General features: G+C 39.6%; 9 protein-coding genes across 21 annotated transcripts; 3 read left to right on the forward strand and 6 right to left on the reverse strand.

Moving 5' to 3' along the window:
• Positions 1 to 158,525: 158,525 nt before the first annotated feature.
• On the forward strand, positions 158,526 to 162,385 carry lrrc51 (leucine rich repeat containing 51). Its single transcript, XM_033985203.1, has 4 exons — positions 158,526 to 158,577; positions 159,020 to 159,225; positions 161,067 to 161,215; positions 162,277 to 162,385. Exons 1-4 carry the CDS (start codon positions 158,526 to 158,528, stop codon positions 162,383 to 162,385), a joined length of 516 nt encoding a protein of 171 aa, XP_033841094.1.
• Positions 162,386 to 213,910: 51,525 nt separating this feature from the next.
• LOC117387664 (putative uncharacterized protein DDB_G0271974) lies at positions 213,911 to 216,131 on the reverse strand (the record flags this gene model as incomplete). The annotated part of the gene is made up of 2 exons (XM_033985204.1): positions 213,911 to 213,979; positions 216,078 to 216,131. Coding segments are annotated over 2 exons (123 nt in total), but the record flags the coding sequence as incomplete, so codon positions are not given.
• A 6,261-nt stretch (positions 216,132 to 222,392) lies between these two features.
• LOC117387666 (protocadherin-15-like) lies at positions 222,393 to 422,256 on the forward strand. The gene is made up of 41 exons (XM_055229827.1): positions 222,393 to 222,451; positions 222,778 to 223,103; positions 225,050 to 225,193; positions 249,813 to 249,827; positions 250,273 to 250,338; positions 261,776 to 261,936; positions 262,235 to 262,390; positions 268,367 to 268,497; positions 269,415 to 269,514; positions 276,817 to 276,987; positions 287,195 to 287,303; positions 288,638 to 288,750; positions 290,660 to 290,866; positions 295,653 to 295,787; positions 298,294 to 298,443; positions 299,208 to 299,299; positions 299,927 to 300,028; positions 304,805 to 304,937; positions 305,925 to 306,004; positions 309,894 to 309,987; positions 320,767 to 320,895; positions 339,460 to 339,579; positions 341,024 to 341,209; positions 343,878 to 344,108; positions 345,342 to 345,458; positions 349,313 to 349,453; positions 355,260 to 355,372; positions 380,799 to 380,908; positions 382,605 to 382,745; positions 385,348 to 385,475; positions 390,830 to 391,054; positions 391,974 to 392,062; positions 392,760 to 392,936; positions 393,015 to 393,233; positions 394,105 to 394,113; positions 395,243 to 395,353; positions 411,517 to 411,544; positions 412,853 to 412,891; positions 413,006 to 413,079; positions 419,234 to 419,363; positions 421,309 to 422,256. Exons 1-41 carry the CDS (start codon positions 222,393 to 222,395, stop codon positions 422,047 to 422,049), a joined length of 5,802 nt encoding a protein of 1,933 aa, XP_055085802.1. The 3' UTR covers positions 422,050 to 422,256.
• Positions 422,257 to 423,095: 839 nt separating this feature from the next.
• On the reverse strand, positions 423,096 to 424,784 carry LOC129457162 (uncharacterized). The gene is made up of 2 exons (XM_055229566.1): positions 424,239 to 424,784; positions 423,096 to 424,160 (listed from the first exon to the last, which is right to left on the reverse strand). Exons 1-2 carry the CDS (start codon positions 424,773 to 424,775, stop codon positions 423,441 to 423,443), a joined length of 1,257 nt encoding a protein of 418 aa, XP_055085541.1. The 5' UTR covers positions 424,776 to 424,784; the 3' UTR covers positions 423,096 to 423,440.
• Positions 424,785 to 426,241: 1,457 nt separating this feature from the next.
• Positions 426,242 to 428,114, reverse strand: LOC117387667 (uncharacterized). The gene is made up of 2 exons (XM_033985206.2): positions 427,583 to 428,114; positions 426,242 to 427,088 (listed from the first exon to the last, which is right to left on the reverse strand). Exons 1-2 carry the CDS (start codon positions 428,090 to 428,092, stop codon positions 426,369 to 426,371), a joined length of 1,230 nt encoding a protein of 409 aa, XP_033841097.2. The 5' UTR covers positions 428,093 to 428,114; the 3' UTR covers positions 426,242 to 426,368.
• Positions 428,115 to 431,141: 3,027 nt separating this feature from the next.
• On the reverse strand, positions 431,142 to 487,291 carry plce1 (phospholipase C, epsilon 1). 11 transcript variants are annotated; one of them, XM_055229455.1, is made up of 45 exons: positions 487,150 to 487,285; positions 478,725 to 479,383; positions 477,900 to 478,244; positions 477,195 to 477,401; positions 463,006 to 463,148; positions 461,479 to 461,627; positions 451,755 to 451,906; positions 451,506 to 451,673; positions 448,193 to 448,338; positions 447,954 to 448,101; positions 447,642 to 447,746; positions 447,111 to 447,220; positions 446,914 to 447,027; positions 446,368 to 446,409; positions 445,972 to 446,100; positions 445,763 to 445,899; positions 445,104 to 445,210; positions 444,892 to 445,016; positions 444,349 to 444,493; positions 444,092 to 444,256; positions 443,826 to 443,940; positions 443,457 to 443,616; positions 443,219 to 443,341; positions 442,531 to 442,667; positions 442,208 to 442,446; positions 442,066 to 442,127; positions 441,834 to 441,999; positions 441,648 to 441,755; positions 441,397 to 441,513; positions 440,698 to 440,856; positions 440,259 to 440,394; positions 440,094 to 440,135; positions 438,548 to 438,663; positions 438,328 to 438,445; positions 437,681 to 437,818; positions 436,968 to 437,255; positions 436,345 to 436,508; positions 435,604 to 435,865; positions 435,398 to 435,516; positions 435,195 to 435,323; positions 434,926 to 435,126; positions 434,429 to 434,602; positions 434,142 to 434,360; positions 433,573 to 433,684; positions 431,142 to 433,165 (listed from the first exon to the last, which is right to left on the reverse strand). In XM_055229455.1, the coding sequence occupies exons 2-45, from the start codon at positions 479,181 to 479,183 to the stop codon at positions 432,999 to 433,001; spliced, it is 6,867 nt and encodes a 2,288-aa protein (XP_055085430.1). In that variant the 5' UTR covers positions 479,184 to 479,383; positions 487,150 to 487,285; the 3' UTR covers positions 431,142 to 432,998. The 11 variants fall into 11 exon arrangements, with proteins under 11 accessions (XP_055085430.1, XP_055085429.1, XP_055085433.1 ...); XM_055229454.1 differs by having other exon boundaries at positions 438,328 to 438,448; XM_055229461.1 differs by having other exon boundaries at positions 433,045 to 433,165; positions 433,484 to 433,684; positions 438,328 to 438,448.
• Positions 487,292 to 489,731: 2,440 nt separating this feature from the next.
• slc35g1 (solute carrier family 35 member G1) lies at positions 489,732 to 535,388 on the reverse strand. Of its 2 annotated transcripts, none has more exons than XM_033985015.2 (5): positions 496,988 to 497,462; positions 494,488 to 494,668; positions 493,620 to 493,754; positions 493,039 to 493,235; positions 489,732 to 492,973 (listed from the first exon to the last, which is right to left on the reverse strand). In XM_033985015.2, the coding sequence occupies exons 1-5, from the start codon at positions 497,298 to 497,300 to the stop codon at positions 492,561 to 492,563; spliced, it is 1,239 nt and encodes a 412-aa protein (XP_033840906.1). In that variant the 5' UTR covers positions 497,301 to 497,462; the 3' UTR covers positions 489,732 to 492,560. The 2 variants fall into 2 exon arrangements, with proteins under 2 accessions (XP_033840906.1, XP_055085513.1); XM_055229538.1 differs by lacking the exon at positions 496,988 to 497,462 and adding an exon at positions 534,938 to 535,388 and having other exon boundaries at positions 492,020 to 492,973.
• Positions 535,389 to 535,484: 96 nt separating this feature from the next.
• Positions 535,485 to 546,072, reverse strand: lgi1b (leucine-rich, glioma inactivated 1b). Of its 2 annotated transcripts, XM_033985287.2 has the most exons (10): positions 545,572 to 546,072; positions 545,406 to 545,477; positions 543,914 to 543,985; positions 543,557 to 543,628; positions 542,226 to 542,297; positions 540,855 to 541,024; positions 540,602 to 540,766; positions 538,826 to 539,046; positions 537,944 to 538,190; positions 535,485 to 536,975 (listed from the first exon to the last, which is right to left on the reverse strand). In XM_033985287.2, exons 1-10 carry the CDS (start codon positions 545,766 to 545,768, stop codon positions 536,626 to 536,628), a joined length of 1,638 nt encoding a protein of 545 aa, XP_033841178.1. In that variant the 5' UTR covers positions 545,769 to 546,072; the 3' UTR covers positions 535,485 to 536,625. The 2 variants fall into 2 exon arrangements, with proteins under 2 accessions (XP_033841178.1, XP_055085512.1); XM_055229537.1 differs by lacking the exon at positions 543,914 to 543,985.
• Positions 546,073 to 546,849: 777 nt separating this feature from the next.
• On the forward strand, positions 546,850 to 560,118 carry fra10ac1 (FRA10A associated CGG repeat 1). Its single transcript, XM_033985286.2, has 14 exons — positions 546,850 to 546,942; positions 547,273 to 547,352; positions 547,422 to 547,514; positions 547,740 to 547,785; positions 547,904 to 547,980; positions 548,102 to 548,185; positions 548,270 to 548,354; positions 548,705 to 548,750; positions 554,478 to 554,591; positions 555,971 to 556,013; positions 556,353 to 556,480; positions 557,094 to 557,138; positions 558,461 to 558,545; positions 559,507 to 560,118. The coding sequence occupies exons 1-14, from the start codon at positions 546,925 to 546,927 to the stop codon at positions 559,547 to 559,549; spliced, it is 987 nt and encodes a 328-aa protein (XP_033841177.1). The 5' UTR covers positions 546,850 to 546,924; the 3' UTR covers positions 559,550 to 560,118.
• The last annotated feature ends 334 nt before the right edge of the window (positions 560,119 to 560,452 follow it).

The raw sequence follows: 560,452 nt of genomic DNA on the forward strand, positions 1-560,452 counted from the left end.
GCACAGAGCCTATTAGAATTCTCTGAATGCATAAGGTAAGTGAGGAATAACTTTGGACCACTGCAAACTGTTTAAAGTGAACTAGTTCTGCCTAGTGCCTTTCACATTATGGCATTAAACTTGCATTTGTTGAAATAAGCCCCAATCTTTTTTAATATTGCTTATAAATAATTAATGGTAAAGCTATGCATGACTTTATATATTTTACGTTTTAACTATCATATTTTGTTATGTGTAAATAATTTGAACTCATTTTTATTTTGCTAACTATGTGAACTTTTAAATTTCATAAACTGAGATTTTAATTCTGTGTACGGCACTTTGAGTTGTCTGTGTGCATGAAAGGTGCTTTATAAATAAAACTGAATTGACTTCAGTAACAATAACAGACAGTTTTATTGCTATGAATCAGGCATACTATTGTTAGCGGGCTTGCCACTCTAAAGATCTGACTAGTAACTTGCCCTGGTGGTGTAGTGTCTCCATGTAGATAGATAACATTCAACACAGTGCACCTTTAATCCTCTTATCAAACTGTTTTTATGTGTGTTACATCTTGTGGTTTGAGGTGGCATTTTTGATTCAACAATTACTTCTCTTTTTGTAATTGTGCTCAAGCAGTAACAGATTTGCACCATGTTCTCTTGCTATTTTACTTGAATTTTAGCTTTAGAAAATGGTTAGTGTGTGTCATTTGGCCAGGATATAGCAGACAGATGGAAAGATCCAGATACAAGTGGGAAGCACTCTTTCCTCTCTGCCAGCCACATTTGGTCCTTAAGCTGAGCATTTAACCCCATTTACCCAGCATGCATTTCCCTAGATGAGTACTTCACAGGGTTTTCAAATGGGAATGTCATGGCTGTTCGGCCACTATAGGACATACACTTACATCTCCATTGGATTAACTTTTGTCGAATATTCTCCATCTGTGAGTGACAATTTTCCTTTTGCGAATAGGGCCAAATGTTTTGAACAAAATAGGTTTCCAGAGACTTTTTCTGTTGCAATATTTTGAAAAGACACAAGTAAGAGTAAACCCCCCAAATAAATAAACGTGAGCTTATAATATTACATTTTTAAAAAGACAAAACAGGCCATTTTCAGTTAGTTGGCAAAACAGACCAACAAACCAAGTACAATGGACTATATAACATCTAATTGACATGAACATTTTGAATCATACCATTTCAGATATAGCCATTTTTCCGAAAAATAAAGCCATTTTAATCAAGCCATTATTTCAGTTCTAAGTAAGACAAAGCTCTTTTGAGAAAACCACTGACGCCGCACATAATGTGTTCAAATGACTGAAAGTAGGCCTTGCTGACGCTGGAACATATCTTTATTTTTCATACCCAGGGGCATAGCGTCTTTCTAATATTGCACCTATATACGGCACAAGAACATCTCAAATTGCTCAGCATAGGCCCTGTCTTATCAAGCCACTCCACTTCCCCATAGCTACTTCTAGGCTATATTGAAAAGTAATAATGTGTTCTGTTGTACTGCTGTGAAGCCTGAGCTTGCTAATCACTTTTTCTTTTATTTCTAAGGTCTGTCTGTCAAACCTACAGTAATAGCATGTATAAAAGCTGCTCTTTATGTAACCGTTTTACTGCGTCTTATGGCACCATCTTCTCTTGTAATTGCGGATGTAAAATGGAGTCATCACATGTCGCCTGACTTATTGACTCCTTACTAGCAATACAGTGGCTTACAGCAAGAAGATTCCTGGTTCAACTCCCGGTTTTCTGTTTCTTCCTGTATCCAGGTGGGTTTCCTGTGACCAGTACGATTTATCCATAGACTGTATATATAAATAGGAAGTGAGCATGGGAGTGCTTTCAGCTCCATCGACTCTGGCTCTAACTGTTGCCTCTCTCAGTATCTGCTGCGGTTAGGCTTGCCATTTTTAGTCTTAAAATGTTTGTATTAACCCGCTGTACGTGATCCTGGTATTTTTATTTCACTTAACACGCAAATCAGATGCCTTCTTTCCCAGAGGTCGCTCCCACTAGCATTAGCAACAGGTTTGATTGACAGTGTTGCTAATTGCCCGCTCTGTGCTCTTCAGTTGCTATGATACTCGGAATTCCAAATATGAAAGTCGACTCCAAATTCGCCCTATAGCTGCTCTCGATTTGACTGGAGCCGAACACTATGGGTGAAGTCACCTCCTTTATACAGTCTAGGTTTACCCCATTAACTTAAAACATGCGAAATAGGTTAAATCCTTCAGCTAAGGTAGCCATGATCAACACTAACACAAGATCTGGAGATAGGTGCTGCACTGTGGTGGAGGTGAACGATGGGTCAAACGCAGAGGACAAATTTCCATACAGGGAGAAGAACGTGTACCTTAATTTAACTATCAACTCCTGCTTTCAGTGTCTGTATACAATGGTAAGTGTTTTGCTCAAGGACACAACAGTAATGAAATCGAGGAGGTGAGATTGAACTGTTCACCTTTGAGTCAACCAGCATCTTTTTGTATTGGTTTAAAGCAGACCTATTCTGCAAAATCGCCTTTTCAGAGCTTTTAACCATATTTTGTTATTTCCTCTTCTCATTTACCTTCTTGAAGTTGTTTTTTGAAGATTGCTCAAACATGCTCGAATCACTCCAGTCACTTATTTTCAAGATGTCATAATGCTGATCAACCCTGTTTTCACCAGCGTATGCCTCCTACTCTGTATAGCAAACAACGAGGTTCAGATTCCCTATTGTCCTGTTTTTTTAGCTCTCTTAGATCTATTGAAGGCCCATTTTGGATATTCACAAGCAGAGAGGGCTTTCTCCACATGTTGCTCCTCCATCTTTAAAACCTAATGAGGAGACAATAGCTGTTTACAGTTTCAGTGCAGTTAGCCCCTCCCCTCAGTTAGATTTAAAAGGCAGTGGCCACCAGCAATCTGACCAGAACTGAAGAAGCGAAACATCTTCACTCCTACAAGATTTGTCCAGTTGACAGATTTAACTTCGTTGTTTGCTATGGATCAGACCTGGACGACTGAGGGTCTACACACACTGCTACTCTGTACTTCGTTCTTCAATTTTATTTTCTTAATCGACAATAATCATAGGATTTGTCAGCGTTGCCTAGTCATTTTGGTACAAAGGAAGAAAAATATGCTTCTTGCTACCATGATCTGCAGATATTCATTGGAGGTGCCGCTTGCTCCCATTGGGCACTGTAGTATTCTAACATGGAAGTCTGTGAACGTATTTCTTTTCAGTCGTTTTAGATGAATATTGCGATTTTATAATGTGCAGGTGTCATAAATTATAACTATACTGCACACAAAAACAAAATAGGTCTTTAAAATTTGGATAAGTGAAAGCGGTAAGGAAGAGAATCTAGTTTTAACTTATTTAACAATATACTACTTTCCAGAAGATGATGTTTACTACAGCTAATGAGCTTACAAAGATGCCGCTCACTGCCAATGGGCTACAGCTGTTTAGCGGAGTCCGTTAGCAGGTTTGTCTCGTGATCACCGGAGCAGTCATGTGATCCATTGTGTCAAAGGAGGAGGGGGGGGATGATTGACAGATGTAGTCGGGAGCCGCTCCAGTCCATTAGGATGCTATTGTGAGAGGAGAATACAGTGCTAATTATCTGCTTGGTCTGCTCAACATTTAAGAGGTAAAAGGAAGAAGAAGAATACATCACATCCACATAGGGAAAATTTGAGATTGTTGTTCGAAGGGTGTAGTAACATTTAGAAACAAAACATGACCACCTTATTGGCAGGAGTGGTAACTAATTAAGTAACTAATTACAAATCTAATACTTGCACTTGTTATCGAGTATAAGTCTAGCCCTGTTGTAATTAGCTACATTTAACATCATATTAGTTCCTAAATCCCAATCTGCCCAATCCATGGTTGTCTCACTGATGTCTGTGCCTCTTTCTATACCAAATGTCACTGCATCGCCTGCTCTGATTGGCCAAAGCTCAAAGAGTTTGCAGATGTGTAGACAGTTTAAATAATCATGAATACAATGCTCCCAAATTGGGTGAAACGGTAACTAATTCGTACTTTGAGTTGTATTTTTCAACTGTGCTTTATACTTTTCCATAAAGGTCCTATGTTAGGCAAAATTGACTCTTGAGCTGTAAGCCATGTTCTAATGTTACCTCATCAAAAACATACCTGGAGTTGTGTTTTGTTTCATTCACACATGTTTCACTAACCCTGAATTAGTGGGATTTCTACATACCCAAAGCTCAAAACGCTCTGTTCCACCTTGTGATGTCTTGAAGCGGTAATTTTAAAGTTAACAGCTCCTTTTACCTTTTGTTCAATAGAGATCAGCAATTTTAAGGCTGAAATGATCCAAATGATTATAGTGAAGACGCATGGATCTTAACAACACAGTGGAGGTCTGTGTAATCCCTCAGTCCTCCAGGTCTGACTCATAGTAAAAGCCAAAGTTAAATCTGTCAACTGGACAAAACGTATGAGTGAAGACGTTTCACTGCTCATCCAAGCCGCTTCTTCAGTTCTGGTCGGATTACTGGTGGACACTGCCTGAAGGGAGGAGCTATCGTTTACAGTTTCAGCCTTAATCTGTGAGCTATCGTTTACAGTTTCAACCTTAATCTATCTGACCAGAACTGAAGAAGCGGCGAAACGTCTTCAATCCTACAACGATTTGTCCAGCTGAGAGATTTAACTTTGCATTACAGCATGACATCACAAGGTAGAACAGTGTCTTCAGTTTGAGAATTCGACCTAAATGTGCAGGGTTTGTGTGTTAAATGTGTGTGAATTAAACAAAACACAACTCCAGGTCTGTTTGAAACCTGGAGGAACCAATATTACAACATAGATCAGAAAATGGCATAATATGGGTCCTTTAAGTTCAAATTTGACAGTACATTGTAATTTAACTATAACTTTTCTGGTGGAGGGTCTGCAACCGCTTGTTTCCATGGAGATGTTATTGCTTTGGCTAGAATGTTCCACTGTCTCTCAATACATTTGTTTATGTCAATAGAGACGAGCAATTGATGCCATCAGACCAAATTACAGGCCAGATCTATGGAAAGGTGAGCCCACATACAGTAAAAATGCATGTTTCTGAAGGATTTTTACAGCAATTAAACACCTGCAATTGAATGAATGCAGAATAAATAAGTGAAATTCTATACTGTAGCACACTGCAGGCAAAGATATTACAGTTCCATGGAGATAAGCAGGTGACGGACCCAACTAGAAATGTTACTTTGTGCACCTTTTAATCAAAGACTAAATCCAAACCATATCCAGAACCAAAATTGGCCATAACCATTGCAAATACATAAACTAGATGTAAACCATGTGTGAACCGTGACAAGAAGCATTATGCAATATTAATGAATGAGACAATCACCAGAATGAGCCCACAAATGTATCAACAATTGGACACGTACCGCAGTATTTAGTGTTTAATTACAGCATTTTGCTAATGAGTGAAAGAGGCATACATCCTTTCACATCATTAGCTCCTGTCACATATATAGCATCTTTTAATAAGGTATGCGATATTCAGTGTTTTTAATCTCATTTCAAAGCGTTCCCACAGCCACAGACCCTGTACATTTCTGTTCCACACAGTACTGCCAAACACCGACCACCTGGTGAGCGCAGGCAGGATTTTACACAATGGATATTTTTGTGTGTATTTTGGCCTTCTGCTGTACAAGTGCAAATGTCTCCGATCAAACAAAATGTGCTATTTCAAAAACGTCTTTCAATTTGTGGATCTTTGGCAACTTAGCCGTTTTCCTATAAGCACGCTGGGGTATTGAAGTTCAGGCAGCCATGGGATAATATTTTGCTCTCAAAATTGAAATTTATAGCTTAAAATACTTTTTTTGTTTTGTTACTGCATAAGTGTAATATTACTGACTATACTATGAAACTTCTCTGGTGGAGAATTTATCTGCTTGTCTCCATGGTATGTTATTGCTTTTCCTTTTCCTGGGATTAAACCATAGACTGTATAAAGCGAAAACAGGATTGTGACGTTGCCCATGGCGTTCAGCTTCAGTCAAATGAAGCTCATTGAGGCTCACAGTTAAAGGGGTGAATTTGGAGCAGAGTCCCATATATGGAATTCCGAGTATGAGTGTCATAGCAACCAACGGGCCAATCCGGAGCGGGGCTGGTCCCTTCCCACCCAAGTCGCTTTTTTAGCAGGGAGCAGGCGCATAGCAACACTATCACCCAAACCTGTTGCTAACGCTAGCTTGAGTGACCTCAGGTATGGAAGGAGCCTGATTTGTCTGTTATTAATGTTCATATCCTGATTTACTGACACAATAGCAAAATAAAAATACCAGGATCATGTTGAACGGGTTAATATGAATATTTCGAGATCAAAATGATGCGCCTGACAGCAGTAGTTACGGAGAGCGAGGTGACAGTTTTTCAGTGAAAAGTGAATTGGAGCCAGAGACGTGTACATGCTCACTTCCCAGTTGGAACGCAGTGGCTACCAAGTTAGCTATGTCCATTTATATATACAGTCTGTGCTTTACATATCAATCTCCATGGAGACAAGTAAGTGATGCCTCCAGGCCAAGTTACAGATCAGATCTGTGGAGAGGTGACACCGTTCACAGATAAAATGCAAGTTTTTCTAGAGATTTATGAGGAAAAAGACATTTGTAACTGAATAAATGAAAAACTTAAATGCCATATTGTGGAATATATAAGGAGACAAGCATATTGTAGCCTCTCCACCAGAAGGTGCAAAGTTACCTCGTGCACCTTCTAAAAATGTGTACTTGTGTTCACGATTGTAACCTGTTTGCTAAAATACTTTTTCTTTTAATAATTTATATGATTGTCAATGTTTTAAATAATTCTGTAGCAGACACATTATTGGATTTGTAGGATCAATCTACATATGTATGACAGTTTTATAAAAGCTCCAAAAGTGCACATTTTGACAGTGTGAATAGCTCAGTCCAACAATATGGTAATGATATGGTCAATGACAGGCAGTCGTTACGTGGATGAGAGCGCTGTGGGGGACCCTTTATTCGAGAAAGTGAAACTGTTCATTTGTGGCAAGTGGCCCATGGGAGCCTATGGGGCTGTAGTGTGCACAGAGCACAGAGCGGAGTGCTATGACTGCAGAGGGTAAGGGCTTTGTGAAGGGCACCCACAAAGAGGCCCTTTGGGTGGTGTCACTCATGTGTCACCGAGTAGAACTTCAGTGAGGGAGGGGCCAAGACCGCAGGCCATCAGAGCAGTGACGCTGGTGCAGTTGATGGGATTTTTACAGTAAAAAGAGGAAAATGTCTCATGCATTCCCAGAAATCCCCCAAATTGTCAAACCTTGTCTTAAAGGTACAGTATGTAACTTTTCTGGTGGAGGAGGGTTATTGCTATACCCAGAAAAAAACAAGCTTCCTTACTGTGTTCTTACCTCTTAGTATTGTGGCATCATCATCTCTCCATGCAGACAAATAAGTTTAATGCCATACTGTGGAATATTCCATACAAAGCAATAACATCTCCATAGAGACAAGCAGGTAACGGACTCTCCGTCGAAAAAGTTACGTAATGTGCCTTTTAAGCAATAGCTCTCATTTATTTTGCAGCGTTATAATGATCTGACTTGTGGATGCCAAGTAGGGATTGGCTTGTTGAGTACAGCAGTGCAGATGGATAAATACAGAAGAAACGATACAGAAAAGCAAAATGGCAATGATGAAAACAAAATTAATATTATTATTATTAATATTGTTGGAGTGATCCATCTATACATGCCAATTTTGATGAGATCCAGCAAACACAAAAAGCTTTGCTTTAATTTGGTCAGCAAAAATATTGCTGACTAAATTAAAGTAAGATTTCAGTGGGCCAGAAGCTAAGACTATTTATTAATAAACCATTTTCCAAATAAACAAATACAAATCTCAACAATAAAACATGCATTTATAAAGTTATAGCGATGAATAAATCGTGAGACTCCGCTGCAACAGTCTGAGCAGAGCCATTTAGACGTGACATAAGTATTTTAGCAAGAAAGAGTTAGAAAATGAGCTAGGTCCCCGTGTGTCTAACCTGTAGATCTGTTCACGACCTCGCTTATAAATATATGGAGATCCGACCACAGGGACTCCCAGGTGGAACCATCATCTAAATATTAAATGTTGCATATTAAGGTTCAACTCTGTGGAAATCAGAAATTCAGCTAAGAAAAGTCCAGGCTGTTAGCACAGTTCAGTTTCATTATCACTAAACGAGCAGTGTATTTATATGGAGGTGGAGAAATGTCTCATTGCATAAATATGACAATTAATGATTGCGTCATGTTTTTGATAGTGACAGTAGCTCAGTTGGTATTGTTTGTCCACTGATCTAAAGGTTGGCAGTTCGATTCCCGCTCTCAATGTAAACATCGTTGGTTGAGCAATCAGACCCACAGGCTCACAGGTTGGTGGGGCAATTCCAACTTCCACAGATGAATGCTGTTGTTGTGTCCTTGGGCAAGACCATAACCCACCTCGCCCCCAGTGTCTGCGTACACTGGTGTACTGGTATATGTGTGTATATATTATATATATATATATTGTGTGTGTACAGAGTAATCCTCCAGTTAGAGATCAATGAGGATCGATATTTATCTGAGCCAGTATGATATCTGTTTTTTGTCTTGCTGCTGTGGCCAGTTTTTAAATCCATAGCAAGGTCCACAAATGTATGTTAAGTTTAAATCAAGTTTGACATTTGTGTAAACAAAAACACACCTGATGAATGGAGAAATTTTCAATATTTGACAGTTATCGACATCTGGGAGAACCCTCCAGTTCACCAATATCGATATTGGAATCGATATCGGTGAACTGGAGGGTTCTCCCACCTATATCACCTATCTCTACAGCCAACTAGGTACTCCCCATCAAAATTGTTTCAAGATCTGGAAAATGGTCTGATTGATGCAATGCGGGCGCCAACTACACCTAACAAGTTACCCCAGAAGAATGTCAGGCTTTGTTTTGTTGTATTTGATGAAGGTTTTATCGCCCTTGTTGGGAAAAAAAAACAAAAAACAAATACAAGTTCAAAAGTGTAGGCCTATATTTTTGTCTATAGAAGACATTTTACCAAGCAAAACGCAATAAAAGTATTTGAATATTTCACATATGACAAAATCTAATTCCCATAATCACACATACACTAAAGTCTCACTTATACATCATGACCTCTCTTCTGATAACACTGGCTCTATACTCTTAATCCAGTTTGATTGACTTCTCAAAGGCCATGATTAGGCCTGTAATGAGTTGATGCTATCTTTACCTTCTGCCACCTCAGCACATGCAAACAGATAGAGGCCACGCTCTTAAAAGCATCTGTTTAAATGCAATAAAATAGACCCAATTGTAAATGCATGGTGCACGAAATCTATAATTCATTATTATCTATGACGAGCAGACACTGACCTCCTGACATGGAAAACTGGAGGAAAAACTGGGGTTAAGTACGTTCTAAGGGCAAACTGCAGTGTCCCCATACAACACAGTCTGAGTTATGTGTGTATGTAGCTATGCATCACCACATCGCGCCGTAGACTGTAATTAGCTGTCACATGTGAAGTTAATATAGTAAAAGATGGCCTTGGCTAGCCCATTATTTCTGATCTGACAACATTTATATGAGAATTGTGTTTAGTGCCGACATTAAGGCAGCGGGAAGAGAGGGATTTTTTGAATAAAAACGTAAACAGATAAAATGTTAGTGGAGAGGTGGAGAGGAGAAGTGATTTATCTGATAATGTGTTTACTATGAAAACCAGCAGGAGGTACGACTTAACTATGATTAAGGTTTGATTCAATTTCTACCTTGCCGTCTTAGAAAAAGGGAATAAATTGGACTGTGTTAAAATGATATAATACAAAATGTCCCCTTCAATTTCAGTTGAATTTTCAGGAAGGCAAAACACATACAGTTGAAACCAGAAGTCTGCGTACACTACATAAAAAGACACATGTTTTTGTTTTTCTCACTTCCTGACATGAAATCAGACTAAACCAGGGGTGCCCAAACTTTTTTCACCGAGGGCCATATCTTGAAAAATATTCGACACGGAGGGCCACAGTGGTCAATACAGTGGATAATTCAGATGGTGCATTTAACATAGTTTTGACTTCATACTTTAAATAAGGCTTGAAATATTAACATTTGGTCTGTTTGACAATGCAGTATTTAGGTTATATTGGTAGGATTATTCAAATTTGCCGTAAAAAAGTACTGATTATGATCAATTGTGCCAGTTCACCTGTAAGTTTGAGGGCCAAAAAAAATTGGTCTGAGGGCCGCATTTGGCCCCCGGGCTATAGTTTGGACACCCCTGGACTAAACCTTTCCTGTTTTCGGTCAACTATGATTACCAAAATTATTTCTATTTGCTAAATGCCAGAATAATGAGAGAAGGATTTTTTTATTCAAGTCAGAATTTTGGATGGATATACTTAAATGTGTAACTTTCCTGGTTGGGTGGGGTATCTATCTTGCATTTATTCAGTGACTGGTGTTTTTATTGTTACAGAATACCTTCAAAAACATGCATTTTTTTCTGTGAATGGTGTCTCCTCTCCACAGAGCTAACCTGTAATGCCGAACTGGGGAACATACCAGAAAAAACAATAACATATCCATTAGGGGTGTGAATCTTTAAGTCTTAGATTTCGATTATTGGGGTCCCGATTCAATTCTAAATTGATTCTCGATTAGTATTTTAAAAAAAAGTATTCAACCCAGAGGTGCAATAGACGAGGCATTATTTTATTTCACTTTTAAAAGTCTACAAAATGAACAAACATCTTTTCATCTCAAACATTGTTCAGTGTCACATCCCCACTGAAGACATGAAAGTCCTTTAATACTGGCCTTGCATTGACTACTACGGTTACTATCACATCTACTGTCAAACTGTGAAAGGCTTTATGTCAATGTGTCCAGATAACAGCATGTATCTCCTCTGCACATCAGATTGTTGTCCTCAGCTCCTCTCTAATTGATTTCCATTCGTTCTTTTCATTTCTACAGTCCTCTGTGTATCAAGTAACAACTGACGGCAACAAATCCATTATATGGCTGAGCTAACCTCCGCCTACTTGTAATAGGCTTAGGAAATCAGTCAATACCTCAGGGAAGATCTGTATTATGTGAAACCCATTCACTTAGTTAACTTATATAGAATAATTTTATAGACTACTGTGACATGAATCAATGAGCACCATACGTCAGCCTTTATTATCAAGACTAACTGCATCAACAGAGGACCACTTCTTTGCATTCCTTCAAAGTCACTTCTCCAAAATTCAGATTTCATTCAATATTAAGTCTGACATAATTACTTCTCGTTTCTGTTCATGTTGCTACACCGCTCCCTCTCTTGGCGAGTGGTGGTACTGTGCCCTCAGTCAGTTAAGTTCATTTGACAGAAGTCAAAGATGAACATGAACCAGATTAATGAACCGGACAGAGTCCTCCTTACCAATAAGTGAGGACACCCTTTTAAAGGCACTGTGCTTGATTTTTACTGTCTTGAAAAACAGAACTAGATCATTTTAAACAGTTTGCAGTGGTTCAAAGTTACTCCTTACTTATGTATATGTATCCCAAGCATCCTAATTGTTCACCACAATGAGTTTATAAGAGCTTTTCACAACTTTCAGAGGCTAGAGTGGTGTTTTGCCATCACTGTAATTCTAGCAACAACTAGCATGGTAACCATGCACTCCTTGATTATCGGACATTAAAATGATTCATACTTGGAGCGAACAGCACACCGCAGATCTTTTTGACCTGATGATCTGCTACAATATATCTATACTGGAGCAAGACAAATGTTGCTCAAATACTTGGGGGAAAAAATCGTACAGGGCCTTAAATGGGAAAAGTTAGAAACCTCGCTTTGGACTTTGCAGCTGACCCAAGTTAAACTTGACGTGAGAGAATAGAAACAAACTTCAAACCAATAGCTCCAGCAGTTCAGAATCTGTAAGCAGTAATGCAGTTCAAGTCCCTACTCAGGCACTTTGAAAGTGTCACTTTGTGCAGTGGAGCCATTGTATCTAGTTGCATGCATCAACTGTTGTCTCATTGTACATGGGTTCTCTCTGGCATAGGCACACAATAATATCCACTTTTATGTTATACTGAATTCTGCTGTAAGAGAGTCAAGAGCAGAGATCTGATTCAGCAGTTTATACGACTAAATGCACACAGTCCTGCTCCCTATATAGAATAAAGCCATCTGCTATTACTCTGAAAAGCTACCTCTGACCAACTTTTAATAAATAGTTTGGAACTCTTAAAGTGAGTTTCCATATCATGCAGCACAAGGTCAAGATGAGTCTCCAAAGTGAAACTCCGACAGAGCGGCGGACGCAGCGCTGAGGCTGGGCAGCAGTTCAAAGTCTGCTTTAAAAGTGATCAATAGCATTTTGAAATGAATCCTAAACCACAGGGTGAAGTCGCACAGTGGTGTACCGCGCTGTAACTTCTCATCAAGAGTGTTATGAACCAAGTGAACAGAGACGGCACGGAATTTATTAGTGACCATTAAGATGCAAGGAATGGATTGTGACATTATGTTAGCTTAAGTTTTAGCTGGCAACAAACACAATAGTTTTTGGGTACTCGTTTTGATGATTTATTTAAAAACATAATAATTTGTTTTGACTTTACTGACTCTTGGTGGCTGGAGTCAGGATAATTGCTCAAAATCATAATCTTTTTTTCCCAGTAAAGTGCATTTCAATTATGCCATTTGCATTTTTCAAATCTTGCTGATTTGCATGTTATTTCTAGTGAATTTGGTTCTTTCATTTTGTCCGTCCCTAATGCCGTATCATACAATAAGTTTTGATTAAATATGTAGAGTGTTAAACCAAAAGTGTATTTTTATTTTCATTTTTTAAGGATCAGCTATCACCTTCCCTCCCACAAACCACCCCCACAAAAAAACAAACAAAAAAAAAACGTTCTCCCTATATGACATTATAATACCTAATAAATAGTTGAATACTAATTAAATATCCAGGTGTGATTTTGTACATAGTCCCCCTTTGATATTTGCTTTAATGGCTTGTTTTGCTTGGTAATCTCTTTTAAAAAAAGCCTTTTAGTAAATCAAAGCACATAATTACCAGCTCAGAAGTTTTCCCTGTTCCCCGGTTGTGCAGCGCCTGGATGCTCTGGGCCTTGCTAGATTCTTTCTTTTGGCTAAAGTTTAATTAAGACAACATGGATTTAGCCTTCTCTTGTGACACCACCCACGGGACCAATTCTACCTCATCTGCCTCCTGTGGATCTTCAAAACCAAATAAAACGTTCCCCAATCAGGTTCGGTTCTGGGATTTGAATAAATTGGCCATAGCCTATTGATTTTAACCCAAACCCTGTGGAGGACAATAAGTTGCTCAAGCCAATTTGTGTTGCGTTTTAGCAAGACACAATACTGCAGCCGTAATTCCTTTGCAACTTTTGTCACGACTTATACAAAGTGAACAATGCTACGTGATTTATTAATAATACAAAAGCGTAGGATTAATTGAATCCTTGGGTTGGTGAAGCAAGAGACAAATTATGGAAAGAAAACCCAACTCCGAGCATGTCTTTGATGGCAGTCTGCTGCTTCAGAGCTACAAAAAGCGAAATTAATTTAGCGTTTAAGCACTTAAAGACATCAGTCCAAGTCTTACCTGAGCTGACCTGTACTCTCCACATGTGCACTCAAACAGTAATTCAAAATGGGTATTCTTTTAACCGCATAAGATGGACGAGTTTATGCTATTGGAAAAACAAGCCAATTAGAGCAATGGAGGCGGGAGAAAGGAGAAAATAAGGTTGCGGGAAAATGGGAATGGGGACATCGCAACATTAAGCTGGAAAACACAAACAAATGCACATCTGCTACTATGGAATCACTCTAGCCTTTGAAGGAAACAGCATTCATGCACAACTTTGAAGTGCTAACCCTGCAAAACAATGACAAGAACAGACACAGTCTATTCTCCTGGTTTTATGAGATCTTATTTTAAATGAAAATGAAATGGCTACATCAATAATTTGAAGTATTCACAGTATCTAATGGTCCAACATGTTGGTAACAGGATGGTTGTAATTCCAAATCCCATTCTAGTCATTATGCTTTTGTGTCCTTTAGTGAGACACTGAATCCACAAACCTCAGTAAAGATCTGTTTTGCAATTCGAAAGATGTAAAGGGTAAACATGGGCACCAGCCAGGCATCCTCTTCTTCAGGGATAAATCTTATATCAGTTTAGCACTACATTTCACACAGAATCTATTAATCAAATTAATTACATTTTACATCCCTTGACATTTTAAATTGATCAATGAGAGACAAGTTCATAACATTTTTGGCCTATCTTTTAAATTTTCGTTTGCGTCACCTAATCCCATGCATACTCTAACATTAAAGATGCACTATGTAACTTTTCCTGTCTCCATGGAGTTATTTATTTGCCTAGAATGTTCCTCAGTATGGTATTAAATGTAACCATAGCATAGCAACCATCCAATTACAGGTATTTGTGTTACAAAAAATACCCTGAAAAACATGCATTCTTGACTACTGTCGTTCCCAGCTTTTCTGGATAACTTCCATGCCATACTGTGGAACATTCCAAGCTCCATGGAGATAAGCAGATAGTGGATACTTTATCAGAAAAGCTACACAGTGCACCTTTTAAGCATCAGACCTCTCATAGGCCTATTATGTAACCTCTTACCAATTAACCATATCACACTGTCTCACTTTATAACAAACAAACTCCACTAGGGAACTTTTAACAATGCCCTTCTTCTGTTATGTGAGACAGCAGCTCTGATGTGTCTAAGTGAAGGGGATTCCTCTGGGAGCATACAGTAGCAGTGTCAGCAGGGACGCTTGGTGAGCCGGTCCATCTGTCAAACGTGACAACATAATCTGTGCTCACTGTCCATCTCTATCTGTCTCAAACCAAACACTAGGACTATTGTTACTCTATATATAGCTTTGGTTTGTTAACTCAGTGCTTCTCCAAAATGTAAAGCCTACAGAAAATATTTGATTTCCTTTGTACCAAGTCCCAAATAACTGGGCTAAAATGTGCAAAGACAAGAATACCAAAATCCAGTAAGGTGAATGTGTCAAACTAAATGAAAACTAAACTACAACTAAAACAGGACCAAACCAGAACCAAAAAAGGACCAAACCAGGACATAGTGTGAATGCACAATAAGATCAAATCCGGGCTGAAGGCCAGTTTAGAAGACAGAAGAAGATGACAGCTATGCGGCGACTCCGGATAACTGGGTAAATAACTTGTCACAATGCAATCTCACACACACTGAAACAACAGTTTTGGCAAATATACTATAACACCAGATATAAAATATTATGAGGCTTTCATTCTAGCCCCAGAACTTGCATGTCAAACTATACACGATCATGGAAAGAAGGCAGAATTACCCGATGAAGTAGCAGGCATACTAAAACCCGCAAATTTACCACCCGTCATTAAGACGAATGAAGAGAGGAGAGTCAAACACTGTAGCTAAAACAAGAAGACCTCATCATACTAACAGACACACCACAGTCATGGATAAGAACCATTGAAAGAAGTAAATGGACTTTTACATGTTGGCGATAACTACCACATACTTAAAAATGACTCAACAGAATAATTGACAGGACTATAATGACCCAGGACGTGTACAGACATCTGGTACTAACAGTCTCGTGTGACTAGATGTCCCTATTTACCCGGGACAGTTCCAGTTTTGAGCCCTGTGTCCTCTGTCCCAGAAGATTTATCAAAAAACATTGTATTGTCCCAGTTTTACACAAGAAATGTCCCAGGTGTCCCCATTTTTGACCAATTTGATCCCTGCCAGCAGTAAAGAGGGGGATATATTGTCATTTATACAGCTAAAAAATACAGAAAACTCTGAACTTGAGCATGACTGATGTCTCTCAGGTTATACACCAACTAAGAAGTCAGTCCAGAATAGGCAGTGTGCTCTTTTCACAATTGTATTATTACCAACCAACTGTCCTAGTTTTTAATTTTGAAAATCTGGTCACGCCATCACAGGCACCATGACAACCAGCCACAGTACATGGCACACCAAAGATACATAAAACGTAGACCGTATAGCATACAACCTCTTGAAATAATCAAACACTACTCAGACTCACGGATCAGCATCACATCAACATAACCCCAGATGAAATGTTTATATACCATAATGTAGTATCTCTGTTCACAAAAAACCCATTTCAAGCCACACTCAGCATTGTTCATAACAGACAAATCACTCTGGAAAAGAACCAATAGAAGATATAATGACCCTACTAAGATTTGTATCCACATCCACCTATTTTCAATACCAAGAGACCGTGTACAAATAGTGGGGGATTCTTCATGGGAGACTCACTGTCAGCGATCATGAGTGAATTTTTCATGCAAGACTTGGTTTAGATTTTTTTCTAGAATGTCATCAACATACCGACTCAGAGCTCAACACTATGAATCACACTGGCAGCATCAAATTCTGCTGCCAGAAGTAGTGTCTTTGGACTTAGAAATACACCACAATGATGATGGAAGTATAAAAAAATAAAATATACCCACACAGTGACCAATACCTACAACCAGGCCACTGTCATCAGGGACTCAGGACAGGGAGGAGGAGGAGACGCATATACACGACGCATTCACCAACTGTCGGCACAAAAAGGAAGAAAAAGCACACCATCAGTACCAAAAAAAAATTACAATTGTCACACTGCCGTACATTGGGATGGTCACAGAACTCAGAGTCATGAAGAAACACAACAATACATTGGTTTCACTAATAACTGTCTTGAGTTTCGTGTGTGGTTTAACAAAAGGACAGAATACAACCTGAACACAAATGTGAAGCAATATGTGAGATGTCGTGTCATGCAACGAAACATGTAGGGGAATCAAGAAGACCATTAAAGGCCATCAAAAACAGTGTGTAAAAGAAAGAGCCAACAGACAAACAAGCATAACAAAAGAAGAAACAGGGCCGGAAAATCGGAAATTGGCCATGTCTGACCACAGGAAGAGCCAAAACCACATCATGGACACGAACAATGCCAGGGTCATCTGTGCTGAAAGCTACTGGATCAGAGAGGCCATCGAGATCCACAAATGAGGTTCAAGGAGCATGAATTGTGATGACGGGGCGTACATCTTATCACACACATGGGAAGCAGTGCTGAGGAAGAAGTCAGTCAGTAGGGGGCGTAAGCTTTCACTACTGTCTAAATCCACGTAAAGCAGCCTTCAAGACACATCACTACACAATTACAAGGAAGTGGCCGAAATACGTAAAGCAGGTGAATAACACTTCTGTCTGACAAAAACAGCAGCTTCAGTTTGTCACAGAAATGCCTCCATATGAGCCTAATGTAATTTTATTGTCACAGTAAATAAATGACAAATAATAAATGCAAATTAAACCGCGTGGATTCCCATAATGCAGCTGGACCGTGATTAGCTCTGCAGAAACTCGTACGGTTCAGGTCCATGGCTGAACCTCGGCTCTCAGCAGCACAGAGCTTCACGCTGGACAATCAACCAGCCTTAAAGGTGAACAAAATCTTATTTTAATGAATAATACCAGAATGAACTAGTGTCTTGAGAAATAATTGTACTCAGACCACATTTTGACAAGCACAACTGCCCGACTCACCTTTATAATATCTTCCGCTCCTCCCTCTGCAATAATCAGTCTTATACCAGCTGGCCTTATATCTCCCATTTGTGTTTGCTTTGGTGCGCTGTTTTTACACACAAGACAATGAGGTGTTGTGAATGTGGATGCCCTTTTTCCCAGGCCTTTTAAGCTGAGAGGAGAGAACTGGAGAACCTGAAAAATGGCTGACCTTTTTGCATGAGTGCTTGTGACGTACAGTGCTGTTTTATTAGTTGACCAATAACTGCCAAAAGGAGAGGAGTGGATATTAGGGAAAGTCCAAAATTGGCATTGGAGGGGTGCTAAAGGTATCTATAAATAAATGAGACCTCTCGCTGGGTGGTATTTGAATAATTGGAGGCTTTATCTATGAACAGCTCAGACTTTTCCATTAATATAAATAAGAAAATTATACCAAAAATAACCAACTTACTTTACTTTTTGTTGAACCCCAAATCGTAATCCCGTATACCCATGGGTAATAATAATGCGCTAGTCTTATACAGCGCTTTTCCTAGATGCTTAACAATTGCGTGCATTATTCATTAATTCCATACTATTTTAAATATGACTGTAGCCATAGCTGCGTTTGGATGGTAAAAATATGTTCTGTGAATGTTGTAAAAAGTTCTAGTTAAAATATTTGAAAGGACTGAAATATAAATTGAAGTTTAAAGAGTAAATAGTGGATTGTGTAAATAACTTCGGCTCTACTGCTGATTATTTGTATACACTGCACAACCGCAGAATAAGGTTTTCTCAACAGGGAGCCTTAACATTGTAGTCTGGTGCATTTTTCCATTTATTTTATCTATTAATTGACAGCTGAGCAGACACTCAACTTTTATTGCATAATAGGATGCTATAGAGGCATATTACAACACACTGAGGTTTAGGTCATGTTGCGCCATACTTTGGCATGTTCCAAGTTTATGAATTCTGTTCACTGACAATGGCAATAAAACTTATTTTGATTCTGACTTCAGGAGCTACTTGTGGCAGGGTCAAGATGGACACCTCCGCAGTGACAGTATCCCACTATCGGGAAGCTGTCAGGGAGTTGGCATCACAAGGCTGTATGGTATGGCAGTTTGTTTTAATGGGCTAAAAAGTATGGAAGCCCGTTTCCGCCATGAAAAAAAAAATAAAAGCCCCACAGAAAGTCGAAATTACGAGTTTTAAACTCGTAATTATGAGTTTAAAACTCGTAATTACGAGTTTAAAACTCGTAATTTCGACTTTTAAAACTACTAATTATGAGTTTAAAACTCGTAATTATGAGTTTTAAAACTACTAATTATGAGTTTAAAACTCGTAATTAGAACTTTTAAAGTCTTAATTGAGCTTGTAGCACACTGCAACTGAGTGTACAGAGCAGAGGAGACAGGAGGAGGACTGTTATGTTTATCACCTACATACTTTTAAAAAATGAATAAATTAAGCTCCAGTAAAGTTTCTGGCGTCTTGAACAAATCAGTGGGCCCTGAGTGCTGTTCTGACCACTCATGAGCTGTGCTCTGTGTCTGTGAGCGCTCGTTTTCCTGGTCTGAGCAGAGTGCCAGCTGGTCACAACCCCGCTGGTTTATTGAGGAAATTATTAAAATACCAAATTCATTTAATCAAAATTGATAAGGTTCACTTTTTGTAAATGTTACATTCCCAAAATTACGAGTTATAAACTCATAATTCATACTTTTAAAAGTCCTAATTACGAGTTTTAAACTCATAATTAGTAGTTTTAAAAGTCGAAATTACGAGTTTTAAACTCGTAATTACGAGTTTTAAACTCATAATTACGAGTTTTAAACTCATAATTACGAGTTTTAAACTCATAATTACGAGTTTTAAACTCATAATTACGAGTTTTAAACTCATAATTACGAGTTTAAAACTCGTAATTTCGACTTTCTGTGGGGCTTTTATTTTTTTTTTCATGGCGGAAACGGGCTTCCATAAAAAAGCAATAATATTTAGGAATATATATTGACCTCATACAGGAACATAGTGTGACTTCTTAAAAAGCCTTCTTACCTGTTATTTAATGAAAACTACACAGTGAACATTTATCACTGTCAAACCTCAAATGTCCAGGACAACAACTTGTGAACTTTATCAGAGATGCCCTGACACATCCTGGAAGTGAAAATGTCAACCCTGTCTCAGGACATGAATCTGGGTCAGCCACAAAGTGCAACTACTCCTGCCCCCTCTGCTGAGTCCTTCTTTTTAAGTACACACCAAGATTTCGTAATATAATTTAACTTTATACAGCGGAGGGTGTCAGGACTACATCTGCAGGGGCATTGAAAATTAAGCGTGTTTGTATGAAGCTCAAAACATCCGCTCTGTGATGATTTGGAAAAAAACAAGGGCGGGCTTTATGGATTTAAACTTGCAGACATGTGTTTACCGCTCGCAGGTGTATGGAGCTCTGGAGAGGGAAATGGATTTAATATGTTGGACAAGAAAACAAGTGTAAGGTATTTAATGAGGATACATTTTTTAAAAATCTAATCCAAAGGCAATTTTGTATAATATAATATTTGTGAGTTTGTACGATTGTTTATGTTGTAATTAACGTATTTGTATTTTAACACACATTTGCCTTTGTGTTGCCTTTCCTCCTTTGCTGTGTAGTGAGCATTCATACAGACTAGAGCAAGTTGCCCGAGCTAACCATCCGTGTCCCACAGCTGCCACTTGTCCATGTTTACAGAGGTAACACAGCCCACTGGGACCTGTACTGTCACAGGACACATATTCAGGCTTTGGGAGGCAATGTTCACACATGTCATTCACAAGTGAGACACAAGCGCACTGCAACTGTACTGACAAAAGTTAAAAAATGTCCTTATGTGAACCCTTAAAGTTGACTCAGAAGGTGTGCCTGACCATAAAGGTTTGTTACTGTTCTGTGGTAAAGCAATCCTTCACCAGTTACACAGATAAATGAATTCTTAATACATGATCATTACATGTTAGAAAGCAGATATTTGCTGTGGGCAAGCGGAAAAGCCCTGACAAAGTCCCTATGCAGCCAGTGTTTACCATTCCCTCACTCATTATTTCATTATTTGTTGAAACATTTGGCTTCCATGGTGGGTAAAGAAGCCATGAATTATACTCAAGAAGCACTGATACCACTTAGAAATGCAAAGTCACTGTCAGAGGTGACTGTGAACTCCCAGGTGAACATCCTTCTGCCAAAAGTCCTGTCATATCCAGGTGTAACGTATTCCTATCAGTGAGGGGAGTCATGTTTTTCCTGCTTTTAAGAAACATCAAAAATTGCAGCTGAAGACACTTGAAAGAAATGCAAACACGTGATCATGTCCAAGCTAAAATGTTTCAAATAACCTGAACATGTACAATGTGCAATCCGATTTTTATATGAATCAATGCAATATAAAGGTATGCACAATAGGAACTTATTGCAATATGCATCTGTGCAATATAACATATACAATACAGTGAATATGGCTCTAAATATGTGTCATTCTCTGGCTTAATTAACATTTTTCTGTTAAATGTTTGTACTAATGTGACACTGTAATCATTACTTCAATCATAAGTACAAGAAAAAGGTGTGAAAGCTAGGGATGGGACGATATACGATAATATCGTTAATCGCGATAAATAAGGTCCGCAATTAATCGTTCGTGGCATTTTTTAATAATCGCGATCATTGCGCACGATTATAATCGCCTTTACGGCATCACACAGCCTCATGTTTCCAGTTCCAATACAACGTTTATATGTTAGTTCTGGTGTTTGCCCACTCTGACATAGCAATGACACTTGTAGCTTCTGTGCTTATGGCTGTTTGAACTATATTCTGTCAGATATCAACAATAAACAAAGTCTGATCTGTAACTCTCCACAGGAACGTACAAGTGCGCGCCTCACCCGTGCGCACAGATGACACGCTAATGTGTGCACATCTTAGATTTTTACCTACAATAATGCAAACTGCAGAATAAAACAACACCTTTTAAACAATAGACAAATTAAGTCTAATTCATACAGCTGAACACAAATGTGCCAGAGCGCATGGTCCGAATGCGCACTGTGTGCACAGGAGCAAAGCTAACGATTATACACGGTATAATTTACGTACAATTAAGTCAATAGCAGAATAAACCACGCTTACCGATCGAGAACAGCATCCAATCCATCAAAAAATAAGGTCCTTTACTCCTGAGTCCACTGTGGGATCTTTAATCTTTGCCATGAACCGCTCTAGGTCAGAGATGCCTCTAGTTTAACTTGTACAAACATCCACAGTGTCCTCGATCACGTCCTCCCTTTGGTTTGTCTGTTTCGTCATGTTTAAAACGCAAAACAACAGTGCGTAAAATGCGCCATTATGCACACATTTCTGCATCCACTCGTTTCCCAATTCACCAAAGTGCCTTAATTTAAAAAAATTAAGTCTTCGTCGACGGGCACTTGCGTCACTTCCGGCGCAACAAGGACCGGTCCATTTCTCCAGCATGGCATTGAGGAGTACACATTTTCTTCCGGGTACGTCTGTTTACGGAAAACCATGGCATGTGATACGTCATCCTGTCCCGCTGCTCATTGGCTGTGTGCGGGATCAGTAACCCACAACCCCCACCTTATTGGCCAACATTGGTGTCAATCACAAGCTAACACGTGTGTTTAGCACTGGGGAACGAAGTTGGCGCTGTCAGAAGTTTATTATGCCTGAAATCGACTAAAGAAAGGCAAAGAAGTGACGGAGCAGATTTCATATTTGGAGTACTTTCCTGCAGCAGATTGGACATAATTTCTTGACTGGAATATATTCTCTGGACCTTTACGGAACAAATGAGACCAACTTTGTGTAAATATGTTGATGTTTGACAGAACCAGAGCGCTCAATGGTAAGTGAAGTCCAGATTCACACTTTGTGACTTTTCTATAAAAACGTCTTTCCTGTCAGCACTGTGGTGATTGCAGGTGAAAATGGTTTGCATATCCAGAAAGACAAGCGCCGCAGCTTTCATTTGATGTGTAGATTGTTTGTGTGGGTGACGCAGAAGTGTATGTACATTGCTGTAAAGTTGTAAAGTAGGCCCGGGCCGTCGAAACGTTAACAGGTTAATAATTATCGCGATAATATCGTTAATCGCGATTATTTTGGCCACGATAATCGTGAGTCTAAAATTTAATATCGTCCCATCCCTAGTGAAAGCTACTCAGCAGTACAATTAAAATGCACTGGAGTAAATGGAACTGTTCTACCAAATTCTTTCTGTAATACTGTAAAGGGCTGCAGTAAGTAAGTAAAATACAATCTGCCAGCCTGCTTCTGCCTTTGCTTGCTTTTCATGTTGAGGGGAAAAAAATATATTAGAAAAAAAAAATCTTACCACACTTCCCTGACACTTAAAGGGGCCTCTACCACATTATATATTTCCCGTCATGGTCCATTTTCCACTTTGCTCATAGGTCAGGTGGCGTAATCTCATCTACGGCCCTCAGAAAGGCCAACAGCAGAGTCAAAGTTCAAGCTGACCAAGCGCCGCATGGAGTGTGAGCCTCACGCCTGAGTGCAGCTCTATCTGGACTGCAAATCTGAACCAGAAACCAGTCTTCAAGAAGACGTCTAAGCATTTGTTATAGTGGTAATCCAACATGGCGACAACTCTATTATATCTGAGGATTTTACCAGGGGAAGGTAGTTGTAGGTTAATAGCAGTAGTAATGGCGGTGCTGGTGGCTGTACTTAGATTTTGAAGGCAAGATGAATGTGGTGGTGGCTGCGTACTCCTTTCAATTCAATTCAATGCATATTATTTTTGTAACGCCCAAAATCACAACAACAGTTGTCTCGAAGTGCGTTCATGTTTTGGTTGATGGGGGAAACCGGAGTACCCAGAGAAAACCCATCCAGACACGGGGAGAAACATGAAAAACTCCACACAGAAAGGCCTGGGCGACCCGGGGATTGAACCAAACCTTCTTGCTGTGAGGCATGAGTGTTGCCACTCAGCCACCGTGCTGCCTACACACAAAAACAAACAGGAAAATCAAACAACAGGAAAAATCAGACAAAACAAGAAAAATCGGAAGTCCCTCTTCCTCGCCTGGGGGGCAGAGGAGGTCCAGGCGGGGAGGAGGAGAGGGTCCAGCTGTCATTGGGGCATTTGAAAGAGTTACACTCCACAGGAAGAGTGGGACAGGGGACAACATGTGAATAGCATTGCTGCTGAGAAAATAGGACAAAGCAAAGGATAGTGCTCAGGTTGCCATACTTCTCCCAGCTAGTTATCTCCTACTGCAGCCTGTCTTATCCCGGGTTTTAATGTCCCTAACTCCCTCAATAAGTAACCTGGTCATAAGCTATACCGAAGAGGAAGGTTTTAAGTCTGGTCTTAAATACAGAGATTGTGGGGGCCTGTTTAAAATCAGCAGGGAGTTGATTCCATAGCACAGGAGCTTGGTAACTGAATGCTCTCCCTCCCACTGCTCTCAGAATGCAGGACTATTAGTGGTTCCTAGAGTGTCCAAAAGTACAGAGTGCTCTGTTTGGCTGGTACGGGACAATATCATCTTGCAGATAGGATGGGGCCATACCGTTTAGGGTTTTGTATGTCAGGAGGAGGACTTTGAATTTGATTCTAAGCTCAACAGGAAGCCAGTGCAGATATTTTAGTACAGGACTGATGTGGTCTCTTCTTTTAATTCCTGTTAGGACTCTGGCCGCTGCATTTTGGACCAACTGGAGGCTCCTTATAGTACTTTTCCAATCCAATCCAATCCAATCCACTTTATTTATATAGCACATTTCACAAACAAATGCAGTTTCCAAAGTGCTGCACATATAAATAAAAACAACTAATTAAGTAAATCAACATTTAGACTAGAATAAAATTGCAAAATTAAAATAATAAATATGTATATAAAAGCAATAAAACAATTACCAAATAAAACAATAAAATCAAATAAACAAGCAAATAAAATCAAAAGGAACAAATCCATAAAAGACAACAGAGGACCATACAACTCACGCAGAGTTAAAAGCCAGAGAGTAAAAGTGGGTCTTAAGACGAGACTTAAAACACTCCACAGTGGAGTCACAGGTCAGAGTTCACTTTTGGGGCAGGCGGCGAGCAGAGAATTACAGTAATCAAGTCTGGAAGTAACAAATGCATGGATGAGTTTTTCAGCATCGTTTTTAGGTAAAATATTTCTCATTTTAGTTATATTTCGCAGGTGAAAGTATGCGGTTTTACAAGCTAGGTTTATATGGGCTGTGAATGAGAGATTTTGATCAAATAGGACTCCAAGACTTTTTACAGTAGGGCTAGAAGCTATACTCACATTGTCGAGTGAGATTATCTGGTCTGACAGAGAAGCTCTTTGACCTTTGGGACCAACGACAATGACCTCTGTTTTTTCAGGATTTAAGAGCAGGTAATTCAAGGTCATCCAGGTTTTGATGTCCTTCACACAGGCACTTAGTTTATCTATTTGATCAGTCTGATTTGGTTTCATTGATAAGTACAGCTGAGTGTCATCAGCATAGCAGTGAAAATTAATGCTATTTTTTCTGATAATGTTACCCAATGGCAACATATACAGAGCAAATAGGATTGGACCAAGCACAGATCCTTGTGGAACACCACAGGCTACTTTATGCTCGACCCTATTCCAATCAGACTCCTCAAAGAAGCCCTCCCCCTAATAATAGATTCCATTCATAAAATAATAAATATGTCGTTAGAAAATGGCTACATTCCTCAGTCCTTTAAGTATGCTGTGATTACTCCTTTGATATAACAGTAGTTGGAATATTTAAAATATCACAGTATGCCATGTAGGTAAACACTGCAATTATCCTTTCAACTCAAAATCAAAGAGTGTAAACAGAATGCATTGTGTCCAGTACGATTATGTCTGTCTTTTGCTTACATTAGATATGCTGCTGATGCATTCAATACAACCAAGGACACACAAAATAGCAGAACTGCAAACATGGGCCACAGTGGTCACAGTTACTCGCCGGGCCCTGAGTCAATTTTACACTTACTTAGCGCCCATAATGAGAAGTCATGTTGACAACCCCCCTGTGCACCTCTGCTTATCGGAGAGGGGCCAGAGAATGACAAACAGGGATGGGGGAAAATACTGGAAAAGGGAACACTCTGGGAATTCTGATTGAAATGGATATGTGAGATTGGGAATATGAACTTGTTTTTGAAGGTTCATTTTAATTTAGTTGTACATGAAATGAAGAAATAATGAGCTAATGAGTCCCAGGATAAGCCAATAAGCCAACAGTCGGACAATAATCGGATTTTGAGGTTACAGTCACATTCACTCAAAATCGGATTATTGTCACGCTCGTGGAATTATAATATAAAAATCTGCGTGGTTCCTGTTATGTTGGTCATTCTGCTCGTCTTTTATTGACCAGTGACTGCTGCTGTGTTTGATTTTCAGATTTTCTGTTGGCTAAAAAAAAAAGATTCTGATTTTGTAGTTTGCCTGTCATTTAGAATATCTGAAAAGTCCAGAAATAATATACTAAACATAGCCACTTGCGCTCAATTTTGTTTTGTTTTGACTGTGGTGTCGAATAGGTTTACTGTTGGAAGTATGCACATATAAAAGAACAGGGGTTGGCAGTAGCTCTCAGTAATGGAGGGTCTAATTGAGGGTTGGTGTCAGTGTGCTGTTGTTAGCGTCCCATCACTGCAGATACAGTTCATTAAAGGCAACATCCTGGTCCTTTTTTAAACAGGTCAGACAGGGCTCTCGGGCAGCGCATTCGACAGGTGTCCGCCTATGGAAAGGGTATAAGATAAGCAGCACTTGTACTGCATTATAAATCAAACAACTGCTAAATATAGGTGTAATTTCCTTTTGAATCAGACCTTAACATGTGCCAAATTGAAATGGGTTTTGCATACTGAAATGTAATATAAACATTTTACATTATGCCTATCTATAATTGGATTTCAGATCTGTAACAATGTCACCCATACAAATGAAGTGAAATGTGATTTGTCCATGAAGGAAAGGACATTGTGGATATCCTTAAAGCTCAGGTTCCTCAAGGACAGCAATTTCACTAAAACATTATGTGCAACAATTCTATGTAATTTTTACCACAGTTATTAAGCCACTGTTACAATGACTATGACCTTACCACGGCTAAGAAAGAAAGAACTGTAATTCTTAAGTATTCTGGTTAAATATAGCTCTTTAATACTTGTTCAATGATCCCAAAAGACCATTTTTGAGAGGTAACTGCTTTAAAGGTCACGTATTAGGCAAAATTGACTCTTGTGAGCTTTAAGTCGTGTTATAACGTTGGTACCTCATCAAAAACATACCTTGAGTTGCGTTTTGTTTCATTCACACATGTTTGAGTAACACTTTATTATGAGTCTTTTACATTTTGTTCAGTAGAGAGTGACAATTTCAGGGCTAAAATTATCCAAATGTTTCTAGTGAAGGTGTATGGAGCTTCAAAACACAGTGGAGCACTTCCTGTATTACCACATGATGACATCACAAGGTGGAACAGGGTGTTTTCTGCATGAGAGAAGAACTCTGTAAATATGCAGGGTTTGTGTGTTGAACATAAACAAAACACAACTCCAGATCTGTTTGCGATGAGGAAACGCTATAACATAGATCATAAAATAGCGTAATATGAGCCCTTTAATGCTGTGTGGAATCAAACTGTATGCACAACAAGAAGACGCTGTATTACCACTAGCTTCTCTGCACCCCAGCTTGATAAACTTCAGTAAAATGGGACTCCAACCAGTAGGCTACACGCCAGCTGCGCCTGATAAACTGTGTACATTGCGTGTCGTGCAGCGTACTACCAGTATTTTAGTCCTTCATCATTTGTCTAGTACCAACTCCCTCCCAAAAGAGCAGTGCAGCACGAAGCTACTTTGAACATAACTACAGCGCATTTGTCAAACAGCCCGCCGATGATGCTAACGCCGCTTAAGCGCTCTCTACAGGTGTACCGCTTCCTATCGCCGTCGACAACAAGTACAAAGCGTATACTCTTTCTTAAGTTAGCTGTGCGGGGAGAGTTTTAACCCAGATCGTCATGCTGCGGTGCTAAAAGTCTACGTATGACTAAAGCATGTTTGAAAAGATGAGGAGAGAGAGGAGAGATGGTAGCACAGTGAACAGCGTATATATCAAAAGACCCCGCTGAAGCTGCCCCGAGCTCTATTTTAGCAGAACAAAATGTGGCGGATGAATACGGCTGCGCGCAAATCCAAATAGTATATGGCTTTGACCTTGCACCGTAACGAAAGGTTCAGAAGAAATAGTGCAGGGTGATAATGGCCTCAAAGAAAAACATTATTATAAGAGAGGTGTTCAGTGCTCTTTACTGAGAACTTTTACTAAGATTTTGCACCGTTTCAACCAAAATATTCATCTTTATTTTATTTATTTTTCATTGCAGTGCGGATCCACATAAATCCTCTAACGTTTTATAGATTCTTGCCATGTGTGGGCCACTAGTGGATAGTGATGGTGGATAAAGGCCAGTTAAGTACAACACAAGTCACAAATAAATAATAAAAAGTGGTTTGTGAAACGATACTTTAAGGTGTCATTTTGCCGGAGGGTCCACCACTTCCTTGTTTCCATGGAGATGTTGATAGCTTTGTCTGGAAGGTTGCACAAAATGGTATTAAATGTATCTGTTTTGCATTTGTTTTAATTGCAGATGTCTTTATTGCTCAAAAATATCTTGAGTGGGATCGCCTTACCGCAGATTTGACCTGTAACTGGGCCTGATGTTGTTATTGACTTGTCTCCATGGCGATTGAGAGGTTTAATGTTATTTGTGGAACATTCCAGGCAAAGCAATGACATCTCCACCTAAAAAGTTATCCTGTGAGAAAAATTTGTATAAATATATTTGGATAAAGAGCTCACAGCAAAATGTGCCTTTACAAAATATGTACAGTGAGCCTACAGTGGATGAAAGAACAGCTCCTTACTCCAAACAGGTGCACTGTATCTCACATTACAGGTTTTATTTTTTCTACTTCTACAGCGTTAAGGCTATTGTGTTTTTCAAAATAAAACTCCTTTATAGACAGTAGCTAAGAAACAAACGCTTTTTATTTAAGGTGCAAATCCATCCAACAACTATACATTTCACCACAATGGATCAATTTGATGTCAGGAACATGTAAATATTTGAACACAGACTAAATAAGTTTTAAAAATATGCTAGAGAATCAAAGCAATCCACTGACGTCTTCTTGAACAGGTCACATACAGTATATCGTTTCACTTCTGTAAGTCTCAGCTCTATATATTAATGATGATTTTAACTATAACGATGAATTAAAAGGACATTACAAAAGAGGATATGAGGAAATGCATTGTTTTTGTTTGAAGCAGAACAGAATGAGAGATACCCCCTAACATCCTCTGGAAATGAAAAGCAGTCATGTCCTAAAGTGTTATTTATCAGAAAGTCCCAGCGTGTAGTGAATGAGGGAGTGAAGTCTGACCACCAGTAGATACAGACGGCTGCAAATCAACAACGAAATCAATAATTTGCACCTTTTCAACAAATATGATGACAGCTTTGCAACAAACCAATACTAATACAGGTGGTGCAGGTGGTTTCTCTGTGAAAACATGTCCGACAAATGATATTCCTGCCATCCCAAGTGTTGGTAAAAGTAGGTTATACGCTCTAAAGTTTCACCAGCCTATTACTAATATTGTTACAAAGCCATGCCACGGGGTAAAGTCATGGCTAAACCTATGTCCTCCAAGAGAATAAATATTGTACCATACCATTAAATCAAACTTTTGAGTCTTTTAGTGGAGTTAACTTGGGTAATTTATGGGAATCTACAGCTTTTAAGGAAAACTGTTTAAATGAGTGTATCTTTAAGGTGATTTTTACAGTGTATAGTGCACCTTGAAATTACTTGAAATCTGTTGCAAGCCAAACTCTAGCCTATTGATTTGTATTTATATTTTGACACATTTTCATAAAAGAGACGGCGCTTTTAGAGACATTTTCCGCCCACAGAAGACAAGCCTGGATTCCATGTTTTCTGCACATCTCTATTTGTTTCAGCTTGACTCTTGAGTTTTTGCAGAGCATCAAAGTGAACACAAGATCAAACACAGATCTGTGTCATTACCATGTGTCAATCATTGGCTCAGCTTTTAGGTCGCACTTTCACTGTAAATACAAGAAATTCACCATCTCCGTCACTGTAGCAACAGCGCACAACAACAACAACAGTGACCTCCATTCCCCTCTGCAACAAAGACAAGGCCTGGGACAAAATTAATAAGAGAACATAATGAGATAATAATAAGTCTTACAAATAAATACAAGGTGTTTGAATTTAAATAAATAGGCAGAAACACATCTAACCGTAAGATAGCATTTGATCCTCACGTTCGTAAAAGGAGAATTGTTACGTTTTTTAGCACTTGGCAATAAATTTACAGTAGATATTTATATTTTGTACATCTAAAATGACTCAGACGTCTTGTTAAAACTGCAGAATCGCTAACTCTTCATAGTTGCATTTCCTGTTGTTTTGGAAAAAGATGCAACGTAACAGTTTTGAACGTCACATGTAATACCCAGCGTCTACATTAATGTGTATATGCATAAATAATACGAATAAATGTTAATATACAGTAGGTATTTGGGGGGGATATATGGGGTAGGTGAAAACAGTCATTTCAGTTGATTTATGCACGTTTAGTCCTGTCTTTTCAGAAAATCTAAGTGTGTAAGTGCGTAAGCTAATGATGTCATAAAAGTTTATTTTGTATACATCCCCTTCAGTGATTGATCAGGAAGACTCACAATCCATTATCATTTGTGCCAGTCTCTATAAATGCTAACAAAGGACAAGTCCATTTAATAGAGATAAATAGGAGTGCAGACTTTTGCAATTAATTTGGCTTCATTTTATTATTGTCAGCGTGACTTTAATTGTGTTTAAGTAATGGGAGAAATTTTTGATGAAAATTGTATTCTGTAACTCCCCTGTCAGTCGTTTTCATCCATTGGAGCATATAGTTTAGTATTTGTGCAAAAAGTGTAGCTGTAAGTGCTTATAAAAATTACTGACAAACAACAATCATTTATTTTGAGGGTTTGATTTTTAGATATGTTAAGAAATTGTACTTTACAGCAAAAATAAACCCATTGAAGCTCCGGTAGATATTACTTCCACTTTTAACGTAGGGGAACAAAGCAATGAAACAAACCAAGCTAGTCCACAGTGGAGGGGCCAAAATGTGTGTTATTGCTAATTTACAAAATGTGAGTATATGTCCAAACACATGTCTAATATTTGACTGCCGGTTTCTTACCCCAAGCAGTTGAATGCCTCTCCTTGCATGATTGGGGTGCTCTATAAACTTGAGCAGCAGTATTTTAAGTATGATTGGAGTTGTTCGCATTTACAGAAAATTTTGAAATCCCGTTTGGACTGAATCAGAAATTCTGTATTGGCAAGGCAAGTTTATTTGTAGCACAATTCGTACACAAAGTCATTCAAAGTGCTTTCCAGAATAAGAAAGACGTTAAAATCACAAAACAGCAAATCAAAACATAAATCATCATCAAATTTTCAGTCACATGCACCGCTGAACAGAAGCGTTTTGAGCCTGGATTCAACCGTTGTCAAAGTAGATGCCTGTCTCACATCTTCCTGCCGTGAATATAAATGTAGTGTCAGCCAATCACCACCGTTAACCCATTCATAAAAATCATCTCTCTCGCTCCTCTTCATCACCTTTCATTCCCCGCTAGCACCAGAACCCCCTCCCACTCCAGCGGCTCCATCTCGTCTTCATCACCACCTTCATCAGCGTTGAGCATCCAAAGGAGATTTGCTCAAACACGTTACACATCATACATACATCATGCTCCCCCTTCATCAGTGACGTCTCTGCTCACTGAAATCTAGTACCATACGAGGCATTATTCATCGCACCCACAGCTTTGCAGGAACTTCACTCACCTTGGTAAAAAATAAATGTGATATATGTGGTCAGTCAAAGTCTTCAAGTGGACATATTATGTATTCTTGTAGTTTTAATCCCCTCTAGATCATGCTTTTGTAAAACACACTTTGAAAATTTCCAGTGGCATATTGGCTGTTGGATTGAAGTCTCCTGTCAGAAACAAGAATCAACAATGAACTAATGAATAAATGTGACTGCGAGGCTAATAGAGCCATGCGTTACAGTAGTGAACATAATTTTAATAATTTTAGAACAAATCCGGTGATGGTTTCTGGACTTTAAAACAGGAGAAAGAGAAGTCTAGATTTTTTTTACTTGTTGTTGACGAGGCTGCCAGTTGCTGGAATTCACTTTGCCGTTAAAATGTGTATTCTTGTACTTTGATTTATAAATAATTTTTTGGGAAATTAAAAACAAAGTGATTTCTGTGCACATAGAGAGGACAACTGAGTAAACAGGATTATTGAACTAATGAAATAAACAATGATGCAAAATACAACTCCGCGTCTGTTTGTGACGAGGGAACATCAATATAACATGATTAAAAGCTCAGATAAATCAGTTTTGCTTAACACGTGTCCTTCAAAGTGACCTTGAGTGTCAAACAAAGCACAATGATACTCTATATCACGCTATTACACCTTTGCTCGAATCATTTGGATACTTCCAGCTCTGAAATTGCAGATTGATAGCTGTTATCTAAAATCCACCTCATACCTCAAGTTACTCGTCTAGTTTAAATCAATGAATTTTTGATTTCTACAGCTGGATATTTGTGTTAATGTTGTTGCGATGAGTGGAACTAGCTGACACTATAAACACACAATGCCTTCACACCGAGAAGGAAACATTCTTGGCTTGTTTGACGTCGGACCTCCTGATGCGCTCGTTTGATCTGTAATTATTCACACAATTAGACAAGGACAAAGACAACCGACAGACTACAGAGCTGTCCTTCACTCAGAACAGGAAAAACACAAAAGCCCTGTACGTTGCTTGAATAACTGCCTGTGATGATTGCGTTAAAGCCAGTGTTTGGTTACAATAGGAGACAAATGACTTGATTGCCATTGACTTTCACCATCATAGGGTCGATGCTCCTGAAACATTTCTTACATCCAATATAAGAAATGGTGTGAAAGTTACATTTGAAGCTGATTTTAGCTTTTAACCGCTTATAATTAGCACTTTAAAGATAGGTGAGAATTTATTGTGCCATAGCAACTGGTCGGGTCACTCTTTTCAAGCTGAGTTTTTAGTTCTTTTATTTCCCGCAAAGATAATGTGTTTGACCTGGCTTTGTCTCTGGCCAACGAATGATTAAATATTTGAAGTGTGGATTTAAAAAAGGAACAAATGAAATAGTTCTGTAACAGGAGTCAAGGATAAAAGGCATTAAGGAGGTCGGTAAAAATCAGTGAGATTCTAAGTAAGGATTTGGGGAATTTTGCAGCGATAATGGGGATTTTGGTTGAATTTAATGAGAAAATATTTTAAAATTATACTATTTGAAATGATCACAGTCAATTTAGTAAATATAAGTACATACGCAATACAAAATTGTTTTATAGGCGTGTTTTGGGAAAAGGTCTCTGGTTCCCCCCACTGCTGTTGAATGGATTTAATGAAAAGAACAGGTTATTTTGTGCATTCAGTCTCGACATTTCTTTAAACATGTTTGTGCAGTGCAAATAGAACTGTAATTATAGGACCTATATTACTCTATTTTATCATCTGTTGCTTTGGAGACGTAACAGATTAATAATAAAGTTACTCAAACATGTATGAATGAAACAAAACACGACTCCAGGTCTGTTTTTGAGGTAGTAACAGCATTAGAAACTGGTTTAAAGTTCACAAGGATCCTTTTCGGGCAATATAGGACCTTTAAGAAATGATTTTTTTAGCCACAGAGCCGCCATTGTCCGTTCAAAGAAACATTAAAGCAAGCATAACAATAAAGGTGCATTTTGTGTAATTGGTATCAGCCTTTTTGCCTAACCCCTCATCAAAGCCATAGCCCATTCACTTTAAACTCTGGGTTGATAATATATTGTTATGAGGTAATAGAAGTAGACTGGGACCAATTACGTTTATGTAATTATCAAGAAAAATAGTTCTCCAATGTCTTTACACCAGTAAGAAGGCCTGCATTACAGCCAATTTGAAATCATAATCATTTTTTCACTTCAACTTACGCAGCCTTTCATCCTCATCCTCAAAGAAGATATTTTTCCAACAGATAAATGTCTAAACGTCTCAGAGCCGATAAGCTCCATGTGACAAATGGTCTTCAGCACGTTTGACAATGAGAAATGGAGCTACGCTTTAGTCCGGCTTTTCAGGCTGTTTGATCACTGCTTTATTATGATCTGAATAGGGTTTTAATAAGATGTGGAGGATGTAATACCATTTTTTTTTTAAGTTTGGGCTTTGATCAATTTATTACGAGTTATTAAATGCAAATCACATGACATGATCTTGGTACATTTTAAACTTAACTAAAATTGTTTAAATGTCATCAAAAGCAATTAGACCAAGGCAATACATAGGGTTTATGTTTACTCCATAAGAAGTTTGGACAGCGACTCTCCTGTGCTGCGTGGTCGGGCTAGTCTGCACCACCCTGGGACCTCAGTTGAGTTATTCAATTCCCAGTTCTGGCAAATATGTCTCTCCCTGCTCTTCACCCCTATTTCGTGCTTATATCTGTCCAATCCAATAACTCTATCCACCTCATTTCGGAAGGTGCCGTAGACGACGCCATCGTCATTCAGGTTGTATTATTTCACGTGGGGCTGCCGATCTTGACAGCAAATAAGTTCTATAGGGACTACGAAGCCGTTTTAAAGCCTCCCAGAGAATCGGTGCATTGTTGTGTTGTTGGTGCACAGTAACAGAGAACGTTTTGCACAAATCAGCCGACTTTACATCATATTTAGCGGCAAAGTTTTTCTCAAATTCTCCATTGAAATGAATGAGATTCCCGCTTAATCAGTTGCAGTTTAATAGCATTGAATAACACAAAACACATCTTATTTTGTACTTTAGATATGACATCCCATCAGAACTTTTTTTTTTCAAATCACTTTAATGACATTGTGAAGGATTTACACGTTTCTTTTTGATAGACTTCCAATGTCCCTGTAAGAAATGGCCCCTGCCCAGACTTTGTGACTGAAACTCCTCTGTATTGCCAGGACTAGTGAGGGGTGAAGGTCAGATCCACCTTTACCTGGCCTGATCCACCAGCGAACCACTAAAAAAAAAAAAAAAAAAAAAAAAAAGGACATATTCGGGAAGATTTTGGCAGACGATGTCCACTCTCATCCAAAATACATACTGTATATTCAGCGGGTTTCTCAAGGGCATTGGGTTGGAGCTGGTGTAGTTTTGATGTGCGCTGGGAGATTGGATGTTACCTTACAGTAATGGGATGGCTCACTAACAGCTAATCTGCGCTGCCACCTGAGAGAAGAAAGGAATGTATAGACAGAGATATATGATGGAGAGAAAGGGGTGGAAGGTGGAAATAGTGGTCGAGCGAGGAGAGGGGTAGGGGGAGAGAGAGGATGATAATAGCGGCGGCAGAGAGAAAGTGTGAGTGATGGTGAGCAGACAGTAAATACAAACTAAAGGACGGAGAGACGGAGTGACAGATGGAGATGGATGAGGGGAGAAAAAGGGAACGCAAAGGTGAAATGTAACAACCAACATCACCTTTAATACAAACCAATATAAGGTAAGTTTGCTTTTGCCAGAGTAGAACACGGAATGAAAATGTTACTGTTTTAAAGCAGTGGCAGTAAATCAACTGTTTTGCTGCTAAACTCTGCACAAAGCGTTTTAATAGAAGGCAAACACCTGGCTGCAGAGTTTGAAGAGTGGATACTTGTCCCCGCTCCTCCTCCGCCCTTCGTCCTCCAGATACTGCCCATGTTAGCAGCTCTGTTTGAAATGTGGTTGCGGAAGGAGTTTATGGCTGCATCTCAATTCTTTTTCCTCTCTTCCCTCTGCTCAATTCCTCTCCTCGTTCCTCCATTTTTCAGCTGTAAATCAAATGCGCCATAGTAAGTGGTGTCCCAAAGCTCAGAGGAGGTAAGGGAAGGAAGGAGCGAAGGAGGAAATATCAGATAAAATAATAAAACTGTATTTGTCTCACTGTGAGGAGTTTGTGTAGCTGTAAGAACTTAAGTACAGGGGCAGCAGGATGTATTTGACATGTTGCATAATTCTGTGTTTGAAAGTAAAACGAATAAAAACATGTTCGAATCTGAAAGTGTGGCAAGACCAGAGGTGATGTTCAAGAAATCACAATCACACGAAAGGCCTATTCTTGATAACACAGAGGCAACGTTCCATTTTTAACAAACTGAACATTTATTTTACGTATTAGTTTAGTTGAATGAACATACGCATAAATAGCTTGGTGTATTTCATTAGTTCCGTTCAAAGCCCATTACACCGTATAAGTCGGTGAATAAGACACAACATTGGGTTTTACAGGTCAGGTCCATGTTAAGGGGGCGAGAAGATGAACAAGGCAGGCTACAGTCAAAAGCCCACATTTACAAGGGCAAGGACACGGCTCCAGCACCCACAACGCGAACCCTAGGAGTCAAATCACTTTCACCTCACAGGAACACGCATCACAGGGCTTTGACAGCAGTACCACAACTATCCCAGAACAGCGATCACATATACAGAGCACATCATGCGGCGCCAGGTAACAAGCCCCAAGACTGGAGAGCAGAGAACACGGAAAAACACCAGGGGAGCTCAGGCCCTGGAAGTGCATTGGTCAATAGACAACTGACTCAAAGGAAGCAATATGGACAGTTGTCATGATTAGTCAATGGAAACAGTCTCTTAAAGTGGAGTGCAGGTCTCACTGCCACAAAAGCAAAGACGTTGGTGTGATTTTGGTTTAAACGTCCTAGAATAATAATATAAAATAAGCCTTAGTATAGTCTTCACTGCAAGGTAATTTCGTCCGAACCAGCATTTGTCTCTTCTCTGCTCCTCCCTTCTTGCTCTGCCTCCTCTGCGGCGAAATTTTCTCAACAATTTCCTGCGTAATGGAGGTATCAAGGAGAAGGAGGAAAGAGAAATTCGACCTAAGTGTTTAGTCCCACTTTTAAAGTATTAGCAAACGTATGGAGGGATGCATGGTCAAACCTGTTGTTATCTTAAATATATTGAAAATTGAATATAGTGCATAATATTTTTTGTATGTTGGTAACACTTGATGATTACTACACCTTATTTAGACTTTAAAAAGCATGGATAAAATCTTAATTCAAAATGAGCAAAGTTTATTGTCTGGTACATAGTTATAATCTATGACACTTGTAGATCATTATGTTATAATTTGCACATTTTTAATCACAATATTCATCTAAAATTACTTAACAGTAGTCTTCCGTGCCCAATGGGAGCTGATGTTGCCCTAAACATCATCCAAAAAAAAAAGCTGTGTGTCCGCTGGCCTCTCCTATGGATAGCCGCACATCAGGCTAGCAAGCCGCATATTTTTTTGTTTGTTTGTACCAAAAATCGCTAGGTGACAGTGTCAAATCCTTCCTGATTAAGAAAATACAACAAAACAAGTATCAAGCAGTGGGTGGATCCTGGTGGCGGTGAAAACAGGAGTTGATTAGCAGTATGGCGTCTTGAAAATAAGCGATTAAAGATTGCTCAAACATGCACAAATCACTCCAAATACAACTTTGGGTGGGTAAATGAGTAGGGGAAACAACTATAATATTGTTAAAAGCTCTGTTTAAAGTTTATTTTGTGGAATAAGTCTTCTTTAGGGTGATCGTGTTATAATTAAGTGTTTGTAGCAGCAATAACGAGCATAATGGATTTTGGCTGTGGTGCAATGGTTAAGACATTTAGAAGCTCCTGGTTTCAAATTCCCTTTACCTTTTTGTATAGTTTGCATGTTCTCCCTGTGGCTGATCAGGTCTACCTCTACATTGGATCTTCACAATAAAGCACTGTACCACTTTACCAGGTGAGTGCTTTAATGCAGTTTAATAGATGGGTTAGAAATTGAGTTTTAACATAGACAGAAATGCCAATTCAACTAAACGTGCTTGGATAAATAAACAACACTTACGAGGTCACTTTCAGTCTGTGGCGTGACCTCCTCTGTCTGCTAAACGCTTGTCAGTGATTGGTGGAACGTGCCCGGTGTGGGGGGCGTGGGGCTTCTCTGTATATGTGTGTGTGGGTGTAGGGGTGACTGCTGAACTCCGTAACCTCTAATTCCATCAATGACAGATTCAGGTGTCCTTCCATTTTCCCTTCCTCTCCCTCTCCGTCTCACTTAGTGCCAGCGCTGTCACACCAGCTCATTAGTCAGTGTGGCAGCCCGGACTGACGGCAGCGGAGAGAGAGAGAGAGAGAGGACGGAATCAGGAACACAGGCGGAGAATGTGGATGTGTGAAAGGAAAAGGCGGATTAGGAACAAGGAGAGCACAAATGAGAAAGCTTTAAGACTGTGTAGAGCAGAGGGGAAACTATAGTCTCATGTGTGGCTTACTGTTGCGTATGGTGCATGTTAATAACACCACAACAGCCTCACGTTAAATGCTGTAGGCGTGTAGTGTAATAGGCAGTTAAAGATGCCCTATGTGACTTTTCTGCATTTAATCCATTACAGGTGTTTTCCTTGCCCCGAATACCTTGAAAACATATATTTCTACTGTGAGCGGGGTCTCCTCTCCATAAATCTGACCTGTAACTTGGCCGAATGATGTCACCTGCTTGTCTCCATGGGCATATATATGTTTAATAGCAGCATGTGGAACCTTGCATACAGTCTATTTCCATGGAGACAAGCAGATGTACCTCTTCAGAAAAGTTATATAGTGCAGATTTCAATAATAACTGTTTCTGTCGTTAAATGGGCTGTACAGATTTTTTTGTTGTTAGCATGCTAGTTGTTGCTATCATTACAGTGATGACAAAGTTGTGAAAAGTGCTTATAATGAAAGGAATGTGTTTAAGTTGCAGTAATCGCTTGGACGACAACAAATAAACTAGTTCTGAAGTAGTAGAAGGCATATGAAGGAATTTCAATTACACCCCAGAAAAGTGTGTTTTTTACTTCACAACGATTTTCCAAGAAGGTCAAGGTTTGTACACTTTCACAATTACAGTGCAGTGAATTCACAGTCTGTTGTGTTTGTTTGTGTGTGTGTGTCTGTGTGTGTTAGAGTTGTCAAAGAAATCAATACAAAGATACTGTTGGCGCTAAAACTAGATTCATTTGGACAAGTTATATTGTCTCTAAGAAAATGCTATTCTTTTTGCGGAGTTTTCCACAGTATGGCACTAAACATTTGTTCCATTACAGGTGTTTTTTTATTCCTTAAAAAGTCACTTGTTGCTGTGTTCGGACTGTGAGTGGGCTTGGTGTTTGTCTCCAGATCCTACGCTAGAAAAGTTAGTGCTCCTTTTAAATATAGTACTTGTATGTAGAGTTGGCAGTGTTGGGTGGCATTTTCCATCATGTCATAAAGGTGCTCTATTGTAAAAGCGCATTAGGAGCTGCCGATGTCACTCAGAAATTCCTCTTCGTCCTCCACATACCAGAGCCCTGTCCATCAAGCTCGTACCAGAGGCATGCACAAGCAATTACAGATTCCGTGCCACATTCACATCACACAATACGCATTACATCTACCTCCTCGTATGAAGATGCAGCTGCTTTATACTTTGCCATGAAATATCTAAAAGGCAAATGCACAAACGTTAAACCAGATCATTTCTAGTATTTACATAGACTGTATATACAAATAGACATAGCTAACCTGCTAGCTACCGTGTTCGACTCTGGCTCTAATTCACTTTATATTGATAAACGGTCACCCCTATCTCTGTTACTACTGCAGAGAGCCTCGTCATTTTGGTCTTAAAATGTTCGTAATGACCCATTCTACATGATTCTAGTGTTTTTATTTCCCCATTTTGTCTGTAAATCAAGATATGGATAATAATAACAGACAAATCAGGTGCCTTTTTGCTCTCACTAGCATTAGCAACAGGTTTGATTGACAGTATCGCTAAGCACCAGCGGTTTAGGGGCGTTACCTTCAACATTCTATCAGCAAGAGAGCCAAAATAGTCCCAATAGACATACTGTAAGTCATACTAGTAAGTCCTCCTTACACATATGTATGAGACTTTCCTTCTTTCATATGGTGATGTGGTAGCGGAGGTCACAGCCAATAATGAGGAAGGACAAGGAGGGCGCACATACCATAGCTGTGAAATTGAGGAACTGCCTGTACCTGTCAATCAACTCAAAGAGATGACAAACCTTAGCTGCTGGAAGGTGTTGAAAGTCATTGTAAATCTAGACATTTTTTCGATGTGTTTTCAGGCGTGAGACATACATGCAGGCAGCACTATGACTATCCATACCAGAGGTGAGATTTACATTTACACGAGTACTTTTTAAAGAAATAGTATTTTTCATAGTCATTTTCAGATACCATACTTCTACTATGAAATGTTTTGGCTCCTTATTTATATTCAAGCAACCTCCTGTAACTTTCTGGAGGTGGCACATCAGCTGCACGCAAACATGAAGTAAGAGTCAGGTTTGTGGAGATGCAAGCCCACTCAGAGCCATGTTTTTGCATGCTCGGTGTCCAAAATGAATCTCTACAAAGAAAAACAAAACAAAACATGCTCTTACTTTGTTTATTTTTGGTTAAAAAGTTACTTAGTAGGGTTGTAACTTTTAAATTTAAATTCAGACAGTTACTCTTACTTGAGAACTAGTTCCGCCAAGTACTTTTTTTCACCGTTAATCTGCCTCCAGTCTATTAACCCATCATTATGCATAACACCAGTGGAATAATGGAATTTGATATTGGGAAAATTGCACTACACAATATCAGGTTTCTCTGTTATATCCAAAACAAAACAAGACGTCATCTGACCTCTGTATTCAAGCCAGGTTCCTTTTTTTTTTCAATCCATCTTCCTCCAGGACTGTGTCGCAGAGGGCAGTACTTCTTCAGCTGTAGTGCCAACCACTCGCTCAAGCTTCAATGGAAATCAAATGAAGTGTGGGATAGGGCTGCATGTACGCGCCGTACTGCAAATAGGTCAAAGAGGCATTTAGAAATACACAGGCAAGCAGCAAACAGGTGCACTATGTCACTTTTTCTGGCGAGGCGTCTGCTACCTGCTTGCGTCCGTGGATATATTATTCCTTTGGCAAAAATGGCATTAAACTTAGAAACAAGCAGATGCCACGATGAGGCCACATTATGGATCTGTGGTAAATTCATGCGTGTTGTTCACTTTTTTTCATTTTAAGTGATTGAAGGTGACCAAAGCTGTGCCACACTTACCTTAAACATTCTGAGCATCCTGATTATTCACCATGATGAGTTTATAAGCCCTGAAATCGTGAAGGAAGGACCAGATAGAGAGTTGAAAGAGGTTTATCTGATCACGTGAAGTTACAGACAGCAGGCACATGTGTTACGTTTCAAGAGAGTTTTTCCAGTACCGTAAATTTCGGACTATAAGCCGCGACTTTTTCCCCACGCTTTGAACCCTGCGGCCTATACAACAGTGCGGCTTATTTATAGAATTTTACTGGATAACGGCCACCAGGGGGCGCTGTCTAGCTGTAAACGTAAAAGTGAGACAGACGTGGGGAAAGATCATGCTCTGAAAAATTGACTAGTTTTGATTTTGCGCATCATGCACACGCCCTCATCATGGAAAACACACGAAGAAATGGATACGATGCAGTTTTTAAGATAAAGAAGGAAATAGAGCCACTGCACGTGAGCTCGGCATCAATGAATCGAACTCGGTCAATGTAAAAAGACGACAAAAGGAAATAAAAGCAGATGGCCCGTGTTGGTACAGTTTTATTTTCTAAACCTGCAGGTATATTCATCCCGTGTTGAAGGCGTGTCGGTGCCAATTTTCAGGCACAGTTTAAAAAAACGTGTACCATCTTTCTGTGTAAATATCTCACATTACTATATGAAAACCTGCGGCTTATATTCAGGTGCAGCTTATGTATGTACAAAATTGATTTTATTTTCAAATTTAGCTGGTGCGGCTTGTATTCAGGTGCGCTCTATTGTCCGAAATTTACGGTACTTATCGCCCGAGAAAGGTACTATCTATAGAAGGTCTTAACTCATTTTACATACTGTCTGTACAAAGTCATAAGTAGATATACCGTTATCTGTTTACATGAAGGTAGAATACGTCACTAAAAGTTCCTTGCAGTCACTGAAAAGGCCTCTTCTCAACCTGAAGACGAAGAACTGTGCCATGTGACAAAAGTTGCACGTTCCAGTGTAGACATCTTAAAATAAGTATAAGTAAGTGTCACATTCTTACTGAGAAACTAGTTCAATGCTTAAGACCCAAGTTTAAGAGTAAAACAAATAAAACAAAAGCCAAAAGAAGAAGCCAAAGTGGAGTTTCGCTGTCACATTATTGCTAACAACAACTAGCATGCTAACTGCGCATTTACCGATTCTCTTTGTATAGGGAGAACACTGACGTAAAAAGACCTTGAAGCATTGTTCTTGAAATAAATAAATAATTAGTGAGGGTTTCTAGATACATACTGATGCGGAAATCAACAGTCATCAATTGCTGAGGCGTTTGTATGTAGTTTGTTTCTTCTTTGCCCCACAAAAATATAAAATACACCCACCAAATTCCCACAAATAAGTTTTCTTCTTTGTTTACAACTTAGTGTAGGTGGAAACACTATAGGGAGTTATCTGTTTACAGCATGCTGAGGTCAAACAGAGGCTCTGCAGATAACAGGAGAGACTACCTGTTGGCCATGATTACAAGTGAACACAAGGACAAGTGTGGAAGAGGCTGCACAGAAATACTAAAGATTGGATTCAGGAACAAGTCAAGAGGATGAAAGAGTGACAGCTGCATTATAGTAAGTAGTTAATTGAAAGAATGTATAATGGAAATATGTTTATTCAGAAAACTTTATAGGTCCCAGAGGCCAGTTCATTTGCTGCATTGAGTGTGTCAGTCCATTACAGTTTACAAGTGGAACTCATTAAACTGGTCCGACTATTCAACAATATTTTTATTACAACAATTATTTTTACACCCGGGACTTTTTCATTTTAATTCAATAGTTTTGCAATGTGATGGAGTTTTTGTAGTTGCCAAGTGAAAGTCCTGCATTCAGTTTCTTGGGCTGTTTTAGTAAAATTGTAAATAAAAATGAAAAATGGACAAGAACAAAGTGAAGTCAGTAAGAAACAGCAAGCGACTGTTTTATATCATTTTAATTGATATAATTTGGAGGATAAAACTGTACAGAAAAGTGCAAAAGTTTCATTGCCAAAGTTTAAATCCAGGCTCAAAATGGTTCTGTTTAAGTGTGCATGATTATTTGTGATTATTTGTGATTTGATTGTGATTTTAATGTCTATCCTATTCTGTAAAACACTTTGAATTACTTTGTGTACGAACTGTGCTATACAAATAAACTTGCCTTGTCTTACTTTGTCATATACCTGCAAATTGTTGAGCTTTACAAAATCCAAAAAAAAACATTTCCACAATTTCAAGCAATGTATCAATCTCACAATCACATGACCATAACAGTGAGATCAGGGCTGTAGCATTAGGCAGTTCAGATTCAGAAAGTGCAGCTGCGTTCCCCTTAAAGCCCGTGATCTGCCCCTGCAGCTGTTGTGCTGTTTGTGTTTTTAAACCCTTATTATTAATTAATAAGACTTGCTCATTTTGTATTGCTCACACTGCGGAGGGCTGACTCATGAGCATATTTTACACTGTCATGATTACAATTTTTATCACAAACAAACAAACAAAAACTGCTGGTATGTTTTTTTAATTTATTTTTTATTCTTGCTGTCTGTTGCTCAAGTGTTTGCTTGTATGCATGGCCCCCTCATGTCCCTGGGTGAGAGGGTAAAGATGGATCGCCTGCGTATGTCCAAATCCATTTGTTCTTTGTTTACTCACAGTTGAAGCAGAAATTTGTTTAGAAAAATCCACTTGTTTTTAAGTGTCATTTGATCATTTTGTTGTAGTATAATTTGTCTGTCTGCGTTTTAATAAAGCAAAAACCTGCAAACATTTTAGCTCCTTGATGTACAGTTAAAACAACAACTTTCTTTATGAAAAATTTTGGTATTGAACTTTTACTGTTCACGCGTCACAGTCCCACAGCATATTGTGACTCACCACAGACATGCTCTGCTGCTGTAGTGGTAAAACAGAGGCTGTTTGAGGTCAGCCATGTCTGGAAATTTTCCAAAACAAAACACAACACACACTTGAAATCACATTTTTATTTCCTGTACAACTTCATTTCAGATAAAACAACCACAAAACATTTATAAGTGTTTGTATTTCTCAATAAATGGTAAATTACTTTTCTGAGGGGGTCCTCTTACTTGTCCCCATGGAGATGTTATTGCTTTACCTTGAAAGTTAGTTATCTCCATGGAGCCAAGTTACAGCTCAGATCTGTGGAGAAGCGACCCGCTCACAGTGAGAATGTATGTTTCTCAAGCTATTTCAACACGTCTATTTGAATAAATGCATACAGTATGTTTAATGCCATACTGAGGAACTTGGGCAAAGCAGTAACAGCTCCATGGAAACGGAGCAGACCCCCTACCAGAAAAGTTACATAGTGCACCTTTAAAGCCAAGCTCATTCACAAAACTGTGCAACACAAATTTTCCATAGTCTAGTGTTTTTTCCTCCAGTGGTTGAATTTCAGTTAACCATATTCACAAAAGAGGTATTTCTGGTGTATGTTGGAGGGAGATAGTCCACCAAACCTTTGCCATGGAAAATCACTTTGGAGAGCTGGGGACTGGCTGCTGGTCAACGCTGGCAGTAGGTGAACCCAGATTGGGAATTTGGAGAGAGGTGGGAGAATTTCTGGTTTACAGTCAATTATGGATATCCCCAAAATAATGGATTTTAGACACACAATGGCTTTGCAGCATGTCTGTGTCTGTAATACTGACCTTATTTGACCCCACCAAGTGTTTTTGCTACAGTTGCCTTGTTGGATTGAAATGATTCAAATCAGTTCAGTGCTCAGTCTATAGAAAAAGAAAATAATTTGTTTTCATCAGTGCAAGAATATCAAATGTTTCATTAGATTAGATCTGAGAACCATCAGATCTAATCCACATTTGTAACGTTACTATGCCAGGTCCAAACCAGAGCTAAACCTGAACTAAACCAGGTCTAAATTGAGAAAAACAACAAAAATGAAACAAAATGTAAAAATTAAAAGCACAAACACTGAATGTAAAGACTACGATTGAGTACAGAGCTTGTGTATACCAGGCATCCCATAACACAATTTGAGAAACCACAATAAAGATGACCTTCTCCTATGGTACAGTAAATTGGTAAACTCATGTGGTGCAATCTCGAAGTCGGTTTCCATGTTTACACAGTGGAACCTGGTCCAATGCAGGTTTTATCTATGAAACCCTGAGTTTTCTTTCCTCTTTGGTGAAGGATTGAATCAAGAAGCTCATAATATAGCTTGTCCATTTATCAGGGAGATTGTGGATGAAGAGGAGCTGCTTTTGAGAAGAGTGTTGAGAAGAGAGAGGACTCTGAGACCTACAATAGATCTACTTGCAATGACGGAGGCGTTTCTTTATGAGTGCTATCTCGCATGAAACTCTTAATATATCTGAATGTCTCAGTTGGCTCCCACATCAGCCACGTTGCACACTGTGGTCGAGCTCTCACTCCTGAGCAAATGTTGTGTGTGGCCGTTTCTATGCCAGTGGTGGCTTCCTCTAAAACACAGGAGATGCTGAGCATATTTCAAAGGCGACGTTTGCCGGCAGTGAGAAACGTGACCCTTGCATAAAAACGCCTATTGTCAAGGTTCATGTTTTTCCAAAACAACAAGCCACGTGGCATTTTACCCAATCACTGTTATGTTTGCACTTATATGTGAGATAGCTAAAAGTAATGGTTCAGTGCATTCAAATATATTGCACTTTTAGGTTTCGCAGGTTTCATTGGGTACATAGATGGTGCCCACATACGCATTGTTGCTCTATCATTAAATGATGTTGACTACATAAATAGGACGTCCTTTTACAGCATCAGTGTGCAGGTAACCATATTTCTTTGTTCATCCCATTCCACTGATAATCTACAGTCATAATATATATTTCTTAATGTAGATCATTTGCGATGGAGTCCATTTAATAACCAATATGGAAGCCACAGTGAAACACATTCTCTGTGCTTCATTGTCTGGGGCTTTTTAAACTCTCAAGCACGCGTTCAACTCAAGTTTTCTTTGACTTCAAGTTGATTAACCTAATGCCGATCAGCAGCTGTGAAAGCGGAAACCCACAGTTGTTCTTGTCAGTGTTGGTTAAGCACAAGCTCAGTTTTTAACTCACGGTAAGTTGAAACCACTTTGTGAAATAGGGCCCTTGTGTCCATGTTTTTGCTGTGCCTGAAACGTTCCACAGTATGCTATTAAACATCTCTATCTCCATAGAGACAAACAGCTGATGCCAACTTGCAGGTCAGATCTGTGGAGAGCCCGGTCACAGTAAGACTGTATGCTTTCCAAGGTATACTTGAGCACCTGAAAACACCAACTGATACATCCAAAATAGAAAAGTTTAATGGGATACTGTGGAACATTCTAGGTAAAGCAATTACATCTCCACAGAGAACATCCATTAGAAAAATTACTAAAATGATTGCTCCTTTGACAGATAAAACATTTTCCCAGAACTAAAATATCAGTTTGAGTGCACGTCTCATCACAGCAGTTACAATAATACAATACTTTTTAATGGTTTGGCGAAGTTTGGAGAAAAATGTGCATTCTTTCTCATTTGATAATGCAAAATGATGTATAATAAATAGTAATCAATGATCTAAGTAATTCCAATGGGTTTGAATCTTGCAGTGTCTTTTGTGTCCAATGGCATCTCTCGATCCGCTCCAGCTCACCTCAATGACACTTGTGGAAAAATTCAAGCATTTAGCCTTTTTGTGAACCCTCTTCGAATGAGAGATTTAAAGTGCTGACATTATGATAGCTTAAGCTGAAAAGTGGCCCGCTTTCACCCCAGCAAAAACAACCAAAGCCATCAGATCTAATGAAAAGTGTATAGAATAAAACACAAAAAATCATTGGCTTTTAGGCTGTGGGACGCTTGTAAGAAAAATCTCTTCTTTTGCCCAATACTGCACCCAATTTTTCCACGTTATAGCATTCATCTTTCTTATGGCGGCGCTCAAGTGAATTGCAGAGTTTTATGGTTGTACAATTTCATAATAGAAGACAGCGCAATTATTTTGGCTGTCGATAATGAAGTTATTGTTCTATGAGTGAGAGAAAGGCCCAGTCCAATTACGCACCAAGGTCAGATCTTATTGATTTACCATTGGTCTGTTTGTGGAGGTCATTACAGACACGCATGCACTGATGATCATTTTGATTATGGATGGATAGCTCCAGTAATGTTATGATGAAGGGGGGGAGACGGGGGAGAAGGGGGAGAATGGGGGCGGAGGAGGAGAGCAGAGTCATTTAAGAAGTAATTATTTCCGTGTGACGCCGCCCAAAGTCAATCTAGAAAAACAACTGGCGACATAAATATATTGTTGTTGTGTCGGGTATTCGAGGGTTTTAGCTTCCTCATATATGCAACATTTTGAGGACTTTTTTTAATATAATATTTTGTTTTTAAAAGTTAGTCACTATGGCAACAGCCCAATTATTATTATTTTTTTATTTATTTTTTTTTTTACCATTCTTAAACCCATTGATATATATGTATTACTTAAAAATAGTAATTCAGTTCAAGGGAAAAACTGATTTGATTTGAATGAAACTCAAAAAAGAATAAAAATAAAAGTTAAAATAAAAATAAAATAAAAAATATGGAGGGAGTCTTTGCCTGTCCAAAACATAAATTGATAAACTTGTTAGATACTTTAGATAATTTAGATACTTTCAGCAGCCTACAGGGGGAGCCAGGTGAACTCCAGGAAAGCCTACTTCTCCCTCCTACTCTGCTCTGTTATTTCCACTGGTAATGAGTTCCCAAGTATTTCCTCTGAAAGGTTTTCTACAATATTTGGTGTAAAAAATCTATAGCATCTTAGAAGTCCACCACTAGCTCCATTCCTATTTGTATTGTCAACCAAAGAGGGGAAATGCGATCACTATTTCCAACAGGTCAAATGTATGCTCCACATTGAGATTACATGGTATAAAGTAGATACAACAACAGTCTTCTAACAGTATTATAAAAGGACAGTAGTAGAGTTATGGTAAAGCTTTCAGTAGTGTAATTCACCCCAAATACTGAAGTAACAGTCGCTCTTCTAGTAAAATCAGCTAGATTATCCATTAATATAAAAAAAAGGTCCTTTCTTTGTCTTTTTATATTCACTTGAGTGGAACATGTAATTGTGAAAAACACTTTGCATGTGTGTATGAGTGCGTGTGCGTGCGTATGTGTGTGTACGGATGGGCTGCCGATCTCCAGGGCCTCCTCACTCTCGGTGCTAGATTCTTCTCAATAAGAATCTTCATTAAAATGCCTCTGCGCAATTAACAGGCTTGTTAGATTTGGTAATCACTTAATCAGAGCATGGAGAAGATGTCACTCTCAGAATTTCAATCAGGACTTGGGGAGGAAAAAAGACGTAGGGAAAAGGAAGACCCAGAAAGTTCAGAACATCCCAGAACATCTAGAATACATGAACAAAGTTATAGTGGCTTATTTTTATTACAGTATTCTTATATAGTAGTCTTGTATGGAGTAACTGTGCAATAGAAATGTGAATATAAATAAAAATGTTGACTTTGTTTATTATGAAAATGCAGTGATTTTAAATATACTGATAAAGTTGCTTAAAATATGTAAAATCGTTAATTTTTTATTTATTTATTTAGTTTTCTACCATTGTTCCCTCATCAAAAACATGCCTGAAGTGCGTTTAGATGTCGCCCATGCATGTTTCAGTAATTTTATACAAAAAAGCATGATACAAAACTGTACACGCTGATTGTGTTGTGATAGCGCTCTGAAGGGGGAGCGACTTAGCACGGAGAGCAAAGGGATTGGAGAATCAGAGCGTAGGAAATGGAATTGAAACTTATAGAACGTGGCAATAGGTTGTTTTCGGTGAATATAGCATTTTGAAACCAGTAAGAGGTAACACCGTGATCTAAATATTGTATGTGTTAGCAATTAAGACCCCATAGAAGTAAAATACTCTGTCTTTAATGTACAACGACAAGAGCGTTTTGTCCAAATCAGTAAGAACTTGAGTGAAGCTTTTACCCCCCGTTCACGCTGTATTCCTATTCTAACTTATAATGCAGTATTTATTAATTTAAAGAATAAAAACGTTACTTAATCATCAAAATGTCTCCTGTCAACACTGTTCATCAAATACATTTCCCATCACACACTGTTTTTCCTGTGAAGTGGTTAAATAACAGCTTTCAAATAGTCATACAGCTTTAAATGTTGCAATGTACAACTATACTGCGCAGTGGGTTGTTGGTCTGGTCCTCGCTCTCACAAGTGTATATTGTTCTTGTGTCGTTGGGCAACTCACTTAACCTGCTTTTCCTTCAGGGTCTGTATAAACTTGTGTGTGAATAGCTCCTTTATACAACCCAAGCTATAAAAGCAGTGTGTACAGTACACGTGGCCAATTATACACAACGACTGATGCAATTTAAGGCTATGTGGGTGTGGTGTCTTGCTCAAGGACATAACAGAACAGAACGAGGGAGTTGAAATCTAATAGCCTTTTGTTTACTGAACATCCTACCACGTTTCCGCAGCCGCCTTAGATTTTTCATTTTACGCTCGCTAATTAAAATTCATTGTAATGCCCTGAGTGTCAACAGTGAGCATCTCCAGCTGAAAGTTTTAATTTGAAAGTAAAAAGAGGCGGATCGAGAATCGCGCCAAAGAATTGTCCTTGCAACGAAATTATCTCTGATGCCTTGGCTTCGCTCGCACCTCACCCAAACAAACATCAATAACAAAGGAGCATCAAATATTTACAAATCGAATGTCTAACTTCTGTCTACTGCTAATTACCCTTGAAGTCTTCTGAAGCCGTGCCGTGGCGAGTCCCCTTTTATCAATTTGGGAATTAAGGAGACAGGAAGTGAGGGATGCTGGGTAAATTACTCCTGATGCTCTCCCCTTGGCTTAAAGGCAAGAGGTCCTGGCATTAAATTTGTTTTCGGTAAGTGTGAGTAGTGAGTAGTGAGGACGGCATCCGCGCCAACGGCAAATATGAAATGTGGTGAACGTTTTCTAAAGTGCAAGTCAGAAAGTTTGGATAGGATTTCATTTAAGGTATTCTGTGTGATGTTTACTTGTGCTGTCTTTTGAGACCCCTGTAAGCAAAAATGTGTGTTGACAAAACTAATCAGGGAAGAGAAATCAAAAAGGGAAAGGATTAGAGATTTCTTCAAATTAGTTTGACTGCAAAAACATGAGCAAAAAGTACCACAGATTGCAGTAGTAGTATAGTAGTAGAAACAGGCCTGTCACAATAATTACTATACTGACTTATTGTTTAATGTATGCAACCTGGAACAAGTCATTTTGGGGCTCGGTATTTATCGTGTGTACAATTTCTTTGCAGTTGTGATGAGATTTTTTGCCATTTTTCCATACGATGATCAGATTCGAGCTCTAGAGGTAAAGTAAATAATCTCTACGGCTGATTACTAGTTCATTCTGCCACCATGTGTTTGTCTCCATGAATATGTTATCATTTAGCCTGGAATGTTCCACAGTATAGTATTACATTATCTTTCTCCATGGCGACAACCGGGCCCAGTTCGAGTTCAGATCTGCAGAGAAGCGGCCGTACTCACAGCTTAAATGCGCACTTTTAAATGTTTTTTTTTTTCTGGTCAGGTTGTTGGTGGACTCTGACTTATGTCTATCTGAGGGAAGGAAACACACCTGTTGTTTTCACTTTCTGCTCGTTAGCGAGGTCTACTGAACTATACTAAATGTGAACACACCGGTGTCGGAGTCGTATTTTGCATAATCATTCAGGCCCCTATGTATTTTTGAGCAATAAAACATCTGTAATGAAATGAAAGACAGATATGTTTAATGCCATACTTCAAAAAAACATCTGACAAGGAAGTTATACAGTGCAGCTTTAGTCAAAACTAGACTATTAGAATTTGCCACTGTGTAGTTATTTGCACCAAAAACACACACCCCAGCCTAGCACGCCGCCGTTGTGTTGTGTGGGAAGACATCTCTCTCATCTTGTCTGTTTCTTGCTGTGTCATAAGATAAAAGAAACTGTATCTGCAAGTTGACACCACAATCATACTACATATACAATACAGAATAGCTATAGAAATACTAAGAAAGGCCCGCAAACACAAGTTATAAATTGGATCACAGTTCTTTCTTTACAAACTGCAATTCTGCATATTGCTTTTAATGTTGCCCCCTGACCTATAAATGTATTTAATCACAGAACACCCACAACATCATCCACATGAAAATGAATTGCTAATTTTCTTCCATGATTAATCTGCAGGAATTAAAATGTTTCAAGACGAATGTAGAAACCTTAGAAAAATAAAGCAAATTGAGATTAAGACTTTTAAAATGACTCGTTTAAACTTATGTACCACGTGAGACATCAGAAAATAAGCCCTTGAACCAGGAGATTTCTGGTTCAAGTCAAGACACTGTCGCCATAACATGACAGCGTGTAAATCTCAAATGAACTGAAAGATTTTTTACTTGATGACACCGAAAAAAAGAATGGAGTGTTCAACATGGGCAGCCAATATGTTTTGACGTTTTGCTGCTCTTTCAAGCCGCTTCTTCAGTTCAGGTCAGATTGCTGGTGGACACTGCCTTATATCTGAAGGGAGGAGCTAATTACACTGAAACTAACACACCTATTGTTTACAGTTTCTGTTTGTTGGCTAGGTTTAAGTGTGAAATGTGCCTGAGTGATATTTAGCATAATCATTCAGGCCCCTAATGGATGCTCTCACATTTATTAGCATACTGGTGAGCACTATTGTTTTCTTTGTTTAGATATAGGTCTGAGGATGGAGTTATAAATAGGAGATAGATGATGTCTAAGGCCCCATTCCTGTTCAAAGATGCATTGTCTTTCCTAACAAAAAAATGCTTCTTTAACTCCCCATTCAGACTTTTTTTTTGTACCTCACTATGTTCAAAGGAGTAATAATAATAATAAGAATAATACATTTTATTTGTTAGGCGCCTTTCAAGGCTCTCAAGCGTACATCAAGACAAGCGTACGTCAAGACAATAAAACGGTGTAAAGTGATTAAAAATACATTAAAAAACAAATATAGATTAAAGCAAATATAGATTAAAAGACAGTGCAGTTATGGTCAGAGTGGTCAGGGTGAGAAGGCCTTTCTAAACAGATGAGTTTTGAGTTTAGATTTGAAGTGTGAGAGTGAGTGTGTGTTGCGGAGGTCATGGGGGAGGGAGTTCCAGAGCATAGTGACAAGACGGGCAGGAGGGACAGTGAGGTGCAGGGAAGAGGAGGAGCGGAGGGAGCGGGTGGGTGTGGACATGTGAATGAGGTCCGACAGGTATGGAGGGGCCAGGCTGTGGAGAGCGTTGTATGTGAGGAGTATGATTTTGTAGTGTATGCGGTGCGTGGTGGAGCCAGTGGAGCTGTTGCAGGACAGGTGTGATGTGGTGATGGGAGGGTGTGTACGTGATAATGCGGGCGGCTGAGTTTTGGACCAGTTGGAGTTTATGGAGTGATTTTTGTGGGAGTCCAAACAGAAGAGAATTGCAGTAGTCTATACGAGAAGTGACCAGGCTATGGATGAGGATGGCGGTGGTGTGTGGGGTGAGTGAGGGACGGAGGCGGTGGATGTTTCTGAGGTGGAAGTAGGCGGACCGGGTGATGTTGCTGATATGGGAGGTGAAGGAAAGTGTGCTGTCGAGGATGACACCCAGACTCTTTACCTTAGGGGAGGGGGAGATAGAGGAGCCGTCAATGGATATGGAAAAAGGATTTATTTTGCTTAGGGTGGATTTGGTGCCGAGTGGCTTTGAGGTGGAGATGTACATCAGACTGCAGCCCCAAGCAGCTCTCTTTCCAAATGTAAAAAAGTCACTCTCCCAATCAGTGTGAATTCCACTAATGAAACTACTGCACATCACATCATATTTGTGAAGTTGTAGTGCACTGTTTTGCATCCTACTCTTGTATATTTACAAATAACAGCATGTGTGACGTTGACTTGTGGACTGAACCTTTTACAAGAAGCCTGGGCTCATACCGCCAACCATAACGAGGATTTGAATAGTGGCCCCGGAGAGATCACAACATTACTCAAACATGCATGGATGACAAATAACACGACTTCAGCCATGTTTCTGATGAGGTGAGGGAACATCCAAAAAGTCGCTTTTACATAGCTCTCCTCTTTAAACCATGTCAACTTGTTCCTAGTCGCTCAAAATAGCAGCTAACTTACCCTGACAAAGCCCACATGTGGAACAAAGCAGTGCGTCACCGCCTTTGTTGTCCCTATTATTGACAAATGTCTTTCTGCATGTCTCTTGTTGACAGCTGGGGGTTCGTGAGGTGCGCCTGTCCCATCTGCTCCCCTCTTAGGTGTCCTGAATAATGATGTGGATCACTATGGAACAGTTCTGCACTCTTTTAATCATGCCTTAGTCAGCTCTACACAAAAGATGCACTGCCCCTCAGGCTATAAGCACTTGGAAACGACAATCAAAGCGCCCTCTGCTCCAGTGTCAGATGTGCTGGAGCGAGTGGGCGCACACGGGAAGCATGTTTGAACACAATAGACCCACTTATGTCTCTGTGGAGGTGGACAACAACGCTTAAAGCTAGCACTAATCGGTAATAGAATGATGTGGCACTACACCTAAAACTCGCTTTTTCACTTTCAACTTTTCTTTCCAAGGGTATGCCACCTGCTTGTCTCCATGGGAATGTTATTACTTTGCCTAAAATGTCCACATTATGGCAATTATGACACAGCAGGCCATGTTACAGGTCAGATCTGTGCACAGGCGAAGTCCTATATTACACAAAATTGACTCATGTGAGTTTTTAGCCATACTAAAATGTTGTTACCTCATGAAAAACAGACCTGGAGTTGTGTTTTGTTTCATTCACACATGTTTGAGTCACCCTTCATTATTAGTCTGTCTATTTCTTCAAAGCTCAAAATGCTCTGTTCCACCTTGTGATGTCATGAAGTGGTCATTTTAAAGTTAACAGCTCCTTTTACCTTTAGTTCAATAGTGATGGGCAATTCCAGGATTGAAATTATCCAAATGATTTTAGTGAAGGTGATTAGAACACACAGTGGAGCACTTCCTGTATCACAACATGACATCACAAGGTGGAACAGAGTGTTTTCTGTTTGAGGGAAGGACTCACACAAAACACAACTCCAGGTCTGTTTGTGATGAGGAAACATTGTAACATAGATCAGAAAATAGTGCAATATGGGCCCTTTAAGATAAGATTAATACTGTACATCCCGGGCAAAGTAATCACATCTCCGTAGAAACTAGCAAGTGGTGGACTCAGCCAGAAAAGTTACATAGTGCACCTTTATGGTTACATGTATGTATTTTCATGAAACTCAGCTATTGACTATGATTTTTTGTTACATTGTTGAAGAATTAGTTGGTTGATTACATAAAGTACAGACATAAAACCACAACAATGATGAGTTCACTGTAGGTAACATAAGGATACACTGAAAAAGTCATTGAAACACAATAGAATGTTTTTTCCACATCCTTGATGCACAATTATTCAATAGGCATGCTTTTGTTTACAGAACAAAGATAAGTTATCAAGTGCCAAATGTCAGCAGTAACACAAGAAATTATCCTCACTTAAACTTAACTCACTTAAATCATCTACATGCAAAGACATCTACAACATGGACTCAATAATGCTAAAGGAACTCGGCTCATCGCTCTTACAACCCATAACACAGATAATTAATCAGTCCATCTCACAGGGAGCATTTCCAAGCACGTGGAAATCTGCCATCGTTGTCCCAAGATTCAAAAATGATGACCCTCTTTCATTAGCCAACTACAGACCAATAAGTATACTTCCCATAATGTCCAAAGTTGCTGAGAAACTAATTGCTGAACAGATTATAAACCACCTTAACACCACCCCATTCACACTACACCCAATGCAGTTTGGATTTCGAACCAACTATTCAACTGAAACGGCCACTTGCTTCTTTACAGAAAATATCCGTCAATCGATGGACAAGGGTGGGGTCGTTGGCACTGTTTTCCTTGATCTGAGAAAGGCATTTGACACGGTTAATCACAACATTCTGCTGAATAAGTTGCAACACTTCAACTTCTCTGCCAATACTGTAAAATGGATTCAGGCTTATTTAACAGACCGCTCTCAATATGTTAGAATTCAGTCACATCTTTCCTCCCCCCTCAGTCTCTCCACTGGTGGTCCCACAAGGGTCAATTTTAGGTCCATTATTATTCTCACTATACATCAATGATCTCACATCTGTTTGCTCTAATGTCTCTGTCCAGATGTATGCTGATGACACAGTTCTCTATGTCCATGGAACAAACATCTCCACCGTATCTGCCAAACTCACACAGGCCCTAGTTCATGTCACAAATTGGTTACAGCTAATTCATGTACGGCTAAATGCATCCAAAACAGTCACAATGTTCTTCACCAAATCTCATAACAGCTCCTCCATAAATCCTGATGTCCGTTTGTGCGGTGAACAGCTCCAGGTGGTTCCAGAATACAAATACCTCGGTGTCACCCTTGATTCAAAACTCACTTTCAAATCCCACATAAAGATCATCAGTAATCGCATCAAATTTAATCTCAGCAATTTTCGACACATTCGACCTCAAATGTCCATACAGTCAGCCAAAATGTTCATACATTCCATGATACTTTCCCATATCACTTACTGTCTCACTGTCTGGTCTCACTCAACTTCTACAGCTCTAAAACCCATCCACTCTCTTTATAAACGGACCATCAAAACTCTCGATGGGAAACCACACTCTTATCACCACTGTCCAATCCTCCAAAAACACAATCTACTGAACTGGGAAAACTTGGTCAAATATGCTCATCTCTGTCTCATATATAAAATCATTCATGGCATGTCATCTCCTCCACTCACACAGTTTATTCACATCAGGACCTCTGACCACAAAAGAACCAGAGGGGCATCATCCCACTCAGAAAAAGTCTCTTTGGCCAAACCACCTTCTCTGTGGAAGCTGCCCATGACTGGAACACCACCCCCACCACAATTAGAAGTCTCCACTTACACCTCATTTAAATTACAGTTAAAGAAATGGTTAATTGAAAATCAGTCTTGTCACCACTAACATCCACCTCTCGATGCTCCTGTCTCCATCCTGCCTCTGTTTGAGTTTTGTTGTATGTCTTTTTGTCTGTGTGTGTATGTAGACAATGGTATGTTGTGTTTGTGGCTGAATGTGGTTTTATGACTATAAGAATGGAGTTGTATGCGACTGTATGTAAGAATGATTTTAGAGTGTAAATAATAACCTTGTTTTTATTCTATTGTATTTTATTTCCTACAGGTTGACATTTTACACCTGTCCCGGGACTACGGATGAAAAATAGCCCTTGGGCTAATTCTGGCATATTTACATGCAAATGTTTATTAATGTGCATTGTCCCTGAAATAAATAAATAAATAAAAATAAATACAACTAAGAACAATGTAGAAAGAAAATAGACCAAAATAAATACACATACATTTTAATCATAGCAATTACTTCAAGGAGACATGCAAATGGCCGACTTTCCTAAAAACTACAAAAAACAAAGCACACATCTCCAAAACTGCGTAGATCTCAAAAGCTCAAAATGCTCTGTTCAACTTTGTGATGTCATGTAGTGGTAGTTTTCAACTTAACTGCTATCTTTTTACCTTTTGTTTGATACAGGTTGTCAATTCATCCAATCATCCAAATGATTATAATGAAGGTGTATGGAATTTAAAATCACAGTGGAGCACTTCCTGTATCACCACATGACATCACAAAGTGGAACAGTTGTGGTTTCAGTCTGAAGAAGCATAAATATGCGGGATTTGAGTGTTAAACATGTGTGAATAAAACAAAACACAACTCCAGGTATGTTTTTGATGAGGAAACTTTATACAGATCAGAAAATAGTGTAATTTGTCCTCTACTTTTCCTGTAGGTGCTGCTTACTTCCATATAATATTCTCTGCTTCTTGGCACAGCCTCAACACGAATCCTTAAGTTCCCCTGGTACTGACTTGCAGAGGATAATCCCCCAAACAAACACAGATAATCTTTCAGACAAATAACTTTACAATATGTTTACATCGCTTCCCCAGACCCAAGAAGCTGTGCCTTTCAAAGTAAAAAAAAAACAAATTAAACCCTACAAAATCCTGTATCAAACCAGGGCAGTGAAAGCTCTACATATATTGTGCATAATTATTACCTAAATAAGCAGACAGATGGTTTAGCTCCTCCAGGAGAGATGGGATGGCAGAGGTGACACTTGTACTTCCAGCTTAATACTTACATCAGCCTCTCTCACTCACACACATACACACACACACGCACATACACACACACATATGCTGGGTTTGTATGCTTTTTGGGGACATTACATTCATTTGCATTCATTTCTTAATCATTTCTTAACCATCATCATAATCATAGTTACTTCTTGGCTAACTTTAAAGCAGATCTATTACACAAACTAGATTTTTCAGAGCTTTTGACCATGTTATAGCTGTTTCCCCTCACCATTTACTCACCTAAAGTTGTTTTTGGGGTGATTCGTTGCCGTCTTGAAAATAATCGCTTATTTTCAAGACGGCATATTTCCAGTCAGTCCCCGTTTTTGCTCTACCGGCATTACGCCCACTGCTCTGTACTTACATTGTCCTTCAACTTTCCATTCAGGATTCAGTAGCATTGCGTAGTCATTTTAGATAAAAATGGAAAAGAGTCTGTTACTTGCTACCGTGATGTGCTGGTATCGATTGGAGGTGCTGAGTCTTTGTTGTGATGACGTTCACGGTGACGCCAGCTCCTATTGAACACTGTAGTTTTCAAATGCAGACGTCAGGGGATATAATTCTTTTTTTTTTAAGTTGTTTGAGATGAATATTGTAATTTAAAATGTCCAAATTATAGCGTAATGACCCACGGGTGTTATAGATTACAGCACAACATGTCCTACTTAGCCTAAACCTTAATATATCTTCATTTTAAATCATGTCGTAGCTCATAATAGTGGATTTACATCATGGGGACATTGTTTTTGTGCCCATAAGAGGAGCCAGGTCCCTATGAATTGAGATTTTAGTCCCCATACTGTGATAAATACATGCCCACACACTTGCAGTCTTTAGCGTGCTACTGTGCACTCTTTGACTGGATTGTAGGGGACGTCTGAGCCCCTCCTCTGCCTGATCCTATGGGATTATATGACACATGACACGAGTACCACTGCGTTGGAGCACAAACACACAGCAGTAAAAGCTGTGCACACAGAGTAGTGAAGGAGGGGAGTGTTTGTGAATCGCCTTAAGACTATTGTAATGGGAAACGGTGTCAAAGTAGCGGCGCTTTTCAATGTTTTGTGATCTTATAGCCTCAGGGTAATTTACAAGAGCAGTACTGCCCTTTATCCACTAACATAAAAGTTGTCAGATCGGTCCTGCTGTTGCATAATCAGGTATTCATGGATAGATAGATAAATATTAGCATAAAAAAGCAATAGGTAAAATCCTGCTGTTAAGGTTGTTCTGACCAAGCCTAGCGCAAGATCTGGAGATGGGATGCTTCTGAAATGTTGCCCCAGTGGAATTGAAGAATGTGTCAAATGCAGAGGACAAATTTCCCTAGGACAGTAAAGTATACCATAACTTATTGTTGTTGTGTCTATGGGCAACACACTTGTTTGGCATGTTTTTTTCAGGTTTTGTGTCCAGTGCTGTGAGATGAGATGCCAGACAGATTAGTTTAATTGGCAATATTGACTGATACTAACTGAATAAAAGTGAAAATAAAATGGATTCATTCAATTTTGCCCAAAAATAACAGCTTTAGTGTTGTACTGAGGTTACAAAAGGTCACATTTTTGTATAGCGCTTTCCCACCTTCAAGTCACTCAAAGCGCTTTACATCAAGGAGCCGCTCACATATTCATACACCGGTGCGTGCAGACACTGGGGGCGAGGTGGGTTAAGTGTCTTGCCCAAGGACGCAACAACAGCATTAATCTGTGGGAGCCAGTCTTCGGATCAGTGGACAAACGCTCAAACAACTTAAAGTAAGTTTCCCCCTTAAAATGATAAAGCTCTGAAGAGAAGGTGCCCTATGGGAGATGCAGGGACCCAAACCCCGGCATTCAAAGCCATGCACCCTGAATAAGGATTAGGATATTCATGTCCTAACACATATTATATGGGAGTGGGGTGTGACTAGACACTGGCTGCCAAACTGGCCCCTCTTTGTCAAATCCTATTAGAGAGAAGAAGTGATTCCAGGTCTAATCCGTCAGACCTGAGCTCCAGCGCCTGACACACACCCAGATAAAGTGGCAGAAATGCTGATGGAGGGATGGACACAGGCAGGGCTGATGGGAGACAGAGAGATAGAGGGAGGAGGACAAAAGAGGAGGAAGAGAAGGCGAGAGGTAAAAGGGAAGTAAAGGGCGAAACGGAGGGCCAGACAGTCATCGGAGGGACGGGAGGAGGATGGAGAGAGGGAGGTAGAGGGGATGGGAAAAAAGAGGAGATAAAGAGAGGGTGAGTCATGAGGGAGGGAGTAAGAGAGAGCTTGGAGAAAGGAGAAAGGAAGGAGGTAGAGGGGGAGGAGGGAGGACAAGAGGAGGCAGAGATGGTGACAGGAGGAAGAGAGTAAGAGAACAAGGACGAGGGAGGGAGAGAAGGAGGTGGGGAGGGAGAGAGGAAAGAGATAGAGAGGTAAGAGAGAGGAAGGATGGGGTTTGGGCATCTCTTTTAGGGGAAACTATGCACTTCCTGCCGACAGCATCAATTTGAACAATGCCTACTTGAGAAAGCCCTCCTCAGTATCAGAGCTATCGGCCTCGAGGAAAAAGACAAGCAATTTTCTAAAAACACAAGTAATGGTGGCTAGTTACTCCTGATGGACGGTGGTTACACACTGAAAGAGGAAGGATCACTTCACTCAGATATTTGCCCTGGATTTTAGAGAAATGAAATTTGGGCTACACACAACTGAAGATTTGTTATAATCATGTGGACTAAGTGAGTGTGATGTCACCTGCAGCATTTTTTCTCCTGTCAACTGAAGCACATCGAGGCTAGAACAGTTATAGGGATGAATTTGGAGCTGAGTTTCACATTCGGAACTCTGACCGCAAGTATCATAGCAACCGAAGAGCCAATCCGAAGCGAGGATGTTGAAGGTAATGCCTCTTCCCACCTGCACTTCTGATTTAGCATGGAGCGGGTGTTTAGCAATGCTGTCAATCAAACCTGTTGCTAACAGGAGTGACCTCTGGGAAAGAAGGTCTGTTATTATTGTTCATATCTTAAATCACAGACACAATAGCGAAACAAAAACACCAGGATCATGCAGAGCGAGTCAATATGAACATTAAAGACTAAAATGACAAGGTTCACAGCAGCAGTTACAGAGAGAGGGGGACAATTTTTCAATGTAAAGTGAACTGGAGCCAGACTCGATGGAGCCGGAAGCTCGCCCCTGATCACATACCATTTGGAACGTGGCAACTAGCAGGTTAACTATGTCCATTTATATATACAGTCTATGGTTATAAGCTATCTTCTAGTTTGCCTTTTTTTATCTTAAAGTGTATGTGACTAATCATTACTCTAAAACATGGTTAACATAAATATATTTAAGATTTTACTAATAATGTTACTTCCTGTTTGCACATGGACAGGAGAGATGTTACCTAGCAACCATAACATTAACAACGGCCAAAACTAAATTACACAATAGGTGTGGCTAGACTAATAGAAATAAATGACAACAACTTTATTGGTTTAAACTGTCAAAAAAGCCTTTCTTGTGTGCAACTTGTCCTGCATTTTGGATGGAATTAATGACACTTTATAACACAAGATTCTATATTAGGACTCACTGCAAATTTTTTATGCATGTTATGATCAACATTTTATCGCTTTCCCATTTTGGTAAGGACATTTTTTCAGAATCAAAATTAACAAAAGTGAGATGAGACTATACAGGCCAAACCGTAATAGCTACAAATGAGTGAGAGCATTTCTATAACAACAGCATGGTCTGTATGTACTATCCAGCTGTCCAATTAGTGGGTAATTTGCTGACCACCTTATGCCACTGTTTTTCCAGGCAAAATGCAAAAACACAGGCACACAGGAACAAGCAAAAAAGCTGCTGTTGAAATAAAACATTAAAGGTGCACTGTGTAACATTCCTGCTGGGAGATGACTCTGCCAACTTCTTGTCTCCTTGGAAATGTCATTTTCTTTGCTCCCATTTTCCACAGTGTGGCAGTAAATGTTTCGATAATGCTCAAAAATACATTGAAAGACATGCTCTGTGTTCTATATGTGTGTGTTTCCATGGAGATAAAGGTTTGGCAAAGGAATAATACATACATAGCGATAAGCATAGGTGGGAAAGTTACACAATGTACTTTTAACTCATCCCTGCAATGACATTGATATAATACGAACAGAAGTTTGTCTAAGCTCCCAAACTTTTCCAGGTCTTCCTGATGGGGGCAAAGTAAGGACATTCCCTGTGTATTTAAAACGCTGCTTTACTAACCTAATGTAAAATTGGCAAATCAAAATGCCCCCACGGGATCACCTTGCCATCTGATTAGAGGCCTCCCACCTCAATATATGTCACACAAAACCCAATAGTCCCACTTTATACCATCAGTCCTTTGCAAACTTCAAATGCATGCAAAGACATTCTCCCCCGCTGCTCCAGACCTGAGGAAATTGGGTTATTTGGGGATAAACCTGATCCAGATCTTGATTTGACCAAATTAATGCCCAATTAGACAGTCTTAAACAGATTGAGATGATAAGGGAGATAAGATAGATAATCTCCCATTAGCACTTTTCCAGTTTTAGTCCTAGAAGGCCTTGTGCTCAGTGTCTGACAGAGAGTTTGAAGCTGCAGCACGGAGAATTGCAATCACATTGTGTATGAAATGTGGCTGTATTAGATATAGAATGGGATCTAAGGTTCAAAAATGTTATAAACTGTAGCTATCTGTATTTAAACTGTGTTGCTCCATTTGGGGACGATTACTTTAAAGCCTGCTCCTGAGATCTGCTTCTGTCTATGGACTTTCTTCTTTACTTCGCCGCTCAGGATAAATTACCTGCTTTAGAATCGTTTCCGTGGTGATAACATCTTTACCACTGGGACGGAGGGACAAAGTTCAAAGGCAATGGTTAGGTAAAGAATAAAGATGCAAATGTTTTATTGAGAGTCGTCCAGCAAAGTTGTTTATATTCAGTATGTAAAATAGTTCAGTAAAGGCAGTAGCAGACTGTATTAGTCATTCAGAAAAGTGGCAACGCTCCAGTCCTTTATCAGTTGGTAGAGTGTTTGTCCTCTGATCCGAAGGTTGGAATGTTCGAGTCCCGCTTTCGACATAAACATCATTGGTTAAATGGTTCGATCCACTGACCCACAGGTTAGCGGTGCGATTCCAGCTCCCAAAGATGAATGATGTCGTTGTGTCCTTGGGCAAGACACTTAACCCATGTCGCTCCCAGTGTCTGTGTACACTGGTGCATGAATGTGAGTGTGGTTTTTTGAGTGCCTTGAAGGGGTAATAACACGGTATAAAAATGTGACCATTCACCTTAACAATGTGTACAATTGTGACAAGGTTTTTAGGTTGAAGAAATTTGACCATTAACCCAAAACGTACATTAAAAAACAGTAATGACATCATACTCTCAAATGGGGGGCAAGAGCCAGTCTTCCCTATTGATTACATTACACTTCCTATACGTTCCCATCTTATGTTTTAAATAATAGTGGGATATAGAAGAAATCCAACAAGCATTTTTTTTAGAAGTGCGAGGGTAAGTTTGGCTCCCTCTGCTGACACAAATGGGAAGTGAATCATGTTAAAAAGACTTAAAAGCAGCACAGCATGATAGATTCTGCATGCAGTTCCTGGTTTCAGTATTACAACTACTCCTTTAGCATGGCCCTAAGTCACTTCTCAAATCATGCAATGAATAAATAAAATAAATAAAATAATGCTTTAAGCTCTGAGTGATGGCAAGGCCTAGGAGCGTCTATATAAAAAGTATCCATCATTTGTGTGGGGCCAGCCTGTGTAACAGAAAGAGGCAGAGACTGATGGCCAAACCTGTGCTCCACTTAACATCATCGACGTGACCAGTGGAGAAAGAAATGTTTTCAGAAAAAGATGGATGTTTTGAGACTTAGGCCTAATTTTAAAAGGTCAGCTGTGGAAATTGCATATTAAAGGAGTATCTCTTATGATAAAGTGTTATGATTGGAGTAAATGAGAGAAAGTGATGGATGGTTGCAGTGAGGGGTGGGTCAGACTTGGGCCAGTTTGTCATCATATGTAGAAGCAAGTGTGAGAAGTGCTCATTACTCATTTATCATGGGCCCAGACAGGTAGTGGCTTATACTGTATAACGTATGGATGGAAATGCCACGTTGATGGAATGCATGGAATTCAAAGGGTCATAAAAAGCTTATTCATGCAGTGTTTTATGTTAATGCTGCTAAAGTTCAGATGTGTCTAGAGATGTTAAAATCTGAGAAGGTTGTGAGTCCAAAGCATGCAATCATAAAACATAATACAATGCTTTTTCATTATAATAGAACAGTGGTGTTTGTGTCTGCTGTATAGTTATAATATATGACACCTATGGAGCATTATGTTACATCTTCACATTTTAAATCACAATACTTGTCTAAAAAAACTTAGTACAAGAAAATGTTTGCTGACTTCCCTATGAGAAAACAGTGGTAGCCAATGGGAGCTGATGTCGCTGTAAATGTAATAACAAGAAAGAGCCGTGGAGCTGTCGGCACCTCTGATGGACAGATGCAGATCATACTAGCAAGTAGCGGATGTGTCCCCCCCAAATCCTACACCTATCATTGAAAAAAACTCTAACATGACTAAAAGCTCTGGAAAGTCAATTTTGGAGAATAGTTCCGGTTTAAAGATACACTGCGTGATGGAAGGCCTCCCACGTGTTTTTTTTTCCCCCTTGGAGATGTTTTTGCCTGGAGATGCAACCAGAAGGATGTTTTTTATGGGATTTATTTGTACTGAATAATGTTCATGAAGACATGTAAGTGGCAGACCCCCAACCAGAAAAGTTCTTTAAATAGATCATTGTAAAATCTAAATTATTTTTTGTATCAACATAAAATTATTAAAAATCATCATAAAATCATTAAATACTGGAAATAGGTAACATTATGTATCAATGTATTTAATTTTTCATTGTAAAAACATGCCATGTTTAATTTCACAGTACTGTAATGTGCTGCTTGAGCCACTGGAACTACAGGACCATTCATATTTACAGCTTTACATTCAACAATACATTAAACCACAATATGCAAAAAAAATAGTGTACAACAAATGTAATCTTTTAATACCCACATAATTGAATTTGCATGAGCTGCGTGAGTTTTATTTTTATAGTAAAGGTACAGCATTTGTATGTGCAGCCCTGTATCTCACTAAATACAGCAACACTTCCTATTGCACTATTCTTAGACTATTCTCAAGTGGAAAATTTGATGATTGAACTGCAGGAATCATTTCTTGCAGGAGTCTTGATAAAGATACAAACAGCCCATGGGCAGATACAGCTAAATCCAATTTCTCTTTTTCTCTTTTCTTATTTCCACCAAACAGCATGAGTCTCAATATGTAACATAAGAACCCATATCCATGGCCACACATATCCCTATGCAAATGATCTGGGAGCTCCATTTACATGATTTTAACCACAGGCCCCTTTTACATCGGCACATTTGGAGTTATTGCAGTACACAAAATGGAGGATGCTAGACAAGAAGATGCACAGAGAGCACAAGTATGTTTAGCCTGTGGTTTTCTATTTGAGATAACATGTAGCCACAACATTTGGCAATTAAAGAGATTTTAGAACAAACTCAAAGGTTCTTGATTTTTATTTATTTATTTTTATCTTTAAGAGCTAAGAGATGAAAAGCCAAGGTAGCTACTTTCTTTTGAGCTATTTTTTGGGCAGTTAGAGAATGAAATCCTTGATATTTGTCTAGTCATGGTGAGAAGGGCATTTAAAAGTTATTAAATCCTTAAATGTAATAAATCATTCAAGACTTATACTTAAAAATTAACAAGTATGGCATGGTATGGTTTCAAACGGGGTCTGCACCAAGGCTGGATTCTTGGTCCTGTTGTGGCTTTTCTACTGGCAAAAAAACTAAAGAATAAAAGTGAACTGAGAAGTTGTCTTGCCTCAAAGAGTCTGATTTATTGAAGCTGTTTCAGTAGCAGTACATACAGCATATTTATACCATACAGATAAGACTTACATGAACCAGAACACCAGTTTAGACCCGTTAAGGGAGGACAAGGCCAAAACACTTGGGACATAGGATAAACAGTTTGTCTAATGTGCACTAGTGGACAACAGAACACATGTACTGGACTCTAACAGTCCCAAATGATTTATTTTATATATGAATGATTTTATAAAAGTATCTGAACTGAAATTCTGTTTGCTTATGATACAATACATTGAGTTCCAGCTAGCACCTGATTGGCCCCTGGGTCCTATCTGCCCTGGAGTCTGGCCACTCCTGGATCTTCACTTGCAGCTGCCACACCTTTAAAGGGATCCGTCCCCTGCCACTCCTCGTTGCTGGATTCTGTCAGTGAACCACAAGCCACTTTTGTTCTGTCTACACTTGTAGTCTTTGTGACTTAGTTGTGAGACTGGTTTGTTTTTGTGTTTTTATTGTAAGTCATATACCCTGGTTTTGTTACCTTTATTACTTTTATTTATACATTGAACTACTCTGTTAAGCCTCCTTTTGTTAGTTTTTACCTTAACATTCCTTTTAAATAAATAATAACTTTATTTTTTACCATTTTTCATCTTGGTTTGTTACTTCTCCTGTCCCTAGCTGAGCTGGGTTGTAACACATGGACTGGACAGCCCTTGAAAAAGGGTTCTGGATCCTCCCAAAGGCCACCATGAGGGACATGTTTGAATGCATTCTTCAGATCCACAAAACACATGTGGACTTATCGGGCAAACTCCCATGAGCCCTCGAGCACCTGATGGAGAGTGTAGAGCTGGTCCATTTCTTTGAAGCCGCCTGATAGTCCTCCTCTATGGCCTCCCCGAACTCTTCCCAACCCTAAGTTTTTACCTCTGTGACTTTTGTCCGCCGGTACTCGTCAGCTGCCTCAGTAGTCCTACAAGCAAACAAGGCTCAATAGGACTCCTTCAGCCTGACGCTGACCCTTACTTCAGGTGTCCATCACTGGGTTCTGGGGTTGCCACTGCGACAAGCACCGACTAGACCCCGTGGGGAAAGGCCCGGCCACAAAACGCTGGCCTGGAGTTAGACCCCCACCCCATTTCTGACTCCAGGGCGGTGCCCCGGTAACGCAAATCCAGGCAAAGTAACTGGCTTCACTTTTAAACTCATCATAAGGAGCTCCTGAATCATTGTTAGTTTGAGCTGTCCACCAGGACCTGTTTGGGCGTTCAACCCTCTCCACCATGTTAAGGTGGCTGTTCAAGGATGGGAACACTATTTTATTCTGGTAAAAGACAAACACAAAGACAGTAAACGAAGAGGGGCGTAGTCACCTCATGGAGTCGGGATTGAACCATCAACCTGTGGCTAACCTAACAATATTTAAGTTTTACAGTGTTTTCTTTTATGTTTGAATTAAGTCAGCCAAATGAATTCTTTATTTTTATTGTCATTAGCATCTAGTTTGAACAACTTTAATCCTTTGTCATTCTCATGCAAAACAAATGTCACTGATATTTTTTTTATTTTTTTTTTTTGCAGTTTGAAAAACAAAACAGCAAAAACTTATTTGTGTTCCTCGGTTGACAGACAGCTCACACACACACACACACCGCTCATTGCTACTTGACTTGCTAGCTTATGACAACAATTTGATTTGTTATTGTTCTTTTTTGTTAAGTCTGACAGGTTTCATTTTTGCTTGACACTTTGCTTCAGGCAACATATTTGGTGTCGCCACAAATTCACTCGAGAATTCTTTTTGACATCTCAGCCACGTTGAGCCGCGCCGGTAAAATATGTTTCAATTTGAGAGTGTCGCTATCAGGGGTGCATCAGAGCCTGTCACAGCTGGGGCTTGCACAGTAACAGTGAATGAGCAGCTAATGTGTCCGTTTGGGGCCACCATAAATGTACAACTTGATAAGGAAAATACTACAGCACCAAGACACAGCGAGGTGCGCGTTACACCTTTATATAAACAAGGCAAGTTTATCTGTATAGCACAATCCATACACAAAGTAAGAACCGTTTTGAGCTTGGATTTAAACATTGTCAAAGTAGTAGAAGATTGTTCCAGGTTTTAGCTGCATAAAACTGAAACGCTGATTCTTCATGTTTAGTCCTGACTCTGGGACCAGCGGGAGGCCGATCCCTGAAGTCCTCACAGTGTGAGATGGTTCATATGGCACTAAAATGTCGGAGATGTACTTTGGTGCTGGTCCATGGAGAGACTTGTACAAGAGCAGAGCTACTTTAAAGTCTATTCTTCGAGCCACAGGAGCCAGTGCAGAGACCTGAGCACAGGACGTATGTGCTTGTACTTCCTAGTTCTAGTCAGGGCCCCAGTAGCAGCGTTTTGGATGTACTTCAGCTGTCTTAACATCTCGTTTGGAGAGGCCATAAACAATACTATGAAAAATATTTTGCGAAACTCTAGTGGGGTTGTCAAAAATCAATACTAAAACTGTACGAAACCTAGATGCTCACATCACTACTGAAAAAAGACTGTGGAGATGATGGTGGGCTTAAGGAAGGTCACAGCCCCCACCAGCTCCCTCATCAAGAGCAGAAGACATACTACTGTCAGCCCGGATGATTGGACACGGCATTCAGTCCATCCTCATCTCCTCCATCACAGTGTGGTACATCGGGGCCACTACCAGAGACCGACACACACTGCAGCAGAGCATAGTGCACTCTGCTTAGGAGGTAATCTGGACCTGTTTGTGGTAGGTCTCCAGAACTTTGGGGGAACAGGTTAGATTGCAGCTGATCCTTTTCAACCAGGACTATTTGAGTCACTTCCCTCGGGCAGAAGGCTACGCTCCACTCAGACCAGAACCTCTGCCACAAGAACAGTTATTAGTAATCTTAATTTATTGTTTTATGTTGCACTGTTTCACCAAAGCAAGGCAATATTTTGAAGAGCATCTGACTTTAAAAAAAACACACAAATAAATCATGATTGGCAATTGGTTTGTCATATAGCAACCCTGACTGCAGATAAGCCTTTTTCTTATTTCCGTTATATCCGGATTACATCAGGTATAAACCGCAATAAGTTAAAGTGACCTGATTTCCATTTACATTCCCCATCTTAATACTGCCTTTGTGAATGTCATTTACATACAGTGTCATCTCAGGGCTGTGATTCTTCGGTGCGTTTTTACAAGAGAAACGTTTTTCAATTATCTTCACCGTGACCCAGGCTCACTTTTGGACTCCGGGACAGTGCACACGTCCATACACCACATCACTTTCTGTGGAAATGTATTAATGAAGAGAAAAGGGCCAATCTGCTGTGAAATAAAGAGTCGATTTGAAAGAAAATGGACTAAGGCGATTTGATGAAGAGCTAACAGGACAAAAAGTGTAGTTACCCACGGCAACTGTAAAGGTGTAATGATAGACAGCCTCTTCGTTCCTCTCTAGTGTACGTCTAGGCACCTTGGGATAATGTGGGAAATTACACTCATAAAAATGTGCTCTATAGCCTTGGGACAATTGTAACAGATACGGCGTAACTGTGTGGTAAAGGATCTGAAGGTTTTATGAAAGCAATAAAAGTGGTATATACTCAAAATAAAAATCGTAAAAACCAAATACAATTTTCCAATCGATTTGTTGTAGATAAATCTTGTTCAAGTACAAGATTATTAGTTCAAGAATGGCACTTTGGATCGCGTTGTGTTGTTGAGTTTTGGTCCTCAAGACAACACAATAAAAATGTAACCTATTGTGCAGCCAGGTGCTTTCACTACACTGAATATAAATATTGATTGTCTCCATGGAGATGTTATTGCGTTCCTTGGAATGTTCCACAGTATGACATGAAACAATATAACTCGCATTTATTCAGCGTTATTGCTTGAAAACGATGCATTCTCTGAACAGGCTCTGACTTTCCACAGATCTGACTTGCAACTTAGCCTGGAGGGGTCAACTGCAAGATTTAATGCCATACCGTGTAGCATTCAAGGCAAAGGATTTATAGATGTATATGGAGACAAGCGGGTAACAGGTTCTCTACTGTAAACGTTGCATTGTACACCTTTGAAACTAAAAGAAAACTAATCTTGCGTATAGCTGCCAATGAATAAAAAGTGTAGAGGAAAGACACAATGTGAGTGAAAAACATACTTTTGGGGTGTGCTAACATTTAATCTGGTTTGGTTCAGGTTTAGTTCTAGTTTAGGTCTGATTTTGCGCTGCTTGAGCCTCAGTAGAATTAGATTTAGTTCAGTCCCAGTTGTGATTGCTGTTTTGACCAGTGATTCCTCCCTTATACTCTCCATCTGACCTCCTTCTCACCGAAGCAGCTGTCCTCTGCCACAGGACAAGCAGGGAGGACAACTAGAGCTTTGGGAACACAGCTTTATGTAGTCTCTCTGCTGTACTGACTTAACACTCCTCTGACACTGATGGACACTGCTTTAAGTCATTCGCATATGTTTGGATACAACACGCTTCACCCTAGAGAGATTTGTGTTAACATATATTCTTTGGTATGGTTACAGAACTGTTGCAACATGGAGGAAGTCTCAAAAAGTTTAGCTAAAAGTAAATATAAGGAACTAACTTTAGCAGAGTGAAAATCCAATATGGCTTCTTGGGTATTTCAGTCCCAACGATACATTAGAGTGTTTGGTGAATACAGTACAGGAACTACACCACAAGTTTTACTCCAGATGCCCTTTCGGACCATACCCTTCTCCGTTTCCCCAGGCTTAGAAATGCGACATTGGCGTTGCTATATTATGTGGTTCTTCCTGCGCAAAGTTAAAGTTTATGAAATGCAAAAATGACAACAATGATGTAAATTGTTCTAGGCACCATCTGCATGCTGTCGGCTACACAGACTAGAGTCGCCCTGTGGATACAATTAAAACAGGCCCTTACAGAACAGAATCAAAGCTGAAAAACAAGTTTAGGCAACAAACAAAGTCACATATAAAAACAGCAATGATAAGCTGTCAGCATTTTCCCCAAAAATATTTTAGCTTTCATAATGCCATAGTGTTCCCTGACATCATAATACTTGGAGCTGCGGTTTGTTGCGTTCACGTGCATGTGACGCTTTCATGTTTAGTCCATTTTCCTCTTCAGCTTCTAAAACAGTTCCCTCTTCTGGGTCACTTCATGGTAAATCCTGAAGGTTTTCTTGTTTTTTAAAGTCTACAGACCATCAGCTGTCCTTTTCAGATCATTTCAGTGCTCAGATTGCAGCTAATTGCCTTAAACGCCACATGTGTAGAACAAATTCTCAATAATAGTGTGACAAATGACAGGGTATTTTAGTCAATCAATAAATCAATCAATCAAAATGTATCTGCGTAGCACCTTTCCATCATCATGCTCTCAGCTACACAATATTACTGGGCAAAAACAAACCAAATAAACAGCAGAAAACATCTTAAAACTAGATGTGGAAGGCCCTGTCTCATTACACAAGACTTGAGCAAAGATTGTAAAAACACAGCTCTGTTACAACCAGTGCAGTTTTAGAGGAAGAGAATTCCTCTGAGGAGCACATGTGATCTGACAGGCCGCGGCAAGACCATGGATGGACTTGAAAAACTAAAACTAACCCTAAAATCCACACTGAATTGAACCACCAGCTGACCACTGAGCCAGACCTCATCCATATATAAGTTTTATAAATATTGGACCTTAAAACCCAATACGATCCAGTATAAAGCTTTTTTTTTTTTTTTTCTCCACGCACTGTCCCAGAATGGAACAACCAACTGAAGTAGTTTTACACCCGGCTTTGAACACTTTTAAAAGTTGTTGGCAAAACTATACTATTGCTCTCTCTTTCTCTCTTTTCATTGGCATAATATTCAATTAGAGTTTGCAGATTAATAAACCAGAAACACAGAAACATAGGAATAATAGTTAGGTTGTCTGGGCATGTCGGTTATCAACTAGTTTAATTGTTTTCTCTGTTGTAATTCAGTCTGTGGCCAATAGATGGAGACCTACACCAGATTCTAGTATGAGGTGAACTCAAGCTGGAAAATAATGTCTAGTTTGATATATGATGATTATTTTAAGTCCTCAAAGGTGCTCAAGGGCATGTTAAAAGGTCAGTAACAACAGTATTAATGAATATGTTCTTTAAATAATCTATAACCGTTAGACTGTGTGGAAACATCACCAAAACGACAGCTCTTATACACATGTTCATCCTTCCTTATGCTTCTGTCAGAATAACACAAATATAAATGGGAAGACACACTTTTTTAATCAATTTGTCACTTTGTGTTAAGAGCTGCAGTCGCCTATGCAACACCAGCTGTGAATTCAAATCTACTGCGGTGCCAGGAGACAGGTTTAAGAAGTTTAATTTCCATTGGGTCGGCTCGTGCAGAGACAAAACCCAGCGGTCATGGTTTTCTGAGCCTCATGACTGTGTGAATGAGCTATACCTGGGATAAGAGCAGTGCTAATCCCAGACTTTAACCTTGTCAAAACAAATGATACCCCGCTCCTGATGGAAGACAGGAGAGGAAACGGCAAAGAGCAGCTAAAAATAGTGAAAGGGATGACTGACAGGTAGAAGAAACAAGAAGTCAACACTTGTATTCAAATACTGCCCGGTGATATTAACTCAGTAGACGCGCAAGTAAATCAAATCATTCTTGTTTTTTGAGTATACTTTTTCATAATTTTTTGCACTGTATTTTACACCACAATAGATACTGATTTATTGTACCCATATGGTCCATAAAGTACAATAGGATTATAAAGCACTGTGTTGTCCATCCATCCATTTTCTTCCGCTTATCCAGGGCTGGGTCTCGGGAAAAGCAGTGTAAATAGGGACTCCCAGACCTCCCCCACCCCAGACACTTCCTCCGGCTCCTTTGGTGGGACCCCAAGGCGCTCCCAGTTGTGTTGTGTATGCTTTTATAACATGTGACTCTAAATTTTCTTTGGCCTTAAATGCAATGATTGTCATATTAGACTTTGTCCCCAGGGAAAACAACTTGATCTTGAACAGAAATGTGAAAAAAATATCTATAGTCCAAACGAATATATAGCAAAATTGACATCACACAAGCACATGTTCACATATTCACGTTGATGCTGTATTATCATGCTGCCTTCAAGTATCGTTGGAACTATTTAAATTTTTGTTCAGGCTCCAATGAATGATGAAATCAAACCGAGTAAATATGAAAGGGAAGGCAGCCAGTGCCGTGTAGCTCTTTTAAATGGCTCTCCTGCTGAAAAAGTCAGCCATGACAGAGTGTGGCTCCTAGCTCAAGCGTTTATCACTCTTCACACTCCTCGCATAAGCTGGTTAATATTTATAATAAGAGACACCTATTAACTCAGTGAGAAATTTTTCTTTGAAAGAACATTTTGGGAGACACAGTTCAAATAATTTAATATTGCGCACACATTTTGGTCACTTGTAGACACAGGGCCTCAGTTATCAGTCTAGGTGCAAAAGTGCGAGTATAAACAGCCTGTGTAATTTGTGGGCAGGCTGCATGTGATTTACTGTTGGGAAGTGCATGCATTATTTCTGCTGTACAACTGATATGTAAATGAGAGTATTCAGCGAGTGCACAAGTTTGTGTGCCTCTGCTCCTATGGGCTATTGTTGAATTGTTGTGTAAATTAATGTTGGGCTCGAGGAGCGTCAAACGGGGACCCATGAAATATTTTAACACCAGGTTAACCAGCATTTTTCTTTTCCGCTTGGACTTAAAAGCGGACGCAGACGCATGAAAGCCCAGTTTGATGAACAGCGGCTGTGGAACACTCTGGTTCAATGGAATACTTATGGGAGTCAGGGCCACAGTGTCGCAGATAAAGAGTTTATAGTTCATTACTGCTGCTTTGAAAACAACATGTTATTATTGTCTTATCTGTCCTTGTTGGTCATTTTTAAGCATTCAAAATCATTATCAAATGGCCTATTGGTAGCAAAAATTGCTATCCTGTATGAAAAGTTTGCACCTGTCTCTCCTGTCCTATATTATCACAGTTTTACCTCTCATAGCTGTAATAAATCTGGCAGCACCCACTAAGCAATTTAATTCCTTCGCCTCACATTTTGCACATGTTGGCGAAAACATCCCTTTTTGCATATTAATTCAATCACAGGAGCAAAACTATGCTGCGCCTTTTTAGCATCTCTGAGAGAAACTGCATTGGTCCAGTGAGGTTTATCTGGTTTTCCATTAATTTATTTTAATGTAATAATGTAATATTATAATGTATTAAAATATTACAAATAAAAATAAAAAAAAAACTGTGTGGGGTTTTTACTCCACTTTTAGTGCGGTTAGGTGTTTTGCAATGAGCAAACTTTTGATAAATGAGGTGATTAGTCATCATCAGTTGCCTGACCATCCAGTCCTTCTACATTCTGTTCAAATCCAGAAGGGTCTGGAATCGGACCATAGAGCGTGAAACTTAACCTAACTTTAGACGATCCAGCCACAGCTGCTAATTTGTATTGCACGTCTCTCAAATGCAGAAGATATCTCCTCTTGAAAATTCTCGTAACATTCAGACCCAAATATAAAACATCTTTTACCTGACAGCAATAAGAGTTTGGTGCTTCGATTGTTGATTCTACAGAAACTTTCAATATTTCTTGCTCCTCTGTGTTATTTTTTTTCCTTTTTCCTCTATTTTTTTTTTTTACATCTGAGGTCATTTTCACATGTTGCTGTGCTCTGTGGACCGACCCCAGTGCACACTAGATTTAGTCCTGTTTATTTCTTTTTTAGGTCGGTCTTGTTCACATACACTGTGCATCATCACACCATGATCCATGTGAGAGCTTGATTTTAAATTGTTCCAAATTGTCAAACAGCAGCTCTGTGACATGCTCTGTGTCCATTCATACAAATATACGTGATCTGAGCTCTTTTTTTCTGTTTGTTTACTGCTGTTGTGTTTACACCGACCCAAGCGCACTGCTCTCTCTGATTGGTTAATCCACTTGTCAATCACACCGTCTGGAATCGGAAAGACAGAATACAGTTCCAGACCCACTCGTCTTTGTAAAGTTTTGTCAAAGCATGTGGTTCTGGCTGACGAGGTAACATCATCACAGTATCCTTTTACCTAACTTTAATTCAAAGAGTTTTACAATTGGTTCATTTACAGCCTGTAAAAATCAAACCCAGTATTTTTTTGTTTACAAACCAAAAGAAATCTGGTGACACAACAGTAAAGCGATGGATTTCCAGAGTAACTGTTGTATTGAAAGAGAAAGTACAACCAATTAAAAAATATATCTTTTTATCTTTAACAGTTCTCTTTTCTGTTGAGAACTTTGTTTTATCAGATCATTACCAAATTACTATGTTAACATGACACTTTATTAATCTGATAACTCCAGAATTAAAAATTATGATCACATTTTTGGTGTACACGTAAACAAAGCCAGTGTTATTTTCTCAGATAGGAGCAATGTCAGAAAACTACTCACAGATGTACAATTTTATTAAAAGAATTACTCAAAGTACAAATTTAGTACTCCCCACTTCTGCTAATGAGTTCATCCAAGTTTATCCAAAAGCCCAGTTGAGGCAATGCTGGTATTTGACACTGCGTCTCTTGTGTGTACTCTGGTTTGACAATGTCCACAGAGAAGTCAAAGAAACAGGGAAATCCAACTCATTTCTTTCAAAGCAAACAGTGTAACGGGCCAGCTCTGAAACCCAGCTCTGACCAGTGTCAACAGCAGCAGAATGTGGAATATGTGTTTTCATAGTCATTTTTTTTTATATATATATTTGGAAATGGTTATGCACACAGAGCAGACAAAAGCATAATATTACAAGAAATGGACCGTGTGTTTTGGTTTAGTTTTTCTCACAGTAGGTTCATAATTACCAGATGTATTTCTATCTTTTTTTGTTGGAAACTGCTCCATCTCTGCCTGTCCATTTTGAGTATTCGACCTGTTTTTCTTGAAGTGCTCCGTGTTCTTTTTGCTAATCCGTGGAGAGTTGTTTTGTGCATAGACTCTCCGCTGTGTTAGGTAAGCGGTCGATAGTAATAAACCTGAATGTCTGAGAGCACTGACCCATGTTTAGCACACATAAGAGGTCAGCTCCATAACACACCATAACAAATGTCCATATTGTTTATTGGGATCGCATTTTTTTTCCCCTCAGAATAGAATTGTCATTTTAAAGCAGATTAATGGCTTAAGGGGGACATCAAGGCCGTGTTTGCCCCAGTATAGATATATTGTATAAGCACCACTTAAAGTCAAAATAAGTCCCCTGTGTACTCTCTGCATCTAATTAGAAAGCATTTAATTGTCCAGTAATAAGAAGGTGATTGTGAAATGGTTTCCTGTGGCTCAGATAATAGAGCAGCTCTGCTTGTGTACAAGTCTCTCCATGGACTAGCACCAAAGTACATCTCTGACATATTAGTGCTGTATGAATCATCTCACACTCTGAGGACTTCAGGTACCGGCCTCCTGCTGGTGCCCGGAGTCAGGACTAAACATGGAGAATCAGTGTTTCACAGTCTTCCTGAAGATGTGAGACGGGCCTCTACTTTGACAGTGTTTAAATCCAGGCTCAAAACAGTTCTGTTTATCTGTGCATATGACTGAAAGGTTTTTATTCTGCACTGTTCTCTTTTAAAGATAATTTTATTTATGATTATGTTTTAGTTTGTCTGTATTGTGATTTTAATGTCTTTCTTATTCTGTGAAGTACTTTGAATTACTTAGTGCACACATATCAAACTCAGGCCCGGGGGCCAAATTTGGTCCACGGTGCCATTATATTTGGCCGATGAGATCATATGAAATGTGCATTATAGCTCACCCGCTGGTCGCATGCACCACTAATACTACAAATCCCAGAATGCTTTACTAGTATGCTGCAGTCGAGACTGGCATGTGCTCCTACTTTTCTGTTGACACTCGAGCGACCGACCTGCTGGTCACCTCTTTTTTTACTACAAAGAGAGACACAATTTATTTGATTATTTAAATAAGAAATGAATACTACTGATGTGTCTTTTATTTCAAATTTAACTTCTGTTTGTAATATCAAGCTTGAGTTGTTCCAGATTTAGTGTTTAAGCAAAACTAAAGTTTGTTTCCATATGAAAAGGCTAAACATTACATGTCAGGTGCAGTCAGTTTTTCAATAAATATTGAGTTTGGCCCATGAATTTGTCTTCGTTTTTAATTTTAGCCCACTGGGAAAGCTTTGTTTGCCACCTGAGTGTATGAATTGTGCTATACAAATAAACTTGCCTTGCTTTTGTGTGCTTTTGTGTGCTTTTGTGTGCTTTTGTGTGCTTTTGTGTGCTTGTTGCTGTTCCCTGTCCTGTACATTGACTGTTTGATCATCCTGTTGAAGAACTGAAGATGGAACTTTGGATATAATCTTTACATATCCTTCTAAATGGTCATTAATATGCGCTGTCCCTTTACAAATAAATAACAAAATAAGTGTGTGTTAGTACTTGGAGTTACTTTTACTGTCATGGCAAAACTGGTCTCAAAGAGTAGTGGAAAACGCTTAAGAACTTCTCCTGGTAAATAATTAGGATACTTGAGATGCCTGAGATAAGTAAGAAATAAAACTGGACCAATGCAAACTCTTTCAAATGAACTAGTTCTGCTTTTCATGTTTTTAAGGCATTAAAAAACAGGTACAGCGCCTTGAAGAAATATTTTCAATAGAGAGAGAGTCATGTGTCCCTTCTCCGCTGACACTGGGCTTGTTAGGGGGATATGGACCCACAAGTCCCCTCTCACTATGCAGCCCCTTGGTCCAGGTCAGCAGCTCACTCCTCTACAGTCAGTGTCAATGAGGCATCTCTGGTCCCTCTGGAGGCACAGGGCCGCTGGGATGGATTGTCTGAATTCCTTTGTTTATTTTTATTCACATATTTGGCAGAGACGACACAATCAGACAAAGTTACAAAACAAAGCTTCAGCTGATATGATTCACATAGAGTATAGCAAATGCTAAAATCTCCTGTCCCTGGTTGAGTTTTTCTATGCTAAAATACATAATGCAAGACACAATCCAAAATCCATAAGAACATTATTCACCTATAAATACAACAGTGCAACTAAAACTTTCAACGCTCATTCATTCCCCTCACTCATTCACTCTCACACTATTTACAAGTGGGTACAGTTTTGGTTTGATTTAAGCCCAGATTTGAGCCTGAAGGTGAACATTTTCAGCTTGGAAATGGGATTCATTTCAGTGTGTAGTGTATTCCAGAGTTTACAGCTCTTATGAGAAAAGGCTGACAGTCAAACGATGTTCTGCACTGAGGGATTATGCTGTAGTTGTTGAAGGTGCCTCTTATTAACCTGCTGCTATTTGGTCTCTGGACAAATGTACTGAGTGGTTCAGGGGCCAGTTTATAAAAACATTTGAAAAATAATTTGAGCAAACACAAATTCCTGAAGCTTTCAAAATGTAATAAATTGTCATTCTTAAGGATGCAACAGTGATGATAGTGGATTGGTTTTCCATCCATATTTTGTATCGCTTGATTGTACAGTGAACCGATGCACTTTGTGACTGAGGGAACAATTTAGGATTCTTTGTTTTCTTTTGGATATTTTCTTAATTTGTTCAAATTTTAGTTGACAGTCAAGAACCAGTCCAAGAAATTTGCCAATTGTATTTTGCCATGTTGTAAATGTACTTGAAAACTGTGTTCTACATGTATTTTTAATGGAAAAGCGCATAGCAGTCGTCTTAGTAAGATTTAGAAACAGCTTATTTTGGGTGAGCCATTGACTAACCTCAGCCATGCAAACACACAAAACATCTGCACCTTGCTCTGGTGTCTTGGCAGGTTCATAAAAAATTGCATCATCCGCGTAAAGCTGGCAGCGGACACCTGGGCAAATCAAAGTCGTTTATAAAAAGACTACAGCAGCGACCCCAGTATGGAACCCTGAGGTATGCCCATGGAGACATTTAGAAATGAGGATTTGTCCTGGGCCACTTTCACGTACTGTGTCTTACCCTGAAGAAAAGAGCCAAACCACCCACTACCTCAAGGGAGATGGATGCAACTAAGATAAATGCAAGTTATGACTGACCGTTTTGAATTTTTTTTGTTAAAGCAATACCGCTTCTACCACCTCACCCCTATCCAGCGACTTCTTTACATTTTTAATGAAGCAGCAGTTTGCAATGTCCGCTGAGTACCCTGATCTCAAAGGAGGAGAAGTAATATTGGCCGGCAGTGGCGCATAGTTGTCCAAAATACCCTCATGTGGTGAAAATTGTAGGTCCAAACATTCAACCACAATAAAATAAATTGTAAAATACAGAGGACATGAGTGGAGCCCAACTAAGCACTCCTTCCCTTGTTACAAATTCTTTTTTCCTCTATGGTCTGAAACCACTCTTGTCACCTGTCATCCCAATCAGCTCTCACTTTTGGGGAAGCTTGAACTCTGGTTTGAACAGTGAATCCCAAAAAACGTTCAGACACAAATGTGTAAATCCACCCAAATAGGTTGTGTTATTGAATTGAATGTATTTGATTCACATTGCACTTCTTACATTTACCCCACAGATATAAACAACAGCCACAGTTGTCAATCTGGACCACAGGCGTCTCCTACCACCACATGCACTCACCACATTCATACTTGGCGAGGTGGGTGAAGTGTCTTGCCTGTGGACACAACAGCATGCACGGGTCTGGGCAGGAATCGGCCTTCCAAGCTGATGGATGAGTGCTAACAACTGAGCCACTGCTATTCCAAATATAGTACAACTTTATTACAATGGAATCATAAACAAGACACTTACAATGTTATAAAGGAGTGAATGTATTAACGTAAAGAAGTAACATAGTACTCTTTACTCCCCCCTCTCATCACATTTCATTTTGGTTCCCTCTAAATAATGTCTTTTGAATTGAATGCATGTTCCAGGCTTCTTTCAGGCCAATGTCTCATTCACTTCAGATGTATTGTACTAATTACTCCAAACCACATGCTAGTGATTTATTGATTTTGAGATGTTTCCCGTACGCCACCTCTGCGGTCGGTAATGGACAAGATACGGGGTTTTCAATGATTTGCTCGGTAAAATAACCAGGAATAGAGTTACTAAAATGAAGGCTGCGTCATGGGTTTGTACTGAAGGTCATTCGCTGATTACTTATTGATTTAAACTCCATGTTAGCCCTCGATGCTTCCTTGTAACTGTTTAAGATGTGTTTCTGAGGACGTACGAGTGTTGAGAAAACACATTTTACTCAGACATAGTGGGGTCTAATGACAGAAAAGGAGGCGGAGAAAATAGCAGTTTGCAGGTGAGAAGGAGAGATGGCACCAGCGGGCTCTTAGCACCCGACCTAGCTAACACGTCGTAATGGTTTCTGAAAGACAAGACACCTAGAGAGAGTGAGGAGCTGTGATGGTGGGTTACTGGCTTCTTTCACCGCAATCACCTTTTGGGCTCAACATTCTAGTGTTTGTTGTTGTCATGATTATGTGTTTCTACCAACTGTGATGCACAAATTGATCCCTGAAGACTTTTAGAATCTATAAATCTGAAAACATTGTAAACTAGTTGATATTTTTTTATTGTACAGCCACCATATTATGCATGAAATGTCTTTATCCTTTTTTTTTTTTGTTTTTTTTTTTGTAACTTATTTGACTATTTATATTCAAACTGTAACTATTAAGTTGTTTGGGTTTTTTTTTTTATTGAATTGAATTTGCAAAACTGACATCAATGGAACAGTAATACACTACATTTCTCAGCTCCTATTTACCCTTTAAAGCAGGTGTCTCAAACTCAAATTATCTGGGGACCGCAGGAGGCAGAGTCTGGGTGAGGCTCATCACTGTTTTCAACATACATGAAGAAATACGCCAATTCTTGTGGATTTTATGGATATACATCGTTATTTGTTAAATCTTTTGTGACGGCAGTACACAGCATGAGTGACATGTGTTTGAGGTTTACCGATTTGCCTGAACCTTCTACACGCAACATGGTAATGCCACACTAACATTAAACTTTCATATTGTCCTGCGGGCCACAAAATATCATCTCGGGGGCCGCAATTGGTCCCGGGGCCGTGAGTTTGAGACTCCTGGTTTAAAATGTTAGCTCAAAAAAACTCTGTAAAGCATTAACTTTCACATTTTTACACTTCTTTCCCTCTTTCCACTTTGGCTATATTCCACTCCTTTGAAATATTTCTACTATAATTGTTCACACCATTCACATCTAAACCCGTTTAATTACCCAGCATACTTCCCAGCTCACACAAGTTTAATTGATTGGGAGAGCAAAGAAACCAACATGATACTAAGAGCTCCAACAGCTCAAGATGTTCTGTGTAAGCCGTAGTGTAACAGATACACCACACGCCTTTGAATCCTATAGGATCAAGCTCCGGCTCCAGCCTTTTCAGATTGTCACTATGCGGCATTATTAGGAACTTATTTTTATGCCAACTGCTCTATGCCAATGAAATGTTATACAATGTTATGCTGGTCATAATTATGGACATTTTTTCACCTGGTTGCCACGGGAGCCGCCATTATTTCTTCTGGTTGTATGATTTTGCATTACTGACTTGTTGGTGCAGATGAACATTGACACAAATCAACCTACTTAATGTAATATTTTAGTGGCCGGCTCACTATAGAAATGAACAGAATTTTCCGCTTAACCGTAAATGCTAAATTATAAGCGTCAGTATGGGTCAGTAGCAGTTAGAAGTAAAAGTGGCTTGGCAGGATAAAGTGGTTTGGGTAGATTTGATAATTTATAGAAAAACAAAATGAATAGGGAAGAAAACACAATGGTTGAAAAGGTCGAAGTTGGTCATGAACTGTTAAAGAAAGAACCATATGAGGACGTAAAAGTTTTCTGTCTAAATTGAAGAGAGAAAAAAACTGTGTTCTTTCACTTTTATAATGTGACACCTCTCATGTTATTTTGTTTTCTGTCAAAACTCCCTCTTTGACTTTTGTGGCATTTCAAAAACAAAGAAGAGAGCGGAGACAGATATTGTGATTTCATCAGTCAGCACAAGAAAGAGACACTCCTCAGAGGAAACCAAACACATAAATAAATCATCACCAAAGACTACACTTTGGACTCAGAGTCAGTAAATGTGATAAGAAAACAAGACCTGGCCCATCCTCCACTCTGCACAAAATCTAAAAATATAGTGTTTGGTCAGATCGGAGTAATTATAAAACATCTAAAAATATAATCTATAAATGTGCTTTGAAATAAAAGTCAATGTCCAACTATGATGAAAGCTGCTTTGAAAAGAGAAGTCAGTCTGAACTCGAACAAAAACAATCAATATTAATAATGAATACAAGTCTTTTAGTGTTTTAATTATCAAGCTCATAATTTGTATAGGATAAAGTCTGTGCCAAACTGAACTGCTGGTTGGTAACTTTTTCAAGAAGTAGTTTGACGAATGGAGAACTTCCATCAAACTGTCGAGTTTTCATTTGAGTTGTTTGATCTTTGTAAGATTGTCGATGTTATCTGGCCTCTTACTGGCCTAGAACAGCCATGGCATCCAAGGGGTCAAGTAAAAAACTAAATTGTGTGAGATTTACTTGACTGCACCATTACAGAACTGACGGACTAACATAAAACATGAAACAATCACAGTGTAACAAAAGTCCCATTATGTACTAGTGCCTGCATCATCACCCAAAGAAAAAACAGTGAAGCAAGGTTTTTTGTTGGACCAAAATCATCAAAAGAGCACGAAGAGGAACTAAACAAAGACGATGGAAGCATAAAAATAAAAATATACCACCCACACACACTGACCAGCACAAACTATGGATATCTGTACAGCTAACAGAGCGCCAGCTGTAAGTATTCAGAATATAGTACAACCCGGGCCACCGTCATCACAGATACGCAGGACAGGGAGGAGGAGGAGACACATATACCCAACGCACACACCAACTGTCAGAACCCACAGTGGGAAATAAAAAAGAGACATAAAATGTACAGAAAAACACAAAAAGGAAGAAAAAGAACACGCACAATACCAAAAACGAATGGAAAACACAGACCCATGAGGAAACACAGCATCAATACACTGAAACACATCCAGTTATTAGTGAAACCAAAGGACAGAATACGACCAGAACACAAATATGGCATAATACATGAGATATCGTGTCTATCTAAAGAGGAAGACCATTTGGAACAGTGTGAAAAAGAAATGGCCAACAGACAAACAAGACTAATAAAAGAACAAGAAGAGCAGGAAAATCTGAAATCGGCCGTGTCTGACCACTGCAATAGCCAAAAACACTAAACAAAAAAACATATACTATTGCTGGTCCAGAAGCCATTCAGGTCCACAAATAAGGTCCAAGGAGCATGAATCAAGACGAGGGGGTGTACACCTTATCACACACTTGGGATGCAGCCCTGAAGAAGACATCAGAAAGTAGGGGGCATAAGCTTCCGCTACCGTCTAAAACCAAGTAAAGCAGCCTTCAAGACACGTCACTACAAATGCTGCTGTCTGACAGAACGATTCGCTAACTCTATAGGGCTATACACCTGCACTTCAGGCATAAATACTATTCTAAAATAAAGTTATTTTACCCACTGCCCCGTAATGATTACAGTTGGTATCTTGCATTTTCTAACATTATCAATCCAAAACAAACTCCAGATTCAATTTTGATATCTTGCAAAGTAACAACCTCAAACTGAATAAAACCAATTTTTCAGAATCTATAATTTACAAAAGTTTTCAATTCAAATTTCCATTAAAAGTAGAACTGCCGCCCTGGTCTGGTTATTTCTCAGCCAGACGACGCTCCGTGTATAACCTGTAATCCCCGCGTTGGCTATTTTCCGTAGCATCAGGTGCACGGGAGCCTTTGGGTGCAGGCGAGAGCGCACTCCCAATCAGCCTCTTCTCCTGTCTGTGTGCGGGCTCATAATTATCACTGTTTGAGCCGCCAGATGAGAAATGCTGAATTACAAATGAATGTGCGTTAGCGATTATACCTGGGAAAAAAGCTCGCCCGCGGTAACAGCTTTTTCTGCTTTAAGCCTCATTTACAAGCTGTTTGTGCAAATGAATGAGACTAAGTGGGAATTTGAATAACAAACTAAATACCTTCCAGGAGGTTAACCATGACTGGCACATCTTACTACCTAGATATGGATGTGGAAAACAACATTTGTGGAGGTGTAATTTGTATGTTACTTTGCGTTAATCAAACTGTCAGCCGTTATGGATTTCTGATAGATTAGCTGTGTGTTTTCTTCATTGAGTTGCGAATTAACTTTTTAAGTGGAGAGTCTGACGTGGAGGTGTGATTGCTTTGCTAACAACATTCCATGGTACGGCATTAACAGCATTAAAGGTTCTATATTAAGCAAACACATACCTGGAGTTTAGTTTTGTTTATTATTATTCGATCTTGTCTTCTATAACAAGTATCTGTCAAAATCTGTCCTTCACTTACATTCAATTTGGGATTAAATTTAGCCTGGAACGAAACCTAGATTAGACCAGGACTAAACCAAGACTAGAACATCAGAGCTAAATGTATTATTAATTATGTTCAATTTGTTGTTGTGGCTGAAAACGCATCCAATACCGAGGTACCAGCAGCCAACGAGAACATCCTCCATTATATTTGAAGGTTCTATATTGTCTAAAATTGACTCGTGTGAGCTTTAAACCGTGTGTTACCTCCTCAAAAACATACCTGACTTCTGTTTTGTTTCATTCATAAATGTCTGAGTTATTAGTCCGTCTACATCTCCAAAGCTCAAAATGCTCTGTTCCACTTTGTGATGTCATGAAGTGGTAGTTTTCAAATTAACATCTACCTTTTACCTTTAGTTCAATAGAGATGGGCCATTCGAGGGCTGAAATTATCCAGATGATTCTAGCGAAGGCGAATGGGGTTTAAAAAATACAGTGACCACTTCCTGTATTACCACATGATGACATCACAAGGTGGAACAAACTTTTCTGTTTGAGAGAAGAACTCAGCCTAAATACGCAGGGAAGGTTTTTGATGAGGAAACAACATTACAACATAAAATGGGCCCTTTAAACTTATCCACGGACACAAGCGGGTGATGCCATTGGACCAAGTTACACAGGTTTTTGAGCTCTTTTTGTTTACCAGTGCATAGATACATTTACTGCCATACTGCGTAACATTCAGTATTCAGTATTTCTATGAAAATATGTACAAAATCCATCACTAATTACTGTTTGAGCACAGTCACTCCAAAAACTCTTGCTATTGTATTATCACCTCTCTGATAAAACTGTCTCCAACCGTTCGTCTCAAAATGAACATTCAGCCTTATTTGTCTCGGATTATGAAATGATTGCTTTTACTTTTTCTATCTGCAGCTGCAAGTTTTACTATTGACTCGAGTCAACTGAACATTTTACCACTGACTTCCATGAAATAACTCCCATTATAAACAAATGACACGTACAAATAGTCGCTTTTGTCGTGGTTATTGTGAGTCTATCAAACACTGACATTACAAATACGCTCCTTATTGTTGAGATAGTTGTCACTTTTGATTTCTTTGTTGTTCTGAAATGTGTTTGCAGACATGAGCCGGTGTTTGTGGATGTACAAATGTGCACATCTGTGGAATTCAAACAAGCCTCTTACGTAAACTGTGCCAAATTCATTCATAAGCGCTAAATCCCCTCTAACAGTGATTGTCAAACAAGGGAATGGGTTCATCAAAGCAACGTGAGCAATGGATGTTCTCTATGGGTGTGTGCGTACGGTTAACCCTGTGTAAAGATCCTGGTTCTATGGTCACACACTGAAATAATGAATATACCAAGATATATTTCATTCACGTTCACATTTGCACACCAGGACTAAAAAAATGACCAAACTGTGAATACATCTTTCAATCAGAGCTGGACAGAAAAACGGATGGAACACAGTGAAACGAAGTTCAATTTTGTTCACATATGCACGCACACACACACACACACGTGCACGCAGATACACACACGTACACGCTTTGGCAGTCCTCCTTTTTGATCCGCACGCTTTTTCATTCTTCTTTCCATCTGTGTCACTCTTTACTTCCTCAGGTCTCATCCTCCATCTTTGGTCTTCTCAAATCTTTGTTTGACTTGTTCTGGCCCCGGTGGGAAATCAAACAAGTTGAATAAGTTTCATATCACAACAAAACAAAAGAAGTGGAGGATTTCAGGGTGATCAGAACATAAGCAGACCCGTTCGGTAACAACGGGAAACGGGCCGGGGTCGGAACTTCTCCTTATCTGCCCCAAGTAAAACTACAGATGTCGAAATGTGACTCAACAAAGTGAGGCACACGTAAATTGTGTTATAGTGAAAAGGCTGGTGGATTATTATATTTGTGTGGATGTGGGCAAACCGTCAAATGCACTAATCGTTTTGACAAAGGGGATTTGTGCTTCTATGTCGTCGCTCATTTAACATATATAGTAGGCTGAAAAATACTGTATTTATGTGCTGTACCAGCCCAACACTGCCAGCTTAGTCATTGTTATCTTGGCCTGCGTCATTAGAGGTATAATACTCCCTACAATGGAAGCGTAGTGAGACTGGACTGGGTTAGATTGGAATGGTCAATACTCACAATGTCATGAAGGTCCCGTAATGGTGGTACATAAACTCATCCTGCGTTCGAACTCCAGCCTCAAGCCTTTTCCTGCAACTTGGAGTAATTCATTTGTAATTGTAATTGTAATTGTGTAAAAATCTCTATTTAAACTATGTGATTAAAAAAAAAAACCACACGCAATGAAACTACATTTACTGAAGTGTTACAGCAGTGCACCTTCTTTTTGACACCGACAGTACTGTTTTTACTATTTAGTGTAAAACATCCTATTCCCCTGTATTAAAGTTATATCCAGGAGACGTCTTCACGGCTCCTCCAGATCCCAGCTCAATTTCTCTTCCAGAGGTTATTAAATACAAACACACGTTTATTGCAGGAAGTCAAAATGATAACAGTTAGTGATATAAAAGTTATTAGATTTAGATGTAATAATCTTTGCTTTTGAAATGATTAATACACATATAAACGTAATGATATAAAAATAAATGCGTGTTAATGTTGTGGCACTGATGAAAGTTGAATTTATTAGGTCCAGCAGAATAACCGACAGCATTTCCCCCAAAGTCAGACCCCGAATGATACAAATCACCAAGTTTATATACTCTAGATGATCAAAGGACATACATTTCAAAGTGAAAATGTGACAGCTTCTACTGAGGTATGGCCAGACAAGCTCCTGGTGCCATACATGAGCTGGTTCACCTCAGGCTGTAGCACGTGGAGTAAAAACAATACAGGGTGTGATGTACTTCAAAGGAGAGAGGTCTGAAAGCCAGCTGTTTGATCAGATCGCATCTATATTCAGATACGTTACAAATACATAACGACATTTTTTTTGTTTCAGTGCAGTTAGCTCCTCCCTTCTGATAGATATAAGACAGTGTCCACCAGCAATCTGGCCACAACTGAAGAAGAGGCTTAGATGAGCAGCGAAACGTGAACGTGCATTGAGTTCTGCGTCCTGATTGGTTAACGGACTGTAGACCATTGTCCATCAGTCTCCTCCTCCTCCTTACAATTTGTTTTCTCCCCGACAAAACCCACAATGTCGATGAAACGTTCTGCACCGACAAAGACGTCTACAAAGGTTTGAACTTTGAGAGAGTTTAAACGAGAGAGAAATGTGAGAAAATGTTAATGCCTGTGTGAGAAAAGTGTATAAAGTGTGTGGTGAGGAGTTTTACAGCTGCAAAACATATAGAATAATTGTAAAAAATAAAGCTGACTACTTACTACAGGGATTTTGCCTGTTGCGGGTTATTTTTTAGAACGTAACCCCCGCGATAAACGAGGGACCACTGTATTTTTCTTTTAAAATGAACAAGGAAAAGGAAACAAAAGGGTGTACATGAAAGGTTTTCCTAACACTGTCAAAGGAGTTTTAGCTACAAGACTGAGTGAGTTTCTAAAAGATAAAATAATCACACAATATTTTATTTTATTTTACATTAGCATCACGTGGAACCTCTGAATAGGTAGTGAATGTAATAAACAAAATGTCAATGCAAACCAAAACTGTTTTTTACAAGTGCAATTATAAAATGTAAAACCACAACACACTGGGACACAAATTTTGTCACGCCAACTACTATTACCAATATATTTTCAATTTTTTTTTGATTCATTCACACATTTGTCTGTCTTTTCCCTGCACCTGAAGCCATCTTGACTTCCTGTTGTCATTCTCTCTCTATCCCCCTCGTGCAGGAGAGTGTGTCGTATAATAATTGTTGGAGTTGATGCTATTCTCTTCCTCTACGTGAGCTTTTGTACCGAGCCGCCGGTCCCACATCCATCAGGCAGCTCCGTGAGGCATTAACAGGCCTTTCTCCATCTCATTATGTGGAGCATCACCTCAAGACAGACACAAATATGCGCTGCCACATGCACACGTACGGCTTCACCCATGTGTAATTAGCACGCTGATAATTAGAGATGTGTTTAAATGGCAGATTGAATAGCTGGTGTGGGATAAGAGAGCTGACCTTCCCGTGAACCCTGAACACACAAACACGTAACGCACAAACGCACGTAGAAAACATCAGCACGGCCACGCGATTACTTTGATAGATCGACTGGATTTCTGCTCCAGTCACTCCTTCGATCTTTTTATTTTGACAGGTGTTCCGCACAGTTCCCTCCACTTTTATAAGGGAAATGCTATACTCTTTATTTACCAGCCCAAAGCTAACAATTTGCAGGTTACAGGACAGTGGAAGACAAAAGTCAAAGGAAAGAACTGTAAAAATGTCATTGTTTCTTTCTAGAATGGTCACATTACATAGCTCTTTTCCACCCCCAAGGCACTCGATGCGCTTTAGAGCAAGGAACCACTCACGCGTTCAAACATCAGTGTACGCAGACACTAGGGGTGAGGAGGTTAAGCGTCATGCCCAAGGACACAGTGACAGTACTGTGGGAGCTGGAATCGAACTACCAGCTTGTAACAGTCCACAGTTTATAATTGGAGCGGAATTTGAACTGCCAAACTTCGGACCAGAAGACAAACACCAGCTGAGCCACTGTTGCTGTTCATGTGAAACTTCCATAGTAACAATGGAGGAGCTATCATCCAATCTGCAGAGCTTAATTTGGAAATCAGATGTTGCCGAAAAACAAAAAGTGTTTCATGCAAAGTCAAACCTTTACCGGAGTAGGTAAAGGTTTGACAATAGGTGAGTATAAGCACTCAGAAATGCCAATGCTCAATTCTAAACCATATAAAAGGCTATTTTATTTTATGCATATTCATTCATTCTAACTCAAGTCACAGTGACACCTGCTACTGTAACCATGCCACCCGGAGGCGCTCGCTTCTCTCACCTGAGTGCAGCTCTCCTCTTCCCTCAGATCTGGATTGGTGCAAAAGCTGTTCATTCACACAAGGCTGTTTACAACACTACAACACTCTGACACATGCCCTCCCACGCGTTTGCTCCCCGACCCCACATCAGAGCGCAGCCCTTCCCTCGTTCGCTTTTTGTATCTGCTCAATTTGACACTGATCTACAGTAATTGGAACAAAAAGTTGTACAAGCTGCTCATCCATGAGGCTGTTCACACCATAGCCTAAAGCGCATGGCTTTACCTGTATTTAGCCCTAACGCTGCAGTGTCGGATTCCCTCACATCCTCGTCTGCCCTCACTGTCATCAAAGTGCATTTAATATCGTGAACAAATTAATCCCATTTTGCCGCTTTGGCTGGTTAAAAAGGAGAGCTGCCTATAATTTAGATTCAGAAGTCCCGCTCTGCCTGGGGGGGCTCAGGAGCAGGCTGGGCCACTCTCACAGAAGAGGACAGAGGCACAGGATCAGGCTGTAGGACGGCTCTGTGCTATGAGAGCGGAGGAGATGAGATGTAGATTATGGCTCACAAATATATGGGCTTAATTTGTCTAAAATATAACTATAAATATAATATAAACCCACATCTGCGTTTATATTATTCAAGGCCCTAAACATAAAGGTCTGGTTGCTGACTCACTGGAAACACACTCTGACAGTTGCCGAATCCTGCTTCGGTTTGTTCTGGCTCAAATTAAGCTGTTAAATATATATTTTAATTCAATAATCACACACACACAGCTGCCCTACATGGCCGGATAAGATGTAGCCAACATGACATACCCGAGAAGGACTTGTATGGAAATATTCAGTTATAGCAGTATTGATCCACTCTGAATTTGAGCTGATTTTTATCAAAGTTGTCAAGAAAGGCTCATTGTTGTTTATTGAAGGATTGTAGTTTTGTTGAGTGGTGAGCACAATGACGTGGGTCTGGGGCACTGTTCCCTCTAAACTGCGCGCGTGCGCAATGGCGCACTGCTGACACGGTCTCTGCGCACAGAAAATCTGTGCTGCGCACCAAAAAATCGAACCGGAATTGAAAATAAAATAAACACACAATAATTCATTCTGCGCTATTTTTCAACGTGAATCAGTGAGTGTGACCGGGGACGAGCTGCTCCAGACAATTATGTGATTCACATACGTATTTGCGCAGCTTATCAACGTCATTGACAGGCTCCTCATGCGCCGCTACCAGAGTTTTAGCCGACGTGGCCGATGTGGACTGAAGACTCGCTAATGATGCTAATGATGCTAATGATGCTAATGATGCTAATGATGTTAAACCCCTTAATGTTCCGACGGGCCGCCCTCGGGCGCACTGTTACGCACTATTTTGCAGCAGTTTTGCTTTTTAAACATGACGAAACGGACAAAACAAAGGAAGGACGCGACCGAGGACACTGTGGATGTTTGTACAAGTTAAACTAGAGGCATTTCGGACCCGGAGCGGTTCGTGGAACCAAGTGAAGATCTCATGGTGGACTCAGGAGCAGAGGACCTTATGATTTGATGGACTGGATGCTGTTCCTGATCGGTAAGCGTGGTTTATTCTGCTATTGACTTAATTGTGGGTCAAATGTGTATTATGTGTAATTAGTAGCATTAGCTAATGCCAATCTGCGCCCCCCCGACCACCACCAATTGTTCACGCACACACCATTTGGGTGAAGTGTCTTGCCTAAGGACACAATGACAGAAGTTGGTCCGAGCGGGACACGATCCTCCAACCTCTAACCACTGAGCCCCTGTCACAGAATGAGTGTCACACTGTCACATGTACAGTGTATTTTTAGTTTCCAGTGTGTGTTTGTTCACTGTTTGCAGTGTGTGGTTTGTAAATATATATTTATTTTGACCCATACCACTTGTTTTGAATATAGTTTATATACAAATACACATTATATATTGTGTTTTGATATGATATGTAAATGTACAGTAATAGAGCAGCTGTGCAGATACAGATTCCTCTCAGTGTGTATTGGTCATTGATACTGTCACTAGTTTATGAGTTGTAAAAATCAAATGATCGTGTCATTTACTGAAAAAGAGTTAACGGACTGTCTCCCAGACACAGTAGGACAATCTCACTCAGTGCACAGCAAAAGCTTCACACAGTGGCTTATACTCATAATACAAGTCAGAGCTTTATCATAAAAATGTTAAGTGTGTTTTCAACATTGGAGTTTACAGTTGTCTTGGTTTGGTTGGAAGCTCATGTTTTTCCATAGTTAAAATTAAATATTTATACTTCCAACTTCCACATTTATACTTTAATTATAAAGAATTAAAAATAACGTATGTGACGTACGCGAAGACAGCGGTGGAAGTACAGTCCGTGCTGTAGGCCTGTCCCATTTCAGCAAGATGACGGCTACACTAAGGAGTACACATTTTCGGCTGGGTACTTCGATGGGTATGCATTTGGCGAATTGAGACACGGCCTTTGGTTACAGTCGATCTCCATGGAAACACTGGGCACATTTGTCAGGTGCGTTGAAATGGGACAGCACTTGTCGCGCCGGAAGTTATGCAATGCCCTTCAACGCACACTTCGAACAGTGCATTTAAGGGCATTTTGGTGGATTGGGACACAGCCATACTGTTCCTGTTCAGACTCCGCCCCCCCACTCTCCCCTTTAGTCCTCCAGACCCCGCCCCTCCTCACTCTCCCCTTTAGTCTTACAGACCCCGCCCCTACTTCCCTGTCATTGTCCCATTTAGTCCTTCAGATCCTGCTCCCCTTCCCCCCTCACTCTGCCCTTTAGTCTTCCAGGCACCCCTTGTGCTATTTGAAATGTGGTTGTGGGTGGAGTTTAGGAGTTTAGTCCCACTTAAAAAAAATATTACAGGTTTCTGATCAAATCAGAAACAAGAAAGCATTGAAATAGGACGAGGCAGAGGCGGAGGGTGGAGGAGGAAGAGGAGGAGGAGGAGGAGGAAGAAGAGGACGCTTGGACAGGCTTCTTGTAGGCCGTGTCTCAATTTGCCAAATGCACCTTTTTAAGGTGCCCTTCGAAGTACTCCTCAAAGTGTAGTTTGAAGATTCCGGACGAGAATGTGTCCTCCTCAGTGTAGCTGCCATCTTGCTGAAATGGGACAGACCTACACCACAGATCGCACTTCCACCGCTGTCTTTGAGCGTACGATACGTACATTACATACGTTATTTTAAATTATTTATTATTTAATAGAAGAAAAGTCATCGCAGCCATTTCTTTCTGTTTAGTTTGAATATCAATAGGCAAATATAACGTTCAAGGTGATTTTTTTTCTCAATTGTAGCTACTTCATAACTTTAACAAAATATACCTTGTGAAAACATAATAACAGAAACAGAGGTAACAGTATAATTTTTACATTCATAGTCTACAAACCAGAGAAAACTGATTAGTTGTACATATAGTGGGATATTGCAGTTTAACGAATCGGTATTTTGGCCAGTGGCTACACCACTTTAATAACAGTAGAGGGCGCTGAGTCCATTGCTTCATTGTTCACATTACCTGTGTGGAACTCATTAAACTCTTCTGACTTTATGTTTCAGTCTCTTGGTCTTTGACGCTTACAATAGAAATGAACATTCTTACATTATTCTTATTAAAGTAATAATTTCTAATGATAATAATGTCTTCTTATTGTCTATCAATAACTGCACATTTCTTTATTCCATGTAACTCTCCTCCTTTACATATCCTGTACTTATCTTAATTCAGATTTAACAGTTTCATGTTGCACTGTTGTAGATGAGGTAAACCAGTACGAACATTTGAATGTGTATTGCGCAGCGGACTCCATTTTCTTCTCTTTTTTGTGTAGTTGCGGTGCTCCGGCCCTGGCTGTCTCCGTGCCCGCTCTGGACATCCCTGCTTGGCTTGCCCTGGTCTCATCCTGATCCTGTCCTCGTTCTGGTCCTGGTTTCCCGTCCCTGCTCTGCACTACTTCCGCCTGGTCTGCCTCCCGCTCCGTGTATGTGTTAAATGAACTATTAAAGACTCAGTTTCACCATTTTGTAAATAAACACTGTAAATCTGCCCCGAGTCTGCACGTCTTTGGTCCTCCCAACCCGTTACGACACATGCCTACACCACGGACCATACTTCCATTGGTGTCTTTGTGCATATGTTACGTACGATACATACGCTATTTTTTATTATTTCGTTACAGCCGTTTATTTCTGTTTAGATTGAATATCAATAGGCAAATATAACATTCGAGGTGAGTTTTTCTCAACTGTAGCTACTTCATAACTTTAACAAAATATACCTTGTGAAAACATAATAACAGAGAGAGGTAACAATGTCATTTTTACATTCATAATTTATAAACCAGAGAACACTGATTAGTTGTACATAAAGTGGGATATTGCATTTGGTATTTGTGCAGGTTTCATTTGATCTGTGGCTAAACCACTTTAATACCAATAGCGGGCGCTGTTTACCTTCTATGCTGTGCCAGTTCATTTCATTTTATTATTGTAAAGTATTTTCTAGCAGTGCAGCGCTACATCAAACTTAGTAAATCATGCTTGATTTACTAACGCAAAGGTAAATGACACATGCCACTAGGGGGCACACACCTATGGAATGCACCTGAACTCATGAAGATGTTCAGGTGCATTCCCCCCCAATGTTGCTCATTGAAACCCACCGAGACACAGGCAGAAACATGCAAACTCCACACATAAAAGCTCTATGTGCAGTGTACACAAATGCTACAATAGTGACCTCTTAATCATGAAAACCAGGTACTGGAAGTTAATGTATTATTAGTTTGTAACTGTTATATATATTTCACAAGAACTATTCCACTGAACAAAGTGCATTGAACACAAAGGACAAAAACACTCAATTGGCATTTGACAAGAATCACAAAAACAACATGTATGCTTTAAGAATATTATATTATTTGAAAGATGTTTTAGTTCATGTTTTAGTTGATGGGGGAAACCGGAGTACCCGGAGGAAACCCATCCAGACACGGGGAGAAACATGAAAAACTCCTCACAGGCCTTCCTGTGAGGCATGAGTGTTGTCACTCAGCCACCGTGCTGCCTACACACAAAAACAGAGAAGAGGGGTTGGTCTGGTCTGCTGCAGGAGGAGCCCTCGTCACCACCAGCTCTGTGGGAACAGACACAAGAAGAGGGGGAGCAGAAAAATTTTTTTTTTTTTTTTTTTTTTTTTTTTTTCCACACAAACACAAAAAACACACTATTTACAACAAAACACCTATGTACAATATGATACAGTGTCACAGTTAGTTGACACCTGTGGAGTCCCAGGTCAGAAATGATAGAATACGGGACATGAATGATCTGAGGGCCCCTGGAATAGCAGCCAAAAGCGTAGCAGAGGGAGCAAGGAGAGTCTTAGCAGGAAGAGCAGAGAGGGCTTTGGTAGGAGGAGCAGAGAGGGCCTTAGCAGGAGGAGCAACGCGGGGCTTAGCAGGAGGAGCAACGCGGGGCTTAGCAAAAAGAACATGGCGGGTGTCAACAAGGCGAATAGGGAGGGGCTTAGCAGGGGGAGCAGGGCGGAGCTTGGCAGGAGGAGCAGGGGGGGGCTTTGGACGAGGAGCGAGAGAGGCAAGGAGGGTCATAGGAAGAGGATCCAGGAGAGGCTTAGGGGGAGGAGGCTGGAGCTTAGCCGGAGAGGCAGGTGGGAGCCTGAGTCCACAACGAGGAGCATGGGGCATGGCGGGAGTGGCAAGGAGGGGCATAACAGGTGGAGCAACAAAAGGCTTGACAAAGGGAACAGGCTGGGCGTTAGCAAGACAAATAGCGAGGAGCTTAGCAAGAGGAGTGGTGCGGGGTTGAGCTATGGGAGCGGAGGGGGGGGTGGCAGGGGCAGCGGCGGTGGGCATGGTGGGGGCAGTGGGGAAGACCTTTGCAGAAGGAGCAACAGGAGGAACAGGGCGGGCCTTAGCAACACGAATACGGAGTGGCTTAGCGGGAGGAGCATGGAGGGGCATGGAGGGGGCAGCGAGGAGGGGCATGGCGGGGGCAGTGGGGAGGGGCATGGTGGGGGTCGCAAGGGCAGCGGGAAGGGGCATAGCCGGAGCGGCGAGAAGGGGCATGGCAAAGACAGGTGTGGCAGGGGCAGCGGGGAAGGGCATAGCCTGAACTTTGGGGAGGGGCATGGTGGGAGTGGACGGGGTGGGCAAGGCGGTGGTGGTGGGGAGGGGCATAGCATAAGTAGCGGGGAGGGGCATGGCACGAGCACCAGGAAGGGACATAGCGGGAGGTGCAGGGAGGAATTTAGCAGGAGGAGCAACACAGGGTTTAGCATAAGGAACAGGGCGGGCCTTAGCAAAACGAATACGGAGGGACTTAGCAGGAGGAGCAGGGAGGGGCATGGAGGGGGCAATGGGGGTGGGCATGGCAGGGGTGGCAGGAACGGGCGTGGCAGGGGCAGCAGGGGTAGGCATGGTGGGAGTGGACGGGGTGGGCATGGAGGGAGCAGAGGGGGTGGGCATGGTGGGGAGGGGCATGGCGGGAGCGGATGGGGTGGGCATACCTGGGGTAGCGGGGAGGGGCATAGCACGAGCACCAGGGAGGGACATAGCAGGAGGAGCAGGGAGTACCTCAGCAGGAGGAGCAACACAGGGTTTAGCATAAGAAACTAGGCGGGCCTTAGCAAGACGAATACGAAGGGGCATAGTGGGAGGAAAACGGCGGGGCACGGCAGGGGCTGTGGGGAGGGGCATGGCAGGGGTGGCAGGGAAGGGCATGGTGGGGGCAGTGGGGCTGGGCATGGTGGAAGCAGAAGGGGTGGGCATGGCGAGGGTGGCAGGGAGGGGCATAGCATGAGTAGCAGGGAGGGACATGGCACAAGCACCAGGGAAGGCCACAGGGGGAGGAGCAGGGAGGACCCTTGCAGGAGGAGCAACACAGTGTTTAGCATAAGGAACAGGGCAGGCCTTAGCAACACAAATATGGAGTGGCTTAGCAGGAGGAGCACGGAGGGGCATGGTGGGGGCAACGGGCGTGGGCATGGCGGGAGCGGAGGGGGTGGGCATGGCGGGGGTAGGCACGGCAGGGGTGGCGGGGAGGGGCACAGCAGGGATTGTGGGGAGGGGCATGGCAAGGGCAGTGGGGAGGGGCAAAGCCAGAGTGGCAAGAAGGGGCATGGCGGGGGCAGCAGGGGTGGGCATGTCGGGAGCAGTGGAGGTGGGCATGCCAGGGGTAGCAGGAAGGGGCACAGCAGGGGTAGGCAAGGCAGAGGTGGTGGGGAGGGGCACGGCAGGGGTTGTGGGGAGGGGCACGGCAGGGGTTGTGGGGAGGGGCACGGCAGGGGTTGTGGGGAGGGGCACGGCAGGGGTTGTGGGGAGGGGCATGGCAGGGGCAGTGGGGAGGGGCATAGCCGGAGCAGCAACGAGGGGCATGGAGGGGGTGGGCATGGCGGAACCGGATGGGGTGGGCATGGCGGGAGCGGATGGGGTGGGCATGGCGGGAGCGGATGGGGTGGGCATGGCGGGAGCGGATGGGGTGGGCATGGCGGGAGCAGAGGGGGTGGGCATGGCGGGAGCGGATGGGGTGGGCATGGCGGGAGCGGATGGGGTGGGCATGGCGGGGAGGGGCATGGCGGGAGTGGTGGGAAGAGCCGTGGCAGTGGGGAGGGGCATAGCGGGGGTAGCAGGGTAGGGCATAGCACGAGGACCAGAGAGAACCTTAGCAGGAGGAGCAACGCGGGCCTTATCAAGACGAATACGGAGCAGCTTAGCAAGACCAGCAGGGAGGGGCATCGCAGGAGCAGCAGAGTTGGGCATAGCAGGAGTAGCAGGGAGAAGCATAGTGGGAGCAGCACCGTGGATCTTAGAATGTGGAGCAACACGGGCCTCAGCAAGACGCATACGGCGCAGCTTAGCAAGAGTAGGGAGGCGCATGGCACGAGCAGCACGGAGGGACATAGCCGGAGTGGCGGGAAGAAGCATGTCGGGGGCAGCAGGGGTGGGCATGGCGGGAGCGGACGGGGTGGGCATGGCGGGAGCGGACGGGGTGGGCATGGCGGGAGCGGACGGGGTGGGCATGGGGGGAGCGGACGGGGTGGGCATGGTGGGGAGGGGCATGGCGGAAGCAGCGGAGGTGGGCATGGCGGGAGCAGCGGAGGTGGGCATGGCGGGGGTAGCGGGGAGGGGCATAGCGGATGTGGCGGGTAGGGGCATGGCAGGGAGGGGCACGGCGGGGGTAAGCAAGGCGGAGGGGAGGGGCACGGCAGGGGTTTTGGGAAGGGGCATGGCAGGGGCAGCGGGGAGGGGCATGGAGGGGGTGGCAGGGTAGGGCATAGCATGAGGAGCAGAGAGGACCTTAGCAGGAGGAGCAACGCGGGCCTTACCATGACGAATACGGAGCAGTTTAGCAAGACCAGCAGGGAGGGGCATCGCAGGAGCAGCACTGTGGATCTTAGAATGTGGAGCAACGCGGGCCTCAGCAAGACGCATACAGCGCAGCTTAGCAAGAGTAGGGAGGCGCATGGCACGAGCAGCGCGGAGGGACATAGCCGGAGTGGCGGGAAGAAGCATGGCGGGGGCAGCAGGGGTGGGCATGACAGGAGCGGACAGTGTGGGCATGGTGGGGGTGGTGGGGAGAGGCATGGCGGGAGCAGTGGAGGTTGGCATGGCGGGGGTAGCGGGGAGGGGCATAGCGGATGTGGCGGGTAGGGGCTTAGCGGAAGTGGCGGGTAGGGGCAAGGTGGAGGCGGCGGGGAGGGGCATGGCAGGGGTTGTGGGAAGGGGCATGGCGGAGGGGGTGGGCATGGCATGGGTGGTGGGGAGGGGCATAGAGGAAATAGCGGATAGCGAGGGGGTGGGCATGGCGGGAGCGGAGGGGGTGGACATGGTGGGAGCAGTGGGGAGGGGCATGGCAGGAGTGGAGGGGGTAGACATGGTGGGCAGGGGCATGGCGTGGGCAGTGGGGGTTGGCATGGCAGGAGCAGAGGGGGTAAGCATGGCAGGAGCAGCTGGGAGGGGTATGGCGGGAGCAGCTGGGAGGGGTATGGCGGGAGCAGCCAGGAAGGGCATGGCGGGAGCAGCGGGGGTGGGCATGGCGGGAGCAGCAAAGGCGGGCATGGTGGGGGTAGCGGAGGTGGGCATGGTGGGGAGGGGCACGGCAGGAGCGGCAGGGAGGGGCACGGCAGGGGTTGTGGGGAGGGAAATGGTGGGGGTGGCATGGAGAGGCTTGGCAGGGGCAGCGGGGAGGGGCATAACCGGAAAGGTGGGGAGGGGCGTGGCAGGGACAGCAGGGAGGGGCATAGCCAGAGCGGCAGGGAGGGGCATGGAGGGGGTGGGCATGGCGGGAGTGGATGGGGTGGGCATGGCGGTAGCAGCAGGGAGGGTTATGGTGGCGGTGGCAGAGAGGGTCCTGGTTGGGACAGCGGGGAGGGGCATGGCCGGAGCTGCGGGGAGGGGCATAGTGGGAGCAGCGGAGGCGGGCATTGTGGGGGTAGCGGAGGTGGGCATGGCAGGGAGGGGCACGGCAGGGGCAGCGGGGAGGGGCATAGCCGGATCGGCGGGGAGGGGCATAGCGGAGGTAGCAGGGAGGAGCATAGCAGGACTAACAGGGAAGACCTCAGGAGGGGGAGCAACACAGGGTTTAGCAACACGAATACGGATCACCTGACCAACACGAGCAGGGAGGGGCGTATCAGGAGCAGCAGGGAGGGGCATAGCACTTTGAGCAGCGAGGACCATATCATGATGATCAGAGAGGACCTTAGCACAATGAGCAGAGAAGACCTTAGCACGATGAGCAGGGAGGACCTTAGCAGGAGGAGCAATGGGGGCCTTAGCAAGACGAGTACGGACCAGCTTAGCAAGATGACCAGGGAGGGGCATCGCAGGAGCAGCAGATAGGGGGATAGCAGAAGAAGCAGAGGTGGGCATATCAGGAGAAGCAGGGTGGATCTTAGCATGTGGAGAAACGCGGGCTTCAGCAAGATGCATACGGCGCAGCTTAGCAAGAGTAGGGAGGCGCATGGCACGAGCAGCACGGAGGGGCATAGCCGGAGCGGCGGGAAGAGGCATGGCGGGGGCAGCAGGGGTGGGTATGGTGGGAGCGGATGGGATGGGCATGGTGGGGAGGGGCATAGCGGAAGTGGCGGGTAGGGGCATGGCAGTAGCGGCGGGGAGGGGCACGGCAGGGATTGTGGGGAGGGGCATGGCAGGGACGGGCGTGGCAGGGGCAGCGGGGAAGGGCATAACCGGAACGGTGGGAAGGGGCATGGCCGGAGCTGCGGGGAGGGGCATGGTGGGAGCAGCGAAGGCGCGCATTGTGGGGGTAGCGGAGGTGGGCATGGCGGGAGTGGCGGGGAGGGGCATGGCGGGAGTGGCGGGGAGGGGCACGGCAGGGGTTGTGGGGAGGGAAATGGTGGGGGTGGCACGGAGAGGTGTGGCAGGGGTGGCGGGGAGGGGCATAGCGGAGGTAGCAGGGAGGAGCATAGCAGGACTAACAGGGAAGACCTCAGGAGGGGGAGCAACACAGGGTTTAGCAACACGAATACGGATCACCTGACCAACACGAGCAGGGAGGGGCGTATCAGAAGCAGCAGGGAGGGGCATAGCACTTTGAGCAGCGAGGACCATATCATGATGATCAGAGAGGACCTTAGCACAATGAGCAGAGAAGACCTTAGCACGATGAGCAGGGAGGACCTTAGCAGGAGGAGCAATGGGGGCCTTAGCAAGACGAGTACGGACCAGCTTAGCAAGATGACCAGGGAGGGGCATCGCAGGAGCAGCAGATAGGGGGATAGCAGAAGAAGCAGAGGTGGGCATAACAGGAGTAGCAGGGAGAGGCATATCAGGAGTAGCAGGGTGGATCTTAGCATGTGGAGAAACGCGGGCTTCAGCAAGATGCATACGGCGCAGCTTAGCAAGAGTAGGGAGGGGCATGGCACGAGCAGCACGGAGGGGCATAGCAGAGGGGGTGGGCATGGCGGGGTCAGCGGGGAGGGTCATGGCAGGGTCAGCGGGTAGGGGCATGGCGGGAACAGCGGAGGTGGGCATGGCGGGAACAGCGGAGGTGGGCATGGCGGGAGCAGCGGAGGTGGGCATGGCGGGAGCAGCGGAGGTGGGCATGGCAGGATTGACGGGGAGGGGCACGGCAGGGGTAGGCACGGCGTGCAGGAGTATGTGTGTGTGTATTTGTGTAAATGTGTATGTCTGTGTGTATTTGTGTAAATGTGTATGTCTGTGTGTGCAAGAGTGTCTGAGGATTTAGCTACTGATGTGAGGACGTGTGCAGGAGGTCTGGACGGAGTGCAGGAGTATGTGTGTATTTGTGTAAATGTGTATGTCTGTGTGTGCAAGAGTGTCTGAGGATTTAGCTACTGATGTGAGGACGTGTGCAGGAGGTCTGGACGGAGTGCAGGAGTATGTGTGTGTATTTGTGTAAATGTGTATGTCTGTGTTTGCAAGAGTGTGTGAGGACTTAGCTCCTGATGTGAGGAAGTGTGCAGGAGGTCTGGACGGAGTGCAGGAGTATGTGTGTGTATTTGTGTAAATGTGTATGTCTGTGTGTGCAAGAGTGTGTGAGGACTTAGCTCCTGATGTGAGGAAGTGTGCAGGAGGTCTGGACGGAGTGCAGGAGTATGTGTGTGTATATTTGTGTAAACGTGTATGTCTGTGTGTGCAAGAGTGTGTGAGGACTTAGCTCCTGATGTGAGGACGTGTGCAGGAGGTCTGGACGGATTGCAGGAGTATGTGTGTGTGTATTTGTGTAAATGTGTATGTCTGTGTGTGCAAGAGTGTGTGAGGACTTAGCTCCTGATGTGAGGACGTGTGCAGGAGGTCTGGACGGAGTGCAGGAGTATGTGTGTGTGTATTTGTGTAAATGTGTATGTCTGTGTGTGCAAGAGTGTGTGAGGACTTAGCTCCTGATGTGAGGACGTGTGCAGGAGGTCTGGATGGAGTGCAGGAGTATTTGTGTAAATGTGTATGTCTGTGTGTGCAAGAGTGTGTGAGGACTTAGCTCCTGATGTGAGGACGTGTGCAGGAGGTCTGGATGGAGTGCAGGAGTATTTGTGGGTGTATTTGTGTAAATGTGTATGTCTGTGTGTGCAAGAGTGTCTGAGGATTTAGCTACTTATGTGAGGACGTGTGCAGGAGGTCTGGACGGAGTGCAGGAGTATGTGTGTGTGTATTTGTGTAAATGTGTATGTCTGTGTGTGCAAGAGTGTGTGAGGACTTAGCTCCTGATGTGAGGACGTGTGCAGGAGGTCTGGATGGAGTGCAGGAGTATGTGTGTATTTGTGTAAATGTGTATGTCTGTGTGTGCAAGAGTGTGTGAGGACTTAGCTCCTGATGTGAGGACGTGTGCAGGAGGTCTGGACGGAGTGCAGGAGTATGTGTGTGTATTTGTGTAAATGTGTATGTCTGTGTGTGCAAGAGTGTCTGAGGATTTAGCTACTGATGTGAGGACGCGTGCAGGAGGTCTGGACGGAGTGCAGGATTATGTGTGTGTGTATTTGTGTAAATGTGTATGTCTGTGTGTGCAAGAGTGTGTGAGGACTTAGCTCCTGATGTGAGGACGTGTGCAGGAGGTCTGGACGAAGTGCAGGAGTATGTGTGTATTTGTGTAAATGTGTATGTCTGTGTGTGCAAGAGTGTGTGAGGACTTAGCTCCTGATGTGAGGACGTGTGCAGGAGGTCTGGACGGAGTGCAGGAGTATGTATGTGTATTTGTGTAAATGTGTATGTCTGTGTGTGCAAGAGTGTCTGAGGATTTAGCTACTGATGTGAGGACGCGTGCAGGAGGTCTGGACGGAGTACAGGAGTATGTGTGTGTGTATTTGTGTAAATGTGTATGTCTGTGTGTGCAAGAGTGTGTGAGGACTTAGCTCCTGATGTGAGGACGTGTGCAGGAGGTCTGGACGAAGTGCAGGAGTATGTGTGTATTTGTGTAAATGTGTATGTCTGTGTGTGCAAGAGTGTGTGAGGACTTAGCTCCTGATGTGAGGACGTGTGCAGGAGGTCTGGACGGAGTGCAGGAGTATGTGTGTGTATTTGTGTAAATGTGTATGTCTGTGTGTGCAAGAGTGTCTGAGGATTTAGCTACTGATGTGAGGACGCGTGCAGGAGGTCTGGACGGAGTACAGGAGTATGTGTGTGTGTATTTGTGTAAATGTGTATGTCTGTGTGTGCAAGAGTGTGTGAGGACGTGTGCAGGAGGTCTGGACGGTGTGCAGGAGTATGTGTGTGTATTTGTGTAAATGTGTATGTCTGTGTGTGCAAGAGTGTGTGAGGACTTAGCTCCTGATGTGAGGACGTGTGCAGGAGGTCTGGACGGAGTGCAGGAGTATGTGTGGGTGTATTTGTGTAAATGTGTATGTCTGTGTGTGCAAGAGTGTGTGAGGACTTAGCTCCTGATGTGAGGACGTGTGCAGGAGGTCTGGATGGAGTGCAGGAGTATGTGTGTATTTGTGTAAATGTGTATGTCTGTGTGTGCAAGAGTGTCTGAGGATTTAGCTACTGATGTGAGGACGTGTGCAGGAGGTCTGGACGGAGTGCAGGAGTATGTGTGTGTGTATTTGTGTAAATGTGTATGTCTGTGTGTGCAAGAGTGTGTGAGGACTTAGCTCCTGATGTGAGGACGTGTGCAGGAGGTCCTGACGTCTGGAGCAGAGCTGGCCTTTGTCTCACACAGATCTGTGGAGAGACACATTTGTGTCAGACACTGATGCTGCAAACAGGACTCAAAAGAATACAGCAAACCCAACAGAAGGGGCCTAAATGACAAAACTGTATAGACCAAAACGCTTCTCACGTTCGTTTCTAAAATTTCAGTTTATGCCAAAATCTGAACGCAGATAGCAAAACAGTAATTTGAGAGCTCTTTGCATACATGTTAAATTAGAAGATACTGTATTGTTATGTTTTAATAACCCCAAATGCATGTGAATGTTTTGAAATAATACATTGGTAGTTGGCCTTACCCAGTTATTTTGGCCTCTCAGTGTCTAACATGTCTGCAGTACTAGATGAACAGTGATTTTGATCAACAGTATTTTGATTGATTTATCTAACTCTTATGTATTATCCTGGACTAATATAGCCAAGGCAAGGCAAGGCAAGTTTATTTGTATAGCACAATTCGTACACAAGGTAATTCAAAGTGCTTTAGAGAATAAGAAAGACATTAAAATCACACAAATCAAAACATAAATAATCACAAATAATCATCATAAAATTAACATTAAAAGAGAAGAGTGCAGAATAAAAACCTTTCAGTCGTATGCACAGCTAAACAGAACTGTTTTGAGTCTGGATTCAAACATTGTCAAAGTAGAGGCCTGTCTCACATCTTCAGGAAGACTGTTCCAAGTTTTAGCTGCATAAAACTTAAACGCTGATTCCCCATGTTTAGTCCTGACTCTGGGCACCAGCAGGAGGCCAATCCCTGAAGTCCTCAAATTGCGACTTGGTTCATATGGCACTAACATGTTGGAGATATACTTTGGACCTAGGCCATGGAGAGACTTATACACAAGCAGAGCTGCTTTAAAGTCTATTCTTTGAGCTACAGGAAGCCAGTGCAGAGACCTGAGCACAGGACTTATGTGCTCATAATATAGTGGATTTTCCATGTTTTAGGTCAACTATATTTGCAAAGTGAAGACATGTTACAGTGCTTTTATGCATAGAGGTACCCAGTTAGTGAGTGCCTCTCTATTTCAACATACACATTCATCTGACACACTGTATGGACCTAAAGTGTCCTATACAACACTGTATTCTCAGCTGCTGAAAGGCAACAATGCAAAAAGCAGGAGGTGAAAACATATGGTCTTCTGGTAGTCTAAGGTTAAATCCAGAAGGGTAATAGTTTTGGTTTGTTTGTTTTTTTAAAAGATAAAATATTGAATAATGCATAAAAAGTGGTATTTTCAAATGACAGACCACAAAAATAGCACAACGAAATCATATCTTAAAGAGTACTGCAAGAAACACAAATGTTCAAATAATGTAGTACTGTCAACAAAAGCTTGTAATCTTACTCACAGTGAGAAGTTAAAGTAGCCAAAACATTTACTCAAGTAAGAGTACTGTTACTTCAATAATAGGTAAAGTAAAAGTAAAAGTATGCTGCTAGAAAAGCACTGTGAAATAACTACCCCGAACGTGAACGTGGAAAGTCACAAACCTCACGTTTTTTTCTCCCAGAAGTCTTGTAGTCTAGAAGTCTAGGTGAAAATGTTCAGAAGTCTAGGTGAAAATGTTCAGAAGTCTAGGTGCAAATGTTCAAAAGTTGTCTCTGTCCGAAGAAAACGTCGAATAAAAATCCGTAAAAACAGTTTTCTGGTCGCAGCCGGTTTGCAATGTTTGCATAGATACGAGAGTGTTAGAAACACGTGCTTGGCCACAACAACACGCATGTGCGCACTGACGTCAGCACGCGCGCATCTTTGCGTCATCTATAACAGCCTGTAAAATATGATCTAGCGATTTAGCAGTTTTTGTTTTTTTAATCAAACTAAGATTTAATTTAGTTATCACAGGATTACTGTCACAACTAACTGCTTCTAGTCCACTTTCATTTAGACTACTGCTCTTTGCTCCAGTAGGCCCAGGTGATAGTGGCGCAGATACATGCCCCAGAATGGAATAAATATGATAAGGATAATAAATAAACATAAATCAGGAATAATAGTACCATACAGTGAATAGATAAGAGGATTAGAGCTGTGACTCACGGGGTCACGGCCCTCTCCCAAAAAGAGCCAAGTGCTTCATCCGCAATAGCTAACAGTGTATGTACCAAGCTAACAGTATAGCTAACAGTAACATTATTATTTACCAAACTAACGGTATATGTAGCCATGGTAACAGTACATGTGCAGAAGCCACTCCCTGTGCATTATAGCGGCTGCACTGAGAATGGATTAGCCCAAAAATTAATTCAGTTTATGAGTAAGCCAAGCACTGTTCCCTCTAAACTGCGCGCGTGCGCAATGGCGCACTGCTGACATGGTCTCCGCGCACAGAAAATCTGTGCTGCGCACCAAGAAATCGAACCGGAATTGAAAATAAAATAAACACACAACAATTCATTCTGCGCTATTTTTCAACGTGAATCAGTGAGTGTGACCGGGGACGAGCTGCTCCAGACAATTATGTGATTCACATACGTATTTGCGCAGCTTATCCACGTCATTGACAGGCTCCTCATGCGCCGCTACCAGAGTTTTAGCCGACGTGGCCGATGTGGAGTGAAGACTCGCTAATGATGCTAATGATGCTAATGATGTTAAACCCCTTAATGTTCCGACGGGCCGCCCTCGGGCGCACTGTTACGCACTATTTTGCAGCAGTTTTGCTTTTTAAACATGACAAACGGACAAAACAAAGGAAGGACGCGACCGAGGACACTGTGGATGTTTGTACAAGTTAAACTAGAGGCATCTCGGACCCGGAGCGGTTCGTGGAACCGAGTGAAGATCTCATGGTGGACTCAGGAGCAGAGGACCTTATGATTTGATGGACTGGATGCTGTTCCTGATCGGTAAGCGTGGTTTATTCTGCTATTGACTTAATTGTGGGTCAAATGTGTATTATGTGTAATTAGTAGCATTAGCTAATGCCAATCTGCGTCCCCCGACCACCAACAATCATCACGCACAAACCACTTGGGTGAAGTGTCTTGCCTAAGGACACAATGACAGAAATTGGTCCGAGTGGGACACGATCCTCCAACCTCTAACCACTGAGCCCCTGTCAGAATCAGAATCAGAATCAGAAGACTTTTATTGCCATAGTCTGTGAACACAGTTCACAAACTAGGAACTTGCTTCGGTGAAAAAGTGCAACATAAACACACTGAATAAATACAAATACAAATAAGGGCATGCACAAAGTTAAAAAGATATGCTTAAAAAAAATCAAGTGAAATACTTAAAGGGAGAAAAATATATACAACAGCAGCATCAGAACAACAGTGCAAAGTGGCTTATTAAAGTGACCGGTGTTATAAAGTGTCCAGTTTAGTGCAGATATTATAAAGTGTTCATGAGACAAACAGCAGAGGGGAAGAAACTGTTCTTATGGCGAGAGGTTCTGGTCCCAATGGACCGTAGCCTCCTGCCAGAGGGAAGTGGCTCAAATAGTCCATGTCCAGGGTGAGAAGTGTCAGCTGCTATACGGCCTGCTCGCCCCCGAGTCCTGGAGACGTACAGGTCCTGTATAGATGGAAGGCTGCAGCCAATCACCTTCTCAGCAGAGCGCACAATGCGCTGCAGTCTCTGTCACAGAATGAGTGTCACACTGTCACATGTACAGTGTATTTTTAGTTTCCAGTGTGTGTTTGTTCACTGTTTGCAGTTTGTGGTTTGTAAATATATATTTATTTTGACCCATACCACTTGTTTTGAATATATTTTATATACAAATACACATTATATATTGTGTTTTGATATGATATGTAAATGTACAGTAATAGAGCAGCTGTGCAGATACAGATTCCTCTCAGTGTGTGTTGGTCATTGATACTGTCACTAGTTTATGAGTTGTAAAAATCAAATGATCGTGTCATATACTGAAAAAGAGTTAACGGACTGTCTCCCAGACACAGTAGGACAATCTCACTCAGTGCACGGCAAAAGATTCACACAGTGGCTTATACTCATAATACAAATCAGAGCTTTATCATAAAAATGTTAAGTGTGTTTTCAACATTGGAGTTTACAGTTGTCTTGGTTTGGTTGGAAGCTCATGTTTTTCCATAGTTAAAATTAAATATTTATACTTCCAATAGCATTAACATACTACACAGGTCATGAGCAAGATTTTTGTCATTTTCATTGTATAAGTGGCTAAAGCACTTAATTAAAAGTCTTATAACAGAAATGTAAATGCGGTAATTTGATTCTTTTAATAAACCATTTAACTTGGATGGATGTGATGCAGCATGACCACAGTGCACACGTCTGATGTTGCTCAGAGTGGCCCATGGGACCGCTCAGGGAGTTTGTGTGTTTGCTCAGACTCGTGAAAAATTAGAGGGAACATTGGTCTGGGGTCATTTTCCAGTAGTTATGTTGGCGGAAAAGTGCATTTGATCTAAGAACGGTGCACTAGCCTGAACCTGACAATCGCATTCTGGATCGCAGTAAACGGCAGCTCCGAAACAGGTGGTGTCAGAGCGACTGTCCTGGAGCGGCGCGAGGGTGATGTGAGAGCGGCTGACCTCGGGCCGACCTACTTTCACCATGCAGTTTGTGCTGAAAGTGGTTAGATCACATATTTTTCATGAATGGGCTTTTTTTTTTCTTTTTTTTTTTGCAACCTGCTTGTTTGTGCCTTTTCTCTGCTGCCACCAGCACACATCGCCCTCACGGTGTCTTTATGTGAAAGAAAAGACCACAGCAGATGTACTAAGGAAGTGAGCGTGTGCGTGCCTATTCATGGGGCTCTGTTGCTTGAAGCTCATTGTCATGGAAATTAGTTTGGCAATCAGCTGATGGCCTCTGTCGTGGTTCACGGTGAGACGTTTGGAGTTAATAATGCGTGTGTGTGAACAAGGACCAACTCAACAGAGAAGTAAAGAGACCTAAATGCAGCGTAGTGGGACTGCTGACTGTCACCACTGGTACCTGCTGTTTGTAAAGCTATCATGTCTCCTGTTTGTCCACTATTGATGTAGTTCATAAAGTGACCACGTTGTTTGTCCGATCAAAGACAGAGTGAATCTTAATCCTGTCAGATGGTGCTGCTGCCCTCACAGGTGGGTCTTTATGTAACAGATGGTGTTTGGAGACCACTCCCGCCACGCACTCAGGGGTCTATCCAAACAATACTACCGCAGGCCAAACAAACAACCCAAAACTCAATTGTCAGCCTCTGTCCTTGGATGGCCGAGTAAATGAATTAAACATTTCACAAGAAATCTCAGCACCAGACAAGCGACTCTAGACCTCATGTCCTCAAGTGACCTACTGCGATTTATACGTTTGTCAGTGTCATTGATGTTTGGCCGAGAAATAACCTTTTGATACAGTGCACTGAAGTAAATGAGAACAATGTTATGCATGTGTTGTGAAGGTTGAACTTTGGGCGCGTCTGATTTGCCTTCGAATAAAAGGTCAGGGCTTTCTGGATTTGGCTGTAGCGCAAAATGGCTGCGGTATGTAAACACTGTTTTCTGTCCATGTTGTTGTTGGGCACAATGTTAAGTGAATCTTCATTCTTCACACAGCATGTGGGAAGTCAAGGTTTCTCCAAACAAGCAGAAATGAGCTGATGGTGCAAAACGATCCTCAAAATGAAAAGCAAATGAAAATCTAGTCCCAATTGTGTGGAAAAAGGTTCATAAAAGTGGCATGATCATTGTTAGAATTCCACTCAAATGGAGGCTGCATGGGACTGAAAGTGTGTTGTTGTGGTTGCTACTTTTGAATGCAATCTGTGGTTTTATAAAATTCACTTTAATGAATGAGCTCATATTATAATGTTTTTCTCTCATCATAGACTTAGTTTTATTTTTTGTGATGTGTGCATGTTTAAATGAGACATATTATGCAAAATAGATTTTTAGGAGTTTTAACTATGTCATAATGATTTCCTCTCATCATTAACTTTCTTAAACTGATTTAGAGAGCTTTCACACTCACTGCTCTGTACTCACTTTGTTCTTAAATTTATGTATTTTTTTAAAAAATGGTCCCACAGCGCTGCATAGCCATTTTAGCATAAATAAAAACAAAAGATCCACAGCTCGCCTGAGTATTTATCCCTAAGCGGGGCTGTCTGTTAACATGCTCTGCTGGCACAGTGTTTTGTGATGATAACGTTATAGTGACAGGTGTAAATCAACTCTGCAGTTTTGAACCAGAAGTCAACAGACCTGTTTCTTTTATTAAGTCAATACCACAATAATGATCCATAGTGTCATAGATTATAACTATATACTAGAAAAATGCAAAATGTCTTTTACAGTCATCCTGTATTCTCCTGTATCTGAGGCTACTGTGCATAGAAAATTCACTGAACCTCTCCACTCACAGCTCTGTGCTTTTTCATTTTGATTTTTTTGTTTTGTTTTGACAGAAAAATACTTAATACGACTGCTTTAACACAGCCAATGCAAACTTGTATAAAACAAACCAACAGGAACAGGTCACATTTGTCATCATTTCTCTGATTGGTCTATGCTGTGTCTTGTAGCTCTGTCAAATCACATTCACACCTAGCTGTACGAGATGACTTCTCTGTGTAGGGCCACAGTTTTCTTTCCACCTGCTCCCACTTTCTGGGAAGAAAAATATCAATCAATATCTCATCTCCAGCATGGTAACCCTTTAGTGCCCTGTTGACACATGGTTTGTAGAGTTTATGTATTTTTTATGTCTTTTCATTTGTGACTGTTTATGAAAAAATCAAAACAACAACCAAAAAACTTCCAATTCCGTGGTGGTCATTGAGTCCAGAATTAAATCATAAATAGTAATAGTAATGTTCTTTTGGCTCCTTTATGGGACTCGAATCTTTTGGATCTGTTCCTTTCAAAGAGCCATTCAAAAGACTGGCTTTTTAACTATGTATTTATGGGACACAAGCCAATGTGAGAACTAATTTTAACAACAAACTAATCGCAGAGAGAAATGACCAAGGCTAAGATTAGTTTAAAATGGTTCAGTGGTTAATCATGTTGCCTTCTCTGCTTCTGTGCTAAGTCTTTCAACTATGTTTCACTATAAAACAGTAAAAGATTAAAAAAAAAAAAAAAAAAGAGATCTGGTTCCAACCATTCACGTTAAGGAATCGTTCAAAAGAGCCGACTCGTCACATTACTAATACACACACTATATTAGCTTTGCTTCATTCCCATTCTATTGGTGTAACATTTTCATTTGCCTGGTTTTACATAAGCTCCCATAGAATGACGAATAACAAAAATACATACCATTAAATTTGGAGAAAACAACTTTTAATCCCACCACAAGGCCAAGATAGATTATTTTAAGTGTTTGGGATCTAAGGACAAACAATCAGACGCGAACATAATGCAATTCCTCATGCAAATAATTACAAAAAATAAAACTATATACGCTTCTGAGTACACGCAAAATGGAGGATTAGTGGAGCGCAGAAGCAAGTTTTGGCTGAGGACCAGAGAATGAATATTTGTTGTTGCTCGTATTTAGCACTTGCATTTCTGTTTACGTAGCTCTATTTAACTGTGAGGGTGTAATTCCCAGTGCCTTTATATGTATGTATGCCCCCATGCTGTGCAGGAACACACTATTTAAACACAGTCCTTATTTATAGAAGCAAAAATATACCCAGGAAACAAAAGGGTGCATTTAATATGTTTATGTAAATTTGCTTGTGAACTTAAAGGTCCCAGGACGTAATGTATAGTTGGGCTTTTAAAAGTACCTTGAGCACATCCATCTTTGTGTTTGCAGAAGTACAGGGTAGCCCAAAAGTCACTGACTCCTATAATTCTTAAAAAGTAAAAGTTATTCTCACCAAATTTTAGCAGTAGGTAAAACTGAACCTTCTGAGATTTTTGGCAATATATACGGTTATAATTGTTCACTTACACTTGAACTTATCACTACTTAAACTTTAACTAAAAATAATGTTTTTTAAGTGTCCATCATTTTCAGTTTGGCCCTGAACAGCCCGATCCAACGCACTTAACATAACATTTGAAAGCATTTCCAGGCTTATGTCTCTTATTTGATCCTCGATATTACGTTTTAAGTCATTTATTGTCAGACGTTTATTCACAAACACCTTTTTTTTAAGATCGCCCCGCAGGAAGAAATCAGGACTAGTCAGGTCTGTGGAGATCACATACTGCCCCGTCGTTGGAAACCACTTATTATTCCTTTAATGGCATTTACGCTTGGGGCATCTCTGATATTTAAATGTCGACTTGAACACTGCTAGGTTTGTGAATTTGACCCATGTGACTCAAAGTACCACTGTACAATGAGGGTTCATTCCTCGGTGCTGTATTTGATCATATTAATGTCGGAAGGGTATTTCTAAATGCAAAATAAAAATAAAATAAAAATATTTAGAAACAAAATTAAAGATGTGTTTTGGAATACCTCTAAGCTGTAGTTGGCATGAAGTTTATCACAACACCAACAGAGGGCGATAGTATTACCTCTGCTGGTGTATTGAAAATTAGTTTGTATCAAGCTAAAGTGATAAGTGGGGCCAATGTGTGGACTTTAAAAACACGGAGGAGCTTCATGAATCACAGTGAAGACCAAACATGTACAAATGAAACCACACAGAACTTATTAAAACACGTTAAACCTAAAATGACCTTACTCAAAGCGTTTCCCTTTTCACATCTGTTGTTTAACTTTGCGTCTGCGTTCTCAGGAGAGGGCACTTGCTTCTTGCTGTGTTGGGAGGTCATAGTTCACGGTCATATGCAGGAGAGTTGGACATTCAGTATTCATTGTGAGTGTGCTTCTCCCAGGCTTAAATCCAGCTGCTATTTGAATGACTGGCACGAAGACGGCAGGTACGACATCAGAGCATTAAATATATTACCTCCGCATTGATTTGAAGCCATTAGTCTAATTACATAAGAGAGCATGGGAGCAGTGAGAGTGGAGAGGTTGTGTTTACAGTGGAAATATATTGAGGTAACATAAAGGGGAAGTAATGTGACATTGGCGAGCAAAGAAACAAATATGCAAGAAGATTCTGACAGAGCACTGGCAGACAGTAACAGAATAACATTATCATTTTGACACCTGTAGACGTGTGAGATGTAGTAAACTGAATAACACAGCCACATTGTAAACTATTGGAAGTGTGAGCTCCTGCGTTTGTCGTCACACAGTCCTGTACTGGCAAGGATAGTGGCAGAGAATTCCCATAGAACAGGGCTATACTGTATGTGTTAAGTTTGTATTTGACAATGAGACTATTCCAATTATTTTTATTTATTTATGTATTCTTTTGATGATTAATCTGAGCTAATCCCATGCATAAAGTTGGAAAAATAATGATAATTTTGAGTAAATATATCACATAACATGCACCAGAATGCTGGAAATTACATACACCTTACCCCCTAAAAACGCTTTTAAAAAATCCACAAAGCCCACATAAATACAAAATGTGACATGTTCTTTAATAGCTGCAACTTCTTTTAAATTAATATATTAAACACTTTGTCACGTTGCTTGTAAAAATGCATGGCTCTTTCTGACTTTCATTGGGTTTGAAATGTGCCAATGTGACTCTTTTGTTGTTAAAGGTTGCAGACCTCTGCCATAGAAACTAACGAGCAAACTATAAGTGTCAGAGATTGTGGATTATTGTTATGCACCGGGATATACACATAGATATGATAGAAGAAAAGCTAGAAGAAATCCTGAGCTGTCTAAGCCTTTTATCAGATTTACAAAGCTCCAGATTGATGGTAAAAGTGGATTCTTGCAGCTAAACATGCTAGCAGCTAATTGAGCCGTACATTGATTAAGCTGTCAATGTATTTTTATATCGATATTGTCTTTTTAAAATGTATTTTTATTGGAAGGATTCAACCACATAGTCTCATAACGAGTTTGTTGTAAATTAACATTATAGTCTATTGATTAGGCTGAGAGAGAGAAAATAGTTTGAAAAGAAACAATCCCAGACGCTGTTTCTGCAACACTGTTTCCTTAACATTAATTGATTGCTTAGAAATGTCAGTTGTAGAAAATAAAATCACAAACTAAAGTTGAATCACTGTTTTTGTGTGTTTATTGCAGTGACATGAGAGAGTTAGCTGTTATAATAATAAAATGTATTATTATTATTATTATTAATAGGTAGACACATTAGGTAGAGCTCATCGTGTTTCCATCATGTCATCAATTTAACATAATTTAAAGTGTCAATACCAGTAAATGTTTTAAGTACATGGCTTTATAAGAAAGTATTTTTTTCACAAAGATCTTCAGGGACCTTTTTTGATGATAGAAGATGAAAAGTAAACCAGATGTCCAGATACTGCAGCGTTAAGGTGAAATCTACACGATCTATACTCTTCAAAATTACACCCATGCCAGGTTATTAATCTTTAATCTGATTAGTTTTAAGATAAATATTTGTTTACGATTTCATTTAATGACAAAAAAACCTCCAAAACCAGCCTTGTGCCATTCATTACCGCTAATTCACCTCTGCCAAGATGGCGTCCTTGTCGCCGTGGGTGCAGGACCTCTATTGATATGGTATAGGATGGAGTTTTGTGTTGGGGAAACTGCCACCTGCCTGTCTCCATGGAGATGTTAAAGCTACGCCTGGAATGTTAACAGCATTTCATCATTTAATATATCTTGAAAAAACGAGAATTGTTACCATGAACCGGGTTACCTCTTCACAGATCTGATCACCTGCTTGTCTCCGTAAGGACAAGTTTAAAGCTTTACAGTGGAACATTATAGGCAAAGCATTGACATCTCCATGGAGACAAGCAGGTGACAGACTCTCCACTAGGAAAGTTTCATAATTCCCCTTTGAGGCTGGTCAGTGTTTAGTTGTATAACATTGTGTTTAAAGGTCCTATACTACACTTCCTGTATTACCACATGACATCACAAGGTGGAACAGATTGTTTTCTGTTTCAGCGGAGAACTCAGCCTAAATTTGCAGGATTTGTGTGTTAAACGTGTGAATGAAACAAAACACAACTCCAGGTCTGTTTGTGATGAGGAAACAACATAACAGATCAGAAAACAGCGTATTTTGCTCGTTTTAACCATCCTTCATTGAGCCATAGAGTTGGATGAAGCAGGTGACCTTGGTGCATATGTAAAGTTGCGGTGGATGTTGCTTGATTAATGCTAAACTAGACTAAGACAAAGCTTATTGATCCACAAGGGAAATTACAAAGCAGTTGCTCTTAGTTCTGGATAGCAAAGAGGAAAACGTATGATAAATATAAGTAATTATAAAATATGCCTGAGGTACAAGAGGTATAAGTCAATACTTTAACATGTTTTTGTACAGCTGTTTGGAGTAAAGTATGAATGTAACTCTGCATTATTCACCATGGGGGCAGAAACTGTAGCTACCAAAACTCAAAATTAAATGAAGGACAAATCATAAGGTTATTTAATATTTTTATGTATTGAGAGCCAAATCGAATGAAAAATACATGGGTCAAGTATTGGTGTGGTGCGAGGTGTTTTTCTGTTTGCTTCAGAGTAGGTGGTCAAAGTGTCCAAGACAGAGCACCAAATAAAGACGCTCAACACTCTGCCACCATTTTCATTTCTGTTTTCAAGGTAATAACTTCTCGAGGAGACTGAAGCATTGAGAACAAGCTGCTAGTTGTCTATTCATCACTATGGCTGATTGCCAATAGGCTCTTTTGGACTTCTTTGCTATTGATTTTTGGGCCATTTCAGCCACCGTAACACTAAAAGAAGACTGATGTAGAACATGAGATGGTAAGAGGCGCTGTTTTCCAGAGTGCAAATAGAGCTAAAACCTTTACTCTTTCACAACAGCAGACAGATAAGACTTATGTTCTTTTAATATGAGGTTTGGACTGACCACAGCTGTATTTCTCTGTAAAAATACATTAGATTATCCACCCTGCTCTAGTGGCACTGGGTTAATATGTGTAATTTGAAAAGGCAGTGCTTAGACAATGACTTGAAACTGTTTATTCAATTCATACAAATACATTTTCAACATTTTATTATACTCCAAATATAACCCTAATGGTACTGGTGTTAATTGTGTTGTGTGGGGAGGTATTTATCACAGTGTTGGCACTACACACACAGCTCATGGGGAGGTCATTCCTTTATTAATAGATCAACAACATGATTTAAAGTTCACCTTCAGAGCACTATCACAACACAATTGTCATGTATGCCACCAATGACACTGCTGCACATCGCATTAGGTTTGTCAAGTTGCTGTGTACAGGTTTGTGTGATGTTTTTGTATATTTATGGAGAATCGTCGTGCAGGAGAATGGGTGACGTAGGCTTGTGGGCGGAGCATTGCACAGAATCTTACTGCTAACCATAAGGCAGGCTGGAATAGTTAGTTAGTTAGTTACTTTATTGTCCCCGAGGGGAAATTTGTCTTCACAGTCAAATTACACAGAGAAAAATGCCATACATACATACAATGCCACACAAACACATCACATATATTGGACAAACACAAAGCAAGTAATTGACATTGTAAAAGTGCATAATGATAATTAGAGTTCTGTAGTCTATAACTTGTTCAAGTTAATAATGGCTGTGGGCATGAGACTATTTTTGAAGCGTGCTTTGTTACATCTGAGAGTCCTGTATCGTCGTCCTGAAGGCAGTAGAGTAAAGTACCGGTGCAGTGGGTGAGTGTGGTCCTGTGTTATTGTCTGTGCTATACGAGTGATGGCTTTAGAGTTTAACTGTGACAGACTGGGAGTAGGGAGACCAATGATTTTTGTTGCTAGGTGGGTTATTTTTATAAATTAATTACGGTTTTTAACTGTGAGTATGGTAAGAAAACATGGTGAACAGTACAGTAGGACAGGTTGGATGATGCTGGTGTACAGAATAAGCAGTAGATGTGGTGAAACATGGAGTCCTTTTAACTTACGGATAACAGAAAGTCTTTGATTGCATCTTTTTGAAATGTCCAGAGTGTGAAAGTCAAAAGTCAGTTTATGATCAATTGTGAGTCCAAGATATTTGAAATATGTGTCTATTGTGATATGGTCAAATAGGGCGTGGGAGAGATTGCTAAATTACTAAAACATGCATGGATGACATCTAAAATCTCTTCAGGCATGTTTTTGATGAAGGGAACATGGTAGAAACATACTCCTTCTTTAATGAAAAAAAAGTAATAGTAATAATTTGGATTTTATTTTTACTATTGGTCATAATTCACTTCATTTCAATTTAATATTCAACATGTTATCATATTTTTATTTTCTTTTTACAGTGTACCTCCCCTCGTGTGACCCCCTCAGGGAATCCGAGCAAGCCGAAGTATTTATGTTATGTTGCGGAGGTGCATGCTCCTGATGCACCTCTTTTATCCTATTGATGGTAAATCCTTTATGTGCATATGCATCAGGACAGCAGCCGCCTTTGTTTTGCTGTTTCTTTATAAACACAAATCTGACCCCGAAGAACTCCAATGCTTTTTGTTGTCTAAAGATAAAACACTTAGGTAATAAGAAAATATATAGTGATATACGCGGTTTATCGTTTTAACCTTTTTAGCGGAGGCAAAATAGATCAGATTTACATACATTTCATATATAAAAATTATCCGGTGCTAATCCTTTTGTTTAAATCCTTTTTTGATACTAAGCAGGACATTTACTTATGGTGCGAAAAGATTCTGAATGAAAAAGACTACTTTGCATATTTATAATCCAAAATATACCCAAAATAAAATAATACATAAAATAAGAGAATGTTCTTTGTTTTTTTTTTAACTTAAGTTTGTGGGATTTTACTGGTGTGTTGTTGTCTGCTCCTGACAGGGCGCCCCAGTGGTGTTGAAGAATGTACCAAATGCAGAGCACACATTTCCCTACAGGGACAAATAAGTATACCTTAACCTTATTCATTCTTCTACACTCTATTGTTATCACAAGTTAGTGAGCTGAAGAAGTCCGAGTCTAGACATTCCATCCTTATTTTGTTTTCTTCATATCACCAGACTGCATACCATATCACTCACAACGCTGAAGAGAACGCTGTTGTCTGCATTGTTCAAAGTAAACCCATCTAGACACACACACATTAGGGACCAAGTTATTTTTGAATTAATTGGCAATTCTATGTGAAGTTGCTTTGAGACGCTCATATATCAGTGTGGATCTCAAAGGTACAGCAGTCAACTTGGATAATTCCCAATAAAAGCAGAGTTAATGTCCCCGCGGCCGGCCTGCACAGCTCTATATCCCTCACACATCCTGCACCGCTGATCTTTTCTCTTTAATTAGAGCTGAGACGCTTCACAAGGACTGGGCTCGGTACCAAAATCTCCGCACTTCACTTAAATCTCTCCAATCAAATCAAAGTCCCCGAGTGTGTTGGTGACCTTATGTGAACTGTGCCCTTTTAGCATTATGTGTGTGGGAAGTTGTGCATTAAAATGCAAACCTGTGTGACGGTATATACTGCATGAAGATGATTAAATGTGTTAATAATAATCACAAGACAGCAAAATAGAGGAGGATAGTTTAATCGTTAAAGTTTTTTTATTCAACAGTATCTTTGCCCCTTCCTGCTCTTTGAACATTTTCAACCTGTTTTGTGCTCACAGCAATGAAATAGCCCCCCTCTTCCCCTGACACAATATATCTCCTCAGATCACTGTAAATCTCACAATTTCCTGTCCCTCGGGGTACCCCAAGGATCGGTCCTAGGCCCTCTCCTTTTCATTATATACATGCTATCCCTTGGCCAAATCATTCATCACTATGGTCTCAACTTTGACTTCTATTATTTACATTTACAGCTTCACCAAATCCATCACCCCAGTCATACTCTCCACCATCTCGATGTCTGACCAAAACCAAGGACTGTAAATTTCCCAACAGCAAAAATAAAATACATAGATACAAACATACATACATGCTATACTATGATTCTGCCTGATTACTTTTTTCCCGTGCTACTTTCATGTTTGTAGTCACCAGAAATGTAGGGGTGGTCATTCCAGAAAGAAATATTATGTAAAATGCGATGTACGTACCCCAACCTCCCTAGAAAAGGTTACAGAGGGCTAACCTGAAAAAAGCTGATGATTTGAATTCCTCATCCGATGCGAGGCTTTGAGTTGACAGCCTTGACTCAGATCTTCCAAGTTCCATTTTAATTCAACAGGACAAAGATGATCTGTGTGTTAATATGGTTTAGGACCGAGCAGCACTTGAGCGGATTAGAACCGAAAGAGTAATAAAGGAAGATGCTATGGAGAGAGCGCGGGGAGAGGGGGGGCTGGAGAAGTTGGAGCAGAGAGAGACAGACGGGTGAGTGATTAGGAGTGGTGGTGATGCTCTGAGCTCGCTAATCTCCGGCTCCCAAAGGTACCTGACATTTCACCACATCACGAGCTAGCACTGCGGTCAGGCCCGACACAGCATCGGGAGCTAAGGGAGCCAATCAATATGACACAGGGAGAGGAGGAGTAGACGCACAAAGTTATTATTTTGTTTGTCGGACAGGAAAATATACGGTTGAGAGTAGCAAGGACATGAGCAATACAAAGACGTTTTTAGACTTTGTTCTGCTTCTACAATAATGACTACCACCCTGTTTTTGCTGGTTATGTTAAAAGCTTAAACTATGCAACCCATGCAACACTTTTATCTCATTCACTCGTGCAATAGGTAGTGCTTGATGAGGTAATAATAAAAGAGGGCGGTGTTTCGGGTTGAGCCCATGAACTTGCCATAAACTTGCCATATTAATCTTATGACTTTAAGTAATTTTAAATGACTACAACGTTTCAGTAATGGCAGTCATATCAACAATAAACTAGGAAAACTAACGCGCAATTTGTTTTAACAGTAAATTATACCATAGAATTCTTCCTGAAGATGTGAGACTGGCTTTTACTTTGACTTTGTTTAAATCCAGGCTCAAAACGGTTCTGTTTAGCTGTGCATACGACTGAAAGGCTTTTATTCTGCACTTTTCTGTTTTAATGTTAATTTTATGGTGATTCTTTGTGTTTTGATTTGTCTGTATTGTGATTTTAATGTCTTTCTTATTCTGTAAAGCACTTTGACTTACTTTGTGTGCAGATTGTGCTATACAAATACACTTGCCTTGCCTTTGCTACTAAATTTTTTATCTATGGGGATTCAAGAATGTGGAGATGTTACACGAAGGCAACCTATTAACTACAGAAGAGGAATCTGTTCTAATTCATCTTACAGGGTCTGGGGATCCGATTTAGCACATTTTTGGTCACTGTCGAAAGTGTAACCAATCTACAACTGTGACCCCTTCTGGCATTTTACTTTTCCATTTATTGAAAATTGAATTGAATCTATTAAAAGTCCAAATTTACTCTTCTTACTCTTGCTAAAATCCATTCAAACTTTTAACCATATCCGTTTATCCCGAAGTCTGACTCCTAGTAGGAAGTCCACATTGTTTGGAGCTTTGTGGCTGTAAAGTTGAAGGTGCTGACCTCATACTTCACAGTGCGCTGCCCCTGACTGCGCTCCGGGGGTCTCGCTTCAATGAACAAGTCAAAGTCCCTCATCAGCAAAAAGCCCCTCCGTGCTCCCCAGGTCAACAAATTGGCTCCACTTCTTGGCCACTGGCTTTTCATCCCAAAAGTGTGCGTAAATCCCTCATTTTAATCAGTCTATGGTCAGGCGTGACTTAAATAACTTTGACCACGCTGAACTCCGGTGCACAAGCCCGGGGACTGAGTGCCGCTTTGTTCTGTATCCATTAATAGTTGGGATGAATAGTGCATGTGTCACTATATTGAGGTGGTTCCAAGCAGTTCCATAAGGGAGACAGAGAGGCAATGTCACTACGACTTTTGCCATAAAGCACAGCAGTTGTACTCTGTCAGCATTTTAACATTTCTACATTTGCATCTATGTAAAAAAAAAGGGCAATGAGGGGCCGTTCTACATGGATTTTAAATACACATAAATATGCACCTTGAGGCTTCAGTCCTGTGTAGTAGTGTTTGAGTCCCATCCCTTCTGCCTGTGCTTAGTGTGGGTGAATACCAGCGGTGGAAGAAGTACTTAGTTTAAAGTACAGATACTGGAGCAAAAAAGAAAATACTCAAGCAAAAGGAAAAATATCTCATGAAAAGATCTACTTAAGTAAAATGACTAAAGTACCTGTTTCAAAATGTACTTAAAGAGTTAAAAGTAAAAGTATTTCTTGCAGATTTTGAGATTGAAAATAAAGCTTCAAATATAGTGATTTTGATACAGATTTTTGCAGACTTTGGTTCAACAGAAAACAATTGAATCAATCTTTTTTTTTTTTTTTCCCTAGCTGTTTTTTTATCGTAATTAGTGTAATTTGTTGGCTCATATTATGAATTTGATAAAATAAACTCTTCAGCCTTTTCAGGAGGTAAAATATACTTTTACTTTTTCAGTCCAGGTCAAACACGTAGTGGAGTAAAACGTACAGATACCTGCTCTCAAATGTCGTGAAGTAAAAGTAAAAAAGTATCCACGTTATGAGTAAAGTAAAGTTAAGTACAGATACCCAGAATTTTGACTTAAAGTACTTTACTACTTTTACTTCATTGCCATCACTGGTGAATACACGCTCTATGACAAATATAGTTATCAACTGATGACACTTGGAGTCCACTAGTTCACACTTTTATCTTTCTCCTTTCTGATGCACTGATAAGACGTCACATGAATATGTCCTGATCAAATGAAACATTTAACAACAAAATGAAGCATTACTCTAATACATTCAGATGACCTTTGACACACTGATGGACATGTAGCTCCACCAACAACCAATGTCAGATCTGTTTATTCAAACCTGCTGACCAATGTGGGAGAAGTGCCTTGCCCAACGAGTCAACAATCTAAACAATACAATAGAAGGTAGAGAAGGTCTCATTCCTCATTCTCGGTCCAGTTTCTAATGCAAGATGCAATAATTCATCAAATGTATTCATGGGTTTCAGGCAAAGAATTCCTTCCTGAGTTGAAGGTTTCTGAGAGGGCCGTTTCCCTTTTAAATGATAGAATATTTTAATCTGTATTGCTTAATTGCTAGGGTGATGGATGACCATTGCTATCATGAAACCCATGAATAAATAAAATGTCCTCTTCACCAACTTTTGGAAATGATATGTTGAACTTTGGTTCCAGCAGAATGCCACAGTTTCCCTTTTCAACAAGTTTTTGGGCTCTTTCTGACTGAGCTGATTGATTCCTAAACTGTCCTCAGCGGGACATTGCCACTTGTCCATCCTGTACGCGTCTGACCTCGACATTACACCTAGGTTTCATCACTGCATTCATTTTCCATTTAACAGGCCGTCTTTGTGAGCGAAGGTGAAAGTTTAAACCCTTAACTTACTGGATGTAAAACTTTGTGCTATAGTGTTGAACTGTTTGAATTGCAACATGCTGTGCAAAATGGCCGCCTGATAGAGAAGAGTAATACAATGTTAGTGACGCTTGCACCGTTTATATGTTTGTAGATTTACTGGCTTAATGTAATCGCCAAGTTCCCAATCACTGCTCCAATGGATTCAGTTGAATAGCATTTACACAACTGTTTGTTTTTCCACACTGCAGTACTTTTGTGCTTATGCCTTGGCTTTTTCTGCTTCATTGAGCAGAAACAAAACATGCATTTACAATATTTACAAGTTAAACTTTGCCATTATTGCAGCTTGGTGGTAGACAAACAATCCTATGGGTGCAAACGATGAAAGTAATTAAATAGTGGAAAACATATGGACATTGATTTGAATGAGTAAACACGACACCTACTTAAAACTTAATAACTTAAAAATGCTGTAAATGTTCATTTTGTTGTGATAATGCCTTTATTGTATACACATATTCTCACACGATGCTTTATTTTTTATGTTATAATTCTATTTACAGTGGAAATAAACTCTAAATGAGCTGTGCTGCCTCCTGTTGCCACTGCAATTCCAAGTACTATGTGGCATCACCCGAGACTATCCTGATTAAAGCCAGGTGTTTCTGATTACAAACATTTGGCTGCAGCAACAGAGTGCAAGTATCTTTTAGACCAGTCACACTGTTCCTTACATGTCCAGACTCCGTCCTTCCTCTCATCTTGCTCTTGTCTTTTGTCCTCCAGGTGCTTCCCACTTTAGCCACTCTAGTTTCAATGTGGTTGTGGGCAGAATTTCAGTGTTTATTGCCTTAACATTTTTCCCAATAGCATATCCTACAAAAAGTTTTAAATTTGGTCATTATATCAGACATAGCAAAGAACTACATGTCAGCTGGCTTAATTTGGATTTTGGAAACTTGCACCACTGCAAATAAGAACGTTTCCAAAACAAAACAGACTTTTTGTGGTTCAAAGAATGAGACACACTTTGCTTTATTCCCCAGTGGAACCAGAAAAAGAGAGAAAGTCTTAATAACTGTCAATCTGCCATTAATTTGTATTGAAATAATAGCACATGGCTATAGCAGTATTTTAGTAGTACTTTACATATTAAATGCGTAATGAGAAGACTAAACCTACATAGTTTATTAATATTTGTATATATTGGACTGTATTTGACAACCTGTCTGTACAAACAGGTACATTGTCTGCACCTCATTTATGCAGCTGAACCTTCAGTACTATTGTTATCTATAATTATCATTTTACATCTAGAAATCGTTTGAGTGGCATATGACAGCTCAAAGATGCAACCCAAAACCATGTCTTTCCTGAAGAAACATCCTATATTTCACTAAAGTGGAGTACGTCCAGAACAGTCACATGTTCCGCCACACAAAATGCCACATGCAAAAATTTTAGACACTTGTATAGAAATAGCCACTGCTGGAGAAGAAAAGAAAGGTATCCCTGTTATAGAGAAGGACCACAGCATCAACATTCTGCCAGCTGACAAAGGGAGATGCCCTGTGATCCTGAACTTGTCTGATTACGAGGCTAAAGTGAACAGCCCCCTCACTGACCCGCCACCTATGAATTGTTGAAATGTGACCCTATGAGTGGGTACAAGAAGAACACCATAAACTGCTTACAGAAGCCAGAGAAGAAAGAAGTCATTGATAGACAGCTGTATTACAGACTGTGTCCTGGTGACTTCATTCCTTACATCTATGGCCTTCTAAAAATTGACAAAGGAGGAGTATCCCTCAGACCCACTGTATGTAGCACAGACTCCATCACAAACAATGTGGCATCTCCAATTTGATGAGACCATAGTTTCATTTGACTTCTCTTTTCACTTGTATCCCCACATCAGTAGTGGTGGAGGCAGCAAAGAGGAGGCTACTGCAGGATACTAAGCTAAAAGAGAGAACTAAACTGACACACGACCAAATCTGCAAACTGCTGGAAATTTGTTTAAATGCCACATATTTACAGTTTAGAGGAAACTTCTACAGGCAAATCCACAGCTGTACCACGGGCTCATTGGACTCTCCTAGTATGGCTAAATTATATATGGAACAATTTGTGCAGAATGTATTGGCCTCATTCCCAGGCACTCCACCCACACTTTAGGCACTCCACCCACACTTTGGTATCGATACATGGACGACAACTGGACTAAAATCAAAAATTCAAGATCTGGAACCCTTTACTGCACATATAAATGCTGTAAATCCACACATGAAGTTCACACAGGAACAGAGCAAGGAGAACAAACTGGCCTTTTTAGATTGTTGAGCAACAATAGGAGAGGACCGGGGACTCCAGGTAGACGTCTACACAAAGTACACACACACTGACCAATACCTCCTGCTTGACACATTAGGGGTTTGGATGATTATGCTAAGTAGAACTCAGGCACAGTGAACACTTAGCTCTATTTGTATATTTTAGTTCACTCAAATTATGAACGTATTAAAAATAAACCTCACAGTCTTTTCTTTTCAGCAGGTCTCAAACCATAAAACAAATTCTTACTTTTCAGTCCAGTTCAAAAATGTAGTGGAGTATAAAGTACAGATACCTGCTCACAAATATATATACAACTATGATGGGATAAGAATGGCAGATGCAAGCTTTTCCAAAAGATTAAGGACTCATTTATTTTTTCAATAGAGGACACACAGGTATTTCAAAGGGCAAGGTTAATGTTTCCTGCAGAGACACAATTTTATAGAAGAAGAAGAGTGTTTAATATTAAGCCAATTTAAGAGATGATGTAAATGATGAGTGATGATGGAGTGGTACTTTTATGTATATAGCCGCTTGAACCTGCAAACTAAAGGTACCACTAGAAGTATATGGAGAAATCACTCTATAGACACATAGTTTTCCTCTGATACCACACCCTGATACTCCACCTTTGCCCTGTTGCCCCCAGAATAGGCTTGGCTCTATCCATAACGTATTTATCAAAACATAAACCTGAGACATGCAACCTACACATTTCCAACAAAACATTATTAATGCACGGGGTTATATGCAGACCATGGACTTTCATTTTAGCACAAAAGAGGAGCCCAGTACCACCTGATTCCAGTCTAATATAGAGAAGAATTGTTCACATCACATACAATTTTTCAATAAGCTGTGATTCTTTAGCTCCATAAACATTGGTAAATTTCCACACTGGCCTGGATAATAGCGCTATTGAAGGCAGATGTCATTGGGTCACCATTTCATGTTTACAAGACTGAAGGCACATCCACATACCTTATAGTGAGTCATAAATAACTATTAGAGCCGTGTCCTCAGGTTGTCACACATCCTGACCACTTCTTATTCATCCCCAAGCCTGAAACTTTGTGTAAAAGCCCGTGTCTCTGAGCCAGGTTACTGCTGTACATGGCATCATTACATTGCCTCACCTCAGCTCCAACCAAGCTTAGGAATAAATCTTAATACTGCAGTCATCAGGCATAGGACTTTACGGAAATACAGAAATGTGAGCGTATTAAGTTAAAAAAAAAACTAAAAAAAACCCCGGCACTTTCAACTTTTTTTTTTTGCTAGGGCAAGTAATACCAACTCTTGAACAATAATTCCATTACGATGTATTAGATTGGTTGTAGTAGTAGGAGTAGGAGTAGGAGGAGTAGAAGTCAAAGTGACATCACTGAATGATTAGATCATTATCTTACTCTTTGTTCATTGTAAGCTACAATATTTACCTGTAACAACTAACACTATTTTGAGATCATTGTAAGTAAGCACAGAGAAGTGGGTGGAGATAGGACATAGGTGAAAAAAGGAATTTTATGCACACTCCGTTCTCAAATGCAGGACAATACAGGGTTACACCAACACGCTGTTATGGCCCAGGCCTTATGCTCTTTCCATTTTATAGTATCAGTCCTATGTTTTGTGTGTGCATCTCTCCCCTTTCCCCATGTTATCCTTGGTGTGTGAGCCCTCACTGTGGATTGGAGGACCATTGTCCCACCTGGCCAATCCTGTGGCTCATGTGCAGCTGCCTCCCTCATTTAAGGAGAGCACCCCTGCTCAGGGCTGCTGGCCTGTGTGGACAGTGTGTGCCATTCTGTCTCTTGTTAGTCATGTCACTAATGTGGGAGTGACTCTGTGTTTGAGACACTCATTTGTAGTTATGTAAATGTGTCTCTTGTTTTCTGTCACAACTGTGACTCTGTGTTTGTTTGTCAAGATGTTGTCATATCACTGTAAAATGAGTTTCTTAGTTAAACTTGACTTTTGTTACTCTTTTGTTTAAACCTCACACGTTAACTTTTGTTTGAATATTTTAGATCCCTTTGGTTAGTTTACCTTTTATATTCCTGTTCATTAAATTACTCCTTTATTTTACCATTTTTCCATCTGTTTTTTGTTAATTCACTGAGCCTAGACAAGCTGGGCTGTAACACATGCATGATTCAAATAAAATACAACTCTGGGTAAGATAACAATGGGGGAAAAACATGACAGTTATTTGTTGACCAAATCAGTGGTAAAACAATACTGTAACTGATGTATTCATGTTAAAAGCCTTCTCTGTCCTACCACAGTCAATACCTCGTCTCTGGGCTTAGGTCTTGTACATTGCACCAGTGCATTACCTTTAGCTCTGAGCACAAGTGGGATAAATCTTAACAGTATCACATTCCGGGTGAGTCTGGCACACGGCGCTGAGGAGATGTGTGTCCTTGTGCACTGGCCACATGTAGCAGATGTAAACAGCAGCATGGCCCCCGGTGCTGCTCCACCTGCTTCATTACAGTGAGATGATAAAGCTCCTCAGTAGTGGCCTATGAGCTCTCCCTCCAGCCCATGTTTTATGCATGGGCTGTGCACCGGGAGTTTGGGAACGCTGCCACTCCACACCGCGTCAGTCCTGCTCAAAACAGCCTCCTGGCACCCGCCCCAGAGCTCAGAGAAGACACAAGTCCAGGAAATAGAATCGACTGGCTAACAGGAACAGGCTATGTGCATTATAGTGACTGCAGGGCATCTAACTCACAAGGGCTTTTTGTCAAAATCATTCAAAACATGACAAAAGGTACATCATGTCTTAAAGGTACAGTATGTAGCCTGCACTTGTACTGGTTTAAAAAAGGTATGACAATCACAACTGAACTTGGGTTGCTATCAATATATTATAGCGGAATTAGTGTATTTTAGGGTCAATATTCATCGTTTGTACAGTTTCTTGGAAAAAGTTACTTCTATGGCTAATTATTGCTTTATTCTGCTATTTCTTGTAGCTCATGACTTTTAATGATTCTGTCTATTCACCAAAAATCCAGTATATCTCGGTAGCAACATATCATGCTTCAAAATTTGTTATTGTGACAGGCCTAACGAACAAGCAAGTTTTTTTTCTCATTCTCAGTGAAAAGCTTGGGTGTCGGTGCCGGGGTTTAAGTAGTGATGATACATATAAGGGAGCCCCTTTAGGTGAGGCTCATTTGAGGCTAATTCTGCTTTCTGGATAATTTTCTTGACACCCAAAACACCAGCAACTTGACCATCATAAATCCAAATAAATTACAATTATTATCTGATATGTTTGCGTGTCTATGTGGGTACAGGTCATTTTACATACCGTAGCTTTAAAACATAACAGGGTATTTCTAAAGGTGTTTTCTATGACTTGTAAAATAATACCTAGTCTTCTGTCCTGTTGTCAGTTGTCAAACTGATTCATATTTAATGTCATTTATAAAGTGTATCAAAGAATGATTCTGAAAATGGACTAAAATCTAATTATAGATGTGTTTGTTCAGTAGGATTAAGGTGTATAAAGGTGAGTATTTTGACAAGAAGGTCTGACTGTTTTATCATGAATGGGAACATGTAAGGTGAACAGAGCAGGTGCTAAAATTAGAGAAATATCAGGGGGAAAAAACACCTAGGAATTGTTGCAAGCATAAAATGTCCTTGGCTCACCCAAAAGTGTAAAACCCATTTTATTTACTGAACAAATCTATCATTTTCCCCAAAAAATATAGATTTACGCTTCTACAATTTGCAATTCATTTTAAGAGAATTAAAAACAAATTTACCTTAAACGACCTATGAGCGATTTGAACTGTACACATTGTCCTTTTTATTTGGCAGATTTCTGAACCATAACAGATGATTCATGTCTTTATCAGAAGCAATTACCGCATAAGAAGTGTACCTTACGACAAAAAGCAGCTGACTCTACATAATTTCCATTCTTTATTTGATTTATAAAACTAATAAATTTGAAGTACAACACTTCTATTTTATTTTATTTTTTGGCCTGGATACAAGAAATTCTCAGAAATACTGGCACCATGTGTACTTAAAAGCAGCGTCTTAATCCAGCTATTAAATCCACAGGTCTGCATTAAGGTGGGCATAAAAGCTAATCGCCCCACTAACTCATTATGACTGTGGATTTCTGCGCAGTTTTGCACCATAGAGGGCGCAAATGGAGTAACTTGTGAGTATGTGTAGTGTGCTGGAGACTGTTATGCCTGTGTAATATCCAACAGTGAGGGCTCTGCTGAACTTGGCCCAGAACTGGCAGTGTAGAGAAGCTCGCCGCAGAGAGAGAAAATGCAAAAGATCCAAAGTAGAAACATCACAGCCAGTATAGGTCATTCAATCTGCTTTGATCAACTCCACTGACCTGACCAGCAAGTTTTCCACGGTAGGGCTTATATTGTATTTTCTGCTGAGAAGAAAATCAAATACAAAAACATGCATTCATTTTTGCTTTTTGTTCAGACTAAACTCTGCAATATAGGCCTTATGTGAGTAACCTCCACACCTGGGTCAAAATTTGTTATATTTTTGTGCAGTATTGACTTTATCCTTGTATCTCTAGAATTCTTTTCTATTTTGCATTTTTTTGGCAACACTAAGACCGTCATGTTCATGTGGAAAAAAGGGAAACCATATATTAAAGTATTGGCTGTGCTTATTTATAGACTGTATATATATATATAAATGAACATAGCTAATGTGCTAGCTACTCCATCGACTCTGGCTCCAGTTCATTTTACATTGCAAATCTGCCGCCCCCCTCTCTCTATAACTGCTGCAGTGAGCCTCGTCATTCTGAGCTTATAATGTTCATATTAACCCGCTCTACGTGATCCTGGTATTTTTATTTTACCATTTTTATGTTCGTAAATCAAGATGTGAACAGACTAATCAGGTGTGTTCTTTCTCCGAAGTGGCTCCCGCTGGGTTTAACTGACAACATTGCTAATTTCCCGCTCCCTGCTAAAACATCGGTGTAGGTGGGAAGAGGTGTTACCTTCAGCGGTCTGGCTCTGGATTGGCTCTTTAGTTACTCACAGTTAGAAATCCTAATATGGAACTCAGCTCCAAATTATATCCTATTACTGCTCCAGCCTCGATGAGCTTCATTTGGCTGGAGCTGAACACTATGGGGGGCGTCACACTCACTTAATCCACTTCTTTATACAGTCTTGTGCTTATTATAAAGAAATTCTGGTATATAAAAAAAGAAAAAAAAAAGTATGTGTGTGTATGAATGTAAAAATGGTTTTACAGGTGTGCAATGTAACCTTTCTGACATAGGGTACGCCACCTGCTCGTCTGCTTGGAGATTTCATTTAAGAATACTGTATCTTTGTAAACAGAACGCCTGGTGCCCTTCCATATGTTCTCTCTACACTGGACATTAATGCACCAAAAATATAAAGGCTCTTAATATTTTCACTATTACATTTTTGTTGTATTATACCAATCTTGTATATATCAGTGAACTTTAGATACTGGAGCTGAATGTAGATATCGGCTGTTATTACTGAGAATAGTTAAGAATTACTGAGATTAGTAAAAAGATCCTAATGACTTACTTGCCATTTTGCATGAAGTCGAAACATTAACCTTTAGATTCTAAACGTGGGAATGAAAGAACTTGTCCAATTACCACAGAAAACTATAGGCTAAGTGAGGGGTGCGCGGTTGCCAGGTTGTTGCTGCAAAACGGTATGATCCTAGCGGAGTACTAGCCTGCTTCTTTTCATCTAAATGTCCGCCCTTGAAAACAGACTCTGTTAATTGGGACTGCCGGTCTTGTGTGGGGTCGGGGTCAAAACTTGCAATTACTTATAACGAAAAGATAAAGGAGAGAAACTCCGCACAAGTATCATGACACGCTGCCTGATTGTCGTCTCCTGGCTTTCTGTAGCTTAAAGTCGCACCGTGTAACTTTTTTTGGTGGGAGTATACCTGCTTTTCTTTATGGACACGTTATTACTCTGCCTGGAATGTTTCACGTAACGTATCTATCTTGCATTTATTGTTTAGTTTTACTTTTTTATTCCTGAAAATACCTTGAAATTTGTGTATTTATGTGTACTTTACGAACATGTACGTGTACTTCAATGACAGTAGTACACGGTGGTTGTATCAGTTATAGAAAGGGAAAAAAAGCTTACAAATCAATCAAAACAAGGAAAAAAAATTTAAAAACATAATTAACGGCAGGGCTGTGTCTATGTTTGTTGGCGCTCTAATATCTAGGCAATCTTTTTAAAGGTGCAATGTGGAGCTTTTCTGTTGGGACGTACACTTTTTCCATGGAGATATTCTTGCTTTTATCAGAATGTTCCTCGCTCGTACGCAATTAAACATACCCGTCATTACCTCATTATCGTGTTTTTGCTTGTCGCCGTGGAGAAAAGTTGTCACATTTATCGAACAGTTTACAAATTGTCCAGTGAAATGAAATAAATTGCGTTGCGAGCGCATCGGGTTCGGCCTTACGCCTCGTTTTTAAGACACGTGATATGAAAGGGCTTGTTTTTATCTGCTTTTGCGCGTTTGCTCTGACACACTGTCCTATTACACGTTCTAAACAAAAAAAAAAGAAAAAAAAAAGGGAGGGAATCAAAGCACAAGTTTAAAAACACAATTTGGAGCGTGGCATAAGCTCGTATTGTGGAAGACATCAAAGCAAACCCTCGCGGTGTATCTCTAACAGGCAATAGACATAAGAGCAACATGAGAAGAACAGTACGAGCAGGTCAGTGGAATAATACGCACATAAAAGACACGTGGACACCCTATGGCACCCGCATTATGGAAATTATTGCTTTCTTTTACAGTAGGATAAAGAAAACAAGTACGTCAAGCAGCGTTTTAGCCTCAAACCCGTCTCTGCTTTGAAATGTGAACACCGCTACAATCTCCCGCTTTAGAGGAAGCTGAGGGGAAGCTTTGTACGGGTCAGCAAAGGCTCCCGCTGTTTACGGATATGTCGGGATCACCTGCGATTTTGAGTGGTGAAAATTGTAGCGTTGAGCGGCGAATGGCGTCGGACGTCAGCAGCCAAAGAGCCGCGGTTATTCGTTGACAAAAGGCGCGACGGGAGGCGACAGGACGGTGTTATGAAAGAAGTCGAGAGAGGAGGGAACGGGAGGGGGAAGCAGCAGATGGTCGTCAGTGTTGTTGGATAGCGCGGTCTCGGTTATAATGGCGTGCACTTTACATCGGATGAAAGATGAAATTTTGTTGAAGTAATTGTGCCGAGATAGTATGGAGACAAATGCAGAAGAAAAGTAAGTTGTGCATTACTTGTAGGCGATTCATTTACTCTGATTTGTAGGTTTCAGCTTCTAGTTATTTGCTACATTTTGAGGACTCTGGTTCGAAATATATATTAATTTAAATTGTTAATTGCTTTGTCCTAAATTTTTTATCATTCTGCAACTCATCGATACAGTGTAGCACTTCAACTAGACCAGGACTAGACCAGGACTAGACCAGGACTAGACCAGGGCTAGACCAGGGCTAGACCAGGGCTAGACCAGGACTAGACCAGGACTAAACCAGGACTAAACCAGGACTGAACCAGGGCTGAACCAGGACTAGACCAGGACTAAACCAGGGCTGAACCAGGACTAAACCAGGACTAGCCCAAGACTAGACCAGGACTAGACCAGGACTAGACCAGGACTAGACCAGGACTAAACCAGGACTAGACCAGGGCTAGATCAGGACTAAACCAGGACTAGACCAGGGCTAGATCAGGGCTAGACCAGGACTAGACCAGGGCTAGACCAGGACTAGACCAAGACTAAACCAGGACTAGACCAGGACTAGACCAGGACTAGACCAGGGCTAGACCAGGACTAGACCAGGACTAGACCAGGACTAGACCAGGGCTAGACCAGGGCTAGACCAGGGCTAGACCAGGGCTAGACCAGGAATAGACCAGGGCTAGACCAGGACTAGACCAAGACTAGACCAGGACTAGACCAGGACTAAACCAGGACTAGACCAGGACTAGACCAGGACTAGACCAGGACTAAACCAGGACTAAACCAGGACTAAACCAGGACTAAACCAGGACTAAACCAAGTCTACATTAGCACTAAACTGGGCTCAATCAGAAAGTAGAAAAAAAAACAACATATGGTTAATAATAATAGTAGTCGTAGTAATAATAATAATAATAATAATAATAATAATAATAATAATAATACATGAATAAATAAAACAAAATAATCTACTGTATTTTCCCAGTTGCATAGCAGAAACTGTTAGTGAAATCCTATGACCTTGAAAAATTAGAAGAGCTAACTTCAAAGATAAGGATGCTAATTGTGCTGATACAGGTGTAGTCTTGATAAGAAGCGGCTCCAACAAAGTGTATTTTTTCAAAGTCAGCAAAAAGAAGATACGCACATTGTGGTCTACCCCAAATGTGATACTTTGTTAGAATAGCCAGTGCATTTCTTCTGTTATCTATTTTAAGTGGGTTTTGAGGCTAGATGCAATTAAAGTTGATTGTCAAGAATTGGAAAATGTCAAGTGTGCAAAATGCAGCATATTCTCACGGGCCACACTTCTCACTCTCTAAGGATGGTGTTAATGCGACACTTGTCTCTGTATTATGACAGCTTTGGGCTGTACGTCTCACTAAACAGACAAAGTCAACAGACGCAGGACGCCCTGATGCACGATCATGGGATAAGATGGGTGTTTTCAGACATTGTCATGGCAACACTGTCCAAAATACCAAAATTAGACCCCGGACTTATTTCATGACAATGACCTAAAGAGCTATTGTGTCAAATTTCACATTCTTCAGTGGTACTAATCAGTCGTTGTATTACTTTGAAATCCAAAAAATCCAAAAAAATTCCCATAAGAATAACATGGCCACGGCAACACAAAGCAAAATATGACATGGGTCCTGTTGACATTTTGGATTGGGATGGAATGAAGAGTCGTTAGGCCAAATTTCACATTATTTCATGATACTAATTATTTTGACATTAATGGGAAAATTTTTGGAGCACTCTCCTGAGAATAACATGGGACTTACATGCATCACCATGGCAACAGTTAATAAATAATACATGGTTTTCATTGATTTTTTATTCTAATGAGAAAAAGGAATTTGGCGTAAAATTTTGTAACATAAAAAAAAAAAAGTTTATAAATGATTCAAATTTGATCAAATCGAACTTTGTGTGTGAGAACAGGAACAAATTTTGAAATGACAAAATTTCAAAAATTTGCAGCAAAATTTGTGGCTTTGCTGCACGTAAACTGTGGCAGTTCTTAAAATGATCTGGACAACTTTTGATGCCCCTCTTGTTTAGATGGTGTACAGTGAGTTTAATCCGCTGAAACACTCAGGGGAGATAAACGCAATGTCAGTGGAAAAGCTGACTCAGCATTTCAGAATTTTCAGAATCAAAGATGTCTGACTTTGAGTATATCAGGGGGCATGGCCATAGTCATATTTTTGTTTGCCTTCACATGACAAACACATGTACCAAACTTCATGGCTCTATGACATGGTGTATTTTGCAGTTTTTTCACACACGCTGATAAAATATAAAGAGAAAATAAATCATATTTTGAATGTAAATCCAGACTAAAGTTGTAGAAACAAAAAGATAATGAAAAAACCAAAGCCTTTTGCATTGTTGCTCTTCAGTGAGTTTCCATAGACACGTTGAATGAAACGTCTCCCGCACAGCTCAGCCCGTGACACATGAGAAATTGAACAATTGACATTTCTGACAGCAAGTCAATTAAATCCCACTGCCATTTGTCCGCACAGTAATACAAACACACTCTCTGCTGGACAAAACAGAGTGTCCATTTGTCAAACCTACTTTCACAGAAGCACGCAAAAGTTGTTCCAAATGCAAATACGGAGGTTGTGTTTTTATTAGGTTCTTATCGTGCCGCAGTAAATGATAATAAAAAACATGGTGTGTAATGTTCATTTTGGGAGTCCAACCGTTCTATTAAGTTGTTGTCTAAATCCATATTTCATTACCAGGAGTGAGGCGGACAAAATTAGTTGGGAATAAAAAACTAAATCCGCTTAAATATAGAACAGGGTTAAAAAGGGACAGGAGGACAAACTTACCCAAATGTCAAATCAAAAAGTGGCCTGCAGTGAAAAACATTTTAAGATAAAGCCATAATTAAATGTATCCAAGCAACTATTTAATCCTCTTAATGAAGAAGAGCAAAATTTCACATAACATTATTTTAAATGCTACAATGCGTTATTTTGGGAGCTGGTTGTTTTGCTCTTCACACGTACCTGACAGAGAGACTGAATTTCTGTGCTGTGATTTTAGATACATACAGAAGACCTTTAATATATTGTGCAAGGTGTGTGGAATTATGTAGCAAAGAATAAACCTGAAAAAACAAGCTTATATTTTCGATTCAGATTCTTCTTTCTTCTGGTGACAGCGCTGCAAACCCTTGGCCTTCTCCCAATGAGCTTCATGATCATAACTTCACAGATGTGGCTTGTCACAGTTCATTAGCGGAATGCCAGAGTAAAGTGTCCAAAGCAGTGATCAAAGCAAAACGTTGGCTATTTAAAAAAAAAATCTAAAATCTAAAACAAATTTGAGTTATTATTTTTGTTTACTACATATTCACATTCATGTATTCACGCATTCGTTCATAGTTTTGATGTCTTCGGAGATAATCTATAATGTAAATAGTCATGAAAATAAAGAAAAAAACTAATGATCATCAAAAGTATAATACTCCCTACAACAGAAGCATAGCCCGACTGTCTCCAGGTCCTGCACTGATGTTAAATAAACTTCTCCCGTGTTGGAACTCCACAATTTATTCTACGGGCGCACCAATAATGGCCAACATCACACTTAATTTTAACTTCTTGTGCGCTCATCTGTTTCCAAGCAGCAGTCACCTCAGCCTCTCCATCTTCTCCTCTTACCCCGTGACCAATCCCGTAACCACAATAATGCGACTGGTTTATGTAGCACTTTTTGGGACACTTACACATGATACGGCGTGGTAAACGGTCTCTTTTTTACGTCTTTTTTTCCCACCTATCGCACTTCCATCATTCACCCATTCACGCACACCGGTCGCACACGCATTGTACAAGGACACAACAACAGCATTCGTCTGTAATACAAAGCGGACGCCTCTATTTGCAGTACTTAAAAGCAACGGAGCTAAAAAATAAAATATAATTATTGCCTCTGAAGAGCAGTGTGTTTGTTATCTCTTTGTTCAATAGCTTGATAATAGCCCGCCCTTACAGTATATATTGAAATTCCATAACTTTTTAACAGCTGTGCAATGTGACAATCGATACCACACAAAATATTTAGTGTTGTGTCATTTAAGTCTTATTATATTATTTTTTATACAGTATTGATTCATTATAACCATAAACCTTTACTGGTCTGGTGGTAAGTATAACAAAAGTGGATGTCCTAGCTGCCTGTTGGGCCAAATCATGTTAACATTAAAAAAACAGTTAAAAAAAAAGAAAGAAAAAGACTAATCACTGACTTCCTGTGCCCCGCTGTGCAGCACAACTATTTCTGGGTCCCCGATCTCATAATCCCCTCCACGCCAACAAAGCATTTTCAAACTCATTTCCTGAGAGCATCGCGTTAGCCATAAAAGCACAAATGGAGCAGTAAATAGCCTAATAATGCACAACACTATCTTTTTACGGCCTCCTACGCTCCTTTACCATACTGGACAGCAGCCGGCGTTGACTTTAGCTTAAGGGAAATCAGCTATCAGAGCATAGAATGAGCTCCTGATTCAAAATGCTGGATGGCACACTTGAGAAATGAAAACTTATGGGGCTATATATTTGTGTTATAGATTTTATAGTTGTTGTTTGGTTTTTTTGGGGTTTTTTTTCAGATGTAAAGTTGCATTATGAAACTTTTTTGTTGAGGGTGGGTCTGTCACCATGGAGATTGTATTGCTTTGCCTAGAGTCTGACACAGTATAGTATTAAATATATATATCTAGCCTTTCAGTTTAATTTGTGTGTTTTATTGGTTACTTGGTTTAGATCATGGACCTATTAAAATGACTGGATAGGGTGATGCTAGCTTAGAGCTGTCTTCAGTTGGATTATTGGCCATTCATTGTTACTACAACAAAAAGAATCCCTCCTGCACTGAAAGGATTTTTCTCATAGAGCGCAATGTCATCACAAACTGCTCATGTTCGGCTGACAGGCTCCTACAGCTTTCACAAAAGTCAAATTGTGTGGTGAGTTCTACCTATTTTCAGATCATAAACTTTTTCTCAGCTCAAAATCCGTCTGTTGTCTTGGAAATCGCATTTTAATTGTTAGCTCTGGCTACGCTCTATGTCCGCTCTAGCTAAGCGCAAGTGCTGATTGGTTAGGTCACGTGGTACGACATGAACGAGCCTGTGAGAGATGTAAATGAGCCGCTGTGGTGAATGAGCCACTGCGGTGAATGAGCCACTGTGGTGAATGAGCCACTGTGGTGAATGAGCCACTGTGGTGAATGAGCCACTGTGGTGAATGAGCCGCTGTGGTGAATGAGCCACTGTGGTGAATGAGCCACTGGTTTAGAACATGGTTCAGAGGTGTCCTGGAAGCATAAACATTATCATTTACAATTTATTATTTTTTTAGTGTTCCCTTGCCCCCTTCACTCCAGGCAAAGTCTCATGGAGGGCAGCGGTGCATGGTCAGTGGGCAGGACTGGATGTACCTAGTCGCTAAACGCTGAACTCACGAAATGCGCCATTGAGCACGGCCCATTGACTTCAATGGGCCATGTTTAGACCCCAGGGCCAGGTTTAGATATGTTTAATGTCATATGGAATATTCTTGGCTAATTAATGACATCTCCATGGAGACAAGCAGATGTCAGACACTCCACCAAAAACATTACGTGCATGTAGTGTGTACTACATGATATACTACACAGTATTTGAGTTTCCTATCATGTCAGATTTGGGAGTTCAGTGACCCAGTGGTTCAAAGGTTCACTCTTACCTGAAGGCTGATGGTTTGGGGGGTTTGGACTTTGAAATTCAAGCATGCAGCCCATTTCACTAAGCCTTCAGTGAAACTATGAGAATTTGAAAACAGTGAATATCCTGGCAGATAAAAACAGGGTTATGCTACTTGATTGAAACAATAAGATACATTAAGTCGTACAAAGGAAGTGTCTGTATTTTCATCTGGACTGACAAATATGCTCGAGAACAGGACAGTGAAGGGACATTATTAAAATGTTATTTTTAAGCTTTCCCCAAAGAAATGTTCCTTCTAAAAAAAAAATCCAGCCCAGCAATTTGAAAGTGGGAGTTGGTCTGACAGCCCATACAGTACAGACAGTAATGGTGATCTTATATAGTACTTTTTCTACTATGGTGGGAGAAAAAGTTTTTATTTTGAATGAAATTCTCAGTGAAGTGTCACATTAATATCAAAGATCCTCACATTTGCAACAGGTTAGATTACTCATGTCACTAAAACATAAAACATAGTTAACATAATCCACTCATTAATATATAAACTTTACTGATAATCTTGCCTAGTTTTTAAAATGTTTGTAAAGTTTCAAATTTTACTCGGTATGACAGATGTAGACATAATTTTAAAACTGTTACTTAAAAACTGAAGAAGTGGCTTGGATGAGCAGTGACACGTCTTCATTCCTACAACTTTTAGCCCAGTTGACAGATTTCAAGTTTTCTTTTACTACATTACCTAGAAACCATAACGTTAAGGACCAAAATCTTCCAAAAGTCTAATCATAACTATTGCAGTTTTTGCAAGGGATTTTCAGTGTTGATGACATATATGTATTTTATTTTACAACTCACCACTACTTCCTATACACTATTTTTCTAGATTCCTTTTGAACTCTTTTTTTTCACACAAATTTCAATCCAGATGTAAAACAATGATAGATATTTACCACTGATCCTATCCCACCAAACCAAGTCATAATTACAAAAAATGTGATATATTGTGTTTAGTTCAGAGTTGACACCTTTTGTTGTTCTTGTAACTGTTTGCGTTGTTGTTAATGTAACTTCATAGCAACCAAAGAGCCAATCCAGAGCCAGGCTGTTGAAGGATACTTAGCAACGCTGTCAATTAAACCTGTTGCTAACGCTACCGGGAGCAACTTCGGGGAAAGAAGGCACCTGATTCGTCTGTTATTAATGTTCATATCTTGATTTACAGACACAATAGTGAAATAAAAATACCTGGATGTAGAGCGGGTTAATACGAACATTTTAAGACCAAAGTGACGAGCAGCAGTTATGGAGAGAAGCGCTCTACAGAAGCCCTTGTGTTCAGAAAATAAACTACCAAAAGAAATTCGACATGTTTCCTTTCATAAGAACGCTACAATACGTCAAACAATGTCTATGTCTGTATTGCTTAGCTGTTTAAACTTTGGCACTTGTGTGATTTATTACTGTCAAACTTTATGGAGGATTGCAGATTCACTCGATATGCATTCATGATGGCTCCTCTATAAACAGCATGTGTAATGTGCTTATTGATTATAGAGATGTTTAGAAATGCTGACTGTACTGGCACACGGCTGTATAGGGCCAGCTGAACACAAAAAGGGCAGCAGGAAATCTCAAACTTCATTCACCAGAGCACACTGAAGCACAAATCGATCACACTCACAATTACAATCAAGGTCTCATTAAATATTTAATCATCAATCAATGGTCATCTTCAGTGCTGCTGTCTCTGCTTCACAAAAGTCAAGTTTAAAGTTTGTTTTTTCAGATTTCCTCTTAGAACTGAAATACCACAATCCCATAAATCATTCATTTTAAATGGTCAGTGGTCCAGACTTATTCCTCACTTTCCTAACGCATTCCTAACTTCCTTATTATTCACCGTGATGAATTAATAAGTGAAAGTTTTAAACACTGCAAGACCACTGCTAACAACAACTAGTATGCTAACAGCGCACTAGTTCACTGACAATTAAAACAGTTTATAACTAAATGCAGAGCACACAGTGGTCTCAACTAAGACCTGCTTATACAAATATATCTGTACTGGGGAAAGAATTTTCTCAACATGGACAAAAATCTTGTTTAGCCAGTTTAAATAATTCATGATAGTTGTATTAAGGTGCGTTTGGGTTCCTTCAGAAGTTTATATGTCCTTCCTGTTTGTTTATTATTATTATTATTATTATTATTATTTTTTTTTTTTTTTTTATTTATTGTTTTTATTGTTTTTTATTTATTGTTTTTATTGTTATTAGTGTTATTATTATTATTATTATTATTATTATTATTGTTTTTATTGTTTTTATTGTTATTATTTCATTTAACCCATCCCTGATTTGTTTCCATATTAATGCATGACTGAGGAGCAGCTATTAAAAACCCAAATGTATGTGTTTCTTGCCTGTTGCACATTGAATCTGCTCATTGCTCCTCTTCTCACCTCTTTCTTTGGCTTTTACGACATGCACAATATCAAAGACAGTATGACTACAAAGGCTGATGTCAGAAGTTTACCATGCTGTGCACATTTTCAGCTTTCTGTACGACCAGGGGCTCTGGTGACAAGGTTTAAGTATTTCCAAAGCTCAAAGAAGCGAAGCGAAAAACAATTAAGTTCCTGGCACCTGCAGAGAAAAGTGCTCACATACTGGCAAATGTAAAGGATTTCTTCAAACATGCAACGGCACAGTCTGCTCCCAACAGAGGACATGCTGCTACATACACTGTATAGTTTCAGTACCATACGACACTGGACAGCTCCGCCACATGCTGAGCAAAAATATCCAGTTTTGGTTTGAATGGGGAAAATGGTTACACTTTATAATAAATGCATCTTAAAGTGATAGTATGTAGCTTTCTGGGGGGAACGTCAACTGTGTGATTCCATAGTAGGAGTAGGAAGTTACTTTGGAACATTTTCCTTGTAGATAGATGTGTTTTATGCCATACTGTGGAATACTATAGTTAAAGGAAAGGACGTTTTGTGGACATGCACCTCACTCTGAGTAAGACGGAGGTTTTTCTGTATTTCAGTGCACTAAGCACGTCCATAATGACAAAAAAAAAAGTATGTTTTTGCAAAATAGTTACATACTGGGGCTTTAAATATCCTTAATAAAGACAAAGTAAGTTTAGTTTGTGATTCAGCTAAGTTAGGGTATTCAGGCTCTGAAGCAGGCTCTGAAGCAGGCTCTGAAGCAGGGCTCTGAAGCAGGCTCTGAAGCAGGGCTCTGAAGCAGGGCTCTGAAGCAGGCTCTGAAGCAGGCTCTGAAGCAGGGCTCTGAAGCAGGGCTCTGAAGCAGGCTCTGAAGCAGGGTGTGAAGCAGGGCTCTGATTGGCTGCACTCGGGGGGGTCCATTCCAGTTTCACTTCTCCCACTGAAAAAGATTTATTAACAGTCTGTCAAAGGGTTTGTGAGGTGTGAAAAAAGGTAGTCCAAGTTGTTTCTAAGTCTGAACCTTTCTTAATAAAATATTTGTTCTTTATGAATTAAGTCTTTCTTCATGTATTATTACGGCTAATTATTATATAATGCTACTGGTAGTTTCACATTCTCTTCCAAGTCATCGTCTGTTTCCTGTTTTCCACAAGTTATAGTTGGGTGAAACGGTTTACAGAGAGGTTAGGATTGTTCAAATACATAGTTTACCAAATGCATAAACAATAAAAGGCACATTACAAGACAATGCTGTATTTAAGTCACATACAACCACCTTTACAGAGTGAAAACAAAACTCAACTATGTCTACTGTATTATTTGTTATACTTACCCATCGTTACTTATTTTTGTAGAATTTACTTTTAGAATTGTACTTTGATTGTATTTTACTCTTTAAACCAAATATTTTTAATTATTTAGTTAGACGTGCCCCTTTTATAACTAGATTTATTCTATTTCTATTCATATTCTACTCCTGCTGCACTTTTTATTGTCCATTTTGGGAAGAATAAAAGTTTTCTCATTTAATCTTATCTTAAATAATTTTTTGGGGGGGAAAATACTTCCTCACAAGTAAAAGGAAAGGGACTATATTGTAGAGAAACGTTGTGGTACTAAGTTATCCAAGGAAATATGACGCAGGCAGAGCTATCAGCATTTCTATTTAACGGACAAGGACAACTGAACCATAAGCACAACTGCAAAGCGACATCTATTGTATATTGCTCTATTTTTCTACGTGACACAGTAACCTATGATGGTATATATGTACAGTACTGAGGTTATATTCAAATGATTTCTTATACACCTACATAATAGAGTCATAACACAACCGAGGCAGCGCTATACTGTTCAAATCAAAGCTGTTTTATACCTTCATTATGGCTAAATCTGTGCTTAACGCGGTTCATCTATAAGCAGCAGTCCTTGAAACCAGGCCAAAATCCTTCATTGACAATCACATATTTTCTTAAAGGACCCTCCCTCTCTCAGACACACAAACACACGTACACACACACACACACATTTGATGGCTGGTCAGACTGAATGCATTTAATCATTTATGAACCTTGGGCGCTGCTAATGCTAACAGCTCACCACTGCCCACTTAATAATTAAAAGGGCTGTATTGATTGTGGCATTACGGAGCTTGCGTTGAGGGACATTAGTCAGTGCCTGTGATGATAATGACACTGCTGATTTAGAGGTGCTTTAATTCAGCAGGTGAACTACGGCGGGCCCAGCCAATAAGGAAATAAAGGAGGACGACAAGTGGGACCTTGAGGGACTCGTGTAAAGAGCTGGGGTAAGTGAATAGATAAAAGTTATGGGGGAACTATATGTAGGGTTTGTGTTTGAAGAGAGTGGTTCACATATTTGGCCTGAGTAATTAACCGCCGAGGGGAATTATGGTTTCATCTTCTTATTTTTCCTTCAAAATAACTGCCTTTTTGACCCTCTAAATATCGCTGAAAAGTCTCACGTGGGGGTATAGGATCAACCGGCCTACCATAAAATTTGATAAAATGGGCATATCGAAAATGCCCGTTAATGACAATACCATACAGCGCCGTGTCCACAAATTGGACCGGTAAATTCTGGAGAAGGCTCATGAAATTCAGAACAGTAATAGAGCTCCATGAGACAAGACTAAAGTTGAATTGGAGCACTGCCCAATGACGAACAGACAGTCGCCCGTATTAGTGTAGTGGCACGCACATCCTTTGGCTGGCCAGTTGTGTTTTTGCAGAGGTAATTTACTTGCATCTCCCCTTGCTCTCATCTCTGACGTCTGCACACCACGTAGGCTGTCGTGAAGCAGAGCCGCCAGTCCTCAAAGTTTGTTTGATCAAACCACTTCAAACACCGTGAGTCTCTGTTTAAGTGACATAACTTTCTTCTCGTTCATGTTCGATTGCTGCCGTTGTTGGCTCTGCACACGCGTCGTGGGATACTCCCTGCATGTTTGTGGGTTAATTCGATAACTATGGTTTTGTCTGTGTGTTATTGTCGCTTGGATGATCTCAGCGCTTCCTGCACCACATTACACCCAAGTGCTACAGGTATTAGTATTTCTGTGCTCAGTAAACTCATATCAGTTAAAATTCTCAATTCTTTTTCACACTCTTCTTTCTTTCTTCTTTCTGTTGTGTGTGCATTAAGCATTTCCACTGGATCAATACACAACAGTCAATTCTGTAATTGTCTTATGGACTTCTGAAACTTCAACTGACCACTTTTATATGTGAATGAGAGAGTACATGTTTTGGTCTTTTTTCCTGTAGTTCATGTCTCATACAGTTCTTATTATATGCAGGTTTCTGTATCTTACTTGGGTTAGTGTAGGATCATAAGTTTTCCCTTCCTCTCAGTGACCACACGGCACTGAAATTCTGTCATCACTTTTACTGCTTTTATATGAACATACTTCTAGAGCGCATGCTGATTTGTCGGAGAGGCTGAATAAAAAGTACAGTTGACCTTTGACCCCTTAGTGTTGAGTTGAAAATGTCTGGGCCTTCCACAGCCTGAACATTATTGGAAGTTGCAGTAGCAAGCTCTGCTGCCGTTAGACGTGTTACCCATTAGATTTCTCAGGCCTGTGCTCTACACTTTGCTATCACCACTCACTTACATAGTTAACATGTCACTTCAATCTGGAACATTGCAAGAGCTTTGAAAACTGTGGTAGCAAGCCTCTCCTAAAGCAGAGCAGTTTTAAAGCCACAGTACTGAACAATTACGGCCCATCTCAAATCTGCCATTTTTAGGTCCTTAAAAAAGTTGTTTACCAACAGCTTATTAACTTTCTCCGAATGAACAACTCCTTTGATGTCTTCCAATCAGGTTTTAGACTCCACTACAGCACTGAGACTGCTCTTATCAAGGTGACAAATGACATCCGCCTGAACACTGATGCAGGCAAAGTCTCAGTGTTGATCCTGTTAGATCTGAGTGCTGCTTTGACACTGTGGATCATGGGATCCTCTTACAGAGACTAGAGGACTGGGTGAGCATCTTTGGTACTGCACTAAACTCCTATCTAGTCCTATCTAGAAGACTGAGAGTACTTTGTTGAAATTGGAAACTGTGTCTCAAATCACAGAAACAACTTTCTCCAGCTAAACTCAGACAAGACTGATGTCATAGTGTTTGGCCCGCAGAAACCAAGAGAAAGTGTCAGCAGTCACCTCCAGTCTCTCTCTAAAACCTTCAAATCAGGCTAGAAATCTAGGGGTAATAATGGACTCAGACATCAAATCAATAACATCTAAAGCTTTTTACCATCTAAAGAAAAAATTAAAGGTTTACTGTCAAAACCAGACTAAGAGAGGAGAATAGACTTTAAAGCAGCTCTGCTTGTGAACAAGTCTCTCCATGGCCTAGCACCAAAGAACATCTCCCACATGTTAGTGCCACATGACCCATCTCACACTCTGAGGACTTCAGGGACCAGCCTCCTGCTGGTGCCCAGAGTCAGGACTAAACATGGGGATTCAGCGTTTCAGTTTTATGCATCTAAAACCTGGAACATTCTTCCTGAAGATGTGAGACAGGCCTCTACTTTGACAATGTTCAAATCCAGGCTCCAAACGGTTCTGTTTAGCTGTGAATATGACTGAAAGGTTTTTATTCTGCACTCTTCTGTTTTATTGTTAAGGTTTTATGATGATTAGTTTGTATTGTGATTTCAATGTCTTTCTTATTCTATAAAGCACTTTGCATTACTTTGTGTATGAATTGTCTTAAATAAACTTGCCTCGCCTTGAACAGTGTTTACACCAGTGAACTACCTCCAGCTGAGCCTGGACTATTTAAAACACTTTATAAAACACTACACATGCACTTAATTAGCTGTAATAAAGTGTGAACAAAGACTTAATTCAATATGATCAAATAGTTTATTAAGAATGATTCAGGCTTAGTAACTACTTTAGTATCAAACTTTAATTATATCAGGTAGTTACTACTACAATTAGTACCTTAATTGTAGAAACCAATTAGCACAAATGTTAATAATTAAGATATAATTTATGTAGTTACTAAGTCTGAATCATTCCATCATGTGGTCATTTACAGTGTTACATTCCCTGTCATTAGACCCTCCTTTTGAGTCACAGGAGGGATCGACAGTCAAAGCAATAAGCACCGTCCCACTTGTGTTTGGGAGGTGTCTCTGTACTTTTAAATGGTGGTAATGATCAGGGTGTGGTTTGCTTTGGGACTGATTATGCCTTTTTTTTTTTTTTTTTTTGGTACTATTTTTTTTTTAATCTCTCCTTCTATTTTATTCTTGTATTGACCACCAGGGGAATTCCACAAAGTGACCAACTACAGACTGTATCGTGAATTGTACCAGTGCAAGTCTTCTGCAGTGAGGCGTGATGGATAGCTTGTTCTCCAAACCCCCCTCTCATGTTTCATTCATTTGTGCCCAAAGACTTTTAGAGCCAATTATATGATTTTTAATGCCAATTATATGTATTATTTTTACACCCTGCTAAGAAAAATGGAACAAAGGAATACTTAGCTTATCCCTCGGTGTCACAGCAGAAACAGCTGAACCGTTTCAACCAGGAGAACATCCTCTGGAAACAGCTCTTTTACTTTGGTGACGCAGTGGGACATAAAACAAAAACATATATGATCTACTCGCGGAAAGCACAATGAAAGCACTCGCTTATTTCAACACGCTGGTGACTTAAATATTCCCTCTTTGAGTGTATTCATGTGTGTTTAGTCATTTTATAAGTGTGTATAGGCGCTCCACCTCACTTCCCCGTTCACTGTGTCCCTCGCACCTCCACATAATAATGCCACGTCCACACCGACCATAGGTGGACGTTTAGAGGGCGTTTATTAGTGAATACATACACACTTTTATGTAAATGAAATATAAATGAGGGTGGTGTTTGTAGCTGGATGTTGGTGAATTAGGCACGATTGTCGTTTAAGAAAACATTTGTCTGCTTAAGAATGCATTGTGAATCTGGTGCAAATTCTGGAGACGGCTCATGAAATTCAGAACAGTGAAGCTCAATGAGACAACACTGCCTTTGTATGAAACCTATTTAGTCATTGTTTTTTGGTCCAAATGAGCTCAGATTTGGTATGCCACATGTAGAGACATAGATTTTCAAAAGTTATCAGGGTTTTTTTGGGATACGCTAGATTTTTTGTATAAAACACTGATGAAAAACAAGTGAATTTGCTGTTTCTTTGATGACTTCTCACGGCCACAGGCATTGGCGTAAAGAGCTTAAATTTGAATCACTCAGCCTGAATATAATGGACTATGGAGCCTCCTACTATAGTCATGAAATGTCAGTATCATTTAATTTGTACAAAACGTAAGATGCAAACAATTCTATTATGATATGGGTCATTTTTCATGGTTGGCCAGCAGGATTCTTGTAGATAGGACTTGTGCCACTCTCATGCAGAGATGCCCAGTCCTCTAATATCTGTAAGAGGATCCCATGATAGATAGTGTCAAAAGCAGCATTCATTATATTACTAAATAATACCTTAAAAAAACAATCCTGTCTGTGCAAGGACTAGCCGCTCCACAGATTTGACCTGTAACTTGTGCCACCCACTTCTCTCCATGGAGCTAGATAAGTTCAGAAAAAAAAAAAAAAAAAATCCCCATGAAGAAAACAGGTTATCAACTGGTCACAATTACTCGATTGATTGTTGCAGCCCAATTAGGCTCAAAACTACAGTACAGAAGACACTGTATGATGGATGCAGTATTTTAATATATAAAGTGCTTTGATAAAACCTACAGTGGAGTGAGGCTCTACAGTTTAAGGGGATACTGTGGATGTTGTGGTAACCTGTTTGACCTGGTTCACCATATGACACACGCTTGTAAATAAACCATGAGTTATTCCTATGCGTACCCACTCTGACTTTTAAACTTGCTGACATCTTTCCATCTGAACGCACAGGATCCAATGAGGCCCAGCTGTTAAGCATTCACAAGGAGTATCCAGCCCAGATGTGAACAGCATTTGTGGAGTTTATGTAAATAGTTTCTGACAATGTGAAATTTTGCAGACTGAAATTGAATTAAAACTGAATCAGTTTCTGAAACAACTAAATCTATAGCTAAATATCTATTTTCTGTTGACTTCTGATAGTGTGCACAGCTTTTTCAGAAATGTAATCTTCACCTACCGTCATCTCCGAATGTAACAGAGCAACTTATTTGACATTTTTTTGAGGTGTTTGCAACCTATAAAATGTTTAAAGTTGGACTAAAGACACAGATCTAATAAACTGGGAGCCATCTGGAGGATTAAAGTGTGAAGGAGGAGGAGGGGCGGGGTCTGGACATGTGAGGAACAGTTTGCTTGGTCGGAAAAAGTATCCACATTTCAAACTCCGCCCCTGCAGCCAGGTGTTTGTATTCAGAAACACATGGCTGTAATCGGGGCAGTCCTGTGTGATGTCACGTAGTACTTGACTGTTTTTTGACAAGAGAGCTGCAAATATGCCTACATTGCCAAAAAGGACTAGGAACAGACAATCACTCATCATCTCCCTTATTCACTGGGTCACATACAAAGTGCTGTGGAGGTATATAACCAGGCATCAATGGAGATCAAAAAATAGAAAAGTGATCTTCAAATATAGTATAAATTAATTTGTCTGCTTCAGTAAATTATGTGTGCAAATGGCCTTGTAGCTGAAAGCTTATTTATACACAGTAATTAAAGCAAATACAATAATTGAATCCTTTAAAGTCACCGCAGGCAGAGACAGCTATTAGCCTACTTATGATTAGCATTTCAGCAGTGATTAATGCTAAAAATGTCTCATATACTTATACCTATACATTTGAATGCATCTGTAGGGAAACTGTCCTTCGCATTTGACCCATATTTCAATGGCGTTACAAGGCCCATGTTACGCAGTTTTTTAAATCTTTGTTATAATGTTTCCTCATCACAAACAGACCTGGAGTTGTGTTTTGTTTCATTACCAGATGTTTGATACAGAAACGCTGCATATTTAAGCTGAGGTGTTCTCTCAAACAGAAAACACACTGTTCCACCTTGTGATGTCACATGGCAAGACAATAAGTTCTCCACTGTGTTTTTAAACTCTACACGCCTTCACTAGAATCATTTGGATCATTTCAGCCCTGGGATTGCCAATCTCTACTTGACGAGGTAACAACATTATAACATGTCTTAAAACCCACGAGAATCCATTTTGCGCAGTATAGGTAAGAAGACAGAGCCCCCATTATTCAGGATTCAAACCTGGAAACGGTGCGTGCAAGGTCTTCCTAGAAAAATTGTTCTGAATTTACCAAAATATTAAAACAAATTTGTCATTGTAATGCGCTAAGTTTGACACTGTCTTTCGTAGCACAACCATTTACCATCTCCCCATTGACTACTCTGTGATTCTAATCAGATTATAAAGTAATATTCACTTTTAAAATCCCACCAAGCAGCCAAATTATCCCCTGCAATGTGTGATTAGGAATAGACTTCATCTTTTGGCAATGAGTACAACACATACCGGCCTAATGGAGTTGGCCTCTGTTCTATGAGACATTAGCTCTGTAATATGGACTTTCATCTGATTTTATGCCTGATGTTTGGGACTACTCTTTCTCAAAATTAAATTAATCTAGTCTTTTTGGCCATTTTAGCACAAACTAGGTGGATTCGCAGCTGCCTCCGATGACGACTGAAATTCCGAGTACTATGTGACATCACACATAAACCCCTGACAGTGCGCTGTGGTCTGATTTCTACACAAACTACGCGAATCTCCGTGGGGTAAAACGTGAAATCCTTGCAATCCATACTGCCACTCTTTAAACAATCCAAGACTACAATGAACACACTATTCTCCAGTGGACCATTTCTCCACAATAAAGAAGTCGACAGGAGCAGTGACTACATCCGTCTCTGCTCTCCTCATCACCATGTTCATTTATCCGTCCTCACTGTATGATTTGTCATTTCACAGCTCATTTAAACGCTGGGTTAGCATGGCGTACAGTATACACATGAACACCCACAAAGCTACACCAGCTCCATCACTTTTATTAGCGCTGACAGTCACATTATCATTCATTCGATGCTCAGTGTGGTACATGTGTGACCGATAAGACACAAGGGGGCGAGAGGGAGGATCAACATGCCAGTCTGTGTCTCTTACGGTCCACGAGAGATGAGTTTATAGATTTTTCTGCGGGGCCATCTGTGTCAGAATTAGAAAAAAAATGACCGGCTGAGAGGTTATGGTTATTGACATGGTTTGTTTTCATAATGGACTTTGGTGTTTTTTGTTGAGAAAATGTAGGTATAATTTCCCTCAACACATACTGCAGACGCATACATACGTTGAATATTACTATTAATATTAATACTACCATTATTTCTATTCCACATCGTAATTGCTGGGTTTCAAATGACACTGCAGCAATCTATTGGTCAGTAATAGTTAATAAAGATGGGGGTGTCTAAAATGAATATTGTTAAAATGTAGATTTTTTTGTTGTAATATAGCGAGCTCTATGGCCTAGTCAAGAATAGAAATGATCAGGTTCTACATTCGTGAATTCGCTATCAGCCTCCAGCGTGTCGACTGTCTCCCCTGAGGTTTGAACCCGCAATCTGCTGATCCCGGGAAGATACTCTACTACCACACTACGCAGTACAAGCTCCTGCATTATGACGTCAGGTTGGCTCCTGCATTATCATACAGAGAGGGGACACGGGCACACTCTTCAAACGAAATATTATTTTTCCCCGCTTTTTAAGACTTGAAGGTTTTCATGTTTTTATCACATTTTTGTTCTTCCCATTCACAGCAGTAGCTCAGTGGTTGAGATGCTTGCATAAAACCCTGTAGGTCAATAGTTTTATTCAAAGCCTAGAAGTGTTTCCAAAGAGTTTCTAAGCAACTTGAACCAACAGTAGTTATTTGTGTCAACTGTGGCCCAGTTGGTGGAGTGGATGTTTTATAACCAGAAGTTTAGCGGTTCAATCCCTGCTTCACCCTGTGCATGTTGTGTCCAATTAAACCACCTTTATTATTTTTATTTATTTTTTATTTGTTATACTTGCTACAGCAGGCATAGTAGTGATGTAGTAGTCAGCGGTAACAATGATGTCAGTAGTCACCTATAGGCATGTAAAAGTCAAAATTTGCAACAAAAAAAGGGAAAAACAGAAAAGGTAAAGGTTTATTTTATTCGCACTGACAACCCAGAGTGTTTAAAGACTGATGACACATAAATAGATGTTTAGTTTTACACGCTGTCCATAAATGCCATGTGTCTTTGATAGATCCCCATCGATAGTATATGTCTGTGTGCCTCAGCTGCAGTCAGTGTAGCGCAGCATCAGTCCAGCTCTGGTGCTTAGACAGCAAATAGTGTGCGTCTCCTCACTCGTACCTCTCTCTCTCTCTGAGGTATTTCAGACGCTCTGACCTCTTGGTGGCCACTTAAAACTTTTGGACAAGGAGCTTATTGACTGTCAGCCGTGATTTATGTTGGGACGACAGAGGCTGAGGAGGAGGCCCCCGAGAACATGGAGCGTGGAGGAGGGACAAACTTCCACTGTCCCACACGGTAACCCCGGTGACAGAAGACAAGTGCAGCGCCAGCCTCTGTCTAATACTCAGACAGGGCAGGGTAAAAGACAGGAAAATGGCTCAAGAATCTTTTTACTAAATTGGTTGTTCTGAACATAATTTATCTTTATTTTAACATTAAGAAGTAACTTTTCAGTGAAGTTTGGAAAAATAATATACGTCCCTCGCCTGTGACACAAGCGTCTCCTGTTTCCTTTAACCTTGGTGCACACCACAACTATTTCAAATAAAATCCATGAAATACTTATCTTACCTAATTGGTAAAGTTCTGTTATTACTTCATGGTGTCAGCAATAGCTAGTTTTAACCCATCACAGAGTTATAAGGCAAGCAAAGTGAACAGCAATGTTATCAAAACTGTGAGTACTGCGATCAGATTTTTGCCACTGTCTTTTTCAACTATAATAAAAATCTAATTACTTAGTCAAACAACAAAAAACTCTTTCGTTGTCACTTTTCATCATTGTTTTATCAGTAATTACAAAATGAAGAACTAAACAAAACAAAGGGGCACTGTGTAATATTGAGGGAAATCTTAGGCATAATTTACCTTCAACACAAATATGTATTTGGGTTAATTCAATGAACTTTGGGGTGGTATTTATTTAATCCATACACACTTCATAATAACTGTGCACATAATTACATTTATTGTATTTTTTATTATGGACCAAAACAGTATTTTTGTACTAAAGCACAAGCCTGTAAATCCATGTAATGCGGTGTCCAGCTGCAAATAATTCCAGACCAGGAAATGTGTGCTCAGGTTAATAGGCATGCATGTCCTCCATGGTCCTGGGCCATAGGAGGGTATATGGACTTTAGAATGGTTTAAGTGACGTAGAATAGTTTACTGGACACTTCTATTTGGTGTTTTCTCGTCAGTTTTAAACCCCACCACAGCACCCAGACTGCTCTTTTCAAAGTGATAAATGACATCTGCCTAAACACTGATGCAGGCAAAGTCTCAGTCTTGTTTCTATTAGATCTGAGTGCTTGATTTGACACTGCCAATCATGGGATCTTACAGAGACGAAAGGACTGGGTGGGCATCTTTGATACTGTGCTAAACTGGTTCCAAGTCCTATCTAGAAGACAGGGAGTACTTTGTTGAAAATGGAAACTGAGTCTCAGATCATGTGGCCTTTGGGGTGCCCCAGGGGTCAATCCTGGGACCTCTTTTGTTCCATCTCTACATACTGCCATTAGGCCAGTTAATGCACTGCAATAATGTGTCCTACCACAACTATGAAGATCTGCACTCAGATCTATGTCTCACTGCAGTAGGTGAATATGGACCAGTGGATTCACTCTCCCACTGCATCCAATAGATCACTATGTGGATCCAAATATCTGTTTTTACCATCTAAAAACATTGCAAAAAATAATAGCATACTGTCTTAACCAGACTTGGAGAGACTTATTCATGCATTTGTCTCCAGTAGGTTCAGTCCAGTCCTGTGCTCAGGTCTCTGCACTGGTTCCTGTGGCACAGAGAATAGATTAGACACCACCTCTGCTTGTGTACAAGTCTCTTCGTGGCCTAGCACCAAAATACATCTCTGACATGTTAGTGCCAAATGAACCATCTCGGACTCTGAGGACCTCAGGGACTGGTGCCCAGTAAAAATAATCTAGTAAAATGATTTAGGTCCATTAATTAAATAAATCTTAACTTGTTAAACCTATTAACAATAAGATTAATACTCTGAAATTGAGTACTTAATAAATTGTCTTTTTTTTTGCAGTGTACATACTGCTCTAAAGTTGTATTTCAGATTCTCTCACTTCTTGTAAGCAATGACAGGACACAATCAACACTCTCCAGGCTCCGCCCCCTCCTATAATTCTCAGTAATAGATTTGTCCTTGGCCAAAATCCCAGATAGTTTCTCCTGAGCCTGCTGAAAAACACAGACAAGCTAACATGAAAAGTACACTCTCTCTCTCTAGATATATAGATATAGATATAAATATAGATATAGATATAGATATGGATAGACAAAGCTAATGCACAACATGACAGCTGCCCCCTGGTGTCCACCTTTGTACAAGCCACTTTGTTCCTATTGTGTGTGATTACGCCAATCTCCACACATTGATTTGACTTTTCTAAGTCACTGGTTGTTGCTTTTGGTCAATGTCTATTGAGACTGTCGGTCTGTTTTCTGTTCTTTTACTTCACTTGCTGTTTGAATGTTTTTGTGCCATCCTGGAATTGACTTGAGAAAAAAAAAAAGAAAAAAAAGTAAAACATTACCTGCATGTAGTATTTCAAATGTGCACATTATAAGATTCTGTAACTTTTTAGAACAACCACACTTTGGGAACAAGTTTATTAAAAATGATTGTGGTGTAGTATATACTTCATAAATACCCTAACCTTAACTTCTAACCCATGAACCGTAAAAGTTGCTAAGCCTAAATCCTTCTTAATAAATGATTTGTTCATTATGAAAGTCTTGGTTCATGCTTTAATAAGGTTGGGATCACAGGCGGCGCTAGGCCAATCTACCGGAGCTACAGCTGTGCACTGGATGTATTGAGGTCCAAGCCCCAAACCTAAACTGCCCCTGGAGAGAGTGGGAGAAGACATTAGCAGCAACACAGAGCTCTGGAGGGAGTTGATTAATGCCCACACCCTGTCAGAACAGTGGCCAGACACTGTTCGTCTTTCCCCATGTCTCTTCAGACCAATTCGGTCTGGGCTGGAAAGACACGGGGGAAGGGGTAGACTGTGCGACTCTGTGAGCGAGGCAACAGTAGCGGTACAGCGGTGCAATAATGTGCTGTCCCATTATGGCTGTTTTCCATAAACCATGGCAGAACTCAGAAACCCCTTGGTTGTTTGAGAAGTCAACTTTCCTGTGAAAGTGGCATCCTGTTGCCCATAGAAAAATGTAAGATGGCATATTTCAAACAGTGTTCATTGTTTTATGTTGTACCATACCACCAAAGCAATTTCTAGTTTGTGAATTTTGCTTACTGACTCATTGACTGGAAATAAAACTTTTTTTCTGAAGAAAAGCTTAGCCTTGGTTTCTCAACACGTCTCCTGTGCATAAGCATCAGCTTTACACATGTTTGGATTTGGCTCTGGATGAGGCTGTGCGAGCCTAAAGGCTTTGTTTGTGCGTGGTATATATGAGCCTCTACAATGAGCATGGTGTAAGGCCTCATGTAATTTCTAGAATCACGTGGTACTGTTGATATTTTATTACAGAGGGGGGTACTACATTTCCATGGGGTATTAATTATTAACATATACACATATTTAGATTATCATGTTACCTTTTATTGTTTTGAAAGGGCTATATTTGCCAAAAACAACATACTAATGTTGTGCTCGAGTCCCCCTTCCCTTTGCCACTCCCCCTTCAGAGCCTTATCACAACACAGCCAGTGTGCATTCTGCCAATGAAACTACTGCACATTCTATCAGGTTTGTGAAGTTGTAGTGTATTGTTTTGTATTGTGCTTTTATATTTTTATGTGAAATTGCCGTGCAGAAGCATAGGTAATGTAGACTTGTGGGCTGAGCACTGGAAAGAATAGCACTGGAGGGATTGAATAGGGCTCAGGAGAGATTGCTAAATTACTCAAACATACATGGATGACATCTACAAAGACATGTCTTTGATGAGGGAAGTGCATTATAACATAATAGAAAGCTCAAAAAGTTGATTTTGCATAATACCACCACTTTACAGTACACATTTAGCAGTTCTTTACGTGCCAAGATTTCTTATTCATAGATCTAAATGTTCTAAGATTTCATACCTTTCAAAATATGTACCTTTCATAAAATAAAGGCAGTCTTTTCGGAAGTCCCGTGCAGGCATCAATACTAGCAACACAAACTAAGCTGTTGTGACATTTGTAATAAATGGCTTGCTGGAATTTCCTGTGCTGTTTAAAAAGAATTAAATGCCACTGCAGACATGATCACAAATCAATAATGCATTCTCCGAGCTGCCATTTTAGTCTGCGCTGCGCCGTGGTGGCTTTTTCAGCTCATGTTTTTGCTCTCTATAAACTTGGAAACAGTGTATGTGTGCTCATTTATTTTGTGTCTTATCTGAGTCTAAAACGTATTTATCATTACTGATTTACTGATGTAAAAGTTATTTGTATTGGAAACAAATAAATAGCTATTTAGGTCTCATTCAGTCCACACACAAAATGAAACAAAAACTCATCAGCTACAAGAGCACTAAGGAGTGAATCAATGTTGACTACAGGTGTGTTTTTGACAGGGAAAATAATAGGGGTAACAATGACTAAAAGCTATGATATTTAAATTTGAATACAGCAAAATATTATGAATTTTGTTTGACAATGGCAATAAAACTTTATGATTCTGAAAACAATATACAAATGTGTAATATTTCTATTCAATTTCTATGTATTCACAATTGCATATATGTAATTGTATTTATTTGTATTTGTTTGTTATTGCACTGTAACTACAAAGAAATCAAATCATAACTCACACTTCCTCTTTTCTTTTTTTTAAATTTTCTTTTTTTTATTTTACAAGCTGTTTTCTAAAACGTCAGTGATGTACTCTGGCACTCGCTCGTTCTGGGAGGCATCGGATGATATAAAATGTGTTGTTAAATCAAGACGCATTCATTCAAGATGGCTGCTTTAGTGGTTCACCTAACTACACAACTGCAGGAACTTGAATGACCCGAATCGACTTGTCAGTATAAGACTTAATAGAAGAAATATCAAAAACCTTTATAGATGGAAAAAAGGTGCCAATATCAGTGGAGGAACCTTTAAATCGGTTGTGAAAAATCTGAGTTGCTTAAAGGTCACATCATATAGTACTTGATCACAGAACAAGCACAAGCATTCAGTTTGCACATTCATAAAACAGTGAAAGACAAGTCAGGAGAAGTGTCTTGCTCAAGGGCACAACAGCATAATGTAGTGGAGATAGTGGGCATCCTAGCATCAACATTGGGGTCAGTGGAAAACATCTGGAAGAACTGTGCCTCCCAAGTGTGTGATCTGGGCAAATATATATATAAAAAAGGGTTTATAAACTATTATTTGATCATATGCAGTGGTGGAAGAAGTACTCAATTGTGTTACTTAAGTAAATACATCAGAGCAAAATAAGAAATAATAAATAATAAATAAATAAATAAAAGTAAGTGTATCACATGAGAAAATCTACTTAAAAAAATATTTAACTACCTGTTTAAAAGATTTTGATACAGGTTTGTGCTGAATTTTGAAGAAGCTGAATCAGTGGTTGTTGTTTTTTTCTGGATGGTTTTATTTGTATTTCTTTATTTGCTCAAATTATGAAGTTGATAAAAAGAAAAATACTTTTACTTTTCCATCCTGTTCCAAAATGTAGTGGAGTAGAAAGTACAGATAAGGACTCTCAAATGTAGTGAAGTAAAAGTAAAAAGTATCCACTGTAAAATGTGCTTAAGTACAAGTACAAATTTTAGGTGTCAGCACTTTACTTAAGTACAGTACTTTGTTACTTTTACTTTGTTATGTTCCACCGCTGATCATACGTAAAGCAAAATGTCTGAAGACTAACACAACGGACTGACATATCCTTATTTAGCATTTGCTAAAGTAAGAGTGAAGACGTTTCGCTGCTCATCCAAGCCACTGCCTCAGATTACTGTTAAACACTGCCTCATGAGGGAACAGCATTACAACAGCATCCAAAAAGTAGATTTTGCATAATAGCCTTTAATCAGAGCGTTGTTTTTTTTTTTTTACATAATCTGACCATAACTAACTGATTTACCTGGAACTTAAAACGTGAGTTGATTTGTGCAGTTAAACAAGTCCCTCTCCAATAACACTGCAGTTAGAAAAAGTAGCATTAGCCAATTGTTTTTCAGTTTGTCACACTGGTCTTTTTGTTGAAAATCAAACACCTAAACCAGACCATGGCCACTTAATAAAATGTGTTATTTAAATACATTTTTGTTTTAAGACCATCTAAAAACTTACTTGGCTGTGTTTTCCAATGTGATGTCCTTGAAAAGTATCAGTAGGAGCTAAACATCAATTGGGATTAAGCAATGAGGTGCATGTGAAATTTTCCCATCATGCCACTCTGCCCACCTCCAGTTCAGACATTTTTTTGGGGGGGAGATGCGCTTTTATTTATTTCCAGTCTGCGTGTCTATTTGAGACGCTGAGTGCCCCATGGACAGGTACAGGTACATCGTTTTTCTTAGGCCTTCACACGAAATTGTGGCTCTCAAAACCAAAGGATGTGGATGTAATAGGTCTGAACGGGTGCAACCGTCTTACAAATAAATCATTCAAGAAGTCACATCAAGAAGATTTTGCTTTCAAAACCATTTCTGTTTTGTTATGGACCGTGACTCAAGTTAAACAACCTGAAAACATTATTCTTCAAGATTTGTAAAATTTAGTGAGGTTTTCTTTTTTGGGGTTGTTGTTTGAAAGATGTTACATTTTCTAACAGTGGCCTACAGTTATGCCCATGTTATAGTTTACCCTCTTAAAGTTGTGTTTGGATTGATTCGTGCACATTTGAGCAGTCTTTAGTTGGTTATTTTCAAGACTCCATATTGTCGATCAATCCCCGTTTTCATTGCCACCGGCATACGCCCACTGCTCCCTACTTACTTTGTTCTCTGATTTTATCTTCTTAATCGGTGAAATGCATAGGATTCAGCAGTGTAGCATAGGCTTTTTGAGGCAAATGAAAACAAAATCTGCTCCTCGCTGGTGTGATGTGCAGCTCTCCATCGGAGGTGCCAACAACATCACGGCTCTTTGTTGTGATGATGTTTATGGCGACATCAGCTCCCACTGGGCAGCGCAGTTTTCTAACGTGGAAGTCAGCAAACTTGTTTCTTGTATTAAGTCATTTTAGATGAATATTGCGAATTAAAATGTGCAAATTATAATATAATGATCCACAGGTGTCATATATTATAACTATATAACAGACAAAAACAAGAATTCTTCTTTAAGAAGGTATAATCATAATTGACCTTGGGTTGCCAGTGCCTTGACCTGCACATAGAGGACACAGACAAGTTTTCTCATTCTCAGTAGATGGACAGCAAATACTGCAGCTGCAGAGCCACTGATTAATGATTAGCTGCATTTGCCTGGGGTTAGGTAGTAAGGATTCAGATCAGACAGAGTCTAACTGGATTTCAGTATTGAAACTGGCAACCCAAATGACAGAATCATTAGAGGCTCATTCTGCTTTCTGATTGGATAATCACATGTAGAACCACAGCACCAAATTATAACATAAACAACTTTGCCATCTACTGGTGAAAGAAAATTGAATAAACTTATGGATAGCAGATTTAAAGGTGCACTATGGAATCTTTTTTGGTAGCTACTGCCACTTTCGTGTCTCAATGTAAATATTAATGATTTGCCAATAATCTTTCACACCATGTGACATTAATGTTACCTTTTTATGACAAACAGTGGATGAAATCAGGCAAAGTTACAGTTCATAATGTGGAACATTTGAACATGAAGACGAGCAGGTAGTGGTAAAGGAAAAAAACTCATAGTAAAGTAAAAGGGCGTTCCACAAAAAAACATGTGTTGATATCCATCAGTTTAACTTATTATAAATAAGTTAAACTGATCGGGTTTAAACATGAAAATGAACATGAACATGAAAATAAATCTATAAAACTGGGGTATGCAATGAATAGTCAACAAATAAATAAATACATACAAATAAATAAATTTTAAAAAATCATTACAAAGTGTAACCATCAACTTTACATCTAACTTTGCCAAAAATCATGTCATTCCACAGGACTTGTCTGTGATGGCCAGATTCCCATTGAGTTAGTCGCAGTGGTAAAATAATGTTCAACTGAAGAGTGCCGGAGAAGGTTAAAGGTCACTGCTCTAATCTGCCACACAGAGGTCACTACGTCGCAATATCTGTTCTGTCACAGGACTCAGGAGGGGCGTAGCACAGGGTTCCTGAAACAACCTACATCATATTATCCCAGGGCATGCACTCCAAGCAGGATAACAGGAGTAATGTCCAGAGGTGGAAAGAGTACTAAAACTGTGTATCCAAGTAAAAGTACAGCTTCATGGCTAATAATGTTCTCAATTACGAGTAGTACTGCCAAATTTGTACTTAAGTAAATGTGCACTGTAAAATACTATCAAGTACTAGTTACTTTTTAAAATAATTCTGGTATCTTTTTAGATCATGCTTACATACAAAACTGCAGTGTTGTTATGTGTGCTTGTAGGCAGGTTTAAAAATGTACTTCAAATAAGTTCCCAAGAGTATTCATAATTTTTTACTTTCCACCTCTGGCAAAATCTCATGTCCTACCAGCGAATCTCGTGTCAGGGTGGACTCACCGATAATCAATGACGTGGACCCTCAGACCACCCTGCAAGTCCTGGATGAGAATGTTCTCCGCCTTTATGTCATGGCGGAACACTCCTTTATCGTGGAGGTCAATCAATGGAAACAACAACTGTGTCTTTATGTTCTGACACACACAAATAACCCGGTGTTGACAGTAGCTCAGTTGTTCGTTGAGTGTTTGTCCACTGATCTGAAGATTAGAAGTTCAACCCGGCTCTTGACATGAACATCATTGCGCGTTTCCAGCTCCCACAGATGAACATTGTTAAAGAACATTTCCCAGGGTCTATAAGAGTCTATAAGTCTCCAAAAGTGTAGCTGATGGGATAAAGTCAATAGACAATTTAGTTTTCTCCTATGTAAATATTCATATAGCTTTTTAATATCCCCAGACTTGAGTTATGGTTATAAAAACTCGAAGAGGCTGACCTACATCCCAGACGCACATAGGAGTAATCTCGTTGTGCCTACGTTTGGGCATGTTTGTGTACTCATAAAGAGGATTGTGCCAGATAAAAGCACAGCGATAACTTATCATGTGTCTGTCTTTTCGCCCTCAAAGTAATCTCTGAAGGTAAGCAGTGAAGTTGGGATTAAGTTAACTTTTGTAATCGTGTAATCGCATCTTCTGGAATCACGATGTCATCATGAACTCACCGCGGTAACTGTTTTGTGATGTGAGTTAGTTTGAATTGAATTATGTATTTAAAATGATAAATTAATTCTATGGTTTTGTTTGCCGTTATTGGTGTTATTATTCAAAACACACATTGTTTCGCTGAAGAGACATGTACAGTCCTCCGGTGGATCTATCCTTCAGAAATCTCTCCACCATGACAGGTAATGAAGAATGACTTAAATACAATAGTTTTATCCCCAGAATCAGGCACCAATATGATGTTTTTTTCTTCCTGTTTTATCCTTGTTATTAGTTTGCACATGGTTCTGTTCATGGTTATTTACACTTGTTTCAGTTCAAAATTAGCATTGATTTAGGTCAACCTTGTCCTTGTTATGACCATAGCACTCCTGTATTTTTGGTTTCATTTTGTTTGGCTAATTTCAATATACCAATAGCACTTGTACTAACTACTTTATGAGGCTTTCATGGATTTCACTTCTGGTTAATCTGCAGCCTTTTGAGGACTTACCATTTCCCATTCAGAAGATATATATTTGTTGATCGCTATTGGCAGCTGTCCTAATTTTGAATCATTTTGAAACCCATGGATAAGGTCAAGAATCATCAGCTTCATCACACTCGTTGGGTTCTATGTTGTAGATGCTATGGCGGAGATTCCCCGACGTGGCGTGCGTCCTCTGACCCCCGACTCCAGGGGGCGGTACCATAGTCGAGCTGTGCGCCTCAATAACAATAACATCAGTGACCTAACGGGTGTCGGCTTCCTCCTGGGGCACTTCCTGTCCAGACCTTCCCATCTGGGTTGGCTCGACCTCTCCTTTAATAAACTGGAGCGCATCGACCCGGTGAGTTGCAGTCACCTCTCTCTGTGACACAGAAAGGACACTGGTTTAAATTTGGTCAAGGATGTCATATTCAACACAAAACTTTTGTGTTTTTTGGCAAAAATAGATATTTTAGTTTTGAAATTTTGTCACAATTTATTCTTTTTTTTCTTCTTTTGATACTATTTCTTTCACAAATTATTACTAAGAGTAGTTAAGGGGATTTGCTCAAGAAGGGATTGAATATTTTTTTTAATTTTTCACAAATATTGATCTAACTTTTGAAAACACTGCTTGGTATAAATTTTCTCGTGGACAGTGTGCCACCTGCCATGCTTGTCTCTATGGAGAGATATTGCCTGGAATGTTCCACAGTCTGGCAATAAATTTGCCTATTACATTAATTCAGTTGCAGGTGTTTTCCAGGTGTGCATTAATGTGAGCTGTGTCACCTCTCCACAGATCTGACCTGTAACTTGACCTGGTGGAGTCAACTGTTTCTCTCTATAGAGATAGTAAAAGCTGAAGTTAAATCTGTCAACTGGACAAAATGTTGTAGTCACTTCTACATCGTTTTTTTGCTGCTTGTCTTTTGTACCATTTACACTATTTTAATCCATGATTTCCTGACAACACTTTAGGTTTTCATGTTTTGGAGCCATAAAGACATTTGTGCAATAATGAAAACAAAACGACCTGAGATTATTTATAATGGCAGACTGGCACACCTGAGGAGATACTCTACGCCAAAGCCAACAGATGTGTTCTAGAGTTCATTTTTATTCGTTTTCAGATTTCAAGTTATTGGTTGTGCTTAAGTGCTTGTTGTTGCTGAAATAGTAGTCCTCTTTTAGACTGGACAACTGGACATTGTAGTACATCTTTTTGTCCAGTTGACAGATTTAACTTTGGCTTTTACTATGAATCAGCCCTGGATGACTGAAAGATTACACAGACACACATCACATCTATGGAGATAGATGTTAGATAGATGTTTAATGCCACACTGTGGAACAAACATCTTCATGGAGACTAGCAGGTTACAAAAGCGGTATAGTAGTGCTCCTTTATAAATGTAAATACAGTCAACATCATTATGTTGGTTGCACTCAAACAGGGGGAGGAATCATGCATTGCCTTTGCTTTTTTAACATGCTAATGCAGTACAATGCATTTTAGACAGAGAGACTTTCCATGTGATAATGTAAAAGTTAACACCATAGACTGTATAAAAAAGTGGACTAAGTGAGTGTCACGTCACCCACAACATTGAGCTCCAGTCAAATGAAGCCCATCGAGGCTGTAGCAGTTATAGGGGCCAATTTGGAGACAAATTCCGAATTTCCAGCCACAAGTATCATAGCGACAGAAGAGCCAATCCAGAGCAAGGCTTTTGAAGGTAATGGCCCTCTCTGTCTGCACCTCTGGTTTAGCACAGAGTGGGCTCTAAGCAGTCTGTCATTTAAAACTGTTGGAAAGAAGGTGTCTGATTTAGCTAAATTAAAACCCCAGAATCACATAGAATCATTTAATATGAACATTTTGAGACCAAAATGATGAACCTGACAGCAGCAGTTATAAAAAGAGGGGCGACAGTTTTTCAGAAGACAGTAAATTGAAGCCAGAGTTGATGGAGCCGGAAGTGTGCCCATGCTCACTTCCTGTTTGGAGTGCAGCCACTAGCAGCTTAACTGTGCCCATTTATATAAACAGTCTAAGGTTAACACCAACAATGGGAGACACAACAACATGTCCTCGTCACCAATGACGACCACTTTCCTCTCTTACCTTGGACTTTAAGTGCTTTATATGTCCAGTCCAGGGTATCCTGTGTACACACCACTGATGTCTTTATGTTGAAGGTTTTGTGTGAGATGCAAGAGCTGCGTATATTGTATCTCCACGGGAACAGCATCTGGAAGCTGTCAGAGGTGGATAAACTGGGCCGGCTGCCCCACCTCCACACCATCACCTTACATGGCAACAGCATCGAGTCTACCAGCGGATACAGGTAACACTAATACACAACTGGTAACACTGTTGTTTAGGGGCTAAGTAAGTGGTAATTGGTATGATAATTAGTGGTTATTGAGATATCCGTTAGTCTGTGAAAACATAGCAGTGTTTATTAAGACTATAGTGTTTGTACAAAAGCATCTAAGGCTAATACTGTTAATAAAAAGAGTATTAGTAAGAAGAAACTGGTGAATACATGTAAAATGGGGAGAGAAAAAAAAGTATAAAGTACTTAATAAATACTAACAGAGATATGACTAAGTATTATAATACCCTTTAATATTTAGTCATTAATATATGGTTCCTAAACCAGTAGTGGAATGGAACAAAGTAAAAGTAGTCAAGTACTGCACTTAAGTAAAAACTGTAGGTATCTGTTCTTTGGTTAAGTACATTGTAAAGTGGATACTTTTTACTTTTACATCACTACATTTAGGAGAAGGTATGTACATATACTTTCTACAGTACTACTACTTGAACTGGACTGAAAGGTAAAAGTATTTATTTATGATCATATGAGACCTGCTGAAAAGTCTGAGGGGTTCATCATTTGGACAAACTAAAATAAATAAAAACTGTTAGGGAAAAATCTATTCAGTTGTTTCAAAATTCCTCCCAAATCTTTATCAAAATTACTACATTTGAAGCTTCATTAGATCTCAAAATACTTTTACTTTTTAGTTTTTAAGTACATTTTTAAACGAGTACTTTAATACTTAAGTAGATTTTTCCATGTGATTTTTCTCTAGTATCTGTACTTTCACTTAAGATAACCTTTCCAACTTAAAGGTGTACTGTTATTTTCCACTGGGGGGTCCAGCGTCTATAGAGATTTTTGCCTTAAATGTTCCACAGTATCATAAAGACGAGCAGATGACACCAACAGGTATTTTTGACCCATAAAAACTCATGTAATCAAACAAATAAGTTGATTGCAATACTGTGGAAATTTAAATGGAAACAAGCAGGTGGCAGATGGACCACTCACTAGAAATGTTACATAGTGCACCTTTATTGTTGCATAATGAGGGTGATTCAATGTGTATTTGTGTTCAGGAGTCGTGTAATAGCCGTCCTACCAGAGCTGAAGGCTATGGACTTCAGTGCAGTCACAACGGAGGAGCGTGTCCTGTCTCAAATAAAGTTTACTGGTGTCAGACACTGAAACAACACCAGGTCCTAAAACTGTCACCCCATGTGCTTTTCTTATGTAATCAGGTCTCATTAAAGGTCCTATATTATGCAAAACTGACAAAACATTCATTCACACAACCTTTTATTATTAGTCTGTCTAAATCTCCAAAGCTCAAAATGCTCTGTTGCACCTTGTGATGTCATGAAGTGGTAGTTTTCATGTTAACTGCTCCCCCTTTTACCGCGTGTTTGGTAGAGATAGGAAATTCTAGGGCAGAAATGATCCAAATGATTCTAGTGAAGGTGTATGGAGTTTAAAAACACAGTGGAGCACTTCCTGTATTATCACATGACATCAGTGGTTTTCTGTCCTGAGAGAAGAACTCAGAGCTAGAAGCCTAAACGTTCAGGGTTTTTGTGCTAAACTTATGTGACTGAAACAAAACATGACACCAGGTATGTTATGTTTTGGATGAGGAAACAACATCATAACAGATCAGAAAATCGTGTAATATGGGGGTTTAATAAAGACGATATAGGACAGTAATGATTATAATACTTATAATACTTTGTAGAAGCAAATAAGATGCCATCCCTGCCACGCCTGATTGTTATAATTGGATGGATAAAACATAAAATAATAATGACATTGTGGTAAATCAAATCTGAAGGTACAAGAATGAAAATCTTTTAATATCGTCAACTTTTGTCACTTATAGACGTAATAGCCAAAATCTTACAAATCTTAGAGAAGTGGAAATAGAAGTTGATGATGAGACTGAGAAGTTCTTCTGAATAGTTAACTGGCAACTACCCATCGTTTTATATAATGTAGTCTTATTATATAAAGTCTGACAAAGGATGATACGCTCTTATTCAAAGCCACAAAGATGGCACTGGGTCAGGATGCACAGAAGCACAGAGTAAAGTGCCCAGCTGCAAACAGCATGTGCCTGTGCCGCCCCGGTCGGCTCCTATTACACAAGAAATGTGCCCCATCGATCAACACAGGCCCATCCAGACTTATTTAGTCTTTGGTGCTACATTTATGTGTTTTTTCTGCAAAAAACACAGTTGATGGGTGAGCATAGAGCTGAGTAAGCACTTATACTGTGTTACATCAAACGACACAGATAACTCCAGCGTGGAATACTCTGGACATGAAATATATAAACATTATTAGTTTGATGTGCAGTGTTTTTCATTCAGTAGTAGTCCCTAAAGTCCTGCAGCGGAACATTTCACTCAATAAATACATTTAAATCTATCTTTTTATTGCTGAAAAAAAACATCAACACTTAAATATCTTAAATCTGTGCGTTTCAGCTTCACATTTATCCATTGGTTTCAGAATGATGAAAGATTAGGACTATTGCCATGGTGATTTGCAATTTGAGACAAAAATTGTAAATTGCTATGGCAACAGTGCAAATTTTTCGTCATCCATGGAAATCATGTGTTTGTAATGTCTCTGGGCTCACCCTTTCTCAGACCTCCCAGACTCCTGACTTGACTTAGAGGCAGTTTTTTGACCTGTGAGTCTGTAAAAATGTGATCTGCTTTGATGATGTGTGGTCAGCAAATCATTGGCACATAACTTGATAGCTTGAAATGTTCCACATTATGGCTTTAAATGTGTGTTTTTGGATGTTTTTGCTGTATTTTTCAATTGCTTTTCTAGTTTTGTTAAAAACAGAATTCTACAGAAATGATTTTAATTAACAATCGTCAGGGACTTCTTCTTGTTGTAACTTTTAATGAATGCTGTCCGACTCTTTCTGTGCCTAATAAAATGACTCAGCGCATTTAGAGAGAGAGAGAGCCGACTCACTCCAGTAAATCCAAATATTGCTGCGTTATCTTGTAGCAACAGAATGTCAATGTAAAACTGTGATTTTTTTTTTTTTTTCATCTAAAAACTAACTTCATACATACAGATCTTTTGGTAACATTTGAAAGGCAAATTTTATTATGCACACACAGAGGGAACAAAAAAAAAACAACTAAATAATAATCGACTAAATTGGAGCTATTGGTGTCACTGATGGAGTTATTATGAATGGGATTTGGTGTTGGCAGGTCGTGCTGTGCAGCTGGTGACTGAGGCAGCTGGAGCAGACTTCAGCCAATAAACTTTCCTCTTTGCTTTTCTGACAAAGACCCATTGTTTAGGATTTCGTTTCTGACGTTGGTTGACAGGTAGGTAATTTTACCAGAAAATTGCCCAAAAAGTGGACTAGCCATCTGGTCGAGTGGAAAAATAGCTTTTAAATGATCCAGTGAGGTAAGAATCACTCACTGAGTTCAATTTTGAGACAATGCTAGCATAATTTAGATAAGGTTGTGTGTCAGATTAGGAGTGCTTCTGTCCATATCGTATTGTAACAGTGTAGTACCAGCAGCACATTTTGGTATTGTTGTGGTAGAGAGTATTATACCTTAAGATAACATAGACGAAATAACAAAAGTTTGAGCTGGCAGTGTCCTTGTCAAAGCATTGAAATTTCTTTGTCATTACACTTGGTATCTTAGCAACCAAAGAGCCAATCTGGAGTGAGGCTGTTGAACGTAACTCCCCTTCCCGCTCACACCAGTAGTTTAGCAACGCTGTTAATCAAACCAGTTGCTAACAAACATTTTAAGACCAAAATGACGAGGCTCACTGCAGTAGTTACAGAAAAAGGGCTGACAACTTTTCAGTGTAAAGTGAATTGGAGCCAGAGTCGATGAAGCCGGAAGCGCGCACATGATCACTTCCTTTTTTCACATTAGCTATGTCCATTTATTGTTTGTTTGTTTGTTTATTATTTAATGAAGGGACAATGCATATTAAGAACAGAGGCATGGGGAACGAATCCCACACCTGTAAATATGCAGGATTATAGCCAGTGCTAATTTTCATCCTTTGTCCCTTGCTAGAGAAAAAAAAAACACCCAGCCACACCACAGCTTATAAAAACAATACGTACAAAATACAAAGTACAAAATGCAAACCCTCTTTCATATCTTAAAACTCATCCATAGACCACTGCCCTCAGATCACCAGATCTCTCACAAACTTACAGTACATACATTCACAATACAGTCCACTCATACACGACATCTACCTATAATCACAGCCTACACCTTAATAAGCTAAACATTATACATTCATGAGAAACCACATTTCAATACTATACAACTTACATTACAATTCTATATACAGTACATGTACAATAATGTCTTGTGCAGACAAAAACACAGCATTACCACTATATCCGGTCTTTGGTTCTACTATTTGAAATTGCGGGTTGTTTTACAGGTATCTTCTCTGTCTCTGTGGAGAAATTTGTCCTCGGCAATAGCCCCCGTCCTTATTAGCCTGTGTTAGCCCCTTGACAGTTGCTTATGTTAATTGCAGCATCTTTTCAAAGCACTAACGTAATCGTATATGCCAAGAAGATACAATATCATTCTATGTAATCTTTCCATGACATACTGTATTTTACTATCGATGGACCATTTTATGTTTACATCCAACGAAGTTCAAACTCCATAAAGTCAATCAGGCTGTTTATATTTCCTCCTATTGTCACCTCATGCTTTATTTACCCAGATTGGTATTCCGGTCACACATATATATATTGTCAGGGGGAATTTCAGTCATCCTTTCTTTTCTCTTTTGTGAGCGTAATACTAAAGTGAGGTCGGAGCATGTAGAAAGAGGCCAGCATGGCTCAACCTTTGGAGCCCCGTGGTGCGAGGAGGCAGGCGAAAGGCACAAATCCCAGTAATCCTCAGCTCTGAACTGGGTTGTGCTGTGTGATTGTCACCGACAGCCCCCCGCTGAGACCCTCCTCCCCTACGCGCCCCTCTCTGTATCTTTAACTCGAGGTGACATTATCCTTTACAGTACTGAGGGTCCAATTTTAAATAATGTGTGTTTTCAAATGAGTTATACACCAACATTACCTGTGCATTCTTGGGTTTCAGATTCCTTTTATCCATAAGTTTTAGAATGATGAAGAAAGTAGAATCATAGCCATAGTGATTAACAATTGCAAACCAGTGGAAGAACACAAAAAGTAAAAGTAGTACTGTACTTAAGTAGTACAAATTTTAGGTGTCTGTACTTTATTTAAGGCAAGGCAAGTTTATTTGTATATCACAATTCGTACACAAGGTGCTTTACAGAATAAGAAAGACATTAAAATCACACAAAATCAAAACATAAATAATCACCCAATCTGCAACTCTCTCACCCACTCGTTTGCACCCTTTAAAAACTCTCTCTCGCACTCTTTAAACACTGTCTTGCTTAGTTTAAGAACTTTCCCATTACTTTACAAAAAACTTTCCTGTCACTTCTCAAATGCTTTCCTGTCACTTTACTATGTCTAATAAAAGTCCGTCAGTCCATGTTTCTTTTGTCATCATAAATTTACCATTAAAAAAGAAGAGTGCAGAATAAAAACCTTTCAGTCGTATGCACAGCTAAACAGAACCGTTTTGAGCCTGGATTTAAACATTGTCAAAGTAGAGGCCTGTCTCACATCTTCAGGAAGACTGTTCCAGGTTTCAGCTGCATAAAACTGAAACGCTGATTCCCCATGTTTAGTCCTGACTCTGGGCACCAGCAGGAGGCCGATCCCTGAAGTCCTCAAATTGCGAGATGGTTCATATGGCACTAACATGACGGAGATGTACTTTGGACCTAGGCCATGGAGAGACTTGTTCACAAGCAGAGCTGCTTTAAAGTCTATTCTTTGAGCCACAGGAGCCAGTGCAGAGACCTGAGCACAGGACTTATGTGCTCATACTTCCTGGTTCTAGTCAGGACCTGAGCAGCAGCGTTCTGGATGTACTGCAGCTGTGTTAAGGCTCGTTTGGAGAGGCCAGTGAGCAGGCCGTTACAGTAGTCTAACCTACTGGAGACAAATGCATGGATAAGTCTCTCTAAGTCTGGCTTTGACAGTATAACTTTGATTTTTGCAATGTTTTTTAGGTGGTAAAAAGCTGCAGATGTTATTGATTTGATGTGGCTGTTAAAGTTCAAGTCTGAGTCCATTATTACCCCTAGATTTCTTGCCTGATTTGAACGTTTTAGAGAGAGAGACTGGAGGTGACTGTTGACACTTTCTCTATGTTTCTGTGGGCCTAAGATGATGACTTCAGTCTTGTCTGAGTTTAGCAGAAGAAAGTTGTTTTGCATCCACACACTGATCTGCTGGATGCAGTGGCAGAGTGAATCCACTGGTCCATATTCACCTGCTGCCACTGAGACATAGATCTGAGTGTCATCTGCATAGTTGTGGTAAGACACATTATTGCTGCGTATTAACTGGCCTAACGGCAGCATGTAGAGATTGAACAGCAGGGGTCCCAGGATTGAACCCTGGGGTACCCCACAGGCCAGGGACATTTTATCTGATATACATTTTCCAATTTCAACAAAGTACTCCCTGTTTTCTAAATAGGACTTGAACCAGTTTAGTGCAGTACCAAAGATGCTCACCCAGTCCTCTAGTCTCTGTAAGAGGATCCCATGATCCACAGTGTCAAAGGCAGCACTCAGATCTAACAGGATCAAGACTGAGACTTTGCCTGCATCAGTGTTCAGGCAGATGTCATTTGTCACCTTGATAAGAGCAGTCTCAGTGCTGTGGTGGGGTCTAAAACCTGATTGGAAGACATCAAAGGAGTTGTTCATTTCGAGGAAGTTAATAAGTTGTTGGTAAACAACTTTTTCGAGGACTTTGCCTAAAAATGGCAGATTTGAAATCGGTCGATAATTGTTCAATATTGTGGCATCAAGACTGTTCTTTAGGAGAGGCTTGATAACCGCAGTTTTCAAAGCCCTTGGGAATGTTCCAGATTAAAGTGACATATTAACTATGTGAGTGAGTGGTGACAGCAAACTGTTGAGCACAGACTTTAGAAATTGAGTGGGTAACACATCGAGGCAGCATGTAGATGAACTCAGACTGGTGACAATCTCTTGGACAGTTTTGTCAGTTACAGGTGCAAAGTGAGTCAGCTCTAAGTGTGTAGGTGGGTGCTGGGTTGTTATTTGCGTTGTGGAATTTATGGAATTTTTAATGCCCTGAACCTTGTCATTAAAGAATACTGCAAACTCATTGCACTTAGATGTGGAATTTAGTTCTAACGGCAGTGGAGCTGGGGGGTTTGTTAATCTGTTTACCGTTGCAAACAGGATACGAGAGTTGTTACTACAACTTCCAATAATGTCAGAAAAATACCTTTGCCTTGTTCTACATAAACTGTGGTTGTATATGTGCATCTTTTCTCTGTAAATTTCATAATGAACCTGGAGCTTTGACTTGCGCCATTCCTGCTCAGCCCTCCAGCACTCCCTTTTCTGTGCCCTGACCGAGTCATCATTCCTCCATGGCGCTTTCTGCTTATCTTTAACCATTTTAACCTTCATTGGGGCAATGGTGTCCAGAACATTCAAAACACTCAAAGTTACAGAGTTCAACAAATCATCAACATTAGAACATGAGGCATTTTCAAAGTGTATCATTTCCATGAACAGTGCACCTGTGTTATCATTTATGTGTCTCCTTCGAACAACTGCAGGACCAGCCGCCGGTTTGGGAATAACAGACAGGTCAAAAAAGACACAAAAATGATCAGACAACATCCACCACATTGACATTTGAAATATTTACTCCTTTTGTAATGAGCAGGTCCAGAGTGTGTCCTCTGTTGTGGGTGGGCTCGCTGACATGCTGAGTCAGACCAAAGGTTTCAAGGACAGAACTGAGCTCTTTAGCGTTTCTGTCAAACACATTATCCACATGTACATTAAAATCACCTGTAATGACTAAACCATCAAAGTCTGTGCATACGACTGAAAGCATCTCAGTAAAATCATCAATAAAACTCAGACAGTGCTAGGGAGGTTTGTATATGACTAAGTAGAGTATGGAGGGGGATTGTTTTAGCTCCATTTTGAATGAAACATACTCAAAAGATGAAAACACCCCAAATGACAATCTGTGAGTAACTAAATTATCTCTAAAAAATGCACACACACCTCCACCCTTTTTGTTTTCTCGTGTTTCTGATTCAAATTTGAAGTTGGGTGGAGTTGATTCCACTAAAACTGCATTACCTGTGTTTTTGTCAAGCCATGTTTCGGTTATAAACATAAAGTCAAGACTAAAAGAAGAAATAAAATCATAAATTAAAAAGGACTTGTTACATAAAGATCTGACGTTGAGCACAGCAAGTTTCCGATTAGTTTCAGTAGGACTGGATGTTATCATCTTACAGGGAATGTAAACTAAATGTCTCTGCTTGGACAGTTTAACTGTCCTTCTGTTAATCAGTCTATGTGGTGTAACTGTAGATATAGCTCCATCACAGGGCCTTAGCATGATATTATTTTTATCATGACTGTATGTCCTGAGACAGCAGAGGCCCTGTGTGTCCTAGCTCTTGTTGATAACAGCTCTGGGGGAGGGCAAGGAAGGGCGAGCTGGGGGGAGTTTGGGTGAGGGACCACGTGAGAGAGCAGGGGGGAGTTTAGGTGAGGGTGAGGGACCAGGTGAGAGCCGAGGAGGCGGAGCAGGGGGGAGTTTGAGTGAAAGACGAGGGGGGATAGGTGGGTACGGGGAAGAGTTCAGCATAGTTGATGCCAGAACTCTCGATCGCTCTATATTAGGTGTGAGAGGAGCCATCTTAATTCCTGATCTGATGAGACTTTCTAGATGGTCGGGAAGGGCCATAGGTGAAGGTGGGGAGGAAAAGGAGAGTGAGGAGTCCCTAGAGGGAGTGGATGTAGCAAAGGGGACCCAGGGCTGGTCTGTGGGCAGGGGAGGTGATGTGGGTGCTGCTGCGACTGAAACCTCTGCTGGGGCTGTCACAGACAGGTTCAAGGCCTGTGATGTGGGCCCTGAGGGAAGTGACGCTGGAGATGCATCCTTCACTTTTGAATCCTTCGCTGGGGGAGATGGTTGTGCTGCTGGTGGTGAGTCCTTTGCTGGGGGAGGTGGTGGTTGTAGTTGTGGTGCTGCTGGTGGTGCTGACACATTGGCTCGGTCTCTGGTTGGTGCATCAGGAATGCTTCTCTCATTCCTCTTTTCTCTCACTGGCCCAGGACCCTGTCCAGGCCGGTTTCTCAGAGCGTGGAGGAGGTTATCCGTCAACACTCTCACTCCACGTCTGCTCATGTGCGGGCCATTTCCCTTGAACAGGTCCTCTCGTTTCCAGAATAGATCAAAGTTCTCAATGTAGTGCAGTCCTCTGGCTGCACATTCGTTGAACAGCCATGTGTTGAGCTGAAGCAGCCGAGTAAATTTGTTCATCTTCCTTCTGTCTATGCTAGGAAGAGGTCCACTGATGAAAGTCTTAACCTCCACTATATCAAGCTCCTCAAATAATTCAATGAAATGCTTTTTCAAGATTTCAGTCTGATTCATTCAGTGTCAACTGCACCCACGTGCACAATCAGCTGTTTAGCTCCTTGGTATGTTGACAAAACTTTTGGGAGGAGTTTTGTAATCTCAGAGACAGTGTGACTGGGGTACGAGCAAGGTTGGATTCCTCTGTGAGTCACATCTCTGATAGCCCCGTCTCCTAGCAGCAGCGTATCTCTGACCTTGACGTTTGACACAGACCGCCTGTCTGCCGCCGCTCTTTTGCCAACTTCATTGCTCTTGTTTTGCGACAAAAATCCATTTTCTGTTTGTATATTAACATCAACATCAGTCTGTGACAGTGGTAAAAATCTGTTTGTAAGTTGTATTTTGGGTGATGTAACTATATTAGCATTGTCTCTTATCACTTGTCGCGTTGGCTTGAAAAATTCTTGTCTTTACAAAGTTTTGGAAAAGACACCGTATCACTCAAGTTTAAGTTGAAAGTAGCAGTTTTTTCACTCTCTTCTCTGAAAGTAACTGTAGGCTGCTTACCGCTGGAAGTCACAGGGAGGGTTCAGTGAAGTCCTTTTTCAGATTCTAAAACAAATATCGGTGCTTGTAGCTCAATAATTTGTTTTTGATTGCTCCGACAGCATTCGCAGAAAGAATTTCTTTTGTTTCTTCCTCCGGACATGTTGGTGGCTCGTCAAAAATTTTGTTAAAAATGTAAAAATGGTTTAAAAATCTTGGTTTACTTAAGAGAAAATCATAACTAAACAAATCTCCCAGCAATGGAAGGGGTAAAATGATTAAGGAGGAAGCAGCAGGAGCAAGCAAGGTTTGCGTCTGCACTCCTCAGAAGCAGGAAGAACATTTTAGTGGATAAGTGGATACTATTTTGCTTTTCCATTTGAGAGGAAGTGTCTGTACTTTCTACTCCACTACATTTGGAAGAGGACTAAAATTTAAAAGTATTTTCCATTATCGTTAGATCGTTAGATCTTCTGAAAAGGCTGAGGGGTTTATTTATTTATTTATTTTTTTGTTCAGCATAAATCTTTAGTAAAGCCACTATATTTGAAGCCTTATTAAACCTTTTAAATACTTTTACATTTTACTCTTTAATCACATTTTTAAACAGATTTAAGTACATTTTTCCTGTGATACTTTTACTTGTGTATTTTTTTTTTTGCTCCGATATTTGTACTTTTACTTAAGTAACACCACTGATTTCGTCTTTTTATGTCTTTTGAATGGGGAAAAGTGCTCAAGATGTTACATATAAGAGGAAGCTGAAACCGTTATGCAAGAGTTTGAGAGCTTTCCCCATTCAGACGATATAATATTTAGTTTAAATTGTTCATCGCTATGGCAACGGCCCTCATTTTACATCATTCTGAAACCCTTGGATAGATACAGATTGCAATTATGAGTTAACTTGGCCTGCATATTTGTAGAGTAGGGAAAACATAGCAAACCACAGGCAAAACATGCTCTTAGGCCATGTTTAGTCCAGGATCTGCTCTTTATGAGATCTTAACCACTGCGCTACTGTGCCATCTATATTATTACTGTGTTTTATTTATTTTCAAATAAACGTTACTGACTGTATGAAGAACACACCTATTCTACACGTGGATCACTTTAATCAGAGAACTGCAAGGGACCGAATCATTTTGAAAACATGATTTACCTATTGTGCTTTGTAATGACTTCCTGGTGTCATTTTTTAGACTAGATAATTGAAATTTTGCCTGTTGAGAGGAAAACAACATCCCCCAAACTACACCTGGTTTGTTTTTGATGAGCAACAACTTTATGGCACTGTCAAAATCTCACAACAGTTTTATTTAGTATGACATGTTGTCTTTACTCTTAGGTCTAGGAGAGGCTATAGTCCGAAGCGTCGTAAATCGTGCAGTCCGAAGAGGGTTATTTTATGGACCAGATGTGTTGAATAAATCACTCTCCCCACACCTAATTAAACACTTACTACCTCGCCCCTGTTCAGCTATTAACATCTGCTCATCCAAATGAACCAGGATGCTTTGAGTGCAGGCCTGGTCTAACAATGACAGCCCAGGAAATATATCACTCCATTCATGTTGTTTTTGTGTCTGATTTATCGATGTTTTTATCTATTGGAAAACAGGATTAATTGCGTAGTCCAGGGGTAAATGCTCGACTATATAATTTAAAGGTCCACATTAGATCTTTTAGGTGAAGTGTACACAGCATCTGCTTTTCTCCATGGTGATGTTATTGCTCGGGCTGGAATACTCCACAGTATGGAATTAAAAGCATCTACAGACGCCACCAGACTTTTACAGGTCATATCTACCGAGAGGCGGCCATGTTTGAGATTGCATGTTTTTCAAGGTACTTTTGAGCAATAAAAATAAATGTTCGATGAATTTAATGCTATACTTTGATAGAAAAGTTTCATAGTGCTGATAGTTAGCGGTTCGAATCCCACTCTCGATAGATGAATGATGTCGTTGTGATCTTGGGCAAGACAATTAACCCACTTTAAGGCGGAAAAGAGCTATAAAAAATGTGATTCTTTACCATTGAATAATATTTTTGAAGATTAATGGTGGGAAAAATGTACAATCTGGATTTGTATTATGTATTGATTTATGTTATAATGTTGTTTCCTCATCACAAATGTACATGGAGTTGTGTTTTGTTTCATTCGTACATGTTTAACACACAAATCCTGCATATTTAGGCTTCTTGAGTTCTGCTCTCAAACAGAAAACACTCTGTTCCACCTTGTGATGTCATGCTGTAATACAGGAAGTGCTCCACTGTGTTTTAATCTTCACACACTTTCACTAGAAAAATTTGGATGATTTCAGCCGTGGAACTACCGATTAAGCTAAAAGGTAGCTGTTAACTTGAAAACTACCACTTGATGACATCATAAGGTAGAACAGAGCATTTTGAGCTTTGGAGATGCACAGACTAATAATAAAGTGTTACTCAACCATGTGTGAATGAAACAAAACACAACTTCAGGTCTGTTTTTGATGAAGTAACTACATTATAACATGACTTAAAGCTCACAAGAGTCCATTTTGTGTAATATAGGACCTTTAAAGATGAACTGTGTAACTTTTCTAGTCTTTTCCGTCTTCATGGAGATTTCTATGTCTGTAAAGACCAAGCCAATTTACACATCAGATCTGCAGAAGTGAACCAGCCCACTATAAGAATGCATGTTTTTCAAGGCATAAAAGCAGCTATACAAGGAGCAGGCAACCTCCACACAGTTATTATTATTATTATTATTATTATTTGCCATTTGTTAGAACTCAGTATTAATATTTCCATTCCATCCTGTGTTTTTTCTTGGTAAAAGCATCGCCGTTATACTCTTAACATCTGCACGTCCATAGGAAACATTTGAGCTTAGGATTCCTATAATACTGACAGACGGTAAATAAAAGCCTCTCCTTTCATGTTGTTTTCTGTGCTCCGTTTGTGGCGCTTGCCTGTAATTGCCTTTGTGCTTTCGCTCAGCATCTGCCTCTCATTCTAATTCTTCTGTTTGATTTCTGAGATAAATGCCTCCACCACCGTTTATTTTCACCCACCGTATTTCCGACCAAGACTTGGTTGTTTTTCTACTACAACAGGTGAGAGATGTAGGTGGAGTATTGTTTAAATGATTTGCATAGTATTTCTTTCTAGTTTTAAAGCCGCTTGGGGTCTTAAAATGTGAAAAACTGAAGTTGTTCATTTTAAATAGTTTGCAGTGGTCTAAAATTATTCCTCACTTACTTATTATTCTTATTCTTATTCACTGCATTGAGTTTATTAGCGCTTTTCTTAACTTTTAGATGCCAGAGCGAAGATTGCCTTTGTTGTGGAAGTTCTAATAAAAACCTTAAAAATATAAAACCAAAAAAGAAATTGTCTTGAATCAAAGAGACTGGTTTATCGAATCGATCGTGCACAATTGTCAAAGAGCTGTTGTCCCTAAGAGAGTGTCGTCTCTCTCTCGGCTGACGAATGAACATACATATAGTGTATTTATACCGTCAACACAATAGTACCACTTTATTCTAGTGCAAGTGACTCGAGGACGCCGGACGCAACAAACAAGAGATACAGCCGTGCATAACAACAGATGGTATTATGAAGGTCGGGTTTGACGCCAGCAGACGTCTCCATGAATAAACATTTAGGGTAAAGAGATCCATAACAATACAACTAAGGATTTAGGGTAAAAAAAAACACCATAACACTTTCATGGTCACACTAACAACACTTAGCATGTTCACCATAGACTGTATATATAAATGGACATAGGTGACCCGTTAACCGCTATATTTCTGACTCCAATTCTCTTTCTATTGAAAAACTGTCTCCCTTCTCTCTGTAACTGCTGCTGTCAGGTTCATCATTTTGGTCTTAAAATGTTCGTATTAACCCGCTCTATTTCATTTTTTATCCTTAAATCCACAGATCAACATCAATAACAGACAAATCGGACGCCTTTTCCCCCCGAGGTTGTTCTTATTAGCATTAGCAACAGGTTTGATTGACAGCTTTGCTAAGTATTCGCTCCCTGCTGCCGGTAAGGGGCGTTACCTTCAACAGCCTGGCTCCGGATTGGCTCTTTGGTTGCTATGATACTCGCGATAGAAATTCAATTAACCGCTGGCCTCGATGAGCTACATGTGACTGGAAATGAACGTTATGGGTGACATCACACTCACTTAGTCCACTTCTTTACACAATCTATGACGATGACTCACACTTCCTGATTAACAGACAGTAAAACGTGTTATAATTAAATGCTAACAGTACATAGCGGACTTGTTTGACGTCAAGAGCTGCCTATACAATATATCTGTAGTACTGGGGCAAGACAATCAGATAACGATCGGATTTAGAAGTGCATTCAAACATATCCAGTGATTCTGTACAAGTCATATATCTGTCTATTTGTCCTGGGTTAGATTGCCTCTAGTATATGGACCACTTCAAATGTTTCTTTTATACTTAACTATAGAGCATTAGCAGATGGGGTCACGGTTTATACAATAGAGGTTGTTTTTTTTTTAAACACAATAGTTTTAAATTGGATAGAAATGTTGATCTGAGAGTCTGCCTCAGCTGCTCTTCCGGAAATGTAATATTTTTGAAGCCATTTCATTTTCCATCCTGTTATTACTGTAAGTTCAAACACACTACTTGGTACAGTGTATAAATAATTAGATTTTTCAGTACCACTAAACAAATGGCGACTGCTATTTTTAGAATAAACCTACACACTCTTGTTGGATTACACATTATGAATCATTTTCTGCATTTGTTATATTGTAAAGTCCTGGAGCCCTTAAAGATGTTATTACATTCCCTACAGTTTTCTACAGTATGGGGGTAAACATGTCTATTTCCATGGAGACGAGCAGGTCATGCCACAATGCAAAGTGACAGGTCAGATCTGAGCAGAGGAGAGCTTGCTCACTGTAACATCGCGTATTTTGATCAATAAAATGTCCTACAGCGAATTACAGGAAAAGCAAGTAACATCTCCATGGAGACAAGCAGACGGCTCAACACCTACCAGAAATATTTATACTTCAGTAAAAAAAAAAAAGAAAAAAAAAAAGTTAAAATCCTAATGCAAAGTTTTAAAAAAGACCATTTGATTCTCTACTGCCTCCGTGTGGCTGGTTCTAATTAAATATTTGCTGTGTGTGTTTTGTTTTTATTTTTTTTGTTTTTTACAAATATCAAGCTAATACAAAGATCCCGTACACCCCTGTTAGATCAGTAGTCATCTGTTGCATCTGTTACTTAATGACTTCTATTCTCACGCCGATCACACATTCCTAATCTCCCGTCTCTCTCCTTACATGTGCATTGATAATCCCTGTGATAATTCCTTTGTGGTCCTTGGATACAAAAGACAGTGGTCTCTTGTGACGGCGGTTTGTCATGATTAGTTCAGGACTACTGATCTTGGCCGGTGTTCCGAGCACTCAATAGGATTTGGTGTAATCCACGGAGCCGGGCAGATGGACGCACAGGTAAGATGACTGGGGTTATTATCGGCCTGGCCCTGTGCCCACCGGCCGTCGGATAGCCACTCTTTCATTATTTAATCAGATTAATGTTGGATTAGGTTATGAATGTCCACGTCCAGACAGAAAAGCAACTTATTTTGTACCCTTTTATTTCTTTCCAAAATTGTCCATTTTGTGTGGTACAGTTATGGATTAAGTGTTGGATACAGTAAGTGCACTGCAGAGTCCCGAGGCAATAGGTCAGGGAAGAGACAGTCGTTTGAGGCTGCTCTGCTCTTCAAGCAAAGAGGCTGGAGAATCTTCTGTTCATCTTCATTCACTACCTCAAATAATATGTTTCAAAAAGTGGTTTCAAATGTGGTAATAAACTTTTTTATTTACAAAGTCTTAAAAGTTGTAGATAAGTTAAATAAAAGTGCTGTTTCTATTCATGTTCGTATTGGAGGGAAACTCAAACTGCTCAGGGTCCTTTAAATTTTTAGGAAGAGTTTGAAGAAATGTATTGGCTCAAAGGAGACATAACACTTCCACTTCAGAAGGAATCTTCTTTCGAAACAAAAAGGAAATAAATCCCATATGTGCTGCAGAATCAGACCGGACTGTACACTCTACAGGCTCATTTGCAAACACAAACTGATCTGACAAGTCATGTTTGGAGCCTGTATTTGAGCCTATGCTTTTGAAGATCTCTATGTGATGGTTTGATTTTGATCATTTTGTGTTTAGACTATTGCCACTTTAAAAGTCAGTATTTATATTTTAAGATGAAGGTTTTCATAGTAGTAATGACTTGTGTTAAAATGCACTGGGGGATTTTACACATGTGAGGCCTGTGTTCGGGAGTCAGACCTAAAGGAAGCCACTTATTGGCCTCACATAAGGTTCCAGACTGTAAGCAAACCCGCTCCCCTGTGCAGTGTTTGACGTTTGAACTAATTATCCTCTTTAATGAGTTGACGATGAGACCTTTTACATAGAGGTGGTGGCCGTGTGCACGCACCTTATTATTCCACTTGGCACTTGTTACTTGTGGGTTAGCCCGTGGTGTAGTGCCCCAGAGCTGACACTCCACCGCGGGGCGCACGGAGCAACACTGGGAAACCCGCAGGTCGCCTACCGCGGCGGGCGGGGGCTAATTAGATTACTGTGGCGCTACTGCTGCCTTCCTGCGCTAAATGCACGACTGCCTTACGACAAAACCCTCCCTTTCCGACTCCGCAGCAGCTCTCTCCCTCACCGGCTGCTGTCACTGTGCCCGCCCCCTCCTCCTTCCCCGCTCCTCCCTGGACTCTCCGAGGCGAGGGGACGCTGGAGCAGAGCCGGTTTACAGTTACACCGCGTCTACTGCGCTTAACCTGCGCTTCAAGTCGAGCACCGGAACTCTACAAACACTTCAAACCAGGGAACTCTAATTCTTTACACGGACACTGGCCCCTTTTCTGTGACTCGAGCACCCATCTGCTTTCTTCACGTGGCGGTGGCGTTTCCCCCTCAAAAGTGGGGTGCATTTCTTCGGTGGTCGTCGGAGGAGTTGCATGGATGTTATTTCGTGCCTTTTCCGTTCGGGCTGTGTCTTACCGCGGCCCAGAGACACAGGCAAGAGTGTGTGGAAAAGTCCATCTGAATGTTAAACGTATGGCTTCACCGAGGGTAACACGGTAAGTCCGAGCGCTCTGCCTTTTGGAGACTCTGTGTCGCTTTTAAACATCCAAGAGACGCGTAATGCATGTTCCCCGGGCGTTTTTGTTGGCTTATTTAATTAAAACACTTTGTACAATGTCAATACAGATGATAAGCTTCGAACTAGTAACCACAGTGTAGGCTTTATAGTATTATGTAGCCTACTTTAGACAAGCCAAGAAGTTGTGCATTAGGAACAAGCGGACAGGGGCAATTCGCTGTCCATGGTGCTGAAAAATCTTACTCCTCCTTAGGCTTCTGCTTCTTTTCAAGTTAAAATAAACGTTTACATGCACACTGCACATCATTCTGGATGCAATGACAGCTATAACATCTCATAAACTAAGAATTCAACAGTTTTGATAGAGAAAATTAATGTATGGTCCTATTTATGTTATTCTTTATAGTGCAATTTCAACTGGTGTTTCCCCCTTGTCTTTCACAAAGCAGGTTACCAATAGCAGTCTGTTTGTGTAGGATTATAAAGACAGGGAGAGTTATCCGATTACTTTGAATTACGGCAAGCTGTCGCTGCACCGACGCGGGGGAAAGTCAAAGGTTGCACGTACCGGTCGTCATGGCTATGGTAATTAAATAGTAGGTTTATTGTGCAATGGGAGAGCGCAGATGAGAGGAGACTTGATATTCGGCCTTGTGTTTAGAGGAATGTCTGAGCACTTTTGTCGATTAAATGAAGAGCGAGGGCAGGAGTGTTAAGTGTTTAGTGAACCTGTGTACGACCCTTACTCAAGTCGCCATGTTTAATCCTTCTGGCCACAGTGGAACGGAGGGGAGGGCGGGATAAATATCTGATTTGTTTTCCGCTCTCTGATTATGGGTTTCTTGAAAGTGGAGGGACATGAGTAGTTTATGAACGCAACGATGTAACATAAAGATAAAGTGTGTTAGGCTCTGCTAATTTCAGACCTAAACTATATGAATATGAATTACGCAGATATGTGATGCTGCATTTAAACTATTAAAGGTGCGCTAAGGGACTTTTCTGGGAGGTCTGCCACCTGCTTGTCTGTGTGGAGATGTCATAGCTTTGCCTAAGAATATTTTGCGGTATATCGATAAATAGGCCCGTCATGATAACACATAATTAGCCTTAGAAGCATTTATTCAACCTTTTACAGCTCAAATGTTACTGTATTAAAACAAAAACACCCCAAACCTCCTCATTTTTACACAAAACTACTCACAATAAACACAAAACCCCAAATATACAGTCCCAGCTTCCATATATTGAACGATAAGTTGATATAGTAATTATCATGACAATCCTAGAAACAAATGTGTCGATCTCCACGGGAACTGGCAACTGACACCGGCAGGACAAGTTACAAGTCAAGTCTATGGAGAGTCGACCCCGCTCAAAGTAAAAATGCATGTCTATTGAGGTAGTTTTGAGTTTAAAAACATGTAGTTGCAAGAGAGATGACTGTGGAGCATTTCATGTAAAGCATGGAGACGAGCAGGTGGTGGAGCTACCAGCAGAAAAGTTACATAGTGCACCTTTAAGAATTGATACTATACATAAAAAAATCAACTTCTCAAATACTACGTTGAAAAGTGTGACTTATAACTACGGATGTCATTGTAGATTCATTATTATATTATGTTTGATCTTTTGTCAAATAGTTCTTCACTTTTATTATGATTTAAAGATTGTTTCTATCTCGCTCTTAACCCTGTATGTTTTCGTGACATAACGGAGATTCAAAAACACTTCCTGCTTTTCCTTATTTGGTTATGACAGGAAATACTCCCTCTAATTTAACTCAACCATCAGAATGTTCACTTCGACATCGTGATAACTGTGGAGCTGTGGTTTTCAGTGAAAGGAGAGACCCATTACAACTACGATATGTGGCATTATCCTCGGGACTGGAGAGGCGTCATCAGAAAAAAAACCAACAAAAAAAAACATAGAAATGCCTCATATGACACTGGCAGAAGGACTTCATTTTACACACTGCGTTCCAATGATGATAAGTGCGCTGGCTACTTCATATGAAAGATATATGGCCAATTTACAGACTATTTCAATGTGGGTAGTTAAATAGCAGCAGATACAGCAGTTACAGTGTTTCTCACACTCTATAGATTTGTAATTATATTTTCAACTCAGCATCTAAACAGTGGGCATTGTTAACGTTGCATTTTGTAACTTTTCATGTTGTATCCATGCATGTATCCACTTTACCTATTTTGCATTTATCTTATCACGGATGTTTTGGCGTTTTTCATAGCTATAAAAAGAACACCTTCAAAACTGTGTATTCTTACCGCGACCACGATCTCCCCTCCACAGATCTGACCAGTAACGTGATGGTGTCACCTTTTTATCTACATGTTAAAAGATGCATTTCGTTCTGTTCATACTGTGGAGCATTGTAGGAAAAACGTGACCATTTATAGAGAGAAGCAGGTTCCATAGTGCACCTTTAACACAACCAGAAGTGTTATATTTGAGACAAAACAGGGATACTAACTGCTAAACTGATACAATAATTGCATATGTTTTTTTGGATTGAAGTGCTACTATTACTACAGTTACTACTAGATCTTGTATAGTCTTGTTTCTAGATGGTGTGAAAGGTTTGATAACTGCTAAACCACAGACTCTATATATAAATGGACATAGCTAATCTGCTAGCCGTCGCGTTCCAAATAAGAAGTGAGCATGACCGCGCTTCCGGCTCCATCAACTCTGGCACCAATTCACTTTCCATGTAAAAAGCGTGGCCCCACTCTCTGTAACTGCTGCTGTCCGGTTCATCATTCTGACTCTAAAATGTTGTTTTTAACCCGCTCTACATGATCCTGGGGTTTTTATTTCACTCCTTTGTCCGCAAATCAAGATATGAACATTAACAACAGATCAATCAGGCGTCTTTTTTCCCTGAGATCGCTCCTACTGATGTTAGCAACACTAACTGACAGTGTAGCGAAGTACCCCAACGGTGCAGGCGGGAACGGGCGTCATCTTCAACATCCTTGATCCTGATTGGCTCTTTCGTTGCTGATACTCACAGTCAGAATTGCAAAGATAGAACTCAGCTCCAAATTCGCCGCTATAATTGCTAGCCTCGATGAGCTTCATTTGACACTCACTTAGTCCACTTCTTTATACAGTCTATGCACTAAACGAGAGTCTAGAACAGGGACAGACTTTTTCTTCAGTCACTCTTGGAATTATGCATAATTCAATGTAAATGTAATAGGTTCTTATTTTAATCCCGCATAGAAAATCTTGTAGTTTCGACCGCTGCAAACATGTTCTGTAATAGTTTATCAGTTCAGATTTCATGAGTTGTTTACAGTCTGAACTCTGAACAGAATCCAACTTTTTAAACATATACTGCAAATCTAATTACAATCATAACATTTGTCATGAATCACAGATGGATTTGTTTTCCAAAACTGTGCAGCCCTAACTTAAATATCTCCAGGTCAGCTCGGGGTATGAGTAAAAGTTGATAAACATTTAAACATTTTTCACTTGTTGAATTCAGTTAATTCAGATAATGACCCTATGGGAATGAAAGCACTTATAATATTATGCTAACATATGCAATAGTTTTAGGGCATGTAGTTCACAGTGGTCAAAATAACACTTTGTTAGTTGTCCAATCTTTAAGTATTCTGTTCTCATAAACCAAACAGCTCATCAGCCGATAATGTCCCATCTGTGCTGTTGTAAACTTCCCCTTTAGATACTTTGGTTTATTTATTCAGCAGTATGGGTGTTTGGACGCTCTGGGCTACCATCCTTAGCCTTTTATGAGTTTGCGGGTTGGGTTGCCAGGTGCCGTCTAAACGCCTCTGTGTATGGGATTGAGTTTACATTGAACAATACCGCTGAATTAATTGCGCCTAACAAGATTACGTGCCTGTTGGCCAAAACACCGCTTGAGATCTGCATATCTGGCATAGCAGAGCGAGGCAGGGAAACAGTGGGGCAAATTAGTCTGAGACGCCAAAGTTATTTTTCCACTTTGCATTTTGATTTTGTTTGCTATTTCTGGCTGTGGAGAACAATATTAAATAATTAAAGAATGATATCGCTGTCAATAAATAAACATGTGCAGATTATACACGCATGGATGATACTGGTGGTCAGAAGGTTAGGGCAAGCACAAGGGTCAGAACTCTAAGAAGATGATTATAAAGTCTAATATTTGAATACAGCTTTTATATTTTAAGTAAAAATTTGGAATGTTTTGTTCTCTTATTTTTATGTTGGTAATCTACTAGATAAATGTTAAATGAAACTAAATAATCCTAATTTTGTTTATTCCTCATACTGACAACTGCAGACTACAAGAGGTTTTTGAAAATGCTTCTAATGCTTCATAATTTGTTTCTTAAAGGTGCACTATGTACGGTAACTTGCTTATCTCCATGGAAATACTATTATTCAGCATCAAACTTACTCCATTTCTTCAAAACCAGGAAATTTAGTTGCAAAAGAGTGAAAAATTCTTACATTCTTACTATGAGAGTGGTTGCCTCCTCACAGACCTGACTTGTAACTTGGCCTGGGGGATGTCACCTGCTTGTCTCCATGGAGATTTGTTTAATGTCATTCCGTTGAACAGTCCAGGCAAAGAAATATCCATGGAAACAAGCAGGTTACATAGTCCGCCTTTAACGTCTTACTATTTTACTGGAGATACTTCTACTTCTTACAATTTTACTTCAGTTACCATGGAGATACCGTACTTACTTATCTCCATGGAAATACTATTATTTGGTCTGGAATGTTCCACAGTATGGCATCAAACTTAATTCATTTCTTCAAAACCAGGGAATTTAGTTGCAAAAGGGTTGTTTGAAAAATGTTTACATGTTTATTATGAGTGTGGTTGCCTCCTCACAGACCTGACCTGTAACTTGGCCTCTGGGTGTCATCTGCTTGTCTCCATGGAGATTTGTTTAAAGCCAGTCCAGGCAAAGACGTATCATGTATGTAAACAAGCAGGTTATGAATGAATTAAATATTTTGGTTTACTTTTTTTTTTTTTTTTTTAAGACAAATCAAAACATTTTCTTCATTAATTACAACCAAAAAAGTAAAGCCCATCCTGACTGACACATAACTCCACAATACATAACACAATTTATTTACTGAAATATCTTAAACACAGATGTCTTTGCTCATATTACCTACACCAATGTATATGTGTGATTGGATTCATGTTTTAAAGTTTTTTTGAATTTAGACAGTTTTATTTCACTTAAATTCATCACTGAGCTCATTTCAAAGTCTTATTCCTAAAACAGACACATCTTTGCCTCACATTAGTGCTTATTTTACTAGATTCAAACCGAAGTAAACCTCTTAAGCTATTGCAACTATTTCTTAACTTAAAGCAGGTTACGTAGTCCACCTTTAACTTCTTACAATTTTGCCAAAAGCTCAATAATTCCCTTTGTCCTTTGCTATCAGCGGCCATATTGTTTCAGATTATCCACGTGCAGTATATATCATTCTGTATTGCTGCATAAATAATTAATCTACAACACTATTCCTCATTCTCCCATCACTGGACATCATTTCCGGCGTTTGTGCTTCACGGCTTTTTAAGAAGTAGTTTACCAGAGCGGTTCCTCTGTGGGATACAGTGGACTTCATTCTAATCTTGTATAGTCGCACTTCCTCGAGCTCGTGGCCCAGTTAATAGAGGAAGTCGCTTTCAAGAGCCCCATAAAACAGCGCGACCTCGTGAGAGTTACAGCAGCAAGTGTTTGGACTAACTTACAGTACATGTGAAAGTGGGGCACGGCCAGTGGGCAGTGAGGCAATCAAGTACCATGTTTTCATCAGTGTTGCAACCACCAATCTGGTCGTGTCAAGCTTTGTAGATTCACTTTATACGCTTAATTGGAAGGAGGGAACTTGTTTATGACATACAGTTCCTCTTACGGGTCAGGGGATGAAGAAATGCTAATTTTTTCAGTGCAAGTGGATTGATATTATATTGGGGTTGTCATAAAAATCGCTGCTCAGATACTAATCGATAGAGAGTCTTTAAGGGCCTATATTATTATTATTTTCTGATCTATGTTATAATGCTGTGTCCTCGTCAAAAAAAACAAAAACAAAACATACCTAAAGTTGTGTTTTGTTTCACTCACACATGTTTACCACTTCAGGCTGAGTTCTTCTCTCAGACAGAAAACACTGATCCACCTTGTGATGTCATGTGGTGATACAGGAAGTGCTCCCCTGCATCTGTAAGCTCCGTTCACCTTAATTACAATCATTTGGAGAATTTCAGTCGTGGAATTGTCAATCTCTACTGAACGAAAGGTTGAAAGTCATGACATCACAAGGTGGAACTGGGATATTTTGAGGCTTGGAGATGTAGACAGACTGATAACAAATGGTTATTCAGACATGTTTTTGATGAGATAACCACATTATAACATAGCTCACAACAGTCAATTTTGAGTAATACTGGACCTTTAAGCACGACAGGATAATTTGCCCGTTTTAAAACCCCATTTGCTTGTCCCCAACTTCGAGGAGACGTGACCCGACGTTGGCTCCTCTTATGTGATTTTCATGCCGCTGAGCTCCTCCTGTGTGTGCTGTCAAACCATAAAACATCACCGCCACTGCAGCATCCAATAAAACAGAGCATCAGGGGCAGATGAAGTGACGGATACACAGGCGCAATATACAAACTCTGGAAATGGTGAAAATAATTAGACGACTTTATTACTCACCTCTCGTAAAGTTAAACTGCAGCATTCTCATCCATATCATCCATTAGAATTTGTCCTCCGCAAATAATGACACCCAGTCCACAAAACAGCTGTGTTAATCCAGTTTGAAGCGTTCTGTAAAAAGTGAAAAGGTGAGAGTAGATGCTTGTGTGTGTGTTTACGTGAAGCGGCCACAGATTAGCGATCAAGCCTTGACTTTCTGTATAAATCACCCCCAGCCTTCTGTGCATTAAAAGCATTTTTCTGCACCGCTGCACCGCATTTCACAAATAAGAATAACACGGTTTTGACTTGGCACCTAAACTAGAAGTGAGTCTCAAAGCGAGTCGTTTTGCTCTAGACAGGAAACAGCCGACGCACAGGTGAGCTCAACTTTTAGCTTGTAGTGTGCTGTCTCTTCGCTGCAGAGACTTAAAATATCATCGGATTCTCGTTGTGTCTGTGGCCTGTGCCTTTTGTTGCACGTTTAAAAAAATGGTTTATGACTGAAAAATTCTGTACCAAGCTTAAATTGACCAACATTTTCATAAATCGCCTAATCAGGATTAATCTAGATTATCAGGATTTTAATGGAACAGCATCTTAAAGGCGAAGTGAGCGAGTGAGTTGGGTGATTTTTTGTTTGTAATGCGTGTATAAAAAGGTGGTTTAAACTCATGATTCATACATCCATCTTTATTAAATATTATTGTGTTCTGGTACGGTTCTGAGTAAATAGTTGTTTTTGCAGGACCTCCTTTGCAGTTGTAGTCTTGTGAGTGCAGTTTGGGTCAGACACATAGAGATTCTTGATAGTAATCGATCGGCAGGACACGTCTTAAGTTGACCAAAAATGTCTTCAGTCGGCTACAGCCTTACTAATCGATAAAGCTAGCTGGCTGAAACTAGATACTCATTTGAACTATTGGCTGTACTAAAAAAAGATCTTACAAATATCCAAACAAACTAAATTCAGTCTGTTAGTTTTAGAACGGCCTCGCTCTATATCAGAAGTAGTTTATAATTTTTTTAGGTTTTTTTTGCAAAGTCCTTTTGATTGTCTTAAAGAATTGTGTATTTATTCTTCTTGCGGAATTGAAATCTGTACAGGTAGCTTCTTTGCCTTATTATTTTGAAGTTGAAATAGCAAGTATTTTGAAGTATTTTTGAGTTTTACTTTTGCTCATTCAGTTTAACTTTCTAATAAAAATGTGCTTTATTGTTCCAGTTTGAAGTTTTCTACAAACAAAATAAATTTTTTTTTTTTTTTTTTTTTTTTTTTTTTAAATATCAAAACGGCTTTTCAAACATCATTTGGAGAAAGTTAATATTTCTCTGTTGATAATGGTATGCCAAGTCATTTTTGAAAGTTTCATTGAAATAGCGACATGTTTTGGCATAATTTTAATTCATTGTAAATATAAAGAATACATACTACTATACATTGGATGGAAACATTGTAGGGTTGTCAAAAGTATCAGAAATCAAATACTAATGGATACGAAAAACCAGTATCGAAAATGCATACTGAATTTAAAGTATCAAGACTGAAAAAAATCCCATAAACATGACAAAATGTGCCTTTTCTTGGACAGTTTCAGAGTAATCTTGAACTTTATCAACTCCTGTATGTGTAACTTAAAGAGGAGGTATTATGCAAACTCAAATAATTTGTTTTACCTTTCCATACTATAATGTTATTCCCTTACATTCCTGAAGAGGATTCAGACGTAACAATGCAGGTAAAAAATGTAGCGCTCTGTCCCAGACCCTGTTCAAATCCCCCTCACTGTTAGTGTGATGGACGCTATGTTGTGCTGTGATAGCGCTCTGAAGGGGGAGTGACTTATTGCAGAGAGGGGCAACTCCGAGCATCAAAAGTGAAAATGAAACAAAGTGAAATGTTAATATGTTGTTTGCAGTCAATATTGCCTTTTCAAAACAATAACAGGCAGCATGGTGACCTAAATACAGACCTTTTTTACAGACAGAGTAGCTTCCATACAGGCAGGGCTTCCTCCTGCAGCATGCCCCCCATCTCTGAGTGTTTCCCTGAAGTCTGTGGGCACCTTTTCAAAATTCAGAACAGTTTCACACAAAGAGGTCGAGGACATTTTAAAATACATGAAATCCTCAACATGTATGTTGGATCCTCTCCCCACATCTCAGTCATCAGTCCATTAATTACTGCAATTATAAACATATCGCTACAATCTGGTCAGGTGCCCCCAGCCCTCAAAACTACTGTTATCCACCCTCACTTGAAAAAACCTTCACTAGACCCTGAAAATCTGGCAAATTATCGGCCCATCTCCAACCTACCTTTTTTGTCTAAAGTTATAGAAAAGGTTGTCACTGCCCAACTCCACAGTCATCTCCTTGCACACAATCTGAAGTTTCAGTCTGCGGTCAGCACACAGTACAGAGACAGCCCTGGTCCGAGTCATGAATGATCTACTTATGACTGTGGACCAGGGCTCACCATCTCTCCTCATTCTGCTTGACTTGTCAGCCGCCTTTGATACTGTGGACCACAATATTCTGCTCAATCGAATCCAGACTATAATCGGATTGTCAGATATCCCCCTTAGCTGGTTTCAGTCATATCTCTCTGGGAGAACAGAGTATGTGGCCTTAGGGCAGACCAAATCACTCCCCCACACTGTCACCTGTGGAGTGCCACAAGGGTCGGTTCTTGGCCCAACACTCTTTACAATTTACATGCTCCCACTCGGTCAGATCATCAATAAATATAAAGTTTCATTTCACTGTTACGCAGATGATACTCAGCTTTACATGAAAATGGACACCACATCCCCCTCAGCCCCTCCATCTCCTCTACACGTTTGCCTGGAGGAGATAAAGGCATGGATGGTAGACAACTTTCTCCAGTTAAACAGCAGCAAAACTGAGGCCATTCTCATCGGAACTCCCCACCAGATTCAGTCAACCTCCATTTCAAGTATTCTTGTCTTTGACCACAACATTCCCCTGTCCTCCTCTGTCACAAACTTAGGAGTCAAATCTGACTCACATTTATCATTTGAAAACCACATGCGCCACCTTTCCAAAGTCTCCTTCCTTCACCTCAAAAACATCGCCAAACTCCGCCCCTCCCTCTCCCAGTCAGATGCTGAAAAACTGTTCCATGCCTTTGTCTCCTCTAGGCTTGACTATTGTAATGCCCTCCTCGTCGGGATCCCCGGCAGGAGCCTACAGAAGCTCCAGCACATCCAGAATTGTGCTGCCAGGATCCTGACGAGGAGGCGCAAATATGACCACATAACTCCTGTTCTCCACTCACTTCACTGGCTGCCTATCCAGTCTAGGATACACTACAAAATCTGTCTCCTCACCTACCAGTGCATCTATGGAACTGCCCCTGCCTATCTCACAGAGCTCCTCACCCCACATATGACCTCATGCAATCTCCGCTCATCCACCACTCACTGCCTCCACCAGCCTAGGACCAGACTCTCCACTAAGGGAGACAGGGCCTTTCAGGCTGCTGCCCCTCGATTGTAGAATGCCCTCCCAGAGTCTCTGAGGGCACCACAAATTGTCGAGGCCTTTAAAAAAGGCCTTAAGACATTCTTGTTTAAAAAGTCTTATCAAGTTTTATGACTTTTTAACTTGTTTTTTACTGCTATTAATTATTTTAATGTCTGCAAATGTAAATTAAATTGTAATGTCTTTTTATATGTTTATTACTTTCTCTGATTTATAATGTTTTATATGTTTCTTCTGTGTCTGTAGCACTCTGAGATTTCTCTGAAATGTAAAGTAAAATATAAATAAAATGTATTATTATTATTATTATTATTATTATTATTATTATTATTATTATTATTATTATTATTATTATTATTATTATTAATATGTTATGCGTTAGCAGTTAATACCCTCTTTTTAAAGTGTTTTTTTTTCCATCATTGTGCCATCGGAATTGGTATCGTAGAGTATTGTGCCATTTCCTTAGTACCAAAATCAATCAAGAATTTTTAGCATCAACATGAATACATTATAAAGTGCGTGGGTAACAGCAATTTTGTGGCCAAGGTTATGCACAGAACAACCCAGTGAACCGAATGAAACCATGAATGAATGTTTTCAAATGCTTCGCTGCTTTCACATTTAGATTATATTAGGGTGGAATGGTACATTTTCCTATCTTCCAGCTTATATTTGATTTGCCTGGCTCCTCATTACCTATTTTTTCCTATAGACAGCTGCTATTAAGTCTAACTGCTCTGGTATAAAACTCAGTGCTAACAAACTGTGGCGTGTTCACAAATGAGTGACTTTGTGAGCTACAACATCTGCTCAGTTTAAGACCTTTAACTAACTTCAGCGAACAGGAAACAGCGGAGTAAAGCGTGGAACTGAATACAAAGCATAAACCACTTTGTCAGTTCGAATTGCGCTTTAGGCCTTTGAAACAATCTGAACTTTTAAACTTAGTAATGTAATAGACATCGGGTGCTCATTTGCAGAGTGGTTAGCATTCCTGTCTCAGCCGGGTTTTCCCACTGGCTGGAGATGCATTTAATTACCCATATGGAACCACAAGTTTCAGAGTAATATTAAAACCTGTTATTGAACTTGTTAGCAAGTGTTACATTGCGTGTTGTTTACAAGTTCCATTTGATTTGGGCAAACCGATTTCTCCCTTTTTCAGAGCTTTTACAGTTCAACTCCAGCAGACTTGGCCAGTGAGCAGTGAGTTAAATCCTGCGTTGTAGCCACTAATCTTGTTCTATTAAGCTATTTAATTAGAAACTAGAACTTGTTTTTCACATACATTTCCAGTGTTATAATGAGCCTGGTTCTATTGAGTATATATATTTATATCTCCCTCATTCTCCCTCATCCGCGCACCATTGCTCAAACGATGAGCTCAAACAGACTTATATCCTGTGTGTGTGTATGTGCGTGTGTGTGTGTGTGTGCGTGTGAGTGTGTGTATGTCTACCCCGAAGGCCGTAGGGGGAACAGGTGGCGAGCAGAGTGGTACTGTCAAGTCAGTTCAAAGGTCAATATACATTATAATGAGTCTAGACATTTAGATATTTTTAGCTTCTACAGGTTGCGACGACATATTTAAATATAAAATACAGGTTATATGTGTGACTTTGGCTTCGGATAAAATACAAATAATTCTACATAGACAGAGTGGGGTGGATGATACTGATAAAAAATATATATATCTCATTCTCTCTTTTTTGCAAACACTTTTTTCTTTTGTTTGCCATCCATCAGAAATGTGTCTTGGTTAAAGTTCAAGGCAAAAAGTGAATGAACTCAAAGACAAAATGCACAAACTATACTTTTCACATGAAGATTACACTGTGTCCAGTTCTTTTTCAACCCTTTTTGACGCTTTTAGACAAATTTTATTACAGACAAATTAGGTACACCATATTCTAACTCTGCAAACTTTCAAAATAACACATTTGCTATTGTTTTATTATTATTCATCGCTAATGTCAGATTCTATTTCCATACATTCTCTGAACACAGTTGGATCTGTAAACACTCGTTGCTTAGCTAACAATACCCGAGCAGGTCCCTGTACCTGACTTCATGCCATATTTGGAGAGTCACAGATGGCTTGCGTTCAGGAGCTGTGTCTGATTTTAACCTGAAGAATCTCCCTGGCTCTTCTGTCATACTTCCCCGTTTTGATTTGCAATTTTATCTAAAACGACTTGGCTGATTTCAGATTCAAATGTGGTATTTACAGGCAAATGAGAACTGTTGTGGAAGCTAAAATAGGCTGGTTTGTGTAGGATTCGGTGAAGGCAAGAGAGATTTCAGTTTGCACAGTTATCGGCAATGCAATCCTCTGCAAAAATAAAAAAATATATGGCTTTTTTTTTTACTGAAGAAATCCTTGTATGGTCTAAAAATATGTTCTTGTATTAGTTTATCAGTTCATTTCTCAACTGTTAACACTCCAGGAGTTGTTTACAATGTTGCACTCTGAACAGAATCGTAAACATCTACTCGCAATACATAGATTTTGCATTTTTTCCCCAAATGGTGCAGCTGTAAATTGTTGCTATGGCATTCTGCTGGCCACATGTGAAGCTACAGTAGGTGGCCAGTGTTAAATCGGACTGCTAGCTAGTTCTCTCTCGCTGTATGTGTGTGTGAACCAGAGATTATAGCTGTTACTTCAAAGTGTGTTGGTATTGCCAGTTCAGTTTGCTCACACGGCACAGACATGGACCCCTCAAGTGCAGTCAGAAGCCCCCCCAGAGTGGCCCCGTTGAGGTAAGGGACGGTGTAATCAGGGTCATTTCTCTGCTCTTGGCGTCGACCATCTCTCCCATATCTTTTTCTCCAATGCCGTCTCACTCGGTCCCCACACAGTTAAATATATATTACCAGACGTGGACAAAAATAGTTGCAGAAAGTTGAAACTGGATCTCTGGCGGCTTCAAACAACTTTAAAAATTGGGAATTTGGGAGGATATGATGGGCGCTGTAAGTTTTGATAAAGCAACAAGTTTTCTAAAAAATGCTTTGCGTCAGACAAGTTTGCGATCAGATGGATTATAATTAGGTAGAAATAAGGGTAGGAAATGACAAAAATGTAGGACTTGTGGGAATGAACAGCAGATTTATTGTAATGTCTCCTTGGCCATATCACAGATCATGCATGTTTGTATTGGGGTCCTATGAAAACTTTTTGTACTGGTGTTTTTCATAATTTTTCCTGGAATTTTCCACATGATTCCACCAAAACTTGATTTTTATGATTTTTACTTGATTTATCTTGATTTTTTAGGTTTTTTTATATTTATACCATTTCAAGGACAATTCTGTGCAATGGAACAACATTTTCATGAAACAAGGCAGTAGACCAGGGTGTCCAAACTGTTCTCATTGAGAGCCACATATAAAAACACAGACAAAGCTGAGGGTCGATTGAGGGCCATAGACTCGTCGTGAATACAGTGAATACTTCAAATCTCTGTTATTATTACAAGTTAGACTGAACCACTAGACCTTTATTCATGCACATCCTCAGTGGGACACATTAAATATTTGATATGGGTTTGTTAAAGTAGATTTTCAGAAATGTACAGTAAAAAAGTACTGTTTAAGGTCATATGGGCCAATTCACCTGGAAGCTTGAGGGCCAAGAAAAATAGGTCTGAGGGCCGTATTTGGTCCCCGGGCCACAGTTTGGGCATACCTGCAGTAGACCTCTATTTTAATAGGTCCTATATTACACAAAATGGACTCTTGTGAGCTTTAAGTCATGTTATAATGTTGTTACCATCTTAAAAAAACACAACTCCAGGTCTGTTTGTGATGAGGAAACATTATAACAAAGATCAGAAAATAGCGTAATAGGAGCTCTTTAATAAAAAGTATTAGACAGTTTTGTTTTTAGATGTGGCCAGTGGCAAAGTTGGGCTCTAAAGGCACAATCTGAAGATGAATCACCTCCACAATAACTTAGTGAAGTCATTATCCTCTCCAGCGCACTGTCAGATTTATTATTGTACTTTGAACCTACTAGCAACAAATTGTCGCTAAGGTTACACACAGCAGATGCTTAAAATAGATATTTACACAATTTGACATTTATTTATTTAGTTCAACACTTAAACTATATCCACATAAAGATGGAACTGATATTCTACCCCTGATTACACAGCACGATATAATGAAATCTAAATGGGAAAAGTACAGAAAGGACTTTGATTTATTCTTGATTTAATAATACCAGATTGGTAAATTGCTGCTGCTCTTAAAATATGACACTCAGACATATAATTACTATGAATAGTAATAATTCAAACTTTGTTCCTGCAATTGAAGAAATATACTGTTGTTGGATACAGTTTTATTATAAGTGCACCTTAATTAACAAAGACAAACCAAAGCAGAGGTGGAAGGTAATGAAGTAAAAGTAGTAATGTGTTCTTAAGTCATATTTGTAGGCACTTGTACTTTACTTAAGTGCATTTTACAGTGGATACTTTTTACTTTTACTTCACTACATTTGAGAGCAGGTATCTGTACTTTCTGCTTCACTACGTTTTTGAACTGGGCTGAAAAGTAAAAAAGTACTTCAGTTCATATGGTTTGAGGTTTGTTTGTTTGTTTTTTTACCATGTTTGTGTTAACATCTTGACTAAAGTTTTCGAGTTCAAGCTCCAGCTTTGAGCAAACAAAAATAAATACACAAAATTCATGAGAAAATTAAGAAACTGATTTGTTTTGCAACTGTTGATTATAAAATATGCAGCATTTTTAATCTACATCGCTACATTTAACGCTTTAACAGCTGGACGACACTTTACTTTTTACTCTTAAAGTACATTTTTAAACGGGTACTTTTCATACTTTTACATTTTTTCATACTTTTACTTGAGTAACTCTTTACATCTGTATCTGTACTTTTACTTAAAGGCATTAGAGTAGTATTTATGTGACTGAAGTGACTTAGAGGTGTTTTGGTGGCCCCAGTATCTTGTTTGTATTCTCGTGTTAGCTAAACGTCGTCATGAATATGGGATTGTGTCATCTGTATTCATGTGTGATAAGGAGTGTTTAGAGGTGTCTAACCACAGTCCCTGCAGGTGGAAATGAGCCTATTATTCACCATTGGAGCTGTGTTACCACAACTCAGAAAGAGCTCAGCAACACGCGGCAACTTAACGCGCAAATCAACATCGCTCGCTAATAGCACCAGAATAAAGAATAATTGTGTTTTTATTTATTTGTGTTCGCAATTACAAAATATGTTCACAGTTTGACTACTCGCTTAAAGGTTTTGTTGTTGTTGTTGTTGTTGTTTTTGCCAATTTGGCCACTTGCTAGCTTATTGACCATAATGTGTCACCTATTTGAAAGCTGCTAAAATAAAAATTGCTCTTGCTAGCTTTTCTGGTCAAGGATCTGCCATGTTCCACAATATGGCATTCAAACATATTTCATTATAGGTGTTTTATTGCACAGAAATACTTTAAAAAACATGCATTCTCACACTGAGGAGGATTGCCTCTCTGCAGATCTGACTTGTAACTGTGCCTTGAGGTATCACCTGCTTGTTTCCATGATGGCAGGTGAATGAATGACCTTTAGTGCGGAACTTTCAAAGCAACACATTAACATCTCTATGGAGGCAACTAGGTGGTGCACTTTTAAATGCAATAACTCAAAACAATCACATCAAAGTTTATTTTTATGGTAGAGATGTAACTTGCATTGTAAAATATATGCAACAAACTGTGTCACCCTATGCTGCTTTGGATGAACCATTTTGTAAAAAACATATTTTAAATCCTAGACAAGCAGGGAGATTTTAGGGATCAGCGCTGTTTTGTGAAATGTTTTGTCAGCTGTTAAGGCTTTCAATGCTTTGTGTTTTTTTCTGCCTTATGGGATAAAAACATATTTTTGCAGAATTTGCATGGTGGCATGTGTCAACTGTGCTGATTCCTTTCCGTCCTCCTCCAGATTTTCAGAAGTTTGTGATTTTGCAACCACTTATTATTATTTTTCCGGTATCCTGTAAGATTATTTTCCATCCTCAGTATTGAAGTGTCAAACTTTTGCTTCTACTCTGTGTTTTATGGGGCCGCCATTCAAGACAATTACCTGTCCAATCATTTTTCTAACTTGTGAAAATCCACTTTGCTCTCAAGGCTGTTGCGTGTGAATAGTTGCCGCGGAGATCATGGGCTCAGCAGATTTGCAGCCAAACACGGTGACGACGTCTAAGTGGAGTTGGCAGCTCTGAACTGCGGTCACACTTTAAAGACTGACCCAGGGCAGTATGTCAGGACAAGGGGAAGCATTACACTTTGGGGCTTGTCATTACTACAGCTGATACGAGAATAGACAGCTGATTTGTGCATCATAGACCTTTTAGTAATTGTGCTAAGAAGACAATGGGTAAGGATTTGAACAAGGCAAAGAATGAATGAAGTAGTCATTGTGATGTCACACATAGCGTCTGGCTCCAGTCAAGTGAAGCTCATCAGGGCTCGGAGTTACAGGAGCCAAGTATCAGATTTGGAACTCTAACCACGAGTATCATGGCAACTAAAGAGCCAATGTGGAGGCTGTTGAAGATAACGTCTCTTTCCGCCCACTGGTTTAGCAGGGAGTGGACACTCAAACATTTTACTAATGATAGCAGCAGTGACCTCACCTGATTTGGCTGTTATTAATGTTCATATCTTGAGTTACGGACACAAAAGTAAATAAAAATACCAGGATTATGTAGAGCTGGACAATGCAAACAGTTTAAGAGCAAAATGACGAGGCTCAGTGCAGCACTTACAGAGAGAGGGACGGCAGTTTTTCAATGTAAATTGAATTGGCATCGATGAAGCGCGCCCATGATCACTTCCTATTTGGAATGTGGGGGCTAGCGGGTTAGCTATGGCCATTTATATATACAGTCTTTGATCAAAGGCCAGATTTTCATTGACTCTCATGTGCAAACTGCTGTTCAGTCTACAGTGGTCAGTGGATCTGTTACTCCAACAGATGAAACAATACAGCCCAAATGTGATGTTGGGGTGTGTAATGTGGCAAAAATGTATTCATGATTATTAACAAAATGAATAAACTAAAAATGAAACTAAAAAAGCCAGATCATAATTTTGATTTTATCTCAATTCATTTACACATTGTACTTTTGTATGGACTTTATGAGATAAATAAAGTCATCTGCTGCTTCTGAAAAATCACACTTCACTGTGATTGGTTAAACCTAGCTGTCAATCACTTTGTTTCTCACACAGGCTGACCAATGGTAGAAGTGGGTGGGGAAAGGGTCTGTTTTAGAGTAGATAGATGTATTCAGTCAAGAAATATTGAATCCCGATATGACTCATCAAAATATCATATCATCACGGATTAGATGGTAATAGATATTTATCACCATATCATCCAGCACTATGTGACTTTGCCTGACATTGTTTGGCCTGTGAGGTTGACATAGACCAGTTATGGAGTGAATATGCACTTTAAAGTATGGCATCTGCTCATGTGATCTTGTAGGTGTAGTGCAGTGAATGACTGATTATAGAAATATCATTAGAAGTAATCATTTTGTATGGTGTTTCATTGTATTTTTAAAAAAGCATAGTAAGCAAATACATATATTGGCACATATTTTGAGAGAAGAAAGTCACAGCTAACCTTTAAAACCTACATCAGCCCCCTCATTCACCAAAAGTGAATCAGGGGGCTGGGTGAATTATTCATGAAACCCCAAATATTGTCATCAAACAGCACTTGTTCAATGCTTCATTAAAGTGTGGATCAAATCATGATAAAGCCAAAAGCGATAAATAAATGAATAAAGCAGGCTCCTTGGCTGTGCTGCAGACTAATATTAGCTCTCTGTTGAATGAGTCCATAGAAGGAAAGGGTTTTTTTGGGTAAATTGTGACAAATGACGGGATCTGGCTGGTTCATTAGAAAGTCATACGTGCTTATTCCTTGTAAATTAGGGCGCTGATTAATCCAGGGTTTGGAACTTTTTTTCAGAGGAAACTTAAAGGTCCTATTTTGCAAAAAAAAATACTGTTTCAGCCATGTTATAATGTTACCTGGAGTTATGTTTTGTTATGCAGTTGTCAAGTTAATACCTAACTTTTACCTTTTGTTCAGTAGAGATTGGAAATTTCAGGGCTGAAATCATCCAATCGTCTAGTTTAAAAACACGGGGGCACACTTCATGTATCACCACATGACATCACAAGGTGGAACACAGTGTTTTTTGTTTGAAAGAAAAACTACTGAGTGTTTACATGTGTGAATGAAACAAAGCACAACTCCAGGTCTGTTTGTGACGAGGAAACAACATTATAAGAAAGATCATAAAACAGCATAATACGGGCCCTTTAACCTTTACTATTTGAATAATGCATTTAAAGGTGCATTATGTAAATTTCTGGTAGAGGGACCACAACCTGCTCATTTCCGTGGAGATATTATTGCTCTGCCTGGAATGTTCCACAGTATGACATTTGAATTGGATGTGTGCTTTTCAGTTTCATCAATAAAAAAAAAACACCTGTAATTGAATAAATGCACGATAGATACGTTTACTGCTATAACATGGGATATTCCGGGTAAAGCCATAACATCTCCATGGAAACAGGCAGGTGACAGAGCCCTCAACTGAAAAAAATACATAGTACAAATGCAAAATTGATGATGCAGAAGCTATCAACAACTCAGCTTTGCTCTGTAGCCATACTTTCATAAGAACAAGCATACTAGCACTAGCGTAGGAGGATATAGGATACTACTCAAACCAAAGCAAGCCCTAGGTGTATTTGAAAAGTTTGTCCAAATCTAACCAATTTTCTTCGACTCCAGTTTTAAATAAATCATCCCAGGAGACATATACACAAGTTGGCATTTCGACCCATTCTGATCAGACAGACATTTCCAGTTCTGAGCTTTTCACAATAATGCACTGTTCCTGCACACCGCTCTATAGAAGTCCCTGTGTGGTATTCCTTATGGGGCTTGTCAAGGCTCACTAGACACTTGTGTAGGACAGATGGCACTTGACGTCCGCTCCCGTACATTTGATTGACAGCTGCTTTCCGTCCTCGGAGAATGATACCAACCATTGTTATACTCCATTAGATGAGTTCACTTCTCACTTCAGGTCTGTGGGAATTTCTGCCAATTTTCAACATGGCTGCAAATGTCAATATTCTCCTGAACTGCAAAATAGTTTGAGGGAGAAGGCATTTTGGGTCAGTCTGATGAAACTGGTGTAGTCTGTAACTTTCCTGATGGCATCTGCTTGTCGTCATGACGGCTGAGGGACAGGTTAGTCTCATGCTGTCTGACTAATGGACTTATTTAGCCAGTAGCTCAGTTGGTTGAGTGTTTTTCCTCTGATCCGAAGGTTCGCGCCCGAATCCTGCTCTCGACATAAACATCATTCATCACTGGTAGAACGGTCAGATCCGCTGTGATGTGTGAGTCCAGCTCTCACAGTTGAATGCAGTTGTCGTGTCCTTGGCCAAGAGACATGTCTGGGTACACTGTTGTATTAATGTGTGTGTGAATGAAAGTGCTTTATAAAAATATGTCCGTTTACCATTTACCATAACAGCAAAGGATGTGATCTCATCCCTGCTATTTTGGTAACTATGATCAACACCTGACACTTTCCACCACCCTCACCTCCTATTCGTCAGGCTCCACCATGCTCTGAGCGAGTTTGATTTAACCAATCACAGTAAACAGTAAACTTTCAGAAACAGCAGATGGCTTATTATAGCTTACAGTACTGTATAAAAGACACTAAGAAATGATCAAGTCAGGACAAAATCAAAATTTGTATTTGGCTGTAGGAAAATGATGATATGAATTTTCTAGTATATCACCCACTCTCTGTGTTAAGTTATGCCACTTGTCACAAAGGTATTTTTAAAACAGCATCGCAGCCGATTTTCAAACTGCAAAGGTAGACATGATTGTTTCTTAAATCTTTCCAAATTGGCACTAGTATGAATTATTGGACACATGCACAGCCTTTTTCAGACAACAAAATGAGGCGGGAATGAACTCGCAGCAGTTAATAAAATACTTGATTATTATTATTACATACAGACAACCGCAAAATGCTGCTTTTACAATATACTCTATGGGGGGATATGAAACTGACTAAAAGGTTCGGCCAATAAAGTCAGTTGCCCTACCTTTAATTCCGCAATAATTTCTTTCAAAAGCAGTTACAGTTGCCTGGAGCCTATCTTTTTGCTACATTTCTTTCCATTATATTTCCTATATTACTCTCATCTTCAGAAGGCATTATATGATAGAGCTTGTTACAGTTTTAGCTTGACATTTGCAAGGCTAGTTGACGTTGCTAACGCTATACATTTTTCTCCCATAGCAAACTATTTCTGTTGACCTTATGTCACAGGTAGTTGGCATGTCACCGTACTTGGCGTTGTCAGTTGCTGTCACCTCCACGTCCATACCGCCTAACACCACCGCAGACGCCGCTGTCACCCGTCACATTTCTACCCCTATTGGTCTCCATGTTCCCCCGCTCCCCTTTGATCGACACATACAGACAGCTGACAGCGCCTGCCTCTCTCCCATTGTCATCTGCCCCGAATACGCACATCAGCGACACCGAAACCTGTGCCAAATCAACCCAACGGGACGAAACCTGAGATTTATTGCCTTGCGTGCAATTGTGTGAGCGTGAAATAATTGCAAGAGGTGAGGCTATCAGGCCGATCAACCGTGGTCCAGCGCTGGCAGCATGATCTGTCATAGTTAGCATCTACTTAGAGGCGTGTTAACCGCTAGCTATGGTTCATTATTCACAATCCCGCAATGCTAATCCTACATTCACCAGACACACTATTCTCTGTATCAGACGCAGCCTCAAGTGTCTGTCACCTGCTCGGGCTCGCAGTCACTCAAACAGGGAGCAGGCCGGAAATGAACCAGCTGTGATTAATACGTGTCGGGAAATATATTATTATGTGCCTATACCGGGATTTTTGAAGTGTAAAAAATGATATAGTAATCTAGAAATAGCCATGAGAGGTATCTATGGAAGATATGTAGAGGGACCGACAGGAAAAACAAGTACAATAGAAGCTTTGCAATATATGTGGGTGATATTTTTGGATGTGCCAGATCACAATTTCAATTTTATCGCAATTCATGTACTTAGTATCTTTATATTGGCTTGAAGAGGTAAATAGGAAATCATAATGGAATTGTAATCACCATATTGGTCTATATTGCCAATGTGCTAAATGTGGACACCTGGATTAAACTCTTTTCTTTGTATTTTCTTTTAGCCATTAAGATTACAGAAATGATAATAAATCCATAAAACTGAATAGTAAAATTTAATAACACTACTAATTCTACCATTACTTTTGTGTTATTATGCAAATCCCATGACTTAGATACATGGACACACTTGTGTGAGGAAGGACTTATGGCATCAACTCTTCAATCAATCGGTCTGATCACATGGCAGCAAACGTTTTTCTGTATATCTCCAGATAAACCAACACATCACACCTGTGACAATAGTTACGTTACAACAGTGGTTGAAAGAATGCAATTATATGCACTGATGGAGTTCTGTTTTGTGATATGTTGATTTTACCAGATCAACAGTGCCGAGACTGAGAGTAGATTTCGGTATTACTTTAATAATTACACCTTACTTCGTCTTAATAAAGCATGAACAAAGACTTAATTGATAATGAACAAATAGTTAATTAAACATTCAGACTTACTAACTAGAATTATGTGTAAGCTTGAATCATTTTTAACTCTCTCTTCATGTGTTATTCATAAATAATTCACTCTGATTAGACCTGTCCAGGTGCCATTGTGCACTGAGCCACAGTCAGCTCAACTATTTCCTGTGTAATGTAATATCTGTGAGGTTTTTCTATGAGGATAAAAATCAATAAATCCTGACAGACCAGGCAGCAGACAAGGAGCTGTGGGTGGATGTCACGGACAACGTGTTAAACACTTTACAAATGTGAGGAAAACTTCACTGAAAACTTTCCTCACTGATGGACCCTTGTGCGTTTACAAAGGCACGGCTTTGTGTTATGTAGCTAATGCTGCTAATTTCAGAGCCTAATAAATATTTAAGTAACGCCTAAAAATAATCTACACCTAAAAATAATTGGGTCGTTTGTACAACTAATTTAATTTAGCTGTTACGTTACAGTTAATGTTTTAATAGAAGTTAACATTAGCAGTGACACATAAAGACGTCCATTTCAATAAGCAGAAGTGTCCTTGGGTGAAGTTGTATTTTTAATCATTTTACATTGTTCAATTTGTATTGTGTATGTATGTATGTATGTATGAGAGCCTTGAAAGGCGCCTAACAAATAAAATGTATTATTATTATTATTATAAGTTTTCCTCACATTTGTAAAGTGTTTAACAGATTGTCAGTGACATCCACCCACAGGATTTATTGTCAGGATTTATTGATTTTGGCAAAAACTTGGCCAAAACCTCATAGGGATTACATTACTCTGGAAATGGTCAGTCCGACTGCCCCTCTGACTGGATCCAGCAGGCTACTGTTCAACGTTACAGTGTAATGCCCTGCTCCTCATTGTGTAATTGTTCAGGGTGCTTTATTTGATCCTGAACAATATCCTGAAACTACCCAATCTGGACCCTGTACCAGTATTGATGCATTTGAAATACCAATAGTAAATTATCATAACCCTGTATTTGTTCCAATAGGTCTACATGTCTTTGCTAGATCCATGTTCCAGTTAAGTTGTCGTTTTCCTGCTACACTTAAAGTTTAGCTGTGTTGTTCAGCTCTCTATACCAACTGCTGCTTAATGCTTTTCCGGGGCACAGCGGTGACATGTGGCTATAAAAGATTTCCTAAAAAAGCTTTTGTAGCACTGGAATTACCTGCCCAGTGCTCAGGGGTGGGAGGATAAGTGGACTGGACGACCACTGGTTAGAGGGAGGCTGTTGTATAGAAGGGCTTTCCCTTTGACTGTACAGTTTGAAGCGTATTAATCATTGAAGTGACGCTGCACCTCACTGTTTGAAGAGCTAACCAGTCCCCCGATAGCTGTATTATTGTTAGCTTTGACTCTATTATAATCACTGAAAGTATACCTTTACCGCATTTATGGTACGATAAGTGCCTTTGTTCGGGTCAAAAAATGTTCAAAGCACTCCGTTTGACCTTTTTGTTTAGTGGTCACTTGGGAAAATAACAGAAATAAGTGAAAAACCTACATCCTCAGTGGCAATGGAATACTGCATTGTGTTTAAAGGTGCATTGTGCAAAGGCTCTGTCTGTATAATATTCCACAGTATGGCACTAAACGTAATCTTGTATCCAATTGCGAGTGTTTTTGTTGTTTACAAAACCTTGAAAAATCCTGTAGAGTTCAATTGCACAGTTCTGAAAATTGCCACAGTGATTTATTTATTTATTTTTTTGTTCTGAATGAAAATAATATCTAGTGGATTTTATCAAGAACAGACTGAATAGTATTGATTACACTTGTCTTTTGAAAATATTACTGTACAAATAGTAAACTGCGAGCCTCCGATGATGATTTAACGTGGCGGTTATCATGTTTTGCCAGTGAATGAGTTTGCCATTTCATAGATCTGACCCATAACTTGACCTGATGCCAGACCCACCACTAGAAAAGTTCCACAGTGCAGCTTTAACTTCTCAAACTCTTCTCCACGTTGTATCCTTCAAATGAAACGTGGTGTAAGTGGCGATGCTGTCCTCACCAGACCCCACGTCTCCTGTCACTCTCTCTATGCTAATTTGAGATGCCAATCTTTACTTTAAATGTATTTTTCATAGTCGTAGCTAATAAATAAAGGAATATTGTCAAGGCACTTTGAGAAAATACATCAAAACCTAATATTTCCACCTCGCTGCTTCTGGCTCTTTTATTGCTTATTCTCTTATAAGAAATACCCAGGGATATTTACTGTTCTCCCCACTGCTCTTTAACTATTAATCACATATTTGTCTTCCTTCAACCGTTCCTCTTTTTATGCCCCCATTTGTATTTCTTTGTTCTGCATTACAATTCCTTTTATGTTAAACTTGAATTGTAAATCAATGCTTTTTTCTTTCTTTTCTCTCACTGTCACATACTTAATAATTTATCCTGTTGAAAATAGTTCCAAAGACACTATTATTATTATTATTATTATTATTATTATTATTATTATTATTTTATTTTATTTTATTTTTCGAAGGCACTTCACTTTTTTTCAAAACTTCTGTACTTTGTGCTCCACAACATTTTTGAACTGGACTAAAATGTTAAAGTTTTTTTTTTTAATTATTATTATTGTTTGAGACCTGCTGAAAAGGCTAAGGGGTTTATTTTTATTTTTATTTATTTTAACACATTTGTAGTTTAAGCAAACAAGAATATACAAAATAAAAACAACTACAAAAATATCTATTCAGTTGTTTCTGTTGAACAAAATTCATCACAAATCTGTTCAGAATCACTACTATTTGAAGATTCATTAGATTTCAAAATCTGTGCAAAATACTTAACGGGGTACTTCAATGCTTGTACTTGAGTTTTTTGGGGTTTTTTTGCTCCAGTATTTGTACTTTTACTTAAGTAACAACATTAAGTACTCCATCACTGTCCAAAATCAACCCCAGATGAATAAAATGGCTAAAACATTATCTTCCTTGTGCAGGATTTGAACCGTGTGCCAACTGGTCACATAACAAACACTCAGTGGGTTTCATAATTATGAAAAATAAGGACTGTTGCCATAGTGAATTAAAACAAATAAAAATGTTTGATCTTTTGAACAGGGAAAAGTCACATATAACAGGAAGCCGACACCCATGAATACCAAAAATCAAATATATTCTCAGCTAATGTATGCAGTTACAGTAGAGAAAGCACTTTCCTCTATTTACCTGTACATTTTCAGCTCCCAAACATACGGTTATCCATTTTCATTTGGCCCTAAAAGTTAGTTATGTCAGCAAAGCAGCGCTGGAGCTTTTAGACCGGAGGGTTTAAACTCTTGTATAATTCATGCTCTGCTCACTTCTCTGCATTAGTTTCTGTCACAGTCACAAAACTTTCTTTGTGCATTAGTGAAGTTTTGCATTCGCCCCTTGATCCACACAGGTAGGTGGCGCCACATTATAGTTAATTAGTGTTGGCCAATGAGCAAAGAGGAACAATGGGGAATGTTGCTTTTTTGGCTGTACATTTAAAAAGCCATTCAGTCAATCAATACATTTGATTATACAGTAATTTGCACTGGTAGAGAGTTTAACTTTATTGACAAAGCATTTTAGAGGAGCAGTAAAACATCAGTACCACTTTATAATAACTACACCTAATTAGCCTTAAAGGTCCCGTAGCACGCTAAATGGACTCTTGTGAGCTCATGTTAGAACGTTATTACCTCATCAAAAACACACCTGGAGTCGTGTTTTGTTTCCTTCACACATGTTTTACTAATCCTGCATTATTAGTCAGTCGACATTTAGAAGCTCAAATGCTCTGTTCCAACTTGTGATGTCATCAAGTGGTAGTTTTCAAGTCAACAGCTACGTTTACCCTGCGTTTGGTAGAGATAACAAAATCCAGAGCTGAAATGATCCAAATGTTTCTAGTGAAGGTGTATAGAGCTTATAGAGGTTAAAAACACAGTGGAGCACTTCCTGTATTACCACAAGATGACATCACAAAGTGGAACAAAGTGTTTTCTGTTTGAGAGAAATCTAAATTTGCAGGGTTTGTGTGTTAAAAATGCGTGAATGAAACAAAACACAACTCCAGGTCTATTTGTGATAAGGAAACAACATTGTAACATAGATCAGAAAATAACGTAATATGAGCCCTTTAATAAAGCATGAAAAAAGACTTTATTCATAATGAACAAATAGTTTATTAAGAATGATCCAGTCGTGGTAACTACTAACCCTAACTCCTTATTTAAAGTAGTTACTAAGCCTGAATTATTCTCTCTGCTTTGATAAGGCCAATTAGGTGGTGGAAAAGCGCTGACCATTTACCAAAGTTTACCCAAAACATCATCTAATCACGTGCAATATCTTTCTTTGTTCTGAAATAAAATGAAAACTAAAAAAGCAATTAAAAAAAAGTCTCTTGGATTGTTCATGCAAAGTGTGAAGGACTAATCGGCCAATAACATTATAGCCGACTTAGACGTTAATAAGTAATTAGATCCGAGTCAATCCCCTGAGTAAGTCCATCATTTATGTATGTAAGTCTGTGTCTGAACTCTGGTAAAGAAATACAAATTCTCAAACTAGACAGATAAGTAGCTACAGTTAAACATTTTTAAGAACGATATATCGCAATCGTGAAATATTGCGATATACGATAATATTGAAACTACTTTATACCACTGGCACAAGGCAGGATAATCCCAGTAAACACATTTTTAAATATAAAGTATCATTAAAAGGCCTGAGCTGCAACAAATAATAGCAGAATGAGCCATTAATAAACCACAGAAGTTACGTTATTTCATAAAAACGACAGAGAAAATGTACCCACGATAAATACTGAGCCCCAAAATACATTGTTCTAGCGTTTATATGGTCACATTTTTATATAGCGCTTTATATTGCGTCGCACAACGAATTATGTTTTTATGTTCAGAGCGGGATTTGAACCGCTAACCTTTGGATCTGTGGACAAACATTCTACGAACTGAGGTACTATACTGAACGATAAGTTGATTATTTAAGTATTTATCGTTTCGTATTTATCGTGACATCACATATTGAGATTCTTAAAGAGCCGGTATTACACTTGTATATGAGGTATTAATATTAAATACATAACATATATTTCACCATGTTACCGTTTTGACGTAATACCCCCTCTTTAAATTGTTACATTGTTTTACCTGCAAAAGCACTCTTTGTTTAGCGTACATTTTCTTTGTAGCAGTGAAGAGAAAGAGAGATTTGAAGTTTTGCTGCTGGGTAATTGCTAAGCACCATTCACACCCCACTTCAAACAATATGCGCTAAGCCTCTCCAAAACAAGCTCATTTGAAAAGTGGGACATGACATTCTCCAACTTGTACTTGACAAACTCCTACCCACTCTTGCCACATATGTACAACTATAATCAACCATAAGCAAGTATTATCAAATTAGCATAAAAGTCTGTCTGCGTCTTCAATTTTTCTTATGCAATTACGGATTTAAAGCCTCATCTTACGCTGTTTTCTGATCTGTGTTATAATGTTGTTTCCTCATCGAAAACATACCTGGAGTTGTGTTTTGTTTTGTTTCATTCACACATGTTTAACACACAAACCCTGCATATTTAGGCTGAATTCTTCTCTCAAACAGAAAACACTCTGTTCCACCTTGTGATGTCATAATGTGGTAATACAGGAAGTGCTCCACTGTGTTTTTAAACTCCACACACCTTCACTAAATCATTTGGATCATTTCAGCCATGGATTTTGTTATCTCTACTAAACAAAGGGTAAAAGGTAGATGTTAACTTGAAAACTACCACTTGATGGGTTCCTCTCTCACAGACTGTATATATATGACATAGCTAACCCGCTAACCCGCTAACCGCCACGTTCTTAATAGAAAGTGAGTCTAGAAAGTTCATATTGACCCGCTCTACATGATCCTGGTATTTTTATTTCACTATTGTGTCAAGAAATCAAGATAAGAACAATAATAACAGGCAAATCAGGTGCCTTCTTTCTCCAAGGTCACGCCCACTAGCATTAGCAACAGGTTTGATTGACAGCCTGGCTCTTTGGTTGCTATGATACTTGATAGCTCCGAATTCGCTGTTATAACTGCTAGCCTCGATGAGCTTCATTTGACTGGAGTCGAATGCTTCGGGTGATGTCACACTCACTTAGTCCACTTCTTTATACAGTCTATGTCTTGTGATGTCATGTGGTTACAGGAAGTGCACCACTGTGTTTTTAAACTCCGCATTTGGATAATTTCACCCTGAAACTGGCCATCTCTACTTAACGAAAGGTAAAAAAGTAGCTGTTAACATGAAAACTACCGCTTCCTGACTTCACAAGGTGGAACAGAGCATGTAGCGTGTAGATAAGGGGTGTCAGACTCATTTTCACAAAGGGCCACATAAAGTGAAATGGTTGCTCTCAAAGGGCCAGATGTCCGTGTAAAACAGTATAAATGTAACCAAATGTAATGTAAAGTAAATGTAACAATTTTTTAATCTTGTTAATTAACCGTTTCTGTATTTATTACTTATTCAAGTTATAAATATTGCATATGAAAAAATGGCTGTGTAACTATCTCCTGACAAACTGATATTTTAAGACAGGCATACCTTTTAATTGACCTTGTAGCGCGCCACATAAAATGATTTGGCGGGCCGCATTTGGCCCACGGGCCTTGAGTTTGACACATGTGGCATAGATAGTACATAATAAAGGGTTACTCAGACGTGTGGGAATGAAACAAACCACAACTCCAGGCATGTTTTTGATGACGTAACAACATCCTAACATGGCCTAAAGCTCAGGACCTTTAAATTCAGATAATCTGTGTAGCTAAATGAACCCAAGTCCTGGCAGTATAAAGTGCACAAAAAAACAGAAAAAAGGATTGAAAGCTGTTTTCTTCAGAAGTAAAAACGCACAGTTTCTCCACTTGTTTTTGGCACTGGAAGGAGCTGTGAATGACATGGTTTTCAGACAGACGACTTGCTGACAACAGAAAAGCAACAGAAAGCAAAATAAAAAAAGAGCGAGAGAGAGACAGATGTCGGAGATGACACTACAAGTGAAATATTTTTACATCTTAGGAAAATGCATGCAAACGTAAGCAGAGACTGTAAAGAGGAGTCGTCAGTCAAGCGGTGACAGCAGGAGAGCGCTGTGTCAAGTTAAAATAGTACATCACCTCTGACTTTGCGCATTGTTCTGGTCTCCATTTGCATAAGCTTCTACTGAGTCCTATTTTGGAACAATTGATGAGAGGAATCACTAATGAGTTATTTTTGAAACGTTTGACTCAAAAACACAGCTCTATACTTTTTTGAACAATTGCTGAAATGACTGGCTCGGGCGCTTGAATAAACAGTGGCTATGTTTACATGCACAGCCAAAATGTCATCTTTATCTGATTTATGGAGCTATCAGATGATTGAAATGTCTTTTTTTGATTGTACACAGTGATGCAAGGAACATTATGCAAAAAGGGGCAAACTAAAGTAACAAAGACAAAAATAAGAGAAAAGAAAGTTGTTTTTTGTATTCATTGCACTTTATCTGCTAAATACAGTACTATTCTAATTAATGCGAACGTTGTTTTTTGAGTTGTTGTGTGAGGTTACGAGCATATTTTTTTAACCTTGACCATGTTCTTCTGAGTATCTTAAAACTGCACATACATGTACATACCTCCGTGTTTAATCTTTATGTACAGGTCAGTGGTTCCCAAAGACATTTATGTATTTAAAGATGCGCTATGTAAATCACAGAGTCACCAAATAACGATCTATATCCTTACAATCCACTTACAAGAATCAGCATACTTCCTCTTGTGTATTAAAAACACTAAGTATTCTTTTTTTTTTTCCCTTTTTTTTTCTCTTTTATTTATTTAATGCAAAACATACATACATAGTTACTATACATATACAATAGTGACAAGTGGTGATACGACGTACAAGACATAACAAGACATAACATGGTTTGTGAACATAACAGCTATTTACACTTGTATGTAACAAGTCTGTGTTGTGTGTGTGTGTGTGTGTGTGTAGGGGTGTACCTGTGTGTGTGACTTTTCCGTGATTTTGGAGAGGGGTAAGGTGAAGATGGGAGAGGACAGTGCTAGTACCAGTGATTTGTAAGTGAGAAAGGAAGGTATAAGGAGAGATGAGAAGAAAAAAAAAAAATATATATAATATAAATACATAAATAAAATAATAATATAATACAATAAAAAATACAGTAATATAATGATCACAACACCTAATTCACTTTTAGTATTATTATTACTATTGTTGTGATGAATGTATTTATTATTATTATTATTATTATTATTATTATTATTATTATTATTATTATTATTATTATTATTATGATATTATAGCACAAATTTATATTTTATTTTAGCACTAAACCAACTGCTTCTGATTGGTCACCTTTACAGTCTCTTTTTTAGCCAATCACTGTCTAAAACCTGTGCACTCAACGATGATTTGTGCTTTATCTTTGTAATAATAAAGAGCTAATAATACGACGCGTCTGACAGCTCGTCTATAGCCCACTTACTGCACTGACTGTACCGCTGTGTCCAAGGTCCACAAACTCCGATGAAAGGTTAGACTAAGGTAGTACTTCAGTAAGCCTTCCTACGGGCTATAATTCATGAACTATTTGGAATTCCTTGATTTGTTGCAGTCTTTTTTTGATCACTAATCTATCTATCTGGTTACAATTTAAACATTTTCAAGGTGTGGATGAAAACGACCCCCAAGCTTCCCTTCAAGCGCCCCCCCCTAGCGCCACCTATGGGTCCAGGTCTGCAAAAAGTTTGGAACCGCTGTTATACTCAAATTAGATAACCTAAAGATGGATTACTTCTTGAATTTCGGCACCAAACAAGAATTGCCCTTATGATATAGTCTGCATTTAAAACTATTAACACACTATCACAGCTTCATCTTATTTTCAATTAATTTTGGGACCCATGTTATTCCAGACATCCTTTGATATGTGACACGCCATTTGGAATAAACGAAGACCGTAGTTCAAACTATCTGTTGGTCTTGCACTCAATTTGCTAATGGCTTGCACCAATAGAGATAAAGAGGAAATATGTTAATATCTTACTTAACCTTTGATGCCTATTACCCTCGCCATCTGTGATATAAGAGAAAATATCATTGCTTTTACCACCAGCCAATAAAACACATTCTTTTCATAAAATTCACATGATTATGACAAAAAACTAAACAGTGAAGCCTGAATTAAACTGGAAACCCACTTTTTCTGCTACTAAACTGTGAATATGGTGTTTTAATCGCTGTGCTGGATGTAGTACTCAGTATTTGACTAAAAGTACTGATTCAGAGGTAAAGAGTTACTCCTGTAAAAGTTAAAGTATCACATAAAAAAAAATCTACCCAAGTAAAAGTTTTTAAGAACTTGTATAAAAATGTACTTCGAGAGTAAAAATAAAAGTATTTCACACAAGTGTTGTTCAAGTGTTAAATGTAGTGATATTGATAAATAAATATAAAAAATAAATAAATAAAGAAATAAATAAATAAAATAATAATAATAATAATAATAATAATAATAATAACAATAATAATAGCAATAATAATAACAACAATAATAATAATAATAATAATAATAATAACAATAATAATAATAACAATAATAATAATAACAACAACAACAATAATAATAATAATAATAATAATAATAATAATAATAATAATAATAATAATAAAAGAGAGATTTTGGTCAACAGTAACAATACAAATCAATCTTCATTTTTCTTATCAATTTTGTGTATTTATTTTTGTTTGCTCAAAGCCAAAATTTGAACTTTAGTCAGGATATTACCACGAACATGGTCAAAATAACCCCTCAAATCATATGAGAAGAACTTTTTACTTTTCAATCCTGTTGAAAATGTAGTGGAGTGGAAAGTACATGCATTTGCTTTAGAGGAAAAGTAGAAGACTTGAAAGATATAGTGTCTGGAGAACTTTCAGACAAGCAGATCCACGCCCATCCACGTACTTCCACGCTGTATTATATAGAGAGTTTTCAATATGTCTGAACTGTCCTCTCAAAAGAAGGGCTATAGAGCGTCCAGATGAAGTCAACTTTTCCACAAGTTAAAGTGTGAAAGTTGTTCTCAGTACGGTAAGGTTTTTGAAAGCAAATGGATATCTAAGGCTTTATTTTAAATACTTCTAGTGAATATGTTTGCAGTCAGTCCTTATTTAGCTTATGTGATTAATGAGTAAATTTCAGTGATGGAATAGGGCAGCCAGTATTACGCAACACTGAGCGGGAATGCAGCATCTTCTTTGTCATTCTGAGATACTAACTCGATAAACAACGATAAAGAGAAAGAAGATTTTTTTGCGTAATCATTTAATTTATCTTTAAACTTGAAAGCCCTTGGTGTGGGTGTGGACGCTATATTTGTCATTGTGAGGTTCAATTCGGTTCAGGTTTATTTATATAGTTTAAAACAAAGTCAGTGGACCAAAATGCTTCACATAAAAGTAAAAAAACAAACAAACAACAACAACCAAATATACAGATATACACAGGAAAAAATACTAGCTAGTATTAAATGCCAGGGAGAAAAGGTGGGTTTTGAGTCTAGTCTTAAACTGCGCTAAAGACTGAGAGGATCTGACAGGCAGAAAGAGGCTGCTCCGTAGTCTGGACGCTCCCTCGGAAAAGGCTCTGTCACCTCAGAGATAGGGGTAACGTCTCGCTTTTTTACGTAATGAAACTCCAGCGAGATATTAGAACAAGATCTAAATGTGTTTCGTTTTTTTATTGAAAGTAGCTATTCTTATCTAGGCTAGGAACGGCAATATCCGACTTTGGTGATACCCTTTGTGCCAGAAGATTGCCATTATTGATACCCCTGAAAAAACAACAGTGAAATCCTGAATTCACTTTCATGCATATTATCCAAAAGATCACAGTACCTCCATTTTGTGAGCAGCTTTATGAAATGAAACTTTCAAAATGATAACGTGAAGGTACAAAGCGACAGAAACGGCCATACACTTTTTAGTGTACATTGAAACACACAAACTCACAATTATCATTACTACATAGTTCTTTTGATTATATTGTGATCAGAATATCATCCCTACTCTTGGCATGTGTCCATTTTATAATATAATCTAAGTTATTGTATGGTTGTTTTATTGTTCCATTGGTTAGAGTGCTTATAACAGGTTTTTATGTTTATCTAATTATGACTTAGTTTGGTGTTTTTGTATGTGGTAAATGTTTATCATAGTATTACATCAGTTAAGTGGAAAAAAAGCTGAGAAGTAAATAGAAAAATACAGGAAATTGCCTCTAAATGTGTCATTGAGTTCACCTTCATTTAACAAAATAAATGTGCTGCTATATTTTGTTATTAGACTAATCCTAACTATTGGTTTCAGATGGCGCCACACCATTATATCAGCCAATAATGTTTGCATCTTTTGGATATTTCTGCTTCTTGGTTTCATTTTGATCCTTGTTAACATTATGGTTGCTAGGTAACAGATATGAAATTCCTCTATGAAATGCAGGTTTGGTGGGGGGTGATTTCCGTCCCCTCTGCTTTGCCGGTCCCTCCCTCTGCTTCTGTTTTTCCGATAGCTCTCTCTGCTCTGCTTTTTTCTTGGCGGGGGGATAAAACTAATGACCAGGTACAGACTGTCTCAATTTCAACACTTAATTTGAAGCTCAGACTTTGTTCAGTCAACTGTTGATCGTGACCACAGTCTTATAATACTGTTGTCGCTCCCACACGCACATCTGTCACCACCCGCGCTGCGCACAAACCAGCTCGCCACCGCACAGGCTCTCCCATTAACTACATATATAAATGGACGTAGCTAACGTGCTAGCAAACAGGAAGTGATCATGTGCGCGTTTTCAGCTTCATCAACCCTGGCTCCAATTCACTTTACATTGAAAAACTGTCACCTCTCTCTCTGTAACTACTGCAGACAGCATCTTCATTTTGGTCTTAAAATGTTCATAATAACCCGCCCTACATGAGCCTGTTTTTATGTTGTTTTTTTTCGCTCTTGCATCCATAAGTCAAGATACAAACATTAATAACAGACAAATCAGGCGCGTTCTTTGTCCGAGGCTGCTCCCGGTAGTGTTAACAACAGGTTCGATTGACAGCGTTGCTAAGGAAGGGGCGTTACCTTCAACAATCTCGCTCCTGATTGGCTCTTTGGTTGCTATGATACTCACACCCTGCCTCTATGTATGTCCTATCTGCTGCCCGTAATAATAAGCACAAAAAACGAGGCAACTAGGATTTTTTTGGGGGGTATTTTAAATTACGTTTTAGGAGAATAGTAGTCTAACCCGTCATATTCACTCCTTCAGTTATCACTACACATCAATGGGAGCCTGTTGATATCAGTTAAACTTCACAATCTCACATGTTCGCTACAACCTTCGCCGTACTCTCATCTGCCGTCATGTCTTTCATTTTGTGTCCTGTCACTCCTAGTGCTTCTTTCTTTTGTCTTCCTCGTGTCGCTCTCATCTTCCTCCTCCTCATCGCCTCTGTAGTCTCTGCTCCTGCGCCGCTCCTGTTTTCTCTCGTCTCCGGAGGAATATACAAGTTTTTGAAGTTCAAGCAGAGCCAAAGTGCCTTCAGCCCCGATACACTCCCGACATCACTCTATGGTTACCCAAGCTTACAGCAGAGACGACTATTGTGCAAGGAAAAGTCAGGGAGAGTTTCATCAGAGCGCATCAGAGTAACGGAGGCTTGAGCTGACGTGTAACATGAAATCATAATCAAATAAAAATACATGTAGCACGACTCTGATAGGCGGCGGAGAACTTTCATCGACCTTTGGGGTAGTTAAGAGTGAGTCAAATCTCAATTATCTCTTTGATTAGCCAGATAAAAAATAAAATAAAATCAGTTGATGCTTAGCAAACTGCCCAAAATGCTCTCAAATAAAGGCACACTGTGTAACTTTTGTGGAGGAAAGCTAACCACCAGCAGCTGTCTTCATGGCATGCATTCTTAATGTGAGTGGGGTTGCCTCTCCACAGATCTAACCTGTAAATTGGCATGGACTTGCCTGCTCCCTGGAGATAGTCATGGTGGAGTTTTGAGTATTGCACAATAAGTGAATAGACTGTAACAGGAAAAGAGACGGAAATACCCCTTTTTGATAAACTACTAATACTGCTACAACTATTACTACTACTACTACTACTACTACTACTACTACTACTACTGCTACTGCTACTGCTACTGCTACTACTACTACTGCTACTACCGCTACTGCTACTACTACTACTGCTGCTACTGCTACTACTACTTCTACTGCTACTACTACTACTACTGCTACTGCTGCTGCTGCTACTACTACTACTACTACTACTACTACTACTACTACTACTACTACTACTACTACTACTACTACTGCTACTGCTACTGCTACTGCTACTACTGCTACTGCTACTGCTACTACTACTACTACTACTACTGCTACTGCTGCTACTGCTACTGCTACTACTGCTACTGCTACTGCTACTGCTACTGCTACTACTACTGCTACTACTACTACTACTGCTACTACTGCTACTACTGCTGCTGCTGCTACTGCTACTACAACTACTACTACTGCTACTACTGCTGCTGCTACTGCTGCTACTACTACTGCTGCTACTACTACTACTGCTACTACTACTACTGCTACTACTGCTACTACTACTGCTACTACTGCTGCTGCTGCTACTGCTACTGCTACTGCTACTACTACTACTACTACTACTACTACTGCTACTACTACTACTACTGCTACTACTGCTGCTGCTGCTGCTGCTGCTGCTACTACTACTACTACTACTACTAATACTCATACAAAACACAAATGAAAAAAAAAAACCTAAAAAAATGCAGAGATGCTGTTATTTGAAGGCAGTTTTGACCAGGTGAGTGTTCAGGGCTTTTTTGAAGGAGGTGAGTGTGGATGAGTCTCTGATGTGTTTAGGCAGAGAGTTCCAGAGGGTGGAGGCAGCGGCAGAGAAGGCCCTGTCCCCTCAGGTCTTTATGTTTAGTCCTGATGAGGGGAGACAGGAGGTTGGCGTCAGCTGATCTGAGAGCGCGGGTGGGTGTGTGGTAATGGAGGAGCTTGGAAATGTTTTGATATATTACCCAACTCTAGAAAGAAGAAAGAAAAATGGGTAAGGATTTAAGCAGGTTTGACATGAGCCAGATGGTGATGGCTGTCAGAGTGTTGTAATGTTATGGGTGATTTGTGTATCTGCAGCGTCTGTACACTGAGATGCCATAGGGTAAATCTGGAGCCCTGTGTACTGCATAACTCATGTTAATAACTCAGGATGTCATGAGTCCGCTCGCATTCACAGGCATGCCTTTTCCACGATCAATAAGACTAATATCAATAAATCCTTCACAATACCCATCTCTAATAACCAAACAGTGTTGCATTGTTTATTTATAAGGGATTTGCTTTAGATTAATGTATAAGGTGGTCATTTTTGAAGTACATAGACATTCATTGTTTTATTTAAAAAGAAAATACACCCACCAAAAAGATGCAAATAGAAGCAGATAGCCCAAATGCGCTTTTTACACTTTTTTTTGCGTATTATCATTACTTAATTAGTAATACTATATAATACAGTTAATCATAAAATGCAGTGGGTCTAAGATTGACCCCTGAGGGACACCAGGCTCATATCATTCCAAAGTGCCATAAACAATTGACAAATAATTTTCGATCCATAAGGTGTACATAATTCTGAGCTCAAACCTGCCTGAAAGAAGTGGATAAAATCACCATAGCAAAATAAAAGGTTATTTAGGTAATTTTCTGGTCATAAAAAGCAGAGTTCAGGCACAAAGACATTCTGTTGAAAAAGTACTTTGGTAAAGTGGAGCGGCAAATGTTCTGATAATGGCCTGAAACCACCAAAAGGCTCCTGCTCAAAGTGAAACTTCTATTTGTCCAATTGGATCAAAACCACCATTTGCCTGTGTGTCGGAGTCGAGCCAAGAAACCTCTATGTGTGCAGCAAAGACCAATGCATAAAACTCAAGCTACTCACACTACCCATGTCACTATAGGGCTCTGTGTGTGATCTGGTTCAGACCTCTGTAGTAATTGGTTGTGTTCACGTTCCAGAAGGTGGTCATGTTGTAATTTCAGATGGAGCGCAGGGAAATATATAAGTCTATAGGAAACTTATTTCTTGTTAGGGATTGGCTCTACGAACTCGGAAATGTTGAGCTTATGACTACACAGAGAATACATTGAACTTCGTGCCAGCTTTTGTTTTGCGCGGGTAGACTGTATACAATGTTGTAAATGTTCGTATTAACCCGCTCTACATGATCCTGGTGTTTTTATTTCACTATTGTGTCCTTAAATCAAGATATGAACATTAAAAACAAACAAATCAGGCACCTTCTTTCCGGTATGTTCTGAGGTCACTCCCGCAAGCGTTAGCAACAGGTTTGATTGACAGTGTTGCTAAGTGCCTGCCCTGTGCTAAATCAGCAGTGCAGGCAGGAAGGGGCGTTACCTTCAACAGCCTCGCTCCAGATTAGCTCTATGGTTGATATGATACCCATGGTCGAAATTGCATATGTGGAATTCGGCTCCAAATTCGCCGCTATAACTGCTAGCCACGATGAGCTTCATTTGGCTGGAACCCAACGCTAGAGCCCATAGTGTTCTTTATACAGTCTATGTAATTACAGAGATACCATAAACTAGGTCAACAAATCTGCAATCTGACAGTTAAACAGGGAATTCTAACATAGAATTTGTACCTGTCCTGCAGCTCAGTTTTAAACCACAGGGATTCTATAATGTTGCGATGTCATGTGAAATTAATGGTGAATTTTTTTTTCCTATGTGATTTTGGCTCAACATCACAATTTCCCCAGAGCTGACTCTCCCTCAGTAGAATAGGTCATTTGATGTCCTCCAGTCTTCGCCATGGGGATACTCACATTTCACTTTTAATTAACAGGTGGCAGCGTTTGCGTAGCGGAAAGCCCTTAATGTTGTTTTTTTAACAGAATGAGCGGGGGTGCAGGGTCCAATATTAGATTTTCAATATAATCACGAAAATGGCTCTTAAGACTGAGGCAAAATAAAGATCCGTGCACTTGCTTACCCCAGAAACCTCTAATTGATTTGTATAAAACGTATCACGCGGCGGGTGGGAGCAGATTTATGCAAGGCGTCGCAAACATGAAGTATTTTGAACGCTGCTGTGTAATCATTTTGAAATAGTGCGCACTGGGGAGCGTTTTGGATTCAGAAGGGGAATATTTAGGGCCACGTTTTGTCCTTGAGCAAGGCACTCGACCACTGCGCACCAGCTGTGGAGCGGGAACAAATGATAGCCTCTCTCCTTGTCATCATTTCCCTGTGTAGAGAAATGGTCTGGTGGGTTAATACAGAATGAATAACAGGGTAGTGTAGCTGTAGTGGAGAGTTGGCGCTAGAAAATAATTTAAAAGTACATTTTGCCTCCAGATTCTTATGGATAATGTTCTATAATTGGAGTAGATTAGCAAATTTCCTATGTAAACCTGTGATTCTAGTTGTTAAAGGTACGCTATGTAATTTTTCATTGAAGGTCCACCACCGGCTTGTCTCCATAGTGATGTTATTGCTTTGTCTGGTCTCCATAGAGATAAATATGTCATTGTGCAGACCCTTCTGGCCTGGTCTTATTATGGAAAAGTGGGTTGGCCGTCACTGTTTATTAGAGAACATCACTGTATGAAATGTATCTATAAGAGACCAAAAAATGCCAAAACACTTCACCTGTTGGACATTTAATACCAGATCACATGACTGCATAAGGAAAAGGACGAGCCGCACCAAAACTGAGACGGGAAATAGTGCTTTTAGCTGTTTTGCTGCACAAAAATGGAATACACTCCAAGGAAAAGTAAAATTGAATACGTTGGTGACACAATCACAGTTTAATAATCTGGGGATGAACTTTTATACTCACACCTGGACCTGTTTTTAATGTTTTATATGGACTTATCTAATTGGGTTCCCCTGTATAAATAAAGATAAATCAATAAACAAAGCAGTACAATGTCCATCAATGCAAAAAGGTACCAAGTAGTGCACCTTTAAACTAAAAACTTCATTCAACTTCTTGATTAGACCAGCAAAGACACACACTTGTAAATGCTTTGTTATGTTGTTATGTGTTTTGTTTTGTTTTTTTAATTACGCTTGAGATGTTTGTTAATGTTGATTCATTTCTGTTCATGACTTGTCTTGAACATAAGAGTGTAGTGTCCTCTTTGGGTTGAACAGAGAAACTTCAGTTGTTGCGAATAAATAGACCATGACATAGTTACTACACACAACACGTTTGCTGCCTCCTCCTCCACAGTCTCCCTGCCCCTGGTTCATCCTCTCTGTCTCTGCCAGCCCTTTACACACTTTTCAAGGATTTCAAGCTTTCCTAAAGTCTAAGCTGAGTGGGTGGGAATTCTTCTGCAGCCTGTGGTACATTTGAGTGCTTACAAGGGAAAAACAAACAATTTACTCATTTACTACTGGTAAATGCTTAAAGCAACGTGACTGGGGATTGGCTATGGACAACAACACTGCTAACACTGAATCAACGTACGTAAGACTTGTTATAGTTCATATTATTTCAATGTTCTACTTAAAAAAAAAAGGATTTTGCCTAAACTTTGAATGTTAAATTTATTACAATTTCACCCACAGCCCTTTTGTACCACACACTTATAATAGAGCTGTGTAGTCAGGTTTTGTTATCTGTTTGCATTCAAGTGTTCAAATGGAGATTTATGTGTATTTTTTACGCAGCAGGTTGGCCAAAATCAAATAATAATAAGCAAACATCGGCCCAACATATTGGCAAATTGAGATATAGACAAAAGACATGTCCTGCTGATTGATTTGTTGACTAAAACAGGGATGTGACTGATGTATTTCTATGTATCTGACCCAAATGAAACGGGAGTTCGTGCAAAACTATTTCTACAAAAAAGTAATAGAAAAAAATGTATTTATATGTAAAAAGTTAGATTATACTCCTCATGCCATACATTCTGCTGCTGTCTCATATAAATCTAAACATAATTAAAGCCGCAAGCGGCGATGGTGGCCCTCGCCCCCCGTGCGACCGCCGAAAATTTGACCCTTATGGGAGAGGAGGCTGGTTAACTTTGGAATACACTCACAAAAATCAGAGCAGTGATGGAGCACAGTGAGACGAGCATAAAAATGAATTGAAACACTGCCCTGTGATGGACAGGAAGTCGGCCATACTGGATTTAAATTTACAAGCCTCTTTGAGAAATGGGAAGAACTGCGTGAGTAGCGAGCGCCAATCATCAGAAGAAACTGCGGAAAGGGCCAATTACAGGAAATGCAACAAGAACCCGTGAAAAGGTTAAGTGCCACATCTGAAAAGACATCTGCAGTAAAAAGCCATGCCATTATCATGTACGAATTTCTGCGCACGCTATCACTATGATCACTCTATAAGTAGACTTGTACCGTGTATGTCAATGGCTAGTTGAATTACCATTTTAGGGTAAGGGTCTGTGGCTTTGCACCGGCAACCTCGTGCATAAGACAGGTATGGTGTATTTGACTTTTTGCCCCTTTTGAGGTCCACAAATATCTCCCCAAGTTTCATGCCAATCAAGTTTCATGTGTCTTTTAACTGTACTGTAGAGGCCGCTATAGAGGTCACTGGCCACCTGCTCATTATGGTTCTCTATTCACAGTTTTTATTCTGCATCAGTGATTAGAATTTGAGCTCTTTAGGCTGATCCATGTGTCTGTGAGCGGAAATCAAAGAAATAGGAAATGAAGGCGTTATTCGGCGTATAGGCAAACGGCGTGGAATTTGGAGAAAACATGGATGTTTTATGAAAACCCATGTGTCTGGATGTGGCATGTGAAATTTGAGCTCATTTGGAGCAAAATAATTGGCCAATAATTAGTTGACAAATATAAATTCTGGTCAACATCAACCGATTAATCAACTAAACAACTAAAGACCTACAGTCCTACAAATTATCCATTTAAACATTACAGAAATATACGTTTTCATTATATGTTTTATGGACAATTCCCCATTAAAAAAAAAAAAGTATTAAGACTACAGCCTTGTATTTCAGGTACATTTATTCAAGGTTTAAGAAAAAACAGCAAAACAAGTAGTACTCTGAGGCATATTTTAGAAACGAAATTACTGATGTAAATTCAAAAATTATATTAAAGTGTGTTTGTCAGGATTTGACGTTCTTTAAATGTTGCAACCACAGTGAGTCATGTTGATGTCAAGATACATTACAAAAAGAATAAAATATCCACTTATTAAACACAATGATTTCAGTTTTAAGTTTCTGTCTCTTGCTGGCTGCAATTTCTGAGGATAAGAGCCTCATTCGACCCCTCTTTAACGGGCTATTATTTCATTCATTTAGAGTTGAATTTGATATCAAACCACACCAAGGTCAATCAGACAAGTTTGGAGTATTTTTTAAAACTGGACAAAGTGAGGTGAGGTGCAGCTTCAGTCTCATTTCAAAAGCACTGTACTTAAATGGCCTGAGAGCTTCAAAGAATCCCTCCCTTCCCCTCTCCGTCTTTATATGTAATTAATCTAGGGCTCAGGGACACACACTTGCACAGTTACTTTGAACAACACTTGATATATTGTATTGTGTAACATCCTGTAATTACTAAGTCCAATATAATTACATGTTATTTCAACTAGGCCATGCAGACATAGGCAGAACATGTAAAGTCTTCTAGATGTGACACTGCTGCTAACAACAAATCGTCCATTGTTGCATTATTTATTGCCACATAAAGCCAAATAGTAAAGAAATATCTACACTATACTGGTCAAGAAAACATATGTGCTTGTGTCCGCTATATAGTTCTAATCTACAACACGTGTGGATCATTACGTTAAAATTTGCACATTTTAAATCATAATATTCATCAAAAAAGACTTAATAAAAGAAACAAGTCCACTGACATCCTGCAGATCACCCTAGTGAGTAGCGGATATTTTTATTTTTTTTCATTTGTACCAAACTTGTTACGCGATGCTGACGAATCTTACCCGTATCATCGATTAGGAAATAAGTAGGGAGCAGTGGGCGTATGCCAGTGGCGATGAAAATGGGGGTTGATCGGCAATATGGCGTCTTGAAAATTGCTTAAGCATGCACAAATCACGGCAAAAACAACTTCAAGAGGGTGAAAGAGAAGAGGAAACAAGTATAACATGGCTAAAAGCTCAGAAAAGTCAATTTTGTAGAATAGGTCTGCTTTGTTTACTCCATATTTAATCACTTTTATTTTATTTTTTTTACTGGTGAAGGCTTTGCTACTTGTCTGTATCGCTGCACTAATTCTTTGCCTGGACTGTACACAAGTGATTATATGATGATATACGATGTGGAAAGTGCAACTGAAGTTTTCTCTTTCAAATCCAACATGTCCCCTACAGATGTCTGGCTTGTTGAGATGTTGTTGTCGCTTCATTGCCTCAGTTTCTGGTTTTCAAATTGTCAACTCTCGAGCTTCTCTTGAAAGGAGGAGGGCTTTGAAGCGGCCCGTGAGACTGATCAAAGAAGCTCCATTGTGACATAGGCTCCGTCACTCACGAGCACAAAGTAAATACCATATGTCAGGTGTTCAGTTTGGGAACATGATGCACCTCAGAGTCACGTCTTTACAGTCGATATGCAAACTGGGTTTCTACTCGAGGGCGGCGTCAGAGGGGGGGTTTTGAGGGAGCGCCGGCCTCCCTTAGAATGGTCAATGCGCCCCTATAGCTCCCTATAAGTTTTTTGCCACAATTTCATACTTACATCCAATCTTGACTAAAAATGAGACTCTAATAAAAACGAATTCCATATTAAAACAGCGAAGCAAACGTGGTAGGGGGTAGGGGATATACTTCATTCTTAACCCTCTCCAGGCAGGCGTTGCAAATTTGCAACCACTAATTGCCAATTACCTAATTACTCCACATCTATATTTTTTGAGCCTTTTTTACTCAGAAGTTGCACTGCAGGACTTAGTTGTGCATTAGCAACAAACAGTTTCCCAATTGCTCACCAGATGTCAGCACTGTCTCTCTTCCAACATGTCTGTCTGCATGGTTTTACTGAAACGGATTTTCTAGGCATCAATTTCATGTAAGTATCACTACCAACTTCCATTATTTTGAAACCAAAAATGCATAAGATAAATTATGAATAAATATAGATGCAGTGCATGCCAATTAGTAGATTTTATGTCTTCCAGGTTTTTTCCCAGGGGCAGCTCTATTTCAACGTTGTAGATTTGCAACATATTCCCGGACAGGTACCAATGGCTGCCACATGCTTTATCGACTAGTTTGCCCATATTTTGAGCAACAGTTTATACTAGAGTTATTTTCCTATCACCATTGTTTACTTGTTACTTTGAGGTGTCATTGAGGGTATATCCTATGGAAAATGAAATAATTTTGAGTGAATTTACAAACTATCAGAAGCAGATTTGATCAAAAGCAATGGCATATATGTTGTTCATTTGACTGTGCAATGAGGAAAACTGATGTAGCCTAAATTCCATGGCACATTTAATAGTATAGTTCTTTGTTTGAGCTTTTTTTGGCAAACAATCTTACAGAATACTCTTTTTGCAGGATTTGCAGTGCGTTATGGCAGGCCGATGAAGATTTTCAGTCAGGGAAGCCACTGAGTTTGCCTTCTACGTGGGGCCTTATCTGACACAGAATCCAATTCAGACGAAAATTGGCGATCCAGATTTTGCTCCTGAAGTATACGAGTCTGACCATGATGATGATGACCCACTGGCAGCAATAGCAAGAGCTAATCCCAACCACCTTGATATTGAAATTCATAACGTACATGCAGACAGTGACACTGAGTTACCAGATGACGATAAACCTCAGCCAGGCCCAGCTCCAGTAAACAAAGATTTTTCTTGGAGGCAGAGGAACCCCCCAGCAGCTGACATAGACTCTTCATTCCAAGGACCTTCGTTCTCACCTCCACCAGACGAAATACCAAGTCCAAAGTGGTATTTTGATCACCAATACCCTGGTATTTTCATGGACAAATCCGTGTTCGAACATTATTTTTCACCAATCTAACCTGTATGCAGTTATGAAGAATGGGCCGGAACTCAAAACAGCCCCATCTGAAATGGAGTAATGGTTCCCTGTCCCAAGTCATTGGTTTACACATCTTGATGACCGTAGTACGTATGCCATTGTACCGCCTGTACTGGCAGGTGGCAACACGATACAACCCAATTGCAACAGTCATGGGACGTCTACCACCGTCATCTCATGCAGAAGCAGGAGAAGTATATTCCGCTTCTTGACTTCCGTGCACAAGTTGTAGATGCCCTCATCCAAGTTGGAAACCAGGCTGACTTGAACAGCAGAAAAAGAGGACAACCATCATTGGAAGATGCTCCAGAACCCCATCAAGCTGCCCCACCTCCACCTCCACTTCGAAGGATGATTGCGCCATGGGATGTCATCAGACTATACAGATTCAATCATTTTCTCATCCTTGCTGATAAATGTGGACAATGCAGACTGTACAAGAATGGTTACACACAAATGGCCTGCCTGAAGTGCAAATTACTTTTGTGCTATACAAAAGAAAAAAAAAAGTTTCTTGGAGTATCACACGAAAAAGTTATATATACCAAGTTGCTTTGACTGTTGTTCTGCCACTGTAAAGCACTTTGAAACATTGTTTTGAAAAGTGGTATACAAATAAATTTAGTGTTACTATCATATTCAGTCTTGTGTTAATTTACCACACCGGGCCAATGTTGCAAATTTGCAACATCCCAGAGTGCATTGCATGTGAAGATTTCTCTCAAAAAAAAGTCAGGATTGTATATTACTACCCCATATGATAATTTTCCCCAAATATCAGATTTTTCCTGTTACTAAAACTTAATTTGAGCCTGAGAGGGTTAAAAGGCTCTAAATTAACATGTTAAGTGTGTACTTCCATTGAAGACCTTAGCGTCCCCTGAGCTCCTCCAATCAAAAATGTCTGTTTCTACCGGCCATGATATTTAATACAAGTGGGCGGCAATTAAAATTCAAATTGTTCTGTGCAGATTTTTGTTTAAATACAGTGAGCTCTTGCGTCTACTTAGTCTTGTCACAAATAAAAATGATCAGGTCCAACATTTGTATCTGTTGGCCGTCCATCATCACTTTTTTATAACAAATACAGTGGTATGCCAGTATAGTCGTACACTAATATAGGTGCTTTCCTGTCTGGGCAAAGGTGTAATCACTTTTTTCTACATAGTGATTCATTCAAACTGACCTCCAATACTGTGTGTCTAATTGCTTGACTCTCAGACGAAACAGAATAAAAGAAAGTCTTATTATATTTGTTTGTTGTAGGCGTTTGACTTGGAAATTCTTAGAAAAAGTCTGCAAACTTGTGTAGTACTTGAGCCAGGGTCTTGTATAGGGGGATTTAGCTGGACTGTTGGTCACTCACTCACAAATAGAACAGGCATACTCTGAAAGTGCTTACATCCAGTCAAATAGTTTCTTGCTGTGAGGCTGCTGTTAACTACAATACCAGCGGAATAACTCCAACTGTCTACTGTTTCTCAGCTTATTGCCGTACGATCCACATGACATAGTGTTAAAGCTAATAACTGCACTTCTTCAACTTTGAACTCTCTGTTTTGCACTGTGTAGAGAGTTCACCACCTACTTCGCTGCATGACGGAGATGTTATTGCCTTGCCTGTTTAGCTCCATAGTATGGTATTACACTTTAAACTCTATCTATCATTATTAAACAAAAAAATAAAATAAAATAAAAACTCTCCCCAGATCTGACCTGTAACCTGCTCTGGTGGCTTCATCTGCTTGCCTCCATAAGGATAGAAATGTTACACCTTTAATGAAGCAGTGTGTAACTTTTCTTGCAGTATGTAGGATCCCCCATCTGCTTGTCTTCATGTAGAGGTGTCATTTGCTGGATTGTTCCACAGCATGGCATTAAACGTATCTATCCCCATGGAGGAAAGCACATGCAATTAGCAATAAAACACCTTTAATTGAATTAATGCAAGATAGATAAAGTTAATGCTATACTGTGGAGCAAGGAAAAAGCAATAACATCTCCACGGTGATAAGTAAGAAGCATATTCCGGTACCCTCCACCAGGAAAGTTACATAGGGCAGCTTAAACCTTCCAATCTGCAGGTACATTTTGTAGTTTGACTGATAGCTAGAGGACTGTAACCCTGCATTTAAGCCACATTACATCCTGTACCTCTGCTGAGCTCCTGGCAGCTGTCATCCTTCAAGTATATATGACTAATGTATACTTCCCCAGCGCTCATGAAAACTAACTGCAGTCTCTAAAAGAGGCATACCTGAATAGACTGCAATATAGCTCCTCTCAACTTGTGCGAGGTCACTAGACGCCGCTGCATCTTCTACTGTCCAGAACATAGACTTGTGATTAACCTGTGTCTCCCTTGTTTGTTGCAGCTGGGTGCTGTGTGAGGTGCGGTGCTGAAGATGGTCCGGATGTTCTTAATGGGGCCACAGTCTCGGGGCTGGGTCAAATGCCAGAGAATAATTGGAGCGGGAGTCCTCTATGTGCTGCTGCTGCTACTGCTGTCCACCTGCCTAGGACAAGACTCAGAAGGTAAGGACATGAGGACATTTTGTGTTGTTGGGTTTTTTCATGGAGGTTAACTATGTACCTATACTGCTTATTAGGGATGCTATGAATTTTATTATTACTAGTATTATCCTCCCTCACTGCTGCTTAGAGTGGCAACTGTGTGATGAAATAAACTATATATAGCTCCACACTGAATGAGCTCCAACTGTGCAGTTTGCAAGTAGCACTATAGAATGTATGTCAGTTGTACAGGACTGTTTTAAATGTCACCAACACACAATTTCACTAAGGATGAACACTGTAAGACAAATATATTTACCTTGTTAAACCGAGCAATTCATATTTATTAAAAAAAAAAAAAAAAAAAAAATCTAATCTAAAGTTGTACAAACAAATAATTGCAGTACTGTTGTTTAGTTGGCCACTTTGAACATTAAGAATTTAGTGTAGTGTAAATAAACAGTATGGAATTTGCATCTGAGTCCCCTGAACTAGATGATTCCTTATCCGGTTCATTGGTGACAAATAGAACCAATGCACAGATTATAATTTTCTCATTAAATTCTTCTGCTGGATCGTGGTGCCGTAGCCAAGTGATTTTTGTAATTTTTTTGCCAGCGTGACAATAAACTGGGTGAAAAACTGAAAATTTTGATCCAACTCCTGTGAGAAGTGGATGAAGCAAGCTCCGACAGGGATGAAGTCATCACCACGGGAGCGCTCAGCCTAACACTCTCTTGACTTTCTGCTCAATTTGTCAGAATATTAATATACCATTTAACTCTTAGTCCTTGAGATTTATCTGTTTGGCATTTAGCTGACAGGGGCCGTTGACAAGGGCCATTGATGGAGGCGACAGCTGTGAGATCCACATGATTTTGTGTACTTTTTGCTGTATTGTTTGTGCTAAAGTTGTTGGTTGCATGTTAGACTCGGTGTCGGTAGTAGTAGCCGTAGTGTTCATAGTAGAGAAGTGTAATTAATTGCATTTTTATCATCAAAATCCAATCAAGTTGCTACACAGCCTGTCAGTAAAAGCATGTGGTTTGAAGATAATTTCAGAATTTGGAGGAATACATTTGATGATTTTTTTTAATTTAATTGTACTTGTGAAGTCTGTCTTGTGTTCAGTATATGAAAGTAAAATTACATACATGTATCATCATACTAAAATCTGTTCTTTTGTGTTGTATTTTGAACTCAACATTGGGTAAAGTCACTCTCAAATAACTAAAATAGTACCCTAATGAGTATTTCAACACTGGACACTTGAAATTGTCCTCCTCCAAGTTCTTATCATGACAGGCCTGTTCTAATGAGCTGGTCCCAGTCATCCCCAGCTGTTTGGGCTCTCACAATGACAGGAGCCCTAGCATGTTTTTAATTAGCCCAAGGTAACGCCATTCATTCAGAAAAAGCCGTTTAGCCGTTTTAGCGTTCACCGTTATATTTTAATAAGATTTTGACACCTTGGAAACGGCAACCTGTTTTTTTAGTAGTTTTTACTATCATGTTTTTTAAAGTGCTTGTAAGTAATATGACTGCTTTTCAACTGATTAGAGCGCTGGCCCACCAACTTCAAGGTTCAATGCCAGTTCTAATTACTGCATGCTGTCATTGTGTCCTTGGGCAAGGCACTTCACCCTCTGTGCTTGTTTATGAATGGTGTGTAAGTGAGTGGTGTTTGGCGGGTCAGATGGCGCAGATCGGCAGCCTCGCATCCATCAGTCTAGGTTAGGCATTATAAACACATGTAATTGAATAAATGAAACATATAATCATAATAATAACTTTCTTTATATAGCACAGAATTACAAAGTACTTTACATGCAGATAAAAAGCAGGCAGAACACACAGATTAAAGCAGAACTGTGTTACTGTACAAATGACATTCTATATAAGTGCGTTTTTAACTTAGCTTTGAAAGTGCCTGCAGAATCAGCCATTCTTAGTTCCTCAGGTAAGGAATACCATAGTTTTGGGGCTCTGAAAGAGAAGGCACGGTCCATTCTCGTATGTGTTCGAGACGGGGTACAATTAGAAGGGTCTGGTCTGAAGAACGAAGTGAGTAACGAGGAACATATAGAGAGGGTCAGTAATATAATACGGGCCACTAAGCGCTTTAAAACTTAATACAATTTTAAGGGCTAGGGAGCCAGTGTAGGGAGGCTAGAATTGGTGTAATATGCTCATGTGTCTTTTTATTGGTCAACAGTCCTTCCACTGAGTTGTGTTCAGTTTGGAGACGTCTCAAACATTTGTGACTAATACCTGCATTAAAATAGTCTAGCCTTGAAGTGACAAGAGCATAGGTTTTTGTTTTTTTTTAACAGAGTGAGCACGTGAAAAAAAACGTACATTTTTGCAATGTTTCTAATTTACATGGACCAAGTTTGAATTATTTTTATAATTTGAAAGTCATAAATGATGTTTGTGTCAGTGATCACTCCCAGGTTGCAGGCAGTTTGTTTTACAAGGGACGATACATTCCTAAAACAGTTTTCAAAGTTGTTCCTCATATTTGTTGAACAAAATAACAAGATTTCTGTCTTAGAATTGTTAAGCTATAAAAAACATTTGTGACATCCAGTTATTTTATATCATTAAGACAGTTGAAAGTATATGATAAAGCATTAGGATCATTATTTGCCAGAGGTAAGTATAGTTACTTGTCTATGTACCAATGGAAAATAATATTGTGTTTTCTAAAAAATATGACCAACTGGAAACATGTAAATTGTGAACAAAATTGGACCAAGGACTGAACCTTGTGGAATACCACAAGAAAGGGCTGCTAAAGATGGTGAGAACTGCTTCATGAAAAATACCATTTTGATAAATAAGATAAGAGCCATGCGAGTGCAGTGCCTGGAAGACACATCCAGCTTTTCCAGTCTTTAACAGAGTCTTATGGTCTGCACAATCAAAGGCTGAGCTAAGATCAAGCAAGACTAAGATGGAACTTGCCCCACTGTCTGCTGCTAGAAACAGATAATTTACTATTACTTTAATAAGCACTCTCTACTATGGTTGCTACGGAAACCAGATAGACATGTTATGTAGGCAACTAGTTAAGAGGGAACCGATTTTTCTAGCACTTTTCTTGCAGTCTTTTTCTTGCAAGTTATTTTGATCCCTGGGTTAAGTGTTGGCTTTTTAAGAAGTGGTTGTACTACCAGTGTTTGAGAGAGGAATGGAATTGATCAGTAGATAAGCAGTGGACCAAGTGAGGACCAGTTGTACAAAAAATAACTTTTAGGAACTTTGGAGGTATGACATCTAACTCATTGCTGGAGGAGCTTATAGCAGTAATGAGTCTTTGTAAGTCAGAGTAATTTGGTCAAAACTGTTCAATTTGGAGGTGGGCTTACATAAAATATTTACATTCTCCATGGGTGGGGTAATATTATGCCTGTGTATATAGCATCTCTATTTTATTTGTGAAAAATCAAGGAACTATATTTTGCAGTGGAGGTATCAATCAATTGATTTGGAGCAGGTCCCACAATGGAATTTATTGTTTTGTAAAGTAATCTTGAATCATGGGCACTGTTCCCTCTAAACTGCGCGCGTGCGCAATTGCACACTGCTGACACGGTCTCCGCGCACAGAAAATCTGTGCTGCGCACAAAAAAAATCGAACTGGAGTTGAAAATAAAATAAACACACAACAAGTCATTCTGCGCTATTTTTCAACGTGAGTCAGTGAGTGTGACCGGGGACGAGCTGCTCCAGACAATTATCTGATTCACATACGTATTTGCGCAGCTTATCCACGTCATTGACAGGCTCCTCATGCGCCGCTACCAGAGTTTTAGCCGATGTGGCCGATGTGGACTGAAGACTCGCTAATGATGCTAATGATGCTAAGTGTTTATCCCTTTAACGTTCCGACGGGCCGCCCTCGGGCGCACTGTTACGCACTGTTTTGCAGCAGTTTTGCTTTTTAAACATGACGAAACGGACAAAACAAAGGAAGTACGCGACCGAGGACACTGGATGTTTGTACAAGTTAAACTAGAGGCATCTCGGACCCGGAGCGGTTCGTGGAACCGAGTGAAGATCTCATGGTGGACTCAGGAGCAGAGGACCTTATGATTTGATGGACTGGATGCTGTTCCTGATCGGTAAGCGTGGTTTATTCTGCTATTGACTTAATTGTTGGTCAAATATATCATGCGTAATCATTAGCATTAGCTAATGCCAATCTGCGCCCCCCCGACCACCACCAATTGTTCACGCACACGCCATTTGGGTGAAGTGTCTTGCCTAAGGACACAATGACAGAAGTTGGTCCGAGCGGGACTCGATCCTCCAACCTCTAACCACTGAGCCCCTGTCACAGAATGAGTGTCATACTGTACAATCATGTCCAGTGTGTTCTTAGTTTCCATTTTGAAGTGTGTGTGTTTGTTCACTGTTTGCAGTTTGTGGTTTGTAAATATATATTTATTTTGACCCATACCAGTCGTTTTGACTATATTTTATATACAATATACATTTTATATTGTGTTTTGATATGATATATAAATGTACAGTAATAGAGCAGCTGTGCAGATACAGATTCCTCTCAGTGTGTTTTGGTCATTGATACTGTCACTAGTTTATGAGTTCGTGTCATTTACTGAAAAAGAGTTAACGGACTGTCTCCCAGACACAGTAGGACAATCTCACTCAGTGCACAGCAAAAGCTTCACACAGTGGCTTATACTCATAATACAAGTCAGAGCTTTATCATAAAAATGTTAAGTGTGTTTTCAACATTGGAGTTTACAGTTGTCTTTGTTTGGTTGGAAGCTCGTTTTTCCATAGTTAAAATTAAATATTTATACTTCCAATAGCATTAACATACGACACAGGTCATGAGCAAGATTTTTGTCATTTTCATTGTATACAATGAAAATGACAAAAATCTTGCTCATGACCTGTATTCTATAGAATAGAATAGAATAAACCACGCTTACCGATCAGGAACAGCATCCAGTCCATCAAATCATAAGGTCCTCTGCTCCTGAGTCCACCATGAGATCTTCACTTGGTTCCATGAACCGCTCCGGGTCCGAGATGCCTCTAGTTTAACTTGTACAAACATCCACAGTGTCCTCGGTCGCGTACTTCCTTTGTTTTGTCCGTTTCATCATGTTTAAAACGCAAAACTGCTGCAAAACTGCTGCAAAACTGCTGCAAAACTGCTGCAAAACTGCTGCAAAACAGTGCGTAACAGTGTGTAACAGTGTGCCCGAGGGCGGGCCATCGGAACATTAAGGGGTTAAACACTTAGCATCATTAGCGAGTTTTCACTCCACATTGGTCACATCGGCTAAACCTCTGGGAGCGGGACATGAGGACGCCTGTCAATGATGTTAATAAGCTGCACAGATACGTGTGTGAATCACATAATTGTCTGGAGCAGCTCATCCCTGGTCACACTCACTGACTCAAATTGAAAAATAGCGCAGAATGAATTGTTGTGTGTTTATTTTATTTTCAACTCCGATCTGATTTTTTTTGTGCGCAGCACAGATTTTCTGTGCGCGGGTCCGTGTCAGCAGTGCGCACGTGCACAGTTTAGAGGGAACAGTGATCATGGGTCTTGTGACTATTATGCACCTTGTACATCTTTTACACAGTTGATAGGCCAGTGTTTGATCTTTTAAGTTTCTAGAGACACAACAAATGATCCTTTTTCCACTTCCTCTCTGCTTTTCTCCATTGTTCTTTGATTCTCTTGTATGATCATTAAGTCAGGGAAGAAAATCTGATTCATGTTTTTTGGTTTTGAAGGGGCAATCTGATCAAGAATAGTTTCACAGACAGTATTGAAAATGTTGTGTAATGTCTCAGGAGACACATCTGTGGAGGTATCATCAGAAGCAGCCGGAAAATGTTTCACAAAAAGTCACTGCTGAATTGGGTTTAAAGGTCCGTGAGCGAGAGCTTGAGAGAGGTAAGCCAGGGAATTCAAGTTGTATCTGACGGGATACAACTTTGTGGTCAGGCATAATAAAATCAATAAGATTCAAATGTTTAATTTAAATTGAATATGATAATATTAGGTCAAGACTACGCCCTCTAGAGTGGGTTGGAGCCTTCACATGTTAAGTTAAATTAAATTATTGAACAATTTTGATAAAGTCAGAAGATAAAATGGATTATAAAGGGCTGAAAATATCGTATTTTCCGCACTATAAGGCATTTCGGAATATAAGGCGCACCTTCAACGAATGGCCTATTTTAAAACAAATTTCATATATAGGGCGCACCGCATTATAAGGCGCATAGAATATAAACTACTGTAGTATCTGGGGTTGTGTTATGCATCCACGAGATGGAGCTGCGCTAAAGGGAATGTCAACAAAACAGTCAGATAAGTCAGTCAGTCAAACTTTATTAATAGAATAAAAAAAAACTTTCTGAAAAATTTCTTCACTCACAAAACAAGTTAATGCATCACAATATAGTAACTCTCGAAATAGTGCAAAGCAATAACAATAACTCAACGTTGTTCAAACGTTAATGTCCATATTCACAATATCTCCCAGCCTTGTTTAGTTGTAAACAGGTGAAAGAAACACGTAAAGCCTCACTTTTTCAGTTCATTCCTCATTCACGAATCCGTCGAGTTCTTCCTCTTCAGTGTCTGAGTTGAACAGTTGGGCGAGCTCATTCAAAGTGCCCGATTTCGTCTCGTCCAAATCGCCATTATCTGTGTCACTGCTGTTGTCTGGCCGTTCAGTGACAAGTCCTGCCTTCATGAAAGCTCGGACCACAGTTCAGACTGATGTATCAGCCCAGGCATCCGCAATCCATTGGCAGATTGTGGCGTATGTCGCCCGGCGCAGTCTCCCCGTTATCCCTATAGCGTCGGATCCTATCGTCGCAAATAGACTCGCAGTTGCAGACTTTCCAGCAGCGTAACTCCGCGCCCAGTCGTGCTCTCATGTAAATTCAAACAGCCCCATGTCTCCACTTTGAGACGCCATCTAAATATTTTACCATCATTACGGTAATCTGCCTCTGTTGTCCTGAAGGTGACAAATGAGAGCGCGAGGGCTGCGGGGATTTTCCCAGTCATTTATTCGATGCGTAAAAGAAGAAAATACGGATGGATGTGTAAAATGGACGTAGTTGTGTGAAAAAATGCAGTAAATTCTGATACTTCATTTAACATGATTTTTATGGCTAAAAAAGAATAAAAGTCTAGGTCTAGGTGAGCTATACTGGCCCATAGTGTGCTCAGTCCTTAAAGGGTTATTACTGCTATTACTTTGGCGACGCCTCCTGACTACGGGTGTCATAACTGACCAATATTGATCCATATATAAGGCGCATCAGATTATAAGGCGCACTGTGGGTTTTTGAGAAAATTAAAGGCTTTTAGGTGCGCCTTATAGTGCGGAAAATACGGTATTGATATTAAAGAATTCTGTCATATTTTGATACTGTTTGAAAGAAGGTTTGAAAATGCATCTATAAAATGTGGGTTTAGTTTGGGGGGTCTGTAGTATGCAGACTTGGATTTAGAGAGCATCGACAAAACATCAAATATGCAAAAGATGAAAATGACTGACAGGTTAGAGTAGCACACTTTAGGTGTTCTTTAGCTCCACCACCACGACCAGACAAACGAGGCTACTGATACATGAATAATTTGGGGGTCATGCTTCATTCAGTGGTGCATGATAGCCTGGTTTTAGCCAAGTCTCAGTGATGAAAAGCAGGTCAAATTTATTAGATGTTATTAAGTCCTGACACGAGAAGGATTTATTTATAGAGACCTTACATTGGTCGACCCTATAGTTGATAACTGTTTCACTGCATATTTTAACCTGCACTAGGTTATTTTTACGGATAGAATCCTTTTTAACCATGCTCTTTCTTTTTGTAACCTGGATGGAAATAATGTGGCAGGGAGAGTTGGGATAATGAATACTCGCAGTTAAATTAGATTTCAAATGCTAGTTATTGTTATCATAGAGAATTTGTTGCGGAGGACATGAGTTGCAGGAGTGAGACTCACACGTCACACGTTTTCTTTTCGAGACTCAAGAGTGAGGTCATTATTAAATGAGAGAAGATGAGAGCCATATATATGAGGATCCAGGCGATCATGTTGAAACAGTTTGGGTCTTCTTGGGTCTCAGCAGCCTGATTTATGTGATCAAAATACCTTATTGCACCTTTAATTACAGAATATTTTTTTAGTGTGATATTAACCTCATACAGTCAGTCTATTTTATTTTTTTTTTCTTTTGAATTAGTGTCCTTGTAAAATATAATTTGAAACAAGTCTACTTTTCTATGCAAAATGAGCGATTCCCATTAGTGGAAGTGAGTCTTGTTTACTTGACAGATCTGGAGGTGATAAGTGAAAAATGCTCATCTCAAATAGTCTTTTAATAGCTCGTAGTCCTTTACGTTGATTATAAATGCATGAAGATGTGGTGAAGGCGGTGCATTACTGGTAAGGCTAATTCATGTGACCTGATCTGAGGTGTGAGTGGAACATATCATAGTTGTTAAGTTGCTGTACAGTGAGCCTAGAGATGGAGTACATTGCATGTGACTTAAATTGCCTACAATGCGTTACAATATACTTGTTGAACATTTGAAAATAGTGGGAGTATTGAAAGCCGTAGTAATAATGTCATAAAAATTGATTTTTTCAGCTTTTAACCATGTTATAATTTTGTTTCCCTCATCAAAAACTTACTTGAGTTGTATTTTGTTACATTCGCACTTTCAAAGATGTCTTCTCCAAACACACAAAATACTATTTGCATTTTGCCGAGATTGTTGCGTCACAGGTAAAAATCCAAACTTCTCCTGTGCATTACACTTCCCCTGTGTTAATATTCAGATATTTTAGTAACTACTTAAAAATGTTCCATACAAGTTGTTCAGCCCCCTTGTTAATCTCCTTTAGATATTTACAGGTGTTTGTTGAACAAATATCCATCATTTACTGAAATAATTTACAATTTTCTTATGTCCTGAGCAAATTTATGAACCAGAAAATAAGCACAACCGCATTGCCAAATCCAGACACAGTAGCAGGGTAATATTCGCACCACATTATTTATGAAAATGGTGAGATTTGAAAAAAAGATTAGTAGCTAGTGTGCCAAGAAAAGACTGAAAAATATTGGTTTATGCAACAGCATTTATTTGTTGGCATGTTAGGTTACATATTTATATTTTAAAAGTAATTATTGGCAGTATTTGTAGTTGCAAGAGTATGAAAGGAGCATATAGTATTACTTAGAATTGAGGAAAAATATATAGCCAAAACTGATGCTGGATTGTCGTCATGGGCTCATTTCAATCCAATGTCCTGCATTTACTCTCACTAACACACTGTCATTCACATCCCAGTATACTCCAACAATCGAGGCACGGTGTCTTGCCAAAGGGAACAGCAACAGTATGCGTTATAGTCACTGCCGTTCCCACTGCAGTACTTGAGCATTCCTAGCAGCCAAGTACTAATCAGGTCCGACCTTATACTTCATACAATGACCATAAACATCTTGTAGTTTCTGCTGGACTGGCACCATCTTTTCACACTTATAATTTACATATAATATAAAGTCCTGAATTGGCCAATTGTAATAATATCATAATTTTTACACTCATTTTGAGCTGGCACAAAAGTCATTTCTAGCGCACGAGTTAATTGTTCAAGTACCCTTAAGCATAATACTACTGTTTTCCAAGAACTTATCATTTGATTAGACAGTATTAACACGCCCTTGACACACCAACGTCTTACCTCTTCATCTCAATAAGTAGAACTGGTAATAATACATAAACTAAAATCTGTATTTAATTCTATCTTGTGTAATGTTATACTCAGTCCTTGTTAACCACTTAGCACTAATGGGCAACTGTGCATAAACGTTAGCTTAGTATAATTGTTGCTGCATATTCTCACAATAGTTTAAGACCTGTGCACGAAGGTCGCGTGTGGTTTGGGAGGATTTCGGTTTTATAATTGTGTTACCTTCAGGAGCGGATAACAGAGACAGCTGGCAGTGTCCTAATGACTGCAGCGCTTCTAAGGGTCATTGAAAAGGCGTCAGCGCACATTTGGTTGTTAATGTGTTGTATATTTGTTTTGTAAAATGATTTTGCATTGGAAGGCAGCAGTGGGATTACTCAAAATAACATCACATAGATTACATTATTTTTTCATGGCGTGAGTTGGCGGGAGATTTTTTTTTACTTTTTACTTATAAATAGGCTACTCAGTATCTCATTAGTCTATGCGTTGTAATAAGTAATGCATGTGACGTCTTGTGAACCTGCAGTTTGGGTCAGATCATATAGATTTTTATTTTTTATTTTTTTTCTTATTTATAGCCTGAGGTATGTATCCCCTTTAAATTCATTGATGCACAGGGCAAGAATTTCTTAAGTCAACTACAGCCCTAATGTAGCACTCACTTAAAGGCCCAGTATCCATTTCCCCCATGTATTTGAACAAAATCCATACAGATATATTGTGTAAGCTGCTCTTTTTGAACGATTCCTTAACGTGAATCTATTTTTTTAAAAAGAGACAAATCTTTTTCTTTGTAATTTTATGCATTTTTATATTTAGTAACACTGAACCAACATAAGAATTAGCACAGAAGCAGAGCAGGCGACATGAGTCTGAGCTTTGTGCACAAAAAAACTATATTTGGATTCATAATAACAATTAGATTTGAAATTATTATTATTGTAGTGCAAAGGGTAAACACACTCCCACTCCCAGTTTAAGCCTTGGTCATTTTTCTCTGTGATTACTTTGTTGTTAAAATGAGTTCTCACATTGGCTTCTGTCATATAAATAAATAGTAAAAGAGTCAGTCTTTTGAACGGCTCTTTGAAATGAACAGATCTAAAAGATTCAGATCCCATTAAAGAGCCGGGAGTCCCGTCATTACTCTTGAGGTCAAAATACATCAGCTGTGTACTGACTTGCAATTCTAAATTCTAATCTAACTATAAAGCGTTTTTTGGCCCAATAATTAGGAAGTGTGCATTAGCCTGCTAGTTATTGTGAGCTTTACTGTGATGATAAAACTCTGGTCTCTGAAAGACCTCAGCTCTGACACTGAAGAAGGATATATATATATATATATATATATATATATATATATATATATATATATATATATATATATATATATATCAGCATCTGTCCTCTTCTGCTCTTCAGTAACATTATGTTATTTCACAGGACTCCTCCCAATGCTGTTAGAACTTTTTCCCCTCACTCTCCTTCTATTCCTTATATTTAAGTTCAAGATAACTTTTTAACAGACTATTAATAAATCAACATATAAGGCCACATTTCGCTGGAGCCCTTGTTTCCATGGTATTTCACACATTTATAAAGAAGATCTATTGTGCTTGTGTCTGCCATATAGCTGTAATCTGCCACTTGTGGATCATTATGTTATAACTTGCACATTTTAAATTGCATTATTCATCTAAAATGACTTAATCCAAGAAACAAGTCTGCTGATTTCTGACTTAGAAAACTTCAGTGCCCAATGGGAGCTGACGTCGCCGTAAATGTCATCACAACAAAGAGTTGGCACCTCTGTTGGATAGTTGCAGATCATGCTAACGAGACTGATTTTTTCTCATTTGGACCAAAATGACTACGCAGCACTGCTGAGTCCTTCGCATATCACTGCATATTAAGAAAATAAAATTGAAGAACGAAGTAAGTACAGAAAAGCGGGTGTATGACGGTGGAGGTGAAAACAGGGGCAATATGGCGTCTTGAAAATTAAAGACTACTCAAACATGCATGAATGAATAAACAACTATAACATGATTAAAAGCTCTGAAAAGTCAATTTCGCAGAATAGGTTCGATTTAAGTTGAATGAGTTTCCCTATGAATTTTAATAAACTGCTATCAACCAACTCTCTCTTTCCCTCTCAACAATCACCTCTCAGTAAACTCATATAAATGCCTCTATTTTATATCGTCTTTCAGTTTCGTGTCTCAACCTCCCAGATTTTCTCCTATCTCTAGAATAATCATTTAATCTTCTAGCTTCTTTGGTGCAACCATTTATCTTGACGGAAAAGTGCAGATGCTAACTCAACGGGTTTAATGGTGCAGATGCTAACTCAACGGGTTTAACGGTGCAGATGCTAACTCAACGGGTTTAGTTGTGCTTAGTAGATGCTAGTCTAGTCTGTAACCACAGCTGTTTCTTGGGGAGGAGCTCATCCCAGATTTAGAGTGGATAGAACTTTTGAACTCGAGGTAAGATTGGTTTACAAATGGTTTTCAGTCTGTGAGATTCTAGGAAAGAACTGCAAATCTAAGCCAGAAATTATGATACCAAGAATTTCAAGTTTCAGAAGTCAAATTTTTTCTTGCACATCAGACTTGAGTTTGAATTGACATATACCTATTAGCAACCTTACATGTGGTTGTCCAAAAACAACAACAAAAAACAAATAAATCGATATCCAAACACCATCCATCCATCCATTTTCTTCCGCTTATCCGGAGCCGGGTCGCGGGGGCAGCAGTCTAAGCAGGGACTCCCAGACTCCTCAATCCCACTGATACCCAAACACTTGATATTAAAACTTGTATTAAAATTAGATTCTCATTTAAAGTAAGCATTGATACTTACTGACTGACCTACTGTCCCTCGTTCTAAAAATAACCCGCAATAGGCGAAATCCACGAAGTATCAGCTTTATTTTTTACAGTTATTCTATATGTTTTGCAGCTGTAAAACCCCTCACCACACACTTTATACACTTTTCTCAGACAGCCATTAACATTTTCTCACATTTCTCTCTCAAAGTTCAAACCTTCGTAGGCGCCTTTGTCGGTGCAGAACGTTTCATCGACATTGTGGGTTTTGTCGGGGAGAAAACTTGCAAACATACAACTATAGTATTGCAATCAAGTCTGACATGTTAGTAGTTTGGCAACCCCGAACAAGGCTGCGCCCTGTCGCCACTTGTCCTTACCTTTGCAATGGACACTAACCTGACAATCCACAACTATAATGCATCAGACCTGCTCAATGACAAACTGTTGACTCCCTACACCCAACCAGAACCCTCCTCACACCCTCGGGATACATCAATCTAACACAAGGTCACTACTCTGCCATTGGCTTTTCCCCTTACCCCTTCCACGCACCCATCCATCGCTTCTTTGAGTCTCCTTACAATCATCTCCCCCCCTCTCTCCCTCTCGCTCTCTTTCTCTGGTCTGTCCTCCACGGATGAATAGATCCAGGGGGGAGAGGATGGATAGATGAGAGGGTGATGGATGCTGGAGACGTGGGGTTGGAGGGGTGGGACGTAGAGGGATGGGACCCCGGGGACGGGCGTGGAGAGGCTCTAGACCTGCTGATGGAAGCTTAAAAAGGACACGACGCGGGAGAACATAGAACCATCCGTCTTGACGTTAAAACATGCGATGACTTTCAATATGAGAAAGTTGCTATGCGTGTTCGATTTGTCTTTGGAGGACAAGACACTCTTACATATCTCTGTTTCCATGTTACAGTGTTGGGTTGTGTAAAATCTTGTATTAATTTTGAGATGTATTCATTTCTGGCTTCAATGTGTTTATCACTCAAAGCTTGCGAACCAACTTCACTTTGATTAATGGCACTTTCGCAAATGATGCCAGACGAGATAGTTGTCACTTGCCGAGTTCAGCCTGTTCATATGGTAAGGCTATTTATCATTTAATATGAGTTTTGTTTATGTAATGAATATATCTGCAACCCAGTCCCCTCTAATATCAGCTTTATTTTCAGGTATAAATAATGTTTCTCTGTCAAGGGTATCCACAGTATTAGAGGACAATGAATTTGTGTTCCCATTCTTTTCTAAGGGCATAATCTCAGACATACACAATACGACTATAGGTAAGGCAAGGTTATTTGTATACAATGCATACACAAAGTAATTCAAAGTGCTTTACAGAGTCAGAAGGACATTAAAATCACACAAATCAAAACATAAATCATCACAAATAATCATCATAAAATTAATAAAACAGAAGAGTGCAGAATAAAAACCTTTCAGTCGTATCCACATCTAAACACAACTATAGTTATACAATGTAACATCTGAACCTTAAAGACACAGCATGTGACTGATTTCTACAAAATGTGAAGGACAGGACTAGTTCATAGGCCTGTCACGTTAGCGAATTTCAAAGTGCGATATATAGTCGAAGTAAATATAGACGATAAAGGATTACATTGAAGCCAAACCATAAAGCAGAATTTTCCTTCAGAAAGTCATCTAAATGTATAATATTGCTAAAAATATGAGATGCGAGAAATAAATGTCAGGATGCAACACCTAAGTAATTAGTTTGTGTGTATAATGAGTCATAGAAGTTCATTTTTCAACCTTCTACAGCTCACAAGCTCAAAAAAAAAAGGGGTCACAAACTCTAATATTTTGTTGCTTTGATTACGACACACGTATTACCATATTGCAAAAGAAATCACCAAAAATCCCCCTCTAGCACAAAGAAAAGTTACACAGAATACATATCGACCTCCAAAAATGAACTAGGCCTACTGGGTCATCTACGGTTTGCGGTGGCGGTGGTGTGAAGTTACTCGTCACTTACCATATGCTCTCCAAGCATCCTAATAATTCACCAGGATGAGTTTTCACACCCTTTTCACAACTTTCAGACACCAGAGTGAAGTTTGATAGAGCTAAAAAAAACATATGACAAACAGCGCACTTCCTGATTCTTGCATAATAAAACACTCTATAATGACACGCAGCTGGGACACAGATGTCTGAATAATCATAAAATTGTGTAAGTGATCTTCAACTATCACGGTGACAAAAAGGCATGCCATACAGACTTCTTGTAAAAATAATAGTACTTTAATGTCTGCGCTCATTTCTTTTACTATAAAGTTCTAAATTGCTACAGCTGGGCTCCCTTTTCTAACATTTTCATTAGCATGCATCCATAATGTGCTTTTAATAAGTAATTATCACAAAAGGCTCTTTGCACAATAATTAATTTGCATCAAAAGGCCCAATATGTAATTAACTTAGCAGTTTGTGGAGCGCTCTAATGTCGACGCCTACACACCTAACGCTTGGCATGTTATCTGACTGTGACACACACGTACTGTTAGCATCGGGTCACTTTGAAGTCCTGTGCATCCTATCTGTTAAGTTTATCGCGAAAACCACACGTTTTTGTAAAATCTTTGACTGGCACATGAACCTATCAGTGACAGACTCCTCCGCTCACTTTCAAGTCACATTATCCTCTTCCTCCTCTCATCGCAGCAGACGTCTTCATCGCCCAAATGTTTACTTGGAATCTTTCGAGTGAGAGTGCAGTGTCGGAATTCTGGAGCTGTCAGTCAAGTCACGAAAAATAGTCTCTTTAGAGCAGTTAACGTTATGGACAGAGTGTATACTATCTGTACAATACTTTTTTGGCTTTCATTAGAAACAGTTTGCTGTGTGTGTTAGTCCCAAGTCTAGATTAATTAAGATGAGCATGAAAAGAATGCCAAAAATGATTGTAAAATATATGGTAGAACAGGGTGTCAATCTCATTTGCACAGAGGGCCACATCAACAAAATAGATGTTCTTAAAAGGCCACATGTAACTAAGATAAATGTGATTAAATGTAACGTAAATGTAATGTAAAATAAATGCTTTTAACTTTAAACTTGTTAATTAACCCTTTCTATATGTATTACTTATTCAAGTTACAAATATTGCATATGTATTTGCACAGAAATGAAAAAAAAAAAAGCCTGTGTAACTGTATCTCCTGATAAACTGATATTTTAAGACAGTCATACCTTTTAATTTACCTTGTCGTAGGCCACATAAAATGACATGGCGGGCCACGTTTGGTCCACGGGCCTAGAGTTTGACACATGTCCAGTAGAAGACGGTCAAAAGTTAAAGATGCACTATGTAACTTTTGCGGTTGACGTCCCGATGAAGAAGTTATTGCTATGCCGTTGTTCCATGGTATGGCATTAAACCATCAAACTCCATAGTGAAACAATAATAAAGGAACTATTTTTTAGCTATATTAAATAAATGCAAGACATGTAGTTTATTCAGTACTGTGGAACATTCCAGGCTAAGCAATAACATCTCCATGGAGACAATCAGGTAATGGTCGTTCCACCAGAAAAGCTACATATAGTCTAAGAGTCTAAGAGTTTCATTATGGGGACAAATTTGGATACCTAAACAAACATGTTACTAGTGTCCTGATAAACCTTTAGTTCTCTCATTTTAATACCATGCTCCTATATTTCTCTTTCCCACCACTATTCACTTTTTCTTATTCCTAATCTCCACTCGAGGCGACGTAACCAAGCGAAAACTCCACAGATGGTAACAGGCGGAAAGAATTCAAGTACGACGCAGCCCCCAATGAGCGCAAATTCTTCACAATATGGTGAGGTAGCAATTGATTAAAACTCTTCAAAAAACTTCTGTGATCCACTAATGACTAGTTATTAAAGTTTGTGTAATTAAACATGCCTTTTTTTGCCCCAGACGTGAGCACTGTAGCTGGGATTTTGTTGTTTTCTATGGTCAATTGCGTGCCTCGTTTTGGCGCATGTGAAATGGCTTCCCAGCGTAAGCCAATCTGAAACATCATCAACCGAAATGACTCAATTATTTTGGTGGATAGGGGCCAGTTTGGGATCAGAACTATTGAAATATCTGGCAACCCAACGGCTGTAATGCATCCCAATCATGTCACGTTTGAGATGCCAAGGATATATACTGAGCTCCTTGCGATGTTTGATTTTATATAAGCTTTATAGTGGAAGTATTTGCTGATGTATTCTGCTATATGTCCTCCGGGCATCTTGCCAACTGCTTACTGAAATTATTTTAGAGGGGAAAAAGTCGAGATAAGCCAAAAGTAAATATGCAGCCGTGGTGACAGTCCGCACTGAGCTGAGGCTGATAAGTTTTTGAAAAATGTAAAAGAGCTTCATAATATAAACATTAGAAACTATTAAAGGCACGCCTGGATTTGTCATCTTTATGTTATTAGGAAAAGTTAAATGGGACCGCGGGGGCTGTATTTTTGCTCTTTTCCAAAATACAGATGTAAATTTCAGTGTCTTTTCATCAAGTAGTTCCGGATGATTTGTGCCCGGAGGCTATAGGAGGATGTGAGCTGGGAAAAATAAGTTTGTCATGTACACAGTGAAAACATAGGGCAAAGCTAGTTCAATCTTTCACTTTTTTACTATCAACTCATCTACACAACTTCAAAACTTCAAAATCCCAGTATCTCATGTCATTTATACTCTCGCTATATCTGTTTATGCTTAGAACATTCTTACATTCCATTAAAACTACTAGCAATTTCGCTCTGATAAATGTTTGTAAAAATAATACATTTAACCTGATTTGCAGCCGGATAACCTTGAAAATATTTGTGAAATTAAACTTTTAGATGAGGATTTAACTGCAACTCCATAGCACAAGTCTGTGTCGGTGCTGTGATTACACGCACACCAAAAATCACACTATTACCCAATTTCTGGAATTACCAAATCATTGAAATATCATGTAAACTGTTACATCACAACTCTGCCGAAGATTACTGTACTTTCTCTTTCCAAATACAACAGTTGCTCTAAAAATCCATTGATTAACTCACATATGTCGCTAGATCTAATTATCGGATTATTCATGCGATTATTCAAGTTATATCCATAGACTGTATATATAAATGGACATTGCTAACCTGGCAGCCGCAATGTTCCAAATGAAAGGAAGTGATTATGGATGTACATCTGGCTCCGATTCACTTTCTATTGAAAAACGGTCACCTCTCTCTCCGTAACTGCTGCTGTCAGACTTGTCATTTCGGTCTTAAACTGTTCCTTTTAACCCTCTCTACTTGATCCTGCAGTTTTCATTTCACTATTGTATCCGTAAACCAGCGGTGCGGGTGGAAAGGGGCGTTAGCTTCAACAGCCTCGCTCCAGATTGGCCCCTATAACTGCTAGCATCGACGAGCTTCATTTGGCTGACTCACTTAGTCCACTTCTTTCTACAGTCTATGGTTCTTCGTTCTCTTGGAAACCTGCCATTGTTAAACCAAAGAACTGATTCATTATTGACAAAAATGATGTCACCTGGATTAAACAAACCGAGACGCTCTTATAGCATCAGCTGACATGGGGGAATCCCTTGTAATCAGTAGTCCGTATACACATGCGCTCTCGTTGCTAACATGTGAGTGTGCTCGGTCATGAGAGCAGACTGACTCACACCGCCGCGTGCATCTTTAATGGAAACTGGACTCCGTCTGAGTGGAGCATTACACCTCCTCCCTGAATGCTGGCTCTTTACCTGGTGTGAATGTGTCAGGCGTGTGTCATCCATGGCCAGGCTTTGTCACTTATTGGAAGTTGTGGATCCCTGTGTCATGGAGACGGTTGCTATGCAGGCTACGGGCGCTAAACATCATGCTTAGTTAATGGCGTTTTAAAGATGCTATCTGCTTAGAGTTCGGGTTCATTCATGGTGTGATAATAGTTTTTTTACTCATTAGTGACCCAGCAGTTAATGTGGTTGTTTTGTACCTGCAGCTTTTCCCCCAGTATTTGATTTATAACATAGGATGCAGATATAAAACTTGTCCCCATAGTCCTGTCTTTACTTATATGTTATACTACAGGTTCAGGTTATATATTTATTTGAATTTGTGAGGGTTTTTTGTATGTAAATGATTTTCTAAATGAGTTTCAATGGTCAATGTCATCTATAATGCTCAGAAATTGGTTTGATACTGCGACATTATTCATTTCCATTGAGAAATACCACACAGTCAGATGTACGTGAACAGATGGTGAGAATGAATTCAAGAAATGTACAGACCACACACGAGTAACACACATTTAAATACTTTTTTTTTTCATTTCAGACATTTTAAATAAGTGCTTTACAATCAGCACAAATGCACTTAGATATTTCAATCAGGCTCTGTAAGTTGCTGCTGAAGGGTCCACCACCTGCTTCTCTGCTTGGAGATTAGGTTACTGTCTGGAATGTTACGCATTATGTCATTAAACTGGGGAGTGTAATGCACTGTTAACTTGAAAATAGACCTGTCATGATAATTACTATGTCAACTTTCTATATCTATCTATCTTTCAATATATGTAAGATGGAACACTATTTTTGGAGACATTTTTCATAAATTTTTCATAAATTTTGGCTATATGTTAAGATTTAAGTTGTAAATGGTTGAATTAATAATTTCTATGATGCAAACTAACTACTAAAGTGCTATCATTCTGCTATTTATTTATTGCAGATTATTATTATTATTATTATTATTATTATTATTATTATTGTTATTGTTATTGTTATTGTTATTATTGTTATTGTTATTATTAATTTATTTATTTATATATATTTTTAAATATTGTACATTTAGAATGAATTGTCAGTGGCATAAATTAGTTTTAATACTATTGTTTATCATCTATATTATATTCTATACAATATATTTTACTTCAAAGTGTGTTATTGTGACAGGCCTTCTTGCAAATATAACTTTTCAAAACAAAATTAAACTAAAGGGCATTATCAATTTGACAGAACTTCGCTATAGGAAAAAATTTGCCAATGCCCAGGGATCAATCTCCAGATCTTCAGAATCAGAATCCGAAGACTTTTATTGCCATCGTCTGTGAGCACAGTTCACAAACTAGGAACTTACTGCAACATAAAGACACACTGAATAGATAGAAATACAAATAAGGGCATGCACAAGTTAAAAAAATATATATGCTTAAAAATAAAATAAAATACTTAGAAAATGGGTAGAAAATGTATAAAACAGCAGCATCAGAACAACAGTGCAAAGTGGCTTATTAAAGTGACCGGTGTTATAAAGTGTCCATTTTGTGCAGATATTATAAAGTGTTCATGAGACAAACAGCAGAGGGGAAGACACTGTTCTTATGGGAAGTGGCTCAAATAGTCCATGTCCAGGGATCTTGACCTAGGCTTGATCAGGGCTACTTTTTTTTTTTTTTTTTTTTAACGTATTGTGCATGTTTTGTGTTGATAGGGAAAACCAATGCCTGGAGTAAACACATTTAGACACAGGGAGAAATATTTAAAATCCACACAAAAGGACGTGTGCGGAGTCGTACCCCCATCTTGTTGTGAGGTTAAAACGGTCGCCACTCAGCCTTTGTGCCATTTAGAAGGACTTTCAAAAGACTGCATCATTCCCAGATTAAAATCTCACCATCTGAAATAGCGCTCCCTACTTCACTGCCTCCTTGATATTGTCTGTATAAGGGCACACTCCATTCCCCTTAACACTACACCCTCTGATCATCTGTCTCTTCCTCGCACTGACAGAGACCGGCATTATCTGGATTTACTCCTCCTCTTCATGTGCAAATGCATTCCCAGTGATTGTTTTGTCCCAGATAACGTAACAAAATCAGGTGTATACTTCTGCATGCAATAAATTCTCAGAGCGGATGAGAGCGGACAGATGCAGACAGGAAAGGCTTGAGGAAAAGTTTGAAGAGGAAAGAGGAGAGGGTCCAAGTGGAGTCCAGGACATGCTGGAGATGTTTGCTTTTACCGACAAGTGGGCTCAGAAATAATTAAATATGTAAAAGTGTGAAGATGTTGTGTACTTGTGGTGTTTATAGAAAACTGCGAGTATTTAGAAGAGGTCTGCAAGGTTTGGTAAAGAGGCTGTGGTCTATACAGCCACTGGAGTTCATTTAAGGTAAAATATATATTTAATCAAGATCAACATTCAAACATTTGTGATTATTAGGATACACTTTTTTTTACAGCCAATCTGACAGTAAAAGCATGTGGTTTGGAGTAGAGTTTATACTTTGGAGATACGTTTCATGCTTAAGCTAACTCCCATGGGTTAATTGATGGAAACATGGCTGCAACAGGAGAGACATGTCTTGCCCAAGGACACAACAACATTAGACTGTAACCAGAACATCAATAATAACTAAAATGCAGCAATATCACCCAAAAACATACTAGCACACTCTTACATTCACCATATAATAAAACTTAAAAATTCACATCATTGTTTGAAGACTTTATTGTTAAATCCTTGTCCACGTCTCAAATTTCACGGCGTAATAATTTAAAATCTGCCAGCACGCATCAAAACCACGCTGTTTACTGCTTCATCCCATTTCATTTTGACCACGCGGGGTTCTAACACACGCTGACAGGTAGTGAGGAGCCGGAGGAGGCTTATGTGAGCGGACAGGAGCAGACAGGAGCAGACAGGACTGGACCGGCCCGTGGCAGGCGCACTCGGATGCCCCGCAGAGAACAAATGGCTGTTTAGTAATAGATGAGGGGCATCGGCTTACGCTCAAGGATAGAGAGCTGGCGGAGCAAAGGCTGTGCATCTGTCATGTGCTGTGTATACACTCACACACAGCAGCTGCTCTACCTACAACTAAACTACGGACTAACTACATCCAGGGTGTTCAATACACTGCTAAGATGCAAGATCAGCTGAAATGCATTGTGTGTGACATCTGGCCTATCCCGTAATTGCACTCATGTTGTTTTTTTTGGGGTTTTTTTAATGTAAAATGTTCATGTTCGTGTCCCAGAAGGCGCTTTATAAAACAGTCTTTGTAAATTATGCAAAGAGGTTTAGTAGTGGTATAATAATGCAGTGCTGCTGTTATACAATGTTAAAGGTGCACTTTTGTGTTTGTCTCCATGGAGATATTACCTAGAATGGTCCACAGTATGGCATTAAACTGCATAGAGTCAAGTTACAGGTGAGATACGTAGAGGAGCGCTCCCATTTGCACTAAGAAAATAAGCTTTTCAACCACTTGTAACTGAATAAAGAAGTTAAATCCCAAACAGACAAAGCAATATCAGCAGACCCACCATCATAAAAGTTACATGTTGTGCCTTTAATGCTTGGGATTTATTTAGTTGTTGATTTGATGTCTGTTAGCAAAACTGTGTGTGTGTGATAAGGCCTAAAATTACTGACAGTAGAGGGCGTCATACCTGCCTTTGCTGCGTAGAGAAGAAAAATCGTTTGTTGCTAGCTAAGAACATTAGCAGTTAAACTTGCGGTGGAGGTAATTTGTTGCTGATCAGAACACGTCTGGTGAAGAGTAATGGACTTTAAAATCATAGAAGAGATTTCAGTGCGATGACAAAGAGCAGAGCAGAGACGGAGAAAGAAAACAGGCGGGATTATTGATGAAGCAAAACACAACGCCAGTCCAGATATGTTTTTGATAAGGATTTTTTTTTTATATGCGTGTTTTTATGTATTTATTTATTTTATATTATTTATTTATTTATTTATTTATATTTATTTTTATTTTTATTTTTATGATATTATCGCTTTGCTTGGAATGTTCCAGAGCATGGCATTAAACTCATCATTCACAGAGACTAGCAGATGACATCACCAGGCTAGGTTACAAGTCAGATCTGTGTAGCAGCAGCTTCCAAAGAACGTAAGAATGCATTTGCAGCGACTTGCAAGATAGATGTCATACTGCGGAACATTCCTGGCGAAGCATGAACATCTCCATGGAGACAAACAGGTGGCGGACACATTTTATATCCTGTCATATATGAAAAAAGGGTTATATGATGAATCAGAACATTGGAAAAGCAGAGATACCGGCTGCCTGCAAACAAGTACAGCAGACCTATACATCAGGGGTTTCAAAGTTTTTTAGTGCGTACTTTTGGCACAGTTTGCTCCCTTGGAATACCTATCTCAGTACAACGAGTTCTTACCGAAAGTTTGCCTTATTTCATCGGGGATTACATATGCTAATAATTAAAGTAAACTAAAGCTGTAAACCCTTATACAGATCCTACACTTTTATACCTTTTAAATTGCATTAAAGTGGCTGTACCCCATTTTGTCCATTTATTTGAGCAAAATTTGAAGTCAAGTCAAGTCAGGAAGTGCACTGTTTGCATGACGGCTTCTGAAAGTTGGGAAAAGCGCTTCTAAACTCATTGTGGTGAATAATTAGCATGCCTGGAACGCATTAGGAAAGTGAGGAATAACTTCGTAGCACTGTAACCAGTTTAAAATGCACTAATGTAGTTTTTCACGTATTTCAGACAGTACACGGCGCCTTTGTCATCACATGCCACGAGTGTTATTCTTCATTCTGGATTAAACTGCGACTTTTTGCACATTGTTTAAGAAAATGTGCTTATGAGAATACATTGGAACTCAGCACTTTTTTTTTTTGTCAGGAAAAGCAATCTTTGCATTCTTCCCACCATAATAGGATAAGATACTTCAGAGACCCCGATAGTCTTTTGATGTATATTTGTCGGTGTTTTAATAATTCGTCTCCCATCGCACATTCCTGGAAACAATAGCTGTGGATGGTGAGAAGTGTATGATGTCATGGGGCTGTAATAATCAGATGAGAGAGAGAGAGAGAGAAAGGCTAGGGAGGATACAGTATGTGATCAGTGTTCCAGAAAGCTGATTTTCTAGGTGAGCAAATATGTGCTTCTCCAAACTCTACTGGGACATTCCCCCGAGTATTCTCTGGAGACGTAGTGATGTTATGCATGATTATATCTGTATAGACAGCACATATGGAGAGAAATCAGCAGCAAGAGAATGTATCGCATGCTGTTTTGGGGAATTAAAGCTGATTCAAACTACCAAAATAAGCAGTAGCCAATCAAAATGCAATATGCTCATGTACTTGTCAGTCAGTGGTTCCCAAACTGTGGTAAAATGAGAGTTGGAGAGTTATTCGGAAAAACAGGCATCTTGTTTTTATTTGATAAGAACTGGGATTATTTGTACCTCCGAGGCAAGCCAAAATATTGCGAAAGTAATCCATTTGCTTCATTATAATACCAACTATTTGTATGCAACTGATCATCAAAAGTCTCAGCAGATATGCGACTATAAAATGTTAAGGAACCAGCCAACCGGCCTGCGTTAATTTAAAAAAGCGCATTGATCATCTGAACTGGTTTTTATTGTCTCTTGTAGATTGCAAAAATGGATTCTCCTCACCTCTTCTCCAAAAACATTTGAGCCTGGGGGGGATAAAAAAAAAAAAATTCAAATGAATGATGATTTTAATATAATTTGGTCGGTATTAAAAAGTTTGGTGCATGGAATTTGGCAGGGAGAGATCTCAATTGGATGAGGACGGTCTGAGCTGAATGCTGATTGGTTGCGATTGAGGAAGAAGACTTGGCTGGATGTGATGTAATGAGCTGAGAGGAAGATAACGCGACATTACTCCTTGTATCGGATGGTTTCAGTGTTAAGAAGATTCCCTATATGAAAATGACCCTTAGAGACAGGACAAATTGAATACAAATACTAACCCACAATGTCTTTCTTCCTTTTTTATACAAAACCTGAAAAATGTTTGTTTGCATGTACTAACCTTTTGAACTCTATAACTATGTTCCCTCCTTCCACATGTTCCTGCTCTTGTTCTGAAAGTGCTATTCACGATTTTCTTTTTTTTTTTGCTCCTCTGCTCTTCCCTGTGGCTGCTGCCTTCCTTATCTCCTCCTCTTCCTCCTGATGGAACGTGCTTGTCCGTCACTGCAGATTGGCAATATGAGGGTAAGACCTGCCTAGATTTAGACCAAATCAACACATTCAAGTATAAGACCAGTGATTTAAAATGGAAAAAGAAGAATAATTAGGCCAAATAGAAGCGTCTGTATGTCACAATCGTGCAAGAAACTGTTTTATATCTGAACTGTAGTATAACTTAACCTAAATTCGTAGGCATTTTTGATCGTTTATTGGTGACAGCGTATAATTACTATCGACTGACGGTTCAATACGTGATGGATGGAACAATTATTTTTGGGGGTCAGTATTTATCGTGGGTACTTTGTCTTTGTACTAGTCTCTTCTATGATAACATTTGAGCTGTAGAGGGTTGAATAAATAACTACAAAATGTGTTATCGTGACAGGCCTACGCAAGACAAATGTCTGATGTCGGTATCTGTTGAAATAATCCTTTCCTGACTACATGCGTGTTGTCCTTGTCTTTTCAGAATGCAAACTCGCTCGATCCGGCCCTCCAGCTACTATCGTTGCCATAGACGAGGAGAGTCCCAATGGTGAGTCCTTTATTTGCTTTTATGTAGTGCTCTTGACCAGTGAAAACTTTAGTTTCTCAGATAAGCATCAGCTAATGCCACTAGCCTAAACAAAGATGATCTTGACCTTTTGGAACACTTTCCGATTTGCATGTAACCTAGCCTCATTATTATGCATTAGCTATGGGCCGACCGTGTCAGGGCTGAGTCAGAGGCCGGCTCTCTGTAAATGTGGTTAGACACATGGACGGTATGTTTATGGTGGTTGCTAAGATCCTCATCAGTGAACTTTGACCCCATTGTAGGGCATTTGTTATTGTTTTAATGGTCAGTGTCGGTTTGTAGACGTGCAGCATTAGCGTATAATAGTGCGTTTGTTTGCAAGAAATGTAATTATGTTAAATAGGGTGGGAATCTCTGAGGAAACGGTTTAACATGGAGCGATATGGATTGCAGGATAGGGTCAGGTTAGAGATACAAAGTCCAGGGTCCAGGGGATATTACACTTCTGCGGGGTATTAATTGCTAACACAACACATATTTAGATCACCATGTTATGTTTTATTGTTTTGAAAATGCGAGATATATATATACGCCCTCCCTTTGCTCTCCATGCTAAGTCACTCCCCCTTCAGAGCGCTATTAGAGATCGGGAGATTACTCAAACCACTATATAAAACCACTTCAGACATGTTTTTGACTAGAAAAGAATATTATAACATGGTAGAAGGCTCAAAAAGGCCATTTTGCGTAATACCCCATCTATAAATATATTTGAGGACATGAATTACTTCTAGTTAGGACAAAATGTACTTTTTAAATGACGAATAATGTGTTACCTTAAATGTGAATATAACAAAAGAAATGCAGATTTACACTGGTTAATATCTGAGCTGTAAAAGAAGGCACTCTAGTATCATTTCCTTATAACTCACAGTATTTATTACCTAAAGTGTCAACAAAAGGGCATAAACAAAGAAAATAAAACTCTACCTACAAATACTATAGCCTTGGCCTTGTCTGGGAATAAAATGGCCATTCACATAAACTTCACAGTGAGCGATTTGCATAGAAAACAACCAAATGAAAGCTTCTTCTTATCCACCTTTGAGGGGTCTCTAGACACAACAAAAATAAAAGTGTCTGAGTATATTTTGCCCAGCGCTGATAGTCCTTCAGCACGCCTGTCTCTAGAGTTGGACCAAACCGTTTAAACTCTTCTCTAGGAGCTAATTAGAGAGTTTTGAGGTGCGTGAGGAGTACTGAGGCTATATTCAAACACGCATCCCACTGAGCAGTCTGTTGGTATAAGCCACGTGTAAGTGCGGTTCTGATCAGGGTTTAAACGGCATTTTTATAGGTGAGGCTGGGTTGCCATACGTGTGTGCAAAACTGTGCTTAAAAAGGAAATATTATACAAGATTGTTTTTTTTACATTCCAGCCATGTTCCCCTGACCAAAAAACTGCCTGAAGAGGATTTAGATGTCACCCATGCATGTTTGAGTAATCTAGTGATCTCTCCCAACCACTATCCAAACTCTCCGTACAGTTAGCTGTAAGATTCTGTGCAATGCTCCGCCCACAAGCCTGCGTCGTCCATGCTCTCACACGATAATTCTCCATAAATATACAAAAGCATAAATATACACAGCAACTTGACAAACCTAATGTGATGTGCAGCAGTTTCATTAATGCATGGTCACATGGTCATTGTGTTGTGATAGTGCTCTGAAGGGGGAGTGACTTAATGTGGAGAGCAAAGGGAGAGGAGACTCGGGGTGTCAAAAACTAAAGTGAAACTTATAAAACATGTTAATATGTTGTTTTCGGCAAATATCGCATTTTTAAATAATAAAAGATAAAACAGTGACCTAAATATGCTACGTGTTTGCAGTTAATACTCCATAGAAATAAAATATCCTCTTTAAGTTTTAAGTGCTTTTTGTTTTGTTTTTTGTCATCTCTTGTGGTCAGCTGTGGTCCAAAGGGATTCCTTATCCATTCAGAGCATCCTAGTTAAAACCCCTAGCATGCTAACACACACACACACACCACACACACACACACACCACACACACACACACACCACACACACACTTTATTGGACAATATAACACTTTATGATTAGACACAGACAGCATGCAGTACAGGTATATGTACTGGGGCAAGGTTCATATACGTGGGAAAATCGGGTACTATACCACCAAACCAAACAAGTTAAGTCATGTTTGATGAGATATTGTTACCACCTATGTTTATAATACCTTGTGTGTTTATAACACCAGGTTAGATAAATGACTGTAATGCTCAGTATCATAGAATATAACAACCTGGATGTTTTAATTAATTGAGAACTAATCAAACAATAAATGAATAAGTAATAATACTATAAAAAACACAAATTGTTACACAAAATAGAATACTTTTACTCTTGATATGTTCATATTAATCACCATAACCTACACTCGATGTTGTAATAGTAGTAGATTGCATTCAGTAGTTTGCATTTTACATACTAAGGACGCTCCTTTTTAAATAGCAGTTTGATTCATCCCTTGTTACACCTTTACATGAGTCCCCTTTACATTATAATGAAATGTAGATTTGTGTCGGTCACACATGATGAAATTAATTACAATTTAAAAGCGGTTTCTCATTGAAACGCTCAAGGGCTTTTCAAGGGTAATTAAAAATCACATGTTTCATTCAGTGAGCACATTACTGTTCTAAGAGCTAGTTTATTCTCACGCATGAACAACATACAACAACATGTCGGTTTGATTTGTGCATTATCATATAGACAGCATTTAGCATTTCAAAACCAAATACTCTGTCTTTTGAACGGTGCCAAATCATCAAAATGTTGCCTATAACAGGAAGCTGAGACAATAGCTGCCATATGTCGTCCATACTGAGACAGGCACACGTCTCTATCATGCATCATCCTGGTGGATCGCTGGATAGAGTGAGATTCACTGGTGGAAATCGATTCTCTTCTGTTCTAAAGCCCTTGGGCCCTGGTGTGGTCCTTTCAGATATAGTAATAAATGTACATAGTTGAAGTGTTGACATATGTTTTAGGGGCATTGAACAGTAGATTCATTGAGTGAATAGTTGATGGTGCACCCGGCCTGTCATTGGGTTTCAAAGTGACACATTGACTTTTGTATGATTTTAAGTCCTCAAAAGGAAGAAGCTGAAACAAATAAATAATGCTGTGTTCCATGCAATTGGGAGATGAGTTATTTCCCACTTGAAGATTATGAGTTCTGACCTCAGAGCGTTTCCAGTTATCGTGCATGTAAACAATATGACTAATGCTAAGCCACAGGCTAAAGAAATATGAATGTTTCTAATTGTGTCTCTAACGTGTTAAATAACAGAATGTTGTTGGATTTAACCTTTATGAAATATTTACAGAGTTTATGCAGTGGGTAAGCACTCAGATCCACTTTCGGTGCTGATTATCATTGTTGTAATACATCAGTTTATCCTGTAAGTGCAGTGGGAGTCCCTCAACTATCTCCCAGTTCATAAGTGGGAATTACCAGTTTGAGCGCTGTTCCAGGGCATTTTTCCAAGTGGGAGGTGGGAAATATTCCTGCTACCACTTGCCTGGAACGTACCATTAGGCACAAAATTGCTAATTAGCTCCATTTGAGTACTTTTACATAGCAAAAAAACTGTTATTTTGGGGTTGTAGTTGTACACATACTGTTATTGAGCTACGTACATAAATGAACATTTGTATTTAAAGGAAAAGTAGCTTGTGTATTTACATCTCTTTGCAGAGAGTAAGAGACATGCATGAGGAAATTGAAGATACATAAAGTAAATAAATACATTCATAGTTCTATTTTGTTTGCATATGTGTGACAGATGTTTCATAAAAATGACTGTATGGACTTTTTCGCAGCTTGCGCCTCATAACAGCTCCCTTTAAAGATTAAATCAATAATTTAAAACCGCATTAGCATATCTCATTGCTTGTAAAAAAGAACACAATCACCATAGCTTACACTGCTCAAATGTTATAAGAGCGCGGCTGCTGAAAATATACTGTGATTCGCTAATCTAGCCTGGCCACTGATAATGGGGCGCAGGTCTCTAAGCCAAATTAAAGTGTTATTATTCTGAACACGGACCGGCCAGGCTCCGAGCAGCAAAATATATTACCCAAAGTGCAAGCTGGAGTGGTGTTACAAACTTCAGCCCACATAAAGGATAATGTCATTGTCCAAGTAGAGCTTACAAGAGGGGAATGTAATCACTGGTACATGCTAGGCTTTAACGCGGCTTCATTGTGTGGCCAACATGTTTTCCTGACCCATGTACATACAGCGGTCAGGGAGGGAAGAATGTGCAGTACTTTGAACATATAGTGCTGACGTAGCGTTAGTGATATTTTGAATCTTGGATGTTGCCATGGTTTACAAAAAAAAAACACCTAAAAACATGTATTTGAGCTCTCGAGGTCAAAATAGGTCAGGTTTGTACTGACCTATTTACTGTTTATTGTCCAAAACTCAAGAAGATGGCGAATCTCCGCTCTGGCCTCGGAAAGTTCTGAAAAGCACTTTTAAACTCCTTACTGAATAATTAGGATGCTCGGAATGCATAAGGTAAGAGAGGAATAACTCTGAACCGCTGCAAACCGTTTAAAAATGAACTAGCTCCGTTTTTCACATTTATAAAGCTGTACAGCACATCAGGTACAGCGCCTTTAAAATTGGCATAGAACGACGCAATATTTATAAAAAAGTTTACTGTCTCCAATAGAGAAATTTGACCTCTGCAGGATCTTGAAAATACAGACCCCAAAAAACCCTAGAGTTGCTACAGCTGAATGGATTTTTACCTAAGTAGAAAAAGGTAATTATGCATCATTACTGCAGCTATTTCTTCTACTTAATTGCATTGATTAAGAAGAAGAACAGCAATATATAGGTTTCGGCGCTAGTGCCAGGATTATCTTTCTCATGCTACTGTGATGAAAGCCGTATGTTTCCCTTGTATTTTTCCTTTGTCCGTATTCCTAACTGAAAGCCTGTAAAACGCTGTACTTCCCTCAGCGAGCGGAGAGCAGAGCAGCGGGAGCCATGATTACTCCAGTATGTGACTCATACCTGGCTTCAGTTGAGCTAAGGTTCTGTAAAAAAAATCTATTAATGCACGTTCAACTCTTCATTTTCTAAACATTTCTTCCTAATATTCTATTTGAGATTCTTTCCCACAAAATCTGTCTCCACTTTACATCCACCTGTTTTCTGCATGTGTATTTTGTCAGCACTGTAGGATTAGGTAATAGGAGTGAGCATTACCTGCAATCTGGTGTTATTATTCCCATGTCACGATCACAATGACAAGTAGTAAAGTACTGTACTGGAAAAATGTAGGTATCTGTACTTTACTTTTACCTCACTAAATTTGAGAGCAGGTATTTGCACGTTCTACTCCACTACTTTTTTGAACAGGACTTTTTTATTATTATATGAGACCTGCTGAAAAGGCTGAGGGTTTATTCTTAACACGCACAATTTGAGCAAACAAAAATACACAAATAAAAAATCAGATCATTCAGATCACAGAAAAAAATTATCATTCTTGAACAAAATTCTGCACAAATCGGAAAAATCACTAACCTTATGAGACCAAAAAAAAAAGTTACAGGAAATACTTTTACTTTTTACTCTTTAACTACATTTTTAAACAGGTACTTTATTACTTTTACTTAAGTAGATTCTTTCACGTGATACTTTTACTTGTGTATTTTTGTGCCCTGTTATCTATACTTTTACTTAACTAACAAAATTGAGCACTTCATCCACTACTGGTCACGATACGATATAGCACGAAATATCTTGGCCAGTTATTTTGTATTTATCGTAGGTTTTCCGTGACTTTCTATAATTATTTCACAGCTATTATGGATATACCGAAGTGTAGTCTGTGTCAATACGCTATTTTAGTGCTATAGTTTTGATTCGCAGCTTCTTTGTTTCATAAAACGCAAAGCTTTTCCTCTCCGCTCCTCTTATTGGTCAGTCTCTGTCAAACTTTGAGTGACAGGTGGACTCAACCAATCACAGAAAAGTATATGCTGCAGGCGTTGCATATTAAAATCGTGATCTAGGCTCGAGCAAAAACATAATACGCCTCCAGTTGTTAGCTCTGATGCCCGGGTCACTTGAATAGCTTCACTCTGTAACACACTGTAAAACAAGCCTATTCGTATTTAATGCTCGGCGGATTAAATTAGCTACAGCGGCTGAAGGTACAGCCCCCATCTTTCTAATGCTTTTCTGCCCATATGTTTCTCACTAGAGCAGAGATAGTTTAAAGATGGAACGAAATCAAACCATCTTAATGAATTCCATTTTCTATCCCATTTCTCATATGAAGAAGCCAATTCCATTAAATTTCCCCGTTTATTTAGGATCGGCGAATCAGGGGCCAGCGCTTGACACGGTTTCCATAGCAGCGCAGAAGGCCGTGACCCAATTTGATTTGTGGCAGATCAGATATGAGATTGTTCAAAGTGCCGCCGGCCCTGTGCGTTGTTTTGGTGCGTGCGTGGAGGAGCAAAGCATGTTTACTACGAGAGGCATGACAAGATTGACAACCAGACAGCACCTCTAGAACGTCAATCATCCATCGCTACGTTTGCAATAATGTGAGTTAATTGAAACGGAAAAGAAGAAAAAAAAACTACATCTCGTTTAGACGCTTTAGAAGACAAAAGGGAAGGATTATGATAAGTCCAAGTGTTGAAGGGTTAAGTATTGAAGATTTGAATATGCCGGCACGCTTCAGAAAGGGAGGCTCTGATTGGCTGTTGAATGATCGCTGCAAAGATACGGATTATTCCTTTAAAGATGTTCTAAACCGTAGCTAAACCATGCTATATGCTACACTCAATCTAGTAAGGATGTTGTAAAAAGAACTACTAACAGGATTAGAAGGTCTATTTTGCATAAGTGTCCTAACATGTTATTAGTTATTAGTTCTAACCTCATGTTGGGGGACTACAGTAGCCCAGTTGGTAGAGTTTGTCCACTGATCCGAAGGTTAGCGGTTCGAATCCCGCTCTTGACACAAAAACATCATTTGTAGAGCATCATTTGTTAGTTGTTGTTTAGTTGTTGTGCCTTGATGTCAGAGCTCCACTTCGACAGTTGTAAAGGTCAAATCCACTGACTCACAGGTTGGCGGTGCAATTACAGCTCCCAAAAATAAATAAGTCATTGTGTTCTCGGGCAAGACACTTAACCCATCTCACTAACAATGCATGACTTGATTATCACAGTGGTCATGTAGCTGAATGGGTTAGTTTATTTATTTTTTCATTGTTCATTTTCAGATAAGGCTCCAGCGCCTAAAAAGTGTTGGTGTAGTGTGTAAGCTGAAGTGTGTTTCCCAAATTATTCCATTATTTTAAAATGGAAAAAAAATGAAATACTGACAAAGCATCACACTGTTGTTTTTAAAGAAATCTTATCTTTCCCTGTTGATGTTGTGCACAGTTTTGAAGCCCTTAATTGCTTTTTATTTGTAGTGAATCGAAAAGTCTTCCCTTTTCTGTGTTTGTTTGTTGACTGGATTTGTAGATACAATTTTTTACTTTTTTTCTGAGCTAATTCCACAATAAAAAACCAAAAAAAACCAAAAACAACAACAAACAAACTAACAATGGAAGAATTTACAGTGTTAGGTCCTGGATCGTAACATTTTACTACGGCACGTCTGTAGAAATGATTACAATTTTAGCGGAAACTCCATGAATATAGATGTGTTTAATGCCATACTGTGAAACATTCCAATAAAAAAACAACATCTCCATGGAGGCAAGATTGCAGACACTTTAGACTTTGGCACAAATGACCGTCTTTCTGTGAGTCAGCTTTAAACTTGTTACACCAACACGCGGTTACATCACATATGTCTACAGGTTAGGCTTCAATTTCTATTTTTACGTGTTACAAATAATTATAGCACTTGGTAACAAAGGCTTCAAAGCAGACTCTGAGCTTTTATCACTCCAGGAGATGCTTTGATCTCACATAGTTGCACTTTTTTCTGTCTTCTGAGGTCACTAACTTGTTCCGGTCGTGTCACCCTGCCCGTCTCCTTTTATACTTACCCTTTGACAGAGAACAGAACAAAACTTGATGAGATGTGAGGTGTTCCTCTTTTGCATTTCCTTTTTAGAGGATTTATTATATTTGCATAACATATTATTAAAGATGCACTATGTATTTTTCTTCCTCTTTGCCTTCAATTTCCTGCAGTATAACATTAAAAGTCCTATATTAAAATGAAAACCGCATTAGCATGTTTTATCTACCTGTAACAAAATGAACTCTTGTGAGATTTACGCCATGTTCAAATGTTGTTACCGCCTCAAAAATAGAGCTAGAGTTGTGTTTTGTTTCATTCACACATGTTTGAGTAATGTTTTATTATTAGTCTGTAACATCTCCAAAGCTCCAAATGCTCTGTTCCACCTTGTGATGTCATGAAGTGGTCGTTTTCAAGGGGTAATCGCCGAGAGATCCGCAATTGAGGAAGCAACACTATAGCATAGACAAAAAATAGCATAATATGGGCCCTTTAAACTTGCCTTTATTTATTGCTAAAAAAACAACAGTATAAACATGTATTATATTTGTGAGCAGACTCTCCACAGATCTGACCTCTAACTTGTCCTGGGAGCAGCAACTGTTAGTTTCCAAGAAGATGGATACCTTTTAAGCCTTGAACACACCAGGCAAAACAATACAATCTCCATGGAGACAAGGGGGTGGCAAATGCTCCACTACAAAAAGTACCATATTGTGCAGATATGTATGACCTTAACCTTTTTCTTGAATTTTCAATAAAAGTTGGTTTGGTTTTTGATTTGGTTTTGGTTTTAGTTTGGTCACAGTCCTGGTTTATTCCTGTTGTTTGTTTCTGGTTTAGTTCTCCTATAATCCTTGTTCATTTTGCATTTGTTATTTCTTTTTTCAGTCATGTTGTTTCTATGACAGCACCCCTCCCTCTTTTTAATTGTTTCCTTGCATTGTCTGGGTGCTTCTCACTGTGTCACATTATCCCTCGCGACTTCCCGAGTGAAACTTACCTTTTAATTCCCATTTTGTTTTCCCAAATCCTTTTCGGCTCAGTCTTAATTGAAAGATTATATGCAGCTTCACTACAAACACACCCATTCTTCGTGTGGATTTAGTCTGGCATGTCTCGCTTCAAACTACGCCCCCTGTTTGTTGTTTTTGAGTTCAATAAACCAACCTTTATTTCTACAAATGCCTGCCTCTACGTACAAATTACTTTTACTTATTTATTTTTTTACAGATGAAAGATTTAAAGTTATCAGAGCGTTATTGCGTCCAACCAGGCCAGCACGACTCCCTCCTATTCCTGTCTGTCTTTTTGAATTTCCATTTCACGTCAATCCCAGAATGTTTTAAAAATTGGTTTAAGAAAAGAAGAGAGTTGGATATTTGGTCCATAAATTGAATTTGTTGGTCTCACAGTCGCATGACCTTGGCTCCAGCCCACATAATATTCTGAAAATCGATATTGCCGAAAGGAGAACTGAAGCTGTGGTTCTCAAACTGTGGACGGTAACAGCAGGGGCTTATTTAGCATTGTAAAAGGAGTAGCTAGGTTTATTTTTGATCTGTTTTCTTTCTTTCTTTCTTAATCTTTATTTATACAGTGGAACCTGATGAGTGCACTTGGACTCTCTTTTTCATGGTCGCCCTGTTTAAAATACAATACAAGCAGAAAAACACACAAAACAAGTATACAAGTCCATATAAAAATGTTAAAAACAGGTGTAAGTGTATGTAAAAGTTTGTTACCAGATTATTAAATTGCAGTTGTGTCCCCGACGTTTCCAGTTTTACCTTTCCTTTGAGTGTATTCCATTTTTGTGAAACAAAACATCTAAAAGCACTATTTCCTGTCTGTCTTGATGCAGCTCGTTCCTAGACTTTTACAGTCATGTGTAAATGCAAAATGTAAATGTTCGGCTATCAATGATCACTAAGCAGGTGGGGTATTCTGGGAGTTTTTGAAGTAGTCCCTTATAGATACATTTCATACAGTGCAGTTTTCCTCTAACACAGACAGTGACGGCAGTGAACCCACTTTTTCATATAGAAACAGTGATGACTTTCAAATCCATCACCTGCTTGTGAGTTGGATGATTTTAGTTTTGTTCATTTGTCTCATTTTGTCCTGGTTTAGCTTTAGTTTTGCTTATTTGTCTCATTTTGTCCTGGTTTAGTTCTGGTTTAGTTGGTTCTTAATTTTGTTTATTCCATGTCTATTCCTCATTTACACAACACCATGAGTGCAATTTGTTGAAGTTGTATTTTTTCCTGAGTTGGCTTAATATCAGTTTAGTCCTTGTTGTTTTGTAGTTGAGTCATGGTATGATCTTAACCCTGGAGAACCCACGGGGTCAAATTTGGCCACAGTTAATTGCTGCTACCCAAAATGAACAAATAAAAAAAAAGTCAAATTTCACTTCAAAAGCCCCCAATGCCACTTCTGGCCCCTGCGTAGAGACACATAGTGGATGAATATTGAACTAAAATGAGGCAGAGTCGTAGTTACAAGATGGCTGACCACATGCTGTTTTGTTGAGCTGGAAAACTACACAAACAAAATCGTCTTCTCAGCAAATCAGCGGTTGGTAAAATTGTGTTTTTTTGTTAATCTTTTTAGTAATAGCTTGCAGAACGTCTAGAAGTATGTCAGATTTGGCCCTGATCTTAAATGAGGGAATAACACGTTCAAATTGAAAAAAAGTGGATATTTCAGTGGTCAGTGAACTTATAGCAGTAATTTAATGCATTGTTCATAATTTTCCAAAGAAGAAAAGGATTCTTGGGTTCTCCAGGATTAAATACATTTCTTATTCAGTTTTGGTTTAGTCCTGGATTTTGTCCCTGTTTATCTGGACTTAAATGTGGGTTCAGACCTGGTTTAGTTGTCCTGATTTCCTCTTACAGGTTTAAATATATAAAAAAAACATGTTGAAAGACTCACTATGTAGTTTTTCTTGTTGAGGGTCTGGTTTCTATGAAGATTTCTTTACCTTTAAATTGATTTACTTTGCATTGATCCATTTACAGCAGTTTTAATGCCAAATAGTGCACCTTTAAATAGATGTAATGGTTTCAGTGGTTTTTATGTATTTTGATTTAGGCCAAGTCATAATCTTTGTATAAATCCATGATAATACAGTCCTAGTTATGCCATTAAGTTCTCATCGAGTTCTCTTGCCCTATTTTTGCCTTCTTTGAGTACACCTTATTCAGTCTTGTCACATTGTAATAAGTTATTTGAACCTAATCATTTCTTCTCGCCTTATGTCACCGTTTTGAAAAGCTCTTTAATACAGTCTCCATTGAACTACTAATAATTTGACCTCTTTAAATCGTGCAGGTACAATACTGGTGGAGAACATGAGGATCAACGGAGTAGCCGACGGCCCCAATCGCACCATCTCCCTCTCGTTACGGGACAACTACGACTATTGGGTGCTCCTGGACCCCGCCAAACAAGCCCTGTACCTCAACAGCACCGGACGACTCCTGGATCGAGACGTAATTAGGATATTTTGCTTTAATTTTTAGCTCAAGTGCGTCCCCAATGCCGTACAAACTGCCATGTACGGCCAAGAAATTTATTTGATTGGCTTCTTTCTATCCCGCAATGATTTAATTTACTTTTTTGGCATCTGTTTTAGTAAATAGAACGTTATCTCAAGACCCCTGCTGTTTTTTATTTTCCCGTAAAGTAGTTCAGCATATTTAGAGCATTTCTGATGAAGTCTCAAAAGTTATTAGACAAACTTTTAATGTGATTTACTTAATTGAGTTGTGTGTTTTTTTTTGGTTTCAGCCTCCATTGCTAATCCACTCCATAGTTGTCCAAGTCCAGTGCTACAACATGCTAATCGGGACTGTTATTCTTCACGAAGTTCGGATTGTGGTTCGTGATAAGAATGACAACGCGCCAGTTTTCCAAAAGCCGAGATACTACAAGGCCATCAGCGAGGTAAACGCACACGCATGTACTAGGCAATGTACATTTTTTACAAGACGAGCTTTGTGTTAGCGATCAATGTTACACTTTAGTGACCTTGGGTACAGTGAAAGCAGGCTTCTTTGTCTTCATATATACTCATGTGAACAGTAACATGATATTTTTTGCAGCAACGATAACATAGCTATAGGGATGCTACGATTGCTGCGAGAAAAAACATCACAATTTACATTTTTAGATTAAAATTATTCACACTAACCAAACAACAGTGTTAAATTCGCCATTCAAACTGACTAATACAGCAGATTAATCATCCATCTTTTTGCTTCCGCTTATCCGGGGCCAGGTCACGAGGGCAGCAGTCTAACACCCCAGACACTTCCTCCAGCTTCTCCAATTGGAACCCAAGGTGTTCCCAGACCAGATGAGAGACAGAATCAAAGATTAACCATTCATCTGGTGTGTGTGACATGAAATCAAACATTTTAAATGCTCAAATAAACTAGCTAGTCTAACTAAACACATTAACCAAATAAACTGCCAGATAAAATGAAATAAATAAAGATTTTGGCGTATTAACTGTTTTGTAAGGCTGTTATCGACTAAAGAAATACTTCTGCTAAAAATGTGTCCTGCCAATCAGTTAGTGGACTAACAAGGAGATGTGGCAGAAGATCTCACACTATTCAGAATCACTATGATCTTACCCAAGCTGCACTCAGAGTTCATGCAAAACAACTATAACAGAAAAGAACAAGGAAAAAAAGTGTATTTACACGGAAAACGGCAGACAAACAGGATTCAAGTCCAGCTAATCCACTCCCTACGTTCTACTAATTATGAAATGTGAAAAGTATACAAAAAAATGGGCAAAAAATCTAAATCAACCAATGACTAACTATAAATATACAGAAAAAAATGGGACTAACTTCTATGAACTGAAACTGGGAAAAAAAATACTATAAAAATGTATACAATTCCGCCATCACCAGCTGATTGACTGAACAAATTATCTACTGTCAACTGTATCAATTCTTTTAAAAATATATTTTGTTTAATATTAGAGATGTTTTTTTCATGCCGACGCTTTAGAATCCAGAGAAAACAATGGCCGATAAGCTCTGTCAGTATTTTTGTGCTGATATGTAGGGCCAATTTTGATTTTGATAACAAATCTACAAGAGCTGTGTAGTCCCATTTTGTGCAGTTTAAATAAAGCTTTATGTGTACTTTTTAGACAGCTGGTCAGGCAAAACAAAATATCGGCCTCTGCTAGAGCTTTAAGACTGATATCCGATACACAAAAAGGTGCCGATATCGGATTTAAGTACACATACAGGGTACTTTTTTTTCCCAAATTGACCTGAAAAGGAAAATAGCGATTGGAAAGAGACAAAGACTGACATTAAAATACCACTAAGACCTAGGGCCATTACATAAGTGCCTCATACACAAACATGATAACCCATTAGCATGTTTGTGTTAGGATAATGTATTCTTCTATTGATTTTTTTATGCACACATTACAGAACACTTTATATAATAACTTTTGCTTGCATCTAGAACTCAACATACAGCTTTGGTAAATTACTGACAATCCAGATGCACAAGTGTCATTAAATATGCAAATAAAATGATAAAATGTGTTCAAAATTGCTTTACTTTTTCTTGCGGTAAAGACTTATGTGTTATAGAAAGGCAGTAGTTGCTATAGTTTCCACTTGAAGATTCTCCTCAGTATGGTGACCTCAATTCAGTCACTGTCACTTTTGCACAGCGCTCCAAAATACATTTAGGTAAAACTTTTGGCATCTTATAGCGTTGTCACTTGCAGCAAATGTACAGGAAATGTGATACGGTGCAAAAACGTACCCTGCCACTTTTGCTTTCCAAATCTTTAAACTGCCAATCCTTCTGTAATGTTCTTGCACGGGGGGAGCCAGATTTAACCAGCTTGACTTCTAAACTGGACAGGGACACTTGTAGCCTGCTGCCTGCTCAGAGCCAGGCAAAACCCAAATCCAATATCTCATTATAGAGTTTCCCTAGGCTTGTCCTGGCCAATCTGTCTCCGCTAGCATCCCTTTCATTCCTGTTTTGGGCTCCTCTCTGCTGCTCTCCTCCAGCTCTCCATTATGGCACCTTTGCTCTCGCCCGCACTACCTTTTTCTGCCACACTTCAAACCCTTCCATTTTATCTTCCTTACAGGCCACAGTAGCACGTGGCTTTCTCATTACTCCAAGAGAAATAATTGCCTGTGCTTCATTTTAGAGCGCAAAAACAGCTGAAAGTGGTCCCTGGTTCACGGCCCATATGGTCAAAGATTCAAGCGTCAGACCTCAGACACATAGACATTTCTCTTTCTAAACAGAGAAGTGTCCTCTGAAGCGAAGTGAAGTATTCATTTTATTTGTGTAGTGCTTAACATGCTGTCAGTGGCATCCACCTGCAGCTCCCTGTCTACTGCCTTATCTTTAAATATTTATTCGTTTTAGCGTGAATCTACAAAAACCTCAGAGATAAAATTGGACAGGAAGTAGTAACCTTAACAGTGAGGTTGCCGAGCGCTGTTGTGCACAATTCTCTTGCTAACTGGTCAAGGCTCAAGCTGATTAAGACAAATATCACGGTTTGTTATGTGTCTGAAATAGTTTTATAGCTACAGATGCACCAATGCTGCTTTTTTTTTAGTTCCAAATGCCAATACTCATGCTTCAACTTCAACTAGTGAAGAGACTGAAAGATACAGGATCTTTCAGCCTTATAACAAAAACTAAACTGAATTATACAGTTTATAAAAGTCCAAACATTATTACTTTTCCTGGGCCAATTGCATTATTTGATATCTGTACCTTGAACCAATCCAGTACATTTCTGTTTCTCAGGACTGGATCCAATACTCAGTAGCATCAAACATACTCTTTTTCTGCAGTTTTATTTGTTCAGCAGCGTAATAATATGAACCATCAAATCGCTTAAAAATCCAAGTGTATATTTATAACAATCCCGAGAACACAAATTTTCTACGTCAATTTTTTGGGGAGAACACGACAGTCCCTGAGGCCTAAGTCGTGATCTGGCACCACCAAACTTTTTTTTTTTTATATATATTGGAAACAAATCCTCCCAAAATATCAGTCAGAGTGTCATTCCTGCACGTTCATAAGACCATTGTGGCTTAAGTGGGAGGCAGAGATAACCCTGTTGAGGAAAATGATGTAACAAATTATCGCCGCGGCAACTAAATCGAGCTTAATCTGCAGCGTGCGGTGGTGTCGTCTAGAGATTAGACCTCCGCACTCCGACATGTCCCCCGGGCGAGAGAGGCGGGAGAGAAAGTGCGCACACAATCCAACCAATTTGAACTGGTGGAACTTGTGGCTTTCATGTTCTGTGGCAGGAGTTCAAATTCACTGAGGCAAAGTGCTGTATTTTTGAACCGAGTGAGGCTGGCTGGAGAAATACTACAGAGGCGTGTTAGACCGTAGTAGAGGGGAAAGACAGAAAATGCCACTGACAATGACATAAATTACAACCATCGTGCTGGTAATATCAGCTATTAACGTCTGACTAAGGCATTTATTTAGCAGAGAAGGCTTTAAATAGGACTTAACGCTTAATATAAATACTTTTAATAAGGACCGTAATGTTTATCTTAAGTTTAACAATACAATTCTATCAACACAAGTCAAGCTGAAGAATAAAACTGCATATTATTAAAGTTGCACTATTTCCTGCTTGTGGAGATGTTATTGCATTGCTGATGGATCGCCTCTCCACAGATCTGTAAGTGTCACCTGCTTGACTCTATGGAAACAATTTAATGCCATATTGTGGATCTTTCCAGGCAAAAAAGTTACACGCACCATATGACATAGACTTGATTTTTAAATTTTTCTGTTAAAGATTGTGATAATGATTCTGAAACTACATTTAGACTTGATTATTCTAAATTGCAAATGTCTCCTCATGTCTGAAGTTGACTCCTAAAATAGAAAGATTACTGTGGAAAAAAGAAGAAAAGGCTAGGTTCTTTCTCACTGTTCTTTTTTTTTTTTTTACTCGGAAAATTTGACAGAAAAGAGACACAAAAAAACACGGCTGTATAATCAGTTGTTGCATCATGGAGTCTTCAAACAGGAAGAGAGCAGGAACAAACAGAGGTGTAAATCTGTAGCAGAACTTTAAAACTGCTAAATTTTAACTTTTTTGTGGCATCTAATTTGTCCAGAAAAGCTTGAGCGGAGCAGCCATGCGCTCTCTAACTGTATTTTGTCTAAACAAGCCCAACCCAATTAGTGCTATTTGTTTTCAGCACTGCATAGTCTCAAATCCACCTGGGACATAACTGTGCTGCAAGCGTTCTGTGAAACCATGGTGAACAACTTTACCTTTAGGCCTTGGAAATTAAACAGGAAATAAACTCATCTCATGAAAATGAAATGCCCAGTTTCCGTGCCATTTGAAGTGACAATTACTTTTGAAAGCGATAATTAAATTCAGTGGGCAGTGTACAGTCAGTTGCACGTAGAGCTACATTATTTTCCACAATAAGAAGATATGATGTCCAATATCTGGAGTTATATGAGAGGCAAGACCGGAAGAACAAAAGACCTAAAGAACAGACCCTGCTTTTCCATGTTGCCCTGTGGTTATGGAATTATTCTGTATATTGATTTTAAAATTTGTGTTTCGTATTTCACATGTTTTAGCATTATCTTGTCAATGTCCCTGCATGTTTTGTTGTCTTGTGCTTGTCGTGCTGGCTTCATATTCAAACGATTCTGCTCGTATTATGATTATGAAATTGTTTTAACATTAGAGCTTAGTATTGTCTAAAGCAGGGGTGTCAAACACATTTTCACCGAGGGCCACATCAGTAAAATGGCTGCTCTGAAAGGGCCAGATGTAAAATAAATCTAACTACTTTTTTAACTTAATTAACTGTTTCTGTATTTATTACTTATTCAAGTTACAAATATTGCATATGCATTTGCCTAGATGTAAAAATATAGCTGTGCACTTTGTATCTCCTGATAAAATGACATTTTAAGACCATCATATCTTTCAATTCACCCTGTTGGGGGCCACATAAAATGATGTGGAGGGCCACATTTGGCCCACGGACCTTGAGTTTGACACATGTGGTCTAAAGTGTAAACCCATAATAATCAATACTAAAACTACTATTGAAACTAAATACCATTTTGAGGACATGGTCATGGTCATTCTCACATTTTTATATAGCACTTTTCCACCTTCAAGGCGCTCAAAGCACTTTACATCAAGGAACCACTCACCCGTTCACACACACATTCATACATCAGTGTACACAGACACTGTGGGCGAGATGAGTTAAGTGTCTTGCCCAAGGACACAACAACAGCATTCGTCTGTGGGAGCTGGAATCACACTGCCAACCTGTGCGTCAGTGGATTTGACAACTCAACCAATCATGTTTATGTCAAGAGCAAGATTCAGACTGCCAACCTTCAGACCAGTGTACAAATTGCAAAAAAAATAAAAAATATCAAGTTTAAAATGTTACTATCATGACACATGTTCTCAGTATGTGCACCATTACTATTATTTCCGTGTTTTCCTTCTAAGTTCTATGAAAAAGTAACTTATTTCCAGTGTTTCCTTCCTGTGACTGGACTTGTGAGAGTTGCTCAGATATTGACCCACTCAAGTGAGACAGACTGCGGTCGAAGTGTCCATGCTGCTCTCTTTTCATTTTAGTCCTCCATCGAACATGTGCGACGGCCCCCGGCTGCTTTCCCTTTCTCACTTCCACCGAAATAAACAGACTATGAGAAAATATGTGAAGTTCTATGTATTTGTATCAATTTCTTAACTACTAGTACCGGTGTATATTCCTTAACCTTGGGAACTCATTTGAATCTACAATAACTAAAAGAGAAAAGGTTGTTTGGAGTCAGAGATAGTTTGATTTTGATTTTGTCTTTTGTCTTCTTGTCTTTCAGCTGACACCTGTAGGAACCACAGTTTTTTCTGATTTCTGGGGAAGCAATGGGGCGACGGACATCGACGACGGGCCCAATGGACAGATAGAGTACACTATCCAGTATAACAAGTCTGACCCAGTAAGTGGCACGTTGTCTATTTAGTCATGGAACAAGTATTTTATATTTTGTTAGCTGCACGGCTGCACACAATTCTACAGATTTAAAGTTCAAACAATATCGTGTAGTGTGTAATGTCAGTGCTTGGGTGCTGACAGACAGGTGTGAATGAAACGATTACAATAGTATTTATAGTTAATTCCACATCAAATAGTACTTTTTTATGTGGAATTAATATTACAAGGTTAGAAGTTTGAAGTTAGAAGGATATTTTGAAACTCTTGGGTCGGTCACATATTAATGACAAATTAGCAATTAACAATTTAAAACAACAGACTTTTGAATGGGTAAGAGAGTCTATTTTTAGTTTATTTTTTAAGTCTATTTTTTTAAAATTATTTTAAGCTATTTATCTATTATCTTGTTTTATTGCATGTACCATTTTCCTTCTGTTCTTTAACTGTGCAGTGCAATACTGGAATTTCCCCACTGTGGGACTAATAAAGGCATATCTTATCTTATCTTATGTTATCTTAAGAGTCCTCAAAATTAAGCATAACAACAGGAAGATTAAACCTATGAAATACTTTTTTGCATCTTCAATTTCTGTAACTCTGATCTTTCATGATGTTCTTCAGTTTTGTTGCTGCAGTATCTTTCTTGTTATAAGGGGTAAATGAATTTGTTAATTTCAGAGTGAGATGCACTAAATGCACAGTTTGTAGTCGGCTTACGTCGTTACAGTGCTGTGAATCCACGTTTCTTGATCTTAAACTTTTGCAGCCAGCAGCCAGGCTTAGTGTAGTCTAGTGTGGATCACTTAAGCCCTCTGTGGTTTGTGTCGGTAGAATGTATTTGCAGAAGTGAACAAAAGAATGTACGAATATGTGAATCAGTGCACACATCTGACCCGCTGACCCGCTGTGTTTACATGGTTTCAGAGCACCAGGACGTTCGACATCCCTCTCACTCTGTTTGGATCTGTGGTGCTGCGAGAGAGACTCAACTACGAAGAGGTCACACGCTATCTGATCGTCATACAAGCCAATGTGAGTACACAGCCAAACCACTTCATAATGGGGACGTGGCTTATAAAGCAGATGACAGTAAGCATTTAAAAGGTTTGGGTAAATCAGTGAGGTTCAGTTGTGGTTGGCATTTGCTCAGTGTTTTGTTTAGTACCAGGATGAGAGACGGGCAGTCCAGCCCTTTTCTATCTGTTGGATCTTCTCCCAGTGAAGAGCCTTCTCCAATAGCTCCCAGAGGACTGCGTATTTTTTATTATTCAGAGTATTTTATTTAGGAATTATTTTGACTCAATTACTTTTCTAGATTTATGGTGAAATGATTTTTTTTTAATTTAAAGTACCATATTTTTTGGCCTATAAGTCGCTCCAGAGTATAAGTCGCACCAGCCAGAAAAATGCATAATAATGAAAAAAATAAATAAAACACACATATAAGTCACACCGGATTATAAGTCGCAACAAACTGAACTGTCTGATATGTTAACGCAAGATCTTGACAGTTAATCAGACAGCTAAAGCATAAAAAACAAGCCAAACCATGAAAAAAGAGAGACTTATAGTCCAGAAAATACAGTATTTTTTTTTTCCTCCTTCAGTCACTGCAAATTCCACATTCATCTATATTGCATATTTATAAACTTTATGGGCTGTTAGTGATCTTCTCCTGTCCTTGATGTGACTGACTCAATGTATATTTCAGCTCTGTTGGCTGTAGGGTTTTAGCAGATGTGAACAGGGTGACTGTAGACTGAGGTCCCATATAGGCCTAGTGCTATAGAGATATACTCCAATAAACGGTAATATGGAAACCATTTTATACCGCTGATACAATTTAAAATACAGCAAGATAATCCTAATAAAAACATTTTTTAATAAGCAGTATCGTTAAAAAACATGAAATGTAATAAATAAATAGCCAAATGAAGCAATAATTAGCCATAAAAGTGACTTATTCAGCTCCCTACAGCTCAAATCTTAGTGTCTTACAAAAAAAAAAAAACAAAATTTTGCAAGGAAAAAATCCCCACCATAAATACTGAGCCCCAAAATATATTGTTCTGGCTTTAATATATTGAATAAGTCGATATAGCAATTACTGTGACAGGCCTCCTCTCATGTCTGCGATGAGCTCTGCTCATTCACTACTGTACAAATAACCCTCACTAATGTTACAAAGGAATCTTAGCTGTGTGCAGTGTTTGTCTGAGAAACAAATCAATATCTCAGTGTGCTTCCAGATCAGCTGTAGATCCAGGTATCACCATTGTGAGATATGAGAGCTCTGAGCCTCAATGAATAATGCAGTAAGCATTAAAGTGGAATCCCCCATTTGAGTCCAGGTCTGGACCCTTTATCTTTACCAGTGTGAGAGCCAGGGAAAGGGAGGAGGGGTACATTCTCCGTTGACATATGCGTATCACTAAAAGACTGCGGCTACAGTGAATTTTATGATCACCAAAATGTGACCCCTTTCACCAAAGATAGCAATAACTTTATACTTTATGTAGTTATAACTCCTGGCTTCATAAAGTTTGACTTCCACTTCCTAACAGCGTTGCAGTTTTCTCCAGGCTATTGTCCACAGCTATTCAATGAGACCTTTAGTGAGTGATCCTTTTTGTGTGACAATTTTTCTTCTGATATTTTATTTTGATCCACATTTTCATAAAACATTTTATTGTTACTTTAATACCGCTTTTATATCATCATTCTCACTCAATACTGTTGAATCACAGTATTGCCTTTTCTAAATGCCATAGCAACCACCTGCTATTCTGATCTATTAGCCTTAAGGGACCCAGCAGCACTCCTTTAATTACTATTAACGTCTTTTTAATACAATTGTTTCGTCCTCTTGTTCTGCATGCCATGTTTTATTCATAACATAACACTCATATTTTCACTCAGACAGAGCAGTAGGGCCAAAGGCTGAGGGAGATCTGAACATTAGGCGCCACAGAAAATTGCCAAGTTTTGCCATTAGGGATTTTGTGCTGACAGTGAAGGCACTCTTACAAAAGCTTTAGTTCTCAACAAAGCATTTTGGGTTAATATTCATATTTCTCAAGGCCCATTTAGCCTGAACACATTATTAAAAGTCAACAGCACTGGAAGGTGAATGCAGCTCCAACTGCTTGAAAGTCTGACATATTCACAGTACAATATAAAGTGAATAGTGCTGGATTTAACTGCCAGGAAAAAACATGCTGTAGATTTCTTGTCAACATAAGAATCATATCGACCTCTGTTCACGGGAAATGTACGGCTTAAACCTTTAAACTTGCAAATATGTAAAAAAAACAAACAAACAAAACTTTTAAGATTGTTTTAACTCTGAAAAAATTGGTATCAGGCACTAAAAGCTTCTCTTAACCACTTAACCTTCACTGGTCAAGGAAATGCAACACAAAGAATACAGTCAAACACAAGTTTAAGTTAAACAAAGAGTGTCCTTCAAATAGGTCATTCCTAATATGACAAATCAGACAACAAACAACTGAGGAATAAATGTCTCTATTAATATCAACTAAAATCTCTTTCACTCTGGAGGATCTCCAGTTAGAAAACAGGTTGGGAATAAACTCAGAAACAGGTCCAACAAACAGAGGTCAATGCAGATTCAGAATATATAATTACAGAATTGCAGGAAAACAAGAGATTTGTTCAGCTACAGAGCCTGAGTGTCTCTCACAACAGGTCAACAATCTCACAACGACTGAGTGAGGGAGTATATATAGACTACCCTGGGATGATTAAGGAATGAGTGGCAGCTGCAGGAAAAAACAGGGTGGTAGCAAAAGAAGGACCGAAAGAGGATGGGAACTGGAGCTGGACAGGAGATAAACCATAGACTGTATACATAAATGGACACAGCTAATCTGCTAACTCGCGTCGGTCTTAAAATGTTCATATTAACCCGCTCTACGTGATCCTGATGTTTTAATTTTCTTATTTTGTCTATGAATCGAGATATGAACTTTAATAACAGACAAATCAAGTCATTCTTTCCCTGATGTTGTTCCTGTTAGCGTTAGCAACAGGTTTGATTGACAGTGTTGTTAAGCACCTGCGATGCAGGCGGGAAGGGGCGTTACTTTCAACAACTGCGCTCCAGATTGGCTCTTTGGTTGCTATGATACTCACGGTCAGAATGCAAAATGTGTGGCTACAAACTTGGCTGCAAATTCGCGGGTATAACTGCTCTAGCCTCGATGAGCTTCATTTGACTGGAGCCAAACGCTATGGGGGACGTCACACTCACTTAGTCCACTTCTTCATACAGTTCTATATTAAACGTGAAAACAACAGGCAGAACTGTGACGATAACAGCTGCTAGGATTGTAGAGTTCTCATAAAAGGTTACATAATGCCTGTCCCAAAGCAGAATAAAATACGAGGGTTGTAACAAACTCGCAAATGAATAAGTAGATTTTTTTTGACAACATCTAAGAACATATTTTAAAAGTAAATTTACAACTCCTATATTGTTATGATTTGCATAATGGTCCCTTGCACTAGGGTTGCCAAGATTTTTGTTGTTAATTGACTTGGCAATAAAAAAAATCATACAAATTTTAGAAACAAATTAGTCATTTCAGTCCCATCTGTGCTCTAAAACCTTTTTTTTTTTTTTCATGTGGCTGTTTACACAGCATTGACTAGATACTTTTTCATGCAGAAGGTTTGATTTTATAAAGATGCTGACATATTGGTGATCTATTAAACAATGTGATTCATAAAGGATTTCACTGTTGTTTTCTCAATCAATCAAATAACTTTATTTATCCCCTAGAGTAAATTTAAATACATTGAGTAGTCTCGATGCAGAAGTGAACGGGACGACTGGTCAGGGTCAGGAGGGAAGAATGAGGTGGTCCCGTGTGAGGGCAGTCCGACTGAGGAAAGCCCAAATCAAATCCACCTTTGGGACTGGCACAAATAGTACATTCGCTTTTTATCCCATACAATTACATGTGTTTGCATTTTAATAGCTAAAATCGCTATTTGTTTACCATTCATATCAATATTAGCCATCAAGATAATGGAAAATTCACATTTCTGTTGTGGCAATACAGATGTTGAAACACTCAATCATTTCTGTCTTGGTCAAAATTAGATTTCAATTATCTCCTCCTGAAACAAGAAATCCATGGCTCCTCTTGCCTGGTCGCCGATCATTAACACAACCCGCACTACAGCTTTATTTGCTAAATCGCTTTGCCAATGAAACCAATCTGCCCAAAGAGCGTCATTTTTCGCTCCGTTTTAACACATTTACATAGTTCTATAAAGTTATCTTGCACCGTAACATCAACTTTGTCAACTTTGCAGCCTGTAATTACTCGAAGCCTACACATGTACGTCTATGTAAATATCCTGACACTGATGTAATCTATCGGAGTTTTAATTAGCGCTATTATAGACTCGCTTGTTGCCTCAAATCAGGTCCTGTCACTGTGATAAGAGGCATTACACTGACAGGGAGGCCATCTTGGTGATTCTCTCTGTCAGGTGAGGAACAGTATAAGGAGATCTTAATGCTGCAGAGCGGACGCCATTGACTTCATACAGGCTGTCAGATGTAAACTTGAAACCAGTTTTAATTAGCTTCATGCTTCCTATCGCTGCTAGGCTGTTTGTGAGTTCTGGATAAAAGGGGGATGAACAATGCCTTTGCTGTCAACGTCTTCGTCGTCTTCTTATGAAATTTGCTACGCTTGGATTAGCCAGAATATTATGATCACCTGGATGCGTAGCTGGTTTATCAGTCGACGAGTGTGACGAACTGGGCCTTTGTCATAATAAATCACAGTCATTTTATGTAATTTCACACATTTGTTCATTTCATTTCTCATATTTTTTCCATATCCAACTAAACTGTGAGATACTGGTTTGTTCCCCAGTTCCACAGACGTTTCTATAAAGATATTTTATTTAGTTAAACCTATTCATTTCAGTTATCTAATTCAGTTAAATACATGCACTTTCATTCTTACCTGAGTCTCCACATGGTCCAGACAAAAGACGGGACCAATGTTGGACATTTTTAAAGCCTTGGAGTGAGGTCGTGGGCCTGTGAAGGTTTTATTTCAATGTTTTTGTGCATTTTCGTTGCAATATTTAAGTGTTAAGTTAAGTGATATTAAGTGTTTTTAGTTGTATTTCAAACATTTTTGTTAAAGTTGGGCAGTTGGGCAAAATTAGGCAGTTATATTGAGATACAGCTAAAGTTCTAATCTAATCGGCACCTGTAGAGTCATCAGTATTTACCTGGGGAAGGTCATTTCTGTCGGGAGGTATAAAAGCTTCAGAGTTAGTCCATTAGAGACTTCAGTGTAGCTGTGTGCACGTGGTTGTTTGGCAGATTTAATTTAAGTTGCTTATTTTCTCTTTAGCTGTCTGAATGGTTTATGTTGTTTTCTTGAGTTATTTTGCATCCAGCCGGAGTCATTTTTTAAGAATAAGTTCCATCTGGTAAAAGATACTTTTTATCAGCGTCTGCCTCCTGCTGCAAACCACATCGGGCCAGCTTCACCACAGCTAGAAAAATCAGAAAACCTCAGAAATCAGTACTTAGCTCAAAACTTCTATCTGATTATCGCCGTGTGTTTTCCTTGTGTTTACACCTGGTAACCTGTGTCAAGTAATTCATCTATTTTTAGAGTAACAGTGGGGACATTTACATGGCTAGTAAAATCAGAGCAATCGGAACAAATCGATCGCATATTTGATTTTTGATGACTGGTGACATGTTGTAGTTGGAAGACAAAGTACAATTCAATTTAAAATAACTCTTTTCTTGTCACATTTGTCAAAACTTGCACATATGTGACCAATCAGAAGGAAATCAGGTTACTACATCAGATGTTCTGTTTATGTGATATTTCAATAAGATCATAAATGGACATAGGCAGTTGTATTTGGAAGTACTTTCATTTTAAAGTAATATTTTCTTTACATTTTGTCATTTTGCCTTTTTGCTATATTTTCCTCTTCAACATTCGTAGCACATGTGTGAAAGTCTGGAAGAAATCAGATTACTGGCATCTGAGTTTGTCGTTTACATTCCATTTTAATAATCTGATGAAATCCAAAAATGGTGAGGTTTTTGCTCTGCCATAGGAAATGCAAGTTTATTTGTATAGCACAATTTGTACATAACGTAATTCAAAGTGCTTTACAGAATAAGAAAGACATTAAAACCAAAATACAAACAAATCACAACATAAATAATCATAATCAAATGAACTTCAAAAGAGGAAAAGTAGGCCCACTTGTAGGACTTTAATAAATACTTCCAAAAGGTGGATCCTGTTTTCTAGCATCATTATGTGTTTCCGCGTCAAACTCATTCAAACACTTATTCAACTTTTTCAACGCTTCATCCTAATTTCTGTGCCAATCTCTGTACAGAAATGGCCAACACTCAGCAGTTCAGAAAATAGTACTACTAAATCCTTCATTGAAAAGTGCTAATGCATGTTTACACATCTGAAAATTGTAATAGGCCATTCACACCTTCCCCAAATACAACTTTTAGAATAGATGCATTTTGATGTCACTCAGACTTGAAGAATTTTTGAAAGCTCTTAATCGCAAACTAAACCTGTCATTTTCAGCTTGGGGTTTTTAGAAGGTCGCAGTTTTCAAAGATTACCAAGGATAAAAAAAATGTTTTTGTTTAGTCTTTTCGAAGGTCACAATTTGGAAAAGAGTTTGAAAAGCTTTAAATACTGGTATTTGCTCTTGTATCTTTTGTAAGGATTGGAAAATCTGTTTAAACATCTCTGTATGCAACAAAAAAGTTGATTTTGAAGCACAACACCATTCATTTATTGGGTTGTACTCATGATGATTGGTGACAGGAATACTTATTAATAATAGGTTCGTGTTTAAATATAATAAAATACATTCTGAATTATAGCTACAATCTCATAATATATATTCAAAAATCCTTGCATTTCTTCATTTTAACACAACGTACCTTACAATTCAATATGATACACGATACAAGGCTCCATATGGTAATATATAGATACACAAGGCCACAATGTTGATACTGTCACCAAATTTAGTATCACCATATTGATATTTTGATATTTTAGCACACTCCTAAGATATATTAAACCTACTTGACCTTTGGATTTGGTTGCAGTCTATAGACAAGTGAGGTAGCGTGCTCAGCTCTGAAGATTTGACAAATATCTTCAAATACATGTGTTTTATGCGCTTCAGTTCATTGTATATATTTTTACACAAAAACTGACCAATCTTTAACAATTTCCACTGCACATTCTCACTGTGTACACTTGTCTCCCTTAGGACCGTGCTGCTAACCTGAGCGAGCGCCGGACCACCACCACCACACTGACGGTAGATGTTCTGGACGGAGACGACCTGGGACCTAAGTTCTTACCCTGTACCCCCGTGGGCCGCACCAGGGACTGCAGCCCCATCACGTACAAGGCCACAGTACTGGAGCTCACTGAACCTGTAAGTCAACACTGCACATGAGCATATTCTCCAAACGCATTCCCATTCATAGTGCGGTCGAGTCTGTGTTTTTACATTAGTATATGACGACTGAAACATAGTAAAAACATGATTATATTTATACGATTTGCCTTGTATAGCCTAGTCTGACAGTGTTGGTGATGTCTATGATTTTACTTCCTGGTTTGGCATGAGCAGCTGTGACATACATTCGTAATTCCAGGGCTGTGTCTGAATGTCTGACCCAGCACAGCTCACACAGCTCACTGCGTTCTGGTCACGTGACTCTGGCATCTGGGTGAAAACAAGTCTGCTAAACTTTGATAAAACTTGATTTCTGTAATAAAAATGAATCAGATTCGACTGGCGCACAAGTATTTATGGACTGATAATAACCGTACACGTTTTTGTCAAGCTGGATCTCACGTACAGATATTTTATTATTTCATTTTTTAAACTGAGATGCGTAAATTATTGCTCTTTTAACAGGTCAAGCTAGCAACTTTATACAGCAATGGTTTATTTAAGAGTGTTTTATTTATTATCAGCGATCAGTTGTGCGATAAACCAGAGCTTTTATCTGTCATATTGTGTCCAGGTAAAGATCTGTCGCCACGCTGTTGTTTTTCCAACTCACGTAATGCATTGTGGTCTGCATGGATCAGTTTAGTGACGACTGATGCCAACCACTTTTCAAGGTGCATTGTGGGAAATTTTGAGTGCACTATTTTCTCACCAACTGAGATGGCGTGACCTCTAAATAGTGCCCCAATTTGTGAATAGTGTGGACATTGTGACTGTTACTTAGCAATCACACTGTAAACAAGGATCAAATGTGTTTAATTTACACAATAGTGCTGATTTGGCAAATACAGATATATAACGACACTTTTACTGTAGGAAAAAAATGTGTTCCTTCGCTTCCTTGTGTAAATCGGTTGTGATTTTGTGTATTGATAACATATAATACAACTGAGGGATTCATTTGTAGAACTCAATGCTACGTCCTGTAATTCTCAACTTTTTTTTCCAACTGTTCCTCACAAACTGCTACTTGACTGATGTAAAACTGGTCCTCATTAGAATAACATGAAAATCTGTCATCTGAACTTTTTGAGCTGTGTTGTTAGCGGTTATTGTAATGCAGAATAACTAAAAGGCAAGAGCAATGTCCTTGGACGTAATACGGCAGGTTGGGTTTGTGATCGCTGCTTCTGTTCAGTGATTGTTAAGTTGTTTTTCTTCCTTTCTTTGCTTTTAGATTAAAATTGGACCTTATAATGGAAAATCATTTAAAAATTGATGTAGCAGATGAATGTGATGAACCAAAATCAACCTGGAGGGACCCAAAGAGAAAGCATAGGTCTTTTATTGAACATAATATGCTTTTTGGTTCTGAAAACCTCGACAGAATACCTCCAGATTGTGCTGCGATGAAAGGATGAATCATACGCTATAATGCAAAATAATTACATTGCGTTGTTTGAAATGCATGGATCTTGCATTTATTCAATTACACCTGATTTTGCTACCTTAAAAAACATGCATTCTTACATTGCGTGGGCTCTCCTCTCCGCATCTCCAGATCTGACCTCACATGCATGTCTCCTTGAGGATAGATAAACACTATTTTTGATGTCAGCAAATCAGAAAGTCTAAGCATTGAACAAATCCGCTGCATAAATACCTGGATTAAATTTAGGTCAAAGTTTGGATTAGCGTGATAATATTTGTTATGCTCCATTTTGCATATTTTTAACAGGTACTTATTTCACAGTTGAAAATCGCGAGACCATAAGGATTCACTGCTGCTTGTGTGCACCAACTAATTTTCAGTAATCTTATACATTATTCATCAAATAGCTTGTCATTCCCTTGAAATCCCACAAAATAAAACTCATTTGGACTGCATTAAAAATGAATCCGTGTTCAGCTGCGGTTGGCCATTTTTCAGACCTCATTGCTTTTAAATAAGGTGTGCGCGCTCCCAAAAACCCTTTTATATACTCTAGTAAAGCTTGTGGTAATGCATACTGAATAATGAGCATGTTATGGCTGCCCTTGTAAAGAGAGACATGTTAGCTGTGTGTCGCTAACATAATATAAACCTGCAACAACCATAGGAAACCAGCAACCATGTATACAAAGGGACAAAGCTCAAACTCACCAACTGCTGCAGCGAGCTTTGTCATTTTGGTCTTACAATGTTCGTATTAACCCGCTCTACGTGATCCTTGTCTTTTATTTAGCTATTCTATCTGTAACTCAACAAAACTGAAACATTAACAACAGACAAATCAGGCGGCTTCTTTCCCTGAGGCCCCTCCCACGAGGATTAGCTACAGGTTTGATTGACAGCGCTCACTCCCTGCTAAACCAACGGTGCGGGCGGGATGAGACGTTATCTTCAACAGCCTCGCTTCGGATTGGCTCTTCCGTTGCTATGATACTCGCGGTCAGAATTCCTATTATGAAACTTGCCTCCAAATTCGCCGCTATAAGTGCTCTAGCATCGATGAGCTTCATTTGACTCCCTTAGTCCACATCTTTATACAGTCTCTGACAACAACTAGCAACAGCAACTAGCATGCTAACACGGCACCAGCGTTATTTACTGGATTGTGGATGAGAAAAGGAAAAATAAAGCTTTATAATTAGATGCAGTGTTCTCATTTTAACCTTAAAAACTTAATTAAATGAAGAAAAAAATGTAAACGTGTAACAGTATGTTGATAAATTATTTTCGATAACATATTTGGCCTATCCTAATGTCTATGAGTAGAGGCAAATCTGGGGTAGTGCCCTGTTGATACACATATTTCGGTCCTATATTGTCTTAGCATTGGTAGTAAATCTTTTAAATTAAGATACATCTATGGGAAAGTATTTCAGCTCTTATTCCTAAGCATACCCAACGCAATGGTTACCAAATCACTTCAGTAATATCTGTCTTTATATGTATACAAACTTGTTTACAATTGGTTAACTTTATTATATCAGCCTTTGCACAAACCACTCTGGACACAAACTGAATGTGTGATTCAGATTATTCATGACCATGTAATCAAATCCAAGACAAGTTTGGGACCAACACCAAACACAAGATACATGCCCCATCCTTTCTAATTTGTTTCCTGCTGGCGTAACAAGGCAGGGGCAATCATTTCTCTTCTCCCTTGTAAACACTCGTGACTTTGTAAATTACACCGTCACCGCTAGAGGCATAAAAAAACCCTTTGCATGTGACAAGTCAGCGGAGCATTCATCTCTTCTTCACACTGTTTGCCTGTGATGGTGACAGTAACTCACTGCGCACCCGCCCACTCACTCTTCACTCCCTCTGCAGTCTGGGAGGCAGCGGAGCGCTCATGCCTGGACCCACAACTTCTTTTTCTTGGACTGGGTTATTGTGGCGTTTGAGATCTTTGTCAGAACGGTGCACTCTACCAAACTCCGTCTTATCTGTCCTCTGTGGAGACATTTACACACACTTATGTCCCGGTCACAGGAGACGCTAGGTGCTAAATCAGCTCTGCACCGGCGTGGGCTAGAGAGCTGTGTAAGTGCATGGGCAAAGGCAGGATTTACAAGATGGCAGCCAGAGATACTACAATATGGTGAAGTCAGAGGTGGAAGGAGTTTAATTCTCACTTCTATTACAACTGTTACTTCTGCTAGTACTACTAATAAATGTAATACCACTGCTACTTATTAGTATTGCTGCTAATATCATGTTATGTGGCCATACTTCCTCGTCTAATCTCGAAAGCTAAACGGGGTTGAGCCTTGTTACTGCTGGAATACGAGGTTCCAGCAGTGGCGCTAGTGAAAACCGTTGTTGTGTCCATAAGCAAGACACCAGATATAATGTTGTTTTCTCATCAAAAAACATAGCTGGAGTTGTGTTTAGTTTCATTCACGCATGTTTAACGCTCAAATCCTGCAAGTTTAGGCTGAGTTCTTCTTCTTTGTTCCACCTTGTGATGTCATGTGGTAAAACAGGAAGTGCTCCACTGTGTTTTTAAACTCCACACACCTTCACAAGAATCATTTGGATGATTGGAGCCCTTGAATTGCCAATCTCTACTGAAGTACAACCCCCGGGATGTTTCTGAGGAGGTAACAGTCCATTTTGTGCAAAAGTTGAAATCGTTCCCAGCTTTTTAAGAAGTTTTATACAATCTCTACAGCTTTTGTCATAGCAATTACTTTTTGGACAATGTTAATGTAAACTAGCCACATTATATAATAAAACCAAATAAAGCAACACTTCCCTGTGCTTTATCCAAAACTCATCTCATGGTGTGATATGAGCAGTACAGTCGTTGTTTATTCACAGTGGCACTAACAGCCTGTGTGCTTGTTTTGTGTGTGTCTCATTATCTGCATCATCACTTGTCATGTTTGAGAAACTACACTTTTATGTTCTGGGGGAAGGTCATTCATCAAATACATTACAATCTGTTCTTCTAAAGGAGCCACTTATGAATGTCACTTACCTGCTATAATTCATATTGAAAGTTTAATGACAACATCTGGATATTTGCATGGAATTAAAAACACTTTGATAAACAGTGCAGACTGAATAGAAGTTAAAACGTTATGTTAGGCAAACAGGTGCAGGGGCGCTGTGTCTAGTGTAGTCAGTAGTGTCAGTAAATCAATTGTTAAGTTCAAAATCTAATTTGTAAAATGAACAGAGTGCTTTCCTCAGCAGACTAGGTGAGATGTAATGGGGGCCAGCGTGTAGCTGTAATTAATAGGTGTGATGATGCCAAGAGGGTCTAGGTCGAGGTTGCTGCTGTGAGGTTTGAATGGCACGTTGGCACAGGTGACAGATGAACACAAGAGTCTTCTGTATGTGGCTGTGGTTTGTAAGTGCCATCTCCTGTAAATGAATAAATGACAATTGTAAATATAAATGAATTAGGCTAAAGTAGTTATAGGGGTGAATTTAGAGCTGAGTTCCATATTTGGAGTTCTAACCACGAGTATATAAGCAAAGAGCCAATCCAGAGCCAGATAACGCCCCTTCCCGTCTGCACCGCTGGTTTAGCAGGGAGTGGGCGCTTAGCAACACTGTCAATCAAACCTATTTACTGTTGTTAATGTTTACTCGATTTACAGACAAAATAGCAGAATAAAAATACCAGAATCATATACAGCGGGTTCATACAAACACTTTAAGACCAAAATGACTATTTGGAACACAAAGGATAGCAGATTATATAAACAATCTATGGGCAGAACTTAATAATCAGTGTATGGAAGTTATTTATTTATTTTTCAAATTTTATATGATTTAGCTGTAAGGCCAAACATCTCACCATTCACATTACAGTAAGTACTACTGCAAATGCATTTACCCTTGATCTATTAGATGAGCTACTTAGCTTTCAGGGCTCCTTCAAAAGAGTTTATTTGTCTTGAAATGGCTGCATTATGTGTCTCCCGAACATAATGCACTTCCATTCTATTGCGGAGGCCCAGCTTGAGTCTCCTTAACTAAATACATGCTTACCCCAACAGCGTGATGCGACCCATTAGCTGTGGCTGATTGGACCTGCTCCTCCGTTAGCCTGTGCCTCTCTGCGGGCGCCCTGTGATTGATTAAGACCGCACCTCAGAGCCATCTAACACAGATCTGCCCTGGTCCAGTGCACACCAGTAAACCACACTCTCGGGGCCACTCTGCTGCCACGGCTCTTAGATGGAGGACAGGACGCTAGTTAAGATGCTCCGATGAATTTATGGAGAGACAGAGGATGGAACAGATGGAACAAATACGGAAATTGTTTTATTGTGGAGTCGCAGTTTAGAGCTAGGATTATGACACCGCGCTTAAAGAATACATCTCTTGAATCTTTTGAGTTTGAAATAATACGATACTGCTTCTCCAGAGTTTACCTGCTCCTCAGCCTTCATCACCTCCACCTATTACTCCATCCCTCCTCTTCGTCCAACCAGCGCTTTGTCTGCCCTATTTAAACCCCCTTCGCTGATGCGTGGCCGCTTCAGTTTGTGCCGCATTCCACCACCTCCCCCGGCAACAACCCCCTCAACTCCGCATCGTCTCACCTCTACTACCTCCAGAGTCCAGACCCCGGGGGTAAAGATATCTCCTAAACGTCATCTAACTGGCACGCCCTTCATCGCAATGTCTTCTGCCAGGGTCTGAGCGCCAAAGATGACTCATTCAATAAAGTCTACTTATACTTTTCTTTCATGTCTGTCTGACTCTTTCCAGGTTGTAATAGTAAGATGTTTTCCTCCCAAGCTTGAACACAATTACAATCGATGATTTCAAATGATTGGATCTTGATTTGATTGGAATTTGAATCATTTCTCAGCCTTATGTAAGATCTTTGTCCAGTACTGGTTGCGTAACATAACACAATCTGGAATTTCACAGAACAACACTTCCAAAACTAAACTAAACTTAAGAGTATTCAAATTTTAGAAACTGCAAATAAGTCCAAAGTATTTATTGACTAAGCCAGTTCTTCATTATCGAAAGTTTTTAATTAAATTCTGAGATGGAAAAAACGTGGACACTGAATATTTCAATCTGATCGAAAACCATAGCAATTTGAGAAACGCTTTAGGTTGCCAATTTTGTATTAACATGCAGTATTTTTCACAGCTCAGTGTTTCTTAAAGGTGAGGAAAGCAATGGAATGCAATAATTGCGTTGTAATGACACTGATAGAAAACGACAGCCTCCAAGACTTAGACTTAGAAACAACTTTTCTCTTAGCATATGTTTATTTTCCTCCCATCCTCTTCCTCCCCAAAAGTGAAATCAAACTCACTCAAAGACCAAAACATTTATAGTCGAATGACAGAAACAGAATATTGAACAGCCTTGCAAACAACCCACGCATGACCCGCCTGAATCGTTTCCTCATTGGCGATTGATTGCATCGGGAAAAAAAACTAAATCCCAACAAACTTCCTTGCGGCAAAGTGGATGGTGTGGGGCATTGTGGAAATTACCATCTGCTATTTTTTATGGGGATTGGAAAGTGCAGTACCTGATCACCGCTCGCACCCTTAGGCCCGGCGATTGATCACATGACCGCCCCGGGGATCAGCCACCTGCCCGTCCAACTGCTGCTGGTTTCCTCATTAGCCTTCTCCTCACTATATATAAAGCAGATTTCCCCACACGCCCTGCCAGCTGGTACGTCCTATAGTGGTGGGCAGAGACCGAACAGCTTGATACCTGTTGCTGGTACGATTCCCTGCTGCGTTGGCATGCCCGGTTTTGCTCATCTTTGCCAGAATTCCCCAAATAATGTGTCAATTTACGCAGTCGGGGAGTTGGAGCAAAGAAATGAGTGAGTTTGAGAAAGATGGACCCATATGGAAGATGGCAATATAGCTTTTCTTGTACCAATATAGCAAACGTATCTAGCTGGCTTTTATTTGATTTGATTGTCATTATCGCTGAAATTAGTTAAAAAAAACATACTGTGAGCGGGTCACCTCTCCACAGATCTCACCTGTAAGTGACAGCCCGTTGTTGTTGCAGGGTCGCAGTGGAAGCACGGCCTGTAACTGACGACATCTTTGCTTGTCCTCCCGCTTGTTTACTGCCATATTGTAGTACATTCCAGGCAAAGCAATAACATCTCCACGGAGACAAGCAGGTGGCAGCTCCTCTGACAGAAAAGTTACATTTCTTTACGGCTCAGTTTAATCAAATAAATCCTCTTATGCAACGCCATAACCAATATTCGACCTTTTTGAAATGACAAAGACGCCCGATAAACAACTTGATGAACAGCTTTGGGACATGTTGTTCTTCTTTTTTATAATTCTACACACAACTAGTTACAATAGCTTGATTAACTGGATCATATTTTGGTTAGCAGTGGTACTATATAGTCTCCAATCTTTCCCAATGCTTTTTACCACATTTGCATCTGCTGCTCTCTGTTTACCCATAACCTCTGGCAGATTGATCTTCCTCCATATATTCAGACCCTGTTTTACTTCTCTTCATTACCCGCTATAACTTCTGCGACTCCGACTGCGTCACCCCTCCTTTCTACCTTCACTTCCCCTCTCCCTGACAGAAAAGCAGCAGATATACTACGTGGGGGCCAGTGGGGGTTTTAAGTGCTGCTGTCAGGTGCGCCCCTGTAAACCATTGTGTCATGGCAGGTGCTGGGGACTCTGGGATGTCTTGCTTGTGTGCGCTTGGTTGAGTTTTTATAGCCACTGTGACTGTAGATTTTAGCCCATAGACATGTTATATTCGTCCCACTGGGGGGTCTCGGTGGGCCCAGGCCTCAGCGTATTGGACTATTACACGTCAACATTACAGCCTACGGTTTTATAGCACACATCCACTTACACGTGCACAGCGGAGGTCCAACCGTGCATGCTATGGTCACAAACAGGCTATAACAGAGTTTAATGTGTTGTGTCCCATTACGTCTATTAAAAAAAAAACCTATTTGTTCCATTCACTTACATTGGTGTGGGTTCCATGTGAAGAGATACATTTGCTTTTACTGGTTTTCCCCATTTGAAATATTTGCCAACTAAACGTTTTACTGAAATTTATGTGTTCTTAGATTTTTGCATACAATTAAAATCTCTTTCAGCATTAATTTCAATCCAGATGAACATAAAATACTAAAATTTCTTCCACCAAAAGTTAAAACTCTGCTCCGAATTGAGAACTAGCTGTGGATCTCTCGATTACTAAATGCACTAAAGATCATTTATGTTTAGAAATGACAAAATCTCACACTCATTGTAGGTTTTTATTTTTCTCATTAATAAACATATTTGTCACCTTAAATATCATGTTTTTAATTATACTATTTTAACTTGGTTTATTAGCTGGTTGGCTTGTTATTGCTCTTTAGCCACTTGCTGAGTCAGCATCAAGCCACCATTTTATTCAATTAAACTTTATTCATACAGGACATTTAACAACTTCAGCTGTCCAAAGTGCTTCACATAAAAAATCAACAAAAAACAATTATACAGATAATAAAATACATAAGAAAACAACAATAAAACACCTGTCTAGTTAGTATTAAAAGCCAGGGAGAAGAAGTGGGTTTTCAGTCCAGTCTGAAACTGTATTAAAGACTGAGAGGATCTGTAGACCGAGGCTGTTTCATAGTCTGGACACTGCCACAGAAAAGGCTCTGTCACCTCTGGTGTTGAGCTTGGCTTTGGGCACAGCCAACAGGAGCTGATCAACTGACCTCAGGGCTCTGGGTGGAGTATAGGGCTCTCTTAGTTTTTATCTGCAGTGTTCTGAACATTCTGTAAGTGCTGCAGAGCCCTGGTCCAGCCCCGCATACAAAGAATTACAATAATCCAGACGTGACATTACAAATGCGTGGATTGCTTTTTCAAAATCCGCCTGTGGAAGGTTAAGGCTTTACTTTAGAAAGGAACCTCAACTGAAAGAAGCTGGACTTTTTGACAGAGCTAATGTGCGTGTCCAGTTTGAACATCAAGTCCGCAGCATAGACTATATATATAAATGCACATTGCCTGCCTCCTCATTCCAAATAGGAAGTGAGAATGGGTTTGCTTCCGGCTCCATCGACTCTGGCTCCAATTCACATTACATTGAAAAACTGTCGCTCCCTGCTGAACCAGCGATGGGGATGGGAAGGGGCGTTACCTTCAACAGCCTCGCTCTGGATTAGCTCATTACTATGACACTCACTGTTTGGAATTCCAAATTTGCAACTCCACAATCACCTTGAGATTCCTCACTGCATGGCAACATTTTCATTTAACAAATGAACTGCACATGTTCAGTAGCAGTCTCACATGGACTGTATGATCCCAACAGCTGCATCTAGAGATTAATGTGTTATGTTGAAAGAACATACTTACATACTGTACTATCTATGCAATGTATAGTACTTTATCTGGTAATATGGGTTTTCTATATGATTCAAATTCATTATTTTGTTATTTCCTCATTGTGTTTATCCCTGCTCCCTCAGCCACAGCTCAAAATATGAATGTATTAATGAGCATGGTGCAGGGACAGCTAAGTGCTTTTATTACAAATGCAGCTGGCAGACCCACCCTGGTGTGTGGTGAAGGTGATCAAGTTTGCTTCCTTGTTTGTCTGCAAGAATAAAACGGCCTCATCTCATCACACACGAGGAGAAAAACATTTAAGCTAAATCAATCTTGCTTGTTTTTTGTCTGTCAACAGAGTAAGGTGAATCCACTGAATGTGACTCCACCAATACAAGCGGTGGACCAGGACGAAAACATCCAGCCCCCCTCCGACAGACCTGGCATCCTCTACTCCATCCTGCTCGGTAAGAAAGCCATTTGTAAACTACTAATACGTAAAAACATAAAAATTAAATGGGGTGTGGCCCATGAATCTCATGCTCCCAAAATAGTGATTATATAGTCCGTTTGATTGGTACACAGATCTGTAATTTTGTGCCAAATGCAGCTCAAGTCAAATTTCTAGTCTTTCCACCTGTTTGTTAATCACTGATAACAGAACATTTAATACCAGATCACATGACTGCATAAGTCTAAGGACTAGCCACACCACAACTGAGACAGACAGAGGGTTTTTAGCTGTTTTACTGCACAAAAATGGAATACACTCCAAGGAAAAGCAAAACTGGATACGTTGGTGACACTATCGCAATTTAATAATCTGGTAACAAACTTTTATACACACACCTGCACCTGTTTTTAATGTTTTATATGGACTTGTAAACTTGTTTGTTTTGAGGTTTTTTTCTGCTTGTATTGTATTTTAAACAAGACGCCCATGAAAAAGAGAGCCCAACTGCTCTCATTGGGTTTCCCTGTATAAATAAAGATAAAATAAGAAAGAAAGTAAGAATTAGACCTGACAATATTTTTTCCTGCTTCCTGCACTTAAATAATACCAGATTAACTGCACATTTGTGTACCTATGCTATGTAATCATTATCTAAAACCATAAAACAGAACACAATTTGACCATCGACTGCATATCATCAAACTCTCATGTTTAATTAAAATGACTGTATAAACTTTGCAACAGTCCAGCAGTACCACGTGTCTTGTCAACATTTTTTGAGCCTTTTTACGTAATATTCAGCTTCATGTGACTAGCAAAAAGCCAGCCCCTAATTGCGTTGTCAAACCCTCTACAAAGTGAGAAGACACTAACTTATTGAGAGGCTTGAGACTTGATTCAGACACAGCCACAGCCTCCTTGTAACTTTTGGAAAACTTATTCAATATTCACTTTATGTTGAGTTTTCGTGCTATTAAAAAGGAGGATTGCCTTTAGCTGGTTTTGAACATTTTTTCAGAAAGTGTACAGAAGTTGGTTCCTACCTAACTTCCAAAGGAGCACATCTCAGCAGAAGCCAATCAAACCAGTTTACTGTAAAGCCACGGCTCTCTGGGGAGATGTGATTGTCCACTACTTGATTTCCCACTACTAGCCTTCAAAAAAATCACAGTACTTCAATGTGTATGCCTTCCTATGTGTCAGAATACCACCTGTAGAGAGCTGAGATAGGAAAAGGGGGCGAATTATCCATGCCTCTCTTTCCTCACCCTCTTGATTCAGGGATCAATTACTGATGCAACCTCCTACATTTGTATGATTTGACTTTTTCAATGTGTTCTTTCCCAGGAAAACCAGAGTCATACGCACAATATTTCAGCCTGAACAGGACCACGGCAGAGCTGCTGTTATTGAAGCCCATCGACAGGGAGCTGTACCACAAATTTGATCTTGTTATAAAGGTGAGAGGCAGCGGGTGGGTCCCTGCTGTTGGCCTTCCCTTTATATTGATTCTTCTCACATGAAAACGTCATTAGCATAGCCTTTTCACCAGCCACCGAACGTTCTGTTTTCATTTAGCAATTTCCTGTTACATTGGTTTGACTATTGAAGGTTTTTAAATAATGTTTTTGGTGGTTTCCTCTGATGAATGAATATAATATTTCTTTATTTGAAAAGGGTGCAGGTGTAATTTCAAGATGATTTCCAGAAATGGACATACTGTAATTTCAAAAGATGCTAGAAAACTAGAATAAACTTACTATAAATAAGATATTGCAGTTGTAAGTAAGTAAGCAAGAAAACTTTATTTATATAATGCTTTACAGAGAGCAGGTACACCTCTTGTACCATTCTGAAGATATCATTTCTTTTGTCTTTTCTTATCCTACTACTACTACTTTATAACTTAATTTTGCTCCCTGAAAAAAGTTGTGCATACCCCCCAGAAATCATGCATGTGAATACTATTGATGTGCCAAAGACTTGAACTAGTTGTATATATTTAAATACCTACTTCCTACTTTTTTGGTTTGAAAATCAGGTAATGCAGCTGCAACTTATCTTAAAGCTTTAGTATGAACCTTTAAAAGAAAATTGAAATTTTATGTATCTGTACTTAACTTAAGTACTTTTTTTTTTTTTGGATACTTTTTACTTTTACTTCACTGCATTTGAGAGGATGTATCTGTACTTTCTACTCCACTACATTTTTGAAAAGGACTGAAAAGTATTTTTGTGATTGTTTGAGACCTGCAAAGGCCGAGGGCACATTCATAATTTGAGAAAACAAAAATATATAAATAAAAACAACTAGACAAAATTCAGCACAAATCTGTATCAAAATCATTACATTTGATGCCTTTTAAGACCTCAATCTGTGCGAAACTCTTTACATGTTGCCCTCTTAGTGCATTTTAAACAGGTACTTTAATATAATACTTTTTTTTTTGCTCCAGTATTTTTATTTTTACATAAGTAACAAAACTGAGTACTTCCTCCACCACTGGTCTTTTCTGTGAGTAGACTTGCATCTCCCCTTATCTCTCCACTTACTTGGCCTAGAGGAGGGTTTCTTCCTGCTTATTTCCATCCAAATGTTGTTCCTTTTGGCTATAATATTCCACAGTATGGCAAATCTATCTCCACAGAGAATATTGCAATATATGGTTTTACCTCTCTTTCCATGGAATCATGCAGTTGATACTAAAATTACAATTATATTTGTTAGCTCTCCGTATGTTTGCGTTTCCCAAACCCAATAGATATGTTTTATTTCTCCTGTTACACATTTTTCATATTTCCTATTCCATTCTCCCTGTTGACTAGTATACAGCATGAAACCTTTGTAGATATGCTAATCCCTCTGAGACATGATGCTGCACAACTCTATAAACCCTTTGGATTCCATGTGAAAGAGGACTGAGGAGAGACATTAGGGAACACAACGGAACAGAATGGGACACAGAAGCAACAAGCGTGAGATGAAGATAGGAGCGTTAGACAGAAATAAGCTACGGATAAAGTACGAGAGAAAGACTTGGGCATAAATGAATTGCGAACAGACGCATAAGTAATCAGACAGCAGCAGACACTTCAAAATGGCAGACTTCAATATATTTCACTCTCACCAAATCAATAGATAAATTTTTTTTTCAAATGACAACCTTGGATTTTATTAACCTGACAAGTAAATCTTAACTTTTTCCACTGTGCCATGACTTTGAGTGGCGTTATTGTCAAACCTGCATTCACTGGGTGATGCATCGATTGTAAATACAAACTACAAAAGCAGGATTAGTGGCTGTGGTTCAGGCTCTGATTCATTCCAGGCAAATCAACATTTTTTTTATTTTTTATTTTCCCCTCAAGGCAGAGCAGGACAACGGACACCCCCTGCCAGCTTTCGCCAACCTTCAAATCGAAATCCTGGACGAAAACAACCAGGCGCCGTACTTCCTGGAGACGAGTTACCATGGCTACGTCAGTGAGGCATCGCCGGTGGGAACGACCATAGCGAGCGACGCAAGTTTGTCCGTGCCGCTGGCCGTCATAGCGCTGGATAACGACGTGGAAGAGGTGAGAATGGGAACAAAAGGGATTAAAAGAACTCCATTGTTTTACAACTTGGTAATATAAACATCAATATACAGTAGTACATTGTAAATCATTTTGAGGACTAGTTCCCATTCAAAACATGTAATATTTTGTTTTACATTGTTTTATCGCTATGGAAATTCTGAAATCCTTGGATAAATTGACACTGATTTGCCCTAATTATCTTTTCTAGGTGCCTCTGAATAAAACTCCAGTAGGTATTCCCAGAAGTGATTTTTGTGTTTCCTCTTTCACTGTTAATTTTCCGCTTGAAAAAATTCACCAGATCCTATTTACACTTTGTCTTATTTTGAAAGGTTAATCTTAGGTTCGCATCAGGCACAGTTAGAGTTTTTAATGTTGACTTGTAATTCTGCAGAACCTCATTGTAGTGGTGTCATAGATACAGGGACATGTTTCTTTTTCCCTAGTTTTTTTTGGGAAATTAGTTGTTTAATGAATAAACCAAAAATCTGTGGCTTATTCTTGGTGGGTTACTTTTTAAAAATACTTCACCCACCAACTGATTAAGTTCATTGTTTGAGTTTGAATTTGTGATTAACTCCTCAGTAGTTCATTACTCCAATCACCTAAATTATAAATAAACATCTGTTTCTTGAATCAAAGCTAGTCCAATTTAATTTACCTCAATTTTTTTTACAAGAACGCTGCACGCTTACTAACACAGTTTATGAGTCTATCAGGGATTCACCGGTCCACCTTTTGCACATATTCTCATCTTTTATGTAGGTTGCAGTCAGGTATTTAATAATGCATTTAATTAAACCAGATTGTAAACAAAGCAACATGGTGGCTCTCTTCATCAAAAATTAAGCGCCTCTACTCTCTGTTCTCTGTCTTCTGCTAGTTCTGTTTCTGCCCTGCTTGCAGTGTGCGCGTGTGAAGTGCTCTGTCTAATTTCCCTCACCATCTGATCGTAAAGCCGTTGCACCCCGTGAATTGCCTCTTAGTGATAATGCTGGAATTTACAGTGTAGCGCCATTGTTATCGCTAATGCATTCCCCATAGCTTAGTTAGTTTAAGACGTAGCGTGGACCTCCTGACAAAAACAGGTCTTGCTTCAACGCTTTCCGAAACACTCCGATGACTAAAATAGGCGTAGGAAGTTGTTATTTAAAGAACTATAATATTGCAAAGTAAATAAAATGATTGTTGCCTAAGCCAGCTACTATACGCCTTGCAAATGACTTCTTTCCCCAATGGTGTTGTTTTGGGTTGTTGCGTACGTACACCCCCAGAGTGGAACCTAAAATACTTTTTGTGGAGACTGCATATACATTTATTTAGCGCTGGCTCACAATACTGACGCTTATGAATCAACGAGATATTTTGGTACGCGGAGAATAATTGGGTAATGCCAGTGTCTATCATTAGCAATGGTTATTTAATTTCTGCGATAAAGGAATTTGAGCTACAATGGACAACATATTTAGTGACGTGCTTAATTTCATTTGATGTTATATATACAGCTGTTCAGATCCATCATCCAGAGGCTAACAGTTATAAATCAAGCTCCATATTTCGAATTTGGTATCATAGCAAACAAAAAAAGCAAATCTGGAGCGAGTCTGTTGAAGGTAACGGTTTAGCAGGGAGTGGGCGCTTAGCAACACTGTCAGTCAAACCTGTTGCTAACGCCAGCGGGAGTGACCTCGGGGAAAGAAGACGCCTGATTTATCGGTTGTTAATGTTCATATCCTGATTTACGGACACAATAGCGAAATAAAAATACCAGAATCGTGTAGAGCGAACATGTTAAGACTAAAATGACGAGCTTGACCGAAGTTACAGTTACAGACACAGTGGCGACAGTTTTTTCAATAGAAAGAGAGTGAGTGAGTCGATGGAGCTGGACACGTGCCCATGCTCAATTCCTGCTTGGAACGCGGCGGCTAGCAGGTTAGCTATGTCCATTTATATATACAGTCTATAGCTTAGATTCAGATACTGAACGAAGGCAAATGGATCCATAGGTGAAAGTCTATTCTCTGGTAAATGCACTGCTGCATCAAAGCAACCTAAGATATGGAAGAAAACAGCCACTTGAATAAAATATAAGTTTTCTTTAGACTTTCAGACTGTCTAGGTGAGGGTAAGTGCTCTCTCCAGTCCCTTCTCCAACACCTTCCAATACTGCAACAAACAACAAGTTGGTGGTCTTGTTGTTGTACTAACTTGTACTAACTATCTACCATCCCTTCCCAAAATATGTTTTCTTATATAGCCTATTAAAATGTAAAATGGCATCAACTCACGAATTAAAGGTGCACTATGTAACTTTTCACAGATTTGATTTATTATCCAGCTACATATACATTAACAATAGGCAACAAAAAATGCATTGTCTTTTTACTATGAGACGAGTAGCCACTTCACAGATTTGACTTGTAAACTTGCCACCTGCATGGCTCCATGGAGAAAGATAAGTTTAATGCTGTACTGTGGAACATTCTAAACAAAGCAATGACATCTCTATGCAGTAAAGCACAGCAGGGGCGACAGTAGCTCAGTTAGTGTTTGAGAACTGATCAGAAGGTTGGAGGTTTTGACTACTGCTCTCAACATAAACATCATTGCTTGAGCTGTCCTTGGGCAAGACACTTAACCCAACTGGCCCCTAGTGTCTGCGTACACTGGTGTGAATGTGAATGTGTGTGTGAACGGGTGAGTGGTTCCGCTTTGAGTGCGAGTGAGTGAGTCGAAGGTGGAAATGAGACCATTTACAAATTAAAGCAGACGGCGGACGCTGCAGCAGAAACGTTACATACAGCAAATTGAATAATCAACTTTAACAATACTGTACTGTTTACATTTCATTTACTCTGGGAATTACTTAAATGTACTCAGCTAACACGAGCTGGAGGCTTTTGTTGATTCGATGTGTCTAGTGCATTGTCTTGTATAGTCTACTCCCTGTCCTCCTCCCATCTTCTGTCTTAACCATGTGGACGTGGGATTGAGTGTGCATTAAAGGCAGTAGGACTCCATCTGGTTGGGTCAATGCGACTCGGTTAGTCATGTAGGATTGTCAGTGTTATCGAAGCAGCAGCTTACAAGACCCGCTCTAAACTCTTTTCTACCTACAGGGCATGTTACACAGTGCGTGGAGTGCTTTTTATGCATGCCAAGAATGTGTTTGTGTTCTCTATTTAAATATTGCTTGCCCTGATGCCTGGCCCTCCAAATCATGATTACTCCTAATTGCATTTATGTTGTGTCTACGCCTGTTTATTTATGGCTGTGCATACGCTATGACCAAGAGTGTCCTTAACCGCGCGCCGCTCTGTATTTATGACTCTATATCCACACAGGCTACATCGACAATATTATCAAGTGTGCTGAGCCAGCCTTATCTGGAATGAGAGCCCAGTCACAAACAACACTAGCTGGAGCATTGCCTCTTCATCAACCCAGGGCAGCACACACACACACGCACACTCACACATAGCAGCGTTGTGTATAGTCTAGTGGTTGGAGATTTTATGTGAGAAAAAGGTCGGCTGAGATGCATTTCATTCAATATGTCTTCACATGTCTATCAAGGTTCCATCTCGTTGGTTCTTAAATTTTCCAAGCATCACAGTCTGCAGTATTTCCATCGAGGTAAACGCGATGGGGAAAGGGATAAGAGCGGCGGTTAGTGCTTCAGATATTGAAGTGTATTAAAAACAACGTGTGTGTACAGTTGTGAAACATCTATATATCATTTCAAGTGGAGGATAAGGAAATAAGGAAAAAAGTTTTAGATTGTGCTCAAGTCGTGGAATTAAATTATATTAAAATCGCAGATAGAGGAAATTGGAAAGTGTAAGATATCTCCAAAAATGAATCCCGTATCCCGTAACGTATTATTTTTTAGTTGGGTATTGGGACCATAATATAGCAAATATAATGTCATGCTATGAATTTCTGTCAATTCCTGCATGATTTAAAAATATAGATGCGTTTTTACAGGCGTTGATGAAGAAGTTATTTCACTGCAAGTTCATCTGGGCTGCCGTTGTGTAGATAGATTTGTTTTTTGACAATTAAATAGCTAATTCTTGTAAAATTATCAGCTGTTGTTCACGTCATGTTTAACCTATGAGTCCTAAATCCCTGTACAATGGAATGGAATGTACTAAAACCATCTGTGGAGTTAATTTGCCCAATAAATGTGCCTACAGTAGCAACATAACAGTGGTCTTAAGCATGACAGTGAAAAATGTAACCTCTAAGTCTATATAATTACTACTACAGCAGCCACCATATGTTGTGTAGTTTCTCAACACAAAGGTTTATTTTTTTTTGCTTACTGTAAATTGCAATATTGATCTAATATGTCTTAATAAAAGAAACAAGACCATTGTTAAAAACTATAGAAGTCACAGGCTCCGCTTCTTCATAGTATCATTACGCCTTAACGAGTAACAGATTTTGATTTACATGTTATTATGGTGGAAAAATGACTACAAGACATTGTTGACCCAGAATCTAGTTACTTAAATTAAAATAATTGAAAGTAAATACAGTGAAGTGAGGATGGAAAACAGACATTTTCTCAGCACTCAAGCCCTGAATGAAGGACAACTCAAACATGCATTAATCAATTGAAAAACAATTCTGAGTGAGCTTGAGGTGAGGAAATACCATCATAGAAGCTCAATGTCAATGAGCCAATTTGACAAACTACTTCCCCTTTAAATCAATATATATGGTGTTTTTCTATTCATTAACACATGAATGATCTGGTCCCATTTCTCTCCAGACCAAGGACCCTCAGCTGCACTTCTCATTGGACAGTTACTCGAGCCTTTTCGCAGTGACGGCAGCTGGAATCAGGCGTCATCTAATACTGGTGCAGCCCCTGGACAGAGAGACCCAGGACTCCTACACGTTCACGGTATTCTTACACCTACTATATTATTACATTCTGTTCTAGCCCTGTATCTGCTTTGTGTGCGGGAAATTATGGGAAATACTTTTCTCAGCAGAAGTGCCTCAAATGAAAAGGTTGTGCTGAAGTAAATAGTAGCTTAAACATAATATAGAATAATACATAAATCATGCCACATTGTTAAAAAACAAATTTCAGTGTGTGTGTATATATATATATATATATATATATATATATATATTATTCATTGTAGCTGTTGGCCTGGTCTAATAAAGTTTCAGTACTTTGATTTTGTTTTGTGAATCACTGTTGTACATATGTATAACTGGGTAGCAGTGGCTCATTCATTGGAGCAGCTGTCCATTAACCTGAAGGTCAGTGGTTTGATCCCAGCTCCAGCCAGTGCAGTCTGTTGCTGTGTCCTGAAGTAGGAGGTGTCTTGCTTAAGGACCCTAAATGTGATGAGTGTGTAAGTGATTTGTGGTCAGAGGAAGTGCTCATATTTGGCAGACTTGCTTCCATCAGTTAGCTGTGGGGTGAAGGAAATATGCAATGTAAACCATGCAATGTAAACTGCATCTTGAAAGGCACTATACAAACCAACAGATTATTATCTTATCTCAATATTTAACCATAAACATGAAGTATTCATGAGACTTGTAGTCATTTCCAGCGCAATATTAGGTTTAGCCAGATTTGCATACATCCAATAGACACAAATGAACAAAAACTGTATAAACGTCTGACCTATTTTTAAGGGCTGTACCCAAAGCTTTGTTATTGTCTGTGAACCAGGATGTTACACAGGTGCAATATTATCATGTAAGTTGTTGTTAGCATTGGCGCGACAGCAAAACTCTGCTCATCGTGGTGAATAATTAGGATGCAAACGAGTTAAACTTAAGTAGGCTAGTTCTGTTTATCATGTTTTTAAAATGGCAAAAATCAGGTACAGCATTTTCAATTAACATTTCCCTAAATTAGCAGCCCATCCCATCTATTGAAAGTCTTACAGCAAACTCTCCAGTATATGACTATGTATTGTCCCTTGTTTTCTGCTTGTTATAGTGAAATATGACACTACTCCTGGTGTCATGTTTATGATAACTTCTGTTTCCTTTTCACCAAGTATTTCCTCTTGTCACATTCTCAGGCATATTGTGTATTTTCTTCAAGTGATCGTTGGCTCTCCACTCTCCTCTCTGCATTGTAATAGGGCCTTTGATAGGATGCAGTTCCCACGCAGCATATATCGTTTTCCTGTTATAGCAAATTGCAGTGTGAGCGTATGTTAAAATGCTATCTCATGCGAATCACGGGTATTTTTTTAAGCAGATTGTGTATTGATTGAGAAGCAGAAGTTGGTGGTAATCATGATGAAAGCTTGGCAGGAGAAATTAAAATCTAGAAGGAACTAGGGAGGGTGTAATACACGCGAGATGGTTTTCATTTAAGGGAATCCGTCAGCTTCCTGCTAGATGTGCGACAGGATTTTTTATCAGGCGAGAATCTGCTGGTGATAAGCACTTTTCTACACAGTGCAGGTTATTTCTGATTTGAACAAACGCATTATCAAGATAGACTTTGTAGAAAGGCCGCATCAGCAGACCGAGCAAGCAATTGGTCGGAATCTATGAAAAGCCCTAGTGCAAAACTCAACAGGCAAGTACATGTTAATATCACACAAAATACTTGCATTTAACACCATGTGCAAGGTGTTGGATGTGAATGAGACATATTGTAATCACATATATTGTGTATTGAATAGGCAAATTAGTCACCACGTGCATGTCCGTCTGCAGCAAAACCTGGTGACCTGCTTGTCGCCAGAGAGAGATCTTGCTCCTGCTATGTTCCACAGTATAGCATTAAACATAGCTATCTAACATTTATTTTACCAGGGGGGTTATTAATGCCCAAACTGCCTTAAACCTTAAAAAAAAAAACTTGCATTCTTACTGGACTGATGAGAATTTTGGTACCTGCTTGTTTTCATTGAGATAAGTTTAATGCCATACTGTGGAGCATTCCAGGCAAAGCAAAAACATCTCCATGGAGGCGAGGAAGAGGCAATCGGTCCACCAAGTTTCTCCACCAAGTTACATAGTAAAGCTTTAACTAAAGAAACTCAAAATAATGTTTATGACAGGGCCAGTCCACGCATATGTTTCTATAAAAAGCTACTATATGTAATTTATGTTTATGACTACAAACTCCAAGTACCGCTGGAAAAACTGCTGAAGGAATCAAATTAAATGGAGCATTTTACAGCTTTCTTCACAAATAGTAGTTTTTATTTAGACATTTTATTAACACCACAATGCTGAGCTCAAGGCTAAAATGCTATACTGTCTTTAGAACATCAGGAAGTATTAGGACTTATAGAAACTTATAGAAAGTACAAATATACCTCCAAGAATCACTATCAAAACAGCTGGAGTCAGGATTTATGTCAGACGCTTTTTGTTGCCTAAACTTAAACTTCCTATTTGTTTTCCGTTTCCTTCCGCAGCTCCTAGCTTCAGACGGCGTCCAGCAGAGCGTACCCGTTACCGTGACAATAACCGTGCTGGATGCCAACGACAATACGCCAACCTTCGGCAATGTGTCGTATAATGTGAACCTGTTTACGGATATGAGACCCGGAGAGACTGTGATCCAGGTAAATATATAGAACCACAAAAGCACTTTGAGATCACGGCAGAATCACAGGAGAATGCCAAAACTGTGTTGCAGAATCTGGTACCTCTTATGTTCTGTTTTTAGGTTTGCAACAATAAACTTCTCTTACTTTGTACTTTCATTGCTACTTTCTGAAAAGATTTAACTGGCAGAAGTCAATTTAAAAGCAAAATCTAACATTAAGTATTAAGAGTTATGTACAGTAAAATGGCTTAAAGAGGCATTATGTAACATTTTGGTTGCTCATAAATACCTTAATTTTGTGAGCGGGGTTGCCTCTCCACAGATCTGACCCTGTTTCCATCAACTTGTCTCCATCACGCAGAAAAGTTTAATGCCATACCCTGAAATATTCTAGGCAAACTATATAACAATAGACATGGAGAAGAGCAAGTGGCCAATACCCCACCGGAAACGTTACGTAGTACAACTTTAATGTAAATACACAGAGTCACGTGAGATAGTACCTGTTGAACGCTGACGTATAAATGTAAAGTTGTACGCAGTGTGGTTGTGTGCGGTCGGGCGGACATGAGTGCTTAAGAGTGTAAGAGATGAGAGCCCAGAAGAGAAGTACAGACTGTGCTGGATGATTCAGTTTGGGAAGGGAACGGCCAAAAGCAGAATATTGTGGAAGTTTGGACAACATAGTAAAGTTCCCCCAAGTTGGCCCATGGCATGATCTGAGTGGTTTAAAATATGTTCCCAATATTTTTATTAATTAGATTTCGGTTTGTCTTCCAGCTTTCAGCCACCGACTCGGATGCGGGACCCAACGGGCTGATTACATATCGGATCTTAGCCGGGGACCAGGGACAGTTTATCATCAACAACAGGTACAATAAGACACCCGATATTTTAAATGAGGTAGTACAGAACCAGCGGTGGGTAACGCTGTCACATCTCTCAGCAAGACAACCGCGACGATAGAAGTACCTCGCCCATGTGTACCCAGCGAGTGAATAGATTTATGTCAAGTGCCACGTACCAATTTTGTACTTTTATAAACGTTAAATTGTAACTTTGTGAGATGATTCCTCTTATTCAATGGGATAATTACTGTAATGTGTGCAATTAATTCGTCTTCATTACACAAATTAGTGGTAATAACATTGCAGATGGTGGCTTAAATTGTTTAATAATTTTCGATGACAGCAGAATTAATTTCTACTATTATCATAAGTGGGACACAGGCTGTCTCTAGTGGTACATGCAGTTGAGACAGATATATTCATGTTTTTGTCCTTCTTTAGGTTAATCATTATTTAAAACTACTGCATCCACGCGGTAGTGCTAATCAGAAAGCCAAATATGAACTTATGTGGTACTTATGTGGTACTTATGTGGTACTTATGTGGTACTTATGTGGTACTTATGTGGTACTTAAGTGGCGATCAACGGTTTAACGTAGCTTGGTGTCTTGGGTCTTGTGTTGTGCCTGAAAGTTCTACCTTGCTCTCCAGGTCAGGGGTCATCACCGTGGCACCCGGCGTGGAGCTGTCCGTCGGTCGCAGCTACGCCCTGACCGTGGAAGCCATGGACAACGGACCAGAACCCCAAAGACGGTTAGACTCAAACTTATTGTCCTGTCTTATCCTCATCCTGTTAGTACAACGCAACATGTCACGACCGCATTTGTGTGTGACGTTTTGGTTACTGCGGCGACAAGCTTAAGTAAAGATCCCATTTGTCAGTTACTGGTCAGTTTGGAGACTGGCTCTGCTGAGTTGAGGTTTCTGTTATGCTCGTTTTGGCGTGGGTTAAGGCCTACAGCAACCCTTATGCAATTTGACGTATTTCCTTACACCAGAGTGCTACAGTGTATCATTAAAGCTGCTTACATGCCATACTGGAATAGAGCTCGTCCAGGGTCTGCGTTACTTTACTCATATTAACGCTATTTTCTATATTTTCTGGTTCTAGCATTTCACTTAAACAGCAAATTTCTTTCATATAGCTTTGTTTTCTATGGAGGTTTGATTTTACATAGTCTCATTCCAAATTCGCCCACAAGGAAAGCAGAGGGAGCAGTGATCAATGGAGACCAAAGGCATAAGGCATCTTTCTGTTTGGCAGCGCTGAACAAATGACTGCTTTGGTTGAACTTGAGTGGGTTTTGCATCGAGACCAAAGGGGAAATCAAATGCAATAAGGTATAAAAGAAAAGCAGCAAGTGTTAGGATAAAATTGTCACTTATTTGTGAAAATGAATTAATTAATGGATCAGTCCGTGAAAGTATACGCGGATATATGTGGTTACTGCAATTTAGCCGCAAAGTCAGTCAATTTCACAAATGAAGAGAGGCTATAAAAACGTGTTTGTTGATTTGAAGTCTAGAATTGGAAAGGCAAAGTTGATTTAAAGCTACCATCTGTAAGTTTATTTTTGTTCCCCCCTCCCCTCATCTGGCCTTTGTTCAAGCTCACCTCGGCTCTCTGGTCTTCTCCTGTCAGACCAACGCTGGGACTTTAAGAGACAGAAGTATCCTAGCTAACACCCAGTGGCGGAGAATACTACAGGGGCGGGACGGGCATCCTAATTACTGATGGTAGCTTTAAAGCAATATTATTACTTTTTATATTGATGCTGAGGTGAACTACGTGCTTGCTTTTTGTTTCCTTGAATGGTATTAAACTTCTGAAGCCACCGGGCCAAATGACTTGTCAAATATGTGGAGAAGCAACCCAACTCGCAGACAAAAAAAACCAAAAATGCAGTTGAATATATGTAGGATACTGTACTCAACATTCTAGGGACAGCAATAACATCTCCATGGAGACAAGTAGTAGATATATGATATACACTCAAACACACACTACCGAACAACCCTCTCCAGTCCTATCTCGCCCCTCTCACAGTAACTCCACCCTCCTCCCAGCACGCTCGTCCATGTCACTGCCAAATCCATACACCCCCACTCCTCCCACACACACACACACACACACACACACCAAATGTAGATCCTTGTGCGTCCAGTGATCGGCTTCCAGACTGTACCCAAATTTCCCCAGACCCCCTGTTTATCTGGGCTCAAAACATAAGCCAATACAAATCAATCCCTTTCTCTTTAGCCCACTGTGTGTAAAAGCTGTCGGTCAGGGCCCCAGAAACCTCCTTCTTGGTGGGCTCCGACAAGATGCCAAATGCAGCAGTTTCTTTTCTTTTTTTTTTTCTCTCTTTTTTTTTCCATGGACTTTGATCGTAGCCGTGGAGATATGTGTGTGTGCACTAGGAACCCTGGAGAGGCATGTTTTCTTTCAGATTAGCAGTGCTTTTGCATGGCCTACATAGAAAATACTGCAAACACTTTATGCTCGGGGGCTTTATCCGCACTGTTGGGGAGAATGGGAGAGAGGAACAAGGGCATCTCCACGAAAAGGCGCTGTGCCAAAGATGAATCACCTGATGAATACAAAATATGTAGTGGATACAGGGACAGTGATTTTAAAGCCCCAAGTATCATATTGTTTCCTTTATGATGTTTTCTGCCATATAAGATTAAATTTTCTTTATTATTTATGCGGGCCAGGGCTTGGAGTTTGTAACACACTTGTTTCTTTTTATTTTACTTTTATTTATTTTTTTTACAGAAAAGTAGTAGTGTGACCCTGTGTAGTTCAACCTTGATAATTCATTAAATAGAGTGTAGAGATTTGCAAAAAAAAAAAAAAAAATGATTGCAACGAGTGACAGTATCTCAGCTGGTCGAGTATTTGGCCACTGATCTGAGGGTTGGCGGTTCGAATCCCGCTCTCGGCGTAAATATCATTGACAGAACCATTGCTATTTTAAACAACTTCTGCCTGACGATAACCAGCGTGAAAGTACAGCTAAATCACTATTGTTTTGCCAGATCAGGTGGTCATTTATCACCTTACAACTTTATGCTTATTTTAGTCTTCCTGTTACTTTCCTCAAGTTAGTAAAAACTTCCTGCTTAATTGATTAGCACAACTCTTAAAGCTTAGACTTAATTAGACACGGCGTATTGAAAAACGCACAGCAGCTCGTTAATGCTTGTTTGTCTGCTATCGATCCCGGGCAGCTGCGGCTTTTTATGAATGGCCAGTACGTGTTTGGTGTGAAAGTACAGACAAAAGACTTTGGACAAACGTGAGGAGAGGACACGCATGGGCAGGTTTTATATAAAGGTTCTGTTGAAACTTGCTAACACTCAGATGTATTAAGTCACATATTAACTGAGTATTATATTCCAGATGACCACCAAATGCATCATTCTCCATTTATCCAGGCTTGGGACTAAAATTAATTTTATTTTCCATTTAATTTTTAATGGTGTCTTAAATTTATTCTAATCTAATACAGTTTTGAGGTAAGATTCGTCGCAGTGCATGACTATGATTGAAAATAAAAGGAAATTTCATTAGTTTATGGATAAGGAAGAGCAAAAACTGAACATTTTTTGGATTTGGCTTGTGAAGAATATCTTTTTTGCTATTATCCAGTTAATCTTCTTCTTATTATGAAAAGCTAATTTTCCTAATCCACGTCAAGGCAATAATTTTGTAATCTAATCATGGAGAAAAAGTGTAAGCTAGAGCCGGAGCATCCAGCCACAAATTACCACCATTTCATTGTAAGCACAGACCCACTCAAAAATAACTCTCTTTGTCTTGTCACTGTAGAATATATTTTGTATCATTATTGCTTGCCCGGAGATTTGTCTGCGATCTCAGTCACTAGATGAAGCCATTCAAAAATAATTGATATGGCTGATGTCAGTTTACTTTCTATTAGTTCTCCAGTCAACTTGCCCTGGGCCCTAAACGTGTACTTTTCAAACAGGGTAAGTGATAAAATAGATATACGCAGAAGAACAACTGTTAGCAGCACTGCAAATGAAGCGCTGTGACAAACGTGGGTCATTAATGTGATGCTGTTTCTGAATTAATGTCATCTTGATTAAAAGATCAACAAACTGATTACCGGGGAGATCACGGTGCTTTGCCTGACAGTGTAATTAAGACTACTGCCTATGTTAACTATTGGGATCAATTATCTGTTGTGCATGTGAAAACTGCGTATACTTTAATTTAGCCCGCCTGCACCATTTTCTCCCACACCGGTTTGATTCCCACTTTAACTACATCATTAAAACATATTACTTTTTACTCTTATCTATCTTCCTTTTGCTAGCTTTGACCTTAGCACTCTTTTAAATACAGTATTCCCTTTTCGTTTTGTTCATGTCTGCTAGGCTCAAAACTTCAATAAATATTCTCACTCAGACTTTTCATAATTAGTTTACTCAGAGATGTATTTTGACTACTCCCTAACCACTTTGTGTTTATTACAAAAATTCTACACTTGGGCCATACGTATAGTCATAAAGTCTTATAGCGAGCATGGGTGTGGTTCTGGCTTCATTGTCTCTGGCTCCAATTCACTTTCTATTGAAAAACTGTCTCCCCTCTCTCTGTAACTGCTGCTGTCAGGCTCATCATTTTGGTCTTAAAATGTTCGCTATTTTGTCTGTAAATCAAGATATGGACATTAACAATAGACAAATCAGGTGTCTTCTTTCCCTGAGGTTGCTCCTGTTAGCGTTAGCAACAGGTTTGACTGACAGCGTTGCTAAGCACTTGCTCCCTGCTAAATCACCGTTGCAGGTGGGAAGGGGCGTTACCTTCAACAGCCTCGTTCCGGATTGGCTCTTTGGTTGCTATGAAACTCGCGAGTGGTATTCCAAACATGGAACTCGGATTCATATTTGTCGCTACAACTGTTAGCCTCGACGAGATACATTTGACTGGATCTAAACACTATGAGCGACGTCACCCTCCCTTAGTGCACTTCTTTATACAGTCTATGGTTTTATACTAAATACATGAAAAAAGCATATTAGATCGCTTTTAACTTGCTTTATTTCACTTCTCAAAACGTGTAAAGAGGTTTTATATTTCAATATACCGACTACACTATGGACAATGGGCATTACATTGACATTATATTTTAGCCATGGAGATAGCTTGTTGTTTGATGGAATGAAAACCCCTTTACTAAAAGTGTTTGCATGTCCATAATAACTTTTCAACTTTTTCACACATATAGCTTTCTACACAGTTTGTGATATCATACCTCTAAATACACAAGTACTTCTATTTCCTTTAAGTGCCAAATCACAGCAGACGAACGTTTTAAGTGCCTCTCTGGAGCAATGCCTGTCCTCAGCACTGTTGACTCCCATCGATTAGTTAAACTCAACATGAAGCAAGCACTGACCAGCCATTCTTAAGTTCAATAATGGACTGTTTCAGCCTCCCCACCGCTCCCTCTGCTCTGTGTTTTTCTAATCTGTTCTTTTTTTCTCTCTCCTTAGGTCGTCCATTACTACAGTCTATATTGAAGTTTTTCCACCAAACAATCAAAGCCCTCCTCGATTTCCAAGGCAGCAGTACAGCTTAGAGATCAGCGAGGCCATGAGGACAGGAGCCACTCTGCTCAACCTACAGGTAAACTATAAATGTGGCATATGCATTGTTTTCAGATTCTATAATGTGATAAACAAGAGCCAGATTTACCTATTGATCACAATGCATTCTTAGTTTAATATATAAAAAGGTACATTGACAAATATTGAAGCTGATCATTTCTTTTAGTGACTAGACCCAAGAACTCACTCTAAAAAAACAACGATCTGCATTTGTACAGTGTTCATTTTAGCTGCTCCCACCTGTATTTAATATCATAGAGCTATACCTGTACTAGGAAACAGTATTTTTAGAACATTCAGGCTCCTGGTACTGCAGTGGGGTTAGAGTAGCTGTAGTGCATGCTGTTTTTGCATCCTTGGGCAAGACACTTCATCTTGCCGCCAGTGTTATATATCTACCGGTGCTTGAATCAGAGAGTGTTTGTGAATGTGAATGTGGACCGATGTAGGTTTCGCCCAAGGCACAATCTGGCGTGCTTACAGCGTGGATATCATGTATGTTTATTACACTGCACTGTCCGCTGGTAAATCAAACTTCAAGCTTCATATGTATAAGTCATAATGTCTTTGAGGAGATACTAGAGCGAGCCAGAGGTTTCAGGGCGATAAAAGATTATGACTGTTTCCGTAGTGAATAACAATTTACACAAAAACATTATATTATATCTTTTGAATTTGAACAAGTCCTGGAAATGTTGCATATAACAGGAAGTTTAAACCCAGGAAATGGTTTCTCACCAACTAAGTACAGACATAAATCCTGCTTTTATCTATGTAGCGTCACCAGTCTATGTTCACTGATCACACTGTTCATCTAATGCTTACCCAGTTTCCTTTTCACTTGTGTCTCAGCATATCCCAGTGTAAATAACAGTCGTCACAATGAAGAGCTAAGAATACATGTAGTATTCCTCACCTGCCAGTGGTCTTGATGTTTGGCTGATCAATGGAGCACAAAACCTCATTTAAATGTTCTGATTTGTGCGTTTTCTGTTTGCTTTTGAAGGCTGTCGATCGAGAGCGAGATCCAATAGCTTATGAAATTACCAGCGGAGATCCCCATGGGCATTTCCAACTCCAGCACAAGTGAGTATTTATACACATAACAGGCTCCATCCGCGAGCAGTGGAACGCACATTTCTCATATTTATTGAAGACTGAAGTGAGAATTGTATTTGAGAGTGGAAACAGCCAGACTAAATGATTGTGTATTATGCTTATCTTGGCTCTGCTACACACCACATACAAATGCTCTTTTTTAAAAATGTATTACTTTGCTTATTAAGCTCAGTAAATTCAATTTGTTAGTAGTTATTTTTCTTTACAAGGGAGTTTGAGAGTCTCAAGAGTTTGTTAGTGAATCCATTTACAATATTGCAATATGAAACTATTAACATTGAAGTAATTTCAGACAAAAAAACAGAACAGAGGAAAGGTTCTAAATCTTTTTTACTGTTGTTAATAACATGCTGTTAAATAGTACACTAAAAACTCGATAATAGACAGGACTAACCAATAATTTTTATTTCATTTTTATTTGTTTGGGGTGGTGTGTAGGACTACCAATTTTAGTTTTCAAAGCTGTGTACATTTGATTTTCACCCCTATAACAGCTAATCCCCCTCTCTTCTGCACATGTGCGCTCTTTCCCGCCGCTGCTCCACATTTGGCATGGCACGGCTCTGTTTACCATTGTTTTTGTGCCAGATTTGTCCCGTTCCAAACACCTCGCACCTCACCCAGGCATGCTTCAGTCTGCAGTGCGTTTGTAGAGCAGAGCTAGCATACGTGCGTCAAGCGGGAGAGGAAAAATAGCCCGCCGTGAGAACAGCGTGATCGGGCTTTGAGCTATTGGATAAATTTGGCTTGATTTTGGAGCTGTACTTGCTGCTACTATTTGTGTGTGGTACAATAATAAGATCTGTGTATTCATGACAATTTATTTTTTACATTCATAAAAATCTAAAAAATAAAGTCAAAGCAAAAAAAAAGGCAAAACAATAGCGTTAGTAGCTTGAAAATGTGTCTAAAAGTAGAAATTATGGACATATGACATATTTATTGGTAAAATGTGAATCATTATCATTATTGTGTGTAGTGTGTATAGTAAGTGTTATGCATAAGGTGCATTATGTAACTTTTTCTAGTGGAGGGTCTGCATCTCTTTGTCTCCATGGAGAAGTTATAGCTTCACCAGGATGTTCCACAGTTCAGCATGAAACACATTTATCTTCCATTGATCTAAAAAATACCTTGATAGCTTGGACGCTTACTGTGGGCAGGGCCGCCTTTCCACAGATCTGACCTATAACTTGCCTTAGCCTTACCTGCTGGTTTCTATAATGATGGATAGTTTTAATGCCATACTGTGGAACATTTCTGGAGACAAGCATGGCAGGTCCTTCACCAGAAAAATGACATAGTGCAGTGGTCCCTCATTTATTGCGGGGGAAGTATCAGCTTTATTTTTTACTATTTTTTACTTTATTTTTTACTTTATTTTTTACTATTATTCTCTACGTTTTGCAGCTTTATACACTTTTCTCACATTTTTCTCTTGTCTTTCAAAGTTCAAACCTTCGTAGGTGCCTTTGTCGGTGCAGAACTTGCAAACACACAGCACTTCAGAGTCACACTGTGATCCAACATTTATGTAAATTTGGCTGAACACATTCTGTACTGTACAGGAGACACCGCACGGAGGAGACTGATAGACAATGGTCTACAGTCCCTTAGCCAATCAGGACGCAGAACACAATGCAAGTTCAAATTACAACAAAAAAATCAGCGAGACCTCAAAAGGTGAACCGCGTTATATTGAGGGACAACTGTATACCTTTAATGTGAGTCTCATGTGTGTCTCTAATACAAAGTAATTGGTTAGGTTATCTTGGATTCTATTTAAATGTTTTGGATTGAGGGTTTTACATACCATTTAGGGGTAAATTACATTCTTTTAATAATAAGCTTCTTAAATGTCCTACTGGGAATATCGCTGCAGTTCAAGCCCAATGAGAGTAGACTGTTAAAGGGGACAGAATTAAAGACTGGCTCGCATAATCATGTAGAATTATTGCCATGTAACTGCACTATTGTAGATTTAATAACACAACAATCCTTACTTTACCACACTGATACAAGTCTATACATTTATGCCAGACAGATAGATTGTTAATATGTTTAAATAGACAAAGTGCATTACAGATCCAGCTTGTGTACACTTTCACATAACACAATCACCGCTATTCTAAAATATCGTTATCCTTGGGCTGTTGTGACAAGTGCATCCCAAAGTAAATCCCTATATGATCGTTAGCTCGGTGCTAAATTACCCATTATGATAGATAAACTACACATGAGGGTGCTGTGGCCTTTATACTGCGTTATCAAGCAGCACATATGTTCTCTCTGGTGGTTCACACAGAGACAAACGCTCATTTTTATGCACACAACACGTCTCCACTGTGCCCCTGTTACTTCTTAGCCACAAATAAAACCAAAGTACATGCATGGACCAGATTATGAGATACAGCTTTTGTGTTTTCATAATACGTAAGGGGGGAATAGCCAACTCTCTCTGTACAATATTATCATGATATTCAGTGTACATTGTTAATTGCATAGCGTAATAGTATAAATGCTACTTTTGTCTTTTTAAAACGCCCTGATAAGCCTTGAATAGTTGTGCTTTGTTTCCATATTCCATATTTTGCATTTGTGTTTGCTCAAGTACATATTCTTGAGTAACTTTTATTCTCTTACTTGAGTTTTTGTTACTCTTTCCACTGCGAGCAAGTCTATAAGTGACAAAAACTTTATGTTGACATATATTTGAGCGTTTATGCTTCTTCTCCCACTCCTCCACTCCTTCAAATATGATATTTCTTTCTTGTTGTTGTGCTCTATACTTTGAAGATGGGTTGCCAAATTATTATATGTTTTGTCTCCACAATCAAGCTATAACTCAGGCTGTAATACCTCCCGGGGCTAAAAGCTCTAGCTCTGGGCATCATAAATTCTTGCTTCTTCAGTCCAGTAGCTTCAGATTGTAAATTACGTCCGTATGGCAGTTAAAACGTCTCAATTTCAAAAACATTGTCCAGATGGCTACCTTTTTTTATCATCTTCCCAATTAGATTAACTTAGATTAACAACTCTTACAATTACGTTTTAGTTGGGTAGTGTTACGACCGGCTCAGCTTGAGAGGAAGGAAGAAAGAATAGACCAGATGTTAAGGTTAACTAAAATGGTAATTCGTTATTAGACAGAAAAAAAAGTGATAAAAGTAATTAAAAAAATAAAAATATATATTAAAAAAGTCCTACATTTGGCAACTATTTTCAATTTTACAAGGGAAATTAATTAAACAAAACTAAGAAACAATTCATGCTTAGCTAAATTGGGCTTGAACTAATTCCAAACTATTTTTAAATCATACAAAATATATTCCAAAAGTTTGTAATAATAATAAAAAAGTGTCTCCACGTAAGGATATTACAAAAAGCCACTGCAGCTCCAGCTAAGTAACAACTAAAAAGAGACACAATTTAACGGGTGGTAAGTTGGCAACAGAATGATCCCAGACAGGCCGTTTTTTAATGGATACGCCCCGTGAGGTGGAACTCCCGGGACTGGTGGAGCGGGAAGGTACCTGTCCAACCCGGCGCAAGGACAGCAACGACCAACCGGAGTCTGGGCGTGAATCGAAGCAGCGAATCGGGACCTGGGGCTCACCGACAGAATTTGCATGTACAGAGACAAAGGCACAAAGAACCCGAGAGCAGCGGGTTACGTCACAAGAGGGACCCGGCTCGTAACATGTCCTCTGCTCTTTTACTACAAACGTTATTGCGTAGAAACAGTATTAAAAAATAAACTACCGGTACATTCTTTTGGCCAAACAGCTTTTGACAATATGATAGTGTTTTGGTTATTGTTCCAGCTCTAATTCTTTCCATCTTTGTTGTTTTCCAGAACGGGCTCCCTGGTGCTGGACAAGGCTCTAGACAGAGAGACGGTGGATTACTACACTCTGGTGGTCACGGCCTCAGATGGGTGGCCAGATGGGGTAAGCTGCGCAATGCCAATGTTAACTGCTCATCTTGGTCCACTCGTGCCCTGGTCTCAGTGGACTCGCACACATCAGAGTGGGCAGTTGTGAGGCAGACTATAGCAGGACAGCCAAGTGCCACAGACCACAGCTGTGCCAGTGTGGAAGGGACAGAGGGAGGGGGGGGACTGCAAAATTTATGTTATTGAATTTTGAGGTTTTCAGTTGCACATTTGTATACCATCAAATATATAGACCAGGGGTCACCAACCTTTTTTAAAATGAGAGCTACTTTATGGGCACTGAGTCATACAAAGGGCTACCAGTTTGAGACGCTCTTCTGAAATAACACATTTTCTCAGTTTGCCTTTAGTTATACATTATTAATAATGATAAATGATAATCATCTATGTGAACACACTGATCATGTTGCAAGACACTGATCACATTAATGATTTCTCAAAATAATTATCAACAATGAGCAAGGAGGGAAACATATCAGTATTCAGCACTTTAACTTTATTAATCTTAGTAATTGTTAAATTTCCAGATGACACATCACTACATCTCATAGGAAAAGTGTCCCATTTTCACTATCCATTCACAAACCTTTTTAACAAAACATAAATAATATACATTGCACCATGTTTCATAAAGTTATCGATTATGTAATGTTAAAGAAAAATAAGCTTACATATTTTTAAATAAATCTCGGTTGCGTTGTGTGACGTTTTCACTGGTGTCGTGAAAAAAGCCTTTTGTTTACCTAAAGCTGCGTTTAGCTCTGGGCTTGTTCTGCCCATAGTGCGCGTCCCCGTAGGGAGTGCGCGTCCCCGTGGGTAGTTAGTGTGGAGTTTTGTGAGACGTAGTGAATATGGCGTCATTTGACTATCTTAGTGAAGTGTCCCTCCACATTGTGTCGCTTTGCGGTCACCACAGTCGCTCCGCAGATGAGATACACGCAGGTTTCTTTTACAGTCTTAAATCGTTGTGAAAGTGATCTCTTTATTTTCTACCATGTTTTGGAGTAAGAAACCGCTTTCAGCGCATCCTCACAGCGCTCGCGAGCGGAGCACTGGTTTTGTCACGCGCACAATACTGACCTTGGAAGTGAGTAGGTCAAAGTTCACATTAACTTATCTAAACTTCACGTATAATGAACATATGTTTAAGATATTGTCATTTTTAAATCTATATAAACGCAAGGGTGATAAAAAAAAATAGCTACAGAATAAAATTAAATTTTAGATGCAGCTCATTAGTGAGTTGTACTATTTTTAGAACCGGTCTGCGGGCGACTCATGTGGGGCTTGGGGGCGACATGGCGCCCGCGGGCACAGGGTTGGTGACCCCTGATATAGACAGTATTCTGCTGCTGTAACAGAAATACTTTACTACTACTACTACAAATGCTGCTGCTACCACTACTACTACTACTACTACTGTATTTTGTGGAGTATAAGTCGCACCAGCCAAAAAATGAATAATAATTAAGAAAAAAACACATTTTTCTCATATAAATCGCATCTGAGTATAAGTCGCACTCCCGGAAAAAAAGTGTGTCTTATATTCTAGAAAATATGGCATTTCTATTATTTTTACTTTTGCACTACTATTACAGCTAATTAGGTCTGGGTAATATGACAAAAAAAATCCATCTCAATTTAGTTTTTTCTTATTTAAAGATACAGTATGCAATTTTCTGAAGGTTGCATGTCCCCTGCTGGATTGCAAAACAATTGGAACATTGTCCATGGAGATAAATGCCATAGAGTGGAATATTATAACCAAAAGAACAATATTTATATGTAAAAAAAAGCAGGTTTGGGGAGATGCTCGCTCACAGTAAGAAGGCATGTTTTTCAAAGTTTTTTTAGTGCAACAAACACAACCAAATAGAGAGAAAAAAAAGGTCTATTATTATTATTATTATTATTATTATTATTATTATTATTATTATTATCATTATCATTATCATTATCATTATCATTATCATTATCATTATTATTATTATTATTATTATTATTATTATATTTGTTTATTTATTTATTTATACAAATAGTTAAAGCTATGGATTTAAAACACATAAAACATATCTTTCAATATTCATTTCCTAAACATAAAAAATAAATAAATAATAATAATTTGTATTTATTAACACAAGCAATTCAAATGTATCTCAAAATCAGATTTTTGCCCGAAACCACACGCTTATACTGACAGATTTCGGTTGTGTATACCTTTCCTACTAATACTACTGTAATTAGTATTATTAGTAGTAATTATTCCTATTACTAATAATGCTACATTTAATAGCCGCTTACTGCTATTAAAGGCCGCCAAAATCACTTCCAAAATCCCTCCCATCAGGCAGTCTCACCGGTCAATGAAAACAATACAACAGCTACTTCCTTGAATAGTAACAAATATACTTAGATCATTTATATTTGAAGTGTTTAGAGCCCTATCAAAGAAGAATGGTGTCACATTTTGAGACATAAACCCTCAAATGTAAAAGTAATTACTTCTACCAACTCTAAAGACTATTATTTTATTGTTAAGTTACTGTCTATATACTGTATCACGTAACTTCCCGTTCATAAGATACTGTACTCCCATTATTAATAGAGTCTTATAGGTAACCCTCCCTCTGTTACTGCGTGGGCAGTAGTGCAGAGAGAGTCTTAAATACATAACTGTCATTACTTTGCCCTGGATTACAGTATCAGTTGTATTGTGACACGCACGATCAGATGCTGCCTGTGATGATTACAGGGTGTGTGTGTGCACGAGGCTCACGGTACTGCTTTACTTTTCAATACTAGGGAGAAATATTCTGCTGGAAATGATTATGTGTTCTCCATGCTTTTTAATCATGTATAATGTAAATGACTGTCTAAATTTTAGTCAGTTGTCACGTCTATCTTTGTTCGCTTTTGCATACCTTAACTATATTTAATTGTAGGTGAGCTAACGTACATTTATTTCGAAAAAATGTATATGTAAACTTAAAATATGTCCTATTTTTCTTCACTTTATTATAATTTTTTTGTCCTATTTTTTTTTCATAGGGTGACAATAGCTGTAGGGCGACAGTAGCTCAGTTTATAGTGTCTGTCTACTAATCCGAAGGTTGCTGGTTCAAATCCCGCTCTTGACATAAACAAGACACTTAAATTGCAAAAAAATCTATCTTTGAAACTACGGTATATGAATCCCAAGCCGCACTGTCCCATAATCGGATGACTAACAGAACAGCCTTATTTTATGTATTTTATTATAGAAATTATCTTGATACATTTGTGCAAACTGAAACTAATAATACATAATACTTCGATATACAGCATCAATTATATATTAGAAAAAAAATTAAAAAATCTATTCTGACACCATAATAGTCCCGTAGCCCTTGTTTGAACCCACAGCCTCATTCTTTGTCCTGGCATCTTTGTGGTCATGTGGTGAGACTGAGCAGTGTGTGTGGCCTCTCCTAACAGGTCACTATGTCTCTGTGGAGCCCTGGCCCCGCTCCTCGACCTGATTTAAAAGTCAAATGTACTATTCTTTGGGCATGAAAGTCAAATCAGACCAGTACCTCTGTTGCTGAAGCCCCAATACCCCTCAATCTCCCTCTGCTCTCCTGTCTAACTTATAGGTTTATACATGGCGCTGCGTTATTAGAAGCAGGTTTTTCCAATGTGGTGTGTAGTATACAGTACGGGGAGCTGGGGAAGGAAGAGAGCTGGTCTGGAGTGCTTGTGTTTCGTGTTTGTAAAGAGCTAATTGAAACAGGGAAGTCAATACTACAGACTTAATATTTAGTTCTGAAATTTAATTGTGAGCCATCTGCTATGCTTGATGCTGTGAAGTGCATGGCAATACCCCACGCTCAGCTGATTGGCAGTGAGATCTATGTCTCCTGCCTTGGCGGTTGGCTAGAAGGAAAATAATGGTTTTGAATGCACTAAAGATGATTAAAAAATGAAATTTATTTGTTTGGGAAAATTGCTTTTTCTCCTGGCCTGGTTTGGTATATTACCATACACTGGATGGTATTCTAATCCCAAGTGAGCCATGATGGGCCGCTGGATGCCTTGCCAGACTATTTTGCCGGTCTTAATGTTGTGATATTTATTCCTGGCTCTGATAATTTGCTGAATATGTCTCTGTGCTCTTCACCCTCATTCCAAAAAAGTGTAAAAAAAAAAAAAAAAATCTTGGCTATATATTAACTTGACTGTTACACTTCATGGTAGATCTCCTATGATCCCTGAAGTTACGGTTTGAACCTGGTTAGTACTTGGACTCCAGCTCATACTTCTGTTGTGTCCAAAGAAAATTCACTTAACAAGGGATGGGGCAATAAACAATAATATCGCTTATCGTGATAAAACGTGTACAAAATAATCCAGGCATGCCCAAACTATGGCCTGGGGGACCAAAGGTGGCCCTCAGACCAATTTTTCTTCAGTACTTTTTACTGCACATTTCTGAAAATCTACTTACTGCCCATCTCAAATATTGTCCCATTGAGGATACAAGCATGAATAAAGGTCTAGTGGTTCAGTCTAACTTGTAATAAACACACAGATTTGAAGTATTTACTGTTTTGGCGACCAGTCTATGGCCCTCAATCGGCTCTCAGCTTTCTCTGTGTTTTTATATGTGGCCCTCAATGAGAAAGGTTTGGACACCCCTGCAATAATCGTTCATGGGACATTTTATGTAATTATGATAATCGCCAACAGAGATAATCGACGAAGAATGCGAAGGAAAAAACAACTTTTCCCTCATGATTTCTTGTAGATCAGTGTTGTTTTCACATATAACAAAGTACAGTACTATAATTATTGTTTAAATTTGGAACCAATTCATTATCTTAATCCTAAACTGTCGGCAACTTTAATAATCATCGTGATATAATGGTTAAATGCAATTATTTTGGCCGTGACACCAAATTTCAATATCGTCCCATGCGTGCACTTAACCTCTAGGGGTCGAGAGCACGGTCTACCTCAGGGCAGCTGGGCCTACAGTGTGGAGTGAATGAATAATTTAATGTATAACGCTTAGGGTAAAAAATCCTATATGTAAATCCAATGCATTACGATGATAATTATTGTTATTATAACCCAGGTTCTACATTACAACATAATGAAGGCAGAGGCGAGCTCAAGGCAATAAAAGTACGGGCTGACGTAATCAATGACCTTTAAGTATTTACTTGAAAAGTTTTGAGAACGCAGTCGTAATAAAGTATAGTTTTCCATATATTCATATTCTAAAAGTTACTAAGCTACTTCTAGACAGTTTAATATCTCCTCTGCCTTCGCGCGCTCTAATATCCTGTATGCTCCCTGCACTTCAAAGGCGTCTTCTGTCTGACCCTCTCCTTCCTTGTGTCAATTTAAGAAAAGGTGAAGTTGAAGTCTCATGTGCGCTCTGAAAAGCCTTATTTAAATCCGGTGACCTTCCTTAACAAACAGCCTGACTCATTTCCGCGCAGTATCGTGGAGAGTCGGAGGAGAGGAGAGAGAGGTGGAAATGAGATCCTTATTACCGTAACTACTGTAGCGCGCACTCAAATGCAATTTTAAAACATCTTCGACATACGGATACTTAGTCAATTGCTCCCTGGACCTTGACAATTAGCGCATTATCTTTCTGCCCAGAAGCTCCACGAGTTGAGAAATGGGCTAAAAGTATAATTTTTCTGCTTGACACATCCCATTATGCAGTACAGAGCAGAAGTCTAGTATTCGAGAATGGGGAGTAGCAAAGAAAGGTGTGTGAATGAAAAAATAAGCAAAGATTTCAGAAAAGAAATGAATGTAAGCACTTTTTGAGACACGACAGTGCATTATACTGTAAACTGTACAATTAGACTTCTCTTGGTATACTGTCTTCCAAGATTGAAACTAATATTTTTTTTGTCTGCCCCCATTTGTCCTCAGTGCACCACGATTTTTGTCTTTTTGAACAGACGAATGACGACAAATGGAAATAAAAAAGCAATTTGACTAAAATATGTCTGCATGTTTGGACAATCATACAAAAAAAATATTTAATATCCCACATGAAGATGTTCTCTTATTGTGAAAACTTCATTTGTGAACTTTAACTTAAAGCCCCATCATATAACTGCAAATGTTGTTCCTTTGTCTGTAATATATGGCATAAAACATATCTATCTACTGAATGAATGACTAAAGAATGTTCTTGGAGAAAGTACGACTTGAACTTTAATTATCAGGCAAGTGATTTCCAGAAAGCTCTTTAACATGAAATTAGCCTTTCTATGGATAAAAAAAAATTGTTAATATCAGTATTGACCAATATCGAATATTGTTACTCGCTTAAATCTGCAGAGAAATAAATACAAAATTATAATATTGCACTATTGTAACAAATCTGCTTATAATCTATATTTTTATGCTGTTTTACCCACATATTTAGTTTTTTCCCCACAAAAACAAACATGATTATTTTTTTTCCTTTAATGTGTACTCAAACATGCTTCTAAATCAATTTATTTATTTATTTTTTTTTTTTTGTCTGTCCTGTATTTAGAATGGGAAAATTGTTCAGCAGGATGCTATGAGCCACAAAGAGAAAATACCAGAATAGAAAGGCTGTAGAAGATTGGGTGTAGTTGGCTCACATAGGCCCCATTAATCAGCATCACTCCAAAGGCCTTGGGTTGTCTCCATATGCGTGCACGCTCACACACACACAGCGCTGTCCCCCATTATTAAATGTCCTGTTGTGAGAGTGTCAGACTACAAAGTGCCTAATTGGCTATTTGGCCGCTGAATCCATCATACTGCCACAGTATGAGGGCCCTACAAACCACCGGCTCTACTGTACCGCTCCGCATTATAGGAAGAAACATTTAAAAAGTTTGCCATCGACTACAATGATGTCAGATGCGCCATTAGATCATGGTGCTTGTACATGACGCTGTTTTTTCTTCCTGTGTACCTGTGGGTTTTTCCTTGTGTGATAAACCGGGTGTGCGGCTGGGTGCAGAGCAGGAGGGAAACAGATTCTGCTCTGAATTACAAGGTGCACTGTAAAAAAAAGCATCAGTACTGGTGAGAGCTATAAGAATAAGATGGAGATTAAATAACATGAAATTAAAATAATCATTCACAAATTGTCGGAACGTGTGGAAAGTACATGGTGTGTTACTGTGATGTTTGTGGGAACTTTCAAGTGGTAAACAAGGTCCTCTGCTGTTCATAAATAATACATTTGAATACATTTTTGTTAAATTTAAAATGAGTTTGATCCCTTTTTTTTGTTTAGATTCAACATTATTGTCCCATAAGATACATTTGCAGGTCATATTTCACACATCCACCAGACACAACACAATGTCTGAACATCAGGACAGTCAGTCTGCACATGTGGTACAGAACACACTGCACCTGCTCAGTAAAGAATAAATACAACTTTAATGAATAACTATTATAAAATAGGTACAAGCTATTTAATGTGTGTTCCCTCAGGTAAGTTCTAGGATTTTGCTGAACTTGTGTGGCAGTGAGGTTGTCTTAAACTTTAGACCCGGGTTAGTCCCATTAGACGTGTAATGGCTTTAATAGACGGGTACAATGAGTGTATGAATTTATATTTTGTTATGAAGGAAAACTTACATAATACTGTCTCATTATACAAGCACAACTTGACGGTGTATTGATAATGACAGACGATTACAGCCCTTTGTGAGGAATGTGCTTGCAAATACTGATGACAACAACGGCACTATTTTCACTTTGACTCATTTACATTATAAATGAAGCGTTCCATCTACATTAATCATATCAGTTTGTGTGCTGTGTCTCTGATGACTCTCCAAAATCCCAAATTCTTGATTAATAATCGAATAGTTTATGCAAATTTTGCCGTCAAAAATTGCGTACAACATTAGGAAATGCTACAATACAAAACTGCAACAAGAATCATATTTGTTAACAAAAATACAAAATGAAAAAACTATGTGAAAAAAACAACATGTTAACCAGTTTGATTTGAAATGGGGCTGGGTAATGTTAAAAAATGTCTGGTTGTTTCTGAAGACAGACAACTGAATGTTTAAAAATGACTATATTGGGGAAAAAAAAGTCTTTTTAATTATTGGTTAATGAATGACTGCGCCTAGAAGTACAAAAAAAAAGTGCAGTTCAGGCACCAGTACAAAGTTACCTAAGTACCAGGTACAAACCAGGTATCACTGAAGTACTGGAAAAGACACCCCACCTTCAATTTACAGACCTTTTGAAGTACTTTTGGTTCTTTAACCAAAAGTACTAGTTCTACCACACTAGTTTCTACTAGTGTAGAACCTAGTGTGGTTAGCTAACACACTGCTGGTATCGATAGAGAATCTTATGCATATTCCAACATGATGCCAACCTTTATTTGTCTGTTAACAATGTCAGCCAGTGTCTTTTCAACTCAAGTTTAAGCGCTATGACTCGGGCTCCCCTCTGAACTGTCCTTTGACACTAGGGGAGTCTGAGCATCTAAATCCTTTATGAGAAATGCTAAAGACTTGGCAGCAGCCTCTTGAATTGGCTTAGATAATAAAATGTGAAGGAGAGGAGCCTTGAAAAGTACACTTTTTATATTGCTGTGTACCTTTCATTATACTGTGCTTTACATACTCATTTATACATTCATTTAAAATGGTTGTTTAATTTATTTACTTTATTTATTTATTTATTTATTTGAATGACAGTGTGCAGATACATTAAAAAGATGGCTGCACCAGATTTAGTAAACAGACTTGACATCGTGAACTCCTAACCTCTGATTACTTGCATTAATAGAATGTTTTATTAGCCCTTCGCTCGCTTTTGTACCACTGTCGTACAGTGAGTTCTCCTCCCAGGTTTTCATCCGATCGTCCATCTGTCTGTCTCTATGTGACGTATGCTCTCATAAAAGTAACATAAGACGTCTGTGACCTCCCGTTGTTCGTTTCCCTCTGTGCTCAAAGGGCAGTCAGAAAGTGTGACTTGCTACTCCAGCTGCCTTGAACCATAGTGGCCTACATTATATGGGAAAGAATAGGCCGTTTCAGCTTTGTAATGGTAACTGTATGTCAGGTTTAGATGTAATTATTTCATATTTATAGATTCATGGCCAGTCCTGAACATTTCTACATGTTTTTTTTATTTTTTATTATTTATTTCAAACATCAATTCAATCTACAGGGAGCGCAGGTGGAAACTAGGATTTTTGCTAGAACATTTCATGAAGTTCTACGTGAGCAGTTATACCTTATGATTAATAGCGCTTTTCCACCTTTAAGCCACATAAAGCACTTTACATCAAGGACCCACTCACCCATTCACACTCACATTCATACAGGCGAGGGTCGTTAAGTGTCTTGCCTGTGGACACAACAACAGCATTCATCTGTGGGAGCTGGAATCACACTGCCAAAAGTGGTTTAGTCAATCAGTGATGTTTAAGTCAAGACCGGGATTCGAACCGCGAACCTTCTGATCAGTGGACAAACACTTCACTAAATCGTCTCTCTCTATTGTTGCTATGAGTCAGTGGAATAATTAAAGCCAAATGAGATTATAACATGCACAAGTTTTCAAAAGTTTGCACATGTGACAAAGAAATGGCTAATATAAAAGCAAGTTTGCACCCATTAGTGAATGTGTATGAAAGAAAGAAAGAAAGTATTTGTATATCTGAAATTGGGTGATTGTGTGTGAATAAACTGGTTTGGTTGTGTATGTGTGTGTGAACTGAATGTTTTTAGAAATGGCGTATTTGAAGGGTGAGATGTGTTGCAATAGATCAGTGGTGTCCAAACGTTTTTCTCCAAGAGCCACATAAACTAAAACATATTTGAAGCTGAAGGCCACAGACCAGTGTTGATACAGGAAGTCAAACGATTTAACATTGTACCTTTAATAAGACTTGGAAGATTATTTTTAGGTCTGTGTCGCAATGCAATGATGTTATTCAGGTTATAGAGGTAAAATCTCTTCAGTTTGTAGTAAAAAATACTTCCTGATCAATTGGGCCAGTTTACGAGGGCCAACAAAAATTGGTCCGAGGGCCGCATTTGGCCCCTGGGCCGTAGTTTGGACAGCCCTGCATTAGATTTATGTACCATATATTTATAGGTCTTTTATCCACCTCCACCAAACTGTTTTTACTTAACATCCACCTGTGCAGGGACTAAAGGTGGAAATTAGTATTTAATCTTTCCTGTTTTTTAAGGTCAGTGTAATGTCGTGCACTGTCCCTGTTCAAATAAAAGCAGACCATACCATACTATACCAACTGAGCTTATTTAAATGATCTAAGTGGGTGATACTTGTACATTGAGGAGTAGTTAAAGCTGTTCATTACCCAAACAAATCATGCAGATAGGATCCACATATTCATTGTACTTAAATAAATGCTCGCAATGAACTGAATCAGCGAGAGACTGTTAGAGTGGATTTGTGTTGGATTTGTGTTTTCCTAGTTTTCTCCATAAAGTTTTCTGAAGTGTTTTGTTTGTTTACATTGAGTCCTATATGTTTCCAAAGGCGATGTCTAACAGCCTAGTGACTGCCTAGACTAAGCAATACAGAATCATTAGCCATATGCCACACACAAGTGAACGCAAATATCCAATTTGACATAAGATACTGCAAAGTACACATGGAAACAGAACGTGGAACAGAAGGGCGCATTAACAAACAAAATGGTGTTTATTTGCAGTTCCAAAAGTACATCTAAAAGAACTGTAAGAGTCGTACGCTTATGTCGTGTTTGCAGACGTCCACGGCCACGGTGAAGATTGTGGTTACAGACGTGAACGACAACGACCCTGTGTTTGACCTGTCTCTGCCCATCAACCTGACTGTCATCGAGCAGCAGGACCACGCCTACGTCGGGCAAGTCAGGGTAAGTCTGGTCATCCTGCTGTGTACTCGATACAAATGATATATGGAGTTTCAGTCAGTGACTCGTATAAATATGACCTTGTTCAGCCTTGATTTGTATTACCCAGACTGCGAAAATGTGTCCAAAAAAAATAAAAAATCTAAAAAAATATAGTAGTAAGAGCACTATGTAACGTTTTCTGGCGTAAGGTCTGCCATCTGCTTGTGTCCATGAGACGTTATTGCTTATCTATCTTGCATTTATTAAATAAAAGCTGTTTTTTATAAGCTTATGGAGATAGGTTTTATGCCACACTGTGAAACATTAGAGTCAATCCTGCACCAGAGGCTAAAAAACAGGCTTTTAGCTGTTTTGCTTCAGAAAAATGGAATACACTTCAAGGAAAAGCAAAACTGGATATATTGGTGACACAATCGCAATTTAATAATCGGGTAACACACATTTATACACACACCTGCTCCTGTTTTTAATGTTTTATGGACTTATATACCTATAGACTGTTTTTTTTTCTGTTTGTGTTGTATTTTAAACAGGGCACCCATGAAAAAGAGAGCCCGAGTTCTTTCATTAGGTTCCCCTGTATAAATAAACATAAAGAAGGAAGGAAAAGTTACATAGTGCACCATCAGTTTCACATTCAGTTTCTGGATGGTTTCAGTATTGTTTTTAATGTCACTTCAAATTTTTATATTCTCTTAAACTGGGAATGTGTAATTTAGTTTTTCAGCTAAATTGTCATTTCATTTTAGTCCTGTTCACCATAAAATAATTTCAATAATCTAGTTAACATAAGCCATAATCAGCTAAGATCAGTAGAGTTTTGCAGTGCTGCTGTGGATGTTTTTACACCTTTACACAATAGTTGTTTTAACATAATTAGTATCATTTAAAATCATTTTGTGTTCACTTGAGTTATAAGTGATCAAAGTATAATGAATTCACCTTTGCAATAAAAACCCTACAAAACAATAATTTATATCAATTTTCTCCAAAACAAAACAAATTGTTACCTTAAACTCCTTTATATCAAATCCATTGCAAAAATAACTTGTTTAGATGCTTGTAATTAAGAAATAATTGAAAGAAAAATCAACCCGAGTTGGTTTTGCAATTTCATAAAACTTTTCGACAATAACAAATGGCCAAACTTGGATAAACAGACAGCTTACTCCATCTAACAATTAGGCTGGTGCGTGACAATAAACGCCTTTGTATTTTGTGCTTGCTCTGTGCTAATCCCTTTTCACAATGCGGCGTCATAAACTGCAGACGATCTTAGATTATGATTTATTTGTGCGTATCAATAATTCTTCACAGCATCTGCATCGCCGTGGGATCCCTCCGAAAACTGCATGTCACGGCTTTTGTTGCCTCCTCAGATATGAATGCAGAAAGTCGACACAATGCAAATCCTACCCAGCTACATACACACGAGAGCTGTCCCACTGCAAAAATGTGTTGTTATATATTAGGGTGGTCAAAAGTGTCGAAAATCAGGTACTAATCGATGCTAAAAATGGTATGGAAACTAGACTCATTTGAGCAAGTATGGATACTAAAAAAGTCACATTCACAGAACAGAAATGAACCTTTCTTGAACAGCTTGAGGAGGATCTTGAGCTGTAGCAGAACAAGTATAAGACACAAAGACTAGTACACACACATGGACCACTATGAACCTAACTGGACCACTGAGGGATTATACAGATATAAGGCCACATGGTAATATATAAAAAATAAAGCCCCCATCACTTCTGTTGACTCTCATTAACATCTGCTACCTGTCACCTCACTCACATTTAATCGTCTCCTTCTGAAAAACATCCAGATGTTGTTAAAATTTTTCAATAAATATTTAGTTTGGCCCACGACTTGGTCCCAGTTTTAATTTTGGCCCCTTGAGTTCGACACTCCTCGGTGTTGGGTATTGAGTCTGTTCATCAGTATCAAATCGAATTTTTCCCTTTTTTTTAATGGTGACAACACTATTATACACACTTTATCTCTTTCAACGCATACAGTTACTTGTTTTTTCTATTAAAGTGGCTGTACCTGTTTCTTTTTTTTTTTTCAAGTAATACCTAAAGTACATTTTGTTTTGGCTCCACTACAGACATATTATAAAAGCAACTTAACACTCACTCAAAAATAAGACAGCTATGTGTTGTCTGCATTTAATTCTAAAGCGTTTTTATCGTCCTCAAACCAGGAAGTAACACTAGTGCACTGTTAGCATGCATAAACTCATTGAGGCGAATAATTAGGATGCTAGGAACGGATTAACAAAGTGACGAATACGTTTGGACCTCGGCAAACTGTTTCAAATGCATTTTTCTTCTGTAAAAATCAGATGTAGCGGCTTTACAATGTGTGTTTTATAATAGCTATATGCTGGATTCACCCAACTATCTAATTAAAAGCAGCCATTGTAATCTCTCACAATGGGGAGCAGGGATTTCTAATAAGACCTGTCAGACACGCACGCACTTAGTAATTACAAGCGAGCGCCATAAAGCCTATGCAATTGTGCAGGTGAACTATATTTTTAGTCAGTCAATTGTTCTTGTCTTTTTCCATCCCTGTTAAGTACATGCAGTTTAATAAGGAAGGCAGAAGAACTACTATCAAAACTAGGTATCAATACTAAAAAAAAAAAAATCACATTCACAAGTCAGAAATGAGTCTTTCTTGAATAGTTTGAGGAGGATCTTGAGCTGTATCAGAGCAAGTATAAGACACATAGACCAGTATACACCCATGGACCACTGTGGAACATACCTGGATGACCATACCTTGTCTAAAGAAAGCATGTTTTATTATGATTGTGGTATTGGAATCAGTATTGAGTGTCGAGTTTATTCCTTAGTATTGAAAACAAATTTGAAAACTATAATATATATCGGTTCCAATATTGGTATCAGTGATATCAGACGTTTTTCTAGGTATTGATTCAATATTGAAATTTTGTAGATATTTGCATTAATTTTTTTTAAGCTGCCCCAGTCTCTGTGCCCATGCATTATTACCAATTAGTCCTCAATGCCTCAGATTTGTCTTTTCAACAGACTAATGAGTACAAATTTTAATAGAAGGGTAATTAGACAAAAGATGTAGTTATTTTTACAGTCATGCATCAGATTATTTTAGATCCCATATAAAGTATTAGTATTATTTATTTTATACAAGTGAAAAGTTCATTAGTGAATTTTACTATAACTTAAATCTGTGAGTCTTGTTAACCTGTGCAGTATTGTTGCCATCTGTGGAAGCGTTCTGTAAGTGCCCTGCCTGCCCAGCTGAAGAGGGAAATCTTAGTTACTTAATGTAACAGCAAAGTTTCTTAACCTTTTCAATCTCGGAAGCCAACTTCTTCTGTACAAAGTAACCTGGGGCCCAATTTCAAATTAAATGCATTATATTCGACTGATTGTGGGGGGATCTCACACACTCCCTAAATCCTATATAAGACACCAAATAAGTCATGCACGTCTCCTTTTATAGGAGTAGATAAAGAGACCAGGCCTGATGGACCTGCATGTAGAGAGCTATGCATATACTCATAGAACTACAGTTACATTTAGTAACTAAGGTTTTTACATATCATAGGAGATACACACAAGGCACCTACAAAACCATATGCACGCAGGTTTCACATCCCAAACGCCACTGAATCAAAGTGCACAAGAAATAAAATACACAATACTGTGTAATTTACTGTACTTCACAAGATAAAAACACCAAGGCCACCTCTCCCAAGAGCACCTGCACACAATAAAAAGCAAACCTCTTATATAAGAAACACGTAACAAGGAGAAAGGCAAAGAAATGTGCATTCAGAAAGAGCCAGAGCCCAACAGTGAGCAACTGGTTAGCACTCTGACACCCTGACTGTGGAGTGGCTCCATTGCTGTGCCCATACATTCGGTAAAGGTGTGTGGGCCAGAGAGTAGCCAGCCAGGAGCCAGCTGCACTCGTACTGCTTTCACCAAATTCAAAATGCAGAAGCTCCCTGTGTTCCAGGACTATGGGCACATGAAAGTAGGCCTCGGTGAGGTCCACAGACATCATCCAATACCCGGGCCTGACATGCTCAAGGAGCTGTTTTGTGGTCAGTGTGACAAAGGGACGTGTGGTGATGTGGCCTTTGAGAACATACAGGTCCTCCCCTCCCTGGAGAGAGAGATGCAGGCTGTCAGGAGTCTCCAGCAGAATGCTACCAACCCACACAGAGAAAGCACCCATCATGTCCATCTCCAGGTTGTAGTCTGGCTGAGCAGACACCACAGCTCCTGAGCCCGACAGGTGGTGAACACCTCGAGCGATGAAGCAGCAAAGAGTCCACTCTTCTTTCTTGTTATTAGGGCTAAATTCTCAGGTGCTGAGTTAAGGATTCAGGGAGGATTCTTTTCACTTTAATTACTTCACAGTCATTTTGAGGGCTCTATATTATGAAATGAAAAAAGTGTGGATGTGGTCTATTTTGTATAGCTCTCATGCAAATTGGTGCAACTCTTTTCTTTCCCATATGCTAAAATCTAGTTTGATGTGCGCTATAAGACATTTATTTGTTTGAAGAACTATCTTTTTTTTCCCAAATTAAAATGTGTGCTGTACATATTAATACATTTTACAGTTGTACTATGTAAGCCATTTAATTTTGTATAGTGTTTGTCTAGTGTGTAATAATACTGGGTCGGAATACTACTCGGAGTACATTATATCAATATATACATTTTGATATCTTTTACATAATACACCATGTTATTACATTTTGAGAAGAAAAAACAAATACCACATACATTTTGTAATACGTTTTTCTACATGTAATTATATTACAAAATGTAGAACAATTTATTACAAAATGCGTTGAAGCAGCGTATTACATGATGAGGAAACACATCCCTATAGGCTGTATGTTTCTTTTTTTCATTTATGAAGCTGATGCTTCTTTCAGTTTTTACACTGTGGGGCCAGCATCTGTAAAGACTAAATACATTCACACAATTCTGTATTAGCAAGGTTGTGAACAGCTGTTGGACGTGTCTGGGGAGGACCTTTCATAGTATGTCATCTGTGGGCTGACCCAAAGGTAAACCTACAGCCTTTTGTTTGTTAGAAAAATAATGCTGTCTACTAAAGTACATACTGTGGACCAATACCTATTATGGATATGGCTGTTAAAGTTAAGATTGTCCCTCAAGAATGAAAACTCCACAAGCTCAAGTTATTATTAGATGTGTTGCCATAAATTGAATGTAATTTTCTTAATGTTGTGCACTAATGTGAGTCACTGCCTACAGTAAATCCAATGACTTCCATGTGGTTGTGGTGGCATTAAAAAAAAAAAAAAAAAAAAAAAAATCTGTTAAACAGGACTGCTCAAAAGCTGTGTTTCAGTCAAATTCTTTTCTGTCTCACATTATGACTCCAGTCATTATTTTAAATACACCTCATTTGCATGTTTCACTCTTGGTGGTAAATTTAGCTTGTCAAAATGTGCCATACAATATTCATTTTGACAACTGCTATTATGGAAAAAGGTTTTCTACGTAGCTGGTAATGCAATTTGTTATGGTTTGATGCAGAATTAGAAATGAACCAAGAACAGAAATTGCCATAAAGTAGGAATAACTTGTTTTGCTCTTTCTATTCCTAAATACTCTAATCAGTATTCACCCAAAGCATAGAACTCGATTTATTCAGGAAAAAAATTTGTGCAATATTTTAGTTGCAAAAAAGCGAAAATATTTTACTCAAACTATATATCGGGAAATTGTTCAGCGTAATTCCAGATGGTAAAATCTGACGTTAGAGTTCAATCCTAATGTGCATGCTTTTGTTGTGTCCTTGGGCAAGACATTTACCTGACTTTAGACGGCACGTAGAGATCAGCTATTGGCGAAATAAATAAATGATAATACTGAAAGTCATGTATTTTTATTTATAATAGGACAAAATCAAAGGCCCTGTAAAGTGTACTATTTCACTTTAAACAGTTTGCAGTGGTCCAAAGTTATTTCTCACTTACTTTATGCATTCCTAATCCTAATCCTAATGATTCACTGCAATGAGTTTATAGGCGCTTTGCAAACTTTTCACAAGAGACCAGAGCGGGCTTTAGCTGTCACGGTAAAGCTAACAACAACTAGCATGTTATATCCTCATTATCGGACAATACAATGCTTTATAATTAGATGTAGACAGCACTCAGCAATATATGCAATTATACAATATATTTGCATTGTGGTTAGACCAATTTTGCTCAAATACATGGGAAAAAATCAGGTACAGGGCTTTTAAAAGATGTAATTAGTAAAAAAACCCCAATGTATTTCAGATTGAGTGACTAGTATAACACAAACAGGTGCAGTGTATTAAGGAGCAGCAGGACTCTTCACCTGGGCTGCCTCTCTATATCCTTGCACACAGACCGTTGGCCCTGCTCCAGAGCTAATAACTGTCTGCAGCTCCCCATTGCCCAGTCAGGGGTTGTGGCTAAATATGACACTTTGATAGGCTGTGATCTTTGGAGACGCTTCCTGCCTTTGGTGCCTGTCTGGATTTGTTCCAGGTTTAATACTTCGCCCTTACTCACCCGTGTCAGGCCTCTTTGATCACTGCGCCACAATGCCAGCCACTAAATGTTAATTATACCTCTTGCACAAACGCTCGGATTGCCTCTGTCGTAAATACACTAGGCCTATGTGTACTGCTATATCTTCGGTTCGCTCCTACGTGTCGGCGTTTTATTGAAAGCTAAGGGCGGTTTTCCAAGTTTGTTTCTAAGCTAAATGAATTCCACCCAATTGCCGGGGTGGGTCATAATGAGTTACAATGACTGCGATGGGGCGGCAGTGACTCAGATGGTAAAGAAGTCTTATAACTGTAAGAGTAGCTGCGCAATTCCAACTCCAAAAGCATATTGTTTTTGTGCTCACGGGCCAAACAACCACTTAAGGGAGCGTGACATCACCGATAACGGTCGGCTCCTCAAATGAAGCTCATCGAGGATAGCAGTTATGGGGCGAATCTGGAGTCGACTTCCATATTTGGAATTCCGACGGCAAGTATCATAGCAACCAAAGAGCCAATCTGGAGCGAGGCTGTTGCAGGTAACGCCCCTTCTCGCCGAAAACGACCCATGACCACTTCTAAATCCTCGACATAATATAATTCTCTTGTTGTTGTATACTATTTGCTCGAAGTAATTACAATCAATTTTTACAAAAGCGCTGTCTTGATAGCTACTTTATACTTTTATTTTTATAATTTGCAGATTGCTTGTCTTCATGGAGATGTTATTGCTTCTCCTGGAATGTTCCACAGTACAGCATTTAACTTAGGCCCATGTGTCTTGCATTTACAGGTGTTTATTTCCACAAATGCATTGAAAAACATGCATTCTTACTTTGAGCGGGCTTCCCTACTGTAAATTTCCCCGGTGGTGTCTTGTTTCCATGGAGATAGATATGTTTAATGCTTTATTGTGGACCATTCGAAGCATTGTGGCAGATCCGCCACTAGAACAATTACAAAGTGCACCCTTAACTACCCACCTTTGGTCAACTGGTCTAATCTGTAATAAAACATTTTCCCGGGTCCTTCTGTAATTTCATGAGAGGGCACTTGAACATGTTCCAATAATCCTGGACTCACGCTCTTCCTTGCGCCCCCTTTTGGACCGTTTCCAAGTCCAAACAGACGGCGCAATCCCTCAGCGGACACTCCAAGACACGACTCCGGGCGGCTTTCCAAATCCAGGGTCCTGCCTGGTATTAAACAGATTTCCGGAAGAATGAATGGACCTGACCTTGGTTTTGCCGACTCTGGGCTGAGCTTGAAAAGGATGGAAATGGGAAGAGAGAAGAGAGAGAGAGGGAGAAACTATGCAGCTCTTTCTTAATCTGAATTTCATGAGTTTCAGACATGGATTCTATTTTAAAGAGGAGAAACACATTCAAATATGGACACTGGTGGAATATAGAGAGGCAATGACCAGCGTGTTTTTCAACTTCTCAGACTGTGAAACTATGAAGTGGCTCACGTGTCCAAAACCATCCAGCCACATACCTTTAAATATAGTTATCTTATCTGTCTTTGACTTCGCTTAAAGCTGCAGTGTGCAACTTTTCTGATTGGGGTTTGGCCACCTGTTTGTCTTCATGGAGATGTTGTAGATTTGCCTAGAATATCCCACATTATGGCTTTGAATTTAAAGTTACAAGCCAAATCTTTGATAAAGCGAGGTATTTTGGAACAATAAAAACACTTAATATAATATAATAAATCCTTCCTTTGTGGTTGTATTGTTGTCATGGCAATGGAGAAATGCCTCATCTTCTCTTTATTGAGGCGATAAAAAGTCTGTATTTTCAACACTGCATGAAAAATAATAAAAGCGATGCACACGACGTTTGACATTAAACCTTTGCCGAATCTATAAAACTATTTTAGATACAGAAGGAATTAAAAACCCATCTTGGCACATCACTTTGTAAGACAACCTCATTTTTCTTATGCTTTCCACCTAATGATTTTACATAGCGCTGGGTTAGGGACAGTATATTCAACACCTCACCAGGCGCCCGTCTATTTTTATAGACCACCAGACGCTACTATAAAAGACCCCCACCGCTCCTTTGTACTGTCTTCCTCTGTCTGAATATCAATTCCCGAATGAAATAACAGTAAACCTTAAAGTTGCATGATGTAACTTTTCTAACGGCAAGTCCATCAGCTGTTTGTCTTCATGGAGATATGATTACTTTGACTCAAAATGTTCCATAGTACAGCATTCTACAGACTGTTCCCTCTAAACTGCGCGCGTGCGCAATTGCGCACTGCTGACACGGTCTCCGCACACAGAAAAATCTGTGCTGCGCACAAAAAAAATCAAACCGGAATTGAAAATAAAATAAACACACAACAATTAATTCTGCGCTTTTTTTCAACGTGAGTCAGTGAGTGTGACCGGGGACGAGCTGCTCCAGACAATTATGTGATTCACATACGTATTTGCGCAGCTTATGTCCCGCTACCAGAGTTTTAGCCGATGTGACCGATGTGGAGTGAAGACTCGCTCATGATGCTAATGATGCTAATGATGCTAAGTTTTTATCCCCTTAACGTTTCGACGGGCCGCCCTCGGGCGCACTGTTACGCACTGTTTTGCAGCAGTTTTGCGTTTTAAACATGACGAAACGGACAAAACTAAAGAAGTACACGACCGAGGACACTGTGGATGTTTGTACAAGTTAAACTAGAGGCATCTCGGACCCGGAGCGGTTCGTGGAACCGAGTGAAGATCTCATGGTGGACTCAGGAGCAGAGGACCTTATGTTTTGATGGACTGGATGCTGTTCCTGATCGGTAAGCGTGGTTTATTTTGCTATTGACATAATTGTGGGTCAAATATATCATGCGTAATCATTAGCATTAGCTAATGCCAATCTGCGCCGAGCGGGTCCGAGTTGGTCCGAGCGGGACACGATCCTCCAACCTCTAACCACTGAGCCACTGTCACAGAATGAGTGTCACACTGTACAATCATGTACAGTGTGTTCTTAGTTTCCAGTGTGTGTTTGTTTACATTTTGAAGTGTGTGATTTGTAAATATATATTTATTTTGACCCATACCACTCGTTTTGAATATATTTTATATACAAATACACATTATATATTGTGTTTTGATATGATATGTAAATGTACAGTAATAGAGCAGCTGTGCAGATACAGATTCCTCTCACTGTGTATTGGTCATTGATACTGTCACTAGTTTATGAGTTGTAAAAATCAAATGATCGTGTCATATACTGAAAAAGAGTTAACGGACTGTCTCCCAGACACAGTAGGACAATCTCACTCAGTGCACAGCAAAAGCTTCACACGATGGCTTATACTCATAATACAAGTCAGAGCTTTATCATAAAAATGTTAAGTGTGTTTTCAACATTGGAGTTTACAGTTGTCTTGGTTTGGGTGGAAGCTCATGTTTTTCCATAGTTAAAATTAAATATTTATACTTCCAATAGCATTAACATACTACACAGGTCATGAGCAAGATTTTTGTCATTTTCATTGTATAAGTGGCTAAAGCACTTAATTAAAAGTCTTATAACAGAAATGTAAATGCGGTAATTTGATTCTTTTAATAAACCATTTAACTTGGATGGATGTGATGCAGCATGACCACAGTGCACACGTCTGATGTTGCTCACAGTGGCCCATGGGACACTCAGGGAGTTTGTGTGTTTGCTCAGACTCGTGAAAAGTTAGAGGGAACATTGATTCTACTTATTTTTCATGGATTCAACCACAAAAACATCTTGAATAACATGGATTCTACCTTGACACAGATTAGTTTAAAGACATACTGCGGAACATTCCAGGCAAATGGCGTAGCATCTCCACGAAGACAAGCAAATGGCGGATCCTCCATAAGTTACAACTTGATTTTAAAGTGATTTTAAAATACGCAGACATTGCTTAATTGGTTAAGCGGTCAGATCCAGTGATCCACAGGTTGGCGGTGCGATTCCAGCTCCCACAGATGAATACTGTTGTTGTATCCTTGGGCAAGACACTTACATGACACTTTTATGAACGTGTGTATGAATGGGTGAGTGGTTCCTTGATGTGAGACACTTTGAAGGTAGAAATGCGCTATATAAAAAAGTGACCACTGATCATACATACATTCTATAAGTATTATTCACAAGAAATATATAATGCAACTCTGACCACGTAATGAACCAACATCCGAAAGTGCGAGTTAAAAGCGTAATAACAGTTAAAGTACCTTATTCATCTCTTAAAAAGTTGTCCTGTTCCATCCCTATGCGCGCCTTTGCTAATTACATGTCAAGATGGCTACGCTAGGCCCCAAAATGTCTCACGCACCTCCATACTCAGCGAGAGAATGAGTCATTGAAACCTCGCGCTGCACTTTCACCAAGACACTATGAAAAATTGAAACTTTTGGGTGGACTTGATTGCCTGTCTCTATCAGAAGCAAGAGTGGAAGAAATTGCTTTAATGATGCCAGTTATATTTTGATTCAGTGCAGCACTTTTAAATTGATCTCAATGGGAAACTAGAAGGGCACACGCCAACCACCACCACCACAGAGGTAATTAGGTCAGGGGTACGTAATTGGTTGTCTTCTTAAGAGTTGGCAAAAAAAAAAAAAAAATGACATGAAAAAGTGCACTTACCCTTGTGCTGAGAGGTAGAGTTTTTATTTTTTTCAATGGCACAATGTGTGACTCTTACAGATATTTCTCTACTATACACATTAAAGCTGCACTGTGCTACTTTTTCTGGTAGACGTTCCTTCGTGGAGACGTTATTATTTTGCCGCAGTATAGATAAGTCGTCTTAGCCCTTTATTTATTTATTGAAAAACATGAATTCTTACGTGTTCCACAGATCTAAGCTTGACCTGCTGGCGTCACTGCCTCGTCTCCAAGTATAAGCAGTATAAGTATAAGCAGTATAAGTATAAGCAGTATAAGTATAAACAGTATAAGTATAAGCAGTATAAGTATAAGCTCGACGTCTGCATCTGCTTCTGCTTGTTGTTTTTAGCTTTACCGTCACAGCAAAACTCCGCTCTCGTCTCTGAAAATTGTGAATATCACTTATAAACTCATAAATTCTCACAATTCATAAGGTAAATGAGAAATGACTAACTGACCTTTAAGTTTAATACCATACTATGTAACATTCCAGGCAAAGTAGTAACATCTCCATGGCGATTTCTCTTGTATTTTGCGTTGTCTTGACTTGTATCATTCAGGGCTAAATGTGGCGACAATAGCCGAGTTGGTAGATGACATAAAAATATAATTGTTTGAGCGGTCCAATCCACTGACCCACAGGTTGTCGGTGAGATTCCAGCGCTCACAGGTGAATACTGCCACTGTGCCCTTGAGCAAGACACCTGTTGTACGAATGTGTGTGCGAATGTAAAGCGCATTGAGTGTCCTGAAGGTGGAAAAGAGCTATATAAAAATGTGACTATTTACTATCACTAAATGCTCTATTTCTATGTCTCTCATTACACATCCCAATTTATCTTTGAATATATGTATTTTTTCCATGTGTTGCTTTCCTCAATTTTATACTCATATTGTGCCATATCTCCCAGCCCTATACTTTTTACCACCGCACTGACATCTATACTTCCGGTACAACTTTCTCCAGTGGAAATGTCTATTACATTGAGCTGAGGCGAGGCACAAATCTTACCCGAGGGTCCCTGGAAAACGCAAATAAGACAATCATATCTTTACACCGTATATGGTACTATATTCTGCACTGATGCCGTGTCTAACTCAGAACTCATCCTATACTGTTATGAGATCTGACAATACGCTTTATTGGTGCAATGAGAAGTGGAGGAAAGAACTGTAATGTAGTTTATGCCAGAGATACTTTCTATGAGTAAAGTTGTGGGTGAGGAAATTGACTAAATCAACCAAGATGAACCAAGAAATGAACTGAAGGTAGTGTGTAGTGTGATGGGAGGTGTACAATTTTATTTTTTACACAAACGCAATAGCGTGTGCGTCTATGGACTGGAGATAAGTATTAAGATAGAAAGTGATAGTGAGATTATATGAGCCAATTCCAGGAACTATATTGTACCAATTGGATACAAATAATGCTAGCTACTTCTTTAAAGATGCAGTACGTAACTTTTCTGTTGAGGGTATGCTAGCAACTTGAAGTTATTATTGCGTTACCTGAAATGTTCCACTGTATGACATTAGAACTATCTATTTGGCATTTATTTCATTACAGGTGTTAAAAATACACTGAAAAATACACATTCAGCAGGATTGCCTCTCACCTGCTTGTCTCCATGGAGATAGATAAGTTTAATGGCATACTGTGGAACATTGAAGCACGTGTTGCACCCTTCACCAGACAGTCACGTAGTGCAGTGAAGTTTCTGGAAGTACTTTATCTGTAATGAACATTTTGCGCAGGTGAAAGAAAAACTTCAACACAACACCAGACTTTGCAAAAACTAAAATCGGATTTGACATTAAACAAAACCACATCTTCTTAACAAGGTTTTTATCTTGTGAAAAAAGTTTTATCAATTCCTCCTTCCTTTCAAGAATTATAAAATCTTCCCTAATTTGATCACACATTAAGCACTCGTTAGACAAACAGAAGTCTATTCTTTCACCAGAGCCTTATTCCGTAATGGCAAATCCAACGAGTTTATTTTACATGTACGACATAAGTTATAGTTTACAATGATACAAAACAAGTTAATAATATCAAACCTGCCCCAAATCATTGATAATAAAAAGATAAACCATCTCAAGGGGCTTATCCTTCAAATAAAGACAATTATTAAGTTAAAAAAAAGACCTAAACTGACAAAAGGGAAGTGAAACTGTTGGAATTTTGTACCAAATCAAGATCCAATCGTTTCAAATGGTCTATTGTGCAAGTTTAGATATTCGAGTTCAAATTTGAAGGAAATATATGTTTGTTTTTTTAATAAGAAATCAAATCACAAAGCATAATCGGTCAATATGAAGAGAATGTTTTGTTTCTGTATCAGCCATATCGCCCATCCCTAAATCTAACCCCATAAAAACACATTTAATTTAAAACGCAGTACCTCGAATGCATGTATTTGTGCTAGGGCTGATCAATATATCGCAAAAAATATATATCGATATCACTGTACACAATAACCGATATCACAAGAAAATAAATACATCACCAAACATTTTACATTACACTATTTTCTGATCATTTATAATTCTGTTTCCTCATCACAAACAGACCTGGAGTTGTGTTTTGTTTCATTCATGCATTTAACACAAACGCTGCATATTTAGGTTCTTCTCTCAAACAGAAAACACTCTGTTCCACCTTGTGATGTCATCATGTGGTAATACAGGAAGTGCTCCACTGTGTTTTTAAACTCCACACATCTTCACTAGAATCATTTGAACGATTTCAGCCCTGGAATTGCTAATTTCTGCTAAATAAAACGTTAAAGTTAGCTGTTAACTTGAAAACTACCACTTCATGACATCACAAGGTGGAACAGGACATTTTGAGCTTTGGAGATATAGACAGACTAATAATAAAAAGTTACTCAACAAAAAGGCATGTTTGTGTTTTATTTTAATTTAACTGATCTGATCGTGCCAAAGTATATATTAAAATACCACAATAATATCGTTAACACAAATACGCGCAATACAAAACACCGTTAACGAATACACTCGCGTCGTCCGCTAATGCACTTTTGTCAAGATGTCCTCAATAATATTTGGCCTCACTGTTGAACCACTAATAACTGAACGGAGCATTCTGAGTACATCACAACAAACCGCTTCACATATGAGTCTCACTGTGCAACGTTGCATAGAAACGATCAGTGCACGTCTGACACAGATGTTGGTGCGAGCGCAAATTATACCGACTGCTAATGAGCAAGGAGTCGAGAGAACATGGGACGCCGTATGGTAGGGCGCTGTGAGGGAATGCTTGGTTAGCGTCAGAACACAGAAGTTTGGGGGGGTTTGTAATTGAAACGGTTTATTCGTGTTAAAGAGAAAGTACCACATTAACCTTGATTGGTTTGATAAGCACTGTTTGGAATTTTATGTTAATTTGTGATTCACTGGGAAAATGTAATTACGCGTTTGGTTTGGTTTAGAGGTTCTTTGGTTGGTGTTTCTACGTAGGGATTGTAGTAGCTGTATACATTGTATTATACATTATATTATACTAAGAACTGTATCAGTAAAAGTAAATGTTGCACAGTGTTATAATGCAGTTGTGTTTTGTTTCATTTACTCATGTTTAACTCACCAACCCTGCAAATTTAGGCTGAGTTCTTCTCTCAAATAGAAAACACTCTGTTCCACCTTGTGATGTCATCATGTGGTAACACAGGAAGTGCTCCACTGTGTTTTAAACTCCACACACCTTCACTAGAATAATTTGGATAATTTCAGCCCTGGGATTTCCTATCTCTACTAAACAAAAAGGCAAAAGCTAGCTGTTCATTTAAAAACTACCACTTCATGACATCACAAGGTGGAACAGAGCATTTTGAGTTTTGGAAATGTAGACAGACTAATAATAAAGGATTACTCAAACATGTGTGAATGAAGCAAAACACAACTTCAGGTCTGTTTTTGAGGAGGGAACAACATTCTAACTAAAGCTCACAAGAGTCAAGTTTGCGTAATATAGGACCTTTATATATTATGTATTTTTCGTTTTTAGTAACACCAGATCTAATCCTGGACTTTATCAGACCTGAATTAGCTAAACTTGGCCTAAAACGCACTAAAATGACTAAAACATGGATAAGGCATGGCTAGATCTTTGCACCTGACCCAATGTGAGTATGTCTGCGTACTCTGGTGTATGAATGTGTGTGGATGGAGTGGTTCCTTGATGTTTTTGGAGATAACAAATAATGGAATAAAAAGTATAACAAAGTATATAACCAAAACTTCTTATAAGGCTGCAAAAAGAGTACAGGACATTTCTATTGGATTGGAATAATCCCAACAACAGATATTAATTTCTGTCAGCACTACCCACCTTTGCTACCAACTCTTTTTATTTCGAACAGAGAATAAGCAGATTTGTATCACTTTAACTTTTGCCATTATCTCCCAGAGCCGAAAAGTGTGTAGTAGTTTCTATGTATTTTGGGTGACCAGACTTGTGGGTGATTACTAGTGTGGCTGGACGTCATGCGGTGTTGTTTTCCATCCATGAAATGTCAGTGAATGTCAGCGCTTGTGTGTTTCGCCAAAGCGACATCGTACTATCGAGTTATTGAGAATGTGAACAGTGTGAACGCCAGGCCCGTCTTCAGAATAAACCATGTCTGCGAATCAGTCCATTACTCCAAACAACTCCAGATAATCAACCCAAAAGCTAGGCGCACTGTTTAATTTATACAACTCCCAGAATGCACTGCTTCGAAGAATACAAATCAAACGAGGCCATTCGTGCTTTTGAAGGCAGAGGGAAGAAAATGATGTTTAATCGCCGTAGTTACAATGTCAAAATTAGATGAATCTTTAATGATCCATAATGCCAGCGTAAATGACTAATGAGAATTAAACATTAAGAGATATTCTGTGTCACTTTTAAGCCACTGTTTAGCTGTCAGTGACTTATTGAAAGACAACATTTACATAAAATTGGCTTTTCGCAAATGTGTTCTTGGTGTAAATAGGATTTTTGTATTCTGGCCAATGCAGTGTCCCAGAAAACAACAAAATAACATAGCCAGCCAACCAGCAGGATCAGTGCAAGCAAAACATATTAAAATAACATAATGCAACTTTTTCTAACAGCAAAAATATAGCCTTGGAATAATTGAAATGTGAAGCTACAAAAACATTTGGACAATTCTTTGACCTTGAGCAGGAGGAGAAAATGTTCCTCATTCAGAACACCTGGACTTGGGCAGTCATCCGAAATCTTGACCTATTATTTACAGAAATATGCTAGTCCCTGCACATTTAAGAGTTTGTGCTATACAAAGCAGACCTTGAATTGCCCAAACTTTTTTTTTCTGTTTCATAATGTAGTTTTACTCATTTTACACATTTATTTTAATACACGTCTTTATACATGTCTTTTAAGATAATCCACAGTCAACTTCCATTCACTTCACACTTTGCCACAACCAACGTGCACATCTTCATTCAAAGGCGCTGTACCTTACGTTTACTATCTTTAAAACATGAAAAACAGAACTACTTCATTTTACATGAATGGTTTGCAGTGGTCCAAAGTTATTCCTTACTTCCTTCAGGCATTTTGACTATCCTAGTTATTCACCATAATGAGTTTATAAGCTCTTCTCTCAACTTTCAGAGTCCAGAGTAGAGTTTTGCTGTCATGGTGAAGCTAACAATGCAGCATGCTAACGCGCTGTGGGTATATTTTGACCTCAAGAGCTGCTTATGCAATATATCCATATATATCCATACTGAGGTGACACAAAAATGTGGAAAATCAGGTATAGGGCCTTTAATTATTCAAACCTTTGCTAATTAATTTGCTTTTTTTTTTACATCCCTATATATATATATATATATATATATATATATATATATATATATATATATATATTTCCAATCATTGTACTATTGACGGCAAGTTGAAATATATCCAATCTGTGTGTCCACTCCATACTATTACATTACATTTGAGTGGAGCCATGACATTACAACATGTATAAACCCTGAATAAGTCCGCTGAAGCTGCTGACACCAGAACACATGCACTTAAGAGGAGGCAGGAGTCCAAGGTTTGGGCTTGTCATTTTGTCAACACTTTAGGAACTGGTGTCAGTCTGTGGACAGGGCCAGAGCAACAAACAAAAGGGAGAGCTGTGAAACTGTGAAACTGTAAACACACTGTCACTCTACATCGGGCCCACTGCTCCTGCTGCTGCTATAACGGGGGCAAAAGTGAGATAAATAAATGCATGTACGATAACTTTAGCTACAATTATGGCTGTGTACATTGATATTTACTGAATGAAAGTGCGCTTTACAGTACACTGTTTATTGATGCACCATAATATATCTAAAGAATTAGTATTTATTCAAGTTGTAAGCCTTTCTGCAATATTTCTTTAAATATAATACATTAAACTGTTAACTGTTGACATTACGAACATAGTAAACGGTAAATGGTCAGGTGTTTCTATAATGCTTTTCCACCTCCAAGGCACTCAAAGAGCTTTACATCAAGGAGCCACTCACCCATTCACACACATATTCATCCACCAGTGTACACAGACACCAGGGGCACTATGAGTTAAGGACACAACAATAGCATTGTGGGAACTGGAATCGCACCGTCAACCTGTGGATCAGTGCATATGATCGCTCAAAATCCCAGTATTTACAGTAATTAACATGTTTTACAACTGTCCAGGGGCAAAGTGGAGTTTTGGTATCAAGGCACCGTTAACAACAGCTAACAACACTACTTCCAAGTTTGCGATTTTTAAAACGCAGCTAGGTCTAGTGTCGTTAAAAACATCACCTGCAGTAAATAAGTAGCAAAATGTTACTGATTTCACCATCTGCGTCTCAAATCTTATCGTATTACAAATAAATAAATACAATAAAACAATAAAAAGTTTTACTAGGCTTTATTTTTATCACTTTTATTTGGTCTCAGGATTTTACTTTTGTTTTATTGGTCTTATTTTACAAAAGCCAATTTGCCTATTTTTGCATTTCACTTTGGAAACTGCTCTGTTTGTACAGCCTGCTACAGAAATAAACTGTGTTGGATACAGTTCAATACATGATTACTGCATCTTTTGATTTTACAGTTAGGAGGTGTAAACTTTTGCCAGGCGTAAAGCAGATTTTTACAACATGTCTGCTCTCACACTCCCTCCCTCACACTCTTTTTAATCAGTAGAGCGACGGCCTCTGGGGTGGCACTATAATGGGTTGTAATCAATGTCTCCTCTCTGATTGGACAGCGTCTCCATCTTTGTTTATTTGTTGCTCTTGTTGTTGTCTCCAGGCCACAGACCCGGACTTGGGCGAGAGCGGTCAGGTCCATTATCGTCTCGTCAACCACCAGAGACTGTTTTCCATCAACGCCACAGGAGCCATCGCCACCGCAGCGCCACTGGACAGAGAGGTAATGGGCTTATCAATTACATGACAGGACAACAGGATCATGTATGGTGGAGGGATCGTGAGAACGGCTAAGAACCAAGGCAGCTGTGTTTTCTTAAAGGTGCACTAACTTTGCTGGTGGCCTGTCTGTCTCTGTCTCCATGTTATTACTTTGCCCGGAATGTTCCACAATATATTCTCTTGACAGATCTGACCTGCATGTAACTTGGCCTGATGGCGTCACCTTGTCTTCATGGAGATAAATAAGTTTAATACCATACTAAAGAACTTTCAGGAGTAGGCATTAACATTTCCATGGAGACGGCAGATCGGTGGCAGGCAGTGACGGACTCTCCACCAGAAAAGTTACATAATAATTTAGATGATATTCCAATATTCAGAGTGGTGTCAATTTTCTTTTGATACAGTGCTAGTAAACGCACACTTTATTTTACCTCTGAATATTATACATAAAGGTACACTGTGTATCTTTTCTAGCTGGCTGTTCGCCACCTGCTTGTTTCCATGGAGATGTTTTTGTTTTTGCTGAAATGTTCCACAGTTTGGCGTTCAGTGGTGAAAGGTAATGAAGTACAAGTTGAAAGTACTGTGCCTAAGTAGAATTTTTAAGTATCTGTACTTTACTTAAGTTCATTTTACAGTGGATACTTTTTACTTTTACTGTACTTCACTACATTTGAGAGCAGTATCTGTACTTTCTAGTCCACCAAAAACAAGTCAAAAGTACATTTCATATGATTTAAGTGATTATTTTTTATCATGTCCGCGATAACATACTGACTAAAGTTTTCGAGTTCAAACTTTGGCTTTGAGCAAACAAAAATAAATACACAAAATTCATAAGAAAATTGAATGATTCATATTGCAACTGTTGATCAAAATCTATATAATTTTAAAATCAATATCACTACATTTAACACGTCAAGAAATGAGCGAGACTTGTGTGAAGTACCTTTACTATTTACTCTTAAAGTAAAATTTTAAATGGGCACTAAATACTTTTACTTAAGTAACAAAATCAAGTACTTCATCCACCACTGATGACATTTAACGTTTCTATTTTCATGGAGGCAAGCAAGGGGAGCCACTAAGCCACGTTAAATCTGTAAAGATCCATCCGACTCACAGTAAAAATGCTTATGTTCAATGTATTTTTGAGCTATAGAAACGTCTAAGTTTGTATGTTTAATGCCATGCTGTGGAACCTTCCATCCAACCAATAACACAAAACAATAACAATAATGGAGACAAGCGGGTGGCAGAAATATATTAAAACATTTCTGAATATAAAATGAATGCGCAACTTGATCATTGCGTCCTTGATCTATTACCAAAACATTTCAAACTATTAAAACTACAACTAAAATCATGCTTTTATATCACATTTGAATCGTCAGTTTGCAGATTGCTGTAAACTTCCAAATCTCCCCTGTGTGATCTTACAGGAGAGAGGCCACTACTTCCTCATTGTGGAGGCGTCGGACAGCGCAGTGGACCCCCGCAGATCCAGACTGACCCTTTTCATCACGGTGCAGGACGTGGATGACAACAGCCCGGTTTTCACCCAGCAGCAGTACCGCGTGGAGCTGCCCGAGAACAGCCCCAAAGACACCGTCATCCTGGAGCTGAAGGTGAGCGAATGCAACGCCCCCAAGGCTACAAACTATACACTGCATTATGCATGAATGTATTTATGAGAGCGCTCCGGGGCAAGAATTTTTACGGTCATTTGGTGAATTCCAACGAGTCCACCGCAAATCCCGAGAGAGGAAACATTTAAAGAGTGAGGAATAACATACATTGTAAATATTGGAATGGTTACTTACTATGAAACGCCAGCAATAAGATTTTCATTTGATGCATACTGAATGTACAGAGAGACAGTGGAATAGAATACAGATGTGCGATTGTAGCTTTAATAATGGCAATCTACAAAGTTGCACTACGTAACTTTTCTTCGTGTCTCCAAGGAGATGTTATTACTTTGCTTGGAGTGTTCTATGATATTGACCAACATATAATAAATAGTAATAACACAAGGAGAATTCTTAAAAGACAAACTTATATGTGAGAAACAGCTGTAGGGAAAGTGTAATAGACTTTTGGTGAGGAGGAGGAAACTGGGAGGTTGATGAGGCTAATAGTTTTGCTGCTGTGCTAAGAAGGATAATATTGAGAGTGAGAATATTTTTATATAATGTGACTTGAGTGGTAATTGTTTGAATACCAAATGCAAGAAGAAGCTGCAGTCTCCGGCTTTCCCTGTAAAATTAATCACATAGCTTAATTAATATCAACAAAGTTTGAAGTTATTTCAATCAAAAATAAGAAACATACTTTCACATCTTCTCGTTGCCCGGACTTCACTCCACTTTGCCTGTAGGACTTAATTACTGCAGTTAATTGAAGCTAAAGCTACGCAGCTCCGCTCAAGAATTCATGTAAGCCAGCGCCTCATGTCAGTGCGCTGTTAATTGGCTGACTTTTAACATTCCAGTCAGAGTTTGAAAAGTATCAAGACCCGGAAAGTTGGAGCCAGCGGGACGTGGCGGGACCAATTGAGCTACAAAGACTACAATAGTTTTCCCCACTTTGAAATGTGCGATTGTTACACTGAACAGAGCACACCAGGTGGACTGTAAAAGACCAGTACTACAAGCCAATTCACCAAAGACATAATGAAAATCCCCTCATACTGTAGTACTACTACTGCAGCTACTGGCAAAAACATAAAATATTCACTTCACCATGAAAAATGTGCTGCTGTGAAACTCTCTTGCTCTTTTGGTCAGAGGAGGACAAAGGAGGCCAAAATGTACTAGAATAGGAGTGCAGTAAGTTCAGATGATATGAAGTGAAAATCGGAGGAAAGTGTTTAGTGAAAATGTGATACTGAAGCACTAATAATGATCATTTTGATAACTGATTGTGGATTTGACATGTTGGCAAAGAAATAAATGAGAAGACAATACATTGTAATATTTGGAGAAGAGTTTTGTATGCATGTATCCATATTTGTGGAATTGTACACATCTTTTACTACGTATTACAAAGTGCAAAGGTTTCAAAATAAATGTAATATCGCAAATTAAAACATAAATTGATCTGAATAATTATGTGTGATCTCTCAGCCATGCAGGTAGGTTCCACTGCAAAAGAAAATTGAATTAGGTGAACAGGACAAAGGTTTTTTAGAAGTAAATATGCAGCTTCTTCAGTTCAGGACATCATGGTTAAAAGCAGATACTTATTACTGTATACAACTTGTGTGTGTTTGTGTAATCCTTCAGCTGTCCAGATCCAGTGTTGGGCGTCTTACTTCAAAAGTGTAATTAGTTATAGTTACAAGTTACTTACTCAGTTACTTTTTGGGAGAAGTAACTAGTTACTAGGCATAGTAACTATGCCGTTATTTATTATGTTAAAACAATAAAAACACAATAGATGTGAACCTTTACCTTTAACATTTATTTCACTTTAACAGATTGCAACTATATTGCATTTGTTTACAAGTAAATTATAGAATGTATCAAAAATAAAATATATATATAAAAAAATGTCATTTGAAGTGCAAATAAATAAACATGTCACACATCATTTCCCATCATGCATTAAGCGTTTGTAGTCCATGCAGGCGGCCGTAGTCGGTGGAGAGCTGCTGCGCTTGCCTTGCGCAAAAACTTCCCATTACCGACACACAGGTTACGTCAGAGCATGTCTGCGCCCACCTTGCTCATCTCAAACAAGTCTTTTATCTCACCCCAGCCTCCTCTTTCACCAAAGAAACACAACAGCTTTGCAGCTCCTCGGCTGAGAGACTCTGATGAAGAGCAGAGTGAACTCAATTAAAAGTAACGCACATTTTATTGTCAGTAACGGTAACGGCGTTGGGACGCTGGGAAAAGATTACTCCGTTAGTGAAAAAATAACGCAGTTAGTAACGCCGTTATAGTTTAACTCCGTTTTTCCCAACACTGTCCAGATCTATAGCAAAACTTAAATAAATTCGAAACTTCTTCACTCTACTAAAACTTCCGGTTGACTGAATTATTTTTTTATTTTGCAAGTAGGGTTTGTTAGTTCCAGTGTAGCTCCTTCATTCAAGCAGATATAAGAAAGTGACTTACCAATATCCCATCATATTCACTACTAAAACTTTTGTCCAGTTGACAGAATTCAATTTTCTTTTTGGATGTGTTTATATATATGTGTAATTTGGATATGAGCTAAAAGCTGTATTCACAAATATTCAAATAGTAATGGAATAAAACCTAACTGCATGTCCCTTGGTAACCGTAGGCGATGGATGCGGACTTGTACTCTAACCTGACGTACCGGATCCGAGCGGAGGGGGCGGACCGCGGGGTGGAGCAGCTCTTCAGGGTGGACCCTCACACGGGAGAGTTGACGGTGCTGCAGGTGCTGGACTATGAGGAGCTGACCGTGTCCACTTACTCCTTCATAGTGGAGGCTCTGGACTCCAACGGGACCATGCCTCCTGGACTGGCCTCGGTCACTGTCACTATCATGGTGAGTAAGGCTGGGTATCATTAAGATTTTGCCGATACGATACATACCTCGATACATAAGCCATGATGCGATACATATCTTGATACAGCACTTTTTCGATTCGATATAACACATTATGATAAATAAACATTAATGGTGCACTTATCTTCTATTTACTGAAGATGAATGAACATAAAGTGCATTTTGTTTAGTTCATGTGACTAACAAGAAGTTCACGTTATATCCACTAAAACAATGGTGATGCTAAAAGTTTTTGTTAAACCGCTACGTGTGCAAAGCTAATATGAAATACACCTGTTTTAATCATCAAATCATTGAATCTTTGTATTGCATAAACAAGCTACACAATTGTAATGCTGTGACAGAATAATTTGTTAAAATATACAAAAAATATATCGATACAGCAGCCCACGATATTGATATTGTATCATTAAATTAAATAATATGATATTTTGATATTTTTGCACATTTTCGAATTTTTGCACGCATATTTTATCTTGTTTTTATTCACTTGGTGTCGCAGTGGAGTAGGGGATAGTGCGTTTCACTCATACCCAAAAGTTGGCAGTTAATTCCCTGCTTTGACCAGTACTGATTTTTATATTTTATTTTACCCATTTGGTCTATAGTATGTATGAATATCGTGTATGAGTGAGATTGTGCAGATTGGCAGTCTCGCTTCCGTCTACCCCAGGGCAGTGTGACTATAGAAATTAATGAGTAATGCATGACTATGAGCCCACTACTCCTGCAATATTACCACTATTATGGAAATTACTATTACCGGTACTTATCATTTTACTTTCTGAGATGTTTTTGAATGCTAGAAAGGACTTTTTATATATATTACATCCAGAGAAGCAAATGAGGTTAACTCTTTACACTACAACAAATAAACACATTAATAAATACAAGAAATGAATGAAATCTACACAAATCTGATGTATTGCAATGTGCCTTTACTATGTAATGTATGTATGTATGTATATATATATATATATATATATATATATGTTGTATTAACATGGAAATAACTATCCTGAAGGAGTAAATTATAAAGAAAAAAAAAAACACATGAATGAAAGGCGAGCTCATCTTATGTTGTAAATATCACAGTCCTTATTAAAAATTGGTACCCCACGTTCTGACAAAGACGACACGATTGATATTGTATTTGTAACATCTATAACATCCACAGGAGAAAATCCAATATACTGTGTTCTATTTCCCCAGGACATGAACGACTTCTCCCCCGTCTTCAGTCAGGAGGTGTACCGAGGCATGGTGGCCCCCAATGCCCTCAAGGGGACCCTGGTTACCACGGTGATGGCCAACGATTCGGACCCTGTGGTGGGCTGTTACTGCTCTATCAAATCCTCTTTTTCCTGGATAGTGTGATTGGCGCCGCTTAAACGACATTGTGTTTCGGCCTCTCAAGCTGAGCCCACTCCAATAGCGTTTCATATTAGCCCTTTGAGTTTCCGTCTGCTAATTTTTTGCGATTGTAATAAATTGGTTCACTTCAGATTGTTCCATTGTGAGCCATTATAAAGTCTGCTGTCGTTAACCAGACACTTAATAGGTTATAAAATCCTCATCGCAGGGTCTGAACTCAATTCGACTTTCAATTTGCTGAGTCATTTTGCACTTAATTTCCTAAAATATAGCAGCATAACGAAAACATTTTATTGGACATCATCAGTAAATCTTTGACTATAGGATTATTGGTTGGAAAGGCAACTTGTGTGGGCATGTTTAATTGGGTTTAATTATATTTTGATCCTTATGATTGCAGTAGATAATGGTGCAGCAAAAGTAGTGTGCATTGTAAATAGCAGACGCTGTGTTGTAGTTGCAGTAGCAGATAAAAAAACTAACAAAAAACTGCTTGGACATCTCATAATAGAGGTCAGGACTAAAACTTTTCAGACATTACAGAGAATAATGGTTTTAACAATTCAGTAGGAATGAATCTAGCAGCAGTAAAACCAGATTGCAGATAGCTGTAACTGTACTGATAACTGTATAGCCACAGTAGTAATAGTAATAATGATACTACGTTATAATAAGTGCAACTTAATTAGCCTTAAAGGTTCTATATTACACAAAATTGACTCTTGTGAGCTTGAAGTCATATTATAATGTTGTAACCTCCTCAAAAACATACCTGGAGTTGCGTTTTGTTTCATTCATGCATGTTTGAGTAACACTTTATTATTAGTCTGTCTACATCTCCAAAGCTTTAAATGCTCTGTTCCACCTTGTGATGTCATGAAGTGGTAGTCCTTTAACAGTTAACAGCTCCTTTTACCTTTAAGTTCAGTGGAGATCGTAAATTCCAAGGCTGAAATGATCCACATGATTCTAGTGAAAGTGTATGAAGTTTAAAAACACAGTGGAGCACTTCCTGTATTACCACATGACATCACAAGGTGGACTGCTTAATTAAGGGGTTAGAGTTAGGAGTTAGGGTATTGGTTAAGTAGTTACCGAGTCTGAATAATTCTTAATAAACTATTAGTTCATTGTGAATTATTTACTTTTTCATGCAGATTAAAAGTGCAGTTATTATAAAGTGTTACCATAACGTCGTGACAGTAGTGTTTGTCCACTGATCCGAAGGTTGGCGGTTCGAATCCCGCTCTCAACATGAAGCATTATTAGCTGAGGGGACAGATCCACTGACCCATAAGTTGGCGGTGCGATTCCAGCTCCCACAGATAAATGCTGTTGTTGTGTCCTTGGGCAAGACACTTAACCCACCTTGCGTGTGTGTGTTTGTGTGTGTGTGAATGGGTGAGTGGTTCCTTAATGTAAAGTGCCTTGAAGGTGGAAAAACGCTATATAAAAGAAAAAAAGTAACCAAGTAGTAATAGTACTTCATTTGACTTGGATAACATCTAATTCTATACTTTGAAAATTGTACTTTTAAATCAGTACAGATGTTACTCACCTGAAATAGGGTGGTAATAGTTAGCATAAGTACTTGTAGTTGAAACACAGGCCACATTTTTAGTCTTATCTTTTTCTCTTAAGCAAAGATTTGGAGGACAAAGTAGCTGTGAGACTTTAACAGTACTTTTACATTGTATTTACACTAATCTTTGTGTCAAACCACTTCAAGGACGGTGTATTTTCGCTAATGTTGCTCTTCCTGGGCCAGACGGACTTCAACCTGAAAATCGCCCATTAGGCAGTTCTCTCCGCTCACGCCGAAAACATTACACCCGCTACACTGGGCTATAAAAGCACTCCCAGAACTCAAAATGGCCGTCCGCAGCACCTTTAATAGCGGTGCATAGATATATTCTCTTCTTGTAAATGCCATTTGTACCCTTCAGACCACTGCAGTGCAAATCTTTGAAGGAATTTGTCACAGCGGGAGGTTTTGCTGACTCACTATAAGCAGTTACTTAATCAAGTCTCTGACAGAAATGAAGAGCTCACTGTAGACCTGCTGCTGGGAGCCCACAAAGATGAAAAATGCTAATAAAGTTTGTTAAAGAAATCAGAATAACAGATGGGGAGGAAGTTTTGTAAATACTGTAGGTACTGTAAGAAAAAGTACTGATTGTTAATAGAGTAGAAGTAAAATTAGGTCATTCTGATTTGGTGTTGTACAAATTCCACATTTTAAATACAATCTACTACTACTACTACTGTTACTACTACTACATTTTTATCAAGCCCTATGACGCCTCTGTTGTGGTCAAATTGGGCTGTACAAAAATCTATTGAATTGACTTATTAATCACCACTAATATGTGATGAACAAATACAGATTCACTACTTACAATCGCAGCTGGATCTACTTAATTACTACTACTACTACTACTACTTTTATTGCTGCTAGTGCTACATTATGTCTTCTATCGCAATGTTACTATCCATTCTGCCTTAAGTAAACATTCAACGTTTGTCTTAAAAATATCATTTTGGCAATGTATAGTGCTTAGGCAATACATTTTCTTAATGGTTTATAAATGATGTATTGCACTGCTGCAGGCACAAAAACATATTCAAATGTGTCTTTACCTTAGGTTCAATTTCTAGACTCTTCTTTTCTGTTTGTCTGCAAAGTACCACACTAATCATTTTGTCTATCACTGTGGCTCTGCGTGACCAGAATGAAGTTAAGGGGAGTTAAAGAATCATATCAAATAAAGTGCACTTTTTCCTACAAAAAAAAATCTTCCTCAATTTGTATAATAGGTTTTGCATAATAATATAAGTAATATGCGTCTCAAACCTAGCCAAACGTGATCGCGCAGTCAGATTCGTTTTTATTTTAGGTGACGCATGTGAAACGAAGGATGTCATTGGTCACCTATGATTTACAAATAAAGTCTAATTTATCTCATCTCCGGCATGGCAAGGAAAGGCACGGCAGGTTTATTTGTATAGCACAAATTCTACATAAGGTAATTCAAAGTGCTTTACAGAAAAAGAACGGTATTAAAATGACAATACAAACAAATCAAAATATAAATAATCATCATAAAATTAACATTAAAAGAGAAGAGTGCAGAATAAAGATAAACACTCTACCAACTGAGCCACTGTCGTCCGTCATATGCTAAACAGTTTTAAGGATTTAAACATTGTCAAAGTAGAGGCCTGTCTCATCTCAGATTAAAACAGTCTAGTGCTTATCTCATTTATTCTGCAGAACTGCACAAAGTTCTCCAGTCCCCTGTGATGTATGTATATTTTTTACGATACATTTGGACCATGCATGTCCCAGATTGGCTAATCAAACTGTCAGTCATGCCCTTTTAATTCTGGATCCAAGGCAAACTGATCTTTTATTTTATCTTTTAGCGACCACTTTTAGTATGTATTTTGTGGCATTTGAAATTTGGCCCTGCGTATAATTAAAGACTCAAATCAAATGTTTTTTTTTCTTTTCTTTTACCTCTAAAAATAGACTTCATTTTTGACTTCTTCATTTGTATAATAGTGTTTGCAAATAGTGACTATGTATTGTATAATTGTTACTGATAGTTTCTCTAATTGTATGTACTTTCTGGCATTTGAAATTTAGTGTTGAATGATAATTAATCCCTAAGGTTAAATTATACTTAATTAAACCACTTTATTTCAAACGGGAATGCACTTCTAACACACAAGGGCAGACTGCTTGACATTTAACAAATCCTTAATTTGTTGTTACTAATTTTGTCTTCTTTTTTTTATTTTTTCAGGGGACGCCAGCAGGGTTTATTCGTTATAGAGTGGACCATGAGGCTTACCCGTACTCTGCAAGTATATTTGAGGTGGATGAAAATAAGGGACAAGTGCTAACCAGAGTGAACCTAAATGAGGAGCCCAACTTCAAATTCAGTGTAAGTGATCACTAATTATATAGACTTATGTGTTTGGCATTGAGATGAATTGAAAACACGCACAATCGGATCCAGCTATGAAGTCCTGAGTCCAATGCAAAGCTGCCAAGTCTGCTTCGTTATAGCAATTTTGAATTTTGACTGTTGCTTTTTGCGTTTTTGTTTTTTTTTTCTTGCTTGCTACTTAGATGCTCTTTCATGTCTTAAAAAAAGGGATATTTTTAGCCTTTTTTCAGTTCTGTTTCATGTTAATACACCCAGTAATGACGGAAATACAACTTCTTAACGTTTCAATATGGTTAATTAAAATACGTTGTGCGTCACTGAACCCATTCAGTGACACACAACGTTTTAACAAGTTGCCTCGCTCAGGTATCTTGCTGCTTTGTGAAAATCTGGCAACCGTGATCCACTTCACCAGGTCACCCAAGTGGCATTGAATGATGGGTCAAATGCAGATGACAAATTTCCCTACACGGACACTAACCAAATACGTGTTGTGCTGGCCTCATAGAACCCCCTTTCTACTACTCCAGGCGTTAAACACCTCCACGCAATAAAAAAAAGTAATTGACGCCAGAATGGGTTTAGAATGTTCTTTATATGGCAGATGTGAAACAGTAACAACACAATACAGTGCACATTAGCGATCTTGCAAAGAAATACGGCAATTGCTAACCCAAATGCACTCTAATAACTCAACATAAGTCAGCATGTCAATTAGCTTGTAAATAGTTTGTTTCTTGCGCACATTATCTGCTTAAACTCATTATTTATTTATGCATACCTTTAGCTTTTAAGAAGTTATTCTACACTTACAAGGAACGCCTTCCATAAACTTAATACAGAGAAATTAACGCACATCAGCCAGCGGAAATGTTTCAGCTTTACTGCGTGCACTACCGGACATGACCTGTAGGGTAGTGCAACATCCTGCTTTTTATTAAAGGGCCAGCGCACTTCGCCAAACTGAATAAACAATAGGCAAAATACGCAGGTCAGAGCAATTAATATGACTCTAAAATGTTTATAGTTTAAATTAATCTTGTATTTTATCGCTGTCCGAGGTTGTCCACTTGTCAATGAGGCAATGAAATGTGATAACCTGGCCATGCAGCCAGATGGTTTGTTCCACAGTTGTTACTTCGATTTTCTGTCACATTAAACCAGCATGCTTTGCCATAATTTATGACACATATATCAAAACATTTCTAGTTCTGTGAGTTATTTATACATCTGTGGACCCTCGGGATTCAAACCTTTTATTGATTTACTACATCCAATGAGCATGTAGGGCGGCGTGGTGGTTTGACAAGGGAGGAAGTACGATTTTTAATATAGAGATCAGTGAAAATATCTTTCTTGGCAAATGTAGTAGACAGTTTACCCTACTTTAAAGTTAGCCTCAGTTTCCATTCTACATTTAGAGTCAGATAAGTTAGCCTGACACGTAAAAGGTGAAAAGCTGTGAACTGGATGCTGTTAAATAAGCCGCAATGCTTGGAGAGGACCAGGAAATGCATTTGTTTGATCCAAATCTGTAATATAATTTATCAGTATAATAAACACTCCTTACAACGGTTATGAAACATTTAACAATCTGATGTGCTAAGTGAAAAAGTTCTCCCGAGAGAGTTTGAATTGACTATAAATTTTGACTTGGAGTTTAGTGCACTTGCTAAATACAGCATGCGGCACTCCTTAATTTTATTCCTAATCCATCACATTGATTCTGTAAACACTGGCACCAGCACTGTAGTCAATAGAGACATCATTACAGGAAAAAAAAGAAAACATTTAAACATCTATCTGAAGTATCCGGCTTCATGCTTGGGATGTGGTGCAAGATGTAGTGGCAGGAAAACATTGAATCAGACCTATTATGCAAAAGCCACTTTTTCAGAGATTTTAACCATGTCATGTTTGTTTCTTCAAAGATGTTTCTGGAGTGATTTGTGCATGTTTGAGCAATCTTTAACCCTTTAATGACTGTGCACACTATAGACCTAGACTTTCATTCTTTTTTTAGCCATAAAAATCATGTTAAAGGAAGTATCAGAATGTACTGCTTTTTTCCACACAACTACCTCTATTTTACATGTTCATCCATATTTTTTCTTTGACACATTGAATAAGTGACTGGGAAAATCCGTCCGGCACCTGCGCTCTGATTGGTCATCTTCAAGGGACAACAGAGGCAGATTACCGTAATGACAGTAAAATATTTAAAAAGCCTCATGCCTCTGCTTTGAGACGCCGTTTGAATTTACATGAAGCACAATTGGTTGCGGACTTAACGATAATGGGAAGTCCGCAATTGCACTCTATCTACGACGATAGCATCTGCCTCTATAGGGTTAATGGTTTATTTTCAAGATACCATTTTGCTGATCAATTCCCGTTTTCACCATCACTGGCATACACCCACTGTGATGTACTGACTTTTTTTAACACTGCATGCACATTTTTGTACAAATAAAAAATAATCCGCTACTCGCTAGAGTGATCTGCAGTTCCACGGCTCTTGTGATGTCGTTTACCGCAACATCAGCTCTCATCAGTACTGCAGTTTCTGAGGTGGAAGTCTTGTTTCCTATACTAAGTTGTTTTACATGAATATTGCGATTATGTAAATTATAATATAAAAACGTAAATGATCCATGGGTGTCATAGATTATAACTATAGAGCAAGTAAATCAAACAGAGTTAACATTGATCTATGAATCGTTACAATTTTAGAATAGTGTAGGGTTTTTAATAAGGTGAGGCAAAGTGTCACATGTAAATATTTACGATGAAGTGCTGTGGTCGAGCAGTCGCATAGGTTTGTTATTTGTCTTTTATATTTGTCTTTGACTGTTTAAGTTTTTGTGTTAAACCTTTGCTTTGCCTAAATCATCTATTTGTATGTATTTGATTTTATATCATTTCAGTTTTATATATAAAAACAAAAAAAAACAAAACCCCAAAACATTTAAATCATTAAAGTAATATAGACTATACACTAAATACTACACTTACAACGTAAAACTCACTAAGAACACGTTACAACATTATGGTTCTAAATGTGTGAATGTGATGATGATGATAATATACTATAGTGTCCTTCTGTCTGACACAGCATAACTGTAGTGTCTTAGTAGATAATACCTCACCTTTTAAGCGCCTTGGGGCTAAGCTAATTCCCGCTTTTCACTGGACTCTAATTAGCAGTACAAGGAGTTACATCACTCGGGGGATTAATTCTACCTTATTTGCACCCGAGATTCAAACCACGCTTGTCAAACAGTTTGCAACTCTGAGATTAGTCCTAAATGGTTCTACTTTAACTCCATTTTCTGCCTCACATCATCTCAGAAAGAACTCACATCAGTTCATTTTCACCAGTCCTTGTGCACAAACTACAACCACAACAAATTATTTTAAAATTGTTTGTAAAACCATTTAACTTGAACGCTAGTTAAACACCGAAGAGCTGTGTGCTGCCTTCTAATTTGACTTTAGCTGCAGAACAGTTAAATAGGTTTGGTCATCCTTAGGGTTGGCCGTCTTTAGGGCGTCCGCTTGTTGACGCACACAAAATGCATCGAAATAGAAAAACTCACAGAGACCATTGTGTGTTTCATTTCATTTATTTACAAAATCATTCGAGAAAGCATGTGTAGGGTCAAAGACACAGTAGATCTGCACATCTGTTTCCCCGTTTGACCTAATTATTTGACCTATATTTCCCCTTAGACCCCTCCTCTTCCTCTATAAACAAAAGGATATAAAATTACTGAAATAACTTGACTGTAGATAATGCTTAGAAAATTAGGAATACATTACTGTTTTTTATATTTGTTTTTAAGAATAAATAATTTATGACGTTGCTGTAAATAAAGTTACTGTTTAATTAATTAAATAATGGCTCTAGCGGGTAGAGTTAGAAGCAGTTAGCTCCCAGTTAAATGTAGGTAAAAGGTGTGAGAGAACATCAGCACACCACTGGGACAGACACAGCATATTCACACCTTTCCTTGCATTTAATGATCTACAGTGGTTATTAGCATGGCCAGACAACCATCTGTACTTTGCTTTTGAACAGAAGAGTGGTCTGGTGGTCTCCTCACAGGAAATTCCGTTTTCTGAAGTTTGTGGACAACCAACTCCCAAAACTTCTTAAATATGTCAACACCATTTTGAACAAACTGCACAACCTACTTCTGATTACAAGCGTCTAGTTTTTTGTTATCATGACAGAAGTCCACTCTGTTTTCAGTCCTATTTATTTATTTTTGTTCTGTTATCAACATGTCTTCATATGCCCGTAAGTCACCATGTTTTTTAGATGGGTTTCTTTTATTGATCCATTCACCTGTCAATCCCAGAGTAGCCGCATATTTCTTTAAGACGACAGGTTAATCTGTGCCATTCAAGATGTAATACATGTTTTTCAACATTATTTGGTGATGTTTTGTTCTAATAATATTAGAACTGAAAAACCAAAACAGCAAAAATATATAAACAAATTTGTATTGATAGTTTGCAGTGACACCTCGATGGGGGTGTTCTTCATATATGTCTAAGGTGGAATGTAAAGCAGTTATCATAAAAAGACAAAAATGTATTTAAACACATTTTGAGAAGCCTGTGGTCAGTTCAAGTGTTCATGCTTTTGTTTAGGTGTTTGATGTTAAACTACGTGTAACTATAATATCATATGAGAGAGACTTGTGTAAGTACAAAATCAGATCACCTGTTTCAAATCTAACTTGAATAACAAGCCCCAGACAAAGAAGAGGCTCTAGTTAGCGTCACCCTCCCAGTGAATGTTGATGACATCAGTTTCAAAGCATCAATAAAACAGAGAGAAGGAAGAAGTGTAGGTGATTATAGTACGTACACTCACCTAAAGAATTATTAGGAACACCTGTTCAATTTCTCCTTAATGCAATTATCTAATCAACCAATCACATGGCAGTTGCTTCAATGCATTTAGGGGTGTGGTCCTGGTCAAGACAATCTCCTGTACTCCAAACTGAATGTCAGAATGGGAAAGAAAGGTGATTTAAGCAATTTTGAGCGTGGCATGGTTGTTGGTGCCAGACGGGCCGGTCTGAGTATTTCACAATCTGCTCAGTTACTGAGATTTTCACGCACAACCATTTCTAGGGTTTACAAAGAATGGTGTGAAAAGGAAAAAACATCCAGTATGCGGCAGTCCTGTGGGCGAAAATGCCTTGTTGATGCTAGAGGTCAGAGGAGAATGGGCCGAGTGATTCAAGCTGATAGAAGAGCAACGTTGACTGAAATAACCGCTCGTTACAACTGAGGAATGCAGCAAAGCATTTGTGAAGCCACAACACGCACAACCTTGAGGCGGATGGGCTACAACAGCAGAAGACCCCACTGGGTACCACTCATCTCCGCTACAAATAGGAAAAAGAGGCTACAATTTGCACGAGCTCACCAAAATTGGACAGTTGACTGGAAAAATGTTGCCTGGTCTGATGAGTCTCGATTTCTGTTGAGACATTCAAATGGTAGAGTCAGAATTTGGCGTAAACAGAATCAGAACATGGATTCATGTGCATCCCACATCTCCATCAACTGCAAGATGCTATCCTATCAATATGGGCCAACATTTCTAAAGAATGCTTTCAGCACCTTGTTGAATCAATGCCACGTAGAATTAAGGCAGTTCTGAAGATGAAAGGGGGTCAAACACCGTATTAGTATGGTGTTCCTAATAATCCTTCAGGTGAGTGTATATTAAAGCACACTAAACATAAGCTTCTGTATGTTTTCTCTGTTTGACGGACAGTTGGTGGTGGTTGCCTATGACGACGGCGTTCCCGTTAAGAAGAGCACAGCGCTGGTGGAGATCACTGTATTGCAGCCTTCAGTTATCCCGGTCTTCACTCAGGAAGAATACAGGTACTGCACTTTAAAGTACTATTAGTTTGGCCCAGGGCAGAGCTGAGCCCTGTTGTAGTGCTCAGAGACCTTGTACTGTTAGTTTTTCTACTTCAGAGAAACACATTTTCATCCCTGTAGTATATTGTAAAACACATTTTTTTAAAAGCCATTTGTGCAAAAAGTGAAAAAAGAAATTTGCCAGTGCGTTTTAAAGTCTAATCCACTATTCACCTATACACTTGGTGATATGTGAAAGAAAACTAGTGTGACCTCAATCAAATTCTTGTAACTTTTTTGCTATTAGTTTACTGTAAAGTACTTGTGCTGAAATCTCAAAGCAGAACACTACAGAACTTTTTAATTAAAATCTTTTGAGATTCAATGCTGCAGCTCTGTCTCACTGTTCAGGCAGAAGGTGCGATATCGTGGGAATGTGATTGGTAATGTTTGCTCAGCTAATTCAATTTTGATTATTTTTATGCGTTTAGGTTAGGAAAAAAAAACAAAAAACACTTCCATTGAAAAGTTTACAGTAAACAGTTTCAACCAAACACATTCATGCATGGATTTTAGACAAAAATGAATTTAATGAAAACCCCAGGGTTACTTTGCTTTTAATAAGTAATGTCACACAAGCTGCTTTATTTCCTGATCATCATGTTGTTAGGCACATTGTATTACTATGACAGATCATGTGTTAAAGATGCACTATGTAACCTCTTCTGGTCACTGTCTTATCTCCATGGTGATTTGGATTGGCTTTGTCTGGAATATTACACATCATGGCATTAAACTTACCTATTTGGAGAGATAAGATAACAATAGCTTCATTTTCAGCAATAAAACACAAGATAGATAAGTTTGATGCCATATTGTGGAATATTCCTGACATCTCCATGGAAACACGTGGCAGAAAAGTTACATAAAGTGCACTTTTAAAGACAAAATACTCATAAGAATCAAGGGTAAAGAGCTGGGTAAAGCTGTTTAAAGATTTATTTAACATTTTCTAAAGTTAAGGTTTTGAATCTTGAGAGAGGTGCTGAGGTGTGATTTGGTTTCTAATTAAGTTTTGTGTATGTGAATAATGAACGTAAAAATGACCGGCATATGCAGAGGGCTGAGGGGTGGGAGGGGGTCGCATGTGTTAATTGGAGTTATCTGGTGGCTACAGCTGTTGCTATTATGGAGTTTATTCTCTGTACCCTGCTGCAGGCGGCTTCTCCTTTGTCATTGTCACAAGTAACACAAGACTAACAGCAAGGTTTTTTTTGTAAACAATTTCTTCAGCTGAGTTTTTTGAGAATGCCATGTACGACTATGTGAATTAGTGTACTGAATCAATGTTTGGTAGCATTCGATTTGGGATTTTGAGGAAATTTCAACTTTGAGGAATTCTGTAAAAGAAATACCCACGATTCTTTCCCAAACTTCGCAGACCGAGCAGAATATTAACACATTATAGTGTGTTTTTCAGAATGTACAACAGGCATGTGGCTCAGTTATTTCGTTTACTCATTTACCCCTGTACTAGAGAGTGACTCACATTTAGCCATTATGACATGTTTACGACCAAATACAATGAATCAGTGCAACAGGCGTGGTCTTTAAGTGGTACAAGAACTTTAGTAGACACATAGACTGTATAAAGAAGTGGAATAAAGGAGTGTGACGTCCCATAGCGTTCAACTTCACGCAAATGAAGCTCAACAAAGCTAGCAGTTACAGGGGCGAATTTGGAGCTGAGTTCTATATTCGTAATTCTGACCCCGAGTATCATAGCAACCAAAGAGCCAATCCAGAGCGAGGCTGTTAAAAGTAACGCCGCTTCCCACCTGCACCGTTGGTTTAGCAGGGAGCAGTCAATCAAACCCGTTGCTAACACTAGCAGGCACAACCTCCGGGAAAGAACGCCCCAGATTTGTTATTAATGTTCATATTTTGATTAATGGACACAGTAGTGAAATAAAAACACCAGAATCATGTAGAGCGGGTTAATACGAACATTTTAAGACCAAAATGACGAGACTGACAGCAGCAGTTATGGAGAGAGGGGCGACAGTTTCTCAATAGAAAGTGAAGGGGAGCCAGAGTCAATGGAGCTGGAAGCGCGCCCAGGCTCACTTCCTATTTGGAACGCAGCGGCTAGCAGGTTAGCTATGTCCATTTATATATGCAATCTATGAGTACACATTTCTCTTAGTGTAAAAATTAAACAGACATTTAGCATCTTAGCAACTCTATAATCTTTAGTGACTATAGGCTACACCAGAAATAGAATCAAAGTGCTGCAGTCACTTGTCCTATATCTACTTTCCATATTATATAGCTATTACCAACTGCATTAAATCTGCTACAATTTAGTCACACCGCGTCCCATCTATTGTAGCCATACCATCAAATTGGTCACACTATCATCTAAAGTAATGAGTTTTTCTTTAAGCTCTGCCAAATTTAAATACCATATTCTCACATTTTTACACTTTTGGACAAATACAAAAAAGCTGAGACGTCAAGCCTTGTCTTTCACGGAGAGCTGAGTAAACCCTACATCTATTTTTAGGAAAAGGGTTAGAGGCAAAATAGAGGGAGGCATGTCAGGCAGCTATATAATACTGGCTTTATGAATATGTAACATAGCTCCCAGCCAAATGTGTGTGAGTGTGTGTGAGTGTGAGTGCGCATTTTAACGGCGTGTACAGTTTGTAGCTTAAAAGCATCATAAACTGTACCATGGAAAATGTCTATCTATCATTCATATAAATGCATCCAGGTTGTTTTTGCTGTTTTCCCAAATTGGAATGATAGAAACGTAACTAAAGTTTTGATTCAATAAGTACGCCTGAAATAGTCATAGTAAAGCATGAACAAAGACTTAAATCATAATGAACAAATAGTGCCACAGTGGGACAGCAGTAGCTCTAATGTTTTGTTTTGTTGTTTTTTTTTACTTTTGTTGTGTCCTTATGCAAGACATTTCATCCACATTGCCTGGTATGTGGGATATGGGATTATAATTCAGGATTAAAATATCTTTGTACTACTGGAGCTGGGGATCGTGTTGTCACAGGAGCTGGAGTAGTCTCACAGTTAGAATCAGAATCAGAATCAGAATCAGAATCACTTTTATTGATCCCCGAAGGGAAATTCTCTTAGTTAACAGATGCCACAACCACAGGATAGAATTAAGAATAAAAATAAAAAGTCATTTAAATAAGAATAAAATTTGTGCAATAAGAATAAAGTGTCATACAATAAGAATAAAGTGTCAGTGTTAAACAAAATAAATAAATAGATCATCTCACAAAATCACACACTATTTACATCTATGTACAAAGTGGAATATTGGAGTATTGAAGTGTTTGGTTACAGAACGGAGTTTAACAGTTTGATGGCGACAGGCAGGAAAGATTTCCTGTGTCTCTCAGTGGAGCAGCGTGGCAGTAACAGTCTGTGGCTGAACGAGCTCTTCAGATTGGCCAGCACCTCGTGGAGGGGGTGGAGGGTTTAGACGTTTTCAGATGTTAAGTGATGAGGTTGTTTCACAGCTCTTGTGTTGACTCTGTCGCATCTCTATGGAGGTATTCTGCCTGTTTGCAACAAAGATGGCGGATTTATTCTCACAAAAGTTTGAAATCCCTTCAGTTGTGGTTATGGCGATGTTATAATTAAAACTTGTAGTAGCTGTTGCTTCAATATGTTAGAACATTTAATTTGTATTTACACTTTCACTTACTGTGGTGCCTTGTTATTTTTTCAGTTCCTCAAACTACTTAAGGCTATTGTGAATGTCAGTGAATGTATGTAATTAAAGAAGACTTATTGTGCTTGTGTCTGGTATATAGTTATGACACCTGTGGATCATTGTGTTATAATTTGCACATTTTAAATTACAATATTGATCTAAAACAACTTAATAAAAGAAACAAGTCACAACAAAACTGCACAGCTGTCTGCACCTACTACGAATGGCTGCGCATCACACAACAAGCATCAGACTTTTTTCATTTGTGCCAAAACGGCTACGTGACGCAGCCGAATCCACTCATTGTGTTCTGCGTCCTGATTGGCTGTTGGACCGTAGACCATTGTCCATCAGTCTCCTCCGTGCCGTGTCTCCTGTCCAGTACAGAATGTGTTCAGACAAATTTACATAAACGTTGGATCGCAGTGTGACTCTGAAGTGCTGTATGTTTGCAAGTTTTCTCTCCGACAAAAAACCCACAACGTCGATGAAACGTTCTGCACCGATAAAGGCGCCTACGAAGGTTTGAACTTTGAGAGAGTTTAAACGAGAGAGAAATGTGAGAAAATGTTAATGCCTGTGTGAGAAAAGTGTATAAAGTGTGTGGTGAGGGGTTTTACAGCTGCAAAACATATAGAATAATAAAAATAAAGCTGACTACTTCGCGAATTTTTTGTTGTGGGTTATTTTTAGAACGTAACCCCCGTGATAAACAAGGGGCCACTGTAAAATAAAAGTGTAGTACAGTGGGTGTGTATCGTGGCAGTGAAAATGTGAGTCGATTAGCAAAATGACGTCTTGAAAATGAGAGATTAAAGATTACTCAAACATGCAAGGATCACTCCAAATACAACTTTTGGTGAGGAAATTGTGGGGGGAAACAACAAAGCTCTAAAAAGTCGATTTTTGCGTAATAGGTCTGCTTTAAGTACTGACTCATAAGTATATGCCGTCCTTTGTGTGCACTTGTAATTATATTCAAATGAAACCTCTTGGAAATCATGCATTATTGACATTTCTATGCACACAGAGTACAGTGCAGTGTCTCGGAATAGTCATCCCTGTTTGATTAAATAGGAGCTTACCATGGGACCACTGAGGTTTGGGAGTTCAGCTGACTAATGCTGCATAATGAATTTGTAAGGCTTTGCTTCCAGCCACAGGCAAACCAATTACTAATATTGATTCACTGCTGAACGGTAAAGCATATGATTGCAAGTGGTATATGTATCCAGACAATGAGGGATATTCATACAACAATACCCATCTATGCTTTATGTTTCAGTGTGCCAAAACTTGGATTGGTGGATTAAATAACATAGGGCAGGAATCAATGAAAGGCTGTAATTAGTAAATGACAGAGATGGCATTTTTGTTGATAAAATGTCTTCTACAAACAACAAAAATATTCTCATGGGGTCTAACTATGTATAGAACCTGCCAAACCTATAATTTTAACCTATTCAGTATTTTCTTAAGTGCATGGAAACGTGAATTTGTTTAGTGGTTCATATTTCATTGTTTTCTCAAGTGTGAATGCAAACAAAACATGTCATTAATTTAAATTTGGGATTAAATCTCAAATTGCAATCACAGAAGTTACAATTACTTATCCAGCCACTCTTCCAAGAGACTGTATATATAAATGGACATAGTTAAACCTGCTAGCTGCCACTTTCCAAATAGGAAGTGAGCATGGGCGCGCTTCCAGCTCCATCGACTTTGGCTCCAGTTCACTTTACATTGAAAAATTGTCACCCCTCTCTCTGTAATTGCTGTAGTGAGACTTGTCATTTTGGTTTTAAAATGTTCAAATTAACCCGCTATACATGATCCTGGTGTTTTTATTTTTCTATTTTGTTTTGTAATTCAAGATATGAACATTAATAACCTAATAATTAACAATCAGGCGCCTTCTTTTCCTTAGCAACAGGTTGATTGACAGCATTGCTAAGCGCCTGCCCCATGCTAAACCAGTGGTGCAGCATGAAAGGGGCGTTACCTTCAACAGCCTCGATCCAGATTGGCTCTTTGGTTGCTATGATCCTCGCGGTTCGAATTCCAAATGTGGAATTCAGCTCCAAATTCGCCGCTATAACTGCTAGCCTCGATTAGCTTAATTTGACTGGAGCCGAACGCTGTGGGTGACGTCGCACTCACTCAGTCCACTTCTTTATATAGTCTATACACAACAAAAACACAACATTCTCACAAAATGAAGCACAGAATGACACACAAAATGAAACACAGAATGACACACAAAATAAACACAGAATGACACACAAAATAAACACAGAATGACACACAAAATGAAATACACAATGACACACAAAATGAAACACAGAATGACACACAAAATAAACACAGAATGACACACAAAATGAAACACAGAGAATGCCACACAAAATGAAACACAGAGAATGCCACACAAAATGAAACACAGAGAATGACACACAAAATGAAACACAGAGAATGACACACAAAATGAAACACAGAGAATGACACACAAAATGAAACACAGAGAATGACACACAAAATGAAATACACAATGACACACAAAATGAAACACAGAATGACACACAAAATTAAACACAACATTCTCACAAAATGAAGCACAAAATTTAACTCAAAATGAAACACAGATTGACACACAAAATGAAACACAAGATGACAAACAGAATGAAACACAAAATGAAACAACGTTCTCACAAAATGAAACACAAGATGACACACAGAATGAAACACAAAATGAAACAACGTTCTCACAAAATGAAACTCAAAATGAAACACAAGATGACACACAGAACAAAACACAAAATGAAACACAAGATGACACGCAGAATGACACACAAAATGAAACACAACATTCTCACAAAATGAAACTCAAAATGAAACTCAACATTTATGCAGTCTATGTTTCTAACACATAGAGCGCACTAGTTGATTTGAACCAACAATCCCAGAGTATATAACCAAATAAAATGTTGAAATATCTGAACTACCCATAGGTTTCAATGCAAACTAGTTCTATAGTGATTTCAACGTTGTAACAGTGAACCTACCCCATGTTTTAGCTGGCACCCTACCTTTCTTCACTTGCTGATCCAGTGGGTGGTCTAACAAGCCCCCAGCCCTGGTCATATATTCCGTTTGAAGCTCTACCTGTCTAACATCAGGGCACTGGCACTGCTCATTGTTGTGCTGTCTCTCCCAGACTTGCTAAAGTGCTGACTTCCACAGAACTGTTTTGGAGGTTGTTTACATCCTCTCAGCTCTGGGGCACTGGCAAGAAACAGGCTCAAATTCACACGGAGACCCAGCGAAAATGAAGAGGGAATGAGACGTCAGCAAGGCAACCTTTTATCAGTGCGGTCTGAGTCTGAACGCAGCCGACGAATGCAAACAGAATTTATGGAGGAGATATGCGTGCGCAGTGTTGGTACAGCAATTCTGTTTTCTATTGATTTACTCACCTCATAAAGGCTATTGCTTGCTTTGCATATTGTATTTAACAGCAACGAAAGAGGCGTAATACATATGAGAGGGCTTTTCTGAAGTCTTCAATACGCATTTGTAAATTACATTATGCCTGAACTGAGCATAAAAAAGATATAGATTGATCATTAAACCTGTGAATGTGAAGTGTCCTCAAGCAATCAGACGAGAACTGAAGAAACGGCTTGGATGAGCAGTGGAACATCTTCACTCCTACAACTTTTTATCCATTTGACAGATTTGAAACTCAATCTTATTTTGTTAAACCATTCATCGAGATTCAAGGTCAAAACGATCACTCTATTATTACCACTGTCAAAAGGCTTCATATTTAGAAATTGTTCAGATTGGACTTAAAAACATCCCTAGACCCACGGTGCAATGTGTAACTTTTTTCGAGGGGATCCTTCCACCTCTTAGTCTCCACGGAGATGTTGTTGCTTTGCCTGAAACGTATCACTATGAATTAAACATATCTGCTCTTTTATTGCTGAGAAATACGCTGAAAAACACCAATTCTCTCCGCAGAGATTTCCCTTGTACCTTGACCTGGTGCCGCCACCTGATTGTGTCCAGGGAGATAGAGCCATTTAAAAGATAGACTTTTTGCTGTAACTCTATTCGTAACATTTGAACAGATTTAGAAGTAAGCTTATTTGTTGAGCGTATCCACCCTCGCAGTGACAAAGCCGTCGCTCAAAACCCTGATCATGATCCCAACTGAAACCGTTTCCATTTGGCACGGCGGTTATTCACCATTTGACGATTTCGCTTCATAGGTCGCTCATCAAACCCGCTAACAAGCCTATGACATTTGAAGATATCCTGTTTTAAGCCCCATCTCCCTATCCCCACTCTCCCCTCTCCTCCCTCTTGTCTCGAGGCCATTGGTGCACCTGCAGAATTAGTATGCAGTTTGAATCACACACACATACATAGTTACACCCCATGGCAATTTCCCCCATTAGTTTAAGTGAGAAAAATATTGCCGTTTTATAGATAACGCTACATAACTCCCCTTAATCTTGTCTGTGATTGCAGCCACCTCCTCATGCGCTCACGAAATGCCTCAAAGCGAACCACTTTGTTAATAAATCTAATTAGAAAATGCTAGCAAAGTTAAGAGGCAAAAACACTTGGAAACGACATCAGAGTGTTGTTTTGCTAATCAGTAAATTGTGATAGTAAAGTGTTGCTTTGTCTTGCGTCATAAATCTGGTTCAGATAGCACATCATAGCGTGAAAAAGGTTGGGATAAATGAGGAGTTTCTCACCATTGACTTGTATAGGAAACAGCAGTGTGTACTTAAAAGTGGGGATATGCATCATGTAAGACGCAATTAGCCAATTACTATTAAACTATCATTTAAAGCTAATGCATGTACTCCTAAATCATTTGTCTAGAAGGTTTTGGCCCATTTTAATAACATTTTAAAGACATCCTCCTAAATATTATACTGAAGGAAATGACACAAAATGACAATATCAACTATACAAGTGTGTGAAAGGCTTCGGACATCACCATAATGTGGCACTATCGAGCTAAAGGAGTCAAGTGTGATGTTAGCTTGGTTTAGCAAATAAGAGAATTGCACAAAATAGTGAGTTAAAGAAACACAAAATCAAACACGAAATTCTCACAAAATGAAATATAAAATGAAACACAAAATGACATACACAATGAAACAGAAAATGAAACACAAAATGAAATATAAAATGAAACACAGAATGACACACAATGAAACGGAAAATGAAACAGAACGACACACAAAATGAAACAAAAAATGACACACAAAATGACACACAATGAAACAGAAAATGAAACACAGAATGACACACAAAATGACACACACAATGAAATATAAAATTACACACAAAATTACACACAATGAAACAGAAAATGAAACACAGAATGACACACAAAATGAAACAAAAAATGACACACACAATGAAACACAAAATGACACATAAAATGAAATACAAAATGAAACACAACATTCTCACAGAATGAAACACACAATGAAATCCAAAATGACACAACATTCTCACAAAATTCTCATAAAATGAAACACAACATTCTCACAAAATGAAACTCAAAATGAAACACAAGATGAAACAACATTCTCGCAAAACGAAACACAGAATGACCTTGTAATCTGGTACATTAACTCCAAACATTCCCACAAAGTACTTTTCAGTGTTGAATTCCTCCTTGGTCGTTCTTAAACTCAGTAGTAGTTTCTGTGCTGCCAGTTCTCCCTGAAGTTGCCTGGAAGCTGATATTATCTGTAACACTGCCATTAAAAGATTGCTAGATCGTACAACATAGCAACCAAAAGGTCACAGCGCACTCACTCCAACACTCTTTCTGGAGCGTAAATGTTAGAAGTTTGTTTCTCTATTTTAGCTTCATATATTAAAGGTGCACTAACTCTTTTGGTGGAGAGTAGAGCGCTTGTCTCCATAGCGATGTTATTGCTTTGCCTGGAAGGTCGATTAATATACACAAAGTTGCACTCTATGACATTAAAGCTGCACTGTGTAACTTTTGTGATAGACCTGCTTGACTCCATGTTGTTTTGTCTTTTTTTCCTGGAATGTTCTGCATCTCTATGAAGACAAGTAGGCCACTTCACTATAGACCAAGTTACAGGTCAGATCTGTGGAGAAGTGGACCCGCTCATACTGATAATGCACGTTTTTGCGGTAGTTTTGAGCACGATATATTCGTTTAATGCCAGACTGTGCAACATCCCAGGCAAAGCAATAGCGTCACCATGAAGATGAGCAGATAGAAAGTTACACAGTGTGGCTTTAAACTTAACAGGTGACATCTTTATGGAAAAAAGAAACCGTTTAATGCAATACTGTGGATAATATAGGCAAAATAATAACACCTGCATGGAGGCAAACTGATAGCTGACCCTTTACGGGAAAAGTTACACTGTGCACGTTTCAAAGTATAATACAAAAGAAATACCCAGTTCCTTATATGACACGGAGGCGTTAAAAGTGATACTTCCATCCAAACTTTTCTCATTAAAGTTTGAAGCAGAGGCTGAAGCATGCATGAATCCAAAGCCGGGGTAAATCTTGTATTTGTTGTTTTGCACCTAAAGCTCCTCTTTCTGTCACCACCTGTACATTTTTTCTGAATAGCTTGTCATGCCCCACAAAACATGCCACGCGGGACATGTGTTTCTCAGTTATACTCCTCCTGTCCTTGAAATGAAACAATATGACTTCAGCACCTTCAGCACGAACTTAAGATTCTGGTGTACTTAGCTGCACTTCTCGCTCCTGGATTCAGCTTCTTTGTAGGATTTCATGACAAAATTAAAATGGATTATATTATATTTGTTGATGTTGCTCGCTGACCCGCAGGAAAAGGAGATGGCACAGATACTGTAAATAAAGCTTGTTTTTTCCTTTAGCAAAAACAACCCTAAAGCAGTGACGGCTTTTGATTAAAAATAGACAGAATACAGAAATTAGGTCAGTAATTGGAAAACTAAACACACAAATTGAGATTATGTGAGAAAGTGGGATAAGGTGAGGATAAGCAAGGAGCCCAGAACTCTTACTCATGAGGTGGTTGGTATCGGGAAGGGCATCTGATGGAAGGGCAAATTGATATTCTAATCCCAGTATCGAGTAACCATCTAGCTGATGAAAAATTACGATGGTAGCTCAGTTGGTAGAGTGTTTGTCTACTGATCCAAAAGTCAGCGGTTTGAATCCCACTCTCGTCATAATCATCATTGGTTGATGAATGGTGTTGTTGTGTCCTTGGGCAAGACACTTAACCCACCTCAATGTCAGCGTACACTGGAGTGTGAATGAGTGTGTGGTTCCTTGATGTTAAGCGCTCTGAGTGATTTGAAGGAGGAAAAGCTCTGTATAAAAATGCAACTATTTTACCATTTACCACAGCAATTAATAGGAAAAGACTAAATTAAGTCAACTGGACAAATCGTTGTAGATGTGAAGACATTTTGCTGCTCATCCAAGCTGCTTCTTCAGTTCTGATCAGAAAAAGAACAATAGCAGGGTCATTAAAGGTTGAACTGGGTCGTTTAATGCAGCCCTCAGATCAGTTTTTATTGGCCCTCATGCTTCCTGCTGAACTGGCCCAATTGATCATAAACATCAAATTGCATTGTGATGCAGACCTAAAATGAATGTCTTTCAAGCCTTATTAATCCACAGCGGCTCTGTCAAAGCTGTGTATAAAGCACCACACTGCATTGAGCACTGGTCTGTGGCCCTCCGCTTGGAATATGTTTTGCGATGTGGCCCTTGATTAAAAAAGACTTTGGGCACCTCTGCTTTACAGTTTCAGTGTACTTAGCCCCTCCCTCCACATAGATACAAGGCAGTGTCCACCAGCAATCTGACGAGAATCGAAGAAGTGGCTTGGGTGACCAGCAAAACGTCTTCACTCCTACAACGATTTGTCCATTTGACAGATTTAATTTCGTCTTTTTCTATGGATCAGACTTGGATGACTGAGGGATTATACAGACATAGAGATTAACAATTTAAAAACTAAAATATCTAATCTTTTGAACGGAAAAAAGTCCTCAAAATTTAAATAAAATACCAATGCGAGAGAACCGGTCAATCTACGTTCCTACCCTCACCTATGGTCATGAGCTCTGGGTAATGACCGAAAGGACAAGGTCGCGGATACAAGCGGCTGAAATGGGTTTCCTCCGTAGGGTGGCCGGGCGCACCCTTAGGGATAGGGTGAGGAGCAGCGGCACACGGGAGGAGCTCGGAGTAGAGCCGCTGCTCCTACACGTTGAGAGGAACCAGTTGAGGTGGCTCGGGCATCTGCTCAGGATGCCTCCTGGACGCCTCCCTAGGGAGGTGTTCTGGGCATGTCCCACCGGGAGGAGGCCCCGGGGAAGACCCAGGACACGCTGGAGGGACTATGTCTCTCGGCTGGCCTGGGAACGCCTTGGAGTCCCACCGGAGGACCTGGAGGACGTGTCCGGGGTGAGGGAAGTCTGGGAGTCCCTGCTTAGACTGCTGCCCCCGCGACCCGGCTCCGGATAAGCGGAAGAAAATGGATGGATGGACCAATGCGAGAAGCTTTTTAGGACTTTTCAGCTCAATGTATAGGATTTACTTCTGAACTAGAAGTCTATCTTTATCATTATGAGATTAGTGACTTGATAACACATTTTATTTATCGCATTTTGTACATTTTCCCATTTGTCTCCCATGCACCATCAACTTTTATATTGTTAAACTCACTTGAATAGGCATGCCCTTATCTCACCTCTCTCTCAATCCTTCCTATTCACTTATTTTACAGCCTGTATTTTATTGGCTGTAAACTTCTCTTGTATTAAATTAAACATGTTTCTTCAGCAGACAGACTAAACTCCCCGAGGCCTCTAAACGCTTTAACTACGAGATAAACAGACAGTCTGGCTCCCCATGTTTACCAACACAAGCACGTCCAACACTGATGCTATATAAATCAGCTATATGTGCCACTGATTCTGCTGAAGGTTACCTTGTTGAGTTGACGCACGTGGACCGCTGCTGGCAATGTAAGAACTCTGGCAAGGAATGAAAAACAAGCATGATGTTTATAAGATAGGACCAAAATGAGTACATGTAAGTGATGGAGAGGTGGAAGATTGGCAGTGGCTATGATGGAAGGTTAAATGGGAGTGGGATTGTAAAGTGTCACGTTATTCAGGTCCAAACGCTCTGAACTCCATAACAAAACAGGGACTTTATCCAAACCTCATGATGACTTTAAGAAAAATCAGGGCACAGAAACTATTCCACACTAATTCCTATCAGTGGGTGCACCTATTTTTCTTTGTTTTAGCAGTTTCATTTTTAGACCTGGAGTTATAATGGCCAAAATAAACTGATAACTCATAAAATCATCCCAAGGTAAAGCAGAGTACACTGATTACTTTTGTGCAGTTTTAAATAGAAAAATTGGAACAGAGAAAATTCTCTAAATTCAGCCAAAATGCCATTATAGAGAATGTGGCAAGAATTCCAATGGACCCGGAAGTAGCTATTAAGAAAAACTGGCTCCGAGTTCAATGTCTTCGCTGTCAGCATAAAAGCTTAAAGCAGACCCATTATGCAAAACCGACTTTTCAGAGCTTTTAACCATGTTATAGTTGTTTCCTCTTCTCATTTACCCTCTGAAGTTGTTTTTGGAGTGATTTGTGCTTCTTTGAGCATTTTTTAATCACTTATTTTCAAGACGGCATATTGCCGATCAATGCCCATTTTCATACGCCCACTGCTCTGTACTTACTTTGTTCTTCAGTTTCATTTTCTTTATCGATGACACGTGTAGGATTTGGCAGCGTCGCATAGTCATCTCGGTATAAATGTGTAGCGTGATCTGCAGCTTTCCATTGGAGATGCCAACAGCTACACGGCGATGTTGCGATGATGTTTACGGTGATGCCGGCTTTCGTTGAGCACCGCAGTGTTCGAACGTGGAAATCAGATGAACATTGTGATTTAAAATGTGCAAATTGTAATATAACGATGCAGGGGTGTCATAAATTATCACTATAGAGCAGACACAAGCACAATAGGTCTTCTTTAAGAAAATGACGCCATTACTCAATCCCAAAGACGTCATTGCTGTCAGTTGAAAGGACCTTAAGCCGTAAGATTAATATGTCAAGTTTGTGGAGCCAATCCCAACAATAAAAGAAAAAAAAACACAGTATATCTTCTATTGAGTTATATAAGGTCCTTCCTTCCATCTGAATTTATAAGATCAAATTCTAGATCGTGAAGAAATACTGTTACAAAAGCCAGATCGTATCAAAGTTAGGAAACCTGCAAGTTGCAAAGTTTACAAAAGACACAGCCAACAAAAACAAAAGGTGCAAAGGAGCACGAGTCTCTGAATAGTCTGACGTTGATTGACAGGCAGATGTTAGCATTGACACCAAACTACAAGAACTGCTGCGTTTTAAGTGGCGTGTGAGTTGACAGTATTACAGAACAGAGCAGCAACTGGAGCAAACAAGCAAACTAAATACTGCAGAGGGATATGATGGACTGATGGACAAGATAGAGACAGAGGCATGCAGACTGACACTTCAAATACTACGCCATAGATTTGAAAGCGCGGTGCGGACTGTGCCAGGTGACAGGAGCAGATAAGAGGACACGTATGCCGATTTGATGAGGAGGGATTTTCTGTTTAATCTTTCGCATCTTTGTCCTCCTGTAACTTCTTTTGTTTGTCTGTTTGAAAAAGTCTAACTGAGAGAGAACTTTATTTGCGAGCTGGATAGTACAATAAAAAAGTTGATGGAGCTTGTCTTGTCTGAAAGGTTCGGAACCTTTTATCTACGGCGGTGATGTTGTTTTGCCGGGAATGTTCCACAGACTGGCTCCAAACTTGGCAAACACCACGGAGACAAGCTGGTGACACTACCAGTATGTTTTGGTCATAAAAACACCTGCTGTTGAATAAATGAAAGCTTAATATGTTTATACCACACTGAGGAACATTTCAGGCAAAGTAATAACATTTTCATGAGATAACCTAAAATAATTATTCTTTGTTGCCAGATAAAGCTAGTGATATCCTCCAAAACCAAAAGGAGATAGTAATGGAACACATTTAGTATTCCACGGGTTTTCTTATCATAGTACAATGGAAGATTTATAGAGATTCCACCACATGAACTTATCGATTTAGCATAGTAAGATACGGCAAATTTTCTTGAAGGTTGAACTTATTTCCTGGCTTTTTGTGAAAGAAGAGATAAACAGCTGCAAAGTAATGTGTAAAGTTATGTTTTAGTTGACGTACCTAGCTGTATTTTGGCATAAACTTCATAATAGATGGCTAAAACCATGACTGTACTTATGGTGAACCTGGTTTCCTGGTTTGCTTGTGTGAATATTCATGTGGATGTGGGCAGGTTGACTTGCCTTGGGGGGTCATAGTTAAATCTCTTCCTTCTCATCCAAATACGCTTTAGCTTGCCTCAAGGCAAGACTCGGAGTACTCGGAGTATATATTTTAGTATATATTTTGCGCGGTCAGTAGCCCTCTTCACTGTTTCAGAAAGCAGTCAAGTGTTTCAAAAACTTAAGCGGATCATTATGTTTTGAAAGCAATTAAATAAGTATGTAAAATCAATGATCAGCTTGGGGCTTTTTAATGGAGAGGTCTACAGCCAATCCTCTGTCAGTGCAAGCAGCTGGTTTGGGGCAATGTTCAAACTATGGGGGAGTATTTTATGTAAAATTTTACTAATTATAAATTTGTATGGTTTCTTTTCTTGAAATTATATTGAACTTAGTTTTTTACTGTTTTCATGAGAACAATAAGTCAACTCTAGTCAAGTCAAATTTACATTTAAAAACAACCAGAGCTGCCCAAAGTGCTATACAAAAGCAGTTTAAAGTGCAGTCTTATAGAACAAAACATCCAAAAAACACAATAAAACAATACAAATGTCCCGCTCAGCTTGTGTTAAAAAACAGTGCAAATAAATGAGTTTTCAGCAAAGATGTTAAAATATTTAAAGATTGGGCTGTTCTGATACACATAGGAAACATGTTTTAGAACCTGGGATCAGCTACAACAAAAGCCCAGACCGCTGTAGTTTTTAGCCAGGACCTTGAAACATCGGGTCTGCTGATCTCGAAGTTCCACAGGGAACATGGACAGACAGAAACTCAGAGAGACAGGGAGGGGCCAACCCATGGAGACATTTAACATCATCAACATAATCTTAAAGTCAATCCTGAAGCTGACAGGGAGCCAGTGTGCAGAGCCCAAAACGAGAGAAATGAGCCCGTCAGCTTGCGTGCCACAGCGTTTTGGACTAACTATGAGTGGTCGATGAAGCCCTGGTCCAACCCACAGTACAAGGACTTACAGTAGTCTAATCTGCAGGTGATGAAGGCATGACCGACACGCTCCAGGTCAGTGTGAGGCAGGTATGGCTTCATCTAAATAAGTAAACGCAGTTGGTAAAAGCCTGATCTGACTACGTGGCTGATCTGTTGGTCAAATTTGAGATAACTGTCGAAAACAACACCAAGATTTCTGGCAGGCTGATAGCAGTAGCACCTCAAAGACCCCAGAGACGTTTTGGCTTCAGATAAATCCCCAAATACCACAATCTCTGTTTTGATTCATTTAGCTTTAAAAAGTTTACAGCCATCCAGTCCTTTACATCCCGAAGGCAACTTAAGTGGGTTTGGATGTTATCTGTGTTGGATTTAAAGGGTAAAGGTAAACTTGCACATCATCAGCAAAGCAATGAAAAGAAATGTTGTGCTTTTTAAAAATAAAGTTTAGTCTAGCTTATTTTTCCACTGTGGAGACTGTAAAATAAAACAGCATATATTTGATTAAACACAGTAATTCACCAACAAAACATATAATTGAAAATCAAATTTTTTTTTTTTTCCCATCTAAAACACTTCAAATCTGGAATTGGACCCGCTGCAACATAAAATTGCACTAGAGAAATTGCACAATTGCTCTGTAGTAGTCTATTTTTGTCCTGATTATGACAAAAAATCCAAAATAACCTGCTAAATTTGACTTAAAACTCAGCAACAATATGATGGGAACACATGACAGAGTGATTGACAGTTGGGAACAGTGACACAAATAGGGACTGTTTTGTGAATGAGAGCTAAAAGAACAAATGGAAAGGGGGAAGAAGAGCGCTCTAGGGTTAGGAAAATGAATTAAAATTTCCCTTTCGCTGTTGAGCTGAAAAGTTTAACTGGAAAAGTGGATAAGTTAGATTCTGTTTTACCTAAAATGACATACATCAACGTTTAACAATATTTTTATACTGGTCCGGTTAGATTTTGAAAACGGCTTTTATATCTTTTGTTTATAGCTTATGTTAGCACAATGTTTTAGCTTGGACCCCGGCCGACTCCAGTATTTCCCTATTGACTATATATTACTTCTTGCATTCCTTTGGCCTGTGTCGAGAGCCAGGCAGAATTAATAAGGCTTAGGCCCACTGCTTTATGGGCTTTATAAAATGTAATGTTTGCTTTAGGGAAATCTACAAGAAAGCCATCAGTGGGCCTTACTCAACAGACATTCTTGGCTGGCCTCCTGCTCCCACCCATGTTATTTATAGTACTACCTGTAGGATAAATCTGGCAAATTTATAATGTTTTGAAACACCTAAAACGACTGAATGCAGCTCAGATCCACTCATCGGTAGGTTGGCAGTTTGAATCCCACTCTCGACATAAACATCATTGGAAAAGCAGTCAGATCCATTAATCCACAGGTTGGTGATGCGATTCCAGCTCCTACAGATGAATGCTGTCATTGTGTCCTTGGGCAAGACGCTTAATTCACCTTACTTCCAGTGTCTGTGTACACTGGTGTATGAATGTGCAGGTGAGTCAGTGAGTGGTTCTTTGATGTAAAGCGCTTGGAGTGCCTTGAAGGTGGAAAAGCTCTTTATAAAAATGTGACCATTTACTATCTTGAAGTCAAGTGAAGGCTGAGCTGTTGCTCCCTTTCAGACATAACAACGTTCCATTGGCCAATACGGTGTGATACAGATGGAGGGCAGCTAAAGCTAATATTAAAATGTAGATTTGTTGTAACATTGTGAGTTCTGGTCTAGTCGACAATGATCAGGTTCAACATTTAGGATTTGATTTAGTGTCTGTGTAATCCCTCAGTCCTCCAGGTCTGATCTATAGCAAATAAATAAAATCTGTCAGCTGGACAAATCGTAAGAGTGAAGATGTTTTGCTGCTCATCCAAGCCATTTCTTCAGTTCTGGTCAGATTAACGGTGGACATTGCCTTATATCTATCTGAAGGGAGGAGCTAACTACACTGAAACTGTAAACAGCTGTTGTCTCCAGTTTCAGCCTTAATGACCCTATTCAACCTGTAATAGCCTCCTATTGTTCTCTTTGTTCCTGTTTGTTTTCGCTCTGAGGATAGAGTTGTAGATCTGTGAGAGATTATGTCTCAGTTCCCCGTTCCTGTTTAAGGAACGATTGTCTTTCCTAACAAAAATAGCTTCTTTAACTCCCCTCTCGAACCATTTCTTTTCTCTGGCTAAGACCTGTACCTCACTATCTTCAAAGGCCTGGTGGTTAGTGGCTTTGACATGGAGATGTACGGCAGACTGTGGTCCAGAGGAGCTCTCACGCCGGTGTTGGTACATTTTCTTAAGGAGTGGCTGTTTAGTTTCTCCAGTGTACCGCTCACTGCACTCTTCATTGTCTCTTTATTGGATATTTCACTACAAATTACAGCGTTATCAGTAGGAAAAAACGATCTCTTGTCCCCCATCTGAGACTATGACATGATCACATTCAAGAATCTGAAAAGCACCAGTACTGTGGAAAGTAACAACATGCCCATGGAGACAAACAGTTGAGGCAGAAAAGTTACATGATGCTTCTTTAACTACATTTCAGCTCCCTTATCTCACAGTGAACAAGTGCAGCTGACTTGGCAATCCAAAATGAGAACAGCCGAAGGAAAAGTGCTATGACTTGAATAGAAAAGAAAATGTGTGACAGATTTTGCTATAGGTTTCACAGTGGGAGACAAACCTTCCCCAAACTATATGTAGCTCTGAAAATATGATGTCACAGTCGACTTAACGCATTTAAAGTTCAGTCCATAGCTTGAGGTAGATGTACTACTCTTTGTACTGCCTGCACCATGATCAGATGAAATGTCTTTGGTGAAACTGGCTTCTGGCAATCTGTCATTTTAACACTGTGATGTGATGAATGTATAAAAATGAAGATGGTGCAAAACTGTGGATTTTTCTCTTTAGTTAAATTTCATTTCTCTTTTTATGACCTATCAAAACAAAATCACTACTTGACAGAGTTCTGACTGTTACGAATATTACGAGACATCATTAGCAAATATATGTTTCCTGATGCAAGTTTAAAAGTGTCCTTCAGCTGATTGGAGATGTCATTGCTTTTTCTGAAATGTTCCACACTAATGACATTGAATCTATCTGGTGGTATCATCTGCTTGTTTTGATGGAGCTAAGTTTAACGCAGTACTGTGGGACAGTCCAGGCAAAGCAATACGAATCTCATAAATTAGAGACATACTTTAACTAATTCTTTCAAAATTGCACTTTCAGTTCAGTTTTAGGGCTTTCTCTGACAATGGAAGACCTTTAATCCCTTGGCCCCAGCACAGTGTTCCAACCCTTTCTTAATTTTATTTGCTTGTGGTTGAAAATCAATAGAAATATAAACAATGCCATCAAAAGTTCATAATTAACTCTGTGGTAATTAAACCCTTGTGAGCTTTAAGCCATGGTAGAATGTTGTTACCTCATTAAAACAGACTTGGAGTTGTGTTTTGTTTCATTCACACATGCTTGAGTAATCCTTTATTATTAGTCCAGGCTCAAAACGGTTCTGTTTATCTGTGTATGTGACTGAAAGGTTTTTATTCTGCACTTTTCTCCTTTAATGTTCAGATTATTTTTGATTATTTATGTTTTGATTTGTTGTATTGTGATTTGTAATGTCTTTCTTATTCTGTAAAGCACTTTGAATTACCTTGTGTACGAATTGTGCTTGCCTTGCCTAATCTCCAAAGCTCAAAATGCTCCGTTCCACCTTGTGATGTCATGAAGTTAAGAGCTACCTTTTACCTTTTGTTCAATAGAGTATTTCCAGGTCTGAACGCATCCAAATGGGTCTAGTGAAGGTGTATGGAGTTTAAAAACACAGTGGAGCACTTCCTGTATTACCACGTGACATCACAAGGTGAAACTGAGTGTTTTTGGTTTGGGAGAAGAACTCAGAAGCTTAAGTGTGCAGGGTGTTTGTGTGTTAAACATGTATGAATGAAACAAAACACAACTCCGAGTACGTTTGTGAGGAGGAAACAACATTATAACCAAGATCGGAAAATTGCGTAATATGAGCCCTTTAACTTATCTTGCAGTCCATCAAGTGAACCCACCACCAAACAACAAGATGAATCTATTTGCAGTGGCAACATCTCTCTTTGTACAAATACCCCAAAATAATATTTAATATGATCCATTTACTTGAGTTGTTCGGTGTCTCGCAGGCATCAGCTCCTACGCAGAGTACACTTTGTCACCGCACACATGTCGCTTAGCTGTCATAGAAAGAAGGCGTTTTGGAGAGTGGTCCACGGCATAACCACACACGAGATTGGATGGGCAGACAGAGATGGAAAAGACATGACAAGGAAGAACAATGGGCCAGGATGGAACAGTGGATCATAAAGAAAATAGGGGCAGGAGGATACAGCCCAAAATGCCAGCATGTAATGAGTAAGGTAAACAAATGATCCACTGGAGGAGAGACAGAAGGGAGAGAAAGGGAGGGGAGGCACTGCGTACATCTGTCACCACGCTCATTATTCTCTCCATCCTGCCACTGCTCACTGTAGGTTGTGTCTTATAGCTGTTACACTTCCTCCTTTTGGATTCTCTCCTCCAGGATCACCACAACAAATCATCTGCCTCCTCATGTACAACCCTATCTGCATATTCATTTTGGTACATATTTCATGCCGTCCCTGACACCGTTCGCTATGTATTTCTGTATGTTGCCATGTTGGTTCACAGTCTATATTTGGTCGTAGCCTCCTGTAGCTGGATTGTGGTATAGCGACTAACTTGTTTGTCAAAATCAGTTTCAGGTATAGAGCTAATTTATGATGACTGTGTTTTTATGTTTTAATGTTTTCATCTCAGTATTGTATGTACGGTATGCAGGTGTGTTCCCAATGTTGTAGTTGTTGCACTTTGTCTTGTATGCTATTTGTGTGTTTATATTTACAAGGGCTGCAAAAAAGAACCACAGGTGTTTTTATCAGACGTCCATGTCTCTCTCTACCAGTGCTGTAATTACAATGATTACACACTCAGTGGAATTAATAGTGTTGTTACAATAGTAAAATTTCAAACTCAATTTTGGTACTAAACAATAAACTGGATACTAAATGCTAATTCTGTAACCATGATAATACAAAACACTCTTTCGTTAGAAAATACAATTTAATTTTCAACATTGAATAGTAGCACTTTCTTGTATATTTTGTTCACAATGAATGCATGGCTCAGTGGGCTGCTCTTGTGGTCGACTGGCTGGCACACTGAGCAGTTTTTAAACTTTTAAAATTTTCAAACTGCCCTGACGAAGGATCTGATGAGCCTAGCTGTTGAGCTGCACTGAGACTTTTGTTTCAGCTTTCTACTATTGTGTTTAAAGGCTTAATGTGCTTAAATTGCCGCTTGGAGACAAATAAAGGGATATTGATTGATTGATTGATTGATTGATTGATTGATTGATATTACCATGTGGCCTTATATCTGTTTAATTACTCTTTCGTCCACGTAGGTTCCATAGTGGTCCATGGGTGTATACTAGTCTATGTGTCTTATACTTGCTCTGATGCAGCTCAAGATCATTCTAAAACTATTCTGTCCTGTAAATGTGACTTTTTTAGTATCGTTGATCAATCATACCCAAACCTGAATGTACTACAGTAAAAATCGGTAAATATTCAGTTTTTCTGCATAAACCAAAAGGCATTATCAAATCAGCCACTTTCTTTTCAAATGCAGAAGCATCTGGGTCCCGTTGCTTTTAAGACGCTGTCTTTCAAATGCAGAACACATTTCCTCTTGAATATCCAATCACGGCCCATCAGAACGTGCTGATATTATGTCCCAGAATATGATACTTTGCAGTGACGTAACATTGGGAGGGACTGCATGTATGTCTATGGAAGAAGTTCCACAGTTACCATGGCAGCACAGTGCACACATTAGGAAACACAGGCTGGTGAGGTTTAGATGAAAAAAAAAGGTTTCAACTTTTAATTTTCAGAACTCTGTGATCAACGCGAGCCTTCATGATCCTGTTTAGGCCTGAAAACTCTTGGCTAATGTTTAATTGTGACTTTAATGCTATCGGAGACTGAGGGACTTGTTTAACACTACAAATCAGCTCACTTGTTATAATCCCGGCTAAATCAGTTCTGTTTAGATTGTGTTAAAACAAAACTAAGGTTAGAGATTAAGTAAGAGCTACAGACAAAACAGTGCAGTCCCTAAGTTTTACCCCAGGAAATGTTGATTACCACTTGAAAGGTATCAATAGGAAATGCACAGAACCAACTATAACCTTTTAAAAATCAGTTCTAACACACAATTTCTTGCTACTTTTTTCCATCTTAGAACATTTCTGTGTCTAAATGTAAACGTTGTGATCAGCAGCCAGAGTAAATAACATTGCATGGGCTTAACACCTAACCACAGCCTTAAGTGTGAAAGTGCAAATCTACTCTCCTCTTATCAACATGGTCCCAGCTTGCTTTGGGACAGTCGATTACAGAGTCGTACTTCATTGTGTGCGGTTCCAATAGTGAAGATGTACCGCTAAAGTGCGTTGTAAGTCCCTACAGCTATAGCTCCCTCCCTGCCTCTACTTGTACTCGCACTCTGCCCTACCCTGTCAGGTCTCCATTGTGGCCTAAGTGTTGAAGTGAGCAGTGGGAGAATGGACACAGGATTGTTGTGGACTTCTGCTGGGATGTGGGCTGGCAGCAGGAGCCCGAGGGGAGAGAGGAGAGACAGGTGCGGCCAGGGGAACAGGCAGTAAAAGGTACCATGACTGCGAGGAGAAGTGCAGATGGAGGGAGGAAGGGAGTTTTTGACAGGATAGTGGGAATTACAAAGATATCAAACCCTTTTCGAGACTTCGTAGTGGGGGACGATGGCACCGTTTTGAGGGGTAAATAGAGGTTTGGACATTGGACGGTGTCATTTTCTGCAGATACTTGCAACCCCACAAAACCAAGGATAAAAGCATCCTTAGATGAGATCTCATTCATGGCTCCGTATTTGCTCCGGGTCATACACAAATGTTCAAATACGTTGGACATCATGTATCAAAAATAACCTCCCATGTAAATGATAATCCACTGCTTGTTGGGGAGGAATACCACAGTGAGGAAGATTTCGGAATGAACAACTGTGTTTATTTTCGAGAATAAATCCGATAATTGAATGATGCTGAATGAATATAAAATTGTAATTGTGGAAGCAATAACAGTTGTGAGGTGTTAATTGTGGTCATGATAGCTTAAGTTATTGCAGAATTAGTAGTAAAAAGCAGTAGTATTGTTTCTCCAAATACTTATAACTAAATAAAATGTAATAGTAATAGTAATCAGACTCTACAAATATAATTCTTACACTGTGTTTCCTTACTTAACACTTGAAAAAGGAGTTCATTTTAAATAGTTTGCAGTGGTCCAAAGTTATTCCTTGCTTACCTTATGCATTCCGAGCATACGCATTATTATTTATTCTTTTCACAACTTTCAGAGGTCAGAGCAGAGCTTTGCCATCATTGTAACGCTAACAACAACTAGCAAGCTAATACACACTTACTGATTTACCAGACAATGGAAAGCGTTAAAATTTGATTAGATTAGAATTAGAGCCAACAGTAGTGGACATATTTTGACCTCAACAGCTGCTTATAAAATATATCTATAGCGGGGCAAGACTGTGTAAAGAAGTGGACTAAGAGAGTGTGACGTCCTCCGTGTTCACAACTTGATTCCTCTTTGGTACATGGCGGCTAGCGTGTTAGCTATGTTCATTTATATATACATTCTATGGGCAAGGCACATTTTGCTCAAATACTTGCAAAAAGCAGGACTACTACTACTTTGAAAGATGAATTGAGATGCACAATCATTCTTGATAATGGTCCCAAATTGCCTCTTTATTGCATAATTGCATGAGGACAGGTATTGTTGATTGCATCCTCCAGCCCTCAGAGTGAAGGTCCACCCTCCCCCCCTGTCCCCCATCATTTATCTGCTCCTGATTACTCGACAGCTTACGCACTCGGTCGTCTGTGTTATAATGTTTAGCCAGCTGTGACGTGCGGCTTAATCACTGAGCTGGGTTTATTTAATGGAGTGGAATCTGCTGGAAATGTGAAACTTGCCAGATACTTGGAAAATCTGTCAAGACTGTGAGGAAGGAGGGAATCGGCCACATGGTAGGAGGAAACAGCTTGTCTTGGATTTCCGAGAGCTGTTGATGGCATTTTATCATGGCACCGCGCGGGCACCTGGTCGTAAATAAATCAGAACTATTTTGCGAACACATTGTGAACTTTGTGCAGTACAATATTGCCAATAAACAACCATTTTCGTGAAGAAATATGAACTGGCTGGGCAAATTGAGTTGAAAATAAGGCGCAGAATTTAATGTTTTGTACACATTTTTGGAATGTAATACAATTTACTGTTGTCTGGTTACCTATTCTATACTTCTCTGTACTGATATTAAAGCAGGTGCACTTTTTTCCACATAGTTGAGCAAAATTAATTTTTCCCCAATACGCAAACATTGTGAAAATCAGCTCATAGGGTCAAAGTGAGACCACTGTACTGACTGTATCTAATTATAATGTGTTGTATTTTATTGTATTTGAATGCGCTGTTTGCATGTTGTTATGTTTGCTGAAACAGCAGAACTCTGCTCTGGCCTCTGCAACTTGTGAAAAGCTCTTCACTGCAGTGAATAATTTGGATCCAGGAATGCATTATGAAAGTGTCCTCACTTTCATAATGCATTCCTGAACTTCAAACCACTGCAAACTGTTCAAAAGAAACTAGTTCTGTTTTTCACATTATTAAAACTGTAAAAGACAGGTATTTTTTAAACGGTGAGTAAAATGTGATTTAATATGCAACTGAGCTATACTCTGTGAAACCATTGTTAGTATTTTGCATTCTTTGACCACTTGTTAGAAATGGGCATTTTGGAATTGTATATTGTGTGTCGCTGTCTAGAATACAGACTGTTTACATGCTATTATGACAAAAAATACACAGGTTATAATGCTCCATCATTAGTTACAACTCTTAACTTACATTTGAGAGAACCATTTTCAGAGTAGATTTTGGCTTGTACCAAACTTTGATACAACAAAATCACTGTATAGCTTTGTTGGCCCTGTGCTGTCAGAGTACAGGAAGCCTTCAAAATGAAGTGAACTTTGGGCAGCTTTGACAGACTGGAGTCTCACTGGTATTTAACTCGGCAAATCCTTCCTCTGTATCCATAGAGACCAGACCCCTGTATTAAGCCCTCTTATCAGCTGATGGGCATTGACTGGTGTGTTGCAGGTTTGCCCCGGTGAGCGAGGAGGCTGCTGTCGGGACCCCCGTGGGAAACATCATGGCTGCCGCTGTCAATCAAACCATCGTATACTCCATCATTGAGGGCAATGAGCTTGGTGAGTGCACTCCAATGGACTGGGGGCTTTTGTGAGAGGGGGGTAGACTCTTTAATGACTCCTCACAGTGGTAGTCTGTACACTGAACAATGCTGTGTACGGCTTTCAGCTCATCAGATCTTTCACTAGCAAAGAAACCTCAGAATACAATGCAAATACGACTTTATAATGCACGAAGACAGTAATTATGGTAGACAAAGTAATATTCTAAGGCTGCTTTTGAAAAGGAGGGATTCTGAGAAGGCAATTGGCTCTCTAGCTCCCACCATACCTGAAACATAGATGAAATGAGAAGTAGCAAAGACGGAGAGGTTTGCAGGAGGCGTGGTTCTGTTCCCAAACTTGAGATAACAGACCAAAAATGGCACTCACTTCGACCCATCCACTTACTTTGTTGGTCAAATTATGTGAGATGATACACAGTGTACCTTTTGCACTGTATTTTCCAAATAAGTTAATGTTTCATCTATTCACAAATGCATTTTTTTACGGTCTATAAAATGATTTAATGCAATGGTACCTGGCTTTCAAATCATGAAAGGAGGACGTAAATCTGTCAAACTGACTCTCACAAACCCTTTGGCACATCGCTAGTATTCGCTTAGAAATATTAGTTTTATGGACGCATTGTTTGTTCATTCATTTAAGAGACAAATTGGACAACGCAGTAGACAGTAAGTAGACATCAGTACTGCTGTTCTGTCAGATTGGTTTTGCTGGTATTTTAATAATGTGGTTAGCCATGATTATTCTGTTCTATTATCTATTAAAGTCATAAATGAAAGAAAAATCAACTAATATCTTTAAAGTCGATCTCTAATTACTATTGGCAATAGTAATTAGAGATCGACTGCTATGGGTTTTTTCATGGCCAGTACCGATACCAATTGTTTAGAATCCAGAGCGATGACTGATAAGCTCTGCCGATATTTGTTACATAGGACCAATTTTGAATATTTTCCCCAAATTATGTCATTTAAATTTACTACACACTCCCCCCAAGCCCTTTTTTTTTTTTTTTTACCACAAACCTATAAGAGAGCTGTGAAATCACGTTCTGTGCAGTTGTCTCTTTGTATTGAAGTGTTAAAATAAAGATTTGCGTGCATTCATTTAGGCAGTAGATTGATCAAAACAAAATGCTGGCCTGTGCTGGAGATTTATTCGATACGCTAAAAAGCCCAAATATTGTCCTGATATATCGGCCAACCGGTATATCGCTCCATTAGTAATAATATTTCACACGTTTATTGTCAAAGTGGAGGCATTTTGAGTCATTTGTACCAACAATGTGTCCACTTGAAAAGCCCTGTGCCATTTCATATATCCTTTGTTTTGCACCAGCTGGAGGTAAAGTACAAATGAAGTACGATTTAGTGGAGGCTGGCTCATTCACTTCACTCACTACTTTTAAATGTATGATGTTTGGGATCAAAGACTGTGTTCAGTGCTGCCACTGTGCCATATTTCCATAACACTGGCCTCTATTATAATGACTGCTGTTGTGGGAATGGATCAGACAAATGTTTCTCTGTGGTTGCTCCTATTTGAAGTTATTTTGTTGTATCATATTTAGGACAAAGTTTATTCCAGATTACCTCACGATTTAAGGCAATATTAAGGAAAAATAAACAACTACAACAATAACAACTGCATTTTAATTTAGTAATTTGCTAACTATGTTTTTTCTCTCTAGGTATGTTTTCACTGAACGAGTCAACAGGGCTTATCTCCACCGCCAAAATTCTGGATTATGAGGCCAATTCCAGCTATGTGCTCAAAGTGGAAGCTGATTCTATGGGAGTGGTGCTGTCCAACTTCAGAGCTCCCTCAAAATGTAAGACTGACCTTCTATTCTTCATCAAATCTCGCATATACAGTAGATATTAGACACATTTCAAAACACAAATGATTACAGTACAAAGAAATCCATGTCATGAGTGATGATAATCATTATCACGGCATACAGGTGTGTGGTTTTTTTTTCGTATAGGTGCAATATGTAACATTTCCAGATCCGCCACCTGCTTGTCTCCATGAAGATGTTACTGCCTTGCCTTCAACCATTACCATTGCTCTTATACATTTTTAATGGAGACAGTAGGTGGTCGACATCCCCACCAGACAGTTGCATAGTCCATTAAGTAAACATGGGTACACGCTGGTTTATTTTATCTTTGAGGTCTTGCAGTTGCAGCTGCTCTAGGCACTAGCCTTGAGTTTCATAGAGAATATTGATTTTTACAACGGAAATAATGCATGTTTTCACTCAACTTTTATAGTTTACCACCTATCATAAACAGTTGTGATGGGTGATCGTTTTTCCTTACTTCTTGCCCTTATCTTTAAATTTAACCTCAAAATGTCAGAGAGGAAGCGTTACCTAAAACTGCACTCTTATCTCATCCATCATCTGCCTACTTTGTCTTGAGGCTTGCCCGCGTTGTTGACAGACTTTTTCCTCTAACACTAAAACCTACCAGTCACTTTTGCAGGTTGGTCTCGTAAGCAGATGACAGGAGCGGCTAGAATTTCAATGCAGAATATCAAACATTTGAAGATGATCAAAGTGGGAGAGATTTTATCAAAAAAACTTCTCCAAAGTGCCTGAGACATTATAACACAGTGGAGTAATTGGTAAGGAGCCAAAATGAACATTCTCTGCCCTCTCGTCTGCCCAGTGTTTTATTTCAGATTGTCCATTAATTTAATCTGTGTCATAATTTCTCCTATTGTCACTCCATCCAAACTTTATTGGTCTTTTTGGCTAATTGCATATGGGAGTCAAGAATAACTAAAGTGATTCTGCGTACTTATAATTGAAACTATAACTGCAGTGAAAGTGGTGGTAATTACTCTCAAAGTCTTTATCATTCTCTGCACTGTCTCTCTCTGAAAACATATCTGCTTTTCTTGTAATAGACTCGCGGCTCTCGAGTTTCTCTTTTCTTCTTTAATTACGCTGTTTACCACATGCTGCTCCGTTCAATGCAGCCGTTTGAATTTAAGCTAACGTTCTGGGATTAAACTACAAATCATTGTCGTCATTAGCGAATCTCCGCAGATTTCCTTTTCATTTTGGTTTTAATCAGGCATCAAATCAATAGGAGTTGCACAATGTGTTAATCTGCCGCTCGTGTTCAAAGGAAGGTTGAAATTGTAAATAGAAATGTGCTTTAGGAGTGGTTAAACAGATCCGTGTTTGCCTTATCTGCATTTGTGTTTACTCTCGCCAAAACTTTCAATTTTTGTAAAGATTTTCGATTGAAGTTTTTCTGTGTGCAGTTGGAACTCTGCTAACATTGATACTCTCAAGCTGTTGGTTTAATCTGTAACAAGAGCTTTCACTGAATTGGCTCTTTTTCTTTGTTGTTGTTAAAGACATTTATATATGTTTAGTATATTTGGAAACTGATGCCACTGCCAAGGCATTAAAAGTCCTATATTACGCAAAATTAACTCAAGCAAAGTTAGAATTTTGTTACCTCCTAAAAACATACCCGGAGCACACATGTTTGAGTAACCTTTTATTATTAGTCTGTCCACATCTCCAAAGCTCAAAATGCTCTGTTCCATCTTGTAATGTCATGAAGCTGTAGTTTTCATGTTAACAGCTCCTTTTACCTTAAGTTCAGTAGAGATTGGCAATTCCAGGGATAAAATGATCCAAATGATTCTAGTGAAGGTGCAAAAACACAGTGGAGCACTTCCTGTATTACCGCATGACATCACAAGGTGGAACAGAGTGTTTTCTGTTAGAGAGAAGAACTGCCTAAATATGCAGGGTTTGTCTGTTAAACGTGTGAATGAAACAAAACTTCAGGTATGTTTTTGATGAGGAAACATTATAACTTTTATCAGAAAATAACATAATATTGGCCCTTTAATCCTATCCAGCAATGACAATGCCCAAACATTTTTTTAGTTCAGTGGTATCTTAGAATTCTTATTTAAAAAAAAAAAAAAAAAATACTATCAAAAAAACAACTTTCTTCTTATTTGGTAAACTCAAGGATGAATTCCAAGTATAACCTTTTAGATTAAAAGCAATCTTAACAAACCCACAGCAGAAAAAACCTTAACCATAACAAACTTTTATTTTTATTATCCCATCTTCTATTTTAGAATAAAAGCCCTGTTGGTGCTCTTGGTTTTAAACCATGCCTAATTCTGCTATAATTATCTTGCTAAATAACAAACAACATGATTAGTACATCTGTAGTGATGACACCACAAGTCAGAAAAAGTTTATATTTAGAATGAGATATCAAATTTCCACGTGGGAACATTACTCATTGTCAGTCTAATTTTGCACCTGTCAACGTGGAGCACACAGGGAGCCAGTCGCCATGGCAGCTGTCAATCAAAGCTCGTAGTTGTACGCCTGTTGTGTCTGCTCTCTATGCATTTATGTATTGTGCTAACTTTTTGTGTTGCAGCAAATACAGCCAAGGTGATGATTGATGTGCGGGATGAGAATGACCACGCTCCAGTTTTCACCAAATCCCTTTATATCGCCGGGGTTACAGAAGACGCCAAAACGTTTACATCTGTAATACAAGTGCAGGTACAAAAGACCCTTATACAATACATATAGTACATGAACAGTTTGCATTATTGTGTATTTTGTATTGTGGCTACAGGGGTCTAGTCAAAATATATATTTTTTAGATCAGATGTGCCTGAGGTTTCTGTCTTTTCTTCACGCCCACTGACTCATACACCCCCTGTTTAGCGCTCAAGATCACTCCTGGCCTCCTTTTTTCTTAGATTATAATTTGTTGCAAACCAATATTCAGATTGTAAATTAAAATGTTCTATCCTGTAGGCTTTTATTGTTATTCAGTGAACCAGCCCTTTTTTTTACTGAGGAAAGGTTTGACTCAGAGCAGAGAGAAGAACATGTTGTTTTGATGAATGTGTTTATAATTTATGTTACTTACAGTTAAAAAATTGCAAAATGTATTAACTTCTCAATTTGGAATTTCAAGTAACCTCAGCCACAAGCAATGTAATGAAACAAACATTACTCTCAATAGGATTATCATGAATAATATTATTTATAATAGAGATTTTTACCCATTGACTTAAATTCCACTTATTTTAAGGGGTTGAGGTTTACTTGCACCTATAAATCTGCAGTGTTTTTATACATATGATAGCAGTGGAAAGAAAAGAATAGTATTAGCTTAGATTTGAAAGGACTGAAGGAATCGCTGGATAAAATTGTAACTTGAGTGTGATATATACATTGTGGGATCAAAATGGTGGTTGAGCCTTGGGGCACTGGTAGCTCATTTGGTAGAGTGGTCGTCCTCTAATGTGAAGGTTGGCAGTTCAAATCCCATTCTCAACATAAAACATCATTATTAGAGAGTCAGTGTGTGAATGTGTGAGTGGTTCCTTGATGTAAAGCGCTTTGAGTGACTTGAATGTGGAAAAGCGCTATGTAAAAATGTGATTTACCATTTTATTTCTCGGCATCAAAATCAAAATCTGAGTCTGAAATTTTAGTCTCATCACAGCACTACTATTTTAAGAATTATTTCCCTGGAAACTCTACTGTGTGATGTTTCTAGATACCTAAACCCTTTCTATTTTGCTCTTTAAGAAACTCTGCTTTTTGTGCCCTCTTTGCTGCTTCTAGCTTTCATTGCTGTTTTCAACTTGCCCCAGTCTCCCCTCTCTCCTGTTAGACCTGCAGTGCGGCGCTGATTACAACCTGTGTGCACCATTTTCTTTAAACAGATATAATCTCCAGTCCACTCCATAACAAGATTAACCGCCGACAAACCCGTCTAGCCACAATCATGTTTTCCCCTCCAACAACCTGAGCGTTGAAAACCTTTCTTGTCCCAAAAATGGGTCATGTCTCTGAGCCTTCTCCCTCTGTGAAGTAGCAATATGTTTTAATGAGTAGAGGTGCAGGCGCATGCAGAAAAGTATCTGCACTTTAAATATTTTATCACAGTTTTTAAAATCATTCTTAGATATTTCCTCTTCATTATATCACACGGCAGCAAAAACTGACACGAAGATGAAAGGAGTAGGCGAACGTGCAACAAAAACTCATTATTGAAAGTCGGAATTGAAAACGTGCTCGGCTCACTGAGGAAGTTGAACGATTTGAAGCTAACTGTACAACGATCTGGCAAAACTTTATGACCACTGACAGGTTACGTGACATTTTAACTATGGCACCTCATAGTGGGTTATATATTTTAGATCAGGGGTGTCCAAACTATGGCCTGGGGCCCAAATGAGGACCTCAGACCAGTTTTTATTGTCCCTCAGGCCTCCTGCTAAACTGACCCAATTGATAATAAGCTGTACTTTTAACAGCAAATTAAAGTATTTCTACCACTATAACCTCAAACATCACATTGCAGTGTGATACAGACCTAAAATGAATGTGTTTCAAGCCTTATTAATCCACAGCGGCTCAGTCAAAGCTGTGTATAAAGCACCACACTGCATTGATCACTGGTCTGTGGCCCTCCGCTTTGAATATGTTTTGAGATGTGGCCCTCGATAAAAAAAAATAAAAAAAAGTTTGGGCACCTCTGCTTTAGATAGTAACTGAATCATTTATGATGTGCTTTATTTTGACTTTTCAGAAATGTATTAGTGTCGCTATTGCTGGGTTTCAGATGACATCACAACATCCTATTGGCCAGTGGGGGGGGCATTTACCATGTGCATTTACCTTTTGGATATTTCATGGCAAAGTACAATGTAATCAATAGGGAAAAATAGTAAAATTTAAAGCTACACTGTGAAACCTTTCTGGTGGAGGCTATTGAGGTTGCCCAGAATGTTCCGCAATATGGCATTACCATAACTACCTATCATGGCGTATCAATCAAGTTAGAGGTCAGATATGTGGAAAGAAAGTCATTTTGAGCCATAATTCACCTGTAATCAAACGAAGGCAAGGCAAAATAAAAAGGTTTAATGCCATAGTGTGGAATATTCCTGTCAAAGCAATACTGTGTTACAAGCAGGTGGCAGACCTCATCCACCTCCACCTAAAAAAATGATAATGCATCCCTGAAAAAGGATCATAACTAGTCTAGGTATTTGAAATGTAAAAACATAGTGGGAACAAGTGCTTTGTGCTCTGAAGATGGAACTGGTCTGATTATGCAGGACTAATGAAACAAAACATAACACATAACAAAAAAAGTCAATTTAGCAGAATATGACAATTTTAAAGTTTTGTGTTTGAAGCAGCACAGTTAAATAGTTTTGAATAGCTTGTCATAGTAACACATTTTGAAGCACGGTATGGTCAGTATAGTAATTATCATGACAGGGCTGGTTTTGAATGAGTTACACAAGGCGTCATTTGTGATAAATAGAAAACAGGTGGTCATAAAGTTATGGCTTACGGCGTATACACATTTTATGATAACCTTGTTTAGTTTCCCTGACCTTCTAAAATATTTAATACTCTAAAAAAAGGAAATACCCGTCCGCCTTTGGATGTTTTGCTAGGGATTGACGTTGGATAAAGATACATGGCGTCCAGCTGTGAGAGAAACTCGAGTAGACAGAAGCGGCAGGGAGGACGTACATGATTTATAGGGGGATGTAGAGCACAGGTGATTGAGGAAATGGGTACAGACAGGAGCACATAGAAATGCAGAGTACATGCCTTTTGCCCACCGCCGAACAGCCGAAGGAGGACGTGGTTCAGACTCGTAGCAATCATTAAAGTCTCTAAATTAAATTGGAAAAGAATCAAATCTATAGGAACACTGCATTCCTTTAGACTTGAACTAATGCTACTTATTAATTTTGTATTTTTATTTGGCTATTTTGTCCTTAACTCCAGATATGAACATTAATAACGGACAAATCAGGTGTCTTCTTTCAACGAGGTCGCTCCCACTACCGTTAGCAACAGGTTTGATTGACAGCGTTGCTAAGAGCCATAACATAAACTTACTTCTGAAAGTATCGCCAAATCTATTACTATTAAAATGTTTTTTTACTCATTGATCATACTAAAAAGGTTTCTTCTGTCACATTGTCTAAAGAAACAAAGATACAAATAAATAAATAGATGTTTGATATACCCTCAAGCATAAGGACTAGGGCCCAAGATGTTGTCTTATTCTCCTGCTGTTCTTACATTTTTCATCGCAACACTAAAATCCCCCCATTGTGAGACAAGTAAAATCTTGTCTTATATCTCAGAACACACATTGATGGTGTTGCAGATGAAGATTACTTTAACCAGTACCCAATACTTTTGTTTTCTTGTTACATCACTGCTTACTTTCTGTACTATTCCATAACAAATGCAATTACAGACAAATGGAAATGACCCCCTGTCGCTTTGAGTTTGAAGACATAATTTGCGATTTGGTTCATCAGACTCAAGTATTTGTGCCACTCTCAAAGTCTGAGGCTCATGAATTATCGTCATTCGTATTCAACCATTGTCTCGCTGTGTTGTTGTTATTCCTAGTTTTTCTTGTAATTGAGTCATCTCCTGCAAATGAATGACACTCCGAGGGGGGATCTTCTCCTAGTTTATCATGCTGAATGCCATTTTCCTGTCAAAATTAGTCTGAGAATTAAAGAATGCTGATTTACGTAGAATAAGTATATATGCCTGCTGGGACGGGTTATCTTGAAAGATTACGAAATATATAAACTCTTTTGTTGCTTCTTAGTCAAAATGCTGCATTTCTTCATTAATAATGTGTCACTCTCTGTCTAACTTGTGTCAAAGCTATAATTTACAGCAATAATTTCAAACAAGGTAACTATTCAGCACCTTATTTCTACCTTGTGTCACCTGGTTGTATGTTACAGATCCAATCAGTATCTGCTATTTCTTAATCTGTCACCTCTCAACCAACTCTCTACCAACCTCTATCCTATGGCGACATGATGGTTGAATGGGTAGAGTAGTGTTCTCGCCTGACAACAAGAAGGTTCCAGGTTTTTAGTGGGAACTTTGCATTTTCTCCCCGTGTCTGTGTGCGTTTCTTCCAAGCTTTCCCGCATCAACCCAACACATGTACAATAGGTAAAATCCTCCAGCTAAGGTAGTCCTGACCAAGCTTAGCTCAAAATCTGGAGGTGGGTCCCCGGCTGCTCCTGACATATCGTCCCAACTGTATTTTTCTTGAGTGTTGTACTACTGTAAAGGTGTACATCCCATAGCCTCCTATAGCCACTTTTTATCATTGCCTCTGATGCTGTGGGTGTTCCAGGCTAAATCTGCAGTCTGTTCTTCCAGCCTTTTAAAAGAAACTGCAATAAATCAATGGCCTCCTGCTTGTGCGTCTGCGAGAGGGAGGGAGAGAAAGAGGGAGAAGGGGGGAAGGAAAGAGAGATAGAGTGTGAATGAGGGAGACTTGATAGGTAGCCAGAACAGACTGAATAGATTATCGGATATGCTTAAGGCTCAAAGCATCACTTTACCTCCTGTTGTGTTGTTCGTGGGCAACATTGACCACACTCTGGCACACAAAACAATACAGATTACCTTAGCAATTTAAATGATGTTAGAACGGAACAGTATGAATTTGATTGGCCACAAGGAGCAAATCGCAAGGGCTACAGTTCTGTTTTTTTTTGGTTTGGGTAGCACTTAATTCATAATGAGGCTAAAGTGTAATTATTATAGAGTCCATGTTCCTTCTTTGTTAAGGTTAACGAAGGTGTAGTTGTAGTGGTACCCCATTTGTTCTCTTCAAACAATAAAATATCTTGTTATCTAACTGCTTGTTAGTTTTAATTGAAATTCTGAACCCTTAATGTCTGAGATACATGTGCTCTTACTCTAAAACTGTTCCTAGATTGAATTTAAAACGTATACAAACTAAACCCAGAATCACAATCACGTTTAGTCATTCTGCAAAATGATTGGAACTCTCTAAATAATTAATTCTCTGTTTTCAGGCGCTGGATGAAGACACTGGTAACTACAGTTCTATGATGTATCGGTTGATAATGCCCCCTCCGACTACCAAAGACGCGAGTAAGGATGGCTTTGTCATTGATGCGTACACCGGTGTGGTCAAAACCGCCATCATGTACCGCAACATGAGGAGATCCTACTTCAAGTTTGAGGTCGTCGCCACAGACAACTACGGACTCGGGCACAGCAGCAAGGCAGACATTGTGGTAACGTTATAATCTTTAACGCGCTGTACCTGATGTTTACTTAAAAAGCTGAAAAACATAAGTAGTTCATTTTAAACGGTTTCATTGATCCAAAGCTGCTCCTCAATTACCTTACGCATTTCAAGCATTCTAATTATTCACCATGATCAGCTCTTTTCACAGTTTTCAGACCTTTTGCAATCACTGTAAAGAATAACTAGCATGCTGACAGGGCACCATTGTTGCTTTCTGGTTCACAGATGATAAAAACATTGTATAATTAGGTGTAGACAGCGCACACACAGCCTCAAAAGCTTTTATAATACATCTGTAGTGGGGGGAAAAAAATACTTTATTACATGAAAAACATATCTGGTAGAGCATCTTTAAATGTTAAATTCACTTATCTATCCTCATCTTGCGTTTTATTTTGAATTCTTTTATCCTTATCATGAACAAAGAAAACCTTAACATTTTCAACACTCTTTCTTGTCTGTTTTTTAATGTCACTACTATCCAAATAGCAAACCCTAGCTAGCTGGTCGTGACGTGGTTTTAAATGCCTTCCTTTTATAAAGTGATCAACCACACGTTAACATTATGCTGCATGTTCTTTAATATTTGCCATAGTACATAGTAGGGTTGTCAAAAGTATGGAAAATCAGATACTAATCAATACCATGACTTGTATCGAAACTAGCTACTCATTTGAGCAGGTACCAATGCTAAAAAAGTCACATTCAGGACAGAAATGAACCTTTCCTGAATAGCTTTAGCATGATCTTGAGCACATGGACTAGTATATATTGGCCCATGGACCAATGTAGCAACTACTACAAAGTAATTGCTTTTTCACCCTTGAGAATTCAGTCTCATCTTCTAAACATGGTTTCCATGTCAAATTAATTATTTTGCTGCTCGCTGTTTATTTGTCTGGTAGGTGTCTGTGGTAAACCAGCTGGACATGCAGGTGGTCGTATTAAACGTCCCTCCAACTGTTGTGGAGAAAAACAATGACCGACTCCTTAGGTAAGAGAGACTGAAATGTGCAGTCCAGTATTTTTGTCCAATAAATGTTTTATCTGTACTAAATGTTTCTATATATAAATAAATGTCCCTCTTTTCTACTGATGTAGCTGCAGTTCCTTTAATCATAATTGCAGCCATGAGGAAACCAAACTCTTATCTCAAGCTTACATCATTATTATCTACTCTATGTACACTTGGCTTTATTATTAGAAGTAGATAGCTTTGCATTGCAGTAGCATGCACATAAAGAGTAATTCACTGTATTCATTGTCTGTCTTGCAGTATTTGTAGTAGTGGCTTTCACTTAAGTAATCATTAGGGTTAGGAGATTTTCTGTGCATACACCATCACATTGAAATGAACACTCAGTATTCAGAGTTTATTTATTTATTTAAGTACTCTATATTTGAAATGAATCTCAAAAGAAAATAGTGCAGATCATATCATTTTAGTTGTCATATGCACAGCTAAGCAGTTTCAATCATTGAGCCTTGATTTGAACATTGGTAGAGTAGGGACGTGTCTCACATCTTCATGGCAGCTGCTCTATTTTTTGTAGAATACAATTGAAATGCTGACTCTGCTGCACATTTAGTCTTATCTTCAGTCTCCTGTTTGCCATTACTAATTACATTGCTACTTCTACTTATTAAGTGTTCTATTTTTCATTTTTCACCAAACATTTTGTTCTCTGCAGCATATTGGAACGCCATGTTCAGGACCAGATCCCTGGAGCTAAAGTTATTGTTGAAACAATTGGACCTCATCGCTATGGCGACGGGATGGAGCTGGAAGACTACTCAAAATCGGACTTAATGATTTATGCCATAGACCCGCTCACAAACAGAGCCATAGCACGACAAGAACTATTCAAGTCAGTTAAATCAGTGCAAAAAAAACTCCAAAAACTTCTCAAAATCCACTGTTCACAAAGTATTTTTCTGCTTCTAAGGTTTCTGGATGGCAAACTGTTGGATATAAATAAAGAGTTCCAACCCTTCATGCCCCCTGGTGGTCGTATCCTGGAGATCCGGACTCCGGAGGTGGTGAGCGGAGTGAAGAAGGCTGTACAGACTGTAGGCTACACTGAGGGGGCTCTGCTGGCACTGGCTGTTATCATTATTATCTGCTGTGTTCCCGCTATTCTCATCGTGGTGGTCACGTACAAGCAGTGAGTACAAGTCAGGATCTTTCTCATATTGTAGAGGATGATGGATTTCAGTAATTATGGCTGATATAAATAAGTTTGTCTATATACTGAAGAATCTTTCTCCATGGAGACAAGCAGGTTTTGTCACTAGATCATTGTACAGGTCAGATCGTATGGAAACATTAGGAAAATTGCATAGTCCACTTATAATATAACAGACTAAATCATTGTACATTTATTGCACTATACTAAGTCAAACATTCTTCCATTGCAACAAAACGTTAACCTCATTCAGGACTAACTTTTGTATTTTCCAACTGTGGTGCTCAACAAAGACTTGATTGGGACAGTAGCCAGAAAAACTCCATTTCCATTCTACAAATAAGCAGATTATGAAAGAAAAAAAGAAAAGGAACATTATAAAGAGGCAAGTATGTCTCAGTGTTCCCCAGAAACAAACCTCTGTCTGAGGAACAACCATGGATCCTAAAATAAACATATTAATTTCCTGGACCAATCCGCATTAGCAGTATCTCCCTCAGGATGTCCTTGGGCACTACTTATCATTTTCACTTAATTTAGCATGGCAGCCTGTCCCACTACACCATGTTTGTTTAGCTAACCAACCACTGTTAAAGGCTATTTATTTTATCTAGTCCACGCACACACACAGAGGCAAAACTTACCCAAATATGATTTAGTACAAAAAGCTAACAAAGTGATCCTAAGTACTCTCTTATATTCCTAAGTGACCGTAATGAAGACCAATTGTCTCCGCCGTACTTGCATATTTCTTCTAACACAAACAATTGCATGATTTATGAAGGGAAAGATGACTAATTCTCCCCCCTGTCTCTGTTTCATCTGCTGCTGCTGCCCGGGAACACGCCAGATTCAAAGAGTAAGTAATGCCTTCCTTGTGCTAAATATTTGTTCATGGCCTGTGATTTATGTGTTGACTTTGCAGTAAAATAGATGGGCCCATGCGGTGACACGTAAAGGACAGAGCGTAATCAGAGAAATTAATCCGAGGAAAAGACAGCAATCATTAGCTCGGAGAACGCTGCCAAAATGCAGCATCCAAAACAAAAACCACAGGGGAAAATGACCTTGTGTTTGAGGAACATTTCAAATATACCATTTACTTAAGTCCTAAAGAACATATTCGCCAAATAAAGTCATTATAATAAGCTAAATAGTAGATTGCTTAGTGGCAGAGTGGTTAGCAATTAGAGATGGATCGATTAGTATTACGGATATTGGCGCCAATCCTGAAAAATTTGCTGGGTCGGACATTTGCTTCCATATATCGGTTGAGTTCATATCCTGGTTGGACGTATAAATTGATGTAAAAAGACTATTTACTGGTCCAGTAAATAGTTGGCCCAGTCTCATATGTTTGAATTTTTATTTATACAAAGTTGTTCTGTAGTTACTTGAAGAATAAATAAAAAACTTAAAAAATGCTGCTTTCAGTTTGTGCACTTGTATGGATTGATATCGGTTATCGAAATCGGTATCAGGACTGAAAAAGCTGGATCAGTGCATCGCTATTAATAAATCCTGTCTTACGTGAATATGAGGGTTTCTGTCCCAGGGCCCAGCTTACACAAAGGCTATTCAAGGATTTCAGTCACATAACATTTCACAGTTATGGAAGGCATTTGGAGAACTTTTAATACGATTGGTTATTACTATGGCAACAATCCCAATTTCACATCACTTGAAACCCATGGATATGATTGGACTATAATTTTCCCTCTCTGTGTCTCTGGCTTCCTGCTCTGATTGATAATTAAAGTATTACAACCCTTTTCACTGCAGGGGATTTCTGTTCAAAAGATAAAAGCTGTAATCTAACTCCTGAATATCTTAATGTTAGTCAATGCCTCGATTTGACAAACGTGTAAAATCTATAGTAATATAACTATAACTTTCTTGTGCGCTTGTATTTTTTTGCTGTTTTTTTTTTTTTTTTTTTTTTTTTCGCCTTAACCTGCGTCAAATTCACCATGCTCGTCTCTGTACAGGCGCCAGGAGGAGTGTGCCAAAACGGCCCGTATCCAGATGTCTCTTCCAAGCGGGAAACCTGGGGGAGGCATGGCCAACAACCTGTACGAGGAGCTGGGAGACAACGCCATGTGAGTGCTTTACAAGGCCATTCAGTCTTATTCTAACCATACCGTTTGATGAGTGTATATTGGTGAAGGGTTTTATTTTAAATATAGACAAGAAAAAACAGTATTTAAACATGGTTAAAGGTGCACTATGTCACTTTTCTGGTGGAGGATCTATCATTTGTTTATTGCTGTCCCCTTAAACGTATTTATCTCCATGGAGACACGCAGTTTTTGAAAATGCAATGTACAAATGCATTTTTCCAATTTTTTTTAGCAATAGTAACGTCTTTAATTGAACAAATGGAAGATAGGACAATTTAATGTCATACTGAACATTCTAGGCAAAGCAATTACATCTCCATGGAGACTAGCGAGTGGCAAATCCCTCACCAGAAAAGGTTCAAAGTACACCTTTAAGCAAGCAAAATAGTTTAGTTGATTATAGTGATCTTAAAAGTATGAATTATATGGAAAACAATTAAAGCAAAAGCAACAATTAATAGCCAGTATCTATACATAAGGAATGGGAAGTAATTAGATGTTCTTCCCATATTTTACTTTGGGTCATTACGGAAAATTACCCTCTCTGAATACAAATATCCACTTCAAGCAATAATACTTATTACTTAATAGTCATAACACCACTTGTGCAACAGATTTCAGGTTCTACATTTTTATTTTTGACTATTTTAGTTTGAATAAAAAGTATATCTTCCCCTTACATGTTCTATTGAAGCAGATGGAAATCAGTAGACTCTGTGCACAGCATCACACTAGCTAGCTTTTATTAAAATCGGAAAAACATAAAATTAAAAACCTATTAACATTCAAATGACTACGCAATTACTTTTATAGGAAGAATACTTCAGTTTGTGGAGTTGTTTTAATATTTATTATTATTAGCATTGAGACACAAACGTTTCTAAACACATTGTCCTCCAGTTAAGTGTTCATTTGTGTAGTTTTTAACGTGTCAGTGACATCTACTCACAGCTCCTTGTCTACTGCTTTGTCTTTAAATATGTATTCATTTTAGCGTGAATCTGCAAAAACCTCATAGAGATACAATTGGACAGGAAGTAGTGACGCTAACAGTGAGGTTGCCGGGTGCTACTGTGCACAGAGCCTATTGAAAGAAAGAGGGTGTTATAATATTAGTGGTACATGTGACTACTTAATTCTATATCAAATGTAATACTTTTGTGACAGTAACAGCACATTTTACCAGCATGAGCACAAATGTGTTTCAAATCTAATATACTGCACCATAATAAGTGTAAATTTATGTATATGTCCAAGCAACAATTTATTTTGCTGAAGAATGAACTGCAGGCAATTTATTTCATATGCCATGGCCGTGTGCACTTTGAGTAAACAGAACAGCTCTAACAAGAGCAAACAAGTGAGTGGCTGAAGCTCTGCAGGTCACTGATCAGCACCCACCCGCCTTCTCAGTGGTCCAGACTCCAGACCTATAAACAGACATAAGCAGAAACAAACCACGCAGCTAAATGTAAAGGAGAGAAGGGACTAACGATGTAATAGGCCACATGCTGTAACAACTGAAGTCATACTGATCGTAGAATTAAGTAGTTTCAAGTTGAGGCATATTTTGCAGTTTACATTTACTCAGCCAGCAGTTAGCAGTATTGTCTGTACCTGTATCTGGTAAGTGTTACATTAAAAGTGGCACTATTATGAATACTTTATCTAATCTTTATTCATTTGTTGGTAGTGATAGCAGTACCAAAAGTAGTGGTAGCAACACTTACCATCCCACTAATGAAACTACTGCACATCATATCAGATTTATGAAGTTGTAGCGTATTGTTTTGTATGCTGCTTTTGTTGCTTTTGAGCACTGGACCGGATCGTTCTGCTAACTGTAAGTAGGGTTTGAGTAGGGCCCAGGGGGATTTCACTAGATTACATGCATGGGTGACATATAAAACCTCTTCAGGCATGTTTTTGATGAGAGAACAGCGTTTTAACAGAAAGCTCCAAAAAGTCAATTTTGCGTAATACCCCCGCTTTAACAGATCAATAGTAAATGTTTTTTAATGGTGACAGGTACTCAAAATAGTGCTTATAAACATGAATAACAAATCTCTACACAATCCATATAGTACAAACTCAACATTATGACTTAATTGATTGATCAAGTTAAAGAAATCCAAACAACTAAACGTTAAAAAGTCTCAGAACCAAATTTGTGGCCCTTTGTTTTACCAAAGTGACTTTTTGGCAAGGCTAGATCATTGTCTCCGTACTATTTACATTTCCGCTGGTAGAAAGGACACTCTCAGTCCAAATAAATGGAACTATTTCACATTAATCAAAGCCAGTCTCAAAGCCCGCCACCACAACAGCTCTAAACAACGCTCTGATTTAGGCAAACGCATTAACAGCTCCAGATAAACCCTGCAATTTTATCTCCGCAAAGTTCAGCGACATTCAGCTCTTAGCCTGTCAGCCCTCCTCTTGTAATGCATACCAATATCGGCGCCATTCAAATCTAACTAGAGATGGGACCAAAATTATATTCTTTTTTGTGAGTATGCAGCATCTAAACTCGGCTTGTTTCTTATCTCTTCATAAAGTGTTTTCATACAGTTTGACAAAACAGTAATGGGGACAAATACCAAATATGAGACGTTCAGCCGTGACCTTTAGTTGATTCAAATTCACAATGACTTTAGTGAAAGTTTAGTGAAGTTAGATGAAAGAAAATAAATTACACAAAAAACAAGCCCACTCAAAGCTAGTGCAATGGAATGGTGTTAGCCTATTCATGTAGAAGGAAGCAGACATTAAATTATTACTGATGCTCCAAATACTGGTCCCTCTAACTCACTGGATAGAAAATACGTCCGATAATTACTGTTACTTGGTTTACTTGGATGAATGTAATAGCAGCCTTTTTTCCTATTCAATACTACCTTATAACTTTGAGAATTCAGTGAAAAAGCAAGTTCTGTGAAGCTCGTCATAAGAATTTCTTGCAACTTGCAATTGAAACGTATTTTTCTGTATTGTTATTCCTCCAAGGAGATGACCTCCAATTTCTCTATGATTAAAATTATAAAGAAAGTCGACCTGCCTGGTTTTATCTCCCTTGTGTTATTATTGATAAAACGTGACCTTTTCCAACTAGACGCTGCACTTTGGCTTCAGAGGTAAAATCAAAGTATATTCCTAAAAATTGACTTCATGTGTACCAATCATTGATCCATGACGTCTTCTCACCTCATTGTTTGTCTAGAAAATCATATTTAAACTGTTGTATTACCAATTTCTACTGCTTTGGTTAAACTACTGTCTAATAACTACGCCGCGTTGAGACACTATTAATTTCCACTAAACATTTAACACACCCACTCAAGGCAATGCACACTTAGTTAATTTCTCATTTCCTTCCGAGGCGCTGCAAAGAAGTTGAACTCTTATCGGTATTACATGCATCACTGGTTTTCTGTCTGTCCTTGATATGGCTTCCCCCTTTTCCCATTAACATAAGAGCAATTCGTATGCAAGATGGCACTGGCTATCTCTCCAAATGACAACAGGGATTTTCAACTGTACGCCCCCCGGTCCATGTGTATCTATTGGACTTGTAGCCATAAGCCATTGCCTGAAAAATGCATGAGAAAAATTATTCACAATAACAGATAATTGAAATAAATGTAGGCAGAAATTTATGAAGATCTCCTCGAGCAGTAATTAATTCCATTGATAAGCTTCAGTGCATGTGTAATTGTTGTGGAGAGGAGTCTGTGCAGATTGCAGAGTGCAATACAAGAAATATTGTCCGTATCATTGGCATTTAATAAGTGCCATAAAGCATTTAACTAATCTAACTGTATACCCATAATTAGTCTATGGTCTGTGGAGGTTTCACTTTCTTTAAAAGTGCTCTATATAACTGTTCTGGTGGAGGGTCTAGCATCAGCATGTTTAATAAAAAATGTTGGAATGTTCCACAGTATGGTTTAAAATGAAGCAGTCTCCATGGAGATAAGCAGTTGGCATCAGTAAACAAACTGTTTTGGCAATAACATGAAAATACAATAGGGCTCTCGCATGAGTGCTTGAGTCCTAAATAGATGAATGCCAATTGAATCTGTTTATGGTATATTATGGAACATTCCAAGCAAAGCAACATTTTCATGAGACAAGCAGGTGAAAGACCATCCACCAGAAAACAAGCACAGTGCACATTTAATATCTGCTAACCTGCCTTTGATGACTATCTCCTTAAACCCGATCAAAACATAAGCTGCAAACACATGTCAAATGCAGAAAGATTAACTATTGTTCTGTATCAGATAAATTAATCCATGGGAAATGGTTCAGTGACTCCTGAACTGATACAAATGTCTGAACATCTTTATATTTACCTATTACAAATGTGTGAGGATGCCTTGGTGGAGGTTTTTGGCCTGAAAAGACTTGGCAGACAGATCAGATCAGGTCCTTTTTAGACCCCGCCTAAAGAAAATGAATTGAAATCACTAATAATAATAATAATCTTATATATAACTGTCCCAGACACTCTAATTTGCTTTACAATTTAATGCATTATTCATTTACTCCACATTCTGTGGTGATAAGCCACTACTGTAGCCACAGCTGCCCTGGGGCACACTGTTGGAAGCAAGGTTGCCAATCTGCACGTTTTGCTCTGCCGACTATCATCAACATCCACGCACACAACACTTTTATACTAGCCAATGTGGATGAAGTGTCACAATGACCACTGACCTCCCACTGTGGCACCTGGAATCCCCCGTGGTCTCCTGGCTTTTGTTTCTTTAACTTCTGACATCTGACAAGATCAGACTTTGGCAAAGAGGTTTGGCCCTCTCCACTAAAAACTAAAATATATAGTTTTCATGCCCCATACTCTGTACCACCTTAAACATTATAAAAAGTTACAGAAAACTCCAGAATATTAAAATCCTAAGCCCATTTGGACAGTAGTATTGGCTTTATATCTGATGATGCGCCAGAGGGGACTGTGTATCATCCAAATGACGCAGTGTAATGAAGTAAAACATCATTTGTGCTCAACCACTCCAGTATGGATTAGGGCAACAAGAGACTTTGTCAAATGGCACAAAATGTCGTATACAACTTTTCTTTTACAACTTTAACTGCATTCAATTTCATTTCCTTGTCATGTTTGATTGATATATATATATATTTTTTCATTTTCTTTCCTCATTGCCATCCATCTTTATCTGTGACTGACAGACAAAAGTGAGTGGGTTTTTGACTTACAGTAGTAGTAGCAGTGTTTGTATGTTAAATGTGCTTCTAGCAGTTCTTTAGTGAATAACATTGTTTCTAACTTGTTTAGTTTTGTGGAATACTGATACTAAAGCCAAGACATACCACCAGGAGACCAATTAGTATCTGTATGTAGTAGAAAACCAACCGACTTTCCCTTTAACATGTGCCAAATTTGAGCTAGCATAATAACTTTCCATGCCTTACTCTTTGTGGCTCTAATTTCTTTGTGGAATAGCAAAATTGACTTGTTTTTCTTCCCTTGTTGTTTAAAATGATCTCTTTAGTGTTCTATCTCTATCTAAATGACACAAATCACCTCCGATCTCCATCTATTTCCTTTCATTTTAGTCCCCATTTGTCTCGTAATGTGAAGTCTGTTTGATTTGTCTAAAAAGCGCCCCATCTGATTCCTCTCTCATTTAATCTCCCTTAACTTTATGTGGCTGGCTGCTGTGATATCTCTTTTAAGCCGATTTTCAAATACTTTTCATTCACACTTTGATGTTAGAAGCTTCAATGCTCCATCAGGCAAAACATTGTGACCACCTGCCACCTGTCATTGAGTTGTTACAAGCAATATTTTATCCAGCATTTTGAACTAAAACTGTATCAGCCAGTCTTCATCCTTTACAGACAGCAACTATCCTTAGCTCACCACTGCTCCACTGCTGACCATCGAGATAGTCTAACCCAGTCTGATACTTATCACAACAGTTGTGAGTGTAGTTCTGTTTCGACCAGAGGCGAGTAGAGCAGTACTCAAGAGTAATGTTACATCAAAAGTATTTTACTCAAGTAGAGGCACAAAGTATAGATCCAAGAAATCAGTGAAAAATTAGAAGTAAAAGCAAAAAATATATTTGACGAAACATCTGATCAAATAAGTAAAACTGTCTGGATGAAACACCTGAATGATAAATTTAAAACAAAAAAATAGAAAGACTTTTCTGCTACTTGTAGATCACTCACAGTGGGAAGAGTAATTAAAACCTTTTCTAAAGTAAAAGTACTGTTACACTGTAAAATAGATTACTCAAGTAAAAGGAGGTAGGCAAGTCAAATTGTATTATCAAGTTACTCAAATACATTTACTTGAGTAAAAGTAACTACTACCTACCTCTGGTTTTTACCATATCAACTTTGAAGACTTAAATAGTAGATCGCATCACTTTTCACATAATCTGTATGGCAGTGGTCATAAAGTCATGCTTGGTTGGTGCAGCAATCTGTTACGTCATATTTCACCTATTATTTTGCATGCCATTTCACCATTCCTTCTTCATTCTGCCCTCTCCTCTTGTGTCCATCCACCAGTCGCTCAAACCATGGTCGTGCAGGCAGCTTGGACGAGTGCGATCGCCAACGGCTACTTTCCGACTTTGCCACCCGCGCCATCGCTGCCCATAAACAGTGTCTCGCCAATGGACGAGTCAACAACCTGCCCAAATCCGAATCCAACATCACATTCCTTTCCGATGAAAACCCTTTGACTATAAAGAACCCCATCTACCATGAAGATGGGACGCTGAGTAGCCCGGAAATGTGTGGGAAAAGCCAGAGGAGACAGGATATGCTCGGCCATTTTTCTCCAACTAGAAAAGGTCTGAGAGAAGCCTGGTTGAGACTCAGTGCAGGTGGTGATGTTGGATTTGGAAGCTATGGTGATATGGGATGGGGTTCAGGAGTAAGTCATAGCTGGACCCTCCCAAGCAGACTCCACCGTAGAGACATGTATGATGCTTTGAGGCGACAGGTAGTTATGGATCCTGTGCAATGGGAACTGGAGTTACTCAAAGCAGAAAGCAAGGACGCAGGACTGGATTCTGGATTTGACCACGGATTGGATTCTGATTTATTGGGAAGTCAAAGTCTAGAACCAAAACTAAGCGTCAAAGAGCAAGCTAGGCACTTTGAGCAACAAGCGGAGATGAGACGGCACCAAACAAGGGACTCAAGAGGGTCTTTGTCGCCAGATTTTCTGCTTTCAGTTTACCCAGAATCACCACAGCATCAAAAATTGTCCACTCCTACCCACAGCATCGGTCCACCGAGTATCATCGTAACCCTTAGCGACCCAGGAACGCCCCCTCCGAGTCACAAACCAACTCCACCCGTGCTTAGACGATTCGGTGTTTCTTCAGGTTCTGAGGAAAGGTTGCAACTTCAGCTGGAGGTCATTCCCGATCCACCCTCTACTCCTCCCCCTCCACCTCCCGCTCCGTCCTCCTCTCCCCCACCCCCTCCCCCACCCAACACTGCACCCCCTCCGCCCCCGCTCCCGCATCCATCTTCGACCCCGCCCCCTATACCCGCACCGACCTCCCCGCCTCCAGTCTCCTTGCCAAATCCCACCAAACGCCAAGCACCACCCGTTCCCTCTGCTCAAGCACCGCACATTCCCTCTCCTCCCCCTCCCCCTCCTCCACCACCCCCTCCACCTCCTCCCCCTCCACCGTTGTCCCCTTCACTCCTGCGCCCGTCGACCTTCGTCCTGCCGTCCCTCGCCGAAGCGCCGACCTTGCGTCCCGTATCCCTCCGCCCAACCCCGCCTCCACCCCCCACCGACCCGGAACCTCCACGCAAAGAACTCAAAGGAATCTTGAAGAATATCCAAAACATTGCAGAGATTGAAAGGTCTGTTGCAAACATGTTCAGCCAGATCGATCAAAAGCAGATTCCGCTGAAGAAAGTGATTAAAAGTAGGGCGTCCATGGATTCACTTGACTCCTTGGACTCTTTAGATGCGATAAATGTTACAAAAGCTGGTGAGGAAGGAGAGGATGCGAGGAATGGGGTTGTCGGAAGCACAGACGGAAATTCAGAAGGTGCGATAGAGGATCAGACAGCTCAGAAAATTGAACCTAACCCAAATATGAACTCAATCGTGGAGGAGCTGGAGCAACACTTCCCCTCACAGTCTACCATGTTCTAGCCTTTTGCTTTTTCTTATATGGGAAAAGAAATGTCTTGACAATGTGTGTGTGTCGTCATGGGACCGCTGCCGAAAATAGCACACTGGGACGCTCTGATGATTTAGAGCTACAGCTGTGTTTTTCTATACGACACGAGCTAAAATGAGAACTGCTTAAAACAATGGATCTCAGTTTCAGATTGTGAAAAGTTTCTGAAGAGGTCATTCAATTGACCCAAACTTGACACAGCTGCAATATCTTCTTTCTACAATAAATCACACTGTTTTGGATGAATGACTTATTATCTTGCACAGACATATTTCCCCAGAACGTCATTTTTAGACATTGATGAATTTAATCTGAAGCAATTGGCTTTAATAGCTGCTGATGGGAACTGTGAAATCCAACAGCAAGTGTCAAAATGTCCTCTGGTCATTAAACTGACATCAGGTCTGGCGTTCGTTTCAGCAACAAATTCTGACTAATCAGCTGTATGGGAAGAATTATGAGAAATATCGTGAGGGGTTGGCAAGCCGGTTTTCCAAGAAGACTGTGTGATGAGAACAATCCCTCAAAGACTGAAAAATGAATACTAACCTGCCAACTGGACAAAACATTTGCTTCTTTGATTGTAGTCCATAAATTCTTAACTTGTTTCTTGGGAGTCAGCTGTAGACTTGTAGCATTCATTTAGAACTGGATCAGCATTTCTAAATAATAGATTGTAATACTATTTACTTGTTTAATCCACTAGAAATGTCAGTATTTTGTTGTAAATATATGGTATTTTATAGTTCAACTCACTGTTTTGTCTATAAATTGTTTCTTTTACTTTGTATTGTGTTGTCATTAAAATAAATTTCAAGTTTTATTCACTTCATAATTCTTTTAATTGATAAATCCATGGCTAAAGACCCACAGTGCTGCAGGAATATTAAAGCTGCACAACGTAACCACCTACTTGTCTTGGTGGTGATGTCTGGAATATCTCCAAGCTAAGTGACATGATGCGTCTGTGGAGGGGCAATCTAGTTTACTGCAACAAGTTCCATATAGACTATCTTTAAATAGATAGTGATGTGTGTTTCGTTTCATCTTTGCCTCACATATTGACTTATTTTTCATCTCACTATGCCCTGCAGCTTTAAGTGCAACTCCATAGATTTCTCATTATTACACTTTTACACCACAATCACCTCGGAGCTCTATAAATATCAGTTTAATGTCAGTAAAGACGGGCCCTGACAGAATGGCATTTACATCTGATAAATGCAAACTGGGAGATAATTCATCTGTTACTTTCCCTTTTGCATTGAGTAGCTCTTTTATTATGAGAAATACCACTTCATATATTAAAATGTAGAAGCCTTTGTAGAAACGCTTTGGACCGAGATTTCGATCTACACCTTATGTCATCAAGCAGGATTAGAAAAAAAGTCAGCCCGTCTTTGTTGTAGCCTTGACAGGGAATCACATACGTTTTGTTGCATGCAGTGAAGAGACCCCTGCGCGACGGATAGCGAGAGAGAAAAAGCCGTATTCGACATTTTGTGTAATGCGCAGCTTGCCACCTGTCAGACAAACATATTCACAGTGTGTAGTCTTTGTCAGGCAGAAACACAGGGCTGTATCTGGTTTCTATTGTGCAAGTCTTTCTGTGCAAAAGACATCATTCACATGGGGAGAATACGGGTTGTTTTTACAGCATTTAGAAAAGCATCGAACACTGTATTTTGGCTCTTGAGTTGAGTCAGGAGGGACAACAAACTGAACAAATAGTACGTTATTAGAACAAGGAACAGTTGTCTAGAGGGTCTGTTTTGGCATTGATGAGTCCATTTCGCCTGCCCCAAGTTTGTCCATTTCTTAGTGTGTTTGATATGTCCATGAAATATTGATTAAATGTTCAGAAAGTGAATAAAAGGTAACATTCATATCACATTTTCCTTGGGTAGTCCGTGCTTAGGAACTTGATAAAGGAACTCTTCACTCATTCAAGCGTTTTGCCCGAGGAAACAACAACATTTGGTGGGAGTAAGATTTGAAATTAAACTTTTTATTCATTTCAGACTCTGCCTTCTGCAAAATAGGCTCACATTTTTGTTGCAGGACAAAATCGAGAAACCCATTAAAGGAACAACTAGTTTAAAGGCACTTTATTTGATTTTTACCGTTTTATTTATATTAATTTTTGAAAAACAGAGCTAGTTAATCCATTTTAAATTCTCAGAGACCAGTGTGAGTTTTCATTAGGGTAAAGTGAACAACTACCATGTTAACACACACTTCCTGACAATAAAACGTTTTATAAATAGATGCAGACAGCGCGCAGCAGACATCTTTTGATTTGATTTCAAGCACCGAGCCTTTGATTATGCTTCAGTTACAAGAAGAATTTTAATCTTGATGAATAGAATTGATTGCTCAGATCTAAAATCAAGTTCCAATATAATTTTCAATATATTTTAGCATTGAAATCCTCCTTCCTTAAACTTACAAAGATACTGTTTGGGTTACTGCAAGTACGAGACATTTACATAAGGCAAAACAAGTAAAAGATATTTGAATGTCTTTTATTCTCATATAAAACATGAGTTGTAAAGCTCCTTTAAGCCTTTATAGGTGGACTATTGGTTTGAAGAGGGATATTATTTTCTCCAGCCTTAAACCCAAGTGTATCAAGGGTTTCTTTTCTCCTTTCAGACATTCTTGAAGTATTTCTGTTATTTTCTGCATGACTTGTAACTACAAAAGAAGTATAAAGAAAGCTGTAAGGGGAAGATGGCTAGAATGAAAATGGCCAAGAGGACAAAGCGCTGTCCACAAATGAGAGCAGGACCAGCGCGGGGAGATAGGAGGAAGACAAAAGAGAGGTGCAGTTTCGGAGCGTAATCGTGATACATGCTATTAAACAAGGTGAAGGGAACAGCAGACAGGGATTCAATCACTGTGGACGTGTGGGTGCCATGCATTCCCTGTCTATGTACTACAGACGGACCTAATAATGAGCCTGTCAGAACAAGAAAGACACAAACGACTTATCTCAAAAAACACACCTGTGCAGTTCAAGTACAATGCGCGTTTTAGTTTTTCATTGTCAAGGGTATGTTGGTGCTCCAAATGTACAGGGCAATCAAAGTTTTTTTTTTTTTTTTGTATTTATTTTGTTTAAGTATAGCTTTTTACATAACGTTTGACAGCACTAGACTAATAGAATCAACAGTCTTGCAAGGTGACCAGGAAGGTGCTCCAGCAGAGGTCGCCACACCAAAACGTTGTTATTTCCCTGCAGAATAGCAAAGACCTTGAACAGAGAATATTGGTTTTATGCCCACGTTATCACAAAAGACTATATTTACAACAAGTTTTATTCAGATAAGGTCAAAACAAAGGTAACAACTTTGGCCAAGGTGGTAATATTTTGGTGTTTTGGTTTGTAGTAAAAGTGGTGCTATAAAACCTTTTCTTTTTTTGTTTTTAATACACATTTTTAAATTATGTTAAAATACAAAAGTTAAGAAGTGAAACAGTGTAAGCATTCAAAGCCTGTTTTTTCTTTTTTTCTTTTTTACAACCACACCATCGACTGCCAGTATACTTTATAAACTATTCCAATAATATACAACAGAAAGGTTTAGTAATCCCGCAAAACTAAGGCAAAACGTCAATTCAAAATGGAAATCTGTCACGATAATGACTATAACGACTTATTATTCATTATATGATAGATGGAACAATATTTTTTGCGGGTGAGTATTCATCGTGAGCACTTTTTCTTTGCAGTAGTGGGATATTTTGGATTTTTTTTTTTGCAGTATGATAATATTTGAGCTGTAGAACATTGAATAAATAACTTCTGTGACTCATTATTGATACAAACTAGTGACTTAAGTGTGGCATTCTGCTATTTAGTTATTCCAGCTCTTGTTTTGTTTTTGTTTTTTTGTTTTTTTATATTGCACATTCTGTATTGTTTTTAGAGGATAATTCTAGTTTATGATTTGGTTCCAATATGTCACACTTCAAAATATATTATCGTGACAGCCTAATTGCAGTACTTCAAGACATCTTCAGGATGCAAGTATTTAGACTCCCACACCATAGTGAGATCTATCTAATCTAGTCAGTGTAACAGCAAAGGGTGTGGTCTTCGCCCCTTGTCTCCATGACGATGTTATGCTTTACCTGTATTAAACGTATCTATCTTGCATTAAGTTGTATTTTCTAAAACACCTTGAAAAACATGCAGCCCAGGGATCTGATGTTCTGATGTTGTTGTATATATCTACCTCTAGACTATCTTATTTTTAAGCATCTTTTCTAACTTTTATATTATTATTATTCAGTGTTTTATGTTGCACTTTATCACCGGAAAAAGTTCCTAGTTTGTGTGTGGCAATAAAAGTTTTCAGATTATGATTCCGATCTGACCTGTAACTGTGCAGCGTCACGCTTTCCTCTGTGAAATTGGATGTTTAATGCCATGCTGTGGAGCTTTCTATTCAAAGATCTCCATGGAAACAAGCAGGTGGCAAACCGTCCATCTGAAAAGTTATCAAATACATGTGTAAATAGTGGTAGAAATCCACGACATAATTACTGCTCACCTCGCTATCACCATCTTCACGCTTACCTCTCATTGTAAGAGGATTACAGATTCCCATCCGTACCTCACACACACACACACACACACCCCCCACACACACACACACCCGCACACAGACACACACACACACATACCACACGTATAAAGACTGAGCCAATGACGGGACCATTCTGTTCCGTGCTGTTCTGCAGATAGCTCCTTTTCATTTGCTACCGAGTATGCCTTCCATTCATTGACTTTTATCTCCTTCTCCACTCATGTGTCAGTCATGGCACCTACTCACGTCTCCACGGTAATCCTGTCTTTATGAGAATACAAAGGTGACTGGATGACTGGAGACGCAAAAAAAATGTCCCTGTCTGTGATTAATGGACACAATTATTCTCATTTTGAATTTATTTAAAGAATCGTCGGCTTGTGAGTGTGTTAGGGAATCGGATGTGTTCTCTCTCAAAGTCATTGTAGCGCGATGCATCTTCATTTTGCCAGCTCATTACCCTGGTTTCACATGACAATAGATGCCGCTGCTGCACATGGACGAGAACGGAGGGTTGTACTGCCTCTTTTCTTTCTTTGACATTCATTTGTTTGTTATTCTCTCTCTGTCCCACCTGAATACTTGAGTCGGAAATATCATTTGGGTGTCTTTGTGTTCGTGGTTCATGTTCATTTGTCGTTATTTTGGAAAACGTGTGAAAAAAAATGTATGGTGTTGGCAGTGCATACAGGGTCGGGACTCGTACAAAATAAAGTAAGCCAAGATAATACCAAAATTCAATTCAACTTCAGTTAGTTGTTCTGTACAATCAAATGAACCTAATCTGTACAATTCTTTAACTCATATATGTATTTTAATGCTTCAGTCAGTCAACTTTGAAATAGCAGCTATCATGAAACTCCCTATTAACCTCTCATCCAAGTAGTTTCTTCAGTTCTGGCACAGCTCTGGTAAGGCCCTGGCTTAAGTATCTGTCTGGAGGGAGGAGCCAACTGCACAAAAACTAACACCCTAGTTGTACTGTAAGGATTATCTGTTATTAGCTGAGATCATTGAACTAAGGTGTTAACTGTCACATAAATTCAATTTTGCCTTTTATAACTTGACCATAGACTGAGGGCAAATGGACATAGCTAACCTGCTAGCGCCATCGACTCTGGCTCCAATTCAGTTCACATTGAAAAACTGTCGCCCCTCTCTCTGTAACTGCTGCTGTCAGGCTCGTTATGTTGGTCTTAAAATGTTCGTGGTAACATGCTCTAAATCAGTGGTCCCCAACCACCGGACCGGGGACCGGTACCGGTCCGTTGCGCATTTGCTACCGGGCAGCACAAAAACAGTAAATAATTTATCAGCGACCGCATCTTCTCCGACATACCTTTCGCCCGTCCCTCATGACGTGCTAATAAGCTTGTCCGTAGATATATAGTGAAAATCCTGACAGGAAATCGCCACAGAAATCTATTTGATGTAGTGGCAAGTTTATTATATCTGTGATAGATCTGCTCTTGTCTCCACGATGACATATCACGTATAACACATCAGACACGTCGCCCAAAAGTAGAGCCACAAGTGAGTGAAAATGAGTCAAAACAAAAGTCTTTGGAGAGCTTTTAACAAAGGGGAAAAGGCCAACTGAGAAGCCAGAAGAGGAGACTACGACCTCCAAGAAAAAGAAAGATACATTTAACAGACAATACCAGTCCTACTTAAAATATGGGGTGGTCGCTACAGGTGATTCTCACGCTCAGAGTCCGCTCTGCGTAACATGAGGGAAAAACAAATGGGGCAATGAAACTTTCAAAACTGCTTTGGCACATGGAGACTAAGCACCTGGTATTAAAAGATAAGCCTTTAGAGTTTTATGAAAGAAACAAATGTGAACAAGAAAGAAAGAAGACACAAGTGCAGGGTTCCCACTGACGCAGCGGTTTGGTGAGTTGTATTTTTTATGCACTTAACTTATTTTTGCCATATTTATCTGCCACGCGTAGATGGCCGGTCCGTGAAAATAAAACCTACATTGTTCTGGTCCGTGGTGCAAAAAAGGTTGGGGACCACTGCTCTAAATTATCCTGTGTTTTTTTTGTGTTTTTTTTTTTTTTGTGTCTGTAGCTCAAGATATGAACATTAATAACAGACAAATTAGGCATCATTTTTCCCTGAGGTCGCTCCCACTAACATTAGCAACAAGTTTGATTGACAGCGTTGCTAAGTGCCCGCTCCCTGCTAAACCAGCGGTGCGAGTGAGACCTTCAACATCCTCGCTGTGGTTCGACTCTTTGGTTGCTACGATACTCGCAGTCGGAATTCCTAATATGCAACTTGGCTCCAAATTCGCCCCTATATGAGCTTCATTTGACTGGAGCCAAACACTGTGGCATTACACTCCATTCTTTATACAGTTTATGAACTTGACAGAATTTAACCTTAATTTTACTTGCATCTACTCTTATTTGCAGACTCCATCCAGTGTAACACATAGTAAACGTTCAAATGGCAAAACAGCAGTCTAGCAACTAGCAATTTTCATTTGTGGTTTGATTAACTTTGTCAAATAGACCGAGGTTCCTTTTTACATCATGCTTTGCTAATGATTGAATCCAATTATCAATAGTGAGGTTACAGACCCAAGAAGTCTGGAATTGTGCAAGGTAAAACTGCCCATTCTGTCTGTGGAGTCCGGTGGCTTTACACAGCACTTTAAAGGGCTTTAGTTCCCAGTTGGTTGGGACAGTTTGACCCAGACTTCAACCGATATTGATTTTTTTTTTTTTCTTTTTTCAGCTGGCTAAATATGTTTTGTTCTTGCCCAGTGCATGGTCTAAAAATACTAAACCAACCCCTTTCTTCAAATCTTTGCAACTGGAGTGGGCTTTGTGCATCTGCCTGGTTCTTCCACTGACACAAAATGACCTGAGAATCATTTAAACACAATGATACGTGGTTTGATTTTGTACTTGTAAACAAACATGACATTGATGAACGGGAATTAGACTGTCAGGACTTCATTACTGCAGCTCAACATCAAAACAGCAGTACTCTTTTGGACAGTTTGGCTTGTAGTTATTAATGTGATCACAGACTTGGCCAGAGTTCAGAGCAAAGTGCAAAGCCATTTCTGTAAGTGAGTCTTTGAGCAATATTTCTTTTTTTTAGTTTTTTTTTAGTTTTTTTTTTATACTTAGTAGCGTAATTACATCTTGGTTACAGTGTATGCTTGTGATCATTATGTTTTTATGCATTAAGTCATTATTGCAATTGTAAGCAAGAACAAAACAGCAAAACAGTAATTATGAAGGTCATTTAAAAGAAAAACACAAGTAATATTCAATAGTACAAGGTTCACTAATGTGATTTTTTCTCTCTGTTTTAGGCGTATAGGCTTGTATGGCCAACATGAGGTATGTGACACTGCATGGGTGTTGATTGCATGAACTGTAACGTGGCCTTCTTATATTTCTCTAGCGTGATTTAAAGTGCATGTTTGACACCAGCAGGGCCGGTGTCCAGTTTCTGTCATTTCAGTCTCTTGATGTTGCTCGTTAAAGTTTAAAATTGATTAAAAAAATATTGATTTGGCTTTAAATTTTCAACATCTGGCTTTTTGACTTGCTATTAATATTAATGAATTAGGTTAGCAGGGGAAAAAAAGTCAAAGTCATTCCAAGTAGTGATGGGAAATGACAGCAAAGAATGAAAAACTTCAAAAAGTCAAATGTTTTAAAGCTGCACTAAGTCACTTTTCGGGTGGGGGGTCTGCTACCTGTTTGTCTCCATGGAGATGTTATTGATTTGCCTGGAATATTTCATAGCATGTCATAGAAATGATCTATCATGCAATATTCAGTTACAGGTGTTTTGACTGATCATAATCACCTAGATGCATGTTTTTTTACTGTGAGGGTGCTTGCCTCTCCACAGGCCTGAACTGTAACTTGGCCTGATGGCATCCCCTGCTTGTCTCTATCGAGATAAATAAGGTTAATTTGATAGTATGGCATATTCCAGGCAACGCTATAATCAGTAGTGGAATGTAACAAAGTACAAGTAGTAAAGTACTGTACTAAAGTAGAATGTTTAGTTATCTGTCCTTTACTTAAGTGCATTTTACAGTGGATACTTTTTACTTTTGCTTCACTACATTTGAGAGCAGTATCTGTACTTTCTACTCCACTACATTTTTGAACTGGACTGAAAAGTAAAAAGTACTTTTCGTATGATTTGAGGGACTATTTTTACGATGTTCGTGTTAACATCCTGACTAAAGTTTTCGAGTTCAAGCTCCAGCAATAAACAAAAATAAATACACAAAATTCATAAGAAAAATTAAGAAAATGATTCGTATTGTTACTGTTGACCAAAATATGTAGTATTTTTAATCAATATCACTACATTACTAATACAAAAGTATTTCACACAACAACCCTTGTGTGAAATACTTTTACTTTTTACTCTAAACGGGTACTTAAATACGTAGATTTTTCATGTGATACTTTTATTTTATTTGATTACCTTTTTACCTCTGTATCTGTACTTTTACTTAAGTAACAAAATTGAGTACTTCATCCACCACTGGCTATAACATCCATGGAGACAAGCAGGACGCAACTCTTCTACTAGAAAAGTTGCATAGTGTACTTTTAAATTCTGTTGTTGTTTTTTTTTTGTTGCTTTTTTTTTCTATTCTCCACTGTCCTCTTTTCTGACAGACTCAACAGCTCCTGCGCCCCTCTCTGCTCAGACCTGAGGTACTTTGTCTATTGTTCTATGAATTCACTTTCTTTCCTCCTTTCTTGTTGTGGGCGTTTATAACTTATGTTTTTCTGCTAGATCTTGGTTCATAACAAATGTCGTTCCCGCAGGAGTTGTCCATGGAGTCGGGCATCGATCCAGGGCAGGACTACTACACACAGGATTACTACAACTACGACCATGGGTGAGAACTGCAGTTATACAGATTTTTTGGTGGAATTTGGACTAGTGTCATTTGTATAGATAATAGTTTATTCCAGCCGGTACCATTTTAAGTCGGCTCAGTCATGTGCAACAAGTCAATTTTGTCTTGACTTGGTGATATTATCTATACACTTTAAAGGTGCAGTATGTAACTTTCTTGTGGAGGGTCTGCCCCTGCTTATATCCATGGAGGTTTTATTGCTTTATTGCTATTGTGGAGAAGGAGTCATTTAAAAATACCAGATATGACATTTATTTTTAATGTTGGACAGTGGAACATACAAGACAAAGCAATTAGATCTCCGTGGAGACAAGCAGTGGGGACCCGCCACCAGCAAAAATTACACAGTGCACCTTTATTTAACATTTTATTAGGTGTGAACCATTAGGAAGCAATTGCCAGAATTTAATTGGAGATGTTGTCAGATGAGAACCTTACGCAAACAACCTTCTGTGAATATTCCAGGCTGATTTTTACCTTCTCTCATCAGAGTGACAGAAGGGTACGGGCCCTTTAAAGATAAAAAATGTGTGACTCACTACAGTCAGACTAATGTATGTGGGTGTATGAGTTCAGCTGGGAGTTGTAAGCAGTATAAGTTAATCACAAATTCATTTAAGAAGAATCAAGCAAGCGTATACAAGTGTTTCGCTAGACTGCATTTGGTTACAGGAAAGAGTGCATTGCTGTATTTCTTGAATGATCGGCCTTACCGTATTAAGGCGCTGACCTTTGACCCTTGGCAGTATAACACTGCGGTTTAGCAGCACTCACATCAAACACATGTGCGCCTCCTCTTGGCTGGAGGTGGCTGCACACTGCACTTGATTTGTCCGAGGTGTTGGGAGGGCGCAGCGGTCTGCTCTTTGATACAGCCTGACCGCGTGTCACGGTGGAGGCTCAGATCTGGAGTCTGCACAGATCCTCACTCTGCTGTGTTGTCCTTCGTGTTATATCACAGCAGGAGGACGCCATAGAGTTCAAGCAATCATCCACCTGCACAATGCCCTTGTCTGGTGTGAATGTGCAAGAATGAGAAATAAGGTAAACGATTAGTTTTACACTAGTCATTTAATGAATGAATGTATAATGCTTAAACTGTAGTTCTAATCTATTGAGTGTAAGGATTTCACCATATCATTTTTCATCAATTTATTCTGAGAGGAAATCTGAGCAATAGCTAAATCCTGTTAAATACATACCATTCCTCTGTGACCATCTTTGATGAAATCAAACATTCTGAATGATAATGTAATATTTAATGTTTAATTTAGTCTTTGTTTGAAAGAACATTAAAGATACACTATGTAACTTTTTCTGTTTAAGGGTCTGCCACTTACTTGTCTCCATGGAGACAGGATTACAAGTAATGGGACATTTCAGGCAAAGCCATAACAGCTCCCTTCCAGGTGGCATACCTCCCACCAGTAGTGCAAGTTTAAGCTCATGTTCTGCATAATCAAGATAAATAAGCACTTCATAGTCAGGCTACATTTTAGGGAGTATCTTTTTTTATTATTTAATTTTGCTTTAAAATTTCACAATTATTATTTTTTAGTTCTTATGATTATACTGTTACCTGAATAATTGCGATTATTTATTGATTAACTGAATAATCTTTACATCCCTGTTTGAGAAGGTCTATAACAATATGACTAATATCTGCATTTAACATTGTGTCAGCAAAGCCAGCACCATAACAGATAACAGTAATAGTTCATATTACTGTTGGAGAGGAGCAAAAGTAAATGGTAGGAGCAAGAAAAACTCAAGCAGTATAAGTCGATGCAATACAATAGACATGGCAATGATAAGTATCAACAACACTGTAACAATAATGGTACTCAGGTCTAAGAGTCATACTTCTACTTGAGCAATGTTTCGAATGCACATTTCAAGTACTTTTTTATCCACACAGATATTGATTCCTGAACCAGACCTGTGGCCCTGTGGTCCTTTCATTCAAACCCAGTCTGCTACCATGTGTGATACATTGTGTAATTCTTATAATTTTAGCTGCTCCCTCCCGGGAACTTGATTTTATCCTGACGCCCACACTGCCACATAAATAAATAGCGCCACACACTCTGACTCCATTCATATCCCAACGCTCTCATGCTCCTTCTATCACACTACTACACAAATACTACACAAAGTACACACATACGCAGTACTGGAGGAGCGGAGCAGCTAATCAGGCAGCCAGCCGTGGAGCCAGACAATAGGCCAGATGCTGCTAGCTTAGCTCAACATCCACAATTTCATGTCTGACTCAGGAAGATGTGCTGTGTGACCTGGTGGGACACACACCTAATTACCAGATTTGTTGCACTCATAAATGAGATGTTTTAGTTTGTTTTTGCTTTTTACACAATATATGCTATTGCTAACAAAAGTTAATAGGCGCTGGAGAGAGACTTTTACTAGTTGCCAATAAGCAATGTGAGTTTTATTGTTATTTTTAAAGACGTTATAAATTGTTCCATCTGCTACTGGGGTTGTGTTTTCTTGGATTTAGTTTCATGATTGGCGATTTGGCTGGATAATTGAAAACACAAATTTATTTTAAAAAACTGTCAAGGAACCTGAAATCTGAAATAGGACGAAGTACAATTGATAGTGGTAAAGTAGTGAAGTAAATGACAAAAGCTGTGTCTGATATTGTAACAGTCCTGATGTTTGCACAGCTTGTATACCAGGCAATAAGGTATAGGTCTGCCACCTGCTTGTCGCCATGGAAATCCTATTTATGAGTTTCATCTTCCTGGTATATGCAGCATTCAGAGGACTTTTGAAATGCATTGATTATGTTTAAACCAGTCTACATCCATGGATATTTTTTAGCAATGAAAACTTTTGTAACTGAATTAAGGCAAGAAAGATACATTTAATGACATATTATGGAACCTTTGGAACATCTACACAGGGACACGCTCTCCCATGTGAAAAGTAACACAATCTACCTCTAATCACTTACTGCGCAATTAGAGAAACAGTACAAAATCTAACAAAATTACACATAATATTAGGCACGCATGAATGATTTGATGAGGTCACTCAGGATGGGAAGGCATTTAATTAGATCCACGGTGTAGATAACAGCTTTTTGTTGCACTGCTCACCTCAGATGCAACAAAACCAGATTTGTAGTGACTCCCCTCTGGTCAGAGCCTGTTGCTTCCCACAGAGGAGTAATGGCTTTCAGCTGCCTCTCTGTGTGTTCTTGGCGTGGGAGGGGAGCACCATGACTGAGCTAGGTGTGACTTCTCTGGCTCCCACTCACATCACGCCACCAATGTCTGGACAAACTCAGCTGTACAGAGAGAAATGTCTGGTATTTACTCAGGTACATTGACTTTTGAGATAAAATGATACAGGGCTGCACAATTTTGGGGAAAAAAATGTATTGTGATTTTTCTAACAAGTATTACAATTAACTAATACGAATCCCGTTACAGAAGATGTTTGTAGACGTCTAAACTACAGGTTCAACAAGATTTTTCCATAAAAGACAGGATATTGTGTATACTTTTTTGTATTATTATGAAAGTTGGTGAACTGTACCGTCTTGCCATTATCGTTGTAAGTGCCAGAAGCTGAAAAAAAACTGAAATATTGTTTTACGGTACTTATTACCAGGTCTATACCTCAAGATATTTACTTTCCAATTGTTATGATCTGTTCCTTGGAAATGCGTAAATGTATTCATTGTGAGTGAGTGAATCAGTTGTTACTTAGCAATTTTTATAGAATATTTTCTGGACTAGGGTAACTTATTTTACTATTACTTGAGAGATTGAATTATTATCACATTTTGACTGCTTTGAACTCTTTCCATACCACTGGAAAAATAAAAAAAAATCAGCAAACATTCATTTTCATCATGGGGATTACAAATTGGGTTTAATATGGACAATTCTTAGCTAATAAGGCTTATAATACAGTGTGCCATGAGCCAGGCGTGTGCGACTGTGGCTGTATAATCTCCTGGACTGGGCTCTTCATTAAATAATCATTTAACATTTGGAGACTCCACAGAAACAGGCCACTGACCCAATTTGGTCCGTTTGAGTTCCCACACAGAGCTCAGAAAACTCAAGTCAGGCTCCTAGGACAGCAGGCACTATTAGCAGCTGGCGAGGCATTTCTGGACTATTACTGCCCCCTAGTGGATGTTGGCGAAGGAACACACGTGCAGAAAGTAGCCACTATATGCTTAAGTGTGGGTAATGACTGTGAAATCCTATAAGCAGGTTTAGCAGAAGGGTAAGGCTCATTACATTAGAGAGGGGACGCACTGTAAAATGCACCTTATATTTAACTGCCCACTGCACCACTCAGTGTAATCTGCAGTTTTTTTTCTCCATTCACTTTAATTACACCCATGCTACATTTCTGTACAGCCTGGCCCTTACTGTAATAGGGTTACTTCAAAGGCAAACTGATACCAGCCCAGTCTGTCCATTTACCACGTTTAAACACTTTACAGAAATTAGAAATAACCACCAAGTTAATGATGACCACTGCATAGTGAGTGCAGAGCAGAGTGTATCATGTGAGGGGAAAGGGTCTATTATAGTGAAGATAAAAGTAAATCATTTTATGGCATTTTGCTGTGTTTTATACTGTACCACACTGTGCTGGTCCAAAGAAAAAAGACGATTGTTTGTACCTAATATTGCTAAATCTTTGCCACAACTGTTATCTGAAAACATTTTATAACTGTTAATAAAATAATCCAGTTTAAGACAGTAAAAATCTAAAGCCTGCCAGTCCAAAATCCTAAATAAAAGGGATGGATTATACATATAATCCAGCATTGGCAGTGTTATCCAAATGTATTGCGTTTGCTGTAATGATGAGCAGATGGATACCAAATTATCAATATATCATTAATATAAATTCTAAAAAAAACTGTGTGCATAGTACATTCCATTTTTAGATGACCTCAAGATGGGATAGAGCAAAAATGATGACCAAGGTAAACAGAAAGTAATTATTATCAGTATCGAATAAATATTGCGATACTTGTCATAACATTACGTGGCACCGAATCGAAAAAGTAAATAAAGATACAATCTCTTGTATTGCTCATCAATAATTCACTGTGGCACACCTAGAACCAAAACAACAGAAAACCCTAACTCTTTATGCAATGTGGAAAATTCTAGTATATTTTTTTCCTCTTCCTCACTGTAAAGGCGCGGTGCAACCACACATGCTGTTTTTATCACACAGGGACATATTGTTTCCTGGGCACATTTTAAAAGATGATCTTGTTGACCTGTCCACTCAGAGCGTGTAGCTGCAGGGCAGAGTAACCCAGTAGGTGATGCTACTGCTGTGGCCACTGAGGACCTGCACTGCTTCCAGCTACGGCAAACACAGAGAGACAAAAAGGAAACACAATTGATTCAACCATTGTCCATTAAAGAAATGTCTCCCGGCTAGAAAATAGAGCTTTTGTGATTAAGGTTGCTTTGTTTTGGCGAGTTAATGGACTTTGAATGAAAAGTTGTAAATCCTTTTTTGGTGTGAAGTGAATAAAGATGGAGAAAGGATGTAAGAGCTAAACAGGCCATGCCAAACGCTGAGTTAGAAGGTTCTATATCTGTAGCGATAATTACTATATCGACTTGTCAAAATGACAGAATACACAATATATGAGGGTCAATATTTATCATGCATACTTTTTTTTAGCATTAGCAGCAATTTATTTGTGGCAACATCAACATTTGAGCTGTATAAGGTCATTCATTTAAAATCAACACGCTTGTACACATTGCATATTGTGTTTTTCTTACTTTATTACTTGAGCTCATGTTTAATGGGTGGAGCTTCTTTTGTCATACTGTCATACGTAAATTGTACTTAAATAAAATGTATTGTGACAAGCCTAGAAAGATGATATTGATGCATTACTATCATTTTCAAATGAGCCAAGTGCTTTTGGATCTATTCTTTTTTTATCACACAAGAAATTAATTGAAGAATTGACTTACCTCACTGAAAAACAATATGGAACTTTGCCAGGGCCAGAACCGCCCTGGAGTTATAGCTTAACCTAATTCCAATTATCACTTTGCCTCGAGGAAAACTGAAATGTTGCGTTTGTGGTCTTGTGCTTGTGCAGGTATGAGCTCCCTCAGTATGGCAGCAGGAGGAAGCTGATCTCTCCTACTGGACCCTACGATGAGTACGGGGAGGTGATAGTGGACGAGGATGGCACTTACTACTACAGCCCCCAGGAGTCTGATGGCGAGGTACTACACTCCTACTGAGGCTGTATATAAAACCACCTACTCAAAGATACCACCATAGGGAATCAGTGTTATGAGGCAAATGTGGCATAAGTCACATCTTGGCTTTGCTTCAAAAATATATGAGCAATGTTTCAGATGTACGAGTATGTGTGTGCCATTAAGCAAACTAAGATTTTATTTATATAACTGGCAACAAAAAGGGAAGAAATTAGATTGGTCTACTGCACTATTAGTATACAACCAACACACGTGCCTTTTCTAAATTTGAGTGTTAATTACTTTAAATTTGCGGCTATTAAACCCAGGTATTAATATTATAATAGGTATGTGTTATTGTAATGCAAACCACAGAATTCAACATTTTCTTGTACATTTTTCACCTTTTCATAACAGGTCTTTGCTGTTGAAATATTCAAAACCTGCTTTATCTAAAAAAATATATATGTATATTGTTATGAAACAGGTGAAGAGGCACATGCAGGGAGGCAGAGTATCCTCTAACTCCAAATCTCCCCAACCACGTCCTCCGAATACTTATCCAGGGAAAACTGCACAAGCTAAAGACAGCAAAAAAACCTCATCAGAAAACACAAAACCTAAAAGTGCCATGGACAAGCTAAAGTCCGTGATGAAAGTGGGCTCTCTGTTCTCCTCGGGAAGCAAAACCAGCAAACAACCTCCTGCCGCTCACCCGCCGTGGAGCAAAGCACGCATCAGCCCTATGGAGGAGGGGAAGACTGGCCTGGAAAAACCCAAAAGAGGGTCAGAAAATCAAGTCAACGAACAAATGAGAGAAGAAAACACAGAACAAGGAACGGGGAGAGGTTTAAGAAGAATGCCAAACAATGGGATGAGGAATGGTTTTGCCGGGGGACTTGGACCTCCACCAGAACAGAGGAGAGTAGAGCTTCCAGGCTTGCCGTCTTCGAGCTGGTCTGGCACTGTTAGCAATGGGATACTCATTGACGGGACTTACTTCCAAACCGTAGCAGAAGCCAGCAAACCAGCTCCAGCGAAACAAAAGCTTAGCGAAGCCTTGAGTCTTATCAGCCTGAGCAGGAGACTCCAGGGAGCTACCATAGCAACGGACTGGGAAAACCATCCAGAAGAACAGGAAAAGCCATCTAAAGGTTTGACAGAGGAATGGTGGAAGAAAAAAAAACAAGAAAGTACAGAGACTAAAGAATCGGAATTGTCAGATACAAGCAGCCCTTCTTCTTCAATTACGGAAGCTGGAAATTCCAAGGATTCGGAATATGACACCGTGTCCAAAACTGAAACTGAAGAATCGGATACAGAAAAAGACCTAAACACAACAGAAGATTCTGATAGTGAAGACGGGGAAAGCTCAGATAGTGAAAGCAGGAAAAACTCTAGCAGTAAAAGTGCCAAGTCTAGGCCCAAAACTTCCAGACAACGTTCCCATTCAACAGATGAGGAAAGTGAGGAAGAGAGTGACGATGACGAGGCGGGATCCCGACGTAACCACGATGACCTGTCGCCAATCATGGAGGATAGCGACGAGGAGAGGAGCAGTGGAGAAGACGACGATTGAGATGCTATATAACACAGCAAGCGCCAAAGATTACCCCATTAGCACTGAGTAAGAAGTGGGTGATAATGATTGGAGTGCAGTGATTTCCTGAGTGGATTTTTTTTTCTTGTTTGGTGTGATTTACAATTGAGGATATGTCCTCCATTGCCCTCTAGTCTAGAATGTTTCCCTCTCTAGTCAGACAACTTCTATTTTACAGTTGAATTGTATATTATTGCTAGCATAACATTTGTTTGCATTGCGGTGTGGTGACCTGACCTTGAACATCTTTTGTTTTTTTGTTTGCTTTTCCAGTGACATCTGCTCTAACACAGTGCTTGAAATATGACTTGCTGTCCACATTTGAAATTGCAGGATGTCAGTAAAACTTTTCTTTCTTTTTTGTTTCAGCAGGGAAGAGGAAAGCGTCGGATCAAATTGGTGTTGGATCGGGAGTATGAAACCAGTTCTACCGGAGAGGACACGTTGCCGGGGACGCAGCAAACCCGAGTAGCAGCTACTTTGAACAGCCACGCTAACGTCAACGGTAGCATCTACGTAGCTCAGAATGGATCTATAATTCGAACCAGACGCACAGCTAATACTACAAACACACAATCAACTAACAATAACCTTAAACTTCCAATCTCCCCGGTCTTCAGCTCGCGGCTAGCCAAGCACTTTAAAAAATTAGACAAAATGGCCGCCACGCTGGAAGAGAGGATCCCAATAAATACCCAGAGAACAGCGGCGGACGGAGGGTGCACCATCTTGCGCACCTTTCAAAGCTCGGGAAAGGCTTCTACATTGGCCACTTCCTCCTTCTCCAACACGGACAACAAGACTCTGAATGCGCTCAACACTCGAAACTCAAGTGTGTCCTTAGTCTCAACAAGCACCAGCAACACGGGCCCCGAATCGGCCGCATCCAAATCCAACCTCCCGAAGGCCACACAGGGCCCGCAGGTACAGACTGAGGAGAGGAGGGAGGAGGGGAGGGAGGGAGAGAGGGAATCGCAGGTGGATGGGGGAAACACCAGTGATGAGGGGGGGCTGGTGATGGAATGTCCATCTGATCGGACACAGACGGACGAGGAGGAGCTGTGGATGGGACCATGGAACAGCCTGCACATCCCCATGACCAAACTCTGACTCACTGTGCTCCGGCCACTGTAAGGACTGCTACAGGTCATATCATCACAGCACCACTGCAAACAAGAGGGACGCAAAGAATCGGATGGTCCTCGGCTAAAAAGGCCAATTAGCATTAAGCTAGCCAAAGAGTTTGATGAGGATTTTCCACATGGGAACTATAGTGACTTTTTATTGTCTATTCAATGTTTTTTTATGTCTAATCACCAGGACAACAACTCTTTGCTTTTCCTTTCTAAAGAATATTTTAAAAAAGTATTGTTTACCTGTTTTCGTATTATGGAATTTATTTAAATCCCATCACTTTCAAGCTAAACAATAAGTAGCCTAAGGCAAAACACTACCCCATGTGAAATATGCTTTCTATTAACAAAACAAAAGCTCTATTTTATTTTTCAGATCATCTTTGGGCAACTAGACACACTATATTTGCTATAAAGTATTTGTACTTTGTACGGAATTACTCAAAAATGAGATGAAGAAAGTATATGAGGATTTTCTATGGCCCTTTAAAGACTCTCTGTATGAACCTTGTTTATTCAGTATTAAGTTGGTGCAGCTCATACAGAATCTGCCTGGTTTCTTTGCATTGACACGTCCTGTATTGTTCATCCAAACCTGCCTTTTTACTGTTGTCAAGGTGCTTGACAAACTTTACCCAAATAAAAGAATATTTCATTCACATGATTTAGTTGATTAATTTATTATTTGGAAATAATAAAGACTCTAAAGACAAAGTCAGTGGTGCCTCACTGATGGGAGGGGGCCCTATTGTTGAAATTTTAACCATATGATCTCTGAGAAAACATCAAAAGGGCAATTCTACAATTTTTCCAACATCAAATGATGACATAAATGCAACCTAATCCAAATCTTCCATTCCTCTTGTCAGTTTAACAACTTTTAATTGAAGTGATTACGTTAAGTGCACCGAGTTTAAGTAGAAATTTGTGGTCATCTCCCACTAACTAGTAAACTGACAAGAACTGTGGGACTGCGGAAAATGAGACACAAGAAAAAGAAAATTATACTTTTTTTTTTTTATTACACCAGTACATAATAGGACTGGCCAGTTTGGCCAGATGCAAGTTAATTGCTTTCCAAAAAGTAAACTTTGATTGTGGGCAAAGAAATACGAATAAATACTGTACATTCTTTAATGTGCGACAGCTATATTTGTCTAGGACTGTGCCACACTGGTAATATACTTATTTGAAGAATTTGTTGTCCAAGTGCAAATTGAGTACTGCAGGGCCATACAAACCTATTATAGTACTTGCCTATTATATATTACACAATATATAATATTGTAATATCAGTAATTTTACTGATGTAGAATAACATCCAAGAGGCAATTATAAAGTACAAATATTTTTTACTTTTTTTAATGGTCATGTAATATTTTCCGAGCAAGTAGAAAGTTCCTGCTCTGTAGGAGAATCCAAATGGCTCCCCAAATCTGTGTCTGTAGTCCTCAGCTCTTCTGGATCTGCTGAATTGTCCAGTTCCTCATCAGGGTTCTGTAACGGTTCAGCAGGAACATCTATCTCAGAGACAGTCTCTCCATAGGCGGCTCTTTTTTTAGTGCGCGTCATCTCTTTTAGCTTTGTCAAAGCTAGGCCGTGTGATGTTGTGATTCCCATTTGGCTGAGCTTTTTAAACACAGCCCTCTTCATACCTCCACGTGCAATAATACTGTTGATGTGATAGGCCAATGCAGACACTCGGGGCTCCCTCCCTCTGAGTGCTATACAAAGAGCAGTACAAGCAGCCTCATCATTATTGTTTTTGGTGATCGTTTGAAAAATAGACCATAACAAAGATGATCTGTGCTCAAGTTCAGAAATCAGTTTGTCCATAGAAAAAGATCTAAGGTCATCTGGAGTAGTTTTGTACAGCATACTTTGGTTGTAGGGATTTGAGAGCCTCTGACTTTCATCATTGACACCAACAAGAATCTTTAGTTTTACCTCATCGAAAAGCTCTTTATGGGTGGAAAGCAAGTTGACCGCAGTCCTCCAGTTTTGGTTGGCAATGTTTTGGATGATTCCTGCTTCACTTTCAGAAGGGACTTTGACCTCTGATCTGCTGTTTGCATAGGTGGTTATGACCTGGGAAGAGTTTTACAATAACACGAATGTATCATTTTAACCATAACAAATCAATATGTAGCCTTACACTATAATTACCTGTGTGATACTCTTCCTCGTGTTCTGACAGGCCAGAGGGATAGTACGGAGCTTCTTGGGTAGAGGCTTGGGTGTTGCAGGTGGAGATGGGGAGCGTGCTCTTTTATCACTGGATTCAGGTGAGTCTGTCGATGCTGTTTCATCCGTGTCTCTCTTTTCCTCTTCTTCCTTCCATTTGCGAAAGGCAGCCAAGTCATTTTCCAAACGTGTGACGATTTGTGAACATGATCTACACATGCGTGTTGATTTATTCTTGCTTGGTTTTAAGTTCAATCCCAAATCCGCCAGTCTGTCCGACATAGATTTCTGCTGTAATTTACTCCGTTCGAAAAGAAGCACTGTGTGGCTAAGGACGCCATTTATCCTCAAATATTTAGAGCAAAGACGACACCAGTCATTCACAGCAGGTGTCTCGTCTACCCCAACATTTATCTGTAATACTACGAATTCTTCACCGTCTTCTTTTATGGTAAATTGGCGAACAGCAGTTTTTTCATTAAACGCCATGGTGGATTTTATTACTTCCGTAAACGTCATATCCGCCACTTGTCTGATTGGTTTAGTCCCCTCCGTGACCCGCCCCCCAATGCCTACATAACTCCATGCTTCTCCTTCTGTCATGCATTTATATTCTGTAATTAATAGAGAGCATAACATAGAACTATTGATTGTGAATGTGAAGAAATGTCATTCTTTTCATGTTTAATTTAAGCCTTCCTGCTTTTCTTATAAATAAATAAATAAAAATCTCAATTTACCAATGTAACAGTCAGCCTTTCAGTTTTTCTTTATGGATTAATTAATTCTTAAATTTATAGGAAGAGGCCATAGACTGGCTAATATTAGTAGAAATATTCAGCCTGCCTTCTGTCGATGTTTACAGACATGTTGTTGATGTTGATGTTTTAAGTATTTGAGTCAGTCAGAGTGGTAATTACAAATACTCATGTTACTGTAATGGAGTAGAATTTTGGGGTAATGAGTAGATCTATAAACCTATACTTGTGCTTGTAATGGAGCATAATTCTAGCCATGTAAATGTAATTATTTATATTTCAAATCATAGAAGCTATTGCTGTGCAAGTAACTGAGTACATTATCAGTCAGTTAACTGTACTTTTACTTGAGTAAAAATTTTCAGTACCCTTTTTAACAATTAATAAAATAATTAAAGAAACATCAGATCTAGAGATCCAGAGATATTTCACATTCTGAGATGGTAAGTTTCTATTGTAACCACAGCTGCCCTGGAGCAGACTGACACAAGCTCGATAGCCAATCTGAGCCATCAGCCCCTCCGACCACCACCAACAATCACACACCACTCATTAAGGAATGTGGGTGAAGTGCTTTGAACATGACAGTTTTTGTTACTGTCGCCTCACTGTGGCACCTGGCATTGACACTTTGTAGGTGTCATCTGCATTCTCTGTGGTGTGATGCTAATGTGGGCTCTGCTCTGTCTGAAGCTGTTACTCAAATTACACTTTAATCTGAGTTTTAATTTAACACAATCTGACCATAAAGAACTGATTTAGCTAGAAGTAGAACAGGTGAGCTGATTTGAGCTGTTAAACAGGTCCCTCTCAAATAACTTTACAGTCAAAAGCTAGCTAGCATTAGCCATTAGTTTTTCAGTTAGTCACTCTCACCTATTTGTTGAAAATCAAACACAGAAACATGACCATGAACGCACATATTGACCACAGGCTCCTGTTTAAAGAGTTTTCAGACTATTTTAAAACTTCTTTTCTGTTTGCTAATATGTGCATTGTGTCACCATGGTAACTGCAGGACATTCTGTCATATACATCCATATAGAAACCCCCACCGTGATGTCACTGCAAAGTACCGAGTTCAAACCAGGCCCAGTCTTCCTTAACTTCTGAGATTGGACAAGATCAGGCTTTGACAAGCCTGTATGGTGATTAACAATGAATGCAGATTATTGTAGTTTAAATTATTACAGTTCATGAAAAAAGGCTCTTCACACTGTAAGTATTAATAATAAATTATATATTTTCCTTTATTGTGTTTTTTTTAGCCATGAACCATACAACAAAAACATGGGAGTTGTAAACAGTGCATATTATACATTGCATAGTATGTGTTTTTAATGTTTTAACTGTGTCATGTAATGTTTTCTGAACAAGAACTAAAAAGTTTCTTTTCTGCACATGGATCTACAAGGCTCTCCAAATCTGTGTCTTTAGGCCCCAGTTCTTCTGGATCAGCAGAATTATATATTTCCTCACCGGGGTTCTGCAAAGTTTCAGCAGGAACGTCTAACTGGGGGGGAGACTCTCCGCAGGTGGCTCCTCTTTTAGCGCCCTTCATCTCTTTTTGCTTTAGCAAAGCATGGTAGTATGATGTTGTAATTGCCATTTTGCCTAATCGGTTATAAACAGCCTTCTTTATACCTCCACGTGCGATTATAGTGTTGATGTGATAGGAGAAAGCAGACAAACGGGGCTCCCTCCCTCTGAGTGCTATGCAAAGTGCAGCACAAGCAGCATCATCATTGTTGTTGTTGGTGATAGTTTGAAAAATGGAGAGTAAAAAGGGTGACCTGTGCTCGAGTTCAGAAATCAGGTTATTAAAAGAAAAAGACTTGAGGTTGTCTGGAGAATTTTTCCAAAGCATACATTTGTTGTTGGAGTTTGAGTAGCTCATACATTCCTCATGGATGGAAACCAGAACCTTGGATTTTATCTCATCAAAAAGGTCTTTGTGGGTGGACATCAAGTTGGCAGCAGTTGTCCAGTTTTGGTTCGCAATGTTTTGGATGATCCCCGCTTCACTATCAGAAACAACTTTTACAATAGTTTTGCTTGTGAACGTAGTAATGACCTGAGAAAAAAGTTTATAGTAACTGTGTTAATAGGCTACATTTACTCAAACAAACCACGCTTACTCAATAACAGGGCTGCAATTATTAATCATCAAAGTCAACTTTTTTTTTTATTATACATTGAGACTTTTCAGATACATAAATAAAGGTTGAAATATGGTGACTGAAAGTACAATTTAACAAAAAACATATTAGGTCCATTATCTTATAGAAATACTTTTTAGACATTTTGACACTGCATCACTGTCTGTTATGTGTTTTAATGTGTATGTAGGCGGATACTCATTTTTTTAATAGTCACAATTAGTCGGTCAGCCTTTGCAGGACTACTCAAAATGTAAAATCTTAATACAAAATACAAAACAGATGACAAGAATCAGACCAAAATGGGGAAATGTTATTCAAACACTACCTCTATTATTCTACATATTACTGCAGGACATCTTTGTAAACAACAGATTTTTCCACAAAAGCTGCATTTTAGTGGTTGTACCTGTGTGACACTTCTCCTGGCCTGCTGAGGAGGGGTGGCGCGGGGTTTCTTGGGTAAAGGCCTGTGTGGTGCAGGTGGTGCTGATGGAGATGGGGAGCGGGCTCTTTTATTATGGCTGGGTTCAGGTGAGTTTGTGGATGCCGTTTCGTCTGTGTCGCCCTTTTCCTCTTCTTCTTTCCATTTACGAAAAACAGACATGGCTTTTTCCAGGCGCTCCACCAGATGTAAACACGTTTTGCACATGCGCGTTGATTTATTTCTACTTGGCTTCACGATCAATCCCAAATCTTCCAGTCTGTCCGATGCAGATTTACATTCGGGTTTACTCCGTGAGAAAATAAGCACGGAGTGTCCTATAACGCCATTTCTTCTTAAGTTTTTACAGCAAAATCGACAAAAGTCATTTACAGCAGCAGTCTCGTCTGTTCCCACGTTTACCTGTAATACTACAATCTCCTCTCCACCTTCTTTTAAAATAAATTCTCGAGGTTCATTTCCTCCGAACGCCATGGTGAGTTTTACTACTTCCGCATTCGTCACTTCCCTCACTTGTCTGATTGGTTAGTCCCAGAGCTTGTCCCGCCCCCAGGTCTACTACTCTTGTCGTGTTTATGTTATGGGAGTAACAGGTTGATATGGCATTTAACCGCACTGTTCTTTTACTTTTAACAAACAACGACAAAAGCTATTACTGTCACTATAGTGTCAGTTGCATTGTGGGCAAAAATAATATGAACCTATACTGTAAGCTACATTACATCATGTTCAACGACTATATTTGATCTAGGACTGTGCCGCAGTAAGGCAGGACAGAGCCATGGCATAGAATATTTTGCAAGTAAGTACAAGGTTCCTGCTTCATAGTAGTATAGATTTTTCAATGGACATTTTTTTTTCTTACTTTAAGGATTTATCAATTGTATAGGATGAAGCACAGATTAGAAGAATTATTCTTTTTTTTTTTGTGCCTCCTGTGGATGCTTACAGCCATAAATGAGTTCTGGCTCATGCAGGTCTTAAAATGCAGGCAAAACACACTGTAAATATTTAAAACAAAATGTGTAATCAAAGACATGAGCCATACAAGTAATGTATATAGTACATAACATACATTGCATAGTACAGTACAGTAGTATAGTATAGAAATTTCCTGCTCTGTAGGAGGAGCTAAATGGCTCTCCAATTCTGTGTCTTTAGTCCCCAGTTCTTCTGGATCTGCAGAATTGTCCATTTCCTCATTGGGGTTCTGCGAAGGCTCAGAGACTCCTAACTCAGGGGGAGTGTCTCGATAGATGACTCCTTTTTCAGTGCCCTTTATCTCCCTTTGCTTTATTATAGCCTTGCAGTATGATGTTGTAATTGCTATTCTGGTTAACCGTTTTAAAACAATCTTTTTATACCTCCACATGTGATTATATTGTTAATGTGATAGAGGGAGAGAGCTCTGTTTGTCTGCTTTCTCCTGAGTGCAATGCAAAGCACAGCACAAGCATCATCATCATTGTTGTTGGTGATAGTTTGAAAAATGGAGAGTAAAAAGGGTGACCTGTGCTCGAGTTCAGAAATCAGGTTATTAAAAGAAAAAGACCTGAGGTCGCACGGAGAATTTTTCCAAAGCATGCATTTGTTGTTGGAGTTTGAGTAGCTCATACATTCCTCATGGATGGAAACCAGAACCTTGGATTTTATCTCATTGAAGAGGTCTTTGTGGGTGGACATCAAGTTGGCAGCAGTTTTCCAGTTTTGGTTGGGAATGTGTTGGATGATTCCGCTTCACTATCAGAGGGGACTTTGACAATAGTTCTGCTCAGGAAGGTAGTAATGACCTGAGGAAAGGTGTAATTAATAGTTAAAACATGAGATTTCATTTTAAATACATCATACTTAGTCAATAATTTATTCATGGGACCTTCTTTGGTACAAAATCCATGTGCAATTACAGGACACACAACCACAAATAACAAATAGTTCATTTCATCCCCACTAACTGCCAGAGGTGGTGTTTCAAGCACTGGATGATCATTCTTCCGCATACTCTTGTTTGGTAGCGTCGCAGGTGGCCACCTTTCTCAGGATGGTTCTGGACTCACTGTCAATGACTGCACAACCTTCACCCAAGCAGTTAAGGGACATTCTGGAAATGCTCCAGGAATTTCAACGCAGGAGAGCCCGCCTTTATGTGAGGTTCCTCAGCCTACTGTGGTTCCCCTGGGACTCCTTTCACTGAGCCATGTCGTCATCCAATGCTTGAAGCACCTCCTCTGGCGGTCAGTAGGGACAAAGAGAGTCACAGCAATAACTGCAGATGACTGCGTGAGAAGGTCTTTGGGGACTGAGTGTTACGTGATGATATAGACTCATGTGAGCCATGAGCCACTCACGTTATTAATTCTCGACCTGCATATGCGCAAGGATGTTCATCCACTCCTTGAAGCACCATCTCTGGTTGTCATCTGGGATTCATAGAACCCCAGTTACAGCCATAACTCTCATATTTAAATACTACCTCCACTATTGTTATATCACACACAGGAGGACAATATTAATGACCGTTTTCATAAATGTACAAACATGTAGGAAACCACGACTATAAGATTGTAACCACCAGAACTTCCACAAAAAGCAGAATGTTATTAGTTCTAGCTGTGTGAGGCTTGGCCTTGGCCTGAGGAAGAGGAAGAGGAGGAGAAGGAGAAGAAGGAGAAGAAGGAGGAGGAAGAGGAGGGCAGGTGCGGGCTTTCTTCTGCGGGGACGTGGGTGGAAATGGGAGGTGATGGAGAGCAGGCTCTTTTATCACTGTTCAAACCACACTGTAGTCGATATGGTTTCCTCTGCGGAAGCCTTTTCCTCTTCTTCTTTCCATTTACGGAAAACAACCAAATCCTTTGCCAGACGGTCGATAAGATTGACACGTGTTTTGCATGTGTCAGTCTAACCCTACAAATAACACTGAATTACAAATAACACCATTTATTCTCATGTATTTCGAACAACAACGGCAAAAGTCATTGGGAGGGCCTCCGACATTTATTTCTACAATCACAACGTTGTTCACCTTCAGTCAAAACTAATTGGCGGACAGCATTTTCTCCCGTGCAAACCACGTTAGATTTGTTTTGATAAACTTCCGCATTCTTCGTCGTCATCACAAACGTCACATCCGCTAGTTAAACCCAGTATACGCCAACTGATTTCTTTACTGTTCCCTTCTTCTGTGTTTATAATTTGTACAGTTGGATCACAAAATCTCACATAATTCTGTTTAAAAAAAAAAAAAAAAAAAAAAGGAACAGGTACAAATAGAGAAATATTCTGTTGCAAGTAAGTCTTGTGTGACATGGGGTTTATTGACCTTAGGACTTAAACCAACTTTCATAGTATCAAGTAACCTGTGGCCCATTCTCATAGTAATCAAATATACTGTTAAGTTTGTGGCCCTCATTGTGATGCCTTGTTATGGGCCCCAGTCCGATGGTTAAAAAAAAAATCACTGGTTTATTCATTACATTACAATAGTATTCATAAAAAAAAAGAAAGAAAGAAAATCTTGCAAGTTGCAAACCTTAAAATATATTTTATTGTGATGCTGGTAAATATGACATTCACCAAAATACAATTCCTTCAATTCAAGTAAATAGTCAATGTTAACAGCAACATAATGGCATGTGCAGGATGTGGAGTGTAACATGTTGGTGAGGAGCTATGGCATGCTCATTCAGAGGACACAACCAAAAAACCTCACTAAAGAAAAGGCATCATGCTGCTGTTGCGAAAGGACAATTTTACAATACAATTATAATAAAACTAAATAAGAGTACACTTAGTTAGGGCAGTTGAAATAAATAAAAAATATTGACAAGAAATGATACACAGAAAAATGCCAACCAGGGCTTCACATTGAAATAAATAACAATGATTTATCACTCTTTCTTTACCATGATACATTCAAAAGCAGGATCTACAAAGAACAAAGGAGGAAAGTGAGCCACACAGCTGGGCTCATGACAAATGTGAGGAAAATGTCCCTTTGCGTTTCATGTAGGTGATGCTTTTCTTTATGGTACATTTAATCAGTGCAGCAGTGGGCAAAAGGCTGGTGTGCTTAATAGACATTTCCTGAATGAATAACAGGATTAGAGGAGCCACTATGCCGCTGATTATCATGTGCAGAAAGAGCTGTGCTTTCGGGAATCACAATCTTATTTACCTAAAAACCTATTAGACCAAAGCACCACACATGCTCCTGCACTTAAGGAAATAGGCCATACTACCAGTGCCAAATCAGGGTGAAAATAAAATGTACATCAATCACATGTGGACTAAAGAAACATGGCTAAGTTTTGCCAATTAACAATGGAATGTCACTTTCCACGTTTATTGTCCATTCTTTTACCCAGTTCTGAAGAAATACATGTTTGAAAACAGCATGAAAATCCAAAAATTTAACAAAGCAAAGATACCATTTTCAATTGCCAATTTAAAGGAAATGTAAATAATGACAAAAATAAATATGTATATCTTTTTTCATAAGGAAAAAAGTATACAACAAATTAAATTTCAGTCATTCTAAATTCAAACTTTGGGCAAAAAATGTGTAGTTTCCACATTAATCTCAGGAAACAAGAACAATGCAAATTTAGCAATTTTGAAATGACATGGCAAAATAAAACAAAATGCTCCCTCAGTAAAATCAATAATTCAAATCAATGCCAGTTAAATATTTTAAAGGGAACAAAATGCAGACACTGAAAGGTCACTCTTTTCTCTGGATGACCACCTGCACCTGCTGATGTGCGCACACGTACAGTACTGTCATAATCTAACAATGGACTAAACAACTAAACAAGCCTGCTTGTCTACTTTCTTCCCTACATTCTCTAATATCCTTCCTTTCATTGTTTTTGAATGCAGCACACATCATTTAGTGTATATAGTGTAAAATGCAGTTTAGCTACTTCGTGGCTATTTGTTAAGAATGCACAAGATTTTACATGATGTGTACAAATTAAATTAAATTATCTGAAAGCAAAGCCCCCAGTCATCTAAATGTGGATGTAGTTTGACCTCCATTTATTTTCTAAAAGGGCCATATCTACTCCTCAGGAAAACACCTTGTTCTCTACAACATGACTCCAGAACTCCCCAAACCCGGAGCCCTCATAGCTGCTCTGTGATATGAGCCTCAGCTCTAAAGTGACGTAAAATGGGGTCTTCAAACACAACCCCACCCAAATGTGACTATGTGAACCCTCAGGCCTCTGTCTGTCCTCTACCAAGTACCAGAGCTAAGGTCCAGTCCAGGAGGGTCTTGTACTACCAACTAAAGTAGGACTGGAGTCTATACGCCCTCTGCTCCAGACTGAGCTGAAACCTTCAATAGAAGTGGTCAATGTTGAACTCTCTCACTCATCTGGCTTTATTTGTGGATCTTCCAGTTGCGGAGGAGGTGGAGAGTCCAGGACGCAGGGGTCAGAGTGGAGAGGGGAAGCGGGCTTTCTCGGACCAGTTTCTTGGAGGTGGAGCTCTGCATGAGCCTACCCTCTGTCACCCAGGCCTTCAGCCCCACTGCTGCAGACAGGCACCCTGTGGGATAGACAGCACATTTACACATTTACACTGCAGACTCACTGGTTACAAGTTAATATTAGGCTGACAAATCTACAATTGAAAGTATGAGTATTGGGCGAGCTGTTATTTTTTATTACAATATACTGTATATTCACCTACATTAACTCAGCATTATATCATGTCCCATCGTGTGTCCCCTACATGGAAAACGTCAATGTAATATCCCATATTTGTAAGAACACCATATTTAACCATTGTTATTGCAGCAGAAACATATGTAGATAAATGTTAACCCTGTGTGAAAGGTCCAGAGGGGTTATTTAGAGGCACTACCTCTGTTGCCGCTCCATGCACAGACAGCAGACAGAGTCACTCCTGGAGCTCAGTCAGAGCCACACAGCATGCTGCTCGCTCGTCCTTACTCTGCACCGAACCGTCTGCAGCGCCCCCTGTGGTCATACTGCGACTACGACTGGTCAGCTTCTTCAGTTCGCTGGCAAATGACATCACTTTCTTCTTATCCTCGCGCCCTATCTGAACACCAGGAGTTTTTGGTCAGATAAATGCAATGCCATGTTATTGTTAGTTCTTGATGTAATTTTGCTCAGATAGACATGCTAATAAGTCATGCAGTTACTTACCAAATGTCAGAGTCCTCAAAATACTCAATGTCAGTGCATTCATTTAATCAAAATATTATTTATTCATTGAGGCAAATAAATACATACTGAGGTTAATGCCTCTATGTAGGCTAAAAAGAATAAATAAAGCACAGACAGAGCAACAGAACACGATTAGGCATAAAAACAGACAAGCAGGTAAAAATAGCCATGCAGGTTAAAATAAGATAAGCACATTATATTGACAAAAAGGGTTAGTGCCATAAAACATTCAGAATAAGCAGAGCCATGTCAGAGGTAGCTGATCAAAGTCAAAGCATACATAGAATAAAAAGTCTCTCTCTATATTCCTCCACGGCTCTAAGAGCTACCTGCTCCTTCAGTTTGAGGATGAACTTCCCAGCGCCGCGCCACCGGCTCTGTGCCTGGTACACACACTCCTGATCCTGGAGCACTCTCTGCACTGGTTTAGACGCAGACGACTTCTTTGTGGAGCCTCCTAAGTCCTTGGTGACTTCCTCCATCAGGACATAGTCTCCTGGGTTAGGGTTGGACAGGATGCTGCAGGAGTACTTGGCCTTTGACAGAGTCTGAGAGACCACATTGTGTTAACATTATGTACTAGATCATAGTAATAATCTTGTTCATGTATTCTTACCTGTGTGATGATGTCTTGTGCAGTACTGTAGCGTGGAGCTTTGATAACTGTGTGCGGCTGCTCAGGGGAAACTTCATGAACCTGGACAAAGAACATGGCATCTTCTCCTGCCTCTCTACTACTGACCGCCAACTCCTCTTCTCCATCAGGACACAGGCCTTTATCAACTGCTTTCTGCAAAATGAGTTTAGAAGACAAAAACGGCATCTCAACATCAAGAACTATACAATCAGGTGGTGTTTCCAACATTAGCCAGTAGGGGGAGACATAGGATAAATACAATTCACGCAGTCAATAATGGTTCTTACTTGGCTCATTATATGAGGACTCTGGAACATAGTATTAAGTGGAAAAAAAAAAACAGAAATAAATTCCTGACTAACATAACTAACACAAATGTAGGCTTTAATGTAATGTAGACTATCCTCACTACCAACCTCAACATTTGGGACCCACAAATTACAGATAACATAACAGATCAAAAGGTACTGCAATACCTGTTCTCTGAGTTTCAGACAGAGCCTTCCCACATATCCTTCGTCTGTGGTCCAGTTCCAGACCAGTCGGAGGACTTTCTCGTCAGGGGCCAGAGTCCGGACCTGAGCAGACCTCTTCACCTCGGCTCCGCGCTCCTTGGACAGAGGCAGTTTCTCCTCACACAACACATACTCACATGGCCCCTCTGCAGAGCTCACAGCCTGCAACAGGAGAGACATATTTACACACTGGTCTTAAATCACAGTTTAAACAGACACAGCAGACACACCTTTTCCAGCAGCTGCCTGACTGTGGTGAGTTCTGTCACAGGGAACAGTGTAAAAGGCTCAGGACCTGGAGCTCCATGGACTGTCACTTTGTGCTGCCGCGACAACCGCTTGTCCTCTGAACTGAAAAGCTACAAACAAGATGCAACTTAAAAAATATGTGAAACAGACTAATCACAGTATACGTGAATTATCGAATACAAACCAGGGATGCAGAAGTGGTGCCCCCTGTTGGACTTTCCTCTGTTCTGGAGCTGAAGATGAATAAACTGGACACTTCCAGAGGCTCATTGTGCTGTGTCCTAAGCTGTACATGCCTGTAGCCTGGTGCACGTAATAGAGATGTACATTATTTTAGGATTATCAATGACAATGTATGCATTTTGCATTTGATACCACGTTTTGTCTTACCAAGCTTGAGGGCCTTCAGAGACAGTGTCCTCTGTGCGGTGGTTTGGGAGCTATTGTTCTCCACCACAGAGAACCGAATGAAGCACAGCTCCTCGAAGTAGACACTGAACTGGAAATGCTCACTCCACATGGGGTTGAGCGTGTTGCGGTGGATTGGTTTGGTTCTGAAGTGGCAGCTGTCCACGGGCATACCCAGAATGTCCACTTCCACACAGGGGCTGCCCGAGCTGTTCCCAGTACACACGTTCTGACCAGAGACAATCTGCCGCACACGAGAGATAGACTCATTAAGAGATATATACGCACAAGTGGCACACATCAGCTGCATTTTCATGTGATTAAAGAAAAATACATCTGATTCATCTTAATTTATCTCTTTGTTTTACAAATATCCCACCAAGTTGCATAAAGAGTTAAATTTCTTTAAGATAAAACTGCAAATGTAATGTGGCTGTATCAGTGGCTGAGAGAGATATTGTTCATTGGATAGCTGTATGCAATAAATGCTTTTATGAGGCCAGTTCTCATTTCCTTTACTTGAGTTAAGTGGGTGGCCTTCTTAACTGTCACATTGTCCAAACACAACCAGCTCACATCGCAGTAAAACTGTCTAAACATGCCTTAATGGGACTAATAAGTGTAGGGCAGTGTGTCTAGACCTCAGTGTGGTATCTGAGCAAGCTACAGCAACAGAAAATGCAATATTCACTATAAAATATTCTTATTTTATACTTTACTCACTGTGATTGAATAAAGAGCAGGAGTCATTTTGTCAACATCCCTCTCGATTGGACAGAACTGTCGGTAAAGAGGACAGCTGCGATCCCACAACACTGCAGGCTTCAGAACGTATCCACATCCACCATTGGCTTCAAATAATGCCACATTTAGTTGCATTGATAAATCTGTGTAGTATAAATACATGCAAAACATTAAATATAGTTAAAATCACAAACTAAAATGTAAATTACATGTATTTGATGTGTGATATGTTTTTTACAAAAGGGAGTATATACAGCAAACACATTGTACTTTGTTGACAAATGGCAACAAAGCTTTTCTAATTCTGATGACCATTGACAGACTAAGAAGATTCTCACATTACTAACTGTGCTTAGAACTGATGCTGAAATAAACCACAAAACAATTAATGAGGTTGGAAAATTGTGATATACTCTGAAAATCTTCAAATTCTGGCCAGTGAAAACTCCAACTGGCTAGTCATATTTCAATAAATCTTATTACAAAGGCCAATGAGAAGTATAAGGTAACTCCGAGCCCCGCTGCTGCTGATCTGATTTACAGGGTTAGATTTAGAAATTGTCTTATGCAGTTTCAAATTGTGACTTCTGAAGCATCCTCACCATCTGTCTGATAGTTGAGGGCCACCAGCTGAATGCCGTGCAGCCAGAAGAGCAGAGGGTTGGGGTTGGTGGAGTCGATCCGGGTGGCAGCGGGGTAAGTCCTGAGCAGCTGGCCCACCGTGTGCTGGATCAGCTTCAGAGAGTAGCGTCGGTACAGTCGCTTGGCCGCGTTCTCGTTCACAGAGGAGATGTGGTAACACTTTGGGGTCCGAATGATAGCACTCAGACAGGTCGGGGCGTTAAGGACAGGAGAAGTCTGTTCTTCCCAGCTCAAACGCTCACTGCCACCTACACACGACAATAATGATAGAACATTTTTCTAATTGTTATGTTATATGTAATTAATACTGCTTTTAAATTTTCTTAGAAGGTACAGTGTGTAGCTTTTCTTGTGGAGAGTTTACCACCTGTTTTGGAGATGTTATTGCTTTGTCTAGAATGATCTGCAGTATGGCATCAAACACATTTAATTTCATGCAGACAAGCCTAAACTATTAACCATGTAGTGAGTAAACGACTAATGACGTAGTCAGACCTCATCAAAATTGGGGACTAAACCTGGAACTAAACATAATAGACCTGAACTAGAAAAGGACAAAACCAAGTCTACATCAGACTTGCGTCCATTTTCACTCATCCTTTAAGTTAAAAGGGTAAAACTTTCCACAGTTTTATAGCACATGGAAATATTATGGGACCCTGGCCTTTCCTACCTTTCCCAGGGGTGCGGTTCTGTGCCACGACCTCCCCTGTTGTGCTGCAGCGAGTGGGAGCGGTTCCAAATATGGACTTCCTGCTCTTCCCCCGGTCCTTCCCTCGGCTGGACCCAGTCGGAGACAGAGTGGACAGGCCTGAGCAACCACAAACAAGTCACAGAAGGCGATCAACAATACAGAAAATAATATAATTTCTTAATTACAATGGTCTCACTATGCATCTATAATTACATGTTTATGTTTACTCTACTGCTTTCACATCCATGTACAAATCCCTGGAATCAAAGAATCAAACTAAAGCTGCTTGTACAAGATACATTTTATAGTTTGGTTCTATCACTTTGCAAGGCATTTTCATATATATATATATATATATATATATACATATATACACATACATACATAAATACACACTAACACTCTTTTAGTGAAGACAATATTCATCTCCATGGTGAGTGTCTATTGTGGCAGAGGGATTAAACGCTGGAATACAAAATGTGTCAGAACAATGAAACCATGAGAAGGATTTGAAGTCTTAAAACCAACTCCACATCAATGTTTGTACTACTTGAGATTTATCACCCATTGTTAAAATAGTATTGTGTAAAAGGGACTGTAACAAAGTGAAAGTGGAGGATTGTTACCAGGAAACTTAATGGCCTGGCAGTAGATGACCAGATCTGAGAGCTCCTGTGCGATCTGCCGACTCTCCTTCTTATTCTGAGGCAGGTAAAACTCCTCTCCTAGCTCCATGTCAAACACCTGCTGAGAAACCCAAACAATAATGGTGTAACCATTTAAAAAGATTAGTTATTACAAACACAGTATCTAAACAGCTACAGTCATCGGTGACGTCTCTATTACCTTTCCTTTACTCTGGCTCGTGCTGTCGGCCTTTTTCCTCTTGGGCATTTCCTCAACTGGATGCTCGTCTTTTTCTGCAGGGCTCTTCCCCTCTGGTTTGTCATCCAGGATATTATCTGCACACACGTATTACTTTGTTAGTATATTATGCTTTTAGAATTTAAAAAGTCTTTAAATGAGCAAACGCAAAAAGGGTCATTTTTATTACTAGGATAAAGGGGGCAGTTACTAGTATTATGTTCAAGAATGGTAATCACAAAGTAGGGCAGGGCAATATGATATATATGATGAAAACCAAATCAAGATCTCATTCCTGTGACAATATGCTATTTTGGTAACATTGCCATATCTTAATATTATCTTGAATGTAGCTCTATCCTCAAACAAAGACTCTTTGACCATACACAACAATGTTCTGAGTGACTAGTTGACTTAACAGGTTGCAGTAATTGTGAACTTTCAGAAGAAACAGATTACTTATTATTTCCTCTTAAAGGCAATGTAAAGATACTAAGTTTACATGAACTGTGATCAAGTAGAAATTGTGTTCTAACCAAGGCTAGCTTTACAATTATATTATTTTATGACCCACCCTACTCACACAGATAAATAAAAGAACAGTCAAACTATATATAAAGTCTGCTTTAAACAGTGAAGCTTCACAATAGCATCAAATGAATATCATAATAAAACAAAATGCTATTCTATTCTTCTTGTGAGATAGCACGTTGGGACGATGCTGTGGGATTGTGCGGGCCCTGGTGCTTTCCCCTGGTCTGTGTTTGAGCATAGGGGCAGCGCGGGGCCTGAGAAACCAGATGGCTTTTGTTTTGCTTCCCTGATGAGTCTGCCCAGCCACGGGCGAGGTCATAGACAAATACAGTCAAAAGGAGCAGAGCAGGAGGTGCTGTTTGCGTGGGAGAAACTGAGCCTCGAGATCAGAATACGTAAAGATGAGAGGTTATCTGTCCCTAAACTTATAAAACAAAAGGGCTCACTCCACCATAATCACACATCAGAAACAATGGCAACAAACAGGACAAACAACAACAGAAAAAGCTTAAGTTCATGGATCAGTGTAAAGCAGCACTGCACCAACAACCACATCATTTCACTATATATTTGCAACAGTAATTGGTGTGTACAGTTTAAAGGTGCATGATGCAACTTTGGTGGAGCGTCTGCTACCTGCTTGCCTCCATAGAGATGGTGCCTGGAATGTTCCACACTATGGCATTAAAATGATCCATTTTACATTTCTTCAGTTACTTATGTTTTTACTGCAAAAAAAACAACAACAAAAAAACCCAAAAAAACTTTCTACTAAAAAAGTTACGTAATGCACCTTTAACAGTTAAGGCAAAAGTTCTGAATAAAAAAGCTCCCAAAACTTTACACCCAACAATAACATGCAGTAAACGCACAAAATGTTCAAACCAAAGCACATGAACACACACTTGTTACTGTAGTATTTAGGTTTGAGGGACAACCAATACATTTATTTCAAAATACGAAAGTCAGAAACTGCACCAAAGCATGCATTTACCTTCAAGGCCATAGGAGGCAGTAGAGGCTGAAAGGACATCAGCTAAGTGGAAAATAGGCAACAGAGGAGAAAGTAGTGGGAGTTAAGTATCAACATCCGAAAAAGAAGAGTAGAAATCAGGAAATACAGCTCAGGAGTCAATGTAGTGTACTGTACAGTTCTCACCATCTGATAAAGACTCATAGTCGTAATCGTACTCGTCCTCCTCCTCTTCATCTTCCTCATTTGTGTGGTTGCCATGCGATGGGATGCCTTGTGAGCCGTTGCTGGCCTGAGCTTGCATATGGGCAAGCTGGTGAGCCTGTAAAGTGACACAGGAGTACAAATATTTAGAAAGGCAAACCACAATCTAGCTATAATCTCTCTGTCCATAAAGTGGATATATACAACTTCCTAAGTGTAAACAATGCGGTACGTTTTGTTAGTGCTACGCCGTAAACTGAGAGGAAATTGTGCTATGGATGTGCATTCATAATTAATGTTTGACAGCACTTTTATGAAGACTGTTAAATATTCTATGAACCAGTGCAGTTTGAAAGTGCCTGTACAAGCTCATAATAATACACATGAATTATGGATAAGTGAGTGTGGATGTTTGATCAACCTTCTGCTTGAGGATGTCCACAGGCGCCTGGTGGGCTTTGAGCTTTTTGTTTTTCAGCAGGATCTTGCCCCTGAGTTGCCACGGTGAAGGTAGGTGGGGGTCATCACTGAAGTCGCTCTCAAAAAGGAAACGGGTCACAAGACGATCTCCAAACACCGTCTTGGATTTAGACAGAAATATTAAAAAGTTGAAAAAGCAAATTGGAAAAATGTACTGTATGTATGATTCTATGGAGTAAAATAGTGAAATCATGTCTTGATCAAAATATGGGTTCCAGTTTTGGCAAACACCATTTAACACCAATATAAATACATATAAAATTAATTATTATTATTGCAATTAATTATGCAGCTCTAGTTAGTCCTCTAATGGAAAAAAAAGGCTTCAAACTGAACCACTATAAATAAATGCACCACATACGAAAGTGTTTGGAAATGTGTTTATATTTTTCAAAAACAAACAACACACAACACAGGATGACCAGAGGCACTGAGACGTGCTGAAATGAAAGACATTTCTCCTTTGCTGCTCCTTTGGGAGGATGGGCATGTCAGGAAATTTCATCATATAAAATCCCAATGATATCTGAAGATGTATTAGTCATGCTAAAATATGTGCTCCCGTCAGTGTCCTGCATGTTTTAACTAAACTCATGAAATTTCAGCCTTGAAATGAAAACAAAAGGTCTGTTATTTTTACCTTAAATATCTCGGCCATCTTGCGCTGTTGAGGGAGGGAGCAGTGATTCTCTATGGACAGTATGACCGGCATGTCAGAGGTGATGAATGCAGAGCGGTTTACTGCTTCTACCACATCCTATAATGGGAAAGCAAGTAGATAATTGTTAAAGACAGAGGGATATAAGCCATATGAAATGCATTACTTTAAAATACCTGAAAGAAAATTGTGTTTATCACGTTTATTTTCTAATTAGGCAAGGGAGTTCATACCTTAAAAGGAATCTTGGTCGTGAGTGTGTGCCCGTGATAGATTACTGGCATCCCATCATCCCCATCCCAACAGTCCAACTCAACGCTCCGACAGCCCTGCAGTAAAACCTGGAGAAGGCATTTCTATAAGCGCCAACATAAAACATAAAAACAATAAAACATGTCTTGTTCGACATAGCAGCATACCTGACTGTAAAGCTCTACAGAGGACTCTCCTTTGAGCTGGTGTCCGGTCAGGTACGTGTTGTGAGAAGATTCAATGTAATAGTACGATAGTGGATACTGCAGCTCCTCTGGATTTATCTGGGATTCCTCATTTCTTGAAGCAAAGTTATCTTTGTCCATTAAATACCTATCGTGAACATAAATCTTAGTAATATGATCATACTATTTAGTTAAGTAGAACTTTTCTACATACCTTGCAAATCCTTCAAACGACATCCATCCCATTTGTCTCATACTCACAGAGGGTTCAAATTTCTGCAATAACAAATAAGTAACAGATTTTATTAATGTCAGTAGTAGCAATAGTATATTATTACCATTCTGCATTGTCCAACCTGAATAATACTGAGAATCTCGTCATAGCTAAGGTGTTCTTTCTGACAGTTTACTAAAAAATCATTGAGCTGAAGGATGGACAGTCCCAGGACCCCCAGAGAGGCGTTCTCCACCCCGGTGCCGTTGGTCACGATGCTGGCCGCTGCGATGGCGTCGGAGATCTGCTTCTGGTTGTCCGACATGAGCTGTCTGGTCCGGATAAACAAACCCAAATCCGAGCCGTTCCTGGTGAGTAAGTCTGAGGAGTGAAGGAAAGCATTAAAGTTAAGGAATACTGTTTAGATGTATTTGTCTCTATTATCAACAAGTGTGCAGATTGTACCGAGGTCTGGCTGTGTGCCTGTGTCTTTGTCGTCTATCTTGAGGTTTGTGTAAAGAGGTGCAGACTCCGGACCTGAGCGACTGCAGGGGATCGCAAAAGTGTCAAACAGCTCCTTCAGGTCCTTCCTGCTACGGATGCTGCAAACGAACGGAGGCAGAAATCTAATTATTTATTATGTTCACAACAAAATATCAAAACGTTTTCTTCCTTTAACAAAACTGGAAAGCTCCACATTGTTAAAACTATGAGCATAAAATAAAAAGTCCTTATTTGTCTATTTATCACAATAGCCTGAATAGTAGCGAAAACAGCACAGTAGGGAAACAATACAATCTTAAAAATGTAGAATGATTGGTATGAAAATAATCCATTGCTTATCATGAAAAAGCAGCTCCCTTTCTTCTGACAGAGAAAACAGAAGCTAAATATTTTAGTGAAGATCCTTTGGAAAATCTCCCAGACATGATAGCTTTGGAAAGCATTTGGTTTATTTGTTTTATCATACTGACTTGTTGATAAAGACAAAGGAGTTATATCAAAAGGGAGTGACATGAGAAATATTTGACAAATATTTTCAACATTTGTAAATAAAAACGGTTTACAAAACTTGTCAGCTTTCTAAACACAAGCTTTAGAAAACATAAAACTATATATTTTATACCATCACCATAATAACTGTGGTATTCACCTAAAGGATTTGAAAAGCTCCACAAATTCGATGAAGCTCATGGTGCTGTCAGAAATCATCAGGTTTTGGAAGCCTTTGAAACAACCTTTTCCTCGGCCATGCCACGACCGACTGCTCCATGCCCTGCAGCAACAATAGGGAAAAAAAATTATTCCGTTTGTACTTTTAGATTAAACTTACACATGTTAGGATTGATCTAAATAGAAAATAATAACTGATGTGACTTTGTCCCACATACCCAGGTTGTGACTTGGTGCTTCCTGACAGGATCGGGGAGGACTGTGGCCGGGACTGGCTGGCCCCGGTCATACTGGAAGAAGAGGATGAAGAGGAAGAAGACACCAACAACCCAGGACTCCGACTGGATGAGAGAGAGAAGGGTCCGGGGAAGCCATCCTCTGTGAGGTAAGGAAATTATGTTCATTTACAGGTGTACCAAGTAACGTTTTCAGCCTCCATAGAAATATTACTGTGTTGTCTGGAACTGTTCCACAATATGGCATCAAACTGTGGAACATTCCAGGCAAAGTAATAACATCTCCATGAAAAAAAAAAACAGAAAAGTTGCACAGAGCACTGTTACAACCTTAACTTTGACCATTTTTACCTGGATCTTCTTGGTCCACACTCTCTGACTCGGGACCGTTTCGATACAATCCCTCCTTACAGCTGCGAGTTTTCCTGGAAACCATTTCATCATCTGTAGCGTCTCCACTGTCTCCCTGTGTAAGTGGTACACGCAATTTACAGATAAGAGAGCCATCCGTCAGCAGCCGGCCGTACAGTGAGCGGAGAGAGGAAGACAGAGGAGAAGAGAGTGAGCAAATGGTCCAAAACACGAGCCAAATGTGGTGTGAAATGAACAGCACTGACCCGCACTAAGACCTTCTTCTTCTTCTTGGCCTTTTCATTGATTCCCAGAGGACTGTTTTTCTGTGCGGCCGTTTTCTCCACTCCCCCAGAGCCCATGTTCCACCGCCTTCCTCCGAACAGCTCAATGGCCTGGGCTAAAGTAGGACCCTCATGCCTGCCATCCTCCTATCAAAAAGGTATGCGTTTCTCAGCATCTATTAATCAATACATTGACATAAAGAGTGGAAGTGAAAAGTAAGCAAAACCTTATAGTTTACCTGATACAGACTGACGTATTGCCTGCGTAGCCATTGCAGTCTTTGATCAGGAAACTTCTTTAATTTTCTGATGGCATTTACCAGCTCTGACAAGCCTTTATACAGCATTTGTGCAGTGTTCTTAGGGGCAACAAAGTGCAGGAGTCTGATGGAGAGATAGGTAATTTAAGTTGAAAAATCCTTGCAATAAACCTACACTTTGACATGTGTGATGGGGGTGGGCGATATGAACAAAAATATACTTTAATACTTGTTTTCTTATTGTTTTTACAGTTTTCTTACAGACACTCAGTTGATTGGTTCTATGACTTTTCACAGCAAGTAAAGTTTGGCCTATTTTTGGTCTTTATTAGTGCTAATCCAGGTTGAAAAAGAGACAACACAATTGTTATATTAGTTATAAAGAAGTACTAACCCAAAGGAGGACAAAAAGTGGATTCAATTGACTAAATACAGCAAATCAACCTAAAATTGATAATTACTAGTTATTATTTTGCCTTCATCCAGTCCTATCTATACGTGACTTGCTGTGAAATGTCTAACCTGTTGTCAGTGGTGCCGAGCCCATAGAGGAGGCTCAGACCATTCTCCTCCACATTCATCTGACTCAGCTTGTTCTGTACACACACTCCATGTATGTCGATGCCCTGGTGACCCATGAACACCGCCTGTGCATTCACATCAGAACAAACAAAAACATTACTCCAGAGGCATTATCACTGGCATTTCACAGTGTAAATGTAAGGATCACAGACCTTGACAACTGCTAGGTCCAAAAGGCCTTCTGCTAGTCCTACTGCAATAGTGTGTCCTGATCCAAAGGGGTGCTCAGGCGAAAAGCCCCCACCACTCGGAGGCTTACCTGTCGTAATTCAGCACATTTATGAGATGTTTCAAATGCAGTAAAAGCAGAGGAAATGGAGCAGTGTCGGCACATTTACAAGTAGTTTACACTGCCTGTATTGGAGCTGACATTGCGTGTATACAGAGTTTTACAGCAGGAAAAGCTGGACAACGATATTGTTTAAACTATAAAAAACTGCACTACAGTCTCACATTTCCACTAAAGGTGTAACTTCTGGTGAAGGGTCTGCCACCTGCTTGTCTCCATGGAGAATTTATTTCTTTGTCTTGCCTGTAATGTAGATGACAATCTCAGGTCAGATCTGTGGAGAGGTGGGCCTGCTCTCAGTAAGAATGCATGTCAAGGTATTTTTAGTAATTAAAACACCTGTAGTTGAATAAATGCAAGTTAGATGTTTAATGCCATATTGTGGAACATTCCAGGCAAAGCAGTAACATCTCTATGGAGACAAGCAGGTGATGGACCCTCTACCAGAAACGTTACATGGTTTTAAGAAAAGTATGTTGATGGACAAGGTTGTAGCTTAAATAGACAGCCCTGTGTAAGTACCCCAGGTGAGTGTGACATTGTCGGGCTGGAGTCGCAGGACGCAGCGTGCGGTGATGTGGCTGTCCTGGTCATAGTGGATCACTGTGGCTCCTTGTAGCAAAAACTGATGAATATCAGGTTGTAAGGACAGCACATACCTGGAGAGGGAGACATGTTTATTTAGTGAGTTTAATTACCACCTTTTTATTTTATTTTTAATGATTTCTTACCAGGGAATGAGCTCTGTGTTGTGGCTGAAGGCTTTGTGTGCATCCTCACTGCTCTGACAGTCCCCGTCCTTTGACACAGGTTCTGAAGACAAGTCATTTTCTGAGTCGGACAAATCTCCCACCATGAATCTGTGCATTGAGATAAAAAAGTGTCATTTTGACATTTTCATTTAGGAATAAAATCCACCATGCATATTTTTTTCCCAGTGCTTTGCTAAAAATGCAATAAAACCAAAGAAAAGCACAAACAGAAAAAATCAAATACACTGGGCTCTTAAGCAGTGACTGAACAAGCAAATACATCATGCTTTTTCCAACTGTAATTAATCAAACGGCATTCTAAATCAAATTAAATCTATGCAATAATGAAATAGCCATTTTAGCTAAACCACTTACAAGACACGGCTTGAATCTGGTGGGGTCCTAAATGAACAGGAACTAAAGTGGAAGAGGGAACAATGGGAAGAACAGTGATGTTTATTCATAATTAATATAATAATGATACTGATGAAGATTAAATGACATGGCAAAGAATAAGGAATTAGTCTTATGTAGAGCTTTTCCAGTCTCTACTATTTTAGGTGTGTTTTAAAGATACTTCTACATGAGTCATTTCTAACAGATACAAGAACCATAAAAAACATTTATAAACTTCCTTCAGAAAGAAAGATCGTTATCTAATCACCTCCAACCTCAGCCGCTGAAAAATTACATGTGGAAAAAAAAAATCAGATAGAGTAAAAATTATCCAGGCTTCTTCAAGTACATTCCAAGAACAATAAAATAAAGAGAGGGGGTTACTGACAACTTCCTGTCCGTTTAAAAGATCTTCATAGGCGTTTTATGGACAAACCACAAGAAATTAGACACTTTGTACGATTCATCAGATTGATCGGGAAAAATATATACACATTTCACAAAATAAAACATAAGTGGACTGACTGATTGCGGTTGTAGTCCTTGAAGGAGTTGGTTCTTGATGTCATTGATGGACCAGAAGAACCACCGATTGACGCGTCATCTGGGTCCTCTGCTTCCAAACTCCGATTACAAGACCTAGAAACACAGTAAAACTAATCAGAGACGGAGGATTTGGTAAAAAAATTATAATAACGGCAAAATAAAAAAAATATTAGTACCGGATGATTTGTAGTATGTTGCTGACTGTTGCTTCTTTTTCAGGAACGTGCAGTCCGTCTGGCCCAGAACGAGACATGAAGTTCTGTTGGCCGCTGTAGTCAGACACAAACTGTACAGAGGAAGCAAAATAAACAAATAAGACTGGACCAAAAACTAGACTACGCTCCTCCAGTATCTTATCAGCACAATATTTACTATAAAATGATTGTAATGATCTGATATTCAGAGTTGACATCATTTCTTGTTCTTGTAAATGTTACGTGTTGTTGTTAATGTCACTGCTTTTGTATGTTAGACTTGGTTGCTATGCCGACAAGTTGATGTGAAGGTTCTGTTCGTTTCTGGTCTGTTTTGGACACTGGCCCTAGTGCGTTGAGACTGCTGTTGTTTTCCTCTTGTTTTGGCATAGGTTACAGTAGTGCTTACGTTCAGAAAATTAACAACCAGAAGAAATTCAGCATGTTTCCTTCCTACACCAGAATGCTACATTATCCTGTTATTATTTAGGTTAAGAGGGTTTGTGTGCGTACCTCCAGTGAGTCCTCTGTGGTATCTTGTTTAAGGCTGATGATACTTGCCGTCCCGTCTAAAGCATCACTGATCTCCTTCAGAAAAACTCCACAGAATGGTACCACCTGAAAAATATGATATATCCTGAAATTAGTACTTTGTTTTCCTCTTAGTGAGCAGAAACACATGCACCTTAATCTACTCTTGCATCTCCACAAGCCTGATTCTCATTTGGCTTGGAGGACTTTTAGGACTGACTGGTGGTAGACCGCTCTATTGGATCTCGATTTGATTGCATAGCCCTAATTACAGTAACATAGAGCTCAACTTACCTTGCAACCAGGTATATTGAGAGCTCTGGTCAACACCTTCTTGTACTCCAATGAAGTCTCGTGCTGTGCCATGGCGTCCTTCAGGCTTCTCATGGTTTCTATATCTGACTGGTCCATAAACTGCCACATTTTAAGAACCTTACGAGACCTACCCCGCAACAGAACAGTATTTTAAAGAGAATTATTTTACCAAATTATTAAAAATGTTTTATTTTTAAGTTAGGTGAAAGTTGTGATACCTTAGCCCTGCGAGAAACTCCATGACGCCATTGTAGTTGCCCATGTTCCAACAGGACTTGGCCACATGCACCAGATAGGAGAAAACCTCTCTCTTCTCCTCCATTGAACTTGCTGTGAGAACCAGCCATGTCACCCATGAACTGACCTAAAGGTATATTAACATTTAAAAGTACATCTAAATGCAAAATGATTAAGTTTATGTCTGTGAATACACTACAGCAAATAAATCCTACATGCTAAATCCTTATTAGTAATGCAGTGATTCAGATAAGACATTCAGCAATTGTTCCAGTGTCAATCAATTGACGGGTGAAGTTGTTTTGTTTACAAAGTTTACAAAGATATGCAAAATTTGAATATTGTGTATATAGTATAAAACTACTGAACTTGCAGTGTTATTGAATAATGGTATAAAATGCACTTTTGTTGATTTTACAGTCTGTTCACATTTTGTGTGATACTTGAACCTCAACAAAGACATTAACATTACACCGTCATATCGTCTGAATATTGTCAACTAGATAATCCCAAAAAATACCAAGATAATGTATTTTTGTCTGTATCATCTACCCCCATTTACAGGGTTGGTAGAGTTTATTATAAGTCATTTCAGTTCCATCATTAAAAAGTAGTGTTCTCATTGACCTCCTAGGTTGCGTCATGCCTCTGATACCTGCACCTGTGTCTAAGACGCAGTATATGCACAGAGGTTTGCCCGCTGACCACATGGTGACACAGTCCAGAAAGAATGAGATCAGATACCCAGCGGCTGTGCTTTGTCGCGGCTCTGACTGCCCTTGAGCACGCGCAAACTACAACCGAGCCAGCAAAAACAGATACAGGTCAGCTCCTTTATCACTTTCTGTCATAGGGCCTATGCACCAGACTGAGAGAAGAGAGTCCGATTTCAGACGATTGTTACAATAGGTTCTATGCACATACTGTCCATACACAGCCTCAAAACTCACTAACCCCTCTCAGGCTCCAAAACATCCCCCTGGCCCCAGATCTATTACACAGTTATGTAAGGATCAGCACAACCCCCAGAGCAATTTAACAGTGACTAAATAAAGACACAAAGGTGCAGCATGCAACAGGACACACACAATATGACCAAGTCCCCACATATGTGTGTTTTATGTAAGCATGATTAGACTGCACTGTGAAACACAAACACATTGTCTATTCTAACGGATATAAATTAACGGTTTGTAAAATATATCTGTCCAATTTAGAAAAGGCAACAGAAAATAGCCCTGAAGTTTAAGGAAAGGAAACAAAAGTTTATATTTTCAGATTGTATTCAAACAAAGAAGGGTGTCATCAAAATGTCCAATTTAAGATTAGACTAGTAATGGGCCGTTAGATTCATCTTCAGCCGTTTCTGCTCATTCAGAACTGCTAAAACCCACAAAATAAGAACTGAAACATAATTTGATGGGCATCAGTTGCATTAAACTACTGATTACTGCCTTCAAAAATCATTTTAAGTAATATGGTCTCGAGAGATTTTGGAAAGGGCCAGGTGAACAAATTAATAAAAATAATTATAAGCCACAACCTACAATTAAAATGTTCAGAATGGTAATAAATAGGGGGATGCTTGGGAGCCATAAGAGCTCTATTGGGAGCTGATCCAAATAAAGCAAATCTTTGAAAAGACAGATAGCCCATCACTAGATTAGAAGACATAGAATTATGTGACTTTACATCTAAGAGAAGGTATAAACATACTGTACGTAAAGTGACACACCAATAAGAAAAGTTCAAGTTGAATTCTTAACCCTGTAGTAATTCCTGTTCCTTCTGTTCCCATCCAGAAGAGCATCAGTGACCTCTGCTGATATGACATGATGGGAAAACTACTCAATCCTGCGCTGGGTTAAATTACACTCACCATTAAAACCATTCAGCCTATCTGTAATATGGCTTTTTAAAATGCACAAGATCAAGGCGCTGGCATCACTTGTGATATTCCAGATAGTGGCCATGACTGCACAGGGTTTATGTGGCAAAGACAAACAAAAGTGACAGAGTGTTAATGAAGGAGAGGAAGCTATGATCAAATGCAGAGTGTAGAAATAGTAAAAAGAAAGGCTGATAAGACTTTGAAATGCGGGCACATATCTTGAGCCTGGTACAAGTTGATCGCCTTTGATCTGGATGTCCATCTGTCTGCCCGTCTGTCTGCCTCCTCTGTGTGTGTGTACGAGTTGGACCAAGCCAAAAGTTTCTCCTTGATTCATGCATTACATAACCAAGGTTGATAGGAAACTCCAAACTTCACTGCGTGTTACAGCTAAACACTTTATACAGCTTGCAAGGACTGTTTCTAATCACATTATAATTTATTTCCATACAAGGGTTGAAAATGTGTACACACAGTTTATCAAAAATCATCCAAGTATTAAGAATTATGATGGAACATCCTTAAAGACTGGTTGGAGTCAGGAAAAGTGACGCCATTCACAAGAGGCACTTAAAACGTCCACTACACTAAAACTGGAACGCATTACCACAGGACTGTAGCATGCGCAGCTATAACTCACAATCATCCGAACCATCGTGCGATACGTTCGAACATCAACGAGGTATAAAATCTTTAAAACTACTTCTTCTCAAAGCGCTGCGGTTATCATTCGACTCAGGTTTCAGTGTGTCCATATAAGGTTGCATACACATTACCAAAAGTGTGTCTTTCCCCTCGCTGACTTAAATGAAAACCAGCTGATGTTAACGGCACGCAACTTAAAGATGACATCATTCCCACTCATAATCTGATCTTCACTTTCTCTTTCATAGCCTGAAGTGTTGTGATGCTTTTAGTCAGTGCTCATAAAAACATGCATTTCACCTATTAACCATTCAATTTGACTGGCTCCGCAAATATTAACATGACGTTCTACACTGTAAAACAACTTTTCAAGCAATTAGATGCTATGTGTATTACCTGGTGGTGGGTCTGATACTAGATAGATACATTTAATACTACATTCTAGGCAAGTATTTATGTAATTACTGTTTGTTTGTTTTTTTTACTCAACACTGAAAACATGTATTCTTTTTGTGAGCGGGATCGCCTCTCAGATCTCACCTGTAACTTGGCAGGATGGAGTCTCTATAGAGAAATGTAATGCCATACTGTGGAGCATTGTAGGCAAAGCTATAACATCTCCATGGAGACAACAGGCAGCAGATTCACCACCAGAAAACTTACATAGTGCGCCTTTAAACACAAAAGTTCCAAATTGCTACTGGCATGCTGTGATTTTTATTTGGTCTGTAAACTTCAGTGAAATGTTTACGCCGTACCTCGTTGAAGCGTGCAACCAGGTCCTCCACAGCGTTAGCGCGCATGGCATTCTGGGTAGGCATGGAGGGTGCAGACAGTGTGGCTTTGAGGTTGGGGTGGCGTTTAGCCTGACACTCGGGACTGCCCAGGTCTCGAGTGAGGAAACAGAGGTAGTCCAAGGGAAATACCTGCAAACACATACGCACTGTGTCAAATATAATGTTTTTGTTTTTGTCTCAGATTTTATATTTGCCATTTAAAGTACTCACCCTTTGGTATAGCTGCTGCTCCTGCTCGGTGAGGATACATGCGATTTCTTCTGGAAACTGCACCAGAGGTCGGAGGTCAGCCAGCTCTTTACCGATGCCACTGACACTGGGAGGGAGAGTGCTGCTGGTCATGCTGTTGGCCAGTTGCCGTTCTGGAGAAAGAATGAACAATTTTAACATGTTGTCTTATACTTACGGAGGACTGATTGTGACGATATTAAATCTATGCATTGTTCTCATTGTTCTGAATTAAACCATTCTAAAACTACTCAGGAGAGATCCACTTTAATCTTAAAAAATATTGACACTAGGGGGAAAAATCTGACAGTCCTAGGTCATATATAATGCAATACTAACATGACTTTACATTCTGCACAATGAGGAGAATGAAAGCTATTTGGTGACTTTCATACTTGAGAATGTGATGATGTCATGATTCCAGATGGGGGGCAATAAGAGCCAGTTTCGCTTCATCAATGTGCATAAAAAATATCCAAAACACCCACAATATTGAACCTGATCATATATATTAGTTACAAGACCATAGATATTGCTTTATTATAAAACACATCTATTATTGGCAAAAATTATCTGCCCCCCGATCCCCATTAACCGTCATAGATTCTCAAAATTCTCAAAAATTGTGGTTCAAACTTTCAAAAATAAGAAGAAAGGCTTGCAGTAGGTACAAGGCATTGATCACCTGCCACTTTCACTATTTGGATTCCAGTCCGCTCCATTATTCTGTTTAATCTCTAATAATACAAAAGCATCACAGCTATCGGGCCCAATAAGAGATAATAGCTTGACACACAGATATACACTCTATGCTGACTAAGACATTTTTAAATCATCATAAAGATGTATCATATTACATTTTTTGAACAACAAATGTTTGTGTTATATTTATAAGTTACACTGCCCTAGTCCATTATTTAGACAGTGTTTAGAGTATACAATAGCATGAAGACAAAGAGGTCTAGTGGCAAAATGCAATGGACTCCAGAAATCAGGGCCTGGTCATTGTCAACTGTCATGTGCCTTTGCTGCTAAACACACAAACTGCAGCTAGACCGGTCTGCAGAGAGACACACTTAAAGGTTGTCCTTGGTAACCCTTGAGATGAGCAACAGGTCGCTATAGAAACAGTAATGGCCGCCGCGCAGGAAAACTGGCTCATTTAAAAGCTTTGTTTTGTGGATGTGGCCTTGCAGTGTCTGTAATGAATTGTGTGTATGAAAAGTGTACAATAGAAAGGCTGAAACTGTGGAATAATGCCTTAGTTCTGAATTTGGTGCAGAAAATGTGTGATTATAAACAGATTAGCCTACAGATTGCATCGCCTGATTGCCCTCAATCAAAGCTACTTTTGTAAAGAATTGTTACTGGTAAATGTGTCACATGTTCAACAGAATCAAGGCTATAGTCTGAACGGTTAAAAGGTATAATATGTGACCTAAAATGAATACAGAAATGTAAAGAAATCTGGACTATTTTGAAGTGTTTTGAATTCTCTCCCTAGTCTAAAAGTAACATTTTAACTTGCATTATTGTAAGTATTTTCAGTAATTGTACCATTAAATTAACAGTACAATTAAAATAATAATAGTAATAAGAAACATTAGAAAACAAATTGCTGGTGCCACCAAAAGTTAGGCAGAAATCTGGCCATTTTTGACTAATTATAGGTCAGATCTGTGAATAGGAGACCCCACTAAAAATGCATGCATTTCACATTTTTATATATATATAACATAAAACATGTATGAATAAACACATTTTAATGTCATACTAAGGAGTTTTCCAGGCAACAATTTTTCCAGGTTTTCCAGGCAACAATATTTGCATGGCTTGTTATGTAGTCCAGTAAAAACATCCTGTTATTCACCTGTGCCTGAGGTTGTTAGAGTTAGAGTTGAGCTTTTCCTGTAACAAATACAGGTGGGTGAAACATAAGTGATTTTCTCCTGATAAGGATAATCTTCAAACATGTTCTACAGGTTCAGTGAGTGAGTAGTGTCTAGTATCATAAAAGTAGGTCTCCTGCAGTGACACAGTGAATATGGATCAGGGCTAATAGTTCAAGTCATTTATATTCAGTTCACTTGTTTGGATTTTATGCTCAATTCTGTTCTCCACGGGGGTCCGTGCACGGCACATTTATAACACTACCTCCCCAAAACACACAGCAACAACCTGATCATCCCTTTTAACAGCTGACTTGCTTATATTTTAACTGGAAAAGAAAAGTTCATTTATTTTCCTTTTGAAACCAACTGTAATCACTTGAGACTAAAATAACAGAGAAATATTTTGCTTACTTTGAACTCAAGACACTGTATTATTCAAATAAAATATTTTTTTCCTGGTCCCATGCCTGGATAAATATTTGAGATATCAGGAAGTACTATAAGCCCATAAAGCGTAGTAAAAAATACAATGCAGTAAAAAGTTTTTGGTAACCTTTGGTAACGTTTTCATTTAGGAAGTGATTTCAGCATTTCAAATCATGGAGCCAATAACTGAAAAGTTTAAGTTATGATTTTATTCTCACATTAATCGTAACACTCAATTTACCAAAATGTAAAACGCTGGAGATGGAGTGTTAATGAACATGGAGCATTGGCAGAGTCCATCTGTGAAGCACACACAAGGCACACACACAAGGCACACACACACGGCACACACACATGCAGACACAGAGCTGATGACAACGTCCTCAAGAGAATGAGGGGCAGTTAAACAGGTGCATCACGAATAAACTCACTTAGCACAATGACTGTAGTCTATTAATACAACCAATCAGTTTCATAGGGGGTTTTCATTATCACCAAGTAGTGATCAAATATACTCCCATGATCAATATGGTCATAGGAACCAAGATCCTATATGATCAGTTCCTACAAGATCAAATTGTGTTAGCGCAGGACAATATATTACAAAATATTTACATAGCAGTATTGGCAAACACAATAACTGATATCACAAGGGAATGAATATATCACAATGTGTACTGATTTTGAAAGCAAAATATTCAGATTTCATTCATGATCTTCCTTATTAAGTCCTACTTTCGCCTTTTTACTTTTTTTTTTTTTTCATGTTAAAAGTAAAGTGTGTACATTTTTGTGTTAATTTACCTGAACTTGTGTCAAAAATGACATTAAAATATTGCAATAATATTGTTATGACACTACAAGAAACAGATATTGATAGCATTTTTTCCCTTATATTGTGCAACCCTAAACGTGTATATGTTGGAAGTTGTATCTGTTCTAATGTCCAAACATTCAACACTAAAACAACACAAGTACACACAAATGACAGCTGACAGGCAGAATAACATGTCCAGTCTCCAGCAGAAATACTCGCGACACTGTGTATGGGCCAATTATAAGCTGTCAGACATCCGAGCACAGTAAACATTGATCCGTCTGACCACCAATGACCACCAGGTATATCACATACAGTCCCTTTGTGAGAGGCACGCCACACTTTATGAAACTACAGGTAGATTTGAAGTTTGGAAGGACTAAAAATATATGTTAAAATATATTCTGTGAAAAACGAATTTTGCCCAAAAAAAAGGACATTTAAAAACTAACAAATATTTGAGAATTTTTGAGTTTCATGTCATTTTTCAGTCATCTTAACATTGCAGTCACGTCTTACCAACTTTACTATAAGTATAACATAAATGTAGCAATTTTGATTAACTCTTTTCAGGTACAGTTACGCTTTCATTTGGTGGCATTCAAAATACACTTAGGAATAAATTCTGGTACTTCATTGTTTCTACGCTATAATGTAATGCAACTGATTATGATATCAAAAAATTCAGAAAGCATTCAACTCTGGTTGGGCCATGTAATAGAATACATTACAAAATGCATTGTAAAGCTGGGAATGCATAAGCAGAGGAATTACGCAAGGATTTACAGGATAAGTCCAATATTTAGTTGCCCTGTGTAAAAGAAATTGTGGACTTGTGTGCTGTTAGGTTTGTGGAATGAAAAAGGCCAGAGTGCATCTCACTCCCATCTCTTACCGGGAAGGCTGCTGAACAGTTCTGAATTTATCTGCCAATTCTTAGATACAACAAGCAGGAAAAGTGCTGACTACTCAAAAGAAATACATTAGTTGGTACACAGCTCTGTTCATACTGGCTCAAGGGAAAACCATTTTTGCACAAAGTAACAACTTAATGAATGCCCTAATGCTAATGCTTTAATTAAGTGGTTACCAAGCATGTTCTTAATAAACTATTAGTTCGTGATTAATTAAGTCTTGGTTCATGCTTAAGGCAGTTAAAAGTGTAGTTATTACAGCGTTACCGAATAGAAGTTCAAATTTCAGCTGTTATGAAATGCATTATAACACTTCCAGGACTTAACTAACAAACAAGATGGATTAGTATCAATAACTTTATTCAGGGCGCTATGAGATCCTTATACGATAATCATCTTAAGTTTCAAACCCAATCCTGTGTAAAAGCAGCAGACAAAACTCACATGCGTTACTCACTGATCAGCTTCAAGTCCATTCGGTGCTTCATGCTCCCGCACTGACAACACTACAGTGGTCCACATTGGAGGCGCATTTTCACACAGTTCCTCTCTCACTCCCTCCCTCTTCCCCCATGTTTCAGTGTCTTCTGCTCTGCTCAGCTGGTCGAGGTTGGCCGCTTTGGTGCTTGTCCCTGATTGAGCTCAGATTTCTGCTCGCTCGCTCGCCCTCCACCTCAGAGGCCCTCCCTCTCTTGGCTGACACCAGAGACAGTTCACAGCCGTGCCCTACAGGGGGAGCGGACAGGCCGGCCCACCACAGCGCCACTAAAGTAAATACACTGGACACAAACACAGCTACTGCTATATCGCAAATGTGGGTGAAGATCAAATAGTATAGATGTAGGTGGACGATATATACAAACACTGCACATCCATTGATAATAGTTGTTGCTTTGGACATATGCAAAATTAGAACATTAAGTACATTGTCTATAATTAAAACTTTTTAATATATCATTGAAAAGAAGTGATTAAAATCAAAAGAACAGAAACATCTAGTTTAATCTCCTCAACATGGGTATAAGGTGATACTTCTGCCGTTCATGTTTGTGATTCATCCTAAACCTTAACAATGACATTAACAGGCACGTGTTCATCATTGTTATTAAGATGATGAAAAAAATAAATAAGGAGAGATTTTGTCCAAATTTCCTCCCAACTCTAAGTACAGAATTTGTCGATTTTAGTGGCCCATGTAACAACGCACAGTCAATAAATGTTTATATAACAGAATGATCCATGCAACACAAAAGGTATAAAAATGATTGTTATTTCATTTAATATTTAGGGAATTCAGAATGGACAGACGAAACCTTTTTATCAACGCAGAGGATATGAGTTTAAATGTTTTCTGAATCTTGAATCCTCTTTGACATTTGCGATTATTTTCAAACTCTCTTAAACAACATACGGAGGAACTGAAGGGGAAAAGAGGGGGAAAAAATGGACACTCGAAGCCACTGTACAATTTCATACATTATTCGATCCCTCACCAATCACATAATCCCTCACCACCTTTTATATGCAACAAAGAAAAACGATTCACATGCCCAAAGCCTTTTATTGGGTGTTACGCAATTATTACACAGAGACGTCCCATTATTCTAACCTATTCTCCTTCCTTTTGTGCTACAGATTTTCAATAGTAAATAAAAGGTTCTCTTGACCTAGCTCAACACAGTTGTAACGGTGAAAGCACACCTCATCTATAAAAACATCAACAACGCACATTTGACAAAAAAAACACAAATATAAACCACAAATCTGTGTTATCCAGACAGGTGCGGTGAAAGTACAGGGGAGAAAGCAGGCTACAAAACATAAAGGGAGACAACTTTAAAGCCAGTATGTGTAACCTTTCAACTCAGGTCTTTCTATAGAAGTTTGGGGCGACAGTGTCTCAGTGGTTAGAGCCACTATTGTGGCTACAATAGTAGCTTACCATCACCAAGTTTGGAAATTAATGAATAATGACTATAGTGTAGCACTTTACAAGTGTAGCCATTATTAGAAGTGACTTCAAAATAACCTCCGGCACAAGGTGGACCAAACCCTTTGAATTTCAGTTCAGGACCACCCCCAGAAGTCAGAGCACAGTCTATGGCCCCAGTGTAGCTACATGCATCATAAATACTCACACCAAGGCTGTCATTCAGGTATTCAACATATATACACAAGTGACGGCAACATGTACTTAGAAGCAGATATATTGTACGCACTTCATCATGTTGATAATTGGTTATTTAGTGTGGCACACATTTTTTCATATATGCACATGTTTATACAAGGGTGTCTTTATTTATATATTACACGGCAGCAAGCAACTATTGTCTTTGTGAAAGGAATTGTATCTTTTGAATGGAATTTTAAAGACTGTCAGTGTTTTCCACAGAGTTTAGCTGAGACAATAATGCATTGGTGGAAAGTAAGAAAGTAAAAGTAGTAAAGTACTATACTTAAGTACAAATTTACATATCTGTACTATACAAACTTTTCAAATGGATACTTTTACTTTACTACATTTGTATCTCACTTTTCAGTCCAGTTCAAAAATGTAGTGAAGTGGAAAGTATTTTTCATTACTGTTTGAAACCTGCTGAACGGGCTGTGTGGTTTATGTTTGACATGTTCATAGTCTGAAAAAACAAAAATACACAAATAAAACCAGCCAGAAAAAACAATATATTCAGTTGTTTCTGTTGAACATAATTCATCACAAATCTGTATCAAAGTAACTGCATTTGAAGCTTTTTAAGACCTCAAAATCTGCACGAAATACTTTTACTTTTTAAAGTGCATGTTCAAATGGATACTTTAATACTTTTACTTCAGTAGATTTTTTCATGTGATAGTTTTACTTTTAGTTGAGTTTCCTGTATCTGTACTTTTACTTAAGTAACAACACTGAGTACTTCATCCATCACTGCAATAGTGGGATATGTGATTCTTATTACAGCCATACTTTCCATTTTTAGTCCTTATTTTTAACAGTGTATATTGACACAAAAAGCAACAAAAATGTAATCTGTTGTACCAAGATATTGTCAGGCCTGCCACAATATTTACTTTATCGACTTATCATTTATTATATGATAACTGGAAAAACAGATTTTCAGACTCACTAATTATCGTGTGTATATTTTCTTTGAAATAAAGGTCAGATCTGCATCATTTTAGTAGTAAAACCGCAAGATTTGAGCTATAGAGGATTGAATAAATAACTTCTTAATTCTGCAATTTATTTGTTGTAGCTCAAGCCTTTAAATAAAACTGTCAATTAAAATAATATTGAAACTACTTTATAACTCAGGATAATCCTCATAAACTATTATCATTTATCGTTATATTTTTTCTATAGAAATAGATCATGAAAGTCCATTAGTACAGGTCCAGTTAGACATAGTGAAGGAGTATGTCGTTCTGGGTACTGTGTGTGTGTGTACTCTTTAAGAAATCCTGCTCTTGCCAGGACTTCAGAGCAGCCATCTGAGCTCGTGCCTGGCTCCATTCTGTTTCCTGTAACACTACAGAGCACAGCGTCATGAACCAGATATGTACTGACTATGTAAGTGTATCCAGGAGGTGAGACTTGTTTTGAACTTTGAATGTTTTATAAGAGAGTGCAGATATCCATTTACATTAAAAGAAATATAGACATAATAACCTAAATAACTATGTACTATGACAGTAAAGTGACTGTGCATCAAATGTGACATTGCCCCTTAAGATTTGTCTGAGAAAATTCCTATCTGTGGATCAGATTACATTTTAGTTACAAAATAGATTGTAGATGTTTGGTTGATTGACAACTTTAATAACAGTGGAAAATGATTTGAAAGTGAACCAACCAAATCTTGCCTGATGTTTTTCAATGCTACACTTTGTATGAATTGAGACATGTTTGATGATGTTGTTGTGAGGTGTTTAGAAGATTTTGTTTGAAGTGCATATGAGTCCTTTTCAGATGGTAAGAAACAAGTGAGCTGCCCGTATGATGCACCACTTGAGCCGAGCAAGTGTCCGGCTCTGAAAGGCCGATATGAAGTGGACGACAAAGAGAGGAAATAAAAAGATAAAGGGGAAAAAAAGAAAAGGGCAACAACTGGATTAAGTCCAGGCCAAACGCGGCCGAGGAGAAGGGTCCATGTGGGAAAACAACAGAGGATGGGAGCAGAGAGCTGGTCCCAGGGGATTACTGAGAATCTTCAGTCCCCTGTCTGTGGCATTACAACCATACTCTTCTATCAGTAATGGAAAAACAAAGATGGTCATTACGGAAAACGGTTTTCCAGAAAAATAAACATCATGTAAATCATTTTTTTTATGTAGGCCAGCCAGCCTAGATAGACAACAACACTGTTTGTTGTTTGTTTAGAACAAGCATTTTAAGAATGCATGGAAAGCTCAGTAATGGTTACAGAGAAAATTACTACCGTATTTTCCGCACTATAAGGTGCATCGGAATATAAGGCGCACCTTCAATGAATGGCCTATTTTAAAACAAATTTCATATATAGGGCGCACTGCATTATAAGGCGCATAGAATATAAACTACTGTAGTATCTGGGGTTGTGTTATGCATCTACGAGATGGAGCTGCGCTGAAGGGAATGTCAACAAAACAGATAAGATAAGTCAGTCAGTCAAACTTTATTAATAGAATAAAAAAAAAAAAACGTTCTGAAAACTTTGTTCACTCACAAAACAAGTTAATGCATCACAATATAGTAACTCTCGAAATAGTGCAAAGCAATAACAATAACTCAACGTTGTTCAAACGTTAATGTCCATATTCACAATATCTCCCAGCCTTGTTTAGTTGTAAACACGTGAAAGAAACACGTAAAGCCTCACTTTTTCAGCTCATTCCTCATTCACGAATCCGTCGAGTTCTTCCTCTTCAGTGTCTGAGTTGAACAGTTGGGCGAGCTCATTCAAAGTGCCCGATTCCGTCTCGTCAAAATCGCCATTATTCACTGCTGTTGTCTGGCAGTTCAGTGACAAGTTCAGACTGATATATCAGCCCTGGCATCTGCAATTCATTGGCAGATTGTGGCGTATGTCGCCCAGCGCTGTCTCCCCGTTATCCCTATAGCGTCGGATCCTATCGTCGCAGATAGAGCGGGTTGTGGACTTTCCAGCAGCGTAACTCCGCGCCCAGTCGTGCTCTCATGTAAATTCAAACGGCGTCTCAAAGCGGAGACATGGGACTATGGGATCTAAATATTTTACCATCATTACGGTAATCTGCCTCTGTTGTCCTGAAGGTGACGAATGAGAGCGCGGTGCTGCGGGGATTTTCCCAGTCATTTATTCGATGCATAAAAGAAAAAAATATGGATGGATGTGTAAAATAGAAGAAGTTGTGTGAAAAAATGCAGTAAATTCTGATACTTCATTTAACATGATTTTTATGGCTAAATCCAGCCCCATTATGAGATGTAATGGCTATGAGATGTAAAGTCATCCTATAATCCTATACACCTCAACTAAATGATAGACTTTTGTTTATAGCTTTTAGTTTAGGTGTATTATTTATTACTATTGTTATGAATTAAACCTAACATTTTTTCTTGATCTGGTTGTTAAACATAAATGTTGAATTTGCCTCATGCAGGTGTTGAAGCCTCTTTTACACAGACCCTGTTCAGTGTGTACCTTTCAGCACAGCGTGGCAGTTGGCACTCTGTGGGCAGGGCGGGGGCAGAGGCAAAGAGGAGCGGGCCCCGACAGCAGCTGTGGCTTCCAGAAGAGCTCCGGACAATAGGGAACACACGGAGGTCCGCACGCTGCAGGCACGATACAACCTGGACAAGAAGAGTCACGTGAATTTGTGAAATAAACTACAAATTTTATATATCGTTTTGTGCTTTTTTGTTGTTCTTCTATTGCTCAGTCGATCCATTTCTTACAATATTTGATTAATGGTTGCATTCACATTTGCGCACAAACATAAAACTGGGACTACATTTGGAGTAAATACAACTAAACCTGGATAAACCTGGACTAAACTAGACCAGGACTAGAACAGGACCAACCCAAGTCCAGCACTAAACCAGAACCAATCCCTGTCAAGTGTGAACAAAGCCTGAGTAAATATTTTGATCAATATATGCGTGTACACTGGTTTATAAGACAAAACAAAACTGAGCTAGTCTACTCTAGTATCCATGTGTTTCAGAAGGGTGAAAGATTAGGCTTGTGCCATAGCAATTATCACATTAAAAACGTATTTTTTTAGACTATAAGTCGCTCTGGAGTATAAGTCACACCAGCCAAAAAATGCATAATAATGAAGAAAAAAAAACATAAGTTGCAAAACGCGACAAAAAGTCGCGTTTTGGGGGAAATTTATTTTACAAAATCTGACCAAGAACAGACATTTTATCTTTAAAGGCAAGTTATAATAATAATAATAGTAAAATAGAGAACATCAGCAGTACAGCACATCAATGCAACACATTTATATTTATTCAGCTGCACGAAGCATAGATAATGAGCTGAATACATGTCTGTTAACGTCAGATATTAACAGTTAATCAGATAACTAAAGCATAAAAAATAAACTAACAAGTTTACCAAACTCTCAATCTCAAGCCAAATCACTAAATCCATTGAATTCTTTATCGCTTCTGAGCAACTCCGCCGACTCCGGAGGTAAATGAAGTACCTCTTCCTCTTTTGTGTGGCTTCATCGTCATCGTGACTCAACACTCTGAACAAAAACACCCCCTAAAAGAAAATTGTTCTGTCTGTCTCAGATGTCTTTTAAATTGCTGTAATGTTGAAATTTAACATTTTCACTGATACAGGAGTAGTAGATACAGGTAAACAAGTCTAGAGTGCCCTCGCACAATCGTCAGCGTGACAATAACGAAGATGTAATATTATATATTTAAATAATTTCACATAAAAGTTGTGTGTGAGTATAAGTCGCACCCCCAGCCAAACTATGAAAAAAAGTGGGACTTATAGTCCGGAAAACACGGTTGCATATAACAGGGACCTGAAAAACTTTAATACCTGCATTTGTTTTCATGTTGATACGGCTGTAAACAAAGAAAGTAATAATGACTATAATATTTTAGATGTTAAATGACCCCAAGAAGAGTAGCTCATGCCTCATCTTAAAGATACAGATAGGATCTCAAGAAACCATAAACAATGTGTGCATAGTGTACAAACCTGCTGGGCCGGGGTATCAGAGACACTGTGACAGAGCTGGGTGCACCGGGGTCCCTAAGGTGGTCATGTCCACAGCACAACAGCAGCTTCTGAGCCGGGTGAGTCAGGTAAGGCTCCCGTCTGCCCGGGACATCGCTGCATACCTATGCCAACAAATGCAAATTGTATTCAATATCTTTATGTCGTCTTTCACAATTGTCCCGTAATTTGAACCATGCGATGCTTGTGTTCCATTAAAAAGATAAAAACACAATGACTTGAGTGTTATGCAACTTGTTATCAGGATGTTTTTAGCGATGTCTCTGCTATGGTTGTTCCAAGAAGAAATATTGTTAACAGCTTTCCGACTATGAAGGGGAAAAACTAAATCAAAACTACCCCGTGGAGGCGTCAACAAGGAGTGAATGTGATTGAGGAAATCATTTTTGGAGAGCTAGTATGCTTTAGTACAAGTGGTATTGTAAGTTTTAGCTATGTTTAGTTACATCTAAGATTTTCTAAGGTCTGTAATTACTGTAGTGAGTAACATACATTGTTAGTTTCAGTTTGTAACTAATGAGAAAATCAAATTAAAATGAATGGAGATTGGCAGTAAAATGACGTGTTGACTGGAAGGCTGCCGGTGAGACACATGGGTCTAATTAATGTTTCCGGTTGAGAAAACTATGTGGACTAGAAGTGGGTGGTATACGAGTGTATGTGTGTGTGTATGTATGTACTGGTGGTAATGTAATGGCTTCTAGTGAAGGAGGGATGGGTTTCCTGAGCGGGGTGTAGCCTAACTGTTGTCAGATCTGGGACGTCCCAAGGGAGAAAGGACATACCAGGACTCATGATTAGGGGAGCAAGAGTAAGAATCAAAATAAACAATACTGACAAAAACAGTTTCTGTGTCAGCAACATTATTTTACATTTCTTACAAGAAATCTAACCTACTTTGACTATATTGGAGAGAGTTATAATTTTACATGCTTGTTGAATATGAGCAGCAGATGGGAAATAAATAGAGCTAATTTAAAGACTTTTACCATACTGTAAATAAGGGCTCATTTAATTTCACACAAAAGTTACAAATTAAAATGTATGACAACCATTTTTTCTTAAATGAATGTATAAACTGTCAAAAAATGTGCTGTCACGGCATTTTGGATGAAATTTCGTGAATTACAAAGAGGGATCGCTTTTTAAAAACGCTGCAGTTCTTCCTGTTACTTTCAATTTTATGTTTTTTAAATTTTCTTCACAAAATGCCACTTGCCTGATGTAAAAACTATTATGAATATTCATCAAAAGCTCCATCCCAACTTCTTTTCCAACTTCTGTCCTAAACTTGAAACCTGTTAGATGGATCCACTCGTTCACTCTGCCCTTCGTTTTATTACAGATGATGGATTTGAAACTCATCACTGTGTTCTGTGTGGAAAAGTGGGTTATCCATCACTGTCTGTTAGAAGAGAGCAGCACTGTATGAAATTTATCTATAAAGGGGACTACTTCAAAAACTGTCAGAATATCTCACCTTCTTGTAAGCATTTTAAAAGACAAATAATACGTTTTTACTACCTTGTGCTGTCCTAAAATACAATGGCTAGCCTAATCCATAAAACTTGACAGAGGCCAGGAGGTTTCTCTGTCAAAGTTTGTACACGTGACGAGGTTGAGGGGGGTGACTTATGAATCCAAAAAAGCTGTGAGTAATAGAAACTACAAAAGGAGCCGAGCAGGGAATGTGGCTCTGCTTTTGATGGACACAGAGCAGCTGTCCTCTCACACACAATCAGAGGACAACAGCTAACTAAGCACAAACAAACTCAATTTCAACAGTTCATTATGTAGCTGTCTTAATTACTGTATATTGTGTAGTTAAATAGCAATGTCGTTTCTCAGAGTCCCATTGTGTATCAGCCCATTACCAGTTAATGGCAGAGTACTGAGTCATACGAGACTTTAGTAGTTACAGTAACAGCTCTTCCAATTAGACACTTTGAGGAACTCGGAGAATGCAATTCTGCTGCCACCAGGGAAGCTCAAGGCAGGAGATCAGGTTACATGCAATATTAATGACTTCAGGGTCAAAATAGAAGGTGATTAAAACAGCATCATTTAGAGCGTACGGACATTAAAAGCAGAGGTTAGGTCTCGATTAATGGTTTTATTTTGGTTAGTCGCAGTCTACCATATCGGACATATTTTTCCATCTGACCAACGTAAAAAAAACACACAGAAATAAACAGAAAGTTGCAGTCAAATGGTAGTTACATCAAAATAGTATTACTTACTTGTATTTTATATTTAACAAGGGAAGAGTTCATTTGCAAAATAGGAAAAAAAAATGGAGGGTTCCAACTGCCTGTTTATGACAATGTTTTAAAAGCCAACAAATGTCATTAAATCCCCCATTGAGCAAATCAACTAGACCAAACAGATAACACTACACCATGATATTTTTCTGATAGCCGTAACAGAGGTGGAATTGTGAAAATATGACAAAGTATATTCTCAAATAGACAGTTCAGTTGTATAATTATTTCAGTGTGTACTATGCAGAATGCAGAGACGCCCTCATCCATAGATGTATAGATCGATAAATAGACCTTTAAATCCACGTGTTGTATCAGTGTTATATAAGCCTCGACTTACATTTGATTAGACTGGCCATAGGAACTGATTATGAGTGCGTTTGTCATTGAAGACCATTAGTGACCTGTTGGGTAATTTCTCTGCCTGGCAACAGTCATTCTGGGAAAGGCTTAGCGCGGAGGGTCGAGGCACACACCTCCTGGACTTTGAGCTGGTATGTAATGTAGTATGTGGTATATGCAGTATGCACACAGGGACACACAGGAGCTGTAACTGCGATATACAAACACAGTCAGGTCTAGAGCCTTGTGCACATCATACCAGACACATATTTATGAGCTGAGACTGCAAACTGTTGAGCTTAATCAGACGCACTTCTAAATATCAGCCCCTTTGATCCTCCTGACCCACCACAGACTTGAACATATTCCAGGGATCCCACCATCTCCATCATCTTCACTTAGTCACACACATGAGAGGTAATTATAATGGTATGTATGTGGTAATGCAACACGAGGGAACGGAACACTTCTGATATTATATTCGAGTTCAGGGTTAAAGCTGCACTATGTAACTTTTCTGGTGGAGATTGCGTTGCCTGCTTATTTCCATGAAGATGTTACGCATCCAACACCCTGGAGATCAGATCTGTGAAAGGGCAAGCATGCATACAGTAAAAATGTATATTTTCCTAGTTTTTGTTTTGCCCTCCATCGTAATTGAATCCATGCATAGTGCGGAACACTCTTGCCATAGTGTGAAAGGAAAAGCAATCTAACTAAGCTAAAATATCTTCACATTCACTTCACACCACACAAGAGTAAAGCTGGTGTGGTTTGTGGAGCTGCAGCATATGGCAATGGAAAAGCACTGACTTTTGGATTCCAAAATGCATAAGTCTGCAGTGATATCTACTTTTAGCGGGCTCACGGAAGGTGGAGGTTAGCCGAGGTTAATGTCTACAGAATTCTGTTATTCTGGTCTGGGGTAGAGCGGGGGTCGCACGCACACGTCAGCTCTGACTCCGCTCTCCCTGAGCGAGCTGATCCAGGACAGGACAGTCTGTCAGCAGAGACTGTTGTGCTTAGAGACCACGTGACAGTCAAAAGTCAAGACACAAACAAAAACATTGGGAAGAAGACATTGTGTTTGAACCGAATTTATAGTTAAACACGCAGATAACTATGTTTTAAATCACAATATTCATAAATATAAGAAACAAGTTCACTGACTTCCACGTAAGGAAAACCGCGGTGCGTCATCACAACGAAGAGCCATGAAGTTGTCGGCTCCTCCCACTGGATAGCTGCACATCACATTAGCAGTGGATTTTTGTCAAGAAAATAAAATTAGAGAACGGAATAAGTACAGAGCAGTGGGTGTATGTCGGTGGCGGTGAAAATGGGTTGATCAGCAATATGGCGTCTTGAAAATAAGTGAATAAAGATTGCTCAAACATACATAAATCACACCAAATACAACTTTAAAAACTGTATCATGGTTAAAAGCTCTGAAAAATACTTTAAAAAATAGAAAAGTTTAAAAAGGCCCTACAACCACAACGAAATTGGACTGGATTATTGGATAATCGTCTTGAGAACCAAAACAAAAACAAACATTTTAACCATCATGTACGACGTTTTAGCAAGTAAAAATCAGTATTATATTTGACCATGTTTACTCAATATCTGGAGTCACAGACAGGTTAAGTTTACGAAACATGAAATAAATATTCTACACCAAGGAGAGAATTTACCACCCAATGGAATTTGAGCTGCATTAAATCCTGTGCCATAACGTCATCAGTAATGGAAAATAAAACTTCATAAACACTGCAGCAGAATCACTAAACAAAACAGGATAGAAAACAATAAGATCATGTATTCTGTTGTTGTTTGTTTGTTGGGCATGGGCAACACTTTAGAGGAGACCATCTGTAAACTAAGAGTATAAATCTGCTGTGTATTTGAAAGCGATACACAGTAGGTATGTTCTGCATCTCTGGCATCCCCGGGACCGTTAGTTGGATGAGTAAAGACACTGGCATAAATATCATGCCACAAAGACAAACTGGTTATAATCACTGCTAGAAAACTATCCCTCGTCTACTACATATGAGTTCAGATTTGTTTTCCCAGACTCCCAGCATAATGTTTACTTTTTGTGGCCAATTCTGGACTGTTTCATTGCTACCTTGACAGCGCTGTGCTTCTAGTTTAGCTGTGTGTAACAAAGAGGTAAACAGTTACATTGATTTCAGTTTTATCACAATTGTTCGTTCCTTTATATTGCATTGATGAAGGTTACAGTGAGAGGTGACTAAGAACAAAACAAAAACATAACACTGCAACATAAACCTCTAAAAAGGTGATGGTTATGAATTATATAGTTTATCCACATTTTGTGCAAAACTTGAACCCCAATCACCACATTTACTGGTATGTTTTAGCACATTTTCCAAAATAATATATGCCATTAAGACAGTTTCAAGATATTACAATTCATAACTGCAGGACAGAGACTGATCAATAGGAAAAGTGGGAAAAAAGTGTCTGTGTTGTGTACTATATATTTTATACCATCACCATAATAACTGTGGTATTCACCTAAAGGATTTGAAAAGCTCCACTAATTCGATGAAGCTCATGGTGCTGTCAGAAATCATCAGGTGGACTGTACTGTGTATGTAGCGGAGTAGAAAGTACAGATACCTGCTCTGAAATGTAGTGAGGTAAAAGTAAAAAGTATCCCCTTTAAAAGATACTTAAGTAAGGTACAGATACCCAAAATGTACTACTTTTACTTTGTTATGCTCCATCACTGCCAGAATCACATATCAAGTGATTCACCATGAGTGAGTCACCATAATTGGATTTCTCATCGTCCTTTTGGTCTGCGAGTTCCTGGCTGTCAGCAAAATCAAAGTCAGTTTTCTTAACCATCTTGCCAAATGTTGATGCAATTTATATCTGGGCTTTAATGTATGTTCTCTTGTAACAACAAAGTGCAATTTAAGCCAGGGAGACATGGAGTGTAAACACACAGAGTTGGCCGACCTTTGCCCGTGTCATATATGGACATTTGAAATAAAATAGTTCATGTACAGTGGGGTTTTGTTTTTGTAGAGATTAGTCATTCATTCTTGGGCAGGACTTTGAGAGAGGATTATGATACTAGTATTTAGTGTTATACCCATGCAATACCAAGAGATGTTGTGTGAGCTCAGACTGGGTGTTTTTGCTCAACAATCCCTGTACTTTCCAAAAAGGTGGGCTGACAAGTTATCAATGACATTTTTCATCTACACCCAATTCCAGTCGCGAGTTGCCAGAGTTGTCAAGGCAGTTGTAAACCAAACAGGGACTGAGGGGCAGTCATCAAACATATCTGGTACAAGAAAAATGTATAGGAAGATGGAATACTACATTAGTTGTCAGTGAACACAGGAGGAAATGGAAAAACACGCAGAGTTGAGGATGGAGAAGGCAGGGAACCACTACAGAGGAAATTGAAGCAGGTCAGGGGCACCTCTCAGTAATAATCTCCTTCACACTTCTCACTGAGCCGAGTTACCAAAGAACCAGGAGCCAGGAACACACACAGAGCACGAACTCACACCTCTAACAAGCAGACGCCATGTCAGGTTGTGCAACAGGGCTGGGCAAATATAAGTTTTCTTGTGAAGATTAATCATATTTATGTTTATTGATTTTTTTTTTCAGACCAAGGTTTAGTTTATTTTCTTACCTGACAGTTTTGACTACTCATTAGCGCTCTTCTTCAGAGTGGTCACGGGACTATAAACTGGGACGAGGGGGCTTTCTTACTCTCACACAGCTGGGATACTGTCCTGAAGCTGTCGGACTGCAGGTGGCGATGTCATCCAGCCTCCACCGGTAGGAACACAGCGCCAAAACCTGTTTAAATCAGCTGACCGGACACGGCACAGCAACATCATGTGACCACTCTGAGGAAAAGCACTACTGAGCACTCCAAACTGTCAGATATGAAAAACTAAACACTGGTCTGAAAAAATAATCTATTAAAATAAATTTACAGAAGACCAGATGAACCTCATTGGAGGATTAATCATGATTTGTTTTTACTTTCCATTTTATCTGCCAAAAGACTAATAAATATGGCTTTCAATTTCATGAACATAAACAACTCTGCTATTTAACACAAAAAACAGGGTAATTCTTCCTCCTAAGTCAGAACTTCAGATGCTTTTACTGACAGGTTTGACTGTGGACCTGTCGATTAATTTGGGGCTTTTTAATAATTGATTTTTTAAAATGATTGAATCTATATTTGGTTACAATCTGATTAATTGGAAGCTCTATTGTGAAGAAAACAGATTGTCATCATCTATGAGTCATACAAGTGTAATATCATTAAATTACTCAACTTTCACAGCTCGTTTGTTGTTGGTTAATAAATAATTCTCCACTGGAGCAAATACAAGCACATCCAATATTGAAGTTATATATTTTATACATTTTTTGTGACAGGCCTAGAGTTGGGATACTTTTTTTTTGACTGCAACACTGCATTATCATATTACACAGTGTGACTGGACAAATATGAAAAAGTCCAAAAAGGAAATAAGAGATTTTAATGAGGCTCAAACCAAGCTGGGAGCCATTAGTCCGTCCACACTGGGCCCACTTAAGTTCTCATGATGTCATAGACTACGCTTCACTTCGCCGCCTCGCTACGACGGACTAAGATAACTCTGATTAATGCTCTCCAACTCTGCTGCCTCACTCTCAAAATCCTGCTGCAACTACAACAGCCTTTACAAGCAAATGCTGAGAAAAAAACGAAGAACTCGATACAGAGTTAAATAGACACTAGATGCTTTATTCATCCCTAATAGAGAGATTCAAGATTAACTATTAATTGGACAACTTAAAAGGTTTGAACAAGCATCAGCCTTACACTGACCAAAGACCTGCCATCACAATAAGACGATCAAACCACAAAAGCAAAACACAGCGATTGAATATATGCCTTATAGAAAACATTTACTCACAGTAGTAGAGCTACAGTACCCACAGCCTCTCAAAGCTTCTCAAAGTGTGTACAGTTGCAGAAGTGGGCGACTGACTCAGAGGAAGAGAGGCGGAGAGGGAGCAGGGGACATCAGTGAAATTGGCCCCGAGCACACAGATAAAAAAACAGTTTGGCTACAGGACTCCGGGTGCCCCCAAATTAGGCTATGTGGATACGTGGCCACAGCAGATAGAGGTGAGATGTTATCATCAGAGAGCACGCCAAACTTCAAACCACTTAGGATTCAATCAGTCCTTCTCTGGAGACCTTCACAGTGGGAGACGCAACGTATACAAACACCTAATTTGGTCATTTTAAAAATAAATAATTTGACTTTTTTTTTTTTTTTTTTTTTTTTACAATTTTTGATTCAGTTTGTATGAAAAACAAATAAAAACTGTGTTCAATATAAATTTCCTAAACATTAACAACATAGAATTTGAATCATTGTGGTCTAATTTCTTTCTTAACTCTGAAAAGACCCAAGCATTGACGATTACAAATGGTTGATTCTGAATATTGATTAAAATGTGATTAACTGCACAAATTAAAATTGAGACAGATAAATTTTACTTATTTTTCATAAGAATAACACTGCCCAAAGTTCAAGCTTTAGTCTTTCTGATACACCCAAGTGACTCCAAACCCTTATAAGTGAGAAAATTATCTTGGTCACGATAATTACTATATCGGCTTATCGTTCAATACGTGACAGATGGAACAATTATTTTTGGAGTTCAATATTTATCATAGGTTCTAGTGGGGGTTAGTTTTCTGTTCTACGATAAGTTTTGAGCTTTAAAAAGTTTGAATAAATAACGTTTATAGTACATTAAGTTTATTTATTGCAGCTTGTGTTCATTAACAATACTGTACTCAATATTTTCTTAGGCAATATATTGTACTTCAGAATGTGTTCGTTACAGGCCTAGAGAGAATACTTGTTTTTGAATGCAAAGTGAAACCTCATTTTAGGTGGACTATAATGTTCTCTCATTATTACAGTTTGTATTACAGAAGGTGCTGTGGGACCACTTAGATCAGATCAGCCTCTTAATCCCTGTTCTATAAACTGAGGTCTGCTCATTATTATTACTACACCAAGTATTTTATTACAATCAACGTGACACCAAGAAGTTTAATATATGATACAGATACCGATTTGACTATGGGGATATTCAGATGTGATTTAGTTAAGTCATTGTTCTCGAGTCAGAAATTGCACTGTGGCACTAAATGAATACAGCACGTTGTATTCAGGGAGGCTAATCATGAACGGAGAGAGAAGAGGCACAAATCAAAGAGTGTGATCACAAAAGGAACAGCTGCTGTCGTCTGCATGTCTTTGATCCGCAGACAACAGGGTCACAGCCGTGTATTGTGCTAAATATGATGCGTGAATATCATTTTCAAAAAGACAAATCAATATGAAAATCACAAGTGCAGAGGAGCAGCCCGGAGTGAACAAGCTACAGGTCCTTCAGTGTCCACTACTATGAAAATATAGTGACCTCTGCTGGACAAACGGGAAGATGACTGCACAATGAGGAAAGGTAAAAATGAGGGGCAACAAAACAAATGAAACTTAATGAGCACACGTTTTACTGGTAATAACCAACAAATACTTCAGAAATGACTGTATCTTACAAATGTTTCGAAAATTAACTTCGAGGGTTGTCAAAATATCTACATACTAAAACTAGTATCAAAACTAGACTAATTAGAAAAAGTACAAAACTGAAAATAAACAAAAAAACAAATAAGACAACATTGCACCTTTCAGGAAACGTTTTATAAAAAGGTCTATAAAAATGGATCAGAACTAATAAAAGACAACATGGTAGTAAACATTATTAAGTTCACATATGTGGAAAAATATAGTCCTATCTTATAATCTTTTTAGTGCAGTTTTTCTTCTTCAACTTTTCAGACCACAGATTAATCAAGAGTTCATTTTGTTGGCCAGAAGATGGCAGTAAAGCGCCACAGAATCATACAGCGAGGTCAGTTATTTTCAACAAACCCAACTTAATCTGTTTATCCATAAATCAAAATGCATAAAAGCAACCAAAAATGTTCCCATTGTACACAATACACAATTTTCCCAAAATAGACATGTATTTTTAGTTAAGTCAGTGGGAAAGGGAGGGACGGGCTATTTTAACAATTGTGTTTCAGACTTGTCAAGACATTGTTAGTTGTAATATTTGAGTTCTTTATCCGCAGTATTGCACAGCTGATGATGACATGTTATTCTGTAAAGCACTTTGAATTACCTTGTGTACGAATTGTGCTATACAAATAAACTTGCCTTGCCTTGCCTGTAAGAATTCAGGAATGTAAAAAGCTAAAGTCAAGTAGCTATGAGCAATATCTGAGTAACATGTAATTATAAATGTTGTTTTTAAGTTTTTGTTTCTTGTCCGGGAGTTTTATTTCTGGCTCAAGTTTTCATACCCCTCTCGATGTCCCCTCTGTCACTGACATAAAGTTCAGCGTCTTTTGGGAGACATTTCCATGAAGAACATTCTTTTCCCACACTGTTACAAGGACGCGAGAGGCTAAAGCTAACAGACAAAAAACTGCTCAGTGTAGGTGAAGGCATGTCAACAGAAACTTTTGACGCCTCTCTGTCACCTCACAAAAAGGAGATAAAAGTGAACCAAAACAAAACATCAGCTAGTGGCATGTGGAAGAAACAAAGAAAGGTGTATAGGCCTGTTATGATAAGAAAGGTTTAAGTGTAATTGTATTGGAAATAGAAATTACAATTAAGAGTAGCATTGAGGACAACTTTCCGATGGTGAGAATAATCCAAAACCAGGATAATTCATTTAGCCACATTAATTAAAACACAAGCAGCAATAAATAAGTAGCACAGTGATACAAACTCTCTTTATAAATATTAAATAAATATAAATAAAATATATAAATATATTTTAGTATCGCATTCAACGTATCCACCTTGCATTTATTCAGTTACTGTGTTTGCATTGCTGGAAAATATATATATATATATATATATATATATATATATATATATATATATATATATATTCTTACTTCGAGAAGACTTGCCTCTCCAGATCTGTCATATAACTTGGCCTGGTGGCATCACCTGTGTCCTTATGGAGATAAAAAAAAATGCAATGCAATAATGTGGAACATTCCAGGAAAAGCATTACATTTCCGTGGAGAGAAGCAATAGGATCACTTAATTTTCCATCTTCTGCAGCTGACATACCGGAGGACATAAATAAGAAAAAGTACTCTAGTGTACACAAAGGTACAAATTATTCATATCAAATTCATCTGTTATTGATATTAATATAGTGATTATTGTGACAGGCCTGGAGGGAATCTGCTTGTTTCCAATATAAAGAACTCAATGAGACTGAGGTATTCATACTAGAGGCATGCCAAATATTTATCGCCCGAGCTCTTTCAGCGCAGTGCAAGTGACTTAACAAGCGCTGGTCTCACTCAGGTTAATCTGTGCTAAGCCGGGCTGCCAGCTGTGGACAAAGGGTGGACAAGAGCACATTCTTTTGTAGTGCCACGGCTCGCACTAAAAAACAATTACCCTGAGACAGACACGGGTTAAACCTTAGGGCTGCATGGGGAGGCACAGCGCCACCTTTCTCTATTGGCTCTTCCACAGATATTCACAGTTTGACACCTGAGTCGACACATAAACTGGTTTGTTGACATTGTACCATCATGGAGCACATAACCATGGCATGGACATATGTGGTTACCCTTGAAAGACGCTTCAAGCAGTCTACATAACCTATAGTCCACTTGTCAGCTATTTTTTTTTATTATTCAAACAGTTATTTCTATTGTACAGTAGGATTTTTGAATACATTTTAACCCAAATAAAAGGTTGTCTATCAAAATAAAATGACACTTATTTTAGTAGCTGACTTGTCATGATTATTCTGTTCAATTATTGCAGCCCATTACAGCCAATTGAAGCTATAGAGGATATTACATTTTGGGCAATTCTTATCCGAAAATCAAGCAGCAACTTTATTCAAAATGTGTTTAAAGTGCATGAACTTTAGTCTAGTCCAACAAATACACCTAAAGAGGAGTGAATATGGCCCTACACACCTCTCTGTATCAGCAGACCATAGTATAATAACTGAGGGATATTTGTCATAGCTACATAACACAGACATAAAACATGATGAACGCAATAAAGCCTGTATTTGAGTTATTTAATTTTACTAGGCAAACAATAATAACTCTTCCAGTGTTAAGTTAAACCATCTGCTTATATACAGGATATTTGCTGGTGTCTTTCTGTGCGTCTGTGTTTAAAGAGAAACAGCATGAGGCAAAGACAAGGCTCTTTGTTGAAGTAATTACAGAGCAGCAAATATCTCCATCTTTAAACAAATAAGTTTAACAAGCTGAGGTTTCAGAGAGCACCCAGTGTGCAAACAATATGCACATTTAACAAGAATTTCTACATTATGTTTGACTTGAGGCGCTGCTCTACTCTTATTACGTGTGGACACAGACCATACCAAAAAGTGAATGTGCTCTAATACTGTCAGAATTTTACACATTGCTACCATTGTTGCTAGGTCTATCTCGATAAATAGCCTACTGAAGACCACTTTGCCTCTGATATTTTAACCCCCTGCATAAAATTCCCAATAAACTCTTTTCCAAAATAATGTATGCCAATAAAAAGTGAGCTGCAGTGAATAAATAAAAATGCAATATGAAATGAATGTTCATATGTTATTTAAAACAAGCAACCCTATATAATTTAAATGTTAATATACCACAAAACAGTCACTGATAGTGCTAAAAATATATATTGGGTATTTTTCGTTTTGTGTTCGTCATTTGTTGAATGGTAAGCCGATGAAGTAATTATCATGACATGTCTACTTGTCGCATTGTTTTGTTCAAAGACCCAGCCCACATGTTTATACTCGCTCGTGTGGTTTGTCCCTCCGCACCAGTCGCTACTACAAACACTTGGTGGCCCAGGGACCCTAATTGGACACCTCCACAAAGGCAGTAAAAGGCATATGGTTCAGAAATGACCTGATTCTATTGCCAGGTGTAGCCCTCCCAGCCCAGAGGGACACTGTTAAACTCCCTACATGTTTAATGCTTTGTGGTATTGACTAAAGGAGAGCAGTCTAAACTGATTTTCATCTTTTCCATTGTTAAAGTTGATTCTTTCCGGCTCTGTCTCTCTCACAGACTGCTCTCTGCTCCAGTGCCTCCCTCACATACGCTTGTGTTCTTTGGCTCGCTTCATTACTTGTAGCAATAAACACAGAGGGCTACAAGATACCTCCAGAAAACTCCTCAGTGTGATTACAGAAGTATGGCTTACAGCGCACTTTCAGGGTTCAACACACAGTCTACCTGTGGGCTGAGAAACACTAGATTTAATTTGTGCAGCGCAGGTCAAAGGCTAAGTTGTGTCTTTTCTGCTGCTGTACAAAGCTACAGAGCTAGTCCTATTGCAGGATGTTACAGCACTCGTTTGAAGGGTTGAGTAATCTCTCGCTCCCTGTTCAAAGTTGTGTTCGGAGTTTTTGAGGTGAAGTCTGTGCTGGTGCTTGGATGAGGAACCTCTGGCAGCTCTGGCGTTTTCAATGGGCTCATTATTAAAGCAGAGCTGGACCTCTCCCAGAGAGATTTTCTACAACCACAAAGGACTCATAAAAACACTTTGGCAAAGTCAGAATCCACTCAGCACCATTACACGTCAGTGTGTCTGCTGTTCCCAGTGCACGAAAGCTGAACATGTGACAGACTGACAGCATAGTGAAAATGCATCTTCACAGATTAATTATAATTTATTGGTATTAACAAAATAGCATTCCAAACAGACATGGTAGTTTAACAGATAATTAGGTTTAAATGTATTGGAAAAACCAGAGTGTGCCTCCAACTTCAGTTTGCAGGCTGAGTTACAGCTGCTGCTCAATATTCAGGCATTTTTATGGAAAGTGCGTAGTAAAAGTAATGCCCCCACTTCTCTCTCTCCACACGTTCCACATTTCTACTGCTTGTGCCAACAGTGCTCTCCCTTTTTCTCTCTCCCCCTCTCTTCCTCCCTCCATCCCTCTTTCCGCCTCTCTTTCTCTCTCTCTCTCACACACTGGCCTCAGCCTCAGTCAGTAATACAGGCAGCAGCACCGACAGAATAAATCATTTTCCAGTGAACAAAGAGCCTGTGTGTGTCGGGATGTGTGCGGGTCCGCTGGCATATACTGCTGAAATAACTTGCTGCATAAAAAGGCAAAACATTCAATCAAGTCATAAATCTGCAGTAGGACTCACTGAGAGGACGAGTAAATCTAACAGACTCATAAAACAGGGCCTTATCATTCACCCAGCGTTATCAAATCACTGGGAAGAGAGCAATAGCAGAGAGAAAAATTGAAAAGGAATTAGTTTAAATAAAACATTTCTGAGTGGTTTAAAATTAGTTCTACTTGCATGCTGGAATTAAGAGATGTTTTTCCCCAAAATATTTATGTATGACACATTTTCAAAACCAAACATAGTCGTACCTGTTGGAGGTTGAGGACTAATCTGAGCACGTCCCTGCGCACCCGGAGTTCCTCTGGTCCGGTGCGGGTCAGCAGACTCCACACTTGGTCTTTGGTTGGTCTCCAGCTCTGATGACACATGACCTTCTGCCAGTTCTCCTCTGAGATCTGTCCTGAAGGCAGCGTCCTGACGAGAGCTCTGGTTCCAGTACACACCCTTTTCTTGACCTGATAAAAAAAAAACACTGTGGGATACAACCACTAACAGAAAGCTTTCATGTCTATAATTTGATGAACTATTTCAGATGAAGGGCAAAGGCTTAATTTGGGAGATTACCAGTTTTTGAAATAAACTGCCAAACATATGATCCCCAAATGTAGAACCTCACCATTATTTGTTAGGAATTGATCTTTGTTTGTGATCCTTTTAACTGACAACAATAATGTCTATTCGATTGCGCAATGGTACCACTTTCTGAAACTATTGCAAAAGTTTTGTTTATTCAAACTAACAGAGAGGACATTGAACATTGTACCAGTATGAAGACAGGCTCAGTGATTACAGAGATATGTTTACAAGCAACAAATGTGACATTTAAACAGCAAATTTAACAATAGAATTCTGCCCTTCAGCTCAATATTAAACTAAACTTGTATAATTAAAATGTTGATATCACGTGAAACCAAACAATTAGATAAAAATAGCATATGTCTTGTGCTTTTTACCTTCGTATTGTTTTTGTAAAAGCGGCGGACAAGGACAGTGGAGCGCTCCTTGCGGTTCCTCTCAAAGTCTTCTTCGTCTGCCTCCTCAGTGCTGGTCTCACTGCTGCTGCTGGACATCTGCCCCCGACCTGCAGACGGGGGCAGGAACAGTTTGTCTACTACACACTTGTTATCCCGAGGACGTCTGTTGAGGCGCTCTAAACTGGAGTAGCCCGTTATAACACGCTGCCGCTTGAGGTGTCCCGGGGGGAGACAGTGGCGGGAGACATCAGGAGACCCACCGGGAGAGGAACCTCGGGAGCCAGGCTCACTGCAGGGGCTGGACCAGCTCATGTGTGGGGAGGCCTGGAACAAAGCACGGAGGTACATCGTGACCAAAGTCCAAACCCAAACGACCTGATCGTGAAGTTAAGAAAAGAACTGAGGAAGGACATTTTAAATCAAGAGCCTGGTTGTAAGTGCAAATGGTCCAAAATGCAAGAAAAAAAAGCAACACTGTTTACATACTATCCTTACAATAGCAATAATAATGCACACATCTTAAAGTACTTTCACAGACCCTCATTGTCATTATTCAGCTACTCACACAAATAAAAAGGCGTCTTGTTCAAGGGCACAAAACAGCATGTACTTATAAGCTGGGATTGATCCAGCAACCTTCATGTTTTTGGGCTCATATGCAAATCATTAAGCCGCTGTAGCCCAAATTGTCCATTCTATGATGTCAATTAAATAAATTAGTAGCAAAAAGGCCAAACTCATTTACCATTAAAATGCGTTGATAGACTTATATAAAGTTTCACATGTATTTTGGATGTGGGTTACCTTGTTGATGCTGAGCACAGACACAGGGAGGCTGCTGCGGCGGAGGTGTCTCTGCTTTGGGTGAGGAATGGGACATGGGTTGGACATTGGACTTGTGCAGACACCCGCCCTGTCCTCTACTGAAGAGTCCAGCAGAGTTGCACATCCTGCTGAAACTCTCACAGATACTATCGGAGAAACTCTGATCCCAATAACTCCGTCAGGATTTGGTTTATCCCGGGAGCCTGGAGAGCAGCTTAAATCTCCAGCGTATAGCTCATTCTCATCTGCAAAGTTGTCTCTTCCACTGTCCATCGACAACTTCCTGTACCAGAGCAAGGCCGGGCCGCAGTGCTGTCTGGACCGGCATGGATCGGGTAATTGGTGAAACTCCTGGAAGCCGCCATTTTTTGTGGAAGATGAGGCGCGCCGAGCTACGGCCACAGCACCTATCCGCGTCTGGGTCTTTTCTGAGGCCATCCCAGGTTAAATAAATCAGTTCACCATTATGAGCATAGGCGGGTAGTTACGTCTTTAGGCACTGCATTTCTCCATGTGGATTTGTTGAGCAGAAACAGAGGCTTAGTGCAGCTGTACAAATACCAAACTGTGGTGACCCGCCGATCTGGGGAATTTCCTTGATACCGTTGAGTCTGGCTTCTCAAGTCTTCATGATGGCACTGCAAAGAAAAAAATAATAAAAACACGCATTTATTTATAGTCTTAGACACAACATTTTTTGCTTATTAATGCACTATGTAACTTTTTTGTGGAGGGTCTGCCACCTGTTGTCTTCATAGAGTTGTTATTACTTTGTCTGGAAGTATGTAAGCATCTCCAATCTCCACTGAGACAAACAAGGTGATGCAACCAAGCCAAGTTACAGGTTTTGGTGTAAATAAAGAGTAATAAGTTTAATGTCATACTGTGAAACATTTGAGGCAAACCAATAATATCTCCATGGAGACAATCAGGCAGTGAACTCTCCACCAGAAAAGTGACATAGTGCACTTTTAAATGTCAAACAGTTGAACTGAGAAATCTTCTTAATCCAAATCTTATCATCAACTATTCACTCAAATTACTGGACAGAGCCGGGTCATTGTGACTGACTCAACTGAAATAACAGAAACAAGAGATTTGAGGCAGGAAGAGTGGAAAGTGACAAGGGAAAAGCATTACGTCAGCGCTAAAGAGCAGCTAAGCAACGCGTTAGTGTATTTCGCCAATTCACAGATCAACAAGTAAAAGGAAAAATGGACAGAAACTTATCAAAAAAAAAGCTTATACCGATTTTGATAAACTACTGGGTCAACATGGCAGCCTCAGTTAAAAACAAATTGACTTCCTTTTTAGTTTCTTCTCAGATAACAAACATGCCAAAATGATTTATTAAGAGTTTGAGGTTGTTGTCATTTCATAGCTCGAAGTTGCTATGATAATGTTATAAAGATACATTTTGTGTTTCTGTTATTCTTCTTACATAAGTATACTGAGGCTGGAAGGAGGTAAGGATCTCGCGGACTGATTATGGGTCTTGTGTGAAATTCATTTGTCACATACAGACCGCAGTGGTTGGCATGTTTACCCATTGTGTGCTGGTGTGACCGCTGTGGTTGTCAACATTAATAAAAAATATTGTAAAAGTTTGATTACTCAAAAATCTCAATAAAATGCAAGATGAAATATTGTCCAGTCCAGCTGCATGGGAGCCAAGTTCAGAACGAGCACAGAGGGAGCATTTAAAAGCTGCCAACAATGCTTTGCTAACAGCGCTAATCTCTGTCCAGGTTCAGCGTACTGTCAAAACATACCAGAGACACACAACACGCCCAACCAGTGCATGTGGTCAAATGAGAGATCTGAGCTGCATGAACCATGAAGAGCGTTACAGTCATAGTAATACAAGGAAATGACAGGCTTCAGGGAGCAGGTCTGTAGAGTCAAAGACCTGGAAACAGTGAGTCCTGGTTAGGTTCATTCTGATTAAATGATAATAAACAATAACAGCATTGTGATACTTTAGTGTAATTTTAGACACACTAACACAACAACACAACAAGGTCATTTCAGTTTAAACAAATCTGAAAATTTAACGAGTAAAACTGTGTACAACCACAGACTAACTAACCAAGATTAAATTATGTAACTTTAGAAAAAAAAAAATCAAGATTATGACAAAAATCTGCCAAACAAGACACACACAAACAAAACAGGTAAACCTTTGTAACTTTAACTTGTTATTGCAACAGTTTTGTCTTGCGATATGGATTATTGTGTTAGCCAATATTACAAAATCTTTATTTTTGTGAGATATTGTACAGTCCAAATGGCATTGATTGCACTTTGTATTGTTTGTTGAAGACAAAATGTGCTTCCAGAATCATAAGGTTTGACAGTTGAACAGGTTTAACTTGATTTATTGAGGTAAAACAGAATGTAAACACATTCATAACTTTGGCATGAACCCATTCATTTACTGAATTTATGAATCCATCATAACCATGTAGCCTCACTGGTATCATGAGTTATGCTCAGAGAAACAGGTGAACAGTCTTTCACCTGTTTTGCTACGTTTATGATGTACCCAGTCCACAGGTTTTGGGCGTGGTAAGACCTGAGATTACCACCAGTGCTACAAGCAAATCACTACTCTACAACACACAACAGGGTTTTGCCAACAGAAGTCGGTCAAATCACAGAGATGACAACATTTTTTTAAAGTGTTCTTTGTGAATCATGCTACCCAAAACAAATACACAGGCCGATTTAAAGCTGCAACTGTACCTTTAAATTATACTACACTATGTCCATAGTCGACATGTGGAAAAGTCATTAGGATCATTTATAAATCTCTTAATTTAGTAACTGGACTTGACGTCTTTATATTTGACATTCATGCTGACATCTTTTTATAGACTGCTGCTGTCTGAGGAGTTTCTCTCATCAAAAGTTGAGTTAAATGTACATTGGGCCTGTCACAGTAATGACTATTGACTAGGGCTACACAATATATATATATAAATATTTATAATGCAATAATGGAGGACTCCGCAATCGATATCACAAGAAAATGAATGTATTGCAGAAAGTGCTCCATTTTACAAATATTTTAAGTTTTTGAAAGTAAAATGGACAAAAAAGTTGATTTTATTCATGATTTTCCTTGAGTTCAACATTGAAGTCGTGTTGGTCTTGGTTTAGTCCCAAGACTTATTTTGATACAGTTTGACTAGTTATTAAAAGGCATGTAGATTTTTATCTAAACTTATTGTGCCAAAAAGCATATTAAAATATCAACATAATATTGTTATCGCAATACAAAATAGTAAATGACAAATGGAACAATATATTTTGGGAATATTTGATATGTGTACCTTATCTTTGCCCACGTTATTCTATTTTTTGTAGATTAATAACATCTGAGCTGCAGATGGTCAAGTAAGTAACTTCTTGTAGATACCCCTAATGTGTGGGATTGTATCTAGGGATGCTCCGATCTGATACTAGTATGAGATATCGGCACAGATACTGAAGAATTTGATATCGGCCTCCAAATATCGGGTCAGTCAATCTCCTGGCTGGACATACAAATTGATGTTATTTATTGGTCATAGTCAGCCCAGAAAGTCTCATGTTTAAACTTATATTTATACAAAATTTTGTAGTAAATAATGGCTGAATGACACATTTGGATCAGTTTTGTCTTATTTTATTTTTGTGTAAAGAGAAATGCCATTTCCATTCTCTGCATTGATATCGGTTGGTACTGGGTATTGACAGAGCTATAGCTAGTGTATACTGTACAGCAATATATAGCTATACCTTACCTCATTAAAACTGCTTTAAAGTTAATTAAGTTGGCAAATAAACACTATTTCATTGAATATGTGGTTTTGCGTATTTTCGTCGTGGCTTGGAGTCGGGTTATGACAGTATCAAAATCAATATCGGAACTGAAAAGCTGGATCGGTGCATCACTAATTGTGCTATTTATTTTCTAAATATTGTACATTTAGAAAATCCTCCACCACTAGGTCACACGACACACAACAGCCAACCAGGACTAGAAGAGTATCTGGTTCAACAAGTAGTTTTATCTAACACAATTTACCATTGTAACATTTGCACAATACTACACTGCTCATTACAGGACATAATTATGTTTTTTTTCCCCAATTAGCAGACTGATTGTATTTGTTCCTTCTGCGCCACTAGCACCAGCCAGTGAGTTCAAACAGCTTTTGTTATCAACTGAACTGTGGCCTAGTCCATCCGGGAAGCGGTCCTTCCAGACTCAATCTCAGCCCAAGGCCAATAACCCAGACGACACACACACACACAGAACAGATCTACACACAAAGACATACACACAAAGAATTAAACAAACAGGACCGGAAACCAGGTCACAGTGACACAAGGGAACAAGTGCACTGACCAAGAAACCCCCAATCTCCTCTCCTTCAATTTTACTCAATACGAAAAATAAAAGTTCTCAATAAAGCACCAATAAAGCGCTCTTTTTTGTACTTTCTAACGTGTAAAGTTTTATAGTAGTAGTGGTGTAGTTTAAATAGTAGAAGTGTAGGTGTTACATATTACTCACATAGAAGGGTGGTAAATGCTGATTCAGGCTGTGACAGATGACAATGACAAGATATTGGTAATAAACCAGGAATTTCTGGTAGATTTAAATTTGTTTATTTGTTTCAATGATTTTTATACAGTATTTTAGCAATACAAGGATCAAAGGTGCCAAACTGAAATTCACTACTACTACTACTACTACTACTACAAAAAATTCTCAATGCTGTATTATCAGGGAGGTTCTTTTTGTACTGGTGTTTGAGAGGCCTTCTGCCCTTATTCACGAGGGATTATTTCACAACCCTGTGTGATGACTCAGGGCCTGCAGTGTGATTATGTCCAGCCTCTCTTTCAGAACAAAACTTCAGCCACTACTTTTGAGGTGGAGAACAAAAGCAGTGATCAAACTCAACTCATTTGCATCAGATTTTATTCCAGGTTTTAAAATCTTTTAGAGCTGTTCTGCAGATGAAGATGGGGGATGTTCCAACTACCCGACTAATGGTTTCATTAAATCACAACTGTTTCAAATTGTCAATGAGAATCCTGTGTTTTTTTAATCGTCAGGTCTGCAGCAAGTTCACTGTCCATAGAGCATGTGGTTTGGAGCAGAGTTCATACATTGGAGGAAAAAATGTGACTTTTTTCATGTTAAATATCCTTTAAATAAAATGAAAGCCATTTAAGTTTTGAATAACCACAAAATGGAACAGAACTGAAATCATCATCTATCAATACAATCAATAAGGAACATTTTTTCCATATGGCCCAGCCCTCGTTCCAACTTCCAGCTACCACTGCAGCACAAAGTAAAAAGATTAAACTTGAATCGTACTGTGCATTTCCATCTGAATCTCGCCAATAGGCTTCACCCTAGGGACCCCTCTCCTTTGTTTGGTGTGAGAAGAAAAGACACATCATATGACACAACAGAAGCACATTCCTAATGGCCACTAAAGAAAAGGAGCTGACTAATGTCAACACAAAAGAGCAAAAAGAGTCAAAGAAGAAGAGGATGAATAAAGAACTGAACATTCCCCCTTTTCATCTAATAGAATGTGTAGTCTGAATTTCAATCATTTTAGAGTTGAAATGTCCTATTTTACATTAAACTGGCTCTTGTGAGCTATAAGCCATGTTATAATGCTATTCCCTCATCAAAAACATACCTGAAGTCATGTTTTTGTTTCATTCACCGTGTTTGAGTAACACTTTCTTATTAGTCTGTCTACATCTACAAAGCTCAAAATGCTCTGTTCCACCAAGTGGTAGTTTAAGTTAACAGGTACCTTTTACCTTTAGTTCAGTAGATTGTCAAATCCAGTTCTGAAATCATGCAAGGTGATGGCGTATGGAGTTTAAAAACACAGTGGAGGACTTCTTGGACCACATGACTTCACAACATGAAACAGAGAGTTTTCTGTTTGAGAGAAGAACTCAGCCTAAATATGCAGGTTTTTTGTGTTAAACATGTGAATGAAACAAAACACAACTCTAAATGCGTTATGGTGAAAACAACTTTATAACATAGATCAGAGGACAGCATAATGTGAGTGTAAAATTGCTTGGAATGTTCCATAGAATAGCATTAAACTTATATATCTCTATGGGGACAAGCACACAACTCAAACAGGCCAAATTACATGTTAAATCTGTGGAGGGGTGACCCTTCTTACATTAAGATTTCACATTCATCAAAGTGCTTTTGGAGAATAAAACACCTGTAATTGAATAAACTAAAAGTAGATGCATTTAATGCCATAATGTGGAATATCCTAGACAAAGGAGACAAGTAATTGATAGATCCCACACCAGGAAAGTTACAAAGTGCACCTACTTTGATCTTGGTCAAAACTGACTTCTCAATTTGAACTAAATTGTGCAATAGTTATTTAATTGTTACAGTGTGTTTTTACATGGGTTTACTGTGTGGTTTAATCAATGCAAAACAGTTTTCCATGCGGCTGCTAAATTTCACTAAACTCAAATCAGCTCAAGATCCTGCGCCAACAAGAACCCAGAACAACTCGCAGCAGGCAGCCGTTTTGGATAAATGTTCATATGTCTGCTTTAGGTGGATCCCCAGATGAGCAAAGTATTAGTCACAACCACAGAATGAAGCCAAACTTGTTAGAAATCTACAAAGTTTGGGCCTCATGATTCTCTGCTTTATCAGGACACATTGATCACCTGTGGGGGTGAGGTCATGGTACACGCCCAGAAAACAGCCATCTAGTGATTTAGTTTTGATTAAGTAATTACTACATTTAAAAACAATGTACTAGTGTAATACTGAAGTAGAGTCTCCGTGTGTCTTGTGTCTCCAGGCTGGCTGCAGTGGGACAAGCGCACACAGTGAACAGAACAGACTTTTCATGGACCTGGGGAACATATGGCTTTGATTAAAGGCCTGGCAAAGACATACACGCCAATGGAAAGTGAGAAAGAGAAAGAACGAGTGAGAGAAGAGATGGAGAGAGACAGACACTCTATGTGTGAACCGGAGCAGATATGTTTACATCTGAACTACTACAGGGAGAGGGACGACAACGTTTTGCACAGCCAAAACCAGACAATAATGCAACTGGCATGGAGTATAGAGATGACTCAATAAAGATGAGTCATGAATGGGGTGCACTGAGCGTAACAAATAAATGTGTTTTTGACTGTTGGGGCCCCTTTATGAGGTATTGTAGGCAGTTAACAGCATCTCAGTCCAACTAGATTCCAAAAGTCTGGTAAAATTTACAAAAAATAATCAAATTTAAGCATCCATTAAGTGGCAAGATACATTTGGAAAGATAAAGAAATAACTTTGCAATGGCTGAGGTGGCTAGAGACTGCAGAGGTAAAAGTGCAAATACAACTCAAAAGTGATATTATTAGAAAAAAGTTACACATTTTAGGGGGTTCTTCAAAAGATTCAATGCACATTTTGACCCGCCTTGTTAGAGCCGATGGCATAATAGGTTAAGTCTTATTCAGTAATAATAAAGGCAGAGGGGAGATACATAGAACAAAACAGATAGCCAGATAAAAATCACCCCAAATAAAATCTATAAACCAACTTTGTGTTTAAACATTTCCATCATCTACTGCGTGATCACCATTTCAGTTTCAATGTGTAATAAAAGTCACAAAAATACTGTAATACTCACGTTGGGAATTCCCTAATGTAAGTCGTTTAACAGGTCAGAAGTGTTCACAAACACTCACCTGGAAACCTACTGCCCTAAGCTATGACAGGAGGATGCCTTTCTTCCTCTTTACCCTCCGGACATCCACTCCATGTCTCAGCCTGCCACCAAACAACTACATCATTATGTTTTACACACTTATGTTGCAGGTACCAATCTAACACAACACATCCCACAATCATTCAGACAACAAAAGTGGCTGCAGTTGGTTATACCCATTGGTTAAGTATTGCTGGTGGAAAGGCTGCAGAAATGACTGGCCAAGTCCAACCAGTTTCACATCTCATCCCTGACATGTTTCTAATAGTTTGTGCAAATGTGTGCCTGTGTGCAAACTTGAAACCCATTATTAAAGCTATATTTAGGTAGGCTATGTGACAAGATGTGTGCAATTAGATATCCCTGCGCGTTAAGTAGCAAATGAATTGTACAAAATTCAGTCCGCTTCACAGTGGTTTTCCATTTTGCTAAACTGAAAACCAAATTTTGTCAAAATGAGCAGGCAAACTAACAGCAAGCAGGTGGATGCCATTAACTGTGATTAAAAACACCACTGAGTGCACTGTGCGACCTGTCACTGGTCAACTGCACGCGCTCTGCTCCAAACACCAGAAAAACTAACTCCACTGAAACATTACATGGTACATGTGCCACATACTCACCAATTTAAGTCCTATTAAAGAGTTAGCATCCACAAAACTCCGTACAGTGACAAGTTCAAGGCGCACGCTGCAAACTTTTCGATGACTGAGTGAGTTTACTACGCGCTGTGGCGGGGACAGAGCCGCAGAGCGAAACCACGAGCCTTTTTTTCTGTGGGGCGTTCACAGAACCTCGGACAAATAGACACGACAAAGAGCGTGCTGTGGGATACAAATATTATCAACGTAAATGTGTTACCTGGAACTGTTAGCACTCTCACTAGTGTTACTTTTCATATAAATATTCTGTATAAGGACTAAAGCAATAGGTTTATGGGCCACACAACCACAGAGCTGCACATCAATGACAAACAAGTGCGGCACCACTGTGGCAAGTAGAGGGCGCCAGAGGGCGCCAGACTCCACTATCACAGCACTGTGTGAAACAGTTTTAATAAAACGATATTGATAGATGAATTGATAGATATATTGATTCATTAAAAATAATCACGGTGAATCTAGGATCAACACTTCCCGGATTAGTGAATCACATCATGCGGCAGCAGGACAGGATCAGGTCCTTCGACATAGATTTGGAAGATCGGGGAAAGTCTCACATGGGCCCCACACTCATGTAGCCTGTATATTAATAGGAAGAAATGTGAGACAGCCCCCCTCGAATATAAGATTAATGAAACATACACAGGTGATGCAAAACATATTATCATAGGCATGGTTTTAAACCAACCATCAGTGTATGTGAGCCCCATGTCTGGGGCAGTGTGGGCTTCATATGGGCATGAGTTGTGAGTGAGCTATTGTATGTGTGCCCCATTTGGGTTTGCCAACATGGGACCCTTCTGAGGAGGACATTATGTTGCTTTGAGTTTTCGTTGTTGATGCACTGTATCCAAACGCCATCCTCAAACAGGCGAAATAAATAGGTTAAATACATTAGAGTGTGGCTAAAACAATCTGTGCATCATTGAGGTCAGGTAGTTTGCTCATCATCAGTGATAGTCTACTTGGGTCACTTGATTTTTGATTAAGTCACTTGATTTTTATGATCATTGACCATTATGCCTATATTTCTCTGCGGACCCTTCTTAATATAATAATAATAATAATAATAATAATAATAATAATAATAATAATAATAATAATAATAATAATAATAATAATAATAATAATAATAATAATAATAATAATAATAATAATACATTATTATCATCATCTTTTACCGTACAGTTTTTGGTTATAAATTGATGATTTGCCAAATTTTGAATGGTGGATTTTGTAGATTCCCACTGTGTGTGAATGCCTCCTGGTTCTTCCTCTCTCTCCTCTCCCTCAGTGCTGTGAGCTGTGGAGTGTGGACAGGAGGACAATAACCCAGTCTGGGTAATGCGCGCTGGGTCTTTGTGTGTCACTACATCGGAATGCCGACAATAAGTTCACACAAAAGCCACTTTAATACAGCTCGCAAATCTGCTCAAACACCTCAAACACCTTCTTAACAAATAATATAGTAACAATTCTTTTCAATTCTGCTATTATGCTGTAGCCCAAAGACTGAGTTTGCACATTTTCCAGTAGAGGAAAACAAAGTATGAGTTGGAGAGCTGTGCACGTGCAGAGGGGATGCCCGCTTTCCACTTCACAGCCTGGATTAGTTTCACGGTGGAAAACTGGAGATTCGTTTCCATTTCCCGAGCGCCGCTACACTCTGATGGGAAAGCTTATGGCATGTGACAGGAATGTGCAAGCCCTTCACTCCTTTCACCCTCCGCCCAGGTCCACACTGGAATCCCCACAGCTCCCCCGGTGTCCAGAGTGAAAGCACAGAGCCAGAGCATCACCATCTGCATGTGACTGGAATGTTAGAGTCTAGAGGTTAAATGCCTGGAAATCATCAATAAAACACAACAGGACGATAATTATTCCAGCATAATCATTTAAAAAAAACAAAAAACAAACATGCAACCTTAAAACCTAATGAATAAATTGAAATATCTATAAATTGACAAATAAATAATTTTTGATCTTAATATTAATTGATGCAAAATTCCACCAGTCCAAGGTTAACTTGTATAAATGTTGTGGAGTCTGCCCTCTGCTGTTTAAAACGCCTCTTGTGTCGAAGCCAAATGAAAACCACAAGATCCAATTAACCCTCAGGAAATAAATAAATAATATTCTAAATAGTAGCCCCCTCTGTTGTACTACTAAAACAATAATACTGATTCTAAGTTGTCATTTATTTGTAAGTTCCAACAATGCACAAACCCAGTGAATTCGGTCCAATGCCATAAGCTGTGTGGTGAAACAACAATCGCATCAACAATACAGCGTAACAATAGACCACAATCCTCTGGTGCACGTATTGGAGCAGTGCAGGCAGCAGCTCCCTGACTCAGTTGTTTGTGAAAAGCTCCTATGGACAAAAGACAACAGGCCATGCAGCGGTGACAATGATGTAACCACAGTATTTAAAAGACAGAAACACAACAACAGTTATGAGTGAATAGAGAATACTTTATTGAGAAGTTGTATAAATGATATCTCTCTTTAAAGAAATATACTTTACTACACGTTTATGAAAAGGATACAAAACAGCTTCAAGGTTAAGGCTTATATCTCCAAAGTGATTCATTCAAAAGTAACCGATTATTACATATGGAGCACATTAGAGCGTAAAGAAAAACAATAAATAAAAGTATGCCAGTTTTTAGATGAACACAATTGCATAGTAAATCTGAATAGTGTGTTGAGTCATTGGTCTATGAAACAGTACTATAGTAGGCCTCTATGTGTAGTATTGCATTTAGAGGCTTCGAGCAGTCAAAATACGTATTGTGTTCAGAGGTATTGTAATACTTAAATACATACCATGTCCTTTATAAATACAGTATAATTTAAATATTTATGAAAATTATTTGAATCTGATATGGTTCAGATAAGATACTGAAAGTGAAGCAAAAAAAAATGCAAAATATGAATATGTACATTTGAAACCAGAAGTTTACTAAAATTATTTCTATTTGCCAAATGCCGGAATAAATGAAAAACGATTGTTCTAGACAATTTTTCATCTTCAAAGTCAGATGTTTTCATAAATTTCATAAGTCTTTGGTACCACTGTCTTTAAACGCTATGATTTGTTTTGGATATCCTTCTACAAGCTTCTCACAAGAGTTGGCAGGAATTTTGTCCCATTCCTCATGAGAGAACTGGTGTAACTGAGCCAAGTTTGTAGGCCGCCTTGCTTGCACGTGCCTTTAGCCAGGTCTGCCTATAAATTTTCAATAGAATTGAGACTCTAAAACATTGACTTTGTTATCCTTAAGCCACTTTGTAACCAGTTTGGCAGTATGCTTCAGGTCATTGTCCATTTGGAAGACCCATTTGCGCCCAAGCATTAACTTCCTGGCTGATGTTTTAAGATGTAGCTTCAGTATTTCCACATAATATTCTTTCCACATGATGCCATCTATTTTGTTAAGTGCACCAGTCCCTCCTACAGCAAAACAACCCCACAACATGATGCTGTCACCCCTGTATTTCACAGTTGGGGATGGTGTTCTCAGGCTTGCAAGCTTTTTTCTCCAGATATAAAGATGCCCATTATGGCCAAATAGTTCAATTTTAGCTTCGTCAGACCACAGGACATGTCTCCAAAAATTTATGTCTTTGTCCCTGTGTGCATTTGCAAACTGTAATCTGGCTTTATTATGTTTCTTTTGGAGTTATGGCTTCTTCCTGCAAAGTGGCCTTTTCAGCCCATGTTGGTACAGTACTTGTTTCACTATGGCCTTTTGCTTTTGTTCTTGGGTTGAGGTGCACATTTCGGACCAAAGCACGCTCATCTCTTGGAAACAGAACCTGTCTCCTTCCTGAGCGGGATGATGGCTGGACATTCCCATGGTGTTTATACTTGTGTATAATTGTTTGAATAGATGAGGCACCTTCATTCATCTGGAAATTGCACCCAAGGAGGAACCAGACTTGTGCAATTCTCCACAATTCTCTTCTTGATATCTTGGCTGATTTATTTTCTTTACTTTCAAATGGTGTTACACAAAGAAGCAGTGTGTTTCAGGTGTGCTTTCAAATACATTCACAGGTGTGTCTCTAATTAACTCAAATGTTGTCAAAGACCTGACATCATCATCTGGGTTTTCCCAAATTGTTTAAATACATAGTAATCTTACTGTATGTAATCTTCTGACTTTGAAGAAAGAAATGAAAAATTGTCCCAAAAAAAATCTGGAAAAAAAAGAAAAAAAAAAAAAGAAAAAAAAACCCAAATCAGGCATTTAGTAATAGAAATAATTCTGGTAATCCTAAAACAGGAAACGTTAAGTCTGCTTTCCTGTCAGATAATGAGGGGGAAGTGTATGTGTCTTTTTTATGTTGTGTATGTACACTTCTGGTTTCAACTGTATGAGCTGCAATGATTAACTGTGGACTCTAAAGGCCCACCAAAGAACTGTAGCTCCAGCCCACAGTAAAACACGCTTATGACTATTGTACTCCTCTAAAACTATAATAAAGTTGAGCAATGCTCACACAGAGTGCTAGTCTGCAATGAAGCTTGATCTTTACAGCAACTAATAACAACACAAGACATCAAGGTCATAAGCGGTATCACTGTATCTGCACAAAACATAGGGGAAATATTTATAGTTATTGTTATTGATTGCTTAAGAAAGGATTGAAATACTCAAGTACATAAGTCACTGACCATCCACAGGGCCACTGCTGTTTAAAAATACACAGCCACATGTAAAAGGCACATGTTTTAGCTGCAGGGCCTTTTACATGACAGTGTTTTACACCACCTTTTGAAATATTAGTCCCTGTGACTTAGGTCATAGATACAACTCTATATAAAGGCTTCAGGAAAATTATACTTTCTATCCTTAGACAATAATAAAGTGCAAACAGCTCCCTGTAACAACCCCTCTTTCACAAAGAGAGAAAGAGAACACTATAATAGTGTAAGGGAATAAGTGTTTACTCTCCTATAAAGAAATCTTCTGGGTCAAAGGTCACATGTTTCATCAATTGTTCTGATTTAATCCTCATGTGACAGCTTTAGCCAAGGTGCTGAAGGACCCTCCAAGTGCACAATGTTCAGTGCAAAGCGCTTCCATTATCTGATTTTAAAGTAAAGCAAAACTTTCTATACACACACCAGCTAAATAATTACTACTAAGTTTTGAAAGAATCTTGGTGTGATAATTTCTTAAAAACAGAAAAACAACTTAAATATTAATATAGTAAGGATACTTGTATAGTGTGCATAGAAACAAAGTATAATGCACCATGATGTCTTACATCCAAATAGGATGTAACTATTCACAATAATTCAAGTAACAATGAAATACAAAAAACAAAACAAAAAATCCTTTGAATGTCAAAATAAATACTCAGCTTTTGCGTGAGTTGACGTACCACTTCCTAAGTGCTATTCCACTTGTGCTGGCGACCACACACAACGCCCCTCCCAGGCTCCACCAGGTAGGTGTGCGGTTAAAGAAGATGAACTGAAAGCTAAATGCTAGCACCACATCCACAGTCCTCATCAGAGCCACGGGTCCGGCCTTCTCAATCTGCAGTGCCTTTGTGAGGAAAGACTGACCAGCAATGCCCAGCACCGCTATCAACATTAGCATCCAGCGATCGCGGCCACACGTGGGGATCTTCCACTCCCCAAGGACGGAAACAGTAATAATGCATTCGATCAGTCCAATGACAGCGTAATACCACACAGAGAGGTAGTAGTGGACACTCTTCCCAATCTTACGAAGAATAACTATCGTGCAAGCAGCTCCAATTGCACCTGTGAACAGAAAACAACATGTGTCAGAATAAAAATTACATTCAAAAAAGAGTTCATTGTGGCACCTGCAAATGCAGCTATAGCTCCTTTGATGTGGTTGCTATAGTTACTCTCGATGCCACTGAGATGCTTTCCAAAGATAAAAGGTGGTCGTGCGATGAGAATGACCCCTGTGAGGGTGAAGATAGTGAAGACACAGTCCCAGATTGTACACCTCTCCTTCAAAAATATCCAGGCCAGCACTGAAGTGAAGACTGGATTACTGAAAAAAATCAAAGCTAATCTTAACAACACATAGGGCAAAGTTATATGGCCAGTCAAAATCTGATAACTAGAATAATTAAATAATAATTTGATCAGATTTTTTGGAGTATGTTTTCCAAATATACTCTAAAAATCCACAGATTATCAGATTCTCTTGGACATGTAAACAAAGTATTATAATTTCAAAAACGTAACATTTTTCACACATGTCTGTGTTTTTGTGACAATCATGAGGAAATCAGATTACTCATGACTCATTACTGCTTACATGACATTTCAGTAAACTGATGCTGCAGAAATCAGACCAGATTTTTGGGTTGCATGTAAACAAAGCCAGTAACTAAGCACAACGGGAGAGAGCTTTTAATCCAAATATCCTCACCTGAACATGATGACAGTGGCGTCTGCTAAAGGCATCTGCTGCACAGCGTAGAAGAGCAGGATCATGGCATTGGAGCCAAGGAGGCCACGCAGTAACAGAAAGATGCGTTTGTCTCTGGGGCCAATGAAGCCTGTCCTGAGGCACACATACTGATTTCAATTCAAGTTTATTTAAGCAGCACATTTAAAACAACTTCAGCTGACCAAAGTTCTTGACATTTAAATTAAAAAAAACAAATATACAGATAACACGATAACATGACAGATACAAAAATTGCAATAAAACACCAGTCTAGTCTTAAACTGGGTAACAGACTGAGAAGATCTGACAGGCAGAGGGGGCTGTTCCATAGTCTGGGAGCTACCACATCTGAGGAGCACCATTGGAAACAGATAAACAGATGAACACATGTTGGTGGGTGATGGATGTAGTAATAACCTGTAATTCGCTACACAGAGGGCAGGCTGAAGGAGAACAGTAACTATATGGCTCTATGAAGTGTGATATAATACAAAGGATTGGGGTTAGGGATGGCAGAAAGATTTGTAGTTTTGTAAATTGAATGTTGAGCTTATTTACCTGAAATGTTTAACAAATAACATTACTTTCTAGAAATGTTATCCATTGTGCAGTTAATTCACAGGAAATGTGTTTGTACATTCTGAATACACTGTTAGTAACAGTGTCACATTAACAATTTCCAATAATTACAGCTTACAATATTTCAGCAACTGCACTGTATGTGTGAATAGGAGAATGGCTGACTTTATATTGGAAACAGCTTTTATAGTTTGAGTTGTATAAACAAATTCTTAACCTAGCATACATGACCTACTATCAGGCTGTAAGTAGTCTATGTCATGCTTACTTGTGATAAATGAGCAGTGGTGCCACAAAGAGCATCTGGAAGAAGCAGCGAATGCCACTGATCTCTATGGCATGAAGTCCCTGGATGGTTTTGACCAGAACAGTGATGATGGAGAAGAATACAGTGGACAGAAGCGCATAGAACAAACCAAGACCGGCACATGGCTTTGGTTTCTCTGTGTCTGTAAGAGATGATGAAAAAACATGTGAAAACTTCAACTTACACGCTATTATTTACATACTTAATATTTAGACTAAGCCATGAAAGTTATCTGAACAGGAAGTGCACACTAAACAAAGTCTTTCTTTCTGGGTAAATTAACTATAACAAACCTTACAATATGAGAGGGGCAATTTGGTGTTCAAATTGGAATATAAATTTGTAGCCTACTACTGGTTAAATTCGTATCAAGGGTTTGAAATTAATCAACCTTAATTGAACAGACTGTGTGTGGGTGTTAAGTGTGTGTGCTATCTGGCCTGCTCACTGGCCTCTCCAAACGAGCCTTAACACAGCTGCAGTACATCCAGAACGCTGCTGCTCGGGTCCTGACTAGAACCAGGAAGTATGAGCACATAAGTCCTGTGCTCAGGTCTCTGCACTGGCTTCCTGTAGCTCAAAGAATAGACTTTAAAGCAGCTCTGCTTGTGTGTAAGTCTCTCCATGGCCTAGGTCCAAAGTACATCTCCGACATGTTAGTGCTGTATGAACCATCTCGCAATTTGAGGACTTCAGGGATCGGCCTCCTGCTGGTGCCCAGAGCCAGGACTAAACATGGGGAATCAGCGTTTCAGTTTTATGCAGCTGAAACCTGGAACAGTCTTCCTGAAGATGTGAGACAGGCCTCCACTTTGACAATATTTAAATCCAGGCTCAAAACGGTTCTGTTTAGCTGTGCATACAACTGAAAGATTTTTATTCTGCACTCTTCTCTTTTAATGTTAATTTTATGATGATTATTTGTGATTATTTATGTTTTGATTTGTGTGATTTTAATGTCTTTCTTTTTCTGTAAAGCACTTTGAATTACCTTGTGTACGAATTGTGCTATACAAATAAACTTGCCTTGCCTTGCCTTGCCAAAGGAGTGCTGTCATGCCCTAGATAATATAAATGTCAAGCTGGTTTACAACACGTCACTATCTACTGTAACTGTCGCCATAGAAACCTCACTGTACATAGTGAGTTTGTCAGAAGTTTCTCAGAAGGTAAATATACAGTAAAGCAGCAGACCTATGGCTGTTGAAAAGAACTATATTTGTCACACAGGGACAAGGGGCCATGTGGCTTTAACTTGGAGGGCAGCTTAATTTTTTACAGTTCTGTAACATGATAAGAGCATTATTAGAGATAAGAGCGTGATGTTGTAAACAAGTGTGCATAGTCCTGCCTGTCAATGATGTAGGGTGGCCAGATTTTTTTAATCAAAAACTGACGACTTCCCCAGGTTGGGTTGGTAAGTAACAGGGTCATCACTACTAGACCCTTTTTACTGGGGCATGTGCCCCTGTACAAATCAGCTGGGCTCCAGAAGTACCACAGCAAAGTTTGAATTGAATTGAATTGAAAGCAACATAAAACATGAGCCCAGGTGTACTGAAAGTGTACTGAAATGTTTCAGACTTTAGTTTTGTCAAGACACTGGACTGTCTGTCCACAGCCTGGTGTGAGGCTGTGACTCACAGCCAGGGGGCGCTCAGTGCGCAGACTGGAGAGCTGGGGTGCACAGGGAGGCAGCAGAGTGCTGGGGATTCACTACCTCTGGCACAGGAGTTGGACACAAATGATTAGTAGCTTGTAGAAAGCACATATTAAGTTTAATAAGAGTATTTTAGTTGTACTAATAATAACATAGATAAAAGCCTACCTTTATTATTTTAGGCTGCTAGATGCATTTATTCATATAAAATTCGCCACATTACAGGAAATTACACCAGTCCTAACGGGGGACCTCAGACGTTGCTTGAAAGAGGTGCACTACACATCAGACTTTTTTGGGGAAAAAATGTAGGTACAAATGAAAGGGGTCGGTCCCCCAGTGTAGATGTAGATCTAGTGGCGTCCCTGGTTGGTAATAATAAAATTGTGAAAAATGTGCGTAATTAAGAATATTCTTATGCACTCGTCCAGTTCCTGACTTATTCACATGTGTTTCAAGACTCACATGTGGGTCTGAGGGACTTCTGTCGGTGCGTTTACTTTGTGTTCTTTCTCTCTCATTTTATTTTATTTATTTTTTATTTATTTTTTTATTATTATTATTGTTGGAGGGATCAAATTGGTCAAAAATTGGGACACCTAGGACTCTGTATAAAACTGGGACAAATCAATGTTTTTGTATAAATCTGCCGGGACAGGGGACACTGGGCCCAAGCACGGAGCTGTCCCGGGTAAATAGGGCCGTCCTACTGTGATGTCCTTTATTAACAAAGAAAGACAAGGACCTCACATGTTGTAGATATCTGTTGAAAAGTTTGTCAGATTGCTCAAAGTCTTGTACCTTTGGGTGCGCTCTCAGTCCGTGCTGATGTTGACTCTCTGACGCAAAACGCCGGTGGACACAGTGTTTTCTTGTGGCGCTGTTCCGGTGCGTGCTGATTTCCTCTCGTCTCTTTCTCCTCGGTAACATCATCACAGCCGCTCCACGCTCTGGATTCTCCCTGTAACGGGCGCGTTTGTGCCGTCTGCTCGTCGAAACACTCACAGTCTCCGTCGTCGTCGGTGTCATGGCTGTCAACTTTACTGAAGGCTACAGTAATGCCATCCTCCAGGGTCAAAGCCCGCTCGTGTTCGCTGTGGTCACAGTCTCCCATGGTAAGATGTGGCGGCCGAGAGGCAGCATGCCGCGGACAGACTGCTGTCTGCCTTTGTCCCACTCAGCTCCCGAGAAGACAAGGTTAATGACTAACCTTGGTGGCAGGATATAAGCTCCTATGCACTGGTTACTTTACCCACAGGGGGGCAGAAATGAACCCGGTGCAACTGTGTGGACAACTAAAACCTTACCCGAGGTTCCGCCCACCTCCGGGAGGTTGTGCTGTGTTAAACTAAGCTCCTAAAACACACACAGCTCACACTCACCTCACAGAACAAACGCTCTGCTTTTGATATGTGAGGCTTAGAATACACTTAAAACTAATGGAACACAACTCAGTATAATAATACGCAATAATAATTTTACTATAGTCCTTTGCCATAATAATAGTATGTAATAAACCTACATTATTATTAGGAAATAATCATGTCTAACTTAGGGGCCAAGTTCTACATTTTCTAAAAACAGTCTTTTTGGAAAATCTACAACAGCAGTATTATAAATATAAATTACTTTACAAAACATATTTGGCAAATATAAATGCAGTGAGTTAGTGTAACAGTGTTTTGTGTAAGTCTCAGAAAGAGAACATAATGAAAATACAGGTAGTGGGTTAGGAGGGAAAAAACAACAGAGGTGTGGACAATGGGGGGAGACAACTGTCAAGAGTACTGTGAAAGAGAGCACACACAGTGGGACGCTTCTGGCAAGTTATTCTTCCAGAGGTATTATTGTCAGGGGCCTTTCAGAAACCATGTGATAGGACTTTTTGTCCAAAATTTCATCACTTGACTCATTCCCAACTGTTTTTTTTTGTTTTGTTTGTTTTTTTGTTTTTTTTTTAATCAGGTTTATTAAACCTGTGGGTATTCATCTTGTTGCATTGTAATGACCTGGCCTATGGAGAACAATGTCTAAACCAAGTAAATTATAGCTACTACAGGCATATATGAAACATATGTCTAACCTTCATCTTATATAATGCTTTTACAGTCACTTTACAATTTTGTGTGTTATTCATTCATACATTACTAACAGCAACTACACCAGCTCTAAGCAGGGATGACCACAGGACTAAACAGTGACAAAAAAAGGTTTCAGACAGGACTAAATCAATGTCAAATTCAATCCCGACTTTAACTGCTAAATTTGCCTGAATGGCGGGAGGCTTAAATACTACTGGTTCCTGTGTTCCAACGCAAAAAGAAAGATGTGGTCATCGATAGCAGCCAGCGCGAACCCTCTTGGGGCTTGGATGTTCAGCTCCTGGGATGAGACAAAGTGGCCCCTCTTAGTGTCCCATTGAAAGACCTGTGTCAGAGAGTAGTCGCTGCCCAGGATGGCGTACTGCCAGTTGCCGATGGTGACAGGCTGAAACACCATGGAGCCGCGAGAGGGGAATGTCTGGACCTCTTTGAACATGGCTCCGTCCCAGCGCATCACCTTGGAGTCCCCAATGAATCTTGTCAGGCAGATAAACAGCTCACCTTTAAAAAAGAGACAGTGGACAAGTTGTTTACTGTTGCATTCAGGGAAACGCGAGGGTTATGCAAGAGGTTATCTCAATGTCCCAAACATTGCATCTGAAAATGCAAATACAAATAGTCAATATTGAAAGAATTTAAAGCTTTTTTGTACAGGTTTATTCACATTTGATCTAATAACTCTCTTAGTCATGGCCAATGAGCATTCTGATACATCAGGGTACTACTATCATGTCACTTTGTGTCCCATGTCAACATTTCTAAGATGTCTTTAGGATAATACAGTAAAGTACATTTTACAAACAGTATGTAACTTTCTAGCCCAAAAAATAGACTGGAAAAAGCATGTTTTTGTTTGTTTGTTTGTTTTGTTTTTGGTTGCAAAATTTTAACTTTTTAATGTAATGTGCCACCTCCAGAAAGTTACATACTGGAGGTGGATGGTGAGACAAACATCATAACATTGTATTCTTTTGTAAGTTGTAGGTTTGTGATCAATCATTTGTGTTGTAGGAAAATTACAGTTCTAATTGAAAAGTAATCCATTAGCTTGGTGAGTTTTGAAATACAGAAAAAAAAAGGTTTATTGTTTGTTACAGTAGATCTCCCCCAGTTCCCCTCTCAGTCTGCTGCAAGACAACAGTTAAATTGCTGTTCTGAAAGAAACATTTTGTGAAGCCCAAAAATGTTATTGGTTAGTTGTTAGTGTTGTTAGTGTGTGATTATTGAGTAATGAGGCAAAAAAACAACAACAACAACAAAAAACGAATAACAAAAAAGAAATATAAAGAAACAAAGAAATGTAGAAAATGAGTGGATCAGCTGAAACTGCATCCTGTCATGTTCTTGTTGACACAGTTTACAATGGTTTAAGCTGTTACACACATATTTGCTGATGTTGCATAATTCACACTACACAGTTTTGCTGATCATTTCTAAGGACACACAAATGCACAATTGACTTCTTGTGTCACGCTCTGTACTTAACCATTTTCTTTTTTTCAGTTTTTGTTTTTCAATTTTTTGTATTTTTTTCTTTACTTTTTTTTTACACTTAACATTGTGACTGAATTAGACAATAGTGTTTACATGTGTAAATTTACATGTGTCTGCATTTTGCAATTACATAATATCTCCATTCTTAGACCTAGATGGACTGCTGAATTTACTCTCCCTCATGAAGAAAAAAAACAAAAACAAAGTTAATCTGTCCTTACACTCAACTACACAGGGACTCTCACCCTTTTGCCTTTTACCAGATAGTAACCCTAGATAGGAGTTTCACCTAGTGACTGTTCGCTAAATAGCAGGGACTTCCACCTGTTTGACTGTTTACTAGCTCATTACAACTAGAGGGGAATTTCACCCATGACTGTTTGATAGTTAACTGTAATGACTCCTAAACCTCATTCTGGAGAATAAATTCAATTAGGTCCCAATACTAGATATTATATAAAGCAAAGATTAACAAAACATGTTCACCTTTACACAGTGTCTCACAGCTTAGTCATAGGTGGAGCTACAGTCATCACAGTCTCATGGACTAGACCCGGATCAGGGGCGGGGCTAGTGACTGGGCACAGTCAGCACAGCAGGGCTCCTCAGTTGGAATCCATTTCTGTCCAGATCCTCTTGAAGTTTTGCTCCACATTTTAGATGTTTTGCCATTCGTAACTTCCAATATCTTAGTTTCAGTGGCTTAAAAGGATGAGTGGTCTGTCAACTATGTCCCAAAAGTGAGGAAATCAGGAGTGATGATGGCCATTGTTGTTTGGATTGTATTAGCAGCATGTTGTTAGGGCAGCATGGTGGTACACACATGAGATTTTGGAGCCAAAGATACTGAAAAGTTGTGAGATACATCAAAAATGGTATAGGATCAGAACTATGGCCGTTGGGTATGTGTAGTTAAGCATTTTGCATTTCCAAAATACATTCTCCTTTGGTTTACCAGTCTTGGTAGATGAAGATTTCCTTTTCAAATGGAAAGAAGTCTGTATTGGAAAAGTTCACCAAGTAAACCTTGTTCGAATCCAGTGGTGGTGATCCAGGACAGAAACCAATGTCCATCCATGTTCTTGTTTGAAAGATCCATGCATCAGGACAGAAACCAAAAGAAAGACAAAATTCCATCTTCTTTGGGTTCTGGACGACCACTCGTGGATCCCACTTCTGAAATTGAAATACAGAAAAAAAAGGGTTTATTGTTTGTTACAGCAGATACAGACAGGACAGGGCCCAGGCCTGCCCTGGCCACAGACTGGTAGCCTCCCGGCCTCTCCCCCAGTTCCCCTCTCAGTCTAAATCCAAGTCTAAACAACCTCCCGAGCATCTGAGCTCTGACTATTTTATAACCGAATGACAAAACTACATACATTTCAAAGCAGAGTGACTTTTGTTTCACAGCCATGAAATAATGAACTTTTACACTTAGACAGGTAGAACAACAGTGAAATTGCTGTGGGATGGAGACAGAGCTTCACACATGGTAATGTCTGGTCTGGGTCTGGCAGACAGACACAGATCAAATGCTTTTAAAGACACAACATGAATATACTTACATTTTTATGACAATTTGTGTGTCAGAAAAATAAATGTCTAGCTACTACTACTTCTTCTGGCAGCAGTTGTTATTGGTAATGACATATGTATTGGCAGCTGAACTGAAAAAGCTGGATTGGTACATCCATACATTGGTCCTCAATGGTTATGTAAACACCTTAAGCAATAATGAGTTCATTGCCCTGTGCAGAGGTCTACAGGTGAATTGTCCAGTTTGTCAAAGGTAGAAATGCAGCTCTGACCTTTGACCCGAAAGTGCTTGACCGAGAACACATCCTCCATGTCGGGTATGTCCGTGCGGCGGTCAAACAGCTTCATGATGCGGTTCCATTGGTACACCACAGGCCTCTGGGAGCTGCTGGACAGGATCAGGTGAGGCTTTCCGGACATCTCCACATACTCCACATCTGTGTCCCGGTACCAGGGGTGGAGGGACTGGTGAGAGTAGAAGCCATTACCGTTCCACTTATACACTGTGGTGGAGCCAGCCTGCAGAGAAAAGGAAATCCATTTGGGTATTTGAGAGCATTTGGTAAAACAGAGCATCTGTGAACATTGATAACAGAAAACAGGGTTAATAACCTTTTCATACAGAACTGTGGTAATTGGCTAATTAAAAAAATCACCAATTACAACCTAAAAGGTTTCGTAATTAAAGTAATAATATTTACAATGCATTTATATATAAAGGTTGATCTATAGTGACTGAAGGCTTCTAGATAACGATATGAATGAATTTCTTCTTTCTTGCCACCATTGCCACCATTTTTGTTATAAAATGCCTTTTGCCGTATGTTTTAGAGTCCGTAGTCCAGATAAAAATGATTAAAATACTCAGAATCTGAATGAGACCACACTCTCTTAAGTCTCAACACACGGGGGATAAAACAGACTGGACAAGATTCCAGCAGGACCCTCTTCTCAAATGTGTTAATAATGCATCTCTTGGGGACTTCCAGTCTGGTGGAAAGGCAGCTTAAATCTCCATCTCCAAGCGGGTCTAATTGTATGTACGCCAGAGGAAAGTAAAAGAAAGACAAGAGGAAAAGTGCAAGTTTATACAAAAAAGTCTTTGTCACCAAGTGACAACAACGCATGTGATAGCAGCAAGCTAAGCAAAACTAATAAACAATCCACTAACAAGCTAACCAGTGACGTTAGCGTGGAAGTTGTTAGGGTTAGTATAATTGCTGAAATACAAAATATACGCACAGGTGTTCAAGAGGTCAGAGATAAAACTGAAGAACTCAAAAAAGACCTCTCTGATTTTAGAGGAGAGATGAACTCTCAACTCAATGCTGTGAAGACTAATGTGAACCAGATGAACAACAGAATAGAAGAAAAGGAACAAAGAGTCACAGAGATGGAGGAATTCAGCACCGATATGAGAGATGATTTATCCTACACACTCTCGTAGTAATAACATAAGAATCCATGGAAGACAAGAGGGAGCTGGAGGGAAAAATATGATGGGCTTTATTGAAAACTTCATCAAAACAGTTATCACTTCCTGACTCTATTCTAGGGATACGGTGATGCCATCGCTCTCTTGCCACCCAGCCTCCCAGAGTAGCCCAACTGAGATCCACAGTGTTGTGCTTCCTCAAGTTTAGATCCACATGGAACAAGAAAGCTCAAAGTGTTTTTCTTTGAGGATGATTACACTAGTGACACTTTGTCAAAGAGAAAAGCATATGCCCACATCAGGACAGCACTTAAAGAAAAAAAGTTTGCATTTCCAGATACCCTGCGCTGCTCCTTATACACCTCCAAACCGGCCCGGTGATCTACAACAGTGCGAGGGAAGCTGCAGAAGAAAAAATGAGTGATTGATAAAGGATCCACACAACAACGGTGGGGGGACCCACTGGCATAAGGATGACAAAACCATCGTGGCAAAATGCTGGCACATCGCAGCACCACAATGAGATGAGGACTAAAAGTATTCAGGAAAGATTAAAAGCATTCCAATGTGACAATGGCACTTCCCAAGAAGTTTCTTTCACTTCCAGTGAAACTTCATCATTACTTGCTGCCTTCCACATTTACAAAGGTAATGTTGACTCCTGTGCTGAAAGTGAATGCTTGTTTTCCTCCTATGTGACCTGTGTGAACTGGTACTAAATCAAATCACCACACATTATACTCTCCATCCCATGCAGTTTGGCTTCAGAACCAATCACTCGACCGAAACAGCAACTTGCTATTTTACTGAAAACATCAGAGCACTGCTAGATCGAGGTGGGGTAGTGGGGGCTGTATTTTTAGATCTAAAAAGGCCTTTGACACTGTAAACCATGAGATATTGATGTCTAAACTCTGTACATTTAACTTCTCTCCATATACACTGAAATGGATCAAATCTTACCTGGCCAACCGCTCTCAACATGTCCACCTTCAGTCTCAACAGTCTTCAGCACTGTCTTTGTCCACCGGTCTTCCCCAAAGGTCCACAGTAGCGCCACTGTTATTTTCACTATACATTAATGATCTTCCCTCCGTTTGCAACAATGTCCACATACTAATGTACGATGACAACACGGTAATATACACACATGGCAATAACAACTCACTCACTCCATGGCTCAAATCTCATCTTGGCTAAATCACTCCTGTCTTAAATTGACATAATATACATACAAAACAATAGCAATGATTTTCAGTAAATCCAACAACATTTCTCATACAGTTCCAGACATCCTTGTCTCTGGAGAACGGCTGCAGATTGTCCCATAATACAAATATCTCAGAATTCTAATAGACTCAAAATTATCATTCAAATCTCACATTAATAAAATAAGTAATCATATAAAATTCAGTATTCGCAACTTCAAACAGATTCGGCATCAAATATCCACCCAAGCAGCTAAAATGTTTATGCACTCAATGATTCTCTCTCACATTACAGACTGTTTACCCGTTTGGTCCATGGCAAATACCACAACACTGAAATCTCTGCAATCACTCTACAAGCGATCTGTTAAAATTCTGGATAAAAAAACAAACCATTTTCACCACTGTCCAATACTCCAAAAACACCTCAGCCTGGATAACATGATCAAATACTCTAATCTCTGCCTAATCAATAAAATCATTCACAGTCTATCAGCTCCACCACTCAGTCAGTTTATCTCCATCAGAACCACCAGCCACAGTAGAACTAGAGGAGCAGCACGAGGAGACTGCATCATCCCCCTCAGGAAAAGTTCCTTTGGGCAAACAGCCTTTTCTGTTCGTGCTGCCTCAGACTGGAACCTCACACACACAACCATCAGATCCACTAACACTTACCACACCTTTAAAATACAGTTAAAACAATGGCTAATTGAAAACCAGATCTGTGAACATTGACTTTATCCACTGTCGCTGCCCCCTGCTGGCCTCTTGCCCTGTGTCTGTGTGTGACTGTCATGTATATAGTGAATATATTTCTCGACTGTTTTCTATGTATTTATTTTATTGTAATTTTTACTCTTGTTTTTAGGTGGACAGTATCTGCTGTCAAGGGACTAAGGATGAAAAATAGCCTTTGGCTAATTCTGGCATATTTACAGAAATGTTAATTAATATGCACTGTCCCTGAAATAAACAAATGAATGAATGAATGAATGAATGAATGAATAAATAAGCAAGCTGCCCTTATAGAAATTCGTCAGAAACTGCAGCCCACTCAATGTGAATGGCTTGCATAACCCAGTAAAATACAAAAAATAATAAATAAGATGAAACGTGAATAGCAGGACGTAATATTTTTGCAAGAAACTCATCTTACCAATGCTGACAATGAAATAAATAATTAGACAGTTCAAACATATATACTATTCTTAAAAAAAGGAAATGCTAGGGGGGTATCAACTCTCATTTCAAACAATGTAAATTTTGATTTCTCTTCCCAAATCACTGATACTGAAGGACGATACGTATTACGTTTTACTGAGGTTAATTATTGAAGATCTATCACCCCCCAGCAAATGATAGACAATTTATTAAGAAAATCTTTGACTTAGTTTGTACTGAAGTGTCTGGGGTACTTGTATGTGGTGGAGACAGGAATATCCACTTGCACCCGCTTGGTCTGGTCAGATTACTGGTGGACACTGCCTTATATTTGTCTGAAGGGAGGAGCAAACTACACTGAAACTGTAAACAGCTTTTGTTTACAGTTTCTGTATGTAGGCTAGGTCTATTGAGATACTATAAGTGTGAACTGAGCTTGAGATCTACCTAGCATAATCACTCAACCTAAATGAGGCTACAGGCTAGCTCAATTGTTTTCTTTGTTTCCTTTAGGTCTGAGGATGGAGTTATAGATGGGGAATAGATGATGTCTAAGGCCTCCATTCCTGTTCATGGTTGGATTGTCTTTCCTAACAAAAATTGCTTCTTTAACTCCTCTCTCAAACCATTTCTTTTCTCTGGCTAAGAGCTGTACCATCTGATGGAGGTGTATGACAGACTGTTGCAGTGTGGATAACTCTGAGTTTGTGCTGCAGTGGATGGTTTGAATCAAACAGCAGGTATTGGTCAGTTTGTGTGGGTTTCCTGAAGACCTGTAGCTAATGTTAAGAAGGCCAGTTTGTTCTCCTTGCCCTGTTCCTGTGTGAACTTGATGTTTGGATTTACAGCATTTATATGTGCAGTAAAGGGTTCCAGATCTTGAATTTTGATTTTAGTCCAGTTGTCATCCATGTATCGATACCAAAGTGTGGGTGGAGTGCCTAAAGTGTGGGTGGAGTGCCTGGGAATGAGGCCAAAGCATCCTGTTCAAATTGTTCCATATATAATTTAGCCATACTAGGAGAGTCCGGTGAGCCCGTGGCACAGCTGTGGATTTGCCTGTAGAAGTTTCCTCTAAACTGTAAATATTTGGCATTTAAACAAATTTCCAGCAGTTTGCAGATTTGGTTGTGTGTCAGTTTAGTTCTCTCTTTTAGCTTAGTATCCTGCAGTAGCCTCCTCTTTGCTGCCTCCACCACTACTGATGTGGGGATACAAGTGAAAAGAGAAGTCACATCAAATGAGACCATGGTCTTATCTGAATCAAATTGTAGATACTTGACTTTGCTCATAAATTCTGCAGTGTTTTCAATATGCTGCTCCGTTTTGCCCACAAGAGGAGCTGGGATGGTCTTCAGATGTTTGGCCACATTGTTTGTGATGGAGTCTGTGCTACATACAGTGGGTCTGAGGGATACTCCTTCACTGTGAATTTTTAGAAGGCCATAGATGCAAGGAATGAAGTCACCAGGACACAGTCTGTAGTACAGCTGTATATCAATGACTTCTTTCTTCTCCAGCTTCTGTAAGCAGTTTATGGTGCTCTTCTTGTACCCACTCATAGGGTCACGTTTCAACAATTAGGTGGCGGGTCAGTGAGGGGGCTGTTCACTTTAGCCTCGTAATCAGACGAGTTCAGGATCACGGGGCATCTCCCTTTGTCAGCTGGCAGAATGTTGATGTATTACAGCTGTAATATAGCTCTTTGTTATATGGACTATACCATGGTAGTAGACTAGCTGGTGACCGCATGTTTTAGTTGTAACAGTAATTCTCCAGTACAAATTATCTTTTTTTTTTTTTGCTATTGTATATGTATAGTGATATAGTTCAATGCATTATTCTTGCATGCTAGAAAGGTATAATGGTCTGGTACAAACCAATGGGACTCTGTGGGGAAGATTATAGGTCACTTGGTTTAGTTTACAACACACACTTATATTTAGATGTGCTCTCAGGTCAGTCATGATTGGGTCTATCTTTACTTTAGGCTGGCTTAGTTTGCACTGCAGTAAAAGTTAAACTGCGTAAGAATGAGGAAACTTTAAATTCACAATTAATTTCCTGGTTGTCTCCCTAGTTTCCTGCTGGTAAAGCTGGTAGGGAAATTATTTTTGTTGCATACTGCTACAACTAGGCCTACCACACTACACTCTATATTACACTACCGCAAAACTAATATTGTACAAGAGTTATTTACTATCAGAGTTAAAACATTAACAAAAAATATTAATAGGATTTCCTCTATAAAAAAAATACTTGAGTAAATGCACTCAATAAAAATATTTAAATAAATCTATTTATAGAGCCATGTAAACTCTAAAACTTACTACGTCACACTGAGTTGTCACATTTGGAGTGACTGCTATCTGCCCTTCAGAAACCTGATCCAACGCCACCTCCTGCCAACCACCTCTGCATGTCGCCACAGCAGCAGCACAGACACCGACAGGGGCAGAGTGAATGGTAACAAGCAGTATGAAATATATTTTAAAATAAGAAAGAAAGGCTTGTCTGTCAGTACTTACAGATGTATCAGAGTCTTCAAGCCCCGGAAAGCAAAAGGAGATATGGAGGCTATTTTGTTATTTTCAATGAATCTGCAATATAGACATTACTGTAAGCACTCCAAAAATGTATCAGATGACAAGGTAATATTCAATTGACCTGTAATTTCAAATATCTAATAGGTAAAATTTATATGGTTAATGTGCAGATTTTTCTACATTGTCTTGGATTTGTGAACCATACGGTACAATAAATACAGAAAACTGCATTGGTAATAACTTGAATTGTTTACAACATCTACTGCTACAACTACTACAACTACTATGGATACTTCAGATACCTCAGATACTTCAGATACTACAGATGTGGTAGTCCTAGGAAAGAGTCTTTGTCAATAAGATCAAATGTGTTGGCAGTGAAAAACATATTTTAAATGAATTATATATTATACAATATATGAATGTGTGAGTGAATGGTAGTTAACGTGTAGCCTACAACTTCACCACCTTGAAGCTATCCCTGCAGCTATAGTACAGTTTAGTCATATTCATCACATGGTTTGTTCCTCTGGCGACCAGCCCACAGCAGTGCATTCCTGTTTAGACTGATTTGGTGTTTTATGTGCATATGGAGTCACTGATGCCAAGAAACATATGTAGTTGGAATGTTTTGATGCTTAGTGACAAAAAGCTATTATGTGTCATTATATATATATATATATGCAGCCAGTTCACTGTCCATAGAGCATGTGGACTGGAGCGGAGTTCATAAATTAGGGGACAAAATTTTTTCATATTAAATGGCCCTTACGTAAATTGAAAGCCATATTTAATAGTTTTGAATGCATCATGTATCAATACAATCAATAAACATTTTTTTCCATATGGCCCAGCCCTCAGTCCAGCTTTCGACCAATTCAGCACAAAGTAAAAAGATTAAACTTGAATCGTACTGTGCATTTCCATCTGAAACTCGCCAATAGGCTTCACCCTAGGGACCCCTCTCCTTTGTTTGGTGTGAGAAGAAAAGACACATCATATGACCACAACAGAAGCACATTCCTAATGGCCACTAAAGAAAAGGAGCTGACTAATGTCAACACAAAAGAGCAAAAAGAGTCAAAGAAGAAGAGGATGAATAAAGAACTGAAGATTCCCCCTTTTCATCTATTAATTTCATCCATCTGAATTTCAAACATTCTAGAGTTTAAATGTCCTATATTACTCAAAACTAACTTTGATCTGTGGCTAAACCACTTTAATACCCAGCAAATCCACACTATATACCTCTGTATTTTTAAACAGGATATCAGTCTGGGCACCACTCCCTCTTCTTGTCTTGAGCCAAACAGTAGGCTACTGTGCAATCAGATTTGTTTATTTTAATGATGCATGAAACAAAGTTGCTCATTGGTCACCTGTCATTTTGAACACAAGGAAAATTCTCTCACCTCAAAGTTTAGTGTGTTACTCATTGAAACCCACCGAGACACAGGCAGAAACATGCAAACTCCACACATAAAAGCTCTATGTGCAGTGTACACAAATGCTACAATAGTGACCTCTTAATCATGAAAACCAGGTACTGGAAGTTAATGTATTATTAGTTTGTAACTGTTATATATATTTCACAAGAACTATTCCATTGAACAAAGTGCATTGAACACAAAGGACAAAAACACTCAATTGGCATTTGACAAGAATCACAAAAACAACATGTATGCTTTAAGAATATTATATTATTTGAAAGATGTTTTAGTTCATGTTTTAGTTGATGGGGGAAACCGGAGTACCCGGAGGAAACCCATCCAGACACGGGGAGAAACATGAAAAACTCCTCACAGGCCTTCCTGTGAGGCATGAGTGTTGTCACTCAGCCACCGTGCTGCCTACACACAAAAACAGAGAAGAGGGGTTGGTCTGGTCTGCTGCAGGAGGAGCCCTCGTCACCACCAGCTCTGTGGGAACAGACACAAGAAGAGGGGGAGCAGAAAACTTTTTTTTTTTTTTTTTTTTTTTTTTTTCCACACAAAACACAAAAAAACACACTATTTACAACAAAACACCTACGTACAATATGATACAGTGTCACAGTTAGTTGACACCTGTGGAGTCCCAGGTCAGAAATGATAGAATACGGGACATGAATGATCTGAGGGCCCCTGGAATAGCAGCCAAAAGCGTAGCAGAGGGAGCAAGGAGAGTCTTAGCAGGAAGAGCAGAGAGGGCTTTGGTAGGAGGAGCAGAGAGGGCCTTAGCAGGAGGAGCAACACGGGGCTTAGTAGGAGGAGCAACGCGGGGCTTAGCAAAAAGAACATGGCGGGTGTCAACAAGGCGAATAGGGAGGGGCTTAGCGGGGGGAGCGGTGCGGGGGTTGGCAGGGAGAGAAGGGAGGGGCTTAGCAGGGGGAGCAGGGCGGAGCTTGGCAGGAGGAGCAGGGGGGGGCTTTGGACGAGGAGCGAGAGAGGCAAGGAGGGTCATAGGAAGAGGATCCAGGAGAGGCTTAGGGGGAGGAGGCTGGAGCTTAGCCGGAGAGGCAGGTGGGAGCCTGAGTCCACAACGAGGAGCATGGGGCATGGCGGGAGTGGCAAGGAGGGGCATAGCAGGTGGAGCAACAAAAGGCTTGACAAAGGGAACAGGCTGGGCGTTAGCAAGACAAATAGCGAGGAGCTTAGCAAGAGGAGTGGTGCGGGGCTGAGCTATGGGAGCGGAGGGGGGGGTGGCAGGGGCAGCGGCGGTAGGCATGGTGGGGGCAGTGGGGAAGACCTTTGCAGAAGGAGCAACAGGAGGAACAGGGCGGGCCTTAGCAACACGAATACAGAGTGGCTTAGCGGGAGGAGCATGGAAGGGCATTGAGGGGGCAGCGAGGAGGGGCATGGCGGGGGCAGTGGGGAGGGGCATGGTGGGGGTCGCAAGGGCAGCGGGAAGGGGCATAGCCGGAGCAGCGAGAAGGGGCATGGCGGGGGCAGCAGGGGTGGGCATGTCGGGAGCGGACGGGATGGGCATGGTAGGGGCAGTGGAGAGGGGCCTGGCGGGAGCAGTGGAGGTGGGCATGGCGGGGGTAGTGAGGAGGGGCATGGCGGAGGTGGTGAGTGGGGGCATAGCGGGGGTAGGCAAGGCGGTGGGAAGGGGCATGACAAAGACAGGTGTGGCAGGGGCAGCGGGGAAGGGCATAGCCTGAACTTTGGGGAGGGGCATGGTGGGAGTGGACGGGGTGGGCAAGGCGGTGGTGGTGGGGAGGGGCATAGCATAAGTAGCGGGGAGGGGCATGGCACCAGCACCAGGAAGGGACATAGCGGGAGGTGCAGGGAGGAATTTAGCAGGAGGAGCAACACAGGGTTTAGCATAAGGAACAGGGCGGGCCTTAGCAAAACGAATACGGAGGGACTTAGCAGGAGGAGCAGGGAGGGGCATGGAGGGGGCAATGGGGGTGGGCATGGCAGGGGTGGCAGGAACGGGCGTGGCAGGGGCAGCAGGGGTAGGCATGGTGGGAGTGGGCATGGTGGGAGTGGACGGGGTGGGCATGGAGGGAGCAGAGGGGGTGGGCATGGCGGGGAGGGGCATGGCGGGAGCGGATGGGGTGGGCATACCTGGGGTAGCGGGGAGGGGCATAGCACGAGCACCAGGGAGGGACATAGCAGGAGGAGCAGGGAGTACCTCAGCAGGAGGAGCAACACAGGGTTTAGCATAAGAAACTAGGCGGGCCTTAGCAAGACGAATACGAAGGGGCATAGCGGGAGGAAAACGGCGGGGCACGGCAGGGGCTGTGGGGAGGGGCATGGCAGGGGTGGCAGGGAAGGGCATGGTGGGGGCAGTGGGGCTGGGCATGGTGGAAGCAGAAGGGGTGGGCAAGGCGGTGGTGGTGGGGAGGGGCATAGCATAAGTAGCGGGGAGGGGCATGGCACCAGCACCAGGAAGGGACATAGCGGGAGGTGCAGGGAGGAATTTAGCAGGAGGAGCAACACAGGGTTTAGCATAAGGAACAGGGCGGGCCTTAGCAAAACGAATACGGAGGGACTTAGCAGGAGGAGCAGGGAGGGGCATGGAGGGGGCAATGGGGGTGGGCATGGCAGGGGTGGCAGGAACGGGCGTGGCAGGGGCAGCAGGGGTAGGCATGGTGGGAGTGGGCATGGTGGGAGTGGACGGGGTGGGCATGGAGGGAGCAGAGGGGGTGGGCATGGCGGGGAGGGGCATGGCGGGAGCGGATGGGGTGGGCATACCTGGGGTAGCGGGGAGGGGCATAGCACGAGCACCAGGGAGGGACATAGCAGGAGGAGCAGGGAGTACCTCAGCAGGAGGAGCAACACAGGGTTTAGCATAAGAAACTAGGCGGGCCTTAGCAAGACGAATACGAAGGGGCATAGCGGGAGGAAAACGGCGGGGCACGGCAGGGGCTGTGGGGAGGGGCATGGCAGGGGTGGCAGGGAAGGGCATGGTGGGGGCAGTGGGGCTGGGCATGGTGGAAGCAGAAGGGGTGGGCATGGCGAGGGTGGCAGGGAGGGGCATAGCATGAGTAGCAGGGAGGGACATGGCACAAGCACCAGGGAAGGCCACAGGGGGAGGAGCAGGGAGGACCCTTGCAGGAGGAGCAACACAGTGTTTAGCATAAGGAACAGGGCAGGCCTTAGCAACACGAATATGGAGTGGCTTAGCAGGAGGAGCCTGGAGGGGCATGGTGGGGGCAACGGGCGTGGGCATGGCGGGAGCGGAGGGGGTGGGCATGGCGGGGGTAGGCACAGCAGGGGTGGCGGGGAGGGGCACAGCAGGGATTGTGGGGAGGGGCATGGCAAGGGCAGTGGGGAGGGGCAAAGCCAGAGTGGCAAGAAGGGGCATGGCGGGGGCAGCAGGGGTGGGCATGTCGGGAGCAGTGGAGGTGGGCATGCCAGGGGTAGCGGGGAGGGGCATAGCAGAAGTGGCGGATAGGGTCATAGCAGGGGTAGCAGGAAGGGGCACAGCAGGGGTAGGCAAGGCAGAGGTGGTGGGGAGGGGCACGGCAGGGGTTGTGGGGAGGGGCACGGCAGGGGTTGTGGGGAGGGGCATGGCAGTGGGGAGGGGCATAGCCGGGGCAGTGGGGAGGAGCATAGCCAGAGCAGCAACGAGGGGCATGGAGGGGGTGGGCATGGCGGGAGCGGATGGGGTGGGCATGGTGGGAGCGGATGGGGTGGGCATGGCGGGAGTAGAGGGGGTGGGCATGGCGGGGAGGGGCATGGCGGGAGTGGTGGGAAGAGCCATGGCAGTGGGGAGGGGCATAGCGGGGGTAGCAGGGTAGGGCATAGCACGAGGAGCAGAGAGGACCTTAGCAGGAGGAGCAACGCGGGCCTTATCAAGACGAATACGGAGCAGCTTAGCAAGACCAGCAGGGAGGGGCATCGCAGGAGCAGCAGAGTTGGGCATAGCAAGAGTAGCAGGGAGAAGCATAGTGGGAGCAGCACTGTGGATCTTTGAATGTGGAGCAACACGGGCCTCAGCAAGACGCATACGGCGCAGCTTAGCAAGAGTAGGGAGGCGCATGGCACGAGCAGCACGGAGGGACATAGCCGGAGTGGCGGGAAGAAGCATGTCGGGGGCAGCAGGGGTGGGCATGGCGGGAGCGGACGGGGTGGGCATGGGGGGAGCGGACAGTGTGGGCACGGTGGGGGTGGTGGGGAGGGGCATGGCGGAAGCAGCGGAGGTGGGCATGGCGGGAGCAGCGGAGGTGGGCATGTCGGGGGTAGCAGGGAGGGGCATAGCGGATGTGGCGGGTAGGAGCATGGCAGGGAGGGGCACGGCGGGGGTAAGCAAGGCGGAGGGGAGGGGCACGGCAGGGGTTTTGGGAAGGGGCATGGCAGGGGCAGCGGGGAGGGGCATGGAGGGGGTGGCAGGGTAGGGCATAGCATGAGGAGCAGAGAGGACCTTAGCAGGAGGAGCAACGCGGGCCTTACCATGACGAATACGGAGCAGTTTAGCAAGACCAGAAGGGAGGGGCATCGCAGGAGCAGCACTGTGGATCTTAGAATGTGGAGCAACGCGGGCCTCAGCAAGACGCATACAGCGCAGCTTAGCAAGAGTAGGGAGGCGCATGGCACGAGCAGCGCGGAGGGACATAGCCGGAGTGGCGGGAAGAAGCATGACGGGGGCAGCAGGGGTGGGCATGACAGGAGCGGACAGTGTGGGCATGGTGGGGGTGGTGGGGAGGGGCATGGCGGGAGCAGTGGAGGTGGGCATGGCGGGAGCAGTGGAGGTGGGCATGGCGGGGGTAGCGGGGAGGGGCATAGCGGATGTGGCGGGTAGGGGCTTAGCGGAAGTGGCGGGTAGGGGCAAGGCGGAGGCGGCGGGGAGGGGCATGGCAGGACTAACAGGGAAGACCTCAGGAGGGGGAGCAACACAGGGTTTAGCAACACGAATACGGATCACCTGACCAACACGAGCAGGGAGGGGCGTATCAGGAGCAGCAGGGAGGGGCATAGCACTTTGAGCAGCGCGGACCATATCATGATGATCAGAGAGGACCTTAGCACAATGAGCAGACAAGACCTTAGCACGATGAGCAGGGAGGACCTTAGCAGGAGGAGCAATGGGGGCCTTAGCAAGACGAGTACGGACCAACTTAGCAAGATGACCAGGGAGGGGCATCGCAGGAGCAGCAGATAGGGGGATAGCAGAAGAAGCAGAGGTGGGCATATCAGGAGTAGCAGGGTGGATCTTAGCATGTGGAGAAACGCGGGCTTCAGCAAGATGCATACGGCGCAGCTTAGCAAGAGTAGGGAGGCGCATGGCACGAGCAGCACGGAGGGGCATAGCCGGAGCGGCGGGAAGAGGCATGGCGGGGGCAGCAGGGGTGGGTATGGTGGGAGCGGATGGGATGGGCATGGTGGGGGTGGTGGGGAGGGGCATAGCGGAAGTGGCGGGTAGGGGCATAGCAGGGAGGGGCACAGCGGGGGCAGCCGGGGTAGGCAAGGCGGAGGTGGCGGGGAGGGGCATGGCGGGGAGGGGCATGGCAGGGATGGGCGTGACAGGGGCAGTGGGGAGGGGCATAGCCGGAATGGTGGGGAGGGGCGTGGCAGCGGGGAGAGGCATAGCAGCGGGGAGGGGCATAACGGGGGTAGCAGGGAGGGGCAGAGCAGGAGCAGCAGGGGTGGGTATGGCGGGGGTGGCGGGGAGGGGCATGGCGGGAGCAGCGGAGATGGGCATGGCGGGAGTGGCAGGGATGGGCAAGGCAGTGGCGGCGGGAAGGGGCACGGCAGGGGTTGTGGGGAGGGGCATGGCAGGGACGGGCGTGGCAGGGGCAGCGGGGAAGGGCATAACCGGAACGGTGGGGAGGGGCATGGCCGGAGCAGCAGGGAGGGGCATGGAGGGGGTGGGCATGGCGGGGAGGGGCATGGCAGGGGTGGGCTTGGTGGGAGCAGAGGGGGTGGGCATGGTGGGAGCAGTGAGGGTGGACATGGCAGGGAGGGGCATGGCGGTAGCAGCAGGGAGGGTTATGGTGGCGGTGGCAGAGAGGGTCCTGGTTGGGACAGCGGGGAGGGGCATGGCCGGAGCTGCGGGGAGGGGCATGGTGGGAGCAGCGAAGGCGGGCATTGTGGGGGTAGCGGAGGTGGGCATGGCGGGAGTGGCGGGGAGGGGCATGGCGGGAGTGGCGGGGAGGGGCACGGCAGGGGCGGCAGGGAGGGGCACGGCAGGGGTTGTGGGGAGGGAAATGGTGGGGGTGGCACGGAGAGGTGTGGCAGGGGCGGCGAGGAGGGGCATAGCGGAGGTAGCAGGGAGGAGCATAGCAGGACTAACAGGGAAGACCTCAGGAGGGGGAGCAACACAGGGTTTAGCAACACGAATACGGATCACCTGACCAACACGAGCAGGGAGGGGCATATCAGGAGCAGCAGGGAGGGGCATAGCACTTTGAGCAGCGAGGACCATATCATGATGATCAGAGAGGACCTTAGCACAATGAGCAGAGAAGACCTTAGCACGATGAGCAGGGAGGACCTTAGCAGGAGGAGCAATGGGGGCCTTAGCAAGACGAGTACGGACCAGCTTAGCAAGATGACCAGGAGCAGCAGATAGGGGGATAGCAGAAGAAGCAGAGGTGGGCATAACAGGAGTAGCAGGGAGAGGCATATCAGGAGTAGCAGTGTGGATCTTAGCATGTGGAGAAACGCGGGCTTCAGCAAGATGCATACGGCGCAGCTTAGCAAGAGTAGGGAGGCGCATGGCACGAGCAGCACGGAGGGGCATAGCAGAGGGGGTGGGCATGGCGGGGTCAGCGGGGAGGGTCATGGCAGGGTAAGCGGGGAGGGGCATGGCGGGAACAGCGGAGGTGGGCATGGCGGGAAAAGCGGAGGTGGGCATGGCGGGAACAGCGGAGGTGGGCATGGCGGGAGCAGCGGAGGTGGGCATGGCAGGATTGACGGGGAGGGGCACGGCAGGGGTAGGCACGGCGTGCAGGAGTATGTGTGTGTGTATTTGTGTAAATGTGTATGTCTGTGTGTATTTGTGTAAATGTGTATGTCTGTGTGTGCAAGAGTGTCTGAGGATTTAGCTACTGATGTGAGGACGTGTGCAGGAGGTCTGGACGGAGTGCAGGAGTATGTGTGTGTATTTGTGTAAATGTGTATGTCTGTGTGTGCAAGAGTGTGTGAGGACTTAGCTCCTGATGTGAGGAAGTGTGCAGGAGGTCTGGACGGAGTGCAGGAGTATGTGTGTGTATTTGTGTAAATGTGTATGTCTGTGTGTGCAAGAGTGTGTGTGGACTTAGCTCCTGATGTGAGGAAGTGTGCAGGAGGTCTGGACGGAGTGCAGGAGTATGTGTGTGTATATTTGTGTAAACGTGTATGTCTGTGTGCAAGAGTGTGTGAGGTCTTAGCTCCTGATGTGAGGAAGTGTGCAGGAGGTCTGGACGGAGTGCAGGAGTATGTGTGTGTGTATTTGTGTAAATGTGTATGTCTGTGTGTGCAAGAGTGTGTGAGGACTTAGCTCCTGATGTGAGGACGTGTGCAGGAGGTCTGGACGGATTGCAGGAGTATGTGTGTGTGTATTTGTGTAAATGTGTATGTCTGTGTGTGCAAGAGTGTGTGAGGACTTAGCTCCTGATGTGAGGACGTGTGCAGGAGGTCTGGACGGAGTGCAGGAGTATTTGTGGGTGTATTTGTGTAAATGTGTATGTCTGTGTGTGCAAGAGTGTCTGAGGATTTAGCTACTGATGTGAGGACGTGTGCAGGAGGTCTGGACGGAGTGCAGGAGTATGTGTGTGTGTATTTGTGTAAATGTGTATGTCTGTGTGTGCAAGAGTGTGTGAGAACTTAGCTCCTGATGTGAGGACGTGTGCAGGAGGTCTGGATGGAGTGCAGGAGTATGTGTGTATTTGTGTAAATGTGTATGTCTGTGTGTGCAAGAGTGTGTGAGGACTTAGCTCCTGATGTGAGGATGTGTGCAGGAGGTCTGGACGGAGTGCAAGAGTATGTGTGTGTATTTGTGTAAATGTGTATGTCTGTGTGTGCAAGAGTGTCTGAGGATTTAGCTACTGATGTGAGGGCGTGTGCAGGAGGTCTGGACGGAGTGCAGGAGTATGTGTGTGTGTATTTGTGTAAATGTGTATGTCTGTGTGTGCAAGAGTGTCTGAGGATTTAGCTACTGATGTGAGGGCGTGTGCAGGAGGTCTGGACGGAGTGCAGGAGTATGTGTGTGTATTTGTGTAAATGTGTATGTCTGTGTGTGCAAGAGTGTGTGAGGACTTGGCTCCTGATGTGAGGAAGTGTGCAGGAGGTCTGGACGGAGTGCAGGAGTATGTGTGTGTATTTGTGTAAATGTGTATGTCTGTGTGTGCAAGAGTGTGTGAGGACTTAGCTCCTGATGTGAGGAAGTGTGCAGGAGGTCTGGACGGAGTGCAGGAGTATGTGTGTGTATATTTGTGTAAACGTGTATGTCTGTGTGCAAGAGTGTGTGAGGTCTTAGCTCCTGATGTGAGGAAGTGTGCAGGAGGTCTGGACGGAGTGCAGGAGTATGTGTGTGTGTATTTGTGTAAATGTGTATGTCTGTGTGTGCAAGAGTGTGTGAGGACTTAGCTCCTGATGTGAGGACGTGTGCAGGAGGTCTGGACGGAGTGCAGGAGTATTTGTGGGTGTATTTGTGTAAATGTGTATGTCTGTGTGTGCAAGAGTGTCTGAGGATTTAGCTACTGATGTGAGGACGTGTGCAGGAGGTCTGGACGGAGTGCAGGAGTGTGTGTGTGTGTATTTGTGTAAATGTGTATGTCTGTGTGTGCAAGAGTGTGTGAGGACTTAGCTCCTGATGTGAGGACGTGTGCAGGAGGTCTGGATGGAGTGCAGGAGTATGTGTGTATTTGTGTAAATGTGTATGTCTGTGTGTGCAAGAGTGTGTGAGGACTTAGCTCCTGATGTGAGGACGTGTGCAGGAGGTCTGGACGGAGTGCAGGAGTATGTGTGTGTATTTGTGTAAATGTGTATGTCTGTGTGTGTAAGAGTGTCTGAGGATTTAGCTACTGATGTGAGGACGCGTGCAGGAGGTCTGGACGGAGTGCAGGAGTATGTGTGTGTGTATTTGTGTAAATGTGTATGTCTGTGTGTGCAAGAGTGTGTGAGGACTCAGCTCCTGATGTGAGGACGTGTGCAGGAGGTCCTGACGTCTGGAGCAGAGCTGGCCTTTGTCTCACACAGATCTGTGGAGAGACACATTTGTGTCAGACACTGATGCTGCAAACAGGACTCAAAAGAATACAGCAAACCCAACAGAAGGGTCCTAAATGACAAAACTGTATAGACCAAAAAGCTTCTCACGTTCATTTCTAAAATTTCAGTTTATGCCAAAAGCTGAACGCAGATAGCAAAACAGTAATTTAAGAGCTCTTTGCATACATGTTAAATTAGAAGATACTGTATTGTTATGTTTTAATAACCCCAAATGCATGTGAATGTTTTGAAATAATACATTGGTAGTTGGCCTTACCCAGTTATTTTGGCCTCTCAGTGTCTAACATGTCTGCAGTACTAGATCAACAGTGATTTTGATCAACAGTATTTTGATTGATTTATCTAACTCTTATGTATTATCCTGGACTAATATAGTGGATTTTCCATGTTTTAGGTCAACTATATTTGCAAAGTGAAGACATGTTACAGTGCTTTTATGCATAGAGGTACCCAGTTAGTGAGTGCCTCTCTATTTCAACATACACATTCATCTGACACACTGTATGGAACTAAAGTGTCCTATACAACACTGTATTCTCAGCTGCTGAAAGGCAACAATGCAAAAAGCAGGAGGTGAAAACATATGGTCTTCTGGTAGTCTAAGGTTAAATCCAGAAGGGTAATAGTTTTGTTTTGTTTGTTTTTTTAAAAGATAAAATATTGAATAATGCATAAAAAGTGGTATTTTCAAATGACAGACCGCAAAAATAGCACAACGAAATCATATCTTAAAGAGTACTGCAAGAAACACAAATGTTCAAAAAATGTAGTACTGTCAACAAAAGCTTGTAATCTTACTCACAGTGAGAAGTTAAAGTAGCCAAAACTTTTACTCAAGTAAGAGTACTGTTACTTCAATAATAGGTAAAGTAAAAGTAAAAGTATGCTGCTAGAAAAGCACTGTGAAATAACTACCCCGAACGTGAACGTGGAAAGTCACAAACCTCACGTTTTTTTCTCCCAGAAGTCTTGTAGTCTAGAAGTCTAGGTGAAAATGTTCAGAAGTCTAGGTGAAAATGTTCAGAAGTCTTGGTGCAAATGTTCAAAAGTTGTCTCTGTCCGAGGGAAAACGTCGAATAAAAATCCGTAAAAACAGTTTTCTGGTCGCAGCCGGTTTGCAATGTTTGCATAGATACGAGAGTGTTAGAAACACGTGCTTGGCAACAACAACACGCATGTGCGCACTGACGTCAGCACGCGCGCATCTTTGCGTCATCTATAACAGCCTGTAAAATATGATCTAGCGATTTAGCAGTTTTTGTTTTTTTAATCAAACTAAGATTTCATTTAGTTATCACAGGATTACTGTCACAACTAACTGCTTCTAGTCCACTTTCATTTAGACTACTGCTCTTTGCTCCAGTAGGCCCAGGTGATAGTGGCGCAGATACATGCCCCAGAATGGAAAAAATATGATAAGGATAATAAATAAACATAAATCAGGAATAATAGTACCATACAGTGAATAGATAAGAGGATTAGAGCTGTGACTCACGGGGTCACGGCCCTCTCCCAAAAAGAGCCAAGTGCTTCATCCGCAATAGCTAACAGTGTATGTACCAAGCTAACAGTATATGTACCAAGCTAACATTATTATTTACCAAGCTAACGGTATATGTAGCCATGGTAACAGTACATGTGCAGAAGCCACTCCCTGTGCATTATAGCGGCTGCACTGAGAATGGATTAGCCCAAAAATTAATTCAGTTTATGAGTAAGCCAAGCACTGTTCCCTCTAAACTGCGCGCGTGCGCAATGGCGCACTGCTGACATGGTCTCCGCGCACAGAAAATCTGTGCTGCGCACCAAAAAATCGAACCGGAATTGAAAATAAAATAAACGCACAACAATTCATTCTGCGCTATTTTTCAACGTGAATCAGTGAGTGTGACCGGGGACGAGCTGCTCCAGACAATTATGTGATTCACATACGTATTTGCGCATCTTATCAACGTCATTGACAGGCTCCTCATGCGCCGCTACCAGAGTTTTAGCCGACGTGGCCGATGTGGAGTGACAGACCTAGGACAGACCTACACCACAGATCGCACTTCCACCGCTGTCTTTGAGCGTACGATACGCACATTACATACGTTATTTTAAATTATTTATTATTTAATAGAAGAAAAGTCATCGCAGCCATTTCTTTCTGTTTAGTTTGAATATCAATAGGCAAATATAACGTTCAAGGTGATTTTTTTCTCAATTGTAGCTACTTCATAACTTTAACAAAATATACCTTGTGAAAACATAATAACAGAAACAGAGGTAACAGTATAATTTTTACATTCATAGTCTACAAACCAGAGAAAACTGATTAGTTGTACATATAGTGGGATATTGCAGTTTAACGAATCGGTATTTTGGCCAGTGGCTACACCACTTTAATAACAGTAGAGGGCGCTGAGTCCATTGCTTCATTGTTCACATTACCTGTGTGGAACTCATTAAACTCTTCTGACTTTATGTTTCAGTCTCTTGGTCTTTGACGCTTACAATAGAAACGAACATTCTTACATTATTCTTATTAAAGTAATAATTTCTAATGATAATAATGTCTTCTTATTGTCTATCAATAACTGCACATTTCTTTATTCCATGTAACTCTCCTCCTTTACATATCCTGTACTTATCTTTATTCAGATTTAACAGTTTCATGTTGCACTGTTGTAGATGAGGTAAACCAGTACGAACATTTGAATGTGTATTGCGCAGCGGACTCCATTTTCTTCTCTTTTTTGTGTAGTTGCGGTGCATGATGGGATATAGAAGTGCGTGAAGTGTGCACGGATGCACGCTTCGGCCACGTCCGATCTCCATCGAAATGGTGGAAAGGGGAGGGCAGGTTTGTGGGCGCATTCAGTAGGGTGGATTGAAATGGGACAGCCCTTGTCGCACCGGAAATTACGTAACTGCCCTTCGACGTACACTTCCAATCGTGATCCTAAGGCCAGTTTGGCGAATTGGGAAACGGCCGCTGTCATGAGGCATGTATCTCTGCTCCTGTTCTGCCTCCCTGTGTGCTCTCCCCCTCCCTCACTTGCCTGAACCTGGAGCTGGGCGGAACTCTCGGCTCCTCCCGCGCGCACCTGTGTCCCATCAGGGTAATCATCACCACCTGCCGTGGATAAGAGGAGCGGGGAGAAGACACTCGGTGCCAGATCGTCCGCGTGTCAACGTGATGCTCCAGCTTAGGCAGACGGGTAACAAAATTGCAAAAACTGTTACTCATTGGATTTTTGCCACCTTCCAGATTCCTGCTCTCGCTCGTTCCTGCTCCTGCCTCTGCGCTCCAGCTCCGGTACAGTCCACCCCTCTGCCTTGCCTCCTGTCCTGTCTTGGTCTCCGGCTTGCTTCCCGTCTCCTGCCCTGTCTCCCGCTCTCTGGATTACTCCTGCTGGGTCTTCCCTGGCCCTGTCCCTGGTCCGGTCGTGCTCCGGCCCTGGCTGTCTCCGTGCCCGCTCTGGACATCCCTGCTTGGCTTGCCCTGGTCTCATCCTGATCCTGTCCTCGTTCTGGTCCTGGTTTCCCGTCCCTGCTCTGCACTACTTCCGCCTGGTCTGCCTCCCGCTCCGTGTATGTGTTAAATGAACTATTAAAGACTCAGTTTCACCATTTTGTAAATAAACACTGTAAATCTGCCCCGAGTCTGCACGTCTTTGGTCCTCCCAACCCGTTACGACACATGCCTACACCACGGACCATACTTCCATTGGTGTCTTTGTGCATATGTTACGTACGATACATACGCTATTTTTTATTATTTCGTTACAGCCGTTTATTTCTGTTTAGATTGAATATCAATAGGCAAATATAACATTTGAGGTGAGTTTTTCTCAACTGTAGCTACTTCATAACTTTAACAAAATATACCTTGTGAAAACATAATAACAGAGAGAGGTAACAATGTCATTTTTACATTCATAATCTATAAACCAGAGAACACTGATTAGTTGTACATAAAGTGGGATATTGCATTTGGTATTTGTGCAGGTTTCATTTGATCTGTGGCTAAACCACTTTAATACCAATAGCGGGCGCTGTTTACCTTCTATGCTGTGCCAGTTCATTTCATTTTATTATTGTAAAGTATTTTCTACATCAAACTTAGTAAATCATGCTTGATTTACTAACGGAAAGGTAAATGACACATGCCACCAGGGGGCACACACCTATGGAATGCACCTGAACTCATGAAGATGTTGCGCAGATCTCTTCCCCCCCCCTTAAACAGGATATCGGTCTCTACCTGGCACCACTCCCTTGTTATGTCTCGAGCCAAACAGTAGGCTACTGTGCAATCAGATTTGTTTATTTTAGTGATGCTTGAAACAAAGTTGCTCATTGGTCACCTATCAATTTGAACACAAGGAAAATTCTCTCACGTCAAAATTTAGTGTGTTGCTCATTGAAACCCACTGAGACACAGGCAGAAACATGCAAACTCCACACATAAAAGCTCTATGTGCAGTGTACACAAATGCTACAATAGTGACCTCTTAATCATGAAAACCAGGTACTGGAAGTTAATGTATTATTAGTTTGTAACTGTTATATATATTTCACAAGAACTATTCCACTGAACAAAGTGCATTGAACACAAAGGACAAAAACACTCAATTGGCATTTGACAAGAATCACAAAAACAACATGTATGCTTTAAGAATATTATATTATTTGAAAGATGTTTTAGTTCATGTTTTAGTTGATGGGGGAAACCGGAGTACCCGGAGGAAACCCATCCAGACACGGGGAGAAACATGAAAAACTCCTCACAGGCTTTCCTGTGAGGCATGAGTGTTGTCACTCAGCCACCGTGCTGCCTACACACAAAAACAGAGAAGAGGGGTTGGTCTGGTCTGCTGCAGGAGGAGCCCTCGTCACCACCAGCTCTGTGGGAACAGACACAAGAAGAGGGGGAGCAGAAAACTTTTTTTTTTTTTTCCACACAAAACACAAAAAACACACTATTTACAACAAAACACCTACGTACAATATGATACAGTGTCACAGTTAGTTGACACCTGTGGAGTCCCAGGTCAGAAATGATAGAATACGGGACATGAATGATCTGAGGGCCCCTGGAATAGCAGCCAAAAGCGTAGCAGAGGGAGCAAGGCGAGCCGTAGCAGGAAGAGCAGAGAGGGGCATAGGCACGAGCGGCGAAGGTGGGCATGGCGGGGATGGCAGGGATGGGCATAGCTGGAGAGGCAGGGAGGGGCATGGCAGGGGCATGGCAGGGGCAGCGGAGGTCGGCGTGGCGGGGGACGTGGGGAGGGGCATGGCAGGGGCGGCGGCAATGGGCATGGCGGGGGTGGTGGTTTGGGGCACGACGGGGGCGGGCACGGTGGGGATTGTGGGGAGGGGCATGGCAGGTGTGGCAGGGAGGGGTGGGCAGGGGCATAGCCAGAGCAGCGGGGAGGGGCATAGCAGGAGGAGCGGGGAGGACCTTAGCAGGAGGAGCAACACGGGGTTTAGCATAAGGAAGAGGGCGGGCCTTAGCGAGACGAATACAGAGGGGGTTAGCGGGAGGAGAAGGGAGGGGCATGGAGTGGGTGGTGGGGAGGGGCACGGCAGGGGCGGCGGGGGTGAGCACGGCGGCAAGGGGCATGGTAGGAGTTGTGGGAAGGGGCATGGCGAGGGTGGCAGGGGCAGCGGGGAGGGGCATAGCTGGAGCGGCGGGGAGGGGCATGGCGGGGGCAGTGGGGGTGGGCATGGCGGGGATGGTGGGGGGGGACATAGCATGAACACCAGGGAGGGGCATAACGGGAGGAGCGGGGAGGACCTTAGCAGAAGGAGCAACACGGGGTTTAGCATAAGGAACAGCGCGGGTCTTAGCAAGAGGAATACGGAGGGGATTAGCTGGAGGAGAAGGGAGGGGCATGGAGGGAGTGGCGGGGGCAGCGGGGAAGGGCATGGCGGGAGCAGCGAAGGTGGGCTTGGCAGGGGACGTGAGGAGGGCCATGGCGTCGGTAGTGGGGAGGGGCACGGCCGAGGTGGGCGTGGGCACGGCGAGGAGGGGCACGGCAGGGGTCATGGGGAGGGGCATGGCGGGTATGGCAGGGAGGGGTGTGGCAGGGGCAGTGGGGAGGGGCATAGTCGAAGCGGTGGGGAGGGGCATGATGGGGCAGTGAGGGTGGGCATGGCAGGGGTGGCGGTGGGCGGCATAGCAGGAGGAGCAATGCAGGGTTTAGCATAAGGAACAGGGCGGGCCTTAGCAAGACGAATACGGAAGGGATTAGCGGTAGGAGAAGGGAGGGGCATGGAGGGGGCGGCAGAGGCAGCCGGGAGGGGCATGGCGGGAGCAGGGGAGAGGGGCATGGCGGGGGTGGCTGGGAGGGGTATAGTGGGAGGAGCAGGGAGGGGTATGGCGGGAGCAGCAGGCAGGGGCATAGCGGCAGCGGCGGAGGTGGGCATGGCGGGGAGGGGCATGGCGGGAGCAGCGGAGGTGGGTATGGTGGGAGCAGCGGTGAGGGGCATGGCAGGAGCAGAGGAGAGGGGCATGGCCGGGGTGGCGGGGAGGGGCATCGCTGGAGGAGCAGGGAGGGGTATGGCAGGAGCAGCAGGCAGGGGCATAGCCGGAGAGGCAGGGGCAGCAGGGGTGGGCATGGCGGGGATGGCATAGCAGGAGGAGCAATGCAGGGTTTAGCATAAGGAACAGGGCGGGCCTTAGCAAGACGAATACGGAGGGGCTTACCTGGAGGAGCAGGGAGGGGCATGGCGGGATCAGCGGCAGTTGAAGTAACGTGAGCCTTCGCAAGACGCATGCAGCGCAGCGTAGCAAGAGTAGGGAGGGGCATAGCACGAGCAGCAGGGAGGAGCACAGCCGGAGAAGCAGGGAGGGACATAGTATGTGTGTGTGTATTTGTGTAAATGTGTATGTCTGTGTGTGCAAGAATGTGTGAGGACTTAGCTCCTGATGTGAGGACGTGTGCAGGAGGTCTGGACGGAGTGCAGGAGTATGTGTGTATTTGTGTAAATGTGTATGTCTGTGTGTGCAAGAGTGTGTGAGGACTTAGCTCCTGATGTGAGGACGTGTGCAGGAGGTCTGGACGGAGTGCAGGAGTATGTGTGTGTGTATTTGTGTAAATGTGTATGTCTGTGTGTGCAAGAGTGTGTGAGGACTTAGCTCCTGATGTGAGGACGTGTGCAGGAGGTCCTGACGTCTGGAGCAGAGCTGGCCTTTGTCTCACACAGATCTGTGGAGAGACACATTTGTGTCAGACACTGATGCTGCAAACAGGACTCACAAGAATACAGCAAACTACACTAAATGACAAAACTGTATAGACCAAAACGCTTCTCACGTTCGTTTCTAAAATTTCAGTTTATGCCAAAAGCTGAACGCAGATAGCAAAACAGTCATTTGAGAGCTCTTTGCATACATGTTAAATTAGAAGATACTGTATTGTTATGTTTTAATAACCCCAAATGCATGTGAATGTTTTGAAATAATACATTGGTAGTTGGCCTTACCCAGTTATTTTGGCCTCTCAGTGTCTAACATGTCTGCAGTACTAGATCAACAGTGATTTTGATCAACAGTATTTTGATTGATTTATCTAACTCTTATGTATTATCCTGAACTAATTTAGTGAATTTGTCATGTTTTTAGGGTCAACTATATTTGCAAAGTGAAGACATGTTACAGTGCTTTTATGCATAGAGGTACCCAGTTAGTGAGTGCCTCTCTATTTCAACATACACATTCATCTGACACACTGTATGGACCTAAAGTGTCCTATACAACACTGTATTCTCAGCTGCTGAAAGGCAACAATGCAAAAAGCAGGAGGTGAAAACATATGGTCTTCTGGTAGTCTAAGGTAAGTCCAGAAGGTTAATAGTTTTTTTTGAAAGGACAAAATATTGAATAATGCACAAAAAGCGGTATTTTGAAATGATGATAACCACAAAAATGTCAAAACGAAATCATATCTTAAGGAGTAGTGCAAGAAACACAAATATTCAAATAATGTAGTACTGTCAACAAAAGCTTGTAATCTTACTCACAATGAGAATATAAAGTAGCCAAAACTTTTACTTAAGTAAGAGTACTGTTACTTCAATAATAGGTAAAGTAAAAGTAAAAGTATGCTGCTAGAAAAGCACTGTGAAATAACTACCCCTAATGTGAATGTGGAAAGTCACAAACCTCACGTTTTTTCCCACAGAAGTCTCCTAGTGTGAGTTAGGGAGCGGTCAGTAGAAGTCTGGGTGAAAATGTCCCAAAGTTATGTCTCTTTTCCAAAGAAAACGTCAAATAAAGTTCGTAAATACAGTTTTTTGTCGCAGCGAGGTTTGCAAAGTCTGCAATGATACATGAGCATTTGAAACACGCGCTTGGCGGAAACAACAACAACAACAGCACGCGCGCACTGAAGTCAGCGTGCGTCTTTGCATCATCTGTAACCAGGGGCGGATGAAATACTCAATTTTGTTAAGCAAAAGTTCACATATAGGAGCAAAGAAAGTACCTGTTCAAGATATGCGCAAAATGACTTCTTACTCTTTAAGTACAAAGTCATTTTGCGCATATGCTTAGGTCCTGTAAGGCTTCAAATGTATTGATTTTGATTGATAAAGATTTGTGCTGAATTTTGTTCAATAAAAACGACTCAATCTAGTTGTTTTTAGACTCACGTTGTCGGATTTCCCAATTCTGACATCTCAAAGAGACTACCGAGATACATCAAAAAGCAGCTGCCTGGGAACTCGTTGGTGCCAGGGTGAATATGAGTGGTAAGTTAACATGCGCAGATTTGTTAATTCAGATAAATTTATGGAGGCTAATAACCAAATGTATTAAAGACTGATTCAACATTAAAAAAATATATTTATTTAAGGTTTTTACATTAAATAGAATTAGCTGCAGAATCGGGTGGACCCAGGATCGCTTTTTTTTTTTTTTTTTTTTTTAGTTTTGTAGAGTGCAACCAATTGTAATATTTTAGTCAAATGAAGCAAAACTTTACGAGATTTCATTTTAGCGTCTTTTTCCCATCTACCGCTATTAACCTCAAAATTCCCTCCAAATAAACAGCCAATCAGACGTGTAGGAGGCTCGTGATCTGCTCTGGAACAGAGCGCGACGTGACAAGCTGCCGCTAGTCGCTGCAGTTTGTCGCTGCCTGTGTGTTCGATTTTAAAGCCTATGCGATGAGTGTCGCTGCACGCTGTCATTAGTCGCTCCCCGTGTGTCGAGCCCATGAGTGGAGCCAGGACCAGACACTCGGTGCGAGATCGTCTGCGTATCATCATCCTGGTCGGTGCCGGATCATCCGCGTGTCCACATCCGGTCTCCTGCACTGCTCCAGCTCCCGCACTCCCGGCTCTGCTCCCGCCTGGTTTCCCCGACCTGGTATGGTACTGTTTCACCTTGTCTCCTGCACACTACGCCCCTGGACCTCGCCCTGCACTCTGCTCCTTTCCCTGGCTCTGGTCTACTGGTCTTTGCCTCTGTGGCCCATGTTCCCGTATCCCGGCTCGTCCTCTGCACCTCGCTCCAGCGCCATACAGCGCGCTCCGCTCCTGGATCCTGCCCTGGACTCTGGCTCCTGTCCCCTGCTGGATTAATTATTGTGTTTGAACTGAATTTCACCATTTTGTAAATAAACACTGTAAATCTGCCCCGAGTCTGCACGTCTTTGGGCCACCCAACCCCACCGGTTACAACATAAACAGAAGAAGGACCACCATCCTGGTCTGCCAGTCCAGAGGTACTATCCCCAACCGCCACACGATGTTGCAGAGGCGCGTCAGCCAAGACAGCCCCACAACCTACAGAGACTTAAGCTACTCGAGATGGATGTCACCCACCCCTGGAGCCTGCCACCGAGAAGCTTGCCAACCAACTCAGTGACTTCAGCCAGGGTGATGGATGAGTCCACTTTCAGCTCCTCAGTCTCTGTTTCCACCGCTAAAGGCATGATAGTGGGATTCAGGAGATCCTAAAAGTATGAAAAGTAAGAAAGACAAAGAGTGAGTGACAGAAGAGATGGAGGGAACGAGAGAGAAAGATAGACACTATGTGTGAACCGGAGCAGATATGTTTACATCTGAACTACAACAGGGAGATGGGTGACCAAATAAATCTATTTTTAATTGTTGAGGCCCCTTAATGAGGTAATGTAGGCCATTTAACAGCATCTCATTCCAACTAGATTTCATCATTCATTTCAGGATATTGGTTCTGGTAAAATACCAAAATAAAAAAAATCTAAGAATTCAGGGTGTGGAAAGATACATTTGGATAATAATAAGTAATTAAGTAAGTAATTTTGCAATAGCTGAGGTGGCTAGAGACTACAAAGAGACAGAACTAAAAATATCACCCAAAAAAATCTATAAACCAACTTTGTGTTTAAACATCTCCATCATCTATTGCATGGTCACCATTTCAGTTTCAATGTGCAATAAAACAAAAACCTACTGCCCTAAGCTATGACAGGAGGATGCCTTTCTTCCTCTTTACCCTCCGGACATCCACTCCATGTCTCAGCCTGCCACCAAACAACTACATCATTATGTTTTACACACTTATGTTGCAGGTACCAATCTAAAACAACACATCCCACAATCATTCAGACAACAAAAGTGGCTGCAGTTGGTTATACCCATTGGTTAAGTATTGCTGGTGGAAAGGCTGCAGAAATGACTGGCCAAGTCCAACCAGTTTCACATCTCATCCCTGACATGTTTCTAATAGTTTGTGCAAATGTGTGCCTGTGTGCAAAGTTGGAAGCCATTATTAAAGCTATATTTAGGTAGGCTATGTGACAAGATGTGTGCAATTAGAGATCCCTGCGCGTTTAGTAGCAAATGAATTGTACAAAATTCAGTCCGCTTCACAGTGGTTTTCCATTTTGCTAAACTGAAAACCAAATTTTGTCAAAATGAGCAGGCAAACTAACAGCAAGCAGGTGGATGCCATTAACTGTGATTAAAAACACCACTGAGTGCACTGTGCGACCTGTCACTGGTCAACTGCACGCGCTCTGCTCCAAACACCAGAAAAACTAACTCCACTGAAACATTACATGGTACATGTGCCACATACTCACCAATTTAAGTCCTATTAAAGAGTTAGCATCCACAAAACTCCGTACAGTGACAAGTTCAAGGCGCACGCTGCAAACTTTTCGATGACTGAGTGAGTTTACTACGCGCTGTGGCGGGGACAGAGCCGCAGAGCGAAACCACGAGCCTTTTTTCTGTGGGGCGTTCACAGAACCTCGGACAAATAGACACGACAAAGAGCGTGCTGTGGGATACAAATATTATCAACGTAAATGTGTTACCTGGAACTGTTAGCACTCTCACTAGTGTTACTTTTCATATAAATATTCTGTATAAGGACTAAAGCAATAGGTTTATGGGCCACACAACCACAGAGCTGCACATCAATGACAAACAAGTGCGGCACCACTGTGGCAAGTAGAGGGCGCCAGAGGGCGCCAGACTCCACTATCACAGCACTGAAAGTGTGAAACAGTTTTAATAAAACCATATTGATAAATGAATTGATAGATATATTGATTAACTGAAAAACAGATGAACATTTCCTGGATTAGGGAATGACATCATGCAGCTGCAAGACCAAGGCAAAGAAGACAACCAAAAACTGCAGGATAAGATCAAAACCTTTGACATAAAGGTTCTGATCTTTGGGGCCCAGAGGAAGATGTCTCACATGGGCCCTACTCATGTAGCCTGTATATTAATAGGAAGAGATGTGGATGGCGGCAACAGACCCCCTCGAATATAAGCTTAATGGAACATGCACAAATAATGTAAAATGTATTATCATAGGCTCATGTGGCTAAACCATCTGCATCATTGAGGTCAGGTAGTTTGCTCATTATCATTGTTTTTTCCACAAATGCTGATTAGTATAGCCTATTTGAGTTCATCTTTTGTTTATATTATTATTATTAATAATAATAGTATTATAATTATTATTATTATTATTATTATTATTATTACAACTACCGTACAATTTTGGGTAATAAATTGATGATTTGCCATGTTTTGAATGGTGGATTTTGTACATTCCCACTGTGTGTGAATGCCTCCTGGTTCTTCCTCTCTCTCCTCTCCCTCAGTGCTGTGAGCTGTGGAGTGTGGACAGGAGGACAATAACCCAGTCTGGGTAATGCGCGCTGGGTCTTTGTGTGTCACTACATCGGAATGCCGACAATAAGTTCACACAAAAGCCACTTTAATACAGCACATCTGCTCAAACATTTATATATATATATATATATATATATATATATATATATATATATATATATATATATATGGCTACAGCAAATTTCAAAGCAACTGGAATTTTATGGCCTATAGATGACTAAATGTCTGGAAATTTGTCTAACAACACAAGCATGCAATCATACAACCTAATGAATAAAATATCTATAAATTGGTAAATAAAGGATTTTGCCATTTGTTACTAAAAAGCTAGTCCAAGGTTAACTTGTATAAATGTTGTGGAGTCTGCCCTCTGCTGTTTAAAACGCCTCTTGCGTTAAGGCTGTTGAAGCCCAAGGAATACCACAAAATCCAATTAACCCACAGGAAATAAATAATATTTTAAATAGTAGCCCCCTCTGTTGTACTACTAAAACAATAATACTGATTCTAAGTTGTCATTTATTTGTAAGTTCCAACAATGCACAAACCCAGTGAATTCGGTCCAATGCCATAAGCTGTGTGGTGAAACAACAATCGCATCAACAATACAGCGTAACAATAGACCACAATCCTCTGGTGCACGTATTGGAGCAGTGCAGGCAGCAGCTCCCTGACTCAGTTGTTTGTGAAAAGCTCCTATGGACAAAAGACAACAGGCCATGCAGCGGTGACAATGATGTAACCACAGTATTTAAAAGACAGAAACACAACAACAGTTATGAGTGAATAGAGAATACTTTATTGAGAAGTTGTATAAATAATATCTCTCTTTAAAGAAATATACTTTACTACACGTTTATGAAAAGGTATGGATACAAAACAGCTTCAAGGTTAAGGCTTATGTCTCCAAAGTGATTCATTCATTACTGTAGTAGACTTATAGGTGTATTATATTGTATTTAGAGGCTTATGGCAGCAAAAATATTTAATGTGTAAAGAGGTATTATAATAATTAAAAAACATACCACGCCTTTTATAAATACAGTATAATTTAAATATTTAGGGCTTTAAAAATCTGATACGGCTCAGATAAGATACTGAAAGTGAAGAAAAAAATGCAAAAAATAAATATATATACAGTTGAAACCAGAAGTTTACATACACTATATAAAAAGACACTTTTTTTTTCTCACTATATAACATTTAATTAGAACTGAAGAAGCGGCTTGGATGAGCAGCGAAACGTCTTCATTCCTACAAGATTTGTCCAGTTGACAGATTTAACTTAATTAGATTAAAGTTTTCCAGTTTTAGGTCAATTAGGATTACCAAAATTATTTCTATTTGCTAAATGAAAGGAATAATGTGACAAGTATTTTCTTTACACATTTTTTCATTACATTCTTCTGAGTCAGAAGTTTACATACTGTAAGATTACTGTGTATTTAAACAATTTGGCAAAACCCAGATGATGATGTCATGACTTTAGAAGCTTCTGATAGGTTTATTGACAACATTTGAGTTAATTAGAGACACCGCTATGGATGTATTTGAAGGCACATGCTTCTTTGCGTAACATCATGGTAAACTCAAAAGGAATCAGAACAAAAGCAAAACACCCTGTGAAGATGTTGCTGAAGCTGGTAAGAGTATGTCATTATCCACAGTGAAACAAGGACTGTAACGACATGGACTGAAAGGCCACTCTGCCAGGAAGAAGCCATTACTCCAAAAGGGACAAATACCTTGCTTTTTGGAGACATGTCCTGTGGTTGGATGAAACTAAAATTGAACTGTTTGGCCATAATGAGCATCTTTACGTTTGGAGGAAAAAGGGGGAAGCTAGCAAGCCAGAGAACACCATCCGAATTGTGAAATACGGGGGTGGCAGGGACTGGTGCACTTGACAAAATAGATGGCATCATGTGGAAAGAACATTATGCGGAAGACATCTGCCAGGAAGTTAGAACTTGGATGCAAATGTGTCTTTCAAATGGACGATGACCTGAAACATACTGTCAAACTGGTTACAAAATGGCTTAAGGATAACAAAAGCAATGTTTTGGAGTGGCCACCTGCACTGTAAACAGTGTTGGTGAAGCACTGATAGGCCTCCTCCTGAGCTTTTGCCTCTGTGACCATCAGTGGATCCAACTCACCAACAGGTTTTAATTGGTTGACAGCTCTGCCCTTCTCTTCACCCGAGTGTCCTGAGGTCAGATGACACAACAACAAAGTCAATCATCGACCTCCTGCCTAGAGTGTCCTGGTGCCACATGCACTGACAGACGCCCTTGTGCTTGAACATGGTGTTTGGTATGGACAAACCATGACTAACACAGAAGTCCAATAACAGAACACTGCTCGAGTTCAGATCAGGGAGGCCCTTCTTCCTAATGACCCCTCTCCAGGTGTCACTGCTGGAGCCCACATGGGCGTTGAAGTCCCAGAGTAGAACAGCGGAGTCCCCGGTCTTTCCTTCCCAAAGACTCCAAGAAGGCTGGGTAGTCTGCACCTGCTGTTTGGCCCGTAGGCCGATACAACAATGAGACATCTGTCCCCGACCTGACGGGGCAGGGATGCTGGCAACGCGAGAGAAATTGAGAGTTCAGCCCCTCTTAAGGAATTGGGTTCCAGAGCCCAAGCTGTGTGTGGAGGTGAGGCCGACTATAAGTAGTGAGTAATGCCAACAGATCTCTCTGCACTGGCCCCCTGTGGATCCTCCTGCAGGTGGTGGGTCCACAGGTGGATGGCCCCATGTTGCTTCTTCGGGCTGTTCCCGACCAGGCCCAGCAAAGGTCCAGCCATCAGGCACTCGCCGTCACCCACCCCAGGCCTGGATCCAGGGTGGGGCCCCAGTAATGCCAATCCGGGCAATGTAATTGGCCTTGTTGTCAGACTTGTCATAAAGGGCTTCTGAATCGCTCTTAGTCCAACCTGTTCCCAGGACCTGTTTGCCATAAGTGACCCTACCAGAGGCATGAAGCCCCCGACAATACAGCTCCCAGGATTATTTGGGTGCTCAAACCCCTCCCCTACGTTAAGGTGGCAGTTCAAGGAGGTGCTCAACACATTGGATAAATTTGCATGGCCAGTTTAAAAAAAAATAAAAATCTGATAACTAGAATAATCAAATAATAATTTGATCACATTTTTTGGTGTATGTCAACATGTCCATGAGAATCTGATAATCTATATATATTTGGAAAACAAAGTATTATAATAAAAAAAGTTACACTTTCTCTTTCATATTTGCCACATCAGTTACTATTTTTGCATAATTTCCTTTGTCACAAAAACATGGACAGGTGTGAACAATCATGAGGAAATCAGATTACTCACACTATTGTAACTGCTTACATGACATTTCAGTAAACCAATAACCCCAGAACGACCAGACCAAACCAGATTTTTGAGTTGCATGTAAACAGATCCAGTAACTAAGCACAGCGGGAGAGAACTTTTAATCCAAATATCCTCACCTGAACATGATGACAGTGGCGTCTGCTAAAGGCATCTGCTGCACAGCGTAGAAGAGCAGGATCATGGCATTGGAGCCAAGGAGGCCACACAGTAACAGATAGATGCGTTTGTCTCTGGGGCCAATGAAGCCTGTCCTGAGGCACACATACTGATTTCAGTATAAGTTTATTTAAGTAGCACATTCAGCTTCAGCTGACCAAAGTGCTTCTCATAAAAGTAAAAAAATATATATACAGATGACACGATACATAGGAAACGTACAATAAAACACCACTAGTTAGTATTAAATGCCAGGGAGAAGAGGTGGGTTTTCAGTCTAGTCTTAAACTGTGTTAAAGACTGAGAGGATTTAAAAGGCAGAGGGCGCTGTTCCATAGTCAGAGTGCTGCCACATAAAATGCAGAGGGCTAATTCTAACTTTAAGTTTAGATTAGATAAAATGTTACTTTTGGCTTAAACTATGGAAGACTGACAAATTACACATACATCTTTAGTTGTATAAACAATTTCTTCACCAAGTGTACATGAGAGTGTGAGTAATCCTGCCTGTCAGTGATGTAGGGTGGCCAGATTTTATTTATTTATTTATTTGCTTTTTTTTTAATCAAAAACTGAAAACATCCCCAAGTTGGATTGGTTGGTAATAATACAATTGTGAAAAATGTGCGTAATTAAGAATATTCTTATGCACTCGTCCAGTTCCTGACTTATTCACATGTGTTTCAAGACTCACATGTGGGTCTGAGGGACTTGTGTCGGTGCATTTACTTTGGAGGGATCAAATTAGTCAAAAATTGGGACACCTAGGACTTCGTATAAAACTGGGACAAATCAATGTTTTTGTATAAATCTGCTGGGACAGGGGACACAGGGCCCAAGCACGGGGCTGTCCCGGGTAAATAGGGCCGTCCTACTGTGATATCCTTTATTAACAAAGAAAGACAAGGACCTCACATGTTGTAGATATCTGTTGAAAAGTTTGTCAGATTGCTCAAAGTCTTGTACCTTTGGGTGCGCTCTCAGTCCGTGCTGATGTTGACTCTCTGACGCAAAACGCCGGTGGACACAGTGTTTTCTTGTGGCGCTGTTCCGGTGCGTGCTGATTTCCTCTCGTCTCTTTCTCCTCGGTAACATCATCACAGCCGCTCCACGCTCTGGATTCTCCCTGTAACGGGCGCGTTTGTGCCGTCTGCTCGTCGAAACACTCACAGTCTCCGTCGTCGTCGGTGTCATGGCTGTCAACTTTACTGAAGGCTACAGTAATGCCATCCTCCAGGGTCAAAGCCCGCTCGTGTTCGCTGTGGTCACAGTCTCCCATGGTAAGATGTGGCGGCCGAGAGGCAGCATGCCGCGGACAGACTGCTGTCTGCCTTTGTCCCACTCAGCTCCCGAGAAGACAAGGTTAATGACTAACCTTGGTGGCAGGATATAAGCTCCTATGCACTGGTTACTTTACCCACAGGGGGGCGGAGGAGGAGGAGGAGGAGGAGAAGGAGAAGAAGAAGAAGAAGAAGAAGAATCTTAAAAACAACTGAGGAGGGCATAGCTCCATTCATAGTTGAACTGAACTTGAACTCTGACCACCTTCAGCCCTGTCTCCTCTTTTGTGTAGTTTTGGGGGTGCATGTACCCATAAAACCATTCATTCAGAATAACACATTTATTTCTAGTTTTCCAAAAAAATAAAAAATAAAAAAATAGCCAACTGTTCGCTATAATGGTAGTATGTAATAAGTCTACATTATAGAGGAAATGGTCATTTCTAAATTAGGAGCTAAGTTCTACATTGTCTAAAAACAGTCTTTTTGGAAAGCCTACAACAGCAATATTATAAATATAAATTACTTTACAAAACATATTTGGCAAATATAAATGCAGTGAGTTAGTGTAACAGTGTTTTGTGTAAGTCTCAGAAAGAGAACATAATGAAAATACAGGTAGTGGGTTAGGAGGTGTAAAGTATCTACACTTAGCAGTGCAGCACTACATCAAACTTATAAAAATAACACGTGCAAGTAAATAACACGTGCCCACCAGTGGGGTGCAGAAGACACCATGCAGACCAGAAGAAGGACCCTCCTGAAGGAGGAAGGAAGGACCCTTCTGACTTTATGTTTCAAACTCTTGGTCCTCTTTGATGCTTACACCAGGAACAAACATTCTTACAGAGGGGCAAAAAACAGAATTATGGACAATGGGATACTCCTGGCAAGTTATTCATCCAGAGGTATTATTATCAGAAGCCTTTCAGAAAAGCATCTGATAGGACTTTTTTTTTTTTCAAAATTTCATCACTGCTTCACTTTCATCAACTGTTTTTTCCTTTTTTTAATCAGGCTTATTAAACCTGTGGGTATTCATCTTGTTGCATTGTAATGACCTGGGCTATAGAGAACAATGTCTAAACCAAGTAAATTATAGCTACTACAGGCATATATGAAACATATGTCTAACCTTCATCTTATATAATGCTTTTACAGTCACTTTACAATTTTGTGTGTTATTCATTCATACATTACTAACAGTAACTACACAAGCTCTAAGCAAAACTCAATTCAGACCTTAACTGCTAAATATGCCTGAGTACCAGGAGGCCTGAATGTCACTGGTTCCTGTATTCAAATTTTAGAGGAAAAAATTAGATACAATTGGAATTGCAATTTAAATTTGATTGCGAGTCCCAATATTTCAATTTAATTACTGAGGTCAATCATGAGGTGCTCGTATATCTGCGTTTTTCCCTTGAAGCTGGACGCAAAAAGAAAGATGCGCTCATCGATAGCAGCCAGCGCGAACCCTCTTGGGGCTTGGATGTTCAGCTCCTGGGATGAGACAAAGTGGCCCCTCTTAGTGTCCCATTGGTAGACCTGTGTCAGAGAGTAGTCGCTGCCCAGGATGGCGTACTGCCAGTTGCCGATGGTGACAGGCTGAAACACCATGGAGCCGCGAGAGGGGAATGTCTGGACCTCTTTGAACATGGCTCCGTCCCAGCGCATCACCTTGGAGTCCCCAATGAATCTTGTCAGGCAGATAAACAGCTCACCTTTAAAAAAGAGACAGTGGACAAGTTGTTTGCTGTTGCATTCAGGGAAACGCGAGGGTTATGCAAGAGGTTATCTCAATGTCCGAAACATTGCATCTGAAAATGCAAATACAAATAGTCAATATTGAAAGAATTTAAAGCTTTTTTGTACAGGTTTATTCACATTTGATCTAATAACTCTCTTAGTCATGGCCAATGAGCATTCTGATACATCAGGGTACTACTATCATGTCACTTTGTGTCCCATGTCAACATTTCTAAGGTGTCACAGGTCAGCACATGTTCAACTCAATTTAATTTCTTTTCTAACATTTGTAACATTTAACAATTTTAGTCTTCTAATGCTTTTATGATAAGCATGAGTCACCTATTACATTTGAACATGTTTATTTTAAGGGATTTCTTGAATAAACTCATACAAAGATGTAATAGTCTCAATGTGAAGTGTTCAGTTGATTAGTTCAGCTGATGAGGTTATATTATCCTACCTTTTGTCACGTCAAATAAATATTTGCTAATCTTTAGGACATTACTATAAATTACATTTTACAAACAGTATGCAACTATCTAGCCCAAAAAATAGACTGGAAAAAGCATGTTTTTTGTTGTTTTTTGGTTGCAAAATTTTAACTTTTTAATGTAATGTGTCACCTCCAGAAAGTTACATACTGTAGGTGGATGATGAGACAAAAATCATAACATTGTATTCGTTTGTGATTTGTAGGTTTTGTGATCAATCATTTGTTTTTAAAAAAACAAATATTTAGCTACTACTACGCTACTGGCAGCAGTTGTTATTGGTAATGGCATATGTATTGGCAGCTGAACTGAAAAAGCTGGATTGGTACATCCATACATTGGTCCTCAATGGTTATGTAAACACCTTAAGCAATAATGAGTGCATTGCCCTGTGCAGAGATCTACAGATGAATTGTCCAGTTTGTCAAAGGTAGAAATGCAACTCTGACCTTTGACCCGAAAGTGCTTGACCGAGAACACATCCTCCATGTCGGGTATGTCCGTGCGGCGGTCAAACAGCTTCATGATGCGGTTCCATTGGTACACCACAGGCCTCTGGGAGCTGCTGGACAGGATCAGGTGAGGCTTTCCGGACATCTCCACATACTCCACATCTGTGTCCCGGTACCAGGGGTGGAGGGACTGGTGAGAGTAGAAGCCATTACCGTTCCACTTATACACTGTGGTGGAGCCAGCCTGCAGAGAAAAGGAAATCCATTTGGGTATTTTAGAGCATTTGGTAAAACAGAGCATCTGTGAACATTGATAACAGAAAACAGGGTTAATAACCTTTTCATACAGAACTGTGGTAATTGGCTAATTAAAAAAATCACCAATTACCACCTAAAAGGTTTCGTAATTAAAGTAATAATATTTACAATGCATTTATATATAAAGGTTGATCTATAGTGACTGAAGGCTTCTAGATAACGATATGAATGAATTTCTTCTTTCTTGCCACCATTGTCACCATTTTTGTTATAAAATGCCTTTTGCCGTATGTTTTAGAGTCCGTAGTCCAGATAAAAATGATTAAAATACTCAACAATTAGTCAATTAGCCACAATTACAATACAACTGTAGTTGTAATATTCCTATTTAAAAATATATATTCTCAACGAATTATACAATTTTAACTTATATTATAAATGTATCATGTATCACCTTAGTAACCAAACATTTCATAATAAAATTTTTTTCACAAATTTCTAAACTTTGCACATCATCTGAAAAAATGTACTTTCCATGAATGGAGTGAGGGGTGTGACACAAGTCCTTAGACAAGATAGACAGAATATATGAATATGGTGAGTTAAACAAGGTAAACTCACCTTGGAGCTGTCAGCGATAATGAAGAAAGATTCCCCATCGATCACAAACGTTTCGATGTCATTGGGCTTACGGATCTTCAGGATGTCGATGTCCTGGATCTTGATGAACTTATTCGCAGATATGTCACGCTTGTAAATGTGGGAACCCCCAAACAACTGAGCCACAATGATAAAGAGGTGGTTGTCGATGACCATGGGCTTGCAGACTACAGTAGAGGTGCCTGGAAGGCAAAACATGCAAAATTTGTATTATTTTATATAGTGACACACTTTAGGGCTGCTCAGTTAGGAGAGGAGAATCGGACCGATAGTCGAATCTCGGATTCAGGAGGAGCAGTACGGTTTTCGTCCTGGTCGCAGAACACTGGACCACCTCTATACTCTCCATCGGGTCCTCGAGGGTTCATGGGAGTTTGCCCAACCAGTCCACATGTGTTTTGTGGACCTGGAGAAGGCATTCGACCGTGTCCTTCGTGGTGTCCTTTGGGGGGTGCACTGGGAATATGGGGTCCGGGGCTCTTTGCTAAGGGCTGTCCGGTCCCTGTATGACCGGAGCAGGAGCTGTGTTTGCATTGGCAGCAGTAAGTCAGACCTGTTCCCAGTGCATGTTGGACTCCGCCAGGGCTGCCCTTTGTCACCAGTTCTGTTCATTGTTTTTATGGACAGAATTTCTAGGCACAGCCAGGGGCTGGAGGGGGTCTGGTTTGGGAACCACAGGATCTCATCTCTACTGTTTGCGGATGATGTTGTCCTGATGGCTTCATCGAGCCAGGACCTGCAGCAGGCACTGGGGTGGTTTGCAGCCAAGTGTGAAGTGGATGGGAATCAACTCCTCTGAATCCGAGGCCATGGGTGGTGGTTTGCCCTCTTTGGGTGGGTGGTGAGTCCTTGCCTCAAGTGGAGGAGTTCAAGTGACTTGAAGTCTTGTTCATGAGTGAGGGAAGGATGGAGTGTGAGATTGACAGGTGGATCGGTGCAGCGTCTGCAGTGATGCGGTCGCTGCATCAGTCTGTTGTGGTAAAGAAGGAGCTGAGCCGAAAGGCAAAGCTCTCGATTTACCAGTCAATCTAGGTTCCTACCCTCACCTATGGTCATGAGCTTTGGGTAGTGACCAAAAGGACAAGATCGTGGATACAAGCTGCCGAAATGGGTTCCCTCTGCAGGGTGGCTGGGTGCACCCTTAGGGATAGAGTGAGGAGCTCAGTCACATGGGAGGAGCTCAAAGTAGAGCCTCTGCTCCTACACGTCGAGAGGAGCCAGCTGAGGTGGCTCGGGCATCTGTTCCAGATGTCTCCTGGACACCTCCCTAGGGAGTTGTCCTGAGCATGTCCCACCGGGAGGAGGCCCGGGGAAGACCCAGGAAACGCTGCAGGGACGATGTCTCTTGGCTGGCCTGGGAACGCCTTGGGGTCCCACCAGAAGAGCTGGAGGATGTGTCTGGGGTGTGGGAAGTCTGGGAGTCCCTGCTTGGACTGCTGCCCCCACGACCCGGCCTCCGTTAAGCGAAAAAAAAATGGATGGATTTTGTATCTGTATTCAGTATGTGTATTTAACACCTTATTTTTTATGCATGCCCTTATTTTAGTTCATAGTTTGTGATTTTTGTTCACTGACACTGACAATAAAACATTTTCTGATTCTGATTTTCTGGAGAGAAAACTTGGAGAGTAAATACAGGTCATAATGCATTTGTAATATTGTGCTTTATGTATAAAATACAGTTTTTATCCCCCTCTTCGTAATTGATTAATTGCACATCCCTAAACAAGGTCTTACTTTCTATTGTGTCAAAACTTCGGAAATTCATCTCAACGTGATCCCACTCTAAAAAACTGCATGTTCCAGCAAATGGTTGGGCAAACACAACAAACTGGTCCATGCCAAAGGTAAAAGCCTCCACGGATATGGATTCAAATTTCAGTGACTGATAGGAGGCAAACTCTGGAACAACAAAAAAGGTAAAAAAAAATTAAGGTTAAAGGCAATAGGAGTTATGCATGTGCAGATGACAGGGAAGTTAAAAGGTTACCCGCAGTGATGCAGTCAAAGGAGTGTGGCAACAGGTCATTGATCTTCCTCCCCTGGTGAGAAGGTGGGCCACTACAGTGGATCTCGTCCAGGGTGGCATTGGTCTGGTGCATCCACTCCACCAGCCACTTCAGTTTACAGTCACACACAAGATTATTTCCGCGTAAATCCCTGCATTAACAATAAATAAATACTTCTGCATACTGTTATTTGTAATTGAGACCCCTAGGTAAGAGACATGGCTTAGCAAGTAATACTATTTCTCATTTTTACTTACAAAAAAATCCACCTAGATATAATGTGTAGATAGTTTTGGCACGAATACTGAATATTTGAAGTATAGTATTTCTTTAATTGAAAACCTCAATATTACAGTATGAAACATTTTGTGCAACGTTTCTGTATGGGGTTTAAATTGAACTACTGCCACTTTTACCTTTACACACCACATTGGGACTGAATCTTAAAATTAAACTAAAGACTAGAACTAAAACAGACTATAACAAGAGTATAAATAAAATGTGAACACACTCTTAATTTGCAAAAACATCATTCTTAAGATACAGCTTTTTCTTTCAGTTGTCTACTTTCTCTTTAATGTTCAATATGAGTGCACTTTAGTCAACATAATTTCCATTAGTGTTTGGTTATTACGCATTGTTCTGCCCTCTGTCTCCCTGCAACAGGACAGCACTTTGGACAAAGGCCAGATAGCCAACAGAAGTGTCCTATCTCCAGAGCAGTCCCGCTCTGAAGTGCACTCAAACTGCAGTTGCCCTGGCAGTATGTGCTCACTGCATTTGCACAGTGTTTCTGGTATTGTTCCTGCTGGGAAAAAAACTATTCTGTTGTCAAAGAGTGACAACCTTAGCATTTACACTAGCCTTCTGCCACACAATGACTCGTCTTCTTCAAACTGTTTGTCTTCTCTCATGTAGATGCGCTTCCAGATTGCATGGCATAAAAGCAATACCAGCTCGTTTTCAAATGTATGGATATTAACAATAACATATTTTTCTTAGATCTGGAATAGAAGATTTTCAAGCATAAATGCCCATTTCACAGAGTCATAATCCTTTTTGAAAGCTCTAATTTGGTGAAGAATGTTTTCTATTGTAATTTAACAGTCGACGTGTTTCTGACAATTTTACCACAACTTGGATTAACTGACTCTGTGCGGTTACAGTGTATTTCACTGTTATCAAACTTTAAATATTCCAGTGGTACAAAGGTTTTTTGTTTTTTTTATTAAATCCCAGATAGAATATAATATACAATTCTGTATCTACAAAAAAAATAAATGTAACTCAATTTACAGAGCAAATTGTGAATAAATCGTGCATAAAACCCACAAAAATAAGGGGAAACTTACACTTTGGTCAGCGCCTCCATGCCCCTGAACACATCTTTAGGCAGCGTATCAAGGTTGTTGTACGCCAGACTCCTAATCAGCAAAGAGGAAATCATAGTTTTACATAGTAATTACACACCATTTTGAGAGGGTCAAATTAGCTCAAGTGTGCTTCAGACAAAACAACTTCAAGTAAGATGGAGAGGGTGTGGAAAATGTGAAAGAATCAACAAAATATCTATAAGAAAGACTAAAAGAAATACCGACATCTGCCCTATCTTGGCGTCTTTTCTAAGTGAGAACTAAATGATATGAAATGACAGCATAATTCATGAGCAATGCATTATTTATTTAAGAGGTTTTCTGGAGAGAAGTCATTATGCATAGGCTCTGAATGAGACCGCACTCTCTTAAGTCTAAACACACAGGGGGATAAAACAGACTGGACAAGATTCCAGCAGGACCCTCGTCTCAAATGTGTTAAAAATACATCTCTTAATATAATATGCAGCAATAATGCCAACTACCAGTGCATATATTTTTTAGTGCCTACTTTTCATCAAAGGAATAGACTGAGAATTGATTCAAGAAATTATCAAAAATATTTAGATTTGAAAATTGTAGATGCATTTTCATTTCAGTAGCAGTCCTCCTGCAGTAATGTGGAAGATTTTGCTATATGGACTATACCATGGTAGTTGACTAATAGACTACTTGGTGACCACATTTTTTAATGGTAATAATCATTTTCCAGTGCTTACAAATCAAAATTATTATCATTATTTTTCGCTGGTCCAGGACAAACCAGTGGGACTCTGTGGGGAAGATTATAGGTCACTTGGTTTAGTTTACAACACACACTTATATTTAGATGTGCTCTCAGGTCAGTCATGATTGGGTCTATCTTTACTTTAGGCTGGCTTAGTTTGCACTGCAGTAAACATTAAACGGCACAAGAATGAGGAACCTTTAATTTCCATGACTGTGATTACTGCAAAACTAATATTGCCTTTTGCAATAGTCACTTTACTATCACAGTTAAAATATAAACAAAAAAAGATTAAAATGATTTCCTCTATAAAAAAAATTACTTGAGGAAATGCACTCAATTCAAATATTTCTATTTATAGAGCCATGTAAACTCTAAAACTTACTACGTCACACTGAGTTGTCACATTTGGAGTGACTGCTATCTGCCCTTCAGAAACCTGATCCAACGCCACCTCCTGCCAACCACCTCTGCATGTCGCCACGGCAGCAGCACAGGCACCGACAGGGGCAGAGTGAATGGTAACAAGCAGTATGAAATATATTTTAAAATAAGAAAGAAAGGCTTGTCTGTCAGTACTTACAGATGTATCAGAGTCTTCAAGCCCCGGAAAGCAAAAGGAGATATGGAGGCTATTTTGTTATTTTCAATGAATCTGCAATATAGACATTACTGTAAGCACTCCAAAAATGTATCAGATGACAAGGTAATATTCAATGAACCTCTCATTTCAAATATCTAATAGAGAAAGGGGAGCAGGTAAAATTAATATGGTTAATGCACAGATTTTTGTAACTTGTCTGCTTCATCAATTCTGGATTTGTGTGGTTTAATAAATACAGAACCTGCATTGGCAATAACTTTTCAACAACAACAATTTTTCTCATATATGGATTTTGTATATCATCTACTACTACTACTACTTCTAAATACTACTTACAGATACTCAAGATGTGGTAGCCCGAGGAAAGCGTCTTCGTCAATAAGATCGAATGTATTGGCAGTGAATAACCTTAAAAAAACATATTTTAAATGATTTGCATACTATACAGTGAATGTGTGAGTGAATGGTAGGTAACTTGTAGTCTACAACTTGGATGGTTCAACTTCGCCACCTTAAGTTACCTCTGCAACTATGGACAGTTGTCCAAGAAACCCTAGGTGATTGCAGCACAAGAAATAATACACTATTCCTATAATATAATAAAAACAACATTATAATATGCAATCATGTCTAAAAGTGTCAGCTCTACAGACAATGGCTTGTTCTATTTCTACCCACAGAGTATGAATGAAATTGCCTGAAAATTGCTGCTCCCTCCCACACGCTTCAGTAAATGAATGACCAGCATGGATGTGCACTCCCACACAAGTGTCTCTTTTATTCTTTGATGTCCAAATGGTCAAATAATGAATTTTCCTCCTCTTTGTCCATTCAATGACTGTTCTTGCGCTTACCAAAGCCAACAGCATTGATTTAATAGCACTTAGCTCTAGATTGTCCCGGTCACCTTGGCCTAAAGTACCACTGTAATACCACTCGTTTAGCCCCTTCACTTTTAGTCATATTCATCACATGGTTTGTTCCTCTGGCGACCAGCCCACAGCAGTGCATTCCTGTTTAGACTGATTTAGTGTTCTATGTGCATATGGAGTCACTGATGCCAAGAAACATATGTAGTTGTAATGTTTTGATGCTTAGTGACAAAAAGCTATTATGTGTGAGATTGTGATTAGAGGCCTGTTATAGCAGACCTCGATGTTAATTTGGTGACCTATGATAAATTGTTCTTGACCGTGCTCTGAGAATAAACAGAGAAGCAAGGCCTATAATACACAAAGCTGGGACAGTGAGTAAAATAAAACAAAAACAAACAAACATCAAAATATACAAAATTGAGTTGTAAATGCACTTTTTTCACATATTTTAAGATGCTTTGCTGCCATCATACACACAAAGAAAAATATGCTTTTCACTTCTTTGTTCTTAGATTTGGGAATTTTCAAACCAGTGCATTCTTTTGCTGTATTTGGCACATTGATTCAACTTTTTGTAACAAGACTTTTGCATGTAATGCATAAAACATGTTACTTTGCAAACTCATAAATGTTTTTCTCTGCATCCCCTGCTGTTAGTTTGTGTGGCCAGGTGCTCTATTGCATAATACTGATACAACTAAAGAGAATCCTCCTTTAACGAAGCCTCAAAGCAACCCCTTTGGGAAGAGCCTGTCTCATTGTTTTGCTGCTGGGCACCATCAACAAAGACAGATATAAATACACTCAAAAATAAATGGGACAGGAGAAGCTTGTAATATTGTGTATTGTTGCTTTAGTGCAAAAGGATCACTGTATTGCACAGAGCTACGTTGCAGTAAATTTTCAATCCTTTTGTTGTTGTTTTTTTAAGTGCTTTATGGTGGGGTACTCACAGCAGTTGCAGGGCAGGTGTGTGGACAAAGCTTCCAGCTGATATTTCATTGAATCCTGACTTTACAAAAGATCTGTAAAGAAAAAATACACATTGGAACAAGATTAAATTAACAAAAGTGCACAATTTAGTATTTTACACAATTGGAAGTGTAGTTTTGGGCGTACAGAGACACGACGTCACTGGGAAAAGTATGTGGCACAGATCGGACATTCTCACACAGTGCATTGTCCTTAGTGCAGGAGCATCCTATGGGACACCTCGGCTGCCTCAGTCTCCGTCCATCCGCTAAAACCAAGCACATAACCGCAACCCAAACCAAGAGCGTCCATCCAACTCCCCATCTCTTCTCGGGATATCCCATAGTGTTTCTATCCACTCTGCTCCGCTCTAGAACAGCTTGATAGACAATCCCTTACAAAGCTTTCACATGCAACTTCTCCAACAAAAATCGCTCCTCTAAAATGTTTTCTGCCCCGTTTTGTTTTTAATGATGAGCCTCGCGTAAAGCTTGGCTGTGCGTCCTGCGTCTCAATAGGAAGGCTCCAGTCCAACGGATTCGTTCTGCAAAGGGCAGGATTACCAATGCGGGACAGACATTATAACATAGCCCACTAAATTCCCCAGGGAGAGAAAGAGAAAGACAGGGAGGGTGAGAGACGGAGGGAAAGGGGGGAGACTCTCGTAAGGTGCGCTTTTTTATGCGCACGGGCTGCTATAAGCCTATTTATGCGCGTTTGAGAGCTGTGAATGGATAATGAGCAGCTTCAATTCAAGAGCCGCTATACAAATGCACCTGCTTCTTTTTATCCTTTTATGTTTTCATGTCTTCTTTCAAACAATCATGGCATGATCTGAAAAAAAGAAAATCATACAGACGAAATGTTAAAAAAGCCACACAATTTTGACAGAATTCTCAGATTCTAATAAAGCTATAGTCTTTTCTCTACAACCTTCGTGATATAAGAAATGCCTCTATTTTTTTCCATATCTGGTTATTGGAAACATGTTAAGAGTACATCATGGCTACCTTTACGGACAAAAGCTGTGCGCGGGTAATTTACCACAGTAGTTCTTTGGACTGTTTGGGATTTCCTCTTTTTGGATTTCAATTGAATGCTTTGTTGAGTGTCAGTAGGACGCGGTTGAAACAGTGGAAGTCTGTTTCTGAACTGTGAACTTTCCGCCCCGCCACCTCTAATAACCCGAGGGCTCATTATGTCCAAGCATTCCCATAGGCTAATTGTGCGCCTTTATACTTTCATTTCTGACATCAATTAGCCGATATTGTACTGCCACTAGACACAAACAACACATTAACTAACCAAAAACAGTACTAAATCGATACAAGTACCGCTTACGAATAAATATAGAACATTTTGTAAAAAAAAAAAAAAAAAATCACCAATATAGTGTTGAAGTACGTCATCAATCCGCGACGCCTTGTCAACGTCATCAAAAGTGAACACGACTACTCCGACATAAACATTCACAAATAGTGCACACTTTTCGGATTCACGATGGATAATCTTGTAAAGGTGCTTATTAAAGAGAAAACCGATTTCTCACCAAACATTAAAATGCTATAGATTGTCTATATACCGGGTTATTTGGCCACTTTTGTTGTTGCAGCAGCAGCAAGCAAACAAGCAAGCTAATGTTTACCTCTATCTAAATGACATTTCGAGTATATTCGTGTTATATTGTTGCTTTGTATTCATTTAGTGACGTGCATTAGGAATATAGACATTGGTTATACGATCGTAGCGTCTTATCGTAGCGCTAAACTGATCGACTACTATAGCTCTACTATATTTGTGAGCTAATAAACAATTTCGTGACAGTGTTTACAATATGTGTTTTCTCAGGTTCATGGAAGTGGTGGCTATGATTCAGACTTCAGTGATGAAGATGGACAGGGAGAATCATCAGAGAAGAAGCTCAAAAGGTAGAAAGAGATATTCACATAATTTATCCTTCTATTTACCAGTGTAATTCCCTCATTGTCTTTCTATAGGAAACGTGAAGAAGAAATCCTACAGAAGCCATTTGAAAAGGGTCGACATTCTCAGGTGGCTCACAGGAGTTTCCACACCAGCGAGATAGACAGGTACAAATCTCAACATGCAAGTCATAATTCACTCTAACAATGTAGCAGAAATGTACAAGATAAAATTGCTTTCCTTTTGAAGTTCCTATTTATTAACGCCGTATTTCAATGGACAAAGATTAACCAATAAAATGTATTAATATGATAACATTTTATTTGTAAAATAGTCTGAATACAATTCACAACTAGTCAATAGCCTATTACTGTCATTTTCTTTTTTTTCAGAGAAGAAGCTAGAAACAGAAGAGCTCATCTAATATCTTTGAATGCTGTATCCTTTTCAATTATGACGGTAACAGATTGTAATTTACAATCATTGTTATTGTGTGGTATTTGGTGCTTGTGTGTACTTCTGCCATTGTTTATGCCATCCCTAACCAGTTTTACAGTTTGAACGACATAAAAAGTTTGTCAGTGACTACATTCTTTATTATGGCGGACAGATGGCTGACTTCAAACGCTCTGCGTAGGTTTTCTATCTCTTAATCATCTTCATCATCTGCTGTTTCCCAATATAGATGCAACAACAATATCAGATCTTATGTGAAATTATGTGGCCTATAAAATGGAACATTTTCTTTCCACAGAGCTAAAGACAAAACAGACTATGATGTAATCCGTGAGAATCATCACTTTCTTTGGAGGGAAGAAGATGAGGAAGAGATGACATGGTGATTATACAGCCTGCTTAGAATATTTTGTCTGGGATATGTGCCACTTTGTATTAAAGCTCTCTCAATCTTTGCTGTTTACAGGGAGAAAGATCTGGCAAAAAAATATTATGACAAACTTTTTAAAGAATATTGCATCGCAGATCTCAGCAGATATAAAGAAAACAAGGTGAGTATGTTGTCACTAAACCTTATAGAAGTAGTCAGCTAAATGTGTCTTTTAAAGAAAGTGAAGTTATCTGGTCTTAATCAGTTGTAAATTTTCACTTTCAATTACAGATGTTATGGCTGGAGCACATTAAATTATGTGTGTTACTGGTGTAACTACACATATTTCAGTAGTTTGGCAGTGATCTAATTACATGTTGACAGACATTTCTTTATAAGAAGGCAAACATGCTGATTTGGTGAATTATCTTCAGGGATTTCTTAATTGATGTTTATTTTTATTTATTTTTAATAAAAAAATTATGATTTTGTTTACATTTAAATGACCTAATATTAATATGTTTTCCATAGTTTGGATTTCGTTGGCGAACAGAGAATGAAGTTATTTCTGGAAAAGGTAAGATATGCTTAAATGTAATGCTAATATAACACGCTTGTAGAATCTCTAAAAAATAATGTTAATATACCATGATTTGGTTTAGAGATAGCAGTTCTCCACTTTGTCCACTGGATGGCAATAGAGATGCACCAAATTCACACTTGCTATTGAGTAACACATTTCTGCAAGAGGCCTTTGTAGTGTTTAAGATGTAAAGCTCTTTCTTTTCATTTCTACCTTTCTTTCCGTCTGACTTATTGGCTTTGCATAAATATTTTTTCGAACCTTTTAAATATTTGACCTTTTGCTTTCTTGTTTACTTATCGCTCCTGCCTCTTGGGGAGCATTTGTGCCACTCAGTGAGAAATTGATCTGTTGATTCACAAAAACAGTGGCTAACATTTAGATTTTTTTCCTCTTACACTGTAATACTTTTGCTTGTTTTTGCTCATTGAGTGTTACTGTGTTTTAATTATTGTTATTATTTGGACACCTGCCTATCCTATATTCATAAGAAGTTTGACCCAGAAGTACAACCTTAATTGGTTAACTTTTTTCACAGCTTGTACAGTCTTCCTCTTCACTTTTAGAAAATTAACTTAGTATCCATGCGACTACATGCACACCCACAGTATGTCTGATCAGGTTAGCTAAGCCAATATATTGTTCCAGATTAAGAGAGGGTAATCCTGGTCTCTTGACAGTTCAACCCCTCTGGCTATACCTTTCAGGAAGTGGGATTAGATTAGGTCAGAGGCACCTAATTTACACTGCCACCTCGGCCATTCACTTCACATTGATGATTCCCATAAAATACTTCTTAAGCACTATTTACAGCATACAACCCTTAATTCTTTTACTAAAATCAATACCAATCTCGGACTTGGCTTTCCTTTCCGAGGGTTTTTTGTGCAAATTGGATGTTAATAGTGTTTGGATTGCATCTTTCAGCCTTTCATTTTAGTAAATATATACAATACTTTAGAAAAAGCCTTAGAGTGTTAAATAAAACTATAGATATAAAATACATGTCTGTCAACAACAAATACATATAATCTGGTAAGTAATCAAAAACTAGCAAGACACTAAAAGCTGGAGAACTCCTCTGCAAAGGCACTGGTCCAACCTTGCACTGGTAAATCCAGAGCTCATATGAAAAAAGCCAGGTCATGTTTCTAAATAACCTGGTTAAATAAGGTACTTTGTGTCTTCAGCTCTTATGTTAAAATGGTACAAAGCAAAATTCTTAATTTATGGAACAGTGATCTGAATCCGTTTGAAATATTTATATTTTTGGTCTATCCTTGACAATTCCTGAAATACCTCAAGGTTGTTTTCATGCTCGTAGACATATTTTATAAAAGGTTGTTCTTGTTCAGAATCCGAAATCTATTCTTCACATGGCTGAACGTTGTCCATTTATTGAATATTTAAAATGAAGGCCACGCCTCCTCTCAAAGCGCTTGCTCTGTTCTTATCTTTACTGAGTCTGACATGAAACTTCAGGTCATGTTAGTTTTAGGTAATCCGCTGCTGACCACCCCTTTGTCCAATCAGATGGGTCTGACATGCTTTAATATGCAAATTAGTTTTTATCTTTTAGAACCTTTTCCTCACTCTAGAAATCATTGTGCTGTTTCTGATGTTATACTCCTAGTTACAGTTGTATACTATTAAACCTAAACTACTATTAGCTTATACATAAAAAATTTTAAACACTGGAGCTAGCCATATTTGCTGGAAAATAAATACTCATACTATATAGTTTTTAGATTGTGCTGTTAATTTAAGTTCACATGATAAAGACATGGAATGTTTGTTATGAGAATAACCTTTACTCTATAGAGCAGAAGCCCCCCTGTCTGCATACACATCTATCAAGTTAAGATATTTGCTGCCAAAGAGAGGGGAGAGGTCAAAGGTAGCTCAATACAGTCCTATTTTTGTTGAAGCAACATGGATTATGTAACATTTCAAACTGTGAAAAAGTTAGCCCAGGCATCCTGCTATAGTGAAGCTAAAACCATCTTATTTTTGTAAATATTACATCTATAATATATATAATATAATCGAGACATTTAAGATCTTAAGACTTTTTTATTGTGCTCTTCTCAGTAAAATGACAGCCCAAATTCAAAGGCAAAAGGTAGTTTTTTGCACCTTAACTGGTTTGCTACCGCTGCGTTTTTGTCTTACCTGTCAGTGGCGCTAAGTATTAGCAGGCAGCTCATTAGCAAACAAAGATTTCAGATATGCCCAGAGCACCATTCTGTCAGATTTTCCCTCTGTATTTCTTGTACTTCACTGTGAGAGGTTTGTACAGAGCTGTATAGGCATGAATAGGCTGAATCTGGTCCACACCTCACCTTGTTGACTCTCTTTGACAGCGGTTTTGAGATTCACGCCTGAGGCCACTATGTGCTGGTTGTTTTCAGTTTCCCATAGGCTTGAGGATTTATTAAAGGAGTACAACCCGGAGTCAACTTCTTATAAAGCAGTTATACGCCCACCTGCTAGAGAAAAAGTCTTGTTTTCGTACTTTGTGTGGGTCAACAGAAAAGGTGTAAATTGATTTATTGCTTTCATGCACAAAGGTGGGTAAGGAAGGAGGTGAACGTGAAAGAAATGATTTATTTGACTGTTTTAATGATAGGATGGCTGCTGGAGTTGTTAGTGCTTGTCATTGTGTGTAATGTCATTCGGTGTAATGACAAGCATAATCCTGAGAATTGTTTGGGTTATCCCCTGTTGGGTGTTTTGGGTTGGATTCAAACAGAGTATAGAGGAGACTACCTGGTAGTGTTGTCACAGTACTAAAATTCCACACTCAAATTTCCCTGATTGATCTGATACTCAATATTATTCCTATACTGCAATGATAATAAAAAACTCTTTAGACAATAGAATGTGATATTCAGCATTAAATAATTGTTCTTTGTTCTATATTCCCATGTTGCCTTATGCCTTATGTGGTTATGCCTGTCACAATAACAAATTTTACTGCACGATATATTGCTACAGATATATACTGTGATAAACTATAATACTTAAACTACTCGATGCCACTGACACAATAAAAATAATGCAGGATGATCCCAGTAAACCATTTTTAACTGCCAGGAAAGGCTGAACATCCAAATTGTACTATTGGATTGACATAGGAGGAAAGGAATTGTCTTTTCTGACTTGATTAACCCTAACAAACATCATAAATTGGTATCTTGATTCGATTGTCACACAGTTGTTTATTAAATTGTTATGTTAACTAATTATCACTGACTAGACACGTTGTTAGACTGTGTCATATTTAGATTGTTTCAGTATAATTTTGTCTGGCACTGATTGCACTCATTAAATGCCCCCAAATTAAGATAATGGCCAAAACAGACAAGAGAAATGGATACAAATTGGCATCACTGTCTTTTCGGACTTGTCCCCTGGGACCCGTCCCTAGAGGTAATAATGCTTAAAGGGTCTCATAGGTCGCTGCCCTGATCATGTTTCTGGTCAGAGTTAATCACGAGACCATCTGTCCTGCTGCATATCCGTCTATTGGTCAGGATCCCGGCCGCTGGCATTAGGAGGCATTGACGAGTTTCCTCTTTAACGCCTTTAGTCAGCTGCCCTCCTGCCAGCACCTTTCACTTCAGCACGTGAGCTCGCCTGATGTGTTGCTGCATTTAGATCCTGTCAACAAGCTGCGAAAGATAGCATTTTCTCTCTCTTCTCTCTGACAGACCAGTCTCATTTTGGCCACGGAGTTACAGTAAAATTTAAAATAACTACACTTTTAATATTTAGTAACTACTAAACATAAAACCCTAAATTAAGTAGCTACTAAGCCCCAGTCTTTCTTAAACTATTTGTTCATTATCAGTTTAGTCTTTGTTCATGCTTAATTAAAGCAAATTAAGGTGTGGGTATTATAAAGTGGTGCTGCAGTTACCTTATCTAGAAGAAATATATTTTGCACTTTTTTAAGGATATCTCATGATAACCAGTGGAGCATTCTTTATTGCAGCAGTGAGCAATGGTCAAGTATACCAGTAAAACATTGTATTTAAAATGGTGCAATGAATATGCTAATTAAGAAGTGTTACTTTGAAGCAGTGGTACTTTTAGTTGTGTACAGTAAGCTGTTTCATTAGTATTAAGATACCGTCCGAAGTTCATGTCACGGAGGATACGCAGGGCTGTTGCATTGACGTCACTGAGGCCTGTGAGAGGATCCTGTCAGGTGTAGACAGGCTGATGTGCTGGTGTCATGGTGTCATTTGACTTTTCAATGTTGAAGGGTATAACAGTATACATAAACAATATGAGCAGTTATTTTTCATTTTTCAGAAATGATGCATAACTTGCATATTTATTATTTTGGGACTGGCATAAACAGTATATTGACTGGCTCAATTTGTACCTCAGCTGATACCAATATGCGATATTTGTCTTGCTGTTGTGCCTGACAACCCATATTTGTCCCTATCAGTTTCAGTAGTTTTAAATTCATGTGAAAGCCCACAAATCAGTACAGTTGTAGTCAAGTTCTTATTAAGTAATTATTATATTTATTTACTTCTATCATTTGTTGTGATTTTTATGATGACTGCGTAAACGTACATACATCTGACCTACATACTTGTGCGATATATTTGGAACTTTTTCTATAAATGAAAACATCCCCTGATATCACCAATACCAATATTAACACCAATATATTATAATAATCTCTACCTAATACTAGGATTTTTTTTTTTTTTTTTTTTTTGGCCAAGCCTGATATAATTATAATATACATAAGTCTACTGTGCACTATTGTAAACGTTTTGAGTTGTACCTGTTAAACCTTTGGAGGTCCCTTGATGCTACTCCCAACTCAAACTAGTGTCAACTCCGCTGACGGCATAGCTGCTTAATGAGCTTCAGCACGTGAAGGGAAAGTGTGGCCATACAGTCTCCTCTTCCCAGTTATAGCCCTGATCCGGGACAGCTGAAGGCAGGCATCACTCTACCTCAGACGGTGTAAGAAGCAATCCCCTCTCTGCACATGCCACCAATGGATTTGAGTGACGCACTTACCCCCTCTGGGACAATCCAGAGGAATCCCACAAACAGCTCGGTGCCACCATAAGCTCCTCATGTGGATAACAGGCAGGTAGATGCTGTGGTCAGGCCATAAGGGGCTGGAAGATGGATGTTCTGAAGCAATAAAAACACGTCATTGAATAAATGCAAGATAGATCACTTTAATGCCATACTGTGGAACATTCCAGGCAAATTAAATAAAAAAAATGAAATGTTTTGGCAGCAATACGCATGAAGAAGTTGTGAAAAGGGCTTGGAAACTGGAAACATCGAAGTTAAGACAGTTACAATACAATTTTGGTCCTAATTAGTTTCCTTAAGAAGAGTATAGTTTCATTTAAGCTGCACTGAAATAAAGAGCTCACATATTAATATTTGAATCATGTATAGTTCAATCAATCTTAAATATAAATAAACTTTATTTATCCCAGGGGGGGGATTTAATTGCTAAACATATAGCCAAAATTATTTCTTCACGCTTTACATTCTTCAGCACCTTTAGGTGTCAGACATTGCACATTTCAGTCTATTACCAATTAGCTGGAAGAACAAACCTTGCAAACGCTCACTCTGCACCGAGGGCAATTTAAAATCCCTCTTACTTCCTGACTATGATGCAACTTAATAAGGTACTTCTCTTCTTATTTCTTTCTCATCTTTCAGGTCAGTTCCAGTGCGGACATAAACGCTGTGACAATAACGATGGCCTGAAGTCCTGGGAGGTGAATTTTGCATATGTAGAACAAGGGGAGAAGAGGAACGCATTGGTCAAACTCCGTAAGTTTGCCATTCTCTCTGCCTTATCTAAACATTGCATCATTTTCTTATTATATCAATGTGCTGTCTCTTCATTGTAAACTGTGTCAAGTGTGATGCTGGTGGCTCTGACCTAATGGAGGCTCCTGTCTAATACCCCTCTCATAATAATCCTCCTTCAGGTATCATAGAGCAGAAAATCCTGTTACAATAATTACGGTAATTGGCCGTCCCACCAATCACAGAAGTTAGTGAGGCAGCCAAGGACAGCCTGCACAGCTGGTCACAGCCAGCAAAGTTCTTATCAAACGGAACGGGTCCTAATTTTCTGACAGTTAAAATAAAGTATAATTTTTGGTTTAGAATTACACTAAAATACTGTTTATAAGAACAATGGGAGGTGTATCCATGTGCATAAATTCAGGGGTGAGAAATACTCATGTCACTGTAAATAAGGAGTTTTTGGGGGCAATTGTACCTTTTGTGGAAGATTTTTCACATTTACTTATATAATTCTACTCATGTAATTGTACTTAACTACATTTAAAATCGTAGCAGTTATTGAGTACAGCACATACTTTCTGTTCCTGTTCTTTTCTTCACTTACAAACACATATAACAACAGTTTCAACTTTCAACTTAGTTATTGTCCCAAATCAGTGCATCGCCTGCTCTGATTTAGCACAATGTCTGGCCAATTTGAACATTACCTGCTTTGATCGGCCAGTGCTCGAAGAATTTGAAAATTGTGATAAAACAACTTCATCTTTCATCTGTACTATTAAAGAAGTATTTAAAAATGACTAGTAATTTGAGTTGTATTTTTCAAACATACTTTATTTTTTTACTTACAATTTTGGCAGCAGTCGTTGTACTTGTAACTGAGTACATTTTTAGCCACTATACTTTAAAGAGTGTACATTTACTCAAGTACAAACGTTCTTACTGTACATATAAGAACTGCCTTGCGATAGACTGATGGAAGTGTGGCTGCCAATCTGTGCCATCGGCCCCTCTGACCACAACCAATCACTGGCACACACTGGATTTATAGTAAGTAAGGTGGGCGAAATGTCTTGCCTAAGGACAAAACAACAGTATGTGCTGGTCTGATGTGATTTGAACTGCTAACTTTCAGGTTGTTTAACGAGCCGGGAGAATGTCTTTACCAAGTACCAATAATTTAATATTTCATCTTTGGTCAAATTTATGGACATTCTAAACCCTCTACAGTCAAGACCTTGCTTAAAAGCCTGTGCCAAATTACATGTATGCAACAATAGCGGTACTAGGGCTGTTATATGTATGTATTTAATTAAAATTCCCCCCACACGTGCTAGTTGTTCTGCAGCACTTGCTTTGTAATTAAGTACTCTTCTTTTGTGTTTCGCTTGTTGTAGGATTATGCCCGGAATGTTCTTTCAAGCTCAACTACCATCACAAGTAAGTCTGCCCCAATCCCACTTCATTTCACACTTAATTGAAATAGGTGCACGGGACACAGAGCAAGTCACCGCGTAGAAGCAGCTTACGTGGAGATGGCGATCAGAACAGAAATGATGTGAATAAATAATGCCAGCTCTTTGAACAGTTGCCGCCGCTTTTTTATTGTTCTTGCTGACTTTTTAAAGGAGTTAGTGAAAGCCTTAACCTTTTCACAGCTTCAAACTGAGATTGAGTGAAAGAGCCCTTTAGCAGCGGGCTTGTATTTGATGTCTTGACTGTAATCAGGAGTCCAGTGTTGTGAATACTCTTTGGTGAATAGCTGATTCTGTTTTTCAGGAGGAAAGAGGTGAAGGCGAAGACAAAGACTAAAAAGGTTTCGGAAGAAAATCGCGCGCCGCCGCCCAAGAAGAAACACAAGAGGAAGCACTCACGCTCCGAGAGGCACAAACATAAGAAGCACAGGGGTAAATTCTCTTCTCAGCATCTTTTCAGCATCAGATCTTTATATTTCAGCATTATTTTTTATAGCACATTTCTGGACGACTCAATGTATAGAAATGAATTGCGTTATATTTATCAAAACAACAATAACCATATGGATAAAAAATTAAATCACAATAAGTATCATCCAATAGAAGAATTTATAAACTAGTCCTGGAGTGGTTCTGGTCCGCTAGTTTTATTCCTTCTGTCTATATTGTGTTTTTTCGTAGAGGTTTGAGTTAGTTCTGATCGACATATCAACAATATTGACAGTAACCACGATCATTATTCAAACCATTACTTGCTTAGAACAGGAAAAAAAAATGAAAGTTGCTGAAGTATGCCACAGAAATAGACATGGGTACTGAACGCACTCACGAGTTCCTTTCACAATTTTTGTAATCAATTAAAGTAGTAATCATTGTAATTAAAATGTCGTAATTTGCATCACTCTAGGTTTGGACATGGTTTAAATTATTATTTTTAATGCAATGCTATATTTTTTACCCATGTATATTCCAAAACTTACAAATAACCAGCTTTAAACTTTTACAACATTCACAGTAATTCTTTGTGTAATTTTATTTTCCCCAGATCATTCCCCCTCTTCCAGCAGCACAGACGCCTCCTCGGACAAAGGTAGCATTCACACCTCACTCACACTTATACAAAAGTACCTCCTCTGCTACAGGACCTCAGCATTGGCCAAATCATTGTCCCCTCCCCCAGTGTGGGATACTGCTCCAAGACACTCCCCCAGTTTTTAGTCTGAAAAACAGCATGCCCCTAAAGCTATGTGGGTAATAGTGTTATCCTGACAGCCCGTCTGTTTCTACTCAGCCTCCCCTCTCTCTGCTCCGTGCCTGTTATTTGACCTATAACCGCACTGTGTGAAATGAAATATGTCTTTACCCTCGAGTCCCCTGTGTGAGGGCAGAGGTCGTAAAGTTTCATGCACAAAAGCACCTTTTCTGACAAGAGATAATGTCGTTGACTGACAACAGACAAAAAACACTGACGATGAGTGGTGGGTGTGTGAATGAAGGTCTAAACCAGTCAGGTCCTATCAGGAATCAAGATACCTTCATTCATACTGGGTAGAGTAGTAAGAGTAAAGTTACTTTAGAAAAATATTACTTAAATAGAAGTACAAAGTAGTGGTCCAGGAAATTACTAAAGTAAAACTAAACCAGCAACTGCCTAGAGTTAACAATGGATTTATAATTTGAAGTTAATGCCGATTGGAAGGACAAATAAAAGGAGGACTGATGCGACAAAAACACATTCATAAATTATTTAAAGCTTTTGTCACTTTTAGACTAATTACAGTGGAATGAGTAACCAAAACTTTTACTCAAGTACTGTTACGCTCTAAAATATATTACACAAGTAGGGATGGTGTAATCCCTCATTCGTCCAGGGGTGGGTCAATGAAGGAGTGGGTTTTTACATTACTCAAGTAGAAGCAAATGTGTAGTAAAGCCAACAAAAGTGTTAGTAATTTGAAATCTGACTTTGCAATATGCCAATACCACCAAAGTTTGATCCAAGGCCTAAATAATGCCTCTGCATCAGTACTTCTCATCAAGTCTCTGTAGTTGTTGTTTTTTTCTATTTTGGACTGGAACAAAAACAGGAAAGTTGCAAAGCTGATATTTTGACACTCTCAAACATTGCAGTCTAAATCTGATTTAGCTCTAGCTGATTAAACAGTAAGGGCCCCTTGAGCCAAAATAAACTGGTGGTCTATAACCTGCCAAGCCTTTCTCTGTGCGTTTACCTTCCTGTCAAAAGGGTGCATAGCTTCCAAAAACCCCATGATTCTTCATAACAACTTCAATCTTCTCAGCCAAAACCAACTTAACTGAACTGAGCCTTGAGACAATATCGCTAGCCTATGACATCCATTCATCAATATAATTTTTCCTCTGGGAGTTGACTTGTGCTCTCTTTCTAACTAGACCCAGAGGCATCAGAGGAGTTGGAGGGCCAATCAGAGGCGGACCACTGGAAAGGTCCTGCTCCTGCGGTGGAGGAAAAGTCAAGGTGAGGTTAAGAGCTAATGTTCATATTAAACTGCACCCTGTAAGCCGCTGTGAAACCATGACTTAGCCCACTAGCTACTAATTACCTTTTATAACACGCTATTTAGAGCCGGTACTCAGAGGGGAGGTCCGCTAGATCTCGCTACATCTCGCTACATCTCGCTACATCTCGCTACATCTCGCTACATCTCGCTACATCTCGCTACATCTCGCTACATCTCGCTACATCTCGCTACATCTACTACAACTATTAATATTATTACTACCACTATTGATGCTGTAGCTAATACACTGTTACTGCTAATAGGTTAGGTTGTACCACTACTGCTACTATATACAAATACTTGGGCAGGGCAGCAGTGGCTCTATTGCATGCTGTTGTTGTGTCTTTAGGCAAGACACTTCACCCATTTTGTCTAGTATGATTGTGATGTGTGAGTGAGTAATTTATTGTGGTTAGAGTGAGTAATGGTGCAGATTGGCAGCCTCACTTAATATTATTAGTATTATTATTATTATTAGTAGTATTAGTAGTAGTAGTAGTAGTAGTAGTAGTAGTAGTAGTAGTAGTAGTAGTAGTAGTAGTAGTAGTAGTAGTAGTAGTAGTAGTAGTAGTAGTAACAGTAGTAGTAGTAGTAGTAATGGTAGCAGTAGTAGTACTTTAAATGATTTACTATATTAAAAAGATGCATACTTAGTACAAGTGAAGTACTACTGTACTAGTGATGCTTGTTTAGACTTTTTTCTGGGAGATATTTTAGCACTGCTGTTGTCATATTTACTTCACAGTTAAACTCTTGCTGGTTTATTTATTTGTTTAAGCTTTTCTGTTTCATACTCCTCCGATATTTACCACAGCAGAGGCAGTCAGGATATTAAACTGCGTGTCAGCACCCTCTCTACAATCCCCACGTGCTTGACAGGAAGTAACATCTCTGTATTTATTTGCTCCTTCTGTTCAGGGAGGAGGAGTTTGACGACTACTTTGAAGACATGTTCCTCTGACGGCGCCACTATCAGCTGTAACCCCGCTGCGACTAAACTTTCCCCTCGACATATCGGCACAGCACAACCGTTCCCTCCAATACAGTGACACAAATAAACAAATATTCACGTAATTCCTGTCACTGTCTTCAATTTTGTGCAGATTTGCCGCCGCCTGTGTGTAGCCCTATCTCACACTAACAGTGCTTTTATCTCGGCTTATCGCATCTTACTTTAATGTACATGCTGGATATTTTTCTTGTTTCTTTTTGTCAGACAGAAATGAGAGGGAATGGTGAAGTGGAAAGGCTTTACCACTGTGCAGTAGACCAAAACATTATGTCACTGATGTGAAAAATGCTCCACATTGTAATGTCTCTCAGTGGCTTCGAGCGTTCGGTAACTAACTCAAAAACGATTAAAACTAAAACGATTCCTTCTTCAATCAATTCAGACTCTTAATTTGTCCTTGGGCAAGACACTTCATCCAGCTTTTGCATGTGATGGTTAGAAAAAAGACTGCAAACAAGGTGGTTAGAGAGGCCACTGGTGCAGTTTGGCAGCCATGTTTTCATCATTCAGCCCCTGGGCAGCTATGGCTAAAGGAAGGAGGTTACCATCACAAATTGTTCAGTGGATAAATAGCACTATGTTTATGACATTTTTTGAAAGGTGGTCTATAAATCCAAGGTAGTATTATTAAATATTGTGAGGGATATGTAAGAAACAAGTGAACATGTGTAAAATGTCTAGATAACTGGATATAGTATCGGTATAAAAAAAGTAAATAAAAATTGTACCTCCTTTTGTAATGTGTGTCTGGATATCAGTATCTCAAAATGTATTAGAATTTGAATTACTCCGATTCCAGCTACTTAAAAGATTAGATTCTTATTTTTCCATATACTACTGATATTTGTGCTG

This window comes from Periophthalmus magnuspinnatus, chromosome 19 (genome assembly GCF_009829125.3).
Source record: "Periophthalmus magnuspinnatus isolate fPerMag1 chromosome 19, fPerMag1.2.pri, whole genome shotgun sequence".
NCBI lineage: Eukaryota > Metazoa > Chordata > Actinopteri > Gobiiformes > Gobiidae > Periophthalmus > Periophthalmus magnuspinnatus.

What these genes read in the sequence shown, in the direction of transcription:
- lrrc51 (XM_033985203.1), top strand. Translation starts at nt 158,526, where the DNA reads ATGTACAGTCCTCCGGTGGATCTATCCTTCAGAAATCTCTCCACCATG. An exon ending in AAATCTCTCCACCATGACAG is followed by an intron (nt 158,578 to 159,019) that starts GTAATGAAGAAT and finishes TCTATGTTGTAG; the next exon opens with ATGCTATGGCGGAGATTCCC. An exon ending in AACTGGAGCGCATCGACCCG is followed by an intron (nt 159,226 to 161,066) that starts GTGAGTTGCAGT and finishes TTTATGTTGAAG; the next exon opens with GTTTTGTGTGAGATGCAAGA.
- LOC117387666 (XM_055229827.1), top strand. Translation starts at nt 222,393, where the DNA reads ATGCAGACAGTGACACTGAGTTACCAGATGACGATAAACCTCAGCCAG. An exon ending in ACTACAAGGCCATCAGCGAG is followed by an intron (nt 262,391 to 268,366) that starts GTAAACGCACAC and finishes CTTGTCTTTCAG; the next exon opens with CTGACACCTGTAGGAACCAC. An exon ending in TGATCGTCATACAAGCCAAT is followed by an intron (nt 269,515 to 276,816) that starts GTGAGTACACAG and finishes TGTCTCCCTTAG; the next exon opens with GACCGTGCTGCTAACCTGAG.
- LOC129457162 (XM_055229566.1), bottom strand. Translation starts at nt 424,775, where the DNA reads ATGACGTTTACGGAAGTAATAAAATCCACCATGGCGTTTAATGAAAAA. An exon ending in CGAGGAAGAGTATCACACAG is followed by an intron (nt 424,161 to 424,238) that starts GTAATTATAGTG and finishes AACTCTTCCCAG; the next exon opens with GTCATAACCACCTATGCAAA.
- LOC117387667 (XM_033985206.2), bottom strand. Translation starts at nt 428,092, where the DNA reads ATGGCGTTCGGAGGAAATGAACCTCGAGAATTTATTTTAAAAGAAGGT. An exon ending in CCAGGAGAAGTGTCACACAG is followed by an intron (nt 427,089 to 427,582) that starts GTACAACCACTA and finishes CTTTTTTCTCAG; the next exon opens with GTCATTACTACGTTCACAAG.
- plce1 (XM_055229454.1), bottom strand. Translation starts at nt 479,183, where the DNA reads ATGGCCTCAGAAAAGACCCAGACGCGGATAGGTGCTGTGGCCGTAGCT. An exon ending in AACATACTACAAATCATCCG is followed by an intron (nt 447,028 to 447,110) that starts GTACTAATATTT and finishes CTGTGTTTCTAG; the next exon opens with GTCTTGTAATCGGAGTTTGG. An exon ending in TGGACCTAGCAGTTGTCAAG is followed by an intron (nt 445,017 to 445,103) that starts GTCTGTGATCCT and finishes GTGAATGCACAG; the next exon opens with GCGGTGTTCATGGGTCACCA.
- slc35g1 (XM_033985015.2), bottom strand. Translation starts at nt 497,300, where the DNA reads ATGGGAGACTGTGACCACAGCGAACACGAGCGGGCTTTGACCCTGGAG. An exon ending in GCCACTGTCATCATGTTCAG is followed by an intron (nt 493,236 to 493,619) that starts GTGAGGATATTT and finishes GATTTTTTTCAG; the next exon opens with TAATCCAGTCTTCACTTCAG. An exon ending in AGCTATAGCTGCATTTGCAG is followed by an intron (nt 492,974 to 493,038) that starts GTGCCACAATGA and finishes TTCTGTTCACAG; the next exon opens with GTGCAATTGGAGCTGCTTGC.
- lgi1b (XM_033985287.2), bottom strand. Translation starts at nt 545,768, where the DNA reads ATGGGATATCCCGAGAAGAGATGGGGAGTTGGATGGACGCTCTTGGTT. An exon ending in CTACCACATCTTGAGTATCT is followed by an intron (nt 543,629 to 543,913) that starts GTAAGTAGTATT and finishes TCTATATTGCAG; the next exon opens with ATTCATTGAAAATAACAAAA. An exon ending in ATGGAGGCGCTGACCAAAGT is followed by an intron (nt 541,025 to 542,225) that starts GTAAGTTTCCCC and finishes TTGTTAATGCAG; the next exon opens with GGATTTACGCGGAAATAATC.
- fra10ac1 (XM_033985286.2), top strand. An exon ending in GATGAGGAAGAGATGACATG is followed by an intron (nt 548,186 to 548,269) that starts GTGATTATACAG and finishes TGCTGTTTACAG; the next exon opens with GGAGAAAGATCTGGCAAAAA. An exon ending in CAAACATAAGAAGCACAGGG is followed by an intron (nt 556,481 to 557,093) that starts GTAAATTCTCTT and finishes TATTTTCCCCAG; the next exon opens with ATCATTCCCCCTCTTCCAGC.